The sequence below is a fragment of the Halictus rubicundus genome, chromosome 5, assembly GCF_050948215.1.
Source record: "Halictus rubicundus isolate RS-2024b chromosome 5, iyHalRubi1_principal, whole genome shotgun sequence".
NCBI classification, from domain to species: Eukaryota; Metazoa; Arthropoda; class Insecta; order Hymenoptera; family Halictidae; genus Halictus; species Halictus rubicundus.
The window spans coordinates 12,952,977-13,529,692 of record NC_135153.1 but is presented as its reverse complement, the minus strand read 5'-3'; the positions used below and the strand labels follow the sequence as shown (position 1 = coordinate 13,529,692).

At 45.7% G+C, this 576,716-nt stretch overlaps 12 protein-coding genes across 22 annotated transcripts in view; 7 read left to right on the top strand and 5 right to left on the bottom strand.

Annotated features, from left to right (window-relative positions):
- Nucleotides 1-133,374, top strand: part of LOC143354412 (uncharacterized) — a 331,754-nt gene extending 198,380 nt beyond the window's left edge. For both annotated transcript variants that reach the window (XM_076788466.1, XM_076788465.1), the window contains 5 exons: nt 119,740-120,217; nt 123,586-123,873; nt 124,528-124,678; nt 124,840-125,050; nt 125,397-133,374. In XM_076788466.1, coding sequence (XP_076644581.1) covers nt 119,740-120,217; nt 123,586-123,873; nt 124,528-124,678; nt 124,840-125,050; nt 125,397-127,697 — 3,429 coding nt within the window. In that variant the 3' untranslated portion in view covers nt 127,698-133,374. The remainder of the gene's footprint in view (nt 1-119,739; nt 120,218-123,585; nt 123,874-124,527; nt 124,679-124,839; nt 125,051-125,396) is intronic.
- A 10,199-nt stretch (nt 133,375-143,573) lies between these two features.
- Nucleotides 143,574-338,635, top strand: Chi (LIM domain-binding protein 2 Chi). 6 transcript variants are annotated; one of them, XM_076788486.1, is made up of 10 exons: nt 143,574-145,225; nt 146,571-147,222; nt 298,184-298,259; nt 328,666-328,768; nt 330,655-330,827; nt 332,063-332,266; nt 335,358-335,490; nt 336,774-336,898; nt 337,603-337,845; nt 338,497-338,635. In XM_076788486.1, exons 1-10 carry the CDS (start codon nt 145,201-145,203, stop codon nt 338,596-338,598), a joined length of 1,836 nt encoding a protein of 611 aa, XP_076644601.1. In that variant the 5' UTR covers nt 143,574-145,200; the 3' UTR covers nt 338,599-338,635. The 6 variants fall into 6 exon arrangements, with proteins under 6 accessions (XP_076644601.1, XP_076644599.1, XP_076644598.1 ...); XM_076788484.1 differs by having other exon boundaries at nt 298,166-298,259; XM_076788483.1 differs by lacking the exons at nt 143,574-145,225; nt 146,571-147,222; nt 338,497-338,635 and adding exons at nt 229,156-231,654; nt 338,035-338,213 and having other exon boundaries at nt 298,166-298,259.
- Nucleotides 338,636-338,743: 108 nt separating this feature from the next.
- On the top strand, nt 338,744-340,390 carry LOC143354429 (uncharacterized). The gene has a single exon (XM_076788507.1). It carries the CDS (start codon nt 338,749-338,751, stop codon nt 339,187-339,189), a length of 441 nt encoding a protein of 146 aa, XP_076644622.1. The 5' UTR covers nt 338,744-338,748; the 3' UTR covers nt 339,190-340,390.
- Nucleotides 340,391-347,653: 7,263 nt separating this feature from the next.
- Nucleotides 347,654-352,365, top strand: Wdr24 (WD repeat domain 24). Its single transcript, XM_076788478.1, has 12 exons — nt 347,654-348,176; nt 348,356-348,472; nt 348,548-348,770; nt 348,841-349,054; nt 349,334-349,582; nt 349,827-349,987; nt 350,077-350,260; nt 350,320-350,473; nt 350,975-351,098; nt 351,165-351,666; nt 351,749-351,910; nt 352,084-352,365. The coding sequence occupies exons 1-12, from the start codon at nt 348,080-348,082 to the stop codon at nt 352,210-352,212; spliced, it is 2,316 nt and encodes a 771-aa protein (XP_076644593.1). The 5' UTR covers nt 347,654-348,079; the 3' UTR covers nt 352,213-352,365.
- Aldh (Aldehyde dehydrogenase) lies at nt 352,335-356,601 on the bottom strand. Its single transcript, XM_076788492.1, has 8 exons — nt 356,409-356,601; nt 355,529-355,774; nt 354,482-354,728; nt 353,899-354,233; nt 353,657-353,794; nt 353,240-353,404; nt 352,991-353,148; nt 352,335-352,800 (listed from the first exon to the last, which is right to left on the bottom strand). Exons 1-8 carry the CDS (start codon nt 356,502-356,504, stop codon nt 352,653-352,655), a joined length of 1,533 nt encoding a protein of 510 aa, XP_076644607.1. The 5' UTR covers nt 356,505-356,601; the 3' UTR covers nt 352,335-352,652.
- A 968-nt stretch (nt 356,602-357,569) lies between these two features.
- On the bottom strand, nt 357,570-526,071 carry Gaba-b-r2 (gamma-aminobutyric acid type B receptor subunit 2). 2 transcript variants are annotated; one of them, XM_076788463.1, is made up of 19 exons: nt 525,538-526,071; nt 475,958-476,818; nt 371,202-371,339; nt 370,868-371,035; nt 369,915-370,090; nt 368,905-369,094; nt 367,687-367,920; nt 366,063-366,123; nt 365,764-365,998; nt 364,898-365,138; nt 364,670-364,792; nt 364,476-364,586; nt 363,720-363,944; nt 363,446-363,628; nt 362,714-362,813; nt 362,516-362,639; nt 361,813-362,282; nt 361,265-361,678; nt 357,570-361,090 (listed from the first exon to the last, which is right to left on the bottom strand). In XM_076788463.1, the coding sequence occupies exons 2-19, from the start codon at nt 476,282-476,284 to the stop codon at nt 360,549-360,551; spliced, it is 4,062 nt and encodes a 1,353-aa protein (XP_076644578.1). In that variant the 5' UTR covers nt 476,285-476,818; nt 525,538-526,071; the 3' UTR covers nt 357,570-360,548. The 2 variants fall into 2 exon arrangements, with proteins under 2 accessions (XP_076644578.1, XP_076644579.1); XM_076788464.1 differs by lacking the exon at nt 525,538-526,071 and adding an exon at nt 493,935-493,955.
- A 4,866-nt stretch (nt 526,072-530,937) lies between these two features.
- Nucleotides 530,938-534,562, top strand: LOC143354419 (glucose dehydrogenase [FAD, quinone]). Its single transcript, XM_076788487.1, has 5 exons — nt 530,938-531,545; nt 532,202-532,557; nt 532,634-532,966; nt 533,310-533,674; nt 534,185-534,562. Exons 1-5 carry the CDS (start codon nt 530,968-530,970, stop codon nt 534,560-534,562), a joined length of 2,010 nt encoding a protein of 669 aa, XP_076644602.1. The 5' UTR covers nt 530,938-530,967.
- A 124-nt stretch (nt 534,563-534,686) lies between these two features.
- Nucleotides 534,687-548,056, bottom strand: LOC143354425 (uncharacterized). 4 transcript variants are annotated; one of them, XM_076788503.1, is made up of 9 exons: nt 547,663-547,787; nt 539,695-540,107; nt 539,164-539,292; nt 537,804-537,944; nt 536,723-536,851; nt 536,393-536,656; nt 535,526-535,621; nt 535,384-535,455; nt 534,687-535,018 (listed from the first exon to the last, which is right to left on the bottom strand). In XM_076788503.1, the coding sequence occupies exons 2-9, from the start codon at nt 539,819-539,821 to the stop codon at nt 534,933-534,935; spliced, it is 1,044 nt and encodes a 347-aa protein (XP_076644618.1). In that variant the 5' UTR covers nt 539,822-540,107; nt 547,663-547,787; the 3' UTR covers nt 534,687-534,932. The 4 variants fall into 4 exon arrangements, with proteins under 4 accessions (XP_076644618.1, XP_076644617.1, XP_076644616.1 ...); XM_076788502.1 differs by lacking the exon at nt 547,663-547,787 and adding an exon at nt 547,337-547,650; XM_076788501.1 differs by lacking the exon at nt 539,695-540,107 and having other exon boundaries at nt 547,663-548,056.
- Nucleotides 548,057-548,200: 144 nt separating this feature from the next.
- On the bottom strand, nt 548,201-553,896 carry LOC143354427 (uncharacterized). Its single transcript, XM_076788505.1, has 7 exons — nt 553,415-553,896; nt 552,097-552,252; nt 551,885-552,019; nt 551,510-551,647; nt 551,079-551,357; nt 550,692-550,838; nt 548,201-550,619 (listed from the first exon to the last, which is right to left on the bottom strand). Exons 1-7 carry the CDS (start codon nt 553,512-553,514, stop codon nt 550,555-550,557), a joined length of 1,020 nt encoding a protein of 339 aa, XP_076644620.1. The 5' UTR covers nt 553,515-553,896; the 3' UTR covers nt 548,201-550,554.
- Nucleotides 553,897-554,570: 674 nt separating this feature from the next.
- Nucleotides 554,571-556,097, top strand: LOC143354428 (uncharacterized). The gene is made up of 6 exons (XM_076788506.1): nt 554,571-554,793; nt 554,850-554,999; nt 555,288-555,416; nt 555,476-555,619; nt 555,684-555,800; nt 555,882-556,097. Exons 1-6 carry the CDS (start codon nt 554,721-554,723, stop codon nt 555,944-555,946), a joined length of 678 nt encoding a protein of 225 aa, XP_076644621.1. The 5' UTR covers nt 554,571-554,720; the 3' UTR covers nt 555,947-556,097.
- Nucleotides 556,098-556,829: 732 nt separating this feature from the next.
- On the top strand, nt 556,830-558,354 carry LOC143354406 (protein HGH1 homolog). The gene is made up of 5 exons (XM_076788454.1): nt 556,830-557,038; nt 557,119-557,353; nt 557,425-557,658; nt 557,735-558,019; nt 558,087-558,354. Exons 1-5 carry the CDS (start codon nt 556,915-556,917, stop codon nt 558,352-558,354), a joined length of 1,146 nt encoding a protein of 381 aa, XP_076644569.1. The 5' UTR covers nt 556,830-556,914.
- Nucleotides 558,316-572,256, bottom strand: LOC143354405 (uncharacterized). Its single transcript, XM_076788453.1, has 8 exons — nt 571,816-572,256; nt 568,014-568,231; nt 566,954-567,146; nt 563,551-563,867; nt 561,303-562,909; nt 560,759-561,157; nt 560,071-560,456; nt 558,316-559,876 (listed from the first exon to the last, which is right to left on the bottom strand). Exons 2-8 carry the CDS (start codon nt 568,124-568,126, stop codon nt 559,523-559,525), a joined length of 3,369 nt encoding a protein of 1,122 aa, XP_076644568.1. The 5' UTR covers nt 568,127-568,231; nt 571,816-572,256; the 3' UTR covers nt 558,316-559,522.
- Between the last annotated feature and the right edge of the window lie 4,460 nt (nt 572,257-576,716).

Genomic DNA, 576,716 nt, shown 5'->3' with positions numbered 1-576,716 from the left:
GTCCGGCATGGTCGGCAACAACGGGAAAATAAATTTATAATCTTTACAAAACGTAGTATTAACAGTATTAGCATTATGGCGGACGGTTTACGTGGGAGAAGTCGGCGCGTGAATGGTGCTTAAGCCTCGGTGAAGGACATCAAATGCAGAAACCGGCGCATTAATCCCGCAACAGCCACTTCATCCACTCGCGGAATGCATAACAAAGTGCAAGTGCTATTCCCGATAGCCCCACGTGTGCACGAACACGCGCGCGCGCATTCTAGTCGCTGGTTGCCATGAATCAGACAAATATATCCTCTGCGGCCCGTCGCATCAACCAAATTAGGTTTTACGTTTCGCTTGGAGAAACCGAAGGTCCCGCAATTCTTGCACGCCCCTCGATTATTATCGTTGAACAATTACAGTTTATTGTTGCTTGATGACTCGTTAGATGACGAACCTTTGCAGCTCATTTTTAAGAAATTCTTAATATACAGGGTGTCCCAAAAATCTTGTACTTGAAAGGAGAGATCGTTTGGGTCATTTCAAGTAATTTTTTCCTTTACGAAAATATTCTCCGTGGCTTTGTTCAGGAGTTATTAAGGAAAACGACAGACCAATCAGAGCGCGGCTACAGCGGACAGATTCCGGCTCGGCCAATGCCAACGCTACACTCAGCGGGACCTGACGCAGAGCCTGACTCCGTCTACTATAGCCGCGCTCTGATTGGTCCGTGTTTTCCGTCAATAACTTCTGAACAAAGCCGCGGATAACATTTTCGTAAAGGAAACAATTATTTTAAATGACCTGAGGGATCTCTCCTTCCAGGGAAGTACATTTTTGGGACACCCTGTATACATAATGCTGAAAATAAAAATATAATTGAACTGCGAGTTTTATGCATTTAAGACAGAAATAAGTCGAGGCAATTTGAGACAGTAAAAATATTAATAAAATTTAAGAATGTCAGTATATTGCCTCCGATTTATTGAGATTGTTACAGAAGAGAAGGAAGGTCTATATTGTTACTGTTGTTAAAATTGATGCCCACAATTTTTATTAAGCATAAAGATCCGCGACCAAGTAATAATAATAGCCGGGCCGTAATACTTCTTTTAAACTTTCTAAAGGATTGCTTTTCTCGAGATCCTTATTTTAATCCTGAGTTAGGCTGGTCTGTTTGTAATTCGACCGGTATCGTCGCGTAATACGCTCCGAGAACACGGAGATCGTGTCGTTAATACCACGTAAATTTTCCGGGGACGTTTTTACGCCGCCGAAAACCTCTCGTCGGAATCTCTCTTTCCCTCTCTCTCTCTCTCTCTCTCTCTCTCTCTCTCTCTCTCTCTCTCTTCCTACTTTCTCTTTTTTTCTCCTCGCTCTCAGCCCCCTCGCTTTGACGACGGCATCGAGGACCACAATGTTACACGCGCGTTTAACGTAGCCACGGGTTTACGAGCACCGTAAATTAACAGAACGATTGTCCAAACACCTCGCGATTCCATCCGATGATACTTTCTTGCCGATACGCGTGTCCGGACAGCATCCAACGGAGATACGGGCCTACCGTTACTTGTGACAGTGACAGGACGATGCCAGGACCCCCCTGAACTGATTGTTTAACTACTGACAGCATGTGTCGAGGACCGAAATCAATTCTGCTGGCCGAGGTTTTGAAAGATCGTGGTCTGAAGTATGGAAACGTTCGGTAATAGAACCTGCTTCAATTTTGTTTACTTGAAATCATTTACAGGGGAATATTTCCTCTGTAACGTCGCGATTTGGAGAGCCCTCTAGCGTCGCGTTTCTATCCCCACTACGCTGAGAAGTGCTGCCCGAAGTTGGCTGCGGAGCTGCCAGCCAATGGGCACGCAGCTACGACAGCTTCCACTGCTCTCGAACGTCTCACGTTGAATTTTCTGTTGAAACCATTGAAAATTTTTGTTATTAAGTAGTATAGAACTTTTAAAGTTGTTGTACGAGGTCTATTTATTAGGTTGCAAGTTTTTAATTCATTTTTAAATATATTTTGAACTCTGTACATTTTTATAAATTGACGTGCTAAATGAAAGACGTACTAGATTTTCGTCGAAAAATGGCTGACATTCAAATCGCTGTAACTTTTTGAAAAAAAATCGTACGTCAATCATTCTTAGCTCGTTGTAAAGAATAAAGCCTCTACTTTCAGAGTACTTGGTCAATATTTTCCAAAAAATATCTGAATCATGTGGGATGATGAAAAATCGAGGATATTTTCTATAACGAAATCTTGCTAATTCAAACGACACCACCGACGTTAAAAAATTTTTCTGAGGACTGTAACCACCGCGAATTTGAAGAGCAGAGTCCGCCCTTTACAACAAGCTTTGAAAATTTTATGTACGATTTTTGTTCGCCGTTTTATTAAACTTCGAGAAGAAGTCAGCCTCCGTCAAAAAATGCTCGAAAGAGAAAAGTAGCTTCACAATTCCAATTTCCCATACGAGGCAGGAAGGTGTTCGCAAATTACCGGTGAGTAGCCCGAAATTAGAAGCTTTGCGCTTTAAAATCAGCCTAGAATGATTGTCGTACGATTGTTTATCACGAAGTTACGATGAGTAACACTGGGAATTCTAAGGAAAGGGGTTGCAAAATCTGCAGAGGTACTCGGGGGATGGCTCTGCGAGTTCGCAGCCTCGGTTCACGAAGACTATGATCCTTTGTCCGGTGTCATGGTCGTCGGCCAATTCGCCGCGATCGGTTATCTTTCGCCGATTGCATTTCCAGCAAATGACACATTCATCGGGGTTGCATAGGGCCCGGTAGAACAAAGGGTGGCCGACGGTCGTAAAAGCGATTCCACCGTTCCTGTGTTTGACGTGCGTACGCGGATGTCATCGGTCGCGGCGGCGGCGGCTGCAGGGAAATGCACGTGCGACGCGGTGCAACGCGCTGCAACGCGCTGCCACTCGGGTGCGCAGCTCCGCCGGCTACGCTTCGGACAATACAAATTCGCCGGGACGGCCGATAAAACAAATAATAATCCCGACCTGTACATCCAATATTTGCCTGATCGGGAACACGCTCCGGGCGCTTGCAACCCCCTGCCCTCTCCATCTACCTTCTCACCCCCCTCTTGCAAACCCCCTCCCCACTCGTCGCGCAATTACCGTCCATTTACGCGATGCTTAAATTGCATTTCGACTTAGTTGCGCCTCTTGCCTCGAACCTGAGTGCACTCCGGTGTTATCGTTCCCGACCGACAGATATACACACACGATTATTGTAAACGGTGACCCGTCGGTCGCGATCATCGCCCGTTTTTGCTCCTGGATCGCTTCATTCACAGGTAAAACGATTTTCTGCGTCGATCTCAAAAATCTGTGTTCTCGAGTACAGCGAATTCTCGATATATGTCAACAATACGGGTCTTACCAGCGTCATGTATCCCGAGCCGTGTTATATTTACATTCGTCTGCGTCCGAGGTCGCTCGAGCTTCGCGGCCCCTCACGGGGTATAGATAGTGGGGATAATTCCGCGACGTTTATCATCCAGGCTTTGGCGTCATATATAGAGCAATCACTGTAGCTTGAATTTTTGTTACGACTGTTATACAGTAACTTGAAAAGTATCTACGTACATTTTAACGGCCGTCCAGCAGCCCAGTAATTTATTTAGCGAAATAAAAATTGAAAAGTTAGAATATCTGATACTTAACACGTTGAACGCCACGTCAGAAATGAATTTTTACGTTGATATATTCATTGTACTAAACTTAATTAGGATCTGTAACATGCAAGAAAGTTGGAGGATTACTCTGTATCGTACATGTAATTTTTTGCAATTTTTATTTCATTAAATAACTTACTTTGATTTTATGGAATTTTTGGGGTTTCTAGTTTGGCGTTCAAAGTGTCATAATACTATTTCAACCTCCCGGAATTTTATAGATCCTAACAATTTCCTGCACTCGATGCATTAACGCGGGAATTAATTTACAAGTCGGGACAAATAATCTCGTCCCCCACCTCTGAGAGTGAGTTTATAGACTGAAACAAAAATTGCAACTCGTCGATCGATGCTCGCTCGCAAATAGCAACATTCCCGACTGCTCGATCGTCCATACCGTCGGACCGCAAAAATCGGTTAATCGCGTCCGGTATAATTTTATAATTTCTCACGAACTGGAAAACTGCATCCACGGATTATCCGCTTATTTGCCAATAAACTCCTCGCTCGATACCACAAGCTCGCTGGTTCTCTGGCAAATATCAACATCCTCGTCTCCTCGATCGTCCATGCCGTCGAACCACAAAAATCGGCGGATCACCGGTCCAGTATAATTGAATAAATTAATTTTTCACGAACTCGAAGACACCTCGAGCTCGCGGATAATCCGTCGAGTCGTAATTACGAGGTGGACGCGAGCGGCAGGTGTAATTATTTCGCCGATGGACGCTCGAGCGGGCCAATGAAATTCATTTTGTTAATGAAGGCTCGAACTTTCCCCGCCGGTTACAGGGATCGCGTTCAGATCGATATCATCGACGGGGACGTATTAGAATACGTCTGGCGGCTATCTCTTCTTTCCCTTTCCATCTTTTGATACGCCGCGTGTGTCCGAGAAGAGTGGATCGTTCGGGACTCTTGGAAAATCGAATCAGCATACAAAGTGCAGCCCTCCGATGGCAGTGAAGCGACATAAAAGACAGAGGAAGATCTTTAATGACAGCTGGAAATCTGGTCGGAGGGCCGTGGACGCCGATCGCATCCTCGATATATTCCCCCGGTGTGCCTACGGTTAACTCAATAAACAGGTTTGCGAACCGCGATGCAGATCGTTAAGGCACCATTGAAATCTATATCTCATTGTTACTCGGCCACGGTACGCGCATGTACGTATGGTATTCCCCCCCCCCTCCCCTCTCCTCTGATCGACGTGGTCTGAATCCGATCGCGGGACGTTATTCAATCGATCCAACAGCTACGCGAACGTTTTTGCGCTCTCCCTTTCTTCCTCCCCTCCTTCCTTTCTTTGGTCCTTTACACTCATTATCTTAAACAACTTCGGGGTCCCCCTTCTCGCCAGGACTAACAGTCGTTACGGTTAATCCGCGAGTTTCCAGTTTATAAACCTGGCGCCTCGAGAAATACTACGAACCGTATAATTGTTCGGCGAACAAATAAACCGCGTGGGTATTTGTAAAGTAAATTCAGCAGGGCCCGTGTATATAATTTCGTCCCGGTGTTCATTTTTCTGTAACCGCGATCCCGCAGAAACTCTGCGATGCGAGCTGCGGAGTGCGATTGTACGTAATTTTTATTTTTCATTCCGCGGAATACCGTTTTTTCTCCTTGGCTATTGTGGCTGCCATAATTTAACGCGACGGAGACGAGAGAAATATCTTCGATCGAATACTAGAAATGTTGAAGAATTCGATCGTATATCGGAAGTCTTGAACAGTGGGAAAAGAGTACAAATTTTATTGTTGTTCGGACAGATCGTTTGTTTGGCATCGTGAAAATTACACGCACCAAATATTTCCGAAAGGACGGAGCAACACACTTGTTCGGTCAGACAACGTCCAAAAAAGTCATGTTCATTTTTCCAAAAACCCCGGAAAAAAATAGCCGAAATACGTCGTCGAAACTATTTCATCGTGGGTCGCGTCAGGCCCGGGGGCCGTTATTAGCGTCGAAAATGCAAATGGCATGCAGCTTGATTCGCGTTTACGATAATTATTTTGCATTGTATGCATAATAACGACGCGGCGCGTGCATGCGTGCACTCGAAAAGTTGGCTGAGTGGAACGTATACCGAGTGACATGCTACAACCGAATGCATGATTCATGTGCCAATTATCGTTCACACAGTTAAACAGGTTTAGTACCTTATACACGGGCCTCTCTCTCTCTCTCTCTCTCTCTCTCTCTCTCTCTCTCTCTCTCTCTCTCTCGCTCACATTCGTAGCGTATGCCTCAGTTGCACCGTCTTCTTCTCGCTCCCCTCTAGCTCGGCAAGCCCGTCTCCTCTTGCTCGCTCTTCCGATCTCTGTAGCGTCTCTCCGTCCCTCCGTGGGCCCTTCATTCACTTCATCCGTCTCTTTATCCTCTTCCACCTGTTTATTTTCCTATCTCGTCCTCTCTATTTGCTCGCACGAGCTTCCCTCTCTGCTCTGTGCTCGCCTCTCTATTTCTCTCTCTACCGTCCTCCTAGCACCAACACAATCTCTCTATCTGTTCTCTCCCTACCGTCCTCCTAGCACCGACACAGTCTCTCACTCTACCCCTCACTCTCACTCCATCAGTTTACCGTCCTCCGAGCACCAGCACAATCTCCCACTGTATCTCTTTCTCTAGCTCTCTTCTTCCCTCTACCGTCCCGCCGCCAACACAATCCGATCCCATCTCCGTCCTCCTCCAACTCATCGAGCCTCCTTCCCCCCGTAGCATCTCGCTCCAACGCACGCCCCCCTCTCGCTCGCTCTTTGATCTACTAGGCGCTCTCCGCGTCCCCCGCCCCCTTCTCCCCCTCCACCTTCTCCCCCTCCACCCGGTCTCTGCCAACCAGCTACCACCTCGAACACGAGCCTGTGTTAGTGCGTCGTAAGCGTTCCTGTCCGTGCGCCGAGCAGAGCTCTCGCGCGCAACAACCGATCGCATCTGTATGGGTGCGCGTGTGTGGGTACGTGTGCGCACACTGCTCCCGTCGCGTGTGTGCGTCGAAACTGCATACCGGGTGTCCTATCCGGCATTAGTACACACTATCTGATTATTGGGTGGCGCCTGACCAAAAAGCGAATCGGAGTCGACCAATTTTCTGGAGAAACGGTCGACGGAAAATTGCATTTCGACGAGCTCTCTGTGTAGGATCACGTGTCTGATCTGTGCCGGACGATTCTACTTATTTATTGTGCCCGTTTGATTGTGCCACTGAGTTTTTGTGGGCAATTTTTCTTTTTTTTTTTTTGGAGCGTTCAAGTGACGTTGATTTTATTGTTTGTTGAATATAGTTCATGAACTAGGTATTGGCTATTTTGCATCGTTAAACTGATATTTGTTTGTAGGAGATGATATTGAATTGGATATTTTACTGTTGCTACTGCTGTTCTCAATTTTATTGCGATTATTTTTTTTGGTCGTCCGAATGATGTTCGTTTTATAACAGAAATATAAAATATAATATTTAATATAAAGATACATTGGATTGAATTATAGAACAACTTATATACGAAATGTTCGTATCACTTGAATCGAAATTTAATTAAATTATGACGATGGAAATTTAAATATACTTCATAACATAATTTTAGTGAAGTAATATCCCGGATTACCTTGACCATATGAATGCTTAATATCATGTCATTTTCCGTATTGATCCTGCGGTTCCATTAAACAGGTCGAACGTGTAAACCGTACGCAGCGGTTCGGCTTAAATAAAAAAGAATACATTTAAACAAGATTACATGAAATTAGCAGTATCGAATGAACTAATATTTGCAAATTACCTTCAAGATATAAATGCTTAATGTACAATTTAATTTTCTGTATTGATCCCGGGGTTCCATTAAGTAGATCAAACGTGTAAAGCATTTCCCAGCGCTTCGTTGCGAATGAAAACGAAATATACAAACGCGGAGCAACAGTGGTATCAAAGTAAATCAACTATTCATTACGTGCACTAATTAATTCGTGGCCCTCGCAATTAATCAGCGGTTACTTTATTTAAAATTCCGAACCTGTTATCCTTCAGATCGAAAACTCATTAATTATTTATAAGACGAAGGAAATGCACAGAGAAAGAGATGGAGATTATTACGAACAGCGGAGCATATTTTGATCGTTCGCGAACAATCAACAGACTCGTGACAAATTGATGCGGCTACAAAATTCATTTCTGCCACTAAATAACAATTTCATCTGAACGGAAATAATGTCCAGAATCATTTCCAAGATACGCGCACTGCGAACACAATTTTATTTCCCCCAGCGAATTCATTAAACGGAGTAAACATGGTTTCTTCGACTCCGGTTTGACTTGCTCGAAATTTCTCAACGTCGAAAGTATATCGTTTTGCATAAACATCCGCGGTCTAGTGATCGCGAATTCTCGTTGCATGTCTTCCGAAATCTATTCGAATTTTCCGTGCAACCTCCACACTGACAAATGAAATTACACATTTGACAAAATTCTATTACACAAAAATCATGATAGGAAAAAATGTTTAGTTTTAAGCAGCGTTTAAATTAAAAAAAAAAACGAATTAATCTAAAAATGAGAAATATAAAGCAAAGTTTTAATATTAAGAAAATATGTTACATTAAAAGCGAACGAATATTTATAAAAGGAGCAGGATAATTGGTGACCAAATTTTAATAGAAACTTTTCACTTGCAGGTGAAGTGTCCAGGCATAGTTGGCACTTGTTTATTGGTTTTATTATTATTTATCTTTGTAATATATAGGAACACTTTTGTGGAGATTTTAAGTACCGAAAGTTGATTTTTGTTCATTGACAACGCAGCGCGAGAAAATCGTGCCCGTTAAACCGCAATTACCGGGACACCCCCTGTACATAAAAGAGAGAGAGAGAGAGAGAGAGAGAGAGAGAGAGAGAGAGAGAGAGAGAGAGAGAGAGAGAGAGAGAAGGAGAAGCTCTCTCTGGTGAACGACTCGCAGAAAAAGCCCAGTAAACGACGTTGCGTGCGCTGGAATATTGGAATCTTTCGCTGTCGATGGTATCTCCTTTAAGGCGGCAGTCCTGCCCCGGCAAGAATTCAACGGAGAAAATTACTTTGGGATTTCTGCTGATACTCTCCGCCTTGAATTACCGAGATATGGATTTTATACGGACGGGATCTACTATTACCGGGGGCTCACCGGCTTTATTGTTTATTCAATGATTGATTCCTGCCGTCCCCGCTTTTCGGTACTTCGAGCACTGCGGCACGAGGATACCAGGACCGATTGAATCATTCTACGCCTCTGGCCGGGTCCCCGGGGACCCCTAAACCTCGCATCTCCAACCTGTTCAATCGTGGAAATTTGTGTATCAATTTCATTCCAGAATTCTATCTCGATAAATAAAATTTCCCATTCTGCAAGCTACACCGCCATGAATTATCTAAAAATTATTATATTTTTAACTGCGTTACACTGTTAAATATTATACCGGAGAATGTAGATCAATATTAGCTATTAATTATTGAAAGCAGTTCAAACATTCAGAGGATTTGAATAATTAAATTATTGAATGTAATAATACTGAAATACATGCAATATTTGTTAGAGAATTTAATAATGAACAGCCTCCAATAATATCAATCTATGAATTAATATCATCTATGGTATTTCAGAGATTCTCTAAAAATTGTCCATATACTTTTAAATAGAGGCGTGCATTATTTTCTGTTTATGAGAATTTATTTATAACAATTGAAGGTTTTGAGGAGAGTTTGGGTTCAGAGGGAGGGTTGATACAATATACGTTTTATTCCCAGCATAATGAACCTTCTAATTTCACGAAGCGGATTTTTCCTCGTTCATAGAACAATTACCGTGGAAACTCTCGGCTTATATACATCTTCAGTTTCATTAAAAAAGGGTTCCAGCTCGCCGGAAGTTTTACGGCCGCCGGCCCTGACAAGTCAGCGTGTTAATAAAGGAAATAAAGTCTTGCCAAAGTCTCGTTTCTTTAAATTAGTCCATAAAGAGTACGCGGATTTGCATTAACGTCCGCGGTCGAGTTACTGGGACAGCTGCTTCTACGGATATCGAGAGGCAAGACACATTTTTCTACAGATTTACTTTTCAACTTTGTTCCGTTTCTTCTTTTCCAGGGCACAGTGTTCTTTTCAACTCGATTTAAGTTCATTCAATTCGCTGCACCACTTTGGAAGTTCATTAAAAGAACAAGGCAATTGTCAGTTGTATAAATTCTTTGGACAAATTGTCGCAAAGAAGCCTGCTTCCATTTCTTTCTTACACTTTGAGAATGTTCATCGTTGCTTGAAAATGTTTCAATGCTTGCACAAATTCTTCTGTTGTATCATAGAAGTCGACGTAAGAGGAACCAAATGGTTTAAAGATTGCTTGAACATTTTCTGCGCATTTTTGTAAATATTCTTGTTGCTTTCACAGACGTATAAAAACTCTTCTGAATTTTTAATAAAAGAGATTCTGTCTCAGTTGTACTCTATACATTTTAATAAAATGAGCTAGGATAAGAAGGCACTCAATTGCTGTGTCTATATCAATTATACTGGTTGAACTTCACTTTCTGGGACCAAAGATTTTTAACTTTTTTTTATATAATCCTGTAGATCTTGACGAGCGAATGCCAAAAATTGAAGTTTCAATGCGAGAAGTTCACTGGAACTAGATGGAATGTTTCCAATACGTAGAAAGTGGTGTATTTTTTTACTTTTTTGTGTATCAACATTATTCTGTATATTTTAATAACGGACTAGAAAAAGTCGATCGAACGTGACGTCGGTGAGCTGTCGAGGGTTCTTCGAAAAATCAAGAAAAATGTGTCCGGTACCGCCGCCGTCAAAAGACGATCGATGTCACCGACGGAATTTTGAATATCGAGTACCGAAAGCGCCGTCGTTCGATAAATTACGAGAGGCAGCATGCTACAAGTCGGATTGATGTCCATTGATTTATCGCGACGATAACTTCCGTCGCATACAGTCACTCTCCCGTCCCCGAAGGGAGAGGCCCGGCCAGGGATATCGTTCCATTTTATATCGGGGGCTTAAGATCACATTGGTCTGTCTACATTTTCCTTACTTTCCATCACGGTCTGCTGACTCCCCGCGATTCGACAAATATCAAGAGAATCCAGGGAGATTGATGCGCCATCATAATGCCAAAACCGAACCGCCAATCTGCCAAATCAAACTCCTCGACTTCTAAAAGTCTAACTTGGACTCGGAGCTTTCAAAGAATATTGTGGTAATTTTCTTTTTTTTTTGGTAAATTGACGCTCCAACAGCATACAGTAAGTTCGACAAAGTTTTCCAAATTTTTAAGCACCGTGTACGCAGAATTTTCAGAGAGTGTGAGAAAATTTTTATTGCAAACTGACGCTTCATTTTAGCAACGGTAATTTTGACAAAGTTAGTTTTCCGAAGTTTCCAAAATGACAGAAAATTTTTATTGCAATCTGACGCCCCATTTTAGTTATATTTGGTAACTTTGATGAAGGTAGTTTTCCAAATTTTCCAAAATGTGAGAAAATTTTTATTGCAAACTGACGCTCCATTTTAGATATATTTGGTAACTCTGATAAAGGTAGTTTTCCAAATTTTCCAAAATGTGAGAAAATTTTTATTGCAAACTGACGCCCCATTTTAGCTATATTTGGTAACTCTGATAAAGGTAGTTTTCCAAATTTTCCAAAATGTGAGAAAATTTTTATTGCAAACTTACGCCCCATTTTAGCTATATTTCGTAACTCTGATAAAGTTAGTTTTCCAAATTTTCCAAAATGTGAGAAAATTTTTATTGCAAACTGACGCTCCATTTTAGATATATTTGGTAACTCTGATAAAGTTAGTTTTCCTAATTTTCCAAAATGTGAGAAAATTTTCCAAATTCGAAGCATAGGGTACGTAGAATTTTCAGAAGCTGCGAGGACTTTTTTTTTATTGTAAATTGGTATTCTGTTTTAGAAATATGACGCCTTAGAAATTTGAAACAATGATGGGGATGAAAAATCATTGAAGAGGGCGTCGCTTGTTAAGAAATGTGTACATGTACGTGTTCGACTGTGTCGGAGATCAAAGTTAAACAGACCTCTGGGTGGGGCAGAGTGTTTTTAGAAATCGGGTTTAAGCCGCGAGGCCAAGTGCTGCACGCAATTAAATTATCTGCCGGCGAATCGACTGTCCCTCCAGAAACTTTCGACTCGTTGGTGAAACCTGCACACGACCGATCGATCTTTCGCTCTTGCTACTTGTTTGTTGGAGATGAAATTGTGTATCTTTAATAATACTACGTTATTCTTAATTTTACTTCGTTTTCATTATATACGCTTCCAATTTGTTCTACAACACTTCATTTTCGTTTGACAGATTTCGTATTCAATTTACAAACTTTATTCGCTTTTTACGTACTTGATATTTATTTTTCATGCTTCATTTTGTACATTTCGCATTCAATTTACACACTTTATTTTCTTTTTACAATATATTCGTTTTACACACTTCATATAAATATTATTATATTCTATATATTATTATTATTCTGTATAAATATATTTGTGTCTGTGTAATAAATATTTTATTCAATTAATTAATTATTCTTTTCCTAAGTGGTCGCTAATGACCTCGATGTTAATGCCACCTTTATAAATACATAATATTAAAAAAAAATTACAATATTATACAATATATAGCGCCCAGATTTCTTCATTTCCATTCACTGCAATAGAAAATACAATACATTAAACAAACATCTGCGCCTGTCGCAACAATAATAAGTTATATTAAAATTAAACACGTACATACAGGTTGTGATAAAAAAAACACACAGATTTATATTTTTAATTCCCCGCTGTATACGTTACAAAGATCTACGCCTATCGCAACAAAAATAGTTACATCAAAATTAAACATGTACGTACAGGGTGTGATAAAAGAACGCGCAGATTTATATTCTTAATTCCCCGATAAATATGTAACAAAGATCTGCGCCTATCGCAGCAAAAATAGTTACATTAAACACTCGTGGAAAAGAGACCGAACAGATTTATACTCTTTATGCAGCACAAAATAAAATACATTACACAATTAAATATCCGCGATAAAAAACACAACGTTATCAACCATCAACACGCAGAGACCAAGAGAGGAAAAAAGAACAGAGAAATTCCAACAGCACGTCCAGCCAATTACCAAATAAAATACACTGTAGCAATACGCGGCTATGTGAAAAAAGAAGTTGCGTTAAAAGGGAACGGCCTTCCGCATGCGAAAGAAGTTTGTCGCGGGCTTAGCATAATACGAAAGTTTTACACGTTTCACATAGCAATTACGCTAAATGTCCAATATAAATAATCGCGGCCGGTCGAAACGGCTCACGCGAGCACGGAACGTAGCTTGGCAGCGACTGTTTCTGCATGCAGGTCCAGTGGCAGCGTACAAGTGATAGTAGCTGGTAGCTTTTAATGTCGTGCAGCGTTTGCTATACATATACCGTTGCCTCCGTATGCATCTAGCTGAGAAACCTATCAGCTACTATGACGAGTACTCTCTTCCTCTCTTTCTCCCTGTCTCTCTCTCTCTCTCTCTCTCCTCTTCTCTCCATCGTTGAAACCACCTTCGAGTTTTACGTTTCTGTTCCAACGCAAACGTGACTGTCAGACGATTTCCATTCCCACGCGAACAATGTTTCACCCGTTTAGGGGACTTTCTGCCGATCGATCTTGATACGCGTTCTCTCCTCTCCTTTCGGTTGGACCCGGTTCTTCTATTCCGCGGTTTGAGAGCTGCTGAGCACGAGACACGCTCTCGCAGAAACTTACCAAGGAAGCCGCACACCTTCTTAACACACGTTCTTAAGCTTCTAATTAAAAGCCACGATGGGCTCCGCTCTCATTTGGCGCGCCTCCATTCACAGTTTCTTGCGGGGACGGCGCGGGACCCGAAATATCACCACTCGCGGTATTACTTTCCCCTTTCTCATCGCGTTCTTCAGTTTTCCCGACGTTTTTCCGCGGCTTGACGCGTACGGCAGTTCCATTCGGTTTTGTATCTTTCATTTAATAAATACAGGGAGGAGCGGTTCTTGTTACAGTGCTCCTGGGAGCTCGCGGTAGATGCTTCATGTTTGGAGAGGTTTGATGCGTCTGTTCGGGTTCTTAAAATAATCCGGCGTGCTGGATGTTTTCTAATAAAAACATTATGACGGAGTTCCAGGAGATTAAAGAGAAATATGCGATGCGGTGCTATAGCGTTATTGGTAGCTCGCAGTAGACTAGGGTTGGGGTCCCGATTACTGTGGGGGTTACCAGTTATTGTGCATATTTCAATTATACTTATTTTTAAAGGATAATGAATATTAAGAAAGAGATATGAAATTTTCTTCGTGCAAATCAGTTAATATATATCTCTTTTTTAATATTCATTACGCTGTAAAAATAAGCGTAATTAGGTACAGAAACCCCACAGTAATTAGGTCCCTTGTAATAGTTTGATACATCTGCAAATAATATATAAATAGAAAATTCTATTTTGTAGTAGCAGACATATAGCCTTCGGAGAAAACTTACAGTGATTTCTCTATATATGTCGTCGAGGCCTGGATGATAAACGTCGCGGAAATATCCCCACTACCGCGGGGTATACCCCGTGAGGGGCCGCGAGGCCTCTGACACCGAGGAGTGTAAACATAACACTGACACTGGCAAGACCCGTGTTGTTGACATATATCGAGAATTCAGACGCACAACAAAACTTGTTTTATCTATGCAATTTTGAACGACGAAGTATTTCTAATAACCGCAAAATAAATAGTGCAAAGGAATAATTGAAATTTTGAATGGGAAATGACTCACGTTTGAACCTTCTGGCAACGCCTGTGTTTCGCGTTAATATGAAACGTGGATCGACAATTGCAAATACAGCCGCGTTTTTCATTACCGGCGTGCAGGTCGCCTAACATTTCGCGTTTCGCGAGCGCTCATTGTTACCGCGAGGAATTAAAAGAAATCGCGCGTATTGAATATCGGAGACCCCGTGTCGGTGGTCTCTCTCTCTCAGTGTGTGTGTTTTCGACGAAATAACTTTGCGAGTGACATTAAACGACCGACCAGATCAATAATCTCTGCGGCAGCCCCTCTGCGCGCGGCAGCGTTGGGCTCGTAAAGCAAATCTCCGCGACTGAAATGTTGTTATTATTCGGCTTGAAGATAGAAATTGCGCCGATTAATACCGGCGATCCTTGCGTTCACTTTAATCCCCCGGACATCGTAATTATAAATGACCGTTTCACATTTAAATGCTCGCGCGCGCGCGACCCGTCCATTGGATCGCGCGGAATTATTTCCGTGTTTTCACAACCTAAAAAGACGTTCTAAAAAGAAATTTGCGGTAAGTCTCGAGAACATAATTAACGTTTTGCAAAAGCGTTCTGACAGAAATAGTGGCACAGGGGTGGGGGACGGTGATTTCAGAGAGTTCATAATTTTCGTACGTTTATTTAAAAAACACACGTCTCCACAGTTTTTCGATCGTCAAGGAGAAAATTAAAAACACACAACCGGTAACCTCTGTGCAATGTTTACCTCCATTTGAAATGGAATTTTCATCCACGGTCTCGTTGCTTTTTTTTTTTATCTGTTGTCCTAGAGACACGCTTTATCCCCCCTCCCCGACACTCACCGGGAGGAGGGCGGAACTCGATATTTTTGCCACCTACGAAAATCCGAAACGCGTTGTTTTTTCTGATCGGGCCGGGGAATTCCACGCAAAAATATTCGGTTACGCGCTTTTACACCTGGAGGTTCGTAAATAGATTAGTCGGCCGGTTAAAAAATTAATGGAATACCTGAATACGATGTGCAAAAGGTAATTGGACCCGTTGCTGTACGATTTATTTATACGACTGCAACGATCAGAACTTGTCCTGGGCCATCTATGATTTCAGTTACAGCAATAAAAGGGAATTTTATTTCGGTTTAAAAGAAATTTATTTATTTATTTATTCGACTGTGTTCGAAATGTTTATCACGAGCCCGATGTTGTGCTCCGAGTGGTTAATCATTCGATCGAATTGCATGATAGACAAAAAAATCATACCGACAAGTATGTTTTTGCACCCTCGGAGGGCTGTTTACCCTTATTCAGGAAAAGTTAATGACCATATCGGCCGGTGTTTTTTCGTTCGAACGGTGACAGGACGCGGTTGAAACTCTCGGCCGGCTGAATTGCTTGAAAACCCCATGCGACAGAGGATGAATGCTCGTCACCATAACTATACGGTGCATAATGCATTCGGGGTCCCCGGGCTGCGGGGAAGGGGGTCAAACGGAACGGAAGAGGGGTTGGGGGGACGACACGGGACATCTGTTTTGTATGTGCGCCGTGAATTTGAACACGTGTTTCATTTAAATATTTGTACCTGAAACTCGAACGTCGCCAATTTACACAAAACGTCCTCGACAAGGAATCCGGTCTGCTGCACGAGGCGTGTGTTTAAAAATCTCCAATCTGCTCTTGTGGTTTTCGATCCGCAAACATGGCCAGCCTTTTCTTGCAGTCACGCGAACGGACGAATGAAGTACCATTACCATTAGTCTACCGATTTTATCCCATCGATTTTATTCTACCGATTTTATTGTATCGATTTTATTCTACTAATTTTATCCTACCGATTTTACCCTGTCGGTTTCATTCTACTAATTTTATTGTACCGATTTTACCCTACCAATTTTATTCTACCGATTTTATTCTGCCGATTTTATCCTACCGATTTTATTGTACCGATTTTATCCTACCGATTTTATCCTACCGATTTTATACTACCGATTTTATCCTACCGATTTTACCCTATTAATTTTGTTCTATCGATTTTATCCTGCCGATTTTACCCTACAGATTTTGCCCCATTACTTTGGACGTAAAACAAAAAAGAACAATATCGCCCAGCTCGCCAGGGCACGGCAAGATGCTAATAATCATTTGCCCGTGCAATTAAAATTAGTCTTTACAGGCAAACATTTATCTGGCGTGTCTAAGTCGCCGTGAAATCAGGATCGCATTGAATGAATCGTGATGAGTGCAGAGTGCACCCGTTCGCCAACAATGCCCGTGAACCCGGGTATAATTAAAATTCGCAAAAATGACCAGGTCTCTTGGCGATCTATACAATTAAAGCGTTAATTAAGAATATTAAAAACAAGCCAGCCGTCGCGCGACGGGAAAGAGGATAACAGGGGGCACTGCGAGAATCGTTTTCACCCGGGTAAATTCGCTAAAGCGAATAATTAGCGAGCGCCGCTGGATCAACAAAAATTACGCGATCGTAATGGCGGCGTGAATTGCCGCTCGAAAATTGCCGTTGCGATCGTGCCGCGGTTGGCTATACTTGTTCCAACCGAATTTTTTTCTCGCGAAGTTTGTTCTCGTCGAACGGAATTATTCGCCAGCGAGAGCAACAATGCTAGCTGTTCCGAACTTTATTATGCGACTGTACGCTCTCTGGAATTATGCGACCTTATCATAAATTTACCCGGTGGCTCGTGCGCGTACGTATGAATTTTAATTGTACATTAAAATCGATCGCCACCTTCTCTCCTCTCCCCCTTCCCCTCCCCTCGTTCGTACCCTTTTACCAAGAAAAATGAGAAAAGAAAAACTATCGTTTTGACGTTAATTGAGGTTCGTTAGAGAGCACGGGCCCGGCCCGGGTTATTGTTTATTCAGTCGTATACGTTCTGGACGGCAGAGTGCTTATACGTTGCCCCGCTGTCCTCAATTAAGCCAGAAATGCATTACATTAAAGTGTAATTTAGATTCAAGACAATCATTCTGTTAAATTGCTTACCTAACTCCAGGTATCGGCTAACCCGGCACCGGAGAACCCGCTGCACAGCCCGGAAACCGAAAGGTCACACCGTTCCACGTGTTGGCTCCACCCCGATCCTTGCATAGATTGGAAAGTAAAATGGAACACGGTGTTTCGATCGGTTATTACAGTTATTAATTAGTTACGTCGTTATCGAACTTGCGGGGACCGCTTGTCGACCGCCATTGACTACCCCTCAAAATCGAATATTTCGTGTCTATATGTAGAATCCCTTCTACTTAACACCAAGTACTAAAAATGGAACTTAGCTTATTGATTCTGCGAAATTGTATCTTTCCCGCTAGAACCCGAGGACTGTTGCGCGCAGGCGTGAGCGCAAGTGGGCGGGGCCTCCCCTCCAACTTGACACGCCCTCACAAACCTATAGAAACGTTCCCGAAGAATTTTCATAAAACAAACTTCAAGATTTTGGTGTAAAACTGAACATTAATTTGAGGCAAACTGGACAAAATTATTAATGTTTATATCGCAACCTTTGGTCGAAAGAAAATTCCGAATAAATTAGTCTAAATTCAAAATAATCTTGAAAAAATGTAAGACGAACATTATTAATTATTTCCTTGTGCTTTGCTCTAACAGAAGACTATTTTTTAATAAATGGGGATAGAATCACGTCAAACGTATGCTGTCTCCAGTGCGCAGGTGCGAGCACAAGTGGGCGGAGCCTTCCTTCCACTACAGAACGGACTCATAAACCTACGAGAACATTCTCCACGAATTCTACCAAAGTATAAATAAACCGAGGCACAGAATTTGATAACAAAATCGAGAACTGACCCGAGGCAAAGAGAGGAAAATTTCCAGCTTCAAAATTGCGAATTTCAGAGTGCAGAAATTTCGCAGTTCGCGTTCCCAGTGTCAACTGTCGAGCGGCTCCTGCTTGCGTTAGGTCAAAATCAAAAGCGAGGGAAATAATCGGCGCTAATTATAACTGTGCCAAGGTTCCCAAAACGCGTTCAACTGTCTCCGAGCCGTGAACGGGGAACAATACTAACGGGACTAAAAGGGGCGGGGCGAATGGGAAGGGGGGGCGTGGCGTTTGTTTTTACGGGAATTAATTCCGCGTCCGCGAGATTCTTCCCGATATTTATTCCGCGACTGATAGAGAAGAGCGAATTGGAGTCGTGCCAGCTGCCGAGCACTATATTCGTTCCCATCGAATAAAATTGGAATGAATGAGTGATGAATTTAAAGAGCTGTTCGACCGACACGAAAAATGAAAAGCTGATGGGAAAGAGTACAAAAAAGAATACATATATATGTATAAAATAGAACGGAGAGAAAGGGGAGGACAGAGGGAGAGAGAGAGAGAGAGAGAGAGAGAGAGAGAGAGAGAGAGAGAGAGAGAGAGAAAGAGAGAAACGAAACGCGAAAAAGTAAAAGTAATCACGGTCTCGACCACACTGCTCCGAAACAATTTCTACGGCGATTCGAAGGGGCTTCGGGGAGAAATTAATCATTTTCGCAAACAGTACACGAAGCCCTCGTTTAATATCTTTTTCCAAGTTTCCGTTGTTTTTGCCCCATGTTACTCTTTGTTCTTTCCTCGTTACGGTTCCACGTTAACGTTCAACGTTTCGAGGCGGGTCCCCTCCTCGCCCCTCCCCCTCGCCCTCTTCGAGAAACAGGCCAAGCAAATAACTTTGCATAAAATCGATGTGAGTCGAGGAACAACCTAACTCCACTCTCGATGGCAAAAATTTCACGTGCAAAAGCTCGCTGCAAATGGGATTCTCCGCAGGGTGTTGAAACACACCGTACCAGCTACCTTTAAGTAATACCTCTCTTCTCTCTGTCTTCCTCTGTCTCTTTCTCTCTCTCTCTCTCTCTCTCTCCCTCTTTCTCTTTGCACGCCACCGCCATAACTAACCCCCAGAGGGACAACTAACTCTTGTTTAAATTAATTTCGATTGTGATTCCCGGCAGTGTTTTACTACCAGCACGGTTTACCCTATTTGCGACGAGCGCTTTCCGAAAATGGACGCTTTTATTTGTATTGGAAAATAGAGAACTGTTCTCCGAGATGCAACTTGTTTTAAATAGAGTTGTTCGGTTTTCGCGATAGACTGTAAATGTAATTAAATTTGTTTTTCACGTGCGCCTCGACGAACGCTGCGGGGGATGTCAATTGTTCAACGAAAGTGAAAATTCTATTGGCGTAGGAATTTATTCGCAGCCCTTTTTATTGAACGAATGTCCATATAGTCCTTGTATGTTGTAATTAGTTCACACAATTTTTACTTTGCACAAAAATCCCCGGTCCACTGATTATATAATTTTCAACCTATTAAAATTGTTTAGAATAGAGATTAATGTCTGTACAGTACCTGTATCTTGCAATTAGTTCAGACAGTTTTTATTTTCCCAAATGCGTAGCCGGTAAAAGTCCCAGAACTATCCCCACTGTCTCACCTGTATTATGTTTACACTCCTCGGAGACCAAGGCCACTCCTGGCCGATATATGTCCCCGGCTAGACCCGTATTTTGGACATAAATCGTGTATACATGTATGCTTATATTCCTGGGCGATCGAGGTCTTTAGAGCTCCGCTGTCCTTTTCTACGTTCGGCGTGGATCAAAGAATAGCATCTCCTGGCCGATATATGTCAAGATATTGGCAGAAACTATAGCATCGATCGGTGGCGTGGGCGGAGGTTGTAGATCAAGTAAATATATCGAGCGTAGCGTTTTATCAGCTTGCGACAGGTATCTACAAAGAGACGTAACCGAGGTCTACAAATTCCCTCCCCTCTTCAGAGCCCATTAGTTCCGTCAATTTATCGTCTGCGTCAATGACAACCCTAAATAATAACTGCCTCGGCTTTTTCATGCTCTCGGTTTCTCGCCCCTCTTCCTCTCGTTCTCTGTCTCAGTTTCTCTCCTCGTTTGTGCATACCTAAGTGTATGAGAGGCAAGGGACGCGGGGAGGTTGAAAGACGACAGAGAGAGAGAGATAGAGAGAGAGAGGGGCGAGAGGGGGAGATATAGTAAGACGAGCATCGAAGCGAGACAGCAACAAAGCAAGATGAAAGAGGACACAGAATGGTCGAGCGAGCGTATCCGGTCGTTGCCACGTCTAAAGCTCGTTCACTTGTTTTGTCTCTCCCCCCTTTTGCCCCCCTCTTGCGGCCCCCTTCTCCCCCCTTTCGTTCCCCTCTGCACCCCCGAACGTGTTAGGATGCATTCACACGGAAAGCCACTAGTCGTAAAACCTGCTTTTCTCTTCTGTTCGCGTTTGTTACGGGGTTAATTGATGTTAAGAGTTACGCGAGCAGTCTCTCTCTCTCTCTCTCTCTCTCTCTCTCTGTCTATCTTGCCCTCTCTCTCTTGTTCTCTCCTTCGCTTCCTCTCTCTCGCTCTCTCGGAAAATTTGACGTCGAAGTACGCAGGACCTTCCGGAGAACCCGATGGCCGCACTTCGCACCTTTATATACAATATTTTTTTTAAGTGGAATTAGTTAACAAACGAGGGATTGGTGTACGGGTTGTGTCAATTCGAGTGGATTGGATATTATTCCGAGTGTTAAAACATAGCTCGTATCACTTTTTAAACATTGCAAAAATTGCAAGGCCATTATTACAAATACTCCGCATTGATGACAAACATGAGTGGATGTAATGGAAAACATTAAAACAATTTAAGAATATGTCATTTTCAATTCATTGGAATTGTTAACAGTAGAAAGAAATTTTTATACTGTTCCTGTGACACGTAATTGCCGAAGGAAATTGTTATTTTGCGTAAATAAAATGCAGATTATAACACACAGTCGATCACAAAATTATTGCCACGAGGTTATATTTAAAAAAAAGCATCAAAAGTTTGCAAGAGTAGTACTTTTTATTGCACATCTATTTTCCACGTTAAAAGCTCAGAAATTCTACGAATATACAAAATTGTTTATTTATTATCAGCGTTGAAGTACATTTCCAGGTAGTATATTAATCGTTAGCGATATTACCACCAAGTAAACATACAAATAATTAGCAAATAATATTTACACTATTGCACAGTATCCGCGTCAATTTCTCTGCGTACTTCCCGGTCACCCAGTAGATCGTGGCCCGAAAGTTTCATTACGAAACCGGCTTTAACTCCTCCGATGAATTTGTTACGTTCATGCAGATTCGCGATTTCGTGGACTAATTTGCCGCAATACGGATTAAGTGGGAATTCTCATTCGGCGGGGTACGTTAAGTAAATAATTAAATAAAGTCGTCGTTCGTGCGCGAGAGTGCTTTTCTTCTTTTATCGTTCGCAATAAGGGTGGACGACGTGTATCAACAGCGTATCCGCGAACAGATAAATCGAAGTGCTGCGAGAATAAAAGTTCTCGTGCTGGTCGTTTTCGAACGGAGAGAAGCGACTTTGTAAATTCCATCGCTCCGCGTTAATGCCCACAACAAGTAGAAACGGTAAGTAATGGACGGCCACGTCAGCCAGCTCGTATTCAGTAACACGCGTGTCCGACAACAACGTTTCTTGTTCCCGAAACTTTATTATCTCGTGTTCCCACCGCACTCGCTGGTTATTCTTTGTTTACACCAGCTTTTCACCTAACCAGTGTCCCAGCGCGAAATTCATGCCCGGCATAAATAATTAAAATATCCAACGCTTCCAACCATTTCATTTTCAGTTCCCTATTATTTTCACACGCTGCCTTCGAACATTACTTTTCGTCCAGAATTTATTCATTCTTTCCGTACGCATAACAGCAAATTATTTTTAAACTGCGATATTGTTGCACTGATTTCTATTGAAAAGGAAATTTACTTAACTCCCGTTTCCTGCAATCGATGCAGTAAATCTTTATTTTGCATAAAAATTATTTCACCGAAATAAGATTTACTATGAAATCTTAAATGTACAAGTTACACACAGCAGTCTAACGCGTTTAATAACAATTTACTTGGGAGGTTGCAATTTAAAAAAAGTCTTAAAAATATTTTAAGTTAACAAGGAAGTCTTTGCGGAACGTCCTTTGTGATATTATGTTCAATTTTTTTACATAAAATTTTTTTTTGGCACAGCAGTGGAGACTTAATTCGACAGTCGTAAGACATAATTAATCTGCCAGCACGGTCGGTGCTTCCCATCCACGCGGAGGAAATTGTTGATTAGCCGTGGATCGATCGGATTACGCATTCGCGTGCGCTTTATTTGAAAACATTAATTAATTAGCACGCGTAGCCGTGGCTATTGATTCGAGAATGTCAGTTGATAATTAATTGTCGTGCTGCTGAGCGTATCCGACAGCTAGATATAAGGCTGATCTGGGTCATCTCTAAACCGTGATAAAGTTTGTTATCTGTGCGTTCGAAGCTAATCTGCTCGGCCATATTGTATCCTCGAATTTCGTGTCTCTGTTTCTTCGCGTTCAAATGAATATCATAAATGTATGAAAATAAATACTGTTCCGATAATATTAAAATACATACTGTTACGACAATATTAAAATAAATACCGTTACGATCATATTAAATACGGACGTGTTCAAATAAATACGAACGTTTTAAAATAAATACGAAAATATTACGATAAATACGAACATGTTGAAATAACCGTTGCGAGCATATCGAAATAAATACTGTTGCAAAAATGTCTGACGAAACGAGCGAAGTGGTGCTGTTTAAAAAATTAAAGCTGCATGGTAGAACGGTTTGCCATGCATTTACCGGATTGGAGAATGCATGCTAGCCAACCTTAAAACCTCTGACAAAGAGGAGACACAAGAATAGACCGAACACCTTACGGACTTTCATGGGCCAAGTCGACTGCCTTACCGACCTAGAAATCCAAGACTGATTATAGCGTCCTCTCCTCAGGGACGACAATCAGTTGAAACACTATTTACTGAAGCAGAACTCGCCAGCAAACCGGATGCGCAAGTATAAACGAATCTACTCTGTCGCCAGGACCTAAACCTAAACGCGACGATCGAAAATGTCCCCAAATAAAATCTACAATAAACAAATTCGTCTACGTTGATAAAAACAGTATGCAATCAATTTCGTTCAATATTTTAATCAAAATCTCCCTCGCCGATCCTCCATCTGAATAATTTCAATTAATATGGCCCGAGTAAAATAGTTCGAACCAAATTGCACGATAAATCAATCAATGACAAACGGAACTGCATAAGATAGACTCAAATGTCCGGAAGTAAATCTTATGACAAACAGATTTATTGTTTATAAAAACAATATTCTTTCCTTCACTTGCACAATCTCGAATGGAATACTTGGCTCAAGTCAAAATTAAATGAATTAATTAATCAAAAATGTTTTTCATAGAACCATCCCGAGCTAATAAAATGGTCTCGGAGAATAAATTTTTGATCACTTTCCCGCAATGAAATTTCAACTAGGAATTACAGATCAATGCTCGGTAATTAAAAATTGTGCAAGACTTAAGACAAATTAATATAATGTCAATTGCTACGTCAATTCCTGTTCAACCTTTACATTAATAGCCTACATAATATTTGATCAAAAATGTCTTTCATAGAACCATCCCGAGCTAATAAAATGATCTCGGAGAATAAATTTTTGATCACTTTCCCGCGAACAAATTTCGACTAGGAATTGCAGATCAATGCTAGGTAATTAAACATTGTGCAAGACTTAAGACAAAGTAATATAATGTCAATTGCTACGTCAATTCCTGTTCACCCTTTATATTAATAGCCTACATAATATTTAATCAAAAATGTTTTTCATAGAACCATCCCGAGCTAATCAAACGGTCTCGGAGAATAAATTTTTGGTCACTTTCCCGCGAACAAATTTCGACTAGGAATTGCAGACCAATGCTCGGTAATTAAAAATTGTGCAAAACTTGCGTCTCCATTTTGAAAATCGGCGATCAACCGGTCGAAGAGGCCGGAAAGATTTCGAGTGAATTTTCCGAAGGAAACCGCGCGTTGTTTGCCCGGGCTCGAATTAAAGTTTGAAGAGTGTAGATTGAGCTGTATCGATTGTGGACTGAAAAGCAACCCGTTTACACACCGGCTGTCGATCGAATTACGGTGCTTTATCGAGGGCAATATCCATCGGGACTCGCTACGAGGTTTGTTGCGAGCGGACGTCCAAGGGAGAGATAGATGATTAAGCAAACGTCTGTCTACCTTGGTTCCCACATTCATTCTACAAAGATCCCTCGAACCGACCTTCCGAAGCAATTCAACTAAATCTCCGGTGAGACACTCCTGTGTGCCCGGCGCGACGCGACGCTCGCAGAAACTGAAAATACACATTTCGCGCGAGCGAACCAACAATTCAGCCGGCGAGCTCGCCGGTCTCTTAAAATCAAGATCGTTACAAATAGGAGGAAAAAGATTTGTCGGTGGACGTGACCGGAATGCTGGCGACGCTTTGTCCGCGAGAGAGAAAGAGAGCGGAACTTTTGTCGCGCGACGGCTGCGTTTTAACTTTACAACATACCGGCTTAAATATTTTAAAAAATACTACCTCGCTCTCGTCAAAAAATCGACGAGGTCTCCCCCCGGAGAATATTCTACACGGGTTCCTGCACGTTTATCGTTAATTTTATTGCGAATTAGACCGAAGCACAACTTCGTTTTAGCTCGTTGAATTTCATTCTGCAGACCTGTGGAATTTTAAATTGGTCGAGTGATTGAAAAACTTTTCTCGAATGTGCTGGGTAGAATACACTTAAAAATGCGCGGACAATCGTAATCCTTTGCGAACGTTGTTTATTATTGATTTTCTTGCGAATATGTGTGTAGATCTTGCGGATTTTTATGCAAAATAAGGAGCTACATCTTTCTTTAATAATCTTAACAAGCTGAAAACAATGGTATTTTCTAATTCTTCGAATGTTTCACTTTTGTCATAAGTGTATAATCTTTGCAGTCTATTCATTACAGTAGCATTATATTTAATAATGCGATTATTTGAATCTTGCCAAGGCTTTAAATAATTAAGGTTTCTTGTTTGATACAAAGGTACGGGAATAACGATTAGAAAGTGATAAAAATTACACGTTTCCATTGGCAAGCATTCTCTGTGTTCTATAGAACCACAGTTAGAACAGAAATTGAGTTAAAGGACAGCTTGTTGCAATAATTGGCGTTGATAGTTGACTAGCAAGATGATACAGTTTTCTTTCGATATAAGACGACGGTTCCGGGCGGCTTTCGACGTATTGCGGACGAGGGTACCTATTCGGCTTGACATTGTCCTTGAGTGGGCCGGTAAGTGAGTTAAAAAGAAGAGGGGATGAAGATTTTCTTTTTGCGAGAAAACTACAGTGGCTACTCGATAGTTGTCCAAAGAATGGGTCTGGTCGGGAACAATTATCGGGTAGAAGATACTATTCTTTGATCTACTGGTGAACGTAGAAGAGGACAGCAAAATTCTAGGGGCAGTGGGGATGATTCTGCGACAATTATGGGCTAGATATTTGGGACATTTATCGAGTGGAGACTGCAGTTAGAGTCTCAGAAACAGCACTATTTAATATTGCCCGATCGAATCGGGCAAAACGGTCGGCGGTTTTCATTAAGTTGAAGATTTAGCTGTCGCATCGGCGTGTCGCTGGGCCCCGGCGTGATAAACATACAGAACGAGCACCGGCATAAAATAACTTGGCAAGCGTAATGCCGTTGTAGGGCTTAATTTCCGGTTTTCGGGAGATGCCTCGTGTAACGTTGCCTCCGCAAGTAATTTCACTATTTTCCCTGTGACCCGGGCTTTACACTTAAATACCTCTCGGCTGAACACGCCGCGGAGGGGGAACGGTTTAACTATTGTCCGCGCTGGAACGCGAGCATTCCACGGGGGCCAAGAAATGAATTCACGAAATATTATTGGTCTACATCGAGCGGGCTGCAGCGCACCGACTACACCCGGTGGATATTAAATTTTCATTAAACGGAAGCGTAAGTAAATGTTTACGCAGGGTATCAAACCCGATTCCGTCGACGTTCGTAGTCGTCGTCGTCGTCGACGACGCTGCTGCAGCCATGCACTTTAATGCTTGTCGGTGTTGCACCCCGTGATATCGCGTTGTCGCATGCGCCACCACCGATTTCGCTGATTGCTATGTCTCGGTGTGGCAGCTCGTTCCCTGCGAGCAAGATTAAGTGCGACCCCCAGTCTGCCAAATCGACCTAAAACATCGATTTTTACCGAGGAAAATTACACGCTGCGCCTCAGAGTGTTTGTCATTCTTTCTGCTAAAAATGTAGACAATGCCTTGGAACCATAGGCAATTAGGTCGTCTGTGAGGAACATTATTACTGGACAGATTTTAACTCTCCGAGGACGTCGCCTTTGTGGACGTTTATTTGTCTGAGAAATCTTTGTAATTAATGCAGAATAAACATTTTTGTATCAACTTTTGAGCCGTCCCTTTCTTAATCATTCCGAGGAGTTGAAAACAATGTCATTTTGTCATAAATATCAACATTTTATTTACTATTTATTTTATTTACACGATAAAATTATTTGTCCACAATTTCATAATCTTAACCTACCACCGCCGCCGGTCAAAATGATTTGTTCCAGACTTTTTATTCTATAATTATTGCAATTATAAGGATGCATTTTATTAATGTGCTTTAGGCACAAAATCCAAATAAATGCAATCTCGTCATTTTTATAGGACAACATGAATTACTTTGAAGGTTTAGTGTTAACAAGGTCTCCAATATTTTAGATTACACCTAGCTGTTTTCACTTTGTTGTAAATGCAGAAAAGCCGCAGTCTGTCGATAAGATTACCTTTTGTTCGGAGTAAAACGGTGCGGGTGGCTAACGGAGCAACGATTTCCGGAATTTCGCATTAGACCGCGTGTCTGGACGAGCTGTGCTCCGCGGCTGCATAAATACTTCGCCTAACTTCTTCCTTCTTCTATGAAACTCTGTAGCCGGGGCCCGGGCGCCACCTCGTTTTTTCTCTCCTGTTCTCCTTTCTTTCTCCCGCTCACTTTTCTATTTTCGCGTTACACTCTCCCCCCCCCCCCCCTCCTTTCACTCTCTCGTTCGCCCCATTCATCCCTCTCCTTGGAGGCTCCGTCAACCCCTTGGCCACCCACTCAACCCCCAACGAAGCCGGCAACCTACAGCTCACGGCCTCCTTCACTTTATTCCACCCCGCTTCTCTGTTTTGCTTCTTCCTTCCTTTTTCTTCTCGTCTCCACCTTTGCTTTGGCCCCTTCCATCTCGACTTCTCCACCCTCCGACTCTCACTCTGTCTCTCTTTCAACACCCCCCCCCCCGTCCCCCTCTCCCGGTTCACGGACAATATTTCACCAGCTTCCGGGTTGCTATAGTAACCGCTCTCGCGACTTCCAAGTTCTCGAAAGCCCACGGTGTACTTCTCCTTTCATCTACAAACCTATATCCCTTCGCGATTTCTTTTGACCATTATGCAACGATTTGTCCCACCCCTTCGCGCTCTACTCACCCCTCCCGCTCGCAGCTGTGGCGGGGGATGCTTTCCCCTCCCCCCCCGGTTAAGGGGTTTCTCAGGGAACACTTTTCTGTAACGGAAGCAACGAAATCGTTGCGAAATTTTTCCGTCGATCTTCTATGCCCGCTTTCTTGCGCGATACGCGGACGAAATGAATCGGATAAGCGATCATGATTCGCGAACGGGATGCTCGCCGAAGAGTCGCAAGTCTTCCGGATTTAGGGCACGAATTTTTGACCGGAGGTATCGTGGCAACCGTAAGTGGACCTTGAAAATGTACTTTAACCCTTTGCACTCGAGTGGTGACTCTGACGCACCACTAGAAATTGTTGTGGCATTATTTCAAAGAAATTACAAAAAATATTGCATAATATTTGTTACATTACAAGATTTGTATTCAATAGATTACTAAACATTTAAATATTATATGTGGAAATCGGATCAGTTTCGTACGAATAAAATGAAAATATTCCAAGACGGAAGAAAAATCTAGTTTTACAATGAAAATAGCGCCGAGTGCAAAGGGTTAATATCTTAATATGAATTTATCCGCCTCGGACGGCGGACATTGTTTATTGTTACACGTTTGGCGGAAATTGTGACCAATCACAGGTTTGATTAACAATGTTTTCAATGTATCATTGAAAGTGTTTCTCTCAGGTGACATAAACAATTGTTTTCTGCGTGGGTCTCACAGACCGGTGCACCAGAGGGTTAAATTAGAAAGAAATTCGATATTTTGGACATGAGTAACCAGAATACAGTGTTTACTCTATATATGTCACAAATGCCTAGCCGATAAAAGTCCCAGAATTATGTTTACACTCCTCGGCGTCCGAGGCCACTTCGTTGTCCCTCTCTACGTTCTTTGTCCCTGGCTAGACCCGTATTTTGGACATAAATCGTGTATATGTATGTTTACATTCCTGGGAGATCGAGGTCTTTAGAGCTTCGCTGTCCTTTTTTATATTCGGCGTGGATTAAAGAGTAGTATCTCCTGGCCGATAATTGTCCCTGGCTGGACCCGTGTTTTGGAAATGAATCGAGTAAACCCGGTACCCTTTTAACCCTTAGCACTCGAATGGCGACTCTAAGGCGCCACTAATAATTGCTGTATCATTATTCAAAATATTTTTTACATTATTAAATTTGTTTGTATTTAATGAATTACTAAACACTTCAGTATTGTAAGAGTAAATTGCATCATTTTCCTGTATATAACATGAAGAAAAAAAATATATAGAAGGGAAATATTCTAGGTCTGAAGAAACTGTTTCCTTTTGGAGTTAAAATAGCTTCGACTGCAAAGGGTTATACAATACAACGCGGCGAATAATGGCGCGATAGATGGATCCTTAAGGGCCGGAATCGAATTGATTAGGGGGATCTAAGATCACTAAGGGTTGGTGGTGTCCGTGCAGGGGAAAACCTGATTGGTAGGGGATCAGAGTTGCTTCTCGCGGCGCGCGTTTCGATCTAATTCAGATTCGCACAGAGTAACGTCGAACTGGCGCTCGCAGACAGAGAGAGAGAGAGAGAGAGAGAGAGAGAGAGAGAGAGAGAGAGAGAGAGAGAGAGAGAGAGAGAGAGAGAGAGAGGGAGTAGGGGGGGAGAGAGAGAGAGAGGGTAAGAGAGAATGGAGGGAGAAAGCATTGCGGTTTCGCCAAATGCGTCCGTTAGGTGTTCGCCATAAGATAGCGAAATGCCGGTGCTGAATGCAGGGGGACAGCAGAATGGGCCGATGAGCAAACGTGTATTTCAACGCTGCTCTCAACGGATCGATCGATCCAGCGGAGTGCTGCTCTCTCTCCCTCTCTCTCTCTCTCTCTCTCTCTCTCTCTCTCTCTCTCTCTCTCTCTCTTGCCCTCCGCATCCCGTGTCCCTCTTATGCCTTTGTTGTCCGATTGATTTTAATTGCGCGTCACTAATGTCCTTTGTTTCGAGTCGCAGAGCTGCCGTGAATTAAACATAATTCACCGCCGGTAAATACTCCCCTGACCTACCAGAACACGATCGTTAGCTCGGGAACTGCTACTCTCGACCGGAAACTTATTCGCATGATGATCCGAAATCAGGATCCAGCAATTCTGGATCAATGTAAGTCACCCATTTGCAACGTCGGCGTATCTGTACTGTCCTGTCTAAAAGAGTTGTTGCTCTCATTATCATTAATATGTGCGTAAACTCGCTCACAGTAATATTCGGTCACTTTTAAAGGGACGATAACAGTTTTAATATTGAACTTGGACTTTTATGGAAAGTTAGAACAATTAGTTTACTATATCGAAACAAATTTTTGGAATAAATTACAATTGGTCGGAATTACAGAGAAAATACTAAAAGTTGTTGTTTACTACTTTTTCATGTGTGCCTATATATTGAAAATTTTAAAAATGATGTACGTTGTGTACTGAACAAAATTTTGAAAATAATCATATTGTGAAAAATTGTACTCCGAATAAATACGATCTTGTCATCTTCATAATGCATGTAAGTCGCTTTTAATGCTCGGTAAGCTTAATAAATGAATGCGTAAAATCAATTTGAATACAAGTTTTCAGTTCTTGTATTTTCAAGTGGAGAATTCAGTCGCAGAGTGCAATTGAAAAAAAAAGTCATTTGTTTAAATATTACCGTATACACTCGCCAGCTTCGTTCGCTACTATCTGCATTTGTTTGAAGTTCGCGGGAAAATTCGAGTGTTTGTTGGAAATTTCGTCTAAAAACCGGTGAATATTTCCTGCGAACGGTTTTCTGGGTCGCTCGAGATTAATGTCACGGGAGCTGCTCTCGTCGACAAGGGGAAACAAAACGAAAGATAACGAGCTCCGTTATTTTATTGATCTTTGGTCTTAGAAGTAAGCGAATCCTCTGTAGCAAACAAATATACAAACTGATTTGTGCGTCTACGAGATAACAGAAAATTCAATCACGTTGTACAATGACAATTGTATCGTGGTGTACCAGCCTATAAATATACACTGTTTACACGATTTATGTCCAAAACACGGGTCTAGCCAGGGAAAACTATCGGCCAGGATATAGTACTCGTTGATGGGGCAGTGTGTATAGTTCTGGGACTTTTATCGGCTAGGCATTTGGGACATATATAGAGTAAACAGTGTATAAAAAAACGTCACTGTCACTGACGGGTTAATCGAGCGGTGTCGATCGATGCATCGTTTATATAATTCTGGCGCGTGTCGACGAGGCGGGAAAAATTAGCCGGGGCTTTTTCGTAATTTATAAATACGTCGGCGCACGTAACAGCGTTTTAAACGGCCACGCGAAGTCGGACTCGGCGCACTATATTTACCGTAAAGCGTTTTATATCGAGCCCCGGAGCCGGCGAGAAAGTGCAGCGAGGCACGTGCCCCCGGCTGATAGAAAATTGTCAGGTGCGATAACCGGCGTGCCGTGGCGGATTGATTCGCGATTCTTTGCGCTCGTTCGACCAGACCGGTTGCCATTGTGGTTCAGATTCTGAAAAACCCGGCAAACAATCGAATTTCTTCGAATCTTTAATTTACAAGCCAATGTACAAACTGTCCCAATTCTTAGAACGTAATGAAGATATCAACTTTCTTTTCCTTTTTCTTCTTTTAAATAAAATGGCCCAAGGCTAAATTTTTAGCATGCAATATTCCTCGTGTATACCTCTTACTACTGATTCAACTGAGAGAGGTGGTATTATTGTGTATTGTCACTAGGTCGCGGAGTTTTATGCGAAATAAAAATTGCAAGACAGAATCTAAATAAACAAATATTTCTTTTTCTAATAATTTTAATGAGCTGGAAGTAATACAGTAAGATTTTTAGATTCACCAAATGTTTTCACATTTACGTAGTCATTTTTGTCATAAATGCATACAATCCACCGTTTCCATTTGCTTGGACCATTTATTTTTACTGTGCATGGTTAAGCACGTATTTTTAAGCGTAACTACATGATTCAAAGAGGGTGGCGCAAGCACGAGGTTCTGTGTGCAAAAGTGGGTGGAAAAGCAACGAATATTTTTGCGATTGACGTTCACCTTTTGAAAAAAACCGAGTTTGGAAATGAGGCTGCCCACGCGTGCTCTAGTATTCGCGTTAAGTAGAATTGGTTGACCGTGATCAGACGCGTCTGCCAATTCCTCTTCATGCGCGCGCGCATGAAAAAATGAGTAGGTGAAACCGTACACCAGTAAAAAGATTTTAACAATCCAATCGATGTATTTCCTCCAATCTATTAGTATCAGGTACAGAAGAATGAAAAAAAAAAACGTTCGTACAATTTATTCAGAGAATTAAAAACTCCAACAACTTCTGCAACGAACTATTTAGCAAAGAAACTTTGTAACATTTTCCCGCGAGCGTTGCAGAATTCCGTAGTCCTCGTGAATTGTTTTTTTTTTACAGTGCGTCTAACGTTACAATCTCTTTCGTAATGCACCTTAATTACGTTCTCACACAGCAATTTTTTAACACGGTTTTAATTAATTGCTCCTCAGTTCAATCTCGCTCACGACGTTCCCGGTGAATTGTAATTTACTCGAGTTCGCAAAGTTTTCGGATTTCTGCGACGATTTCTTCGTAATCTGGAGCAACAGTGGCGTCGTTGGTTGGACATTGGGTCGACGGGTTTGATCCGTTCGATCAGAGACAATTAATAGCCGGCGAATACAAGTTCGGTTAATTATACAGTCTACTTGGCCGGACTGGGGTTTCGCGTAAATGCCCATTAAATTGTGATTGAAGTCAGCCTTGTTCCGCGATCGGCAATCACACGACGGTACTTGCAAAATTTGCTTCCCATCGATTTCTAACCAGGGCCGAATGTTCTATTACTTAACGAACCTAGTCAATAATTATACCGAGCACTCTCACACGCCTATGACAACTGATCCGACAGAGCGCGAGAAATTCGCGTAGATCATCGTGTTTCGATGCGAAAATAAGTGTCGGCTGCTGCGCGTCCCTCGTCCCCGGAAAATCTGTACACTCTCCGCTGATAACATTCGGAACAATGCGTTTCTAATTAAGATAATTAATTCCCTTTCCGGCGCGCTTTTGTCCCCGTCAAGCAGCGAAAACGAGCGGCCGTCGAATCAGATGATTAATCCTATGAAGCGTGCTTAATTATGTGATTAAAAGATTTCTCTCGCCCGGTGGCCGTATCGTTAAAAATTTAAACGCCAGAGCCTTAATTAAAAATATTTTTAATCTCTCTCTCTCTCGCTCTTCGTTTCTCTCGTTAGAGAAGAAAACAGTTTTCGCTCGTTTTCTGTATCCCCGATGCATTTTCGAAATTATTTTCGACTTTCAACCACGGCCGAAGTATACGTCACTTTGCCTCGGCTACGATGCCACTTTGCATTAATTACCCCTTCCGTAAAAGTTCATTATCCGCGTTCCATTCTCCAAGGGAACGCGAAATTCTTGCGCTGATAATCTCGTATGTTGCCGAAGCGTTTCTGCGAAGAAAAAGCTTTCCGAAGAGAAAGGAAAAATGACGAAGAAATTTTTAATAAGTCCTCCGACGTCAATAGGAATTTTAATCCAAACCAAGCGGCACGTACAGCACAATTATTGAAAATCTAATTAACGGGACTTCAACAACTGAAATTTCACCGTCTCCGACAGATGAAACGCGTTATTTAAACACGTCATATTTAAACCGCGAATTTCACACAGCCACAGAACAGAAGATACGTGTTGAAGTTCCGTCGCATTATTTTCGACCGATTAAAATATTCAAATAAACGAATTTCTGCCCGTCATTCCCAATCCCCGCGACCGATGCAATTTTTATTTTGCATAAAGATCCGGCCGGTCTAGTCATAATGTATTCTGAACGACAGCGTAACGAGAGCCATCAATTGCAATTTTACATCACACGTGTGCGCGCCCGGCAACAACAACGCTCGTGCATTTTCCGCGCGATGTTGTAAATACAAAAGGCTATCGGTTACAACAGAGGGAGAGTTTGAAATTAGCGGGGAGCAACAACAAATACGTCAGCTCGCCGACCGATTTTCCGTCGCATCGCGACACGCGCCCTCTCTGAATTAGAGCCGAACTTCCGGAGTGCATTATGCAAATTGTAATTAAGTGATATTTGCTCCCGCAGCCACCGCCGCCGCCGACTACGCTCGAGCATTTATCCGCGAGATTTATGAAATTGAATCGGATCGTATTTCGTCTGTAATTAATTTGAAATATTTGCGACACCCGATTGTTCTTCACATTAAATTCGCCAAGGGCTCCAACGAAAGAGAGCAGAGGGAGACTATTCATTTCGCGATTAGAGGCCGGCCCATTATTATCACGGGCTTTCGGATTTCGTTTCAATGAACCGAACACGCGTTTTTTCAACGCAATCTCCCCCTCTCTTGTTCCCTTTTTGGCCCTTTAACGCTCGCGTCGAAAACTGAAACGAACAACACGTCCGCTCCAACACAAAGCGACAGAAAGAGGTACAGGTTGATACAGGGGGATGCAGCAGAAAAGGGGAAAATTACGCGAGAAAGAGAACAGAGATTATGGCAGCGCAGCATCTATTCCTGGCAAAGGACCTCTCGTCGATGAAGTTCTAAAAGGACCCTCGAAATTCGACTTCAAACGCCACGTCTTCAACGTTTCAGAGAGACTCTGGACAGGGGACCAGGGTGTGGAAATTATGGCAAATGATGCTACACACTTACCGCTGCAAGCTTGTGAAGACCTAATGTGTACCTCCAAAAATTTATTTGTAGAAAACGAATAAATAAATATATGAGTGGGCCTGAGCATCGACAATTATATGATCGAACACAGATAAAAAGGGCACAATTTTTAACTTCGTCGAATTTTCGAGATCGCTGGATGAAAACTGTAAAGACAAATGTTAAGAAATTTTTTAAATAAGTCTGATACAGTAGAATTCGATTCTGAGACTTCTAGTTCTCTTTAACTGTGATGATAAATGTTAAACAAAGCCACGGAAAGCGCAGGGAAGCTCGGAACTCGATTGTTTCTAAAAAAAAAAAAAAAAGAAAATGAGAGCCTGTCTCGAGGAGTGGTGTAAAACCGCGGCGACACCGAGTGTATATTACAATTTCCAGCCGGTGACATAGCAAGAGGAGGCGAGTTTGCCCGTATTTACGGTATCCGTGCCTAGACGTGAAAGATTAAGGGCGCGAACAAAGTAAAAGAGAAATACACTTGGGACGTTAATGGCGTAGGGGTGAGAGATCCTGTGGGTGGAAAGGCGGGGAAGGGGGGGGGGTGGAGCAGATGAAGAGGGTGAAAAGCGTAGAATACCAGCCGGAGAAATTCCGTCGAAGTTGCGCCCCCGGTACGCCGATGGATGGTTTAATCGAATTAATAAAGGGCGCAAATGAAACTTTGTCCGGGAGCACGCGACACGATTGAAAATACGTGCACGGTTTCCGGTGGGATGGTCGTTAATCCGATTTAGTGGGGCGAGGGGTAGAGAATGACGGGGGAGGGGAGGGAATAATGAGTGACGCAGGCAGGGATTGGACAGTCGGCCGATCAATCAATGACGCGTTGTCATCGCGATGTAATAAATAGACTGTGCGCCGGGGATGTGTATGCGTGTTTCGTCGGATGGTGCCCGATATCGGCGCGATTCTTCGTTTTAAAACGGCAATCATGCTGAAATTTATTTCGTCCCTTTCGAGCTTTGTCGAGTTTGTTTGCCGACCGATTTTTCGACCATGAATAACCAAATCGACGCTATTGAGTGCCAACCGGCGACACAAAAGAGAGCCCGTACGAACATGCGAAATAAAAATTTCCAGTACGGTTTTTCAGCTGCCAAAACGCTGTTTGTTAACAAACCAAACGAATTTCTCCAATTTTCGGCTGCTGGTGCTGCTTTGTCGAGGAAAATGCACGGCGCGCCATTTTGCTCGAAGCGATTTACAAGAGGGGCACGATCGCAATCGTGAACATTAGAAACAAAATTTTCTCTTTAACGTGTTTCAATATATATTGGGTTGTAAAAGAAGCCGTTTGCGGGAATTATACAGGGTGTCCCAAAAATGTTGTACTTCCTAGAAAGGGATAATTCCTGAGATCATTTTGAGTAACTTTTTCTTTTGCGAAAATATTCTCCGCGTCTTTGTTCAAGAGTTATTCACGAAAAACACGGACCAATCAGAGCGCGGCTATAGTAGAGGGATCCCGCCCCGGCTGAGCGTGACGTTGCGATTGGCTGAGTCAGAATCCGCCTGCTGTATCCGCGCGCTGATTTGTCTGTGTTTTTCGCTAATAACTCGTTAACAAAGGCGCAGAGAACATTTTTGCAAAGGAAAAAGTTACTTCGAATGGCCTCTGGAATCATCCCTTCCGAGGATATAGAACAATTTTGGGACACCCGGTATAATTGCTTGGATATAATACTGTAATTTATTAATAAATAGAGATACCGAATTAGGAACGTGTTCTTCTTTTAATCGTTCTTTTCTAGTGTATCGCGCATTTTCTTCTTCCTAACAATAGCTCGTCAAGCCCGAAAGATAATCACGGTATCGTAATTACGGCCGATAATCTGGATGTGCCAATAGTTCGGGGCTCCAGCACCGTAATTACGAGGGGTTTCTATGTCCGTCCCTGCTCCTCTTTATAGTACACTTCCCCTTTCTTCTTACTGTTATTAGGTTAATAAAAAGTTCGCCCGTGTTATTATTTGAAATTGTGAAACGCGGGGCCGGGGGGGAGCCGAGGTTGTAAAGGGTACAGTCCGCGGCGAAACTTTCTACCCAACAAAAGTCGACAAGCAGTGAGAAAGAGAGAGAGAGAGAGAGAGAGAGAGAGAGAGGGAGAGAGCCACGGGAAAAAAGTATTCGATCGAAATTTATATAGCGATCAATGTCCTCTCTCTGCCTGTAGGGGATTTTTCGGGCTGGCTTGTCGGCGAGGTTCCCGAAACTTCCCCGACAAATTATGGCGAAAGCTCCGAGTAGCCGAATCTTTAATTTACCATGACGGTAAAGCGCAGATTTTACTCTTCTCGTAAGAATTTTTCCGGGACTCCCGTTTCGGGAATAAAGAAGTTGAAACTGCTCGGAGTGTACGCGCTTCCGAGTTGGTTCTGTGAGTTGGACCGATAAAAGATTGTTGATCGCGATCGAGACAGACGCTGCTGATTTTTAGACAGTTTATAGTAGATGGAAAAATTTCCTATTAATCCTTCGATTGCCGATTAAGCGATTGCAAGATTGAGATAACATCAGGGTAATTTATTTAATCGTTTCGCTCAATTTATTTTCCTTTCAACTGCCTCCAGAATCTTGCCCGTATTTCTTTAGTGGATACGGAGTTGGACAATACGCCATTTTGTAATTTTAAACAATGGAAAATATATGAAGATAGAGTTAACATATTGCTTAACATCTTCTCTAAAAATCTCGATTTTTAACCAATTATTTATAGACGAGAAAAATACGAGATTCGCTCGCTCGCTCCGCCTATCCCCACCGTTGACGCTCCAGTAAGCCAATGCTTAGGCTTGTGACCGTTTTAGCCAATAGAGCTGCTAGAGGCTTGCCCCTTCCACTCTGACCAAGTGGGGTCCGTCGCGTCGTCTGGCGTCAAGAGTAGGGGGTCCGTCGCCTAAGCGTAAGAGTGGGGTCCGTCGCGTAGCCTAAGCGTAAGAGTGGGGTCCGTCGCGTCGTCCAAGCGTAAGAGTGGGGTCCGTCGCGTAGCCTAATCGTAAGAGTGGGGTCCGTCGCGTCGTCGAAGCGTAAAAATGGGGTCCGTCGCGTAGCCTAAGCGTAAGAGTGGGGTCCGTCGCGTAGCCTAAGCGTAATAGTGGGGTCCGTGGCGTAGCCTAAGCGTAAGAGTGGAGTCCGTCGCGTCGTCTAAGCGTAAGAGTGGGGTCCGTCGCGTAGCCTAAGCGTAAGAGTGGGATCCGTCGCGTAGCCTAAGCGTAAGAGTGGGGTCCGTCGCGCCGTCCAAGCGTAAGAGTGGGGTCCGTCGCGTAGCCTAACCGTAAGAGTGGGGTCCGTCGCGTCGTCTAAGCGTAAGAGTGGGGTCCGTCGCGTAGCCTAAGCGTAAGAGTGGAGTCCGTCGCGTCGCTTACGCGTAACACTGGGGTCCGTCGCCTAAGCGTAAGAGTGGGGTCCGTCGCGTCGCTTACGCGTAACACTGGGGACCGTCGCCTAAGTGTGCCAAGTGTGAACGTTGGCCAAGTAATAGCAAAGAAATGAAACAAGCGAGGGAACGTTTCCGCTGAACCGGGGCGGTTCTAACGATTCCAGCAGTTCTGTTAACAAATTCATTCTTCGTTTGTTTGCCAGTTTTCTCTCCCCCTCGGAACAAAGTTCCCGGTGAAAGATAAATATTTCCCTGCAACTTTCGGTAAGATGGAACATCCCGACGCGCCTGTGTACAAGCGTCTCAATGGGAGATCGCATCGAGCAGAGCCCGCAGAAAATTCCGGATGTTCATTGTTTGCGAGCACCGACAGATGTACATATAACTTGTCGTCGCGAGCTCTGAAATATTGCCGAAACCGTTTCTCGCCCAACTTCTTTTCTCGGAAACGCGAGCTGTTATGCGCGAGACAAACTCTTTATTCGAATTTCGTCGTTTCTGAGGAAAATGGGTCCTTTTTTCGTATTTGCCACGTCAGAATAAATTTCTATATCGTTCTTCAAATAAAATTTAAACAAACCAAAGTACATCACAAAGAAATATGTTGTAAAAATACTGTTACATTATTTTCAACCTACTGAAAAATAAATTTCTATCTCACCACAACACGTTGCGATTCAGGTAGAAAATGTTTATTTTGCAAAAAGATCCGCTGTCTAGTAATGATTATCGAACGAACAGAGACAGCAATAGTGATCGTTCCTCACTTTTGCATCGCCAGGAACAGAAGAGTGACTTATCTTCGGCGTAATGCGCCGGTCCTGGTTCGATTGTGATGGTGCAGCGACGCATGCAGGTGCACTATGCACTCGCACAGCCACGTGGCTCATTCATACAGATCTTCGAACGAGAGGAAGACGCGTGCGCGCGCGTCAGATGCGGCAAGAGAGAGCACGTGCTTGCATACACACACCCACACACACACGCGCGCGCGCGCAACGGACTGAGCGCGACGCGCCCCGGCCACAATGCGTAACGACTCTGTAAATTCCCACCACCCCCTCTGTTCAACAACCCCTCTCTCTCTCCGAGGGTGTTTACCCCCGCCACGGTATATTTCCGCCATCTCCACGGCGTTCTTGTCACTCGAAAGTCTTTTATTTATTTATGGAATACATTCTGAGATTCAATTCTGTCCGCGACCGTGCACACACAACGTGTTTGTCCCCTGTTTGTTTTCCCAGTTCGCCTTGTATTTTCCACTAGCCCTTCTTCTTCTTCTTCTTCTTGGTAACCGTGGTCTTTTGCTGGTTTTATTCGTGTCGTCGCTGCGCAAGAGCGGGTGAATCGCAATTGATCATTGTTATTCCTCGGACTCCACGCCATGGGACCCTATTTTCTGTCCGTTTGTTCAAAATTTAGCTTTTCGCTTCCCTTGACCTTGACCCAGAAGGCTCTACATACCTGAGCACAGATCCACTTTTATCATCCCTATATTCCAGACATCATAAATTCATTCCGTTGGAAATATTGAAGGTACATCTCCTAAACTAGCTGTTACTTAAAAATTTATGTCTCCAGAGACTGTAAAAATAAGGTAGAGAATTTTGCTATGGATTTTACGCATTTATGGTTGTAATTTAAAACAGTAAATATTATTACTTTCCTTAACAGAGGAATTAAATACAGAAAATTTTCATTTTGCATGTAGACCCGCAGTCTCCGAATTACAGTGGATTGAAAATATTTGTCTCGGTTTTAAAAGTCTTTTTACAATTTGAAATTAATTTTTTACTGCCTCAAATTTGCGGAGGAATTCTAGTACTGTTGGCAACAGTGGTTTTCAAGCCAGTGTTCAGTTTCAGTTTTTGCAGCACGAAAAATCCCCGCTGAACAGTAGTTAATTGACCTAGGAAACCACGAAAGCACAATTCCGAAATAAAAATAATAAGCAGTGTCAGTGTGTATTAGCAGACGAGATCATGATGAACTACCAAGGACGTCCTGTTAACGATCAATCACCCGCGTGTTACGGGTCGCTTGAAATATTACTAGACTCTCTAGGCACGCCTGGGAATCCCGTAATAATTCCCCGCGCGACGGAAAACATTAAAAAGGGATCGCGCCGGCTCGTTGACAAGCGGATAGGCGATCGATATCTCGCGAAGAAAATTGAAAACCGTCCGTAAAACGAAAGTCGCTTGAAGCTTATCAAATTTGAATGAAATTATACATCGTAATACCTGTTATCGACTCGCGCATGCGAACTGCAATACTTGCACTCGCTCCGAGTGGAACCGTTCAGTGCTATTATTAACAGAAATTGTACCCGCAACTTATAACGACGCGTGTATAACAATATTTTCAGTCGACAGCCGGGAACGCCAACTGAAATATTATACAATGACTGTACACATACGCAGACGGAAGCAACCCGATTAAACTTTAAAATGCAATTATCTCAAAATAACCGTGAGTTGGCAAGCCTGCTCTCACTAGGGCAGCGACGGAAAACCCTTACAGTGTTGCCAGCGGATTAATACATCAAACAGCTATATTATCTACTAGATAGCGTACTACATTATAGGATAAAGGCGGCTGTAATTCCGTATTCCGTTTGGAACTCGCGCAACAAAGTTTCCCCAGTGGCTCTCTTGTACAGGTTGCTCAAAAAGTTTCCATTCACAAGACTTGTCAGGCTGTTGCACTTGAAACGTCGCACGACGCTCTGTCGAACGAATTTTCCTCGATTTTTCTCCCTTCAACCGGAAATTCCAATTGCGAAACCGTGAAAATAAAAATTTCATGCGGGAAACGAAAATTCAATGAAGAATTCCAATTTGTTCCACATTCGAAGTGTTTGTACCTGTCGAAAACAGTGAACTAGTGAGTTCCTAACATTAAAATTTAGTCTTCTGGCACTTTCTCGCCAAGATCTACAGGACCACATTAAAAAAAGTTAAATATTTCTGGATTCCCGAGGTAAAGTTTAACCGTGACCAGGCAAAATTAGCCTGTTCCAAAGAGTCAAAATTTGAACGACCCATCAGTAAATCATGGAGATCCGAGGCTAGTGTCTTCTGGCAATTCTCCTGTAGTTCTAAGCAACATTGAAGCACGGATAAGCGATGTCGCGTTCACGGGAACTACAAGTAATAATTCAGCGAGGGAACGACGGGGACGAGGGCATTGTTAATAATTTTCATTCACGGGAACACAATCCAAGAGCCCGGGGTCCGTGATATCCGTTCTAGTTCGCGCTCAACGACCAAAGTTTAACTACCCAACGAACTTGAAAAGTTCACCGGAGAGGATCTCGAAGAAATGGCTGCCGGGTTAGGTGGGAAGGTGGGGCTGGTAAAATCGAGAGACGTTTTACTTAGCGGTGGGAATCGTAACGAAAGTCGGAGCTCTCGGAAGGACGCGATGGACTATTTTCGTCAGGTCAATCGCCGGCTAAATAATACAAGCTACACTCTCTGACCGTGTCGAGTATTTTGAAAGCATCCTTTGAACTCCAATTGAATCATCCCTTCCCTCGGAAACCCCTTCGCCTTTGCCGCCACCCCTTCCCGTTCCCTTATTCAACAGGGTTTAGAGTCTGTTTCTCGTGAAAGAAAATTTATACCTCGTCCCGGAGCCGCGGAGGAAAATCAAAAAACGATTTCGCCGACTTCTCGCCTCGGGAAAATCGGCGAGATCGAGACGATTCGCGATTATTTTCCCTGCTCCCTTGAAAATCACCGAACGAAAATTACATTTCGGCGAAAACGAAGCGGGCGCCCGTTTGAAAATTTTTTGTGGTATCGTAAGAGGCTCTGAGACATCTATATAATTTCTTTAATCGTTCCTGTGCGGGATTTCTCGGATTGCAATCGTTTCGAGTTTACAAAAGAGAGATAAATCGAGTGACGAAGAAAATCCGCCTCGAGTCACATCCTCGAGGCGCAATGCGAGCCGGCGACGTAATTAAAGTTCCTCTCCCATCGGCCGAATGTCCTTTAATATGTAAAACAAGTCAATTAGAATATCAAACGTGACCTCAAACGAGAGCACGCGCTGCTGTACTGAAATAGCGCGCGGATACACCACTTCAACGGCCGTCCCTGTCGCCCGAGAGAGACTCGCCCACTTCTTCCTCAATCACGGCTTCTTTCGTGGATTTCGCACACCCTTCGAGAAACGGACGATCGAGTTAACGACCGATCGATGCAGCTCGACTTCCGCCGTAAAAATGTATTAACCCATTTACGTCAAGAAGCTAATGATTTAGGAGATATTTCAATTTTAATAAGCCTGGAACATCGTTACTCTTTTACCGAAAGGCTTCCAGATTTCAATTAATAACATCCCGTAAAAAAATCGTAGATCAAGTGTCGAGGTCCCGTTGTAAAGAGGAAGATCCAGTCTTCAAATCTGTGAAAGTTTCAGCTCCGAAAAAAATTTTTTTAATGTTTCACACTTGTTTTTCAGGAGCGATTTTGGAGACGCGATTCGTAGTAGTTTCGAGAGAGAACATGCCCTCGGTTTTTCAATTACTGTAGCGTGTAAAAGCATCTTAGGGAAATATGAATTATAGGTTATGATAGTAGAGGCTTCTAGCTTTGAAATGAGTCTAGGTTCGTTGCCGTACGATTCCTTTTCACGGAGTTATGACTGTATATGTCGAAGCTTGCATCAGACTGGAGAGAACAGTATCGGATTGGACAATAATGAGGCTGCTCGATCGGAGTATCAATTATTAAGTCTACCGGTAATAGAGAATGTTATGGAAAATGGGTATTGCGAAAGCATCAACGAACGACGGATGAGATATTGTTCCATCGACTAATGATCTTGTTTTCGTTTGTTTCAGGTACGACACACTTAAGTTTCCTCGGCTCGCTCGCGCAGCTGGCCGGTAAGTAGTAGCGATGGGATCGAACCTCTCGCAAGCAGAATCGAACCTGAATCAATTAGTCTTCAACCTAAAACATGAAAACGAATATTTCACGAGTACTTTGAAAGATTGAATAAAACAATACTTCCTAGAGAACTTAAACATTAAATAAATTCGTAAATTCGCTGAGCATCTTACCAAAAAATATTGCTCAATAATAATTTACCTGGCTCGTCTGCTGCTTACAAATTGAAAATGATACGCAACAGTTAAGCGTCGGTCAGGAGACCTGCCAACTACTACAAAATTATTACAAATGTACTGTTTTAAATCTCACTGTCTTTTAATAACAATAAAAAATTTACAAAATGACGCTGATTAACACTAGGTTTACGGAACACTAAAAGTGACTATTTTTCATTACTTCATAAAAATAACGAGAACGTGCTACCCACATTTTTAGCAATATTCTTAAAGTAATATTTACCCAAAGAGATAAATTTGCTAAATAATTTCTCAGGTGTGCGTCCTTGGAATCTAAATAATTTTAAATTAAAAATATCAGAAGCCGTAATTGACTCGGATTCGTAGCGAATACTAAATGATCTTGATCCCATCAGTAGTTCGTAGCTGTAGAGACCAGGGGAGCCGTCTATATTTAAGAAACGTGGCGTTCGGAGTCATGTGAAACAGTCGAACGGGATCGGCGGCAGTCATCAGCGTTCACGCTGACTTATACGGGACAACTCTGGGCTCGGATCACGCTGCCAAATTGGCGAATCTTTGCTCGGATTTGTTGTGACAAACCGCGACGGCCTATCGAGAGCCAACGAGAACCGGATGCGGTGGTAGCGTCGGGGACAGTGATCGCCAAGCTTTAATCGCTGTTTATGCGTTCCGTCAACGGGGAACGCAAACCCGGCGACCTAATATCGCCGATATGGAAACTAATTTGCGAACCCGGTCCGCGGGCATCGATTTTCGATCGAATTATCGAAACAAACTACGCCCGCTAAATTATTAGGACCGACCCGTTGACTTGGGAATTGAAAACGCGGCTCGATTATTAGAAATTGCCGCAGACCCGGACTCGGTGGATTATACGGAAATTGTCAACAGACTCGGTAAATTATCCTACAGAAATTACTCGCAAGCTTAACCTGTTAATTCAGTTTTTCTAGTTCAGGGAGACGTAATATCAGTCGAATAAAATTGACGTAGATGTAAATCAAGGTGAACGCGATGTAGTTAATTATGGACATTGTTACACAATAAACTGCAAGGATTATTTGTTGAATTGATAAGAACAATATATTGCTAGAAGAAATTCCTGTTTGAGGATTAAGAATTGCACTCGTACATTAAATTAATAGGACCTACGAACTTGTTATAGTATTAAAAAGTACAGGTAGCATGATCAATATGCATTAATAGATTATTAGAAAATCCTTCAAACTTCTGAACTAAAAATTGCGTCCTCGAACTGATGCATGAAACGAACAAGGAATAAATAGAAGAATTGCACCGATGGAGTAAGAATATTACACAGTCTTTATTCGATATATGTCCCAAATATCTAGCCGATGAAAGTCCCAGAACTGTCCCCACTGCGTCAGGGTATACCCCGTGAGGGGTCATCAATCGAGGCCTCTACAGCTTCACTGTCCATTTCTATAATACTAAAGAATAGTATCTTCCCGATAATTGTCCCTAGCCAGACCCGTGTTTTGGACATACATCGTGTATGTTCACACTCCTCGGCGACCGAGGTCACTCGAACTTCGCTGAACCCGTCCTTTTCTACGTTCGGCAGTATACCAAAGAATAGTACCTTCTACCCGATATATGTCCCTGGGTCGACCAGTGTTGTGGACATATATCGAGGAAACGTTGTATATAAACACATAGACCAAGTACTGAGTAAATTTAAAAATCACACTGACAGATTGTCACGATTGAATACCTGAAGTAAGAAGAACGTTCCCGAGTAAATAAAAAGAACATAGAGCAGCCGGAAGACTCGCATTGACAGCTCGTTAGAACCAGCGAGTGGTCGCACGCGATGTCAGAGTGGTGATTATCGTAAAATTAGGTGTCTATTTGTTCCTCTAATTTGTTGACCCGTACACCGTGGAACAAAGCTAGCCAGATTGTCTAGGAGGAGCGCGCGACGAACGAGCCGGGTCTGATCAGGGGAGGAATGGAGTCGGTTAAACGCGAAAATAAAGTGTGCCCGGGCCGAGCTTTATGCGAAGCACGTACACGCGTGCCGTAATTTGCATGCTTTTATGCGGTGCGAAGTTTACAACACGTGCCGCCACCGGAAAAGTTCCCTGTTTTTCTTACGGATGCTCGTTCGCCGGCCTCCGAATGGATAAATTACGTTGTCGCTGAGCTGCCATGTGTTCTCCGCCCAACACCCCACGGGAAAAGTCATTCAGCCTCGGCTCTGACGATATTTTCTTGTTGCCCGTCGACAACAAACATCTTGGCGAGTCCGTTGATTAAATCCCGTTCACGCGAAACTGTGCTAACAAATAATTGCATTCTTCATTTTGCACGCTCGTGACACAAAAGAATGGAACTTCGTTTTCTTCACTCAAATTTTTATTTCCCACAAAGAGCACATAAATTCAATAAATTCCCATAAAGAATCATTCGAAGAAAAAGAAAAATTGTCTTTCTAAACAGTTTCTTGTCCCTGCAACTAGGTCACAAAAGTGATATCAAATTTATTCCTGTTTGCCATGGAACAAACTTTTGTCGTTTAACACTAAACCAACCACGGCCGGTCAAATGGATCTTTTCAAACTTCTGCGCACAACTTCGTACATACAACATTATCGTATCGCTATTTATCTTTACGACTTTTCTTATAGTATGTGTACAATGTATTTTTCTGTACTCATTTTATTTTTTATTTTCCAAGAAATGTATCTGTCTTGTCCTACCTACAAGAAGTGTCGGTAGGTTTAGTGTTAACGAACCTGCTGCTTAATGTTTAGTGGTAAAAGACTGTTAGGTCATCGAGAGCATTTATTTGCGATGCACCGGGATGGAGATTATATGCCAGGGTTTCTATTTGTTCGCGAAAACGATTCGACCGCAGTAGCATCGGTAATCGAAACTTTGTTTGCGCTTCGCGATTTGTGAATCAGCCTGTAGCGTTCTCGAATGAGATTCCTGAGCGTTTCTATTTATTCCCCCGGATTCCTTGCACACCGACAAATTTCGAGCGCAGATGTTTGCGAATTTATTCGGGAACAAAAGCGGCGAAGCGAGAGCCTCGAGACTGAAGCCTCAACTATTAACACGCTTGTTATGCGAACATTATCGTTCCCCATCGACGTTTGTCAACGAACCTTCCTTCGGCCCCGTGGTTGCATTTCTTTAAACAGCTGCGAATGAACGATCTTTTACCATATCTTTTTGTTCGTGAGTGTCATTCTCAATGTTCTTTGTGAATTTGTTTAAAATAGTGCTGATAAGGGTATAGCTGGATAAGATGGTCAAAAGTGCTCCCAAAATTGATTTTTGGTCACACCATTCCACAGGGCTCCCAAACAAACCCCTCTGTGACAAGCTTCAAGTCGCTACCCCTACCACAAGGGTAGTTATAGGATGGGCATGTTTCTTCTGTTCGGCTCAACAAAAAATTACGAAAAAATGCATGAACATTCTACCTAACAGCACACACGACAGTGAATTATTTCAGAATTTTCGGTTGAAAAATCGATTTTTAAAAATATCCGGAAGCAACAATTGGAAATTTCTAACAATCACAACCCACAAAAAGGTAAAGAGGCGTCGAAGAAATTGATTCTGACTTTTTTAAACGACGATGTAATTTATAAAAAATTCTGAAAAAATTAAGAACAATGGTTTCAACAATATCTCGTTACCGAATTTTTATAATAGTGGTATCTCCAAAAGTTCAGTACGAAATACGGATTTTCGTCGAGCTGTTAAAGATTTCATTGAAATTAAATTGTAGAAGCGTGCCAGATCCGACGAAAGATACTTTTTCCGCGTCGATCAGGGTAGTTTATCGGTCACGTTCGCTCGTTCATAATTCGTGCGATCGCGTGGCAACGATCGGATTGGCCAGGCTATCGAGAACACCGGGACTAATTACCCGTGTGCAGGGACTACAAAATTAATTGGAAAAGATACACCGGGATTATCGAGAGTGTCTTGGCCGGCGTGCCCGGGCTGACATTAATTACCACCATTGTGGCTAACAATCTTTCGTTAATCCCGCGTTAATTGGCAGCCGTCGTCGTTCGATGCCGAGGCAAGAGAACGCTGCTCTCGCTGAAAGTTCCGAGTCAATTTGCGATTTAAGAGAAGTTAAGATCTCCCTCTCGGCCCCTCTCCCTCTTCCTCTGTTTCTCTTTTTACCCGGTTGAACAAACAAAGTTAAGCAATTATAAACGGTTACGTTCTACGAAATTAAATGCGCCGAGTTTCCGGGCGTTCGCGGCTAAAAGAGTCATCGCTGTACCAATTAGTAATCGACTATTTCTGGCCACTTTCATTGACGAGCCTCTGCAACTTCTTTCACGAGCAGACACTGAAAAGTCGTTTTATTTTAAACAACGCTCGCTTTTTGCTTCGCACGTGCCCGGTGATCGGCTGCGAATTTTCCAAATTTATAACAAAAGTGTAGAAGTTCGAGTTGAGATAGTAAACGGATAAGTAATAAAAATAAAGAACTAAATAATAAAAGAAGAAAAATATTTTTATCTTGTTGCAATCGAGGTAGAAAACTTTTATTTTGCACAAAGATCCGCAGCGTAGTGATTACTGATTGCCGAAAATCAATTCTGGGTGTTGGCTAAATTTATAATCGCGTGATGCTCGGGGAATTTTTCTCGGCAACTCGCTTGTACTTTACTTTATAAAGTGTTAATCGAATCGTGAGCAAGGCCAGTCGATTCGTAGCAATTATTTCGCAAATCCGTAGCTTCTCTAGTTGATTAACTCTCTCTCCGGCTAGCGAGCCAGCTCCGGCCCCGCCCACCGACCGCCCCCTTTCGCTCCGAGAAGTAATAACTCATCACGGCGATATGTACTCGCCGATTCGGATATTAATAATTCATAGAAACGAGAGACGGTCCTCCATATAGAGAGGAGAAGCCAGGCCACCGATCGATCCCGATAGTTTTGATACATGCGACTCAAAATCCAACGTAACGCGGAGACAGCGAGACGAGTTTTCGAAAAGGGGGGCGTGGCCAGAGAGAGGCCGATAGCCTGAAAGGGGGCGGGGCAGGGGCACCCGTGCACCAGAAGAGGGGAACAGCGCGGGGTAACAGGCACCGGGCAAGGTGGAAAGAAGTTGCAGTAAAATAAATTATGCAAAATACTTTCCTTCGTTGGAATATGAAATCGCGCCTGTGGAGCACGTCGACGTCACACGAGGCGGAAGAACTCGGTTTCCTGGTGGCCGATGGGAAATCCCGTGAAAAAATCAACCGAACCCGTCCTCGTACCGATGTTTGACGTTGATAAATGCGGACCGTTTGTTTACAAGAATTGGCGTGCAAAATTCAGAAAGCATTGCATTTTGTTCGAAAATCCTTTGTGTTTAACTTGTCATAACTTCGTTACAAAGAATCGTAGGATAATCATTCTGGGCTCATTTTAAAGCGTGAAACCTCTACTTTAAATATAGTTAGTTATTATTTTTCAAAGGCGTTCTGACATCAAGTGAAAAATTAGAAAATCTTCCTTACGTATATTTATTGGAGATGGTAGACTTCTAGTGCAATGTTCAATAAAACAGCAACAAAAAGTCGTACATCAAATTTTTTAAGCTTCCTGTAAAGAAGAGGCTCGAATCTTAAAATTCATGGTGGTTTCGGTTCTCAAAAAAATTTTTTATTGTCGCCAGAGTCGGTTGAAGTTCACCAATCTTTCTCTTCCATTCTTTCATCGAATTTAGTCTCTGTACACTTGACTGCGACTGTACAACTGAATTATTTAAAAGAGCCGTCATGATACAGCAAGAACGAGATCACGAAGATGTTGTGAGTGAGATTAGAAATTAATTCATTGACGTCATCAGCTGTAATAATTTATCAAAGCCTCTCCTGCTTTGAATATTCTCAGCACACGAATATTATGTGTCGTCTACTATCAGCAAATGTAATGCAAATGTATTCGACGTCGAATGGTTTCCAAATTTTGCCCGAAATTTTGCTGAAATATTTTTGAGACTTTCCTCCGGTTAAAGCACCGACGTTTTTCCTTATTTTTCAGTCCTGTTTATCGCAGAAAATTGTGTTGCATCGAGTGCGCAAAAGTTTCGCGAAGATTAAATAGAACATCGAATAAAATACCAACGGGAGACATTAAGAAGCTCGTTAATTGAACTCCGGAGGGCTTAACTTCCGCTCTGGTGTTATTCTTTGTCCCATCGGAACTTTTCGAGACGCAACTTCTCCTCACCTTGTATCGATACTCCCGGGAATATCAAATCGACGAACTATAACCGCTGTCTCCCTCTCTCTCTCTCTCTCTCTTTCTCTCACTTCACGTGACTGTTCTAATATATTTCGAAATTGAAAATGAGGACGAGACGACGAACCTCGACAAATCGCCGCGGACTATCGGAAAACGAAGAACTTCAGTTTCGAGAATCATTTTGGCAGCGCTCGGAGCCGCGGCTCTCTTTGGCAGGAGCCTGTGCTCGAATAATTGCATCAATTAATCTTCGAGTGGCACCGGCCCAAATATTTCGCTCCCGAGGAAACAACAAAAATCCCTGCTGGTGGGACTATGAAACAATGACCTAACAACTACCAACAATAATCTTTGGAACATTGTATAATTATTTATAAATATTTGTTAGAACGACTTGCTCCCAGATTTTTGGAAAATTAATCGCGATTGTTGAGTGCAATTGTTAAAGTAAGATCAGGTGCTAAATTTTGACGGTAATACCTCATGACAATAGTTACAATATACATTTCGCCTGCTTGAAAAACTGCTCAAAATGTATGCTCTCAAAAAATTGTTAAATCTGACCAAAAAATGCTCGCTCTTCATTATTCACTATTTCATTTCTCTATTATATTACATTGCGGAAATGTTGAAGCAGTTACCGTAATAAATAGGAGAATAAAAATTGTGAGAGGAGCAAATGGAAGAATACGGAAAAAATAGCGGAATAAAAGTTAAATTGAAGTGGAACCCAGGCTCGTGTAACAGGGACCGATGAGGGAAGGACCAGTCACGGGGAATATAAACGGATTACATGCCTCGAATGCGTTTCTTTCGCCCCTCTTCAGCGTTGTCCTCTTCACCTGAAACAGAAATACACTCCTGTGGCCCTTCTCTACGAATACCTGCGGCCGCAGATTTCTCGGACGATAATTAATGCGGAACGAGGCGCGTTCCTCCTCGAGTGACTCACGTTTTCGACAGTCACTAAACGAACGAACCCCTCTTCTCAGCACCGGAAACCAGTGTTCGAACGGTGTTCGTTTTGGCTTAATTGATCCGCTGCCAAAACATCTTCGCTCCGGTTCCAACAGCTTCTTTGAAGTATACACTCTGCAACAATACTGCATAAACACATCTGTGTCGTGAGAAAGAATTTTTAAGAACACTTTCAAAAATTATATTATTTAAAAGAAAAAAAGAAAATAGGTAATAACAATATCTTTGTGCAAAATTTTTCAAAATTTTTCATGACACAGGTGTGCTGCATTTAATAAAATATTTTATTAGGTGATTAAACTGCGTAAAGCATTAGTAAAAAGTCATTGCGTCGTTATTTAAAACGTACCGTCGTTAAAAAATGTGCTTAAAGCAAAGACGGTGATAAAATAGATATTTTTATCGTGGTCGTTGCCATAATGGATACTATGTTTAGAAGTAATAATATACCGTCAATACTCAATGAAGTTTATAGCGTGAACTCATCGTCAAACAATTCTCTTCATATTCCCATCGGCAATTATCTATTGCAAAATCACTGTCAGCGGATTCCTTTTTACATCAAGCAAAAGATCGCACATTTTCACGAAAAAAATTGCAAAAAGTTACACTCTTTCGATTAATCTATGGCATCCGTAAATAGATTTGACAAGGAAACAGCCAGACCACAACGTCCACGTTTTATCTTCATTTTTCAATTGACCGGTTGCCAGAACTGTTTCGCCCGGCGAGTATTTTAAACATAAACAAACTAGACACTTTCGTAGAGAAACATTAAATCCATCTTGATATTCGCTAACAGAAGAACCGTGTGTTGAATTTATTCTCGAGCCGACGTCGTCGCACCGAATTGGCAAAAACAAATTTCCCTTTGACTCACTTCTCCGGCGAAACAGTCGACGAAAACCCGAATAAACAGCCATCGTCTAATTATACCTCGCGAAAGGAGAATGATCTAGACACGAGAGACGCGACACGATCACTATAACCGTGCCGGCATTATTTTTCCTTCGACTGTAATTTGTTCGGCTGCAATCTTTCCTTCAAGGTTCTTTCACAGGAATTTTTATCGTAAAGGAATTATTATATAAAAAATTCTTATAAATTTATTAAAATTCTTAATTGGTCTCAAATGGACATAGAAAATTCGGGTTACCAATTCTCAACAATTCATCTCCGATAAAAGAAAAAAGGAACTACACGATCTTAGTCAGTTCGCCTATCCCCTCCAGTGAGGGGCACACTACTGATCCAATTACAAAACTTTTTTATTTTTCGTTATTTTTTTATGGAACCTTCGCCAACTTATTCGTGGCATTTTTCTGATTAAAATGACACTAAACACGATATAATTTCAACGGTATTTAATGGTTTAATCGACGGTATGTAGTGCGCCTTCGGCTGCCCGGTCCGTGTTTACAAGCGCTGTCTATTTCTACGTTCGGCGCGGTCACAAGAAAATAGTAGCCCTACACGATCTATGTCACAACTCCAGAATTGGGTCATTTTGTAGCGCCGGACAGCTGGCGAGTATTTTCGCCAGCGTTTGACAGCGAATTAATTTTTTCCTAGATGTTCTTTGTGTTCCGACAAAAACAAATTTTGTCTCTCGTGGCGTTGATTAGCGCATTCGCGCGGAAACAAACGCGCGCTCTTCGATCTGGCCGCGCGCGGTTTATTCCTGTCTCGCGCAGAATATGAATAAACGTTCGAACCGGCGCGATGATCACCGTCAGCAAATTGCATAAGCATCGCGCATGCAATTATTAGCATAATATTACCTATCATTACGGTCCATATAATTTTATAACCGGTCGATCGTAATTAATTCGAATTGTTAATAGGCTTCGACGTTTCGGCAAGGCTCCCTGTCAGATTGCTGGACCCGATATTATTCGTCGACACGCGATTCGCTCGTTCCATTACCGGTTTACAGATTTTAATAATTAGGCCTGGATCTCTGTATACTGCAGAAAAATTTTCAATGAAAAGTCCGAAGAAACAGGAGTCGAAGCAAAATTGATTTCTCCTCTCCATAGTTTTAATTATTCAACAATAAAATGCATACAATTCGCAGTTCATTATTAATTGATAACAATTGATGGGGAAGCGTTTATGCATTTGCGAATATATTCGTCCACGCGTGATTTTTGCGCAGCTGCGAAACTAATTTTCATCATTTCTGATAAACATTCTGGTATGAATAGTAATTAACCCGGTTCGCGGCTTTACGCTTCGGCCCTCGACATAGTTGTTCGCGGGTTAAATAATAATAATAATTATTATTACTCACGATTATTACAGCGCAAGCCCTCGACGCGGCCCTCGCCCATTTCGTAGCTAACTAATGCAGCTGTTTAATTATGAATTCCAATATAACTTAATAACGGTTTCATTAAATAACTACTGAATATGCTACTTATTGCTAACTATCGAAATTAATATATTAAATATTCATGGATTGTGTTCGACCGAAATATGGGCAGGGAATGATTAAAATCGTTCTACTAAAATCGAAGCTTTAGTATGTATTTATTACGAGCTTTACTATAAGCTCGTTCTATGCATTTATTATTTTTCTGCATGTTGAACATAGACTGCAAAATATTTTCCACGCTATTGGCTTTTGCAATTTGCCATAAAAAAATTCTTTTGATGTTATTAAACGTCGTAGAAAATTTTAGGTACTGATTAAGTTTCGAAAATGGTTGAAAGCAAATCTAGGTTTCTACTGAAATAAAAGCATTTGTATATATTTGTTACGAGCTTTATTATAAACTTGTTCAACGCATTTATTATTTTTCTGCGTGATGTACGTCGACTGAAAAATATATTCCACGCCATTGACTCTGGCAATTTGCCATAAAAGAATTCTTTTGATGTCATTAAACGTCGTAGAAAATTTTAGGTATCGATTAAGGGTCGGTAAGGGTTGAAAGAAGATCGAGCTTTGAAAATTGGCGCACACAATTTACCATAAAAAAAATATTCATCTCTCCCCTGATTTTCATAAAATATTAGATAAAGCACGCGTGTAATTACACGACAGAACTCTGCCACGATAACTGTGTCAACGTGGTTCGAGAGCCTGCCCCGGCGTTCCGCAATTAAATTTACATTCTGCGCCGTCGGAATCTATTGAATTTCGATAGATCCACTCGCTGTTATTCTATCAAGGGTTTCGGCCATCTTGGAAATTTCCTCGTTACTACCTCGTCCGAAATAAATCTCGTTCCACCGTCGTCGTCCTCCGCGCGTTTCCTTCTCCGTTTCATTTTCCGAAACACGCCGTCGAAAATTCGTCGTTTACACGCTGTCCCCTATTTTTCTTTCGTTTTTTGTTTGTCCGCTAGACGCGTTTACAAGTTTATCAAAAATATCGCCGGCTGTACCGTTGATATTGGCTCGGGGGTCAATATTGCAACTCATAATTTCAATCTTATCGGTTTCCGATACGGCGCGCCATAGGAACGCTGAAAAGTGCATTGTAGCAAAATTACTGTAGCAATAATGGGCCGTGGTGTGCGCATGGTCGCTTCGTTCCTACAGAAACACGCACGCAGAAGCGTGCACACACAGGAGGCACACAGATCCAAGTACACATTACCCTCATAAAGTGAAATAATATACGGAACGTAAGCTGGGATTACATTTGCATCTGTCATTCGAATTTCTCTGCCTCTCTCTTTCTCTCTCTCCTCTCTCTCTCTCTCTCTCTCTCTCTCTCTCTCTCTCTCTCTCTCTCTCTCTCGCCTCTTCATATATGCATGTAGATGATGTTGTCACGATTCGTCGGAAATTCGCCGTCAATCTGATTACAAATTTCAAACCAGTATTGAATTCCGTTCGATCCCGGTGTCATATTTGTGTGACAGTGCAGCAGCAAGCTTTGGCCATCGAGTCTATGCGCATACACGCCCCCAAACTCCTCCTCCCCTCTCCTCCCCACTCCCTCCCCAACCCTTCTGTGCAAGCCGATTCTGCGAACGGAGTCGAGTTATAGTTCATTTCTGAATCGCATGAAAGCTATGCACACCACTGGCTATTTTAATATCTGTCGAGCAACGGGGATATTATTATCAAACGGTTATCGCCGAATAATTATGCGTTTCGTTTATCGCCTGGCGCACCTGGGCCCGTTCTGTACGTACATTCGCGGAAACATAATAGTCCTTTTTCACGGCTGAGCTTTATGCGAAAGAACCTCGATAATTTTCATTTGAATAACAATTTCAGAAGGAGTCGCATTCACGACACACCCCGAGTAATGAATGCAGATGCACACTTTGTCATAATTAGACTGCGGATCGTATGCATTTAAAATGGAACGCAATGCAGAAGAAACGTCGTAGGAATTTAATATCACCGGTACATTGTTTAGAATCTGTTAAAATTATTACCGGACGAAATCAATTTTTAAGTAACTCCCTTTTGTTGCGATCGATGCGGACAATTTTTATTCTGCGTCAAGATTCGAAACTGCCACTTCAAATGATCTTTTCTATTCAATTATTAAAACATTAAATTCTATTAAAATTATTAAAAAATACATGACCTTTTTATTTAATCCCCATTTCTTTTTGCGACAGCTGCATAGTCTTGTCGATTTGTAACATTGGAAATTTCCCTCGAGAGTGTTCTAAAATGAAAGTTCCACTTTAAATAAACTTTTGTAGCTATCTATTAACATTTTAAAAATGCAGGACCTTTTTACTTAGTTCCTATTTTTTTGCAACTGATGCATGAAAGTCCTGTCGATCTCCAACACTTACAATTTTCCTGTAGAATGTTCTAAAATGAAAAAGTGCCACTTTAAATAAACTTTTGTAGCTATCTATTAACATTTTAAAAAATGCAGGACCTTTTTACTTAGTTCCTATTTTTTTGCAACTGATGCATAAAAGTCCTGTCGATCTCCAACACTTACAATTTTCCTGTAGAATGTTCTAAAATGAAAAAGTGCCACTTTAAATAAACTTTTGTAGCTATCTATTAACATTTTAAAAAATGCAGGACCTTTTTACTTAGTTCCTATTTTTTTGCAACTGATGCATGAAAGTCCTGTCGATCTCCAACACTTACAATTTTCCTGTAGAATGTTCTAAAATGAAAAAGTGCCACTTTAAATAAACTTTCGTAGCTATCTATTAAAATTTTTAAAACTGAATGACCTTTTTGTTCAATTCCAATTTAGTGGAGACTGATGCATAACAGACTAACACTTATAATTTTCCTGGAGAGTGTACTAAAATGAAAGTGCCAGTTCAAACAAACTTTCCCTGCTATCTGCTAATATTTTAACGATTGCGGCACCGTTTGTTATCTTCGGCGAGGAGTCCTAATGTTCACGGGAGGAGTATCGCGGAGGTTGTGTCAGTGCGCCTCTCGACGGTGACGCAAATCGCGGTGAATTTTGTACAGGAATTTTCCCTATTTATATGCCCGGCACTCTGCAGATTAGTGTTAAAGTCGAGGCTCCGGTTGGCGGCCATTAAGCCTGACCTGAATACAACGGAGAGCGAGAACGTCACTGTGTGAAATAAAAATGAATGTAGATGTTTTTGCGGCACGCCGGGGGGATAACTTTGTTGTGTGGGGAATTATATGGTGTAGCTGGTCGTCCCGGTTAATAAAATATTGAATGACCGACTACCGAAGGTAATTCTTCCCTTTCAAATGAGACTGTATATTGTTAGATCATGTAGCTGACGTCGAGACAAATTCAATAGCGCTACTGCTTTCAAAGTTCTTGCGTACTCTCCACGTACTGGGTGGTCCATTATTCATCGATAAATCTTCCAGAACAAAATTTTACGAATAAAAGTCAAACTGCATTTACGACAAAATCACCTACATTCTCACTTTATTAATACCATTACGAACTACCGAAGAATAAAAGCAATTTATATATTACTGCTTTGTAATAATGCGTATTTTAAGCATTTATAAAAAATAATTATTAGATCAAATACAAAACAGTAAAATCATTTAAAAAATTCAAAAATACTGTGGCATTGTTTCCAGCTCTATAAAATTATTAAAAATCTATGTAGCTTCTGTACTTTATAATTAATACAGACAATTTTTATTTTATGTGAAAATCCACAGTCTGGCAATAATGTTTTGACTTAAATTTTTATTGGAATGTGTACTTCAATAAAGAACTTTTATTTGGTTTTCCTTTCTTGGAATTGGCGCAGAAAATTTCTGTTTTGCATTCGCAGTCCGGTCACAGTGATTTGTCGAGATTTCGGTCTTTTGGGAATTTCATTTCAAAGATTCATCCGCCAGACGCGCGTTGCAATAAGTGGAATCCGACCCTAATGACGTGCTTTGCTCGGTCTATTCGATGCACGCGCTCCCAACGAATTTTCGACTTATTTCTCCATGAAGAATCGCCCCTTTGCACCACCGGCAACAAACTACCCCTCGTACAGGGTGTCCGATCATTTTAGACTTCCGCGTGCTGCGCATCATTCTCCTGTATCATCGTCTTTCAATGGAACTGTGAATTATGATCGACGATTCTTCTACTCTTGAAATTATTCACTGAAGTCGTAAATTCTGAACTTTAGAATCGAAGAAAGAAATCAATCTGCTTAACCCTTTAACGATGAAAATTATTTTTAGTGTCGACCTCTATACAAGAAACAGGATTACCAAAAAATTAAAATGAACTATGACGATAAATTAAATATATTAAATGAAAAAGAATTAAAGGTAATGAATAAAAAAGATTTGCGTGAAGGAACTGAAGGTATTAAATAAAGAATAATTCAATGAAAGACAAAATGTTTAAAAGTTTCATCAAAATTTGTCCGAAGTGTGGTGGTTTTTTGCAACAAGTTAAAATTGATTGATAAAAGTGATTTCTGTGACTTAATATTGCTTTGTATTTTTCCTAAAGACTTTCCATTTTATACTATTATAATTATTCTAAATTATTTGTAATTATCGATATAGAGGGAACCGTTTCGCTGTGAGTTTTTTTATGGAATCATCAGTAAATTTTCAGACGCAAGATGCAGTATTCTAGGGACACCCGGTGTGCTCGTTCATGTGTGCACACGAGACTGAATTCTCGGCACGTGCACTTGTGAACAGTGCGTCGTATAAACACGACCGCGTGTAAAGGGGAAGAGAGAGGACGGAGATAGAAAGAGAGAGCGAGATATTAGAGGGAGAGAGAGAGAGAGAGAGAGAGAGAGAGAGAGTCTGTGTGTATTTGTGGTGGATGTATATGTGTGCAGCCGTTTGCGCTTGGAACACGCGTAAACGCGTGCAGATAGAGTCGCAGCGTGCATGTGAACGTGGCCGCATACGGTGCACATTACGAGCAGTATGCATGGAGTGCGGAGATCGTTCTCCTCGCGTTGCCATTCCCCACCCTTCGGCGTAACCTCTTCCACTGGTTGCCCCCGCCTTATTTATCACAGTAATTCTCAATAAACTACTCGCTTCCCTTGTCTCTTGCTTACTCATGGAGTAATAAACTGAATTTACTCCTATCTACGACCTTCTTCGTCGACCGGCTCGATTTACACGTTGCCCCGCATTCGATATACATTTCACTTATTCCTATTCGATACCCCCACCCCATCCTTCGATCATTAATTCATCCCTTTAATTGCCAACAACGTCGTACATCATAGGACCTTCCTTTCGATTCGAGATTTTTCAGATTTTACTCAATTCCCCATTTTTGGACAGTTTTACTCTCAGTCCTGTCTTATTTTTTATTTTATTTCCGGGCAAGGTTTTTGAGATTTTATTCAGTTATCCATTTTTGGACAATTTTATTTCCCACTCGTGTCTTATTTTCGGTGATTTCCTTCCGAGGCAAGATTTTTGAGATTTTATTCAATTCCCCATATTTCGGATAATTTTATTCACAGTCCTCTACTATTTTTATTCGAAGATTAATTTTTTTCTGGCGTTCTTCAGAAAACTTGGTACCCCAATTTATTGTTTTCTTTGGGATTTTATTCAATTCCCCATTTTTGGACAATTTTACTCTCAGTCCTGTCTTATTGTTTATTTTATTTCGGGGCAAGGTTTTCGAGATTTTATTCAGTTCCCTATTTTTGGACAATTTTATTTCCCACTCTTGTCTTATTTTCGGTGATTTCCTTCCGAGGCAAGGTTTTTGAGATTTTATTCAATTCCTCATTTTCAATTTTCCTATTTTTATTCGAAGATTAATTTCTTCCGGAGTTCTTCGGAAAAATAGGTGACCCTGAACTGCTTCGTTTCAATGTTTTGCGTGAATTTGATATAGAACGACGACTGTTTGATATGATTTTTCCTGCCGCCGACTAATGTATCAGACTAGTTCAAGTTTGATCGAGCGGTATGGTGTATTACCCTGATTACGGGCGACGCCGTTAGCATTATTCTCGGAGGGGACGAAGATCTCATTCGGCCGTGGTCATGAATGGGACGGCACGGTCTGAGGAAAGCGGGTCGGACAGAAATTCGAACGCCGGAAGAAGGTTAAGTAGACAGGACTACCGAAAACCCACCCCCTCCCTCCCCCTGCCGCGTGGCTTTTAACGCGAGGGTGTCGGCGATCGATCGATCTCGGCGAAGAAACTTTTCGCTCGCCGATACGGTTTTCATAGGTTGCCCCTTGACGCCGCGAACACACTTTCTACTCGGTGGCAACTTCCTCGTCGAGATTGTATCTCCCTCTCTCTCTCTCTCTCTCTCTTCCTCTCTCGCTCTCCCTTTCTCTCTGCCGCCCGGTTTGTAGATTCCGAGTTGATCCGAGTACCGACTGTCCGCATGCAAATTTGTTTATCCCGCCGTTATGATGAACAGTCCCTGACCGAAATTCAATATTTACGCCGGTTAACTGGGTTTCCTTGCGATCGCCGAACCGATTCTTTTTACTTCCGGCTGGCACGCTACAAGCCGAATAGTCGACGAGTCGGTCAACGTTTTTCGGTGCTCTCCTACTTTACCGACACTTTCGAGCGCCTATGAGAGCAGCCTTTGACAGTAATTGCGGAGAAAGCTGATTCACCAAAATCGCTTATGACGTGATGCACTGAATTTTCTAATTACTGTATGTTTGTATAAATTGGTAAATTACTGTGTTTAAACAAACATGTTTTCACAGTCAACGTAGATACAGCATTTACAGCATAAACATTGTATCAACATAAATACCTGCTATAATGCAATTGAGAGTTCTCTTTTGCGTAATCTTTGTCTCATGAAGTTTTACATCAATTTTACATCTATAAGTATAATTTATAATTTTGTATTTATTTCGTATAATTCTGGTATAATTTTTATAGCTATATAATCGACCACGGGACTGTTCGCAGCTATTATTAATTTTTTAAAATATATTTTGGAAGATATTCCTTGCAGACACATTAGTCTTTCCGATTTCTCAATTACGATTCTGATACTCTGAGTCAAACTAGACCCACCCACCGCCGTGGGGAGAGGGGATTAAGAGTGAATTGAGAAATTTCCGGAAGATGATTAACTCGTCCCCTCCAATTGAAAATCGACTAGCACCTCGCTCCGTAAACATTTACGTTCCAAAGGAGCACGGATCGAAAGCGATCTTTTTCCGTCGACGCGCGACAAATGATTATAGCCACAGAACGGAAGCTGCAGCTCCGATTAATTCGATGTCCGATGGTTTACGCGCTAATTAGCCGACAAAGTGATCACCGGTCGACCGGTGCCGAAATAATCGCCGGCCGTTCATTTTTCCGGACAGAATTTTAACACGTAAATCTGCCGTTCCAGAACAACAACGATGCAGATATTGATGCGATATTATTACTAGACCGCGGTTGTTCACGCGGAATATCACGTATTTATAGATTAATTCGCCGATCGTCGAAGCCGTACCGGATCGTATTCTCCGGCGTTAAAAGCCCAGCTTCATTAAACAGAATGTAAATATTATCCTGTATTAATCGATTAATTACATCGCGTCTTGCGCTCTCGTCGCAACTATAAACGCGTAAAATCTGTTATGGCCGGGCCCGCGCCATTATGTTATAGTTTGTAGCTATTAGACCGGTGGATGCACCGGTCATTACTATTAAATTAGCGCGGATTATTCGACAGTTTGCCGTGTTATTCGATCGTGCGCCTCGCCTGAATTATAAATTGTTGCCAGCGCGACACAACATTTTCCCTCTCTTTCTCTCTCTTTCTCTCCCCCTCTCCCTGTTCTCCCACTTTCGGGCCGGTAGCGTACTCGCATTGGCAACAACCAATACCGTCGAATAATAATACATTTAATTACGGTGCAGGAGGAGCGTATGCGCGAGCGGAAGCGCGCAGGAAAAAGACCGGCCATTGAATCGGCGCTATAATTAGAAGGAAACTCGACGAGCGTGTACGTGTCGTCTTCGCCGAGGAAATAATGAATCATTCTGATTTTGTGTTTCATTCCGACGTGTCTGCCTCAATGAGAGAACGAGACACAGAAGGAGAGTGAGAGAGAAAGAGACAGAGGAAGATTCTTCCGACGTTGCGAGCCCCGACATTTTCGCAGAAAATAAAGAGAGGGAAAATTATTCCGAGCGATGCTGTAAGTGCATCGAACCATAAACCTCGAGCACTCGTGATCCTCTTAACAGCACCGCGTCTCCTGATTATCGGCTCCCATTGAATGCACAATGCACGGGATCCGATTCACGAATACCCCAGTCATTTAACTTATTGATCATTCTCTGGCCTACTTGCCGTGTCGACACCGCAGCCGCCACCGCCGCTTGTTTTTAAATTGTGGACATCGCTGCGAGAGAATTATTATGCGATTCTGCGCTCCCTCAAGGTCCCGTGGAATCGCTCATGTTCGTTCAACGCGAGCCTGACCCTCGGAAATTATGGCTCGAGAGATTCCTGGCCGACGCTTCATCTAATTCGAATTTTGCACGATCGAATATTCATTAAAAAGTAACAATACTACCCCAGACAGTTCACCAAAATCGAAATAATTTAGTTAATCGAACCATCATACTGGGAAGATAAAATTTAATATAACTGACTACTCCTATGACCTGTTTCCTTCAGTCCTAATAGAAATTAATTTTCTCCGCTATATTACGGGGTTGAGCTTCACCCCAGGAAACCAGAAATTTTTAACGTTTTTTAATGCAATCCTGTTGAGTTTGGCGAGAAAATGCCGAAAATCCAAGTTTCGATCGGAGGAGATCACTAGTTCAAAAGTTATGCGAAACATGTGCGGTCCTTGTAAGGTTATTACAGTAATAATGAATTTCGATGTAAAACAGTGTTACCCGCATATGACCACGTGACAATAAACAGTAGGTTTGTTCAAGTAGCTTTCTCGAACATGTGGAAATTAGAGGTTTTATGGAATTTAGAAACAAAAATAAATTTATAGTCTTAGGACAGGTTTAACGAACTCGTTCATTTCTCAAGCTGTTTATTACCAGTAGCGTAACGCTCTTAACAGAAAATGGCGAGCTTACAGTTTTTACGCAGCGAGCGAAGGAAACGTAGAATAGTGGCAAGCAGAGAAAAATAAAGGGAAAAGAAAAACATAAATTAATTAGTAAGTAAACGAGGTAAATGTAACTCCGCGGAATAAATGCGGCGCGCGGTAGCGACCTGTGCGGAGCGAGCGCTTTTATTAAACCCGACCTAGATATTTTAAATATAATTAACTCCGATTAAAAAATAATTCGCTCGGATATTGGAGTGAATTGCCCGATGAAAATCTGCGGCGGAACCAAATGCTGCGTTATTTCATCGCGAGTGCATCGATTTTTTATCGTTTTAGGAGTAAATTTTTCATACGTTCGTTTGATACGTTCGCAAAATCAAAGTAACGTGTTTCATAAAACGAACTATAGGAAGTTACAATTTATAATATTAATTACCGGACGGAGGAATTTTTATGCTAACTTTCTATGTCAGAATATGCATAATTTATGTAAAATCGATGCAGAATTTATGCAAGATGCTTGTGCAAGATATGCAAAGTTTATTTAAAATAGTACAACATAATTTAAGGCTGCGCCGCAATACAATGCGATATAAGAATAGTGTTCTGACATTTCTCAATTCTGACAACGTCCCATATATTCTGGGAATATTCGTGAGTTTAGTATGAAAATGCAAGAGCTTCAAAATACAGCGACACAGAAATAGAATGAGAACGATAAAATATAAAAATGTAGATTCTCCCGTAACACATATTCTGCTCATTAATATTTAATCTTTCTACAATAATAATTAATTAACCCTTTGCACCAGGGGCTACTCTAACTTTTTAAAATTCTAAATTTTTCTTCCGACCTAGAATTCCATTTTCATATTTTTCATTTTATTCATGTGGAACTGATTTAATTTACACGTACGCTGCTTAAATGTTTAGTAATTTATTAACACGAGTGCCACTCCAAAATTCATACGAAATCCAGACGGTATACCCCGCGGTGGTGGGGATAATTCCGCGTCATTTATCGGCCACGCCTCGGCGACATATATACAGAATTCACTGTATCTGGTAAATATTGCCATATAGAAATGGTAACCCTAAATGAATTAAGATTGTTCGCAATTTTCAATATAATAAATGCTTGGACACGGAAATTTGTGCACTATTTTTCATAAATGAATTTTTATAGTTTCAACAATTGTAAAGTATAAAACCGGTCATTTTGACAGTGGTAGGTTTAGTGTTAAAGAAGACAGTATGCACCTAGAAAGGTGTAAATTTTCAAACATGAAAGCTTCGCGATCTTATTCATTGTTATTGCAGAAGGCAAGGGGTTAAACGACAGGAAGGCAACCGAATAGAATAAAGTCTACGGGCGGGAACAATGTACCGCGAGAAAGGGGGTGAAAACGGAGGGGGTGGAATAGGGGCGGTGGGGGGTGGAGGAATGAAATTGTAATTAGAAACAAGACGCGCGTACAATATGCCGGGTACAAGTGGAACGAACTGAGCGGAATAGGCTTGTTGGGACATGGTAATGGGATATTCGATGGGGCGCACACAACGAGACGTGTAAATAGTTATTTTCCACGATAACTCGATTACGTAATTCAGCCGGATAATACGGTTCTGCCAGGTTTGAAATCCGATTTCTGAACTTCCGACGACAACGATCACGTCTGCGTCATTTCGTAAACTGCGATGCAAACTCTGGCGTCCTTCTGATCAATTAACGTCCGTTCGTTCTTGGCTTCCCGATATTATTAATCTCCCTTGTCATTTATTTCACTGTGACTCGAATTCCTTTGTCGCTCGTTTCCCACGAGAAACGTTTCTTCGTGAATTCTTCTCTATTATTAAAATCGTTTCGGATAAATTAAAATGTTAAATCAAAATCAAAATGTTGAGAAAACAAGCTAAATATCGGAATCTCAGAAATTCTTACAAAATCAGAGTAATTTAATTAATGAAACCGAAACTGGAGATTTAAAATGTATTATAGGGGCTGTTGTCTTAACCCTTTTGAATTCCGAATATCCTAATAAAATTCGGTTTATCTGGATATGTCACGATAAAAGTGGATTTCTAAACCTAGTCAAGAATCACTGTCAGTCGTGCGTGACCGAGGTGGCAGTTAACGTGTTAAATCAGAATAACTTTTTTTGGAGGGAAGGGGGTTAGTTCGCTATCTTGAATAATTCGCACGGTTTTTAATTATCGTTCCGTGTGATGTTCGCATTTCGCGAGGTGAACCGGTCGCTCGAGAGGGTAACGATAATCCTGGCCGGGCCGTCTCGTATTATCACAAAGCGAGAGCAGGGGGAAACGAAAGCGTGGAAGGCCCTTTAAATTTTCATTATCGGTATCCGATAGCCGGGAGAGTGTACTGTGACACACGACTATCGAGATAGTTAGCCAAGCACGAACCTCTTTCTTCGAATGAGCGATTAATTGAAGACTGCACGGAAATGAAGCCGCGCGCACCCCGTGTCCGATAAATAAAATTCCTGCCTGAAATTTCTTTGCGCTTTATCTGCCGGCGATTGCTTAATAGTCTTGTCAAAGTTCAGCGGCAACGATTCTATTTCCCAATTAAGCAGCGACCGAAATTATCAACTAAAATCTTTCAATCGAAATATTTTCTGATTGCCTGAATATTTCATTTTCTTGATATTTTTTCTTATTAGAATGCGTCAGTTAAAAAATTGTATCAAAATTAGTCATGAAAGTGTCCGAGGCCACTCAAACTTCTGGGCCCCTCACGGGTTATACCTCGCGGTAGTATGTCACTTGTGTCACCCATATATCGGAGTTATTTCTCCAAACATAATTTTTAAAAAATGTAAGAAAAATATAATTAAAAATTTTGCAGTCGCTGATTCGGAGGTCAAAGTGTTAAGGGAGTGGGAGATCTACGTTTAGGGGTGTTTCTTGTCGGTATTGCAATTGTAGTGGGAATTTTGCGTGCGCGGAGAATTGTACGAGTTACAGTCGCGTCTAGGGATGTTTTCTCGGCGCTCGGAGAGTTTCGCCGCTTAAAATTTCAGGCCGGTCAACCGTTCCACAACGGCTCCGCCGAACTTCGGAACTTTTAAAGATAGTTCCCTCGTAATGTGGTTCCCGGGACATCAAAACTTCGCAAAGTGTGAAATATTTTCGACGCGTGACACGCTAAACGGATGTCGCTGCTTCCCCTTGGCGGATTTCAATTTGAATCTGCTCGTCGCAAAATACGTTTTTCCGCTCTCCCCCTCCAGAAAGCTTCATTCAATTACAGCTTGCCCTCGCAGAATTCTACGCACTCGCGGAACCGCTTTTAACTCGGCAAAAAAAAAACTTGTCCAATTATTTATCAAACGGGATAAACGCGTCTGCTTACCAGCCGCTTTTTTTTAGCAATAATTTCATCGCGGAACAAGCTCGTCGAGAATTATTGACCAACTACATTCGTCACCCGATACTCATCTCTCAGTTTTGTAAATAAATCGTGTTTTATCGAGGATCTCCAGCTTAAACGAAGATAAAAAATGTGTTTGTATTACGAGACTGTGACCAATCGAACGCAATTTATGTAAATATATTTTTAGCCGGTGATACCGATAACCGTGTTTTCCGAAGCATCGAGTTCGATGTGAAGTAACAATGTGTGTACTTGGCTGTTTATCAAATATTGTAGCCTCAATTTTACTCGTGGCGTCAATAACTATATTTTTTAAATATTAGCTTCCCTCTCGTTCGACTTTCGTATCGGTTTGACACGTTTTCCTGACAATTATATTTTAGACTGACCTCCCGCTCAAAAAAGTGTAAAATTAGATATCTCAACGAAAACTGAAGATGGGAATAAAACGATACACAAAGATTGAAGATTGTAATTCTAGGGTTAAACTTTGTCCCTACCTAGAGACTTCGCGGTTTGGGGGATGTCCCGAAAGCAAACTAAACGGTGGCTTTCGATGAAGTAATTATTAGCGTTTTTTCAATACTTTGAAAATAGGCTCAGAAATTCTAGGCTGAAATGACGTCTAGTGATTTAGCGGTTTGGGGGATTCCCCGAAAGCGAACTACATAAACGATGGCTTTCGGAGACACCGTTTATCATCGTGTAAAGCGATCATTCGGCGATCCAGTTATTAGTATCGAATGAATACGTTAATGTGGCATTGGGTTGGAATCAGTCCGGCAGAAAAGCCGATATATATCAATACGTCGACGCAATTCGCGATAGCGCGGCAATCGACATTTCTATCCGATGGAAAATGGCACGGTGGCGTGGGGCTTCGGCGTGCAGTATCAACCAGGTTCGAGCTCGCTCGATAAAAGAGACGCGCGCCGTCGACAGTCGATAAAGAAGACCCTTCTCCAGTCTACTCGACCATATTTTTATTGACGAGCTGTTCCGCGGATAACGACGGACTTAAGGATTCATTCCACTGAATTTTAACGACTCTTAAAAGCGAATAAACCGGCTCCCCCTCCGCCACAGTTGGCAACACTTTTGCCGCGTGTTGTGCTCGCCAAGTATTCCGAAGGGATTTTCCCTAGGACGTCGAATGGAAGATTTAGCAACGAAAGTTCCAAGGCGACGTGAATAAAAAAAGTTCCAGATACGTCGGAATAAATGCTGGCCAGTCAGAAATGAAGTATTTTATCGCGTTCGTTCGCGCAGCATTGGACTTATATTGAATTCAACTTTTCTAGTTACTTTGTCAGATGTGGGTCTTTCGGGTCCGGGGGTTGGTACGACGAGATCGTACGTGGCGGATAAGACGTGCAAATTCGAACCGAGCTTTCAAATTCAAGTGAACGCGATTAAATTATTTTGTTTGTGACAGTTTTCAAGGTTGGTAGTTTGGTGGTCGGTTCATTAACCCTTTGCACTCGAAGCTATTTTAACTGCAAAACGAAACATTTCTTTCGACCTAGAATATTTCCCTTCTATGTATTTTTTTTTTCATATTATGCGTTACGAAAATGGTCAGATTTACTCGTACAATACCGAAATGTTTAGTAATTTATTAAACACAAACAAATTTAATAATGTAAAAGATATTTTGAATAATGATACAGCAATCTATAGGGTTAAATCAGGGGATGCATTTGTTCGGGGAGGCTCGAATAATGCACTGGAGGGTGAGTTTGTGCGCCGGATGCATCGCGGGCATTAAATCGATGATCGAAGGAACCGGGTCAACGAAGTGCAGTTCCTAATAGGCAATTTGTTTCTTGCAAACGAGTCCGCTGGTCGAATCAGAGAGCCGGGCAACAATGAATCGAATAAAAATTACGGGGGCGGTCCCGCTCGGTCGCACAAAGGGAAATATTCCGCGATCGCCAGACGTATTCAGCGGCTCGTTGTTGAAATGTAGCAATAACCGAGAGTGGTGGATTTTCATTTGCCCGGGTAACGTTACTCCTCCCCTCTCTCTCTCTCTCTCTCTCTCACTCTTTCTCTCTCCCTCTCGTTCCATTCCTATACGAACGGCGCGAATCATTTTGAATAGGAAATGAGCAAAGCGGAGGCTCTCCTCTCCGTGCGCGCGCGTTTATCGTGTTTTATATGCCTTTTAGATTGTTGCTCGAACGCATTTGTAAAATGAATAACATTTTCAAAGTAAACGTTGCCCGGAATGCGCGCCCGGCCCCGCTTTGATATTAAATTCCCCCGTGTTTGAAACGTGTTCGCGCACGCGGCTCGATAAATCGGCGTAGATTTCATAAAAATCGGACAGAATTTTATTATCCTCTCGGGAGAGCTTTTCTCGACGCTCGAAACCAGGTCGGCCGTGAGAGACGAAAAGGAATCGCGCGGGGTTTCGTAATCGCTGCGAGATCTAATAAGGCAGATCGTTGTTGCTTTATCAACGCCAGACAGGCTGTTTCACTCTGTTAATTAATCTCGCGCTAATACGCGATTCCCCGTCGTAGATAACGATTACCGATCGCCCCGCTTGCCTCGAATCGGCATCCACAACTATTGCGATAAACATCGCAGAAAGTCATAGATTACCGAAATCCGAATCAATATAATATCAAACTGTGAAAATATTAGAATTTGGAAGCACAATTGGGTTATTGATGGCTTACTAGAATTATTAGGAGTAAAGGCACACTTTTATTTAATTCCTCTTCTAATTAAATTTCATTGCGAGAGCTACTCACCGAACAAATGCATTTAGATTTTTTTATACACAATTAGGCCATTGTTGGCTTACTAACATTATTAGGAGGAAAGGCACACGTTTAATTAATTCCTCTTCTAATTAAATTGCATTTCGAGAGCTACTCACCGAACGAATGCATTTAGATTTATTTATATCTCCAGATCACTGTAACCCCCCAAAAAGGCATATTAAAAAATTATTTCAGAAATAACCGTTTGTCATACAGTGTAATAAAAATTGATAGAAATGCGTTGATGCAACGAGACGACCGATTTGCGTCGCGTCCGAAAATTGCATTGAGCCTGTGCATTTGTGTGTTCGCGAGCTGCCATAAATTGGTTGACTCGCGGTTTGGCAGCGAGGCTGAGAACCCCCGGTGACTGCCTATCAAATATTTCGAAGGAATCGACATAATTCCGGGTGGCTCGATGCGACAACGACGTTATTTCCTAATAACCCGCTCGGTGTTTGCGAAAGCGCTCCCTCTTCTCTCGGTCGTTGTTTCGCAGCGGCAGCACGAAAATGCTTATTCTAATTTCATGGAAATTACCATCGGAAGTTTTGTCGAGAAATATGATGCACGGTTTTACTGTAATTGCGAGCGGTGCACGTTCTCTCGCGTTCCACGTGTGCGAGTTATACGCCACGCATATGCACACAGACACGCGCGCATACAGCGCCCCCGTGCATACAGTCACTGGAATAGGCTTTCTAGAACATAATATATGTTGTATCGTTTGTAACGATAAGGGTTAATTAAGAAAGTGACTCATAAATGGTCGGTTTCCAACGGAGAGAACAAACAGCCGGGGTTCTCCTCGCGAACAAAAGAAAAACGCAACGGCCGGCCGCGCAGGGCTCTTGAATTCTATGGGCACGACCCTTTCGATGGGATTTTTTGCCCTTACGGTGGGCCGTTTGATTATTTGTCTAGGGGATTAATCATTTAGATCGTTCGTGGGCTGCGGATTCGGTGCGGTTGTGAATGGACAGCGAGTTCCATTCGTTTCTGACGAAAATTAATTAGATGAAATAACTGTGACGACATTGAAAAGAAATTTCAAACTATTATTATATTATTTTTGACTTATTAAAATTGCCAGAAGAAGAAATACCTTTTCATTTGAAACCTATTTCTCGCAATTGGCTTGGAAAGTTTGTATTTTATTCTTATTTTCACAGTCTCAATAATCCGACATTAAAACATTTGGAATTCGTCATTTTGACGCATTCTAGACTTAATTTATTTCAATCAAATCTGTTTAAGACATTGTAAACATATTTTCCATTGTTGCATGCATTATAATATCATTTTGTAAATTCGATACCGTGGCTCCCACAAGCCTGGCACAACAAATAGAGCGTAGCGTGTTAATTTCGACTCGTCCGGCGCTCCCAAGGTCAAAAAACAATTGACATAAAATATACTGAACAGTATTTGATCTAATCTACCCTGAAAGAAATGTTTAATCCACATAAAACCGCTCGCGCGCTCCAGAAGGTTCTCAGTAGCGGGTCGAGGCAGGATAAAACTAATTGCGAGGACATTAATTAAAATTAGCAGGAGCATCGGGCTCGATGCGTGTCGGTGTCCTTGACGAGGTGAACGTTCCCTCCGTTTGTTTTCGCGTCGAAAAACCTCTGGCAGAACGAGGAAAACAAAGTGAGAGACAGAGAGAGAGAGAGAGAGAGAGAGAGAGAGAGAGAGAGAGAGAGAGAGAGAGAGAGAGACGCCAAGTAAAACGAAGAGCGATGATATCGCGCGATCGATAGAGTACGCTGTTAAATTATAAATTGTAATTGTGTCGGGACGAAAAGAAATTCATTCCCCGGCCCCGATAAAGAAAGTGTCTCGAGCTGTTCCTCTACCCGGGCTGTACGTTATTCGCTCGTATTATTTAAAATTATCCCGTGATGAATCGTTATTATTCCGAGGACGAACTTTTAAGGCGCGCGGCGCTCTTTACCCGAGGAAAAACCTAGCCCGAGAGAGAGAGAGAGAGAGAGAGAGAGAGAGACCATGTTTCCCGCGATTAACTCAGCGCGGCCTGATTAAGGCGGTTCATTAGCGGGGACAAATATATTTCATCGGATTCACAATTAGCAATAATGCGAGATCTACCGAAGGGTTAATTAATTAAGTACGTATCGATTGGCCGGAAGATAGTCCGCGTCGTGTAACACGAGCTTCCCGCCAGCACGAAATCAACGGGAATATGGTGGGGGGAACCAGGGGGAAGGGGCCGGGGTTGGGGGGAAAGGGGGCGGAGCAGTCAACCTGCTCGCAGCCAGTGGCTCTCATTCCACCTCGATGCGATTCCCACTTTGACAAATATTTTCGCAAGGTTTTTGCAGTTTTTGCTTTCTGCTAGGATTTCCTTGCGATTTCATCCAAGTAATAATATAATAACTAAACTGTGGATCTTTATACAAAAAAATTTCCTTCATCGATTGCAAGAAACAGTAACCAAATTCCTTTCCTCTTTTATTGACTTTGAGAAAACTATTAATGTTTTCACGTTCCGTTAATCTGTCTGCTGTTTGAAATTCCGTCTGATCGGTTTTGTCATAAAATTCGCAATTATCTGAAGTAGAATATTACTGTGAAATTGGATTCGACTAATTCGTGGTTTCGTTTGGATTTTTTGAGTTTCGGGAAGTTTGGGGTGGGGGGATCGAAAAATAGACTCTCGTTCGAGCTGAAAGCCTTGGTAGATCGCGATAAGATAGCAGAACCGCCGGTGGAACGCGACGACTCCATCCTTTTCCATCGTTCTCATGAGTACCGCCGTAAATTCCAAATAATAACGCATTGTACGGGCCCGGCGTGTTTTGTTTCTGAATAAGCGCGCCGCCCCGGGTCGCGTTTGCATAATTCGATACGAGAGCCCGGTTTTACATTGTATTTTAATTATGTTCATTACGTTACAGGTCGCATTAAATATTTCCCCGTTGAAGTTTTCTGGCCGAATTAATATTAAAAAGGCGGCGCGCGGGGGTACATAAAGTAATATGAAAATGCCGGCAACGAATAGACTCCCGTTTACATATGTGCACATGCTCACATATTTTTTCTCCCTCCCTCTCTCTCTTCTCTCTCTCTCTCTCTCTCTCTCTCTCTCTCTCTCTCTCTCTCTCTCTCTGCCTCTGGTTCTTTTTACTGTTCGCCACACCGAACATATTTTAGCTTCGAAAAATGGATTTTTATCTCGTTTGTGAATTTCATTTCGTTCATTTCCGGTTGACGTTGAATTTTCGACCGAAAAACTACGGGAGGGGTGGGGGGGCCGCCCCGCCCCCTATGTGTCGAAACGTCCTCGCGTGTGTATATCTTTTATGCGACATCCTATCAATAGAATTTCCATTAAGCTGCGCATGCAATGTTTGCGGAAATCAATATACGACTCGCGGCTCCATTTATGCAAATAATACCGACCCAAAAGATCTCTCTCTCTCTCTCTCTCTCTCTCTCTCTCTCTCTCTCTCTCTCTCTCTCTCTCTCTCTCTCTTTCTCTCTGTCCTCGTACATGTATTCCGTACAGCGGATTCAATTTTAGGAGCAGAAAGAACCGAATTAGTTTCTCTACCACACATAACCGGCGGCCCCAACAAAATTCAATTAATATGGATGCATACGGGTCGACGCCGCCATCTTGTCTTCGACGACGCCAATACCGAAAACCGATTCGATCTGTTCGAACTATTTAGCAATTTCCAATTAACTTTTATTACCTTCGCGAAATTCAATTCCGCCGTCACGAGCCGAAAATAATATCGCGGTGAAATCTCGTTAAAATTAGCAAACGCGCAGGCGAATTTCGGGCTCCTTTCTACTGTTGCTGAGAAATTCATTTGTTTGCCGTTGCTCGACGTTTCGATAAAAAATGCATTATCGAGGTCGTGTTTTAATTGCTCGCGTATCGAATAGAATGAAAATTTGCTGGGAAATGGTGAACAACTGCAATGAGTGCTACGTTTGACCTGCGGAACTGTAACATGACTTGTAACGACCTGTGAACTGACTCATTTGCCAATTTTAAACGAGCACGAAACTAGAAAACAAATTTTTGAAAGAAAATTGCACGTAGACTTAAATTTCTGTCACGAAATTAGAAAATTGAGCTAAGTAAAATAACCGGTTGCAGACTGGTTTCATCCAATTGTTAAAAAGTAAGAAATAGCAAAATTACCGTTTGCTATTCGAGTCTGGAAATTAAAACGTTTGACAGTTACAAACGAGGACGAAATTTAAAAAGTTCTTAAACTTCAAATTATGAATTGAGGTAAATAAGTCAGTAAGTCAGTAAGTCAATAAGTAAACAAGCAAATAAGTAAATAAGTAAGTGGGTAAGTAAGTAAGAGGTTAAAGACTGATTTCCCTATAATTGCTGAAGAGTAAGAAGTAGCAAATCAGTCGGAGGACTAATTTCCGTAATAAACCGCATTACAGCTACTCGTCTTTAATAATGATTACATGCGTCGAGCACAGGTCGACGTCGACCGTCGAAGAAATGAAAATTTATATCGTCCCCCCGGCTAATTGTCGGCCAATTTCCCATCGGTCCGCGCAAATTAGCCGGCGACATGTGTTTCCCGGTTAAGGCACGGCCCGGAGTGACGTTAACGAATGTAAATTTTCAACAGAACGAGAATGCGTGGTGTAACGCCGAGAAGTGAAAGTGAGCCCCGACGGGAGCCGGAGTCGATGATCGGTGACGGAATCGGCGTCATCTCTCGCCAAAGACGAATGACGGTAAACCTGATTGCAACTTCGCAAAAACCGTGCTCGTTAATTGAACGATCGCGAGTGCGGTCGCGACCAAAAACGCTCGACGTGTCCGACTCGACGCTTCCATAATGAACCTGAGTCGCACAATCCTCTCAATTCTACTCTTGCAAATACATCTGTACCAAGAATGAATACTGGGATTTCTCCATATATGTCGCCGAGGCCTGGATGATAAACGTCGAATTATCCCCACTACGGTATCGAGAGACCTCGGACGCCGAGGAGTGTAAACATGTCTCCTGGACGATACATGACGCTGACAAGACCCGCGTTGTTGACATATATCGAGAATTCACTGTGTTTACAATTTGGAACAGTCCGAGGGAATTTTTATTCTGCTGAACTGAAACAAAAAATCCAATTCAGTCTTGGCTAATATTCTTCAGGCTATGGTCAGTATCCAGAAGAAAGAAAAATATTGGAAAATGACGCCATTTTGAGTACACACTCGAATACAAAGTTTCGATTTCTTCGGCCCGTAAAGATTGTAAAAAAATTTATTTTGACACGATTCTGGTACAGATGGTAGCCACACGTGAGCTGAAGACGTATACAAAATTTCAGTACGATTGGTAGATTTATTTGTTCAATAAATGACACAGCAGGCAACAAACAAAAATAATATTTTCGGCGGCAGTAAATGTACAGTAAATCTTCAAGCAATTGTTTAACAAGACTACGCTTAATGTTACAGAGGATACATGCCTATGTATATGCAGTTTCGTTAATTTTTTTCCACTGTATTTGGACGAATTTCGTGGGAGAAGCAATTTTTGCGAGCAGCGGGAAAAATCGTTCGCAAGAGTGATCGAAACAGAATCGCGCCGGAGCATAATCGCGCCTTAATCCTATTATGCTCGTTACAAGTTCGTTTCTCCTCGAATCGATCGCGTTCAAAACCGATTTCTTCCGGTTGTTCGTTCGATTCGCTATCGAGCATGCTCCTGCGAATTAAATGCATCAGTCCCGGACGCGTGTCATGACGTTAATGGAACAGGAGGTTGATGCATTGCCCCCTTTAATTCACTCCGAACGACGGGCAAAATTTGTTTCTGGGCGGAATTGATAAAAAAAAAAAAAATTCGCCTGTATGGTATATTTTTCATCGGGGGGTGGGGGGCACACCGGACAAATTTCGCAGTTCCCTCGGCAAAATAATATTGCTATTTGGATCGGCGAACACGCGGCCGAACTCTGCTCGATGGAATTAATTATTCGGCCGTGTCAGGGCGCAGCTTTTAGATACTATCGAACTGTTACTGCGTAATTTAATGCGCCCGCGGCTTTTGTTTGGCTGCGTGGGCTCCGGAAATTCGAACGAATAGAACAAACTAAACGTTTTGATAACATTTGAAACGCTGCTCTAATCTCCTTCTTTGCATATCGGTCGCCGCGCACGAGTTACCATTATTTTTGATAAAAACGTTAAAAATTCGTTGCCGCACGAGTCCCGCGTTTCGAGCGCGGTTTTGTTTTGAAAATGTCCATTTCGTTTGTGTTCTCTTTTATTTTTTGGAACGCTCTTTCACTTCCATTCGAATTTTTTGTTTAATTTTGTTCCATTTCGAAACACATGACATTCGCATAACACAGTTGGGAACCGTGTCGTTAACAGCGTCATATGGACCTATTTAATTCCTTTCAATTCCATGGTTCCTATTCTCTTGTTATTTAATTACCGTAATTATAGTCGGAGTGGGTTAATAGCTGTGCCTCGCCTCTTTTACAATGGATATTCTCTTTCTTCTTCTTGCCATCAACTACTTTCCTGTTTCGCATTTTTCTGCCCATATTTCCTCGATATTCATTCGAAAAATTTATGCAATGTAGAAACGATGAAAGACAAAACTAATGATAACGTACAGTCGCGACGAAAAATATTTACATACTGCCAATCACCATATTTAATTCGCAGCGTTCCTATGTTTTTTTATTTTCGATTCATACAGTGCGACTCGACAAAATAATAATATCAATAAAAAATCTAAAATATTTTTTTCGAGTCTGTTAAATGTATTTTCTATTCGTTTGGTCTTTTATCTCTCGTTTTTCCATATTTATTTTACAAGTTCTGGTAACATATAATCATGGTAATACAGAGGAACAGGAAAAAAATATTGGCGTGTCGCGAAACACAATTTTCAGTGGACGATATTTTTTTTTTTTTATTAATTTCAAACGTCATCCACGTCAACCAGGATTCGAATCCTGAAAAAAAGTCTGTCCTACAGGGGATTTTATGACAGACTTTTAACTACGAAAGCCGATGAACTGTCAGTCTGTTTGTTTTTTTGATGGATATGAATTTTGTACGGGTCTGGATATATCGCGGACTGATTAAAAATAATGAAAAAGAGCGAACCGTCGGATCACAGGCTATACCCGTTAATTACATCGATCGGTAATGTTTCGCCCCTCGAAATGTGCTCGTACGTATGTATGCATATCTATATCTATTAGGGCGAACCGTCAAATTATTTTCGCGGAGATTGAATACGCGAGAGATCGATGAAATTCAGACAGTGACGGGAAAGGGCCGGGGATTATTAGATTCGGGAGTAATTAACGAAGTGGTGGATATATTAATTCGCTGTATGAAGCACGGGCTCTATAACCGTTCGATATTCTCGCGTCGCGCTCCAATTATTCATTCTGCTGGAAACAAAAACTCGGATCGCCGTGAATCGACTGTGTTCTCTCGCTTTTCCGCCATTTTTTCGTATGATCGTCTTCATTATTCAATAAACAATGGGACCAGCCATTCGTTCGTGCGCGATCGATTCTCGCGAAATCATTTCTGAAGAGTCCATTGGAACTTCAATCTACACATTTCTTTACCTCTGCTTTTAGAATTACTCGATTGCGGATTTTAATACAAAATAAAAATTGTCTGCATTAATACCAGGCTACGTTTGTTTCTTCTCTTAATAATATTAGTATTAAATTCTTTAAATGTTCTCACTGTCTTTTGTATTTCATCTACTAATTTTTGTTATAAATGCATAAAATCCGCGGTCTAATAATTATATAGGATTTATGTATTTGTCAGATCCAAATGCATGAGATCTGTATTTCACAAGCTCAAAATTTAGTGCAATTTAATCTTACACCAAATAAGCGGAAATGTGCAAGAACGCAAGTTTGCACAATTTTGCAAAATTTGAAAATTTTTTATAAAATTTAGCTTATTAACGAGGATTAATGTCAAATATTGTCTTGGACACCGTCGGCTTTAAATCTCAATAAACAAGCAAGCCTCTCGCGATTTCTTTCGCAAGGCTCGGTTCACGGGGAGCAATTTTTGCAAATTTCGCAGGTCTTGCGATCCCCGCGAAAAATGTGTTAAACTACTTTCCAACGTTTTCCGCGGTGGCGCAGATGGCGTCACCGTTGAACTTTTCCCGCTGTGAATTAAAGAGCCCATTTCGTCCGGTTGAATTTGAATAAGCTTCGAATAAGTTTCGCGATTATTTAAATGAAATTTCAATGAGTCCCGCGGAAATATATCGAACTCAAAGATAATTACAAAAGCGCTGGGGGCGGGGGGGGGGGGACACGAAACGGGTCGGAGGAGACTCGAGTTATCGATCCGAGGAGGGAGAGAGAGAGAGAAAGAGAGAGGGACAGGGAGAGAAAGAGAGACGGCGGTGCATTTATGAAATTGCATTTACGAAACGGATAATATTTTATAATTAAAAACGTACCGTGACGCGCACACACGCCAAGTGTCCGCAACGGCCACGCCCACGGTCTCCTCCCACAAGCCGGTACAGAGGAGAAGGGGAGAAGTGGGTGGACACCGCAATTATATTTTATTAAATTCGAATAATTTCTAACCGAGCAGCGAATTTTAATAGTCGTCGGGAATAATGCGCGCGTTCTGCAATGTTTTTATCGCGGGAGACGCGAGCTTTACCGGGCTCCGGGTACGAGGGTGGGGGGTCGGTGGGCGGGACGGCGCGGTCAAGGGGGCGGAGTTAATAATGACTTTTAATAAATTCGAGGCGGGCGGAGGCGAACGAAAATTCGTATTTTTCGCCGGCGTCCGCAAATGAAACGATAATAATTGTTCGAGCTAATTGAGTCCAAATAGGGCTCGCCGGCGCACCGCTCGCTGAAAAATGATTTAACGCCGGCCGTCGGAATTTGAATTTATCATTCGGCCCGGCCGCCGCGCATCCATATTTATCGGATGCACTTTTATCGAGGAAGTTTCGCGGCCTGGAGACGGGGGAATTAATTCAATTTGGTCCCCGCAACAAAAGAATAATGGACACCGGTTGGGGGGTTTACATGCCTTTGAATCAACAAAATTTTTTTTTTTCGTATATGAAATTATGTTCCCCTGAAAAATCAATACGTACATCTCATTATACGATATTTGAGGAGTATTTATGAACAAATTCAGTTAGGCGTCTTCAACTAGAAGGACGTGGCGTTTTTGTAAATTTGAGATTAAACTAATAAGCTAGTAGTCGGACCAGATGTTAGGAAAATCCGACTGTTTGAAAAAAGTAAAATAAATGTGAGGGGGCGGTTCACGCGCGGTCATTACGCTAAGAATATCGAGCGAGCCAACGACACATTTTATGGCGGCGTGTTTTGCAACGAAACGAATCGCGAGAACCCATCTCGTTTTAGTCGGCAAGTAATGCTTACTTACGCGCATCCACCCTTTGCAAGAACCACTCGATCGAACAAACGAATCGCGGCTGAAAGTCGTCGCGCGTGCGGAAAGAGTTTCGCGAGAAAAAACTGTAAAAAATGCCATGCCCTGTAAAACGTTACTGTAAAAATTAGCGACGGCGCAGCCACGGTTTTTAGTTCGCAGCGATACCTCCGCTATTTTTCCGAAATTTACACTGTACATTCAAGACTTTCGTTCCGTTCAGATTTTTGTTCATTTTCAAACTGGAAAATGTTCGCAGAAAAATTCTTCAAAACAATACTTACGCTTTCTAAGTCTAAGCTTTGTTCAAAATTGGTAAATAGTTTCTTAAAAAGCACAAGATTATACCCAATCAGTCGATACGATACTCGTAACAATATTATAATTATGTAGGATTATATGTAATAATAAGAAACACTGCATTTTTTCTACACTTTATCAAAGGGTCATTTAACATTTTCTTTGTCATATTTTGGAGATCGCAGAAATAATTAAAGGTTGCAACTCCTCCAAGAAGTGCGCTCAACGATTCCTTTCTACACAGCTAAAACAATTTTCCTTTCCGTCTCGGCGTAAATCCCTCAAACAAAAAAAAAATAATAATTATAACTTTTAATTGCAATCTAGCACCGCTCGACGCAAGCGTATTTTCAACTTTCATTCTCTTCCCGACGATTTCTTTCGGGACGACGCAACGGTGCGGGTCGAAAAGTTCCGAGCTCTCTCTCTCTCTCTCTCTCTCTCTCTCTCTCTCTCTCTCTCTCTCTCTCGGCTGTGTATTATGCAACATTTCAGCGGCGATAACGTTAACCAATTTAGCGAAATACTTTCCCGTCGTCGGCATTATTTGGCCGCGCGAGAGTGTTTCGCCTGTCGACAGGAAAGCTGGCGTTTTGTTGCTGTTCCGAGCCCGTTCCCGTGGTCACGAACGGGTACACGTTTTCGAGCTTCCAAGAATAATCCTGCCGCGGCAATATTAAGCATTAAAACGCGGCTCCTATTAACGATAAAGAAGGTACGCTCGACGATAAGAGCCATACATAAAGCGCGATATCCGCGAGGGATTTACAGAAAAGAAAAGAACGAGAAAAGAGAGAGAGAGAGAGAAAACACAGAAGAAGAAGAGGAGAAAGAGGAGAGGGGTGGTAAGAAGGAAGGAAGGTAGAGAAACGGAAAAGAAACGAACCCGTTCGTGCCGTAATTGAGATACAAGAAAACCGTATTTTATTCCCCCTTCTCCCCGCACCAACCCTTTCACTCAATAACATTTTATCGAGCTTAAACCCTGGAACGTCTAACAGCACGATTATTTCTTCGGTAACAGCAATAATAATAACAATAACACCGGCAACGGTGGGGGGGGGGGGAATAGTGAAAAGCGTAATCCTATTCTACGGCGTTTCCAGCGGATCGTTCGAAATATAAACATCGAAAAGGAAAATCCTGGGAATAATTAATTATTCGAAACCCGGGTTTCATCGATGTTTCCATTCGAGAGAGGTAGAAAAGGTGGTCCGCGATTTCGTTTTATTTCGCGAACGAACGAGACGGCTGAATTTTAACGTCTGAATAATCGATAACTCCATTAAATACCGTTCCGCCGATAGGGAATAATGACGGCAACAATAACCGGCGATAACCGTAAAAATACAGTGACTCCGCCGCCGGTTGTAAAGTAACGTCATTGTTTTTTCAACGTGTGCGAAAGAGAGAGAGAGAGAGAGAGAGAGAGAGAGAGAGAGAAAGGGAGAGAAAGAGAGAGAGAGAGAGTGGGAGAGCGAGCGCGAGCAACAACCCCCGGAGAGAGCCATGATTATTTTACTGGCGTAATCAAAGACAATGTTGCTCGCGAGCAAAGCTTGCGTGCCAGTTATTAAAACTTTAATCATTTCTATTTCAAAGTACAGCCCCGCCGACAAGTTGCGAACCTACGAGCACCGTACACTCCACGATAAAAGCTCGCCAAGACTCGACGCCGATCGATGCGACGCTTCCCCAAGAGCTTCCACCCCTGCACGATATTAAAACTAATTCGGGACTTCGTTTCGCATGATAATGCCAGCCGATGGAGTGGAACCGGACTCCCGAATACCCCGCCAGTTTATTCGATACTGGAATTGCTCTCCTATATTATTGTAAAAATATATTCTCTTCGATGCTACATTCAAATACAACGATGAATCGCGTCGTTCAGGGCGAACATATTCATGTGAAATGTTCGATTTTTCCGAAAAATATGCAATTTTATGTCCGTTCTTTTCGGCAATTTTTATCGTCCTCGTCAATTTAGATGTTAAAGAACGTTCATAGAAATTAATATATTTGCTTTTTCCCAAAAGTATGGCAGAGAACATTTTTTATCTGTTCGGGGAATGGTTGAGAAATTCTTTCCGGCAATTTTTATCGTCCTCGTCAATTTAGACGTTAAAGAGCGTTTTTAAAAATTAGTATGTTTGCTTTTTCTAAAAAACATGGCGGAGAACACTTTTTATCCGTTCGTAGAAAGGTTGAGAAATTCTTTTCGGCAATTTTGATCGTCCCCGTCAATTTAGATGTTAAAGAACGTTCTTAAAAATGAATATGTTTGCTTTTTCTGAAAAGTATGGTGTAGAAAATATTTTATCCGTTCGAGGAAGGGTTGAGAAATTCTTCCCGGCAATTTTTATCGTCCTCGTGAACTTAAACGTTAAAGAGCGTTCCTAAAAATGTTTGCTTTTTCTGAGAAATACGCCGGAGAACATTTTTTATCCGTTCGAGGAAGGGTTGGGAAATTCTGAAATCAAAAAGTGTACTTAAAAATGAATGTGTTTGCTTTTCCTGAAAAGTACACAGAGAGAAAATTTAATATCGATGCAGGGAAGGGGTTGGCGAATTTTCTTGACAATTTTTCTACTCATCAGTTGAGATCTTAAAAAGTGCCGCCGAAGATACACAAGCTTGTTATTTTAAAAGATACGCGACAGAAAATTTTTCTGCCAGGGGTTGAACAATTTTTCTGACAATCTTGGGTCGTCATGTTTGTCGTTCTAGATATTAACGAGCGTTCTAAGGAGCGTCTCGCGGGCAACTAACTAACAATTTCACCGAAAACGACGGTCCAACGATGGAGACTGCGCGGAGTAGGTAATCAAAACGCGGCGAGAGGATAATTTGTCCCGGGTATATTTCACGGGTGCAGGACAGAGAAAAGAGCAAAACGAGAACCGTTTTTCCGCGCTTTCGTGATCTCGTTTATACGATTAAATTAAAATTTTTCCGAGATTGAAAGCGACGTTTTTATGCTTGCTCTTTTCATCCCTCCCGCGGCATAATTTACTGTACACACCAGATAATTATCCGTGAACGAGGAACGCTCGACTGTGTCGCGACTGAATGTTCTCTCTTTACCGAATTGTACGCCAACAGAAATCCACTATTATTTATAGTTTCTAGTCTTCCGTAGAACGTACAAAAATATCCTGTATTTAATGAGAATTCATTCCACACAAAGAGAAATGAAAAGACTCCATCAAGAACATCGCATTTTCCAAAATTAATATTTTCACACACAAAACAATTTATTGAGAAAGTATTTTTCTCCTCCATGTTAAATTATATTGCACAAATATAACATTTGAAGAGGACTGCGTTTTCTTAACACTAGTCAAAATGACGGGTTCTAATATTTTTAATTTAAAATTACTAAGATTCTAAATATACATCTATGAGGAACTATTCAACAAATTTATTTCTTTGGATATATGTTATTCAAAAAAAAAAAAAAAAGAAATGGCTAAGAACTTGGATAGAGACATTTTTCTTATTTTTATAAAGTAGCGTAAAATAGTCACTTTTAGTGCTCCGTAAACCTAGCGTTACCAATGCTCAACAATAAGATTTACTCAATTAAAATTCGACGCATCTCGAAGAGAGACATAATCGAGTAAAATGAGGGAAAAGGAAGAAGAGAGACCGTAATTTTTCACAGAACGACGTCGCAGTGCCCGATATCGGTGCGTTCTCAAAGATCCATAGCTTCGGCGTTCTATGGCCGGCCATAAATCATAAACTATCTCTATCGAGGCTTGTCGGTTGCGGTCTCGTCACGTCGTTATGTTAATGCAAATGGCTATTGATCAGGGGACGAGAATGAACGTTCGGTTTATGTAACCTCTAATTAGCACTTGAGCGCGCAATCACGCCGAGGATTTCGTCCCGGACAGCCTCGGAGCCGTGAAAAAATCCCGCGGAAAAGAGAGCCTGTTCTGGGAAACGCGAGTCAACTTAACTGGACATTAATCTCATTAATTAGCTCTGACCAGATAGTTCGAAACCGTGCGACCGAATCGTGCACGTAGCTGCTATCGATTACCGAATTTCCGGCTGAGAGCATTCGCACCCTCCTCTGACCCCTCTCTCTCGCTCTCTCTTGCTCATAACCTCTGTTACTCTCTAGACATTGTCTCCGGGTATTGTTGATTAGGCGAGCAAGAATCAGCCTAACAGAAAGATTACAGCCCGACGATCGAGTCAAAGCGAGTTTACAAATTCCACTTTTAAGGATGCGAAACTCCACCAAAATCGGTTCCCGGCAACTATAGCGAACCACCCCCGGGACCAACCCCTACTCAGCATGCATACTGAAGCGACCTACCCCCTGCGGAGCATTAGATCCCAGAATACTCTGCGAATGCCCTCTCACCAGCCCCTGCGAAACCGTACCGATCCGAAATACACGAAAAGGATGGACTCTCCATTGAATGCATACCCTAGCCACTCGAAACTGGTCCACAGAAGAGCTGCAACGCAACAACGGGGAAATTTAAGACCCGAGAAACTTTCCTGCTACCACCACCTGCGAGCAGTCGCGATTTTTATGCAGCCGATTCGCTACGGTCGGTAACAATGCGAATTTTTAACAAGCCTTCTTTTCGCGCAGCTTCGCCTCCTCTGTTGAAAAGTGCACAACGGTTCAAAAGTGACTGAACGAGCGTGTTCGATAAAGTATAATAGTTGTTTGTCTTCGTTGTTTCTTTTTTTAGGGGTGTGTTAATGGACTTTTCTGGTGAAACACATTTTTTGATTGTTGGAAGACTTCCAGGAGCTACACGATCTTAGTCAGTTCGCTCCTCCACTGGGGGGCATTATTCTTTTACGAGACTTTCACCAACTCATTTGTGGCATTTTTCTGATTAAAACGACACTAAACACGATATAACGCGCCGGTCGACGCGGTCCCAAGAAAACAGTAGCTCTACACGATCTATGTCACAGCCAGTGTCGCTAGATGAGGGGAGGGAGCACGAATTGAGGAGAAAAAGTTACCCTCTCTCTACCAGTACCGGGCCGCGGCGGAAGCGTGGGGAATAGCGAGGTAGAGGGGGAAATTAGGGTGGGGGAACAAGTCTTGATCTGGCGACTATGGTCACAGCAGGGACCCAAGGATTGGGCTTAGATCAAGACTTTATTGTGGTCAGACTTCATGTCAAAACTTGAATCTTCCTTTCCAGAATTACACATTGACTACATTGATGATTAGATCTTTATTAAAACTTTTATATTACAAATAAAGGTTCGTAATATAAAACCGTTTATATTATATGCGACTTTGAATAATATAAATTTGTTGAATAATTCCTCATCCTTACAATAGTCCTTACAAAGAATTTTACAATGTAATTTTGCTAGGAAAAAACCATTTGTGTCGCCTGAATACTGATTCAAAAATTGTCCTCGTCCCCAGTGCATATTTTAGGGTTCCAATAACGATGTTCGCTCGACTGCTTGCCAACTATACATCTCGCGTAATCTGCATAGCGTCCGCAGGTTGCAGTCAATTAAAAAATGATAATTACAGCAGCTGTTTACGAGAGACTTCGTCGTCGGATCATTTCGGGTCATGCACCCCGTAACGATTTTCGTCGAGCACGGGGCCCCGGTGTTTCTCGCGTAATTAAAATTGATCTGATTAGCAGATCATAATGGGCAGGTAATTTATGCCTGGTCACCGCCATTAGCAAACAAGATGCGTGCGGAATGGATCCGCCGATGCGGGAGATGCACCGGGAACGCAATTAATTAATAATAACGCCGTGTGTTTGATTAACGCCTTTGATCGACGAAATTTCAATAACAATTACCGTCGAGCGCCTCGCAATAAAAAGAACCCTGAAGCGGTTGGTAGCACTGCGCGAGGAGATGCTCTCGGAAAGAAGTGCAACGATAAGAGAGTGAATCGAAGCTGTACAGTCACCGTCAAAAGTTCTCGAGCCCTTCGGCTGCGGCTCTAGCTTGACGTCATAAGCGCTCTCCTATCCGACATCATGGCAATCTATTATAAAATTAGTTACTAAAAATAATCCACAATTTTTAAATACTGTTACAGTGAAAAAGACATTTAAGAACAAGAAAGCATTGAAATTTATCGGTGACCTGTGGAAATCATGAAAAATTATTGCCAGGTGTAATTAAACATTTAAATAATACAAAAGTGACGGTTATTCTTAACTTTTCGAAGTTACCAAAGAAGGGAAGGAATCAGTGTCGCCAGATGAGGGGAGGGAGCACGAGTCGAGGGGAAAAAGTTACCCCCTCTCTGCCGGTACCGGAGACGGGATGCGTCATGTGACCGGGCCGCGGGAAGAGTGGGGAATCGCGCGGTAGTAGGGGAAGTTAGAGTGGGGGCACAAGTCTCGATCTGGCGACACTGGAAGGAATTTCTACGTACAAATTCTTGCAATCGATGTATGCAATTTTTATTTCGCATAAAGATCCGCAGTCTGGTCATAAAATTAATGCTACTGAACATCAATTTATCGATGCCAAAATTAATTAAATTATAGTGTAACGTGAGCACTTTATTATCAGATACTAATAACACAGAAATTAATTAAATTATGGTGTAATATGAGCACTTTATTGTCAGATATTACTAACACTCACAGCTTTCACGAGTAAAATATAGGTGAAACTCGTGTGAGACACATGAAATTTAGCTTAACACTGGGTTCACGGAGCACTAAAAATTACTATTCGACATTACTTTATAAAAATAACAAGAACGTGCTACCCACATTTTTATCAATATTTAAAAAATACTGTATACCCAAAGAAATAAATTTGCTAAATAATTTCTCATGTATGGAATCTTAATAATTTTAAATTAAAAATAATAGAATCCGTCATTTCGACGGGTCCCGCAAATCTAGTGTTAAGAAAAGAGTGAAAATTTCTTGAGTGGAGTTAAGAATCCAGAAACGATCGAGAATCGACTAATTGCGCTGTCCGATTGCGATCGGCGCAGTGACTTCGCGCAATTCGCGTCAGTCTCGTTGTATTAATGCGCTCGGTGCGCGCGTTTATGCTGATTTCATTCATTAGAACATTTAATCGAGCAAGATTGCAGCGGGGTTCGCCAGGCTCACATCCGGCCGGAACATTTCGTTAAATAGAAATGAAATATTCACCGGAACCGAACGTGGCGGTTGATTTAATTGAATTTTCGAGATAACCGAAGGACACGTTGCCGGGCCGAGCGTTATTCCTGTCCAATATTCAACGGTTTTCCGAATCCGGCTAACCTCGTTCCGGTGCGTTCGATTCGACGGAAGAAGAAAGAGTTTCCGAGTTACATGCGATTTGCAAAGTGACGTCACTGCGCGCCGCCACCGCGCCGGTCGAATCGAATCAATTAAACGATACCAATCTGCGAGAGCTACGAGGGCTTCGCTAACTGAAAAATATTATCTTCGTAACGCCGGGGAAATTCGTCAGACTGTTTGAATTTTTACATCGAGGATTTTCTTCGGCGCTGATTCGCGCGATTGATTTTAAGGCTCAGCGCGAGGAAAACAATTTATAGGGAATTACAGCGCCTCGCTCTTTTGTGCATGATGGCGCGCACTTGAGTATACTTTGTTTTGCAGTCGGTTGTGAAAGTTCCAAACTCGTTTGAATATTTACGATCTATCCGAGAATCGACGATTGGGTCTAAACTTTTAATGGCGTGTGTACACTGCGCACTCTGAATATTTGAACAGCGAAGCGTTTTCGATCGAGAGTACCTTTACTCCTTGATTAAGTTTATTTATCTGGACGCATGCCTGTACAAATCGTGCAAAATCGCAATAATTTCGGCTCTATTATTTTTCTACTATTAAATTATTTTAATAGTATATTATATTCTTTTTTGGTGTGGAGATATTTGAACACTAGTAACAATTCTCGGAACATTTTTATTTCTTGATCAAATGTATTCACTTCGGTGCACAAAAATCACATAAAATTCAATTCAAAGCTAGACAATTTTGGTATTCGGTAGTTTCAGTACCGAAAACAATTTTTCAACTAATGTATTGTAGCACAAGTGGACTTTCGATTTTCGAAGCCGGGAAATTAAATACATGAAATTCGAGGTGGACAATTGAACGGCGAACAAAAGAGGTCGACGAGGCTCATTTTGGAAATATTAACCGGCGAATCAAGCAGACTTTTATGAACAGAAATCACGTACGCGTTCGGTAATGGACGCGTGTATACTTTTCGACGCGTGTGTACCGCCCATTCCACGTGGCTACGTACACACACACACACACACGCGTGCGTGCGCGCGCGCCAGGCCCTCCGCTCTCTATGTATGTATTTTCCTCGTGATTTCCATGGAGAGTTAACGCGCTGTGTACTTCGGCTGTACGAGTATTATTGAAGTTTCTACACGTTCGCGTAACGACGGAACAATGTTCGACAACTTATATTGCCTCGGCGATGCGATGCTCTATTTTCTAGAAAAATAATCGGAATTCATCGACATCATCGCTCTGTCCCACAGGTTCCATTATTTTTCATATTATTTTATTACATTTTCTGTTTTATGCGCGTTTCGTTCCAGCGACATTTTTGTAACAAGTGTTTCGATTCCCTATTTTTTTTTAAAGGGCAGTTCAAAATGTGTGTTCGAACGATATTTCGTATTTAATCCTCTTCGAGCCCGTGTGTACATTTGTTATTGGAGTTTTGCAAGCGCCGTTTCATTGCTAGAATTTCCTGTTCTACTGCTTCTTCGTAATCCAAGAATTTTCTTCGCGTGATTTTATTATTCTCAGTGAGCATTTTCTTGGTCGCGTTACATATTTTTAAAACATTTTCGTGCTATACAGAGTGTCCCGAAAATGTACTTTAAAAATGCTGTTGTTGAATGCTTAACACTAGGTTTACGGGACCCGTGAAAATGGCGGGTTCTAATATTTTTAATTTAAAATTAATTCTAAGGATTGCATAGATGAGAAATTATTTAGCAAATTTATTTCTTCGGGTTTATAATATTTTTAAAATATTGCTAAAAATGCGGGTAGCACGTTCCTGTTATTTTGATAAAGTAGTGCAAAACAGTGGGGTTTAATGCTCCGTAAACCTAGCGTTAATGTTGTCACGAAAAATTTAGAATGATCTGCGAGATGAGCGAATACATTTCGCGAAACGGAACGGCGTCTGGTCGATCAACCGAGAGTAATAAATTTCCTGACCGGTTCGCTGCCTTCGGGGCTCTCGTGAGATTTTATTGTCGCTGTCAACCGTCAGAGCCACTGTTTCGCCTCTTCTTTAACCTTATTTCGCGATCAGAATAGTCGGCGAGGCCACAATGCCAACGCACAACCGACCCCGCGGACTGACAGGGATTTTCATTCGCGGATTTCGCCGGCGAAACTCGCTCCCCGAACGCAATTAGCGTCCTAATACGTGCCTCAACATAGTTACGAGGAAGTGATGGCTCTAGTAATTGCTCAACGGAGTCTATTAGACTGTCGGGTAGCAAGAGGCCGGCAAAAATCACGGATTAACAACTTTGCTCGGTCGAATGGCGTCTTCACGGTTCAAGATCGCTGTTCATTCATTTGAGAGCCCCGCTTCGAAAAATACAATCTTATTAACCCTTTGCACTCGACCAAGCCACCCATTAAAAATTACCATGCTGTCATACCGAAACAATTCTTACGTTTGTCTTTGTATTTAACGAGCAATTTTTACGAGCAAACACACTCGATTTTATATGGTCGAAAAAGGTCACGTGATATTCCCAAAAATTCGTAATATTGAAAACGTCTTCAATTAAAAGTTCTGTGGTAGAGGCCAGTTCGAAGATTTCCAAATTGTGTGATTCTACCAAAGTCAGAAAATAGATAGAAATAAATAGAAATTAGAACAATCAAGAATATTAAAAAACTATACGCAAGCAATTAAAAAAATTAAAAACTTCACAGAAAGAATTAAAGTAGAATTAATCTCTAATGGAACATGAAGGAAATGAAGAAAATACTACGGAACCTACCTAGTATGAATTACAAATTGTAAAAAAGATGTTAAATGGCTCCCGAGTGAGCTGTTTAATTTTTGCCGCAGCTATGACGATCTTTGGTTTCTTTATTTCCGCGGTAAATTCAAGTCGCCGCCGGACAGCCACGATCAGAATTGATATTCACTAGAGCATAGAAGTATACCGCGAAACGATCATGGTGGCGCCCTGGTAAAAATGATTCCCCGGGACAGAAAGTCCCCGGCAAAAACGTCTTTGTGCCGGCGTGTAATTTATGGGACGTGTAATCTCATTCGTTCTTGTTCACATTTTATTCGAAGGCGGGTCGAGTACCGTTCAACTGCATACTTCGATCGTTAATCAATTGTCAGCCGCCCCGTGGTCCCGGGACAGAAACGTACCTAGTCCGGGACTTAACAAACTCGTGTATTTCTACGGAATTATCTCCGCGCGTGGTTCCCGAGGAAAACGGCGTACACGCCCGGTAACGAGCCACGGGATCGCCGACAGAATTTCTACGTTTCAAAGAAAGTACCTACCTACCTACGTGATCCCTTATACTACGCTTCCTCGGGCTCTGCTTATATCTCCTCCAGCGAGCGCCGCAATCGCTCCAGGTGAAAGTAACACATGCTGCACGGAATAAATAGGGGATCGGATAAACGAGAAAATTATCGTTTGACAGAGCCCGAAAATTCTGAATTACCTGGCGAGCTACCTGTCCGCTGGAAATTCCATCGAGTCCACGAGAAAAATACGGTGCGTCCCAAAAATATTGTATTCCCTTGAACGGGGCAATTTCTGAGCTCATTCCAAGAAACTTTTTCCTTTGCGAAAATCTTCTCCGCGGCTTCGTTACGGAGTTATTAACAGAATAACACGGACCAATCAGGGCGCGGCTGCAGTGGGCGGACCCCGGCCCGGCCAATGTCAACGTCGCGCCCAGCGGGACCTGCCCCCGCGCTGGACTCCGTCTGCTGTAGCCGCGCTCTGATTGGTCCGTGTTTTTCAGTAATAACTTCTTAACGAAGCCGCGGAGAAGATTTTCGCAAAGGAAAAAGTTACTTGGAATCACCCATTTCAAGGAAATGCAACATTTTTGTATATATTAAATTTTTTAATTAAATCACAATAATTGTGAAAAATTCTCTGACATTTTTAACGTTAAACGTGCACGTCGCGAAGGAAATTTAATACGAGACAACGAGATACGTAATTTGACTTAGGTTCAGATAGCTCAGAAAATTTTTCTGCCGGATAACGGGCAATTAACCGTAATTAATGAGCGGGTAGAATTTGCCACATGCTTTGCCATCGAACGAAAAATGTTATTCCAGGTTTTCGATTCGATTTTTTCGCGTGGGAATCGGCTCGGCTCGCCTAACAGCTGTGCTTTCCTCGTGAATCGTTTCGCTGGCATGATAATGAGCGGAATAAATTCGTTCGATTGTCGAGATGACGAACGATGAATGGAGTCGCCTAAACAGCTACCGAAAAGTTACGACGCGATCTTTAACCCGCCTCGGTTCCCGGTTCCGTTTCGCGGTGTTTACGGCGCTGAAACATTAGCAATTTATGGCCGTTCGAACGGAGTCTTTAAACATTCCTTTTCATTATTGGAACCTCGGAGAGGGGGGCTACGGGGGAAGAAGGGGTAGGGGAGCAGTAGAATCTTTTATACGGCCGCGTTTCTGTCATCAATCAACGTCCTCGCGAGAATAACCTGAAAGCGTTTGAAAAATTACGAGCCGGAGAGGCCAGACATCTGCTTTACCGACAGATCCTTTCACTCGGCTAGCACGTCCGTTGAGTGATAATAGGGTAGACCCAACAATCGGCCGTGTTTTACATAATACAACATGAGACACTCGTAATCCATCTAATCGGCGCATGATAGAGTGCGTCGTCGGCCCTCCGTCCGCTACCAGCGATACTCACGCTTCTCGCCTAATCAACTTTCTGCCCCCGACTATCATCCAGTGGCGAAACCTAACGAACCACCGACCCCTCGAACGCCTTGCCCTTCGTCGGCTATTAAACATCGCGGGACGGCCGCTTTCAACGATCTCGTGGCGTCATCCGTTCAAAACAGCACGTACCAAACTGTTTTTTAAACATTTCCGAACCTGCGCTCAAACTTCTTTAAGCAGATTTTCTCATCGAGCTAAGTAACGAGGATCCATTAAAATTTGTATCAATTTCTCAATTCTTTGCAGTCCCCTCTAAGGCACCACTAAAAATTACTATTACATTATTTAAAAGAACGTTTAATAAATAATAAATTTAATGTACTGTTTAAGAAATTTCAAGTACGAGTAAATTGACTTCGTGCGGACGAAATGAAAGAGATTAGAGATTTACAAAATATCAATGGAATGTTAAATATTAATTATTTTATTATTATTGAAATTATTAACACGTCGAGCCCGGCGTCGGTCCCTGGAGACCGACAGTGGACTTTTCGTTTGGACAGCGTCGTAATTTATTTATTCATCTCTGTTCATTCCAGCCGTCTCAAATATCGCTGTTAAGTGCTCGCTCGCTGAACGGAAAGGACAGCAATATCGGCGTCGGGCTCAACGTGTTAAATGTTAAATATTAAGAATTAAATATTCAAAATTAACGACGGAGACCCGCGGTACCCGATCGGCCGCGCAAGTATTAAAGACAGTGGAGTTAATTAGCTCCGGCGACTCAGCCCGCTAAAGACGTCGCGTCTGAGCTCGTTAATTCCCTAATACCGCGACAACAAGCGCTCGGGATGAACGTATAAACCACCGGACATTTATGCGAATGTACCGGGAAAAATAAACGCCACTAAGAGGCACCTGCGCATGTGCAGAAGAGATTCCCATTGGAAGCCGATCTTCTCCAGCTTCGCGTCGAACGGTTTCCCCGAACGGTACAAGACGGAGAAATACAATATGAGATTTAATAGAGTTATATCGGTAAAATCGGGAAAAATCGCGGACCGCTCGGAATAAATTAACCGAACGGCTTTCGTTCGCCGTAAAAACACCTGGTGGGAGGGGGCTCTCCCGATGAGGGAACGCGAGATCTAATATTCCCCTCGGACAACTCGATATTCGCCATTTCGGTGTATCGTCCGCCCGTATCTCGGGAGTATCGGGCCGATCGTCGTAAAAACTAGAATGCCGTTGTCCCGCTAAAAAGAAAATGATTTTTTTACGACTTATTCTTTTGTGCGGGCTCGTCGCGCCGTGGTGAACCCTCTGGGGGAAGAAAAGCAAAACGAAGGAGGAAAAGAAAGAGGACGGAAACGAAGTTTGTTCGCGAGACATGGCGACGGCGGTCGATTTTCTCCGCGGAATTGACATTCAATCGCGTTAATCCGTTTCCTTGAAATCACAGAGACGTTGGATTCGGAGAGGTCGATAGATTTTCTAACGACCGCGGCGGAAGTCGCAGAGATCCGATAGAAATTGGTCGCATCAATTCCGGAACACGTCGACGCGATTTCACTTTTCGCCCACGATAGTCCCGGTTCGCTGTTGTGCAACTGGTAGATTATTAACAAAGAGATTTGCCAGCGCGCGGGGAACCGTGCTTCCCGGCGCCTGTTAAGCTCTAATGCAGCGTTTACCACGGCTTTGTCCTGTTAAATCGTGTTAACCACTCTCTGAAACGAGCATGATATTTCGCGTTTGAATCCCGGGACCATTAGCTCCGTCCGGGAAAAGTTTCGAACACCGTCCGTTCCGTTCGAGAGACTCCGGATCCCATAGTTCCTTGGAAAAGCTCCGGGAAGACGCTGTCCTCGATGGAATTGTACTTTATAGCGATTCCACGGTAGTTCCCAGACGAATCTGTGTTTTATCATACAGTTCTCCGAAGAGCAATAATTCCTGGTATTAAAAGTTCGCCGCTGCATTGAAAGCTTCCACAGAGAAGCATGTCGTGTTCGATCTTTTATTTCGTTGGTCGAATAAATGGTTAAACAAATGTCTCTTCGATTTTTATCTCTGTGTAACAATCTATCAAAATAGTGTACGAATATTCGATATTTTTAAAACACTCCAAAACATTGGAGTACTTCTTAGAAAATACATAAAATGTATGAAATGTAATTATCTTGCCCTCTTGAAAGAATCAAACACTCAATGAACGAACAGTATGGAAATCATTCTAAGTTGACAATGAATAAACATTGTCAGATAAAGAATTACGGAAAATTCGAATGAAGTGGAATTGAGTAAAATGTGGAGGCAGGTTGAGAACCAATGCACTTGAAATGACAGTAGTCTGGATGTAAGCCCAATCCTCGGGTCCGTGCTGTGACATAGATCGTGTAGGGCTCCAATTTCTTGTGACCGGAAAAATTGAAAAGAACAGCGAGTGTACATCACGGCGATTAAACCACTAAATACAGTTGCAATTGTATCGTATTTAGTGTCATTCAATAAGTTGTCGAAAGTCCGATAAAAAATAATGAAAAATAAAGAAGTTTTGTAATTGGATTAGTAATGTTTACACTGCTCGGCGACCTAATCGAGCTTGTTGACCCCTCGCGGGGTAGGCCCCCAGTGGAGGGGATAGGCGACCCGACTAAGATCGTGTAGCTCCGTTCGGCTTAGAAGAAGACTTTACTGTAGTAAAGAATTGAAATTGATTTTATACTCGATAGAAAAATGTAACTCTATCAAGTATGGCAATTGAAGAAGAAAGTTCACTTGAGAATAAATGCTCCCGAAGCGAAATAACCCAGAAACAAACAATCCAAGTTCGAAACAAAAAAGAACCGTGTAGTAAAGAAGAGCTGCGCGGCGGTAAATAAAAAGCGAATGAAAATCCCGGCCAGTAAATAAATAAAAAGAAAGGGCATAAAACTCGAGGATATCTCCGACGGCTTTCTGATGGAATTTCAGTTTTCCCCGAGCCATAACCGCGCCGATTGAGAGCCTCTGCGGCAAGTCGTACCGCAGGAATAGCTTCCACGCTAAAGTTGCATGACTCTGTTATGTATGTGGTCTATTATGTTTGCGACTTATAGAATAGCTTTCAGCTTGAGGAACGTAAAGGTCCTGTCACAACTGCAGTTTACTTTGCCCCGGAACACTTCCCTCGCTATTATGCGCTGGGCCAACATACCGATCGGGTCGATAGTTCAGCAACTTCGATCCTCGAGTGCCGACCTGTCTCTCTCTCTTTCTCTCTCTCTCCCTCTCTACATCGTTCCCTGATCTATCGGTAATTTTCGAGTTTTCATAATTTCAACTGAATCCCCGAAAATTCAACAGATCCGGCCACGAATCCCGCGGCCATAAACGACCTATTAAACGCGACGGACGAAGTGTCCCGCCTCTCTCGGCCATTCGCGATCCATAAATCGTCCCAATTTATCAAAACCCGTTCCCACGCATTGAATGGAAGCTTTTCCAACGATTTTTTCATCGAGATAAGAAGACTCGACGATTACACTGTTTCCGGTTCTTCACAATAGAATGATCGCGGCCAAGAAGAGCAGAACGGACGGATAATTCTTTCCTGACAGATAATAGATTACAACGGAGAATTAAGCTTAATTAGACGTTGTACGGGGCTGAGACTGGTACCATGCGATTCCACCTGAAAAAATGAACGAACACAGTGCAGCACTGTTTTTTGATACGTGGCTCAGTTTCCGAGGAAATCGAGCTTGAAGTTCGAGGCTGACACGTCTGACCATGACTGGCCGATTGCCCTTCTCGCCGTCTCTCTCTCTCTCTCTCTCTCACTCATCCAAGTTTCAAACCTGATTTTCTTGGAAAGTATACTTCCGATGAAAAATCTTGCTCTACACTTTCTATTCAGTTTTGCACGGGTAATCCGACCGTGCCCGATTCAGCCGCACTTTTGACCGCATTCTGCGCGCGGGGAGCAAAAAGAATTCTTGATTTCAGATTTTAACTATTCGGAAGCGTTCCATGCTGCTCTCCTGACGACTATATTGCGTTCAGAGTCATCACAAGTCGTAACAAAAATCTCTGAAAATCTAAATAAATTCTTTTTATTTTCGTAATGAAAACCACGCAATCTCCACGAAAAAAAATCCGTCAGCTTATAAAACGTTGTAAATACAAGAACCCCGAAATATTTATTGGAAGCTCGCAAAAATTTTTACCATATTTTCTTTGGACAAAAACCAGGCGATAAAAAATATTGAAATATTTATCTACGTTTGGCAAGGCACCGTGAAAAATTCAGGGTATCAAATGGACACTTTAAACGTTTCGGAACTACATGTTGGTCATGTTCGATCTCGCCGATTCGATTTCGCGAAAGATTTCCGCCCCGTTCGAGAACGAAAGGGTGCAAAGGAGCGTGTCCGGCCGCGAACCAATTAAAACGTATATTTGCCGATATCGGCCCACGAATTTACGAATGCCGATATTTGCCGATATAATAGTCCGGCGCGGTGGAATTACACGTATAAATTCAAATTCGTTCCAACAACGGTGGCCGGGGCTTTGCATCGAACGATTTTCGCGGCACGTACTCCCAGGGTCCCGGGGATAAACATTTTATCACTGTCATCATTTATCTCGGCCGCCGCTGACGGAGTTCCATCATTCTCCTCCGCCGCCGCCGCCGCGTTTCTTTCTTATATGGGTACCCGTGTATCGAGCCTCGCTCCTCCGCCAACCCCCATAGAATTTCAGCCTCGTAGCGGGCCCGCTTACACAACACAGAAAGTTATTGGAAAACTATTCGGGACGGAGTGCTGAATATTACGCGATAAACGCGGGGAGGGTTTAGGCGAGCGGCGTCTGTAGTTTCGGGGATGAATTTCGGGGGATGAAATGCCGCGATGTCGTTGCCTTGGAAACCGTGATCGCTTGTTTTATTCTCGACATTTTTGCATTGAATTTGCCTCCGCGTTTTTCTCAGATATTATACAGCAAATAGAAGCTCACCGTTCTGTTGCTCGAAGAAAATTGTTAATATTGAACTTTTTGTTCCCCCATAGTCCCTGACGGTTGCTGCCCGTTTATTTATTGCGCAGAAGTGTTTTCACCCCTTCTTAATTTGTTCTTTGCATTTTCGAAAGCTCTATTAAATGTGAGTAATGTGAATGATTATACAGCAAATAGAAGCTCACCGTTCTGTTGCTCGAAAAAAATTGTTAATATTGAACTTTTTGTTCCCCCATAGTCCCTGACGGTTGCTGCCCGTTTATTTATTATGCAGAAGTGTTTTCACCCCTTCTTAATTTGTTCTTTGCATTTTCGAAAGCTCTATTAAATGTGAGTAATGTGAATGATTATACAGCAAATAGAAGCTCACCGTTCTGTTGCTCGAAGAAAATTGTTAATATTGAACTTTTTGTTCCCCCATAGTCCCTGACTGTTGCTGCCCGTTTATTTATTGTGCAGAAGTGTTTTCACCTCTTCGTAATTTGTTCTTTGCATTTTCGAAAGCTCCGTTAAATGTGAGTAATGTGAATGATAAATATGAATACTAGGAATGTCGCCGATATTTTTACAATGAAGTGAATTAAACAATTTTCAAAATGAAGACCCCCCAAATAAGAAGGTACGTGGAAGATGATGCAGAAATGAGTCAACTGGTCAGCCCCGGTTAAAAGGTTAATACCTTTCGGCGCGAGGTGGGGGCGGTCTGACCTCGAACGTCTCATTCCCCTTCGATTCTATTTACATCGAACTGTGGCACCGTCCGCTGCACCCGATTTGATCGTTCAGCCAGTTAACAAGATAAATGTCTATCAATCTGACAAATAAACTTGCAGCATGGGAGAATCTGCTGTGAGTATAACGTGTTTATTTCAGCATGAACAAAATCATTTACTCCTGTCAACCGTGTCGTTTCGAAAGGACCATACTTTTTTCTCTGTTACCAGAGCGAATTCGTTTATGCATTATTTCGTTCTCAGGAGTCTGCGACGAATCTGTCAGCGATCTGCCTATCACGCGAATCATGCTGAAAACGTCCGTCCACAGTTCCAGAAAATTCGGCTATAAATTCTTTTATTACTATACCTTCCAGATAACGATGTCATTGACGGACGTTTTGTTTCGATTTACGTGTCGTCCTAGTCGATCTTCCTGTCAAGCCTGGCTTCGGAAATGGATGCCCCGAAATATTCATCCATTTTTGTTTTCCGCTAGAAATCAACGTGTTCTATTTATTGTCAGGCAGCTTTGAACACATTTATCCTACTTTACAATTAAACACTAGGAACGATAATTTTACTAGCTGTGAACGACGCGAGCTTTTATTTTCAAAGAAGGAGCTCGTAAAATTATTCACCTTTCTTTCACATTGATTTTGTGTCGTGTCGAATTGGCACCAAGGGACAAATTAAATTGAAAATATGCAGGATGGATGAAATATACCGAGTCAATAAACAATTGAGAGAATAAAATTTGTTTTCACAGTGAAATGAAGGAAGTATTTAAAGTGAAAATGATTGATTGAAATAAAGCCACTCCTCGATCACAGACAGATCGCGTGACTACAGTCGTTGGATGCTGCATCGCGGAACGATTGTTGCCAGTTCTGGATTAGGCTCGCACCGAGCATCGCGCTTTAGCTGGCGCCGCATCTATTAAAATGCGCTCTCGGTTTCCCGGTAAAAAATGAAACAGCTACTCGGGGTCCCCGATGGAAACCAGTTCCCGATGGCCTCACACAATGTGCCGGGGATCGTAGACCGAGATGAATTCCACGGTCGGCGAAACTCCGTGAACTTTTCTCCTCCATCCCCCGTCCCCCCTCCCCCACCCCCCGCTTTTGCTTATGTACGTGTATTATTATTCGCGGGGCCCCGAGACGCGTGTATGTAATACCGGTTTTAACGTGTACGCGTTAGAAGGTTTATCGCGTCGCAGTTTTCGTTGGGAATATACCTCTCTTTTCTTCCCTTTTTTCCCCCTTTCTGTCTCTTTTCCTTCTTCTCTCTCCGTCCCCCCGTTCCGTCTCTCTTCTTCGCTCGCAAGCTGGCGAACGTTTTTCTTTTGCTCCCCGCTCCCTGCCTCTTTATTGGATAACGATATTGGAGTAATGGCGAACCAACTTCACCGGGCATCCTAGGTCAATGATCGTTTCTCTGTTTCTGACGCGATCCTTTTCGAGCTGAGGCTAATATGTATACTGGGTGTCCCAGGATCGGTGCAACCGCGGATAGGGTGATTCTACGTGAGAATATGCGTCGAAAATATGCAGCAAAATTTTTCCATTTGTCGCCTTGATTTCGAGAAAATCGACTTTGAAAATCCCTGGCATTGTAAGTAGAATCGGTAGGTCATGAACAGACGCGAGCCTTGTCGAGCCGAGGCCAATATGCATACAGGGTGTTAAAGTATCGGTGCAACCGCGGATAGGGTGATTCTACGTGCGAAAATGCATTGAAAATATGCAACAAAATTTTTCCATTTGGCGCCTCGTTTTTGAGAAAATCGACTTTGAAAATCCCTGGCATTGTAAGTAGAATCGGTAGGTCATGAACAGACGCGATCCTTGTCGAGGCTCATACAGGGTGTCCCAGTATCGATGCTTTAGGGGGTAATTCTACAAGGAAAAATACGTCGAAAATATGCAACAACATTTTTCCATTCGGCGCCTCGTTTCCGAAAAAAATCGGCTTCGAAAATCCAAGTTGACGTGCCTAGCATTGTCAGTAGAATTGGTAGGTCACGGTCGAACGCGTCAGACGATGCCTATTAACCCTCAGCACTCATGCGGCAACTCGTAGGCGCCACTAAAAATTGTTATAACATTATTCAAAATACTGTTTACATTACTACGGGATCTTTATGCAAAATAAAAATTGTCGACATCGATTGCGAGAAAGTGAAGCCACATAGAAGCTTCTTTCTGCTTCTTTGAGAATCGGTTGATAACAATGTATAGATTCTTTGTGCTACTTGAAATTAAATACAAAACTTCTGTCTAATTATTGCATGATCGGTATCATATCCATAAAATACAAGAAATCTTATAGAATGGAAATATTATCGGTCGGAAAAAATGCTTGGTTTTGGAGTAAAAATAGCTTCGAGATGCAAAGGGTTGGAAATTTCCGAATTTTCAAACTCGATTTTCTCGAGAACAAAGCCTCGTATGGAAAGATTGTATTCCATATTTTCAACTTGTTTTTTATGTAGAATCACCGGCCGTTGTACGATCGATACTGGGACACCCTGTGTACAAACATTTGCATAGACGTATACACACGTATACATGAATAATGCAAGTATACATGTATGATGCGAGTACACATGTACAACACAAGTATATCGTATTTAGCGACTGCTTTATCCCACTATCCAGTTCCCGGGGATCTTTCTCGCTTGTTTGTCCAGCGTTTCCGCATTCCCTTTGGCGTTCGATGGCTCCTCGGCTTTCAGAAAAATTTATTCAATTTATCGGTGTCTTCGATCAATTTTTCTCGGGCCGTTTCGTTGCCCGGCGAACAACCCGCCCCGGCGGAAATATTTAATTTGTCAACGTCCTTCGATAATTTCTTTCCAGGCTCTCTCGCTCGTTTTAGCCCGCGATCTTTGGCTACACTTCGCCGGAGCCTTTGAGAAGTCCCACGAGCCGGGAATCGTAATTAGATCGTGAATCTTTCAGCGAAACTGGCTCTCCGAGCTGTTAAGAATGGAATCGAGCAGGGACTTTTGTGAGATTTTATTTCTTTCGATTAGTTTTACGACGTTTACGTAGGTACTCGATCGGGGAATAAAACTGTACGAGGGGATCCCGGGAAAATGTATACTCGTGCGGTTATTCTCTAGCCGGTGCAGGAATGCTGATAGTTCTCATGGATTGTGTTGGATCACTTGTATCTTATACTAGTTTACTTCACTGGAAAAATATCATCAGGCGATAGGATCAGCACACACACACACACACACACACACACACACACGTTTCCATCATCCTACGTCAGTGGATAACTGTATGCTCTGGATGAAGAACCGATCTTCAACCAGATAACCTTCTAATCCAATTAAAATCTCGTAAAATCTCTTTTTATCTTCGTTCAGTAATTTCATCGTGAACAGAAAGTTTTCCAATTTTTAACAGAAAAATTTCTACATTTTGTGTGGACCTCAATACCTTGGAACGCATTGCTAAATATTTCTGAAGCTAAAGTTCAAACGATAATCCGCATAAATTTGTACAAATTTAAATAATAAATTGAAATAATTAAAATAATTTTCAACTCGGAAACGTTGTATAATATTCGCGCGTCTATCTTCGGACACGCGATATTATTCTAACGTTTAACAGATAATCCCCTCAATTTCGTGTAAACTCGGAATGTCCGTGCATTTGTCTTGGGGCGCGCAGCGCGATAGCTGTGCGCGAACATTGAACAAAAAGTTTCTAAACACGTTCTCGGATCGGGAAACTCGAGGATCGCGAATGTATCTTGGCGGATACGAGCAAAGTTCGCGGGCAGCAGTAAAACGATGATGTCGACGTTACTGTTTCCACGAATGTTCAAGGTGAACCGAGACGGAAGCGTTTTGAGGCCATCGCCGGACTACGCGGGCTGCGCACCGTGCGCGGAGGGGCGCTGCACTTATCGTTCCGCTCTCGGGAATCGCGATAATAATGTTCCACGGCAATTGAGCAATGATCGAATGATGCGGAGAGCGGTCATTAACGGGCCTCGAGGAACGAACTCGCTCTCGGATACTTGTTAAAACACGGTGCGCGCCGTGGCACGAAGACCGGTTCTCGAGACACGGCGGCTGTTGGAAAATGTTGTACACCGTGGACCAATCGATTGTCATTAGCGACGATTGATTCACCTGTTCCGCGAGCACCGTTGCAATTTCGACGAGAGCCATCGTTCGATTAAATAAATGAACGTTTAGCTGCAAATGTGTTATTTCAACCGCCGCCCCGTTCCCAGGCGAACTACATTTTTAAACAGAAACGGAAGACGATATAGACTCCGCGATTTGTATTTATTCAGTCTTTCGTTTTAAATCAATTGTTCCAGGAAGCGTACAGGCTGTCCCAGAAGTCACGAGATCGTTTGAAATGTGGCCTAGTGAATTTTCGAACCAGCCTGTATTTCTAAACGAGAACTGGAATACATGCACAAATATAATTTGGTTGATCAAATATAAGATAAAAATGTTGTTCCATTTTTAAATGGTGTATCGAATTTTGGACCACCCTGTATTTTTAAAACAGCTCCGTTATTAACGGGAACTGAAGCTGACAGATGCACAAATCTAAATTTGTTGTTCGAATACAAAATAAGAGGGTTGTTCCATTTTTAAATGGTGTAGTCAATTTTGGAGCACCCTGTATTTATAAACCATGTCCTCTTTGAATAGAGAACTGAATCCAATGCAAGCGCGAATCTAAATTTGTTTTACTGTTTCACCTGACGTATATTATAAGAGCAGTCTTTTTACGTGTACTTCGTTTTTTAAATAGGAACTGAAGCTGATAAATAAATCTACCTTTTTTTAATCTCCGACCTTGCCCGGACGATAAAAGTAGGATCTACTTAGGATTAGAATACGTAACACCGAGTGTTTGCAGAAAACATGACAAACATTTCCGTCTTGAACTTGTGAGAAACGCAAGGCCGAGAGCAAGAGAAACTCTTTGTCATTGTTCAGCGCGTTATTTGCATGCGCAACGTTGTCGCGTAATGCGATTCATCGTTCAATTCTCTCCATCTCTCTCTGCCACGCGTGTGCGCGTGCGCGCGCGCGGAATTTGTTTTTAAACCGGGCTTCAGTAATAACGGGCTCTCGCAAGGCATGCTTTGTCGAATTAATTTCGCTTTGACGTTATCGTTCACGGCAATAGCCGGCATACCTGATTTCCCCGGGCCGAGTGTAATTATTGTAATATATTGCTAATTACCGGGCGAAATAAATTGCAAAACAAATTACGAAACGAATCGCGCACGGCGTTCGACGCTGTTGTAAAATGCATGCGGCTGTGAATTCGACTCTGAAATGACAGATACCGTTGTACGACAATTTTTACACTACTAATTATCACGACTAGCTACTAATTATCACTGATTAAGATACTGCTCTGTAATAATGGGAAGATTGCATCTCTTCAGACCTCATACAATTTTTAATAATTGCTTTAACCCCCTAAATATGTATATTATTAATTTCCTCTAAACAGAAACAAAGTCCACTTTGTTGTTGTCAATACATATAAACTTCTTTGTTCTTTTTACAATATATGATCAACAAAAAAAAATACTAATTACTGTAACAAGTTCAGAAGAATAAGAACGAATCTATTATGAAGTTATTGTGAAAATTTGCTTGATGATAAATATAGATCTCGATACAGACTCAGACCGCCATATTGAAGTGATCCGCCATATTGCCGTGGCCATATTAACACAGGCTTTCCACTACGCGATTTTAGGGCGAGTTTACTGAAAGACCAATTAACAAATTTGTAGAATTCCAACGGTTTTCGCAATTCCGCGAGTGAATTGTTAAATTGCACCAAAGATTTCGTGTATCGCAAAATATTTGCAATTCCTTAAATATAGGTCCCGATGGTGGCTCAAACCGCCATGTTGATTCTAAGTGGTCCGTCATATTGCCACAGGCTCTCCACTTCGCGATTTCCGGACGAGTTCATTTAAAGACTAATTAACATATTTGCAGAATTTCAACGGTTTTCACGACTGTGCGGGTGCTTTATTAAGTTACACCAAAGGTTTCGCCGTATCGCGCAACGGTTGCAATTCCCAACAAACCTAACCCATTCTTGCGGCAAGATGGAATTCCTCGGAAACGCTGGTTGCAATTTAATGCAACGGATCGGAACGCGCCGACCTTATTATTCCACTTTTCGGTTAACAATGAGCCCAGGGCTCGATACGTTTCGCAACGCCACACCATTATTTCGCGTTTCCCGAGGATCCTTATCAAAAAGTATCTCGCAGGAGAAAAACTTTGTTATCCCCCTGTTCCGCGCGTCACAAATAATAGATCTAAAGTTCCTCGAGAGTTTTAGCAGCTTCTTCCACCCCTGCAAAAATTCGCGGCGAGCAACTTCAACCCTCGCGATCCTCTCCCTTCCGTTCGGCGGAATGTAAACGTCACTTTATTGTTATCATTACTATCTAGCCACCGGAGAATGTATGCTTTTACGCGGTTGTTCCAGAACGCGCAAACTTCTCCGCAAGTTCGCAATAGGGGCGGGAGAGGGGGGTGAAATGAGGGGAAAATGGGGAAGAGGATTGCGGGGGTGTGTCTCATTGAATCGCTAGTACAGTCTCACCGCTGTGTCCGAAATAATAAAATTATCCGTCGACGCTTTAATTAGGAATTCGCGATGGGCCTGTGTCTCGCGCGTTATCAACGAATTACGTAAATTGCGTTGCCAAGAAAGTTAGCCGCCATTCTCGTTCCTGCGACTCGGTGGCGAAACCCCGCAAAAATTTATTACCGTGCCTGGCTGCAAACCGTTTGATCGTTTGTATTTAATATTTTTAATATTTATATTGTATATTTTAATTTAATATTTTTCTACTTTCAATCCGTTGAAAAAAGTATGTTCGATCGCTAAAGAATGAGTGTAATTTAGTCAGCTTTGCAAAATGTCAAATACGATTTGTATTCCAGGAATTCTATGATAATAGGGGAGCTCGTAATTGTCCAAATAAATACAACGGAGGCCGTCGAACAAATTTGCGAGTCACCGGTAACTGGATTAGCGAGATTTGCAGCGGTGATCAATAATTTTGTGAAAATCATGAAATTAATGACAGTGCTCTAATACCCGGGGGATCCATGTTGCACGCTCTCCCAGTTGGAACGTTCTAACTTCTATAACACAAACTCGAGAGAACTGCGCGCCGTGAGCGCGCGCGCGCGCGCGCTGGAAATGGGGTCACAAGGATTTACACAATACTTTAGTGCCAGAAATGTTCACTCGCTCCCCGTACACAATGCACTCTACTCGACACGATGTTCCGGTGACTTAATCATTCTCGGAACACGTTCGATGAGCAAATCGACAGAGATGCGAACATTATTAACCGGGAAAGTTCGGCGCGATACGTTCGGGAATTAATAATATGACAAATAATAGTACAATTAGTTGATTCGAAGTTGAATGCAAACAGAAATGGTTTAAAAATTTATTGTATGCCAGAATCGTTTGTGGAATTATTTCGGAGAAATGTGCAAGGAATTAGTGGGCAACCTTGGGCTTATGGTGTTCATTTTTAACGTCTGAACAGCGTACGACGATTTAATAATTTTGCAGCGCCTCGATTTTTCGCACCCTCCGTGTTTGTTGCTATGAAAAATCGAGATAAACAACTTAGAGCTTAAGCGTCGCAATTTACGCACGTACGCTTTAATAACGACAAAATCTGCAAGCAGCACGGAGGTTCTTGGTTACCTGATAATTTGATTTCCGGAAACCCTAAAACGAAAGGGCGATGTACCTCGAAACGCTTTTATATGAAATCCGCTGTGGCATTTCGCGAAAATGAACTCTCTCTCTCTCTCTCTCTCTCTCTCCCTTACTCCCCTCCCTACCTCGCCCTTCCTCTCTTCCTTCTCCCGGCTCTACAGTATTCCCCACGGTGTTCGCGATTTATTTACGCAACCGAGTGCCGTATTTTGTTTACCCAATAAATTTATCGTTGCGCGCTCGCGAGAGTCCCGCTTTCGAGAGTTTCGAGTTTGAAATACAAAGAGCAGCGAATTCCATGGAAATGCATTTGATCGATAAACCCTCCGTCTATTCTCTCTCCTGCCATTCTCGTTCAGAATGGGAACAGAGAACAAATATCAGAGAGCATTTGTCGCTGCGGAAAAGCACAACTTTTTCCTTTTTTTTTCCCCCATCGCCGACCGTGTTCGCTGGCTTTTCATATCCTGTATTATAATGCGGATCGATCTGTCTTTAGCCTCGGACCAAATTAAACGAGCTGCGGAAAAATTTGTGTACGAAACATTTTTTTAAACGTCATAGACTCGTTAGCACGGTCACTGCCGAACAACGACCTCTAAAAAAGATATCCTACAAAAGTAGTTTAGTCATTGCAGTAAAAATTAGTGACAAGACTCGTTACAGGAGTTCTTGAATCCTCTTAATCTGCAAATCCCAATTCGGTTTAAACGACTGTATCGTGAAAGTTTGAAGATAAATGAAGAAATGACTGAACTGCAGATTTCCAAAAATGAAAACGAGCGTCTATGTCACTTGTTTCATTTTGTGTAATTTCCATGCGCGACGACTCAATTACGCTGGACAGTGTGTCAAAATACAGATCAACAAAAATAATGTTGATGGGCGTCCGTAGAGTGTCCGTTGAAAAATAAATTGAGCTTCAGTTGACGGGGTCATTGAATTTCGATCGAGTTGTCGAAAGCATCGCAAACGGATCAAACGAAATCTGTCCGCGGATCGGTCGATTCGAAACGTAATGTCCGCCATCTTGTTCGAGCGGTGAATTAAGCTGTAGGGTTGCCGGGGAAAGCTCGATCGACGCGGGCAACGTTGCAAACCACTTCGTTAACGCTCGTAATTCCTCTATCGGTGGATTTCTGCTTAGAACCTGACCCCCGCCACGCCGGAACTTCCGGCCCTCGCGTTAAGAGATCAAATTTGCATCGGCGCGCGTTCAAGGAGCATTGGAATAATGAATAGAAATGAAACATAAAACGATCCTGGGCGTCTCCCCCTCCCCTCCCCCTCAGAAATTCACCGCCGAACTTTTTCTTTGCATCGAATTATAACTTTTAAGCGGGATGTTTAAGTTTCATAAAACTGCTCGAAGATTTTACGGTCGGTGCGCGAAAACTAAAATATTAGACGGTCCAAGTTCCCGTGCGATTTCGACGGAAGTCCTTCGAGTGTGCTGCAGGAGTTTCTTATGAAATTATTTGTACCATTCGATAATGTAATTTGTGAACCCTTAGTGGACGAGAATTTTCTGTATTTCTTTTTTGTTCTTTGTTTGTACAGGGTGTTAAAAACACCATTCAATATTTTGATGGTATACAGAGCACTCTGTGCTGAGTGAAAAAGCCTCGGTAAACGTAGGTCAAAAGGTCAACCGTTTCTGAGATACGAACATGTTTGTTTGCCAGCATTATGATCATGTTACTTCCACCGCATGCGATGCTCACTTCACTGTTTATAAACCGCGTTCTGAATGTCTCCATTCAAGTGCCGAGGACACGTGGAAAATCTTCTGTAAATATCAAAAGGTCACTAGTAAATAAGTCGTGATGTTAGCAAACAAAAATGTTTATATCTCATAAACGGTTGACCTTTCGACCTATGTTTATTCAGGCTTTTTGCTCAGCACTGTGTGTTTACTATATTTTTTAACACACTGTATATGTCCCAAATATCTAGCCGATAAGAGTCGCAGAACTGTCCCCACTGCCTCGGCAGACCTCGGTCGCCAAGTAGAGTAATATAATACAGTCGGTTATATCGGTGTGAGACCACTACTAATCCAATAACAAAACTGCCTTATTTTTCATCATTTCCTGTTTTCACTATTATCTTTTTCTACGTTCGGCCTGGATCGAAGAATAGTATCTCCTGTACGATATATGTCCTTGGCTAGGCCCGCATTTTGGTCATATATCGAGTGAACACTGTACCTTGCGAAAACCACTTTGGTGATCAACGAACACGAGAAAATCATGTTCTCGTTGCGAGTGAGGGAAAATGAGGTTTTAATGTTCCCAGATGCGTCGACTAATAATTTGGCATTTCCTCGTAGTAAACTGGAATATTTGCTAATTGGGCAGCGAAAATAGAGTCTAATTCGGGCTCCCCAGAGCTCGCAAAATCAATTGACTGCTCAAGGCCACCGACAAAGCTCCCTCCACCTGTCCCACAATCTGCTCCCACCTGTCCACCCACGCTCGATCCCTCGTTCTCGTTGGCTCCGCGGAATCTAATTGCAACGGCGGGAAACACAAGGGATCTCTGCGCCCGGAACAGTTATTAGTCATTATTATAAAGTCCTGAACGGGTGTTGCAACGGGCGCAGTCTCCCCAACGAATCGAGAGAGAGAGAGAGAGAGAGAAAAACCGGCGGGCATTATGGGTGCAAGTAGGGCGCGACACGGGGACGGCTTGAAACGATTAAAAAGAACCCTTAATTACTTTCCATTGACATAGACCCAGAGGGTCGCTGATTATTCCATCGCCCCACTCGCGAGAGACCCGACCGGTAATGATGTACATTTTTAGTCGCGCATTCAATCCCCCCTCCCCGTGCCCCTCACCCCGTCTCTCCACCCTCCCTCCCTGTGGACCGTGAAAGAAAAAGATTTCGAGGGAATGGGGCGCCATGGGGGAATGGGGTGGTGTGACTTGAGATTTAACGCGCGAACATATGTCCCGCGTTAATTTGCGAAACGCCGAGCCGCGTTTTATTCAAACAATTGGGAGTCCGTTCTTCAAAGATGGCGCGGTTTTGCGCGAGGAAAGGAAAATTTTTTTCGGATGTTTTCTTTAAAAATGTCTGGCTACGAATTTTTAATTTACGTGGCCTTAGGGGGGAATTAATTTTTATTTCTTTAACACTGAACCTACCGCAAAACATACACACAAAAGTGGGAAGATTGAACTGAAGGAACCGATCATTTTCAAATTTTGTAATTTCAAATGATTGTGGAATGATTGTAGGATTGGCGTTGACGAAAGCATTTTTGCAATTCATTCCGGCAGTAAAAGCACGTTATTTAGTGAATTTCGTACTGCATTCTGTGCCGGCGTAATGGCGGAATTTACCTTAACACGGACAGCTTTTGAATACACTGTAATTTTAACTTGAAGTATCAAAAGGCTTTTGCGAAGCAAAAACGGTTTTGTACTTGCGTATGAAGTCACAGAGGAAGGGCACTTTGAAGCGCGATTAAATGAGATCGTATTACTCCTGCGGTCTGAAACCGTTTTAAACGGTTGTTCAAAAAGTGTTGACCGCCTGTCCGCGGATCTGGAAATCATTTCGTTTAGCATAAATCGCAGTCCATTTGCAACCTGTTAAAAAGGATTCTTTTTAAACAGACGTTCCACCGAACGGTCGCGGTCTGTGAATATTAACGTTTCACAAACACGAATATTATTTCCGAATAAGTTTCCATTTTTAATTCACGATCATTGTAGAGCTGCATCCGCGAGGAATCAAATTTATTTCTTTCGGTATATATTACAAGAAAAAAAAAAGTTAACAAGAATAGACGTATCCTCATTAATTTTTATAAAGTACCTAAAATTGTTTTAGTGCTCCGCGAAGATAATGTAAACGAAAAACGGAGAGTAAAATGCAGAGTAAAATGGAGTAGCGTGAAATGGAGATTGCAGAAAAACGAACGATTATTTTTTACCGCGGCGATTCATGGAGTTTCAGGAGACCCAGACCTATTTCTGGTTCGCTGAAATCAATGTCAGGCAACTTACATGCGGGGGTGTAACTCATGTCGCGAGTATGTTCGTTGGCGTTCCTTTCGTTTCGCGGATAGGTGGCGACCCCGGTCGTTTCGCTTTATTCCTCCTTAAAAAGTAATTCCCATTCCTCACACATGGCCCTGCCTGAACCAGCGCGAAGACACGGAAATACGCGCGCGCGCGAGAGAGAGAGAGAGAGAGAGAGAGAGAGCACGAAGAGTGACTGCGGTGGACAGATAAAGAGAGAAAGGGAACAGAAAGAAGCGAAGCGGAGAGAGACCTCCAGGGAGAGAGAGAGAGAGTGGGAGGTTCAAAGCGTTTGAAAGAGAAGGAAACAGAGTCAGAGGAGCGAATAGAGAGAGAGAGAGAGAGAGAGAGAGAGAGAGAGAGGGAGAGAGAGAGAGAAGGGGAGAGTATATACGAGAGGGAGTAAGCGAGGAGACAGCGGGTGGGCTCGATCGATCCAGAAACACCGTGTGTAAACTACCAAGCATAATCAAATTCCTTTTAGCTTCAATCCCCAGCGTATCAGTTGCAAAGTGGCACTGTTTTCATTCAGCTCGACTAAATCGGGCAAAAACACGTTTCCACGAGTCCAGAGAAAGAGGGGGTAGGAATGTCTTAGTGTGCGTCAAGCGCTAATTGCCAGCATCGTTAATTGCCGCTGTTCGCTAATAATTTTCTCTGTCTTGGAACACTCGGCCGGTAGAACGTCACCCTGCTCGCAGATTTCGAGAACGGCTCGCTAATCTCGAGACAATAAAAAGGTGTCCTGCAGCTTCGCCTTTTTTCGGGGAGATCCTCTTCAACAACTGGGTAAATAACCCTTCGTGAAAAATGGTCGTTTAGAACGTTTCTGTTAATAAATTCTGTAGCGAAGGTAACCTTCTCGTTTCGTGTATACCCTGTGTCTTCATCGGATTATTATCTTTCTGTTGCTAACACTAGATTTACTGGACCCGTCAAGATGACGGATTAAAGATGCGTCCATGAGGAATTATTTAACAAATTGATTTCTTTGGGTATACATTATTTAAAAATGGCCAGAAATTTTGATAGATACATTCACGTTATTTTTATGAAATGTAAGATTTTAGTGCTCCGTAAACCTAACCTCCCAAACCTTGAATGAAGAGACTACAATTATTAAATTATTACAGCCATATTCTACATTATTCTTGCAATTACATAGTGAATCTTTATGCGTTTGTAGCAAAAATGTGATAAAAAACGTTTAAGAGTGGCGCTACATTATAGATTAATTTATTAAAATTATTAAGGAAAGAAATTAATTTTTTTCTGGTGCTGGAAGCTTGCAACTGGTGTGCACAATTTTTATTTTGTACAAAATATATTTAACTATGCGTGTTCGTAAACCTACGACGAACCTAAGAAAATTAATTCGTGGCTCTGCGAATTAATTTAATCAACCACCGTGGATTCGTGATTTAATAGATGGGAGAAGAACGAAATCTTCTCGATTGAAGATGATTGAAAATTAAATTTTTGGGGGACAGGCTCGGTGCTTTATTAGTTAGGGATACGTTGCTGAATGACGGGCTAAGGATGGAAACTTTCGGGCCACCGAGTATCCCAGAAATCCCGCCACTGCCCCCGTCTACTACCGCGTGCTCCAGGCTTTAATCTAACAATGATTTATGCTTCCCAGTGACTCTCATACTTATTGATTCAAGCCTGTCACGGCCGGCGGAATTAATCTTTTCCGACCGCCCATCCGTGTATCGTGACACGCTCTTTTTCCCCAATATTTCTCTGCATCCTCTGTATCCCCTACACACACACATATATGTACATATCCGTCGAATTTCTCTTCTCTTTTTGAAAACCGGATTTCTCGCAAATCCCTCTGTTTGCTCTCCTTTCGAGCCCCTTTTTACCCGGCTAAAAACGAACGATAGGGAAAAGCGGGGGTTGGTTAAAAGGGACGTTAACTCTGTCGAATTCGATAGGCAATTAATAAAAATGAAAGTTCTCGGGAATGGATGGACCCGGGCCGGTGAAGGCTGAGCATCTCTAAAACCAACACGCTACACATTCTGCTCTACGATTGTACCACACCCCCGACCATCGTGTCATTCCTCCCCTATTCGCCTGCTCTTTCGTCTCTCCCCCACCCCGACGTCCTATCCTCTCTCTCTCTCTCTCCCTCTTCGTTCTCCCTTCTCCAACCCCTCGGCAGCCCTTACCACCACCAGATAGCGGCCATGAATGTATTATGTACGCTCGGCGAATATGTCAACTGCAGCATTGCGGATTTATACGGTGGCTCCAGGAGCTTTTTTTCTCTCCCACTCTCCCCCACTCCCTCTCTCTCTCTCTCTCTCTCTCTCTCTCTCTCTCTCTCTCTCGCTCTTTCGCAACCCCTTCCGGTTCGCCTCTGGCTTTTCGTCTTCAATGTTGTTTCGTTGCCGTCCCGCCCCCGTATACGGGTCAATTTCACGCGGTTCGTTCCCCATATTCATCCGGAGATGATCTGTGTATGCGCGTCGGTTAACCGGGATCTTGCGATGTGTCTGTTTCTACCCCGGGCCCTCTTTTTCCCCAACCGTTTGTTTGTTTTTTCCTTTTTCTTTTTTTTTTTTCTTTTTTTGATACGACGATTTGTAGCCGACAGACGTTTATGCGATTTCGAGCTTTCATGGGCCGGCTCTCCCGCGAAAGCCGAGTCGCGTGTAACTTTATTTCGGTGACAAGCGTCGCTCTCGATATCCCGCGAGCCTCCGATAAAGCGGATTTTATTGTTTTTACGTTATCATTGTCGAGTGTACGGACAATTAACCCTCCGACGGTATAATGAGGTATTACCCCTTAGCGCTCGATCGGCGACTGCAAGACGTCGTTGAAAATAGCTGTATCATTATTCAAAATATTTTTCACATTATTAAATTGGTTTGTATTTAATAAGTTACTAAACATTTCAGTATGTATAACATGAAAAATATATACAGAAGGGAGATATTCTAGGTTGGAAGAAATGTTTCGTTTTGGAGTTAAAATGGCTTCGAGTGCAAAGGGTTGTAAGGTACCCCAATCCGCAATACGGCGAAAGCCATTCCCGAGCCGTCGTCTTATATCGAGAGAAAACTGTACGCATTTTTGTGAACAATGCAAACGTTAATTACAGTTAATTCCATGAGATCTGTATCGAAAGTACAATGCTTAGTAGTTTTATCGGTAATGTAGGGATCTTTGTGCAAAATAAAAATGTTCTGTGTTGATTGCAATAGGAATGGAATAAACTTTTTTCGATCCTTTCGATAAGTCGGGAATAGTACAACGTTGTTCTGAAAACTCCTGGAATGTTCTTACGGGTCAGTGAACGTGTTAAACTAATTTCAGCGATAAAACGGGAACGAAGCCACGCGAACGGAGTCAACGAATTACGGAGTCGAATAAAAAATTCTGTTTCACCGTTTCAAGGTGTGTTTCGAGTATATGGTTCACTTCGGTGAGACGTACCGAGACAAACGTACTGACTGAGCATGATGCATAGAGTGCGGCGCCGTTGACTCGGCCGCGATTCCTTTCTTTTCTAGCTCTTTCACAGGGAGAGACCGTTTTCTTTCTCGCCTATCAGTTCCCCTCCTCTTCTGCTCCGAAAAGGAGAGAGAGAGAGAGAGAGAGAGAGAGAGAGGCCGGTCGTCGTCCGCGGGAAATACTTCCTGACGTCTATTTTAATTTAAGTTACAAAAGACTACTTAAGAAGTTGAGTGAAAGACGAGAGATAAAGGAGGTGGCTGGCACAAGATGAGATTACCCAGATAGATAGAAAGTTTCACCCCGGCTACGATAATAATATCACGCGGGCATGCTCTCCGAGTATACAAGTCGTTTATTACGTTTAATGTAATAAATTTTACCCCGGTAAATGGACCAACATGGCGCGCGCATCCGCGCTTGTGCTATGGAGATGTCTGCGCGTGTGTGTGCGCGTGTGTGCGTGAGGGAGAGAGAGAGAGAGAGAGAGAGAGAGAGAGAGAGAGAGAGAGAGAACATTGCAACCGAAAAGCATTAAGGTCCATCGTGTGTCACCGGCGAGATATCGTTATTAAAACGATACACGGCCGAACAAACAAATCGTACACGTTCGATTATATCGATCGAAAGAAAGAGAGAGAGACGCGCACCCCGGTCGACAAAATTAATACCCGGCCCCGGGTATAAACAATTCCCGGTGTTATTTATTATTTTTCCCGCGCCGCCCCGCCGCCGCGGCCGGCGAATTAATCAAAACGACTGGACAACCGCGGCGGATCGAAGCGGGATGACTTTTGCTGTAAAATTTAATTGAATTCCTCCGCGGGAGAGGGTAATTTATGAGAGGTAATGCGAAATTAATGCCGAAACGGCCGTGGCATGATCGCACGACGGTACACGCGTTGTAATAATGATTTAAATCAATTTTAATAAGATACGGGCTGCTCGCTTTTTCGTTGTCTCTATTCGCATTATGCATCCCCACCCCTCTCTGTCAATTTTCCCTCTTTGTCAATTTTCCCCCTCTGTCAATTTTCCCTCTCTGTTAATTTTCCTCTCTGTCAATTTTCCTCACTCTGTTAATTTTCCCTCTCTGTGAATTTTCCCTCTCTGTGAATGTACCCTCTTTGCCAATTTTCCCTCTCTGCCAATTTCCCTCTCTGCCAATTTTCCCTGTCTGTCAATTTTTCCTCTCTGTCAATTTTCCCTCACTGTCTTTCTCCGTTTTTCTCTATTTGTTAATTTCTCTCTCTCTCTCTCTCTTTTGCTTCGATTAATCGCCTCGCGACGTAAATGGGAACGATCGCTCTTAAAACCGATGTATCCCCCAAGTCTCGAGAACCCCGGGAAAACTGGGAGAGAGAGAGAGAGAGAGAGAGAGAGGGAGAGAGAGTTACGCAAACTCCAAATTACTTTTCCTGATACACCCACCAGAAGTTCATTAACAATTCTTAGTATTCCCTGCCGAGCCGCAAATATCATTTGGACCATTGCCATAAAACATTCCCCGACTCGTCTTTACCCTATCTTTTCGCTGGTTTAGCAGTTAAACCGGCTACCCTCCCGTCTCCACCCCTGTTATTGGTTGTTAACGCACCCTCGGCTCGATCCACCCTTTAACCTCCCCCGGGCGAAAACTGGGTCCTTCCAGACCCGTAGAACAAATCCCCGGGCAAGAACGATCGATAGACGGTGGACCATTATTCGAAATCAAAATTTTCTGAAACTATTGCGATAGACTGAAAACCAATATTTTATTCAGACTAATTAATAAAAACTGAGGATAGCATGATATCGTTTTTAAATTCTGTTGAATTTTCTTACCGTTTCCAGTGCATGTTTTCACAGCATTGAAAATTGTTATTTAACGTTTTTAATCCGCGCCGTACCGATTATATCTATCCGCTTCGATTGCCCGTCGATGCGATTGTTCTCGACAATCGATAGGAAGACTCTCGAGCGTCTAGACACCGCAGGGGTGTAAAAGCTCGGACCCCGGGGCTCCCGGTTTCAGCCCGCGGAAAATCCCCGAGATAGATTCTGATCAAGTCAGAGCGACAATTGATCCAGGCTAAGCCCATTATTTGACTGATTAGAGCCAGTTTCCACGGGCCCGATTGTACACGGCGGAATCGCGACCAAAAACCCACTGGAATAATGTCCTATTTAGCGCGGGACATTATCGCCTGTTATACTTCGTCGGGTCGTTCGGTGTTGGTGAATTGATAGGTTATCGGTGTGTTTAGGGTGCCGGCGCGAATCCCCATAGCAACGTCGGGAATACATTTCCACATGATTCCGTGCATACTGTCCGTGTCATGAGTTTGGGGTTAGATCTGCGTCTGTGTCTGTGCCAACATTGCCGCTACCTCTGGCACATTGTTGCCCTTATACACGCGAGCCCACGGTTTCCCTCTGTTCGTCTCTTTCACCCTCTTCGTCCATCCCTCCGACTCTCTCCCTCTTAGTTCAGTCTCCGTTTCCCACCCTCTCGCGAGACCAAGTCCTCTCTGTTCCCCTTTAATCCCTCTATCGCGCTGACTCTCCCCTAGCTCACCCTCTATTCACCCCTCTTGTAGATACACATCTCGCATATGTGCAGTCAAGAGGAATACTCGGCTGCATAGAGAGACAGTGAGAGAGGGTGGGAGAGAGAGAGAGAGAGAGAGAGAAAGAGAGAGAGAAGGAGAGACAGAGAGCGACGGCAGAGAGTTTGTCTCATCTTCTGAATGCACGACTGGGCACCGGAAGTTGGCCAAATTTTACAAGTGTAAATCTTCTCTCGCGAACTACCCGCCCACCCCTCCTTTGTCCCAGACTATCCCCGTTGTAATTTCATCGGAACTAGTCCGCGCTGCCATTTTTAGCAATCGTTTACGAATATTCGCCTAACCCTGATCTCGTTGTCTGTCGCAAAATTATGAATCCTCGGAACAGCTCTTGCACTTGGATTGTGCAACCCTTAAGGGAACTGTCAGGGCCATCTTATGCTATCTCATGCATTCCACTCGAGTTTATGCTAACAATTGTTTAATGTGTTATTTCGACTAACAATTCTCAGCAGTCTCTTGGGAAAGTAGAGTGGCTGAATATAAGAGAAAACTTCGGAAATAAATTGCGGAATAATTTATAGATCGTTTAGAAAGTTGATTTCTAAATGTAGAATAAGTTAGAAAGATGATTTCTAGCTACAGAATAATACAGAAATAATTTTAGAAAATGAATTCACCGTAGAATGATATTTTTTACTAACTGCGTGGACAGTTCTCCCCTCCGAATTGATTAACAATTTGCGGGAACTTCTGCCATCGGAACTGCGAGCAATTTTTCCGATAATCTACCATCTCTGACGTTGAATGAGGCAACAGAAACGTCGGAAATAATTTCTTTCATCTTCCCCGTTCGTAGAACATTCGATCTGAATTTGATAACGTTATTAAAACTCGACGTAATATCGCGTCATTAAGATGTTAATCTCGCGGATGGCTTCCTTTTTCCACGGAACGTTCTCTTGATACTCCCTTTCGCCGCGTAATTGCCAGAAAGAATGTTTAATAACTGTTATTGTTAAAAAATTGCGACGACGAGGGAAAGGTAGCCATTCACATTATTTAACGTCGTGTAAAATTCAGCGAAACGACGTTCTCTCTTTCGCGACAATTTTTCATCCACGTTTTCAACGCCTGTAATAACTTCCCCTAATTCGCGAAATCGTATTCGAAGTGTAAAGATTATTAACAAACGCCGTTGCACAGCCGGGGGTAGAGCGTGGAATTAAATAGAAACTTGGACGATTTTATGGAAACTTTCATTGGATTAAAAATGAATAAAGAAACTTCGGAATTATTAAAATTTCCGTGCGCGTTTTAATCGCTCGGCCGTTCTATAAATTATTTATGTAATATTCTAGAGTCCGCCGTGTTCGAACCAGTCGGGATCAAACATCGCGAGCACACTTCTACGATGAAAAAGAGTCAAAGAGGACGCCGGCATGATCGATATTATAATATTCCGGGGAATTTTAAAAGACGTGATGTAATCTCCCCTAACAGCTCTGCGGAGACAGGAGACTCATTTTGTTTCTTCTTTTGGAAATTAATTCTATGCTCGTTTCGTTCAATATGGAGAAATATATATATTTTTATATTCACACCGTAACGAGTCAGACTCGTGACCAAGATTTTATAATATAATAAAAGATTTTATAAGAAATAAAATATTATAAGACAGCAGAATATAAATATTATTAGACAGTGGTTATTTTTCATAAATATATAGTTAAGGCTGCTTTTTATTTGTCAATTTCTGGAAAAAAATGAGCCGATCAAATTCGAAATAGAATATTTCGGGAATTTAAAAATACTGTATCGCTTTCGACTTATTGAAGTGGTCAAGAACAAAAACAAATGCATTAGAATTTTCTTACAAATTTAATTTACTAATAAAATTAGTATTCAAATAATTTTTTATAACCTTGCCCCATAATTTTAGTTAAAATTTTCTTATAAAATTAGATTACTAATATATGTAGACCCTGTACCTTGTAATAAATGCAGACAATTTTTATTCTGCATAAAAATCCGCACGACAGACGCATGACTTTTTTGATCGAGTAATTTTTACCAGACGTGGCAGTTCTATCTTTTTCGCAGTCGATGGCGAAAAAGTTCGCGCCTCAAAAGGAGCCTCGTCCCGTGGCCCTGTTAAATTGAATTCCGCGAGTGCACACTTCCGGCTGTTTGAAATACGCGCGTCTGAACGTTCTGCGGCCTATAAACCACCTGGCTAAAAAAAAGTAAAAAAGAGAGACAGAGAACGCGCGATTTATCGACGCACCGATTCGCCCCGTTAATAAAACGTAACTTTAACTGTCCCGGCCGCGTTGGTTTCATTAAAAATTTAAATGGGCCGTGGACAAGCTGAAAATTTACTTATGCATACCCGAGAAACCCGAACGCGGCCGTAAATCACCCCCGCGGTGGCTTTTAGCGTTCGGCAAAAACAAAACTCGACCGGTCGGGTCCGATTCGATGCCGATTAATGGAACTCTCGCGATAACGACCCGCAAGTAACGGGTCGTATAACGCGCGCGAACGTTTTCGCCAGCTCTTAAAGACGTCGCGGACGTCGCGGGGATGCTAATAAAATCCGAGGAGACGTCCGTGTGCGATCTCTTAATCGCCTTTGAAGTCGCGAAACAGATGGCCCGCGCGACTCCTTAATCCCCTATTCGCGCGACCCCGTCATCGACGACTCCATCGGGTCATTTAATTAGGTCTCGTCGCGTTCCGTGTGCTCGTCCGATCTGTTAAGAAATCGACGAGTACACTGCGCATCTTCGTGCAAAATTAAAATTACAAGGAAAGGGAGTCTCATAAAAATTCTTCTCTTAACACAGAGTTTAATTTCAGTAACTGCCTTCGTGGTTGCATTGTTCAATCAAACGCAATTTAGCCTGTTGTAAAATCAGAAAAATGATATTGTCATTAGAAGCGATAATTTCCTTTACAAAAATGGCACGTTCCTTATTTTAGAGAAAACTTTCTTCTTTTTCATTATTTCCTACTTTAACTATTCTCCTTTTCTACGTTCGGCGTGAATCAAAGAATAGTATCTCCTGGCCGATACATGTCCCCGACTAGACCCGTGTTTTTGACATAAATCGAGTAAACACTTCCCCAAATATCAATACGTGATAATTTAAAATTTCAGAATCAATATTTTCAAGATCAAGAAATTTCTTTCGACCTCGAATGGCTGAACAATTTCTTCGGATCGTCTCTAATAGCGCTGCGCGAAGGGACGCACGCGGAACGATAAGAAGAGAAACAATAGATTACACGTTCGAGGGAAGTTCGGCGAAAGTGAAGCCGGCCGGGTCGGGGCGCGCGCTTAAATATTTAAATCGGCTCGAGTCGCGAAGTTGAAACCGCCTCCATCAGTTTCACTGGCGGCTTTAACGTGATTACGAAGTTGCCACAGTTTACTCAGTCGCGCTTGAACAACAGCCAGCGTATAACGCCGGAACAGTATACCGGGTGCGCGACTACACGTGTCAGAAATTTGAAACTGTACCGGAAAATCTGTGGAGAATGTCCAAACCGATGGAACGCGATTTTCCTAAACAGTAGGATCAAACTGGCGCCATTGTTGTTGCTTCGGAGTTATTTCCGTTCTGAATTTGTTGTGAATTTGTTGCTGCAAGCTCTTCCGTGAACAAGGTATAAATGAATATACTCCATTAATTTCAGTTTCATAGATGTCACGATTAATTTCTATAAAATATTTCAAATATTTGACATTTTTGCTTGCAATTTTCCTGAGAAAAAATATCCCAGTCATTTATCCATCCCCAAGCTAACTAACGCATTCTCTAGAATCGTCGGAGCCCCTCTAGAATCGTCTGCATTCCGAGATTACAGTGTTTACTCGATTCGTGTCCAAAACACGGGTCTGGCCAGGGACATGTATCGGACAGGAGGTACTATTCTTTGATCCAAGGCGAACGTAGAAAGGGACAGCTAGAGGCCTCGGTTCACGGCCCCTCACGGGGTATACCCCGCGGCAGTGGGGATAGTTCTGGGGCATTTATCGGCTAGGTATTTGGGACATATATACAGGAAACACTGTATTCCAAAGTTCACGGCTGTTGGCGTTACAGGAACAGTCTGCGCGAGTGAGCATGCGGCGAGGAATTAAGCTTGTTCATTATGGCAACCAGTTGCGAGAGAAAGAGTGAGAGAGAGAGAGAGAGAGAGAGAGAGAGAGTGAGAGCATCGATCCTGGTGCACTTGGCCACGAGTCTCAGGTCACGTAGATACGATGCTCGCTTCCTTTCATTGTCAGGCTCGCTAAAAGAGGGGACCTTGCTCCTTTCGCTCGGTCCGATCTTTCTCTGGTTGTCCTTTCTCCCACCCCCGAATCACGATCCCGAAGACAAACCCGGCGTCATAATCGGCGGGGCACGCGGGCAAAGCGGAACCGGAAGATATAAACCGGAAGCTAGCACAAAGAAAACTCATTCGGACACGCGGCCTATTATTTCTTTTGGTACGGTGATTCGTTTCTCTCTCTCTCTCTCTCTCTCTCCTTTTTGCCGGCACCCTCCCGCGTATTTATCGTCGTGATTTCCTGAAGAGCGAGCCCCGTCTATTGACTCTGTCCGTACAGAGCCGATGCCACTTCAGGGCTCATCCTTGTCGCCGCCCTTTCACCCTTATCGATTCCCGGTCCGGTATCCTTTCAATTAATTGATCGACCGGTTTCTCGTGCTCGCATTATTTTATGCAGGTTCACACATACCAGGGGTTTATAAACATTTTTAAATTTTGTAGAAGGAAGGGAACAGCTCCCAAAGTTTGAATTGAAAAATCTGCTTCAATCAATGATTTCTTCGTCAATAATTTCTGAATGTGTTGTGCGTGTAAGCAGACTCCCCAAGAAATTGTTCTGGGAGCCCTTTTCAAGCCCTTCGACACGAACACTTGTCAATAGAAGTAACACTTGCGCCTGCAACGAACGACCTCGACGCAACGTCGAGGATCTCGCAGATGAAACGCTATTATCTGCAGGTATAAATACAGAGTGGCCATTCGCGGTCGATGTCGTCGATTCAGTTGGAGCCGGGGGGTACAACTTCTAACAGCTGATTCAGCTGGTCTTGTTGGGGGTTGAAACCCAGCGGTTTCCCTCGGCTCGAGGCTCTTTCTGCCGCGGGTAAACGGATTTACTCGCGGTGCGGCTGCGGTTCGAGTGCATCTTGCGATTGCTCCTCGATCCTCGATTCTTTTCTTCGATTCGACCCTGGAGGAGCTCGATGTTAGCCCGGTTGAACCCTCCCATTGTCGATCGGAGCAGTCCGAAGCTTAATACTTCAGGGCTAATGAGTAGAAGTAAAATAACACACCTATCATCTAAAATCTCAATGATGGACACATTTTATCCAAAGAGTGCACTGAACAAAAAGATTTTTGAAAAATGTTGGGAAAGGGTAAAGAAACTAAACACTACGATATCCAGGAAAATGGGGCAACAAAAATTGAGTTTGACCCTCAAGTATACAACTATCTAATTTGCAAATCAATTTTAAAATATGTCGGATTTTTGCTATGCTGTTCAGAGTGGAATTAGTTACCGTAAAAAATTCGCAAACTTTGCCTAGCTTGCGGAAAAAATATTCTTGAAAATATGAAAACGTCCTCTAAAAGTTGAAGAGATGAAAACGCGAAGATCCGCGGGGTTTGCGTAGACAAGCGTGCCCTATTCGAGCCCCGAAATCCCACAAATCAGCGGGTCCAAGTGGCGGGTCGAAACTTTGTGAAAATGACGTCGCCGCTGGCATCAGCGGACAATTAAATTATCGTCGGAGCCGAGTAGATAACGATGCACTCGAGGTACAACATAAACCACGAGTTACGTAGCCTGGATTATATGTATAGGTAACGAGCACATAGGTGTTTTAGTTCACCGCTCGCGATAAGTGTACCTATGTAGCCGGGGATCGGATTATGGGGGTGGTGAAACAGGGGATTCCCATGGGTGGCTCCATCTGATGCGGGGTGCGCCAGGATGCAGTTCAGGTCTCTCTTACGATCGGTAAAATAGGCTGCTGCATCAATTCACGACGGGTAGGGTAGAGTACCTGTGGAAGTTCGGCGGGTAAAGGTTTTTTCAAGATCCCTGCATCAAAATCTTCATTAATTTTTCCCTAAAAACTAAGAAAAGGACTTCACCAGCTAGCCCTGGCTCTAAATAGTGGAAGACAATGCTCAATTGTTTATGAATGCAGATGTTGATATCAGATCTCTTTACCCACCGGTGTAAGCCCAAGGTGTACCCTACGTAGAAGGATCTATTGTTTCTAAATACCATTTGTGTCTGAAGACTTCATCCGCTAGCTGTGGAAGTCTAAATGACAAGAATATTCAATAATTTATAAATGAAAATGTTAAGTTGGGACTCTTCACCCACCTTTCCTCCAGCCTATGGTGTACCCTACATGGAAGGGCCGAGTGTTTCTAAGTAGCAGTTGTATTTTGACATGTACGGTAACGAATCGATCGTTCTGATTGCAGGACGAGGTGCTGACGATATCAGAGAAGGTGGTGGTCCGGGTTCACGACCTCGTCACGTGGCTGTCGCCGGCGTTGGAGTGGTCATGGGGCCGGGAAGTCTCTTACCCGCCGACCCCTACCTCGTCCCCGGAGAGCAGCCCGTTGAGATACGAGATACCGCAGCCCCAGGTGCTCACCGACCCCGGCATCGATTTTTCCGACGTCGATAAGCAGCAGAAGGAGTACGAGACCTACCACAACACCAGGAGGACCGAGTACGGCGTGCAGACCAAGGTGGTCGTCCTCTCGTACCCGAGGTACTGTCGGTACCGGGCCCTGTTGCGAAGGCTCGAAGGGGCCGAACCTGCTTGGCTATGCTCCTCCATCGCTGCAGCCTTGGGAGGATTCGTGGCCACACCGGGCACCAGGGTACTCTTCTGCAGGGACACCTTCGACTATCCGGACCTTGAAACGCACGAGCTGCTCTGCAACCATTTAGGTGAGTTACCTACCGAGTTGGTCTCCCTTTCGCTTAGGTTAACTGGAGACCTTACTACCCAACTGTATTCCTGATATGGAAACAGTTATAGGGTAGCGAAGGTGATAGAGTAATAGGCTGTTAAATCACTCTACCGATGGTTCAAATCCCGGAAGATGAATATTTTTGTCTTTTTACCTACCGCAGTTATCAAAATCGATGACCCAACGACTGTGACCTCTCCTTGCGAGTACCCATTCTTTGGACACTATTCAATCTATAGTTTCAGGATGAAGATTTGTGCAACGAATCTTAAATACTGAAGCTTTAAAAAAAGCTTTACAAATGTAGACATGCTCTAATATAAGATTCAGCACAGAAGGCTGTAGCAGTAAACTGCTGTAACAAATAAACTATTAATCCTTAAGAGGACTTTGATTTTACCGGGTCTTCTAGGAAAGGTCTTCTCTTTAGCACCCCTAAAAGTGCAACAACTTAATTTATTTAACGCTGATTCCTGCGACGTTCGTGAACAGAAGTCACGATTTTTCGTCGTAAAGCAACGATACACTTGAAACTTTCAAAATCCAATATATGATTCATTTCAGCTAATTGTGTAATCGAGGGTAACGCGTTGAATACAAAATTCTGAAATTCAAAGTGAAACTAATTAATCTGAGAACTCATTATAGATCACGATGCAACAGGTTTGAATGAATGTCTTATATATAAATTAATAGGCGTGCTATCATTGTTTAAGGGCCCGGTATTCGTAGATTCGCGATAAGGTAGAGTGACTACATTACCGTCAAAAAATGGTTTTACGTGCCTCAAGATTTCGTCCTCATGTAAGAATATTTTGTCGCTGGTAAAGGGCTCATTCGAAAGAGGAAGGTTCAATCTAATCCGCGCTGGTCAAGAGCTGCCGAGATTATGCAGATATTTGGTAATATAAACGTTAGAAGTAGGCCAAAAATTGACGATGTGCGTGCCGTGGAATCCAAGAATTTTTTTTAATGCCGTTTCCGACGCGTGATGATCAAAGGTTCCGAACGTATGACACGAGAGGGCAAGATCAAAGGGATCCAGGGGCCTAGTTTACCGACAGAAGATAGATCGCGTTATAATCGCAAGTGTCCCGCCAGTGGAGGGCAGTTTAAAAAACAAGAGAACGTGTCGCGGAACGCATGCAAGAAGAACGTTTTTTGTCCGCGACGGTTGATTCTTTGTCGCCGAGCTGTTGTTACCGGCGGCAACTCGACGCGAACACTATAATCCGGTTTAAAACAGACGGAAACAAACCGACGTCTAAGTTTAGATCGGGGAAACGTGTTTCATAGTTTATCGGGTTTCCTCGTCAACTGCGTTTCGTCCGAGACGTTCGTCACGGTAAATTCGGCGTTTCGCGTAAATCTGGAGCGAACGAAATGACAATCGTAATGAGAATTATGGAAAACGAGATTGTATACTTCAAAGTGATCGGTGAGTGGAATTGTCTTTCCGGTTCTGTGGACTTTATGGTTGTTGCATCATGGTCTTGTGCGCGTGGAACGATCGGGAAGGATTGTTGGTCGACGAACAAACGCAAGCTCGTAATTGACAAGTAAACGTGATTTTATAAGTGTTCTAGATTTTTCTATTATTGTATCAGATATTGTGCTTTCTAGTCAATATTTCTTTGATGACGCGGTGCGCGCATGTGGAGGATCATTGTTGATGGCCACGTGGTCGGCACCGCTTCTGTCATGTTGCAGGTTATACATTGTTTCAATTGAATTTGCACCGTCAATAGTACATAGATTTCCTGGATCGATGAAAATTCAGATTTTTCATTCTGGAATTATTGAAACTATGAAGATGCTTCTGTAAACTGCACTTATTCCTTCAGACCTTTTTTTTTTGTAAAATAAATCGTGCAATCCATCGATAAATAAACTACTGATATTTTTAAAAAGCGGTACAAACTAGGCAATTTTACTGCTCGAAAGTTCCAGCGTTAATGTTTATCATTTGTCTGTGTGAAAGCGCTCGAAACGAACGACTAACGATTGACATATGGTTGCGAAATTGATAGTGCAACTGTTCTAATTTTTCTTGGACGGATTGTCTGCAGCGTAATTGTTCCGCCTTCGTTTAGAAGGATTCGTTACAGTGCAGTTGTTCAAATTAATATTTTTTTTTCCTTTAGAAGAATACGTTACGCTGTGTAGTTAGCGTCGTCGTAAAACAGCAACTTCGTGCTACAACGCGTCGTAAACAGGAACGGCCGTTAATAAAAATTACTAGTTTGCAAACTATTGTTACGTCCCGCGATTAATTGACGTCCAGTAATTATTGAATGTTGCTTGCCGTGACAGTATCATTGCGAACGATCGTAATTTCCAACGACGAGGCTTCTTCGTAGAATTTGTGTGATATTCCAGCTTTAAAAGTTTCGCGAGAATGAAAAGTTCACGCTGGCCGTTCTATTGTTTCCTGCAACGAAGTTGGACGTTGACGAGACAAGGCTCTCTACTATTTACGAATATTTTCCACGCAACTTCCAGCCATTAGGGAGAATCATAACAACGCAACGCAACCGAGAATAATACCGCGGCGAATCCGAAACCTTATGAGACTCGAATTATGACAACACACGATATCGATACGATCGTCCGGCTGCTTTGTATCGCACCGGCAAAACAGACAGCGCGTCCCGAATGAATGGCGCGGCCAGAATATTTTTATTTTAGAAATTAGTAAACAAGCAAATGGACAGATAAATCCAGTCTTAATCCAAACCCCCACTTTTATTTCTTCACAATAATGCTTTCTCGCGAACAGACCGAGCATGATTCAGTCATCAGGGCAATGAAACAACTTGCTTTGAAATAGACGAGTCTTCTACAAACTTCTATTTTCAAGGTCCAATTTTTTAAACGCACTAAAACGTTCTTGAGATGAGGATGAAGACGTCTTTGTAAACTGTTGCAAGCAATCTATATATGATTATTATAAAATTAATAGCATTGAACGTAATTACTGCCATTATTTATTACTGTCTAGATTAACCAGGTTATATTGAGAACTTCATTATCCAGTAACTGGTAATTAGAATTGTATGCGTTCACGACAAAAATGAATATTTAAATTCAATCAGAGACAGTGAAAGGATTAACATAATTTAAGAATATCGATATATTATTACAATCCTGTTGAAATTCTTAAAGATAGAATGACAATATAATTCGGCACCCATTTGTTACATGAAAATTTTATTTTGCACAAAGATCGGCAGCCTGGTAGTAATTGTCCTTGGTAACGCCGATCGCTTCTATGAACGAAAATAAATGAAGCCCGTGTGAACGAAAGTTCTGAAAAGACTTTTACAATGAAATAAAATTTTTCAGCGCCAAAATTGAAAGGACGACCTAGGAGGAAGCGTAAAAAGCGTAGCGCATCGCCAGGCGAGTCGAGCAATGAAAGCGAGGCGTCGGTGGCGTCGACGTCGAAGAGCGCGACGTCGACGGGCGTCGGCAGCTTGATTTCGAACGTCGGAAGGCCTCCGTCGTCGGTGGTACGTCGCAGCGAGAGGAACACCAGCGCGGAGGAGAAGAAGTTTGTCCAAGACGTGCAGAATTTCATGAACTCGAGGGGTACGCCTGTCGGAAAGATGCCACTGCTGGGCTACAGGCAGAGTCAGTATCTGTGCTTTCCTACGAACAATTGGTTGCGCCGCTTCTAGATGCGTCTTAGGCAACCGGAAGGCGTCTGGTCGCGGTGATCCAAACTCATCTGTCTTCCCAACAAATAGAGTCCAGATTGATCCATTAAAATTCGCCTGCGCTTAGATTACCATAAGATTGAAAGTTCTGAGGATCTTCCTCTTGAAATAGGTTTTTCATTTGTATGGTTGTTGAAGGCAAAGTCAGTATCTGTGCTTTCCTACGAACGATTGGCTGCGCCGCTTCTAGATGCGTCTTAGGCAACCGGAAGGCGTCTGGTCGCGGTGATCCGAACTCATCTGTCTTCCCAACAAATAGAGTCCAGATTGATCCATTAAAATTCGCCTGCGCTTAGATTACCATAAGATTGAAAGTTCTGAGGATCTTCCTCTTGAAATAGGTTTTTCATTTGTATGGTTGTTGAAGGGTTGACGACACTGCCGGCCGGACCTCTTCCTGTCAGTCATAGAATCATTAATTTGTCCCGAGCTTTGTACTTGAAACAGTGATTGGTACTGTTCGAAGCTGATCTACAGCAGTGTTTCCTTTTGACGAGTCAAGTTCTGTAATCGAAGCTCGCCGACAGCCCCGGACCGGTGTTTCTAACCAGGCTCGTTTCATTTTCAGTCGATCTTTTCCCGTTTTATACGAAAGTTCAAATGCTCGGCGGCTACGACACCGTCAGCGCCGGACGATTGTGGAAGACGATCTACGACGACATCGGGGGCAACACAGGGTCCACCAGTGCCGCCACCATCACTCGTCGACATTACGAAAGGTACGGTCGTCTTCACCATTGCTAACTCCTGCTTGCTCCTTGCATTAATTAACATATTCTTACTATTTTAGAAATTTAGAAATACGTAGATATTTATATTTGGAGAAGCATCGAATCATTTGGATAATTGTGCCGGGTGTGATCGGTTCTCCTGTTTCCAGGTTACTGTTACCTTACGAGAGGTATCAGAGGGGCGAGGAAGCAAAAGTGAGACTGAACCAAGGAAGACGAACCAAGTCTAGCAGCGTCTCCGACGAGTCTGAAGAAATCAAGCAAGAAACCAATGATCCGTACCCTTCGGAAACGCCGCCGCCTGTAGAAACGAGTCTTACCACTACTACTCCCCCGTTACAGCCAATTATAACGACAGCGGTGCGTACCATCCTCGTTTTCTTCCTCCTCGTCCCTTACGTTACCTTGAAACGCTTTTTTTCCATCAATGAACGAATAAATGTAGTAAACGTTCAATTCATTTAGTCAAATACTCCCTGCCAATGGTACATCAATAACAGAAAAATAGAATGTAATTTTCACCTAAAAGAGCTTGACAGGGCTAAAATGTTTTACTGCAACGTATCTCCCTTATGAAATGTCGAAACATCTTGGTCGGAAGTGAATGAACTAAGAGTCGATGTAGTTGAGGAAATATGGGATAGGCCAAGGTTTAGCGGTAGTTGATTGTTGTCCAAGATGAAGAGATCCGTTGTTTGTTCCACAGCCGTTCCTGCCAGGCGAGAAGCCGAAGACGGAGACGGGGAAAACGTCGTCGTTGCGTAGCGTGCGGGTGAAGCCCGAACGGCTGAAGTCGTTAAACACGATGATCGCGAACAGCACGCCGTCTCCTAGCCAGCAAGCCAGCCAACTGCCAAGTCCGCCGCCCTCGTCGAACACGTCGATCTCGACGCCGAGCAGTACACCGTCGACGACGCCGACGAACGTTGCGACGAACGGGAATAGCCAGAGCGTGTTGGAGAGGCAGCTGAACAGCCCGTTGATATCTCAACAGGTCCCACCGTCGTGTTCGCCGCCGGGGCTTCCGGTGACCACGGTGGCAACGAACGCCACCACGGTGGTCACGTTGACGCCTCCGCCGGAGAAGGACATGAAGGAGATCAAGCTAGATCCGAAGCAGACGACCCTGCTGGCCCAGGGCAAAGAGAACATACCTCTGTTCGGGGAGAAGCCGATGTTCGGGGAGAAGGCGATCGTGCCGCCCCGATCGCCGGAAGTGATCGACCTCGAGTCGGAGAGCGACACCAGCAGGGATAAGATCATCATTCCCAGTTTCAAGAAGCGCAAGCTCGAGATCCTTCGCGAGGGAGGTCTCGAGGTCACTGCCGTGGACCTGGATACTCGGCCGAGCGTGATCCAGAGCAACCCGCCAGCACCTGCCACCATGAAGACCGAGGAGAAGCCGCCGACCTCGTACCCGTTGCCGGTCACGCCGAACTCCATTCCGAAGCTGATCTCCGTGACCGTCACGCCGGACATCGGTCATATGCTGTCGTCGCCGCAGGATCACCAACATCCACATCACCAGGCGAGGCTCCAGGTGCCCACCAAGCAATCGCCTGCCCATCACAACAACAACAACAACACCACCACCGTGAACAACAACAACATGGTGAACAGTCGGGTGATCAACCTCGGCACGTCGAACAACGCGGCGTTGTTGCAGCTGTACGCGAATGCCAATGTCCCGCCACCGGCCTCGGCCATCCATCACCAAGCTAACCACCGGTTCGTGCCACCATCGGTCCCCAATGGCAGGATATTCCCGCCAAAGGTGACGCAGTCGAGGTCGATATTCGCGCACAACGAAAAGACGGTTTACGGGGACCCGAAAGATATTCTCATCCCTCCAAAGTATCGGCCCACGCTGCACCGTTTGCAACCGCCGCCGCACCATCATTACCACAACCACCACCATCACAACCACAGCCACAACCACCACCATCATCACCACGGTCCGGTGAACAACAACAACGAGATGGTGGCGCACGGCGGCGTTCTCGACCTGACGCAAAAGTCCTCCGCCGAGAAGCCGGTGTTCCCGCGGCCGAGCCTAGAAATAGTTAAAGTACCTGTAGTGCCGAGGCCTAATCCACTGAACCTGGAGATGAGGAACTCGTCCACGATCAAAGAGAAGCCGACGGACTGCTCGAAACGCGGCCCGCCCGGCGGCGGCGGCGGCGGCGGTTATCCGGGCTACCAGAACGTACTGGACAGCCGAACGATGGCGTCGAACAACCTGGAGATCACGATCGTCAATCCAAAACACAAGAGCAACCACCTGAGCCCGCCGGTGCGGGTGCCAAGTCCACCGAATCGGAACAATACCGTACCAGGACAGAGAAGGCACCAGGCGAACGGGAAATACACGGTGAGGAGCGAACCGGTTTCACCGTACACACCTAGGAAGCCAAGTAGTCACCCCGTGATACCGAACGTACCTAATCTGAACCACTTGAACAGCGGGAACTACCCTAGAATTCAAGCAGCAATGCACCAGCAGATTAGTATAGACAGGAGAAAAAACGTAGAGACTGGAGGTAAGGAGATACATCAGCAGCAGCAACAACAGCAACAGCAGTATCATCAACAGCGTCGTATCAGCGAAGGCGACAAGTCGTTGATCGCTCAGCAGCAGCAGCAGCAGCAACAACAGCAACAACAACAGCAACAGCAACAGCAACAAGAAGCCAGGCAAAACGAAGCTGGGAGGCGGCACAGCGTACCCAGCATACCCTCAGGTTTCGTGCCCCAGGTGCCGCAAAGCAATCCAGCCTTCCTCCCACAACTGCCAACAAACACACCCGGCAAGTTCCTACCAATTTTGGACCCGATGTACTATTCCGCGTTCTACAACGGTCTGTTCCCGCCGCCGATTCCGCCCACGGCCCCCGCGTCCTTTCTGCCGCCGGAGTTCAGCGCGTATTACAAAGAATTACTTGCTTCCTCGCAACCAAGACTGGGGATGGCGGGGCAGCACCAGCCGGCTGCCCCAACGTCTAAGTAGACAATGGGATCTCATACCGTTAGGGTGTCCGATTACAAGTAGCGAACGTCGGTCTCGATTATTTTCGTTCGTTTCATTGCGTTTCTCGCTACGGAAGGCTTCCCGGATGAGCAATTTACTTTCACGCTAGGTTCACTGGGAACTAAAAGTCACTATTTTTCATTACTTCGTGAAATTAACAAGAATGTGGCTATCCAAATTTTTAGCAATTTTTTATCCACATGTATACCCAAAGATATAAATTTGTTGAGTAACTCTTCGTGGACGCATTTTTACAGTTTGAATATATGATGTTAAAAAGATAGGGGTTGCAAGTTCTGATACTCTAAAGTCTTCGATTTTTGGCAATACAGTGTTTTCGACTGTATTATAAGTAAACTACAGATTTATATTACTAGATTTTGTACATTTTTAAAAATTTGTAGTTTAAACACAGAAGAGAAGAAACATCAGATTTAATATTATTCATTTCATTTTTACGTAACTTCCCTTTCTTATCACTGATGAAGACAATTTTTATTTTGCTTGAAGTTCCGCAGTCTACAGCACGGTCATTTTTAGTGGTACTCCTCGTCACCGTATGATTTCTTTCGATGTATTTCATTTTCAATCATTTCTGAAAAATGCAAGACAATTTATATTGCATTCGCTATATTGATTAAATGTTAACCACAAAAGAGTTTTATTTCTATTTTTAAAACAAGATACGCGTCCGGATTCGTATACAGGGTTGTTCACCTAAGGGTAGTCTCTTTCAGTTGGTATAAAAAATATTTTGTAGGCATTTAAATTTTTTGCGCACGAATTTCAGATGTTAAAGAAAATATACACTTGCGGTGAGTAATTAAATTATTAGAGCCACAGAGCGAAAAATATATCTATCGTGTATGTGACGGATAATGTTCCTTACAGTGTTGGTAAACGTATATTTGCAATTTGCAAACGTCAATACTTCCTAAAAATATAAGAATTCAATGTAGCTAGACTTTCAGTTAGAAATTCATCGTTTTAATGTAAATTTGTCTATTCGTGCAAGTGTCTCTAATAATTTGTTCACTCACTATACACTAAAAACGATGTATCTGACTTTGAAAAATGATCTTAACATAAAAATATTGTCTGCTGCGTATTCGTCCATCGATGGCATTCAAAATGCGAACAAAATAATTTTTGTACAACTGAAGGACGTATTTAGGTGGTTAACTTTAGTTGGATCACCCTGTGTATAGCGAGGGTTTAACAGTATGCCTAAATGCAATTCTACAAATCGGGTGTGATGGATAAAAAAAGATGTTCAACACCCACTATTTGAATTGTTTGTTTTTTGTTGTTTAATTATTTTACTTAACCTTGATCGTTCGAATTTTTCTTGTGTATGTAAAAAATGTATACATACAAAAACAGCAGACATCAACCTCTAGATAAAAATGAACAATTATTTCACAGTTTAAAAAGAGAAATTGCATTTACTCTGTTGTGTGGATTAAAAATTGACAACAGAGACGCAACAGAACAAGATACTTCCATCACACTGTGACTAAAAATCAAATTAGACTAAAAAATATGTCATGGTACGACTTTAAAAATTACAGTACATTAATGAGGGTTAAGTACATTTTATGTCCAGATCAAATTCTCAGTGAAAAGTAAAAATACTCGCGTGGAAAAAGATGACGAGCAACAATTACTTCAGTTATTAGAAGATACAGTCCACGAACTTCAACCCTTAATTCTTTCAAACGAATTGCGCTCGTCTGGGAAGCTTCCGTTGCCAGTCTCCCTTCAGTTCTTTCCTTTTCTTCTCGTTTTGTTTCTTCTCTTAAAGACAAAGATCCGTCGGGTTTCCTCGCCTCTGTTTGTTTTGTTCGTTCGAGAATCGGATGTTCGAGCCCCCGATGCAATTTCTTGCGTTCACGTCCGCCGAGCGGAAATCGGCCGTCGATCCGAGGATCCTGTTCGATCCTACACGGGGCGATCGACGATCCAGCGTTCACTGGTCGCGTGGATCACCGTAGACGATTTTATTCCACCGCGACACCTGCTTCTTCGATTGAAATCGGCGCCGATCGTCGAACGCCCCGTTAGCGAAGAGGGTTGAAGACTGTGCATGAGTTCGAGGTGGCGAACGAATAATTCGCAGTGTCGCAGGCGTGTACATGCATATATTATGCAATAAATTAGGTAATAATTTTTTATATATAACAATAATGCAAGATACACTTCGTTGTAAATTTTTTGAGAGAGTGTGAAAGAGAGAGATTGAGAGAGGGGGAGAGAGATCGAGAGGGATGAAGGGAGAAAGAGAACGATGTTTCGGTCTTGTTTTAATTTTTTTTTATATATATACATATATATATATACAGAAAAATATATATATCGAGAGAGTATTCGATATTTAAAAAGGGGGGATTTAATGGAAAGAAAAAATAATTAAAGAAAGAACGTACTAAAAGCACTGTGATAACGATCAAAAAAATGAGAATAAAAGAGGGGGAAGAGACAAAAATGATAATACGCTGCTGCGTTACTCATTGGACGATCGACGATGGCAGTCGACTCTTTTTTCATACACGAGGGATAAAAATGAACTGTGCACATGACACGACTTTTTTACGTTCATTCTCTGTCACAATCTGTGACGCGCGGGTGTGCGCGTGCTCTCGCTACTTCAAACGATCGACAAACGATCACTGATCGAGCGAACGATTCGGACGAACCACTCTTTTTATTCGTGTACCGTTTCTCTTCGATACAGATGTTTCTTATTTTGTTTACTTTCTCCGCGCCCGAGGAAGAAGAAGAAGAAGAAGAAGACAGATTTCTTACAGAGACAATTTTTTGGTTCGACAAATTCGCTTCTCTGTCGCGTGGTAGGGTCGTAATTCCTTCATTTCGAACGTGCGATGTGATAACTAAATAAATAAATGAATAAATAAATATATATATATAAATGAATAAATAAATGATTATATATATATGTATATGTGTATATGCGAGATCTTTAGCCGACGGATCGTCAGAAACGTATAATTGTTTATTGTATAACGATGAAAAAAATCTTATCGTAGTGTGTAAAACGATCGCGAGAACCCTATTCTAATTGTGTAAGTTTATAGACAAATTTTCATTGTATCTCTTCACACTCACTAATACGTACACACACTTATACGAACACACACACGTACATTCTCATGTTCAAGCATATACATCATACAAAACTATACAAAATACATGTACACGAACACACAGACACACGCGAGAACGTATACATACACCGATCTGTGTAGTCAGCTCTAAACAGAAATGATTAAGTGCACGCATCGCGGTGTTTATTAGCAACGAGACGAAACAAACAAGCTGTACATAGTGTATATAATCACGTATCCGTTAAGCTAGATAAAAGAAAAAAGTCCCCATGCATTATATCTTTCAACATTTTACGTAAGAAAAAAAAACGTGTTAAGGTTTAGCAAAACGATAAAAAAAAAAATACAAGTAAACAAGTGTGTACAGGCTGTCCGACATTTTTGTGTGGCCAACGATAGTCGTATCGCTGTATAAATATATTCTTTGCTAGGGTGCAACGTGTAATATTTTGCAGACTACATTTTTTAGAGGAGGTCGTTTTTGTACAATTTAGAATGAAACAGAGGAGTAACAACCGACAAACAACAACACAAAAAAGAAGATCACACACACACAAATATATACAAACACACAGACATACACAATCGTGCGAAAGAAAGACGAAAACACACTGGCAAAATGTGCGCTTTCGTTCTCGTCTACGTGCGATTATTGTATCATCGACAATGGCGACAAAAAAATGAAGAGAGAGAGAGAGAGAGAGAGAGAGAGAGAGAGAGAGAGAGAGAGAGAGACAGCGTGTGTGCGTGTGCGAGAACAATGAACGAGAGTGAAAAAGAGCGAGAGAGAGGAAGTATGATAGAGTGTACGTGTGTGTGAGAGGGAGAGAGACGAAATAGAGAGAAAAAAAAACGGATGTTTGTTTTTCTGTTTTCGGTTAACGAGCACCATCATGATCGACTGATTTCTAGGACATGCGCGCGATCGCTGCCTGGCGATCGAACATCGCGGGCCACCGATATTCTGCAAAATGGAAGGAAAACCGACGACGGTTAATATCCATGTTAAACGTAGACGTATCGATAGAATTTGTTCGTTTTAGGATACTCTCTGATAAAGAAAGATTAAAAGTGAAAAAAAAGTACTAAGTAAAAACTAAATATCAGATAACGTTAAAGCATTCGTAACCCTAAGAGACGTGTGTACGTACAAGAGTGTAATTTAAAGACCCGGTCCACGTGTGTCCGCGGACCGTTTACCTAGGGGAAAAATCAAGATTTCTATATCGATGTCTTTCACGGATAAGTTGTTCATGTTGTGCGACGATTGAGTGTTGTGGCGAGCGTTGTTTGCGACTATTACTGACCGAGCTATTTTCTTTTGGCGCGAGATAGAGAGAGTGAGAGAATGGCGAAGAGAAAAAGACGGAGTAGGTGGGGAGAGAAAAAAAAGATAAAGAAGGTCTTCCGGTGACGCCCGACGCGTTCTGAATTCGAAATCTTTCGTTGATCGTTCGTTCGGTCTGTTCAGAGAAAATAAAAAACACGTTCCTATTTGGTTCGAGACACAACGAATTTTTGCTACCGATATATATATATATTCGATCATTTCCGCGCGATGGTTGTACGTTCTTTCATTTCTTTCGTTCGTTTCCCTCGAAATTTTTCGTCGCGAGGATCATCGGGAATCAACGGAGACCATCGGCTGTTGTGCGTGTATGCGTGACGATCTATAGATCCTCCGAGTTCGTCGTGGTGCGTGTGTACAAAGTGAAATTCGACGGACATTGTACGTTGCTGTTGCGATTCGAGTGAATTCCGCGGGGTTCGTTTTCCCGTTGCTTTTTCAATTCCTGAGACGGGACCGCGAGAAATAAGGGTGCGTTGTTCGGGGGAGGGTACCGGCATAGGGATGGAAACCGTCCCCTTTCTCTTTCTCGAGAAAGGGAGAAGAGACAGAAGGCTTATAGAAGGGCTTGTACGAGAATACGTGCCATAAAACTGCTTAAGGTAGTGACTTCGAGACTAAATGGAAAAGAATGAAAATCGAACGACGACGACGGTCGTTTGTATGTGCTTTTAAAGCGAGCCCTTTATCAATTAGAGAACGAGACTAACAAAGGGGGTAGGCGACGAAGAAATTTCACGGAAGTGCAAAATTCGATGGCCGGAATATTTTTTATGTAATTACACCATTTCTTTTTTCTTGTTTTGTTACCGTGGTTGTTGTTTCATCTCGAATTTATAGAGCGCGCGCCCGCTCGCGGGACAGGCGAAACTGTGTGCGTAAGAGATTAAGATTGCGTGCGTAGAGAATACGTGAAATGGGAAAGAGACAGAGAGAGCGTGTGTGTAAAAGTGTGCGAATGAAAGAAAGTAAAAAAGAGAGAGAGAGAGAGAGAGAGAGAGATAGCGAGAGAAAATTAGAGAACGATTAATATTCAATGAAAAGAAAAAATCTATGTTCGTTTCTTCTTTTGTTTTTCTTTTGCGAGTTTTCTCTTCATTTTTGTATACTTAGCAAGTGACTTTTTAGCGTAACCCCTCGTTTCCCAATTTAATAATAATAATTATTATTATACGATACAAAATATTTTTTATTATATGGGCATTTCAGTTCCTAAATTGGAAATAAAATATCTACCACGAACGATCTCTTTATTGTTCGAGCGGGCGAGCACCGAAGCGTACGACGATTTTGTTCGTCGCTCGGATGCCCGAAAGTCACCGGTAAGTGTATCAAACAATTATTTCGTCTATAAACGGGCAAAATAAAAATCCCTTCGAAAACGCGTCCGGTGAATAAAGTCGTATATACTTCTCGATTTTATGAACTGGCCGGAGAGCTACGAACCCGTAACGCAGCGCGATCGAGAGAAAAGGAAAAAGAGCGACGGCGCGGAATGCGCAGGCATGAGCCGCGAAATATAAAATATTTTTATGGTGGTCATAAACTGCTAACCTGTTTAACCAGTCTAGCAATGGTAGAGACAAGAATGCTCCATCCAGCGAAATCATTTCTCCTGGTAATCCCAATTCCGTGGCACAGTTTTCTGGGAGCTGTATGAGAAATTTCTGCTCCGATCGCGAGAACGACCGATCCTCGTGGGACACCCGATGCAGAAACCTCGATTCCGATTGTCGATCGACGCTTCTTTCCTAGGCCGCGAGATGCTAATTCGTCTGGCTGAACCAGATACTTCGGGGCATTAACTATCGGCGGCAGAGCGCTCAATCCCGACGATCGAAACTTGGAATTCACCGCAACGTTGCTGGCAGCGTTGCCACCAGACATACCTAGACGAACGTAAACGCGAACGGATCGCACACGCAGCCAGCAGAACAAGGTGGTACGGTGGAATTGTGTTTACTACTCCACCCACGATGACAATCGGTGTAAACACTCCTGCGCCGGATGGCCGTGCATCGTCGCATGCCAAACCGCATTTGTGTACGTAGCCAACTGACGCGGATCCGCATTCACAGACGACATTCCCGAAAACTCGTCGAAATCCAGCGATTCCCCGTCTTCGAGAATCCCGGCCGCTTGCCGAGTCGATTTTTCGAGGTATGCGGCTGCCAATGGCGGTTCGAAGGACTCCCCTAACTTAGACCAGCTTGATTTGATCATTACAGCGTCCAGGAGCCAGCAGAAGACCTAGGAAATCTTGCGGTTCTCCTCGAGAATTCATCCGCTTGCAAATTCGACTTATCGAGTCCACCGGACTCAATTTTACTCTGATCATTGTAGCATCTAGGAGCTAGCTAAATACTTTCCCAAAAGATCTGGGTAATGCGATTTCCCATCTTCACAATGGAGCTGTGCAGTTCGGAGGACTCCCCTAACTTAGCCTAGCATAATTTGATCATTGCACCATCCAGCGGCTAGAAAAATACCTCCAAAATGATCTCTGCACGGTACTCTTTTATTACATTATACAAAATTGAAGGTTTCATTCAGCGTTTCTGAGACTCACGCGAAAATATCGAAAGAATCGTGATTTCTGGGTAAACAAGATGGCGGCCCCCAGGGTGGCCGTTCGGAGTTATTATTTGCAACATGTCCGACGCTCGGTCGGTAACGCCACGACGACCGATACGTTCAGAGAGCTAAACATCGATCGAGGCCAAGGGACAGGAATGATTCCACGGTTAGAGGATCGTGGCCTCTCGGGCGCGGATGAGCATCGTTGCGGTTCCGAACACGTCATATCTTCGGCGTTTCGTGCGAACTGCGGAATGCACGTAACCGTGGCGAAGTCGTCTTCCTGGCTAGGTTCTCGCGAACACTTCACCCGGCAGACAATAGTTTACCGTATCGACCTACTCCATCCCCCGTCCCCTCTCTCCTGGCCACGCTCTCTCCCTCTCTCTTTATCCCTCTACCCTCGTGGCTCGTTCCCAACCACCTTCTCTTCGTGCCACCCCGCTCCAGCCAACCACGAACTTGCTCTTCTGGCCTTCCCTCCGTGCCTTTCCGCAGATCCAACTTGTTTCTGTGCGCCGTGAACTTCGGAGCTTCCGACTCCACTTAGGAACAGCTGCGAGTCGATCACGAGTGCAAATTATACTTTGCACACGCTACTCCGAATGGGTTCAATCATGGAAATCTTTGATGAGCTTCCGAAGACTGTTACCCGTAACCATTGTAGCCGAAGGTGTCTAAAGCGGAGGGAAAGTTGGGCTTGTAGTGTTACATCGGCATTGACTTCTCGGTTACTTTTGCGAAGATCGTGTACTCTAATCGATGAGGGCAGCATGCGTTATCGCTCCTCGAGTTTCTAGAAATCTTCAACAAGCTTCAATAGACAGCTACAAAGCCGAAGATGTCTAAGGTAGAGGGATACTTGATCTAAAACAGTTCGATTGGGATCAATTGTTGATGCATTAGATACCTTTGCACTGATCCTAGACTGGTCCCTTTTAAGCTGTTCTACACTAATTAATAACTCTGCTAGGCCACTGGGGGCAGCAGTGATTATACTTTGCACGTTCCTTCAATTAGATTCTCCAGTTCTTAAAATCTTCAATAAAGTTCAAAAGACGGCTGTCCTTACTGTAAATGGAGATGTTTGAGGCACAGAGAAAAGACCTTTATACACGAAGACACCTCAGCAAAAAGGAACCGAATCTAAAACTATTCAATCAGGACCAATTTCTGAAAACTTCGATACTTTAACATCGATGAAGTACAGTGATTTCTCTATATATGTCGCCAACGCCTGGATAATACACGTCGGACGCCGAGGAGTGTAAACATAACACGGGTCGGGTATGTCTCCTGGACGATACACGACGCTGGCAAGATCCGTGTTTTTGACATATATCGAGAAATCAATGTACCGATCTTTCCAGGTTGGCGTACACCGATTTCTTAGCGCCACATTAGAGCACGGTCCCGGGATTTGTTCACCCTCGAGCGCAGCTCGCAGACCTCGTCCAGCCCGGCGGTTTCCGAAGGTCGAGATTTGTTCCGAAGTTTGTATGAATGAAACTTATCCTAATATCTTCTGCGAAACGGCGTGCGGCTTTCTTGGGACAGTTCTGGCCTCGGGTAGGGTACGGCTTTGGATAAGAGTGCGGAAAGTCCACCGGGGACGACGACAGGCAGCACGTGCAGAGGCGACGGGGAACGGCGAGAGGGGTTGGAGGGAGCGGGGGTCGTTTCAGCTCATCCGGATCGTTTCAGCCCAGGGTCAGTGGAACGTGCTTGTGTACGAACTGTCCGCAACTGTCATTCACCTCGCGGCTGGCCACGCGCTCGCGGCACCAGATATTTCCGCGCGGTTTCGCGGGAAAAACTTGTCACCCCGGGAGGGGGGAGGGAGAAAAATCGAGTCGGCCCTGGTCGGATGAGTTTTTGCGGCGGGCACCGACCTTTTTTTCCACGGTGATTACAAGTCGGGCCGACGCGGGACTTTTCGGTGGAACCAATTAACTCGCTCGCCTGTCCGGTTAGACGTTCGGAGGACCGGCATTGCGGATTCTGGCTGTGTCTTCGCGACGTATGAAAGACAAATTGCCGTACTCAAAAAGCGCCCGAGAACGAAGTTGGATGAAGATCGAACGAGCGAGCCCTTCCACCTTCTCATTCAATTGTTCAACGAGACGACGGTCTGGACAGACTTTTAGTTTATTCAAAATCCAAGAGGGTACAGTGAATTCTCGATATATGTCAACAACACGGGTCTTGCCAGCGTCGTGTATCGTTCAGGAGACATACCCGACCCGTGTTATGTTTACACTAGTGGGAATAATTCCGCGACATTTATCATCGAGAAATCACTGTACTATTAAGAGTCCTCATTGTCAAGCGACTTAGAGACCAAACTCTTCTCATGATAAGAACTGTAATCGGGCTGTAAGGACTGGTATTTGTTAGACTGTGAATTTTTAATCTTCCTCTTTTTTTCTAAGAAATTCGGACCACAGTAATCGTCAAATAAATTGTAGCGCGAGGGGCTAACAACGCTGATCGCTTGTACGATTGAAACAGGTGAAACACGCGTGAAACGCATAAAATTCGCGTGGCAATAAACCCGTCAATATCAGTTTTAAAGAAAAGCTAATTCCCACGTTGAGCTAACTAGCCAGTTACGTCCACTTCGTGCAAAAGTTGTCCGTCGTGAGCGTCGCGTTTGATTTAAAGAAGCTTATCTCCGCGGTCGGACTTGTCGCGTGTATCGTTCGCAATTTCCATTGATAAGTTTCGAGCGTTCCGCGCGCTTAATGACGGACCTAGAAACTTCGGTAACGACGCGGCAACGGCATTCACCGCGGGCACACCGACGACGTCGCATTCGCGTCGGATTCACAGCGAAGAAGAGAAACGAAAGGAGTGGGGCACTTGTGCAGGCGATGTGTCTCGTTTCTGTTCGCGGCCGTTCGAGCCTCTAATTACGCGTGTATCGCTCATCGAGCTTCCGCGTGAAAAGCTGCCCTCGTTAGCGAGACGTCGTCGTCGTCGTCGTCGTCGTCGTCGTCGTCGCGTCTTTTCGCGGCACGCGTCCCTCATTCGACGGACGCGTCAGCTGTCATACTGATCGCGAGACTTTTCACCGTCGTCGTCGTCGCGGTCGTCGTCGGCGGCGACGGCGGCGGCGGCGGTGGCTATGCGTTATAAAAGGCGGCCATGTTGACCCCGAATCGCCGGGTTATCGAATCGGTGCCTTCACCGGTAGATAGGCATCGAAATGCCATGCCGTGCGCACTGACACACAGTGTGCGCCGGCGACGCTCGCGTGACAGCGAGCCTCTCCACGACCGTTCTCCTCTGTCTTGTATATGCGCGCGGTTTTCACCTGCACGGGCTCTCCGGCGGCCTTGAACAATTTACCGTTTCTAAAGTACTGCCAGGCTCTCTTCGTGTTCCCGTGCTGGATGCGCGACGAGAAACTCGCCGGGAGGTCTTCGCTCTGGTTCCAGACACGCGGATCCACGATGTCCGGACGAGGATAGCTGCACGCCGCTCTCCTTTCAGGTATACTTTGCTGAAGAGGTTCTGCGGTGACGTGCCTCGAAACCAACGATCACTGTTCAAAACTGTTACTCATTAACCCCTCGGGCCCGACATCAGTGCGACGCACTGTGGTCTGATCTTGAACATTTATTTTTTTGCTATGAAGTGAGAACTTCAAATTGGAGGTCAGATTATGCGATGTGTTTTCACGAATTGTTGTTCGCTCTCTGGAATTTATAGGCGGATAGGGAAAATATCAAAAAGTCTAAATCCTGAGATTATGATAACTAGACCGGTCTTATGCATTTATGAGAATAATGGGTAGTTGAAATACAAAACTGTGAAAATATTAGAATAATTTGTGGACATTATTCCACTCTTTCTGACTTGTTGAAATTACTAAAAGGATAAGCAGATTTTTACTTCATTTCTCTTTCTTACAACTTACATAGAAAATTTTTATTTTGCATAAAGATCAGTTTAACAAACTGACAATCCGCCGACGTCCCCGAAGGGTTCAGACTGTCCGGCTAGCTCGATCAGCTAGGATAACTGATAGAGACTCTGTACGCATCTCATGAGGCTGATTGTGGGCGGAGGCGTATAGAGTTTGCAAGGTTCTCCTCATCTTTTTGAATGGTGTGACCTGGTTTTTGTATTGTACGTCGGTGGAGCGAAGCATTGTGTGTAAAATTGCATTCGCCTTTATATGTCCTGATTCTAATGCTTAACGGGATATCAATTTTAACACTAAACCCAGCACCGAAACTGTCCGGCACGCGTTGCCTTATACAAAATGACAAGAATCGTTTAAACTCCTCGTGATTTTTATAATCAATTCCCATGAGAAGATCTCTACAACTTCGATAGTTGCGACAATATTGTTTCGGCAAGAACGCAATTTCAAATCCATTCTGCGTCTTTCGAGGATGCCCTGACGATTTTATAGATGTCCGGAGGCAATAACAGTGGTAGACGCTGAGAACTATGTACCTTGGAGAGTGCCAGGGAAGATCCGGCACGGTGAACAATTAATTGTTATGGATTCGGATGTGTGTCTTTCAGAAACTCATTTCGGAACGTCGCGACGATCTAGCGGGGGACGTTGCTTAAGCGTAACACGATTTCAATAAAATTTATTTAGGGTGTAGCCTGTTAAACAAACATTCGACACGAGTATTTTTTATTGATAAATTGTAATTTAGGTTCGAGAAACGCATATTTTAGACCTCTCAGGAGGACGATTTAAATTTTTTAAATATTGTTCAGACAAATAACTTTTTCCGAAGACTTCCTTATGTGGCTAATTTCCTACTTAAAAGCACGCAATCTGAACAAAATATCACTGTCCTATCTCCTCTAGATCCCAAAAACAAAAAAAAAACTGCGCGTCGTATATTTGTTCATCGTACACCCTGTACATATAAATTTCATTAAGATCGGTGTGTCACACTTAAGCGATGTCCCTAGTAAGTGCCTCGCGGCACACGATCTACTTTGTGCCTGCGGCGAATTCGTGTCAGCGGCCGTGTGCTGTAAACCGCTCGAGCCTCACGGTCTCGTAAAATTGTAGAAAGTACCGCCGATCCGTGCAACTTCCGGCCCCACGGTGAACTAATCTTCTCCGTTTTCTGGCGGCTCTCTGGCCGAGACGCGAGAGCCGCGGTGAGGTAGGTCGGCAGCACGGTTTCCCGTTCGATGCCGCCTTTCTATTCGAACGACTCGTCAGGGAACAAGGAAGCATAACACTGTAGCTGTCGTGACGCCGAACGTAACCGCATTAGCGAGAAATCTACTGTGGGAAGCTCTGAAGTTGGCTCAGAGGCGTCCCAAAAATGTAAAAATGGGTCCCATGTCCCAAATTGTCACCTACAATTAGGGATCAATCTCTGTGACCATTTAGCCAATAAGAAAAAATGGGGGTAACTCTAAAGTTCAGAGGCGTCCCAAAAAAGTAAAAATGGGTCCCACGACCCAAATTGTCACCTACAATTACGGATCAATCTCTGTGACCATTTAGCCAATAAGAAAACTGAGGGTAGCTCTGAAGTTGGTTCGGAGGCGTCCCAAAAATGTAAAAATGGGTCCCATGTCCCAAATTGTCACCTACAATTAGGGATCAATCTCTGTGACCATTTAGCCAATAAGAAAAAATGGAGGTAACTCTAAAGTTTAGAGGCGTCCTAAAAATGTAAAAATGGGTCCCACGTCCCAAATTGTCACCTACAATTAGGGATCAATCTCTGTGACCATTTAGCCAATAAGAAAACTGAGGGTAGCTCTGAAGTTGGCGTGGAGGCGTCCCAAAAATATAAAAATGGGTCCCACGTCCCAAATCGTCACTTACAATTAGGGATCGATGCGTGTGACCATTTAGCTAATGAATACAATACGGCGCTTGATATTTGCGTGACACCTTACAAAGACAGAAAGGTGAACGGTCTTTCTCGGAGACCGCTTTTAGCATTCACAATGGCCCACGCCAAACCGTCTTCACCAATTAAAAAGTTCAAGGCTGAAGTGCAAACCGAAGTTCAAACGGCTTCTGAAAGTCTTCTTTCGCGTGCTTGATTGCAGCAGAATGGCCCTGTTACCTTTGCAGGCCGAGGTGCATTGTTCACCGAGAAATTGTTCAAACGCGTTCAGCGTGAGGGATGAAAAACAAAAAACAACGAAATCTGAAGGGAGATACAATACTTTGTGCAACGAATTTTCGAATGATTTTGTTGCTGAGGGGATCGAACGTTCATCCACCTTAAAGGGTAGATTTATTTATACTTTGTTCTGTGCTGTCACTCGGACACTTTCTCCTTGATAATTGTGACATTTAGTGTTATAACTCTGCAGTCTTATGTCGAGCCAGATTCGACATTGACATTTGCATGAATAGTTACTTGTTTCACTGATATAGATTATGTTCGTCGATAATGCCACAATCACATAGTATGCAACAATCGTGTTGCATTGTAAATTGTGTTGTGTTGTAAACGTACGTATGGGGATATAATTAAGTTATGCGATATTGTAGAACGGTCTAAAATAAAAGAGAGCTCGGTCCACTTCGGTCTACTTCATAAGTAGACTGCGAATTTCATGCGGTCATGATAAAAATTGGTAGGTGCAATTTAAAGCAGTACAAATATTGAAAAAATTGAGAAGTATAAAGACATTACTTTCGACCTCCTTAAATCGTTAAGGGAAGAAAGACACTTCTAAGTGACGCCTATTTCTTCTTTCTTATTTTGCGTAAACATCCGCAGTCACAAGCAAAAGTATCAGATCTACTAACATGGGGCGTATATGACCATCCGAAGTGCTTAGGAGGTAGATTATAAAAGACCTCGAAAGAGCCCGAAATTTCCTAAAATTCCCTGGCGTTCCGAAAAAAAGTGTGCATTCTAGAAACGTTCAGAAATCTCGGGAATATTCCCTAGGGCAGAAGGAATGCACGCTGGCGCGAGTTTTGAAGGTTAGCAGGCCTCCTGGCGTCGCATCGCCGCCTAATAGAATGACTGGTCGTCTGACCACTATAACCTCGCCGACCCATCGACCCCCGCTATACGTTCCTGGGATAAACGCGGGGAGAAAGACAGGCGAACGTCGAAACAGAGAGAGAGAGATAGAGAGGGAAACTCGGAGAGAAAGGGAACAAGTAGGAGTGACAGAGGTGGCGAGGGTAGAGAAAGGGAGAAAGAGAGAGCGCGAGAAGGTAGGGGGCAGGGAAAGGTGCAGGAGGAGGAAGAGGGTGGGCAGGGTCGAGGGTGAACCCCTTATTGATTTTTAGGGTGACACTGTCAACCGGCGAGTGTTGAGACCCCCGCGACGGGAGAGACTTTGAAGCCGACCGAGGAGCGAGAAAAAAATGTGGCGTCGGCCGCGCCATTGCACGCGCGTAAAACAACCCTTGCGGCTTTCGTCGATCTAGAGAGGATGATCGGGCCGATCCGGGCCAGGACACGGTGCATGGTCCTAGGGTACTGATGCTCGGCCGCGGCTGGTCGACCGCTGGTCCGTTTTTTCGTCGTGGAAAAGTGGCGAGTGCGGCGTCGGCGTCGGTGGTGGCGTCGGCGGTGACAGAAAAGAGTAACTGTGGCGAGGCGCAGTCCCGTTGCGGTCGGGGGTACAGCTTTCGGCGCAGGGCCGTACGCATCCGTGGGCGACGCTCCACGTGGAGAAACGACTGGCTGGCCTCCTCCTGCTTGCTTGCGGCGTCTTTGCATGTTTTGCTAAACGGCGGCGCGGCGTCTCACGAGCGTCGCTCCTTAGTTTCTCGCGAGGTGGACAAACCGCGCGACCGTCGTCGTCGTCACGGTCGAATCGCTCTCTTCTATGTTCTTCTCGCGATCATCGTCGTCGTCGTTTTTTTCTCTCTATCTCTATCTCTCACACTCTCTCTTTCTCTCTTTCTCTGCCGTTCCCCCTTGTTCGTCCTCGTGATTCCGCGAGACGAGACGCGATGCGTCGACGAAGTCGTCCATGAATGAGCAGCGAGTGACGCGTGTGTTTCTCGTAATTGCCTTTCGTGCTCGATCGCTCCCCGACGCATCCCCGCTCGACTAACGTGTGTGTGTCCATTGTGCCGCCACGCTTTCTGCCTCCGGAGCAGTAGCAGACACCCGCGCGACTTTCCAACAGTGTTCCACGACAACACGGTGCGTCCGCCGAAAGGTTCGTGGATCTCGTTGCTGCCGTCGCACCGGTGTGTGTGTGTGTGTGTGTGTGTTCATTCATCCTCTATCTCTCTCTTTCTCTGTCTCTGTCTTTCTCTTTCTCTCCCCTTCGTCCCTCTCCGCCTCGGTCAGAGGGGGTGAGAAGGTTCGATTGTGAGTCGGAAGAGGGAGGTGACAGGGGTGCGAGGAACACAGAGCAGAGTGCCGGACTTGGTCGACGCAGCTGTGTGCCACGCGATTGTTTTCCACTCGGTTTTCCGTGTGTTGTTGACAAATCAACTTTGTGCGCTGTACCCTTGTTTTGATCGGCGCGTCGCGTCGTGTTTCGGCGTTTCGCGTACAAACACACGGCCGTCGTCTCTAGGCTCGCATGCAACAGGCGACACGTTGCGCGTTGCCGAACTTTCCTCCTGATTAATCGATCGGAAATTACAGTCGGTCCGCGAGCGGCCGATAACTCGTCCACGGGATTCGAATTAATCGCGCGGCGGGCCCTGGCCGGCGCGGCAAGCCGCCGATCAACACCGAGAACCGCCGGAAAGAGGTGTCGAAGGGGCAGAGAGCGGCGACCGCATTGGCGTGTCCTCGGGCTCTACCCCCCCCCCACCCTCGGTTGGCCAAGGGACGAAAGAGAAAAATTCTTGTGTGTGCCGAAAAAAAGAGTTTTCGGGGTGCACGCGCAAACTGTATCACGATCCCGTTGGTAATTACGCGTTGGTAGCCAGAGCGCGGCTTAGAATCAATACGAAGGGATTACCTTCGCCGCCGGTTTGAAAAGGGGATCGATGGGAAGGACTGAGAGAGAACTCGCGTAGAAACCGAGACTAAGGAGACGCAGGACCAAAGGTTCTAAAGATCCCCGGTGGTTTTTCCGTCGAGGGGAACAACACAACGGGGGTTGCTATACGGTTCCGGTGTGTTTGGGCGGGGTGACAGGCACCGCCGCGTCGGCTCATGCAGCCAGCTTGCTAAAAATGGCAGCGTCGTTCGGGCTGCACCCGTGGAATAACAACTACTGGCTCCGTCCGAGGAAGAAATCCAGTTGACACACGGGCGCGGGTACCTAAGTGGGTGGGACAGAGAGTGGCGGCCTGTGAACACGTGGTCCGTACTTACGGGAAGCCAGCCTAGTGGCACCGGCACACCGAGGTGCGTGTGTCGGCTAGCTACGAGCCTGGCGCACGTGCGTGCGTGTTGTATCGACACACCGAGTGCCCTCGGCCAGCAGCCTGGTGCACGTGTGAGTGACGAATGCGCGCAGTGAAAGTGCCGCGGGCCAACGGGCTAGTGACTTTTCGTCGATGGTTTCGGCGAGAGACCGTCCCGACGAACGCGTTCACCGTGAGAACTGCCACCGTGACAGCTGAGACTTTTGACGTACAAGTACTCCGGAGCGTCGCGATGCCGGAGCAGCATCGTAGTACATAGCAGCCGTCGATCGATGACAACTATCGCCGGCCACGAACCTCCTCGTCGGGAATAGCAGACCGGCGGATACGTTCCAGTGATTTCCAAGAGACCAGGGAAACCGGGAAAGTTTCTTCGGCGTTCGACACGGTCGGGACAAGCTCGCGAGAGTAAATAGAGACGTAGCGGCGTGGCGCCACCTGCGCGCTACGTCCCTGGGCCAGGCTGGTCTGTTGACTCTGGTGGTGTTTATTCGCGCTTGTCCCTTCGCTCACTCTCTCTCTCTCTCTTTCTCTCTTCCTCACTCTGGCGCACCGGGCCATTCGTGTGTTTGGAGGATGTCGCGATATTTGTTGCAATGTGACGGCAGGATGAATGAAGACTAGCGTGATGTCGGTGCTGTGCACGCGCCTTGCTGCGACCGTGTGCGCGGCCGGTGTTCGACCGGAGCGGCCGTGAAATCGCCACGAACAGGTTCGGGATCAACGTGAAGATGCCGGCAGCAACGCGAACGCACAGGTGCCCATTGTTGTCGCCGGATCACAGACTTTTCTCGCGAGACTGCCGCGAAGCACTCGACGAAGCGCCCGTCAACCCTGTGCCGTGAGATCTCTGTGATAGGAATAACCGGAGCCGCGAGGAACCCGCGTATCGCGTACCGTTCACCGTTTATAGGTTAGGTTACCGGCACATAACCTGCAACGGACCACTGTCGCGCGATCCGGACTCGTTTCGCACGGATCTACCGCACGGTTACGAGGATTCTACGAGGATAGAAAGATTTCGGACAACGTCGGACATAGTGATACGCAACGATCAGTGCTGATTCCTGCCGCAGTGGGCGATCGGTGCAATGGAATGAGCTGGGTGACCATAGGACAATGAAGGCCAATGGAACAAATAATGGTGATTTACAGTTGTTTGTTCGCTTCCTAGGGATAGAGGAAGTTGTACCCACTTTTCTGGTTGTTCTGGGAAACGGTTCTAGAGTTTGGGAGGTTAGGATGTTGGTTGGGGTGAAGCCATTGTTTACATTATGAGAGCTCAGGTTTCTTATGCTAGTGGCATGGTACGGGCTACTGGATTTTGAGAGGGAATGGTTATTAGGGGCTTGAGGAGTAATCAATCGATTTGTAGTTACCTTTCGTGGCTATCGATGAGGCATAATGTGAAAGTAGAGGTAGTTCTATACGTAAACTATGGAAATATAGTTGTGGCTCAGTCATATAACGACAGAGTATATTGTAATTCATGGTTTATGTTTTGTTTGGGGAGAAAAGATGTTTGAATGGATTGTTGACGAAGTTGTATATGCTCGATACTCGTTTTAAATACGATGCTTGTTCATAGAATTGTGCGAGTCTCTGTAATTTGTGTTGCATACAGTGTATCGAGTCTAGTTGGTAGTACGTCTCCATCCTTTTAATCTCACTATAATCTTTAGACAAAGCATACGGTAAAGATTTTGAAATGGTTTCTTAATAAAGTTGTATCTGCTCCGTATTCCATTTTAATACACTTGTTTCTAGAATTGTACGAGTCTCTCTACTCTTTGTCGCACATCGTTATTTTGTATGGAGCCTAGTTAGTAGTACGTCTTATCCTTTTAGTCTTGCTATAGTTTTTGGACATAGTATACGGTAAAGATAATGCAATAAAAAAGAAAATATTACTAGAGAAATTTAGCTCCTAAGCCTCGGAGCATTATGTGAAAGTCTACGAGGTAGACTGTGTTGTAAACAGAAGGTGTGTTGCAATTTATTTGACTTTACAAGGATCTTGGAAAATCCAGCGTACAGACAAATCGTTGTTAGCTTATATTTATCAGGATTTTGTATATCACATGGAGAAAGTCAAATTAATTTTCTGCATGTCGTTAGTTTTAACTCTAACGTGTAGCATGGTATTCGGAGAACTTGTAACTTGTAACATATATCCTCTATCCACAATATATCTTGTAAAATGTAAGAGAGAATATTGTCACAGGACAGTTCAAAATTCTTCAAGTATCATGTTATATATTATAATTTTAAATAACATCGTGTACAACGTCAATGTGATTTTCTTTCTATTAAGTAGAAAATGTGTGACGCTGGTTATGCTTACATCTAACACATCCGTTGTACAGTCAACACAAGAAATATGGGACCTATGACGCCCCAAGTGCCTTGCAGGTCACATTGGCAATGAATGTGTTAAATTAGATCGTACCAGAAGGTCAGAAGGTTAACGAGTGTTGGACGGATTGCAGGCTGTAGCCGCCTAAACACGCCATTGGCAGCCACCACCACGCTGGAGGATCCGGGAACGCCAGCCTCTTGGAAGGGCCCGCCACCCGGCTCGGAGGCGTCGCCCTTTACACCGAACTCCGTCGGCCAGGGTGGAGGTCCAGGGTCCGGTCCTTACAACAGTACAGGCGGTCCACCCAGCAATGCAGCCTTCCAAGGTCCTAGTCCGTTTCCCGGCGGCGCTGGTAGTCCAGCGGGCGCACCGCCTTATCAGGGCCCACCACCTGGCTCCGCGACACCACAATACACCGCGTCACCGGCTCCAAGCGGTTCCTCGACACCCGGTCCAGGACCGCCACCGAATTCCACGGGTTTCCCACCGCCACCGAACAATTCCGGGCCTCCGTACAACGGGCCCGGGCCGAGTCCGTTCGGTTCGCCCTCTGGCGGGCCGCCGCAGTTCGTCGGCAGGCCCGGCTCCTCGGGGCCACCGTTCGTGCCCCCCGGAGCCGGCAACCCTCACTTTCCCTCCCACGGACAACCGTTCGGTGGACCCCAATACGGTATGCCGCCCGGCAGCCCATTCGGACCTGGTCACCCGATGACAGGACCAATCGGACCCGGACACCCGGCCATGATGGGACCCGGTGGACCCGTCGAGAGGATCGACCAAGGGTGAGTCAGCAATATTTTCTTCCACAAGCGTCACGTGTTCCGGGAACGGCTTGCGCAACCATCGCGAACACTCTCCTTGAATAAGGAGGATCGATGATGTCTATAGGCTGTCCCACGAGGCGGAACACTAACTTGTTACCTTTATTAACTATAGTAATGCCTCGACGTATACATACGTGTGAAAAATGTACCCCCACTATCACGGGAGGTAAGCCTATACCCGTTGCAAAGTGGAACGTGAATCGAGATCAGTGCGTGTGGTGGGATAATGTTAAATTCGTGGGCAAGACAATGTTAATCAGACAATGCTCAATCAGTGGGTGGGACATTGTTAATCCAATGACCAAACTCTTTTCTTGTATTAGCTCATCCCGTAAGTAATGTCGCTTTTTTTCATCTATATTTCCACGGGAGAAAGTTAATGTACTTAAGAGAATGGCATAAAGTTAGTTGAAAGATGGGAGAAGGTCGAATTGCATGATGAACACTGCGAGGATTAAAAATAAACGTAAGTACGCTAACTTTCTCGTTGATGAATAGATAAAAAACATCATTAATTATGGCATATTCCATGTCGTATATGGACGGCTTTAGATTGGACTGTTCCCATGTATTTGGATAATGGAGAATTTAGATCATCGGTTCGGATAATAGAGGTTCCACTAAGTCGTGGATTGAACAAGCATATGTGCCCTGAATAGCGTCGTGTTTGAATTCATTTTAATCAGAAAAATGTCCGGAATATATCAGTGATAGTTTCATAAAAGAAATGATTATTAATGTAAGAGGTCTGTTACGAAATTAATATTGTATGTTCACGATTGCAAGTAACATTATTGTGTCCGCAAAATGCGACTGCAACTCTGCAGCACTCGAGTGGTTGCCACGTGCATTTGTTTACCTATAGTGATTCGGCTCGTTGGACGGAGTATAGCTGTGGTTCCCTTCTTATTGGTTGCGAAGCTTTTCCCTCGACACGCGTCGATTTAGATCAAACTGGAACGCTTTCGACCATTTCTCGCTCTTTCAACAATTCGATCTGCCTCTTCTGATAATTTCAAAAAGTAGATAAAATTCAGAAAAATCTCTCATTTTTCCTTCAAATTCCTAATTCGTTCGCATCGAGCCTGATTCAAGTGAAATAAAACCTGAAGTAACCGAGTAAGAAAACCGAGTACACCCTTGAACAGATCAAATATGAAAATGGTCGGAAGCTCTCCAGGAAACTACAGTATTCTACTCGCACGTAGAATCCCCGGTTTCGTAGAAGAAGCTAAAATTTAAATTCGCGGATGCTCGGTCGTAGAAAACGAGTCCCTTTCGCGTCACGTAGAACACCGGGGATACTGTAGTTTCTTTATCATTCGCATGCGTAAAAACGAAGCCCGCGTCCGCACACCGGAATTCAGGCGCAGCTCGTTGATAGATCCGTCGGTTTTCGCATTTATTGCCGCGATCGATGTTCGATCGTGTAGACAAGCGTGCTAGGAAACGCTTGTACCATCGGCGTGTAAGATACAAGGGCGCAGCGGCGTTCGACATTGTCCGGGCCGCTAACATTCCTAGATAACGCGGTCCACAGGTAGCGACTGTTATTTATCACTGGACTGCCGGTTGGTCCGCATTCTTGCCGATAATCCCGCAGGCGACAGGGCCGCGTCTTTGCCCTTTAGGAACGGTTTCCCGATCGTTCGTTCGCTCCGCGTTCCCGCCGTCGTCAATGGCCGGACAACTCGTTGTCGAAATCAGTTACACACGGTCCGAGGTTGTCCGGACGCTTCGCCGCGATAAAAGCTACAGATGTTACTGGGTATGAGAGTTGTCGATGCTGTGCGTCGGCGGTTCAGCCGCAGATACGGACCGAAACAGCGGCTTTCCGATCCGTGTCACCTGTGGGCTTGAATCATTTACCTGTTGGGCTTCCAGTTGGCCCAACTAACTGCACCGTCCTCGACGGGCCCGGAACTGTTTCCGGAAATCCGACGATATTTGTAATTTCGAAACGATGGCCGAGCAACGAAGCGATCCTTAGTTACTCCGCGATTCTGAGCAATTTTTCCAATTAAGTGGCTCGTTTGTAAATTCTCCTTTTAGGGATTTTATCTGTTCCACACAATTTTCATAATTCCAAAATAATAGGTGGTCGGATCAGCGATCTTTAATATTTTAATTGCGATTCGGACCACAAGCGATTTTTCAGTAGTTTCTTCGCCAATTTAGGAGACCAAAACAGCGATTTTCTGTTCAAGGAGATCGACATTGATCTCAAAGAGCTAGGTTCAATTATATATGAAAATAGACAACTTGGATAAGGTAATTAGTGATAAAAAAAAATGGGGAGGAAGAAGGAATGAACGGAAACGTCGTATATTTGTAAAACGAAGTCCGAGTCCCAGCCTCGAGGCAGAATAAATAAAGATTATAATATATAACAAACGTCGGCGCGTCTGAATTTGAATGAATTTAGTCACGACTGTTACAAAAGCATTTGCCTTTGATTTTAGGAACTTTTATACTGACCAGCCCGTCAACGCACTAATTTATTAAAGTCACCGTGGAGCGTCTCCGACAAATTCGCGGCTGGTCGCGCAACAATCTAATAGATCTTAGATTATGTTTTTCTGGTGGCCCTGGCAGTGTTCGTCTTCGTCAGTGCCAAGCGGCGCGAGAGCATATTGTTGTTAAGTAGCTGTTTCGGGAGAGCCGGGCAATTTGGATTGCCTACGCAGACGAAACCTGTAATGAACGGCGCCAACGTGGCATCTCTTGATGCTAAACTTGGCAGCGGTGTCAGCGAGTCTGCGATCCGGATCGGCGAAAAATCGGCCCGCGAACCAGTCGCCCCGAACAGTTTCGCGAACCGATCGAGAACCGTTGGAAGCGACGCGGAAAAAGTTTCCCGGTGCCATAAGTTCGCGATATCGAACGCGAGACAATTTTTAGCCGCAGCGTAAGCATTCGCGTTCGGCGCGTAGGCGTCCGCGAATTCCTCGGTGCGTTTACACGGCGGCGCTCGAATTTGCAGGCGCTTTAAATCTCGGCCAACGAGAGAGAAAGAGAGAAAGAGAACAGCCGATCGCGTAAGTGCGAGTGAAAGCGTGCAATGTATATTCGCAGCTTTCAACGTTTCGCAATGATAATATCGAGGTGCGGTTGAGACTGGCGTCCCACCCCGAACGGCGGCTGTCGTTTCAGTTTTTCCGAGCGGTCAATCGCGCAACGGTTGTCCAGAGGGGTGTCCGATCGTTGCTGAAGGCCCTTAGAAATCGATTTTTTAATTTCCCCATCGGCGGTGCGCGGCGTCGCGCGAAATTAATGGCGGCGAGCGAATTTTTCATTCTCCCCTCTCTCTCTCTCTCTCTCTCTCTCTCTCTCTCTCTCTCTCGCCCCTCCTCGGGAGGAACACATTGTATCGTCGTCTTGTCTTAAATGGTATGGAGATTTATGCAGAGGAAATTACCGTCCGACTTGCCTCGGACATAAAATTGTTTTTTTCGGAAAAAGTTGCTCCCGAATCAATCGATGGTATCGCTGCAACATTTTCGTTGCTCGAGCTCGTGATTGACGGGGCAAATAAGCAACGCGGACTCTCGGCGAACCAGTTCGCGTAATTGATACGGTATCAAAATTTATTGCGCCGCGCGCGATCATGTGCAGGTTCGTAGCCGGCGGGAGGGGGTGTCCTTTAAAAGCGGACTCGTCCGGAACACGCGTGAACCGCATAAACAACCGTGGCCCGACCTAACGAGAATTTATAAAACGGCCGTGATAAGATCGCGACGGACGCGCGCGCGGCTCTCTCCTAATATGAATTTTAATTTCTGTCAGGCTTTAATTAACCCCCGCTAGCCCTATAATTTTCTCGACGTTGAATAATTGTCTACCTGTCGCAACTTAGTTCGCGCTTCTCTCCCTGCGCCATCCCCTGTCTCTCTCTCTCTCCCTCCCTCGCTCTGTTTTCGCGGCCCTCTCTCCCGCGGGAAGTGCACTCGGCCGACGAAGAAATTGCAGTAAGATAAATTAGCGAGAAACGCCCCCCCCCCACCTCCCTGGCTCTTCCCTTATTTCTTATATATTTGCCTCGGGTTTTTTTGTTCTTTCGCCGTTGTTCCTTTGTTGCCGCCACTGGTTCTATTACGTTGTAACCAGCGACGCGTATTGTTCGAGACAGGTTCGAGGGTAGCAAGAGGGTGTTACGCTCTTGGCAGGGATTGTACCGCGGGAGGTGACGCCATACTTTTGCTGGAGGTAGTACGCGACCTACCTCCCCTTTTCTCCCTAAACCCTCCTAGCCACCCCGTGTTACGGAGGGCGGGTGAACCAACGAGTGGAGAGAGAAAGAGAGACAGAAAGAGGGTGGATGGGGGTGGTGGTCGCGGGGGTGCACGGGGCCACCGGAGTGGCACGAAGGTTCTCATATTTCCTGTATTTTAATTTTTCACGATATCCAACGCGGCTCCGCGCTCTACAAATTATTTGTCGTCTTGCCACCCCCGCTCCTGCTAGCAACTACGCGAGCCTAAGAACGCGATCGACTCAACGTCACCGGCGGATCGATAGAACCCCTCGAGGACGGGCCGAAAATCGACGGCGACCACCATTTTCTCGGATATTTTCATTCTACGCGATATCGAACGCGGGCTCTGCAAATTATTCGTTGTCTTGCCACCACCCCTTGCTCTTACTTGCAACCGTGCGACTACTCAGGACATCCGGCGACGCGATCGACTCGACGTCAACCACGACGGATCGATAGAACCCGTCGAGGATAGGCCGAAAATCAACGGCATCCAACGGAATAATCCACCATTTTCTCGCGTTTCAGGCCACACGGGCCTTTTTATCTATTCATTTGCCCGCGGACCAGTATCGACAGCCGATTTAACGAATCTCGGGATACTGCACCCTGCAAAACACAACGTCCAGGAAACAGCGCCGAGAAATCGCTCCTCGCGCTTCCGGGTGGCGTCCGACATATTGAGAAACTGATCCCGAGTATCCGATCTGTAGCTCTCTCGAATGGCGACTCTGGGGCCCAACGTTTCGCATCGTTGTGCCTGTTCGTTTTCAACGAGTTGCTAAAAATTTCGAACGTATACGCTCAATTATATATTGCTGCTTGATCTTCAAAACAAATGGGATTTTCTGACTTAAAATGTTCCGAGTTCGTGTCAAGTTTGAAGAATTAGGACAGATTCTTGTATAATTTCTTTCATGGTGCTATGGGAAGGATTAAATATCCATAATAAAAATTTGTCGAGTACAACATTCGTATTTGGTAGACTCTCAGGGGTCGAACCCTCAAAAATCAAGCTCGACGAGTATGTTTCTAAAGAATCCCTGCTTTCTTGTGATTGAATATGCTCCAAAAAACCGTCGGGCTCCTTCATCGACTACCCCTCCGAAAAAGACAAATAAAGGGACCTTTTGACTGGAGATCGATGTTAACTAACGGCCGTCAACTTTTCTCCCGACGACGTGGAAAAAAGTTCGTTGAGAACCACTCGAGCCTTGTGCCCCCCTCCAGCTCTTCTCCTTGGTTCTCGGGGTTCGGGGTTGGGAGCAAGGAGAGAGAGAGAGAGAGAGAGAGAGAGAGAGAGAGAGAGAGAGAGAGAGAGAGAGAGAGAGAGAGGAGAGAGAGAGCGACAGGGGCAAAGGGAGCGAGGGGTTGGGGATATAGGTGTAGGTAGAGAACCGAGAGAGTAAGAACGAGAGAAAGAGAGAACGGGGTTGGCGATCCGTCGGGATCCAGAGGCTCGCTCGTGCGTCCACCACCACCGTTTACACTTTCGCGTGTAAAGGGATCTGCGGAACGAACGCCGCCGGTGCGTTTCGTTACCCGTTTGTCTCAGGTCGTGGTCGAGCCGCGGTTCCACGCTGTTACTTCCCGGGAACGTTTGAGAAAACGAGCAGGAGAAATTTCGAATGGCTTTATAGCGGTCCGGCCGGCCGCAAAGTAGGGTTTGTTTATGCTGCGTTTCTGGGACGGGCCGTGTAATTGATCGGTACCCGTGAACATGCTCGAATTCCCGGCCCCTTGTACTGTTGTGTCCACCGTTCCTCTCTTCGGGATCAAGTCCCCAGACTTCTCAACAACTGTCGCGAATTAAAAAGGGATCCTCGAGCTTGTACTGTTCGTCCTCGGGAAGTTGGCCTGCGAAGCGTCCCCACTCTCAATGCTGGTATACTTGAGATCTTAGTTATAGTTTCAGTTTATTTGTAGACTGCGGATCCTTATGACATGGGAACCAAACAAGAATTCCTCTGTAGTGGTTCTATTAACCTAAAAGAAATGTGTTGCTATTCTTTAATCTGCAGACCATGTAAAATCCAACCATTTTTCTCGAAAACGTATAAAATCCCCAGTATAATTATTAGTTAGCGGGGCACAGATGCCCGCCAGTTTCCGCGTGCCATCTTCTCGCGAATGAACGGTACAATGCTGTCTTGGACACGGTGTTGTACCCCCACCGTAGTCGTCTTGATTATGCCAGGAGCAGATCCCGCGACGCGTTGCATAGGTGGGAAACAGCTGCAAAAGTTCCCTCGGTTGTTTTTCGTCTTTTATTCCGATGCGCGCCGGTTTCGAAAGTTTAGATCGATTTTAATTAAATTTCGACGGAATTTCGGGCGTCGGGGGCGAGCTACCACCGCAGCTGTCTATTTGCGCTTTAATTTTAATTATCGTTGTATTCATTAAATCCGCGTTCGCGGTAAAAACGCGCCGCGTAACATCAACGGGAGTTACGTACTGTTTACGGTTTGCTCGCGGGCCGGCTTATCCGGGCTCGAGAATGTAATCGTTAATTAACCATTAATTAAATTTTTGGATAGAATTTTATGCTGCTTTACTCGTCTCTGGAGAGGATATCGAATTGATGAGCATAATTAACGTTGAAGAACGACGGTGAAATGATCAATTCTCGAAAATTTCGTTGGGTGACTGCTAGTCGGATCTGGGAGATAGATCGATCATATGGTTTTTTTTTTTTGTTTTTAGAAAGGAGAACGGAAGCGGGAAAAGATGCGTCGGTCTTTTGAGTAGTCTAGACTCTGTTGCATTATTAGCGGCGATGGCGGTGCACCGAGGAAAGAGATAGTATTGATTTTTACCGATATTTAGCCGTGGAATTATCCCCTCTCTCTTTTCCTCCCTGCGCCGCTTTTTCTTTCTCTCTTTCGCTGGCTCTGTCTCTCCTTGGAGCCGTCTGCTTCCTTTGCAGCCGCGATCCTCTCTCTCTCTCTCTCTGTCTCTCTTTCTCTCCCTTCTCCTCGCCGAAAACTACCCCTCCTTTCATCTAGCTGCCCCACCCTCGGGGAACACGGCACCCTTCGCCAGGTCCCGAAGGAAACTAGGTGCCGGGAACAGAAAATCTGAATACCTATGACCCGGAAGGACGTTTCCATGCGGCGAGAGCACACGGTGAGCAAGAATGAAAACGCGGCCGACGGCCTACCCTGCCAGCCGGCTTACAGTTTCGTCTCAATAGTTGATGAGGGGCGGAGAGAGAAGTTCGGCGGTCCTAATTAGAATGGATGTTGCGGTTTGCTCTGATTACTCGTCCGCGTGTTTCTTCTAATTGAGACGTCGCCGGGCCTAAACGGATCATAACGAGGCCATTGGCCATCCTCCTTGATCTACGATCGTTGATCCATACCTCGAACGCTCCAGGCCGAGCTACTGTTGGGGTCTAGGCTGTTGGCCCTACTATTCCTCAAGCCTACTCCTTGGCCTCTGTCTGGTCCTAGATTTTAGGCTGACCTTGATGTCCGTTCGCAAGATTGCAAAATCGAGTCGCTAATTAATCAGCCAAACGATAACTCTGATTGATCCTGGATATTAGGCTGAGCTAGAATTTCCGCAATTTTTTCACAAACTGTGGACACCCTTCGCGATTCCTTTAAAGTCGAGTCGCTAATTAATCAGCTAAACAACAGCTCCAGAACCAAGGATGACCCCGTACTCGGGGGACAACGATGATACTTAGGGGATGACCCAATAAATCCGATGCAAGTTGAATCGCTGAACGACCTTCGGTAAACTCGAGTTCCCGAGTTAGGCATCGGCTCGGCGAGCAACAACTTCGCACCCCTGTTCGAAGGGGTGGCGTCTAGAGCCTCTTTACCTGATCAGCCGCAAGTCGGCCGAGTCGGCGACTTTAGCGTGGCGCATTATCGACGCGGTCGCATTCTTTCCGTGCGATTGCTAGTCAGGAACCAAACCTCGTCCTTTTTTTCGGGACACCTGGCGACCTCTGTCCGACGGTGCTGCGAATCGCGCAGACCCGTCGCGATTCTTCGGATATTGCAGGGCCGCCTGCTCGAGCTACTTGCTTCTCTTCCCCTATGCACATACGTTGCGACGGGTTCCTATGTTTCGTGATGTATGTTGCGATGCATGTATTCGAGTTGGCCAATAAGTTACAGTCTGCCTCTTTTGTTTCAAGAGAGCGTAAATATCAATTTGTTTGCATCAGATCAAGTTCAAACTTCGTCTTCTTCTTCTAGATCTTATAGTCCTCCTTCGACAAACTGATCGATTCTGAGGCATTTTTATGAATGCAATTTGAAACAGTAGAGAGATTAACACGTTCGCCACCATTTAATTGAATGTTGATCTTCGTCGACAAAATATTTTATTAAATGCAGTGGACCAACAATATTAAAACAATGTAGTCAAGTCATGGATCCCACGAATATTATGCTTGTTCCATGATTTTAAATAACAAAGGAATTGACTGGTTTTATTTACGAGATTGTGGACGAAACGCGTGACGGTGGTGGCGAAAGTGTTGAAATGGATTTAAGAACGCCAATGCATTAAAACTGAAACTGCAGCAAGTATCACGCATCGCAGGATGTACGGGGGGCATAATCGACGCTGGCCCGCAAAACTGTGGCCTCCGCAATGCCGCGGGATGGGAACCTCTAATTTATAAGGCCGAGATGAGTGGCTCGAGAGCGGGGATAGAGAAAGACCGCCTCTTGCTAAAATTCAAAAGTTCCTCGACCAAGTTTACGATGCCGTCTAGCCGGCGCGTCGCTGTGATTCTCTGTCTCCCCGTCGTTTTGCCCGTTTCCCGGCCATCCCCCGTACCCCCGTTCCCTTCCGTATCCTCCCTGGATGTGTCCTCCGATGTTCCTTCCACTGTAACGCGTGAACCTGCACACCCCTATTTTCAGACCGGTCGATTTTCCCTACGAGTCCGTCGTACACCGAGACCCGTTGCTACCCAAAACGGTAAGTCTCTTTTAGCCAATGATAGGAAAGAATTTTTTAATATGGCCAGCTAGTTCAATATTTGGGCTTTACGCGATTTTTATTATGCAGTTTTCAACGGTTTTATACGATTTTTAACCCTTAACACTCGAAAGGCACCATTAAAAATTGCTGTATCATTATTCGAAATATTTTTTACATTATTAAATTTGTATGTATAGCATGAAAAAATACATATATGTAGAAGGGAAATATTCTAGGTCGGAAGAAATGTTTCGTTTTGGCGTTAAAATCGCTTCGAGTGCAAAGGGTTAATATGTCTATCTGGAAATTCCCCAAAATTGCAATTATTCTTTTGCTGTTTCTGAAAATCGTTTTGGTGGAATCGAGTGCACTCGATGAAGGTTTTCTGCCAGACATTTTGATACCGCCAATATTGTTCGAATTGTACCATTTTTATGTTGCACCTATTTCGATTTTTCCTAGAGGCGATTCTCGTCGAGGTGATGATGAAAATAATTCCGAGCGTTAAGAAGGTGTTATTTCGAGCGCCGTCGAAGCCCGTTAGGATCCGTTCCGTCAGGACGACGGTGCCTGGACGTCAGGCGCGTTGGGCGTCATAAACTGTTTTTATTCCCGAGGGTGGTCAGGGCGCCTTAACGAGATTTAATCCGGATAAGAAACGATTGGCACCCCGCGGGCCCCGTGTAACGGTACACCGGCGTTAAATGTTGAGTATGGTCAGCGACCCACGTAGCTATCTGGCCTGCGTTGCTGGCCGTTGCATTAGAATGCGCTCGGGCTGCGATTCTTTATTCATCGACCGTGTAGTGCAACGACGATGCGTTCTTTCCTTACTCCGCGCGCAGCTCGCCGCGGAACGGAAGGCGTTTCCGAACTTGCCTAACCATATTTTTTCCTTCCTCGAAAACCGCAGTATTCAACTCCAGTTTTTGTGAGAAATTTCCTTCGACGCAGATGAACAATTATTTCGTAGAACTGACAACGAAAATTATTCTTAAACCACGCGAGGACGAAGGTTTCTGTATTGTTAATTTAATCCAGCAATTTGACCCTCATGTTTAAAATTTATGAAATTTTTGTGAAATATTCACAAAAGTACAGTGATCTATATATGTCGCCAAGACCTGAAAGATAAGCGTCGCGGAATTATCCCCACTACCGCGTGTACCTCGTGAGGGGCCACGAAGATCGAGAGGCCTCGATGAGTGTAAACATAACACGGCTAGGGTATATCTCCTGGACGATACATGACACTCGTAAGACCCGTGTTGTTGACATGCATCGAGGATTCACTGTAATCAGGTTTGTGAGAATTCTAAGCAGGCAATTTCTCATAACAATCATCTTTTAAATTGCAATCCTAAACCGATCTTCATACTTACCGATCAACATCTCAACTTCTATTCAAAAATTTATGAACAAATCCTCATTTTTTGGAACTGTGACATAATCACCATAATCTTCTGCGCCATTTGCGGTTCGAAACTTGACCGTGGATCGCAAAATGTCCTCGAACTGAGAAAAGATCGCTTGTTGCGCTCCGTTCCGCTAGCCCGCGGCACGATTTTCATTTTTCCCGTACCGAGCCGATTTTTATCGCGATCATTTACCGCGGGCGTTTACGATTTCGAGATTATCTGTTTCCTCGTGCCTAGTCAGCCGTTTTTCCAGCGGGGCCCCATGGAAATCGCCTGGTCACGCGTGAATAATGCATGCATATCGGGAGATCCGCGTTCCCGTTCTATTAAGCTGTAATTCGAAGGCGGTCTCGTCGGACGTATGCATATTTCGCCGGGACATTTGTTTTCCGCGGACGCCCACGACGATCCTAAACGACGCTCTCCTCGTCTCGCGCGCCGATTAAATTTATCGGCGTCGTTCGCCGATCCGATGCTCGCCGGTCTGGCCGACGTCTCGGTGGAATTCCGTTCAATAAAATCGGCGGGATCGTGCTTAATAAATAACCGAGATAACCGTCGAAAATTCTGAGGCCTCTCCGATATCTCAGACTTCGCGGCATCAACTTCGCCGATTCTTGTATAATTCAACAGCCCCGGAAGTCGCGAGCTGTACGCACGATTCTGATCGCCGCGGGAAAGTGTGTCGCCAACTAATGAAGATCGTATGCGATCGGAGAAGCAAAAGCGAGAAAATAGATCGCTCTTTAACGGGTTGGTCTCGACAATGTGGATTTCCTTTTAAATTGAACAGTTCATACGTCGATAAAGGGGAACTCGGATATCGGTTCGGATAATCGAGGCTCCGCTATATCGTGGATTAAACGGGCAAACAGGTTGCGAATTGTATCGTGTTTGGTCTCATTTTATTCGGAAGAATGTCGCGGATCTGTTGGTAGAGGTTTGATAAAGAAATAATTAATAACAAAGAAAGGTACAATAAAAAACAATAAAAATGCGAATTATTTTCGGAACCTTCTCATAATTATTCAGTATGCGATAAAGATAGTATGGCGAAAAGCTGTAGAATAAAATAGGAATTCCATGGTTTAATTCCGTTTCATGTAAAATTGTTTCGAGAGCGTCTAAGTATGTTAGAATGCTAACGAGGCGCGAGTAGGCTGGCTGGTTTTGATTTCTGGAGCAATCGCCGGGCCTTTGCCGGTCTATTGTTAACGCGGTGTCGGAATAGGTGTCACCCACATTCGTTGATCAGTGCGAAATTCTGTCGAAGAATGTTGGACGCGCGACAAACCAGCCAGAAACTATTAAACCAAACAGTTTCGCCGTTTGCGCGTATCGGTCCTCGAACGTTTGAGCCCCTTTATGCACCGGGTCCGGTCGGGAGAATGAGTCACTCTCTCTTTCTCTCTCTCTCTCTCTCTCTCTCTCTCTCTCTCTCTCTCTCTCACTCGATTCTTGGCACAATCGCGCATCTGGTCGTAGACGGATTGTCCTCGTTCCTGGGGCTCACGGTTGCCGTTGGTGGCCGGTCTCCCATTTCCGCCTGGAATAAATCGGGGATCCGGGCTTGCACAAGAATATAGAAACTCGTTAAATACTAAATACCGTCGCGTCGACGAGATTGCCTTGGTTCTACGGGCCGAAATAACCGCGGCCGTTTGCCCTCGTTAAATATTGAATATTGTTTTCAATAAACAGTCTAATATTTGCGCCCGGCATTTGTTTGTCCCGGCAGTAGTTAATTTGCTTGACCGGCGAATACCGATCGAACAGCACGAAAAATGCAAGAGGAATCGAGACGGTCACTTATGCACCCACCAGCGTGTCCCATTGTCGCTGGAATCTGTACGATTGACCGAGAATGACACCACAGGCATGAGCTGTGAGCGATCCTCTTCTGAACATTAGCAATCGGTAGCTTTCTGATTTTTCACAAGATCGTTCGAACGGGAATCGAATGAATTTGGATCTGCTATTTAATTCTTGGAGGGTAACCCAAGCATAGAAACATATTTATTTAAACCGTTTATAATATTGTTTGGTTGTCAGGGGTGAAAGAAATTTACGTTTTTTATACTTCGTTTCACGCACCACAATATTAATATTAACCATGGTCAATAATAAATATTTAATGTTCCATCAATTATATATTAAAATAGGGTCTTTAATGCGTGTTCCAGAATTGTTTTAGATTTTTCGGTAGCCTAGAACAGTGAAAAATTAGTCGTGAATATAGACGGCTCTATCGAGGAGCCTGTTTGGTGGATTTTTGGTGGCGAAAGCGCCAGGAGAATTGCATCACCCGGACGGAATGGCGGCGAGGAGAGTGTAGAGGTGTTTATTTGGTGAAAGATGGGCACGAGTTGCCGGGACGATCCGATACAATTAACCGGCAAGTCGAATCGCGGGTTGCGAAACGCGAGACCTGTTTACGTTCACGCGTTACCGGGCTCGAATCTCTCTCTCCCGTCGACGTCGCTCTCGTTAAGGAAATTCCGGACGCGTTGAAACACCTCGGGTGAGGTCGCATTTGTGCTAATTGCATGGGAAGGGTGGTCGAGGTGATGACCCTCGGGGGAAGCAGGCGCAGGTGGAGCGGATGGCCACGGTGAACGCGTCAACTTCGTAATGAGTGCGCTCAGTGGAAGGTCTCCGGGAATCAAGTTAAAAATTATTGTAATGCCTACGCGCGTTGGGGCCTCCGTTGGTTACGCGAACTTTTTTCCCCCCATCGAAATCTCGCCCGGTGGACCGCCATATGGGGGTTGGCAGCTTGGGAAAAGGAAGAACGCGCTGAAATAGTTAGTGGACCTAGGCAAGTACGAGCAGATAGTGCCCCGTGGGGCTGTGTCGAAGATGAGAGCTCCGAAGCCACGCCTACTTGGGATACTTGACGCACGAAACTGCAAGAATGTGGATTTAGAATTATATTCTCAGCGCGGATAGAGTATAGGTCGGGAATGGTAGGGGCACATTGCGTTGTGGGAAACTGGTGTGGCTCTACTGAAGTCGAGAGCACCGAGGCCACGCCTACTTGTGATGCTTAACACACGGAACAGTAAGATTGTGGATTGTAGAACTATATTCTCAGCGCGGATAGGGTATAGGTCAGAAATGGTTGGGACACATTGCCTTGTGGGAAACTGGTGTGGCTCTGTCGAAGATAAGAGCTCCGAGGCCACGCCTACTTCGGACACTTGCCTCACAAACACTGTGATTGTGGTTTTTCGAACTAGATTTTTAGATGAGGTCCAAAGCAAGAATAGGTATACATTACCTAGAGGAACACTAAGGTGAAAGTCGAGAGCAGCGAAGGCACGCCCATCCGAGCTCGCTAGCCACGCCTCCACAAACAGACAAAGCCGTCTATCGACATCCACCTTCCAGGACACAGAGCCTGATCTTCCATCCGCACAGTTTGCTCCAAAGTATTGCTTTCAGGTGCAAGTCAGAGTGCTCCCGGGGCAAATATGCTTCTGCAGCCTATCAGATCTAGGTTAGTCCCAGCTATCCAATGAATCTGTATCGGAGAAAGATTAAAATTAGACTCGTTACGATTCCGAGAGCGTAAGCTTCCGTGTCCCGACTGCGCAAGAAATCGCAGCAGAGCGGAGCAAGCGAGTGCATGAAACAATTAATGGCATAATCGTGTGGCGGGACAAAAAGGAGAAGGTCCTTCAGCTCCGAGGGATCGAATTCCGCGGGAAATCATTATTTCGTCCGGCTTTACGCGTTTCCCGGCGTTTTCCATTTCTTTGGTAATTTCCGGCCCTTTCTGCCGTGCCGCGAGCCATTCGATCTTTCTCGTCGAAAGCCTGGCCTCTCTCTCTCTCTCCCCCCCCCCCTCTCTCTCGCTTGCTCGCTCGCTCGCTTTCACTCGTCCCCTCTTCCAACGAATGCGACGTGAGCCATTAGCGCAGGTCACGGCGTTATTAAAGACAATGAAGCAAACTTTATACGAGCGGGGGTACGGGGCCAATTACTTGGCAATTAGTCGAGCGAGCAACAAGTGAGCATCGCCACGGACCTCCTCCCCCGCCCTCTCCCCGTGTCCCCGCCCCCTCTCGCCGCCCCCCCCCGCCGCCGCCACCTCCTCCTCGGCCGCCCTTGCTTGCTCCTTCGTCTTCGCCGTCGGACCACCTTCTCGATCGCGCGTCATCCCCACCTCCGCGAAACCTTCGTCACGTTGGTGCCCGTGTTACCAATCGGCCGTTCGATCCCCTGTCGCTCGCGAGCTCACGAGCTGTCCCCCGTAACAGCCCGAACTGCCGGAAACGATCATCCGCAAAAGAAACATCCCGGAAAAGGTCGATCCCCCGGACTATAGGAATCTTTGGTCCCCGTGTGGTCGACGTGAAATTTATCGACTGCTCAAGGTCGCCTCCCCTGACGCCTGTTCCTGCAAAATTCAAACGGTCTCGCCGCTACTTTAAGAGGATAGACTCGAATCCTTGGCTCTCCAAGTCACTTTCCAATTACCACCCCAATTTACACCCAATTACCAACCCTTGTCTAATTATCCGGCTACCTATCTTCAATTTATTTTTAATAAAGTAAAAATGCATCAATGTTTCAGTTAGTACATTCAAAATAAAACTGTTTCAAATCTTGTTTCTTCAAGGTGAAATGGTTTTGAATAAACAGAGTCTTTCTTGGGTTGATCACGGATTAATTTATAAGTAAAGAAACGGTAGAAAATGTTGTTTATTGACGTAAGGGTGAAGGGCACGCCAGTGGAGGAGGTTGCAGACAATTTCACAAGGCTGCGCATAAAAAATACGCAAAAGGGGGTCGAACCAATAGCAACAAGAAATTGTAACAAGTGGTCACCAGCGATCTTGCAGAACGATTGGCGTTCCGTCTGCGATCTTTTAGGAGAATGTGAGCGCGAGACAGAGCGGGGAGTTCATTTGACGTAAAATTGAATTCGACGACTGTAGCGGCGTTGAAGAGCTTTTATCGTGCCTTGAATGGAACTCCGAACCGAGTCGAGGATCTTGACCCACGGTTGAAGCGATTCCAAGGCGTCTCGAGCCCATCGCTGGACACCTTCACAAAGGGAAGAGCCTCTTTCCGATTGTCGATCGCCGGAGCCGATTCTGCTTGTCCTACTGACGCTGATTTCACCGGAGACTCGTTAACACCTTGGTAATTGGATGTACCGTTGTAATTGTGAGCCACGTGACAGTCTGGCCGCACCACGGGCTTGTGGGAACGATCGTTCAACCCCCTAAAAATGAAGACCTCCCTTCACAGTGAGCCACGCGTACGATCACTGCGATCTCTCGCGTGAAATACAGTGATTTCTCTGTATATGTCGCCAAGGTCAGAATGATAAACGTCGCGGAATTATCCCCACTACCTCGAGAGGCTTCGGACGTCGAGTGAACATAACACGGGTCGGGTGTGTCTCCTGGACGATACATGACGCTGGCAAGACCCGTGTTGTTGACATATATCGTATATGTAGTCAGTTACAATTCAGTTGCTCAAATCTATTAACTTCGAAAAAATAAAAAGCACAGAAAATTGATAGAGCAGCATACGTTCTAAACAAATCAAAAAACTGAAAGAGATGCTAAGGGTCGTGCAATGGTGGGAGTAAAAAATCGCAAAAGCATGATGTCGAACAACATCGTTTTGCAAATTCTAAGTTCGGTCCACTCGGAAAACAGAAGCGGAATTACGAGGATACACGGCCACGCTCGTAATTCCGGTCGGTCGTGATGCTCGCGACAAAGGAATGAAAATATAACGAGGCAAACTTATCAATTTAATTGCTTCATTGATTCCCGCGGCCGGCGAGTGTGGCGCAACATCATTACTTTTAATGCAGCCGTCCAGTGGACATAAATAATGAGGGGCCGGCTGTTTGTTTAAAATTGCATTCGTCGGGATTATTCGGTCGTTCCGGTAAAAATGGATGTTGCCGGTGACGCAACGCCGCCGCCGGTAAATTTCGAGCCCCGGCCCGAATTTATCTGCCTCCGGATCGCCCCGTTAATAAATAATAACCGTTATTAATATATCGGGCCGACGAACTCGCGGTTTCCTCTCTCTCTCTTTTCTTGATCGGACTCGATTCTTCCGACATTTTTTCTCCGTCCTCGAATGGATTACTGTTCATCGACAGGTCTCCCAAATGACGAACGTTAATTACACGTGCAGACGACTGTATTGACTTTTAATAACAATTTCAGTAGCACTGCTATCACCACGGGTTCCAAACGGTTTCCTGATTAATTGAGCGTTTTGGTTACAAATTGTTAAATAATCCTAGGTAGGGGAGACCGGAGCAAGTTGATACATATTTTTTCTTAAAATCTTTTTTAACATCCTCATTTTATCTATATTATATTACGTTTGTAGATTGCCTCACTGCCGTTTAATCTTACGCGCTAAAATCCCGGCCGAAGATGACATTGTCGGCCACGAGCGACTTTCAGCCAATAAAACCCGTTTCCGGCGATAAGAAAAATTCCACGTCCCCCAGGGGCGGTACCAGCGAGCAAAACGAAGGGGTCCAAACAAATTCCCTGTGTTAGAGATAGGTGGCTCGCGCGGTTTAATTGATCCGTACCGTTAAGTGTTTCCGGAGGACGTTTAATACGTTATTGGTGCGTGGCGATTTCGCAGCACGCGTTACGAATTCATTAACTCCGGTCCGAGAGATCTATACGGGTGATACACAGGCAGAGGGGCGGGGATGGGTCGCACATTATGATCGTGCACCTCTACCGGTTTTATCGGACGAGGCCGCTTGTCTACGAACCCGCGGCCGCCACTTAAAATCTTGTTCGCCGGCAGCGGCCATTTCGCCGTTCCTTTAATTGCCGGCATTTTAATCGCGGTACGTCATTCCGTTATTGCGGAGCAAATTGCCAAGCGATTGGCCCCCGACCGACACCCCCCTCCCCCCGACCTGCACTGAAATCTAATGTTGAACGTTCCGAGAACTCCGCAGTCCGATATCTCGAAAAATACTTTGCATTCCTGGCCTCGTTCGGCTTGGAAAAGGAGGGGAGCTGTTGGATCATCGAGAAATAGGCGGTAGAAGACTAGCATCTTAGTATGCCCATAGAATTATGCTAGTTTTCCTGAAATATCGTTCTAACGAGCCTTTGCCGTCAGGAACGCGTGGGGGTGCGCACCCCTAACTTCCTGAGCGGTTCTCTCGAGTACTATGACAGATATTCGGGTAAATCAAAATGCTATTAATAAGTGAATCTTAGGTCTACTTAGCGTAATCTTTTCAAAATTTTAGGACACTTGTTGGGGGTAGAAAATAATTTTCATTTACAGTTCTGATCTCGTTGTTACTCGAAGACCTGTTTTAAGCAAAATTTTTTTTCTACCCTCGATGAGTGACCTAAAATTTTGAAAAAAATCCACGAAGTAGGTTCAAGATGTAGGTACCGCTGGCATTTATGTTAATCCGAATATCTGCAGTACTCGCTGGTAGATAATATTACGAATGTAGACGCATTTTCTACATTTTTGCACTGCGTCGACTGTTCGGTGCAAGAATCGGACAGCTAAGAGGCTCAAGACTAGGGCGGTTTTCGCACGGCAAGATCATCGATTGGAGATCGTTTGTGCGATTCTTTGAGCATCTTTGGCCACGGACGCGGGTCGGGGTGCGTTAGAGACGGAAGCAGGAGGCGTCGAGGAATTATTACGTTCACGGTTTGCTAATCCGCAGTCACGTCCAATCTAGCATTGAACTCGTTCCGACGGAACGCAAACGGTCCGGGGAAACGCGGGAGGGAGAGAAAGAGAGAGAGAGAGAGAGAGAGAGAGAGAGGGAGAGAGAGTAAGCAAGAGAGAGAAAGAGAGAGAGAGAGAGTGAGCCGGGGTACGTAGTCTGAACCAAAGGAGAGAGAGCCCGGTTGCACCGCACGGTTGCCCGGTTGCTTTCAGTCGTAGGATGCTGAAGGCACTGCGGTTGCCATGGCGACCCACCACCACCGCAGCCCGATGTAATTATTTGAAAAACGCCCGCCGCAGCCCCATCCTCTCCGCCCACCACCCCCGGGGGTTGCCGGTACAGGGCGATGCAAAAGTAGCCGTGGTCTTTTGCATCGAGGCCAATCGAAGATATCGACGCCCCCGGGCTCTTACATCCAACGTCGGTAAACTGGTCTCTGTGCTACGTAGATCCAGCATCAATGAACCCGAAACTGGAACACTGGATCGCGCTTTACATCCCCCGCATCCCCATCATTCGAACACCCTGATATCCGAACGATGCACCTCGTCGTCCCATAAGTAGGTTCCTTTGTATTCTTCACGTAAATGAACGTCAATTTTTGTTTAGTTTTATCGGAATTCATACCTATGTCCTGAAGAACTCCCTCCCTCTTCAAGAATCACCTTCTCTCTTTATGAACCCCCTCCTCAGTCGAATATGTGTGCACGAAATATTTTTTATTCGGTAACTGATGAATTCAGTAACAGATTCGAATTTAAAACAGAGTTACAGTCGATGAAACGTGAGGTCTACGAATTACAGTGATTTCTCTATATATGTCGCCAAGGCCTAGATGATAAACGTCGCGGAATTATCCCCACTACCGCGGAGTATACCCCGTGAGGGGCCAAGAAAGTCGAGAGACCTCGGACGCCGACAAGTGTAAAGAATAGTATCTCCTGGCCGATATATGTCCGTGGCTAGACCCGTGTTTTCGACATATATCGAGTAAACACTGTATGCACCAACTCGCTGAGCTCTCCGTTGTCAGATTACTGTTCTGCGGATTTAATGCATTCATAACAAAAATCAGTACATGCAATTTAAAACGGTACAATGATGAAAAGAATTTAAGAACGTTGATATACTGTTTGTTTTACTATTAGTCTTATCAACGACAGAAAGAGTTTTATTCGATTCGTGTATACCTCGCAAACGGCGCAGAAAAATTTTCCATAAAAATCCGCCGGTCTACAGATCACAAATCTCGAATTTTCCCAGTCTTATTTTTGTTAATAACTTTCTAACGGCCTCCGGAGGAAATGCTCCGGAAATTGTGGAAGATGTATGCGAAGGTCAGGGTGATGGGATCCCCAAACAGCAGTTTCACCTCGTTCGCTTTTATTTCAATTTAAGGCCGCGTTTGCATCCCCGCTGTCTTGCAAGGGGGTTGCTCTCGAGTCGGCGGGTATTCGGGTCGGATATTTCTCAAGGGAAAATTCGCGGCGGAGGAAAAACACGGAATAAGCACGCAGGGACGATTACGTCGGCTGATAAATGCCGAGTAATATCGTAATGCCCTCGCGCAGGCCCTGAAGCGTTCTCTCTCCTCCCCTCCCTGCCTCCTCGTCGAACCGGAAAGTCGTTTTTTAACCGTATCGAGCTTGAAGATCGGGCCACCCGCGGACAAGCTCGTGGAGGCTCGTCGTTTCAACGTCCGATTTACCGAAACGGGAAGGAAAAATTATTTTCTCGTTGTTTATGCTTTCGCGCCGGTGCTCTAATTGTCCCGGCAGTAACACCTATCTGTCGTCTGCATCGGCGACGCGAACTCGAAGGACAGGTCGTTATGCTTCTCCCGTGAAACGGGGATGAGGCGAAAAACTCGGAAATGCTAACGACTTCGGTGGAAAAGAGTCGAGTACAGTGAATTCTCGATATATGTCAACAACACGGGTCTTACCAGCGTCATGTATGCTCGAGGAGACATACCCTAGTTATGTTTACACACCTCGGGGTACCTCGTATACCCATACCCCGCGGTAGTGGGGATAATTCCGCGACGTTTATCATCCAGGCCTCGGCGACATGTATAGAGAGATCACTGTATCTCGGGGAAAAATGCACGTTCAGGGTCAGAAAACTGCTAGCTAACCGCCTCCATCGGTCGGACTGCTTCCGGTAGCTTCCGGTCCCGGAAAGTTCCGCGACCTTGACTTCGCCAGGTGGTTTATTAGTTTACCAGGAGGCTCGGTCTCGCAGTTACGCAACGGAACCGCACGGGGAACCTTACGGGCACGGTCGCGATCGTAAATTCTGCCTAGACGAGGCGTGCAAACGTTGCGATGACATTGCGCGATACCGGGCTGCAGGGCGGAGGTAAATTTCCTCTGGCGGCCGACCAAACGGCGAACAAGGTGAATCGCGCGCGGCCGCTGAATTCTGGACACTCGGCGAATTAGCATGAGAACGAGCCCGAGTACAGCCTACCAGAATAACTTACTCGCCGGGATTAGGGTTCGAAGCCTGAACGGAACGGCCGAGCCCCACACGTTCATCGGAAAAGACTTGTTGCTAGAGCTTATCGAGCGCAGTTAGACGTAGAGTGTTCCGGTCAAAACGATACCAACAGGATTTATGCAAATTTCCAGTTCTCTACAGTTCGATGGTAAGACAGAGGAGAATTTCCGCTCCTGAAACCATTTTGCGTACCTCATTCTAACACATTATCCACCGGCGATTATTCAATAATTTTTGAAAGGCCCATGGTTGATGATTTTTTAATAGATCCTTCAAAAGTGACAGAAACTTCCGTCATAGACCAACAACTCACTCTCAATAACGTAAGCTAATAATTTTATTTGTAATTATTTCTTTGTTCGTAATAATTATGTAAACGGAGACTTTTAAACTTCCATTTAGCTCAGTACAATTATTGAAATGCAGTAAATAAAGTGATAACTTGTCCGGAGATTTTTGTGTATATTCTTCTCGACAAAATCGATACAGGCCTGTAATTTGAATCTTCGCTTTAGGAACTAACGCTTTGACCCGGGTACTTAAGCTTGATTTGTCTTCCAGCCTGATGAGGCAAAAGCTCCAGTCGAGAATTATAACCTCTGAAGAGGAAACGACTCCCATAAATTTCTCTGTACCGAATTCAGCGCATAACGTTCAATCACCATATAGGAAAATGAATTTCCATTATCAGAAAATTTATATTCATATTTTTCCGTAAAATTTTAGTATCTTGCTGAGGCAACTGCTTGCCAAGAGCTGCGATAAAACGGAATAGCCTGATCTTTTGCTTAATACTAAATCGTAAGGGGTTAATATTCCGAGAGGAACACAAAATTCCAGATTTATTGAACTTCCGACTAGACACGGATCTACGTCGTTTCATAAAACACATCGGTAGCGCTTTGATTGTTTACAAATAACTGAAAAATTATTGCACATTTTTTTCGGACGATCACAGATTAATCACCTTAATTATTGAAAGTATAACGTAAAAAAGAAAACGTAGAATGTTGAAAGACGAAGTCGTTGCCGTTGGTTGTCGACGTTGAAAAGGGCGCGGGGGGATGAAAATCTTCCAGGGAGGAATTTCGTTGTTTTAATTCTGTGAACAGCACGGAAGGCTTAATCACCGATTAGCGTGCAATTACGCGGAAAAATAAACGTGGACGGCGGCGGGGCTTTTCTCGAGCCGTTTCCCCGTCCCGTTTAGACGTCCAGCAGCGGAGATCAGCGATGAGGGGCGGCGAGGGATGATACGGGGGTGGAAGATGAGACGGGGGATGGATAGAAGCCACCAGGAAGGCGCCAGGAAGCAGTTGAAACGTCGGGGTTTACGGCGTGGCTGCGTTACGGATCGACGTGGCCACTCGCGGGCTCACCTTCCTCTTTCCTTCCTCACTCGACCTACTGGCGACCTACACACCTAACCTGACGTGCCACGGGTCAAGCAGGACTCGAGAGAATCGCTACGAGGGAAAGAGAGACAGAGGGAGAGAGAGAGAGAGAAAGGAGAGAGGAAAGGAAGTCGCCGCGCGAGCATGAGACGGGAGCAGGGGGTTGTTGGAGTGGGGTCAGTTCGTGACCCGACCACCTGTGGAAGCAGCCGGTAGCTACTTCTTGTTTGCTGTTTGCGCATACCTACCTACCACTTATATACGTACTGCTACGTATTACGTAGGCGAACCGCCAGCCGATGACCGTGGTCACGGCTAGAACCGAAATCACACCGCCACCTGACCCTTCGAGGAGCCGAATCATTCCCTTTCGGTTCTATCAGTTCCGTTGGAATGCAACGATATCATTGCGTCTTAGGTTTGTGGAGTGGTTTTTCCGGCGGTCGAAAAGGCCCATTTCCAATAAGTTTCTATTCAGGAGTGGAAAGGGGGTTGAAGGCGGGATTAGGCTTGCAGTATGAATAGAAGTGGCGAGAGTTCATGGGGATGCTTTCTTGTGGATTCGAGGACGTTGGTTGACACGTTGACTGCCGTGGGGGTCACCGGTGACCGGGACTCGACTTGGTTGCAACGCCATGGTGGCCACCGGTGACCGACATCGCATAATAAAAAATTAATATTGGCACCATGGGCAAACCACGTAAAATACGCGCGGCAGTCAACGTGTTAATCATGGAGAAATCAGTGGCAGGACATTTTTGTCCTTCCTGCATCTTTGAGGATCGTTGGCTCCCGTAACGTTTTATACCCTGTAGAAACCATTGTTAAAACATTGGCACATTCCCTCCTGTTGTTATTGCAATTAAAGTGTTTATTTTTGTCTCCGATATTTCAATATTTATATTCGTCCTCCTGCTCCTTTTAACGCGCGTTGATTGCTTGTTGATGACGGTACGCTCGCGGAGTCTCTAATAATTATGATATAAATAAATGGAAGATTGACGTACGATTCATCGTCTTCGCGGTATCGTTAAACGGATCGAAACTAATTGGCCGGTGCAATAAATAAAGAGTAGGAGAAATTACTACCTGCCGATGAGAATTTCCGACAGGAAAAACGAAATTGCGTTTAATCACAAAGGAATTTGTGAATCAGAAAGTAATTAAGTAACGTGGCTGACACGGTATTACAGCGAGGCACGAATTAATTGTGACTGTAGGAGGTTAATCAAATTTAGTCAGTGTGTTTTGTTTTTATATGGATCGTTCGGTTCTGGGTTAGGTGCGTTGCCAATTGCGTGGGCATTTTTTCGGCTAATTGGTGGAAGAATGTTGCACCAGTGTGCCGGTTTTTTTGCAGGCGTTTAGAACGCGACGGACGCCAATGCAGCGGCGGCCGCAAATTGCGTTGTCCCCCCCTCCCCCCGTTATTTTGACAAACATTTGTCGAGCGTGGCAAATCGACCAATAAAACGGGACAATTTAACCCGGCATTTAGATATAATTATAACTTAACGCGCGCGCGCTCCGTCTGTTTGTGATTGTAATTGCAGCGGTAACAACGTTTAGGTCCGCTCCCATTGTTTTACAATGATTTAAACGGTCCCAGTCGATCGAATTTATGGCGCGCTCCGAACTAATCGTCGAAAAACAATTAATTACACGGATGCTACCGTTCTCTCGGCCCCTCTCTCTCTCTATCTCCCCGGCACTGACCTTTGCCAAATGCCGAGGGATTGTAAACTCGAGCCCGAGGAAAAAAAGCTGGCGGGGCACGATCGCAGCAGGCGTCATCAATTTGTCATTGCGACCGCGTTCGTTCGGCTGCAAGGTGCATTAAACCGTCTTTATTCGCGATTAATTATGACCGAGGTTGGAGTACTTACAAACGAGGTGATTATGGAGTAACGAGTTTAATAAAAACAGCCAGACGATCATCCGTCGCGTGTAATTACAACAAGTGTATCGGATGCAAATAATTAACCCCGGCGTTGACTAATTAAATTATTTTCATCGGCGATTAAACTCGTAAAAACGGCTAATTCCCCAGCACAACTAAACCACAAATAGCAAGACTGGTCTAATTTAAACCATGCACCGTGGGAAAGAAAAATTATTCCAGCGTTGCCAATCGTGTCAATTAACTATAATCAGCAGCTTTTGACTATTCAGCTATGTATCTTGGAAAAATGAACCTACTTGCATTTTTATGAGTGGTATCAATTGACTATGAATTTTCCTTCGAGCCTGCTTCAACTGTGCATCTTAGAAAAATTAAGTTCTTGTATTTTAATTGGCGGTGTCAATTGACTAGGAATTTTTCTTCGAGCCTGATTCAACTGTGCATGGCGGAGAAAAGAATTATTTGCAACGTCATTTCTACTGTTATGTCCCAAATGCCTAGCCCATAAAAGTCCCAGAACTATCCCCCTGTCCTTTTCTACGTTCGGCGTGGATCAAAGAATCTCCTTGCCGATATATGTCCCTGGCTAGACACGTGTTTTGGACATATATCGAGCAAACATTGTACCATTTTAAATTCAACAGCCACCCCCAATTTCTAAAACACACCACCGTATCGATAATTCATATTTCACGAAGACCGTATTCGTTCGCAAAGAGACACGGTCTGCCTCGAAAGTCTCGGGGGCCCGAAAGGGAAACATTTTGACATGCGAGAAAAAGTGCATCACGGCGCGTATTCGCACAATCGGTCCCCGTCAGCAAGGATCATCCCCCCAGCCCCCAGTATCCGGCGTTGACACGCGCGCAAAGTCGTCCCCGTTGATGTAATAACACGGAACTACATCATATCGCCATAGGTATGATATACGCGCCGCTTAATAGTACTACGGCCATTCATGCCGCGAGTCACCGGCAGCTTAGCGCTCTATTAATCACAGATTATTATTCATGCGCCTACCGGCGGTCCGTGGCGCTTTTAGCGCCGCTGACTTTTGTCGCCCCATTGCCTCGGAGCTCTTCCCCAGCCTCGTTTTCTCTCTGTTCCGCCTTGCTCTCTCTCTCTCTCTCTCTCTCTCTCTCTCTTCTTTCTCTGCTCTTCTCTCGCTCTCTCTCTTTCTCGTTAGCCTCGAGCCTCTCCACCTGAATTCTTTCCGGTTCCTTTCGGTGCCGCTTCATTAACCGGCACGTGGTGGAAATGGAATCGGGAAGCTTGCTGAAACTCTCAGTGAAAAAAAAAAAAGAACCGCCTATCCATCGTTGTGGCCACGGTTAATTGATTTTCGTGGGAATCTTCGCCCCGGCTGCTTTTTACTACGGAATTGTTTGTCGGGCTGCGGGGACCTGCATTGTGCTGAGCAAATAGAACGTTGATAGGCAACTGTGGCGGCTCTTGCTTCCTTTCGACGGTTCACAGGTGGACCATAGTATACTGGGAGGAACTGCTCATTAACCCCACTACGATTTGTTTAATGGTTGGCAATGATTAGAACTTCTTTGACGTTCCTAATTTCTTGGGAGAGGGAGATTTATATTTATTGAGCGCCTGTGTGTTTCTCCAATATATCGACAAGAAAGGAGAATTTTATTTGGGTGCCAAGGGAATTAATATCATATACAGGGTGTCCCAAAATTGTTGGATTTCCTTGAAAAGGGTGATTCCCAAGGTTATTTCGAGTAACTTTTCTTCGAGGCTTCGTTAAGGAGTTATCAACGAAAAACACGGACCAATCACGGCGCGGAAACAGCCGACGAATTCCGGCTCAGCCAATGCCAACGCCGCGCTCAGCGGGACCTGCCGCCGAACCGGAACCCGCCCGCTGTAGCCGCGCTCTGATTGGTCCGTGATTTTCGCCAATAACTCCTGAACAAAGCCGCGGAGCAGATTTTCGTAAAGGAAAAAGTGATTCCAAATCCCCTTAGGAATCACCCTTTTCAAATACAACGTTTTCGGAACACCCTGTATTTATTTACTAAATTCTGTTCCAACTCGTTGCTGTGACAAATGCAGAGAGTCTGTTGACATTACTGCAACCATAAGACCAACGGCTTCCGTCCACCGAAAAATACTTTAAAAAACCCCCCCAGGATCTTTCCATTCATCGCGTTTCGCCGACGTCTTGCGTCGCCAGCAAAAACAGTCTGTCCTATCTCTGTCCGTGGCCGGTCTCGTTTTTCCTCCGGCGAAAAGGTCGAGCGAAAAAATGCAGCCGCAGCAAAAAAGCCACTTGTTCGCACCTTTTTGTCCCCGATACATCGGTGACCGATAGCGGGGAAAAAAAGGCTTCGTTCGACGACGGCCTCTGCTCCCGACGTTTTTTCGGCCGTGTTACGCGCAGTACGCGACTCTTCTTCCTTTTCTTTTTTCCTCTCTTGGTCTCGGAGAGCCTGGCCTCTTTTTTTCCACCCCCCCCCCCCCCGAGCAGCGTAGACGTATCTGGAGCACACACGTGACTATTCTTGAAGGAGAGCCTGCTATAGTACTACTCGCCTGCTCGTGTCAATGGGTTCGCTCCCTCGCCTCGCCCTGCCTCGCCCTGGCTTGCCTCGCCCCGGCTTGCCTCGCGTCACGGCTGTCCGTTTTTTGCCACGGCTTCGGGGACCAATGATTAATTATCGCACCGGCCACTCATCCCGCGAGCGTGACGGGATGCAAAAAGAAAGAGACACCGATCGACGACTTCATTTCCTGGTGCAACGGGATGCCTGCCGATTCGATCGGAGCACCCTTTCATCATTCGATTGGACAATTTCTTGGACCGCGAAAGGATTTGTTGCGTGATATTTGAACTGGGACCTTGGAAAATTTTTTTAGAAACCGCAAAGTAAAAATAAAAACTCTGTCATATCTTTCATGTCAACGCAAGGCAGGCAGTGCAGTGATTTCTCTATATATGTCGCCAAGGCCTGGATGATAAACGTCGCGGAATTATCCCCACTACCGCGGGGTGTACCCCGTGAGGGGCCTCGAAGCTCGAGAGGCCTCGGATGCCGAGGAGTGTGAACATAAGACGACTCGAGTATGACATATGTCGAGAATTCACTGTATCCTTGACGATGTAGAAATTCCTTTTAAAAATTGTTCCCAGAAGCGCAAAATTTGATTCCATTCCACAGAAACGAATCGAGTGGAATCGATTCCGAGAGAAATCACTTTTACCCTATATGTACGTATATTCATTTACGAATTAGAAGTCAATGCATGCCGGTCCTGAGGATGTCATCCTAAATGTTGAAAAAAGAAAAAAAAAATGGTATCGACGCATTTACGTCTGACCAACGCAGAGGCCGATAAAAGTTCCTCTTCCAGGCCATAAATCGTGATTAATTTTCCGTCCGCGGTGGAGGAATATCGCCGGGCTCCTCGGCGAAAGCGTTTTCCCGGTCTGTCCGGCTTGATTTTATTAAAAGTAGATCGGCCTGGAACGCTGGGCACCCTACTCTCTCTCTCTTTCTCTCTCTCTCTCTCTCTGTCTCTCGCCCACCTCTCTGTCTCCCTTCTTCTTTTTTTATCGCAAATTAATTTCACAGGGACGAACGAGGGGCGAAAGGTGCTTGCTCGTCGAGGCTGGGGACAGGGACGTGTTCCTACGTCATTAATTTGACAGACGAGCACGCGGCACACTAGACGTCGTCCGCCGTTCTACGTACGAGAGGCCGCGTGTGCGGCCTCGGTTAATTGACACTTAATTGGCCGTAATTAAGTTAACTTCGCGAGGCACGTGGCCCCCGCTCCAACGGAGAGATTGAGCAGGCGCAAACAACGCGGTTTAAGCAATCGCCCGAAGGGAATTGAAACATGCCCAACCGACTCGCTGTTGATGAATGATGCACACTTTTAGGCCCCTCTGCCACTTTTTCGACAATCTTGCTATCCTACTTGCGCTCGCGGCTTATGGCTGTTCCCTGGACTTTGCGATCGGTCTGGCTACTCTTCGGCCCGAGTTGCTGTTGAATTGTGCATGCTACTTTCGGGACTGCAAGATCATTGCACTCGAGGCTTCCTTTCTCAACAGTCTTGCTGGCCTCTTTGCTCTCGCTAATTGATAAACTGGCGGAATTGGGCATGAACGACTCATGCTACTTTTGGGACTCGGCGGGATCATCCGGGCCCTTTTTTCAACATCGTGTATTGCTTTCCTCTTTGTTCTCATCCTTCTCTTCATTCTCTGTTCTTTGCGCATTAGCTTGGCAAGTAAGCTCGCATCACATTTCCCCTGAATTATTTATTAAAATTATATAATCAACAATTTCTTAATGCGCCCCGTTTGATCCAATCCTTTGTCATATTTCCGGCAATTTTTTAACTCCTCGGCGGTAGACGTTGGTCGTCAAGATCGCGAATTTAGTTGCCAATTTAATTGATCTTGGGACCGGGGGAATTGGGCATGAACGAGCAACTTTCGGGGCCCACGAAGATAATTGCACCTGCTGCTACATTCTCGATGATCTTGCGACTTTCTTGAATCTTGCTCTTCATTTTACTCTTTGTCCTTTGAACAGACTAGTTAGCTGCTCCTCGACTTGCTAGGCTCGTTCTCGAACGATGCGTGCTACTTTCGAATTCCGCAAAAATGGTTGCATCTTGTGACACTTTTTCAACAATATCTCATGATCCTCTTCGCTTTATTCTCTCCATCTTTTACATAGACGATCCCTAATTGCTCTTTAACGATCTACTTTCAGGACCCATGAAGATGGTTGAATCTCGAGCTACTTCTTCACCAACACGTTCTTCGCCCTTTATTCTTTTTGTCCTTCATAGAGTTAGTTGCTCCCCGACTTGCCAGACTTGTTCCCGAACAATTTATGCAACTTTCGAGCCCCGCAGAGATAATTAAATCTACTTTTTCCACAATCTTGCAATTTTCTTCGCGACGTGCTGTTCGCTTCATTCCTTCCTCTTCGCGCAAACAACTTGCTAAACTTGTTCCCGAACAATTTATGCTACCGTCGAACCACTGCGACTCGTTTGCTCTTGAACTTGACGGACACGCTCATGAACTTGCCGGACACGCCCATGAGCTTGACGGCCACGTTTATGAAGTTGGCGGACACCTAATGAACTTAACGGACATGAGGTGAACTTGACGGATACGCTCGTGAACTTGACGGCCACGCTCGTGAACTTGACGGTGTCCGCGTCGCTCATGAACGATTCGCAACTGGGTACGTGATTAGTCCCCGGCGCCTGTCATCCGAGCAGCCCACAGACGTTCGCCCCGCGATATAGTTGCCAATTGAAATGCAAAGTTGGAAACCGAACACAATGGCTCCGCCGACGATTTTTCTCCTCGCGTTCTAGGCGGGTCCGCAATCGACATTCCTCGGGACATTGTTGCACCGTTGCGCGCATTCGAGGAGAAAGGATCTTCGAGTGAAGTCGAAGAGTTCTTCGGATGAAGAGAACCAGGGACGATCCTACTCTTTCATTGGACTAGCCATTACTTTTTAACTCCCGTTCGGAGTAGCAGAAAGCGTAAACTGCAAGACCCCTCAAAAGTAAATTTCTTCCCTATGGCAACGGGGTTTCGGTAGATTAAACTTAAATGTACAAACGACGGTAAACAATTTATTCAGAATTTTTTACCTAGAAAACAGTCCTAATTTAAAGTGTTCCAACCTATCGGTTCGAGGAGCCCCCTCCTTGGGAGTGCTCTACGGTTAATAGACTTCCGCTAGGTAAAGTGTTAAGCCATGTTCATACCGAAGCAACATGGAGCAACTCTTGTCGCCTTTTGTCTAGAACGAAAGGAGAAGGGGGGCAACAAGAGGCGGGAAAAAGTTAGTCGATGTTGCCCCACTGTGGACACAGCTTTTGACTACACAGGTAGGACATAACGAGCGCACGATGATAAGCGGCCATAGTCCCCGGTAGCAACGAGAGGGTAATATTGGAGGTAATCCGATTCTGTTATTAAATATTCGGCGCGCGAGATCCGCGTCTCGGTGAGCACGCGCTCGCCATCGATCAAGGATACGCTCGAGCGTGGAGAAGGATACGCGAGGACCTCGAGTCAGGGTCAGACTCGAGAAGGTGGCGACCTAACCTGAAATCCCGAGGCAGGTAATTCACCTCCACCTTGAATTCCGGCGTCTGGTGCGTATATGTAATCACCTGTCGCTGATGGAGACTGACCTTCTGCACACTTTCGCCCGTTTCACATCACCGTGAAGCGAATACATTTGCATCTCGTCTCCTTCCAATATGTCTCTCTCTCTATCCTCTACCCCTTCTCTCTCACTCCCTCCCCCTCCTCCCTCTTGCTCTTTCGTTCTTTCGTTGGTCTCGTTCTTTTTCATTCTGTCGTTCGACAAAAGGCGACGGGATGTTCGGCGTCCTTGGACGACGCTGCTCGTCTCTCTCTCTCTCTCTCTCCCTCTCTCTCTCTCTCTCTCTCTCTCTCTCTCTCTCCCTCTCTCTGGCTCTGGCTCTCTCGCCGGCTAGCGCCGCGGAATAATCCCTTGTCCTTGCGCGCGCGCGCCGCGTCCGTTTATAGATCGGCTCGATCATCGCGGTTTTATCATTTCTTCTCCGTTTTCTACCTTTTTCGGGTCACCGTACCGGAGGATACGGGCCTCGGCCGCTCACATTTGGGTTAATGATTCCCGCTCGGTCCACGGAATCAAGTGCTCCGTAGGCGGAGCCCGGCTTTCGTCGAGTGCTACAGATCGTTACCGCGTTCCCAAGGTCTCCGAGACTTCGGCCGGATCGCTGCACCAGAACAGATCCGATCTAGAGGTGCCTCTCGGATCGTTTAAGAAAATACCCGAGCGCCGGGATTCCTCCCGGCTAGAACGTCGAACGTGGCCTGGGATTGCCCCCAGGGGCCACAGGTGCCGCTCCGGTAGAATCGGGAACGACGAATCAGTTTTTACTCGGCACGCTGAATATGTAGCGCACACCCACAGAGGGATGATGCTGTCTAGAAAGAGCAGGATAGGTGGACTATTGTTTCCTTATTCGATGTCATTTGTCTTGAAAGGGTCCGGGGCAAATTTAGAATGCTCCCGGAGCGAAGAGCATTGTTGACCATTATAATCCTTGATGAGGCAGGACTCCGCTATCCCAGTTCTATGCAATATTTCGTTCATCCGTTGCAAAAATTTTTCGAATAATATAACCTGGTATTTTCACTAGTTTCATCGACTCATTTATTGTCATAAATCCGCAGTTTATTGATAAAACGGATCTATATACAGAGTGACTCATTTCGGTTGACCCACGCAACTATCTCGTAAACTCTATTACTCTATTGTTTAGTTGACGTTGCTTCCGAGATCTCAAGGCGACCGTTGCCATTCTAAACTGGACTGTATGTTTTCATTTGGCCAAGTTTGTAGCCCGCACCGCGGCGAATTCGTCTAGCTATATTAGTGCCTCAAGGTAATTCAAGGTCGTTCATGTATTGCCGTCCGAATCATACCTTCATTAAATGTGTAAAAAGATTGTTTACCACCGTCTGTATTTGAAGGGACGGTTTTGGCATGGGCGCGATACGAAGGCTCGCACAAGGGATATCTATTAACAAATTAACTGAGCAACCTTTGAGAAGGTTGGGCTGTCATTTGGGGACCTAAACTGGTCCCAGGTATCTCACGGTCTTCGAGGAAGGGCTTGCAACGTTCCATAATTTTGGTGAACGGGTCGCACTCGGGTCCCTCCGGTCCCGAAATTTACCACAAAAACGAAGTAGCGAGGATTCCCGCGGGAAATCGCAAGGGAAGGTCCTATATCCCCTGTCGTCCAGTCATCCCGTCTCTCCCGGGCCCCCTCGGGCTCCCTGTAATTGGCAGAAAAGAGATCGTTTTGTTTTCGGGCCCGCGCCGTCTAGAAGTATAAAAATTCGGCCGGTTTCTCGAGATGTAGATGCGTTCTCGGAAGCGGGTTGGGCCTTGTCCGTGCAGCCAGGTGAACCGTGAGGGGCGGGAGCGAGAAGAAGAGATAGAGAGAGAGAGAGAGAGAGAGAGAGAGAGAGAGAGAGCGCGAGAAAGAGTGAGAGAGGGGAGGGAGAGGACGAGCCCGATCCTGATGTAAAACCCGGCGAAAGTATTGTCCCGGGTTGCTGGCGGCAATAGCATTGTCCCGTGGCGCAAAAGTTCGCGTCCTACCCGCCGGGACAACTATTGTCCTTTGTTGCGCCGTTGCTTCTCCCTGCGTTCCCTCTTCGTTGCTTCTTTTCCCTCTTGCTGGTGCTGCTGTTGCTGCCGTGGCTGGTGTGCCTCCACCTCCGAACCCTATGCCCTCTCTCTCCCCCGTTCCTCTTCCCTCGTCTTCGTCCTCTTCCTCCTCTTCCTCCTCTTTCTGCTCTATCCACCATTTCTGGCATCCTCCTGCGGCGTCTGCTCGCGCTTGTTTGTTTCCACGCGCTTTAACGAATTCCGACCTTCGGGAACAGACGTAACGCCGTTACGTCGCGCGAGATTCTCCGTTTCTCGATCATCGGTCTCCTCGATCCGCGATCCGACGATTATAATACCTCCAAAGGACTCTGAAGACCGCGGAGGTGTTCCAGGGGGTGGTTCCTCCGGTTTTGCCAGCAGTCTGCCAACAATCTTCGGCCTCTGGTAGTACCCGGCGTCAAAGGGCTGCCGAGGTTCTCACCGTTTGACACTTTCACGTTTCACCTTGGACACGTATCAGTCCGCGGGAATCGCGTTTGATACCACGGCTTTCGAGGTGATCCCGAGGCGCTGCTTTGCTATTCTAATGCCGGCGAGGAATATTCCGCGTTGCGAAAGCTGCGGAGCATCGGCGAATTTTTAGAACCCGACCCCTTCGGCGCAGACACACAGTTCGTTTTCGTTATTTTTTCGAGGCCTCTTCATGGCCGGTGTCGAACTGTTGCGAGAATCCGTCCTTGTTCAGTGTTTACTCGATATATGTCCGAAACTCGGGTCTAGCCAGGGACATGTATCGTTCAGGAGATACTATTCTTTGATCAACGCGACCGAGGTCTCTCGAGCTTCTTGGCTCCTCAAAAGGTATACCCCGCGGCGGTGGGGATAACTCTGGGACTTTTAACGGCTTGGCATTTGCTGACAATTATCGAGGTTTCACTGTATATCCAATCGGATCGAACAGGGTGCAAAGACGTACAGGGTGCGTCCAGCAAACTGCGCCGAATTATGATTGAACGGGTGCAATTCTACAATTGTTAGTCCTCGTTACCATTCCTCGTACACTTGTTCTAATTACTTCGCGCAGGATAATCTTCGGAAAGCAGAGTATACCGCGGAGAGGAGAGGATAATAGCAGTTTTTCGTAAGCCGCGTAATCCATAGCGCATTAATCACGGGTTTATGGGAATCGATGAGACTTAATGGGACGAGCTGCGAATTAAAATCGCCGGCTATCTTGTCTATGATCGCACGGATAATTGCAGTCCTGTCCCGGCTAGGCGTAATTCCGCTGACATCTTCACCGATCTTCCTGCGCACGTGTCTGGCCGCAAAACCGGGCGATAATCGTCGCATGGGTGCAAGCATAGTGTATGTATATGCAGCCGAGATTTTTACGGGACACAGCAATTTGTACCTGAAAGTATGCGCTGAGTCGCCCGTCAGCTCGTGTCTAAATGGCCGGATACAAATGCTTCGCATTGTTGCCAGTGAAAACCGGTCGATCGTTGCTTATGATTACGTTCGAGCGAGACTCTGGCATGATCGCTACCTTAAACTTTGGCCTACCAATAAACTTTGGCTGGACAATTGACAATCTTCCCAACGAGAGAAGAACAAAATTAAACAGCAAAAATTAGCTTTTCGACAGCGGTGTCTGGATGAATTTTGACTCGTAAGGTCAAAATCGTGAGAAAATTTAGATAATTAGTCCGTTAGAATAATGGGTCTACAACGAGATTTTCGATTGTTCTAAATAGGGAGCCACGTTTCGAGGAACTCCTTTCGGAAAAAACGGCTCGCGGCAGCGTCGCAAACACCGTAAATTACGAAGTCTCTCGGCATCGCGAAAATATAGAAAATCGTTACGAGAAACAGGGAACGCCAGAGTTCCCAGCAAAACGGCGATGAATTCGCGCGCGTCCCCGGGAACCTCGACCCGTTCTGCCCGGGATAGCTACTGTCCTTCTTCCCGGTTTTTCTGTCGTTCGTTCGTTGCAATATTCTAGCCTACAAAAAGGGCAGGGAGCGCAATATTAGATTGCGCGTCCGGCTCGCTGCCACGAACGGAACTGCGAAGATCCTCAAAAGTGTTTATTAATATACTCTTGATTCCGTCCTGTCGGCTGTCTTGCTTCTCTTGAGCTCCTCTGCTCATGCAAGCGAATGAGCAAAAATGAGTCTCCTAAAGTGAGTCTCCTAAAATGAGTCTCTTAAAGAGAGTCTCCTAAAATGAGTCTCCCAATATTTGTACTCTACTGAAAAATCAGCACGACTGAAAGATCAATTTTTGTAAACCTTTTTCTTTGTGAAAATCTGAAATGTGACAGGTTCTTGTCACAAACAAGCATAAAATTCGCAGTCCAATGATTATCACGAAATTGACACCGCTGAATATCGGTGTACTAATACTGAAATGAGCCAGCCTAGTGCAAAGTGGACAGTTCATTATCAAGTAGCTACGAATTGTGACTAATACCGCAGGTCGCTCCTGTGAATGAAACAGGTGAGGCTTGTATGAAGCGCGGAAAATTCGTGCGATGTTCAATCAGTATTCAACGCGCTAATGGCCAAATATCCTCTAACTGAAAAAGGACACAATTTTATTTGACGTAACATGAATTCGACCTTAGGAGGCGAGGGGATGATTTTCAACGAACGGGTTTGCACTTCAGGTCCATCGTCAAGTGAACTCAGGTGATTTTTGGCGCGAGGCACACCTGCACGTGGTCCCTTTGGATGGCCAGAGAGCTCGCAGAGCCATCCAAAGACCCAGATCCTCCTTATCCCGGCTCGTTTCGTCGAACCGTGTACACACACTCGCGTGCGCGTCTTTTTTCTCGCGGTCGAGGGCCAGGCACGTGTGTTTTTTCTCTTTCCATTCTTTTCTTCTCCTCTCTCTCTCTCTCTCTCTCTCTCTCTCTCTCTCTCTCTCCTTCCCCTCTCTCTCGAGTTTTTGTCCTGGTTTTTTCCCCGACGCTCGGACCGATTCCACGTCAATAGCATCGCTGCTCGTTAATACATCGTCGGACAATAGTTTCGCCGCGGCTTTTCGCCGTGCGCCCACCTCCTCTCTCTCTCTCTCTCTCTCTCTCTCTCTCTCTCTCCCTCTCTCTCCCCCTCCTCTCTCTCTCCTTCCCCCTCGTCGGCCTCCACCGTTCTTCGTTTCCCACCTCTCTCTCTCCTCCCCCTCGTCACCCCCCTCTGCCCTTTCTCATGACTCACCTACACACGAGCGTTGCGCTCGCGCGCGCGCGCCACGGTAGGTACGTGTGTTATATCACATTATGTACGGCCGCGTGTTGGCCCACGTATCTATGGCCTATGTATACATGCGTTATTCCCGGTGCATGTACTGGGTGAGTCACCTAACTGCGAAACCTGAAATATTTTGCGAACTGTCAATCTTTCCGTCGTTGCCCGGGTCTCGCGTTCCACACCCCCTCGACGGGGGTGGTTTCCCGCTTGGGACAATTTTCCGCGGCTCGGTGATTCGTTCGTTACCGGTGTTCCTTTCTTCTCGAGCTATCGGCAGCGTCAGGTATCGTCGATTATCCTCGGCTATCAGGTATCGTTGCTGGGTCCGGAAACCACCCCGAAGGGTGGCGCGGCGACTCGGCTTTTATGAGATTCAATTTGCGCGCGATTCACTCGCAATTCGCCCGCTTGCTCAGGAACTGTGACCGTTATTGGTATTCTTCTTTAGATATCGGTAGCGTTAGATATCCTTGGGTATTGTCTGCTATCGTCAGGTATCGTCGGGCATCCTCTTTTGTCAGCTGTCGTCGAGTATTCTCAGCTATCAAGCAATTAGCTACTCTCAGCTATCCTCGGCTGTCGTGAGTTATCGTCGGCCATGATCACCAGGGCCAAGAAGACCGAACCACCCCGAGTTGCACGCATCGGCTGGGTTTTCGCGAAATTTAATTGCGCGCGATTCGCCCGCTCGACCGGCAGGAAATACGATCGTGCGCGCTGCGTCCTTTTTCCTTCGTCCTGCTGCCTCGCCTACCCCCTACGTGCATGCCTCGCGAGGCGGGAGAACATTTTACGGCAGCATACATTAATGTTTTACAGGGGAACAAGGGAGGGCAGCGCGGCGAAGGCATACTTCATTAGCGGAAATATATCTTCATTTGCGTTATTTGCGCAAAATGGAGTTGTTGATGCAGGTTCGGGGAATTTATCGATCGCGCAATTATATTCTCTCTCTTCCGAAGGTAACTCTCTGCCGGCGCGTAGGCGTCGTCGTCGCTTCGCGGACGTCAAAAGCGAGGGAGGGAAAAGGAAAGAGCCCGCGACGAATCTCCTTCCTCTTCTTCTGCTTATGCTTCTCCTTCTTGTTCGTCGTCTTCTTCTTCTTCTTCTTCTTCTTCGTGTTCATCCTCCTCAGCTGCTGCTGCTTCCTCTCTTCTTCCACTTCTTCTTCGTTCTTTTTCAGCTTTCTTTTTAGGGCACCCCGTTTGTGAACGCCCCTCCCTTCCACTTTCCATGTAATATGTTTATATGCCTTGTGCGAAACACTTTCCTGCATGGCGGACTTGGTGTACAGGGTGGTTCGAAACCCTTGGACCGATACCGTATAACACTTTGTTCGTTGTTGATTAGGTTCTTTTTGTCGTCGTTAAATTGTGGATTGTTCTATTGACCTCTAGCTAATTTATTATAATTATCCTGCAGAATATAAACGCCCGTCTAGTATGTTCTAATTATCCTCTGTATTATAAACCTCTGTACAACATATTATAATTGTCCTCTATGTTACAAACCTCTGCTCAAAGATTTACCGTTAATTTGAAATATCTAGTCACTAGCCAACACTATTACCGCACCCTTCAGGAAACTATCCTATCTCGAGCCGATAAATCATCCCCTGTGCGATCAACCTGGGCGTCCATTTCTACTCTTTAGTCAACAATCTTTATGCTTTTTATGATTTACGATTCTCATATATTATTCAGTCCTCTGAGAGGTATATTTTTAATATTTCAATATGACCTCGTTTCAGAAGATCCTCCTAAAGAGTCAATATTTATTAACACAAATTTATTACAACTGCACGAAGATACACAATCGAATTACGGGGCTGAAAAATTGTCTACATTTATCACAAGACACAGGAACAACATATATATATGGATTTCTGTTCTAAAAATTATACAGAATTTTTCATTTCTGCAACAAGTGCATAAAATTCACAATCTAATCACCAACAAATCACGAAACGAATGTCAATATACTCCTACATTGATTTTCAGAAAGCACCCTCTTCGGAAAATTCACCCCTCAAACGTTTCTCCGCTTTTCCAACAACACAAGACTCTCTCATACCTGGAACGGAGAATTTCGAACTACTTCTGCGAGCAGAAAATCTTCGGCAAAGAAGTCGGGCTAGAAAGTGGCAACTTCTTGCCGCTTTGTCGCAGGTTCGAGTCCACCGAAGAATCCCGCGAGAATCGCTAACGAGTCATTCTTTCGGAATGTTTCGCGCGGCGAGAGTGTGCTCGAATCGCTCCGAGAGCCTGGAGTCGTTTCCAGGACGAGTGGCTCGGAAATCGAGCCGGCTACTTTTGGAACACCCTGTACGGGTTGGAAGGACGAGCAGGAGTGTCGGTGACTCTACGTTCACACTGACGCGACGCACACCGGTGCACCGGGACGCGTTCTGTGCACCAACACGGAACATCCGAGGTAGCGTGTGTGCGTGCGAGCGTGGCCACTCACACGAAGGCGCACGATGCACTTGTCGTGCAGCGCGACCGGCAGCGGTTCTCAACGTCGCTCTTTTCGTCGTTTGCCATCGATGCAACAAACTTCTGCCGATCTTTCCGTCATTTTGCAAATCATGTTCTTTCGCGGTACAATCCACGTTTGACGAACGGAAAATTGAATATATAGCTCTCCGTCGGTGATCTTATACTGAAGATTACAGTCTCTTCACGATATATGTCGCACATACCAGGCTGATCACAGTCGAAAAACTATCCCCACTACCGCGGGGTATGCCCCGTGAGGGACCTCGAAGTTCGAGAGTCCTCTAAGAGTACACATTGATTCCTCTATATATGTCGCCAAGGTCTGGATAATAAACGTCGCGGAATTATCCCCACCACCGCGGGCCAAGAAGCTCGCCGAGGAGTCCAAGGTCGCGTGGATCAATGAATAGTATCTCCTGGACGATATATGTCCCTGGCAAGAATCGTGTTGTTGACATACATCAAGAAAACACTGTATCATTTTGCCAGAAAGTTGTTATTTACGCAGGAGGCGTGTGATTTTATGATTGTCTCGGCCTAAGAGACGATTGGCATTTTAATTATTCTGTTTGGTCCAGAAGTGTCAATATTTTATTTCTACGGCGGAGGATGATTGAAACGCATCATTTTGAGCTATAGCGCAACACTGATTGGCAGTCGAGAGTCCAAGTAAAATCGTCCCCGAGTCGAGTGCCCGCATCAAGATGCTCTTCTGGGAAGCGAGAATTAGTTCCTCGAGCGACGCGTCCGTGTTCCGAGGCACGGTTCGCGGGAAACGATCGAAGATCTAATCCGCGACACCTGGAAAAAGGCCTAACGAGGGCCAGGGCGCTAATGACATCGGCAAAACTGTCGGAGCGGCACGGGGCAGAGGTTGTAACGTAACAGGCCGCCTGGCTCGTTCCCCCGTGTAAATATTTATTCGCGGCGGTCCCGCGTAAAATTGAAAATCTTCATAATGCCGGGCCACAGCGGCGCATACTAAGTCTCGTATTAGCATACATCGCTTAAATCTTGATTCGTGTTTACGCCGCGGGCCCCCCTCGTGCCTTTCGCGGTGGGGGGATGCTGCCTCTTATTAGCGTGCGAAATGAAGAAATAACGGCCGGGGGTAATGAACGTTTCATCCTGCTGCTCTCCGATCGCGGCGCAATCAAATAACATCGCTGGAATTCTTAAGGAAATTTTTTGGCCGACCGTGAAGGATCGAGGCCGGTATCGAAATTAACGTACCGGCAGCCGCGATTATTATTTTCCCGTGGAATTGCTCCGGAATTAACGGCAAATTGGTCTTGATCGTGAGCGGTCTGCGAACTGTTGAGAGCAAGAAGTCGACGTGACTTGGAAACCAGAAAATGTGGAAGGTTCAACAGTTTATTATACATGATTCAATCTACTGGATGGACGTATGTCACATTTCATGAACTTGAAAGACGTAGAGACAGTTCGTGGAGACTAGACGCTCGCTAGAATTTTTGGAACCGCAGCACCCCCTACTTCCACTTGATATTATCGATAACCAGACTGCGGATGTTTATGCAATTTTCAATTTTTGTCCGCAAATTTCGGGAAAGTGGAGACAAATACAATCTAATTTTCAGTGGTAGTGACCTTTGTTGATGTGGAACAAATAAAAATCGTACTAAATTCTGTGGAATTTTATGTGACAGCAGTTTTTGAACATTTTCAGATGCCATAAATGCATAAAGATCCGCAGTCTATCGATAACATTTAATATAGTACAAAGATACAAAAATCTTTGTATAGAACTGTGCGCTTCAGAGTACGAGCGGTGTGGTGTTTGACTGTTGTGCGCATGCGCACATAGGAGGTTGACATTTTTTGGCGAGGCACCCCCACTAATTTTAGCCACTGCTTCATGCACCTTCAAAATCAAAGTCCTCGCAGTCAGTTCACCTGAATCCGAGCGCTATCGACGAAAGCGCTAGACACGTTTACAACACTCGCTCTCTAATGTCCCCCATTTTTTAATCAACTTGTAGACAGTACAATTCTCTAAATTCCTAAAAAATGGAGGTTCTTTAGCAGTACATTTAAACAATTTTCGAAAGCAGATGCACACTACAATTTTCATCCATCGATCCTCCAAAAATCATCATCCTCATCCAAGCGCTGTCGCAGTCAGTTCACCTGGATCCGAGCGCTATCGAAGGAACTGCTTACAACAGTTGCTCTCTAGTGTCCCTCATTTTGTAATCAACTTGTGGGCAGTACAGTTCTCAAAATTCCTAAAAATGGAGGTTCGGTAGCAGTACATTTTAACAATTTTCCGAAGCAGACACACTCTAGATCCTCCAGCGATCCTCCAAAATCAACGTCCTCGTCCGAGCGCTCTCGCAGTCAGTTCGGTTCACCTGGCACCGAAGCGAGCGCTATCGAAGGAAGCCGTAAAAATAGACGGACTGAAAACCGTGCGGGAAAATATGAAAAATTTCGCGCTCGTGGAAGAAGAGAAATCGCTCGGCGGCGTGTCTGAAAGCTTCCAGGTATTAATCACGCGTTGCCCGTAAACCTGTCAATGGTCATATTTTTACCAGTGCCGGCGCGTCGTGCGCTGGTGAAGTAAAAGAAGCGAGAGAGAGAGAGAGAGAGAGAGAGAGAGAGAGAGAGAGAGAGAAAGAGAGAGAGAGAGAGAGGGATAGAAGAACAGAGCAGAGCGGAGCAGCAGCCGGCTGGCCGGTTCCCTCGTCACGCCGACGAAAATTTCCTGTTCTCCTTTTCCCGGGGTTCGTGCAACGTAGCCGCTGACGCGCGCACTGCTGACACAGTGGACGGTCACGTCAGCAATTGGCAGCGAGCCCGAAAAAATATTTCGCCCCTTGGAGTATCGGTGCTTTGACAGAACGACTTCCCTCTCTTTCCCTCCCATTCTCTCTCGCATTCTCTCTCCCTCCCTCTCTCCCCCCCCTCTCTCTCTGCCACTGTCTCTCCGTACCGTGTTCCGCGGGTCAATATCGGCGCATAAAATATCTGGGTGACTTAGTTATCATCTATCTTGACGAACACGCGTCCTGTCGCTCTGAATGAGCTAGACCGGTGGTTGACGTCGGGGGTGTTGGGTGGGGTGGGCGGTTGTGGGTGGATGTTGGAGAGTCGCGTGGGGGTTGAAGCGCGGTATGAGGGGGGTAGCGAACGAGGGTGACCGAAGGAGGAAAACAGAATGAGGACAAGAGAGAGCCGGAGGTTCGCAGGACGGTTGGAGGGTGTAGCGCGGGGGTGGAAAAGTAGAATGAAAACGAGAGGGGGGGCTGTAGGGGGTGTAGCCGAGCGCGCGCGAGCGACACGGCGAGAGAGCCTGATCGCAAGAAAGAATGAACGAGGAGAACAAGGGGGAGGCAGGATGGAGAAGGAGTGGGGGGGATAAATGGTATTTATATTCTCCAAAAATATTCTTTCTGTCTGAACGACAACGGTTTCGACCGGCGGAGTCCGCGGAACACCGGTTTCGTGTCTCTTGTTTCCTCGCCGAACAATCTTGATGAGAGCGGCACGCTCGGAAATAATACTCGCGTCTCCGTTTCATCTTCTGCCACACCCACCGGGGGGCGCCGTTTTTTCCTTCGGTTTTCTCCGGGAACACACCGAGAATCGTTCTACACGGCAGCCGCTTCGTAACAGTTCGCCGGAAAATCTATTGACTAAGGAGTGGGTGTAACCGAACAAGTTATAAAACCGCGTAAATACACCGGGTGGTTCAACGGGTTGCCGGCAGCGCGCTCGCTCCGGACACGTTAACCACCCCCCCCCCTCCTCTATCTCTCTACCAGTTCGTTTATTTTTTCTCTCTCTCTCTCTCTCTCTCTCTCTCTCTGCCAACTGTTCGACGATCGAACGCCACGCCCATGCAGTTTGCATAATGTCGCTGTACATTACTCGAACCATGTGACGGATTCGAGAAATTATCGCGCGACGAGACCCTCCGAAAAGTCTGCGGGTCTCGGTCAAGGGTTTTCGGTCGCTTGGATCTCGTCTGCTCGGTTATGAATGTTCGGGGATTCGGGGAAGAGAGATTCTGACGTGAAGGGGACTGCAGGTGTGTGCCCCCTCCACTCTCCCCCTTCATGACTTCAATTTAATTCGAGTACGTGATGGATACGTTTATTAAAATGTTTGCACAGGAAGCTTCTTTTTGCGACGTCTGTACACCGGCCGGGGTAATTCGTTATTCCGGTCTTTTATCGGTATGGGACAGTTGACTGGAGCATCGTTAGCCGTAATGTGTAACGTCTGAAAACGGTTTCGACATTACTTTCGCTAAGGAAAGTTCGAATTCCCCTCCTCGAGAAAATAATTTTTTCTGCCACTAATGAGGGATCTAAAATTTTGTAAAAAATTGATCAGATAGTGCTAATGCGTAGTTGTTGATAGCATTTTGATTTGTTTGATTATCTCTTATAGCTGTCGACAAACACCCTTATGAAGTCCAGGATTCTTCTGCAACTTCTCAAAGCGGCACTCTAAGGCAAGATGCATTAGTTCGTGAATGGGAATTTTTTTCTACCCTTAATGAACGGTTTAAAATTTTGAAAAAAAATCTACGAGGTAGTGTTAACGTGTAGTTACCGACAGAATTTTGATTTGTTCGAATATCTTTTACAGTCGTCGAGAAAAATGCTGACAAAGTTAGGGGTTGGTTCGCAACGTCTTGAAACGACATTTAAGGCATAGGAGCACCATTCCCCGAACTGGCGCGTACTGACGATGGTTATCCAGTTACATCCTCACATAGACATCATAGGGAGCGATATCGGGGAGCACCTGTTTGCGTTCGGTATCTCGCTTTCATCGAATTAGGGCGCGTTTAATTATTTATTCGGCGATATCAGGAATCGCTCCTAAAAAAAAAAAAACGGCTGGCAGAATCGTGACGCGACACCGATAGGAGGCAATCGGCCCTTAATTAGAGGTTGTGACGTTCACATTACCGCGGCCGCGGACCGCTAACCTCGTTAGCCCTCGCAATTACGTGTAATGCAGGCGAAAAGGACACCCTCCCGGTTTGATATCGGTCCTCTTTCCCTCCGTCGAATGCGTCTGACGTTATTGGGTTAAGTCGGTCTTTGCGAGGCGCCGAGGAAAATTATGCCCGGCAATTATAATAAACTATGCCCGGGGTCCCTCCCTCTTTCTCTTATCTTCTTGTTGTTCGACGCCTGATGAAACGAACTCCTCCGACGGGTCCAGGAGAGAGCGAATAATCAACAGAAAACCGCTCGGTTCCGTCTCCGCGGGACGATTACGTACACCTCGATCGGTCGATCGATTATCAATCGAAAATCCAGGAATTAACTCCTCTCATTAACGAATTAAGACGGGGGCTCGGCGGAGCGAGTCCGTGCACGCGGCGCGATTCTCGCCCGGCGGTTACGCTAGCTGCCTAAAGACCGGTTTTAATTAAGAAACGAGCCACGATAATTGCCTTCCGCGATGCGCTCGCCCGAATGAATGGGACCGTTTTTATCCTTGCGCGAACGAGCGCGAACGCTCGGCTGTTTAAGGAACATAAATACACACACACACACATATTGACGCATACACCGAGCGAAAGAGCTTTGATCCGAACAGTCTTTTCTGTCACCGGCTTCTCTCCTTTTCCGCGGACCTAGTGGCCTGTTGCACGTTATAGTCCCCCGGGCTATGCAGCCGCGTTTTCTTAGGCCGCTCCTGACTCTGATCGATTTAAGCCGCGTCCACACGTTACCGTAGCCCGCGAACAGATCGACCCCGCAGGTGCCGAGAGAGAGCTGTCTTCGGGCACAGGGCTTCGCAATATCCCCTTGATCCCTTAAGAGTGGCTAATCCCGAGTCTACCAGCCAGGATTGAAAACTTCGGTATAAACAACCCTGGCTCCCGCAATTATTCTTTCGCGCGACCATCTTTCAAGTCTCCGCGAACTTCCCCGTTGATACCCTAAACGAAGACTATATTCTCTATATTCTATGTTGAGCCTGATATGTTGATCATACTGTTGAAACTGCGCTGACACTGTTGGTAAACACTGTTCGAACATGTCCTTCTTTAGGGTGTTTACAATGGCGTCAATTATTAGCGCTTGCACGACGGGACTTATGGCCATTTAGACATATTTTAACAATGGGTTTACGGGACCCGTCAAAGTGACGGGTTCTAATATTTTTTATTTAAAATTATTGAGATTCTAGGCATGCATACATGAGAAATTATTTAGCACATTTACTTCTTTGGGTATATATTATTTTTTAAATATTGCTCCAAATGTGAGCACGTTCAAAGTGATGCAAAATAGTCACTTTTACTGCTCCGCAAAGCTAGTATTGAAGGTATCTAGCCGTTCATTTCGACGAATTTCAATCGAAAATTGTGCAATTGAGTGTAAGAAGAAGGCCGTAATAAAAATGGAAATAATGTAATAAAAATATATTTTGCAAAATTCAAAACTGTCTAAATGGAATCAGAGATATTTTAGTGTCGTCCCTGAAGGGTTGAACACGCCAAATCCAGGAAAAATGATTTTCAGAGTCGCCATTCGATTGCAAACGAATGGAAACGTAATTCATCAATTAAATGAAAAAACTTGAGGTCCGTTAGGAATATCTGTCGATCGGAAGAATGTTTGTTGAATCCAGGTGACCTTCCGAAGCAACTTGCGCAACCCGAGATCCGTTTTCGTTTCTTCACTGTCTGCTTGGGCAAACTTATGGGAACCATAGGAAAAGAAAGAAGAAGAGGAGGGGTGGGGTGGGGGAATGTTCGGAGAGGAATCGAAGCAATTCTGGCATTGACTGGCAAGGCCAAAGGGTGACGGGGATCGACGAAGAAGACGACAGAAGCGAGAAGAATCGTCTCAGGCCTAGCGGCGTTACAGCATCGCTATGCGTCCACACGCGGATTCGCCTTGTTATCGTTAAATTTAGATAGTACGTGTGTGCGCTCGCGCGCGGCCCATAATTCATGAGCGTCTACCTGTCACGGTCCTCTGTCCACGTTCAGGTCGACCTTAAAGGTTGAAGCTCCCGCGATATTTGCGCGGGATCATGAATTATGCACGCGTCGTTTAAATATGAAAGTTTAGTTTTGCGCGCCGCGAGACCTCGCCTAGAGGATCGACCGAACGAATGTTAATCCCTCGACTCTTCTTCGTGCGATTTTTCATCAGATGACGGGAGCCGATCGTTTTTCTTCCGCGATCCTGAATCGTCGGATGCGTCGATTAATCCCCCCCCCCCCCCCGATAGTTCCGCTTTTAGCTCAACGACGACACGATGGAAGAACGATTGTTGACAACTTGATTTTATTCAAGCATCCGTACCGTTTATATTTTAATAAAATGTAAAATTAATTCGCGCCGGTCAAAGCGACCGGTCCCAGATTTTCTATTTTACAATTACTGAAATTATAAAGACGCTTCCGTGATACATGATTTGATGAATATATTCAGTAGAGCATGTATTATAATATCAATAAAATCCAAATAAATTCAATCTTTTCATTTTTATAAGATAACATGTATTAGTTAATTTTAAGGCTCGGTAGGTTTATTGTTAATGAAATCTGTTCCTGTACTACACGGTTGATGAGAATTGTAAAATTCTACTGGAAAAATGGCGTAAATGTATAGATAAATTACTGTCTTCACCTCCTAGCTGTGTGGCTCCATTTTCGCATAAATTTTTTAATATTTTGCTCACACTCCAAATTCCCTGTTCGTCTCCTTTTTTTCGTTCTTGAAAATTACGAAATTTCGTCTGAAATTTACGAAAGCGTCTGAATTTTTACGAAAAAATTTTACAACGTAACTCAATACAGTGTTTACTCGATATATGTCGAAAACATGGGTCTAGCCACGGACATATATCGGCCAGGAGATACTATTCTTTAGTCTCTCGAGTTCCTTGGCCCCTCACGTGGTACACCCCGCGGCAGTGGGGATAGTTCTGGGACTTTTATCGGCTAGGCATTTGGGACATATATAGAGTAAACACTGTATTCCGTGAAAAGAACTGTAGAAGTTGGTGATACCGTGCCAGACGAGTCTGCCATAAAGATAAATAGCTGTTGATAATTGCTTGTTAGTTATTCAGCGAAGCAAGGGTTGATCCATGCGACAAGTCGTAAAATCATGTTGCCCGTGACCTGTCGCTCTCAATTAGGGGTTGGAAAATTCGGAATAGGTCTAAAGCAGCCATTGGAGGAACCCCTTCGGTTTCCTCGGGCTTCGAACGTTCCAGTTTTGTTAACAACCGAACGCGATAGTTCCACGCCGTCATCTCTTCCTTCTCGGTACACCCCCGACCTCGAGCAACCCCCCGGAGTCGCGTCTGCGGACGAGGTGGAATCATGGGGTGGTTCAGACCTCGTGGCTGGAGAGAGGGAGCACAGGCTCCAGGGGAGGCACAGGACAATACTATCCCCGCTGACTCAGTTTATGGCTGATCATTCGACCCTGGCTCTCCCTCTCTCTCTTTCTCTCTCCCTCCCTCCCTTCCTCCCTCTCGTTTTGTCCAAGTGTTTCCCTTCGTCCCTCTCATTCTCTCCCTATCTCTTCTCGTTCTCTGATTTTCCTCCCTCTACCCTCGATATCCCGCCCGCTTCTCTCTCTCTCTCTCTCTCTCTCTCTCTCTCTCTCTGCCTCTCTTTCTCTCTGTGCACATAGATATGTACAGTACATAACCGCGCACACTGCCGGACGAGGTTCGTGCAGCGGTCGCGTGTGTGCAGAAATATGTAGACACCCCCCTGTGCACATAGCGCGCATGTAAGATCGTCTACAGGGTGAGGCGTTCGAAAGGGACCTCCGATGCACTTCACTGTCGATAAATTTTGAGGGTACAAATCTCGTTTAGGAATATCAATCGTGAAACATTTTACAAATACGCTGGACATCTAAAAGCCAGTTGTGGAAACTGCTGTAGCAGTGAACAATCAGAGAAAAACATCCACTTGCCAATAAATTATGAGGTCTCGCTCTCATTCGCTAGGGTAGCCAAGAATTCTAATCTAAAACTAGCCAGAGACCACTTCAACAATGTACAGAACTTGTGCTACATCTGAGAAGCTAGACAAAGACCCGCATCAATGAATTATGAAGTATCGATCTGATTTGCTATGGCGGCCAAGAGGCGAATCTAAAACCGACCAGAAACCTCTTCGACAACACGAAGTACTCACGAGTTGACGCAGGGTTGACAAAGTTCATGGCATCCGTGTACCAAGGAATTTTGCAGTCTCGACCGCATTTGTCGTAATACAGTGTTTACTCGATATACGCCCAAAACACGGGTTTAGGCACGGACAAATATCGGCCAGGAAATACTATTGTTTCCACTCCTCGTTGACCGAGATCTCTCGAGCTACTCGGCCCCTCACGGGGCATACCCCGCGGTAGTGGGGATAATACCGCGACGTTTATCGTCCATGCCTTGGCGACAAATATAGAAAAATTCGAGTTCCACCCTACAACCACTTTTAGGACGTAAAGGACTTGTTGGCTAGAGAGACCGCAGGGTTGAAAAGTAGCGAAAGACCCTAAGTAGAGCCTGCCGCATCATTTGAATTGAGCTCGCAAAGGATGTCCAAGCCGCGTACGGTCCGCGGGCAGCTCCTTGCGGAAAAAATGGCGAATCGCTCATTTCGCGCAGCAATATCCCGAGCGCGTGTCCGTCAGAGGGTGGGAGAAGCCTCCGACCCTTTCCTTGAGCATATTAGTTCTTTCTCCCATGCGTGCTCCTCCAGTTTGCCTCTGTGCTCCGCATCGGCGACGCGTCTCTCTGTCCCTTTCCTCGCGATCGGATAGTTCCTCCGGTAATCCTCTCGTTAAGCTCTTTACACGAAATGGATACGGAAGAACCCCGCAGCGATGACTCGCCTCTCTGTATAATCATGCGCGCGGCTAAACGAACGAGTTCCGCCGCGGGCGCCGCGTGTTTATCGGTTTCCGGGGCTGTGTTGTCTCCGTTTGTCGCCGTGCTCCGTGGCCGACACCTTCCAGAAACTCGATCCTTCTTTTATCAACCCCTTTTGTCCCGCTCCAGACAGTTCTGCGCGAACCTGCAACGTTCCAGTCGATAACTAAACACCTCGATTAATTGTCTCCGGAACAGCGTGTCTCCGATCAGCAGAATTCTCAAAAACATGTTCCGGGCACGATCTCGAAGATCGTTTCTCTTCAGCATCCTCGAGTCTCGAGATATTTGACTTTTAACACGAATCTCAGCTCTTCCAATTTCGGGATTTTGTCCGATTGACATTGCAAAAACTGTGCGAACTGTAAACTCTTGCAATTAAATTTAGAATTAATAATTAAGTAGAATTTGAGAGAACACAAAGATTAAGAGAGTTTAGTGTTGATGTATTATTTCCAGCTTTTCGAAGTTTTTGAAGAAGGAATGAAATTGCTACTCGGTTGCAATTTCTTGCGATTTTCACCTCGCATGAGCATCCGCAGTTTACAGCTTTACTCTATATATGTCCGAAATGCCTGGCCGATAAAAGTCCCAGAACTGTCCCCACTGCCGCGGGGTATACCTCGTGAAGTGTCGGAAAGCTTCGCTGTCCTTTTCTACGTTCGGCAATGTACCAAAAAACAGTATCGCCTAGCAGATATATCGAGTAAACACTGTAGATTGTTTATACTTTTCAATTTTCTCTTCAAATCGGAAAGCTAAGAGTCTGTAGCGTCCGGTCGCACGCACACAAAAGAGTCTTTCTTTCGTGCAAACGGCCAACGCAATTTACGACTCTCGTTCGACGAAGCTATTTTTGAGTGGACATTTTCCAGACCTAGTCGAAGTATGTTTATTAGAGTTTTGTCCCAAAGTCCTCAATAGCAAACTGAGACCGTCATAAATTAAGAGACGAACCGAAGGGCACTTGAAGCGGACCCAACGGTCTATCGACACTTGGGTCAAGCATGAGTGGCCCGGAGGAAAGTCCCATCATCTTCTCCGATCACCTCGCCGTTCCGAAAACAAACACGCCAAGGGCGGAAGGAACGGGGGTGAGACGAAGAAAGAACAGCTCTGATTGGAAGGACCCAAAGCGTGGGTTAGCCAATCAGGGTTGTTTAGGATTTTTACCAGGGCAAACGAAGGCGTTAGAATTAGGTTGTACAGGACTTTCGAGGAGTCACTCAGAAGTCGTCGCGAGATACACTTCGCATAAAATTGTACAGTCGCGAACGATATGTGTATATATAAAGATTAAATTGAGTTCGCCAGCAAAGTTTAGTTCACGATAAATAGACCCTATCCACAAGTCCGAGGCAGAGTTTGACTTACCCGAAGGCAGATCTCGTTCTCGATTGAGAGAATAAAATTTTGCCAACGTGGGAAAATATTTTTGAAAAAGCATAGTCGATGCTGGATCCCGAAGGGTGAGTTGTACCGATCGTCCGGACAGATCGAGTAGACTATAGTGGGTCTTTGAAACGGCAGGGGTCGGTCGCAGGAGGAGTCAGCGAAAAAACAATGATTCCCAGCGGAGCGGAGTTTTCTCGGGCGATTAATTGATTTCCTCGCGTCGCTAATTGACCGTCCGGTCCCCGAGCGAGAATCAGCGTGATTCTGCGGCCTCCTTTGATCTTTTTTCCCCGATTGGAGGCTAGTCGGACGCGACTCGTGTCAAAATATTCCATTGGATTAGGCGAGCCAATCGAATTATATACGCCGGATACACGAATATCCCGCCTTCCACGGCTCCCGTTTTTCTCTCTCCCTCTCGCACCCCTCCCTTTCTCTCTTTCTTGCGCCTGTCTCTTGGCGACTTCTTTCTGGCTAGCGTGGCGCTTCGCGAAGCGCTATGTTACAGCCGGACGCACACGATCCGCCGCTAATCCGCTTGGTCGTTCATGCGACACGGGGATCCGTCAAAGCGAACACGTCCGCTACCTTTTCAAGATCACCCTTTTATCCGGCTCCTTTCTTCTTTTTGTTTCTTCTCTCCGCTCGCCTCTCCGCCCTTCCAGCTCCTTTCGACCCTTTTTTTCGATTTCGAAATTTGAGCGACGACCACGAAACTCGGAGGCAGTTCCTAGTACCCACTATAAATATTAAAATGAACCCACGGATATTTTCTGTTTTCTTCTTTCTAATCGATTTCACGTCGGTTATATGTGTCGGTGACATCTATTTTTAAATATTAATTTTTCTGTAAAATCTGAAGGAACTCTGGTAGCAATCACTGTGACAAGCTGTTTTCAATTTCAATTTTCAACGTGTCAACCGACTAATTAGGACTAATATTTCCGACTGCAGTGAGTTCTCGATATATGTCCACAAGACCAGTCTTGTCAGCGTCGAGTACAGTTATGTTTACGCTCCTCGGGGTTGGAGGCCTCTAGAGCTCCCCGTAGTGGGGATAATTCCGCGACGTTTATCACCCAGGCCTTGGCGACATATATAGAGAAATCACTGTACTTAGGACTAATCAACACTTTCAACACCTGAGTTAATCTTTAAACTGCAGTTTTTATTACTATGAAACAATACTTATCGTATCAGATAGGTTACCGTTGCGGATCGAAAACGGGAATTTTCGGCGTCCAAGGGAGTGGATCGGGATCGCTCGGGAATTTTTGCGACCGCGGCGCAAATAAACCCGTGAATCATTCCCGCAGAATTCGCAGCCGGTTTCGCGGGGGAGAGGGAGCGGAGGGGAGGGGTGGTGGAGGAGGGCACCCTTTTGCGGCCCCGTCTCGTCGTCTCGCGTCAGCCCTCACCGAATATCCGCGCTTTGAAGACGGCACTAAAAAAACATTGGCCAAAGTAGGGCCGATTCTTAATCGCAACCCCCGCAGGACTCTTTCTTCTCGCATACAGCCCGGAGGATTAAACGCGGCCACCCCCGGCGTCGAAGATACGCGAAATTCCCAACGAAACCCACCCCATCCGGCGTTACTTTGCGCCCCCGTCCCCTTTGCCCAACCTCCCTCTCCCACCTCTCCTCTTCTACGTCGTCTCTCTATTTTTTTTCCACCCTTCCTGTCCCCGCGCCGCCCTTCTTGCTCTTGCATTTTTTGCCTCCTACGACCACGTAGAACCTGCAGAGAGAAAGACAGACAGCTCGGTGAGAGGGAGTGAGGAGAGAGAAAGAGAGAGAGAGCAGAAGAGGATGAGGACGACGGAGAGAGAGAAAGAGAGAGAGAGAGAGAGAGAGAGAGAGAGTCGCGGGAGGGACAATTTCATCGCGTTCGTCTCGTCAGCTCGTCTCCGGCTCGCTGAAGAGTTGCCACGGGCAACCCACCGCGACCACTGGAGAATTATTGTCAGCGAGAAGGGGATGGGCCACCCCCTGTTCCCCCTTCCTCTGTCTCTCCTTCTCTCTGGTTCTGTCGGGCTCTCTCTCCCGTTTCCCTCTTTCTCACCCCCTCTGCCACCCCTTTTTCTCTTTCTCTGTCGAGGTTGGGGGATGAGTGGGCGAGTTGGGGTGGGTTCAGGCCGGCGGAGTCGTGCGCACCCTGTGCCAGGAGCTCCACGTCGGGGAAAAATTCAATCCCCCGGTTAAAGGGGATGACGCGCTCTTCAGGTCCGTATAGTCGGCCCGGTAATTTTCACGAGAGCCGCTTTGCCTCCCCCGCCCTCTTCTTCTTCTTAGTCTTCTTGTTCGCCTCGTCTCCGCCTCCCTCTGCAGGTGTCCTTCGTACGAAACCAACCCCCACCAGCGGGGTCGAAGCTACCGCTTGAAAGTTCGATGATTGTTTTCGATTCGAGGTCATAGGTGAGCCGAATCCCCGCTCCGGAGATTCGTCAAGGTGCCTCCCTCCCAACTTCCGAGTTCTACCATCCGAGGAACCCACCTCCCCCCCCCCCCGTGTCTTCGAGCGCACCTCTGTGTTTGGACACGAGGTCGTAGATCATCGTGTCGGCTCGATGTCATTAGCGGACCGGATGCGAACTTTTGCGGGAACTTCTCACCCCTGGGTTCTCTCTTCGGTAGTTTCATGCCTCTGGTCGGTTGCGCCGCGATTCGCGGATTCGGTGATTTTTGGGCCAAGTTTCGGCAACCTTTCGCTGACCCCGTCGTTCCACGGGGTAGTTCTGCTTGTAGTCGTTTCGCCGGTAAGTTTTTCACTAATCGAATCCGATTCTAATTGCGATTCTTTGGAGATGGTAGTCGGACTGATAGGATTTTCTCGAACGCTGTTACCGGAGCCTAATGACGGTGCTGAAGAGAATCAGAGCGCGGGGGGGACAGACGTATCCGGTCGAGGGAATCCTAAGAAGCCAGCCCCCTTAATGTTTAATCACGATTCTTGGTGTTCGAATGCCGCGCGGGATTCCAAGGGCCGGCCAGTCAGTCCTCTTACGACAGTAAAACGAACGAGCCGGCGAGTTTACGACGCTCACGGTTTCAGGGTCGGACACTGACGAGCACCTGGGGTAAATCTAGAGGGTGGCTTAAGGGGGTTAATTTCCAACGTCGCTTAATTCTCGTGCTTGCCCCGCTGACATCGTTCCCGACCCTGTTTCGGCGGTCTTCGTCGCTCCATTCTTCCCTTCTTTTTCGCCTTCTTGCGAGCGTTCCTGCGGGATGAAATTTCCTCGGCGAAATTAATTGGCGATCCGCTACGGAACACCGGAAAATGCTGTTGCGTTTTCTTCTGGTGTCGCAACAGCCAATTTTAATATTATGAACCAACTAGCACTCGGAAACATACTTTTTAACGATTTTTAATCATTTATAACTAGACTGCGGATCTTTATGCGACACGAAAATTGCCCAAGTCAATTGTACATAAATTAAAAATTATGTAACAGCATCATTCGATTCTCCTGCCTTTGCAGTTTTATATTTGATCTCGGGCAAAGCAATTTTGATCAACCGAAGTAACTGAATGACAGTTGCCGGTGACGTCAGTGTGTAAAATTTGTTGTTGATAAGGACACATGACTCACTTCGCTTCTCTGTGGAGACTCGCTTCGACCTAACTTCGCTACGATGATAAAAAAGAGAATGTACTCGTAGAAAAATTAAAAAATGAGAATACCGAGTGGGGGACCTGGTTGCACATTTGTACAATTAAAAAATCCTCGATAGGATCATTAACCCTTAGACAGTTTTATAGTGTTCCAAAAAATCTGAAAAAAATTCATATATTACCTTCGAACATCCTAGATTGAGATTATCACCATGATTTCGAGAAATAATTTGTTGGAATATTTTACTGGACTACTCCCCTTTACAGTTCGATCCTTATGTCAATTACCAAAATTTTCCAGGATGCTCAATGACGTTGCACTTGAGATTATCAACGTATATTCTTGTGCCTCGAATATTAATCTCTGGTCATCCGAGAACATAGGGATCCACAGAAATCTGGATCATCAATAACGTTGAAGATGTTTCAAAAATAAATTCAAAGTGGGTACCCAGGTTATGGGCATGAGGGTGAAGGGTTGAATTATGAGAATTCCTTTTGCCCAGGATGGGGTACGTTGATTCACAGTAATTGACGCGTTAACGAACGAAAATGCTCCCGTGGGATGAGGTGGACGTTCCGGGCGGTCTTTCCGCGAATTTTTTGCGCGTCGCCAGGAGCGACATCGTGCATCGACAGGCCGAGGGTATCTTATCGCCGATAAATAAGTACACATTCACGAGTGCCCTCTCGCCTCCGCCCACGCGTCGCCTTTTTTCTCTCCTGCCTATCCGCCAAGGTTACTTTGATAACACCTCCGGCTCGATGAAGCACACACCCGATCTCTCCTCGTCTCTCTCTCTCTCTCTCCCCCTCCCCCCTGTCTCTCTCTCTCTCTTACGGCTGTTGCAGCGCTTTGCCGGGGCTCGTTGAACCTCCGACCGCCGCCATTTTCATTATTTTTAGATACACTATTTCCAAGAATTCTAATATAAAACGAGTTACCATTTTTGCCGTGCGTATCGCTCCAACAAACCACCGGCAACCTCAACGAAGCCATTTCCAGACGAGTTCCCCCCGAGTCTTCGATTTTTAATTTCCCCTGCCCGGACTCGGTTATTTTTCCGTGGGAATCAAACCAAAATAATATTTCTCCTACTTCATTTTCATCTCTGCTGATGGTCGTGGATTCTCTGGACTCGACACGGTCCGAATTCTTTTTTTTTTTTGTGGGAGGAATGATATTTCTAGGTCCGATCAAAGGATCTCAAAGGACAGTAGAAAACTTCGAGGGAAAAAATATTGACACCTTCCAAATTCTTAGGATCGAGAAATAAAATTGTTAAAAATCGCCCAGCTCGCGAGAACTAAACTATTATCCTCTGTGCAAATGCGCTCTGCCGTCTTTACAAGATAAATAAATTTTTCGATGCTCAAAAAGAAAATGGTACTGTATAGAATGAAGAACGACAGCAGAGCCGAAAAGAAAACACAAATGGGTACCTCGACAAATGAATCGCTAGATTGCGGATCTTTATGCAAAATAAAGATTGTTCGCATGGATCGCAAGAAATAGAAACCAAGTAGAATGCTATTTCCTCCCTTAATAATTTTAATAGATGAAAAATAATATATTGACGTCTTCAAATTTTTTAAATTTTCTACAAACGCATAAAGATCCGCAGTCTATTAATCACAGAGGCGAAACGATACAAGACATCAATATTAGACTTGACCAAGGCAAGGAGCACCGTCCACGCGAAAAGATTGCCTAACAGGTTAATTGTCAATCAGGCCGGTTTTCCCCGAATTTTCTGAAGTCCTCCGCACTTTCCCGTTCCAAACGAAAGTCACACACTCGTCAGGAACAGCGCCGTGCAATTTCCGGGCCGATCCGACGCCGCTATCCGTCGAATTCGGCGCAGAAAGCGATCCGTGCTCGCGGTTGCGGCTAAACTTATGCCCGTGTGCGCGCGCGCGCGCTGCTGTTTACGCACGCGTTTATATCGATCTATCGATCTATTTGCGTTCGCAAGACAGTCGTAGCGGTCGTGGATTCGGGCGTAGTTTCCAGCTGTCGAAATTAGCGGAGGACGTGGAATCACGACTTCGTCATCGTGCACCGACGAAGAGACTCGTTCGATTCAATAACCATCCCCGACATCTTTTTTTCCCCGGCGTTGTGTCCGCTCGCCTAATCCCCAGGGTTTCCTCCTACGCGGGTTTGCATGCTAATCGCGTTGTTATACCAACAATCGTTTCGCCCGTTCCCCGTGAACAGCCGTGACGCAACGTGACTATGGTCGCACGAGGCGGAGAGCACGAGAAAGAGAGCGAAGCAGAAGCAGTAGAAGAAGAAGGCGCAGGAGAAACACGGTAGCGAAAATAAAGAAACGGAGAAGGGTGCAGCAGCGGCGGAGAGGAAGAAAAAATAACCTGAAATGTAGGCCCGCCACTTTTCTTTCCCTCCCTTGCTGCGCCGCTCATGCTTCCTCCTCTTGGTCTTTGTGTTTCTCTTCTTCTTCTTCTTCTTCTTTATCCGTTCCACTGTTCTTCGTCCCGGAGCCAAGACTCACCCTGCGGATCTCTAGGGATCTCTCCCCGCTCCTCTCCGACTACTCGTCTTCCCCCCTTTAGAGCTCTCTCTCTCTCTCTCTCTCTCTCTCTCTCTCTCTCTCTCTGTTCCTCGCTCGTTCCCCACGTGTCTCCCCCATGGACCGGGTTTCACCGTGGCCATTGGCGCCCAACAAGCGCACCCGCTTAAAAGATACGCGACAAGCTTATCGACACGGTAAACAAGAACACTTTACTACGACAATATTGGCCGAATGTAAAACCTGTTTGAAAGGCGACATAAAAAAAAACCGGGTGTCCGAGTGTGTCTCCGGCGGATCGTCTTCGCCAGTTTCCTCCCCGCCTCTCTGTTTTAGCATCCCCACCCATTTTTCTCGCGCACGGGGGCAAAAAGGTCTTGTCTTAGAAAAGAAGAGGCGTTTCTTCGGGGTGGAGGCGGAGGGAAGGGGGGCACCGGAGCGTCCCGCAAGAGACAGAGAGAGGGGGGTCCCGGAGGGGAAACTGGTTTAGAAGTCGTACGCACGAGAAATCATCCTTTCCCCGCTCGCCCCCTCCGTTCCCCCGAACGAGGAAGAAGCGGGGTGGTACCGTGTACAAACCCGTGTTGCCCCGGGGCCCAGTGAGAAATTGTTCTGGTTTCGCTGCTCTCTGTCTTTCTTTCGTTCTTTCTCTCTCTCTCTCTCTCTCTCTCTTACTCTCGCCTTTGGAACCCTAAAGTCCCATTGTCGTCGATCTCTCGGTTGAAACCGGCGTCAAACGTGGCGCCTTCGACGCGACCTCGAAGGGGGATGCAAAGTATAGCGGATCGAAGAGAGAGAGAAGAGTCCGCTGTTAAATGAGCCGTGGCAAAGGGCGCGCGCAAGTGGACAACCCCCTTCTTCGGAAAGTAGGATCCGAGACCGGCCACGGACACCGACTATGTTTGCTAACTGGCATACCAGTTTCAGCATCCTCGCCAGCCTCGAGGTGTCCGATTGTCGGCCACCGCGGCCTAGCTTCTTTGCTATGAGTCAGCCTGCACAATAGGGTTCCGAGCTAGCTAGAGACTGGAGACTGGGCTACTGTTGCCATGGTTCTCGCAGAATGAAGTTCTTGCAAAACGGGTTCAAAGTGCTCCTCTATATACATTGCGAGACGGACATGCTCGTTTGATTCATGGCAGCTAGGCTCTTTGACGATCATCCCCTTTGGAGGTACGCGCGGTCCCCTCGCGTGTGCAGTTTAAATATATGCTTTAAATGATACACTTTCTCATATTAATCGTGACAGGTGATTTTCATAATGGCACCGGTCTGCAGGGCCTCCTTGCAGGGAGTTTAGAAGGCAATAAAATATGAATGTAAGATGGCAGCTTTCATGGGGTTGTAACCCGCAATGCCACCCCGTGACCGTGACCGCAGGAAAATAGTTTGAAAAGTGATCATTAGACTGCGGAATCAAAATTTTCCAAGTGTAAAGAACAGAAGATAGACGAACATGCATTTATTCGTTCAATAATTTTAATAAATAGAGGATCGTGTAGTAATATTTTTAAACTGTTCTAAAATCCTCATAGTCATAGTCATTGTTGTCGTAAATGCCTGAAGATCCGCAGTCTACACAGTTTCCGTATATATAGCCCTTATACCACCCTCGGACACTCAATAATTTTCAAACTTTTGCCCGACGATAGTCCTCCTTAGAAACAATAACTTTTGCCTGGCAACTTTGCTCCTATTGTAGTTTGCGAGTTATATCACAAAATCGAAAAAATAGTTGAATCCCGAAGGGTCGATTTCACCCTCTTGGAGGGAAAAAGCAAAAGAAATCGTATATAGCCCACGTATGCATTAAACATCCTCAAAGTTTCATCAATTTTGAGGTTTCCGGGTTCGGGAAAATTCCGTGTAAGTTTCGGTGAACATGGTTTCGATAATTTAGGCGGACAGATAATTTAGTGGTCGTAGGAAGAGGAATTTGAACGTGATGAAACGTTTCGGAGACGCGGCTTGTGAAAGCGTGATTCGAGACGGTAACGCTGTCTCAGGCGGTGGCCGTAGGAGAGCAAGTCACGCGTGTTCCTCGAGGAATTCAAATCTCCCGCCGAAAGCGTGGTTGTTCGCGCGGGAACAGGGAGTTCGCGGAGATCATCGTCCTGGTAACGTCTCCTCTCGGATCTCCCGCGGCGTCAGGGAGGTCCGAGGGGAGGGAGCGAGCAAATAGGGGAGAACGGTGGCGTGCAGCGGAGGGGAGGGTGTAGGTAGAAGGAGGTGGGGGAGGGTGGGAGGTAGGTGAAGGGAGTTGAATGAGGGAGAAGGACGAGGAGTGCGAGGAGGCAGGCGCAGAAGGGGACACGTTCGTTCGGTAGAAAAAGTGCAGCGCCTCGGAAAGAAAGGTCGAGGTGGCACCGGCAGGATCATCGGCCCAGTTACGTCCTTCTTCCAGTAACCTTGCATCCTGCCCGTCGGCTTTTCCACCTCCTCCTCCTCCTCCTCCTGCTGAGCGAGCAGCCAAGAGCAAGCAGGCAAGCAAGGTCCTTGTTCCGCCTCGCTTTCGCCGCGTCCGCGCCGGTCTCTCGCGCCCGCTAGAGCACGCCGAGCTCTCCCGGTGCCCCGGTAGGCAAAAATCGTGGCAACCTGAAAAAAGAGGACCTGCAGCGGAGCCGCGAGTCTCGGCTCCAGCATGGGGAGGAGGAGAGGGGAACCAGAGGGAACAAGAGCGAACGGGTGAAAAAAAGGCTGAAGGGAGAGAGATGCCGGGAGAGGGAGAGGAGGTACAGAAAAAGGACAGCACGAGCGGGGAGACGCGTACAGAGAATGGCTAGAAAGAGAGAGAAAGATGCAAGAGGAAGGTGGTGGAATGAGGAGGAGAGGGAGAGCTAGGAGAGACACACGCTGCAAACAATGGCAGCGCGTGCACCAAGTTTCTTTCTCCTCCGCTCGTTCTGGCTGTCTTTCTCCTTCTTCGGGCCAGGGTTCCTCTTCCTCTTTCACGCACGCACGTGCACGGAACTCGTTCTCTCACTCTCTCCCTCCCTCTCTCCTACCATCTTCCCCCTCTTCCCAGCCCCCCCTCTCACTCTCTCTCTCTCTCTCTCTCTTTCTGTCTGTTTTGCCGTCTCCGTCGCGCACGCAACAGTAATATCTACGGTTGTAGACGCGCAGCAGCCCAGCGATAGAGCGTGAGCGTGAGCGCGAGTGCGCCCGCGCGCGCCTTCGGCTTCAGCGTGCTAGCGAGCGAGCTAGCAAGCAGAGTCGGGCTAGCGCCGTGAGCCCGACAGAGCCCGAGATCGTCCCGCTCGCGGGACAGAGACAGGGTGGAGGGTGGCGGTGGGGGGAGGGGGAGAGAACACCGAAGCAAGACAACGAACAGGAGAGAGAGGAAGGGCGGAACAGGTTCCTGGCGCGTTGGGTTGGGTTGCCGGAGAGCGCGGGGATCCGAGCTGGAACGAACGAGGGCCGCGGGTTGGGGGACGGGGGAGAACTGGAATCCTGAGTAGCAACGGCGTAGCCGCGAACCGACGAACCTGGGCTCAACCTTAAAGCGATGGATCGCTTCTGGTCGACCGCCGCGAACCAACGACCTGGACAGAACAGAACCCCGGTACCAAACGCTACCCGGCGAACCCGACTCGCCTCGCTCCGATATTCGATCGTCTACACGCACCTTTCTTCCCTCCTTGCACCTAGAATCCCTCGCCGTTATCACGCGTCCTCTTTTTATCTCCCCGCGCTCTTGCTTCCTCGGCCCGGAACATTCTCTTCGACATCCTGCGTGAATCTGCCTCGCGATTCCCGTGTAACGTTTCGTGTTCGATTTAGCATGCTTTAGATTGTTACAATCTGCTTCGAATTCGAGGGGATCTCTCTGAGTCAGGCGATCCTCGCTGGGGAGGGGTGGGGGGTGTTTTAGCGACCTTGACCAATGATAATTCTCCAGTAGACAATTCTTGCAAGGTGGCGGACGCTTTCTGACTAGCCTGTACACTTGTACTTATTCCAATTTATAGTTATACTTTCGTTGTTCATACTAGCAGACCGCAACGCTGGCATGCAGATATTTTTAAAATACGAGAAAACATGAATGGGAACGAGCATCAATGACGCCTGTACTCTGTGCTTATCGTATGGGATCGTCTAGTTGATAAATTGAACTTGTTCCTCACCCTGGTTTTTGTGAAATAAGCCGTGAAATTTCGGATTTGCATAAAGATCCGCAGTCTATTCATCACACCTGTCCAAACTTCGCGCGGGGCAAACGTGTGTTTTCATTTGCCCGGATGCTGCGTCCTCGGGACATCCTAAAATCGTCGTTTTAATAAAATCGTACTTGGAGCTTCGCTTTGTTTCGGGAATCGAAGAATCTCGCGGCGCGGATTGCAATCGACGAGACCGGAAGAGGATGGTGATGTGGTGGTTTCACCGGTGGCGAAAAAGAATCGGGGTTAGAATGCGCAGGGTGTTTCCGGGCGAGAACGCGTCGCATCGCCTCCAGACAGAGGAGAAATTAGACGGTCCGTGGATTTCTTTCCGCGTCGAATGGCTCTCGGCCGCGCGTCTTTGCCCGGCGCGAAGCCGCAGAAGAGAAACTCGCACGGTAACGTTTTCATGACGTCGGCTCGACTCGAGCCTGGCGCAGCGATGACGTAGCTGTTTATACAAACGACCGCTTCCTGGACGCGCCAGCGGGTAGAATCCAACTTCGCCGTCGAAATGGGTAACCGGAGGGTCAGACATCTATCTGGTGTCTCTGAATCTTCGATCTATTCCCTCGTTTGCGTCTCGTTCCACATCCACCGTCCACAATAAAGGTCAGATTATGCTAGGCAGGTCAGACGCTGAAAGACCTGACCCTACAATCACTCGCGAGTTCATCAGGACCTCAGCCAATAAGATTACAGTGTCCACTACTCTGTAACGTCCCGTCTTCATACCCACAATTCGTCTAACATTATCTTTGTCGCTGGCCAATTCATCGAGTCCTCAGCTAATATAGCATAGTGTCCACTACGCTATAGCGTCTCGTCTTCACCCCCACCATTCCACAATTCGTCCAATAGCACTCCTTTTTATCTCGGACCACGTGGGATGAACCATTACTAGGGATCTTACTATCCGGACTACTCGTAACTCGAAACTGAGATCCGGTTCCGCGTACAGTTCTTTATGTATGTCGCCGAGGCATGGATGATGAACGTCGCGGAATTATCCCCACTACCGCGAGGTATACCCCGTGAGGGGCTGCGAAGTTCGAGAGGCCTCGGACGCCGAGGAGTGTAAACGTAAACACGGTATAACAAGACCCGTGTTGTTGACATATATGTATTCATATTCGGATCGGAATAGAGTAACAATGAGTACTCCGAATACTCGAATATCCGGATAGCAAGAGCACGCGCTATTGCCCAATAGAAAGCAACGTCCGCTTCTCGTCCACGTCTCGCCGCGTCCGTCAACTATCGCGACGCTAACGAGGTAACGCCGCACTCCCGAGACTCGGATCCGGCGATCCGATCGTCCACCAGCGGGGAAACCTGTTTTCTAATCTACAGCTAACAACGAACGTCCGCCGTTTGAAGTTTCACGGGTTCTTGAGTTCCGTAATCAACGGGTGCCTCCGGTCAGATCGATTTTTCGATGGTTACGCGGCATTACACACAGGCGAAACATTTATCCGTCCGGCGATCCTGCCACGAGGATCGCGAATACTTGCGCGAGCAAGTACACACCAAGTATTTCAATAACAGTGCCGGAGATCTGGCCTGCGGGAGACGCTGAGGAAATCGAGCGAGGAAACCCGACGCGGATGAACCGCGACATGAACGTCCACATTCCTCCTTCAAAAAATCATTGGCCAACTGCTAGACAGTGTTTACTCGATATATGTCCGGAACACGGGTCCAGCCACGGACATGTATCGGCCAAGAGATACTACTCTTTGATCCACGCGACCTTACTCCTCGGCGAGCTTCTTGGCCCCTCAGGGGGTATACCCCGCGGCAGTGGGGATAGTTCTGGGACTTTTATCTGCTAGGGACATATATAGAGTAAACACTGTAGTCACTTGGGAACCTTCCTTTTTCATGAGTTGGAAAAAGACTCATGGAAAAGATTTTGATCCTGGATGAGACCCTTTTGCAAAAACATTTGACTCTTGTGATATTAGATTATCCGTCAATTGTTTCAATTAGGGAACCTTCCGTTTTTATCAACTGGTCAAAAGCGATCCAGGATTGCGACGCGATTAACTAAAATAATTTTAATTTTGGTGGAGACCAGCCTTCCGAGATTCCTAAAACTAGTTGGAACCACTCGGAAAGGCCCCATAACCGCAGCATCCCCCCGAATCAGTGGAAAATCATCTAGCGAAATGATCTTGCGTTAGTAGTCGCACGGGGGCGTGCCAATTGTCGCCGGCCGACAGCGTCGCGTCGTCGCCGAGTAAAAGTTTCACGCGCGACAAAGTCCGCTGATCCGATTAACACGTAATTGGTTAAGTTTCGACAGCGCGAGTCCCCATCAGAAATTAGCGTCGACCTCAAGAACCGATCAGAATTCGCGACCACCCTAGTCTGCGGGTTTAGGGTAATCACTCTCTACCTCTTTCTCCGTCGGTGAAACTACGATCTGTCGTCTATTCGGATCCGGTATATTTTTTTCGCAACCGTGCGCTATACCTGGCCAGCCAGTCGCGCAGCGTCGGTCGTTATCACCTGTTCCCGGTGATAAGACCGCGACGCCAGGTGGAGACACGTGACAAATGGCGTGACCGTCCGGCAAACATGTTCTAATGGCGCGCGTTATTCGACTCCGGCTGATTAGACGGTTAACGGGCGTGGCATTAGTTACGAAGATGATAATAAACGGCGTTATCACTTAGCGCACGGCCGCCACGCGGATAACGCAAAGGCCGCGCGCGCGCGCGCGCTCGTACTATACACGTTGTATCGCATGGTTACGCGCACGGACCGGTCCACGTGACTCTCCCTTTCCCTCTCTCTCTCTCTCTCTCTCTCTGCCGGATAGCGTAACGCGGCGAGCCACAGTAAAAAGCATATCGTCGTCCGGTAATTAATGTTACCGCAGCTCGTGCCGCTCATTGAAATGCTAATAGTTTGCGTGCATTGTATATACTTGATTTATACGCGGCCATCCTCGAGACGCGAGCACCCGGCCTGGCCAACGTTCCACAGTCACGCGCCGGATCCGCAGGAGCCACAGGTCCTCCAACGTTCTCCAAAACGACCGTCGCCATTTCTTCGAAAAATACCGTCACCTGCAACCACCGAAATGGCACGCTAATCGTTCGCAGATTCGTTCCCGTTAACTCTCGAGAAGCATCAACTTCAGGAACTCGAAGAATAAACTGCAAAGAGAGTTTCATCCCTTCTTCTAGGGGAGGTTCATTCCTCTTCGTCTGAGGTGTTTGCTCGCTTTCCGGGCAGGGCAGGAAAGAGACATCGACGTGCAGTTTTTAGTGTTGGATTTGTGAATGGAAAGAAATTTTTGTCCGACGAAGAAGGTCAAAACGGCGACAGTCGTGATTGCTCATAACCTTGCAGATTGATCTTCAGAATAATCTTTGGGATTGGGATGTTCCGATTGGCTTCAAATGGAGTCTGTAGCTTGCCAATGGATCGACACATTGACCCCTTGTCCTACAACAACGAGCGAGACTCGTGGTAACAAATTTGGGCTAAAAACAATAAACACGAGCCTGGCCCGTTGGACCTCGTTCGGTCGAAGCGTAAACAATATGAACCTGGCTCGTGGCACTTCGTTCGGGGCAAACGTAAACAACACGATTCAGACCCGTGGTTCAGTTGTCCTCGATATTTTCTTACTTTCGTTGCGCCGAAATATACATGTCATAAGACGCATACATTTTGCGCTGGTCCAAGCACACGGCTAAACAGCTAAATGACTCGACGCGCGAGCGAGCAATTCTTGTCTATTGTGGCCCGAGCAATCGTTAACAACAAACCTACCGGTCAGCATAGTAGCCTTGGTCAGCCACGAGTTCGCTGAATTGGACAGTTTAAGGTACAGATGAACCCACTGCATGTACCCTGGCAATGAAAAGTATACCAGCTAATCAGTCCTGGTGCATCCTCATTCCGGAAGTAGCTGCTTATCGGGCCGGTTCTCGGGAAGTCCGTGATCTCGTCAGGATCTCGCGTCAGAGATCCAAGGTATCTTCATCCGCCGTCAAAGCCGAGTGGTTGCCGTGTGCGGGTTCTTTTTTTTTCGTGGCGGGGGAGAGGGTCCTTGATCGGTGGTGTCGTAAAACGGTCCCCGGGGGGACGTTGTCCTTGCGGGCTTGTCCGTGTGCGCTTGTACGCGGCGACGGCGACGGCGTAGTCCCGTGAGAAAACGCGAGGGATCGGAATGCGGTGGAAAAGGGGTTTCCCCGCGTACTCGCTGGTACCCGCTAGCCTGGCAGAGGGACGCGTGTACACGGCCAGAGCGGAGAGCCAGGCGGCATCCACCCACCACACCCAGGCTGGTGGTTCTCCTCGCCGCGCGTCGACGGCCACCCCTTTCGGCTCGGTGGTGCGGCAAATCAGTCGTTCTTACGGGAACACGATGGTCGACGACGTTGAAAGCGGTGGTAGCTGTTAAAGAGGAGGGTCTCGCTCGTGGCAGCGAGAGGAGGGGGATAGAGGAAGTGTGCTGTGGCGGTCGTCGTCGTAGAGCGTCGAAGGAGGAGGCAGTGTGGGAGGAGGAGGAGGTGGAGGGTTCGTTTGGTTGAGGGTGGTTTGATCGTATGGTACCACGATGTATTTAATCTGCAGGCCGCTATATGGTCTTGGTTATTCATGGTGGTCGGGTGATGGGGTCCAGGGTGGGGGTATGGTGTACCGTCACGAAGGGTGGTGGTGTGGGGTGGGGGCGAGATATTGATCAAAACCTACCCTGGCACCAACCTCTGCCCCCCTCTTGCTCCATCCAACCCCCCACGACACCCTTCTCTCTATTTCTCGCTGCCTCCCTCTTCTCTCCCTCTCCCTCTCCCTCTCTCTCTCTCTCTCTCTCTCTCTCTCTGTCTATACGGCCGTCTCTCTGCTCTCTCTCTCTCTCCCTTCTCTTTCTCTTGCTCTCTTGGTTTACCCTCCCCTACCCACACCTTCCTTCCTGCCTCACCCCCTCGCTAGACTCGACCGAGAGCACGGCCAGCGGTTCTCAGCCGCGAGACTCTTCACCAGCGTAGCGGCAGCAGCAGCAGAAGCGGCAGCGATTCTCTCGTCGGCCGTATGAATGATTAAGGTGTTCTCTCGCCGGCGCTCTCGTCGTCGGTCCTGCAGGGATACCCTATCGGGCTTCGGTTAATTAATAAATTTCCTTCGGCGGAACAACGAAGCCACCGACTTCGCTCCCCACTACCTCGTGTATACCTACTCGCTGACTTATGCCTGCTGCGGCGATTACAACGATAGAGAGAGAAAGAGAGAGAGAGAGAGGGGGGGGGGCGGCTAATGGTTTCTCGCCGCGAGTGATCGATTCACCTCCTCGAAACAACCCACAAGAAGAAATGCAAATACGTGTCGCATTAAATTTGCATTTCTACGGTGAAAAGCTTCCTGTAGACGCGAGACCGGAGAGGAGTGGAGAGGAGAGGAGAGAGAGAGAGACAGCTGCATCGCTTCTCGTCGAGCGATTTGTACGCGGAAGCAAACGTTTCGGTTGCTAATAACCTCATCGGGAGAGGCGCGGGGCGGCGCGCGCGGACCGATCAAACGAAAGCATAGAATTTCAACCAATTCCCACGGAACGGTTCCTATTCGACGCTTCCCGAAACGAATCTCAGCCCGGCGAACACGACTAACAACTTGAATATTGCGAAACGTTCCCGCGGAGCCCTGATTTTTACCGCGGAACCCGAGGATACGCGTTTATTGCGCTACCCGTTCCTAGAGTTCTCCGCTGAGAAGGCCTACGGGCGTTTGATCACCCCGCATCGATCCATCGGATCGCGATCATCCTCCGGACAAGTCGATCGCCAACAAATTTCAGTTCAGTGAGTCAGATTTTTAGCAATGAAATACAGTGTCGATATATGTCTACAACATGGGCCTTTTCAGCGACATATATCGTCCAGGAGATACTATTTTTGGATCCACGCTAAACGTCCGCCGAGGACTCTCGAGCTTCGAGGCCTCTCGCCGGGTATACCCCGCGGTAGTGGGGATAGTTCTGCGACCTTTATCAGCCAGGCATTTGCGACATATATAGAGAAATATGACTGTAATCTTTTTTAACCTAGCAACAATTAAAAGTATTTGGTAAACGTTTCCTCATAAAAACGGTAACACTAAATTTATTGTGAATGTCCGTAATTTACAATATAATCAGATGCTTGGACATAAATATTTATTCCATTAATTTCCATAAGTGAATTTTTATAATTTCAGTAATTGCACAAGATAAAACCGGTCATTTGACCGTGGTAGGTTTAGTGTTAAGACCTGCCGTTCATTGTTTAGTTACTCCTCCTTTGTTTTATACAGAGATTTCTTAGCATTTTTTCCGGTATTTGTTTTCAATGCGAACTATTGTAAATATGTGACAACGGTTTCTAAGATGAAAAGGCGTGAACAACTCTCCTGGAGTAGTAATGGACAATGATTTGATTAAACTACGGTTATTAATGAAAGATACAGTTTAAAATAATGTAGAATTGCAGTTATCAACGTCGCCAATTGCCCTCACCGTCGGCCCAGGGTTGAATGACATTGTTACCGTGGAAACAGTGGTTGTATAAATTACTTGCGCCCCGTTCTGGTAAATGAATTTCATTAGAATTTCATTTAGTTCCTTTAAATACAACCATTGTAATAACACCGAAAACGTCTCGTTTCCACGCCGGTCCTTTTCTAGTGAAATTCACTTTCACGTCTCATCAAATTGGATAAATAAAGAAAGAGCCACCCTCGGCCGTGTTTTATCCGCTGACTTTGAAAAAAATCAATTCGGAAGGAACATTTATCCTGCACATGGACTATGCATTTTAACACCCCCTTTGCCTGCTGCAAACTGCAACAACAAAGAGTGTTGGAGGGCACCGGAAGTATATTTCTTAAGAAAGTAGTGGCTGTAGAAAAATCATAGACTGCTCCATGCAAAATAAAAATTGCCTGCAGCAATTGCAACAAACAGGAGCCAAATGGAATTCTTCTTCTTTAAGAAGGTCTAATTTTTTCTTTCACAATTACAAAAATTATATAAATGTTTTCATCAGAAATTTTTGAATGAACTTCTTTATTGGAGCACACGTTAGAATAAAGATGGTATGAGGTTTGAATAGAAGTAGTCCTGTCATTATTACAAAGCAATATACAGTATTTATTAGTCGGTAGTCTAGTGTTAATAATTGTAATACATTTATATGTCGCCGAGGCTTCGCCGATAAATGTCGCGGAATTATCCCCACTAGCGCGGGGTATACCGAGAGGCCTCTGTCGCCGAGGAGTACAAGGTCGCGTGTATCAAAGGATGGTATCTCCTGGCCGATACATGTCCGTGGCTAGACCCGTGTTTTCGACATATATCGAGTAAACACTATTTTGTTTCGTTACGTCTCCTTCGTAACCGAGGAAGTTAATGCATCATTCAATCGCGTTACACACGTAGTGCATACAAGGTGTTCCCTCTGTTTTACGTCAGAACTTCCTACAAAACGATACAATTCAATTAAGCCGCCGTTCTAACTTATTTAGAACTGTTAAGGAGCACTACAATTGTTCTTACGTATCGTATAATCGTGCCACAAATAAGAAACGACCTGGTGCAAACGTCAGTGTCGAGTCTGGCCCGACGCAGGACCGCAAATGGTTAATAAATCGTGCACAAAATCTGCATCGCGAGTCCGACTCGTCGTAACCCAAGTGAAGGGGTTAAGGATCAGCTGGGTACGTGTCAAATTGGCCCGGAGGGGTTAAAATCGTTCGCGTTCGAGCATTCACGTGACGCGTACCCGACGCGATCAAAGAATAAACGCGCGGCCGAAACGCACTCGTTTCGACAGAACGAATTGCCGGTTCGTTCTTTGGTCCACAAGCCGTAAATAAGATTCATAACGCGACTCGTATCTATTACTTTTACGATTCCTCGGAACGGCCGAGGAGAGAGCGCCGCATCCTCGACGAACGAAAGGGAGAGACGAGGGCACAAAGAAAGAAAGAAAGAAAGAAAGGAAGAAGAAGAAGAAGAAGAAGAAGAAGAAGAGGCAGAAGGGTGGGAGAAGCAGAGAAAAAAAAATCAGACGGGAAGCACGCCGCAGCATCGAAGATTGCTCCGCGGAAAGTTTCTCCTTTGCTTTTCGCTCCACTTTTGGCCCCGAGATCATTCCCCGGCCGAGTTCGAAAGTGGCTGGAACTTTTTTACGAGCCACCGCGACGTCCACTAGACGACGTCTTCCCTTTGATAACCCGGCCACGATGTTTTCTAATTATTCCCCGTCTAATTACGTTTGGCCGCGGCCGAAACACGAGAGCCGACAAGGAGGAGCCGAGGATTCCGCTGGCTGAATGGCTCCGCCTCGAACCGGAAGAGCAACCAGCTCCAACCGTGCTCTTCGATTAAACGTCTTGAACCTTCGAAATGTAAACAGAACAGTAAAATGGATCACTTATTTTTTTTTTTGTATTCCAAAAATATATAAAATTTGAGAACAGCTTCATTGACGAATCTGATTAGCATCGTTGCGTTCTCCAATGAACATGTTCCGAACCTTCGTCATGTCCCTAGAACAATAAAATTGAGGATCTTCACCCTCTATTTGAAAAATACCAAAATTCAAGTGCTAATTTCATAAGGAGGGTTGTTGACTACGGGTGCTTTTAATCGCGATCGCAGGCTCCTCAGTTTCCTGATCCTAAGATCTCCAATGAACATAATTTTGCGGCGTTTATCATCCAAGCCTTGGCGACATATATCGAGAAATCAGTGTACATCCTTGTCACGTTCATCTGCTATCGTCCTGTTGTACCCAGAACGACAAAATTGACGAATTGCAAAACAAATGCAAAGTAGACGGGAGATCACCTAAGCGTGTTCCAGTCACGTTGAAGCAGTCTTCTCGCGAGAAGGTCGAGCGACCATGTAAACGGCGATTCCTCTCGTGCCGCGGAATCGTTCGAGATACCATCTGCGAAATTTAGTTTTCATTTTCTGCGCCGCCGAGCGGAGGACGATCGGCCAAGGAATAAACCGGCCCAGATTAATATCGAGATTAATCTCGCGTTCTCCACGGCACTATTTTTCCATCCCCGCGCGAACCCTTTATCGCGAAACTAACGCTAAATGAGCGGTCGCGAGCTCGCGTTTCGAGATCAATCGGTGCTCGAAATTTCACACACACGATTTTCCTAACATTTCCACCCGCGAGAACTTTCACCGAGATTACATCGGCGCACGCCTGGGGTCTTTCGTGACCCTGGTAATTTGTTCTTGATATTGATTCTTGGTGGGAGTAATTCCTTTAACTTTTCAAGCATACTGTCTTTTATGACCGAACATGTTACCCATTTTCTTGTTATAAAACAGCTACAAAAAGTAGTACGTCAAGTTTTAAGGTCTCGTTGTAAAGGGGAAGCTTCAATCTTCAAGTTCGTGGGAGATTCGTTCCCGAAAAAAATTTTCCCATCTTTTCAAGGACGTTCCAATTTCTAGCATTTTCAAGCATACTGTCTTTTAAGGCCGAACATGCTTCCCATTTTCTTGTTATAAAACAGCTAAAAAAAATCGTACGTCAAATTTTAAGGTCTCGTTGGGAAGAGTGAGCTTCAATCTTCAAGTTCGTGGGAGATTCATTCCCGAAAAAAATTTTCCAATGTTTTTAGAGATGTTCTAATTTCTAGCATTTTCAAGCATACTGTCTTTTACGACCGAACATGCTCTCCATTTTCTTGTTGCAAAACAGCTAAAAAAAAATCATACATCAACTTTTAGGGTCTCGTTGTAAAGGGGAAGCTTCAGTCTTCAAGTTCGTGGTAGATTCGGTCCAGAAAATAATGTTCCAATATTTTCAGAATCGTTCCAATTTCGAGATAATGTCGGAAGAAAACGAATGTTGGATCGCAAAACTAAAAGTTCCAGGCTTAACTAGAACAGTCGAAATGCGCACAATCTTCGGAAAATCGAATATTCGGTGTACCGGTACTGTTTGGAGGCACCGTTTGCAAGGAAGAAAGTGTCGAAGGCGGTGAACCAGGCCGAGACGGGTAAATACCCCGTTGATATTTCCTGGTGGCTGCGGCTGAAATCGCGGGCCGTCGTTCCGTTATGTTTATGATAAAAACATTCCTCGTCGGTGCCCCCGTCGAGTGGTCTCTGTCGTGTCCGCATCCTTTTAATGATCCCCGTGGAGTGGGCGTTCGTCTCTCTCTCTCTCTCGAGAGAGAGAACAGCTTCGCGTGCCGTCGACGGTGTATCGTCATCGTGACGTTTAATTATTTCGATTTTCGCGGCTTTGTCTCGCGGTCCTCGAGCGGCGCCTCTGTCACATCGATTATTTCGCCGGTCGTCCAGGCGGAAGCTCGCGACGCGAGAGTTTTCTGTTCGCGGGGGGGGGGGGGGGAAAAAGGCGAAACTTTTTCGCACCCCGTCATCCGGCATCGATTCTCCCCCCGTTCCCCTCGATACCCTCGATACCGCGAGTTCGTCTACACGGGCTCCTTTTGTCGCGAAATTAGCCGGGGAATCGGCGTAACGATGCTTTACACCGATGACTCTTTAATTGCTTTCTGGTCCGGGAACGGTGCTCGTTGATTTATCGATTTCATAAGATCGAATCGCTACCGCCGAGCACGGGAACCCGGGAACGCCGAGAACATCGAGAGCCCGTACAGATATTAATTAGTCCAGTTTATCGAGCCACCGATTGGCACTTCCGATTATGAAAATGTTGCGGAGTAATTGGCGAACGGGATCGGCGAGCCAAGGAATTTTCTTTGTGTTCGATTCCCTACCTGGCGGGGAGACAGTTTTTCCAAAATCGCGCGAAACAATTCCCCTTTCTTTCTCGTTCTTTCTCCCTTCCCCTGGACGATTCCGCTACTTGAAACCGATGGCAATCGTCCTCTCGAGAGGGGGTGGGGGGTGGGAGGAGGCGAGAAGCAAAAGCAACAGAGAGAGGCGAGACTGTCCGCGAAAGCGGATCGACACTCGACGAAAAGTGTCGAGAGCCACTCCTGGGGATCCAAATCCTCCGATCATCTTGCCGCGTACCCTTTGATCCGTCCACTCGATCGTCCACCCCACCCGTCGCGAACCGTCTGATGCCGGGAAGAACCCGTTGCACACCCTCTCTTTTAATTACTCTGATTTCTTTTTTCTTTTCTTTTTTAACGCGTTCCGGTTTCGCGCACGGCGTCGCGAGAGAAAGAGGTGTACTTGTCGCAGGGTAGCGCCCGCTAAACCGATATCTTTCAGCATCACGGACTCTTTGAAGTGTATCGACTCGGGGGACTACCCCAACTACGGGTGTATCGTTGCGGCTTTTAATTACGCGCCAATTAATTAACACACCGCGCCCGCCGTTTCTTTTTTCCTCCACAGTTCTCTCTCTTTTCTCTCTCGCCGTCTCTTTCTCCCTCTTTCTATCGTCCCTCTCTTCCGTACCACCTACTCACCCCCTCCGTTCGTTCGTTCTTCTTCTTCTTCTTCTTCTTCTTCGTCTTCTATCTTTTTTCCCCTCCCCTCCCCTTCCCCCGTTCTTTCTCTTTCATTTAGCCGGACGTAGCCACGCGGAGCCATTAGAGGCTCTAACGCGGCCACCGTCGGCCACCCTTTCCCTCGGTGTCGAGTTATCTCGTTGAGAAATTAACCGCGAATTAACGCTGTTTTACCGCATAATTAGATGACCCCCAAAGATTGCCCCTTCAGCCGCGACCGACCGTTCCCACCGCCGGGTATTCACAGCGAACCGTGCCACGTGGTCTGTTCTACTCCATTTTTGGAGACGAGACGCGAGAATTAGGCTTCGTCTGTCTGCGAGCTGCCGGAACTGCTGCAGACTGATCATGTTCCCCAATGAACAAGGTTTTAACACGTTGACTGCGCCAACAACGTTGATGGTGCCAACATGAATTTTTTATTATGCGATGTCGGTCACCGGTGGCCCCCACGGTGCTGCAGTTAAGCCGAGTGAAGGTCACCGGTGACCCCCACAGCGCTGCAGCCAAGTCGAGTGCCGGTCACCGGTGACCCCCACGGCAGTCAACCTGTTAAACACAGGTTCTACTGAAAATGATAAAATTGTCGATCCACTATTTCTGTTTCGAAAATATGAACGGAGAAAGACTGCGGGTGCTTATCAGAATTTTTTAAGAAAAGGTTTTTTGACGGGTAGAATAACCAAGCGTAAACCATGTGGTCGCTAATGACCTCGCCGTTAACGCGACCACGCTAAAATAAACTGAAAATAAAAAAAAAAAAAGAATTGTTGACGAAATAATCGCCGGTAGATCTTAGCACTCGAATGACGTCACTAAAAATTGCTGTATTATTGTTCAAAATATTTTTTACACTATTAAATTCGTTTGTATTCTATAAATTACTAAACATTTCGGTATCGTGCGACTAAATTGCACCATTTTCTTGACCGGAAGAAATGTTACCAACCTAGCCTCAGAATGACCAAGCATCAGGAGAAAATTCGTCAGTGTCCCCGATCATCGTCGGAGAAGCCGCGCGGCGTCCTGATGACAGCGAACGTTGTATCCCAACGAATTCGGATTGGTAGCCGGTGTCGTCAAAGGAGTTTGCAGATAGTTGCTGGTTAGATCGGGGCCGATTGGGTAACCGCTAAGTATATCGAGCTTAGAGTACTTGAGGAGGCAGCCTGTACAGGCGCGTGACGCTTGTTTGCTCAATGACGCCGGGCTACCGAGGCGTTTGCGGATCTACAGGTGACCGTGTTGGTCGCCGACCCTCATCTTAGCAAATTAATTGGGTTTTTGGGCCGTTACCGGAGGGGTCGCTTCTGGACGGAGAAAGAGACACCGAGAGAGAACGAGAAGAAGAGAGAGAGGGAGAGAGAGAGACCACCCCCCGGCAAGGGTGGAATAGAAATCCGTCTTGGCCCGCTTGCGCTCTCCCGCTCCGCTTCTTCCCCGTTGCAGAGCGAGTTCAAACGACGCGTGACAAATCCCGCGAAGCACGCGTAATACGCATGTCGAATACAGAGACGGGGCCAGCTCTCTTCAGGGGCTCGTATCCACGCCTCCAGTGTTCCGGTACAAGATTACTTATCGGCCGCGACAGGATACTCTACTTTAAAAGAAGCCACTCTCGGTCCCCCCCTCCCCCCTCTCGCCCGTGTCCCGAACCGCTACGGCCTGATCGATGATTATCAGCGTAATGGCGAGACTCTTCGGCGACGCGAGGATTACAAGATGTCAGCCCCCGGCCATCCAGTTAGCACCGCGCGCGAAAATTTCACTTTTCGCCAACGCGTCGCCAATGGCGACTCGACACGCGCATTATTGTTATTGACTGTTAACAAGCCGCTTATCGGAAACGTATCGCCGCGATTCCCGATTACTGCGGGTCTGCTCAGAGAATGATGGCCCACTTTCTTTTTGTAATCGTTGTACGTTCAATCAGGACAGTCTGCGTCACCGTTCTGTGACTGTTTTTGACGGAATTGTTTAGGCGAGAACATTTTCTAGTTCGTTTTTCAGTGGGTCTAATATGTATATATATGTATATTTCTTAATGTACACTTTACTTACCGACAATTTTTTAATAGTCTTTTTAGAATAAGAATTTTAGGTTAAGAATTTCTCGATAAATTGTTCGAAAGCGTCAGCTTCCGTTTTAAAATTAAATTTTTAAAGTTTATATAATGTAACGATTTCGTCTGAAATTATTATTTGAAAGAATCTTATTGAGCTTTTTTTGCATACAGCTCAGTCATTAACGCTAGGTGTACGGAGCATTAAAAGTGGCCAGTTTGGTTTATTTTATAAAAATATCACGAATATATTCAGCCAGCTTTTTAGCAGCTTTTACCATAATATATGTTTCAAGGAACAAATGTGTTAAGTAACTTTTCTATAAATGCATTTTTACAATCACAACACAGTGATTGTGTATGTCGCCATGGATGATAAACGTCGCGGAATTATCCCCACTACCGCGGGGTATACCCCGTGAGGGGCCACCGAAGCTCGAGAGACTTGGGTAAACATAACACGGCTCGGGTATGTCACCTGGACGATACATGAAGCTGGCAAGACCCGTCTTGTTGACATATATCGAGAATTCACTGTAAATTAACACGTTGACTGCCATGTCACCCATATGTGGGTGACGGATTTGTTTGTCGAGCCTTTAAAATGAATTTTTACGTTAATATATTCATTGTACCAAACTTGATTAGGATCTATGAAATGCAAGAAAGTTGGAGGACTACTCAATATCATACATTTAAAATTTTTCCATTTTTATTTCATTAAATAACTTACTTTGATTCTATAGAGTTTTTGAGGTTTCTAGTTGGACAGCCAAAGTGTTAAAGAACGTAGAACTCGTCATCTAGTGTTAAAAAAACCATCTTTCAAAGAATTTTCCCAAAACCATGAAGAATATTCAAAACGATCGACCTGGTACATAGACACATCGACGAATCTCTTTCCAAACAACAATCCTAAATCCCTGAAATGTCCAGAAGCTTGAACGATCCCAAATCGATGGGGGATGCACGAAGCCTCCGCGACCCAGAATCCCGCGCAAGGACTCACCCCTCGACCTCGCCAAGATGTAGCACAGCCCTCCTGGAAATCTTGATCCGAGGGGTCCAGGTCCAGCATCATCGAGCGTTCAACGCGATTAACTTACCGATGAACCTGCGTGTGTATACGCGCCGGTCGCTCGGCCTCTCGTAGAGTGAGTTCTCAGCCTCCTGAGCGTTTCTTCGGCTGGTTCTCTCTCCGTCCCTCTCCTCTGCGTTTCTCGGTCTGGCCGTTTCTTTCCGTGGCTCGGTCGCGAGCCCGCCCCTCCCCCCGGCCCTGTTCTGGCTCACCGTGGTGGCAACGAGCGAGTTCGAACCGTGAGCCGAGTCGAGGAACCCTCTCCGACCGGAGCACGGAGGAAGGAAGAAAGAAAGAAAGAAAGAAAGAAAGAAAGAAAGAACGAACGAAGCCGGTGAGCAAATGCTCTCTTCTCTCTCTCTCCTCCTCTCGTTCCTCGGTCTCCCTCCTCCCTCGGTTCCCTCTTCGCTCCTCTACCCCGGCGTCGATCTCTCCGCGTCTTTTTCCCTCCCTTTTTCAGCTGCCTGCCCCCGGTGTTTCTTCGTTTTTTCCGTTCCCTCTCTCCTCTCTCTCTCTCTCTCTCCCCCTCCCCCTACCCCTTTCTACCGGGGGTCAACGTACAGGCGCTCGCGCGGCGTGACCGAAATCACACACACGCTCGTTGCGAACCCGCTCGACTGTGACTCGCTTCTTCGTCTTTATTTGGCCTCTAATTGTTCCTTCTTGCGCGACGCCCGACGGTCTGCTCGCCTGCTTGCTTGCTTGCCTGCTTGCTTGCTTGCTTGCTTGCTTGCTTGCCTGCCTCCTTGCCTGCGTAGCTGCCTGGCTTGCCTGGCCGACCTGGCGGCGGCTGCCCGTTTGCCTGCTCGCCCCCTCTCTCTCTTTCTATATTTCCGTGCCCTTCGTCCCGTTACCCCCCTCGGAAACCCCGACGAACTTTCGAACAGTCACCTGAGAAGATTCCTGACCGGACCCACCGACGTCACGTACCTGTGCCTGCCGGGGAAAACTCGCGTCCGTCGAGTTCGCTCCCGTGGACCGAGCACGACGGTCTCGGTTAGGCCGTGGATCCAGCATTTTTCTAGGCTACCGAGTGACCGGACACCGGATTTCGATCGATCGCACCTGAGCTACGCAGTCTACTCGAACTGTTGCCTCGGTTAGGCTCTGCGGGGGATGTCCTTCCGATGAAGTTCGCGGGGATGTTAATCGAAGGGGATGAACTGTTTGTGGATCCTAGGGACAGGTGCAACCGTCTAGACTCTCTGGTGGCTAAATATTAATAACAACGGAATAGAAGTTTGTATTTAAGTTCGGAGGTACTTGGCACAAGTTTCACCGAAACTACAAGGGGTTGAATCTCGATCGGCTAGCCCCAAGAAGAAGACTCCTCGAGCAAGATAATTGCAAGGATGGCTGGTGATTTTCTGAGGGAACAAGTCCTAGGCTGAAATAGAAACTATCTCTTTTGTAGGAAATCAGGGTGGTTTCTCGCGAAAGTTTGTATAAATTCGATGACTGCTAGAGCTGTTTATGGGTCTCCAGGTTGTTCTACAGCGATACGTTGAAGTTTCCCACCACGAACCAACCCTTCTGCGCAGGGACATTGTAATTTCCGCAATTGTTCAGATGTTCCAGCAGCTAATACGCAGATCAGGTCAATCTAGAGTAAGACAATTGGAAAAATCCTACGATCCCCATCGCCTCTCTGTAAATTGTAGCTAAATCTAAATGAGCAGCAACACTTTCTACAAAAAATCAATACGCTTCTCTGCAGGGGTTTCTCTGGACACCATGGATTTTTCCACCATCCCAAGGAAAAATTTGGAGGAAAAATTAAAAAATGAATATTTGGTATTTAATCGGTTAACATCTCTCCAAACCCTACTGCAATTTAAACCAGTAGCACCCCTTAACGTGGAAAACCTCTGAGACAGAGCTAGCCTAAGAACCAGGCTGCTCATTCTCAATCGGAACAACGGCAAACCTACCGCTATCCGCCATCTCGCCTCGCCTAGCAAGAACAAGTGTGTCTCGAAGACAGCTCTAACCCCTTAAATAAGAAATCAGCGATTAAAGATAGACACCGAAGACGTTGACCGCATCCCAACAAGCCTCAACCCAGTCCGGGTGAAAAACCCGTGGCTCCTGTCTCCGGAACCAAGGATCACGTCCGCCGGGCTAACCCGTTCCCAGTCTCCCTCGCGACAATCCGCGCATCCCCCTCGGGGCCAATTAGCCCCACCATCGCGCAGAGAAGCACCGAGAGCATCGTCGTCGGTGCCATCGGTCGCTTCCGGCCGCGATAGTGGTTTCTGATCGGTGCCAACAACCTGGGCTACGTTTCGTCAGCAGCGACCGCTGCTCGGACAATGCTTTGAGGATCGGCTGTTGGGCCCTGGCCACGCTTACCTGCCCAAAAGGAGGGGCGGCGGACGGGAAAAGGGGCCCGGGAGTGTCGCAGCGAGCAGATTAATGGTCTCAGGGAATTCTTGGTAGTCTATCCAGGGACCGGACTGCCTGACTGACCCCCTCCCGCCCCCCTGCGCTTCTGCCCCGGTGCCAGAAGGTCGTGCCACGTCGTGTAGACCAGAAACGCACCACCCACGTGTAGGAAATTTCGTGGACGCCTTCGGAACCTTCCCCCACCTCGAAGTCTCATTTTATTGGGACCCCGAAGAAGCACAAACGGATTGTAAATCCGTTGCACTGTTGTCTCGAAAATACTCCGCCCGTTGTATTTAATGCCTAACCTACCTGTAGGAAATTTTGCGGACCCCATAAGAACCTCCTTTTACAAGTCTCGACCGTTTTATCAAAATCCTCAAGCACTTCCGAGAAATGAACCGGGAAATTCGAAAAATTATTCCAGATATTCAGGAACTTTGCGGATACGTAGGTACGAACTACGCGATTTTTGCTGTGCAAACTCACTATGAGGGGGTGAAATCGACACCTGAAGATTCGGTTATTTTTCGATTTCTTCCTAATTATATGAATTATTGAAAAATTTTTCACCAGGCGATAGTCCCCATTAAAGGGAACAATTTTTCTCCGGAAATTTGTTTCCTATTTCTCATAGTATGTGAGATATAACATAAAATGAAGTCCTTTCACCCCCCTCAGAGTAAATTTGGGCAACAAAAAAGAATTGCGTAATACTACGTATGCACTACGTATCCCCAAAATTTCATAATTTTGTTAATTTTCTGGTACGGAATCATTAACAAGACATGATCTCGGAATCATTAACAAGACATATTTCTTATATACTACTGTACAAATATCATTTGTAATGTAAAATTGCCTAGAAAAAGAAAATGTCGTTGATACTTTCCGCCAGCTGAATATCAACAACAACGGAACCAAATTTTATTTCCGTTTGTAGCAACTTGCCGCAAGCTTGGCTCAAAGTTCCGCTACAAGGGATTGATAGAATCTCAATCAGTTAAACTGAAGAAGAAGCAGAAGAAGAAGAAGGTTCCTCGAGCAACTCGTTGTTTCTCTCGAGCGACGAAAATCGTGTTCGGTGTATCTAGGTCAACTTTTCCTGTCCAGGCAGGAGGGGAAATGACGGATCCTTTGTTTCCACGGAAAACTGTATTATTTGCCGGGGAAAACAAGACGACGCCGACTCGCCGCGTCGAACTGTCCGAAAGGGGGGAGGGGGGGCACGGGGCATAGAAACTTAGTTATTTTCCGTTAAACGTCCGGGGGTACCTGGAATTTCCAGCGCTTTGTAAACGGTCGCCTTGCGGCCTCCCCGGTACTCGGACAATGATACCTCTTGTCTCAAACTCTACCTGCGTGCCGAGTACCGAGTTACCTGAGACTCTGTCCTGCTCCTTAGGCCGCGGTTAGGGCCTCGTTATTAGCTTTGTACCGTTTCCAACCTGTTCCATGCGCTCTCTCGACAATCTGGAGTAGCTTCGCTCGGGGAAAAGAATTTCGGGCTCGTGCACACGCTCCGGTAGGTGTGCATAGGTGCGATCACAGGTGTGAACGATACCCGAAATTTTCATTCGAATCGGAATCGATCATTTCCTGGAGGGAAATTTAAATCGGATATTTCGATCTTTTCGGGAGAAATAATTTTCTAAAATTATTAACCTTTTGTACACTAGGCTGCTTCCTCTGAGGCGCCACTAAAAATCATAAGTCGAAATAATTCCTGCAGGGCTAAAATGTTAAATTCTTTGGGTTTAACAGGCAATTTTTTCTCTCCTATTTCAGTTTCCTGGAGGAAAATTTAATTCTGATAATGTCTCGATCATTCCGGGAGAAATAATTTTCTATAATTGTTAACCTTTTGTACACTAGAATGCCCCCTCTGAGGCACCACTAAAAATTATGAGTCAAAATAATTCCTGCCAAAATGTTAAATTCTTTCACAGATAATTTTGTGTCTCCTATTTCAGTTCTTATTTAAATCACAATACGAAAATACGCCTAAGCAAAAGACTTGCTTCATCTCATATCTGTTTAAAAATTCGAGTGCAGCGTCTCCCAAAAATGGGCGGTGTTATTTGCCGAGATTTGTAAATTAATTTTTGTTGGCCGAGTACATTCAGTATCATACATCTAAATTTTTCAATTTTTATTTCGTTACATGTACGTTTTGTTTCGTTACTTTGATTTCATGGAACTTTTGAGGCTGCAGTCACCATATTTTTTAATATTGGTTCATATATTATTTTGTAAATTCAATACCGCCCCAACGGACTAACACAACGTTCAACGTGTTGATGAATGACTCGTTCACCAAATGTATATGTAAATTACATATTTCTCTTACTTCAGGGTACAAGGGCCCTCTCGCCCACTGACAGAGGATGTCTCCTCGAGTTTTAATTAGTCACAAATAACCAGTAATTCGCAATTCGTAAAATCGGTAATCAGATTACAGTAGGACCTCCGATTTCAGCTCGGAGTGTAAATCCCGCGGTGTAGAATTACGAACGTAATATTGTAGCTCATGTACCAGCGATTAGTTCCATGGGGGGAAAAAAAAAGAAACGATTTTTCCAACGGTTCTCCTTGCAGACGCTCCGATTTTCCCGCGGAGAGGATCCGTCCCTTTTTCCCTGTCGCTCTCATTTTTCTTCATCCGTTTAATCTAGTATCCGAGCGCGGCGCGGCGAGACCGTAGAATATTTCCTTACCAGCTCGGAACGATACCCAGTCGATTACTTTTTAATCCTAAATTACTTCTGCGGTAATCCAGTTATTAAGTCGACGCGGCGGCCGTGGCCTTTTCGAAACTAGATTTACGAAAAAATGGTCCCGCGGAAAGCCCACGAATCCGCCGGAGGATTCGCGAATTTACGGTCGCCCCTTGAATAATTCCGTTTCAAGCGCGAGTTCGCTCTTTTCTGTTCCGCTGATGTTCATTGTGATGTTCGCGCTGAATTTTCGGATTTCCGGGTCGTCGATCCCGAAAGTCCCGCAAAATCAAAGCTATTCTAACAGAGTCGATTTTTGAAACTTAAATCTTATCACTGGGGGATTTGACGCGTTTACGACAAAAATTCAAATGCAAAACAGGGAAAAGATATATAAAATTTAAGAACGCTATTATACTATTTTTAGTACGTTGAAATCTTGAAAGATGAAAGATGAAATGAATATTGAAAGAAATAAGTATCTATGTAGCTCCTATATATTGCAATTAATATTGACACATTTTATTTCGTATAAAAATCGTTAAAGTATTTCGTTATAATTGTCGTTAAAATCATTATGAAAATAAATATCTATGTGGCTACTATATCTTGCAATTAATATAGACAAATTTTATTTCGTATAAAAATCGTTAAAGTATTGCGTTATAATTGTCGTTAAAATCATTAAGAAAATAAATATCTATGTGGCTCCTATATCTTGCAATTAATATAGACAAATTTTATTTCGTATAAAAATCGTTAAAGTATTGCGTTATAATTGTCGTTAAAATCATTAAGAAAATAAATATCTATGTGGCTACTATATCTTGCAATTAATATAGACAAATTTTATTTCGTATAAAAGTCGTTAAAGCATTGCGCTAAAATGGTTAAGAAAAGAAATAAATATCTACGTAGCTCCTACATCCTGCAATTAATACGGAAAAGTTTTACTAATTATATGTGCTTGAATAAAGAAATCTGTTCGATCGTTTCAAGGGTTTTTAGATTTTCAATAACAGTAAAATAGGAAAACCGGTCGTATAACGACGGCAGGATTAAAAATCGATGTGTTCCTGCACCTAGTTATAGATTAATATCTTCCCGGTGTGACCGACGTGGAATTTAACGCGTCAATTGCCGTAAAAATGGCGGCCCGCTAGAGGAACGGTGTCCGGGGCTTGCTGATCGTTTTCGCACGCGCCGCGCGTCAGGCTGTGAGACCATTCTTCTTCATCAGGCCGCACAAACGCGGCCGACTTGACCCCGAACGCGATAAATCGGATTTCTGGGCTTCCGTGATCTCAACGGAATCAATCCCAGTCCTGGGTCCCGGTTCCTCGTCGATTCGGAAAGTGAAACTTCGCCGAAGATACGGCTACCTCTGTCGACCGGTCGTTTGCCAAACAGAATCGACCACTTTCGGTCCCCTCGTCGGTCTCTCTCTCTCTCTCTCTCTCTCTCTCTCTCTCTCTCTGTCTCTCTCTCTCAGCGTCTCCGATTGTTTCCTCGCGAGCTCATCGTTTAATGAATAGACTACTGATAGACGGGACTCGGAACTTCGGCTACGGTTGTAATTGAGTGTTGCGAAACGAGTTTTTCGACGCTACGGGAAAGTACCTGAAGTTCCAGGTAACGTGATTAACCCCCTAAAAGGTAGGCGAAGCTCGCCCGGTCGCAGGATATTAAAGATTTATATTTGCCTCGGGCGGAGTGTTTCGCAGAGAATTTTACCCGTCGTGGATTGCAGGAAAATCGATTCCGCTGTTCGATAGAAATATTTCAATAGGAGCGAATGATCGTCACAGGTTTCTCAGCTCCGCTGATATTATCATTTAAATTTATTCGTGCGCTATCGCTCAGAATTTTTTTTTCACCGTTGTCAACTTGTCACGATAGCCGGCGAATCTTTCTGCATTTACAGCGAACGCTGCCGGACAAAGTTCAGTAGTATAGAAATATTGACGAGTTTTATCCGCAAGTCGGTCCGGCGCGATGTTTTTCGCGAAATCGGGACTTTTGCATCTTCGTTTTGGTAAGTGTTGAGTTGCACTATCCTGAAGTAGGCGATCAGAGTCCTTAGATCCTTCCTAAGCAACCAGGAAGATTCGCGGAAAGCAGACGCACCGGAGCGTAGGAAAATCGCGAAGGAATCAAAGGGCAAAGGGATCGAGGCAGCCTAGCAAGCAGGAGGCAGGCAGGCAGGCAGGCAGGCTCGCAAGCAGGGGCAAGACAGGCAGGCAGGGGTGGCACGCAAAGTCCCGCGTCGGTTGCGTGGACACCGGGCATCGGGCGCTCACGTGGCTCCCCACCTTGTCGGTGGTTCGTGAGGCACCGAGTCCCCTCCCCTCGTTTTCGCTCCTTTCGCGGTGGCTTCGGTTCTCGCTCCTCCCCTCCTTCGCTGCTCCCCCCTTCCCGGTGTCCTCGCGTGGCTCTGTTCCCCTCCATTGCTGTTCTGTCCTCGAAAGCTCGAGGCTCGACCGCAGCGCCGCCACGCCTGCCGCTCCGCAGTAACGCGATTGCTCTCGTCGAGTGTACAGGCGTACGCGAACCGTGCCGCTCGTAGCTTCGTGACACACGCAGCGCGCGCGTTACCATCCCGCGTCCACCGTGTTGCTTTGCCCCCCCCCCCCCATAGTGTCGTCTTACCCGACGGTGGTCCCCCCCCCCCCCTCCCTGTAGTGTACACACAGTGATATCCGAGCCACCCGGTATAGTTTGGTGATCGCGGGATAGATATCCTCGGTCTCCAGGATTTCGGAGCAAGGAGGAGGTGGTGCCGTGGTTCGAAGGGTGTCGGAGGTCAGTCTATATTGTCCGAGTGAGCGCGCGCGTCGATCATAGTGCCAGGAAACGGTTACCTGGCGAAGGCGTCGTCGCGGCCGCTGACTATGCAGAAACGCCGTCAGCCGGCTATAGAGCAGCGTGGCCGCGTGGCCCAGGTGTTCGGGTCGCCGTGCGGCGACTGAGCCCGCGGCACGGGATGCGAACGATCCCGCGGGAGCCGGCTGCTCAACGAAGAAAAAGAAGAAGGGCGCCAGGATGGGCGGGAGAGGAGGTGCGATGCTTCCGTTGTTGTTGCTGCTGCTGCCTGTCCGCGGCGTAGGTGCGCGCCGCGACGCCGACGACGTGACGGCCACGTGCCCCCGCGGATGCCTCGACGCCCGCTGCCACTAAACTTCCCCCGTCGAGAGTTTCCAGTGTTCGTGGAAAATATAGGGCCGCGTTCGACTACGAACAACATATAGATCTCCGTACGTGTACTACTACTATTACTACTGCTACCCGTGTGTGTGATACAATTGCGGTTAGTGTACTGGTGTGATTAGTGCGCCGAGAATACTTCGGGATCTTCAGTGTTGTCTAGAGGTGTTCACAGGGGTTCAGCTTGTTTAGATAGACCGATTAGGACTCTTCGATTCGAACAGGTGGTGCGACACGCGCGTGCTACTGCCTCGCGATCTTCAGCAGTCCGATTGACGGGATTGTTACACACGTTATCTGGAGGCGTGATTCCCGCCAACGAGTCGGAAACCCGTTCGATATCTAGCCGGAGAGGAGCACGCCGCTCGACTCTTGACGCGGATACGGTGTCCCGCTCTCGAGACCCGACGTGTATCGAGAAACTTGAACCGCCTGACACACGAGGTGTGCCGCCCCTTCCGTCCGTGCCGAGGACACGTGGTTGCTCGGGTTCACGCCGACAGGGTATACGCGTCGAGTGGAAAGTGCAGTGATCCATTCGACCGGCGGTGAATCGGCGCGAAACCGTTGCTGCTCGCGAACGGGCTTTTACGAGAGCTGGCTGATTAGTGGTATCGGCCGTTTGGCGGAAGTACCGTTCGGGAAGTGATCGAAGCCGAAGTAGAATATCTGAGAGGAGGCGAGAGGAAGGTGGTCAGGAGGTGGTCCGAGCAGAAGTAGATCCAAGGGGAAGACCAGAGGAGATCCGAGAGGAACCTTGAGGTGAAAGAAAGGGGCCGGTGTCGAGGAGAGACGGAGATTCCCGCGCTCGTACCCCAATAATCAAGCCGGCGGGAGTTCGAGGAGAGGGTGAAGGGCGTCGTGGAGGGGGGAGTGATGCCGGTGAGGGTGGCACAGCGCCCCCCAAGTGGAATACCACTCCACGCCGGCGTGCCGGTAGCGCCCAGCAGCGTAACCGCCTCCGGTCCGTCGGGCCGGTGCCTCGGGGGCCCGGCAGCGCCCCCCGCCGGCTCGCCACCGCTGCCGCCGTCCTTGCAATCACTCGGCGGCGGTGTGAGCAACGCGAACACCAACAATAACAATCCGGCGAACGTCGTCACCAGCAACGGTAACAGCAACGGGAACGCCGTGAACAACGGGCTGAACCCGGTAACGGGCAGCAATTTGGTCGGGCCGAACAGCAACGCCGGAGGAGGACCGGGCATCGGCAACGCCGGCGGTCTAGTCGTCAACACGACGAGCGGCGCCACGAATCCCTTGCAGGCGATGGCGTCGGCAGCGGCCTCGCTCACCCAGCTGAACAACATGGCGAACGGCCCGCTGCCGCCGCTCGCGGCCACCGGACCAACCGGCCCACCGAATCTTCCGCCGCCCCAGCCGGCCACCACGCCGACACACGGGGGACCGCCGACCCCTCACGGCGGTGTCACCGGTGGGCCCCATTTGAACGGGGCCTCGCCGAGCCCCCACCCGATGCCGCCTCACGGAATGATGAGCGGATCACCCCACGCACCGCACCCCCACATGGGCGGCGGAGGACCGTCGCCGCACCCTCACCACCCGGGCCCCCACATGGTCGGATCGCCGCACCATCCCGGACCCCATCCCATGGGCCCCACCGCCAGCATGATGGGCCCGGCCGGCATGCAGCCGCAAGGGGGACCCGGGATGTGCGGACCCGGACCCACCGGACCAATGGGTCCGCATACCCATCCCCAAGGACCCGGAGTACCCGGACAGCCGCACATGCACAACGATCCCTTTTACTGTTCGCCATTCGGATCCCACTACTTCAGGTAATTCATGATTCATCGTAGTCCCCGAGATGATATCCACCGAACTTGTTTGTCGCCCGCAATTTGGGACTTTCACCGGACGTCGTTGCACCGCTCTCTCTTAGCCGTTCAGGCCTTTCAGGGTGCAAGCCGAATGTCGCCAGTGAGGTCAAATCAAGACCCAGACTTCGAGGTCCAGATAAATTCTTCCTCAATATATTGAAATTCTTCGACTCTGTTAACCCTTTGCACTCGAATGGTGACTCCGAAGCGCCACTAAAAATGGTTGTGGTACTATAATATGTGGAAATCGGATCAGTTTCGTATGAATAAAATGAAAATATTCCAATACGGAAGAAAAATTGAGTTTTAGAAATAGAATAGCGCCGAGTGCAAAGGGTTAATATTTCAACTGTTCCAAATCGCACCAAGTCGCTTTTGACATAAACGCAATAAAATCCGCGAGCTACTCGCTAGAAGCACACCGGTGTTGGTACAACTCCTGATGAAGCTAGCTTACAAAAAATTAAGAAAATAATTTAATAAAAAACAGCTTGCACGCGAAAGCCTGAACACTGAAAGTTATTTCGTTCGCAAAGTTGTAGGTGTTGATTTGTGCTTCGCAGACAAGGTTTGCCTAATTCATGTCTCGGGAGGATATTTTTGGGGATCGTACGCGCCGATTCGAGGAATTGTCAATGAATCGAACAATGAATTGATTTTCGCAACTTCTGGAGCAAAGAACGTAGCCCGGTTGCCATACCTACGGGAGGATTGATCGCGCTAGGCCCGCATCGATCGGCCGGGAATGATTCCGGGTAATGAGTCCGGCGCGATGTAAAAGGCCGAAGGAATTTGCATGTTTGTTCGCACACGGAACAAAGACCGCTATCTCCCGGCCGGCATCGGCTTATCTTTCGTCCGCGCGCAGATTTGAACTTTGATTGCCTGTTTATGCAAATCTCTCTGGAGAGTTCCTCGCGCGCGAGCATCGCGTCTCGTCGCGAACTCTCTTATTTTTACCGTTCGTGCAAAGTTCCGTCTCTGCCGTGTGTCTCGCGTTGTAGCTCGACTCGTCCTTGACAAATCTCTCTCTCTCTCTCTCTTGCACACTTTTTCCTTCGTCTATTTCATCGGAGCAGAATGTCGATCGTCGAGAACCAAAGAATACCTTGCCGACTGCATGACGAGTTCGCATCGAACACGACCCGAAGACCGCCTCTCTTACGGGTTGAGGATATTTAGCGAAGCCGCGTCGGAAGAGTATCAATTCAGCCGCGATTAGAGGACCCACCGCGCGATATAAATAAATAATCTGTCGTTGTCCGCGAGCGTAACAATTTTTCGTCACGCGAAACGGCACTCGCGCCACCGGCGAACACGTTCCCGCAGACCCACGTCGCTCTCCTTCGAGGAACGGTCACGCGAACTTCCTGAAAAAGGTGGATCGCGTGGCTCGCGGACATTCCGGGCTGATCGCAGCCTCTATCGATGTTCCAAGGGTCCAGGTTTCCCACTAAAATGTTGCATCCTTCGGAAAATATCGTTAAAAATTCAGTCGACAGGTTTAAGCGCCCATAATCTGCTGATAGAAAGAACAGCCTCGAGATTAGAACTGCACTTCTTAGATAAATCGTGTGAAATCATGTTTCTCAACACATTACACGATCTCCATTTGGGATCATGCACTAACGAGTGCCATAAAAACAACACGTTCCAAGTGCCGTCATCCCCAAATGGGAATACTCTTTCAATTGATCATGAAAATAATTAATTTTTCAGATTTAACCCTTTGCACTCGAAGCCATTTTAACTCCAAAACGAAAGATTTCTTCAAACCTAGAATATGTCCCTTCTATATATATTTTTTCATGCTATACATACGAAAATGACGCAATTTACTCGTACGGTACTGAAACGTTTAGTAATTTATTAAATACATACAAATTTAATAATGTAAAAAATATTTTTAATAATGATACAGCAATTTTTAGTGGCGCCTTATAAATTACACGTATAAATACTGATAGAGCAAAAATTCTAAAATTTGGTACTTAAGGGGTTAATATTATTTCATACTTTAATGTTAACGTTAATTTTATTTCATACGTTAATATTATTATACTATTACAGTATAATATTTTCTAGTATTTTACATCAGAATTGAAAAAATCTCACAAGTCGTTATTCGCACCTTAATTTCACTGACTATTCCGAGGGGACTGTCCGTCAACGCGATCCCGATGCCCGCAGGCTTCAGTAGCGTACCTACCAGGTGCTTTAGGTCTTCTCCGAATAGAGCATGCTTCAGAAGTGTCTGGAATAGTTGGCGGCCACCGGCGATTCTTTTACGGCCCGGTACTTCGTTCCATTCGAATCGTTCGGCAGTCTCTAGCCCGCTCTCTTGTAGCATAGTAACAGTATACCCGTAGAATCCGTTATCGTAGCTAGGATGTTCATCGTGACCGTTGCGCTGCGCCGCCAGCTAATGTGATCGCGAAGGACACCCAGGCGTCGTCCGTTCCTCGTCTTCTTTTGGTCTCGGTAGCTATCCTCTCGGTAGCAAGTCTCCTGCGGAATGAAGGATTCCGGAGGTTCTTCAGGATTCCCAAAGTTCTCCGAAGCCACCGTCGCTTCTAGCCTCGGTAGCTATTCTTTGAGCAACGAGTATCCCGCTCCAGCAAAATGAAGATCCTGAAGATTCTTTCGGATTATTAGTAGTAGAACGACGAAAAGACCCCGAAGATTCCTCAGGGTTCCGAAAGTTTGCGAAGCGATCCTCGGGGCCGTTTTCAGGGTATTCGCGACAGCAGCAGTTATCGATGGCTATCGGCCAATTATCGCGAACATGTTCGCGAGTCAGGTGCCCATCATGCTCGGAGACTCGCGGTTCCGTCGTTCGTTCAGGTGGCCCGCAGGTGGGAGGCGGCCGTTGCGCAGGTGTACAAGCAGAACGCGAACTTCCTTCCTCGTCTGGAGAACGGGCCCGAGTCGGGCTGGGACGGGCCGGGCCGGGCCGGGCTGAGTCGGGAGAGGGCCCGATAGGCGAACCCGGTGACGATTATCCGGTTCTTCTCCTTCGACCTTCCTCGTATCCGGTCTGGACGTCTCTATCGGCTCGACATCATCTCTCCCTGCTCGCTGGCCCGTCTGGTAATCGCGAGGGCTCATTAACATAAGCGTTCCACGCTGCTACATCCGACTCGAGCCACCTCTGCCACCGTGTCGTGACCATTTCGGGCCCCTCGAGCCGCGGCTCGTCGATGGATTCGACGAAGCTGGACCCATCGGCCACCGATAACGCCGGGCATTAGCCTAAAAATAGGGGACCCGAGCCGATACGTGTCCTCGCGCGCTGATTTAGACCTCGGAGAGAGTCCTCTTCGAACTCTTCAGACACGAAACGGCAGCCAATTAGGGGGGCGCCAAAGTTTATCGACGCGAGCCGAGCATTTGCAGTTTTCGACCAACCGCAGAATTTATGGCAACCGTTGGTACTAAAGTGCTCAAAAACGGGTAGATGCAATTTCGAAATGTACAACGATCAAACGAATTTAAGAAAGTCGACATCTTCTTCCTTTTCATCGGGGAGTTCGCGAACGGTAACAAATTAGCGCGATATTTTTCAGAAAGCTAATGGGCCATGTTATGTCGGTTAACGACGAAATTATTGGCAAAATGATATCCTCTATCTCCGCATTGTCGGCTCGAGTCTTCCGCGCGCGGCAAGATACGAGGAAATAAGCGAACGCGAGTTTTTATTGGCAGAGATAATGGCCGAGCCGCTATTTTTAGGACACTTGAAATTATCAGGGAATTCCTGAGGGCGAGCTGGCGGCGAGCGGTTCCACGCAGCGAGAAAAAGGTCGCGTCCAGAGGGACTCGGGAAATATTTTGGTATCCGTTTGTATGAAAGGAACGGTCGCCCGTTAGAGCTAGTCGCGAGAAAGAGGGAGGCGAGTTCGGAACGCGATCGGAAGTCGAACGTTGTCGTTCGGCTTATCTTATCGCGGCCTCTCGGCGGAATAAGAAGGACCTTGATCGGTCTCCGCGACAAACTGAATCGCCACCTTGGCTTCGCGGCGTGCTCGCGCGCGCGCGCGCGAACTGTTTCTCTCCTTCGAGCAGGCTCGGTGAAAATATCGCGGACGTTGAGCACAGTTTCCGATGGAATCGGTATTCATGTCTATGGAAATGAACGCTCAATACCGTCCCCATTAATATTCATACTAACTTTTCAACAGCCTACGCTGTTAACGTTACCTGGCGAAAGGTCAGACGGGAATTTCTCGCTTGAAGTACACCTCTTGGTGATTATAAGCAGTCAGGGTGGAGATCGTTAGTGTATCGAAAATAGCTGTTTATGGTAACCCCCCCCCCCTGTCGCCGTTGCGCGTGGTTGAAGAAAAATAAAATAATTGGGTCCAGTGTCGTCGAGTTCCTCGAGGCTCTTCAGAATTTCAAGAAAGAAAAATTGAGTTACATTAGATTATTGTTTCCGGCGGTCGTTTTGGTCAATTTTGAAATTAAATAACCGGAGATCAACGCGATCTATAGAATTATTTCAAACTTGGTTCAACTGCGGCAGCATTTCTGAAGAGTTTTCCAGAATTTAGGGGCTGCCGGTTGAACGGCCAAGGACTCGGTCAGGGTACAAAATTTATGACCTCGAGAACCTTTCTATACCTAAGCCTCGGAGACGGTGGAAATTACCCATAGGCGTAGAACGCGTTAATTCAATTGACGAGCCGTTTAGTTTCCACGTAATAAGGAAATCGAGGCCTACAGTGATCCCTATAAATAATATTGAGTCACTGCACTGCAAGTTGTATCATGTCAACATGTTACTCTTCCACGAGAGACCGACGCGTCCAACAAGTCACGTTCAAGTATAAAATAAATAATTCTCAGGGCGACTGATTAAAACATACTGGGCCTGATCTCGAACAGAGAATAATCACTCTCTTTTTGTATTTTCGGAATATATTCCAATATGAAAAGCGCGAATTTCCCGGTTTTTTTATTTTCTCGAAAAACTTGAAACGACCAGGATCGAGTAAAATTTGATATTCCCGGCCATCCAGTAAAACAAAACCAACATGAAAATTCATGAAACTTCGTAATTTACATGGCTCCCCAAATTTTTGTATCCTGTGAATGCATAAAAATCGGCGGTTTAACGATTTTCTGTTTATGTCGTATGTACATACGATAACTCACAATCAGACACGCTGTCTGACCCTCACCCCTAATTTCTGCCAGAAAAATCCGCAGTTTAACAATTCTGACAAAAATCGGCAGTTGAAACATTCTGCTTGTGTTGTTTGTGCATAAAATAATTCGGACTGCATCCCACGCCTAATTTCTGCTTAAAAAAGCAAAAACAATTCTGCTTGTGGTCACGTGTGTATAAAATATTTCGGTCCGATCCTCTCCGACTCTTACCCCTAATTTCTGCTAAAAAATCCACGGTTTAACAATTCTGGTTGTATTGTGTGTGTAAAATAGTTCGGACTGCCCCTATTATACTCTCATCCCTAATTTCTGCTAAAAGATCGACGATTTAACAATTCCGCTTATGTTATACGTGCATAAGATAATTCGGGCTGTCCCTGTTACACTCTCGCCCCTAATTTCCGCGAAACAAATTGGAAATTTAGCAACTCCGCTTATGTTGTACGTGCACAAAATAATTCGAACTACCCCCTATCACACTCTCGCCCCTAATTTCCTTAAAACAAATGCGCCACGACGAGTGAATTAAATTTAAAAAAAAAAAAGAGATCAACGAAATTGCAAGGCATGCGACGAGTGTGTCCCGTTTCGGAAAAATCAAGGATGCAAAGGATGTTCGAGAAATGAGATCGGCTCGGTTCGGTTGTATGGCCGGGGCTCGTGGTAACAGACTTATCAGCCGGCAGTAATGTTTACAGTCTAAATGGCGGATAGCGCGAATAGTGTATCTAAAGAGGCACGACTATCTAATTCCACTTCATCAAGATGCGGCGGCAAGATTCACTGGCTGCTAGGGTGTTGTTCCGTGTGCACGCACGTGCATTCCAGTTTTCAGGCTCGCCTTGAACCTGCCCGGTTGCTCGAACAGTTTCACGTGAAACTGGAACCGACCAGCGATACGGCTTGATACGCTGCCTGCACACGGCTTTATGCGCTCTCCGGCCCGGTATCTCCTCGCGTGCCTCTCCGCTCCACTCCGCTTCCATTCCGCTCCACGCCGCTCCACGCCGCTCAGCTCCGCGCCGACGAAACGAGCCTCTTTCCTCTTTCCACAATGTTTCCCCCTCGTCATCCACCGATTTACCTGAACCGCGACGCTGCCCGCGGATCCAGAATCGAGCCCCTATCCCTCGATCGTCTGTGGATCTCTTCAGTGGAACGAGATTGCGATCGACCACGTATAGATCCTCAACCTGCTCTCCTAGAATTTATATAGACAGTGATAGACCGCCGTTTTTAAAACTCGTCTTTTTTTGCTGACTACACTAGCGTATTTTCTGCATTAATTAGCACGTTCATTGCCGAATTACAGGCCCGAGAAACCCGAGCAATTAAAGGAAGCGAAACTGGAAAGATAATTTTCGTTGTAGCGGCGATTCCTTCGGCTTCCTTCTGTCCTAATAAAAATTCATGCGAGCGTTCTGATCACTCTGGGGCCCCGAAAGCGACCTTTCCCGGGTGCATGATCGATCCCGTGGAATCAGCGTTCGCCGTTTCAGCAGGGTGTTCGATCCTCCGGGCTATCAGACGGCCGGTTTATCGTGCCGGCGTAGATTCTTATCGTCGGAACCAGTTGTTAACACGTCGGACACGCCGCGGTGTCTGCAGGTTTTCGAGCGGCGCGACAGGGGAATCCGCTTTCAATTAGGATCGCGCGGCTCTCTGCCCGTGGAAGAACGCAGAGAATCGGGCCAATTATACGCGGATCCGCGGAGACGGCGAGACACCGTGGTTTATCGACCTACGAAATTTTTATCTCCTCGATAATCGATTCTAGGCCTCGAAAGCGCTCTTCTCGCGGACATCGTTTCTCGCCAAATTAGAGAATCAGGGACCTAGACCGGCCGCGAGCAGGCTCGCCAAATTGCACCTGTCTAGCCGAACACCTGCATTCGAACCCTGACTCAGGCCCTCCCATTGTCGCCTTGTCGTCCACTCCCCCCCCCCCCCTTTTCACGGTCCCGTTCGATAGGCGTTTACCTGGCCAGGGATTAGGTCTATCTGCAGGACGAACTTGGCGAAAAGTAATTGGAAGAGACGGAGGAAACTGCTGCTCGAATGATCGAGCGCCTAATCGAGTGCGGGGAAACGTTGATTCCGATCTTCCAGTTTCGGTCTAGTGGTCGTCTTATGGTATGCTAAATTATGCCGACACTTCCGTAAAGTGCGTTTTCATGGCGCGTTTACCGGTACGCCTTTGCATGTAAGACATAGGCTTATGGCTCCGTAAGAAAAATGAGTGCGAAAAATGATTGAGAACCACCAACCAGTAAATGCTTGCCTTATAACAACAACAAAATTGCATTTGATCAGATTTCGCTTTGCTTAAATCTCTACCTCGATAGAGAAGTTTATTCGAAAATTTTCTCCTGAAAACATACTTATAATTTCATTATTTCTAAAAGAAAAAATCAGGAGCAAGTCATTTTTACTCGTCCGGTAGTTCTAGCGTCAAGAGTCATTCTATTGTTGAACCTGTGCAGTGTCCGCTAAATAATTAGTGCCGCTTTGATGTTTAATCGCAACCGTTGCTTGCGATTGACGCGGAACATTTTTATTTCGAATGGAGATCTGGCGATCTAGGGATTTTGCATGGTAGCACTAGAGGCGATCGGTTTCAGCGGAAGACTGTACAAGATAGATCGTCGAGACTATCGAAATCGAAGGCTCGCTATCGAACGTTCACGATGATTTCGAACGGCTTGCTTCCTCGTGGATTCGAGCGGATTTTATTTTTGACCGCGGTCCGGTCTATTTCAGCCGATGCCGCTCATCGAATCCCAGCGTCGTTCGAAGACGATCCCCGGCTGTTCTAGGCCGCCACCATGGTCAATTTGTCTGAGAATATGGACAAAGTTCGTCGGGAAGTCTCCAATCCACAAAATTTAATTAACCCACTACATACCATTTATTGTCAGTTTCAATCCTCTCGCGACAACTGTTCGAATCGTATTCCCGTTTGAAGTCGGCCCTCAGAGTTTCGGAAGCTACTCTGGAATATACGTGCGAATTATCAACCTTGTTTATTAAAGCTAGTGTTACAGATCACAATCTAGTATCGTAGAAGGTACGTTACACAATCGAAACCAGCTGCGACTATCTGCGATCTTGCAACTTATCTCTATTTGTTTACAAAGTGACTCGACGAGTCTTCTGCGATTGAGCTGTTCGGAAAGTTCGCTGGAAATGTACGAAATTTTTGTTGCACATTTTTAACCCCTCGCATCGAGTCGGACTCGTGACGAACACTTCCGGCACCACTAAATATATTTATTAATTGGCTGTAACACTAGGCTTGCGGAGCACTAAAACTTACTATTTTACATTACTTTATAAAATTAACACGAATGTAACTGTCAAAGTTTGTAGCTATTTTCTTTAATAATATATACCCAATTAATAATATATACGTTAATACATTCACTGTACCAAATTTGATTGGGATCTGTAAAATTCAAGAAAGTTGGAGGACTACTCAGGATTACTTCATTGAATAATTTTGATTTTACGAAATTTTTGAGGTTTCTAGTTTGGCAGTCAAAGTGTCAAACATATTAAGAAAGAAAATAAATTTCTGTTTCACTCGAGTTTGCTGCAATTCAGGTAGAAAATATTTGTATTCTGCAGAGACATCCGCAGTGTATTAGCAACCCATACATATTTATAAGACTCTGTTCAGAATCTTCGAGTCCGACTCGATATTGTAGGGCAAGGGGTTAAAAAGTAGTATTGCACGGTGGAAAGGAAGGAACGGAGGGGTGTCGCAGGGTTTAGGAAAAATGAGAGTTCGGTGCTCGTTCGTCGTGGGACGCGTAGGGCCAGCGTTTGCTACCGGTGTCGTTGGACGAGCGGGAATAATGGCCGATCGTCGAATCGCGAAGCTTGCGGCTATAAATAATGAAATTAGCGCTGCCTGTCCAAATGCAGCACGTGACCTCGCGAATCTCGCCAAGTGTCTGTATATTCCGTAGAGAGCCGTGGGTTCAACCGACCTACCTGCGTCGCGCACACTCTCTCACGGGTCAGCGGTTCTCATTCGGTCGGCCGAGCGGTCTTTTTCACCGGCGAATCCTGAAAGTGTGTCATTCTTTGTTCGGATTGGCAGCCTTGGATCCTTCGCGGGCCTCGGGAGTGTCGCAGTCCTTGGACATCGCCGCGCCACCGATCCCGAAACCTTCAGAAATCTCCGACTTTTCAGCAAGCGAACAATAACAAACGAGCTTCGTTCCGGCGAATTGCAAAAATCAAATTTCTGCAGCAGCTGCTTCGAGGATTCAGTGACCAATTACAAGTTACGTAGCCGTTTTCAGGCAAATAGCGGTTCATTAAGACTCGCGCAATCGGAGGAAATATATTCTTCGAAATATTTCCTATTCGTTACATAAAACGGTGTTCCGCCGTGGCCGCTATTGTGCGACGAGAGGTTCTCCGCGTTCCCTTTGCGCGGTTCTCGTGAAAATCTGTTAACAACGTCGCGGCCTTTCCACGCGTACCAACCGCGGGTTCCTCAGACTTCGCCGTAGGATCTCCTTGAAGACTGCTTTTCTAACTGGCGCGTCCACGGAATCCGACGTTCGCTTTGTGTCTCGCGGATGGCGTCGCCGCTGGATCGTTCCGGAGAAATCTGGCAGTTTCGTTACAGTCTGATCGGCGTAACAAGGCCGTGCTCCAAATACGATTGCTCTAAATCTAGCCACCGCTGGATTGTTCCGGGCGGATTCGCGGAACCTTTCGGAACCTGGAAATAGCAGCTGGAGGCGGCCCGGTTGTTCTCCAGCCTGGCCTCCAGCGTCGTCGTCGAAGATCCACGGCGGTTCTGCTTCGTCGCGAGCCGAACGGTAGTTTCTCTGTAACGCGATTCTCGGTCCGAAAGGACTCGCTGTCGTCGCGCCGCGAGCAGGTTCGCGTCGCGATTCTTACATCATCCGGGTTGCATAATGCGGCTGGTGGCGTCGCGTGCAGAGTACGCGCGCGAAATCCGCTCGTCGGAAGCAGCAGCAGTCGCGCACCGGGCTGTGGTTATATAGTCCCGCGCCGTGGGATTTCTGGATCCTCCCGTGGATCCTCACGGTGGTGTACAAGGCAGGCCACTCTCTTTCTCTCTCTCTCTCTCTATCAATCTACCGACTGTTAGAACGCCGGCGCTCGCGTAGAAAGCCGCGCCTCCGTCGAGCGGCGCTCCTACGTGTCCTCGGTTCATTAATTCACGGATAAAGAATCGAAGCCGGGGATGAGAACCGCGAGTGATTTGTCAGTGAAGCAGTTCGTTGGCGTTGGAGTTGGCTCGGGCTGGTCTCTCCTCTCCTCTTCTCTCCCTCGCTTCTGTCTCGGCTTCATCCTCTTCTTCTTCTTCTTCTTCGTCGTCGTCGTCGTCGTCGTCGTCGTCGTACTCTTCTTCTTCTTTGCCTCGCGCTCTGCTCTCTCCGTGTTCTCAAGGCCGCCTCCTCGAATCCTCCTCCTCCCCTCTCCCTCCTCCCACAGCGCTCTCCCCCTCCACATCCCCCTCCTCCGCCGCCTCCAACTCGACCGTCTCCCCTCCCCCGCCCCTCAACCTCCGGCCGCTCGAGAGTCTTACCTCTAGCTGGCTCTTTCCTCTTGGATATCTCTCCGACTCCCCACCCCCTCTCGCCCCTCTGCCTCCCCTTCGCCGCTTCCCGCCTTGTGTACCGTCGTTCGACGTGCTTCTAGCCCGCCACCTCGCCCCCAGCCACCGCGCGAGGGAATCTTAGCGCGCCAGGCCACGACGCGTCGAACTTTCGAGCTTGGAAGTCGATCGAACCTCGGGCCGTCTCAGGCCCGCTTTCGGCCCGAGAAGTCCTCGAGGCCCGCGAGTCTGTCCAAACCAGAAGCTGTCCGACTTCTTGCCCGTCGCTTCTCTTCGGTCATACTCCTAAGCAGTTGGTCCCGACCGATTGAAGTCCACGGGCCCCACTTGTAGATTAAGAGTGGGAGGGAGAGTTGACCGGTTGAATGAAGCGATAACACCGAAAATCGGGGAAGGAACCGAGCCTGGCCCACAATTTCGACAGCTCGGGCCCAAGCCGACCCGACCGGGCACGCGGCACCTCGCGAGACGCGGGAAATGTCGTCCGACCAGTTCCCTCCGGGCCCCACAGGGCCCCACAGCCTAGCCCCCTCTTCCCATGGTGTTTCGTCGGACCCCCCTCCCTCCGGCAAACGGCCCAGAGACCCGCCATCGGCGTTTTTGCTCGCCGGATTCAGACTGCGCGTCCACCGACGACGCTCCCTCTCGCCAACAGCTTATCCGGACTACACCATGAGGAAGGTTATGGTCGGACCCCCCTACCCCTGGTTCTTCCGGCTTCTTTTCGGAAATTCGCTGCTGCTTCTGGAGAAGAGGATCAGGAGGGATAGATTGTAGTCCCGCGATCCTTGATCTTTGGAACGGGCTACCGGAGACGATCATAAAACGTTTGATCTTTGAGTCTTCAGCTTCTGGGGAGCGTTGTTGAGTTGGGGTTTTTTTGAAGTTGCTTGTGGGTCCTTGAATTGCGGCACGATTCTTGTCATTGATTTCGGGTCTGAGGGGTTTGGTGAACACTCGGTGATCTTAAAAATTGCAACAACTCGATTTATGTACGGTCTACTCTATTAAAATACGGTTTTTATATAACACGGCTTTGATATTTCATTGTTAATTAAGTGACGAAGGAGTATCGATTCCGCTATGTCACGGAGGAATCGTACGATTCCGGTTTTAATCATTATTGTATAATTTTAATAAACGAATCCGTTCAAGAAAATGTTGAAGGTCGTCGACGTGTTTGCCTTATGGTTAAAAGAACCTCGTGTCTAGAAAAGAGGGGAATTCCCAGATTCCAAAGAAAAAGAGCGATCGGTTCTGAATTTTTTCGATACAGTGTTCGATCGATGACGGATATGAAACGATTTACAGTCATTGTTTGACGTAATCCGGAAAAAAGGGGGCTTCCATAGCACCAGGGTTTTCCCGCGTCGCGCGTACGATCGTACGCGCACGCCAACTACTCTCGGAATATGCAGCGGAACGAGTGGGAGAGGACAAGGGGGAGGGAGAGCACCTCCACTTTATACCCCGAGGTTTTTTTTTTCGAAAGACGAATCCCGCTCACCTTGAAAGGTACGTCGCGTGGCTCGTCGTCAAGCAGTTCTCGAATGAGCCCTTCGGTCCGCAGGAAACTTCGAAAAGTCGTCCTTGCGTTCTCTGAATTCTTCTTCTCCTCCTCTCTCTCTCTCTCTCTCTCGGTCTTTTTCTCTTTCTCTTGTCCTCTCCCGCTTTTTACAATTGCAAAACCGCCTGTTTACAATCCTCCGGACAAAATTTTATTCAACTCCGTTCCCAAGAAATTAACCTTTCGGCAGTCCAGAGATCTCGTCTGCTTCACGATAATTGCTAAACGTGCAAATCGAATCGTTCGTGTCTGTACTTTTTCGAAAAAGGGAAATGGCGAGGAAGGAATAAATGAAATTGTATAAAAATCCCAGGGTCCCTGCAGTCGAATGTCCTCTGAGAAAAAAAAACCCGAACACGTGGGAAGATTAAATGCTCGATCATTTTTCAATGTCGATCTTCGTTAACCGATGATCGGAACGTGTCTCGATCGTTTTCATCCTCGTCGAAGTTCGACACTCGAGGATTGCGTCACCGGAAGGTCGGCGTCGAGAACGTTCGATCTCTCGCTAATGTAATCGCGAGACCGAGGAGTAATGCCTCGATCCGCGTCCAGAATTAACGCGCGACGATCCTCTCTCGGCCGATTTCTCGCGGTCAGCTCTCGCCGGACCTGTAGACCGCCTCGGAGGAACCGGAATCGAATTCCCGGGGATCTGTCCGGCTAAAAGTATAGTGAAAATCCGGTTGCCCGGTTGACCGGAGTTTCGGTTTCGTTCGCATTTGCATACGTCGAGCGTAAATAAAAGCCGTCTGCACAAATATAGACTTTTGTGAGCTGATTTAGAGGTGGCGCACGGTTAGAGGAAAATTTATTTGCCGCCTCGAACGATCGGTCGCGCTCCGAATCGCGCGAAAATTGCGCCGGACTGGTCTGAACGTGCAATTAGTCCGTGTTCACGCGCAAACGGACGAATTTGTTCGTGGTTGGTTTTTATAAGCGCCGGGTAACCGACAAAATTCGATCTTTTCCTGTGGACACGATCGCGGAGAATCACGGTACGGTTAAATTTACACTCTGTTCAACGAGACCGAGGCGGTAAACGTAAACATAGCCAGTCGAGTGCGATAGAGTTGGAGTTGTCCTTCTCGGATAGGAAAGGACGCGCGCTGGGTGCTTCACTGCCTCGTCGCGTTGGTGAGACTGTAGTCATCCCCACTCTTCTCCCATAATTCATTTGCCTCGGCGGTGCTAGTAAACAAGCATGAATACGTACAATACAAAGATAGGAGATAAGGATCTCCTCCGGGTCGCGAGAGAATGTCGGCACCCGAACTGATGTGCATTTAACCGAGCAATACCGTAGAAGCCAAAGTAATTGAAAGATCACTGAGTACACTAGTCCCGGATCCACTTATGATAATGTTTTGTAGTAGAGTTCGGCGCCAAGACCAACAAACAGGGCTCCGCAGGGTCCACGAAAAGCATGATCACGGTCAAAATCTGGACGCGAAAGGGCGGAACAACTCGGTTACGTGGTTCCTCGTGTTGAGCCCTCTAAAAGACCCCGGAACCCTCGTAAGCAAGGGCACGTCGTTCGCGGCTTAATCCGGATTTATTCGCCCCCCCCCCCTCCTTTTATCCGCGAAATGATCGCGAGCAACGTGGACACGCTACCGTAGTCACGTGGTGCGGCCCCCGCTTCCGCGAGACGTTTTGTCTCGGACTGTACGGCCTCTCTCGCGCTCGCGCACGCGTGGAACCGCTCCTGGACCATTTTAGGAACCAGTTTCGAGTGGTCCACGCGGGCCCAGGGGCCCAGGGGCCCCGATTGCGTCTCTCGCTGCGATCACCTACCGGGGGACTAATCCTGCTAACGCGCTCGAGGTCACGGCGGAACAGCCGAAGGGAGCTCTCCATGTCTTCATTCCACGATGATTTTTTAGCCGTGACGATGTGGGCCAACCAAAGCCTCCGGAGGATTAACCCGGCTTGATTCATCGATCTCGATTAGCGTCTCGCGGCCTGCCGCCTTCCTCTTTGGTCACTCGGTTGCTGTTGTCCGGCACCTTTCGTCGCCAAAATCTTTTTTCATTTCTTTTTTTTCTTTTTTTTTTCTTTTCTTAACACGCCCGGTTAGCTCTTTCGGTTATTCCGTTTAACTTTGACCCTTTCATTCCGGGGACATTTGTTAAAAATGTTTCATGCGTCCTGCAGATCAACAGATTCTTCTTTAGACCCTGAAGATCTTGCTGATCCTGCTTGAAATTTTGGACAACCACGTGCCAATTTTCTTTTAATAGATTTTCGAACCCAGTTTTCTGCAGTTCTCTGTTGGGCCTAGGTTTAATACCCAATCATTTAAAACTGTTTGACAAAAGATCCAACTGTAGGTGGACCATTTAGAACTCTGGATCAAAATGGTTCCCATTCCTGCCACAGAAAGTCAATCGTAAAACATCATTAACGTTTCTGAAGGTTACCCGTTGAACTACAGTGATTTCTCTCTATATGTCGCCAAGGCCTGGATGATAAACGTCGCGGAATTATCCCAACTACCACGATCGGACGCCGAGGAGTGTAAACATAACACGGGTATGTCTCCTGGACGATACATGACGCTGGCAAGACCCGGATTGTTGACACAGATCGAGAATTCACTGTATCTAGGTCCAGAATCGTGTAGCCGGACGATAGCCATTTTTCTGTAAAGATTTCAAAGGGTCCGCCCTTTCCACAGTTAGCCATTCGAAACGGGAAAAAGTCCAGCGCCACCCCGAGTCGCGCAACGTGCCCGTGGACGCCATATGTCGACTAACGGGTCGGGATTTCTCCGATTCCTAGTAGAATCAGGAACAGGCTGGTCTGGGGTGGAAAAACACGGAAGGGATTCGTAGGCCAGCCCCGAAGCAGGCGGGAGGATCGCCTTTGTGTCGCACTTGGTGTGGCCGGGTATGGATTCCCACGGGACGTTGCGCACACAACGTCATCTCACGGCTGGCTAGAACTAGCGATGGCTCTGAGTCGACCCGAAACATTCTTCCTGTATCCAGGTTCTTCAACTTCGTCAATCTTCCTCGCACATTTACGAAATCCACCCTGAATCAATCGGGCCAATTAATATATTAGGAGCATCTAAAACGTGGCCTGACGATGCTAATAATAAAATGGTTACCATCAGAAACATCATCAAACAAGCCCTGGAACCTGGGGTGAACATTCAGCACAATCAATGAACAAATTCTTAAAACTTAGAGAGCGCAATTTAGATCCAAAATGGGTCTAATCAGCACAGCCACTCAATAAGTACTAAATGTAAAATTGTAAGACGAAAATGGCCCTGATCAGCACAACCATCGAACAAATTCGTAAAAACATAGAATGTACCATTCAGAATGGCCCTAATCAGCACAACTAGTGAACAAATCCTTAAAACATAAAGTGCGCAATTTAGGTCCAAAATGGCTCTAATCGGCACAGTCACTGAACAAATTCTAAAGGTAAAATTGCGAGACCAAAATAGCTCTGATCGGCACAGTCGCTGAACAAATCCTAAAGGTCCTTAAAAAAAATCCTTAAAACATAGAGTGTACCATTAAAAATGGCACTAATCAGCACAATTGGTGAGCAAATTCTTAAAACATAAAGTGCCCAACGTAGGTCTAAAATGGCTCTGATCAGCACAACCATCGAACAAATCCTCAAAAGCATAGAGCGTACCATTCAAAATGGCACCAGCCAGCACAACCGCCGAACAAATCCAAAACATGGGGGTGAAAATGTCAACAATAAACGGGCTCTTACAGGCCTGATCACATTCTGGGGATAGGTTTGCTCCGGAACGCGCTGTTGGAACTCGAGTTTTCGCACGGGGCCATTGAAAGGGGCCATTTTTCCGGGAAAACTCGAGAGACCGGAGCACATACACGCGGTCACACACCGTCGGGGCCACTCTTAGGCCAGCACACGGAGGGAAGAGGCTTCTCTCCCACAGGTTCCCACGTGTTTCCGACCGCAAGCCGCAGTTATAACGGCGCAGTCGCGGCTCGTCGACGAAGGACGACGCCGCGCCGCGTCGCGTCGCGTCGCGCCGCCGCGCCGGTGCGAACGAGTTCGTCGTCCTGCCGCGGTAGCAATAGCAGGAACGCGTCTTCCTGCTGCCTCGCAGAAACACTGTTCCCTTGGCACCCACGTGGTGTACACTCCATTGCTCGACCTAGACATACACGAGTCGAACAGACAACTACTCTATCCTCTTCCATCTACTTCCGGTCCCTGTTTCCTAGGGACTTGCAGTCTAATGGTTTCAGTGTCGAGGTTTTTTTTTTTCCCACCCAGCAAGATAACACTTTCCAACGCTTTTACTCTTCGACTTCTTTCGGGTCCTTGAACTGCTCTAGGAACCGTGTGGGGAGCACCTGCGGATGAACTTTCATTCATCGAATTTCATTCATCGATAGACTCTACCGTCTTTGATAGACTTTTGCTGGGGCTTGCAGGATGCTAGTTCTCTTGTACTCATTTTTAACCGAAACATCTTTTTGTAATTTCAACATTCTCTTCCGGAATATGTTACTTCGTTCTTTTCCCTTTCACAAGATTGTAATAGGATCATAATCGAAGCTAAGAAGGTTCTTCCTGTTTCTGAACGAAGTCAGACCTCCAGTTTTGGTTCTCAAAATTCGTTTTCCTCGGATTTTTCGTCGCAATTGCTGAAACTGCGCTCCTCACTGTTCTGCGTCTCTGATTCGCGTTTTTGCTCTGTCTTTCCTCCGTCTCTTCTCTCTCTCTCTCTCTCTCTCTCGTGCTCGTCTCGTGCAAGCTGTTCTAACGCCTTGGAATGAATCAGCCGGCACTCGGATGGGCGAGTTCGCATGTACCGCGTGCCGGGCAAGGCCGCGTTTTTACGCCGCTCCTTCGTGAAGGAGAATGAACGCTGGCTCGTGCTAGGATGCTTCTCGAGCCACGGACGTCGAATTTCATCGATGGATCACGTACTCCTTGATCAGCGTCGCGATAGATCCTTGTCGCCGGTGACGTCGATCCATCGAGGCTCGAAGCGACCCTTCACAAATTTTCTATTCCTCATACACTGCGGATCTTTATGCAAAATTGCTTCAAGCTATTGGATCCGAGTATAAATTTTCATCGCAAAATGTGCGCTAAGCAAATCAATTTGTTCTAAATTTCAACATTAGAGAAGGCATCCAAAGCATAGTCGTGAAGATGTCCAGCGTCTCCATCGCATTGGAAAATATTGGCATTTTTTTTGAATAATTTTGCTTCCTTGCAATACAATTTTTATTGCGAAATGTGCACTAGGCAAATTAATTTCTTCAAAATTTCAAAGGTAGAGCATAGGAAGCATAGTTCCGAAGATCTCCAGCGTCTCCATCGCATTGGAATTTTTTTGCAATAATTGGTAATAATATTGGAATGCAATTTTTTACAACGCAATTTTTATTGCGAAATGTGCACTAGGCAAGTCAATTTCTTAAAAATTTCAAGAGTGCAGCGTGGAAATCATAGTCCCGAAGATCTCCAGCGTTTCCATCGCGTTGGAAGGTATCGGAATTTGTTTTGGGAATAATTTGGAATGATGTTAAAATAATTTTGCTCTCTTTACATTTTACGGATTTCTCAATGCAACTTTCATTGCGAAATGTGCACTGGGCAAACGAATACCTTAAAAATTTCAACGGTGGGGCATCGGGAGCACAGTCCCGAAGATCAGCGACGTCCCCATCGCTCCCATAATTCGCAAAACGAACCATAAGAGATTTCCGGGGCAGAAACCGCGAAGCCTAGATACATCGCGGCGCAGAAGCGGCGTCCGATGTGAAAAGGCGGTTTGTTTCTCGGGCTTGTCTCGCCGCGACAACGATTTCACCTGGTATCGCGGCCATCCGCGAGGATGGTTCTCTTCTCTCGGCACGGAAAAGTGGAGCGGATCGCCGCGCCTCTCGCGCTTGCTATCGACGCCCACGGTCCGCTCCGATTTCGTCTTCGTCGTTATTGTCGTCCCCCTGTCCCGTAGCTCGCCGAAACAGGTAACCGGAATAATCGCCGCGGTGAAGGAACGGGGCTCCGGAATCTTCGGGAGAACCCGGGAACCGAGAATGGCGAGCGGCACGCTCTCCGCTAACCCAGTTCTTCCGTATTTGGTTCCGCGAGCAGGCCACGTGATTTTTCTGCGCGTTTTCCAGCGAAAAAACGGCACCGGTCGCAAGTCCATCGACGTGATTAAGTCTTCAGGATTTTTTGTCCTGCCGGCACGCTCGGAATATTCGTTGCCGGGGTCGCTTGAAACGTGTCTTCGAATTTCGGCACTGGAAACCCGAGAGCATGGTTTTGTTACGGAAATATTCGGTCATGGCCTGACAGGTGCGAACTCAATTCGAGTTTCGTTTTAGGGAATGAAATGCAATGAACCCTTCGCACTCGAAACTGTTTCAACTTCGAAACATTTCTTCCGACCTAGAATACTTTCTTCCTATACATTTTTTTTTTCATGTTATAGACACGAAAATGGTGCAATTTACTCGCACAATACTGGAATGTTTAGGAATCTACTGAATACAAAGAAATTGAATGGTATAAAAAATATTTTGAATAATGATACAGCAATTTTTAGTGGCGCCTTACAGTCGCCATTCGAGTGCCAAGGGTTAAATGGAAAGCTCGATTAAGGGTGCATTGCAAGTATAATACACTTGTTCCGTGTTTGCAGAGTTTGAAATTTTGGTCCATTTTATTGATCTTTTATTTGAATTTTTATGCCCACCGTCGAGGACTCAATCTGGTATTTTAGAAATTAAAGAACTGCTTCTTGGGAACGAAATTGGTTTGATTTGTAGAATAACAAATTCTCTCGAGTAATATTTTCTTTCGAGATCGTTATTTAGAGTCAAATTGTTGAAATTCTAGACAGAGCACTGTAAAAACAAAAAAAAAATTAGATAAAGAAAAGATTCAGTAGCTCGGGTTGATTCTTATTTTGTCTTTCGGTTAGCAGAACATGCGTTGTTCTGCGTCCTCTAAAGAACGCAGAGGAGGGTTAACCCGAACGGAAAAACCTAAGCATCGTCATTGTTCATCGCTCTTTCACATAACTCGTATCGCCGACCGCGAGTCAACCGGAAGCTCGATGACGCGGCGCTACTTGCGCGAAGGGGCTCTGATAAACGTGGTAATTATAGTACTCGAATTAATTCAGTTTTTTTCCTTGTAATCCTAGTTCTTTTTCCACCGGTTTTTATAAATATTGAACAAATATTTTGCATCTCGACCGGCGCAGCAAAGTTTTCCTCACGCGAATCTGCAGCCGGGTGACGAAATCCCACGGAACTATTCAAACGATGCAGTTTCAAAACAACATTTAACAGAATCGTAAAGGAGGCTGAATAATATCCTAAAGAATCCAGCGCATTATCTGCAACTATAATTGCATAAGTCTCGGTTACCAAACGAATCGCCAAAAATCTGAGAGCAGATCAAAGACAACTCTCAGCGCAGAGAAACCTTTTCATCTTTCTCCGTGAACGACCTGTTCACTGAAAATTTTCGCAAACGATGCAGTTTCAGAACAACATTTAACAGAATCGTAAAGGAGGCTGAATAATATCCTAAAGAATCCCGCGCATTATCTGCAACTATAATTGCATAAGTCTCGGTTACCAAACGAATCGCCAAAAATCTGCGAGCAGATCAAAGACAACTCTCAGCGCAGAGAAACTTTTTTTTATTTTCGCAGGGCCACCCGCAGCGATCCGAACTCGGCAAAATCGCCGGCGTCGAAAGAATTTTTCAGCGAGAGTTTCGCTGGAAAGTTGGCGGCCGCGGATCGAAAGTCAAGATAATGCTTGGAACGCCGGAGATACTTTCCTCGGCGGAGGAAGCCGCGGGTTTCGCGAGCCACCGGCCCGTAGGAACGCGACGTCGTCGTCGTCGTCGTCGTCCCGAAATAAAAAAGGACGAAAATCCTCGTTCGTCTCAAAGGGTTCGACCCCACGAGAGAACACCGCGGGGCGAGCTCGCGGACCTGTTGCACTTTTTCCGATTCCGCTCGCGAGATATCGAAAATGGAACGTAGCCGCCGTTGTCGTCGCGTCGCGTCGCGTCGCGTTGCGTCGTGTCGGCGGCACCCGGTCACGTGGCCGGTGAAAGTTGCTAACGTCGTCCTCGTCTACGCCCTTAATTCGAGGCTGCGCCGCAACAAGAGTAGAGAGAACTTCGGACAAAAGTTGCAAGCAGTTTCGCGGCAAGTTGCAACGGCCCGTTGGATTAAACCGCGAAAGGAGCCTGCGCCTGTCGGGAGTCGAACTTTCCATCCCGAAGCCTTCTTCGGCCTGCTGTTTCCGCATATCATCGAGCTAGACGCTGATCATTATGCCCGCGCATCCTCTAAATCATTTTCTTTCATTACACCTAATTTTTAGTGGACGCCTTTCTTCGTTGCTTCTTTCAGAACACATTAGGTCTTGAAACTATTTTAACACTAGGTTTACGGAGCACTAAAAATGACTATTTTACATTACTTTATAAAAATAACGTGAAAGTATTTATCAAAATTTGTAGCCATTTTTTAAGTAACATATACCCAAAGAAATCAGTTTGGTAAATATTAGGTCGTCCCATAAGTTCGTGACGTGGATATGTTTATATTATTCACCATTGAAAAGTATTTTAATGAAAAACCGCAGAAAGTTTTATAGGTCAGAAGAGGTTGTGGAATAAAAGGGTGATTACATATTTTATTTTTAGAATTTAAATGGTACAAGAGTAAACGGCACGAACTAATGGGACGATCTAATAATTCCTCATGGATGCACCTTTGAAATCTCAATGAAAATAAAAATAAAAAATATTAGAATCCGTCATTTTGACGGGTCCTCTAAATCCAGTGTTAAAGCAGCTTTTTACAACTCGATTTACATCAACAAACAACTGATTTTCTGTATGTAGGTGTAATTTGTAACGGTAAAAGCGCTAGAAAAATTTAAAAATAGTGTTTCATAATTTTTAAATGTTTCTTCCGCTGCAAGGCTATCGGATTTAATTGTGAGCCAACGGCAGCCGATTGATTTAACAGGGTTCGCATGGATCGCGGCCGTGTTTACTGCGCAGTAATTTGTTTTCGTTATTGTTCTCCCGGAGGAAGAGTTGTCGATCGTCGGCGAGATTGGTAATCAGAGAAAAATCGGCATTCGCGAGCAAGGAAGAGGGACAGAGAGAAAGAAAGAGAGGAACGCCGCTCTCGGGAGGGGAAACGTGAAAGCAAAAGCAGGCACGTAACCGGGAAGCCACGCGCGTATGCGTGCTGCAAGCGTGCATGCATGTAAACGCGTAGTGACATAACCTTTTGTCAGCCGATTAACCGGGGTCGCCGCGACACGACAACGCTGTCACTTCGCAGAAAACACCTGGCCACCCGGCTCGTCAACAGAGGCTTTCATTTTCTACGTCGCTTTCTTACCCCCATCTGTCGAATGATCGCGCCCACGCGACTCATAATTAACTGATTCCTTCGCCCGACCGGATTGTGAACTGCTGTTTGCGGCGATTTTATCACCAGGCAATACATAAACATTCGCCGTTGTATTTCAATAGAGCGCAATTTACAAGTTGGTTTGTAACTAATTAATCACTTCCAAGGGGGCTCCTCGGTCCCATAGTATAGCAAACTTTAAATTATGACTATTTTTCGTGGGTGAAAAATTCTTAAAAAAATATTTATTGTCGTTTTTGCATTTGAGATTAATATTCCGGAATTAAATATTAATATTCCAAGTCCCGTTGCTGTAGGAAAAAAGTTACAGTGCATGAAAAGGGAAAACCAGATTATGTTGCCGCTGTACTCACGCCGCGAAGCGGACCCCAATGCTCCTTTTATCTCCAAAGAATAACAAATAATCCCAGAACTGGGAATTGAATCACAGAATTAATTGGCAAGGAACGACGCAGCATATTCGGTTACAGTCAAGCATTCAAGGCACTCAGGATACAGTAATTTCTCTATATATGTCGCCAAGGCCTGTATGATAATCGTCGGGGAATTATCCCCACTACCGCGGGGTAGGCCACGAAGCTCGAGAGGCCTCGGACGCCGAGTGTAAACATAACACGGCTCGGGGTATGTCTCCTGGACGATACACGACCCTGGCAAGACCAGTCTTGTTGACATATATCGAGTATTCACTGTATTCGTTCTGAAAGATGAGTTATATATCTACTTACTATTTTAATAAATATACATCTGCAATATAATATATTCTTAAAATACCACACACTTAAATGTCACGATACTTTTTTTTAAAACAATTTTTTTTAGGAGAACTGAGTAAAGAAGAGTATGTGTTTATGGGTTGAGTGCTAGGATTAAAGAAAGAAGGGAGCTTATGGCTACTGCTTTTTACAATTCAGACAATGTTTATTTCACGTAAAGATCCGTCAAAAATTTTTATTTCGCATAACGATCCGTCTGTACATATAACAAAATGAAATTCTTTCGGTAGACACGAAAGAAATCTGTGATTTGTTCGACTGCAGATTAGGGGGAAATCGAGGGGTTGATTCCGACGGTGATTACGGGGTTGGGGAGCTCCAGGGAGCAGTTCCTCTATATTGAAAATAGGCGACCGACGGTCCGCCGTCAGTGATCGTCGCGGAACACGTACCGGGGGTGGGGGAGGGTGCGTCGATCAATTTTTTGAACGTCGACACGCGTGTCAATATCGTCGCGACCAGGCGAGAAATAAAAAGCCCTCTCGCGAAACGGTGAAAAACAACGCGGACGGGCAGAACACAGAGGAGAGGCGGCCACCGGAGGGTGGCTCGGGTGAACACAGGGGGCGGAGGGTGGAGGAATAGAGAGACAAAAAAAATATTGCAGTTTGGGTGCGTGGCTCCCGAGCCACGTGGCAGCGCGACGCGACACTCGAATTACACGTCCACCCTTTATCGAGGCTCTTCTGCGGTCGCGGGACACCACCCTATGGTGGTATGGCGGTGCGATTACACAGTGCCGGGACCGTTCACGGGCTTCTACCCCATTTCCAAAAATCGCCGCTGCGACCGGGTGCCCGAGGAGCCAAACTGCACCGAAGTTTGCCGATTGTCTCCGTCTTAAACAGCGCATGAGATTCTGTGCACGGAAATGCGTCTGACGTTCATCGAATACTTTGATGTAACTCATTACTAACAAATTTCGACTCTGAGGCCCGGTCAAAGAATTATTCTCGAGCACTATTAAAGAAATTTCCATTGTTCTTTTCTTGACTTAACCTTTGCAGACGAGTGCCGACACCGGGACCCTTAATACAAGATTTACGGGACCTCATGACGGGTTCTATATTCTTTAATTTACAATTATTGTGATTGTAAACATGCATTTATAGGAAATTCATTTGACACATTTATTCCTTGGAACATATATTATGGTAGAAGCTGCTAAAAATCTGGCTGAATATATTCTTGATATTTTTATAAAATAATCCAAACTGGTCAGTTTTAGTGCTCCGTAATCCTAAAGTAAAACGATGACTATTCTCGAGGGATATTAAATATTTGTAGGACCTCGATCTTTATAGGGCTCAAATCTTAGAATTAGACTGTGCAAAATTGTTTGCATCGATTGCAGCGAACCCAAACAGGGACAGTGTTTACTCGATATTTGTCCAAAACACGGGTCTAGCCACGGACATACATCGGGTAGGAGGTATTATTCTTTGATCCACCTTACACTCCTCCGTGACTCTGGTCTCTCGAGCTTCTTGGCCCCTCACGCGGTATACCCCTCGGCAGTGGGGATAGTCCTAGGACTTTTATCCGCTAGGCATTTGGGACATATATCGAGTCCTGAATTTCTTTCTCCCTTTAATCATTTTGGGACTAAAATCTCTTAGACTCTTTAAATCTATCTTCTGTTTTAAAATGCAGCTACTCATTTTTGAAATGAATTGTGAAATCCGTTTATCGATCAGGATCTTCCCCAAGTGCAGACTCGTGTTTTTCTCGTCAGGGCCAGTGAACGTTAAAAAAACAGTGAGTCAGAGCTTGGAGACTAAACGAGGGCCAGCCAAAAATTTCTAGCTTCTGATTCAGAGCCTCCGTTCTCTGTAACCGTGTCTTCGTCCTCACAATCTATCCGCGAGGAAGGAGGCTAGAAGACGCTTTCGCAAACAGACTTCATCTATTCGCGCGTTGACGGTTGTGCGTTCGACATCCTCTATTTCGAGCCGCGATTCGAAGCTAACGGGAAACAGTTAGCAGGCCATAGTCGAAGCTGCGCGAAATCCCTGGTATCGCGATAGAAAAACGAGCAAACGCCGAGCCGGCGTGTCCAGGGAAATCCACTCAGCTTCGCACCTAGCGAGGGCAGCAGCGTGAAAGAGCTGGTCGCGCGCGATTCACGACACGAGAGACCAAAGGAGAGAAAGGGAGATAGAGAAGGCAGGCAGGTTGCGCGCGTGTCCCTCGATTAAAAATTAATCAAGCCCCCGAGCTGTCGGCTCTTTTTTCTCGCGGAAGCTCTTTTGCGGTCGCGGGACACCCCGGGGTACGTGGTTAACGAGTAGTTACGGGAGCCCCGACCCTCTCTCTGTTCTCTCTCTTTCTCTCTCTCTCTCTCTCTCTCTGTTTGCGGCTCCTCCGCGCCGCTATGGCGTTCCGTATAGGAGGTTTACCTATATTTAGCCCGATAAAAATACCATCGCGCCTCCCGCATGTCGGCCTCCTGGCCCGCCATTCCCGATTTAAACTCCCACCGAGTCCGACCGAACGTCCGAGACACACCAACTCTCCTTCTGTGTAGCCCGTGGCCCGGTCTGGTCTCTGCTCGCGAAGACACCGCAGACAAGTTGTCCCGCGACTAACGAACGATGGGACGCTTCGGGACCGGCACCGGGATTTTTCCCGGATGTCACCGAATTAGACACCTGCCCGAGTTACACTGCTCCCTAGAGTAGCCTCCCTCGAAACGGTCGGTGTCCGACTATTCCGTACTCGGGACCATCTTGGACGATAAGCAGACTACTCGAACAGCCCGACTCGTCGGTTCTCCGGACGTTTCTGAAAATTTGACGGAGAGTTTCGTCACCTGTTACTCCACCGAATTCGGCAGATCCGAGGCGAGCAGTCGCGAAGGAGTCCCGTCGTTGCAGCAGACTGTTCCCAGGTGTTTCATCTCCTCCGGTGCACCGGTCCGGACTTTCTATCGCTCGAATAGCGGAGCTCCTCAGCGCACGGCACGCCTCGGAGTTCGCGCAAACAGCGACCAAAACGGTCCGAGTCATCTTGGCTCGGGTCCGCGGGCCGTAAATCCGGGATACAAATCGGTGTCTCCGCGAAAAAAGACATGAATGCCGGCCCGGGTTCACCGAGGCCATTCCCGAGGAATCGGGGATCGACTTCCTATAATCGACCTACACGAGCAGACGAATTCGTCGGAGATCATGCTTTCCAACTTGCCGTACACCTTTCATCACGACTGTCGACATATTATCGCACTACATCTAATTCCTAAAACTTCCATTCGTGTCTTCAGCATTATTTTACACTTTGCGCAATTATTTTTGTCAGCGGTTATTGCACAATTTCTGAATTTTTGAATAGCAACCACCATTGTGAAGCGATAGGTCACTCCCAGTAACGTAGTACTAATTATTTCGTTTGGGATTATTAATACAAATTTTTTGCCTGAATTGTAACGAACCAGGTGAAAAATTTTTACTAATAATTCCAAACGAAATAATTGTATTATAATATATATTGTAATTATATAAATAGAAATTCATTGTCTTTCTTGGTGTAATAGGTTGGAAATAATATAACAATATTTGTAATGTTTTTATAGTTGGATAACACCCTCTGGTGATTATTATAGGAAAGGATTTTTAAGCTTCCCTTTGTTCTAGCACAATTATCGGAAAATTGATAGTATTCCTGCAGGAAAAGTGATCCTATCAAATTGGAAAAAACTCATTTCACGTTTTGAAATACGAGCGAAAATAGTAAAAAGTTAAAATTGAAATATTCAAAATATCAAAAAATATTATAAAGTTTTAGAAAGCTTCTGTGAGCTATTGTTCGGGAAAAAATTCCCCGAAAATTCTGTGACTGTTGCTGGCTAGTCGGGGTCTCCCCCTGTTAATTGACGCGAGGCATCGTCGCCTAATGACGCGTCGATGATCGAGCGGAAAACCCATCGAAGATCGCGTAACCCCGCAGCCTCCAGCCTCTGTTTCTTTATCATCGCGACACACCGGAATGTGGGTCGGGCCGATATATATGTATATTTTCCCTCGGCGCTTCTTCTCGTTTCCCTTTTTTTTCCGCGTCGCACGCGCACGCCAAGACAATGATTCTCTTTATCTGCGTCGTTATCAATTACGACCGCGCCTGTGATGTAACATTCGAATATCGGCTGGTATTATTTATCGATGAGTCAGTGTCGCTCCGCTGGCGCTCTTATCGAGTACGATGAAATCCTCTAATAGGTGCTCCGGTTTCGCAGATAGAACGACCATAAGTGTTTGGACACTTGAGCATACTCCAAAAAGAACAAAGGAAAAAATACACGCGGTTGTTCCAAAACTTTCACTTCGAGCATCGAAGACGGATTTCTGCTCGTTCTTGTCAAAACACTGGTGCCCCATTTATTTTCTATTGTACTGAATAATGTTCTTCATTCTTTCGAAAATGAGATTACAAATAATTGAGACGAGAATTAACGTTCGCAATTTATAGAAATATTTTTGACATTCTACATTTGGCTCTGCGTTCCAAAAATTTTCTGCTAGTAGAAGATTAATCGACGTAATGTGCAGGGTGTCCCCCAAAAAATGTATACACTCTTTAACACTAGATTGCCGGATGAAAAAAAAAGGTATCTGGTCAGTTAGTGAATCCCTCTGACAGATAGGTGAGCAGATACCAACCTCCATAATTCTATTCAAAACCAACATATGTATTAAAAAAATTATTTAAGTTTTTCTATACACATAACAATAAAATCTTAAACGAGTCAAATTGACTCTCTCCGGCAGTTTAGTGTTAATATAGATTCTCTTGCAATTTAAATATTAATTATATGTGAATAAAAACTGAAGTTATAATCATTGAAAGAGTGTATACATTTTTTGGAGACACCCTGTACACTGAGAAAGTTGTCTTGTTGGAGTACGAGGCTTGGTTATCCAGTACATTTCCAAGCTCATTTTCAATGCACAAAATTTCGAGAAAAGTGGAGGGGCGGGGGAGGGCTCTCGACAGGTCGCTCGAGCGTATCAATTAAAAGGTTCCTTTGAACATTGCCGACGTGGTCGTGTCGAACAGCGATAAAAACCGTCAGATTAGAGGCCGTACTACACGAGCGTCGAAACGATTCTGGACGCGGATGTGCGCTCTCTCGGTGAAAATTTCCTAGAGCACACACACTCGGGCCAATTGGTTCGATAAACGGTTCGCCGAGCCAACACGCGTGTCGGGAACGGTAAAGACACACCGGCGGTCGCTTCGCCGTCAAAATCGCTGTCAGAACGCTGCCTATCCACGTCGAAAACCGCGTCGGCTCTCCCGTCAACACCGACGTTGCACGTACATCGAACAGAGACAGTTTTTCCGAGCGGCGTTATGGCGACACGATGATATTCCGTCCGTCTGTGCTCTCCTCGAGGGAATCTCGAGGCGTTGGCGGCGCGGGAGCCGACGTTCTCCAATGCGCGCCGATTAGGCTCGTCCTCGGTCTCCGTTGCGCAATGATAACGATGACAAAGACTCCGAACGACAACAACGCCGAGATTATCACGGCGAAACACTAGGGCCACGGTTTTTTTATTTTTTCCTCGCGAAAAATACACAGAATTTTTATTTTTATTAATTTTCTGTGCGTTTAAAAGTTATTGGGTCTAAAAGAAATGTGTATATACAAAAATTCTGGGTCTAAAATTACTGAGCCTTCTTCTATTGTTGAATCTTTCTTTGGAACTAAAAATTCTTAGACTGGATTCCGTTGTGGATTTATGGGAAAATTGGGTAGCTGAAATATAAAATTCGGGGGTTTTGGGAGGATACTGAGCTTGGTACATTTTTTATCAATTTTGTGTCCGTTCAAAAATTACTGAGTCTTTTTCCATTGTTGAACCTTTGTTTGGAACTAAATATTCTTAGATTGGATTTTTTTGCGGATTTATGGGAAAATTGGGTCGGTGAAATATAAACTAGCTGGAAAATTAATAAAATCTAAGGGTGACAGTATGCTCTTTTCAATCTATTCAAATTAGAGAATATTAGAGAAAGAAGGTATTAGAGAAGATTAGAGGTGTTAGAGAAAGAATATTCCTGCTTTTTGCAATTTCTGTAGACAATTTTTATGTTGCACAAAGATCCGCAATAACTCCAAAAATTTCGATCATGCCAAAGTAAAAATCAATCTTCTCGCCATACTTTTAAACATACGCGTAGACCTACTAAACATTTCAGGAAGCTTCAGTCCTCTTTCTCAGATTCTAACCAAATTCGCAACACCGAATAAATTAATGCAAAAATTCACATCTCTGGTCAAACAATGAGGGGGGGGGGGGCACACACAGCGTTAAATTAGCTAGAAAATGGCTTCCTCGCCGAAAGACACGGACGCAAATTTTTCCTTCGGGAATTTGCAAAATCCGGACCGATCGGAGCCGGAGCAGAATCGTCAAAATGGCATGATATACGAGTAGAGTGGTGGAGAGCACGTGTCGACAAACCGTGCGATTGTTGCGTTCCCACACAGCCGATCGACCCGAGGAATCCCGGTCCCGTCACGGCGGCGCGCGGCAGTCGCGAGTTCGCAAAAGTTCGTGTTCGCGAATTTCCCCGGCGAAGTATGGTCGCCGAGCGGAGAGCGCGATCAGGCGCCTCTATATCCCCGTCAGTCAGGAGAGTTCTATTATTAAATATCACGGTGATCTTTCGTCTCTGCCTGTTGCGGTCGGCTCGCGAGCTGAGAAAAAGGAAGAAAAACGCTGCAGCTACAGACACGTGGAGGTGGTGGGAGGGGGAGGGGTGGAGAGAGAGAGAGAGAGAGAGAGAGAGAGAAAAAAAGGGAAAGAGAATCGGTCGTGACAGGTAGTGCAGGTGAACAGGTTGCGTAATTAGTCGAGGTTGAGTTAGGTGTTGCTCTTGGTGGGGGAGGCATCTAACGAGTTACGCTTCTCGCTTTCCATCGTGATCTCTCTCCTCGTCGTCGTAGTCGTCGTCGTCGTCTGTTGCCGGACGATCAGACACGCCGCTTTTCAATTCTTCGCTACGGACACCGATTTTGAAACGAGCTCGAGAAGATAAATAATGACCGGCTCCTGAACCAACGATTTGTATCGAGACCCGGGCCTCTCTAATTCTATCGTTCTCTCTCTCTTTCTCTCGGTCTCTTATTCTCCCGAATGATTTATAGCGTTCCCACGCAACGCTGGATCAGCATTTTTCTGAACCGGAAGAGAGTTCAGTATAGATCATTTCTGTTCTCCGCATTCCACGCTTCATATTCGGACAGGGTTCGAACGGCCTGGAGATTTTTTATGGAAAGCAGACATTTTCTGTGTCAATTACGAGAGACGGCGGCTGAATTATTGGGCGAACAAGTTCTACCCTGCTCTTGGATAGTCGCAGACGTGTTTCCTTTTTGTATGATTCACTGGGTTCACCGATTTATGGAGCCCGGGTGTCAGAGAAGGATTCTTCAGGTTTTAACACTAGATCTACCGACCCCTAAACCGCGACTTACACTTGTTCCTTCATAATAACAACAGGACGGAATTTGTTCAGGTTTCATACGATTTTTATGGTAACATGTACTCCAAAGAAAATTTCTCGCGGAAACGTTTCAATAATCGTGAAAGAAGAAATCATGCCATTTTGACTAGTTCTAGTGTTAAATCATTCGGATCTTGATAGTTGCGTCCCTCTTTGAAAATTTCGGTATCTCGAGGCTGAGATTACTGTTCGTGAATTCTTCCGATTTGCGCTAGAAATTCTTGCAATAACCGCACAACTGTCGCGGTCTAGTGATAAGCATTTCTCGGACACTGGGTAGAAAAGTTTGCGTCTATTCTAGGAGCGCTACGGCGACGACTGGAACGCGATAAGTCACGAAATTGGACTTCCTAACGATCCGCTGGTTGAAAAGCTGAAGACTACTTGAAGTCGTGCTAAAAATTTGCATTAATTGTGAATGCAGTGCGACAACGTTTTTCTTCGGGTTCGAAACCGCCGAGGAAACGACTTTGAGGTGTTCAGATCTGTTTTCGTGGAAACATGCGTCGAGGTGAAAATGATTTACAATGGTGTTTTATTGATGGATTAGAAAACTGTAATAACTTCCCGCAGGATTACGAAGGTGTGGGGGGGGGGGGTAGATGAAGCCAGCAACCTCGTCGATCGTGGTGCTCAAACCCGCATTATGCGGTCTCTAATAAATTTATGTGGCCGCGATAAATATTCAGGCGTTGCGGCGATTTTAATTGATATAACGAAGGAATATTCATGAGTGAATTAGAGGGACGGCCAATTTATGCGTCTCGCGGTGCCTGCACGGAGATGCGTAGATGCGCTCTCGTTCGACGCATAAATTCACCGCCGCGTATCAGGAACGATCGTCTGATGCGCTGTTGCGCGACATTCTGCAAGCGTCCTGAGAGTTGCATGGAAAAACAGAATCTCTATTCGGCATTCTTCTTCTTCTCCTTCTTTTCTATTAGACCTCGCATCTATTCGAAATTTCTCGTCCCTATTTCTAACAATTCGATTACCGAACTTAACACGTTAACTGCCACATATCATTCCCAGAGATTGTTACAAAATCAGAGTAATTTAATTAATGAAAGCGAAACTAGAAATGTTGAAGGTTTTAACCCTATTGAATTCCAAAGATCTTAACAAAATTCGGTTTATCTGGATATGTTACAATAAAAATGAATGTCCAAAGCTAGCCAAAACTCACTGTCAGTCTTGGTGTCAGACATGGCAGTTAACGTGTTAATATCGAACCAGCCATTTGCCATCTGTAGGACTGCAAATTTTATTATAATTTCTATGATTTTAACACTAGGTTTACGGGACTAGGCAACATGACGGGTTCTAATATTTTTAATTTAAAATTATTAAGATTCCAAGCAAATTTATTTCTTCGTGTATTTTAAAAATATTGCTAAAAATGTGGGTAGCGCGTCCCAGTTATTTTTATAAAGTAATGCAAAATAGTCATTTTTGGTGCTCCGTAAACCTAGCGTTAGAAGAATTGCTCATGATGGGACAGCTTCAGCTGGAACAGTGGAAAGAAAATTTGAAACCATGGGGTTGGAAAGAGTATCGATCTTCCCCACGAAAAGCCCAGGTTTTTTCGAGCCCGTTTTTGGACTTCCGGGCTCGATTTCCTGCAGCTTATTCTTAGAGTTCACGGGTGACTTGCTTCCCGCCCCAGCCTGCACCTCGGTCTATTTAGAAAATATTTTCCATAGCAGTGCAGTTCGATTTTTCGATAAAAAAGAAGCGATACGAGGAAACAGCCGTATCATTCAATCCTAGGATCCTTAAAAATAATTAACCGGTGCACATTTTCAAAACGAAACTAGACACTTAAAGGGTGAACTAATGACAAGCAGCGTGTACTAATAATTTGACCGCTTTAATAGATGGTATAGAGTTGCCGGTAGAGTGCCAATACCTGCTGGACGTGTTTACACGCCGAAAGGGTCAGCCTCGCAATTTGTTTCGCAACTGCGACGCATATTTCTGTTCTTTGCACAACCTCGGTCACCATCCCCCGTCGCAAACTATTAGGTCATTCCATAAAACGTGTCATTTGCTATCGCGCTTCGTGCACACAATTATCATATAATTATTTATCGACGCTCCGTTCCTATAGGAACTTCTCTCTACGCGCGTTTCAAGTGAGATAGAAAATTCCATATTTCAAATTTATGTCCCCGGGCATCATAATTAGACTGCGGATTTCATATGAATATATTAGAAAACTGTGAAAACATTAGAAGAATTTAAGAATGTTTTCACACTATTTTAGACTCGTCGGAACTCGTTGGATTTATTTTCATGAATATTCCAGTGCCTCAAGATTTGCGGTCCAGTCGTAATAAAAATAACCAAAAATCTGAATAAATGCATTTTTCTTCATTCTATAAAGTAATTTAAATCTATCTTAATTCGGTGTTAATGGAGTTCGATAAATTTGCGGATCGTTAGGAAAGATCGCTTCTTCGTGAAAGTATCGCTGACCAGTCGCTGACACCCAGTTGCACCGTTGCCGATGCAGGTTCCTTTGTCAGACGAGCTGCAAACAGGTGCGGGATCGAGCACGTGCCTCTTGCGATCGGCGAGCAACGATTGCGCAAACCATCGAATGACGTCTTGCGCACGTCATTCCCTAGTCCAGCAATCTTCGCGTTCCATGGCGAGAGGCGTGTACTAGACCGGTCAGATCGACGCGACTGAAAATCGCAGGATCTGATGACTACAAAAAAGGTTAATCAATCTTCCTTGTGCCACTAACGGCTGCAATATATGTATAGAAAAATCGTCTACGTTCATCCCAAAAAATCTGACACCTGCTGATCACACAAAATGAGGATGACCTGATACGTTTTGGAGACGTCGAACAAAAAATCGGGTCGATTTTCTAAAAACTGCTAAAATTTAATCAATCTTCCTCGGCCCACAGAAACACTACTGATTTCTAAATAATTTATTGTCTCAATGAAATTTTTACATCTCGAATCACAAAATCGGTTCGAATCCCCCAAAATTACAAAAGTTGCAAAAATTGAATCAATCTTCCTCGGCCCACAAAGGTCAGCAATATCTGTAAAGAAGTATCGTCCAAAATAATCTAAAAACACTACTGATTTCGAAATAATTGATCATCTCAACAAAATTGTTATGTCCCGAATCACAAAATCGGTTCGAGTCCCCAAAAATTGAATCAATCTTCCTCGGCCCACAAAGGTCAGCAATATCTGTAAAGAAGTATCGTCCAGAATAATCTAAAAGCACTACTGATCTCAAAATAACTGATAGTCTCAACAAAATTGTTACGTCTCGACTCACAAAACCGGATCCCCAAAATTGCGAAAAGGAACAGGTCAGCATAGCGCACAAACCTCGCTCACACGTGTAGAGTGTCTACAATGAATGTTCCCTGTCTGGGTCGATCCTAGACGTCGAGAGAACAGTGTCTACTGATCTAAGAGGCTGCATAGGATCATGCAAAGTTGCGAGACGTCGTGCAGTCGACGCAGCCACGCGAAGAAGTATAGGAGCTAGCCTATCTTGGCATCGCGTTCTCGCCAACTCGTGTGTAGATCAAACCGCGGCGCGGATTATTTTTAGATCCGCTCGACCGGCCGAGCGATTATTCCTCGGTAAATCATAACTTTCCTCCGGCTGGACCGCGAACGCGCGGCGGAAATAAATTAATCGAAGGCCACTGCCCTTTGCGATGGAATCCGCCGCAGCACCAATTTCCAGAAACGCTACCGGACCCTCGACAATCGAACACCTTGGACATGGCGTCTAGAACGTTCTGTGGAGGCTCTTCTTCTTCGAGTCTCTGTATCTGTTGGGTTATTTTGGAAGGAACTGTGTTGGGAAAAATTGCCTCAACCTTTCGAGGGCCATTTTTCCGTTGTACACTTGAACTTTCTTTATGAAAAATTTATACGGGACCATTATGTTATGCAAAACTCCCATGTTTGTTCCTGACCAATATAGTGACCCCTCCCTCTGGCGCTATGAAGGTTCAGGTACTCTAGCGGCTTGGGTAGCCTAGTTTACTGATGTGTGAGCTATCAACGCTCCCAAATTCCTGTAGTACAGACGATGTAACTGGCACGGCTGGGTCAAACCTTTCGCAAGATCTCAGATCAGCAAAGGTACTCGGAAGCAATCTAGTATCTTAGCTACCTAGCAAGTGCTACACCTAGCGTATTACCTGCTACCCAACGCTCTTCTTCTTTAAATTCATGTAACATGGACATGTAATACTACTTGGACAGCTGGGCTCAACCTTTCGCAAGATCTCAGATCAGCAAAGGTACTCGGAAGCAATCTAGTATCTCAGCTACCTAGCAAGTAGCAGCTAGCGTTTTGCCTGCTCTGAAAGCTACCCAACGCTCTTCTTCCCCAAGTTGATGTGACACAGACACGTAAGATACCTTGGACAGCAAGGTTGAACCTTTAGCAAGATGAACAAAGCAAGTACTCAAAAGCAATCTAGTATCTTAGCTACCTAGCAAGTGCAACATCTAGCGTTTCACCTGCTCCAAAATCTACTAATGCTCTTCTACTCCAAGCTTATGTGACATAGACACGACAACATTGCTTGGTCAGCTGGGTTTAACCTTTCGCAAGATCTCAGATCAGCGAAGATACTCGGAAGCAATCTAGTATCTCAGCTACCTAGCAAGTAGCAGCTAGCGTTTTGCCTGCTCTGAAAGCTACCCAACGCTCTTCTTCCCCAAGTTGATGTGACACAGACGCGTACGATACCTTGGACAGCAAGGTTGAACCTTTAGCAAGATGAACAAAGCAAGTACTCAAAAGCAATCTAGTATCTTAGCTACCTAGCAAGTGCAACATCTAGCGTTTCACCTGCTCCAAAATCTACTAATGCTCTTCTACTCCAAGCTTATGTGACATAGACACGACAACATTGCTTGGTCAGCTGGGTTTAACCTTTCGCAAGATCTCAGATCAGCGAAGATACTCGGAAGCAATCTAGTATCTCAGCTACCTAGCAAGTAGCAGCTAGCGTTTTGCCTGCTCTGAAAGCTACCCAACGCTCTTCTTCCCCAAGTTGATGTGACACAGACGCGTACGATACCTTGGACAGCAAGGTTGAACCTTTAGCAAGATGAACAAAGCAAGTACTCAAAAGCAATCTAGTATCTTAGCTACCTAGCAAGTGCAACATCTAGCGTTTCACCTGCTCCAAAATCTACTAATGCTCTTCTACTCCAAGCTTATGTGACATAGACACGACAACATTGCTTGGTCAGCTGGGTTTAACCTTTCGCAAGATCTCAGATCAGCGAAGATACTCGGAAGCAATCTAGTATCTCAGCTACCTAGCAAGTAGCAGCTAGCGTTTTGCCTGCTCTGAAAGCTACCCAACGCTCTTCTTCTCCAAGTTGATGTGACACAGACACGTAAGATACCTTGGACAGCAAGGTTGAACCTTTAGCAAGATCAACAAAGCAAGTACTCGGAAGCAGTCTGGCATCCTAGTTACCCAGCAAGTGCGACGCTCGACTAGCTCCGAAAGCTATCGATGCCGTTCTTCCGCAAGTTGATGCGACACGGATAATATAATGTAATATTGCTTGAAGTGGTTCTACGACCTAGAAGAGATTGGGTGGCGCATTGACTGGCAGAGCAACATTCTACGTGATCTTCGAGGCTTGTTAGCTGGATGGGAACACGAGTCCACCCCGTCGGTTACACGAATTCCAGCGTACCCATCTGTTCCCCGAGGCCCGAGCAGATGTGTCCGCCTAGGGTCCACGGATCCCTCGCACACGTGCTCACCTCTCGGTGTTCTCGGGGACCGATCTAGCCGCGATTTTACGAGCGGTTATGGCCGCGCTCGGACGAGGAGGAAAACGCGCACGTGACTCCGTAGCCGGCCACGCGCCACGCGAATATTGTTACGACGAGTCCGTCTCGTCTAGTCTCGTCTTGTCTCGTCTCGGCTTCCCAGCCGCGTAGAAGACACCTCGTCTCACCTTAACGGATCGCGCTTCTTCACGCTTGTCATGCCTCGCCACGGCACGCTCGCCTCCGGATAATGTAAACCAGGCCTCTCGGACTATCCCACGTTTTTCACCGTGCCCCGCGATCTATAGATCCTCCCGTCGGCGTTGCTAGCTATCGACGCGTCATCTTTACGAAGCGGTTTCTTCGAATCGCGTGGCTCTCGCTCGCAGACTCGGTCGATTGCTTTCGACGCGGACGACCAGGCTAGTTAGGGATCGCTTCTAGATTAGGTTACACCGAGCCGAAGAAGTTGAAGTGCTGGATACAGCGATCGCTAGGCAGCAACTCGGCTGCTTTCCCGGTGTTTCCTTTACCGTAAACTACGGATTAAAGGGAATCCAATAAAATTGAGGAACAATTACGTCCGACTTATCGAAATTGCTGACGAAAGAAAGAATTTATTAAGAAATTCACCGAATTGATCAATCGTTTTCCTAACGTTGATCGTTGGTGGAATAGGAGTTGAGCGTGCAAAAATGAATATTTGTCCGGCGTGTCGTCAGTTTCGAAAACGCAAATACCAGCCAATGAGATCACCGTTACGGTGTCGTCAGCATTTATCGGCGCCGGTTTACGAGCACAAACATGAACTGCAAGAGAGATAGTTAAGTGCGCGCGTACCCGGGGAATCTTTAAATTCGATTTTCTTGAAAACCGTGGAGACTCTCCGGAGAATCCATGCTGTGCGCACTGCCAACTCTGCGCGGTCGCTCCTGGAGGAGGAGCGGAAGGGAGACAGAAGAATCTCCCAGTAGATTCTCGGTTCGACAAGATTTATCTCGTCGCATTGTACGGCGAGCCCACGCATGCCTCGAATAATTAAGACACATTTCGTGATTAATTGAACACTGATCTGGTAACGATAAGGCGAGCGGCGGGAGCCTAAGTCCGAGACCGGCGTGCAACATGAGAGGAACGCCAGGGGATGGTGTGGAACGGCGCGTGCCTACCTCGGACACGTGTGGCAGGTGCACAATGTCGCATCCCTCGAACAATCGATCTTACTCTGCTTCGATTATCGCACTTGATCGTCCCTTTCGCCCAAAACGCCCCTTTTATGTTCGAATATTTCTTTGTTGCTCGGGAGTCAATCGGTGCGAATCTCGAGGAAACCTGAGATAATGAAGCCTTTGAATTTTGTATATTATATATCTTTTAATTTAAAAACACGAAGCTCTAGAGACCTCGGTTCATGGACCCTCGCTGTGTAGTCTTTTTCCTAGTTTATTTATACCAGACATATTGCAACTGCTCGTACATGTAATGAACGGTAATCTCGTTAGAACCCACGAAAATATACCCGCGGTTTTAGCGAACTTAATTCTATTTCGGAATCTTTGCAAGACTCTGCTGTCGGCTGATAGGTCCAAATCCAACTTTCTCGAGAATATTGCAACCTCGTTACGCATTCCTCCCATTTTTTGCCCCAATTAGTGGATAATCAAGACACCTGGATCCGGAGGAGTTCTATTTCCGATCGAAAGTTTAATGTTTGCTGAACTTCTGCAGAAACGGAGCCGCGAATGTAATTCCCATGAATATTCTAGCCTCGTAAATAGCTCTCCCCAATTTGGATTACCGCAGAACTTTCGGCTCTCGGCGGCGTTAAAATTTTATTTGCGGTAAGTAGGTGAAATTGTCATCGATTCGGGCGATTCCTCGAGGTCTCCGGAGTATCAGCTCGGCGACGAGAATACTGCTTTAAATTTTAGATCGACAATTATTAGACCGGCTCAGGCCATCTACTGATAGATGCAATCTCGATATCAACACTGAATTAGTCACAAAGCTGATTTGTCCCGTACGTATTGCAACATGACAAATCAATTCGACCAGTTATCCTGCTTTCAGCTCGCTTAACTCTTCGACGGCGGGTCCATGTTGACCCAAAAGTGTTCGAACCACTCGACTAATCAGTTTCCGATCACGAAATTCAACGAATACAGTTCTATATATGTCGCCAAGGCCTGGATGGTAAACGTCGCGGAATTATCCCCACTACCGCGGGGTAATACCACGGCTAGTTGACGTATATCGAGAATTCGCTTATTCGTGCAAGCTAAGTGACAACAGAAAAATATGCTTTGACGTATGCAGCGGTGGCTGAACGCGTTTTCTAAAATTGGCCCGGCGCGGTTCCGCCATCTTTCGTTCTCGCGGGTTTGGATAGCAAAGGACGAGGGGGTCTCGGGAAGACCTCTGTCAGGAGGAAGCCTCGGTCAGGGGGACAACGGACGACCGGAGTACGAGAGAGCCTCTGTGTCGAGGGACAACGAGGTCTCGGCTAATTCCGTCGTCGCACGTGCGTGCAAACGCCAGCGGCGGTGTTCTCGTGCTTACGCAACGCACAGGCGCGCGTGCGATCCAAAAATTCACGCGTTGCGCCTTGAACGGGGACCCGGCTCTCTCTTCGGCCGCGATTCGTGTCGAAACTTCGGATTCCAAAATCCGAACCCATATTCACGAACATGGTGCCCCACAAGATTTCACGAGACCGTACCGACGTTCTTCCATCGTTCAACTCGTTTCCCGAACAGATTTTCATTCATCTTGTTGCTTCTCGCTCTCCTCGAGTTCTCTCTCTTAACCATTTGCATCGTTAGCGTATATGTACGCTCATCTTTGTTGGTCACTATCATATTCGTTAGCTAAAAAATAGACATGGAGGGTGTTGTTGGAGATGAAAGTTCTGATTTTGTCTTATAATGCTGATATATGAAGTTCTTTTACTTCTAGTCATTTTTGTACTTAAATATAGTGAAAAAAAAGTTTGGTGATGAAGGCCTTCTTTTCATATTTTCTTATGATGCAAACGTGCGTGAGTGTTTTACATTAATTTACAAAAATAACAAGAATGTGCTTCCCAAATTTTTAGACATTTTTTTTTTTTTATAACATAGACCCAAAGAAATTTCTTGAGTAATTCCTCGTGCATGTACCTTTAGAATCTTAATAATTGTAAATTGAAAATATTAGAACCCGTGGTTTCGACGGGTCCCGTAAGCCTAGTGTCAAAGATAGGACGTTAACCCATAGCCCCTTATTTTGTGATTATAGTGATTAGAAATTCTTCATAGTCCAGAATTTCATGGAAAAAAGAAGATTTATATTGAAGTTAATATTAGCAAAACAGAATTTTATTTCGTTTTAAAGGAAATTAATCGCATACGTATTTATTAGACTCTGTTCAGAATCTTCATCACGTGTCTGACTCGATATTGCAGGGCAAGGGGTTAATTAACTCCCTGGACCGATCCGCGTTGCGTTCCTCATCGTTGAATTTATGTTCAGAACAGATTTTCATGTTCGTCTTGGTCCACGCTGATCTTTCAGACCCAGCGGAAGATCATTAAAATCGAATCTATGTATGAATAAAGTTATCGCGATTTTCGCAAGAGAAATCGAAGGAATACCGGAAAGAAAATTAGGCGGAATTTGGATCGTTTCCGTGGCAAATAGCGGACAGTGGCAATGTGCGATGCAGTTTCAGGTAAATCGAAGAGCAGAAGCCCGATCCTATTGTCCGGGCCAGCGAAGGGGAAATTTGGCACGGGCCGAATGAATGTCCACTCTTCCGTTGTACGTCGGCTTGGACGTTGTATTTTATAGCGTTCTAGGGTTATTTAGAGCCTGGACGCGGCTGGTCTCCCGAAAGGTATTTCACCGTGGCGGGAATCTGTTACGTCGCGAGCACCCATTGAACGTTTCGGACAGTGCGCTTTGTCACCTATTTCCCGATTAAATAAAAATCTTGGAAATTTGATCCGGCGGAGAACCTAGCAAAGAAGAACACCGTTCTACCCTGATTTCGTTCGAAGCTAGAAAGAAAAGTATCGTGCAACGTTGCCGTCTGAAACCGAACGCTTGCGAGGACCCCGAGCGCCCCCCCTAAAAAAACGATTCACGAAATTCATTGAACGCGACGAGGGGGCAAACTCCCGAGGCATAAAAACGGGTACGCGGTGCCAAAAAGGGGACGTAGGGGAGAAACTGGCTGGCGAGAAGGGTTGAGAGCAACAGGAAGAAAGGCTGGTACGCGAGCGAGGCTGAGCAATCCTTGAAACGATCGAGCATTTCATTCGGGCCCGGTGGCGGCCTCGAGAAAATATTTTCTGCGACCACCGGCCACAAAAATCCACTGGGAACTTCGATCCTTCCTCACCTCCCATTCGCTGTGGATACTTCGTCAGTTATTAATCAATAATGTAACAAAATGCGTGGAAAGTAATTGCGTAAAATCCTAATGATCACTACTCTGCGATCATGATGGCGGTTGGTGGCAATGTACGGTGTCGAAGCTTGCCTACGAGTAAGTGTACCCGTGATCAGGATCGCGATATATGCGGGGGTTGCATTCTAAGGGATGGGGGTTGAGGGAGGGGGACGACGGGGATGGTAGAGCCCCGGCGGTGGATGGAAAAGACAGAAAACGGCGTCCCGGACGAAGACGACGGGGAACGAGAGGAGGAACAGGCATGGAACGAAGTTATGGAAGCGCCCGGGGCCGCGTGTTGCCGCCCTGAGAATAGGGGATGCTGGTAGAGGGAAGTGCTTCCTTTCTCATAATGCATGAAACGAAGCCTGCGCCTTCAGCGCGGGCTGCATTGTCGACGTTCTCTCTCTCTCTCTCTCTCTCTCTCTCTCTCTCTCTCTCTCTCTCTCTCTCATAACAACATCCTTCGTCCTGGAATCATCGCCGCTCAGGCGAAAGAGTCGAGTGTGCTCGATGCACCACCGGGCAACCCCCTGAAACCCCGATCCTGGAGTCGAGGACCGACCTCGAGACGACACCGGATCGTTTCGATCGCCGCTTTCTGCGAAAATTTACCGGATCGATGCATAGTTCGAAGACAATGGATTTTATGGAATCTCCTGTGCACTCGTTTTCTCGTGGCAATTTCGCCCAAGCAAATCCGCTGTTTAGGGATCATTACATAGAAAAGGATTTTTAAGCAATTATTGGAAACCCTATTGTTATTGAAACCCTATTTCTCTATATATGTCGTCGAGGCCTGGATGATAAACGTCGCGGAATTACCCCCACTACCGCGAGGTATACCCCGTGAGGGGCCACGAGGCCTCGGACGGCGAGGAGTGTAAACATAACGCTGGCAAGACCCGTGTTGTTGACATATATCGAGAATTCACTGTCGCGCCTTTATTGAAGGTACCTTAGTCACCCTTTTTTCTCCGAGAGAAAAGAGTATTTCTAAGAGTATTAGGAATTTTTCGAGAAAAGAGTTCCCAAAAATTCTGTTCGAGAGGATCCTATTTTTCAGTGACAGCAATCGAATAAAATTCCAGAAAAATGATCGTCGGTGATCCCATCCCCTAAGAATCTCGATCGAGAAGGACGAGTTTATCGGTCCCAGTGATTCATTCCCGCGACACGGTTATTAAGCGCAAGTGGTCGCATTACGGGTTGAGGTCGTTGAAATATCTCGAGGCGTGTCCCGCGTAAAAACGGAATGGCGAAAGTGGACGGAAATGCATCTTTGCCCATAATGCATGCGCCGGAGCCAGTAGCGGCATCATGGTTTTGCATCCGACCGGGATCCTTATTTGCAAACGACATTCCTTGTCTTCTTGTTATTGCTCGTCTCGGAGGGAAATACCATGGCCACGTTCGATCGTTCACGTTCGAGATATCGAAATCGACTGGCATATTTATGCTGGTACATCGAACATCCCTCGGAGCTGACTGCCTATCGAGATCGTATCGAGATCGTATCGACGGCTATGTCGTTTGCAAAATATCCGACCGATTCATTAGGGGATCTTGATCATGGATCTACGTATGAACTTGGCTTAACAGTCGTAAACTAGAAAACGCTGACTGGATGTTACTAAAAAGATCATCAGGGATGTCGTTTTCATCCTGACTCGGGGAACTATTAACTAGTCATAGAATTTTAGTTGGTAGTTAATTGGCAAAATAGTCAGGATTGCTATAAAGGGGATTTTTTATTGATAATTTTAAAGCGCTGAAAATTTACTTCTGAATGACGCTGAATTATTAAATGGTCAGAAAATGACCAAGACTACTGCCACGGAAGAAGTTGCTTCTAAAAATTTTCTTTTTCGATTTTGTTAACTACGCTCTTATTTGAGGGGATTTTTAAACTGCTTCACCATAAACGTGCTCATAAATGTTAGCCAATCCTCTGAACTATGCGGCAAACCTTCATGGACCTACTTTTCAGAAAATCGCAAATTCTACGAACCTGGTTTAGGGTTAGGTCCAAGTAAAATTTCTAACAATTTTTCGCGTTTTTCTAATAGAAATAATTTCCTATTTGAATGGGAACTTCGTAACATTATTCTCAAAAATTCTACTCCACTTTTATAAATCAGTTCACTGTACAATAAAGAGCAGACTGAAGTGCGAATAAAGTTCCAATTTTCAAACCGAAATTTCTCACCTCGACGTCCGTAATTTCGGTCTTCGGAGGTTCTACATCGTGCCCCCAGTCTAAGGATAAATGATGACTGGGGATTTCTCTGGTCGGACCATGGTTGTGTCGCGTTCACAGGACAGCCCGTCCAAGCAGAACGATAGAAACACGTTCACGGATACGAAATTCGGCTCGGCTCCGGTGAATGAAATGGCCGCGCTCGGCGATCACGTCAGACTCGCAGCTTTGCATTTTAGCGGCGTAGACAAGGCCTTGCCCTCTTTAAGGCAATTAATGACTCAATCGGGATCAGGCTGATTGAGCCTTTATAAGGGCCTGGGGTACGCGTGGCCGGACTTCGCAATGCGCAGAATGCACTTGCCTGGCCGCATTTATTAACGCGGTGGCATGAACCCAATTAAGGACGAACGAGCGAGGAAGCCGAGGATTCCTCGCCGCGTGTTGCGCGCCCTCGATGCACGTCCGCGAAAATTCTGCGGTCACTTCCGGATTTCCCGAAACTCTTCGCCAATTCTTCCTGGCGAACTTCGGCGTCGTTTCCCCGTTGCCATTTTCATTAATCCCCCGATCGGTCAAAATTACCGGTTTACGGGACCCGTCAAAACCACGGGTTCTAATATTTTTAATTTACAATTATCAAGATTCTAAAGATACATCCACGAGGAATTACTCAACAAATTTCTTTGGGTCTAGGTTATTAACAAAGAAAATGGCTAAAAATTTGGGAAGCACCTTCTTGTTATTTTTGTAATGTAGTGGAAAATGGTCACTTTGTTGCTCCATGGTAATGATCAGAGGATCTTTATACAAAATAAAAATTTTCTTGATTACTTTGTGAGAAATGGAAGCTAAATGGACAATTTTTTCTTTCTTTACTGGCTGTCGTAAGCAATAATATTATTAAATTGATTTAGTTCGTCTGCTATAATTTTTTGCAAATAATCGTCGTTTTGTGATTGACAAGTGCAGCGAATCGCAGAATCCTTCGCAACCTGTTGAACAGCTTTTTGGACCCGTATCTTCTGTGTTCCTATTGTCTTCGGGACACCATATTTCGCGTGCATGCAACTTGTAGGTGCATTCTGTGTCCACAGAATCACCGATCACTGTACAGAAACTCCTCGAGGCTTCGAAGCCCACAATAGACCGCTCTGTTTAGAACTTTCTTCTGATTAACGCTGTATCTTATCGCTTTATCTACCGGAAGCTTCTTAATAGGCTTCTTGAGGTCTGCGCTACATCGGAACACGCTGCTCAATAATTTTCGTTCTTGCTCGATACGTATTTATAAAATAAAGTGGCGCCTACAATTCTCACGCGTAAACAGACTGATCTGTTTAAATTAATTCTCACGATCAACTGAATTTTCACACTGTTCTACTCAACCCTCGAGTTAATAACCAAAATTTTCTACGATATTACACTTTATAGTTTCAACGCGTATTTTTGCGCCTCGAATTGAGAACATAAAATCTGCAATAATTTTATCCAGAAAAATATTTTTAAAAGTTAAACAAAAAAATTGATAGTGGTTACCCGAGTGCCCAGTTATTGACCGAAGGGTTAAATGCTGGATGGCAACTAAAAATATCGTTCGCTTTCAATTAGTAACTTCGATTTTGAGAACCATTCACTCTGCGCTCATTTGGTGCTCTTTGAAACACGAGACCGCATCGCACACTCCATTTTCATTTTCCTCTGAACAGTATATTGCCCGTACGTCAATGATCGAACATCGAACTAGAGTATCGACGGTAAATAAATTTTTGGAACTGTTCCGTTCAGGAAAAACGATTTTCATTCACCACCGTTCGATTTGAGGATTTCAGGAGCATTTTCCGAGGACTTCCGAGGGGAAATTTTCGCGTGCCGATTAACGCTTCGAAGTTCGCGAGCGTAAGGTGTGTTCGGGGGAATAGTTGGCCGAGAAACGGCGCGACAACACGCGCCGGACAGCAACGGGCTGTCTTGTGCGTGGTCAGAGACAAGTGACGTTAATGCGCAATAAATTAGCGGCCTCCCACGCGGCTTATGAGCGACGCGGTTCACGGCTCGTCGTTGCCCGCGAACCTCGGCTTCTTAGTTCCATGGAAAACCCATGGAGAAGACCATCGCGATCGTCGCACCTATTGCTATCTCTGCACCAACACCGCGGAAATCTCTCCGCTTGTCTCCGAGAGAAAATTTTTCATTGAACAACCCGGTTTCACCTTTTACACGCGAGTCGAAAACGTGGGTGTTTCGCGTCGGAGCAACAAGGGGAAAAACGGAAGTCGGGAACGACCTCAGACATAATTTTCGCGGACCGATCGATCGGATACACCTAAATCACTCGACGACGGCGACGAATAAACCCGTTCGAGGCGGTCGGGCTTTCAGACGCGGCTCGTAAACCGGTATAAGCGTTCCAGACCCCTGGACAACGATGGACCGTGACAGTACGGATTTATCGTGCCGTCATTTCCGTGTAAACAGTACCAACGCACCGCCGATGATAATGGTGTTTCCATGGAATCCTCCGTATTCGCCGTGCTGGCCCCGAAAATCTCGGGATCATCCCTCGTTTCGATTTGATCCGTCAAAAATCCTTCCGGACGCCGTACTCTCGATTTATTGTGCTTCCCTTAAATATCTTCTTCCTTCGGAGACTTGTTCTTCTTCTTCTTCTTCCTCTTGGATCCTTTCTAAGAGCATTTTCAATTTTTCAGTTCACTTCTACTGGGATTGTGATGGCCAACGAAAAATTTTCAACCGTTTCTCACTTTAAGCAATTTTAATACCAAAATCGATACTTCTTTGAACGCAATACACTTTCATTCTGTGTAATCTTTGTTACATTGTGCACGTGAAATTGTAAATAACTGTTCCCTCAGAGCGCGAAGGGTGAAATGAATCTATTCGCTCGTGCAGATTTTGCAATGAAATTTCTACAAAGAATGAAAAATCTCTTCAACTGTCTCCAACTGTAACTGTGTAATATAATGATACAATTTTGAGAATACACCTGGTTACAAGAAGACGAATGGGAGTAGAAATCATTGTTCATACTGCGATAGATGAGCAACAAACTTTAGAGCGTCAGAAAACAGAGAAATTTTCAGCGAGAATCGAATTAGAGCGAATATCGCCCCTCGTGACAAAACTATGCGAATTAACATGCTCCGAACGCATACACTTTGGAAAGAACCGGCGAGCCAAGGTATTAGAGTCTCTCGGACTCGGCTCGTGCGAGTTTTTCGCCGGGTGGGAACAAATGACAGTGCGTGTAACGCTTTCCGAACGAGTGTAACTATTAACGTTTGGCGTGATTCCAGTTTACAAAAGACGTTCCGAGTGACGGGACAACTCATCGTTCTCCCGCTCATCTTCGCTTCGGTGTTGCTGAAATTTTTCGATTAATTATCGCCACGTTGACAAACACGTTCCAGCGGTCTCGAGACCGAGAATCTCGAGACGGGGAAAATTGAATAGAGAGAAACGGGAGGGTGTCGAGGACAGCGGAGAAACCGTAGAGGATCAGAAACACGGTGGATGACGCGGCCCCCGGGGGTAAATGATCGACGTTGGACCCGCGAGTTTTCTTTTTTCTCGCGTCCGAGCACGCTGGAACCGGTTCCCCGGGTTCGTGTAACATCTTCAAGCCCGGTAATCCCACGGCAATTTGGCTGAGACGCGTGTGTGCGTGCGTGCGCGCGCGTTTCTGCTCGAAGACGTCGAACGACTACGAGGAATCGTTTCGCCAACAATTCGATCCTTCGAATGACACCGGTGGCCGATCGGCGTGAAACTCGATGGCTGCCGGGATCCAACAGGGCTGGACTAACATGTGAAATTTCAACTCCGAGACTTCCCACGTCTGCGGGATACGTTGCACTTACCTGAAGAGCAATCTCCGACGTTAGACGTTCGCCGAACGAAACGTTCTGTTTGTAAATCATTTTATTACGAGCACGGGATTAATTTGTTGGGCGAAATAAAATGTTCCGGCTATGGACCAAACCTTCGCGATTAAATCAAAAAAAGAATCGACCCGATCGGACTAGCAATTACCGTGATAAAAATTTCTTAGTGAAGTCTACTTTTACTGCAAGATAGCTTTACTGCAACTTCGACGCGTATTTGTAAAATTCTGTATTTTTTAAACGAATTGGAAATCGTTGAAGTGATGACTTAAACCCCCCCTAATTATGCGTGCATTTTGTAATTGTGATCGTTACCAAGTCGCGTTCTCGCGAAATTCGGAGGCACGATCGAAAGTTTCGACCCCGCCCGGCAGGAAACCTCTTCCTGAACTTTCATCCAAGCTAATCGCGGCTCTTTCTCTCGGATCGTGTTATCGACAACCGGCTATCGTTTCACGTCGCGGCTTTTGGACTCTAGTTTACAAGAAGACACGCACCGCTAATTGATACCCGTAATCGTCGGGGTTACAGGGTCAGACGAACCACCGATGACCAGGCTGGTTCAAGTTCGGCGATTTTATTCCGGTTCTCCGGCTATCCTGTTCGAGAAACGCGCAATTTTTCGCGTCCTTGGCTGATGCAAATCTGACTAACGTTCGCGGACTTGTCGTTCTCGTTGCGGAGATCTCGGGCGAAACGAAATTCGAGAGCGCACGACGGTTCCTCATTGAGAAATCACTTTCCTTGACCCATTGAGTGTCATCGTTCGGCGGCAGATAAAACGTACCGGGCGTTTCCTCTAACTATCTCCTTCGGTGACGATACGCAATTTTGCGTGTACGATTCGAATGTCAGACGACGAACAGGCTGCGCAAAAATATTTTGTGCATCTTCTATCGTTCAAGGTCAACGATGTGTTTTCTGAAAGATTATCTTCGGCCGCCGAGTTGAAGGAACGTTGACCGGGATGATTTACGAATTTGCAGTGATCGAACGGATGGATACAAATTTTTGCAATTTTTACTGTGGGTGGACAATGCTTTGGAGAACGCGTACCTAAATTTCCAGTTCGAAAGATTCATTTTTTATTGAGATACAACAATTTGACCGAGGAACTCTTGGAACGATCTTTAGTTGAAGCATGGTAACCAGGCTTTAGAAATTTCCAGCGGTTGAACGACTGGCTGCAAAATTTTGAAATTTTTACTACATCTGGACAATGCTTCGAAGAATGTGTACACAAATTTTCAGTCCGGCAGATTCGTTTTTCACCGAGATATGACGATTTCCTCGGTCGCTTCTCAGGCAGACAAGCCTCGATTTGCGAATGATGCTCTATATCGAACGCAGAGAACTAAAAGTTTGTTTATTTAACAGAGCAGTGAATTTGGTATTGTAGAATATCTCTGCGTGGAAATGGATGGCAGGAACATTGTTTCCAAGAAATTTCGCGACAAGACACCCTGTAGATTCGCGGGATCGGCACGCCATCGAGACTGCTCGAAATTCTCGGTTGCAAAAGTGACTTTCTACCGGGAAAGTCGGCGCACTTTCTCCTCGGCCAACAATCCCGCGCATTTCGTTCGAGTTCTCGACGGGCACCGCTCGATAAGAGCTCGATCATCGTCCGAGCCTCGGAATCACGGCCAAATGATGAATAGCCTCGGATTCGAGACGCGCGCGCCGTCTTCCTCTCCTTGCTTCTCCCGTCGTCCTTGCGACACAGTGACGAAACGACTAATAATAAATCGCCGTGTGGGGCGAGAGAGAGAGAGAGAGAGAGACAGAGAAGGGAAAGGAACGGAGGAAAGGCAACAACAAAAAAAAAAAAAACAGACGAGAGGAAAAGAGAAGCAGACGGACAAGCGCCCTTTATTCCGCTTCTGGCCGATTTCCGAGTCCGAGAGACACGCATGGTGAAAGCAGCGGCACAAGTGACGGGAAGAATTTTGGAAAAGTTTTGCAACGATAACTGTGCAATTTGTATCGCTTACAAAGGGTCTATAGGCGTTTAAAAAACATTTCGTGTTTCGGGAACAAATTGAAAAATTATACACCTGGGGAAATTGCTCACCTTCTTCGAGATGCCCTGATCGTTCTCCTAAGTGTTCCGAGGTCTAGCAAAGTGGGATATATTCAATACAGCTGTCTCTAAATGACTGTAGCAGAATCATTTCTCAACTCCTCCCAGTTTCGCAATTATTATTATTTAAACCCAGCAATGTCTCAATACTGCTATCATAGCATTGCACTTGCAAGTTAAAATAATTACAAAATAGACGATCAAGTTTTTCTTGACCTGAAATAATTTTTACTGGACACTATTATGTCTCTAGCATGAGCACCCAAAACCTCATGTTCGTCAGTTAGTTAGTTCCACGATTATAATTTAATGAAAGCAGATTAACGCCTGTAAAATCGATGTTTAGAGTTCTGGAAAATCCTTTGAGAGGTAATCGAATGGTTGCAATATTCTCTATCCAAATTTGAAGAAAATCCGAAACAGTGGACTAAGAAATGTCCGATTCCGCGTGGAACGACCCTAATAGAAAACGGACCGCGAACGCCGAGCGTTCGTTCCGTATCGATGGCGAAATGGGAATCTTTTCTTTCTCTATTCTCGGCGCCGTTTCGCCTGGCCTGCCGGTTTCGTCATAGAGAACGGTGAAACGCCACATGCTCGGCACACAATGCCCGCGAAACGGTCCGCGTCTCTCTCGTGAACAAACAATCCCTTGACTCGAGGATCCGATAAATGCTCGCGAAACGCCTCCGCCGTACGTCAGAGTAATATCGAATTGCTACAAAAATTCCAGTCGTCATTTTCCAATCCGAAACTGCATTTCTCATCGACTGTGTGAAATCGCTGCTCTTCGGTCGAGTTTCGAATTTATTTTTACAACCTAAGTAACCCTATCGAGAAGTGCAATCTTCCCTCTTTAATTTAAGCCCTCGAGAATTAAAAAATTCCTACCGGAACACGTTCTAAAACGGGCTCAAAGTGGCCCCTTAACGCTAGGTTTACGGAGCTCTAAAAATTACCATTTGACATTACTTTATAGAAATAACGTATCTGTCAAAATTCGTAGCAATTTTTTAAATTCCTCGTGCATTTTTCCAATCTCAGTAAATATTTCTCAAGTTAAAAACATTGGGATCCGTCATTTTGACAAGTCCCGTAAATCTCCACGAAGATTCATCGCAATGGCCGAGTCCGGATCGCGATCGATTTTGCCGCGGTGTCGCGTGACGCGAGAACAACGAGCCCCGACTCCCACGGAACGTAATACTACGTCGTAACGCGACGTCGCGTCACCAGTTCGCAACTTCTGTCGCGGAAAGGTCGGTGCAGCGTCGCATTCCCGGCAGTGAACTTTCGCTCGCGGGAGGACATAGTTCAAAACTCATCGGCCGAAGTGATTTGTTTCGATTCCTGCGCGGGGACAATACACCGTCGTCGGTCGGTCGTTTCCGGGGAGGGGGGTGTGTGTTCGCCAGAGATCGTAGACAGCAACAGGACAACGCCGGAGAGGAAGGTGCTCGCGATTTCGTCACAGAGAGGCGCACCGTTCACTTTTCCAGCAATGGCCACTGGCCGAGTTCGACGCGGCCCGTAGTGGCACGCTGGTTATTGCTCTTTTATGGCTGGCACACATCGCGCGCGGCCAACGCTGTTTTCTCCGGTTCGCTTAACAAGCCCGAGCGCTTTCTGTTCCCACGATTGAACTTCAGACGGGCGACGGGTCCTCTGCGACAGCATCCCTCGCGGTTCCATCGTTCCCGAAAAAAATCGATTTTCATCCACAACTCCCGGCAACGTCCTCCAATAAATCCTGGCACCGTCCCTCGGCTCGTCGTACATTTATTTGCAGTGATTTCTATATATATATATATATATATATATGTCGCCAAGGTCTGGATGATATCGCCACTGCCACTATCGGACGCCGTGTAAACGCAACTCGGTGTGTATCTCCTGGACGATACATGTCACCGGCAAGACCCGCGTTGTTGACGTATATCGAGAATTCACTGTAGTTCGTTCTCCGGAAATTTTACGCACCATTACGCAGAAATTCTTGAACAGTTCAAACCAACGCTATTTATTTCGAAGAAATAATAACGGGAGGACACGTGCATCGGTTCGATGACATTGTTGAAGAGTGATTGAACGGATGGTGCGGCGTGCACCGCGGTTGGGTGAACGAAGAAAAATAATTTACCGCGAGGCTGAAGTGCAACGGCGAAGATCGTCCAGGAAGAGGACGATATCGGGTTCGATAAAGTATCGCGGTCGCGAGCGCCGATAAATCGTCGGAGCAACGGCGCGATTACTGCTGCGCCAGCGACGAAAGTATAAGGGACCCTGGCAGCCCGCTGACTCGGCTGTTACTTCATTCTGGAACGAGTTTCTGCGTGTAATCGAGTTGACTGCGAGAGAGCCGGACGAGAAGCTTTGTTTCGGGTTAGCCACGGTCACCATTCGCCCGGCACCTGTTACGACGGCCGGCCCCATTTTGACACGTCCGACATTTTTGCGCACAAGTTCACGGCGAATTCTTCAAGTCTACCGCGAGTTTGAATTCTCCTGATAGAAAATCAAGCGAAAATAAATAGGTATCACGCTTCGCTTTATTCTTGTGACTTTTGCAGTTGCTTTTGAATGTACTTTTGAAGTAAGGCAACGCTCCGAACAGAAGTTGTTATGCAATAGTTGAGTATCACAGCAATGTCCTAAATGCATTTCTACAACCCCAGAAATCTAATAAATTGAATAGTTTAGATTTTGACAGTATTTCTGATGATAGGAAGTAGTGGAGAAGATTAAAGTTTTCCATAACATTTAATTTGCTTGATATATTGTCGCGAAAATTGATACCCAAATCGAGGAATAGTGTCGACGATGCACTCGAGGCTCTTCAAGGTGTGCGCAGGCATTCGATCATTTTTTCTTTTCGGCTGGTTGTTTTTCGAAGTTTCCGCTCGAGCAGATGGCGGAACGAATTCATCGTCGCCCGGGGCGCTTCGAACGGGACAGATATGCATCTGGCCGGGAAGAAGAAGACCGGGGAAAGTCAATTATCGAGGAAAGTATCGGGCACACCTTACCTTTCCGAGTCGTTCAATGAAATTGTACTTTCAATTATCGACGCGATTACTCGGGCTCGCGTCAGCGATCGATAAATGCCTCTATCTGCGTCCTTATCGGGCTTAGACGTTACGTAAACGACGTACTCCACTGATAACCGTGCGCCGGTGTGTGTGCGCGCGTGCGTGTGTACACGCGCGTGTTTCGCCCGTCATTACACAGTCGTGAAAGAATCCGTGTCAATAAGAGAAACAATCGGACTGATTTCCGCGCGATCCGAAACAAGAAATATTACTCGTCTAACGAGGCGACCTTAGGCAATCTAATAATTTATAAACATCCGGCTTTTCTAGATTAAACATCATTTTTCAAACAGCACTCAACAATTTCTTCTTGATCAGTTGCCCAAGCTAAGATCTAGGAGTGCGTTTACAAAATAGTTCTTTCAATAATTATTCAATTACCCAATTTATGAAATTGTAGGGTGGTACGTTTGTTCCCTCCAGTGAAAATAATTTTTTAAATAATTTCCCTTGATAATCGATTTCTCTCAATAATTTCTTCTCGAACGATCACTCGATGTAGGTACAAAGATAAAAGTCCCAGAACTATCCCCACTCCCGCGGGGAGAAGCCAAGAAGCTCGAGACACCTCGGTCGCCGAGTGTGAGATCACGTGGATCAAAGAATGATACCTCCTCGCCGATATATGTCAGTGTTTTCGACATATATCGAGTAAACACTGTACCAGCAAAGTCTAGTGTTTTAAGATCGTGTTGTCGAGAGCGATTGTCCAAATTTGAAGATTCCAGGCACGCTTTAATTACTACAGTGACTCGGTCATCTGCATGCTCGAGACCCCCTCCCCCCTTTCTCGATTGTCCTTCAATTCGCGTTTATTCCCCGCGGAAACGCGACGTGCGAACGCTTTCCTCGAGCGGTTCTCCGCGTCTCCAATAAAAAGAACGAGCCAATAAATCCCGTAGTAACGATCCCTCTTCCGTTTTTATAGTCGCGTCCCGTGGACAGTGGTCGCGGTGCCTCAGAGACCGTTTTACTTTCCTCAAAACAAAAGCTCGTAAAAGCTGGTAAGCTGCGTTTCAACGCCCGACCGTGCCACCTACCGAAAGCTTGCTCGTCGCGCTCTAAATGAGTTGCGGTCATTTCGCCGAATGCCAGGCTCATTGAAAGTTTCACCAACATGGATCTCAAGACCAGGTCCATCGACCATCGTTTCAAATGAAAATTACAATTGTCCGGAACATTTCGGCACCTCAGGAATCAGTCTGAAGCCTTCGAGCAATTTTACCGAGTTCTGGGAAATTATTACGATCAGAAAATATCAAACAAAATTTTTAGAATTTTTTTTACAAATTTCAATACAACTTTCCTCCTTCAATCCTTACACTTAGCTCTCCAGTGGACAATTCCGCTTCAAAATAAATCCGACCCGTAGAAAAATATGCTAAAAATTATTCTCGTTGACCACCAAGAGCTAGAAATAGCTGAACGATGTAAATTGGGGTCTGATTAATCACATTCTCGGCATTCAAATGTTAACACCTACCTTTCCCTTGTCCGAGCTGACAATACCGATCACAGACGATAAATATTACGCATACATCGTTTGCTAATAGATCCACACGTAAAAATATTGCAATAGCAAATCACGACGGTACTATACACAAGCTCTTCGTCCGAGCTCGCGTCCCGTGGTAGGGGGGGAGCGATAAAAATTCATAGGGACTTGATACGAAGCAACTACGCCGTTTAACGGAGAAAGTCGATGCGCGTTCGGAACTCCCATTTTCGACAGCGATTCTATAAAACCTCGATTCGCCATAAATAACCGCGAAGCAGCGCGCGCGACGCTGGTCGTCGCTGTGAGCCCGTGGGACCTTCCCGGTTCCACGTTTCCCGCGGAATCAGGGCGGAATACAAATCAGCGGAGAGGTTCCGCGGGCTGGAGTGCTGGGCCCGACCCGCCAATGAAGATATCATTCATCCTAATTGGTGTTAATATCCGAAGTTCGCAGACGCTACACGTACCCCGTAATTTTTCATCCCGCGCCGAATAGTGTTCCACGGGTAAATCGCTCGGAAATAGAGAGAGAGAGAGAGAAGGCGGCCATATTTGCTCGAGAGAAAATAAAGGACAAATTAATTGTTTCATATTTAATTTTCACACTTTTCACAGGAATGCAATTTTTCGGACAGGTGTCCTAAAAATTCATAAAACTGTATACAATTCACGCGAAAGCTACATTTGGCCTAAATGCATGCTTTCAACGTTTCGATTTTTAATTGGGGTTCTTTTCACCGGTCCACACTAATGACACTCGTTCAGCGGGGCTATTAGAGCCAAGTAGACGAAATGCAGCGATTTTTAAAATGATTTATTTGGAACGTATGATTTATTTTCAACTGATCTATATTCTGGCAGGATTACGTATTTCGTCGCCATTCTCCGATTTTCACTGGTGACGTAACCGCCGTGAAACAGTTCTCCAAAGGACAGGGCAGTGAAACAAAGGACTCTTTAACACTGTATCTGCCGGAAACCTGTTTCCAATAATTCTGCTGTACTAAAAGGAAGCTTAGAAACGATCTTTGATATGATAATCACAAACGAAATTGTTAGACCGGGTTACCGGCGGTGAGTTGTTTGTTCACGATTGAAATTGTTCCTGCCGATGGAGCTGCTAAAAACCTCTGGCTTTTCAAAATTACGAAATAATCGATGGCACGCAATGCGTCGAATAAGGACCGTGTCCGTGGAGTTAGAGCACGGGAGATAGCAAGAGAAGTAAAGATGGCGAAAGAGAGGAATAGGGAGAGAAGGAGAGAGATAGAGTTGGAGAGAGGAGTAGCTAGGTTGAGAGAGAAAGAAATAAAGAGAGATAGAGCGAAGGAAATAGATATGAAGAGAGTGTGAGAGAGAGGTGGGTGGGATGAGCGAGAAAGAAATGAAGAGGGAGGAGGAGGAGATAGAAGGAGAGGCCGCTCGAGTGAGAAAGAAATAAAGAGAGTAGTAAAGAGAGAAGGAGAGAGAGAGAGAGAGAGAGAGAGAGAGAGAGAGAGAGAGAGAGAGAGAGAGAGAGAGAGAGAGGAGACAGGGTGAGAGAGAGGCTCCGAATGCCCATCGCGGAGCCCGTGCGTGTGTGCGCCATTCTTCTATATATAGACTTCGAAAGGGGGGTTAGCATGACTCCCCAGCATTGATCGCAGTGCCACCCCATGAGCAAACCCCTAATAACACCCTCCACCTCCTCTCCTCGGCCCTCTCTCCGCACCAGACTCACCCTCGGCAGCAGCCACCCTTCCAGTCTGAACTGCGCCCTTTGCTAACCCAATCTGAGACCCCTGCAGGCGACGGCTCTCAACCTACGGTTCCCTGCGGACGATTCCTCCCTGTACGATCCTCCGAGGCCAGCTGGCCAGTCAGCTGATTTCTGCCGGCACGCCAACGTGTGCCGGGACACCCATTAGCCGCGCCAACTAAACCCATTAACCACCACGGGAGCGGATAGGAGAACGCCTTCGCGAGAACCCTCTTCGTCCAGCGAGAATCTCACGACACCACAGATGAACGGACACCTCTCGCCGAGACGTCATCCTTTCGACTCCGGAGCATGTCTCGGATCGAACCTGGTCGAACAGGATTGTTCGCGAGGAAGTCTAGGGGGGAAGAATATTTTGCAACCCCCGTCGAAACGATTAACCCTTCAGGGAATGAAAGATTATTATTTTAGAATTTCTCAGATTTCTCCTAGATGTCTTCAAGTTCTAGAAAGCGGACAATATTGCACACTAGGTACCCCCGTCGAAACGATTAACCCTTCAGGGACTGAAAGATTATTATTTTAGAATTTCTCAGATTTCTCCTAGATGTCTTCAAGTTCTAGAAAGCGGACAATATTGCACACTAGGCACCCACGTCGAAACGATTAACCCTTCAGGGACTGAAAGATTATTATTTTATGATAGAATTTCTCAGATTTCTCCTAGATGTCTTCAAGTTCTAGAAAGCGGACAATATTGCACACTAGGTACCCCCGTCGAAATGATTAACCCTTCAGGGACTGAAAGATTATTATTTTAGAATTTCTCAGATTTCTCCTAGATGTCTTCAAGTTCTAGAAAGCGGACAATATTGCACACTAGGCACCCACGTCGAAACGATTAACCCTTCAGGGACTGAAAGATTATTATTTTATGATAGAATTTCTCAGATTTCTCCTAGATGTCTTCAAGTTCTAGAAAGCGGACAATATTGCACACTAGGTACCCCCGTCGAAATGATTAACCCTTCAGGGACTGAAAGATTATTATTTTAGAATTTCTCAGATTTCTCCTAGATGTCTTCAAGTTCTAGAAAGCGGACAATATTGCACACTAGGTACCCCCGTCGAAATGATTAACCCTTCAGGGACTGAAAGATTATTATTTTAGAATTTCTCAGATTTCTCCTAGATGTCTTCAAGTTCTAGAAAGCGGACAATATTGCACACTAGGCACCCACGTCGAAACGATTAACCCTTCAGGGACTGAAAGATTATTATTTTATGATAGAATTTCTCAGATTTCTCCTAGATGTCTTCAAGTTCTAGAAAGCGGACAATATTGCACACTAGGTACCCCCGTCGAAATGATTAACCCTTCAGGGACTGAAAGATTATTATTTTAGAATTTCTCAGATTTCTCCTAGATGTCTTCAAGTTCTAGAAAGCGGACAATATTGCACACTAGGCACCCACGTCGAAACGATTAACCCTTCAGGGACTGAAAGATTATTATTTTATGATAGAATTTCTCAGATTTCTCCTAGATGTCTTCAAGTTCTAGAAAGCGGACAATATTGCACACTAGGTACCCCCGTCGAAACGATTAACCCTTCAGGGACTGAAAGATTATTATTTTAGAATTTCTCAGATTTCTCCTAGATGTCTTCAAGTTCTAGAAAGCGGACAATATTGCACACTAGGTACCCCCGTCGAGATGATTAACCCTTCGGGGACTGAAAGATTATTACTATTTTAGACTTTCTCAGATTTTTCCTGGCCCTCTTCAACTTCTAGAAAGCGAACAATAGTGCTCATTAGGACACCCCCCTTGAATCGATTAACCCTTCGGGGACTGAAAGATTATTATTATTTTCTCAGATTTTTTCTAGCTGTCATCGCGTCTAATAATTTGACCGTCTGCAATCAATTTTGAAGCATTTCTCAGAATCAGCACGGCGTACTCGCGTCGGGTCCAAAGGGTGAATCCGCCAGGGGGTTGAAAAAGACCACAGACTACCATTCGAGGACTACGCGCACGTTTTCTATGACTCCCACCTGGCCCGGCTCTTTGGGGCACTTAGTGTCCTAAACAGAACAACTACTTAACCCATTTAGACCTGTCGTAACATGCACAGGGCCGTATACTGTTCTTTAAAAAAGATTTAGTGGCGTAAAATTACTGGCGTTATTTACTTCGATCAACTTCTGAATATGCATGAGTCTACTGTGGAATGTATGGGGTGGATGGTTCCTAGCAGCCCTTAAGCGAATTTATTATTTTCTGACGATTTTCAGACGTTCTCGATTTTATTTATGACCAAAGTTTCGTAAAACTGACCGAATTCTGGTCTAAATTGATTTACATGTATGCGCACGTAGGCTGTTTTCGACGGCTTCGAAGAGTTTAACCCTTTATTTACTGGATTTCTTAAAAATTTTTTTAATTCGTGCTAACTTTTTTAAATACTTAATTTAGGTGCAAGTGAACACCCTGTAGCACAATTTTCATCATAAGTCATCACCAAGATCATTGATATCATGGAAAATAATTTGGGGCTTCGAAGTCCCAACCGTGAACTCAAGAAGCTCATAAAGTGCATAACATATCAAATTTTGCATTGTATACAATCAACCCTTTGCGGTCGTAGTAAGTTTATGGGGATAATATCAGATCAGTGTGGTTCTTTGCTGTGGTGGCTGGGAGCAAACATACGACCGCAAAGGGTTAATAATAATACCTCAAAATTATAGCTTACCGAAATGCAAAACAAATAATTATTTCCAGTAGTTATAAATCCCGTCAGTAAATAAAGGATTAAGAAAATCTTGAGACAGGGTATTTGAGGGAGACATGGGTATTTGAACGTGGTTATGACGTGGTTACAGGTTTATCAAGAAAAGATCACAAAATATTAGATCATTGCAAAATTTCGTGCCCGATTTCCAAAGACCTCGAACCTTCGAAGAAAAACCGTCCAATTTTCATGAAAACGAATTCCCACCGCTCGAACCGTTTCGAAACATTGGGGGACGATTGCAGAAAATGCTGATGTGTAAACAATTAACGTTATTTCATGTAACCGCTTGTGTTTTCCGATCTCGACAATCGTGGAACGAATAGTCTGAAATCCGTTGTTTGACTTGCTAAAAATCGGACAATCGCGCGTCGAGAGCTATTGTTTCGACGCGTGTGTATCACTTTGACCAAAATGTGTCCACCGTTTTCTTTAATCTTTAATCAGCGGCGATCGCCTCGTTCAGGAGCGGTTCGCGCGAGTAAAAGTTTTTCATTCAGTGGATTAGTTCCGTATCGGGGGAACGATCTGTCACGATCGTTCACGGTCACGGGGAGGAGGCAGGGAGGGAAAAAAGATTCCGAGCCGGCGTGCGACGAATTAATTAGTTCGATCGTGGCGGGCAGCACGTCTTGAATGAGGGAGAGAGAGAGAGAGAGAGAGAGAGAGAGAGAGAGAGAGAGAGCGAGAGAGAATTGGCGTTGCGCTCCACGCGAGCCGGTTTCGGATTATTTCGCGGCGGAACGCGTGTGCGACGTACGTGCTCTGTGCGGAATTACGGTGCTGCAGCCTCGAACATTCTGGAAACCTCTGCTATCCGAACCGGAAACCCTCTGCAAGAAAATCGGACATTTTCCACCGTGAAAACGTCCTACGACGATTGTATACGCCTGATTGCACTCACACGAGACACATACAGTTCGTAATCGAGTGGATAAGTTATAGATCCAATAACAGAGTTGTAATTAACATTTGTATGTTCGTGAAAGAAAAACAATATTTTCTATATTGTATTTAGATGTAGTTCAAAACGAACTGTATACAGCGATTGCTCTATATATGTCGCCAAGGCGTGGATGATAAATGTCACGGAATTTCCCCACTACCGACTGTACCCCGTGAGGAGCTTTGGACGCCGAGGAATGTAAACATAACACGGCTCGGTTATGTCTCCTGGACGATACAGGACGCAAGACCCGTATTGTTGACATATATCGAGCATTCACTGTGATTTATAGTTCGGATAATGGGCAGTCTACTGCAGTTTCTTTTTGGTCGTTCATGGAAAATAATTCTAGATCGTTTCATCAGGATCGTAGGATCATTTGGAGAACGGTCGGATAGTAGAGGCTCCACTGCAACTTCCGTTTTACCAGCCCCAAAAAATTTGAACGAACAGAAGTTGAGTTCTCGAAGAAGTGCCCATTTTGAACTTTGATCTAGGTGCAGGGAAGGTTTGAAAAGTCTCTGTGCCTTGCTCGATCCCTCGAGATAGGATCATTGACAGAACATTCGCATAATAGAGGTTCCACTGCAACTTCTTCTTGACCATCCCCCCAAAAAAAAAAAAAAAAATTGAAAGAACAGAAGTTGAAGAAGAAGTGACTCTCGCCCGTTTTGAATTTTGATCTAGCTGCAGAGGAAGCTAGAAAAATCGCCGACGCTCCCATCAAGATAGCAGAGGATCCATTTGTAGGGGGTGTTTCAGAGAAGATTGAAATATAGAAATATCATTTTTCTCCGCCCCAGGAATTCATCGCCGAGGGGAAAGAGAGAACGGTTCTTAAAACGTGTCCCCTATTCACAGGGTGGGAACTCTTTTCCAGAATAAGATAACATTTCAGAAGCTTGCTCGGATAATTGCTCAGTGAACTGTCTTTAATCGTCTTACTCGGGAACGAAACCCCTGACCCCCCCTCCCTCTCCTGTCTCTGAAATAAACCTGCGAAAATTACCGCGCGTCGGCCGCCTCCCGATTCAGCTTCGATTAACCCTGACTGAGCCTTGTTTATTATTAATCCTCCCGCGGTGTATTTATAAATAAATCCACCGTCCGAGCAATTTTTTCACACGGGACGATCGATGCTTTAAATTAAAATAGGCCTCGGTAATTATAGCCGCTTGTTGACCTTCGGCTCTCTCCGAAAACCCTGTTATTCATATTTTATTTTAAACGTTGTCTAAAGAACAATGTCACGTACAATCAGACCCTCGTCAAACCGAGCGACACATCTGTTAAATATTCAGAAACAAATTAAATATAAACTCTCTGATCACTGCGGATCTTTACGAACAGAGACTTAAATGAAAAATTACTTCTTCGCTTCAAAATATTTACAAATCAAAAGCAATAGCATTTCTTAAAAAATGCATCAAATCGAAAGTGTTCAGAGACAATTGCAAGCAAAACAAACTAAAATGCAATCCCTCTCTTAACAAGTCAAAAATAATACAGTGATTTCTCTATATACGTCACGAAGGCCTGGATGATAAACGTCGCGGAATTATCCCCACTACCGCTGGGTATACCCCGTGAGGGGCCACGAAGCTCGTGAGGCCTCGGACGCCGAGGATTGTAAACATAACACGGGCATGTCTCCTGCACGATACACGACGCTGGAAAGACCCACGTTGTTGACATATATCGAGAATTCATTGTATAAAATGCCCAAAAAATTCTCAAGATATTCTCCTGCAACGTCTTCACGGTTCCACACCGCTTCCACGGCGTATTCGTCAGAAATGCCCAGAATCCTGTGCGTTTAGAGATTCCGAAGGGTACGAATAAGAAGCACCAGCATCTGAACAAACGTCTGAGCGGCCTCGGCAAAGAGAGGTTCTTGGAAAGCCAATCTCGTTCCCAGAAAAACGCAAATTGGTCTCCGCGGCCGCCAGTTAAGTTCGCCACTCAAATTCGCCCAGTGCCGTACGATAAATCAGCGCAGTCCAGCAGAAGGAAAACTACGGGCGGATTCCCGTGATCGGTCGCAATCTAGAATCTAGATGAATCAGAGCACGAACGGGACGAGAAATTTGTCGAGCGCGTCCCTGGTGAACCGTGCACAACAGTAGGTTACCCTTGCAACCCTTGAGCCTCGACCCTTCCCTGGCAAATTCACCCCCGGCCTCTGTACACACGTATATACGTATACCATAGACACGAAACAGACACACGTGCAGGAACACCCCCACGGACGTGGCGCAGTGACGTGTCGTCAGGTCCCACGCCGGCGATTCTCCGGAGACTGAAAAGGCCAAGTTCTTTCTGCCGCAATCGATCTTTCCGATGACATTCACTCGCTACCCGTGTATCGGGGCTGGCCGACGCGAAATCTCGCCGATCTACACCGTTTCTGAAGCGGATTTCCACGCCCCGTTAACTCGGTAAACCTGCGAAAAATCGCGCCAGGCTCTCGGACCCCGAAGAACGTTTTGGCCGATGGTGATTTGCACCGAAATGCCACCCCTCAGGAAATTCCTCTGCATATTCGGGATCTTTCAAGCTCTTTTCTTAGGATAATATTTTTGCTGAATGTAAGCTTCAGTTCTTCAGGGTTACCTATTCATTGTGTTTCCTAACTGAGATTTCGGCTTTCCCATGTATACATTCATTTTACTCTGCAAAATTGACACTTCTAACGCGAGTAATAAATCTTCTGGACCCCTTCCGCTGGTCTTCAGGGACTTCTTCATTTACTTTCCCCCGTAAAAATTCAGATTGACCGAGTAGAATCATGGGAGTGAGAAGTGCTTCATTCTATGCCAGTGATATTTTGACTGCAATCGATAGTACAAGCTTCCTGGCTTGTTCTGCAAGCTTCATTCTTCAGGATTACCTGTTCATTTAGATTCCCAGATGGATTCCTACAAATGCATATAATCAAAGGCATCAGAGGCTGATCGAGCCTTTCGCAAGAGATTCCATCAAGTTCCACAAAATTAGCCTGCAGTAAAAATGGCACACCTCTTCGGCATCGACTGCTCCAAAGATTCCCACGATTTTCCCAGCTGATCTGGAAGCATCTAGCGAATATCTTCCGGGAAAGTACTCTTTTCATCGAATCGTCGATCGCTCGACGATCCGGGTGCACCAGCCGCTAAATGGTCTCTAATTTCCCATAGATGTTGCCCTCTCATTTTCGCGGGGGGGGGGGGGAGAGTTTATAGGTTTCCCGATACAAAAGTTCGGAGTCGGTTTATAGGAGCGTTCGGGAGGAGAGGGGAGGAGAATCGACGCGTTAAAAAGCGAAGTTCCCGCACTTGGTCGAACTCGAAGGAGAGTTCTCCGAGAATGGGGGTTGGAATCGGGGGTTGTAGACCGAGGGGGGAGAGAGAAGGTGGAATCAGATGACCGAATTATTTGATCGCGAGCACGTGCACGCGGTGTAGTATACGGCTAATAGACCAGTGTCGATATTAAAATCGATAACGACACCGGTGAACGACGGCGACGGTGTTGGTGGACCGCGACCAGTCAGCTGAACGTTAATATTTTGATGTTGTTGATCAATTGCCCGTGTTACGAGCGTCCGTTGCGGGCCGAATCCAATTTTCAATATCGAGATTTTTATCCGGTCTATTTTCAGGTTTTCTCGCTTGGGGAAAGTAAGAAGGATGTTGTTTTTCTGTTTGGTAGTCGCTTGGGGGTGGCAGGAAGCGATAGAAGTGGGAAGTCGTTCGAATTAGGGGTACCCATAAGTAATCAATTATTTGCAAAGAATTTGTTTTGCCTTTAGTTCTTGTACCGATCGTTGAAGAGGAAACACGTATTGTTTTACAGTTTTCGGTAAAACAGCCTGTGTTCCAAATATTCTAAAAAGTATAATTTTTTTTTACAATCCTATAATAAAATGGCGGTGATCGTACCTTCCGAGGATCATATTCGTCATTGCATACTTCTTCATTTTCATGCTGGATTTAATGCAAGGGTAACAACAAAGAAAATTTGCGATTTATGGAGATGTATTGAAGGTGAACAAGTGTCAACGTTGGTTCAGGAGGTTTGAACAGTTGAATTGACGAACAGTTGAATTTGATACTGACACCCTAAAATCTCTAGTGGAAGCTGATCCAAAATTAAGTATACAAGAATTATCGAGAAGCCTTGGGTCCACATGGTCACCTATACAAAGGCACCTACAAGAAATGGGAAAGGCATATAGGCAAGGAATATGTATACCGCATCAATTATCCGAGACCAACAAGAATATTTGTCGATCAATTTGCACTTCATTGTTATCCAGATTTCGTAGAGATCCATTTCTTAGCAGAATCGTTACCGGAGATGAAAAATGGATTCTTTGTGATAACATAAAGCGTTCCAAACAATGGGTTTCTGCAAATCAAACCGCAATATCAACCCCTAAACCTAGTCTGTCACTTAGAAATGTGTTACTGTGCACTTGGTGGGACTGTCGTGGCATAATTCACTTTGAGTTGTTGAAACCTGGAGAAAGCAACTGCTGAGTTGTATTGTCAGCAATTACAACGGCTGTATTCAGAACTATTGAAAAAGGGGGCATATTTAGTCCACAGAAAAGGTGTAATACTGCAAATTGACAATACCCGGTCCCATACAGCGAAACTCACTCGGGAAAAAATCAATGAATTGCAATGGGAAGTTTTACCGCAACCCCGTACTCACCGGATATTGCTCCCTCTGACTATCATCTTTTCAGATCTCTGGAGCATTATTTAGGAAATAAAACATTCACTTCTGTAGAAGATGTAAGAAGGCAGCTTGATTCATATTTTGCTTCACGAACCCTGGATTTCTATAAGAGGATTGAAAATTTGCAAGAAAGATGGCAAACTGTCCTTGATAACGACGGAGATTATATAATAAATTAAGCAATAAAAACCTAAATTTACTACAAAGTTTGTTTTAGATTTCAAAATAATTGATTACTTATGGGTCCCCCTAATATGATAGATTTGTCTGGGACCGTTTTCTGTTGATCCGAGATGTTGGATCGTAGTCTGCATAGCTTGGAAATAGTCTTTACTCGGTTCATAATTTTCGAAAGAATGCCAGTCGAAATGAATATAGCATCCCCATCGATTTCCGGTTATTGTTGGACCGTTTTCTTTAAAAATAGGGGAAACGATCGCACGGAAGATCCCGGGGGCAAAGTTCCGGGGGAATTTGCAAGTGCAGCTTGGGAAGCGTTCGCGGGGATGATCGATATCAGTGCAGTCAGTCGAATCGTGACCCTGGAAACACGCTGTTATCGCTGTTGCAGTGCAACGGTCTCTCCTTTGTACAATCAACCCCTATATTCAATTAGAACTTTGCGACCGATACGCCGTACACATTGGATTAATATATACGCGGTATACGAACTTACGAGTCGATGGCTAAACGAGAACGGAAACGAAATTTTCCCCGGAAAATTCTATCCGTCCTGTTCCACGCGGAGCGTTCAAGGAAATTGCTTGATTGTCTTCGCACATGGAACGTCCGCGAAAATTCGTTTCGTCGTGTAACTGTTCTACAAGTACGTAAATTTTGAATTTATCGGTGAGCGTGATGGATGTTGCCGAATTTTACCAGGCCGATCGATTAATTCGACTCTCGCGCAGCTGACGTCGGATCGGTTCAGACCCGTTTATGGATCTAAACTAATTAATGTACTGCAAGGTAATATTTTATAATAAATATCACGAGAAATTCCGAGCGGAAGGCCATTGGTATTCGATAAATTAATGAATCAAGTATAGATGCATCTAACATACTGCATATTCCACTGCAATTCGAGTAAAACTTTGACTGGGGTCACAATTGACCCAGCATCACCTTCTTAACAGTTTATCTAACGGAAGTCTGTTACAGTAAAGTCTTGATCTAAGCCCAATCCTCGGGTATGTGACCATAGTCGTCGAATTAAGACTTTTTTCCCCACTCTAATTTCCCCTTCTACCACGCTTCCGGCGCGACCCGGTCACGTGACGCTTCGCCACTGTCTTGCATACTCCTGTACTGGCAGAGAGAGGGTAGCTTCTTCCCCTCATCTGGCGACACTGCATGTGACATAGATCGTGTAGGGCCATTATTTTCTTGTGACCGACTTAGATCAAGACTTTACTGTAATAAGATTTTCAATAATGGTACCGTATGAAAAGTATGTTTAGAAATTATCTTTCGTGTAACAATCCCAACTGAAATTATCAGATTGTACTATTGGGGGTGAGTCGTCGGTTCACGACTGAAATTGTCCAAGGACCCGTCTTCGGGAAAAATAATCGCTGTCAGGTTCGCGCACTGTTTTCCCTCGGCCGGGTTCCGCTTAATAAGGATAATTACGACCGGCCGCAATTTACCCGCTCGCCATTACATCTCGCAATTTGCGCTCTGGTACCCCGGACGTATCGGAGGACGCGTCGATCCTCGCAGACGACCCTCCGTGTCGTCGGGGATCGTATCATGCAAATTGCGCGACGGAACACGCTCAAGAAACTTCGGGGAGCTTCGCTCGAATAAGTTTCGTGTCTTTAGCCTCTTTTTTGCCAGAATAGAATTACAGGGAAAGTTCAAACCTAACGTGCGCGCGCACGCACGCGCTCACCCACGCCGATTCGAAAGAATTTCAGTTTGCCTTTCGACACGCTTTCTGTCCTACCGTTCCGTCGAAGTTATGTTTCCACGATTATACCCGTCGAAATAATTGGCAAGGAACGCCTCGAGATCCCCGTCGCGCGATCCATGATCGAGCGATCGCTGCCATAACAGGTGTTCGACACGCGTGCTCACGCGAACAAGCGAAAGACATGCACGAACTTATTAAACCTGATTTACGCCCGGTCGCTTGGTCACGATACCGTGCGATCCTGGATCAGTGGCATTGTTAAACGACGACAAACTTGCTGAGACACCTCTTCGGCTACTGTCTACGCCATTGGACGATCAGGTGTTTCGATTAAGGTTCTCGATCGTTCGAAATGTCGAAATGTATCTGAGAAGCGGGTAGAATAAATGAACTGTTCTTGGGAAGCCTCGAGTTTGAAAAAATGAAAATGAAAATTTGGTCGGCCATCTTCGTTCACAAAGGCTGAGAAAATGTGTAGTTGGTAGATGGTATTATGTAGTACGATTTTAAATAGCTCTTGCTAGAAAAAGTTAGCTGAGATGGTCATAGGTTCGTTATATCTGGGCGGAGTCTCCCGAGGAGGAGTGGTCTCGTTGCTCCTGGTTTAAATGGAGCTATAATGGTGTCACCAAGTGCAATCTGTGTCTTTTATTCGTGCTAGACTCAGTGTCTTACAGAAATCCTGTTCTGAAACCACAAATTTGCTTGATCTCTGGTGAAAGTATCTTGGGTGGGCGTGGCTTCGTCGCTCTCGAATTTGTCGGTACCAGAACAGTTCACCAAAGAGCAATCTGTGTACCTGACAGATGGAAGTCTGTCGTAGTGTTGTCATCGTCCAAAGAAAAAAATTCTGATCTGAATCTCAATCTTGCTCTCAGTAGGCGTGGCTTAGTGGCCCCCGACTCTGCCGCAGTCAGAATAACGAACCAACGGGAAACGCTTGCGAACGATTGATCCAGGACTTCGGATCTAGGTTAAACAAAGCCTCGTTAGGATTCAGGCATGACGAACGGCGTTTTTTTTTTTCGCGCGGGAACCGGAAGACAGGGAATTCGCGGTCGCGGGTAACCGGTGAAAGTCGCAAGTTTCGCGGACATATCTGCGGCCCGTAGCTCGGCGCGCGTTTCCTCGTTGCAATAGCACCGCTCCGGGGCGGCTTACGAAAGTGCACGCCGAACCAAACCGAACCCGAACCCGAGCCCGAACCCGATCCGAGCCGGGATCCCGACATGCATGCGACACGCGCGACCCACACCAGCGAAACACACTGTACACAGCACACCTAACATGACCGATCGGTCTGATCTGACAGATCGTTGCCTGTCCCCAGGAGGCATACTCCGTACTATGGCCAGCCGGACTACAGGCTCTACGAGCTGAACAAGAGGTTACAGCAGCGCACCGAGGTGAGTACATCATCCACCGTATTTCTTTTCTCTTTTTTTTTTCGCATAACATCTTCCTTTCAGCCGAAACTAAACGGTTCGGCGCAGCGATCGAAACCTGGACCTGCTAAAATGTTGCAGTAGTTAACACTGTCAATGAACGATTTTATCATACAATAATGATATGTTCTCTTCTCGCACCAGCGACATTCATTTTTTAGTCATTCAAATCTTCTTCGTGCTACAGTAATTAATATCTTAACTCGTGGCCTGCCAGTACATGAGCGACGGAATTATTTATCCAGATTGAACCATGAATTTTAACGCTACCACATACATGACACCAAATTTGGTTGAATTTCCAATATTTATTTCATTAAATAGATTACCGTGATTCCGTGGAATTTTCGACGCAGCGGCAGTCAAAGTGTTAAACGACTGCGAGCAATTGTTTATATTTTAAATATGCCGCGGCAGTTTTTAGGTCCAGTGTTGAACTCGTTGTCCCCTGCCTACGTAATCGATCCAAAAACTGGAATGCAGTGTTTACTCTATATATGTCCCGAATGTCTAGCCGATAAAAGTCCTAGAACTATCCCCACTACCGCGGGGCATACCACGTGAGGGGCCAAGAAGCTCGAGTGACCTCCGTCGCGTATTTCCTTGCCGATATTTATCCGTGGATAGATCTGTGTTTTGGACATATATCGAGTAAACACTGTACATCTCTAACGAATTAATTATTAATTCAGCGATTTTCAAACTTTTACTCTCAATGTCTCGAACATCGAAGCTTGCTCTGATCCGAGAGTTCGGTTCGATAAACTCGTTGTGAAAATAGTAATATCAATAATTTCAATAGGATCGAATAGAACGTCAGTCCGCGAGCTCCGCGAAACAGAATTGGCTTACATAAATCGGGAACTGATCCGAAACCGATGGGTAAAAACCCATCGGAAACGATCGGGCTTGTAGACGTTCGATTCCGTGCATTATAAAATTATCTGGCCCATATACCGCGGCCGAATGAACTGGCTGTCCTTTCAGAGATTCCTGATAACCACGAGATAAGATATAATCCTCGGGAATAGATTATCGTACGTGCACATGTCGTCTCTTTCCACGGGCTATCGAGTTTTCCGTCGATTTCAGACGACCGGCGGATTAATAGATTCTTTCCGTGGGTGCTCGGTTTCATGCGAGTTTCGAGGGATCGAGACCATACATCGAGCCCCGCGTCGTCGCATTGACGGCCGATACCCGAGAAAAATACTCGCATCGGCCTTCCGGACACGAATTTACATTCACCATTCCCGTTCGTCGCCGTTTTATTCGATCGCCTTAAAAACAAATATCAAATCTAAACGCGACGGAAGTTCAGACATTTATGTGATTTCGAATATTCGTTTCATTGTTGTAAGTCCTAATTTCGTTGATCATTACTATTAGACCGCTGGAAAAATGAGCAGGTAAAATTTCAAAAAGAAAATTTACGGATGAATTTAAGAACCTCGATATACAGTCTTTACTCGATATTTGTCCCAAATATCTAGCCGATAAAAGTCTGTGAGGGGCCCCAAAGCTCGAGTGGCCTTGGTCGCCGAGGAGTATAAACATAATACGGGTCGGGTATATCGCTGTGAGCCACTACCAATCCAATAACAAAACTTTATTCTTTATTTTTCACTATTCCTTTATGAAACTTTCAGCAATATACTTGCGGAATTTTTCTGATTAAAATGATACCAAACACGATATCATTCGGATCATATTTACACTAATTTTCCGTTAATATCATTGTAACGGGAAGTACAGTGAATTCTCGATATATGTCAACAACACGGGTCTTTCGAGCGTCGGGTATCTTCCAGGAAACATACCTGTGTTATGTTTACATTCCTCGATGTCCGAGGCCTCTTGGCCCCTCACGGGGTATACCTCGCGGTAGTGGAGATAATTCGTTTATCATCCAGGCCTTGGCGACATATATAGAGAAATCACTGTAACTTTTATCGTTCACTACACAAGTAAATATAATCGGAATTACACCGTATTTGCTATCGTTTTCATTAGAAAAACATGTTGGTGAGAGTCATATCAAAAAATAATGAAAAATAAAGGAGTTTTGTTATTGGAATAGTAGTGGTACTATGTTTACACTCCTCGTCGATTGAGGCCACTCGAGTTTCACTGTCCTTTCCTACGTTCGGCAGTGTATCAAAGAATAGTATTATATCTTCCAGCCGATATATGTCCTGGTCAGACCCGCGATTTGGACATATATCGAGTAGACACTGTATTTTCAACCAATTTTCAAAGGAAGGTATTTCGTTCCTGTTTTTCTTTTTTTGTACAATCGATGGTGAAAATTGTTTCGTTTATCCTTCGAGTGTCATCCTCGAACCGATGATCGCAGATAAAATCAATGTCAGCACGATTGTCCCGAAGACTCATGCCTCCATGTTTTTCATTCTGGCCCCCTGTTTCCTACGGATCCGGAGGAGCCAGTTTATCTTCTCCAACAGTGATCAATGCGCCATTAGGACAAGCGAGAACGAAAAAAAAAAGGTCGAGGATAGACAGAGAGAAAAGAAAAAGAGGCCGGGGGTTAATGTGTCTTAATGAGCCTCGGATACCTAGGCACAGCGTTCATTAATCTCCGTGGACCAGATGGACAACCGGTCTCCTCGCTTTCGGTGTCTCGATAATATCGCGATTTACATTTGTCACGCGGGCGACTGCGGCGACGGCGTCGGCGTCTGCGGCGCTCTCTATATCTCAGAGATTCGAAGAGGAAAAAAAAAAGGGAATTATCAGCCGGCAATTAACCTTTCCCTGGATTAGGCTACTTCCTACGGTGTCTCCTTTTTTTCATTCTTTCTCTCTCTCTCGACGATAATAACGCGTCGACACCGGGCGGCGTGATTGATTCGCGAGCCGAGACACGATGATTGATCGGACGCGTATCGATCGCGAGCGAATCGCAACCGCTCGACGATGAAATAATTCATTTCGGTGTTTGAGAACCGGCCGCACGATGACTATCGGCTTTTGCCAGAAAACTCGAGAGTGTTTCTCGAAATCAATTAGCGCCAATTATTGTATCTTCGACTTGATCTTCGCTCGGGGCGTTCGCGCGAACGCGGGGACCAATTTTGTAGCGCAGAGCCTGGATAGTTTGCCACGATTCGTTGTTTCGCGTGAGAAATTAATTTTTATGACAATGCGTCAGATTTTTTCCGAGTGTTACCTCACACGTTGATGTAATCAAATTTCGGTGCCTGCAAAATTTTTTAAAAAATTGTCTCATAAATTCCTCCACTCACGTAGAATTTCCCTTGGGAAGAAGTGCATACTTCGTTATGGTTTTCAATACGCAGTTGCTTCAAAATACATATTTTTTGCAACAGTCGCGAATTGTGAGTTTGAAGTACACGAATCTGAAACGCGAGATTTAACACTAGGTTTTAATATTTTTAATTTTAAATTATTAAGACTCTAAGGATACACAAATTTATTTCTTTGAGTGTATATTATTTTTAAAATGTTGCTAAACATGTGGGCAGCACGTTCTTGTTATTTTTATAAAGTAACGCAAAATAGTCAGTTTTAGTGCTCCGTGAACCTAGCGTTAATGAATCGAAATCGGTCGACAGATTCTCGGAATAAATCTAATAAGTGCCCACCGGGCGTCGGCACCGTGTTCGGGTCACGTGGCACCGATGCACTGACCTGCATTCGCGGGTACAACAAATCCGCGAGCCGAGTGCACGCGTTCGAACGCATCGGCGTGAACTATAGCCACTAACGAGCCGTGGAAACAGCCATCAGCCGTCAAAATTTTATCGTTCGGAACGCTTGCCATTTCCCTGTCGTCTTCTCGGGGCAATAAATAAAATGTATCCGGTACAAGTGGCTGGCAAAACAGCAAGTGTAAACTAACTTTTACTGCAGAAAAACCTGCAGTGGACAGGCGAAGGCGTTTTGCACACTACAAACAAACATTCTAGTTTTCTTCTTCGATCGATCCTCCTTTTCATTCGACCTCATCAACTCCACCCTTAAATCGTGCCTTCAACCCTCTCGTTGATCATTGACACGCTCCTACATTAAACTCAATTTTAATAGAACTCATTATTACAGCAGTTTCCATGCACTCTTCAGAAAAATGTGCAAGAAAATTTTTTTTAAATTGTTGCACGAAGGAAGAAGTTCCCAAGTGTCTCCTGTGTCTTGCAATTTATGCTGACAATTTTTATTCTGCATAAAGATCCACAGTCTAGTTATTAATTACACTATTTTTTCCTTTCTGATGATTTTTGACCAATTATACTACCCCGTCTCATCCCCTTCAAGTCCTTGCACCGTTATTGCTGTCAGTATTTTCTATTTCGTGCATCAAAGAAATATTGAACTTAATTATTCGGTTTGCACTTTTCTAGTTGTAATTGTTCTTTTCTCTTGTCCAGCACGTTACAACTGATCCACCACCCCCGTATCGTCCTTCCAACCCTTTCATCCACGTTGCTCAGTCTCGGTCACTCGAGCCACGAACTCGAGCGAACGGTATAGCGTGTCACACGCTCATAAATCATCTTTTCTCGTGCTATCGTCAGATCTCGAGTGTTGTCAGCGTGTGCGTGTGCACGTTTCACCGTTGTTTCTTCTCTGGCTTCCGTCAGGCCCGTGCGAACTTGGGTCTGTGCCCCTCTCTTCGTCGAGTCTTTTCTTTTTCAATCAACATTTAAATTTCCTGGAGCACTGCCGCCGAAGACCGGGATTTGTTGCACAAACTATATGGGTCAAGTGTCCAAAAATGATTTTTAGCGAAAATTGAAAAATATCCTCCCTCAAAGAAGAAGTCCCAAAGTTCGACGCAAAAGAATACAAAAAATAATATCTATTTTCTCCGCTCCACACTCAAAATTTTTGCTCACCTAAACTGAACCCTTCATTCCGCCTTCGCTTGCATTTTCACGAGATACACTTTCGAAATTTGTCTCGCCGAACTGAATTCTTTGTTCAAGATGGTCGCGTTAATTTCCCCCATAAAATCGCAATTGAAATTTTTGCTCGCCCACCTAAATGCTTGATTTCGCCTACGCTTCTTCGCTCGCATTTTCCGTGAACGAAATACACTTCCGAAATTTCGACGGTAACGTGCTAATTTCCTCTATAAAAACACTATTAAATATCGGAAAAATCAATTCGCCAACCAGCGCCGTCGCGTCGGTGGTCGAACACGCTCCCCCGCGTTTTCATTTCGCCGGGTTTTCTCCGCTTCCGGTCGGCCGGTAACTCTCCTGGAAGGCGGCGGCAATTATTAATGATCGAATTGCGAGGCGTTCGATGATTTCAGCCAACCAGCAGCGACGAAAGACAGTCGTCGGGCAGCGAAGTGTACGGCGCCCGCGAAGTTTCCGGTAGTTTCTGTCTGCGCCGGGGGTTGGCTTTGGTGTCGGTCTGGTGTCAGGGGATTGGTTTGCTCGCGGTGCAAGAAGGAACGAGAAGAGAAACCCGGTTGAATCGAGAGAAAGGCGTGGGTGGTGGGTTCGGAGGGTTCAGAACCGACGGGGGAGGGGGAGAGAGCACGCTGCGAGAGACGCGACGCGAATTGAAATCAGGTACGCTCGGTTATTTTGTCTCTTACCGTTTTAATTTCGCTCGCTCCGGCTGGTTCGGATACTCCGAAAACTTTCCCGGCCGTACTCGAATTCAACCCGATTCATTTTTCATAATCCTGAACGGGGAGCCATATTTTGCCAAAATGGAATTGCATCTTGGGCAATTTTTAGTTTCGTTTCGCGAGCTGTTGCGTGCTTGGGTAAAGTGCAACAGGAATTGGTATGAATTTTAGTACCGTTTTGGAGTGTTGATTGTTTTGCATTTTAATCTAGAATATTTAGTTTTATTTGCTCGATTCTATTCGATGACTCCTTAACTAACGCGTCAGTAATTTTTATTTTGTAAGCTGTTCTGTGCTTGGATAAAGAGTAGCAGGGATTAGTATGAATTTTACTATCGTTTTGGTGTGTTGGTTATCTTGTTTTCAATTCTTGTATTTTGTTTTATATATTTAATTATCTTATTTTTCCCATTCTATTGTATCTCTTCAAATAATGCGTCAGTAATTTTTATTTTCATTTCGTGAGCTCTCGTACGATACGTTAAAGAGTGGTAGGAATTAATAATAATTTTATGGTGAATTGGGTGTATCAGTACTTTTTTAAAGAATAGAGTATTAATGTCTAACGGGTGGGTGAAATGCGGAGGAGTAAAATTCAGGAATGTATTATTTGTAAATCATTAAAATGGGTAATGGAAGAAACAAGTGTCTGCGCAATAATTGTTCTTTTAACACGGAATCTATTGCGCAAAGACCTACAATGTAACAATAAGATGGAGGGTTTGAATTTTCCATTGAAGCCAATACTTTTGCGATCTGCTCCACTATTTCGATCTGAATGCCAGCTACGCACTACATATACCGCAGCTCCCGTACACTAACACGCGTTAATTCTAATACTCTCCTACGAGCTACGATCCGATTTCGCTATAAGCTTCTTCCGAGCTTATGGTCCTGTAAATTTGGAATAATGCATTTCGATATCTCTTTGCCTCTACCGGATCGGTTCGGTCAGCGGTTTCGTCGCTCTTTGTCTTTCGCGTATACCTATACCAGTTTTCGACCGTCTTCGTGGCAAGGATTGTTAATAATTTGTTACCATTCGATTTTGCTGCTTGAATAACGAAGAATATGCTTGGGTCATGTTAATGAAAACTTCAGAGTGTTACCAAAACCGTCTACGAGCCTTAATCGAGTGAAAGACAACATTTCTGTTCAAATGACATAACGGAGGTCCGATTCTAATATAAATTTTAGTTCAAATTGCCCTGAGTAAATTATGAGTCTGCAAAAAACTCCATGAGCTGAAAAATTTTTCCATTTACTTGCCATTTTTGAAACTTAGTAAGAAGAATTATTTCGAGGACTATGGATAGTGGATACACTCTTTACTCGATATAGGTCCCGCATATCTAGCCGGTAAAAGTCTTGGAACTATCCCCAATGTTTACACACCTCGGCGACTGAGGCCACTCGACCTTCGCTGTCCTTTTCTTTGTTCGGCAGTGTATCAAAGAACAGGATAATTCTATCCGATATAAGTCCCTGGGTCGACTCGTGTTGTGGACATATATCGAGAAAACACTGTACTCTTATACAACAAAACCGAAAAATGATCCTGCTCGCAATAACTCTCTAAGAAAATTGTAATATTTGATCCAAGAATTGGATCGGCAAAAAAATCAGTCCAGGACTCACGAGTTTGGTTGTTGGGAACGATATGCAGGATAACAATGATGGAGCAGTGAGACGCGATCGGTCGCGGCGCGTCGAGATTTCCGCAATTCGGTGGCCTGCAAGAAATGTCGCAACGCATATTTACGATCGGTCGTTCCACGTAATAGAAGAGCGCCGGTTCCCGGTATCGCAGTAAATTCCATCGGCTTGCATCGAATTCCTAATTAGCGGGCCGGTCGGATTTCCGCGAAACCGATCGGGCCGCGGCGGCGGCGGCGGCGCGATTATTATTGCGACACATGCTGCGTTTAGGCGGCTATTATGCAACGCTGTTTTTCCGCGAGCGTGACACCCGACTTCGTCGATCTAATCCGAACATATAAAGAAATATTGCCCCGCGTTCCGCTTCAACGAGCTGAAACAGCGCGAGACGTTTTCTTTCCCTCGCGAGCCGTTTCCGCCCGCGAATAAAACGCGACCGAAATCTTTCCCGCTCAACCACATCCGATTCTTCGCCGAAATTTTTCCACCTCTTTCCGACGAACCGAATGTCGTTCGTCCGGAGACTGGTCGCGGTGAAAAATTTACAACGACACGCGATTGTTATCTTCCGTCGTGTTCTCCTAATTGCCGCATTTATTAATAAAACGCGCCCGAAATCTTTCGCGCTCAACCACATCCGATTCTTCGCCGAAATTTCTCCTCCTCTTTCCGACGAACCGAATGTCGTTCGTCCGGAGACTGGTCGCGGTGAAAAATTTACAACGACACGCGATTGTTATCTTCCGTCGTGTTCTCCTAATTGCCGCGTTTATTAATAAAACGCGCCCGAAATCTTTCGCGCTCAACCACATCCGATTCTTCGCCGAAATTTTTCCTCTTTCCGACGAACCGAATGTCGTTCGTCCGGAGACTCGCCGCGGTGAAAAATTTACAATGACACGCGATTGTTATCTTCCGTCGTGTTCTCCTAATTGCCGCGTTTATTAATAAAACGCGCCCGAAATCCTTCGCGCTCAACCACATCCGATTCTTCGCCGAAATTTTTCCACCTCTTTCCGACGAACCGAATGTCGTTCGTCCGGAGACTGGTCGCGGTGAAAAATTTACAACGACACGCGATTGTTATCTTCCGTCGTGTTCTCCTAATTGCCGCGTTTATTAATAAAACGCGCCCGAAATCTTTCGCGCTCAACCACATCCGATTCTTCGCCGAAATTTTTCCTCTTTCCGACGAACCGAATGTCGTTCGTCCGGAGACTGGTCGCGGTGAAAAATTTACAACGACACGCGATTGTTATCTTCCGTCGTGTTCTCCTAATTGCCGCGTTTATTAATAAAACGCGCCCGAAATCCTTCGCGCTCAACCACATCCGATTCTTCGCCGAAATTTTTCCACCTCTTTCCGACGAACCGAATGTCGTTCGTCCGGAGACTGGTCGCGGTGAAAAATTTACAACGCCACGCGATTGTTATCTTCCGTCGTGTTCTCCTAATTGCCGCGTTTATTAATAAAACGCGCCCGAAATCTTTCGCGCTCAACCACATCCGATTCTTCGCCGAAATTTTTCCTCTTTCCGACGAACCGAATGTCGTTCGTCTGGAGACTCGCCGCGGTGACAAATTTACAACGACACGCGATTGTTATTTTCCGTCGTGTTCTCCTAATTGCCGCATTTGTATCTGCTTCCATGAAAACTGTACCGGCAACAAATATAATTGGAAGGTTCGTCAATTCGAATGCATTCGAAAAATTATTTAAAAACTACCGGAAGAAAATTTGGGAGAGTGGTTGTGTTGCAGAGGGGTTGCTTCACCCCCTAAGCCTGTAGTACATTAAAGCTTGAAATAAATTTTTCCATGTACACGTTATTCGACAAAATTTTACAACGTTGCAAAATTGCAACCTTCCATCGTGCACTCCTAATGGTCGCATTTATACCGCTTCTGTAAAATGGTAGCTGGAATAAAAATAATTGGCAGAGCTTATCAATTTGGAAGTACAGTTCGATATATGCTGGCTTCAAAAATTATTCGATATAATAGCCAAAAAAAAAAATGGTAGAAATTTTAAGGGGTTGTTGTACAGGGGAAGCTTCAACACTTGGATCTATGACAGATTAAGTCACTGAAGAAATTTTAGAAATATTGAACAAACATTTAACATTAGCTTCAGTTTACCTGAAATATTGGCAGTGTCAGCAAGCATTTATCTAACTCCTCGTTCCGTCGATTCAGTCTCGAAGACATAAATTTGCATAAACAAGCCTACGCGAGCGTGTATCGTTTTTGCAAATTAGCTCCGGGTATCTAGTGAGTAATAAATTTGAATATCCACACGTGCACAGTAACAGAAAGCTGACGTCCATTACGAACACTCATTTTCGAAAGAAGAAAATAAACGAAGACACCTGTAATCTCCTTAAAAGCGTCTAATTATTATCATTATTCATTTAGGAAATCAATCTTGACCAATTACTATAAAAGTACGTATCGAGAACATGTTTGACTGGTAGACGTATTAGTGGATATTGAAAAAACTAATGATCGCCGAGTATATAATAATAACAACAGCAATAGCATATAATCAGCCGAGTAAATATTGATCATGCAACTATAACACGCGTCTGCGACCACGATTTTCAATATGGCGCCCATCTTCTCTTACATGATCGACTCCTATAGCCCGTTCCTGCACGGGTACCCTCACTAAATAAATAATCGTCTGTGAAAAACGAGAATTCTCACAATCGTTATCTCGGATCATTACTTCGCTGCTCTTTCTCTTTCAGTTTTATCGATTTCCACATTTTCGCGATTAGATACGGCCGTGAATAAAACACGTTGTTCATAATTTTTTCCCGATAATTTCCTGACGCGACACGAGGCCATTTTTGAACATGGCGAGCGCCACGAAAATAGCAAATGGGAAACTGTAATTAAACAGCACGCCGCTCCATATTTCCGCGAATCCGTACGCGGCTCGTTTGCGCGTCGATTGATTGTTTAATTGCTCGCCGGAAAAATTTATTTGCTAGTTCCACCGGCCAGGCTAATGCATATTGCAATTCTAATCGGCGACTAGGACCTTGGACCCCGTCCCATGAACCCCAGTATCAAAAACAATCAACCCCGTGTATCGCTCGGGGCGGTTTCATCCCTTACAACTCCGCTCGTCCGGATTACTTTGTTCTTAACAGTATAATTTAGAAGAGAGGTGTTTCGAACGGCGTCGTTCTTAAATTTAAACCCACATTACAATACAAATAGATACAGTCTTTTCTCGATATACGTCGCAAATATCAATCCGATAAAAGTCGAATAAAAGGCGAAGAATAACAATCTCCCAGACTACTTGTCCCGGGCGGACCCGTGTTTTGGACATGCATCGTGTAGGACATGTACGGTTCCAGCAGTCCTTTTCTACTTTCAGCGTGGATCAAGGAACAGTATCTCCTGGACGATATATGTCTCCGGGTAGACCCGTGTTGTGGTCATATATCGAGAAAAGACAGTATAACTTTGCGAAAGAGGAACGAATTCTTTAAAATCACATTTACCCAAAAGGATCTGAAAGCTTCACTATGTCAATAGTGCTCTGTTAAATTACACTCAATTGTTATAATATTCGCAGACTGTTAATGACCCGGAATAATTTATAACATTTCCAACAGCATCTCCGCTTAATATTTATTCGCCGAAGCCTTTCGCGACAGACATTCCCCGAACACTGAATCAACCAGAATGATGCAAACCAGTGAACTTTGAACTTAAACAACCTTTCGCTCCGGAGATGCAATTCGCGTTCGAAATTTGATCAGCAGGGGTTGAACCATCGGAAAAAGCAGTTTTTGCGCGACCGGAATCGAACGTTTCCGTTCGTGGGTGACTTATCGGGAGTGCATTAATTTTCACGGCCGGACTTTGACGAATAACGAGAGACACACTATCCGACAGTTTCGCATCGCGACGGATGACGTCTCATTTATCCATGGGGCGTCCCACACACGGGCCGAAGTCGTTCCCTTTCCCCATATTTTTGTCTCCATTGGAATAATCGCGTCTCCAAGGGGTGCGCGAGCATTTCGTCCACTCGTAACCATCCCTGGCAAGCCCATCGATTAGTAGTATCCTCCCCTAATCAAGAGTGGCTCTGGAAATGGCCATTAACCCGTCTGGGATTTTCTAAACCACCAAAAATATTTTTCTTAACCCTCCACAGAAATGTCACGAAAGATTCTAATATTAGTTGTACGAATTCGTGGCTCTCACAATCGATTGTAACCTTGTTTATTATCACCTACGAAATGGTGCAAATATGTGAAAAATTGTGTGGTTTATTTTCCAGATTTGAGTAAGTTTTGGGTACTAATAAACAACAAATTTGAGAAGGTCTCGAATTCATTTTTACCTCGGTCAAAATGACCGGTTTTATATTTTACAATTACTGAAACTATAGAAATCCATTTAGGGAAAATAGTAGAATAAATTTCCCTGTCCAAGCATCCATTATGTTGAAAATTACGAAGAATCTGGATAAAAATTTAGGGTTGCCATTTTGATAAGACAATATTTGCCGGATACTGTTAATGTCCAAGGGTTGACAGCCCGTCGGAAAAATGCACGTCTCTTTCGGAGCGAACGTCGTCGGCCATGTTTCGCGGATTTCCTACATATTTTCCGGCAGGTGGATTTTCTCTTTTCCCGCGCGTAAAAACGCACGCGTTGTAATATCGAGAAATGCGGCCGGGGAAATTTTTAATAACGCCCAAGTCGCGCCGCGAAACTTCTAATTTGAAAACAAGCTCCGCGGGATGCTGCCTCTCGCAAAACGCCGACTGAATATCACGGGGGCCGGCCGCCGCGGCATTCATCGCGAAAATCTATATTGCACAGACCTGCAATTTTTCTGCCTTTGCGCCGGGCCGGCGTGCACCGCCGTCGCCGCTGCATCTCCCTGCGCTTCGCGTTACTTTGATCCACCCCCGCTCGCGAAATCGCATAAATCTCCGATAATAGAGCGACGACGAAATATTCCGGCGACTCGCGAGTCGATCCCACCGTGCGGGATCATTGGATGATCGTTAGATTCGACCGCAAATTGTGTATTTCGCCGGAAGATGCGCAGCGCCGGAAGTCGAGAGCCTCCATCTTGGATCACGACCGAAAACCGAATCAACGCCCTAGAGGAATTTCTTTGAACTTGAAAAAATATTCGCGAGTGTTTCGCGTCAATTTTTACTTGGTCCTTGTAAAGAGGAGACTTCGATCTTCAAATCCGATTAGGATTCATTAACGAAACAAATTTTTTAATGTTTCTACAGAGGCTTTAGTTTGTAGCATTTTTGAGGAAAAACAGGTCTTCAGTTTCTCGACTACTACACCCTGTAAAAATGTCTTAGAGGAAAATGAACAATGCTGCGCGGAAGTAGAATATTCAGGCTTTAAAATGCGTCCAAGTTTGTTGCTGTTCGATTGTTTTTTACGAAATTACAACAGGTTGAATGTGATCGATTTCTCGAGAATCAGACAATTTACGTCCAAATCATTTTCATATTCAGTGTGTATATTTAGTGTTAACGGCACAACTTGCGAGAGAAAGGTGCAACAATATTTGTTACAAAAAGAGACAAATGTGTGTTGTTCTGACACACGTAGTTTTGACGTTTTTATCAGTGACGGCTGGTTCATTGTTTCGCAATTATTGTATGACAATTGCGCGTTCATGACTTCCTAAATACATTTAGACGTCTGTCTGTACTGTTTCTACTGAAACTTTGTTATTTACCAACGAGGAGAAAACACGCAGAAAACTTCTACGACAAAACTGACTGATAATTTACAACAGTGTTAAGAATTGGAAAATACTATATTACTTGAAACCTGTTAACACTAGGTTTACGGGACCTGTCAAAATGACGGATTCTAATATTTGTAATTTACAACCACCGAAATTGTGAAGATGCATCCGTGAGAAATTATTCAACTTTATTTCTTTGGGTGTACACTGTAGAAAGAAATAGCTAAAAATGTCGATAGATTTTTATAGAATACTGTAGAATAGTAGTTTTTGTCTGTAAACCTCGTATTAAACATATTACGAAAGAAAATATTTCAGTTTGTTGCGATTCAGGTAGAAAATTACTATTTTTCCTAAATATCCGCTGTCTACTTCAATTCCATGGTTTCAGATCAAAACGTGCCAAAGCGTCGACGCTAAAATAATTTTCGTTGCTTTAAAACCAATGTTAGGTTTACGTATAAAAATTCTATAAAAATAATTAAAATTTTGCGAGGCTCGCGAGGAGTCTGAGGAGTCATTACGAAGCAAGGGGTTGAGACACAAGGGCTAATCAGAGAAGGAGCCGCGTTTCTGATTTGTTGGCAGGCGTGCTGAGTTCGATGGTCGTCGCGGAAATCAATTAATAAAACCGAGATCGTCGCGAGGAAGCGTTCCCCCTCCGGGAAGGCGCACGAAATATTCGTGCTCGAACGATGTTACGGAGTAATTTTCAGGATAACTCCAACCGGGAAAAATTTCCGAGCCATTCAGGATCCCCGCCCTCCGTTCGTCGTCGTCGTCGTCGTCGTCGTCCTCTTCCTCTCGGGGGGTGGTCTCTTCCCCGTCCTTCCACCACCCCCCTCCCGCGCCGCCGACGATTCTTTCGCGTTGTTCGCATTCCCTCCCGCGGCATACTGGGAAAAGTTTTACGTAAACATCGGGCCCGCCCTTTACTTACGTGTACCTGACGATCTCGAGAGAAGGAAAAACAGCGTCGTTCCGAGGATATGTTCGGGAAGAACAAGCGGGATAATGTTTGTCCCTGTTACCCCGCGCCGGGGACACGCAATTGAATCCGCGATTAGGGGAATAAACCGAGACCTCCGGCTCCTCGATCGTCGGGATCGCGAGATTCCACAGATCGTACGTTCCCGTTCACGAAGGACGCGTAACATCGCCGACCGGAACGGCGAAAGAAATTTACGACGGCAATCGTTCTTTTAGATTTCGGACGGAGTTTGATACGTCCCGGTTAATTACGACGGAACTAGCTCGCGATTCCCCGAACCACGTCCGAAAAATCAAAGGCTCGCACGGCGACGCGAAACTGCCGGATAATGCAAGGTAGAAACGCGTTAAGACGTTTTTAATTGTCTCGTTATAACCCATTCGAATGTGGCAAAGTGGTTTAATACAAATTAAAAAGAACCACGTAAGAGCGGATCGCATTAAGTAAACGAGCATATTCCAGCACCGGATTCATTACCTGGCCAGTTCAGGTTGCTAATGTGTTTCTGGCACAGACATAGAGAGAGAGATAGATAGAGAGAGAGAGAGAGAGAGAGAGAGAGAGAGAGAGGCAGAAATCTGATTGGCGTACGGTACGTCTAAATAATTGTCTAATTGAATCCGATGGGCCGGGAACGCTTTACACGTTCATTTCCACCGATGACGAGTCTCTTGCATATTTATCCGGGATCATTAAACATCGCAGAAAATGTTGAGTATTGACACGGGGCGGGTCAAACATCATTTCCATCCTGAAATTTCAGTCCATTCCGACCCGGTGACGACTCGACCGGGAGTTTATTGCTCGCAAAAATACATCCAAAAGTTACAAATTATTTCATCTCGACTGAAACCTCTGAAATCCTTACGACCATCTCGGTCTAACGAAAAAACCCACTAACGATGACTCTCTCGAATGATTCAGCATCATTGAGTGTCTCGAGTTGAGTTGAGTGTCGGAGTATTGACACGAACTCTCATTTTCGTTAGGGTGAAAATTCGTCTACGTTTTTGCATATTGTGAAACGATCGATTTCCGTCTGTGACATGTGTTTCTTTGAAATGTGACGTTATAAATGTTTAGATGTTTAGATCTATGTAATTACAACAAATGTGGACACACGAAAATGATAGTAGTAGACAGAGGAGAACATTCGAGCGATTTATTTATTTTTATTATTTATTACTTTCGTTTGAGCAAGCAAGAAAGTCCTGTTTGGCTCCCGCGTCTTGCTCTTGAAAATGTTTGCACGAAGACCCGCAGTCTATAAATAATTAGCAGACTTGACGTGTAAAACAGAAATGGTTGCAACATAATTTCAGGCTCTGCAACTATTTCTGGTTTAAACATTATTCCCACCGTGAAACTTCGCACCGTTTCGATCGGTCTGGGAGAAATTGATCGAATTGCTTGTCACCGCGAACTCCTAAAAAAAAAAAAAAAATTGCAAATTATTTCGAACGTTTCGCCAGAGATCTTCGAAAACAGAGAACCGTGGAGACAATAGCGAAAAGAGGAGATCAAAAGGAGGATGACGAGGAGAAACGAAGACAGAAGGGAACTGAAGGCTCGGGGGAAGGTTGAGAACCTCTATGGGAGCTTGGGTAATAAAATGAGGGCCCCTGCTCTCCCCCGGGGGTGGGGCCCCCTCGATAACCCATATTGTACCCCCCATCCCCTGGCTCTCCCTCCCTGGCTCGCCCCTCTCGCCGCCGCCCCTGGCCGTATATACTCCGATCGGCCGGAAGAGTTTTGTCCCGGGCCGACCGTCCAGAGAGAAATCAACCGACGCCTATCTCGCGGCCTACCGATGCTCGAAAATTTCTGAAAAATGGTGGCGATGTAGCCGGGAATTTTCCCGAATTTTCCATATACGGCACCGGCCTGTCCGCCGTCGGGTTCCGGTCGCAAACGATTTTCGTAAGAAAATCGAGAGGTGGAGCGCGCCGACAATACTTTCCCGCCGGCGTATATACACGATCATATACCACCCCTAGTCTCCCCACACCCCCCCTAACAACAGTAGGGTGGTACAGTCCTGGTGAAAAGCCGACGGCAACCCCGGGTCTGGTACAGCCCGCACAAAGACCGACGCCCTGCCAGGCAGGCGAAAAATGGAAGGGAAAAAAACGTCCTGCTCTCTGCCTGCCGGGGAAAGAGAGAGGAGAGGAGAGAGGAGAGAGAGAGACAGAGAAGAGGAGAGGAGTGAGAGAGAGAGAGAGAGAGAGAGAGAGAGAGAGGGTGGGAGAAATTATTGGCGGTGAATCGTTTCTGGGACGAGGACCCCGGGAACGATTCGGAGATAATACAAAGTGCAGGACTTTTTCCTTTTTCTTCCTGCGAGCGCATTTCGTTTTTCGTAGTTTCTGCCCTCTCCTGCCAGCGCGATCATATTTTGTATTTTGTTTAATATTCGGTTTTACTCCTTGTCTATCTGCCGAGTCTCTGTTGGGTTCTCTAGAGAGAGAGGTCTCTCTCTCTCTCTCTCTCTCTGTCTCTCTGTCTCTCTCTCTTTGGGAGATCGATGCTCGGGGCGGAGACACACGAAAAATTAAGGGTGAACAAGAGCACGCACTGTGGAATGATATAGTTGTTTTCTTTGGACAGCGAGGAGAGAACCCCGTCGATGCTAGTATGTGATTTTTGGGCTCGTTTTGAGGGACGTGCGGGAGTGCCATTCGACCTGTATATGATTAATAGACTGCGAACTTTATGCATTTATGGTAACCGTGAGTAGGTGCAATTTGAAGCTGGAGATGGATGAAAATTTCGGGGCTTCATTGTATCAGCTCATCAAAATTATTGAAGGAAGAAAGAAATTTCTGGTTGGCTCCTGTTCATTGTAATCGTTGGGAACCATTTTTATTTTGCGTAAAATCCGCAGTCTAACGACTAACACTGAACCTACCACTTTTCTGTTTTCGATTTTCCGTTTGACAATTATCGAAATTATAAATACGCTTTCGTAGGAAGTATTGACTTTTTCATTTAAGCAAGTATAATGAATATACGTTCACTCTTTATTTATTTTATTGTTTTGCGCTAGGTTTAGTGTTAATAAGCTGTGGACCTTTATGCAGGATTTTCTGCATTTGCTGCGAGAAACAGATGCTGATGAATATGTCTTTCATCGTTTGATAATTCTAAGTGGTACATACTCTCAAAGTATTTTAATGAAAGTCTTTCTTCGATTAATAATTTTAAGTAGTCGAACATGACACGTTTTAATGAGTGTCTTTCTTTGATTAATAATTTTAAGTAGTCGAACATGATACGTTTTAATGAGTGTCTTTCTTTGATTAATAATTTTAAGAAGTCGAACATGGTACATCAATACTCTCAAAGTATTTTAATGAGTGTCTTTCTTCTATCGACAATTTTAATAATTTGAAAATGATACATTGATACTCTCAAAATCTTTCCTTCTATTTACATTTGTCACAAATAAGTAGGTGGCACACAACATAGAAGAAACATCAAACGAATTTAATATTGCCGGTACATTATTTGCAACCTATTAAAATTATTAAGAGAAGAAATCAATTTTTATGTAACTTCCTTTTCCTGGAACTGATACAGACAATATTGATTTCGCATAAAGATCCGTAGTCTAGTAATGATGAACACGTTGAATGCCACGGGAGTGGTCGTTAAAAATGATTGTCACAAAACTAACGCCACTGAGTGGTATCAATTTATTAATTCTAAAATTAACTAGACAGTCTAAGGTGAGATCTTCACTATCAAGTAACTGTTATGTCAGTACTAAATTGTTATGTCAGTACACCGCGCAGACATCGTCCCTGAATGTTTAACACTAAATCTGCCAAGCACTATAAATGATTGGAATTTATTGCCTTATAAAAATTACAAGATTCTATAGAGTTTTTATTGTCAAGCGAACCTCGGTATGGGAATTTATGTGATCATTTCTCACGAGTCCATCTTTATAACTTTAATAATTGTGAGAAGAAAATTTTGTAACCGGTCGTTTTGGTTGGCAGTGGAGAAAAAGTACAGATGATTTTGGAAATCTGTAAAAAATGCTACTGGAAGAAAATTCTCCACCGTCCTCAGATGCAGTTCTTAAAATAAGAGAATTTGCGTGATCATTTCCCCCGAATCCCTCTTTATAATTTTAGCAATTGTCACAAAGTTTAGCGTCAAAAAAGCACAGATTTGGGGAACCTGTAAAAAATGGTCCTGGAAGGAAATTCTCCACCATGCCCGGACGCAGATGTCAAAATAATTGAAATTGAGATAACGTAAGCTAGTTCGGAAGAATTATTCCATAAAATCGGAAACAACGGATAATTGGCAAGCCCACGCATTGCCTCGCTGATACCACGGTACATCACGACGTGAATGCGATGACGAAAATATTCGACCGCGTCTCTCGCGAGGGCCCGGGTTCCTGAATAGACCGTTTTTTGGTACCTGCTAACAGGCTGGAATTATGCCGGATTCTTTCTCCTTTTCTCCGACGACGGAATCGAACCGGAATCGGGGAGACGCTCGAGGAGACTCTGATGATCCTCTCCTTCCAGGGGGTATTTCTTTTTCTTCCTTTTCCCCCTTTTGCTTTTCTTCCCCTTTTTTTTCCACCTCCCGTTTTCGTGTTCGGCTGCGGTGTCTTCTCTCGCGCTCGGAACAAACAGAAAGAGAAAGAAAGAGAGAGAGAGAGAGAGAGAGAGAGAGAGAGAGAGATACAGGTCTCGTTGCCGATTCTAGGAAAAACTCGCATGATTTGTGGATAGATGTAAATATCGTCGGAACGCTAGAATATTATCGGAACACACCCATTATATCTGGACTGTCTGCGCCCCATGCAGTATTTATCGGGTTCTCGGAAGAATTTGTTGTTTCTCGATTTGTTATTCTGCGTCCGTAATGTGGGACTCGTTCGGATGCAATTTTGTATGCGCGGTTTCGCGGATTCTGCGTTCTTGTGCATTTGTTGGCTAGGACAATTCGGTTGGCACGTGAGTTCCGATTTGTCAATTGATTCTGCATCTTTAGTACGAACTCAATAGACAATAGACACAGAATAATAGACAACAGCATGAATACTGGTGGGAAATGAGTACTGTTCGAAATTTTCTGTAAAAATGACACCTGCTGTACAATCGTCCCTATACATCGAACAATTGCATATTTTTATTTCCAAAAATTATAGTATTTAGAACCCAGTAAAATACTGATCCCCCTAACGAGAGTCGAATAAAAGCAAGTACCCGATAGACATCATTTTCCACACATCAATGACATTAACCATTGTATTATATTACACTGTAAATTTTAAATCAGTCACAGATACGAATCCTTTTAACATTGCCAGCGGGTTTTATGCATTCACGACATCTCTGTAGGCGCGATTTAATACAGTAAAAACATTAGAAGAATATAAAAATACTTTCATATTATTTCCTACCTGTTCAATTCTGCGAGAATTATAATTCTATTCTGAAATTACATACTGAAAGAAAGTCAATTTCTGTTTCACCTCAGCCTGTTGCGACGCAGGTAGAAATTTGTAATTAAAGATCCGGCTGTCTATTCACGAGTGTATGAAGTGAGAAGTGTGTCTTCGCAGAAGACAACCGAATAAATCTCTCTATCGAGGTTCACACAGCGACAAAAATGATCGGACCAAGCGCGATCTTGTCGTTACCCGAAAGCAGCGCGCACCAGTCGCATTTAACGCCAGGTACCAGTGTTAAAGGGCGTTCGATCAATCACGCGAATCGCCGCGGTTAGACAGGCAAGATGCAACGGGGCTATGCATTTAAGCGTCCGCGTTCTTCGGCTTGCGCCGCCGGTTTCTTCTCCTCTCCCTCTCTCTCTCTCTCTCTCTCTCTTTTCTTTCTCTCTCTCCGGGCTCGCAATATCGCGTAAAAGAGACTCCACGGCTCCGAACGGGGGTTTTCATCCCCCCTCCAAGGCCCCCCTGTTTTTATTTCCGCCAGAATTTTCGGTTCACGTCGGTTTTATCCGCGCGCGCGGGTTTTCTCCGCTCGGTTATTACGATGCAACGACAGCGGCTCGGATTTTCGCATTTTTCTCGGCGGCTACACCCCCCGTCGCCCCTTTATGCAACCACCCCCCCCTCTCGGCTATGCAACCGCTGCTACTTCGGCGCGCCGGACAAATTGAATTTAACTCGGGGGCTGCTAATACGACCGGTGCCGAAAGAGCGCGCGGCTCGCTTTATCCGCGGAGCATCGCGGAAATCAACGATGATTTGTGCGTCCCTGCCGGCGCGACGCGGCGCGGCTCGGCGCCCGACGACGACGACGACGACGACGACGGATTTTACGCCCCTTTTTCACCGGCCCGGATCGAGATTGAATTTCTTGCGTGTTCTCGCGATCCCGCGCCCCTTCGGCCGCGATTTTTTTGCCGGAACGCTCTCGAGCCAGCGAAACTCGGAGACCGGCTGACGCGAGGATCCGATCGATGCTCGTGGATCATCCCCTTGCGCGAGGGATCCAGAGGTTTAACCCCTTGTCTAGGTAACGATTGGGAGGGATCAATTGGCGCTGATCAGCGGACCTCTTATTCGAAATTAACCCGTATGATTTCCAAAAAGAATGTTATTTATTCGAGAATGCTTGGAATTTTTGGGAAATTAAATTATCGTGAGCACCCTTACAAAAAATCGGATAAACGTCACGCTACCGTGAATTCTGTGACACATCGCTGGGCGAAAGATAGTAGACAAAGCTCGAGTGAATTAGTCCGCAGATTTCACCGCGGCAATCAGAAAACGTTTACCGGTGAGCTAATCATCGAGTTACACAATTTTCAATGTCCCGCATTAATAAATAGATAAATTCATAGCTGACCCCCTCTCCCACTCCCTCGACACTGGTAATACGAATCGAATCACAGTACACTTACACGCATCGATCACAGTGCGATACAACCCTGTTCGCCCGGAATTGCCGGTTAACAAGCTAACAAATTAGATGACAGTTTCATCAGGCTGCATTTACGAGCATTCTCGATGATGCCCATTCCGTCTCGCCTGGCCATCGAGGATCTTGCCGTAGGTAATGACCTTGTGGAATTTTGTAGAGACTTGCGATTTTGCTCGCGGATCGTGTGTTTCTCAAAACGGAAGGCACGGGTTTCGCAAATAACGCGCGGGGGACGAGTTTCCCGGGACAAATGGGACTCGGGTCTTTCCATTTAACGGTGGAACGTCGACAAAATGACTTTACACAGCGAGCTAACAACGCGTACACGTTTATCGACGTTCCGGCATACAGTGAAATCCAGTAGACTCCCACAGCGCACGGTTTCTTTTCATACGTACGTGCACACGTGCGCGCGCGGGTACGTATACGTGTACACACGTGCACCACCCGCACGATCTCTGCGCACACCGGTCTCGCATTACGTATCGATCTAGCGTTCTATGCGGAGCGTGTCTTAGAAGGCATGTTGCTTTGTATGAAAGCTCGGAAAGTTACGTTACAAAATACCGCCTCGTTCTACGGAAGAATCGACAGCCGTACACCCCGACCAGCCACAATACTCCGAAAATCCGGCAGAGAAAGCTCGGCAATATCGCGAAAACGCGTTCCTCGCGCGGAAAGACTTCGTTCTTCGAATCTTCGCGAGCGCCGCGAGTCCTGTCCTGTACCCTCACAATTACGGTATAGTAATCGTTTGCTTTACGTTTAGCTGCCCTCTTTTCCCAATATTGTCTCGCGAAAATGGCAACCATAAATATATCGAGATTGTCCGTAACTTTTAATACGATGAATACTCGGACAAGGAAAGTTATTCCACTAATTTTCATAAAAGAATTTTTATAGTTTCAGTAATTGTGAAATGTAAAACAGTAGGCCTAGTGGGATTAACCCATATGTAGAACTTCATTCCGATATAAGACGACGATTTTTATTCCGATATAAGAACATCGCTGACCCCTCTTCTTCTTCATCCGAAATACGACGAAAGCCCAGCTATCGCCTTGTATCGAAAGAAAACTGTAGTGAAATATCGGCGTGGGTCAGAAATGACTCCGGCGTAGGCCTAGAAGTCGCAGGAGTCCGAGGGTTAAAATTACCAATTTTATATAAAAGATACAATTAATAATTGGTAATTGGTATTGACCCTCATTATTTTCTTAGATAACACAGCGGGAAGTTAATAATGAATCGATACCACGGGAACGCTTAAGTAATTAATTGTCGCTGTCACGAGTGAAATGTGTACACCTAACATTTGATCGTAGCTGCATCATGTTGCATTCTCGTTCGCGATGTTAATTGGAACAATGTCGATCGAAAAATTAGTATTTCGCTACAGAGCAGAGAACATCGAGAAACTGGTTAGTCAAGAACGTTTATCAAAACGAGTTTCGTGCAAGAGAAATACAAATAAGCTTTGAACTGTGTGTTATCTACGTAAATAGTGCAAATGAATAACATATTCGTAATATCGATTCCACTGTCATGATTATTTAATATTGTTGTATTGGAGCGTAACGTAAATACGTTCGGTCGTGTGTCGGTATCTCTTTTTATTTATTAATAGAGCGGAGAAATATGTTGAATCTGTTGTGTAATTCCTGACTGCCAGTGGCTTCTTTTCGATCGTTGACAATGAGGCGTAATTAAATTGTTAAGATTAGAACATATTTACAGTGAATCCGGAGAGTATTTCAGCGCCAAGTTCCCCAGTCTCGAGAATTCGGCGATGTTTAAATAGTCATAATTTCGTTAAAAATGACAGTACAACAATAAACCTAGCCTCATTTTAAAGCCTGAAGCTTCCACTCTTACCAGCCCTCATTCATTTTTGCCTAATACAATTTCGAGCGAAGTGACAGGTTGAAAACCGAAGACATGTTTTCTCTCGAAACTGCTACCGATTGAAGCGTCTCTGAAAGCATTGAAAAATTATCTGCGTGAATGAATCTACCGTAGATTTTCAGATTGAAGTCTTCCCTTTACAACGCCACCTTAAAAGTTGTTGTACGATTTTTTTCAAGTCGCTTTATTAAGGTTTAAATGAGAGCTGTACAGCCAACTTTATGTAAGGTACACTAGGCTTCACACCATCGAACTCGGTCCTCATCTTTCTTCCATAAAACCGTGAAAAAAATCGTACATCAATATTTAAGGCGTCGTTGTAAAGAGGAGGCTTCGATCTTCAAATCCCTGGAAAATTCATTAACGAAGTAAATTTTTTAATGTGTCTACAGCGGTTTCAGTTTAGAGCATTTTTCAGGAAAAATTGGTCTCCAGTTTCTCGACTGCTACGTCGTGTAAAACTATCTTAGAGGAAAACGAATAATGCGGTACGAAAGTAGAGTTTCAAGCTTTAAAACGAGTCCAAGTTTGTTGCTGTACGATTGTTTTTCGCGAAATGGCAACCGGTCAAGAATCATCGATTTCTCGAGAAACAGAAATTCAAACAATTTTTCGCGGTTTTCTCGCGAGGGTTTGTGGATGGCATAGACGAAAAATTTGACGGAACAGGGGAACAGGTTGTCGGCGTTCGGTGTATCCGCGATTAATTGCTATTTGCCTAGCTGTGTTAGTCCAGCGATATGCAACGGTCCCCGAAGCCACAGTTGCAATCGATAACGCACCCTTACAGCGCTCCCGGAGTATTTAGCAACCCCCGCCTACGTTGGCCAATTGTCGTTTTCGCGGCTCGCACTTTTCCTTCCTGCGAAAACGACGCAATCTCACGGTGTGGGCATTGTTTCGGGCATTCGTCTCTCCCCGGAGCCGCATCTTTGATCGGAGCAACGTTCCCCCGCCGATCTCAGCTCGCTTGCCAGAAATATCAATTTGCACGAGAGTGGCAACAGTTTGCTTGATTTGGCACGGCGCGGCTCACGCTCCGAAATAAATCTTCGCTGGCTGCTACGAACGCTGCCTGGAAACCGATTGTCTGGACCGGCCTGACGCCAGTTAGGCGACCATCGTTCATAGTTGTTTCATCCCTGAAAAACCACCCCTTCAGCATGGAGCTCGAGAGTCGGTCTCCTGTTGATCGCTGCTCAGAGAATTTTCCGAACATGAATAATATTTAACACTAGAACTACCGAGCCCTAAATGCAACTGATATACATAGCCTTATAACAACAACAAAGTTTGTTTAGATTTCGTATCAGTTTTGTTTGAATATAGTGATTTCTCTATATATGTCGCCAAGGCCTTGATGATAAACGTCGCGGAATTATCCCCACTACCGCCGGGTATACGCCGCGAGGCGCCACGAAGTTAGTTGTTGACATATATCGAGAGTTCACTGTATCTACAACATTTTCTCAATGGAAACATATTTATAGTTTCAATATTTCTAGAAAAAATTAGAAGCAAGTCGTTTTGACTCATCCGATAGTTCTAGTGTTGAGATCACAGAAAATCCAAAATAAAAATTATGTGCATTATATTTCCAAGACGTAAGAACAGCAATTTACATCTCTCTTTGGTGCTTTAAGTTTGAAGAAATGTGTGTTCATATTGTTGAACTCTTTTAAGCTTTACACCGTTTTATGCCACCCAATTTTTGTCAAAAATTCATAAAATCTTTCTGCCAACCGCGAGACGAGTTCTACAATTTTCTTCCGGAGAAAAATGTCAGAAAGAAAGAATTACTCTATGATAATCTCTAATGATAATACGGGTACTCTGATCAGAGGATAGTCGGTTCACGAGCGGGAATCGCTTTCGAAAAAACAGCTGAAGAATCCCCGGGGCATTGATCTGAGACTCTTGAAAGACGATTAAATCATCGCCGTTGAATGAAGAGCATAAGCGGTCCGGTGGCAGCTGGGGTCGAGAAACCCTTGCACCCTCGGGCCGTTTCCCTCTAAGGCGTGAAAATATAAGTCAGATTAGGAAAGAAGGATGTAATCGAGTCCCGGGGAGACGAGTGGCCTCCGGATGACTTCCGGTTCCTCGTACGACCGCGTGTCTGCGGCAAGAGACGACGACGACGACGACGACGACGACGTCGACGAGGGCCACGCTTTCGAGAATGAAAAGGAAGAGAATGGAGAGGTGCGCGCGGAAAGTAGGGTCGAGGAAAGGACGAGGCGAAGACAGAGGAGGCCTATACTAGCCGCTGAATAACGCATGACTGTCTGGCTTGAAATTATAGCATTTCACCCCCTCTCACTCGCAGGAACCACCCCTCTGGCTCACTGGCCGCGCGCTTTCATTCAATTATGCATCCAGCCTCAGCCTCGGCCTGAAGCCCGAAGCTTGAACCGCCCCTTACCGCTCTCTGCGTCCTCCCACGCTCTTATTATTATTTTCCCGCGCGTGTCTTCGGCTCGGTCGTCTCTCCAGCCGACGCACATTTCCATAAAATAGACGGAATTAAGCCGGAAATTTTCATTCTTCAAATTCTCTTCACCTTTCGGCACAGCGTCCTCTTCTAACCTCCGTTCGGATAATAGAACAGTTCCTTAACTGTAGCGCTATGATTTCTGTTCCTTAATTGTACACGACGCTTCCTACAATCGAGTCCTCTCGACGCGATAAAGAATTTAGATATCGGAGGTTCGTATAATCGTGTTTCTACTGCAATTACGCCCACTCAATATAGCCACGTTATGTAATTAGACTGTTGACGCATTTATGGCAAAAATGAGTGGGTGCAGTTTGAAACAGTAGAAAGGTTAAAGTGATTTAAGAGTACAGTGATTTCTCTATATATGTCGCCAAGGCATGGATGATAAACGTCGCGGAATTATCCCCACCACCGCGAGGTATATCCCGTGAGTTCACTGTACTATTATTTTCAGCTTGTTCAAATTATTAATCTTTGGAGGGCCGGGGCATGTATCGAAAATTTGAATTTTATGAAAAGTCAAAATAATTGAGAATGTTATTATTTTCAGCTTGTTCAGATTATTAACCTTTGGAGGGCCGGGGCATTTGTCCATCGAAAACTTGAATTTTATGAACAATTTATTGCGTGACTATCACGTTATACACAATTTCCAAGTTCGGTGAAGGTTCAATTAAGAATGCCTCGTGTAATTGACTTAGCCAATTTTTATTTTGCACAAATGTATGACACGTGTCGATATCTTTTGAAGCCGCACGTTCAGCGACGACTCCGTCTTGAAACCATAATGGCGTGTGCGTGACTGGATGTTGCTTGGCGAGGGGATAATAATGTATGATTAACAGAGACATGATTTTGTGTCCAGGATTATGCGGGCGATTCCTGCGTATTGCTCCGCCTGGATCCCTCGGAAGCTCGATCGTTAATCTCGACGGCGCGATCCTTTCTTTCCCGCGTAATCAGGTGTAGTCGATCGTGGAAGCTACCGATGCTTCCGTGCGAACCGCCCTCCACACCTGCAATTACCGCTCCGTTCGCGGAAATGCAGACCTTGAACCGCCGCTGAATGTGCACTCCGTCGATGCATCCAGCTTCCGGAAATGGGGGTCGCATACAGGGTGTCTCGAACGCATCGACGAGCTATCATCCAGACGTCTCAATCTTTTCTTCTTCCACGCCAGCCTATTCCGCTCGCTCTCTTTTCCTACTGACAATTCTATCGGGCTTGAAAATTGTAGCAACTTTGTTTTTAATAATGTGGTTTTTTTATAACAATAGTAGCAAGTGAAGCAGCTGTAAGTTATGCTGTAGCCGCAAAATTGCGAACCCTTCGATCAAAATCAACGTTTCGTGACATCTGTCATTTGTTTTGACACATCTTTCAATTTTTAGGTTCACCTAATTGTCACGAATTATAACTATTTTACTAATCTCATCCGCTGATCGAAATCAATGGTTTTATTTCGGTTGAGTATCAACCCATTGTAAAAGTAAGATGAAAAAATGAGGGTTTAATACTAACTATAAGTTTGAAATGCAGTAACGTAATTATTGAAAAATACAGAGACGCTCTGAACAGTCGAAATAAAAATTGGGAGTAATATTTTTAACTTATTGTTCAATGTAATCTAGTTTTTTGGTAGTAAATGTTGCGTTCTATATTTATTTTCTTTTGCTACTGTTATTATGGGACGGGGGGAGTAATATTTTTGTTGACGAGGGACAAAATTATTGTGGATTTTTACGTTCTTGTGTGAAGTATTTGGAGGTTTCGAGAACGAAAGCGTAATAACTCGAACGTATAAAAGTTCGTGATCATTTTGCCAGGTCCCCTCGTGTCGAGAGCATAATCGCAAGACAGTTCCAGAAGGTTCCCCAGAAGCAGCTTCTTCATTTCGAATAAATCTCGCGGTATTTTTCTACCCCTCGGTGACCCCGACTGCATTAAACTAGTCGAACCAGCTGCTTCTTGCGTAGCTCCACGGGAGCGCCATTACATAATTCGCAGCTCGTTACCTATTTCACTGTAATGTAAATCCGAAAATTGATGCCGCCGTGCACTCTATATGTAAAACAAAGTAGCAGAATCGGTTTTTGCAGTCGGGCGATTAGCGTTCAAAGAGTCCACACGTATCTGACCATTCACGGACGACCAACGAGGTTCACAAAACGCGTTCTAATTCTCCGAACGTTCAATATTCCGAACTCGAAAGACTATAGAATCGGGCGCTCTACTGTCCGAACTACTCGTATTTCCTTCTGCATAATTATCGAAACGAAATCGATTCGCAATAAATAGATTTGACCCAAGCGCAAAACACAGCAGTGTTATATTATTTAAAATAATTCTAATTGCAATTTAAAATACTAGTTTACAGAAACTTTAGAAAGTACGATTCCGAGTGAACATGGCAGATAATTCGTTCAGCAAACGAGCGGCTCTCTTCCCCAAAAAGATACATACTTAATTACTAGACTGCGGATCTTTATGCATTCCTGAAAATTTTCAAAAAATGCTATAATACAAAATTCCTCAGAATTTGGTAGGATTTTTATTTATTTCTACTACTACCGCTGAAAATTAGATTTTATTTGTTTCCGCTTTCCTAAAATCTGCCTAGAAAAATTGAAAATTCTATAAACATCCGCAGTCTATTAATTACCTTGAAAAAACGGACAGAATCAGCTGTTCCGATATCCGAACGTCGATCTTCTCATTGATTCGGATAGCAGAGGTCGCGGGATGGACGTCGAGGTCGGATTCGAAGCTTCCGACGTCCACGAAAAAATATCGGAGGAAGCTTATCGGTCCCAGTGCGTTGTCTATTGTCCATCGAGCTTTTACGACGTGACGATCCGCGTTACGACGTAAAAATTTCAAGCGTCCCGTATCGACGCTATAAATATTCATGCCGCGACGAACACCGATATATGCATATATACACGTATGCCTATATATTACATATATATATATAGCTCTGTGTGCGGTGTACACGTACGCAGAACTAGAGAGACATATACGTGCACGTACTCGCCAGGTAGAATAATACAAATATGGCGGGGGAGGCGACACAGTTGCGACGGTGCAAACGGTTCACGCTCGAGCGGGCCGAGCTCGCTCGCAATATCGGTCATTATTAGAGACAATTGCGATGCTGCTTCATTCGGAATCGGTGGCCGATTCCTCTGTCTTTCTCTCTCTCTCTCTCTCTCTCTCTCTCTCTCTCTCTCTCTCTCTCCCTCCCTCCCTCCCTCTCTCTCTCTCCCACCTGTACCTGTAATTACATCCCCCACGCGTTTCGATTTCTCCGGGAAGATGGATTTCTTTGGGGAGAATTGATTATTTTGGATTTGTATGCAAAACAAAAATCGTCTCCATAAATTGCAGGCCATAGGAACTAAATAGAAGCTTCCTTTTTTGTTTAAGAATTTTCTGGATATATCCTAGTCTGCAGATTTTAAACACTAAAACACTAGGTTTACCGTGGCACTGAAAGTATTCTCAGTTGCTTTATGAAAATAACAAAAATGCATTTATTTAGATTTTCGGCTTTTTTTTTAAATATGTGCTGAAAGAAATAAATCTATTGAATAAATCTTCTTAATAATTGAATAACTGCACTCTTAATAGTCGTAAATTACACGATTGGGGACCCGCCGTTTTGACGGGTAAATCTAGTAAATCCAGTGTTAAAGAATTTGAAGATCCTCTTGTTTCATTTCCAACTCATTAGGATTTTTCCGAGAAAAAATGAATGTTTCTTGCGATTCGTGAAGACAATTTTTATTGCACATAAGAATCCCGGTGTAACAGTTGAAAAAATTTCTCCTACTCGGTTTTCTCATAAAATTCGCTGTCCGTCGATGATTTCCTCGCGCTGCTTCGGAAATAGGAGAGCTTCCTGGAAAAAGTGAAACGTTTTCGCGACAATGGATTACCAACAATCGTGTGCGATTCCGACCGGAAGTATAGAGTGAAGTAGGATGTAGCATGAAGCCGTTTGCAAAAGAACGCCGCGGGTCTCGCGTTACAGACAAGTGTTTGCGGATCGCAAGAACGTCACTACCTTGATCGCCACAATTGACTCACGCTGCTATCGATGAAGTTGTGCATATCTGTGCAACGTTTTAGGCTAGGGAAACGGAAAGAGCGTTGCGAGACAAAAATTCGCTTCATGTTTCTGGCAGAAGTGATTCTTAGAATATACCTGAGCGTCCACGAAAATTATCAAAAGTTTAAGTAAACTCAATTTCGCCATTTTTAGGAAATCGAACTAATTAACCTCTTAAGCACTGTAGCTTCCGTGGGAAGCATCAGTTCGAACGGTAACGCCACTATAGTGGCTTCCGTGGAAAGCATCAGTTCGAACGATAACGCCACTATAGTGGCTTTTGTGCCATCCGCGGCCAGGCGCGCCGTCCCTGGGACACAGAGTTGCGGACAAGTGCGCCGTACCTGGGAGATGGAGTTGCGGACGAGCGCGTCGTGCTTAAGAGTTAATGATCGAATAAATAATCGAATTAAAATTGAACCAAACGAGCTGAGATTTTTTGATATGTGGGTGGACTCAGTTTTAACACTAATCCTACCGACACTTCTTGTATACCTGTTCCTGCCGTGCGTGGTCAAAGTGACCGGTCCATAAAAAGAGTTACTGTTGATACATTAAACGTAGGCAATAGTCAATTTGTTGCCATTTGTTGTCATCAACTAAGTTATTTAAAAAATCGACTTTTACCTTTTTCTTTTCAATTCGACCGATACCAATTTTTTCAAAATATTGTTATTCAGCAAACTGTTTTTTCCGACATGTCAGAAAATCTATTTGTTTCAATTTTAATTAAATTATGCGACTTTTCGGAGTGACCGAATACTTTCAGGGGTCGTAGTTTGACGTCTAGTTTCACCTCGTACGAGAGTGAATACTCGGCAGATTCGGTATAAAATTAGCACCTAAACAATTGTGAAGACACTTCGCGATACTAATTACGATCTTTTTCATTGCAGGAGAGCGACAACCTCTGGTGGGACGCCTTCGCGACCGAGTTCTTCGAGGACGACGCTACACTCACCCTCACGTTCTGCCTGGAGGATGGTCCCAAGAGATACAGTAAGCACGTCCCAGGAACCCTTTTTTTCGGGTGGAAAACCAGAGAAAGAGAATGAAAAAGGGAGAGAGAGGGTCGGGATTCGGTGCAGGCGGATATTTACGAGCGCGAGCGTGGAGCGGGCATTCGAAATAATTACGTGCCACCGCGGAGCAATTTTGCAGCCGGCGGATTTTAATGCGTTCTCCTCTCCGTTCGCGACGCTGAATGCACGGTAACAACGTGATTACATGTCATGTCGCATCGCCGTCGCTGTCGTCGTCCCTGCCCGAACGACAGCTCTCCGCGATGCACATTACCGATGCAATAAGATGCGCCGCGAGCGAGGAGCCTAGCTAGCTAGCTAGGCTATACTAGAAAACCCGCTCGCTCGACGTCCTTGAATATAGAATTTTCCGATCGTGGAAAACCGTCGTTATCATTATATCCGCGGCGCACAGCACACCAGCTCTCTCTCTCTCTCTCTCTCTCTCTCTCTCTCTCTCTCTCTCTCTCTCTCTCTCTCTCTGTCTCTCTTTCCCTTCTCGTTTATCCATCCACCGTGTCATTATCGACGTTTTCTCTCTCTTCGTCCGCTTCCGGTCTGCACCGACACAGCCAGCGCGCGTATAGCTGCTGCGCTGCACCGGCGCACGCTGCATCGGTTTTAATGAATCCCCCCGATTGTCCGGTAATAGTCCGCCGGAAAAGTATTTCCACGCTTTGACGAGAAAATTCGGCGGTTTTCTTGCCGGTGGAAAATTCGCTGGAATACTTGTACCCGGCCGGGCCGGTTGGTTTGTACAACGAAAAAAATTCACGGGCTTATGCAGATTCGGGGGTGGTAGAATATTGCGAAGGGGTTGAGGCAGGTTGTGAATTTGATTGTATCGGCACCGACTTACAGGGTGGGGCGGATTCGCGTAGATGTTCCGGGGAAATTGGAAATTTGAAAGAGAGCTTGCCGAGCCCGGTAAATTGGGCTGATTCTGAAAGAACTGTGTAGACTATCTACGAATTAGGGGTTGTTACAGCGCGGAGGGAAAATTGAATACCGTGTCTGCGGACAGGGGAGGTTCTCTGCGGAACATTTTCAAAAAGGTGGACGTACTGGTTCACTGCGTGAATTTATTTATTAGCAGATACCGGTGGCTCGGTGGTGAACAGTTTAAGGAAATGGTACATGTCAAAAGACTTGATAGTATTTGTATTGAGAGGCTTTGCATGGTGCGTTCAGGGGAAATTGGAAAATTGAAAGAGGTGCACGGGGTTTGTATAAACAGGGGTGGTTTTCTACAGAGACAATTGCATAGAGCTTCTATAGATCACGGGGTTGTTTTGTACAGACAAACGTTGGCTATGGTTGCCGCGGATAAAACCGGTTTTGTACGGAATATTTTCAATAAATTAGAAAGACTCGACTATTCCACGTTGCGGGGTGCTTTGATACAGGATGGCTGACAACACGCGTCGAACACTCCACAGAAATTGGAAACTGGAAAAAAATGTATTTGCGTGTATGTCGGGGTAGTTTTTTGGTAGAAACAATTGCCCACAGTTTGTACAGATCGGTGTTACCATAGATGCGGTTCTACATAGAATATTTTTTCAAAATTGGCGTAGATTGTTTTGCCCGAACTGAAAAAAGAAAGAATATGAAGTTTGCAATATTCTGGTGCAGTCAGTGCCTCCGGGGATGATTTTACCTAGAGTACTGCTAGGCAATTGTAATTACCGAAAGATTTATTATACTCGCTATAAACGGGGGTGGTTATGTACCAATCGGAGTTTGATAGGTTCTCGCGCGAACGAAGTTCGTTGTCGGTATTTTTAAGAGATTGCTCGGCGGCGTTCGGAGCAAATTTCGATTTTTTTTTTCTCTCTAACGAACGATGTTTCTATTTTACAGCGATAGGCAGGACGTTAATACCTAGGTACTTCCGCTCGATATTCGAGGGCGGAGTGACGGAACTTTACTACAATTTGAAACACCCGAAGGAGTCATTTCACAATACCAGCATAACCCTCGACTGTGATCACTGCGTTATGGTCACGCATCACGGGAAACAGATGTTCACGAAGGTAAGGGCTGAACATACACACTCTCTCTCTCTCTCTCTCTCTCTCTCTCTCTCTCTCTCTCGCGGCCTCGCGTTATTGAAACTCTGATAAACTGTCGAGTGGCCTCTCCTCTCGCCGACTGCTGCAAGAACACTCGAGCCCGTCGCTCCTTCGAATCACCGATCATTATGATCCGCTCGAATTTAATAACCGAAGGGCCGCGGAATTATCCCCCGAATCGTTTCCCACTCCCTTACAGTCCACGTGAGCTCGCATGGCTCGCGAAAAACGGTGTCAAATCTAAATTTCGCGATCCTTCATCATCGACGAACTATTTCTTTTTATTCTCTAATTGCAAGAGGTTGTTTCCAAAAAGTTTTATTATTTCTGGTCAGCTTCGTCCCTTGATTTTAATAAACGGTTCTCGGATCCTTTAAAATATTTTTCAATTTTCGGCATTTTCAACCTCCCTATAGAAAGTCGATTAATATTCGAAGCTCTCGCTAAAGGAGCGTGCAGATAAGAAAAGTTCCTTTTATAGTATCGTCCTATTAAAGGAGGGAAGTTTAAATATCGTTGCTGTTGAGTTAACAGAGTCGCCAACCTCGTTTTCAACTAAAGACGGCTTAAGGAGTACGCGTTGCTAAAAATCGTATAATAAACTGCCTGATAAAATAATAGAGTACTTCCAACGAAGAGCGTATTTTACTCAAAAAAAAAAGAAAAGAAGAAACATTTGAAGGTAGCTATCCCATAGAAAGAGCCTCTACAACCCCGAACACAAAGTGCCCCGTCAAATCAATTATTATAAGTGTCAAAATGGTCACTGTTAAAGACAGCCAGAAAATTTTAATTTTTACACCAGAAATAAAGCAAATAGCGTTGCGTTCCCTTTCTTTATTGATATTAATGCAATACTTACAGTAGTCGTGTGGAGTTCCACGTTGCTGATTTTTTAAATTCTTTTGAGTATAGACTAAATTGTTAAGCAATAACTGTAACCAGATTAATAGTTTAGCAGGGTCACACACTCTGCGCGAGTGACGGTTAATCTGCGCAACAGCGGTCGCCGAGAGGAGTATTTGCGAAATTTAGCATTTAGGCGACTTTCTGCGAGCTTTTCGCCGGGTTTCGGGCGTTTCGGCATAATGAGGGCAGACGTAATATTCCGTCGGCGGCCGAGATCATGTTAATTAGCGGCGCGACTTGTATCGGGCGTAGTTTACCAGCCAGATTGAATGTTCTTCCTCCCGCAGGTATGCACGGAGGGTAGATTAATATTGGAATTCACCTTCGACGACCTTATGAGGATAAAGTCGTGGCACATGTCGGTGAGGTCGCACAAGGAGCTGGTGCCTAGGAACATGGTCGGAATACAACAAGACCCGACGATGCTCGAGCAGCTCAGCAAGAACATCACCAGGCAGGGTATCACTAATTCCACCCTGAACTACCTTAGGGTGAGTAACGTTTCCGGTCTTTATCGCATCAAGAACACCTTTCCCCCCCCCCCCTCTTTCTCTCACCATCACCACGCACGCTCTGCAGTTCTGCGCCGCGACTTTTGTCAATAGACATCGATATTTTCCGAAACCGGATGCGCAAATCCGTGCAACAATAAATTCGGAAACTGGCGCGGGAAGTTTAATCAAGCCCTCGACGAGCCATAAGTTCCTGTTTAATTCCCACCACCTGTAAATTACGGGAACGTTTGCTCGCATAGACAACGGTAATACATTCCGATGTTGTTTTAATGCGTTTTTGGCGATCCGTTATACGTAGAATCGTATTTTAACGCGAGCCGGTTTACTGAAATTTTACGCGTTTTACGTCGCGTTTTTCCGCGGATTAAAAATCCTCTGATTGCAACGTGACGCGAGTCGATATCGAAGACTCGATCGCTAGAGAAACGGTTCATTTTCTTTCATTTATTCCTCGCTGCACAGAGTGATTCGCGACAAAAAATCCTGCGTTTTTCGAGCCTGTTGTTTTTGCGCTTGTTGCGAGAACGACTCGAACTTTGTAGCTGTTTTCGAGTTCGACGCGATGCAGTGCAGATCGAGGAATTAGCTGTTCGCAAAGATTTTAGCGACATTAATTTTTCATTAAGAAAATTTCTTTTTAATTTTTATATTGAACTTTATAGGAGAGTTATTACAGAATTATTTAATTCTGGAGATAATGTGTTTTTTTTATCTTAAATTGCGATTATTTCAATCTCAACAACCTCTTAACTTAACTATTCTGGTCCCCGAGGCCATTTAAACAATAATAACTTTTATACCGGGACCGAATGGGATGTGAATCTTGCATGATTTTATAGAGAAAATTGTACTGGAAGTAATGCACTTCGACACAATGCGGAACAATATGGAAGTCGAAAGATATCCTTTGGATTTGCGACTTTGGCTGAGAGATAATTAAAGCGTTGGTGGCAAATAAAAATTCAAAGGGTTGAGGAGAAATAATTCAGCGAGGAAAGGGTGAATGGGTGAACGTGGAATCGGAGATCGAACGATCTCGGGGAACGTGAAGGGCTGGACGGGTCAGGAATCGCGCAGAAATCGCGGAGATCGGCTCGCGAAAGTACGGCCGCGTGTATCCGGGTTACGATCCACCTTCTTTGCACGCTCGGAAGCGCTTTCACTCGCGCGTGTCGCTGCTCTCCGCTCGCTGAAACGATTGTTGTGTCCGTTAATCGAAAGCTGTCGCGAGAACGCCTCTACGAGCTCGGCAATCCTCGTAGACATTTTTGAAAAATTCTTTCTCTCCGACTCGGTTCGAGACCTGGCTCCCGCGGCGAATAATTGCGAACGCGGAACACGGCTCCGCGAATCGATCAGGAATCGCGAGCGATATTAACGCGGCGTTAATTAAAACCGAAATTTCGTAAAATTTCACCCGCCGCAGCCTCTCTCTCTCTCTCTCTCTCTCTCTCTCTCTCTGTCTCCCTCTCTGTCTAGCTCCCTTCTATCATCCAATCACGCGCCATCGATTACTTTAATTGTCATCGTAATAATGCAAAGGCTCCGCCGGAATATAACGCTCTTACTATAATAATAATATAATTATTGTTATTATTATTATTAATGATGATAGTAATAATAATGTAAAATGGATTCCCAGTTTTACTACAAGGCAAACGTAAACCGAATTTAATTTGCCGGGAAGCTCGCGCGACCGGCGTTGCTGCGGCCGCCGCCCGAATATATTTCAGCAAGTTTATTTTCAACCGGTACACGGCCGTATACGATAATTTTCATATTAATAGCATGAGTAAGTTCCGCGTCGAAGTCGTGTCGCATTAAATAACCCTCCGTACTCGACACTCTTTCGGCTTTGATTTCGATTTTCGATTGTGATCGATAGGCGAGACCCGGACCGACCGCGTGCACACGGTTTTTCCGCAATTCTACAGGCTGATCTAACTGCTCGGGTCCGAATAATATCTGTCGATCATTTTTTACAACATTCCATACGTTCGGTAATGTCGACGTGTCCTTCCTCCAGCGTCAGAAAAATTTTGTTAATTCCCGAATGGTGTATTGCGAATCGTTTTGCAAATTATAAGGTGCCTCCTGTCTGGTAAAATAATTCGAAAAGTATCGGATGATTTTACAGAAAGAAGTATGTTGAAAATGTAGAAGAAAGTTTGTTTAAATGAGACTTTGTATTTCGAGAAAATTGGCTTCGGTCTTAAGTAGATCTTAAGTAGAATCGACCAGCTATGATCAGACATGGAGGGTTCAGAAAATAGGGGGTACAATTTATATTCAAACAATACTTTGTTTTCCAAAAGTATTGACTGTGAAAGTCAGGTTAGAAGTAGAATCATTCGGTCATGATCAGACACAGGCGATACCGGTAATGTTCTTGCATAATCAACAAGAATTAAGGAAAATAATAGTACTACAATTATCTTTTCATCCTCACCTGTCTCTCATTCCTTACTCTGTCCCTTGCTGTCACATTGACAAGATAAAAAATCAATATAACAGAACCAATTACGGTGACTTCTCTATATATGTCGCCAAAGCCTGGATGATAAACGTCGCGGAATTATCCCCACTACCACGGGGCATACCCCGTAACTCGAGAGGCCTTGAACGTCGAGAAGTGTAAACATAACACGGCTCGGGTATGTCTCCTGGACGATACACGACGCTGGCAAGACCCGTGTTGTTGACATATGTCGAGAATTCACTGTATTTATCTTTCCTATAAGTTCCTCCATTGGGAATGAACACCTATGGCAAAATGAAATAAGTTCAAGCTATGACTGCGGATTTTAAGCAGTAAATAAATTAAAAACAGCAATTAAACGATGAAATATATTTGTATTTAGCTCTCACATGTTGCACTTAATGCAAACAATTTTTATTTTGCACAAAGATTCCCCGTGATTCTTCTCGTCGTTCCCACCTGTTAAAACGAAGCATATTTCTTCATTGTCCGTGAAAATTGTGACAAATTGACACAAGGGTCTGTTGAAGGTCGACCCCTGACCTGTGTCAGATATCGTAAGTGACCGTGATCTATTGATGATTCCAGTTATGCGTGATCTTGGAGCCGATGCAGGAGCTGATGTCGAGGCACAAGGCGTACGCGTTGTCACCGCGGGACTGCTTGAAGACGACCTTGTTCCAGAAATGGCAGAGGATGGTTGCCCCGCCGGGTAAGAGAGGTAGACGAACAGTTGCTTTACATGAGAAGCACCAGCCAGTGGAGCCAAACGGCCGACCAGTCTACCGCAGGATTTGGTTTTTGATCGGGACCAACGACGGAGAATCGTCGTCGTGTTGTCGCGTCATGAATCTCGGTTCCAGTCGCTTTCCACGGCCGCAACATCCTTCCTCCTAATCCATCCAGATCCGCAATACTCGAAGGGTGTGACGAAGAGCAAAACTGGACATGATTCCACGTTGAGCACAATTGAGCCAAATTCAAAAATGGTGCAAATCGAAAACTGTTTAGTCGATCATCAGATAGTAACAAACGTGTTAAACTCGTGTCCTTGTCGAGTCGCAACGATCGATAGTACTTCTCTTAGAAGAACGTTGCTGCTCGTCTCGGCGTAAGTTTCGCGTTACGAATGGTTTGTTACAAGGTCGTAGGAGTCCGATCAGCGGTCACACCCTGTTCCTGCGTCCCCACGGTTCTTCCCCCATGTGAATAAATCCCCTGACCTCGTCGGCGGCGCCACGCGAGAGCGTTCGCAAAAGCAAGATTGTGTTCGCTCACGAAAAGCTCGGGCAGCCGCCGTCGTTGCCGCCGCCATTCCGGGATCGTGCGATCTTTCTTAGATAGCGCGATTCCTTGATTTTTGCAAGGATCGGCGACGCGTTGCGTGCACCACCTCTTCCACACATGCTTCTTCTCTCTCGCTGGGCTTTTATCTATCGTTTTTATCATGCGTATACGTGCACCGCGTTTCCTGTTCCAACCGCCGCCGCGCCGTAGCCGTCGTCGTTCCTTCCTCCGCGACCGTTATCCGTTCCTCCGGTGTGTGTTTCCCTCGTCGAATCATGCTCTCCTTCTCCTCCTCTTCCTCCTCTTCCTCCTCTTCCTCCTCCTCCTCCTCTTGAAGGTCAGCGAAATCATGGAACCGAGCGAACCGCCGCTCATAAATCGGATCACAGTCGTGTAAATAATATGCGATGCGTGTTTCTCTGTAAAGATTCTATTACGTGAGTGCGGGCGCTCTTTTTTCTTATAGTAGCTTTTGATGGCGAACGATGACCGTTCATTTTTTCTCATAGAGACGTGTACATTATTACCATTTTTCTATTCTGTCTGTCCACCGATGCATGCATGCTTGTGTGTGTCAGAGACCTTTGATTGTGGAGAAAGGTCCAATATGCTGGGTAGCGGTCTGAAGTTTCTTAGCGCGCTGCTACATGGCTAGCATCCGTCAGCTAGTGACGCCCGCGCGCGTGCGACCGTCTCATCGCCGACATGTTCTTACAGAGTCCCAGAGGCCGGCTAGCAAAAGAAGAAAGAGGAAGGGAAGCACCTCGGGCCCGGGCAACAACGCGCCACCAGCGCCCAGCAAAAAGAGATCGCCAGGGCCTAATTTTTCTCTGGCGTCGCAGGTGAGCACCCTCCTTCAACCCTAAAACCTCGGACCCAACTCTGCTAGGTCTAGAAATCCTGATGTTCCTCCCTTCGCAGCTTCTGAACCACGTGTAGCTCTAGGTGTACCTATATCCAGACCATATCTTTAAACTTAAGCTCGAACTATAGCCAGCTTTGCATAAATCAGGTTCTAGCTTCGTAGACCTCTGACCCAACTCTATTCGGTCTAGAAATCCTCATATTCCCACCTTCAAAGACTCTAGACATCCTAGACTATTATAGATCTGGGTGTACCTAGAGCATATCATCCGGACCATTTCTAAGGGAAACTTTAGCTTAAACTCTAGCCAGCTTTGCGTAAGTCAAGCTCCAGCTCAATCCATTAGTCCTGCTTCCTGGTGGGAGCGTATGTCCCATATTTTTTGGAACCTAGAACTGCCTTCCATATTTGTGTACCAACTCCCAAACTCCCCACAATAGCTGCAGCCCAGTTACCCTGCAGAGATCTTTAGTTGCCGAACGGAAACGAACTGAGTGGCAAAGGGGCAAGACGCCTGACATCCTAACCACACCCAATCCAGAGAACCTCGTCTAAGTAAACGCTTTTCAATCTAGTAGAGCTAGCAGCTTGACCCCCTCGCTCCCGTTGGACCTTAGAGTTGCATAAATCTCGAATCTGAAGCTTCCAGGTTAATCTAACGATTAGTTTTTTCCTAATCAGGACGTGATGGTGGTCGGTGAACCATCGCTGATGGGCGGCGACTTCGGCGAGGAGGACGAGCGGTTAATCACGAGGTTGGAGAACACGCAATACGACGCGACGAACAGTCTGGACCCCCATAGTCACGACACCTCTGGTGGACCACCCCCGCACCCCCATCAGTTCCATTCGGAGCCGACCCCGGGCAACTCTTGGCCACCAGACCGCGGTCCCGGCCCGCCACAGGGAGGACCTGGTAGTCAGGTAATTGATCCTTCAGTTATCTCCTAGATTGGTGGCTAGGTCAAGCAGAGTAGGTGGTGTGTTCGCAGGGAGAGAGAGATAGTCGATAGTACAAAATCGTACTGTCTTCGTTCTCCCGAATTCGCTCTCGATTGTTCTTGTGTGCCCCCTTTTTTCTGATGTTAAAAACGATCTGCTCTGCTTTTCCAGGCTATACCAGCAGTGTCCTGAAAGAGCTCTAGATCCGAAGGCCTCGCTAGGCGTATAGGTGTATACCCGTGCTGTCCCACGGGTGGGCGTGTTGCTGGCGCACGAAAACGAACTTCGTTAGAACTCGAAAAGCCACAGCAACAGTAGAAAAAAAAATAAAAAAAAAATAAATAAATAAACCAGAGCGAGAGGTTTGAGACAACCTCCGAGCGCAGAGCCGAGAAACGAGGTCACGGCTAAGCGTGGCTGGAGCGTGTGTGTGTGTGATAAATAGAAAAATAAAAAGGAGGGGCCCGAATTCGCTCGCCCCCGAGTTGGACAGCCCGGGTGTATACTCTCTCTCTAGAAAACCGCTCGAGTCGGATGGACAAAAACAGAGACACGATAGAAGGACCGACGACAGATAGAACCGCGAACAAAAAACCGTAGGTGCTAAGGGAACCGTGTGTGACCCTGTTGCAGGGTGTTCAAGGCGGACAAGGAGGCGCGTCAGGGGGTGTACAGGGATCGCAGGACGCCAGTCAGCAGCAACAAGACAAGAAGAGCCCCGCGGTGAGCCAGTGAGGCCAGGAGTCCCCGCGCCCCCCCACCAGGGGGCGACGGGGGCGCAGGCCCAAGAACGTGGCTCCCTAGCGGGGCGAGAACCCTAACCTCCCCGGCGCCTATTTGGCCTCGGCTGGCTCCGGAGCAGCCGGTAGGCTCGTGCACCACCCGATGGCCTGCCATCAAGCCGGCCTGCCGAGCCACCACCCGGCGGACCATCAGCACCAGCACCAGCAGCACCAGCATCATCAGCACCATCATCATCCGCAGCAGCAGCAGCACCAGCAATTGCAGCTAGGCCACGCCGCGGCTGCAGCAGCCGCCGCGGCCTCCATGGGGATGGAATCCTCGGAGCTGGTCGCGGTGGCCCACTACCAAGCGCAACAGCTCCAGCGACAATTGTTGGCCGAGCAGTCGGGCCAAGCCGGCACGATGCTGCCGCCGGCTACTCAGCCTACTGGTGGAGGCATGACGCAGCCGCTCCAGCAAGGGCAACACGCCGCAGCCGGTGCACCCCAATCTCAGGGCCAAGACCCGCTGCAGAGCTTGATGCAGCAGCTGATCTGCCTGCAGCAGATCGAGTACTTCCTAGCCCAGCGTGGTCACAAGTGATATAGCATCGACGACGATGACGAAGACGTAGACGACAAATACAAACATGTCCGCTGCTCGAGAACCGATAATTCTTCTTCGGACCTGGATCGGATCGAGACACTCGACGGTCATCATCATTATTATCACCATCATCATCATTATTATCATCATCATCATCATCATCAGCATCATCATCATCATCCGCTGCTTCCGGGGAGAACTGCACGCGCGACGACACCACCACGGACACGGCTCGGAATTTAAAAACGAATAACGAAAACAGGTGTAGAGAGAGAAAGTATGCTTGTGTGAGAGTGGATGAATGAGAAAGCGAGAGAGAAAGAAAGAGAGAGAGAAAGAGAGAGATAGACTGGCGCGCGCGTCTGGTGTGCGTGTGTCTCCGAAGCGTTTCTCGACGATGGGTTGCCGACCATGTTTGCTCCCCGATTCCGAAAGGTCTTTTTTCCTCGTGTGCTGTGACAGAACCCGTTTGACATACCGTCGAGGCCGAAGATTCTTTTTCTTTTTCCTGTTCTCTCGATCCTCGTACCCGCTGGAGGACGACGACGATGACGACGACACGTGGCAGGGAAGGATCAGCGGCAGGAAGAGATCTTGAAGGATCACAGCCGACTCGATGGAATTTGTGACCCGGGGGCAGAACAATAGGGTCCGGAGATAGAAGCGAGAAGCACCATAGACGCCGCCGCTCCTCTGGGACACCGTGGGGGCGACGAGGACGAAGCCGGCGTTTTTTTTTAGCTCGTGTGATAAAACAAAATAATAATTAAAAGAAAAAACGCAGAACGTAATTGACACGTCGATTTGTGCGGTTTGAGCGTGCTACGGACAAAGAGTATAATTGAAACGAATAACACAAATGAGAACGGTGGGGTGGATTGACTGGCGGTGAAAAAACGCGCGCAATCTCGCGGGGTGGGTATGGGGAGGGGGGTTAAAATAGGGCTTTTCGAGGGAACGGGGGTTGGGGGCTCGTGTACACATCGAGGTTTCAAGATGCGAACAATAGCGAAAGACCGAGCGAAAGGGAAAGAGCGAGCGATGGAAAAGAAACGAGAAAACGGTAAAAAAACGCCACGCGCTGCGGCAGAGACGATCATTCGCTCTGGTGCGAGCTGTGAATGAATCTCTATCCGTCAACAGTATTGATATAATTAATAGAATAAATGAATATAAAAAAAAACGTTATTGTAAGAGGTATATGGTAAGTACGACGTATTGTGCAAACGTATGCGAGAGAGATCAGCGTGGGTGCGAGGTGTCGAATGTGGGGAGGGGGTTTCGGGTTGAATGAGGGATGAAAGAGAGTGTGTGTGAGAGAGAGAGAGAGAGAGAGAGAGAGAGAGAGAGAGAGAGACATCGATGTGGGTGTGCAAGGGGAACCGGGACCGTCTCAAATGGAATCGAAGAGGATGTCGAAGCGCGGAGCCCGATCGAACGCCAACGCACAGGCCCCGATTGTCCTGTAATTGATAAGAACTGAATCCTCGAACTCTGAACCCTCTGTAACGAAAAGTGTAATGTTCGCGAGCTACTCATTGTTACCGACGGTCGACGATCGCGAACACCAGGCGGAGAATTGTCTTTCGCCTGACAATTGGTCGAGCGACGACCCGTTTCACCTGGGACCAGCCCAAAGTCCCTTAGCACAGCGCGTACCCACGTCCGGATTCATTGTGTGACCGATTCTCCTGATTTCCACCGTGGTAGCAGCACCGATCATGCTGTCTTGGTCGCCGCCGCGGTCCCCCGGACTCTCTCAACTGTCTCTAGACTATTACTTTAACCCTTTTGCTACCAGACAGATCGATCAGCCCCGGTCGTTCGTGCGAAAACTGCCACGGGCCGACTTGATTCCTTCGTGGACGCGTGAAGAACATCGGACCCGGATGGTTTTTGCGTAGCCCAGCTATACTATCCGGGGCAGGGTAGCAATTGGGTTGAATCGCGCGCGATGATCTAATTCCCATATCGACGCGACATCACACCCCGACACGTTCACACAGCCACACGCACACAAGCAGAGAGACACGTATATAGATTTCCCAGAGGAAACGTCGACGCGGCACCGATTTTTACGTACACACTGTGAAGAATCATTCTAGTATGAAGTTCCTTGCGCGTTACGTTTGTACATGATATATATATATGTATATGTTCCTCATTGTATGCTTATACGTTTGTTCCTATTTTTCGTATTAATCCTTGTGACTCGTTGTGTTCTCTTTCCTCCTCTAGCTGTCCAAGCTCTCGGGGCATTATACTGACACGACCGCGGTTCGAAAGCGTGCTCCTGGCTGCGTTCCCATCTGCGAATTTTTTCCTTTTTCTTTTTTAAATATCTGACCGATCTGTATCTACCAGAATGAAGAAATCTGATTGTTTTTTACGATCGCGATTTTCGCTCGAGAATCGGTTTGCTTTTGTTCCGGAAGTTCCGTGAAATTTTTAGTATTTTGCAACGAGCTAGGAAACTGTTCGAGTTCAAAGCGATCCGGATCGTTTCCAAGCGAAAGAGTCTCGGTTGGTCAGCTGGGAACGCGGCTCAAGACTTCCTCGAGTCGTCGAATGCGATCTTCGACAGCAGCCATCGCGCGTTTTTGGTTTCTTCTCTCTTGTTTCTTCTCTGTTCCCCTTTTTCCTTTCCGGCTATCCCCCCGTCGGAACTGTCAAGCACGAAGAAGTCAGGACAGCGTCCTATCACATCCCCGCACACCGTTCTTCGGGTTCCGGAAGTCGTGGAAAGCCTGCTCGTGGACTTCGAAGTGGTCGCTCGGTAGCTAACGGTTAAATCGTAATTGTAAGGAAGGAACATCGCCCTAGTTGTATCGTGACACGTATCACATCACACGTAACACGTATATATTATTGTATACATACGCATATAGAGCTATAAATATATTTATTAGTTTCTCTCATCCTCGACTGGTGTCACCAGGAAAACACGACGTTGGTACGAGCTCTGCTTGCCGATCGCGAACACGTAATACCAATTGCGATCACCGTTTCCCCGAACAGAATGTGTCCCCTTTCGCGTTCCTCGTCTCTCATACCGAGATCGAAGTTCGAACGATTTTTTCCGCAGCATCGATCGTGGCTTGATCGGCTAGAGATCGATCGAACATTGTTTTGCCGAACGAAGCACTATCGATGGAAATCGATCGGATCCGAAGCTTCCGAGGAAGTTGACCGATCTTCCAGAAGATCGTGCGACCAAAAACATAGATCTTCGTCCCTGTTGAAGTGAAGCTCGAACAATTTTCTAGCCAGCGTCGATCGCGATTCGTTTAGTACCAAATGCACATTGGTCACCGATCGACGATCGATCGACACCGAGTGGATAAATTCTTCGGCTTCCGAGGAGGTCGGACGATCTTCCAGAAGATCATAGGATCAAAACCAGAGATCCAAGCTTCGTCTCTTTGTTGAATTCAAGCCCGAACAATTTTCCAGTCATCGTCGATCATGATTCGTCCAGTAATCATTGTTCGCCGAACGAAGCATGATCGATGGACACCTAGATGGATAAATTCTTCAGCTTGTAAGAGATTGTAGAACCAAAAAACAGAGATCCAAGCCAAGGTCTATCCAAGAACGAGACACGATCGAAGAAGACCGATTGGATCCATTCTTCAGCTTCCGTGATGATTTTGTACGAAGCCCGATCGATCTTCGAACGAACTGGAGGATCGAAAAGGTGGATCCCAGGACCGGTTCGAGCTTCGATCCTGCAGGAATTTTATAATCGGGGAAAGAAACGATCGAACAGGACGGCTCGACGTCGTTCCGCCTGTATCGGTTCGCGCCGTCGTCGAGCGTATGCGCAAAGAGAGAGAGAGGCAGAGAGAGAGCATGAGAGAATGAGAGAATGAGAGAATGAGAGAGAATGCCTGGCGTAGGCGGACCGTTTGGGGAACGAGAGGTATGACTGTTTGCGGAGGATCGATAGGTCGGCGGTAAATGTAGACGGGGGTGAAGAAAAGAGAGAAAGAGGGAGAGTGAGAGAGAGAGAGAGAGACAGAGAGAGGGGCACGAACGTCGGCGTTTCATCACGTCCATGAACTCTGCGCTTTCGGGTGGTTCCACTTCGGACGCGCGTCTCTGGTGAAGGATAGAATTTTCTTCGAATATGTACAAAGTCATCGTATACACACACTCGTCATGCACCACACGTCATCAGCCACACACAAACACCGCATACGAACAATCGCATACATGGACACGTATAGATATACAGGTGTTCAGAAATAAAAGGAAAGCTCGAGAAGAGACGATGCTGATCATTTTCCATTCCGATCTATCGGGACGTCGAGGATCGGCCGGCGGCCATTTTGGTGTGCGGTCAAGCGGACATCTTGTGCGCCAGAATAACATTGTGTTCTGTATGAAACCGGAAGCGGAGGAACCGAATTGCAGGATTGTAGACCACACGAGAATGTTCACACACGAATAGTGAATACACTCAGCGATACACGTAACCTCACACAGACACATACACTGGACACACATACGGTTGCAACTACAAATCATTGAATTAGATAGATAAGCTACGCGTGAAGCCAGTACACAGTCCCACGGCGTGAGAGTGTGCGAACAGAAATGATGGAAATGAAAGATTTTCTGTGTGTGTTTGTGTGTGTGTGTGTGTGTGTGCGAGAGAGAGAGAGAGAGAGAGAAGGGTATTTCTAATATAATTAAAAAAAAAAGAAACAAAAGTTGTATGCCTGGATGAAACGCAAGAAACTCTGCGTGCGCGAGTACGTATACGCGAGCGAATGCGAGTAAGAATGAGAACGAAAACGAGATCGAGCGTGCGAGAGCAGGATTAAATGATTATTTCGACACGAGCATGCAGTGGGTTTTAGGATAAATGATCTATTGACAAATGTTGTATATTATTACGAATTATAATGACACTATTATAATTAATTAATTAATTAATTAATTATTATACCCTAATAATGTGAATTGAATTTAACCGACACGGGAGAGAGAGAGTGAAAGAAAAGAGAACGGAGAAGATGACACGAGAAGCGTCAGAGTACATAGGCAGAAGAAAATTTTAATTACCGCCCGGGAAAGGACGCACGGGAGATGGGTATCTAAATGATCTCGGATCATCGGGCCATCGTCCTGGAACACGGAACGAGGAACACCTTCCTTTACGTCGATCGTTCCCGTCTCTCCCGTGGAGGAACCGCCACTGGAATGAAATTATTGTAAATAAATTAGACCAAAGTATCGTCGGAAGAGCCAGGCTCCGCGGTGTTCGCTCCGCAGCGTCGTCGAGTCGTTCTGGAATCCTGGCGATGCGTTTCGGGGGATGCGCGAGAAACGTTCGCGGAAGTTATCGCACCGTTCTCCCTCGTTAGCGTCGCGCGCTCAACGCAGCGAAAGACCCGGAACGAAAGAGAGCGGGACGCTAACGCGAGGAAAAAGAGCTGCGACATCGAGAGAACGCTCGAGACCGTTCGCGTCCTCGTCCAGGCTCCCCGAGAGAATTCTACAAATTAGTTTTTAAACTTGTGTAAAAAAACAATGGAGAAGGGAGAGGACACGGCGATGACAGCTGACCTCTTCGACGGGGACCCCGGGGGTCGGGGTCCTGCGGGTCAAGTTCTCGGGGTCCGGTGCCCCTCGTCGATCGATTTCCCATCTTCACTTCGCTCGAACGCGACCACGGTTCCCTTTGCTCCCCCGTCATCCCCTCCGTCGATCCCCGAGCAATCCTCGCGATGGAAATCTTTGGCGCCATGTTCACGACCGAGTTCTCGGAAGCTGTTGCGCACGAAGCGGACGCGATACTCTTCTTTTTCACGCGACGAAGAGAGGTCGGGTTCATGCGCAACAGACCTGTCCTTCCCGCTGAAACGTAGAGTTCCTACGAACGAAACTAAAGATTCATTCTCCGACGAGTTGCCCGGAGGCGGAGCGGAGAAAAAGATCGATTCCTTTCCGTCCACAGCGACTGTCGACCAACACGGAAGCGATCACGTTCGAGAAAGAGGGAGAGAGAGAGAGAGAGAGAGAGAGAGAGAGAGAGAGAGAGAGAGAAAGTGTGTGTGAAAGAGTGAGAGAGGCTTCGGTCCTGAGTCAGAAAGGTCCCAAGTAGATTTTGGCTCAGGGATAACGCAGGAGTTACGGTGCACACTCGAAAATAGTGTTATTTGCGGCCTTTGGACTGAGCAGCCGAGCACGCCGAAGAGAGAACCACTTCTTCGTCTATTAGATCCTAGAGACTCGAGCCGAAAGCGACCCAGAGCAATCACGATCGAGATCGACGAGGCGGGACCGCGATACCCTAACCGTGATCAGCGTTCGATTCCACCCGGTCGAAGACAGTTCGCAGAATGTCTAGGAGGAGGCTGATCGCGCGTCGTTCCAAGTTCAGAGGACCGAATCCTCTTTCTCCCTCCCTGCTCCCCATTCTCGTCGCGTGGGATCTCGGTCGCCATCTTGTCTTTCTCTCCCTCGGATAGATCCCCACGCCCCCTCCACCTCCCCCCCGGATGATCGAAGGTCGCGAACGCGATTCGAAACCCCTCGTTGCTCGCCGACTTCGACCTCGGAAAACGGAAAGCTTCGATTAGCAACGGTTCGGCGGAGCTCAATTTTGCGAGTGTTTGTAAGTATGATCGCTTCCGGTGAACTCGAGAGTGAGAGAGAGAGAGAGAGAGAGAAAGAGAGAGAAAGGGGGACTGCAAGCTGAAAATGGCAGCGTTCCCCAGAAGATCGTTCCCCGCTCTCGAGGGGGGAAGTTGAAACATCATTTTTGCGGGATTAGATTGCGACGGAGAGGAAAGACTGAAGCTTAGTTTAGCTCCCCCCCTCTCGGAGCCGGGACCAACAGGACTCTTCATCGTTTCTGCCGACACCTTGTTGCATATAAATCAGTAACGGTGGTCTCAAATTTTTCAAAGCAATCCTGTGTTCTAGATGACCAGTGCTCGCAGTAGATTGGATTGATCTCGCTCGGACACGTTGATTTCCATTTTATACGCAACAAATGAATTTTGGGGGAATGAATGAAGGAGCTCGAGGGTATGTCGAAGCGAAAGAGAGAAAGAGAGCGTGAGAGGGATGAGAGAGTGTCAAAGCCGTGCTAAGTCGTTTCCGTTTCACACCTGTAAATATCCTGTCCTCTGAATTTGGCACTAATCCGTGCCTACGTGGTCGGTGTGTGTAAGATATACATTGAGGTTCTCGATCAGCGTGTCGATCGATCGCTAAAAACACCGGACCAGTTTCGAGCGACGAACGCGCATCGATCTAGTGTATAAAGGACGAAGAGAAACAAAATGAAAGAGAAACACAAAATATTAGCGAATTAGGGACGATGTAAGAGAGTAAAGAGAATCGCAATCAAGGGATTAATTACACTTTACCCCCCGCCCCTTTTTAGTGGACATGGGCCAGCTCGGTATATTATATTAATATACATTCAAAGTTGGCCCATCGCCATGACCAATGAAGTAATAAGGGAGAGAACGAGAAAGCGAGAGAAAGAGTGTGTGAGAGGGAGAGAGAAGGAGCGAGAGAGAGGGAGAGAGAGAGAGAAGAATGAAAGGGAGAACGAGAGAGCGTGTGCGAGGGAAAGAGCGACAGATAGAAAGAGAGCGAGAGAGGGATGAAAGAAAGCAAACAAACAAAAAAAAAAAAAGAATTGTCATCTAATTACATTTTTACGCACTCCAAATTTTTATCCTCGTCATTTGTATCATAGCGACATGTGTTTAAAGAAGAATCCACATTATATGTATGTAATCAAAATTGTAACTGACAAAACGTTAATAAAAAAATGATATTCGATGCGCTGTCCACGTCCTTGCTTTACTCTCTATCTATATCTACGGAAATACTTTTCGTAAAACGGTGAAATAATTAAAATTGAGTGTTTAATTAATGTTAAACAATCGTGCGGATGATTCGTTCCGCGCTACTCATAATATGTAATGTAAAATCCGGCACGGTTCATTTGCTCCGTAAAACCTCAAAATAGCGCCATTCCACGTAGCGGAAAATCGCAGAAACTGTTAGCCAAGTGTTAGTTCGACCCAATCATCCAGGTGTCGCCAAATACAAATGCTACTTTTGTCAATCACAGACGAGGTACAGGCACAGAAGAGGTATAGGAGCAGAGAGGATAGGAGAGTGCTCACGCCCGGGGTTTCGGCGTTTCCACTTTCGTGACATCGCCGCTTTAGCATGGCACAGAACCGTGTCGTCTTTCCTGGAACAGAACCGTGTCGTCTTTCCTCGAACAGAACCGGGCCGTCTTTTAGCATAAAACCACAGACGAGGTATAAGAGTAGACCAGGCTCTAGTGCCCCCCGGACGTGAGAAAAAAAATACATTGGGTGATTGGTCTACTCCTGTACCTCGTCTGTGGTACAGGTAAGATGATGCAGGTTCTGGTCGAGGCTAAAAATTAGAGTAGGTGGCAGCACTATAGCGGGGACACTAAAATCCCGGGCGTGAGCACTCTCATTTCCTCTCTGTTTATATATTAAATTGCTCTTTTATTGATTTGATTATTAAAATATTAATTGCATTTTATTCGCTCTCCTTTCTTGTTGTAGCCATCTCATACTCCATTTTCCAGCATTAAATATATTTACATTAATAAACAAATAATACGATTTCTAATCTCACCTGCTCATAACCAAAGCTTCCTATAACACCAAAACATTTGGAATAGATTATGGAATAGATCCTGTTGTGTAGGGAGTTTAGGGGTAGAATTTACAAGGATGTGTAGATTATCTTCCGTTTATAAACGTTAAAACGTTGATATTTTCATTGTCGAGTATTCTGTATTCAGAGAATTCCGTTTGATATGCTCAGTATCGATGTGCTATGACATGTTATAAATCTAAAAAACTTCAAAATGATTTCGAAAACTGTGTGCATTACTCAAGAAGGACCAGCAAACGCACTAGCACTGAACAAGGACAACAGTCAAGTTGTTATAGCAGGACGAAATGGTAATGATTTTATTATATTCCAAAACATTAATAACTCTTTATTTTTAGTTTATTATATTTAAGTTATGTTAAGTAAAGTTATGTTAAATTAAGTTAAGTTATGTTTAGTTTATTTTATTTATTTATTATATTCCTAATCAATTTACATTGTTCTATAAATTGTCATTCTTCCGTTACAGTTTTTAAAATATTTACATTATTGGAGGACAAGTTTGAGGAGGCCTGCAATCTACGCGTTGGTAAAAATCTGAACTTAAACTTCTCCTGTAATGATGTTGCATGGAATTTAATCGATGGTAAGTTAACAACACCAGCCAGTCTATTGAATGATTGTACAACTAAAAGATATCGATAATATTCACATTATCCAGATCATATACTGGCCACTGCAGCCACAAATGGTGCAGTAGTGGTATGGAACTTAAACAAGGCCTCAAGGTCCAAGCAGGAGCATGTCTTTATCGATCACAAAAGAACCGTAAACAAAGTAAGCTTTCACATGACTGACCCAATGTGGCTAATATCTGGTTCACAAGACGGCACCATGAAGTGGTTTGATCTCAGAATAAAAGAGGCTACTAGAACATTTTATAGGTAACTGGCTTTCCAACTGATAATTTTACTTGAAATTTTGCAAAATATTAGAGAATATCAAAAATTTTAGTAACACAGAATCTGTGCGTGATGTACAGTTCTGCCCCCACTCGCCGCACACTTTCGCTGCCGTTTCCGAAAATGGTCACGTGCAACAGTGGGATTTGCGAAAACCGGACCGTTATTTCCAACATTTCACCGCACATAGCGGGCCAATATTCGCGTGCGATTGGCACCCTGAAACTACTTGGCTTGCGACCGCTTCCAGAGACAAAACAATCAAGGTGCTTCTCCATTTTTCGTATCGTTACCGGAGCCGGAGGTTATCGAACAGGCTATATCAGGGGTGATAGTAACATTTCTTTGAAACACCATTACATAAAAATTCTTTTGCAAAAATGTTACTCGCTCAACTGACATTATCTAGTTGCAACAATTTGGCCGGCTCTTGAGCAACGTTCGTGTTATTAACAAAAAAGGGGCTGGAGGAATTGTTTAAATCGGCCTCAATTGACGATGTTATCGCTCGTATCTTATTTTTCTTTCCAAACTTCGTACTTTAGGTGTGGGATCTATCGGGTAAACCCAGTTGCGATTACGTGATACACACGATAGCGTCTGTGGGTCGCATAAAATGGCGACCCCAAAGGAAGTACCACATATCCAGTTGCGCCCTTGTCGTTGACTGTAGCATAAACGTGTGGGACATACGCAGACCATATATTCCTTTCGCAAGCTTTAACGAGCACAAAGATGTTCCTACTGGTGTGGCTTGGCGAGGCAATCCGCAATCGTTCCTGTCCACAAGCAGGGTAAATCATTAGTGATGCTAGATCGTCCCATAGATAGGGTTGCTTCCTGACGCTAAAGACATTATCATAGTAACCCCAATTTATTAAGATGATTAGAAGAAGAGGTACTATTTCTCGCAAAAAGGGACACAATTTCTGTTTAGCATAAAAATCTACACTTGTACGTGTAACGCATTTTGCATGGGACGATCTAATAACTTCAAAAGATCATCTGCATGTAATTAACAGATTGTTATTAATACAGGACTGCACCCTGTATCACCACGTATTCAAAGACGCAACTAGACCAGCAAGTAAAGCGAATCCACAAGGTATTGCATTGAATCCGAAAGGAGATATTGCGTATGCTTGTAAAGTAAATGTTCATGTAACAACCACAATGAAACAGTTGACTAATATAATGAGGTTAATAGATCCGTCGTATAATAAACCAGCCCGGTTTCGTCTATGTTCGTCAAAGAAGGGTTGAAATGTTAGTTGACATTCTCTTGTAGGAAGACGGCTGCGACGAACGATACATTTTGCATGGCGTCCAGCGTGATGCACAGATTTTCCTTAAGCGTGCCAAGAGAGCCGAAATGGTTCAAGGTATGCGCGGAGGGTTACTTGCTATCCGGAAGATTGAACGATATTTGCGACCATAACGCTGCGGTGGCTAGAAACGCCGGTAGAAACGATGTAAGTAATCATCGGCTTCATTGCATTGTGCACCCTCGCTGACACTAGCTTTCGATCAGATCAGCACGGTGTGGACTATCATAAAAACTTTGTACGCAAACCCTATGGGATCTATACTGAAAACGCCTCCGACCGCTTCCAAGGAGGATATTGTGAACACGCTGAACTTGGCGCAGATTACTATTGGACCTAGCATAGATCAGCTCAATGCAGGTATAGCAAAGAAATTATGATGTGGCAAGGACTTGCATGCAGCATTGGGGCGAGGGGGACTAGTATATACTAGATCTACTAGCTCTACTAGATGAAGTTTCCTGGAGATTAGGTGGAGCTAACAGACTCTTTACCTTGCTCCTGTGTCTTTAAGTTTGTAGGTCCTGGTCTTTGAAATGATTGCCCCCTCTGTTCCATTTGTTTATTTTGTATTGTACAGGATGGAGCATTGTGAACAGGTTATTTGAAGGTGATACTCGATTGGGGGTGCCATAAAAATATCACTATTGTTTTGAATGAAATGTGTTGATATTTCCTTGGAAGGTCGTAGAAAGGTCACCCCTATTGTTTTCAATGGTATGATGTGTTTCGCCCTGTATTTGGTGGTACATTTATGTCCATTATAACATTGACAAAATTTGTTAGTCCCTGTATGGGTCAGAGGGGATGTGTTAATCGAAACCTGCAGCGTCGAATCGCTTAATCATGCTTCTTTGCAAGGTCATGAGAACGATGTGAAGTCGTTGCAAGGGGAAGTAACGGGAGCGACTAGCGGAGGCGATGACGAGACTGAGACTGACGAGACTCCCGAAAACCAGCACTCCATAGGGTCCTTTTTGCCTAGGTTAGCCCTCAAGGTACTCAAATAACGCTAACCCAAAAATACTCATGTTAATACGTTATCGTGCAGCTACAAAAAGGCGTTCATTGACAACAAGGGATCATCAAAGGGAGATTTCCTGTTCGGTGAAAGCGAGTTTGAACCAGTGACGATGGAATACACTTCCAGCTACATACACAACATAATGAACAACGATAATGATTGGACGTTGTCGAAAGAAGCGTTTCCTCTGAGACACGAGATCAAAGACAGGTCTCCGCCTCCAGAACAGTTTCCTAATCATCCCCCGGATATTAATGAGGATTGTGCGTCTTTGATGATCGAGGATCAACCGAGCCAGTTGATCGTCTCGAATATACCCAAGCCACAGTTCTGGGATCCAACGAATTTAATCGAGGAAGCGTTGAAGCATCATGCTGCGCTCAGGGACATACAGACCTCCGCGTCGATTTTAATAGCATTAGGGGAGAAACGAAAGAATTTGAATATCGAGACGGCTGTACAGGAACACTGGATACTGGACTACTTGGACATGCTAGCCAGGTTTAAACTTTGGAACGTGGCTACCCAGGTTCGTCAGACCTACCGGACAATTTTTGTATATTTTCTGAAACTCTACGAATGAGGATTATTTCATAATTTTTTTTTATCAGATAATCCAGTCGGTTTGGATACCATCGGTATCTCAACTGAACCAGCAATCGACAGTAATACACGCTTGTTGCTTGGCCTGCACGAAACCGTTGCAGAGAGCTGCGTGGTTATGCGACCGGTGCCACTCGTCGCATCATGCGCTGTGTTCCGTCTGCCATCAAGTGAGAAATCTTTCTTTTTCCGAAATTATCTCAGTTAAAACTAGGCCAAAAATATTTTCTGTGCATCTGTTCTGTTGTTCAGCATTTTAAGTTCAAGATCATCTGAAGGTCATCTGAATGTTTCAAGATAGTTCTTTAAAATGAAAATCCACGGGTTTTGGTTTCGTTTGCAGGTAGTACGAGGGATGTACGCATGGTGTCAAGGATGCACCCACGGCGGCCATGTTCTGCACATGAGCGAGTGGTTCCGTTGCAATCGACAGTGTCCAACCGGCTGTGGACACATGTGCGAATATACCTAATCGCTGACGACGATTCCCTGTTGGTGTAAGTTTTCTATCCACATGTACATACTACTAGACAGTACTTACGTTACTAAAAACATTTTAGACATATAGAGAAAGAAACATTGTGAACAGACGAGTCTAAAGAAATTAAATTATTTATTGATTCTACTTTTGTAAATTGTATAACAACGTTCGGAACCTCCTTTCATTCGTGTCGTCGCACGATATCGATGAATCGTTGACGTTCGTAGATAATATCAAATGAAACGTATAAAAATACACTGCTGTTTCTTAAATAAGCAGCACCAGCTTCGATGGTGACGTAATTCTATTGACGCACCGTTCTTCACTGTTGAAAACACGACCGCAATAGTAAATCACGGTCCATCGCTTCGTTTCACAAGGCTTGTGCAAACGCGAGTCGATCGCGCAATTCGCGAGATTAGTGTTCCTATCTAACTATTCTTCTGGTTCACTTTTACTATCACACTCTTCACTTCGGTGTACCCCTCGAGACCGTACGATCCCATTTCCCTTCCGTGACCGGACATCTTGAATCCACCGAACGGAACTTGAGGTGCCAAAGCGTTGTACGTGTTTACCCTGAAAACCATGCACATATTTAGAGAACAAAGTAGAATTCATGAAATCAGAGAATTCAACGTGTGGAATTTAAATCATTTCTTAAGATTAGGGGTGGGCGGGAATCTCGAATATTTTCGGGAATCCCGTACCAATCATCGGGTACCCGACAATTTCGGGTATTCGCACACTTCTACTCGTCAATACTTACCAAACCGTGCCAGCTCGCAGACCCTGGACGATGTAATTCGCCTTGTCGATGTCCTTCGTGAAAACTGCAGCCGCTAGACCATAGTCTGTGTTGTTAGCCCTGTTGATCACCTCGTTCAAGCTGCTGAACTTCAGAATTTGTTGAACTGGTCCGAAGATCTGCAATCATATCCATTACAATGATGTTCGTCTATACTCATCCAGAATTACCACGCGGTCCATTATGTTGGGGGCATTGGTGGCTACCTACCTCTTCCTTGGCAATGGTCATGTCATCTGTGACATTAGCGAACACTGTTGGTGCGACGTAGTATCCCTTATCACCGACACGAGTGCCGCCTGATACTAGTTCTGCGCCTTGGTCTTTGCCTGACTGGATCATTGACATGATTTTCTCCATTTGTTCCTCGTCGATCTGTCGACGTAGAAATATAAGGATCAAACACTCTACTGATTGGTAGGGGATCTCACTAAATTCGTGGGCTAACTCTACTATATTAGTGCTTATAAAATACTGAGGAAATTGTTCTATAAGAACATGGTCTACGGACACAACTCTCAACAGTGAGAACAGTATGATATTGAGCCACAAAAGCCTCGAATCTCTACAAAAATGACCATCAATCAAGGACGACCGTACAAAAATCCCATATTTTCCTGTCAATACCTGCGGTCCTTGTTCCACGTTCATGTCGAAAGGATCTCCAACTACCCTAGACTTAGCCCTCGCAGCACTCTTTTCTACAAACTCGTCGTAAATGGAGTCCTCGACGAAGGTCCTGGACCCAGCACAACAGCATTGACCCTAAAACAAAGGATCGTGCAGATAATGACAACAGAAATGAACATTGAAAGCATAAAAAGCGTTTCATTCAAGTAAGCAGTGTTACGATCAAGATCATTTGGTACCATGTTGAAGAACAGGCCAAAGTGCGCCGTCTCGACGGCCTGATCGAGATCGGAGTCCTTCATGATGATGTTAGGCGACTTGCCACCGAGCTCCAACGTGGTCCTCTTCAGTTTGCTCATCGCTGCCCCTTTTTTGATTAATTGTCCTACCTCCGTCGAGCCAGTGAACGCAATTTTGTCGACCTTGTCGTGATTAACCAACGCGGCCCCTGCGTTACCGAAACCAGGAAGCACGTTGACGACTCCGTTAGGGAATCCAGCTTCCTTGGTCAACTGGGCGACGTATAGAGCCGTCAACGGTGTTTGCTCCGCTGGCTTCAGGACGACAACGTTCCCTGCGAAAAGAAATTCACAAAACTTAGCCAAACGTGATAAACATTTGCGACAAGATAACACCATGCGCGATTTAGCAAGTCATTAGTGTCCTTCAAAGACATTCTGAAGCAATGTTAAATATGAAAAAACGTATAATACGTTCGTTTAAAATATACGAGTGAAACTGTGCATATTGACGATTTAGTAGCGAAAATGTTGTAAATGAAGATATAACTAGTATTTGTAATGAGCTACTTTGCATACTTGCCTGTGGCCAGAGCAGGTCCAAGCTTCCAAGACATCATCAGAAGCGGGAAGTTCCATGGGATGATCTGTCCGCAGACACCAACTGGTTCGTGGCGAGTGTAAGCAAGGTATTGTCCATCCATGGGTATCACTTTACCATGGTTCTTGTCGGCCCATCCTGCATAGTATCTGAGAGCTGCCGCGCTGGCGGGCACATCGAAGCCGTACGCTGTCGCGTAAGGTTTGCCATTGTCCAGCGTCTCCAACGACTAAAATGTATTCAACAGAAGCATTCGCATTTAATCCTAGAATTACTGAAATCCATTCAAAAGTACTTCAACTGGACGTAAATGGTAATTGTTCTTCTGAACACGTTCTTTGCCACGTTTTTTGTCAAGGCTGAGTGTAACGAATAACGTGTACTATCGGTGGTTCACGTGACACGGAGCGTGTTGATGTTAATTTGAACTGGAAAAATGGCAGGCGGAATAGAAATTCAGTATACGTATGTAATTTGCATAAAATGGCACAATGTCATAAAAATGCTTGGATTCCACGGCATGCACATCGTCAATTTTTGGCCTACTTCTAACGCTTATATTACCAAATATCTGCATAATCGCGGCAGCTCCTGACCAGGAGCTTCCTCTTTCTCTTTCGAATAAATCCTTTACCCAAAGCGACAAAATATTCTTATATAAGGACGAAAACTTGAGGCACGTAAAACCAGTTTTTGACGGTAATGTAGTCACTCTACCATATCGCGAATCTACGAAAACCGAGCACTAAACCTACCACCGCCGGTCAAAATGACCGTTCCAGATTTTTTATTTTACAATTACTGAAATTGTAAAAGTGCTTTCGTGGGAAACGATTAAATAAATATATTTAGGAGAGAATGTATTATAATACGAACCGCACAAAATCCAAATAAATTCAATCTCGTCATCTTTATAAGACATGTATTAGTTGCTTTTAAAGCTCGGTAGGTTTAGTGTTAAACAGATTCGCAGTCTAGCGATGTATGAATTAAGTATCAGTAATCGGTGTAACAAGTTTCGCACTTTACCGCGAGGTATGTACGGTCTCTCTCCAGCAAATAGGCCAGTCGATTCAGGAGCACACCTCGCTGCGAGGCGTCCATAGTCCTCCATGGTGAACCTAATTTGAAAGCTTTGTTCGCAGCGTTCACAGCAACATCAACGTCCGCAGCATCGGCTTCTTGAACATCCGCGATCACCTGCCCAGTCGCGGGATTTACTGTAGGGAAAGTTTTCCCGCTTTTCGATCGGTGCCACTCGTTGTCAATAAAAATCTGCAACAAATACGTCCGCGATGAAACATCGAATTCAATTTCCCTCTCTGTTTGTTTGCTGACGGAATGATTTGCGAATTGTTACGGAGATAGATACGCGCAAACAAGATTGCACGACTAGCCACTAGAAAAATAAATTGTGAAACTGATATATCTACATTCGGGGTTCAGATAAACGTTCACGAGGTTGCGTTGATAGCCTCGAATTCTAGCTCGAAGCGGAGATAAGATAGAAATCCTCGCGAATCCTTATCGGAATCTCTCCGTTCCACGTACAGAGATCGTAGATATGAATCTCGATTACGTTTCATAATATTCTGGAGTAGTTTCGATATTATTAGATCGTTGGCGAGCTGCCAGCTGCTGGAATTGGCAATGGAAACGCGATGATAAACAAGACAAAAAGAGATGACCTTAAATTACGGGAGGAATCCCAATGTGTACATCTACACGCGTAAACATGCCCGGCAACTGTACGCGTACCGTGTACGTGAAAATTAAATAATCAGACAGGCATGTCGTTGAGCAACGATTTATGATCTTCAATCATAGAAAAAGTGAAAAATTCTCTGTATTTGTTTAAGGTACGATGGTACTGAGTCGCAGAATAGTAACGTGATTTGCATAAACTCACCCCGGTGTACATGATCGACGGGGTCTTCTCAGGCGCCGGCACGGTTGCCGTGGAAAAATACCGCGACATACGTGTTCTGCTCAAGATTCGTAGCATGATGCCGGTTGCTATTATTTTGCGATACTGCGAGACTGATGATACAACGTCTGACAATGACGCCTGCCGCTGCAACACTGCTACTGTCGCATCCGGGAACGCCGATATATGGCTTTCACTCGCAATGAATGTAGCAGATTTAGCAGATGCGCCACAGTTTTCGCTGAACAGTGACCGTAAACTTGTCGTTTTGCGCACAGTGCCGTACAAACTACTCCCGCAACACCGTTCGATGAAGCGTGCCAATTTCTTCAGACTTTTTGGTAACTTCCTAGGAACTTTGGCCTCGGTTGGAAATCTCCCTCGTCCCTGTACGCGGGGCACAAGGATGTTCTGTTTTCATGGATTTCTCGTATAAATTGCGAGAAAATTGATGTCGAAGGGAATCGATTTATGGGGGATTTTTGCTATTTATTTTGAAAAGTAACAGAGTAGGGGAAAGTGGAGTTGTCTCGGGTGAAAGAGCGAATTTTTGTTTCACTTTGATAGCGTTGATGGGTACTGAGAATCGTGTTTTGTTTTATTTTATCCTAAAAGTAGTTAGGTTCCGGGTAGACCATGCCGATAATGGCAGCCTAAGTGAAGGTTAGGTTGGCCTAACCGTCAGGGTATTTCTGCAGTTCATACGTCGCTGTCGCGATCCCCACCACAGTGCACAAGATTTTGAATTTTGGCGGAATTAACATCAAAGACCTGGCGGGTCTTGGCTGCGAATTGAAGTTAATTGATAGATAATTGTAGATAGTGGCTGAACGTGATTGATAAATTTAACTCAATTGAAGGATTGGAGGCAATTTTGCATACGAAAGTTGTCAGAATATTCTCAACTGACTAAAATTAGTAAAGAAAGAAAGCACTTTCACCTTGTCTGCTGTTTCTTGCAATTGGTGCAGAACATATTGATTTTGGCGTAACGATTCGCAGTCTACTTTGTCACTCTTAAGTATACGTTTCTTTTCTTATTGTTACTCACCTAAAGCATGTTGATCGCCGAGCGTCAAATCACTGCTATCGAATGCGGAGTAAGGTGAACGCAATCAGAACGCCGCGTCGCTGCGATAGGTATCGGGTTTTCGTATCAAATCGTTCGTTTATTAAACTCTATTCACTTTACATTAACAGAAGATTGCGTTGTACTATATGCTAAACGTAGACAACAAACGTTGAATCGTACAATCGAAACACGATCGATTTTTCTCTTTCTTTTTTTTTTTTTGTTTACTGGTAAATCGCTCGAGGAAACGCGCGTTCCATTTTGTACTGCGTTCGAATGCGTGTCTCATGAATTACCGAATGAATGCTTATCGCTCATGATTCGTGAATAGGAAGAGTAATTGTCCTTTTCACACCGCTGGGAATTTCATTCCCGAACGGAGCCGAAGATACAACAGACAGAGAAAGAAAGAAGGAAAGAGAGGGAGAGAGGGAGAGAGAGAGAGAGAGAGAGAGAGAGAGAGAGAGAGAGAGAGAGAATAGAGCGGCAGCGTATGGGTCTTTGAAATGGTTGATCGTGTGTGGGTGTACGTGTGTCCGTGAGTCGTGAGAAACCGAAAGCCTCCGTTCGGAGGAAGAAGCCGATGAAACGAGCGAATCAACTTTTATTGACAAAATTGAATATAATTGACCTGTTAGCATCCAACTCTTTCTTAGCCGCGAAATCATATAATCGTGATACTGTATCACGTTCGTTTTATAATCACCCTGGGCCACGTGTCCTCGAATTAAAAACAATCGAGCGGTTCGCAAACACGTGACACATTATCGAGTAGAACAGTCGCGAAGGGAGACAGTTTTCAGAGACAGCCAGACAAGAGAAATAGAGCGAGAGAGAGAGAGAGAGAGAGAGAGAGAGAGAGAGACAGTGTTAGTATTGCTTCGTAGTTACAAAAAGAAACACACGCGCGCGATTCGAGTGCCGGCGAACAATGGATAGCTTGACTGTTGGATTAATGAGAGACAAATAGAGAGAGAACGAGCGAGCGAGCGAGCGAGAGAGAGAGAGAGAGAGAGAGAGAGAGAGAGAGAGAGAGAAAAGAAAAACAGGAAAAAACGGGCACGATCGTTTTACGTAACAAGTGTCTAATTTTACCTGTGAACATGACATTTATTTCGAGAGAGTAATCGTATGTACAAGACTCGCGTGACCACGCGGCGAAATGTTCCTGCGCGACCGAGCGTTTAGGCTCACGGATAGGTGACGCTCTTCCGGGAACATCCGGACGTCGGAGAACGAGTCTCGATCCCGACATCGCTAACATCGTTCCTAGGCTTCGCCACTTTTCTTTTTTTTTTTTTGCCCCTTTCCCCCCTCCCCTCCCACCGGGAAACAGAAAACAAAATGAAAACGGTAGAAATCGAAACGAAATAGAAGGAACGTTACAACGTTTCGCTTTTATCGATTTCTGTTTTTTTTTTCTTCATTTTTTTTTTTTTTTGGTTTACTAGGCATGCACGTCACATCCAGAATTTGTTTCGTAAACTCTTTAGACTAAAATATAGATCTCGTCAACAAGAGGCGCCGGCCGTTTTTGTTTTTTGTTTTTTTTTTTTCTTTTCTTTGTTTGTTACTCGCGGCGAAACTGTGCGTAGTTCCGCAGGAGGGAAATTGACTACCTTGACAGAGGCGGCCTTCCGCCCGAGCCGCTGTCGCGAAAGTGATGGCAATACGCCTTTAGAATCATTATGCGCCCGTTCGATAAACGGTAAACAAAGGTTACGTCGATAGAAGCGTCGGACGCGACGCGACGCGACGCGACGCGAGCGCGTATTGCTCCGAACGAGAAAAAGACGTTCGGTTTTCTCGCTCCCGTTCCCCACCATTCCGTACCATTCCGTCGATGATCGATGACCGGCTGATAAAACTTAAACCCGCAACGGTTACGAAGCCGGCGATTACGCTTGTTTCGCAATGCTGACGCGTCTCGTTATGTCGCGAACGTTTTCCTCCCGTTCGCTCTTATATAAAAAACGTGCGGGCTCTTCTCTCGTCGGTTCGTAAAGGCGACGCGGTCTTCGATAGAAAAGAAAACGAGAGAGACACTGCGCTCGACGAAAAACTGCTGAAAAGTTTCGAAGGAGACGCGCGCCGCTCCGCTCGAGACGGGGTCGATCGTGCTCGAGCGGATCGCGCGCGAGAAACGAAATCTCGTCGATTGTACAATGCGTTAGAGAAGCGTCCGCGTGCCGAGTTCCTAGCGACGATCTTCTGAAAGAAACGATTATCAACGCGTCTTCTGAACGATCAGTCGTTAAACGTGTGCGTCTAAAAGAGACCTTGTTGCACGATGGAATTCTAGATTGTGTAATCGTTCTCTATTTTATAGCGTGCAGACTGTCGCGAAAAACTGGACGCGCGAACGCTCGTTCGACCCGGTGCACAACGTCCTTAGTGTGGTACGAAGGCCGGCATCCTCGTCCAGGCTTCTCCTGCAGTTCTTCTTCGTCTTCTTCGAGTACGTTTTTAGGTTAAAAGGTCGCTGATATATAAAAAACGGTTGATTCGAGATCTAGCAGGAGTACGCCGTGATAAGCGAACTCTCGTCGCGCTCGCAGATACACGTTCACGGTGGTGATCTCGCGGAGCGATAGCCCGCGTTATCGGGAGAATCCCGGCGCGTATATCGCGTTGCATGAACAGGACATGCGGGAGAGTATGCGTGTTTGTCCCGGTTCGCGTCGGTGTACTCCGTAGGATCGTGACCGAGGCGCGACGTCGGGCGTCTCGAATCGCGAGATAATTACAAACGAACCGCTTCGCGGTCCTCGAACGAACGATACAGCGGCCGATCGATAAGCAGGAGCCCTTTAAGAGAGCGCTACGCTGGGCACGCCCCGCGTGGGCGTGGCCGGGGGCTGGAAGCGCCAGCCCTTGGAGCTCCGAAACCCGTCGAGCAGCCACTGCGACGATTAGAAACCGATCGCCAACGGGGAACAAGAAACATCGACGACGAGCCTCTCCTGTTCCGTCGGCCGCGATCGGATCGCTACGGTCCGCGCGACGATGACGCCGCGCGAGAATTTCAAACTAGTTTTGCTGGAAGATCGTTAAAGGTACTCGACGATGTCGCATTTGATCGATATATTCGGACAGCTGGCCACGCTGGCCCCGTAGCCGCCCCTCGAGCTCTTGTGCCTTTCGGTCAGCAGCTTCTGAAAGATCGGCAGGATCGTCAGATCCAGCAGCTCGCCGTCCGACACGGCGCTGTACATTTTCGAGACGTTCACCGCGGAACCGCCCACAACATCCGCGCTGGTGGCCACGGATCCTCCCACACCGGTGCCGATCCCGATCCCGCCTCCCGCGCCGTTCCCGTCCACACCTCCAGATCCGCCTCCAACGCGGGGGCTGGCGCTCGCGAATTTGTTGTTGTGAATAGTGGCGACGTTCGGCGTGCTCTGCACGTATTCCAGCCGAGCCTGCTGCCGGAGCTTAGACTCGGTGTGCCTGCACTCTCGTATCCTCCGCGCAGCCCGGTGGGGACATTCGGTGACCGTGTGCCCGTCAGTTCGCAAACGGGCACACTTTTCACGCGACCGCTCCGACACTGATCGCTGGATAATCGTGGACACGGACTCTTCGCATTTTTCTGAAAAAATAATCAGACTCGAGTCAGAACTGGTTTTAAATCGCATTGAAATGGGATCACCGATGTGGAGGGGGAAGTAAATGAAACTCTTTGCACTAGACTGTCTCCTCTGAGACACCACTGAAAATTATTATGCTGCAATTGAAAACAGTTCCTGCTTAACTATCTCCTTACCCGTGTCGGAGTAGCTCGCGCTGACAACCGCTGGAACACTGGGAGAGCTAGCGTTCTGCGAGTCGTACCGCTTCTTCTGCCGCCTAGGCACAGGGGGCGTTTCCGCAGAGCCGTTCAAGGTCGCGTGGGAGTGGCCACGCCCGCCCCCGTGTTTCTCGCAACGGTACCCAGTCCCGGCGACCAGCGCCCGCCTATGACCACACTCGCCAATCACGTACGACTTGTCGAAGGATCCTAAAGAGATCTCGGTTCGTTCAGACTTGGACACGTTCTCCGTGGAGATATAGCTGATCGAGTTTGTAGGCACGCTGGTACGCCGGGTCTGGAACAGCTCGTGGTGGGAGTGAGCCATGCCGTTGTTCTTCACGGACGATCTCCTCTTCAGGGACTGATAGGACGACGCGGTTGCCGAAGCTGGAAAAGAAAACCATCGCTCGTCTTAAAGATGATACAGTAATGATTAGACCGCGGATTAGAAACCAGCAGACAGATTAAAAGTATTTAAGAGCTCAACAGTCTAGTAGTGATAGAAAAGGTGCATTACTCACTGGAGTGTCGATGCTTCGGCACGAACTGCATCGGTGGAGGTAGAATCGCCTGCTCCAGGTAGTCCTGCTCGTGGAGCTCGCCGAAGGAAACATTCTTGGTCGGCGGAGGCGTGGGCAGTCTAGACCTACGATCGTCCCTATACCTAATAGGTTTCCCATGCCTTGGGATCTCAGTTTCCTCAAGAATAACCGCGTCACCCTCCTCCACGATCTCTGGCACGAAATCCACGTTCGTTTTACCATCCGGACGCGATTCCGGGCTTCTCTCGATCAAAGGCTCGCTCTCCTTTCCTATGCCAGAAATTCGACTCCTCTTGCGCGTCGTTTCCGAATCCTCCGTGTGCTTCAACGCTGACGGTACTGTGGGCGTGACACTTTCGGCAGTCTGCTTCGCCTCGCTCGGTGGCACCAACGGAACGCGTTCTGCGTCGATGGCGATCGCTGGGAGCTTCGAGAAGGAGGTCTTCTTCCTGGAAAGAGGAATACAGTGGCCTTTGATAAGTAGGAGTCTCGAAGGGACCGCTGGGAACGCCCACACGCACGCTCCGCCCACTTCTAGCCACAGTGGGAGGATAAGTAGGCTAACGGTGGGGAGAACGTGCACGTGACCAATGCCCCGCCCCTAGAGCTCCGATTTCGCGTCTCATCGAGCGGCCACTGTAAAGTGCTATGCTTGTGCGAATGTTTTCTGTTTCGTACGCACTTTGGGGCCTGTTGCTCGAGACCGTTGGTGTTCGCATAATCAGGCTCCGGCTGGGAAATCGTCGTCGAGTTTAGGCTGCACATCGACATCGAGATGTCCGTCGTCTCCGTATTGACGGACATGCCTGCGGCGAAAGTATCGATCAGAATAGACTGTCACCGTGCAACATAGTTGCCTATAGCCTAATGAGCTAGCTACCCTCTTTCTTGAGCGTCCCCTCTTGCCGCGGAACCGTCAGCCTGTCCATCGCTTCTTGCGTGTTCGTCGCGCATTGGTCTTCGAGCCGCCTCCGGAACATCTGCAACCCGGACAGTCGCGTTTAGTACTCGGTTTGCCGACCATAAACCACCGGCTGGTGCGATTTTAAACAAGACGTTTAAACTTTCTATAGTTTCGATTGAGATTTAGTTTCGCTGTTTGTCCTCTCTGTTAAAATGTTTTATCAAATGCAACGTACCTACTTTATGAAATATCGGAACAATCTATCGGAAGAAAGTCACGGGTTGCTTGTGCGGTATGCCGTCTACCGCGATTTTAACACGTTCACGGACGTGAATGCTATAGCATTCATTTTCATAGTGATGCAAAATGACACGAATGCAATAGCATTCACATTTTAAAGCCAATCTTTATTCATTTAGTCTTATACAACCTTGAGGTTTTGTAATTAATATACATTTCAAAGTAATGACCAACTGTCATTACCAATGACAGTTAACTTATTATTATTGTTCATGTCTAATCAGATTTCGGATGGTACAACTAGTTTCAAGAAAAATTGCCTGTCTATTCTCGCAGCTCGCTGAAATTTTTACTGTCCGTGAACGCGTTAAGCAACAAAGTGCGTAAAATTAATTCGGCTACTTAGAATCGAGTGGGCTATCCGCAATTTATCCTCTGTGATAGAAATGTTCTAGGTGGTTCGCTTACCTGCAGCTGGGAGTCTTTTTCCAAAAGTTGCTTACGAAATTTCTGATTGGCCAGGGTGGCCTCCTTCAGCCGCTCCTCCAACTCGCTCATGCTCGAGTCACGCCTAGTCTTCGACATCGGCCTTAGGGTGGCTCTCATGCGTTTGTCTATCGCTCCCTGCGGGTTTCTTCGCAGTTCTATCAGCTGCCATAGGAAACAGGCCCTCTTAAGCATAACAGTGTCGTCGCGTGAACGGCAACGCGCACGATACGGGAATTCGAACGATATTGTGTACCTTCGGCACAAAAACCAGGCACAGGGTCGCCGTGCTACAGAATATTATGAACACCGACAGCATTACGAACATCGCGTCCTGCTTGTCGGCCAGCACGAAGCTGATCGCTGCTCCGGTTACGCACATGATCACCACGTTGTACACGCTCATCCCGACGTATTTGCTGTCGTTCAACGCGGGGATGCTGACGTGTCGCGTTTCCCACGCGAGGAAGGCGCCGAATATCTGCAACACGGGAAGCTTGAAACGATTATACGACACGGGACACCGTCTAGCCTCCTGATAAATCGTAGCAACCACCGTGTCGATGCGATAAATTACATCGTTTGGCTACATTGTACACCTAAGCTTTAACCCTTTGAGGCGTCCTAGCAGTGTCGGATTAAAACCTTCGCAGGCTCGAAGCGCTTAAAAGGTTTTTAGGCTCGGTTATAAAATTCAGACGTTTTCCACGGTGCCCTTTCCTTATTGTTTAATCCAGCACCGGTCCCTAAGGTTACAAGCAAATAACCTACTTCGAGCCTACACTACTTACAAGACGAGACTTCCATCCCACTTTCTAGCAACAAACACACAACCAGCGTGTAGCCGCCATTAAATTACAGATCTTCATGCGAATTCTCACGTTTTTCGAAACGAAAGTTGCAGCGCAAATACGGCGGCGGTTTGGAAACGTCAGCATCTTCTCCCGTTCAGCGGAGCAACAAGTTTCGCAAGCGTATAAAAGTCCGAAGTTTAATTACTGTTATTACGCACCATCAAGAGACCCTTGTACGCGTATATGCACCCTAAGTAAACGGTCATCCGGTTGCTCTGGCAGTACTCGTTTTCCGGTATTATGATTATGTCCTCGCTAGAAGGATGAGGCTGCAACGAAACGAATACCGTGGACGGTTAATGCCGATTTATTTTCATAGATCGTTCGGTTTCTGATCTCTACGTTTACGTACGTAGGGCTCCATTTGCTTGGTCTCCCTGTAAAACGGGTCCGCGACCTGCCACGTCGTCATAATCCCCAGATCAATAACCAACAATACGCCGACCACCATAAATAACTGGTAATCCTTTATAACCTATACGATCAGAATGATGCAGATTCGATCAGGACCAATCGTGTTCGAGAATAGAGTATATGGGTTTACTGGTGGTAGGTGGTTTTGGGTATGCAGAGCACTCACCTTCTTGTTGAGCTTGACGTCGGTAAAGATCGAGTGTACCCGCCATGTTTTCGAGAACATGGAACCGAAGGCCAACGAGAAACCAGCCATCAGTAGCCACGCTCTCGCGGTGCAAATATACGGGAATGCCGTTACGCTGGACAGCTGCGAATCTAACCCAAGGAAAATTACACTGCTGTAGGTCAGCATGCATCCGACGATAATGAGGTTGTTTAAATGCGGCGATGACATTTTTATGTATCTGAAACGTTGAAGATGGTCGGTCGTGAGAAGAGCCACAGAGAGGGATGCTGGCGGAACGTGCACGCAACGGAAATGGAAAGACAACAAACGGGATCCGGAGGAATTTTTAGGCAACGTTTCTCTGCGAGATAATCGGGCACGGGTCTGCGACAAAGCGCACGCGAAAATTACGCACGGCCACGTCGTCCCGCTGAAAGGGTAGACAATCGTTCACGCCGAAAATTGCTCAGAACTTCGAAGGTTTCATTGAACACGTTCGCTACCGTCGAAACTAGAACCGATTTTTATACACATTGTTATTTAAAATCATAGAATACAATATTCAGAGAGTCCATAATGTTCGTTTATTAAATTATTTTGATATTTCAGTGATGGTCATGCGTTTTGTATTTAATACAACGTTTTAGCAATGTGAATAGGCAAGCAAACAAAGGATGGTAGCGGACGTGTTAACCCAATTTTCAGAGTGAGTAATTATCTGCGTGTCCAATTTTCCCGCGCGCAATTTTCGCCTGCTATTTCGTCTGTTCACGAACCGAACACGTGTCAGCTCGTGTACCGAGGACAATCCGGCGCATCGTTTCCATGAAGTCGACAGCGAGACCTCGGTCTCGTATAATCACCTTTGATTTCTGTATCTGATATTGATGGCAAGAAAAATGGCTGCCATGACGATACCCACGCTTGCCGCCGAGGCAAGCACGGCATAGATTGTAATATTTACGGTCGAGTGCTCGATCAAGTGAAGGGTTCGATCTTTCGGCGGTGATCTCCCTCTCCAGACCAATGGCTGACCCCTGGTCAGGTTCAGAACATCATTGACAGCGTCATACTCCCCGACCTTTACCTCGTTCCCGCCTGCAACAACGCCGCGTGTACGAATACGAGACACTCGAGGGACAGTGACGACTCGCCTACTCACTTTGAAACTGCTTCAACAGAATGTACGCTTTCCTCTCGTTATCGTAGAACCGCACCGGCCCCTGGAACAGGCAACCGAAGTCATTGGACGAGGTAAAATAGCCTTTCGGTGGGTATAAACGCTTTAAGCGAACTCTGGGACTCGTTAGCCCCGCCCTAGGATGCAATGGGCGGGGAAACGAGCGAGCAGTGGGGAGGGGGCGCGCGTGACTGGCCGCTCGACAGCTACACGGCTCCCGCTAGCTCCGCCCGAGGCCGTATTGGGCGGGGAAATGAGGGAGTGGTGGGGAGAGGGCGCGCGTGACTGGCCGCTAGATAGCTAGACGGTCCCTGCCCACCGTTTTCACAGCCCCAAGCTCCCAGACTTACCGAGCGGCCGCTGCAAACGCCATACATTCATTGTGAAATGTTCTCATCTCTACTTCAATCACGTGAAAATGATAATCGAAACGTTTGAATCTTGATTAGTGATTGGGCAATTACTCCGTCAATTAATTCATTCAATACAATTTCGAATAAATCCGATTTCGATGCAATATCGAGTACGATTTTTATATTTCATTTCTCCAGCTTCTCGATAAGGCAAAACAATCCCGTCGTTAATCAAAAAGTGTTTAATTGTATTCGCGTCGGTAATTGGTCGTATAGCGAAATCGAGTTAACGCAGCCACGGACGGCATTTTCAAGATTCGTCAAAGCTGAAATTGGCAAAGGGAAAGAACAGCGCGCAGCGTTAATCGAGGCATTAACGTGCGCGCCCGTGATTACGGGTAAACAAAATCACTCGGAAAAGTGTTTGAATCGGAGCGCGCGGCAACGGCCGCGAATTAATATCCAGGGTATCTGCGAAAAGCGTGATCGAAGCGCGAGAACAATTTTGCCGGACGTTTTTGAGTGGAATGCCTGGGAGCGGTGCGGCGCGACGGGCGGATCGTTCGAATCGTCGGCCGAGCGTAAACTTCCATTTATTTTAATGCTCTCGAATCGGAAGGTCGCATCGATCGGTTTTTCTCGTCGCATCGGTTCCCGAGGACGAATTTCAAGGGGGAACGGTTCCAGATTGTTTCGAATTAAATACCGGCGCCCTTTTCCCGTTCTACAGCGGCGGGAATTAAGCCGTTGCGGTCTTCGCGACTTTTGTTGCTTCGTTCCAGCTACCTCGGCATTTATTTCGCTGTTCTTCGATCGGTGCGGTGTAATTGTATTTGCATAATTGGGGATCTGATCGAACAAAATCAAGAACGAATGAAAAAGCAACCTGAACAACAGTACGCGAAATATTCTCGCAACCGTATTCAGCACCGATTGAAACTAAACAGAAGCTCCTGCACTAATAATCAAGTTTCGAGGTTCGGCATTCGAAGCGTTAATAAATTTGACCGGAGGTCCTTTAGTTTCAAACTCGTATTCTGCCAGTTCCCATAATCCTTATCGTTATTGTCAAAGCCCGCAGGTTCGATCACGATATAAAATAGACCCTGCTGGAGACCTAGACCCATCCCGTTTCCTTTTACAACCTCCACCATCTGGCGATACCGAGCCAGTCGACGTAGGACCGCAAAGAGTTAAGACTTTTGGGGTAAAGGGTTTAGGGTTGGTTTAAGCCGTAGTTCCGCGGTGCTCACCGTCACTCCCTCGAAGCTGGTGTTCCTGAGAGCTTCGAGGAACAGCTTCTCCCAGAGCGAGTCCCTGTATCTGAAATCCGATATGGTCTGATTGCGACGATAGTGTCTTATCCTGCGCGCCACGTGTTGTATAGCCAGAGCGACCGCCCATATACCGTCGTACGTGTATCCGTGGAACCTCGAGTACTCCGTGCCCCGTCTCGAGTCATACTCGACCCGATATTGATCCGGCGTCTGGAAAACATTCGAACCGGAAGCGTAAAGAATTTTCCGAACGACTGGCCGGCCTAGGCGTCCAGAAACAATCGCTGGGAGTTGGGGAGCTGGTCCAGGGACGACGAAAAAATATGAGAAACAGTGTCCGATAATGTCCCAATCCCTGGAAAGCCTCAGTCCCGAGGCAGTCTTGTCTTTGTCGTTCGAAGATCAATGCGTGTGACCGATAAAGGAAACTAGGTCCCAGGGAGCCTGGGGAATCTAAGTAAGCTAACTTCTTTCTGTGTGTCAATGCAACGTATTTTCTTCCGTCTCTTTCGCTGCCAGTCTAAATTATGGTGGCACACTCAATCGTACTAAAACACGGTTAACGGGTAACACCTACGTAACCTGCTCGATTTTAGAATTTTTCGGGGAAAGGGAGAAAGATTAATCAAAAATTCATCCAGAGGTCTTTATTGTACATGTCTCGAAGTATGTATACAATTTTTTTCATGTCATTTGTCGGAAAAATGGCTACGGTAGACGCTGTTGAGTGCGTGACAACCGTTTGAAATATTTCGCAAAATCCCCGCGCTCTTCTGTAGCCATTAATATGAAAACTGACAAAAAAATTTGATATTTCGCGGCTGTTATTTGTCACGCCTCGAAATCCTCTCCAAAAAAGGTCCTGCATTCAAGATCGTCTAGCACCGTCATTTTTACATAAAAACATTTTTCTGAATACTTCGAGATATGTATAATGAAGACATGTAAATGGATTTTTGATTCATTCCCCCCCCCCCCCAAGAACCCTAAAATTAGGTTTCAAAATTGGGCTCCAAAAGTAGATCTCTATTTCGTGTTGTAAAATCAATTTTCACTTGAGAAGCGTAAGGGTTGCTTCCACCCCTGCGTTGTTGGTAGCAAAAAGGTTAATCTTTGGAACCATTTGCAGACTGCGATCCGGACGGACCACCCCGGCTCCCAGCGATACTTTAACAAAGGAAAGGATCGTCTTACTATGCCGGCCACGGTATAAGTGTCACGACCCCGCTCCTCCGAGGTCAACGGCAGCAGGTCTGTCAAAATGGCGCCGTGCAGGGCCTCCGAGAGCTCCGAGGGCGCGCAATCCCCGTCAGAACGCAGCCACCATTCCTCCGCGTACGTACCCATGATCACCCATTGATACTTTCTGCCGAACATGCCGAATCTGGAAACGAGAATCGTGCAACGGTTCCGATCGGTCCCGAAGTCGTTCCGCCTCCTTATGGCATTTTTATTCTGTCGCGCTGCCACCATCTCCGTTTTCGATGTCTAACGTTACTACCAGCCGTAAGCGTTTACGACCTTCCAATCGGATTGCCTCTATTGTTTTAACATGTTGGCGGCAGCTTATTTTTAAGGGAAATCAAAGACGCGCAGCCTGACGCTTTCTCGATATTTCGTTATTTTATTTTAAGAGACGGTACTGAGTATGTATGCTCTTTTAAGGCGTAGTTTATTTAATGGAGGCAAACTAGCAGTTCAAAGCTGTGCACACATCGGATATGCTTAGACTGCGGGTTTTATGAATTTATAGCACAACTAGGCGAGTGTAATATCACACGGTGGAAAATTTAATGAATTTAAGAACATCGATAAACCTCTTGCGACTTAATAAAACGACTGAAAAGATAAATAAATTCCTCCTTGATTCGAAAGCTTTGCAATTAATGGAAACAATTTTTATTTTGCATAAAGAGCCGTAGTCTAGATATAATCGATGTTTTTCAACTTTCTTAAAGAATTAAAGTTCGTTCTGTACGGGTACTTCTTCCGAACGGTCTGACTACGGAGCGGAGAAGATGAGAGTGTCTTCTGGTAAGAGAACTGTAATGGAGGACTGTGTAGATTACCCCCAGGATCATCGAGGGATAAAGATCTCATTAGCTAACATCGGCTCGCATCAAAACCCACACGAGTTTCCAACGTGTTCGCTCGATTCAGTAGCTGGCATAAACTGAGGCAATGTGTCGTAATTTCTTGCGCACCTGTACGCCTCGCAGAATATCCGCCTGGCCCAGTCCTCGTTAAAATTTCCTAGAATGATCCTAACGTCCTTCTCCTTGAGCTTCTCGAGCGCGCTGCTCACCTCCGTCGCGAAGCTCTGCGTCTCCACAACCTCCATCTTGCTGTCGTCTAGATCGGCGACCAATCGATTGTGCGCCTGCAACCACGGGACACAGTCCTTCACTGTCTCTCGAAGTTAACGCGACTAATAACAGAGACGAAACTTCAGTTTCACGATCAATTTGAACTAATGGATGACCATCCACAAAGCGTCATCGTCATGCGGTCCCCGCGATACATACCTATCCTACGTTGCCACGATCTTCTGCTGTATGCAAAACATAACGTCCTACGTTCTGCACGCTTTACAATAAAAAGTACTCAACCTGACGCAGCAAATGGCGGAGAGAAAAACCAGGACACGATATTCTTTGGGGGTATTCTGGTTTTTCATTTTCAAAAACTGGATTTGTTGTTTTTTTTTAATTTTTTTTTTTAAAGAATTCGTAAAATCAATGCAGCTCGCATTTTTTTCAAAACATATTCTACAAAAAAAAAGAAAATATATAGCTCATGCAATTTTGATTATTTTTACTTTAAAAAAAAAATGTCACACGTGTACTTCAAATAACGACAAATATGCGGGCAATATTCCAACGCGGAAGGTTCACTATTTTTGTCTGGAAAAAAATTCACGGAAAAATGGCCTCGAAAAAAAAGAAGGATAGCTCGTGACGAGTAAAAAGTACGCATCCCGAAGCAACAGATGGTGAACACGAGAACTGAGGATAGTAATTGAACGTTTCATTGGTTAATACAGAATTCCTGGATAACACGGAGGTTCCCCGGAGCGATCAGTCTTCCCTTTTGGAACGAGAGGGTGGTGAAGCTTCTTCTGTTAGTTCGAAAGCAGTTTTTGCGGGGAGATACTTGCCAGGGCGTATCGCGGCTCGTTCTGGTAGATGGTACCGACCCTCGTCCAATTGAAGTGGATCAAGAGCGCCACGCGAGGAGCGTTGAACGCGTTCTCGGATGGCACCACCCTGAAGAAGTTTGGGAAGCTGTTGCTCGTGAACATCGGGTGCGTGTCTGCGTAGCTGAGCTGCAACAGAGGTAGGACGGGTTTTCGGGGGGTGTGGGTACTCTCCTTTGTCTAAACTCTCCAGGCGGAGTTTAGACGTCGCGACGCGACGGTGCTGTTTGAAACGTTTCTGTGTATGCGGGTTAACTGTGAACGCGATTTTATTCTCGACTGTCTCTCTGCCTACCTGCGTGAGACGCCAGTGTTTGGACGCTTTTGCTATGGGGTCGGTGACGTGGGTACAAGCTGCACCGAATAGCATCACTTTATGGGGGCCGCTGTGCATCATGTCAAAGAACGCCTTCACCCCCACCGCCGCGTTGCACTGGAATCATATAAAGTGATATTCGATTTAGATTGTTACCATTGCAGTCTACACAAGCTGAAACAAGAAACTTCTTCCAATCTTTGTACCGTCTTAAATTGTACAGGGTGTATACAAATTATATGTCACGACCACCACAGCGTGATTCTACACCTCTAGATCGGTGGAAATCTGTTAAAAAAAAGCACCGCAAAATTCACCTTGACTTTTATTGCATCGTATGGTACTCATCGCTCAAATTTTTCGATACTGTGACCTTAAGTTTCGAGGTCAAAATGAATTTTGCGGTGCATTTTTTTCACAGATCTCCACCGATCCGGAGGTGTAGAATCACGATATGATGGTCGTGACCTGTAATTTTTATACACCCTGTACCTACACATTTTTCTCATAACAGCATAAAATCCGCAGTCTGCTTATTAAAGAGCGAATTAAATTCTTGTCCAATTTCGAAATAAAACTACCTGTTCGTCTAAACAAAATGCGGACAAACTTTCCGCTGTGGCTACGTTCGCTTGAAAGTATACTAAAACATAGTTCGGATAGCAGAGACTCAATTCTGAGTCCATACAACTAACGTCGAACAAAAGCTGGTTCCTGCAAATGGAGTTTACAGTTCCTATAAACGCAGATCGACTGTAAATAGGTGTAAATAGATCACAGGCTCATCAGAAGACTGCGGATGTTTATGCAATTCTCAGTTTGCAGACAAATTTTTTGTGGAATCATTTTATTTTATTCTTATTCCCAGCGGTAGTTGCTGCGTAGATCTAGAATAAATAATCCTACAAAATTCTGTCGAATTTTCTGCTCCAGCATTCTTTCAACACTTTTAGGAGCCATAAATGCATAAACATCCGCGGTCTACTGGTTCGAAAATGTGTGCATTAAATTCCAAACGTTTCCAGGCCGTGTCATTTTGAAAACGTGCGGCGTTTCTGATCGTACGTATCCAACGGTAATCCGTCGTGGAGGCAGTCGAGTTCGCAGGTGCGCTTGTTAGAAATTCGAAACGGGACCGTGGCACCGAAACACGCCTGTTCTTGCAAGCCCGTGCCTCGCAAGCTCGTGTTTGCCGCGTCGTGGAAGTTTCTATCGCATCCAGGCTCCGACCAGGCCTGGCTAGGCGTTCTCCCCGTTGTATGTATACGTTTGTTTGCCGGCGTTGGCGTGCGGCGCGCACCTGCTTGTCTTCGAGTGTCCTCGATGGAGGAGCGCAAAGCCTCGCTTTGACACGCGGGATTTGTTACCCGGGCTGCTCCCGACGTTTCTCGGGCCGCGTCGGCGTAAAATATACGCGGGCACGTTCATACTATGCAAATGCGGGCAGCTACGCGCCCGCCAACGGTAAAATAAAAATAGAGAGCAACGGGCGACACGGGAGGAGAAAATGGGACTGAATGGAAGCGGGCGTCCGCTCAAAGATTGAGCGTGTAGCGGTGCCGTGAACCGGCATGCAACGCCGACGCGTCGCTCGCCGTGACAAACGGATGCGATCTAGGCTGTTGGGCCGCGGATATGCTGGATTCTCGATCACATGCACCGGCGGTCATCTTATTTCGACGTGTCCACGCCAGCAATAACGCGTTCGGACATCTTCATCGGGTTCGGACAAATGAATCGCACCAAAATACGTCCGCCATCAGCGGATTGCGGATTTTGTGCATTTCTGGCAGAAAACGAGTAATTGAATATGAAAGAGGTCATAGAAAACGATGGTTAAATAACCGTAAGTACATTAAACCGTCTCGTTGAAAAATAGAGTGAAAAATTAGATTATTTATGGGACCTTACTTACTTATGGATGACCTAATACATCAGTAAAAAACTCTGAAGATAATCTCAATGGTACGGAAGGTTACCACTATACCTACCACGGACGGTCAAATTGACCTTTTCAAACTTCTACGTACAATTTCGAACATACAACATTTTCGCATCGCTATTTATCTTTACGACTTTTCTTAAAGTATACAATGTATTTTTCAGTATTTATTTTTCTTTTTCCAAGAAATATATGTATCTTGCCCTACTTATCGCGGCGGTCAATTTGACCGCACGAGATAATGTGGTATTTACTCTTCTATACCTAACCAATCAGTATAAAAGAGAGGCTATTCTCAATGTGGCATGACCAACTCAAAATAAATGAGTCGCCTTATTGAATGAGACGCTATCAACTTACGCACGTGCCTGGTTGATAATACTGTTTCATGGCAAATACATCCAAACCGCAAAGATGGACGACACAGAGCACAATTTTGTAAATCTAGGAGAGAGCATCGCAGTATTTTGTATATAATTGTAATTATATAAAAATAAATTTGCATCGTCATTTTATTGGAAGTTGCTCATCTACTAATTCATTCGGCAACAAATCAACTATTATCTACGTTTAATTATATTAACAACCACTTTTTTTAAGGATCGGTCATTTTGACCACACACGGTAGGAATAGGTATCCAAGAAGTGTTAACACTAAATCTACCGAGGCTTAAAAGTAACCGATACATGTTGTCTTATAAAAATGATGAGATTGAATTTGTTTAGATTTCGTGCGGTTCGCATTATAATACATGCTCTACTAAATATATTTATTTAATCATTTCCCGTGAAAGAATGTTCATAATTTCAGTAATTGTAAAATAAATAATCTGGAACCGGTCATTTAGACTGGTGATGGTAGGTTTAATGTTAAAGAACCTATTGTTCGAGCATCGTTTCGAGTCAGCCCAATTAGGGTACCAGGAAGTATATATATATATATTAGGGATCCCGAGTATTCCGGAAGAAATTGGGTGAGCATATGGCGTTAGGTATAGCCGCCATGTTGCGATCGGGAACCGCAAGCGGCATACCCGGGGTTTAGGCATCGGTGTGCGTAGCGAATTAGCGATAGCTGGCTTGCGGATCGACGACGGTACGCGTCGCGACGCCTGGCCCAGTGAACTCGTTCCACGGGGCGTTTAAGCATTTAAGTCGGCTGCTATTAATTAAACGTCTACGTCATTCGCGGTTGCCCCGCAACCGACACCCCGTCTCCGCCGTCCATACCAATTTCGTTAGAGATTCCATTATCTACGGCTTACCGATATATTTAATTCATAACGTCCCGTCGCCGAGCACCGATTCTACCTCGGCTCCCCGTCGATCCTCTCCGCCCTATCGAACACGAACATGTTCCCGGCGCATGGAAGGACCCGGGAGCGATATTCGCATGCTCCATTTCCCTCGCCCTTCGTTTCCCGAACAAACTGCGAAACCCGAAGGTAGCTAGGACCACGGGGCGTCGTTCGCGTCTTGTGTCGATCGAATCCCGGAAACGCGTGGATCGTTGATCAATCGAGCCGGGAAGATTTAAGGCGTTGGCACCTCGGCCTTTCGCAGGGAAGAAAAATCACGCGGTTCCGGCCGTTCCAGCTTTGCCAAACACGAAGAATTAACACATTTAACGAGCTCTTGTACTAGCATGTACCGCACGGCAGTACAAACGCTCGTTAAAATTGAAGTTGCGGGGTTCCCTTCCGACTTGAGTCTTGTGCAGACAGAGTAGATGGCGTTGCCGCAGCTAGGGCTTTCGCAGTGACCAAGAAAAATTGCACGCTTCCAACTTCGTCAAAGACGAACGAATTTGAACGGTTCCCTTGCGATCGGGGCCTTGTGTGCAGCATCGTAGATGGTGTTGCTGCAGCTACCGTTTTCGCAGGGAAGAAGTACTCGCGTACTTCGAACTAGATCGAAGTCGAAGGAGGATTTGGAGAGACAGCACGAAACCGGGACAAGGAATGGGGTCTCGGGCACCGCTCGGGTTTTCCCTTATTTCTGGAAGCCGGCAATGGACTCGGTCGAAATTAATGGCCGCGATCGCGATAAAAGAAAATAATGGAACCGAGTTGGTCCTTAATCCTCTTGACTCCGGTGGCGTGCGAGCCTCGAGATAACGGTGGTTGACTAAACGAGCGCAGGTTTAGTTACAGGGCGGAGTTACGATTCCAAAGGGGGCAGCTATGTATCTCGTTCAATCGGGCGGTGGTATCTCCTCGCGGGCTCAAATTTCGTAACAGTTTCGCAACACCCCTTCCGATCCTTGGGAAACGGGAGCGCAACCCCGAGGCTCCCTTAGCCAGCCCAGCTATTTCGACGAAAGCTGCTCGATTTTGCAGTAAGAAGAGAAGAGGGGACGCACACGAGCGGCAAAGCGTAGAACAAGCTGAGCTCGTTTCGACGGGAAAAATAACGGTCAATATTTTACAGACCACCCTGTATGCGACAGGTGTTCCCTCGGCCTGGAACCGGGAAACCGGGGACCCGGGAAGGAGGGAAATTCAGCGAGACCACGGTTGCATACCGGCGCGCCGCAGCAATCTGATAATCAGGACGCGATCGCTATTACCGTGTCCGTTCAATGAACTACGGAAATATTCACGGGACATCTACGAGCCTTGATAGGACACGGCGTTTCACCCTATCAGATACTAGAAAATCGTCCGCGCAACGTCGGAAGCGGGAGAGGAAAGCGGCCCGTGAAAGAACGGCTGTTCGAAAATTCGTGCGAAAACTGTTTTCGTATTTACAGATCCGGGGAAACGAGGTTCCGATCGCCGGTTAATACCGCAGTGCGACGATTTTCCGTCGCACGATCGTTCTAATTAAATGAGACTATTTTGCTTGCCGGGGCGGGCCCGCGTTTTATGCACCTGCACAGGATCAACTCGTAATGAACGTTTGTTACGTCCGGCTTAATTGATCTCCCGTTACATTAAATCGTGGCATTACCCCCAGAATTATTGGCCGCGGCGGTTAATTACGTCAGTCGAACGTAACAGCCGCGCGCAACGATAACGCCGCGCTCGCGCCACAGCGCGAAAGGGTCGGGAACCCCCGGCAAATGATCATGCAGCCCGGATAGATAGCCGAGTTTCCAAGGTAAACGAAAACGCTAACAACGGTGGGCGAGGGGAGGGATGGGGACGCGAACGATTTCGTACGCGACAATGACGAAGTTTGCGGCAAGTTTTATTGGATCCAGCCAGAAGATAATTTCACCGCGGGTTAAGGGAGCTCTCGAACCCGGGAATAGCCTGGCACGCGACATTCCGAGATGCCCGGGATACCTTGCGACCGTATTGTCCGACGAAGAGACACAACCCCGACCACGCTCGGGGAAACTCGACAGCCGATTTTCAATCGCGGTCTCCGACCGGGTGGGAGACCCTCTTTCCCGTTCCTCTCGTAAAACCGAGCCCGTGCCGTTTAACGACGAACCCGTTGGTCTGTTCGGTCGATCTCACACCGATTTCGGCGCCCGACCAAACGACCGGTCTTCGAACGCGAAAATTCGGGTCCAAATTTTACTGGATTCCCCGATCCCCCCCGGGATAGTTGGAATAGGGGTGGAATTCAGAAGAAGTTGGAAGAATACTATGCGTGAACGATACCCTAGGGGTATTCGATGGGAGTTGCCTCCTTGGGACGAGTAAAAGCCAAAATGGCGCGTCCCTGATAGGGAAAAGTGGATTGAATGAACGAAAGTGATCGGTTCGTCGAAACACAGGAATTATTCTATTTGTTTTGAATTCAACTTTGAAGCCAATTCTGTGCACTAAGAAATATAGTATTTATTATAACAAGACTGCGGATATTAGGCGTTTAAGATAAAACTGTGTAGATCGAATGTAAAATAGAGTTTAAAAATGTTGTATTATTTTCCTTTAATCGCAATGATTAAAAGAGAAATAAATGTCTATGGAGCTCGCGTGTCATGCTGTTTATTTTGCATAAAAATCAGCAGTCTAATTATAATGTGTGCTCGAGTAATGAAATTTATTCATTCATTAATATTGAAATCCGGTCATTTGATTGTGATCTGTTAAATCCAGAGTGGATCTGGGTTGCCCTTTAATTCAGAAAAAAATCCAGCTTTCAACTGGCGTGGAATGTCTACAGATTATTAATGTCGAATTAATTTGTCCGCCTCAGCAAAAAGGTTGGAATAAAAACAGAAAACAAAGTCAGCTTTTGCAACAATGTTTGCTCCGAGACGAAATACGCAAGTGTTAAACGAAACTAGTTTTCGGCGTTATTTGCCCGCGAACAGGGGAAAATCTGGCCCGCCGTCTATTTATTATTTATTCATTATTTATTTCCGCCGTATCGCGCCTGGAAGCGCGCAGAATGCATAAATACCCCCTGTACCGAGTCAGAAATTTTTTATTCGATCCGAAAATAATACATAATTGCCGCAAATGAAGCAACAAATTAAGTCCATTTCGAAATCAGAACGAACGCAAATTACATTGAATCTGGAATCTTATTTGCGTGGTAAATCATTTTCGGATATGATTCATTCGTCGGTATCTGGTTGTGTGTTACCGGTTTCTCGGATATGGTAAACACATTTATTATTGCAAATTGTTTGTTATCGGTGCAACCCGATATTCAAATAACACGTATGCACGTTGCAACTGTCGTGTACACGGGTAAAACGACCGAAACGAAGATTTATGCGAGTAGAAAAATATAAACATCGTGTCGTAAACATTGCGATAACAGGGTAGATCGCCTGTACGTACACGCGCAGTGCTATTAATATCCAGACAGTTTTCAAAAGAGAACAACTTCTTTTAAAATTAGATTAAAAGGCTTGTGCTTATTTCAGAAATTAAAATGATTACATTAAAAATCGTATATGTGTATTTTCTGTGGCAGCAAGTGTACAGTATCCTTAAATTATTCTTCGTACATTTACCGTATACCTCAAAAGTATACCTCTTTCATAATAATAAAGGGACCTCTTTGTATCTTCTTGCAGATACATTAGCCTGCCTGATTCCCTGAATGGAACATTTATTAATGATTCAAGGAGACCAATGTATTATTTTTAACGTGTTCAAATTATTAAAGTGAAAATATGTGGTTCCTGTTTCCTGCAGTAGAGGCGAACAGTTTTCATTTCGCATAAAGATCCGCAGTCTAATAATTACATTATATGTTTGCAATTTGTGACGTTCGTACCCTCAAAGGGTTAATTGCCAGAAATGGAGCACCGAAACGACGATTCCGATACTCCGAGTGAAAATAGACCCAGGCACCGTCGTGGGAGGGTCGACTAGTCTTTGAATATTCACAGGAATCAATTTAAGGGCAGAGCGGACTGTAAAGACACGCGTGGAGAGTCGAATCTACGATCTTGACCGCGCGGGCTTGCTTTCGTGTTCCTGTCCTTTCGTTTCGCCCTCGTAAAAACTTGGAATAGAACCGTAGATTATTAACGAAGTTGCGTGGGCGTTCCGGTGCGACGATAGCCCCGTTATATCCCCGGTTAGGTCAAAGGTCAAGCAGGTGTAGGAGTGCGCGCGAACCCGGTGCGCGCCGTTTAGAAACTAGCTGGCTAGCTGCACACCATCAGAAATTTACGTAACGATCCCCTGGCCCGTTTACGGTGTAGCCCCATGGAGTATCGGGTTTGGCGAACCGTGCACCGTTGCCCCGGGTTGAATTTCGGTGAGCAATGGTTTGCAGGAATAACCGGATTGCTCGATTTCGCTCCGCGATACCGACGCATTACCGTTTCCCGCGTTCTCGCGCGCCACCGATCAGCCATAATTAATCGGCGGCTCGTTATCGCGATGGATTTGACCTGTCCCTGAATTGGCACCGAGGTTTCTACGATTGATAGATCTCCGGAAAAAAGGAACCAGACGTCGCGTCCCTCAGTGGACCATTCTCTCGCAAGATCTTTGTCACGTAAGATGTTCGAGGAAACAGTTCCGCGAACCTCTCGGGAGGATAAAAAATCAATCGACCGTTCCAGAAAATTAATCCTCCGCGTGCGAGGCGATAAACAACTCCCGGGGCTCGATATATTGGCTGGTGTAATAATTCCCATCGAATATTCCGGGGCGGCGTCCGCGAGAGCAAACGTTGCGTCGTACAAAAACGTCTACGCCGAGGGACAGTTCGCTTTTTCCCGAATAAATTTTACTTTCAAGCGAGCCGGGTCAAAGGAGACGAAACCCGAGCCTCGATGAATTATCCTTTAAAGGACGATCATCGTTTCGATGCTTCCTAATTGCACCTCCTACCGGGTTATTTGCGGGGCTTGCCGCGACGCAATTATCCAGCAGAAAAGTGCATCGGAACGTTTACCGTCCCCGGGCCTGTTAAAAAGCCGGATCGTGTTTTGATAACGCCCGTGGCTAACGATAACGCTGCGACGCCCGCGAGACAGGGGTTAACCGGTGTTTCAGCAGCCCGTGAAATAATAATGCGACGATCCCCGTACCCAACTAACTCTCGCCAAAGCGCCTGAAACCTCGACAGTTCTCTCTGCTCGTGTCCGGAACGTCTGAACGGCACCCAGGTGGATAGAGATCCTAAGGATGCTGTGCTCGGTACGCGGGATTGTTGCCGAAATGAAAAATCTGGTGAGAATTTAATCCTCTGAGGACATTGCGCGAAGTTCATACATGTAGCTCCGTATAGTTGCAGACCAATTTCACTATTTAACTCTCACCAGAAATGGTAATGTGAAATGTACTAGGATAATACCCACTTCTCTTTCACACACTTTGTAAAAACAAGAGGAAATGAATCGCTTCACAGTACCTCGAGCGAGAGAGTTAGTTAAAATTTTGAATTCGTCATTAACCCCCCGTAGGCAATCTGGTTACCTCGTTTAAGACCGGAGCGAATGTTCTTTTTTGACAATATTTACTTTTACGAATGCTTCAGACGCTCCAACAATTATGCATACGTTAAAGTAGGGACTTCAGTACGTATTCGAGAATTTTTTTAGATTTTTCGCAAGCTTAAAACAGTATAAAAATTAGTCGTAATAAATAAGCTAAAGTGAATATTATTATAAATCATATTATAGACCATAGTTCTCCGAGTAGAATAATTTTTAATAGTCTGGTATGTGTTCTTGTTTTCAAAAAGTTAAAATGTTAAATATTTACGAGGAAGTAGACGGAAATGGAAATTATTTGTAAACTGTTTGGAAGCGTTGTAGTTACAGTTTTGTGAACTTCCAGCGCAAGTTCCAAATTGGTTGGTGGAATATTAACTTTAATGGTATTATCTCGGAAATTTGAGCTTGGCTGTTAGTTATAATGTGCTGTAGCAGTGTAACTATAATTTATTATGCGCTGTGCAATTTGTTGAAACAACGTAAAATAGATAAAGAAAGAGAACTTTCTGAACTTTGGTTCGGGAGTATGCTAGAGTGGAGGCGTTTCGTACTTTTGCCGCTAGAGGACTAGAAACGGAAATCCTTTCTCGCTGCTAGGATGCATTACGGGTTACTATACAGACTACCCGTGCACATGCACATCGCGTGGATGAAATACTCCACCTTTATATTCTGTTACGTTGTTCCTTCCTCGTTTGCGGTTTCTGCTATTGTCTGCTACTCTCCTTGTAGCTGGGTTTCTACATCGTCTAAGAATGTATTTCTGCACTTTCGCAGTGAATCAATTCTTCTCCTTTCTCTGTAGACGTTAGAATGTATTTTCCAATGGTCATCTTATTGTGGTGAGATACAGGAACCCAATAATTTCCTTTTTGTTTTCTATTAATTTCCCTATTTTTATTTGTATTCCTATTTCCTAACATTTCCTTCTAGTTCCTATTAATTTCCTAATTTTCTTTTTAGTCTTTTCCCTTCTTTTCTTTCATATTTTCTAACATTTCCCCTCTTGTTGTTTTGATACGTCCAGTCCTTTCTTGCTTCTGTTAATTTCTCCTAATTTTCCTTTTTCGATTTCCTTTCCTATTTTATACCATTTCCTTTTTGTCTATGTTCCTTTCTTGTGTTGTTCTTCCTATACTAATTTTCCTTTGTATACTTTTCTTTTCCTATTTTCTATTGTGTTTGTGGTTGATACAGTAACCTTTTTTTGTTGCTACTTTTGAATCATGGTTTCCATGTCGTCGGAAAATCTCTCTAGAATTTTTCAACACCACGTCAATTCTATTCGCAGCAGAGTAGTCTAATTTTGTTGATTCTTGTTCCTTTCCTGTTTCCACTAATTTCCTAATTTACCTTTCATTTCCTTCCGCATTTTTTTGTGTTTATGGATTCCTATTCTACTGTGTCGCTGCTTATAGTCTTAGGCACTACGCCGTCTACAAATCAAGTTCCGAAAATACGCTGAATATTCGTCTGAAAATACGCCGAACGTCTCTGAATCTATAAGTTGTTTATCCATTCAGTGGATTATTTTTGTTCCAATGGATTTTTTGTCCAGATCGACCATTTCTGCCACGGTGGATTTGCCCGTTTCTTCATCGGGTTCAAAGAGCCGCGATTGTTCGTTGTTCCAAGGTAGAAGTGCCGTCGGCACTTTTGATTTACCAGTAAGGAAAGGGGTCCGTTTAACGAAATGTTAATTCGCAGCCAGGTATCTCAAGGCTCGCGAACTGCAGCGAGGGGAACGCAAAACGCGCGAAGCGGCAGGGGGGTAGAAAAACAAGCGACGCGAAAAAGGGACCGGAACGCGGAAACGAACGATGGGAAAGACGTCGTCCGGTACAAGAGTTTCGTCGGCTAAATAGCCGGCAGCTATTTCCTTTCTGTAGAGGAGAGAGAGAGCCCCTCTCTTCCGCTGCTCGCGTAAATTTTGAACGAGCCCTCGGCTTTTATTCCACTTCGGTTTTGCGCCGCGCGTTACGAAATTTGTCGCGTCGAATACGAACGAGTATCGTCGGCACATTCCCGACTCGATACGATATTTCTGTGGTTGTGAGAAAAAACGCCGTATGTCACATAATTTCAAGTTGTGATCACACTAATTCTTTGTACCAGTAATGTTTCCTTGTTGCATAATTTGTTTGAGCCTATCGAATTTGTTTCCAAGACTACTTTTTTCCCGGTAAACACGTAAATCCTATATTATAAAGCTGAATTAATGCATAAATTAAAATTTTTTGAGACTGTGACATGCGACGTTTTTCCTCGCAGCCACAGATTTCACCGACGAAATCGCCGTAGTAAAACCGAAATGCCTCCGTTGTCGTTATTTCTGTAGCCGTATTTCCCTTTTCTTTTCCCCGCCATCTCCTCGCCGCGAAAAAGCATCGCCACGGCTTCCTTATTCCCCGAAGCAAACCGAGTTTGTTAAGAATGTGTAATGCTGTTTTGGGTGTAACCCAGATACCGCGGCGAAGGACCATAAAAATTGCAAATATCCTGGGAGAGTTGTTTTCTTTGTACGATCGATCGGACGGGGACTCTCTCTCTCTCTCTCTCTCTCTCTCTCTCTCTCTCTCTCTCTCTTTCTCTCCCTCGGCTTCGTGGCCGACGAGCAGGAAACGCGACCGACCGATGGAAAATTATACGAGCAATCAGGAATGATAAACTCGAACCCGGCCGAATCGAGGGTACGGGATTAAAGGATGTTGGGCAAACGCTAGGGCGAGTCTGTGCTAACTTCAAGGGGTCCAGGCATCGATCGGACACAATGCTTGGACCCGGTGTGCGCGAGAAAACCAAAGGGCTTACTCTCCGAGAGAACCGTGTATTTGCCCGGTCGGTGATGATTACTCATAGGTAATTTTTTACCAGCCCGTGGGACCATCGTGCCCCACGTTGCCGGGCCGAGGGTTAGGGTAGCTTAGCTACTACGGTTCAGCAACCGTTTTCCTGTTCCGCATTCAATCCTCCGATGAATTCTAAGCGGGTCGACTGTTCGCCCGGGTTTGCAAGCCAAGCCCGCCGTTCTCGCGCACCGAAAACTTGATTATTCATTGGCGGAAGAAACAAGGGCGTCGGCAAGAATTAAGGCCACGATAGTCTCGGCTGCTCTCGGCCCAGCAACCTCCGCCGATCTGTACTCGATAACGCCGGGGAAACGAGGCGAGGTGCGTTCGCGATAACGTGCAGCGCACGACGCCACGGAAACGCGATTCTTTCCCTTATCTCGCAAATATTTGTTACGGGAACAAGAAAAGCGGTGGACCGAATTGTCTCAGGGAACTTACGTCTTACGCCGAAGCCGTGAATTTCGCATGACTCGTTCGCAACGGACGACGGGGAAGATTGTTTTTATCTGCACATCAAAGCCCACGATAAAAAAGATTGCTCGACAAGTTTCTTGTTTCGCTCCGCCAGGGTACGGACAAGGCGCACACATCACATACGAATGCGGGAAAATAGGAACGCGCTACGTACTCGCAAAAAAAGAACCGCTATGAAAAGCCGAACCCGAAGCGGAGAGCTGTAACCATGGATACCTGAAAAAGGGCCGTCAGCCAAATAATGGCACGACCTAAGGACGGGTCAGTTGTATCGCGAACGTTAACCGACGTGTGTGTGGGGTTTTGTCGGGTCGCCGTGACGCGGATGAAACGGTTCTGTGACTCTTCTTGCGCCGCGACAGTTGGAGGTATCCGAAAAATTGTGGTTGTCGCGAGTTGGGAATAAACACGGTCGAACTCGAATTATTTTCTATAATGTTATACGAATATGTTGGCCTGCGAGAATTTTTTGCAGAGAAACCTAGAAATCTTTTTCGATATAAATCATTGGACCCTGCTGCAGGGTATATATCCATCAAATATCAGGAATTTTGTTTCCAGGAAATAACGAGATTTGCGGGAGATACCAGCGTGACTGAAACATCCGTTTCTATCGGGTTCGGTTGAGAAACGGCCAAGTTTGGAACGGTTTCGATGCAGAATCGCGTCCGTGTAACCTCGGATCCCTCGATCGCGTACGGATCAGGGGATTCACCGGAAGATTTCGCCCTTTCCTCGGTCCGGGCTCGTTCACGGATGGAATGACACGTGCCCGGGCACCAAGAAAATTTCCGACGCACGGGGCCTGGGGCCAATGGAATTTCAGCTTGTTGCGTCCGACTGTGCGCATCCGCGCAGAACGCGCTGCACAATGGCGCGTTCAAATCGATTTCCCGCATCGCTCGACACGCGCCGAACGAGTGACATTATCTTGTCGCGTCGGATTCATTTCGCGCGCGGCCCTATACTCGCTCAAACGTCGAGTCGAGCGACGTTCGATCAACGCTCGAATCGAGCCTCGGCTGCCGCACCGTCCTCTGAAAAGCGTCATTACGTGACCGAAATTAAAAGCATCTTCATATCGATCTTTCCCCAAGAAAAATACACGTCGCGCTCTACGGGGTGTCGCACGGTTCATCAAATGCCGTCACCGCGTTCCGCGAGTCTGAGGAATGGAAAAGTGTTACGTGATCGGAAATCCTTTAAAGTATACTTCAATCATTATTAGTCTGCGGATCTCTGTGAACAGTGAGAATTGTCTACATCAATTGTAAGAAACGGGGATCAAATAAAATGGTCATCCTTTCAGAATTACGAAAAGATTCTACAGATTTTTCAACTCAGTTTTCCCATAAATTCATAAAATTCGTAGTCTAATTATTACACTTCAATAGTGTTAGGAAATGTTGATGAAATGTTGAGACATTAGGTCGATGAGTTTGTTTCTTTACGCTCTAAAAGAATGTGCAGAAAAGTATGTCATTCCATTTGAAAGAGCACTGACGACCTTGAAATCTCCGGGGGAAAAATAACCTTAGAAAAAAATAAGCACTGCATATGCCCTCAAAAATACCACGACTTTGGAACATTTATTTCACAAAATCGTTCATAACAGAGACATTTAGATGTTCCCCTTCAAGTGCCACACCCTGTATAAGGTCAAAGAAGTATATAAAGCCTATTGAATGAGAATAAGTTATTCCTGCAGCATAAGATCTCCATCTTGTGCTAGATTGATGCAGGTAATAATCTCGAATAAATGCGCCTTATTTCAGCCCCTACCTAATAGTCACCCTCCCTGAAGACAAATGGTTAAAACATAAGAAACCGTAATTTCAATGCGCCAATACTCTACTTACTCCTACATTTCCAATGTGTAGCCTCGTGTCCCCAAAGAAAACATTCAAAAACCACTATATCAATAACAATAACAACTGATTGGATCCGCAGAATGTTCTCCGAACTTTCGGTCGTTGAAATTTGCGGCACCCGGTATATAGGGCAGCAGGGCCGTCGTATTCAGCTCACGAAAATAGGAAAGTTCGCGTAAACATGTACCCCGCGTGACCCTATTTTCGAACTTTTCGTTTAACTTCGGCCCGGGGAATTTCATCAATGCGATCTATTCATAAAAATGAATTGTGTTTGTAGTATTACGCTGTCCGGACACCAAAATTTCCGCGTCACGGTGTGCTAACATTTTCCGCTCCCGCAAGTTTTTCGAGCCATTTTTTCTTTGTCCGCGATTGAAAGGAGGCCCCGGGAGGTTCGAACCTCCCCATTTTGATTTTCCTTGCCGCTAGAGCAATATCTTAGATTTTTCCTGAGAATCCGAGGCAGTGTTGGAAGATGTTTTTTAATTTTGCGACGGTGGTTTTTTCGATCGGCCTGGACCGGCGGGACTCTCTGTCTCTCTTTCGCGAAATCGGGACGCGCGCGCGCGCGGCCGCGACGACGTTTCATGGAAACGCGACCCGAATGGGAAAGCATCGAGGCTCCCGGATTTACGTCGCCATTGTAATTGAAATAAGTCGGGGGAAGAGGGGTCGCGAGGGGCGTCGGCCGGCTCAGGATTAAATTCACCGAGCGAGAAGCGAATTCACGGTTCTCGGTGCGGCTGCTGCTGCTGCTGCTGCTGCGCGTCAAAGTCAATGAATTACGTCAAATGCAGTCGCAGGCCGGCCATAGCTTCGCGGATACCCGCCCGGAAAATGGAAAGTCGTCGCCGGATATCATCGCAGTCATCGCAGACGGCCGAACGAGCCATGATCAAGACGATGCCCGCGGATTATCCGCGTTATCCGACCTCCCCCCCCCCCCCCCGGCGCGATATCGTTTATTCACGAGCCGCGCCGGCAACAATTTCCACCGTCAGTTTCCGACGATCCTCTTGTTCTTGACTCGTTGCGCTCAAAAGCTAGTTTCAACGGCCCGACGTTGACCGACGTTCCCATTTGTCTGATTCCAACGGCCCGCAAACGCTGTCTCTACTTACAAATACGATGATGACTGATGGAATCAATTTGAGAAGAATGCGCACTGTGCACCGTTGCAAATCGTTTCGGGTTTTGAAAAATCTCGGGCTTTGTCCTCTAATCCCGGATAATTAAATTTCCGCAAGAATGTCGATTGGAATAGGCATGAATCCCGCGATATGGGGCGATCCACCAAATGCTTCAATTAACACGTCGGCTCTGCCAATCAACGCAAAATCGAGACAGCTTATTCAGTAATACAAGAACAGAAAAGACGAAGTTTATCGTAACAATGATTTGTGTGACACTCTCACAGTTTGTAGACCTTGACACTAGGTTTAAAGATAAGAAAATTGTATTGAATTACATTTTCAGCCATTTTTATTGTAATATCTATTGAACAATTCTTCACAAGTGCGTCCTTGCACTTTTAGTAATTGTAAGTTTAAAAATGTCGAGTCTGTCATTTTGACGGGACTCGTAAAAGTGTTCATCAAATTTTGCTTTAACAGATTGTAGTAAAAATCGATTTTCAAAGTAACTAAATTGCGTCGGTCATACGTGACCGACATGGCATTCAAAGAGTTAACAAATTCATTATCAGCGGATTTCATGCGTTCATAACAAAACACGGGTAGATTAAAAGCAAAGCAGTATAAGCATTTAAAAAAATTAATTACACCGCCGCGTTACTTTTAGCTTATTATAATTATAAATGAAAGAAACGAATGTAGCTCCTCTAAGTTGAAGTTAATAGAGACAATTTTTATCCTGCATGAAGATCCGCAGTACGTTAACTCAGTTTCATAAATGTAAAAATTGTGGACTTGATTTTCTCTGATTTTTTCGGAGAACGTGGGAGAAAATTGTAATGTTCCGCCGTTGTTTAGCGAACGATAGTGAATAGAGGAGCGTCTGCAGGCTCGGTTGACCCGATAAAAAATATATTGACGGCGGTTTCGGGGGACACGCGATCGGAAAGCGAGCCGCGTCGCAAAGAGCCAACGATCCGATCCGATCCGATCCGATCCGATCCGATCCGATCCGATTCGTCCGCGAAGTAATTGCATCTGTTGCGCGCACGTTCGGGCCGGGCGGTTGCTCATTGAAAAAGTTAATTATCTAGCGAGCAATTTTGCGATACCGATAGCAAACTCAAAGCGCGTCGGTCGCGGCAAAAGCCGCATTTCAACTGCGATTTATAATTCGTCGTGCGAAATCTGCCTTTTTGCGATTCGTCCTCGTTTCAATTAACGTTAGAGCCACTTGGTTAAACCGACGGAATTTTTGTTGCAGAATTTTTGCAAAATTGTAGAACGATCTGGAGGGGATGTTTGGGTCGACGGGCTTGATTTATTCGGGCGAATTTTTCTTTCGAAATCGACCGGGAATGGCGCGATAGGCGCAGGAAACGCGCGGCAAAGTTTAAGCGACGCTGCTCGCCGCTCGAATAACTTTCGAGCGACGACAGTTCCCAAGGCCGTGACAACGGGCAACTTCGGAGCAAAGGATCAGTTTGTTGCGGAAGCTGGGGACATCCTTGTCCGAGAAGTATTCACGCAGAGATGGCTGGAACACTATTCTAATTAGCGAATAGCTTATCTTAGACGTAGTCGTGCCCGCCACGCCGCGAACACGACGTTTTATTCGAAACGATCTTGAAACAATATTTTATGCGCAGTTCCCTTTATCCAATTTTTCACGCTCTTAATCAACAAGGACGCGAGTCTACACGGAACTCCACAATTTGACAATAGCATAATTGCACGTACAATACCGCTCGCCCTGGCGAGTCAGTCGCTTCATGAAGATTTCAAACAGAACCTAGTCAAAGGGAAAATTCTCTTTGGTGTTCTGCTTTGTACAAACAATGCCAGGTGTGTTGCTTCGAGTTTAACGAAACAACATAATCTTCAACACTAAACCTACCACCGCCGGTCAAAATGACCGATTCCAGACTTTTTATATTACAACTATTGAAATAATAAAAATTGTTTCATAAGAAATCATTGTATAGATATCCTTAGTAGAGCATGTATTACAGCGGGAACCGCACAAAGTCTAAATAAAATCAATCTTGTCATTTTTATAAGGGAACATGTACCAGTTGCTTTGAAAGACAAAAGAAAATTCTATTTATTCTTTCATCGATATTTAGCAATTAAATAAAATCTAGACGTAGAATGGTTGTAAATTTTCGTTTGGGAAATGATTAACGACGAAGAAGCTCTCTTCACAGTAACCAGAAACTAAATTGTGGTGCAAGATGTTAAATGTCAATTTCCCTTAAACCGGAATAAAATCCTTTAGCTGTAAATTTCCGTTTGAAAAATTACGAACGCCAAAGGAATCTTAATCGTTGTGATTAGACTGTGGACTTTCATGCAATTGTTCATTTTCACCCTCGATATTATGAAGCTTAGAGTAAGAAAACAATTTTTTTCGTAAAAGATTCTGCTAAGAATAAAATAAAATCATTTTTCCTCGCATTTTCCTGTACTTCGAAAATCGTATGCCATAAACGAAGATCGTCCACAGTCTAGCAAAGTGATCGTAGAGCAAGATGATAATATGTTGGGGGCCAAGACGGTCAATGTATTCCGTCCTCATTGCCAAGAAGTCGCAAGGCCGTTTCCCGAGAGCTATGAAGCAGTTTGAAGCGGTTAAAAGCGATCCGAGCGGATTTCCGAGGTGGATCCGAGGAAGATTACTCGGCTGAGACAGCGACACGCGAGGACCACGAGGATTCCTCGCGAGTAGATCGGCGTGAACAGCGTCGCTCGGATTTTTCCTCCTCTCCTTTACCGGCGATGAAAAATCCGAGCAGTTTTTCCGAGCCGTCTGTCCGCTTGTTCCGTGGCTCCTCGACGGAGGGCGTACACAGGCGGCTACTGCTCGGCTTCTTGGCCGAATCAAATTTTCAGAAGCCACAGCCATCGTATTTCCCAGAGGACCGTAACTCGATTGCGAAAGAAAACGCGAAGTTTCAAGTTTCCCGTGGAAGCGGAAACGCGGGCCGAATAATCGCCTCTCGGCGCCGAGCCGAGCCGAGAAAGCTCGACCGAGCCGAGATATGTCTCGCAGTATTTAGTTAACACGTTTGCTGCAACCTCGATCGCGCGCTGACGATGCTAATCTCCGCACATGGTTAAAAATCCATTTTCATCGTTATTCAGTCGTATTTTATCAGGATTTCCAGAATGCGATTAAATCTCGAGAAAATCCTATCGTAATCGACTGATTTCCTGCATTTACGATAAAAGCCGAGGACTTAAAAAGTCATAGGTATTATTTTGCAACATCAATGTGTTTCGTGTAATTGACAATTTTTATTTTGTACTAGAGTGATCGCACAGGCTCGACGAAGGTAAATTTGATTTCTCCTGTGGGAATCAACGTCGACGTAAAAGGGTAATCAGCTTTGTTATAAACCGCGGCGCGAGGGCTTAATCCTGTATCGTTAAAAATCGCGATATTTAGGCCGCGGCTGTCGCGACGAAGTTTTCCCCGCGGCCAAACACGCGCCCCGTAACTTTATTCCCCCGATGGAATTTGCTTTCGTATCGTGTACAAATTTAATAACGAGAGTGGCAAACAGCGCGAGCGTCAGCGCTCACGCCGGCGCGCAGATCCTGCCAGGCCTGCTTCCATTATAATTACATTAGGATTACGATAGCCGAATGCACTTCGCAGGTAATAGAGGGTGCTCGACCGACGCGCGCCACGATTTTCACGTTGATTATCCCGGCAAGCCACCATTGTTGTTTCCATAGGCGCGTCAGGCACCATCACTGGTCCCGTCGATCGTTACCGAACGACTTTCCGATCACTAGACAGCGGATCTTTATGCGGAACACAAATTTTCCGGATCGATCGCAGGAACCAGGTACTCCACATTTATTTCCTCCCTTGACAATTTTAGTAAGTTGCGAATACGAGAGGATGATCGGGGTCGCTAGAAATTTCGCAAAATAAACATTTTGCGGATCCGCGAACTGCAGGATTTGTATGTCCTGGATTGGAGATGGCGTTTTATATTAGTTGGTTCCGAAGTTCAGAGTATAAGGCTCATAAAACGTTCGAATCTACTCGGGCAGGGTTTGAGTATAGTTGGAAGCACCACTTACGTTCCTCAAACTACTTACGAAGCGTTCGAACCTACCTCCGGGTTCGAATCTACTTGAAAGTATTGCTACCCTTTTTTCGAAGCACTCGCGAAATGCTCGGAACAATCAAGACAGATTTAACTTACAACGTGCTTGATCCCATCCGTGGTCTTGAGGGATCAAGCTGTGCAAGATTTTAGCGAACCAACTCGTATGGTTTGCCAAACACTAATCTTCAAAATTTCAAAAATTTACGGAACACTTTCACATCTTTTTCGTTCCATCTTGACCAAATGATTTTTCCTTCCAGCCGTTTCGAAGCTAAAAGAGTGCTCCTGCCTCTCACGTAATAAACCTTTCAGTCATCATGACCAAATAATTTTTCCTTTCAGCCATTTTGAAGCTGCAAGACTGCTGTTGCCTGCTGCGCAATAAAATTTTAAATTGTCATGACCCGAAGGTGCATTGGAATAAACGTTTAAAGGACTGGGCGTGAAAAACAAGATCGTATCGTCAATTTCAGATCGTTCGTGATAGATTGCGGAATAAAAGCGCAATTCCCGATCGACTGGCGCCATTCGCCGATTAGCTCCGTCTTTTTGGCCGCGCTGCCTCTCGCCCTCGACTTTTTCAAATAACTTCAAAGATCCCTCGGCAGGATCGCCATATTTGCTGAAAACCGTAGGCCACATTCCTCCGAGGTCCGTCGACGGGACGAGGGTCTCGACCGTTAATTTTCCAGGCCTTTCATCCGGCGCTCGTTTAACGGCGGGGAAAACATTTCTCGTCGATTCGAGCCCTTTCAGCCCCGTAGGGATTTTTCATCCGGCCAAAAAACGCAACCGCGATGCACAACGGCGGCCATATACATCGTGACAGTATTTCATCCTGATTTTAATGGGCCGAAGCAAAGAAACTGTTCGAACACCTATCCCGCTCAATGTAATTGGATTAAAACAAACCGTTCTGCGATATCTCCAATTATTTACAAATTTTCTGGAAACAGTGTTGCCTTTATTTTACAAACTGTTCGAACATCTATCCTGCACAGTTTAATTGGATTAACATACATGCAACATTATCACACCGCTATTTATCTTTACGACTTTTCTTAAAGTATACAATGTATTTTGCAGTATTTATTTCTCGTTTTATTTTTCTTTTTCCAAGAAATATATGTACCTTGCCCTACCTACCAGGGCCGGTCAATTTGACCGCACGAGATAATATGCCATTTACTCTTCTATACCTAACCAATCAATATAAGAGAAAGGCTATTCTCAATGTGGCATGGCCAACTCAAAATAAATGAGCCGCCTTATTGAATGAGACGCTATCAAGTTACGCACGTGCCTGGTTGATAATACTGTTTCATGGCAAATGCATCCAAACCGCAAAGATGGACGGCACAGTACAATTTTGTACATCAAGGAGAGAGCATCGCAGTATGTTTTATATAATTGCAATTATATTAAAATAAATTTGTATCGTCATTTTATGGAAGTTGCTCGTCTACTAATTCATCCAGCAACAAATTGACTATTATCTACGTTTAATTATATCAACAATAACTGTTTTTAACACGTTCACGCCGGCGCTGCTATTTGTGTTTCTCGCCGTGGGGCGGCGCTCGTATTCATGCTTTACTTTTTCTCAATTAATGTACGACGAGCAGTATTGACGTGCATTTAGAAAATTTCTCCATGTTTAAAATGAGAAATTAAATTTTTTTTTAATGTTTCCATCTGTAATTTAATTATTTATTTTTCGCCATTTCGTAAATCTTTGACATATTTTCTAAGTGAGAATTTTTCATGTGGTCCCTCTCCACCGCATAGAAAAATTTTCTTTAATATGTTGTAGAAAATTATTTGTTATAGCTATTTATGAAGTTTCTGAATATTTTTTTTTTTGTGCGGCTTAGTTTATGCGGTCCCTATCTACCGCGCGAAAACAGGTCTGACTGTATATTGCAACGAGCGCAGACAATTTTTATTTTGCCATTTATTTTACCACGACTTTTTCCTAGCACGTAATAGAGAATTGTCGCATAGCAGAGACATTATTGGCTACAGCGGGTATAAACGAAACTTGCGAAACTCTAAAGACAATCAAAGTTGCCCAAAGTACATGCCAGCAGCGTGCGCGTCGCGTTCGCGAATGGCAATCGCGCGGAATTGCGCGTCCAGGAGACAGGGAAAAAACTGACTCGGAGGAGCGGCAAAACGTCTCGGAATTCGCTGCGAGAATGGAAAGAAAATTGTAATCCGCGAGAAAGTGGGCGTCCCCGTCGGATTTATCTGCCCCGGGAAGGGTGAGAGAGAGAGAAAGAGAGAGAAAGAGAGAGGGGAGCGGCTGGCCCTCTCAAGCTTTCTCCGTTGGCGCTGAGCGCGAGCGCGCGGGTTCGCCGATTATCGCGGAATCTCGCCCGTCGGATATCGATTTTCACCTTCGTTAACATCATTAAACCCCGGGTATCAGGAAGTTGATACTGGGTAAACGGGAGAGGCTCGATAATTGCTGGATCGCGAGAGCCACTTCGTTGAAAGCGCGCAGCCTTTGATCGACTCCGGTGTTCGACGAACGAGAAAGCTCCCACCCCCTCCCCTCCGCCCCGCGCGCGAGCGTTTTCCCTGGCGAACAACCGAAATCGTAGATCGAGAAACAATGCTTCGAGTGTCGCTCGAACCGTCGATTAATCGGCCAGAGGATCGGACGGTGATTCCAGTTTATCGAGAACGACGAAGCTTTAAGACAACAACGCGCGTTGTCGTCGTCGTCGTCTGGCTCTCGCGTTCCGCCTGAACAAGCGCGGCGCGAGGAATTTCATTATTGCCGGGAGTGTTTGTGCCCCGTGCCGCGATAAATTAAGTAGGAATGCACGTATGACCGTTAATTAATTCCTCCCACCACCCCGGGCCCGGTGCCCGCCGCCGACGAGGGGCTACGCCCACCTATTAGCGCGGAAAAACAGGTGGATCTTTCAGAATTTTTTCCGGAAAAACGGGCGGATATTTTTTCGCGGGACTCGTCGGATCTTGGAAAGCACATATTCAACGGACGCCCGTAATTTTTTCCGCGGAAAATAATTAAATTTTAGAGAGATACAGCTTTGCTTCTGGAAAGCTGGTTTTTACGCTGTTACCACTGGTACCCCCATTTTTAAATAATAATCTACATCATTTTCAGAGAAGTTCGTAGGTGCATTATCTGTACTATTGTCCACGAAATGGGTCAGAAAAATTTGGAGTCGATGCTGCCATTTTTTAGTAAGAGAATGCCATTTTACGAAAAGGTCAAATGAAATGGTTTTTTAAATGTCATTTTTGTTTTGACACTAGGTTTACGGAGCACTAAAAATGACTATTTTACATTTCCTTATAAAAATAACATGAATATATCCATCAAAATCTGTAGCTATTTCTTTAATAATATATACCTAGAGAAATCAATTTGTTAAATAATTCCTCGTGGATCCATGTTTGCAATCTCAATATTCATTTGACATAGTCATTTTGACGGGTCCCGTAAATCTAGTGTTAACGCCATTATTAACGGGATTTTCAACAATGGTGCCAAATGCAATTTTAAAAATCTTCTTTTACATAATAATCCCAAAGGAAATGATTAGATTACCGAGGGTGAGTTGTTGGTTTATTAACTTGGCTTATTAACACTAGCTTATAGGAGCTTATAGAATATAGTTTGGGGGTTCAACGTTCGGGAGAGTGCAAGGAATATCTTGGATTTTCTGCGGAATCAGCAGAGTCAGCAGAATTATTTTTTCGCTTCTTTTTTTCCCCGTGTCGAACATTTTTCCCGGGAAAAGGGCGCTGACCGAAAACAGGTAGCGCGATCGCGGTATCGGTCGAGCGGGTTCGCAATTTGGATCGCGTCGTCGGAGATCGAACGTCGAGGGCTGTCCACGCCTGTACCAACTAACTGTCCGACGTTCGGCGAGAAAGTTTCGAATTCTCGGCTTTAATCTCGCGAAATCCCTCGGTATATTTCACGCGCGTCCAACTTTCCACCTACCGAGAGGGGCTTTCCGAATCCGCTCGGCCAACCGCCAATCCGATCCGCTTCGATCCGCTTCGATCCGCTTCGATCCTACGGCACTAGGGTCTACGGCTTTCGGCCGTTGGCATTCGGCAAGAATTTACGGCGCCAAACGAACCGCGTTAATGTTCGCCGATTAATGCGTGGCTAGAACGCTCGGCTTTCCCGAGAATTTCCTTACGAACCGGTGCACCGGGCTGACCATCGCCGATTTAATAAAATCCTGCCACAAGATATTTCAATGTTTTACATTTCCTCTTGGCCGCTGAAATTTGTGTCGAAGGGCTGGCAACAACCCTTATATGCTGTTCAAGTGAAAATTTATTTGCTAGGTCAGGTCAATTTCAGGATGTATTTTTAAATGTCTTCCTGGAGAAAATCATTAACTCGCATGGAAAAATTGAAAAATAACCGAATCTTCAGTGATTTCTCTATATATGACGCCAATGATACACGCCGCGGAATTATTCCCACTGTCGCGGGGTATACCCCGTAAGCGGCCGCGAAGCATGAGAGGCCTCGGACGCCGAGGAGTGTAAACATAACACGGCTCGGGTGTTGTTGACAAATATAGAGAATTCACTGTACTTCGTGTCGATTTTAGAATATAATTTATAACAGTGAAGTAGAATGTGATTTCCGTTTAACAGAGCCGAATAACGTAATAAAGTCTAATAGATTCCGTCTGAAATTTTCATCGCTCGACATCACAGGTCGAGAGGTCAAATAAATCCTTTCCCGACCACTGCAAGAAACGCAGCGGGCAAAAACGCGAAATCGACGCTCGAAAATGGGAAATTTCTTCTTGTTTTTAAATAGATGAGTGATGGGGATGTTGTAAGAACGTTCCAGTGAATGCAAATCCGGAAATATATTTTATTATCCCCCTCCACGACCCACAGGGGGCCGGCAAAGTTCCAGGAAAAAAATTAAGAACGTGAAATTGTCTTCTTTCATATGATTTGCTCAATATTCTAGCGCAATATGAAAGAAAAGTATTAGGAATAGCTGAGTTGGTTTCAGCCAGTACGAAAGCTTATATCTTCTAAAATTATGGTTTTTTTTCCAAGTGAGCACAAGTTTTTCGCCTAAATTTGAACTTTAAATATGCGCATCTCAGCCGGAACCTAATAAAACCTAGCATCGATTATACGGCTCGGGTGTGTCTCCTGGAGGATACACGACGCTGGCAAGACCCGTATTGTTGACACAGTAGCGTGTGACGTCAGAGCCTAAACATTGGGACTACGAGGGCATCACCGGTGGGGATAGGCGGAGCGTGGGTCACCTTTGCCCCTGAGAGTTGTTGTTGTCCACCAACACCGAGTTCGCGTGTCGGGGAAAAAAGCACTTGGGACAGGCCTACTGCGACAACTTGCGACAAATATGATTTTTTTTTCATTTTCATCGTACGAGTACATCTCACCACATACAACGGCCAACGTTCTGATAACTGTATACATTCCACTGTATACGTACATATATTTTCTAAAATAGTTGTAAGGATAAAAGGAGAAACATTTATACCGGGTGTGAGAAAAGTAAAGATCGTCCGTTCTAGGTGTGAACTTAGACCTCTGGGGTCTTTTATTTGCTGATACAAGCCCGATACCAGGATGACGCATCTATGGGAAAATCCAAATGAGGACGTTTTATCGTTTTATTGTTTGCAGAAAAATGGCATTCTAAAGACACAGACACAGGTCTTCCAATTCCTTACAACCTGTGAAATGAATGAACACCGTGTAAATTCAGATTAATTTTTGTCGCAATTTGAAGCTGTAAATGTTACCTGTTTACCTGTTAAATTTCATTCAATTGTCTCGAACGGTTTAGAAGTTAGTATTTTAGAGCGCCAAAATGGCAATTTTGCTCCAGTGCGGCGTTCAGAGCGTTAAATAATATATAGGTGGAGTGCATTTCTGTTGATTTTCGTGCTTGACCGTCCCGTAGTTTGCTCGACCAAGTTCGAAAAATCGCAGAAAATCGCCGGAACCGTGCTCGTTTGTTCTCCAGAGGGTGGACGACCGGAAGCGGCGCCAGCGTTCTCCGAACAATGCCGGAGGAAAGGGTATTAGCGGGTCTGTTTTCTCCGGCGGAGTGGCGTAATTTCCGCCTCCGGATCGAAGATTATTACATTAGCGGAGACACTGCTCCGTCGAGGGGACGGCCTAATGAGCCAGATAAACCGATACTTTTCCATTTAAACGGGGCGCACCGCGCTCTGTGCGCCGCCACTCCTCGAATTCGCGTCTTTGCACGCGCGCGACGAGAGAGGTCGGTTTAATCTTTCCGCTCGGACCAACCGATCCGAAAACTGCTCGACAATTGCACACAGTGCCTCGTGGCTCGCGAGCGAATCCGTAAAATAAAAACCCATTTCACGGTCCCATAAGTAATTTAACGCGTTCTAACGACCGGCGGCCGCTTTGCCGCGTTTATTTCGGTAACGATCCCCGCAGCTATAACGATTCATTAAACGCTACATAGAGCGGCAAATAAATATCGCGCGGACCCGTGAACTCCTGGTGCGCGTATGCTGCGTGTCACAATCTCCGCGCTAGAAGCACCGAGCGCAAACACGACCGGTAGTTGTCTTATGATAATTACGGGACTGAATTTTGTCTGAGAAATTTGTGCTGCTAATTAGTTCAATAAGTTTTTGGTATGGTATTTCTAAATTCTTCTGCCCTCACTGTTTCAGGTTTCGACTACCAGCTTATTATCCAACGATTGAGTGTTTTGACTTGCGCTATTTTTCTTCTAAACGGTTCAAATATTGCGGGCCTGGTGGACGAGCGATTTTGGACAATCGCAACCGTGAACGGTCGCCGCGTCTTCAACGGAGTGCGAATTAATGATTCCCCGTGGGACCGGTGGTGTAATTCGAAAAAATTGCAAAGTGAAACACCACCCGGAAGCGATTTCGACGGTCCCGGGTAGTTGCAGCGCGAAATCTGCGACGGTTCCAGTGGTAATTCCTGGCCGGAGCGATTTGCGTATTTCGGCGAGCACCACGAGGCAAACGGGGGCTCTCGGGCTCGGGTCTCCGTTCGTTAGGTCCGTTTCGAGAATTTCAAGCGTTTCCACGGTTCGGCTAGAGCCTCTGCCCTGGATCCATTTGGAGGAGGCGTGTTCAACGAAGACTCTCTCCCTCTCTCTCTCTCTCTCTCTCTCTCTCTCTTTCCCCGGGCGCGCGATAAACGAGATCCTCTCTCAAGGATAAGTTACGAGCGGCATGAATAATCGCAAGACGCCGTTCCCGGAAGACGAGGAACGGCGATCCAGGGAACAGAAGTCGGAACGCGACTGATGCTCTGATCAACCGAGCCGGATACCAAAGGAAAAACCAACCCGGGGATGTAACGAGCGCGAGAGCAAAGGGAGCGGAAGAAAAAGAATAGAAGGACCAAAGGAGAAAGGCAAGACAGGGTAAGAACAGCCTCGGGGATCCTGCGAATCCGTCCTCTCAGCGAGACCAGAGGCGAAACAACGTGGAAAGAGCTCGGCGGTTCGACCAGCAGACCGATAGAATACCTCTGCGGTTTCCAGGCGAAACAATGCGAGCCACATGTTTCCAGTTTCTCGATACCGTCGTTTATAGCTTCGAGTGTCTGTTGCGATAATTATCAGCCTCGATGTTGTTATACTCGGATTTTATACGGAGCCTTCGCGCCGCTGGAAAGGACAATGTTGATGACCGTGAAATTGTTTTGTAAATCTACACGTCGTAGGCGTGTGGAGATCTCTGTGCTCGAGCTAGCACGCTTATTTGCGGGAATCTGTACGTTTCTCTGTATTTGTGGAATAGTCTGTATAAATTAGAAGTTCCTCGCGAATTTCTGAATGTCCGAGGACTTAAATTCGTGATGGAAGATGGCACTTAATGATAGAGGCACGCACCTGTAAGAGTAATCGCGAAATCATGGCGGAAAATTGAGAATTCTCCATCGGTAGCTCGGAGAAAAATGATTGATCTTTAGGGGTTGCTTCGAGAGAATTTTAGAATGCGTTCCCGTAGGAACTTTTCAACGTTCGAGGGCTTAAATTAAAGGTGAAAGGCTGCAGTTTGAGATAGAGTTAGTAAGATTTAAAATGAAATACGGAACCATGTCGAAAAATTGAGAATTCTCCATCGATAGCTCGGAGAAAAATGATTGAGCTTTAGGGGTTGCTCCGAGAGAATTTTAGAATGCGTTCCCGTAGGAATTTTTTAACGTTCGAGGGCTTAAATTAAAGGTGAAAGGCCGCAGTTTATGATAGGGTTACTTGGATTTGAAGAGAAATACGGAACCATGTCGAAAAATTGAGAATTCTCCATCGATAGCTCGGAGAAAAATGATTGAGCTTTAGGGGTTGCTCCGAGAGAATTTTAGAATGCGTTCCCATAAGAATTTTTTAATGTTCGAGGGCTTAAATTAAAGGTGAAAGGCCGAAGTTTATGATAGGGTTACTTGGATTTGAAGAGAAATACGGAACCATGTCGAAAAATTGAGAATTCTCCATCGATAGCTCGGAGAAAAATGATTGATCCTTAGGGGTTGCTTCGAGAGAATTTTAGAATGTGTTCGAGGGCTTAAATTAAAGATGAAACACCGCAGATTATGATCGGGTTACTAAGATTCAAAGAGAAATACGGAACCATATCGAAAAATTGAGAATTCTCGATCGGTAACTCGGAGAAAAATTACTAGGTTTTAAGGGTTGCTTCGAGAGAATTTTAGAATGTGTTCCCGTAGGAATTTTTTAACGTTCGAGGGCTTAAATTAAAGGTGAAAGGCCGCAGTTTATGATAGGGTTACTAAGATTCAAAAAGAAATACTGAACCATGTCGAAAAATTGAGAATTGTCGATCGGTATCTGGGAGAAGAATGGCTGAATTTTTAGGGTTAGGTAGAACACGATCGCGGTATCGTTCTTGTGGACGGTGGTTGTGTCCGTGTTCGGTGGAAGTATTACATCGATAAACGAACGACCGCTGTCGATACCGTTGAACATTCGTTTGGAACGGTTTCGAGTAGACAACGGCGGCAACGCGGAGACGTTTATGGGTATTTTTCGGGCGGGAACAGGGGAGGCCGGTGATTCAGCGAATAATGCTCGAAAGCGACAACGATCTGGCACTGCTTTGTGGCCGCGATTCTTTCGACGGAGGAGCAAATCGAACGGTCAACCCCGGTGAAAAGCGGTGCTTTGTTCCACTCATTTTACGTATCGATTTCTCTCGCTAGCTGTTGGCGGGACCCGCGACAAAACCGATCGACTCGTCTGCGAACGGTTTTGCGAAAACTGGCTTTCGCGAACATTGTCGAGATTACACGATTTTGTTATTTTTGCGCGACTCCTTCCTGCTCCTTCAGACGACTTCGGACACAGGTAAAAACACGTCCGTAACAAGGATAACCAGGGTTTTATATTTTTTCATTTACTGAAATTAATTATAAGCTGCCTTGGGAAATGATTGAATCAATTGATTTGTTCAAGGAGGTAGTCAAAATCGCACGAAATCTGAATAAATTCAGCCCTTCCATTTAAGGAAGGTTTCAGTCAATTTTAGAGGTTGGTTCAGCGTTGAATATTGTCGCAAGCAGGGGGATTACGATCCCGCGAAAATCACGACGCAATCTATTGTGTTCAATAAATAATCACGAGACAAGCTGAGCGGTTGCTGTGCCGCCAAGCTCCCATGAAAGTGCAAGGAGCTCAACGAACGTATATCGGTGCTCTCCTATAGGAACGTGGAGAACCGCTTTCTGATTAGCCGCAATAATCGGCTGTTCGTTATCGCAATTACGTAGTCAGTGGAATCGCGCCGGGAGAATCGGTGCTAGATGGAGCACCGATTCCGCATCGTTTGCCCGGACAAATATCGTCTATCCTGCAAGGTTTCGACGCGTTTCCCACCTCCTTATGGATAATCCTCCACGTGTCAGCCCTCTTGCGCTCATCGAGTGTAAACGATCCTTCTCCGCGTGCAAGCAATCCCGGGAATTATAGCGAGAAGTCGCTCGAGTGGAGATTACCGCACGGCAAAGGTTTCATTAAACTGGAAAGAATCGTTTCGTGGCTGTCCGTCTGAAGAACTGATCGTTCTTCGCCGGCTTTGCGTCGACAAACCGAAAAATTCTGATCGATAGCTCCGAGCATGACTGCGGGTTTCGAGGGGTTCCGGTTCGTTTTAAAATGTCTTCCTGGAGGAAATCATTAACTTTCGAGGTCGCGAATTCAAGAGAGAAAATCGTACTTCGCGAAAGGATCGTTTCCGCTTCGAGGGAAATTCGAAATTATATCGAAAAATTGAGAAATCCCGACCGGATGCTCGGGGCTGAATTGACTGGGATCTTGAGGGGTTGCTTCGGGACAATTTCAGAATGTGCTCTTGCCAGGATTTTTGAGCGTTTGAGAGCTTAAATTAAAGCCGAGGAGTCGTACTTTATGACAAGGTGATTTATAAATTTTTTAAAAATTACGATTTACTGGAAATATCGACGATCCTTGACCATCGGCTCGGACAAAATTGACCCGATTTCGAAGGGCCTCTACGGATCAATTTTAGAATCAGTTCCCGTAGGAATTTTCAAACTTTCGAGGGCTCAAATAAAAACTGAAAGTCCGCAGTTCACGATGTAATCACCTCGATATCCGGAAAAATTCGAAATCTGTTAAGGAATTTATGGAATTCGAAATCCCCGATGAACTTGCGTTTGCATACTGGCACTAGGCTCTAACGTGCTAACTGTACCTTCGGTAGGTGTGCTGTTTTATTGCCACGGCACCCGATGGAGCCAGTTTAGAGCCCCACAGCGCAATATAGTTGCCCGTGGCCTAATATGGATCTCCTAAGCCCTCTGAATATTTCAATACTAAGGTCTTAATAAATGTTTTCACGGTCGTGCGGTGAGCCACGTTTCTCCGGCAGCTTCTCTTCTTCATTCACGTCAGCTCCGGGCTTCCTTCTGGAAGTTACGGGGACGTGGGGTACCATGGGCAGGGCTGAAAAATTCGTAACCAGTTCCGAGCCGGCTAGTCGCGCGGGAAAATTTACGAGCGACGGGATGACGGGGAGGAGCGGGATCTCGAGTTTCTGCGGGAGAACTCGAAGGAGAACGAGAGATCGCGAAACTCTCTCTCTCTCTCTCTCACTCTCTCTCTCTCTCCGGTTGTGGAACGATCCACGAAAACCGGGCATTCCGCGAGACACCGAGTATTGATTTTCCTCTACGTGCAGCCCCGAACGAGATTCCTCTCTCGCGTTTTTTTTTGTCGCGCATCGAACCCACGCCGATCTGGCTCTCTCGCCGAGGCTGATTCGCGAATCTTTGGACAAACATTCCCCGGCAAAAAACCATCCCCAGTCGACCTCGAACTTTGCGCCATCGATCTTTGATCTTCTCCGAACGACGCGCTCGAAACGGGAAAAACCTCTGAATTATTTTTCACTTTGTCCGGAGACCGAGAGAAAGTGAGCACTGCTAGTTTTAAAACCTAAGTTTTATTCGCCGTTTGTTCGGGAAACTTCGGCTACAACTTCATGAAAATCTCCCGGTTCAGAATTTCCACTACCGGCTCGCTGTGGACAATTTGTAACTTGTTACACGGATTCGGAAATGGCGACGGTTAGATTGTTGGAACTGTAGTCTCCCCGTTCAGCGATTTTCAAGAAGCTTGCAGCTCGCTTGTAGATACAGTCTTTTCTCGATATATGTCGCCGAGGCCTGGATGATAAACGTCGCGGAATTATCCCCACTATCGCGGCCATACTCGAGAGGCCTCGCACGCTGAGGAGTGTAAACGTAATACGGGTCGGGTACGACCTTCAGCGTGGATCAAAGAATAGTACTGGATGATATATGTCGCCGGCAAGACCCGTGTTGTTGACAAATATCCTGAAAACACTGTAGTTAATACTAGGTTTACGGGACCCGTCAATATCTAATATTCTAGTATCTTTAATCTTAAATAATTTCTCATGTATTCATCCTTAGAATCTTAATAATTTAAAATTAAAAATATTAGGACTATTTATTTCTTTGGGTGTCTATTCTTTTTAAAAATATTGCTAAAATTGTGGCTAGCACGTTCTTGTCATTTGTATAAAGTAATGCAAAATAGTGATTTTTAGTGCTCCGAAAACCCAGTGTTAAATTAATTTTACACGGTTTCTTGTTTCAGGACATACTACAGAGCATTGTATTCAATTGTTTTAGTATTATTATAAAGAAGTTGCGTTACATTTAATGCAAGATTCGACCAAGGAAGGTGAGCACACAATGCAAATTCAACCTAGTTTTTCAACACTATACTCACATCCTCCACTTTGACGGATTCTGAATTTTTAATCCGCAATTATAGTCGATTAGTGAAAGCACATCCGTAAAATTTTTATTTTGACGACGTAACGTAGAATGTTTACTGCTAGCGTCGAGAGAGTAATTTGTGTGTCCATGTAAAAGAAAGTTTCGAAAGCAATGAAACATTAACGACGAGCGTGTTACGTAGCCATTGCTAAGGAAACTTTTGGGACAACGTAATACTTCCTTATGGCGCTCATGATTTCTCGGTGTGCCATTGGGGAGTCGTGGGAAATTCGCGCGGAGGGGAGAGCCAGGAAAAAGACGCGCGTGCCACGAGGCCGATAACGAACGTCGTGCAGAGGCATAACCCCGGCGTATCGATTCCCTGCGACCTTCGGGAACGGCCGTCGAAATAGCCTGGTCGATTAGGTCTAGGATGAATTCGTCGCAGCACCGTTCTGGAAAGACACTGGCAATCGAATTTCGGAGGTCAGGATCCGCCGTCGCGTCGCAATATTAAAAGGTGAAGCGCGGATCGATCGAACGCCCTTCGTCTCGAAATGCACACGCGCCGAGAATCAACGCGAGGTTAATTCGCCGAACACTCGTCGTTTTGAGTAGCCGTCGCGTTTCACGGTCAGTTAATCGGTCTCGCGGCTTCGCCTTTTTCGTTTACGGTCCCGCGACGCTCAAACGACCCTCTTCCCTTCAGTGGGCGACACAGCCGCTTTGTATTTGATTAATAAGTCCGTCTACGTTCCTTAACCGCTTCCCGTGCCATTTAGTTCGACGAAATCCAGGCCCAAACGGTAGAGGTCAATGCGCGGTAAACAGACCAGAGTGATGCTCGAAAACAGTTGCAATACTAGCCGAAATGTAAATACCTGTGATACAGTCCTTTGTAAATCATTCCACGACTCTGAGTCGTGATGTTTACATTTGGCAGATTTTCAGTCCGCGAGTCGTACTCGCGATGTTTACGTTTGTGCCAAAATCTTCATCGCGAGTCTGACTCGTTAAAGTACGGGAAGGGGTTAACACTAAGGCGCGGGGGTCTCCCCCGCGTCAACGTGTGCCCCCGGTGGTGGGGGGCGGAGTGGGGTTGGCGCGGGGAGTTCCCCCGCGCCCTGTTATGCCCCCACCACTGGGGGCGGCGAATTTGGGGGCCCGGGGCGTGAGCTGACCCGGGCCCCCGGGGGGGAGCATAGCTCCCCCCGTGATAGGCCGACACCCCCCGGGTTAATTTCCCGGTTTGGGGGGGTGTCGGTCCGTCCCTCCCGTTAGGGGAGGGGGATTCGTGGGGGGATTTGGGTGAGGAAGGGTCGGGGCGTGCCGGATCGCGCCTCCGACGGCCCTTCCTTCCGGTGGCGGCGTCTCCCTGCCTCGGCCGGGGCTGGTTCCTTCGGGATACCGGCCCCGAGCGGGGCATGAAGACTCCGGGAGCTGTGGGTGGACCGAGCTGGGGCTCGGGAAGCTCAATCCGAAGGCTCCAGGGATGGGGACACCGGGCGGGTCCCTCCGCCCGGGGTCTTATAGCGTAGGCAGTGGGGGAGGTTAACCCCTCCCCCGGGGTATGATGATAGCTGGGAGGTGTCCTGTTGAGTACTCGCGTGATCCAGGCACCTCCCCTGTAGCTTAGGTGGGCGTGAGGTTTTAGTGGGTAGTCTCCGGGGGCTCGCCCCCCGGGGAGAATCCCACATAACCCCGGCTTCCCCCAGGGAGTCGGGGTATGTATAAAACATTTCCTCACGATAAAAAAAAAAAAAAAAAAAAAAAAAAAAAAAAAGGGGTTAACACTAAACCTACCATGGACGGTCAAATTGACCTTTTCAAACTTCTGCGCACAATTTCGCGCATACAACATTATCACATCGCTATCTATCTTTACGACTTTTCTTAAAGTATACAATGTATTTTTCAGTATTTATTTCTGGTTTTCTTTTTCTTTCTCCAAGAAGTATATGTGGTAGGGACAGATATACAAGAAGTGTCGGTACGTTCAGTGTTAACAGAAACGTTGCTGTAGCAGCTCAGAAATACATTAGCACACTGAATTTCCCTGGAAGAACAATTCCAAAAAATTCTCTACATTTATATTGCTTTAGCTACGTAACAAGCTGCTCGTTTCAAAGCTTCCTCTGCTTTCATAACCTATCGTTCGTTTTCTTCCTTTGTGATACGAAAAATAAAAAATTGCGTAATAAAGATTGGAGATTGAAGACACATTTTCTCTCGGAAATGGTACAAATTGAAACGTTTATAAAATCATTGAACATTTTTGTTTCCCGTCAGTGAATCTGCCATGGATTTCAGGATTCCTCTTTGTAACCACATTTTTAAATTTGACGTGCGATCCTTTTTTTTTTAGCCGTTTCACCGAGCTTTCAATAAAACGCGTACCGTCAACTACTTTTTTATTTTACATAAAAATTCACAGTCTATGTGTTACAATAAAAATCGTTGAAAACCTGAATAAATTCGCTGTTTTTAAATTTATAGAGTCGTGTAAAACGACGTCGGTCATTTCTATTGGTCTGTAGATCTAGTATTGAAAAAGGCAGGAATATAAAGGGTAAAAAAATGTCGAAAGAAAACGATTCGCGCGTATAAAAGAAGTCCTTCGTAAACAGGAACGCAATGAATATCGCGTAGTCGGTTTTATCGGCCAGTCGGTTATTGGAATACGAAGCAGCAACTCGTCGAGGAAAAATCGCGAACCAAAGGGGTTAACGAGATCATTGTCCTATTTCGACGAGCATCGAAATCGTCGGTGATCGGCATCGGCCAAAAAGGTCGCGACAGCCGTCGTGCACGCCGCGGAAAGTTAACAGGCGAACTTTGCCTATAAATATAAGTCGGTTACCGCCAGCCCCCGTCGCGCACCCTTTGTTTTCGCTTCCGTTGTTCGTCGTCGCGAGCGACCAAACTCCGTCGACCCGCGCTATCTGCATACGGAAGTTGCACACGGGCTCAGCTCGGCTCGCGAGCGAAGGCCGCCGCGCGATTTCCATGTGAACGGAATTTTCGAAATCGAGTCCCCGACCATCGTGGACGATCGGTTTCGGACCCGCCTACTCCCCGGTGAATCTCCATTCTGAACGAACGTCGAATCTCCATTCGAACGGTTGAATAGTGAATTTTGAAGATTGAAGCTTCTCCCTCCCAGCCACCCCCTGGAGCCAGATCCACAATTCTTTTTAGCATTCAGCCCGGTTTTAACCGTGCAACATTTTTGACCGAATCACAATACATTTGAAAATCGGAACTTTGGTAACTACCCCTTGGAACCCAATCTATAATTCTTTTTAACATTTGGTCCTTTTTTAACGGTGCGACAGTTTTGACTGAATCATGGTGGATTTGAAGATCGGAACTTTCCCTTGGTAACTACCCCTTGGAACCCAATCTATAATTCTTTTTAGCATTTGGTACTTTTTTAACGGTGCGACATTTTTGACTGAATCATGGTGGATTTGAAGATCGGAACTTTCCCTTGGTAACTACCCCCTGGAACCCGATCTACCATCTTATTTAGCATTCAGCTACTTTTTTGACGGTGCAATATTTTTAAAGGAATCACGATGGACGTGAAGATTGAAACTATCCCTTTGTATCCACCTCCTGGAACACGATCTGTAATTCTTTTTAGCATTTAGTCCTTTTTTAACGGTGCGACATTTTTGACCGAATCACGATGGATTTAAAGATCGGAACTTTTCGCGGCACCCCCTGGTACTTGATCAACAATTCTTTTCAGCATTTAGTTCTTTTTTGAAGTTGAAACATGTTCAATTGCCCAACTAGTAAATTCCTTAAGAAATAAAAAGTAAGAGTAGAGATATTATAAATATTTGTTACTGTACATGTTTTCCTCTATTTGCCAAATGTACGAATGCTAACCGAAATCAACAGAATACAAAAATTCCACTTTTCTATTCCGTAAACTGTCATTCTGTTTTACCAATATTCCTCCTGAAAAGACAGGCAAGCAAACAGCAGATGTGAATTCGTTTTCTGCCGGGAAATTGCAATCGATAAACGAGTACCATGCAGCGTGGTCGCGAGAGAGATCAAAAGCCAAGGGATTGATTGAATAATTACTATCTTACGCACGCTGGCGATGGTCGGAGTGCAACGACCCCGGGATTTTTCCGAAACTCGAGAGGAGTTCGGCGCCGTCGGTGCGGAGAAGAGGCGGAAGAAGAGTTTGCCGCTGCAAGCCGTGTGTCACCTGTTTGGTGTTTCTAAACGGGGAGCCCGTGTGTCTCGTCGATCGACTGTAGAATGCATTATGTAACGGCGATCGGGCGCGTGTCCCTTTCGAAAACTGGTGTGAGAGAGGGAGTGAGAGAGAGAGAGAGAGAGAGAGAGAGAGAGGGACGGGGGGAGAGAGAAAGAGAGAGTGAGTGAGAGTGAGTGAGAGGGACAGCATCTGGGTAGCGCGGCGCTTTTGTCAAGGAAGCGCATCCAAAGGTTCTCTCCGTCCGGTATACACATACACACAGGCCAGGAGGCTCTTTATGCGACTTCCTTTGGTAATGAGGCAATTTGAAAATTTCTCTGTCCCTTTGAAAGCGATAGGACGTGGTCGAGCGAGCGTGGCCCGCTTTGTACGCTCGATCTCGTCTCGATTCCCTTCTGAATGGTCGACTGCCGGCGACACACACACACACACACACACACAGAGAGACACACATACGCTCCGATAACATAATCGATCGCGAATGTTCTACGGCAGTTAGACCGGGGGAACCGGGATGGCCCGCTTGGCCAGCTGCGAGCAGCTGCGATTTATTCCCTCCGCCCCCTCCTGCCCCCCACACCGTCCCCACCTTCTGAAAACGACCCTCTCGTAACCGAATTAATCTTTCCGTCGCGGAACGGTCGTTCCGTCGTTTACGCGTCGTCGGGTCACGCTCCGGGATGCACAGGTGGCCCGATGCAGTCGGCCGGTGCATCACCGATGCACGATCGAGTTGTTTCGACGAACTGCGCTTAAAAGATTCAGCGACACTATGCTGTAGGAACTAAGCTGTAGGGAACGTTGGTTAACCGACGAGTTCTCATAACCAATGATCATCAAATGTCTCCATCTCTTATTACTCAGATAGAATAATTTTCATACGAACATTCGGTTAGTTATGGAAAGGCTTATGAGGCTGCTCAGACGCCTCATTCGAAACTGAGCCCTTAAAACAATCTATATTGCTGCTGAATGACGACCACAGTCAAGTTTCTAGCCTGGCAAAAGATGTCCTGTAGTGCCTCGATAGTAGACGACCTTCAAAGAGGCTGCTCAGTCGTCTCACTCGAAATTGAACCCTTGAAACAATCAATATTGCTGCTGAAAGACGGTATTGTCACACAACTGTCTTTTATACGACCATAGTCAATTTTCTAGCCTGTCGAAATAAGTACTGTAGTGTCTCGATAGTAGGCGATCTTCCAACGAGGCACTCAGTCGTCTCACTCGAAATTGAATCCTTAAAACAAACTATATTGCTGCTGAAAGACGGCATTGTCACACAACTGTTTTTTATACGACCATAGTCAATTATCGAGCCTGTCGAAATAAGTACTGTAATGCCTCAATAATAGATGACTCTCGATCGAGGTTGTACTACTATCTCGTACACAATTAGATCTGTGGAGAAATCTCTACTGCAGCTAAAATCAATGAATATATAATAATTAATATCTGTGGGATCAAATCCAATCTTCCGGTGTGTAGAAGGAAGTACGGTACTGCCTCAATGGTAGGCGTCCCCCGATCGAAGTTATTCCGAGTTAACTGGAGAAATCTCTATTGCTACTAAAATTAATGAATATCGAGTAATTAATTTCTGTAGGATCAAAGTCAACCTTCTGGTGTGTAGAAGGAACTACTGTATTGCCTCAATGGTAGGTGACCATCGATCGAGGTTATTCTGCGTTATCTAGAGAAGTGCAACGATTGCTGCTAAAATCAACGAATGTCGAGTAATTAATTTCTGTGGTATTAAATTCAACATTCTGATGTATCGAAGGAAGTACCGTACTGTCTCGATCGAGGAACAATTTTGTAAATCAGCGAAGGGGACGCTAATCGACCGACGGTATGCGGTTTAATATTATATGCGAACCTATAATAGTTGGGCGCGAATTTATTTATGGGAGCGCTGGATTTTTATCATACCACTGTTTAACCAACAAACGCTCGTTTATTCCGGCCCGCATTTCAAATAGTTTCTGGCCAAACACTCGGGGCGCGAACAATTTTGAAAACACCTGCTGATCCAGTATTAAAGTTCCCACGTTCGCAAGTTTATCGTGCAAATAAATTCCCATTTTACGAGGAGATCTGTTAGTTCGCCTCGACGAGTTAAATGGAAAATGATTTGCGAGTGATGGATTCGAATCAAACCGGTCACGTGATACACGGTTACTTTCTTCCGGGATTACAACTGAGAGTTCGTCATCGAGATATTTCCTCTTTCGAACGGTTTCGAGGTTGGATTAACCAAATTTGGCGAGGCGGTCGCGAAAGAGGGTGGAAAAGAGTTCCGAATAAAAGGCTCGGCCTGGTTCGGCTTAAAGATTCATAGGTACGGAAGTGAGCGATCCGGTGATCCGATTTCCCCGTCTCGATCGCAGAAAATCGACGGATTGTTCGAAGCGAACTCATTTATTCTGGGAGGCACGCGCGATTATTTCGCTTCAAGTATTATCGCGTCGAGTGCAAGCGGGATACGAAGGGGGTGGAGAGGTGTTAGGGGATGATTTCGGTGATTATCGAGTCGGCGGATCCCTCTGTGTACGCGTAATTACGCGCTCGCGTAGGCGCCGTGAGAGTCGCCCGGCGAACTCCATCTTGCCAGCGTTCCATTCCAAAAACCGATTTAAAAGGGATATCCGTGCCGACAAACGATTATTCGCCGACGCATTCTCGCTCGCCGAATCGCGAGATAATCCCTTTCTTGTGCATCCCACGTGCACGCGAAAAATCCCTTTCTCCTGCTGTCTGCAATATTCCCTTTGGAGCCAAGCGGAACGTGAAATTTCGTATATAATTTCTGGGCATTATTAAATTGATTTTTCGAAGGGGAAGTGTTTCTTACAGAAGAGTAACCTCGGCTGATTGAGATAATTCAACTTTCGTGTCCGACAGTAAGTAGTCTTAATTTTTCACTCAAACGAAACCGTAAGCTTTCGTTTGTAATTTTCAGTCAACTTTCGATGGTTAATTTATTAGGTTTGAAAAGAATCACGGAATCATGTAAAAAAACTTGATAAAATCCGACCGTCAGCTCGGACAACATCGACTCAATTTTAAAGGGATTCTTTGGATCACTTTTAGAGTGTGTTCCCGTAGGAATTTCCTATAAGTCCGAGGGCTTAAATTAAAGCTGGAGGATCGTACTTTATGATAAGGTAACATAGGTTTAAAAGGGAAGACGAAATCACGTCGAAACTCGAGAAATCCCGATCGAGAGTTCAGAGCAAACTGACTGTATTATTAGAGGTAACTTCAAGTCAATTTTAGAATGTCATCCGATAGGAATCTTTGGACATCTGCGGGCTTAAATTAAATGTAGAAGAAGACACTTAATGCTGGAGACACGTAGGTATAAAAATAAATACAGTAGCATGTGAGAAAATCAATGAATCCTGACCGTTCCCCGAGACAAAATTTACTCGGTTTCCAGGAGACGGTTTGGCTCAATTTTGGAATATACGGTCCAGATTTGGACGAATTTTTAAAAATTTATGCGATTTTTAAGAGTGTTTACTTAATATCGTCCCCGGCTGTAATTATTTCAAAATCGATTCATCATGCATGCTTAAAATTTCTATTCCTTGGAACCGAATACTAAAATAGTTGGCCTATAATTTCTGACCTCATCAAATCAATTTTTCAGAGGTGAAGTCATTACTATAACAGAGCAAACCTTTTTAATTGATACAAAGGAGGATTCACCCCGTGCCTACGCGCAGTACCAGTGATAAAAATTCCCAAGCGCAGCCTGTTCTTCAAAAGTGAGCCCATCGCTCAGACGTTCGGTGCTCGACAGAGTCGGAAGTTCGAAGAGCGATGACTTAAACGCTCAACAATAATAATGTAGCAGTAATGACAGCTATCTTGGGGACAGGTTGAGCGTGGCCGATTTAAAAAGCAATCGGGCAAAGGGCGCGGCCTTCCGGCCACAAAGACGGAGGCCCCGATCGTTCCACGGTTCGAGAAATCTAAATACGATACAAAGGTATCCGGCGGATATGAAATTCCGATGGAACATCGGAAATTTATGACGTCTCCCTGCAATAATAAACCATTTAAATGCAAATGCGAAATGCACCAACGAATTCGGAATAAATTGCTCGGAGAAGTCGTTCTCTCCGATTAGTTGGGGTAGGGGCGTGGACGTGGGGCGGCGGGGGTCAGGGGGTCGTCCGGGGCTCTTCTCCTCTTTGAGGAGAGAAGCTTTTCCATCTCGCCGGGAAGCCGTGCGAGAAACAGCCAATTAAAAATAAAACTCGGCCCGCGGGTGTAATTCTCGCGCTCGTCTTCTCCGCGACGAGAGACGCCTCGCGCGTCTGACCGGCAATCACTCGATATTTTAACGCTCGAGTCGCTGGTAGCTTGTCGAAACAACAGGCCTCGAATGTTTTTTAATCCATCGAGAAAACTGGCTAAACACGTGTTCTCGTTATTATTGTAAAACGATAGATAGTCGCGTTCAAGTTGCCCGGCAGTTTCAGTGCTAATAGATTTCGTCTGAAGTCTTTATCATGAGAACGAGGGGATATCGTAGGACAAGGGGCTGAATTGCCACGCGAACTCGCGTTAATCGAGGCAATAAAAATTTGTCGGACGATACTGTCCGGCTCGAGGAGACACTAGCCCGTATAGCAGAAAAAGGGGCACGATATGTTCGCCGGGCACGATTTCGTTCTGTTGTACGATATACGGGGTGGTTTGTTGTGGAACAGTTTTAATTTAGGGAGGTGGAACAGAAATTTAGCATGGGCCATGAGGAGACGACGAATTTTAGGCATTTATGGTGTAGGTCAAACACAAAACAGAAAATGTTGAAATTGTGTACAGGTGTCGTGTCATTTCCAACCCGTTAAAATTGTTAAGGAAGGAGATTAAATTAAGGCAATTTTTATTTTGCATAAAAGTTCGCTTTCTAGTCATAAGGCGTTGACTATCACCTTTCGGGGAAGGGAAGAGTGGAGGGGGGTCTTTTATTTTACATAGCTTTAGTTACACTCGAGATATTCCCTTTGATATCAGGCTCGACGTAGGATCGGAAAGGGTTAAGAATTTATAGCGCAGGATTTCGGTAACCATTATATCGGTAAAGTTTCTCTGTGAAAATGAAATGGCCCGTGCAAATTTATAAAAGTGGGAACGCAATTTGAATTCTCGAGATATTTCACGAGAAATTCTAGATTCTCTTCGAGGGATGATTTCAACCTCGAAAATCGCATTATGGCGCTGGGGGGAAAAAATAGGTTTGCGTTGCGGATGACCTACCACATTTGCACAGTGGGTTCATAATTTTCTGAATTTCCGGGTTCCGTACCCTTTCTCGTTAGTTACATTTCCAGAGTGACTCAACGCGTTTGCTCGCAGAAAGCTATTACATTAATTCACCTCAATTTGCCCGGGGAGTTTTTAATTTGATAACAAAATTTAGATACAAAGGGCGGCGGCAGAGAGTGGACGGTAGAAGCGACGGTTAAACAATTTCTGCGTTAATTTTCATATAAAATGTGTCTGGAAAAACGTCGTCGTTGTCGTTGTAGATTTGAAGACACATAGACACACGAATCGGAGGACACGAAGAAATTCGAATCACTGTAATGCTAAAATAATTCATAGCGGAAGGGGTTAACCCTCGTGCCGACTCATGCCTGCAAATTTTCGGAGGGTAGTTTCTGCCACTTGGCAAACAGTAATGTAAACGAAAATTGAAGCCATGTAGAAACTCTGAAATTTTATGCAACTATCGTGCTAAGGGCCCGGGATAGTCACGTGACTTTTTCAGTGTCAGCAGGTCGGTAAATAATAATAATAAGCAGGTCTTTCTCTTAATCCGACGTGGATTAAGTCTGTGACTAAACTTGTCACATTTTTTGCTCTGTATTATAGATATTATGAATTCTGGCGCCAGAAACGTGCTTCAAGTTTTTTGAATCCAGACAAACTATAGCTCAATTTGTAGCTAGAGATATTTTCTAGCGCGCTACTCTCGTTTAGAAAACTCATCCGATGGCATAAAAATGCTTGGATTCCACGGCACGCACATCGTCAATTTTTGCCCTACTTCTAACGCTTATATTACCAAATATCTGCATAATCTCGGCAGCTTCTGACCAGGGTGCACTAGATTGAACCTTCCTCTTTCGAACGAGCCCTTCACCAGCGAAAAATATTCTCATATAAGGACGAAAAGTTGAGGCACGTGAAACCATTTTTCGTCTATTTTTGTCGGTAATGTAGTCACTCTACCTTATCGCGAATCTACGAAGACCGGGCCCTTAAATGGTCTGCGAAAGTGGCAACGTTCGCGCCACCCGGTAGACAGAGGTATCGTGGTCGTAACGAGCCCGTGTTCGAGTCGAAAGAATAATTTGAAAATTGCATTCGATCGTTAGTCCTCGCGGTGTAGAACGCGACGCGTCTCCTTTCTCATTTGCTTAATAGCACGAGCGGCCGCAAACGTCTGGCGAAAGGCCGGCAAACGTTCGCAAACGATCGCGCGTCTCGCGACGAGAGCCCGACGAGCATGGAACCGCGTCGAGCGTGCCGTCGCCGTTCGTTCCCACCGCGCAGGCCCGCGATTATTTATGTGAACATTGACTCCTGTCGTGACAGCAATTATTTTACGACACCGTTATTACACACACGAATCGTTATTAATATCCCCGAGCACCGCGCGCGCACGCGGGACGTCGTCCTCGCTCTACGGAATTACGCTCGGGGATCGAAAACGACACGTGGGAAAACGCCACGCTCGAAAACACTCCGAATTAACAGGCGTTTGTTATCGAATGACTCTCGCCCGCCAACTTGTTGAGTACCCGCGCGTAAATAGCCTTAAGTGCACAGACTCGAGCAGGCCGGCGAAAATTATGCCGTTTTCGGGAACCTTCTCGCAGCCCTCGTCCGTGTGACAATTTCCCACATTTTTCACTTCGCGCAGGTCCTTGCGCGAAATAAAACTTGTCCCCGTCGTTTGCGAGTCAGCGGTGCCAAAAAGTAGTTTCCTGTTCTCTTTGTGAATCGTGATAAGTTGAAAATTACAAATTGAGGTCACCTAATTTTTGTGATTTCTCCACTGTTTCAAATTCCTCCTACCCATTTTTCTCATAAATGCATCCGCTGCTGGCTACTGATTAGTAGAGATTTCATGCAAAATAAAATTTGTATGCGCCAATTGCGAGCTATTGAAGCCGAATAAATATTTATTTTCTCATTAGTAGACTGCGGATTTTCTGCATTTATGACACAAATTATTAGATGTAATTTTAAGTAGCGAAAATATTGGAAAAATTTAAACATCCTATTATATTATTTTCAATCTGTTAAACATAAAAAGAATGAAAATAATATTTTTATTTAGCAGTCTACTCATCAGTCACTTTAATATGTTGATGCGAGACTGTGTTAATATTTTCACTTTTAATCATTTCTGTTATAACTGCACGAAATCCGCAGTCTACTGATAACGAATGAATTGTCACGATCACGGGGATTTTTCGCACGACTCTATTGCGCGAAATCATCGCATGTTACTCGAGGTTCTCATTGTGATTTTTACGTAAAATTTTCGGGACTTCGGTTACAGATTTCGCAGGACTTCCTCGGCCTCCTCTGCAGGCCACTCCGCAAATAACGACCTAACCGTGTAAAACAAATCGTTAACGGAACAAATAGTCGGAGAACGCATGTGTCGAAAGTCTCCGAGTTGGCCGCGGACAAACGCGTCCTCCTATTCTCCGAGTTGCGCGCTTACAAAACGCGACGCAGGATCGCAAAGTCGGTAAAATATGGGCTCGGGTCGCTATAGATCAGCGGATTGCGGAAAATCTTCTCGGTAGGTTCGGTTTGGAATTCAACGAACGTCGAACAACCAGGTTTCTCGTTGTGCCGGCGCACAATGGTTTAAAAATGCGGCTCCGACTCAGCGAAAACGGAAAGAACTCGGCATTTGTAGTCATCACCCGAACGTTGTCAACCAATTTCTGGTTGAAAGGTCTCCTTGAAAATTTCGAATGAAAACATTTTTATAATATGAATAATTGCGGTAGGAAGAAAGAATCGTTCCAAAAAATGGGGAAGCCAATCGCAGAACACTGGCCGATTTCCCGGCATCCAATTTTTCTTCCCGACTTGGTTCGACACGGAAACAAGTGAAACATAGCTAAAGATAAGTAGAAATAAGAATAATTTAGCTCGGCTGGCATCGCATATTAAACCACGGCGCAGAACAGGGTTCTGTCAGGTTTGCTGGGTCGGTCGATTTCACCGCGGAAAAGATTTATCGAGAGGATTGGCTGGTGCTCGCGGGAAATAATTGAATCGGAAACTGCTCGCGGCCTCCGCCTACGTATTTTTCCTTATCGGGTTAGTTTCGTTTGTTCTGGAGGGTGCCGGTCCCCAGGATCGACGCCGTTGGATCGGGATCGAGCGAATTCCGGAATCGAAACATGGACAGAAAGAGAACGAAAAAGAGTGCAAGAGAGAGAGAGAGAGAGAGAGAGAGGGAGAAAGAGTACGACAGAGAAATGGAGAAAGAAAAGAGGTGCGCGTTGCGGAAGGAAAAATTGCCGGGTCGTCGGCTCCGTGGAAGATAGGGATCCTCGCTGGCCGACGTAACAATGCCGATCGAAATATTCGTGCTCGATGGAAATGCGCTCGCGGTATCCACTTTGCGCCGTGCGTTCGGCCTCGACGAGCGATCCCGTAGAGAGGGAGCTCGTTATTTGCGCGGAAAATTGCCCTCGATCTCCCTATCGGACCGATTCGTTACAGAAAAAAGCTGGAGACACGCCACGACCAAGTGGGAAATCATTTGTCTCGGCCACTCGATGCTTGCGAGGGACATCGGATTCGTATCGGCGGCCACCGAGTCGCCTATTCTCCCGCCATTCGCATTAATCGACTGCTCAATGGGTCGACCAAGATCGTAACATTTCGTAACCGTGCAGTTTTACAATTTTTTCCCTCGATGGATTTTTATAGACAACTAAAATTACTCCCTCTTTGAACGAACCAGTAAATTTCACTTTTCTCAACGATACGATTCTACAAAGATTCCTGGTCAATTTTTAGAGATCCGAACGAACGAATTTCCTGAAAAAGATCTTCACAATCTTCACGACAAATGGTGCGCCAATTAATAAAAATATACTGGACCCACGGTGAAGAAAACTTGCATGCAAAAATTAGAAGCAACGTACACGGTTTACACAATAAATACAGAAACAGAGAACAAAAGGAAAATTAACACTAGAACTACCGAACCAGTCAGAATGACTGGTTCCTAATTTTTTCCTTCACAATTACTGAAATCATGAAAACGTTTCCATCAGAAATTGTTGAATGAACTTCCCTATCAAAGCACACATTAGAATAAAAATGTAGATGTAGTCATGTCATTATCACAAAGCAGTACACATCAGTTGTATTTATTACTCGGCAATTTTAGTGTTAAAAGACCAAAAAGAGTGGGAGATAAGGAGCGAATCAAATGCGTAAACTGCAAGAAAACTGTTTAGAGTATAACCGCAATAAGTATTCTACTGACGAACGAGGCGACTGATGATTTTAATTTTTATGCGCTTTGGATGCAGTCTGTCGTATGAATAATAGTGGCGATTCAATTTGTGCTGGTTGAAAGATTAATGCTCGTCGTTCGGAGTCAAATAAACGGAGCGACGATATACGATCGCCTTCCTTTTTGTCTGAGCGTTTTTCGTACCGTGGTTTTTTGCCAGAGCTAAGAGACACACGGCGCCTTTGTCCCTTTTTCGGACGCGGCAGACATTACAATGGCAACTTTAGCCGCGGTTCGGCGAACTTGGCACGAGATCGGGAACAGGGTTTCGAGGTCCGCGGACCGACAAATCAGAGCACGTATCGAAACCTCCTGAGACGCGGCACCACAAAATCCTCGGACGTTTATTACCATTTTATCACTTTCATCGTTACAACGCGCACCGGGAATGTTTATTACCGCTATCATCGGGTGGAGGTGCTCTCTGCTGCACGTTGGATCAACAGACTGACTACCGGGAGCTTTAGTTTTAGCAAAGCTTTGTGAGCCTTTATGCAAATCCGCTCTTTTATGGCGATTTTTATTCAATGTTTCTCCGAGGAGGTCTTCAAAAATATTTTCGAATTTTTCAGAAAGTAACTAATACATGTTGTCTTAGAAAAATGACGAGATTGAACTTACTTGGATTTTGTGCGGTTCGTATTATAATACATGCTCTACTAAATATATTTATTTAATCATTTCCCACGAAAGCGTCATCATAATTTCAGTAATTACAAAATACGAAATCTGGAATCGGTTATTTTGACCGGCGGTGGTAGGTTTATTGTCAAAAAGGAAAATTTAATTGTATTTAACTTCAGTCTCTAACAATAGACTTGGAGAATTCTAATTTTGCATAAAAATCCGCAGTCCAGTCACTGAACATGTAAAATCTAAATGAACTAAGTAACCGCTGTAATAAGTTTCAGTTTGTACCAATAAGCTTCAGCTTCACGAACCAGACAACATTGAAATTGTGGGACGTGTTGAAGCAATGATTCAACATTTAACATGTTACAGTATGTCCTAATTGAGTGTTGCAACAGCAAATTCGTTGCTGTTCTGTCGACCCTCGCTACAACAAGAAACACACGAGGCACCATGGTTATATGGTACCGTCCAAATTGATAACGTATGCGATGCAGCAACATCGAATTAAACACGATTTTGTCCACTATGACATGAGCACAATATGGCAATAATAGTCAATAATCGATTGGAACATGGCTTGGCCCAGTGGACTGAGAATGATGTGTTCATTCGTCGTTCATGTTTGCTAGCATCTATCGAAAATGCTTCACTTTCTTCGCAATTCAACAGAAAATGCATTCGCTAAAAGGTTATTCAAATTGGGTCTTGGAAAATTTCAGGATTAAAATGTTGTTCGATTAAAGTCTGGGAAATATTAATGACTAAAATGTTACTCAATTAAGGTCTGGGAAATGTTCATGATTACAATGTAACTCAGTTAAGGTCTACGTTAAGGCAGGCAACTCATGTTTAAATTAAATTGAGGTCTGAGTAAGGTCTGGAAAATGTCCACGATTAAAATGTTACTTGATTAAGGTCTGTCTTAGGTCTGGAAAATGTTGATGATTCAAATGTTACCCAATTAAGGTCAGGAAAATGTTCATGATTAAAATGTTATTCAATTAAGGTCTGGGAAATGTTCATGATTACAATGTTACTCAGTTAAAGTCTACGTTAGGACTGGGAACTCATGCTTAAATTCAATTGAGGTCTGAGTTAGGTCTGGAAAATGTCCATGATTAAAATGTTACTTGATTAAAGTCTGTCTTAGGTCTGGAAAATGTCAATGGTTCAAATGTTACTCAATTAAGGTCTAGGAAATGTTCATGATTACAATGTTATTCAATTAAGGTCTGGGAAATGTTCATGATTAAAATATTACTCAGTTAAGGTCTACGTTAAGGCTGGGAACTCATGCTTAAATTCAATTGAGGTCTGAGTAAGGTCTGGAAAATATTCACGAGTAAAATGTTACTCGATTAAGGTCTGTCTTAGGTCTGGAAAATGTCCACGATTAAAATGTTACTCAATTAAGGTCAGGGAAATGTTCATGATGAGAAGGTTACTGAACAGAGGCTCGGGGTAGGTCTGCAAAATGTCCACGGTTAAAATGTTACTCGGCTAAAAGGTTAATCGAAGAAACCCTGTAACGTAGATCGCTACGCGGTCTTATACAATGATCCTTGGAGGATCCTCGGGGCTTCAAGTGTGTCCAGGACCCGCATCTCCATCCAGGTCGACAAAGAAACGAATATTTCGTGGTTAGCTGTGGTGTCCTGAGAGAAAATCGTGTTTCGAGAGTCAGGAAAGTCGACTCGTCAACGTGGAGAGGCATCGTTGGGTAGATTAAAGGAGCCCGGGACAGGTTCAGCGTGTTCGACGCGTACAGATCGAAGATTATCGTGTCGGGGACCGTTCGTCTCGGGGATGTCTTTCGAGCGGAAGCTTATTTATCCGTGCCGGGGCTTAGAGGGCTGGCGGAGCGCAATTTCGAGATCGAAACTCGTTAAATGCATAGCGCGCGCGATGCGGCGGCCTACGGAATCTCTCTCTCTCTCCCTCTCTCTGCGATCGGGGATCGATCGGTATCGGAAGCGACGCGGACGGAATTGCCTTTTTAAACGGCAGGGATTACTAAAGATTCCAACAAAATTACTCGCCTGGCGCGCGTAATTTTTTTCTTTTTTCTCTCTCGCTCTCTCGCTCTCTCTCTCTCTCTCTCTCCCTCTTTTCTTTTTTCATGCCGCTCTGTGGCACCGAGACGCGCGCACGAGAGGCGAGCCGGCGGCAAACGAAACTTTAATAATCGAGATGCCGGGCATTAAAAGAACGACGAAACTTTTTCCTCGCGCACGGCAATTTCCTCTATTTACTCTCGGATCGATAGGCCGGTCCCTCCGACCCGCGCCTCGGGATTAACAATACGTACGATACATCTTTCGCCGGGACGGAGAGCCCGATAACGTAGGTATACCCGTAAATAAACGCTCTGTACCCGTGCGCAGCTGCCGCCACGCTATGCCACGCTATACCACGCTCCACCGTGACGTTTCTTCCTGTCACGGTTTTCAGTGCTCAAAAACCCCGTCGTCCCCGAAGGAATTCGTCGCGCGTTGATTCGCTACCCGGATCAGCTCGCCTCTGTCCCGTGGAAATTGTTCCGTCTCGATCCGTCTAGCTGACGAGAGAGAGAGAGAAAGAGAGAGAGAGAGAGAGAGAAAGCTTTCTCCTTCCGATCGACGTCGTTCCATCGATACGGTATTCGAGCTGGAATCCGGAGGAGAGTGAGCATGGCACTTATACTGCGGCCACGAAAAGTGTTCGCACGCTAATCTTCCAATTTTCCAGGTTATTTCCCGTTTTTATTGAACTCGCTCGCTGCCATCATTTTTCCACGTCGATCACCTCAAATATTAAAACAATTTAATGGAAGAAAGTCGCGGAGTACTGTAACGTCGAACAGCGAAGCGCATAAAATCTATTCGTAGACTGCGGATTTTATGCATTTATGACAAAAATGGATTGATCAAACAGCATCGTGAAACAGAGAAATTGTAAAAATACGCAGAGATAGGCAAATCCTGAGAACGGATCCAGAAAGGGCCGTCTGTGTAGTCTCACAAAGAAAAGACAATGCAATAATAACGACGGTAATAAAAATAAAAGTAGACTGGGAACGAGATCAGGAACGCCGGAAGTGGCAGTACGAAGCGGAACCGAAGGGTGGCGAGACGGAACGCGGAACGGAACGGAACGGAACGGAACGGAACGGAACGGAACGGAAGCAGAAGACGGGATCCAGAAGGGAACGAGACAGAACTCGGAACTGGAGGAACGGGCGTACCGTGACAGCGGAACGGAAAGGCTTTCGATCTCCGGTCTCGCTTCGCGGCGAGGCGAGGCGAGGCGAGGGGAGATACGAGGCAAGGCGTGAGGCACGAGGCACGAAGCGAGGCGAAACGGAGCATCGCGTCGCGTCGCGTCGCGTCGCATCGGCGTTACAGCGAAACCGGAAAACAGAAACACCGGTTTTCCGCGTCGCCCCCGGGAGAAGGTGTTATTCGCCCACATGCCTCCTATCGTTTTATGGTCGCAATTGAAACGGAAATTGAGGTGAAGCGTTCCCGAAGCCATGTATCGCCGCGAGGCTTTGGCTCATTTGAATACAAGGAAGGGATCGGGAAACTCGACAGGTGACGATCGGCAACGAAACGAATCGACGAAAAGAAAGAAGAAAGAAGCGGATTGTTTAACCAGCACCCGCGAGCAGTTTAGACGTCGAAAGTTTCGTGTATCGGTTTTTGCAGCAATTAGGTGTCTTGAACGAGATCTTGGACCTTCCAGTTCTCCAGCGAGCTCCGCCTCCGAGAAGAAAGCAACGTCCTTTTTCTTTCGCTGGACTCGTTAAACATTAATTATACTGGCCTGCTTTTGAGAATCGTGGCACACGCGGCCCACTGGCGATTTTACACGCAGAAACAAGTCGATAAAAAGGAATAACATTTGTTTATTTGGCGCACCGTTTTCGAGATAATCGAGCTTGAAGATACATCGAGCTCGCGTGCTTCAGTAACGGCAGCAAGTAGAACGAGCTGATCATGATCAGACGCATGATCAGGTTCACTCCCAATAGCATGCGTGTTCGCACAATTTTCAAGCTCGATCTTCTCGAAAACGAGAACAAGAAAATGTTATTTTGGACTTGTTCTTGTATGTAAAATCCTGTATGTATATTAGATAGGGATTTGTATTAAAATGAAGAATGAACAATAATAATTAAAAGGCAACTCCATATTTCGATGTACACCCTGTTCGCAATAATAAAAGCCCTACGGACAAGTACGAAATTTCCTTCGTAATTTTAACAATCGATTTTCCTCTTTCTTTTCCTTCTTCCAATGTTTCTGTTGTTTTAATTGGCATTGGCTCGTTTCCGCTTAAAATCCGCGGACGAAACGGCTAATTACCGGACGCGAGACGCAACCGAAACGGCAATTGCTTTAGCCGTGATTTTCGTCTTGCATTGTTGCGGATATCTCTTGAATTTTCTCCCACCTGTTGCCGCCTGCATAATACATTCGATACGCAGTGCGCGAAACAGATTCGAAATAGGGGGTTTCCGTCGCGCGGATGATACGCGCGAGAAGATTAAAAGTAGACAAGTAAGAGCCGAAAAGCTTCCCGGAACCGAGGGGAGAGCGAGAAAGAGAGAGAGAGAGAGAGAGAGAGAGAGAGAGAGAGAGAGAGAGAGAGAGAGTCAGAGGGAGAAAGAGAGTGAATTCCCCGAACCACTTTGCGTTGAGTGTCTTTGTTACCTGTGAGTAGATGTTCGCGCGAAAATTTCGTTTCCCCGCGGTATAATTTACAAAGACCCGGAGTGAGATGAACGGAAGTTTCTTTGCTCCGTCAGCGATCTTAATCCATTAGCGCCGAAGCGAAACAATATTGAATTTAATGACAGATTTAAGAGTCTCCCTCTCGCCCGGGAAACACTTACCGGGATAGTAAGAAGCTTCCACCTAATTCTTGTTCCTAGCAATTACTCCTTCGATCCGGGAATTTGCATAAGGATCCGCAATCTACCCTGATACCTGGTCGAAATCAGTAGCGACACCGTTCGCTGCGTTCGTCCCACAAATACCGGGTGATCCAAAAGCGGGCAACCACACAAAACACTTCATGCTCCTCGCAAACAATTTCCTTGATCATTAGCTTTTTAGTCCCTTCCTTGTGTAATTATTTCAAACAAACTTTCTAGTATCCTGATCATTAATATTTTAACTTCGAGTACTTGGATCGGCACGAACCCAGCAACGTACTTAAAGAATTAAATCTAAAAAGACGAAGGGGAAAATGTTTAACCTCCTCCGATCGTAAAATATTAAAAATATATGCATAGAATTACCAGCGAGTAACCTTCATCCTAATTTCATAACATTAGTATTAATATTGCGAAGAGCAGTCTCTTTCTAGGGCCTCCAGGAACGCAAGCCCCAGCCGTAGGCCCCGCCCATTAGTTCACACGCATGCGCGACTCCTCCCAGCAGCCCACAGTACAACCACGGCGCGAAATTCAAACTACCACTCTTCAATCTTCAATATCTCGAGAAGGAGGCTTCAATTAGCAAAACGGTAAAGGACTTTTCCCCTCGCATTTTCGTCGAGAACATACTCGAATAGGTCCCACAGCTTTCGAACACCCAGTATGGGAGTATACTGCTCTTTCCCGACCCCAAGTTTAGGTAATGCGATTGAAATCTTAATCCGGCGACGTCCCCTTTGCGTGAACCGCAGACTCGACCTTCCGACCTTTCGGAAAGGCAACCCTCGGGGATCGGCGGTCTTGTATCGGCAATGCGACCCGCGACCCGCCCCTGCCACGGTTCGGTTCCCTGCAAACGGAAACCTTGAGGAGAGCAAGGGAAACGCGAGAGCGCGCATCGATTTCGAGCCGGGGAACGCTCGCCCCGATTAATTAAGAACGCGACCGATCTACGAGAACGTTCTCCCCCTATCTCGTTCCCTCTCGCTCCCCATTCCGCAGATTTGCAGACTCGGCAGAGCGGAACACACCGTGACCGCTTAAAACGTGCCGCGGCTACTCCCAGGATAACGCGAGCTCCGAATTCCTACTCGCGGTCGCAATCCACGGAATGCAGGAGCCGTTCGACGCGACCCACGTTTATTTACCGTTTGAGGAATTAATCGGCACGTTCGGACCGCTCCCTGCGATTTTATCGCTGGCATTATGCCGCATCCCTTCGGTCCGTTTCGTTTGCTCAGCGGCAAGCATCCTGTTTACTCGGGACGCTCTCCGCGCGTAAACGTTTCATCGGAGTTGTGGTCTCTGGACTTTTGATTTTGTCCCGCAAATCAACTGAGAGCTGATTATTTCTTAATTTATTATTGTCGCTTATATAATTATAAGTCGCTTTCGACTGGCACAAATGGAACCTGCTTAAAAAATCAAGCTCACTTTATGCAACGTTTTACAGTTCAATGTTCAGCAGGTGTTTGAAGAATGTTGAAGAATGTCAAACCTGATTTTCGTATCGCAGGAACTTTCGAGAAAATCGGTGCAGCTAAAATACATAAAAGGGTCCAGAAAGTACAGATTCGGCAATTTCAGTTTCGTTTCTTTTTTTTTAATGATAGCGATGCGTTTATTTTTGCGGTAGTTGTGACCATTTCGATTTGGCCTCTCTTTTCGTATAGGTTAACGCGTTCGCCACCACCGTCACAAATGTGTCACGTTCGCAATCTCAGAATTTGCTTGAAGATAATGAAATTAATTCTGTACAGCATAATGTTCAGTAAATCTATGTCTTTCTCTTGTCAAATTGTTTCACTATTTTTTTTTTTTTTTTTTTAGGGGAGCAAATCAGATGGCGATTTCAGTAAAAAGAAGTGGCGCAAGGGTAGCGAAGACAGTAGGTTCGTAGCGACATTTTTACGTCCCGACGAAAGACGGAGTTTTTCAAACTTCACGGGCACTCTCGGGCTCCTTGTCCAGGGACAACTTCGAAGATGATTCCGCAAGAACGTCGAATTGGCCTGGCTCGGGGATGGTCGCAGGGGATGCTTGTGGATGTTCCCGCTGCCGGAAACGAGGGTAGAAGCTGCGCGGAAATGGGGCGTTCCGCGTTTAAAGTTACATTGTCCGGGAAGTTCGAGGCGATCGTCGAGAAAACCGCGCCCTCCGAGACGGAAAGGAGTTGGACGGACTTTCGCCGCTGACCAAATCCGCCGCAACTACCTTCCCGACCAGGGGGACGCGCGAGCTGCTTCCGCCTCGAGTCCATTCCGAAGAAGAACCTCGTTATAACAGGGAGCGAATCGGCTATCTGTCCCAGCTGCGGCCCCCGTCGCTCTGACATCGACGTCGACGCCGTTGTCCGCGCGGCCTGCAACGCGAATCGTCGACGAAAAACGCGGGAGCTGTTTATGCAAAGAACCTAGCTAATCGACTGCTCATTACGGGAAACAGGAGTTCAATAAAGGCGCAATTCTTGTTTCAACATACCTTTGATTCTGGAATGTTGTCCAGTAGCATAAAATATCCATTAAATCCAGGCAATTTGTTTCGTGAAATACAAATTGAAAGGTTAAGCTAGAACTTTGTCAGCCTTTCTGCACTTTGCAGATCCTAACTGAGTATTAGTTTCTATTAACTGTTACTATTTAACTTGCTACATTATCCTTTTCTTCATTTGTTCATTTCGTCTTCTCCTGTTCATGACAGTTTTCCAATTAGTTCATTGAGCTTGCTGCGACACAATACTAAATGTTTATAAATTGAGCACATTTAAACTTGCACTGGACCGAACGTATTTATGTTACAACGTAATATTTACTTCTGAAGGTACGTTCACGATGTAAAATCGTATTTTAAATTAATTAGCAAGCGGTCGACTATAAGGGTGGTTTTATAAGGATGATTGTATAAGGGTGGTTTTATAAGTACTGTTTGATAACGGTGGTTGTATAAGGATGGTTGTATAAGGATGATTGTACAAAGATGGTTTGATAAGGTTGATTTTATAAGGCTGGTTTTATAATGGTGATTTTATAAGGGTGGTTTCTCATCCAATCAAATAAGTAACACGAGAACCTTCTATGGTCCCGGAGGTGTATAAAACCGTTCCGTTTTAATTAGTAATGTGTAATGGATGCGAATTTCGTCCAGCTTCTGCGATTCCAGCTCACAATGAGGCGTCGGGGGTGTTACCCGGCTGGAAATATCGTGGAGTCTCCGGGAAACGACCCGCTTGGCAAAGATTCCGCCGCCTTTCGCTTCCGTACTCGCCCCGACGGAACTCCGGGGTCGTTCGTTTCCCAAATTTACGGCCGTGGAATTCTTTTGTAACTCCCGTCGGGCGAACAAATCGTCCGTCCAACGGCCCCCTCCGCGCGACCCGCCGGGAAACTTCCGTGATTTTTGAAACTCCCGGCTAGCCATCGTTTCCTCGTGCAATCCGTTCTCTCCAATTTTCGCGGACAGGCCAATTGAATCGGGAGTAATCGTCGCGAAACGCCGGATTCGTTCGACGTGTCCCGCTGTCATCTGCCTCCTCCTCTCGGAAGAATAAGTACAGTGAATTCTCGATATATGTCAACAACGCGGGTCTTGTCAGTTATGTTTACGCTCCTCAGCGCCCGTTGCCTCTCGACCTCCTTGGCCCCTCACGGGGTATACCCCGCGGAGTGAGGATAATTCCGCGACGTTTATCATCCAGGCCTTGACGACATATATAGCGAAAACCGCTGTATCGCGTGCTTGCTTTTCACATTTGTGACTGAAACCACGCGTCTGGTCTTTTCGCGATTTTTCATTTCATTTTGATGGAGGGTGACAGTCCTGAAAATGGAGCACGAGTGATTATCCTGGTGCTTGAGGTGCTCAGCTCGGAGCCGTTGTCCTTTCAGGAAGTTGATAACGTCCCACGAAAGTCTGAAAGCCCGAGTCGTCTAAAAAGCGGTAGAACAAGGGGCTGTGACACGTAGTGAGCACAACAGAAGAAGTCTCGGAGAGATAATGCTCGCACTGGGGCCACTGAGGGCTTGGGAACTTTCCCGGTTGTATATTGTCTTCCTGCAGCTGGAGGTGTACCTGCTGCGGCACTCCATTGAACAACTACGGGCCCGATATATCTCGATAATCCACAAACACACGTTAATTAACCCGCAAACCTCGCTCTACTTCAGATTACTTCCTAGTTCGCTTCCTAGATCAACTCGATAAAAAACCCTTTACATCCTCCGGTCCCTGGGGGTCCATAGGACTCCTAGACCGAACCTTCGACTCGTACAGCCTTCAAGACCCTGGCCCCCAAAAGAGGAACGATGTTGTTTTGCGTTGGTTCGACAGCTTCCTGAATCTACGATCGCGTGGAAGGTGGTGAGGCAAGCTAAGGGGTTAATATCCATCAGGAAGAAGAGGAGGAAGAAGAAGAAGCGGAGTCTGGGGAGTTCTCTCGCGGGTTGTATATTGTTTCCGTGCACGTCGATCCATTTGTTTGCTGTAGTACGTGGCCGACGCGATGCAACGCGACGCGTCGCAACTGGGACGGCGGCTAGCTGCCTGCTATAGTCGTTTGCCAAGCCGTGTTGCCACCGCCGAATATATCCGATTGCCCGGCAGCACGCCTGCCTGCCGTTCCAACCCCTCCCCCTTCTTCGCTCCGCAGTCCCCCGTTCCCTGTGTCCACACATTGTAAACATCGCGAGCAACACCGAGACCGACTAATAGCGGCGACACGCCAGAGAACAAAGGATATCGCGGGCTCGTTCCTACGGCGATCGATGCGCCGCTTAGACGGACCACCGCGTCGCCTGGAAACCGGCCGCGCCAGAAAAAGAATCGCCGATTGGCTATCGGGAACCGGCCGACCGGAAATCGAGGCCTGGTCTCTCTTTCTCTCTGCCGCTAAACTATCCCGCTAGGCGACGACTTCTCCTACCCTAATTCCTTTTCACCGCGAACGCAAATAGCGGCAACACTGGATTGGGGGCCCTATATTCTCTGATCTTTTGGTTCTTGGATCTCCCAGCAGGTTCATCCGAGACGGGAGTTCTTTGGGTGTATGACTTGGGATTGTTGAGCATAGTCTATTGAGTCCTAGTGCATTGGGTCCCAGATTGTTGGGCCCTAGAATATTAGCACTATAGCTGTATCTATTGAGTGCTAGTTGATTGGCTTCCAGTCTCAATCGAGTTCCATTTCCATTAGGTCCTAGCTTATCCTCTGTGTGCCCCCTTCAATCCGAAAGTTGATAGACATTCATGAAGCAACGCCAAAGCCAGCCTCGCCAGAGCATAAATCCCACAACCAATTTGCATCTCCTTAAAGCAACAACCCTTAAAGAATGACAACGCATGAATAACAGTCCAATTCAATCCCATAAAGGTTCCTTATCGCACAATATCGAACCGTGTAGGCCGAGCAATTTTTCGAGAGCATTCTACGCAAACGGGGACAAGCTGAGGGGTTGAAAGATTTCCTCGATCGTTCGAGGAATCTGCGCCCTGGGGGAGGGGTTTCAGGGTTAAGGCGAGCCGGCGATCGTGTTCAGATTAAATTTCGCGTTGATCTTCCCTCCGGCTGGTAGGCGGCCCCTGCGGGGACGTCGTATGATCAATTTCGGACAGTGTCCCCGGTGGAGCTTAAAAGGGCTCGGGCTTTCAGCGGACTGTTTGCTGGACCGGAGCCGTTTCGCCTCGGGCCGGAATTTCGCTGCTCGCTCGCTCGGCAGCCCGAGCTGCTCATTTCCTTCCCGTCGTCCGGTGATTGCGTTTCGAATCAGTCTCGCTCGTCTTTTCAACGGAATCCAGACCGCCTTTCGATCTTGGATTCGCCTGTCTACCTCTTTCACAGCTTGCGGATCATCGGATCGTAACGCGATCGTACCAACGTGATTTCGCGACGCGTTTTCAAAACGTCCTGCCATGTTGTTGCCATTGGACCCCTCAACAAAACAGAACTTAATTTACCTGTTACTGTCAACATTAATAATCCCATTCAGTTGACAGAGTTCGACATAAAATCCTGGGACTAGTTGCAGCAGGCTGGTGGGCGTCTTAGCAAAACGGAAATTAATTTACCAGGTTGTGCCAATATTAATATAATAATTCCATTCAGTTGGCAGAGTTAAATATAAAATTCTGGGACTTGTAGCAGAAGGCTGTTGGACGCCTTAACAAAACAGAAATGAATTTACCAGGTCGTGCTAATATTAATAATCCCATTCAGTTGACAGAGTTCGACATAAAATCCTGGGACTAGATGCAGCAGGCTGTTGGGCGCCTTAGCAAAACAGAAATTAATTTACCAGGTCGTGCCAATATTAATATAATAATTCCATTCAGTTGACAGAGTTAAGTATAAAATTCTGGGACTTGTAGCAGAAGGCTGTTGGACGCCTTAGCAAAACGGAAATTAATTTACCAGGTTGTGCCAATATTAATATAATAATTCCATTCAGTTGACAGAGTTAAGTATAAAATTCTGGGACTTGTAGCAAAAGGCTGTTGGACGCCTTAACAAAACAGAAATGAATTTACCAGGTCGTGCCAATATTAATAATCCCATTCAGTTGACAGAGTTAGACATAAAATCCTGGGACTAGTTGCAGCAGGCTGTTGGGCGCCTTAGCAAAACGGAAATTAATTTACCAGGTTGTGCCAATATTAATATAATAACTCCATTCAGTTGACAGAGTTAAATATAAAATTCTGGGACTTGTAGCAGAAGGCTGTTGGACGCCTTAACAAAACAGAAATGCATTTACCAGGTCGTGCCAATGGTAATAATTCCATTCAGTTGACACAGTTAGATATAAAATTCTGAGTAGGTGTAGGACTCTAGCACAATCTTGTAACCAGCACATTTTCCGAGAGTTTTCTACGAAATTGTTGCACTCGCCTCTTCAAACCGGAGTCCAAAAACGCGATCACGATGTTCGTTACCAGATTTTGTCTCGGTGGTTCCTTAACGCAGTTTGAACGTTTAGCGCACCTTTTGTTGCCACTCCGCAGGAATGGCGGAGCAGGACTCTCGCGCTTAAAGTCGATACGCCCACTTAACCCCGATGCTTTGTCCGCCGACGTCTCCACTTCGGGTCTCATTCTTTTCCCGCAACAATTACACGCCTCCAAAGCGAGATTCCTCCGGCGCTCTACCCGATGACATCTGTTTTTCCTTTTAAAAGGTGCACGCGTGCCTGCACACGTTGAAACAACCGCTTCTCGCCCCGGACGCACCGTGATCCGCTGCGGAGAATTTACTGACGATCTCGGGGAGCTTCTGAGCCATAATGAACGCCTGCACTGACGACTCATGCTGATAAACACTGGGAAATCATCGTCTCTTTTGCGATATGCAATTTGATGTGTAGACTGCGGACTTTGTGCACGCGTGAAGAACTTGATGACTGTTATTTGCAACAGAAGGGAGATTAAAGGGGTTTGAGAGTATCGACGTATTCTTTACAACTTAGTGAAATTGTAAAGGAGAGGGATATGTGTCCTGCAATTAATGACACCAATTTTTATTTTGCATAGGGACTTTGTAATCTGTTTACGGTAAAATATGTGCCAATGGGGAAACGTTTAAATAATCTGTTTTCTCACAGTGACTCTAATACTGTGAAATAAAATTTATTCCCGTTTGACCATCCATTAAGAATCGACACAGTATAAATTTACGTAGCTGTGCTCGACGCAAAATTTGTAGTAGCTCTTTCAACAATTTAATTCTGCTGGAAATCATGAAATGGTCCGTACGTGTGGCCGGCACTGTATACCGTGGCAACCTCTCCATTCGCAAAATGGATGAATATGTATCAGGCAGCATAAATTCCTGGAATATCGATTCGAAAGTTGTTTTTCCGGCGCGGTGCCGGTAAATTCTCGCGTTGAAACCACTGTGTGACGTTCGGGGCTGCTACATTCCCAATAATCGCTGGTCCCCGACCAAGATTTAGCTCTGCTGCGCCAATGTAAGAAACCTTTTAACGCTAAACCTACCGAGCGTTAAAAGCAACTGATACACGTTGACTTATTAAAATGACGAGATTGAATTTACAGTGATTTCTCTATATATGTCGCCAAGGCCTGGATGATAAACGTCGCAGAATTATCCCCACTACTGCGAGGTATACTCCTTGAGGTTCCACGAAGCTCGAGAGGCCTCGGACGCCGAGGAGTGTATCTCCTGGACGATACACGTCGCTGGCAAGACCCGTGTTGCTGACATATATCGAGTATTCACTGTATTTTGAATTTGTCGAGTGTTCGGCGATGTTCGTTCGGCAGTCAGGGTGTAATAAACGCGATCACAGTGAGGCTAACGTTACCTCGTTCCTCGACACAAAAATTTTCGGATGAATTGTATTGATTTTATGGAAATGGAAATTTCCATGGGGAAAAGAAGGGTGGCGGAATCGAAGGGACTAATTAAGGGTTAACCGATTATACTGGTTGCAGGGGTGGAATTAGCTGGTTTGTTGCTGGCTGATCTATCCTGGTAGGGCAAGGGCCGAGATCCCGTTCAATTGCCCCCTTTCAAAGGGGATTTCTTTTTACGGGATAGCTCGCGGTCTCTTCCTCGATCTCTGGCCCCGGGCATTGTCCGCGGCGCGGTTCGCCCCTTTTCACCGAGTTTCCTCCTTTCAACTGGAAAGAAAGTTGCCGAGTGGGATGCCAAGGGGATCGAGTAATCGCGGCGTCCGACGCCCGGGCGTCGTTCAGACTTCGTTACCCGATTAAATAATTCGAGGATCCGGAGTAGTCCCATTGTTCCGACCATTTGTTCGACGAATCCTGGCCCCGAAGTAATTAGGGGGCGTGCTGAGCTCTTCCTAGGAGTTCGACCGCGACCATTCCGTTGATCCGCAACAGCAACCTTCGATTCCCGTCCCCGCGGAAACTCCCCCGTCGGATTCCACCCGAAAAGAAACTGGCAAGAAACTGTTTACGGCTGGCTCGCTCGAGCGTGCTCGCGAGCTGATTCGTTTAGGAATTCCTCTGGCCCCCTTTGAACTCAATCGGGAGCCCGTTCGGTTCGATTCACGAACCCTCACGAACGAAGCTCCGCGAAATCGGTCGCTGCCGGCTCGTAAATATTCATAACGCGACGCCGCACCGGCCGAAGAAGCAAAGCGGCAACCTCTGCCCCCCGGAGCCTTTGGCCTCGGACCCGTAAATGCCCGCCACCGTGCAATACTACGGCCAACAGAGTGAACCGGGATGCTAGCTGCATCCCTCCGTTCACTCCAGTTTCGCGATTTCTGATGTATTTTATCTGTGCACTGCGCAGCTTCATTGAAAATCCCGGTTTTATTACCTTGCCTGTCGAGGTCTGCAGATTTTTCACTTTTATTCGCTTATCAAATATGATTTTTCCTTTCAACCGAAGTATTGATCTCCTTGTCGTGTCATCTTCATCCACTTATCCGACAGAAGTCGAATTTCTTGTAGGAACTGAAGTCTTCATATACCAAAGTGATTTACTTCATGCTTTATCAATGTTTAATTTCGTTAAATATATTGTCTGTGTGGTCCCCTCACATCGTGCAGCTTCGAGGATACAATGTCTAGACGTCTAGAGCACATTCCGAACGAAGAAGAACTTCCCCTGCTGACTATAGCATACCTACACCGGTGCTAGCGGGTTGCCTACCTTCAGGCTCACCTCGAACCGTTCCCGACCGCTTTAGATGACTTTCGGTCAAATCCAACTGTACTCTAACTTTCGAATCTATTCTGCTAGATCACTGTACTAGGCAATCCAAGAACAATATCCATCCACCCCTTATAAATCAATTTCTGGGTTTCACGTTCAACCACCATGTCAGAGATTTTAAAATGAATTAAATACGTGGAGTTGTAAACGATAAATTCAAGAAGGGAGACCACTCATCCCCGAAGTCCTACGGATTCGAAAAATCCGAAGAAGAGAAAGAACCCATAAGAAAACGACTTTCTGATGGGAAGCAATTCAGGAAACCGAAGCAACGAACATTGAGGGCATCGTTCATTAGCTGGTACATTGCCGGGTCAGCGTTTCTCGTCTCTTCAACTCCGTTCAACTCCGTTCAACATGGCGTAAACGTTGTCGAGAGGTCTCACGATCGCCATCGGTATCCGCTTCTCTGCAAGACGAACGGAAACACGTACGGTCCAAGGTTCCGTGGACTTCTGGAAATCGTTTCCTGCTGACCAGGAGAGACCGGAGACCGTATCCCATGCGACTCCTGGATACTCTATTGATCTTGCGCGATCCAACGCAAACTTTCCCGTACATTCTATTAACTTCGGCTTCCCCTCGGTCTCCGAAGGCAAACACGCGGCCTCGGGATTACGTGGCGGCGACGCGACCAGCTGATAAGCGAAACGCAATTACATCCGTGCAATTACCCCGAAAACAGTTCCCGCGACTCGGTGTCCCCCGTTTCTTCGGCTCTGAAATTGTTCGGGCCCGTTTGTTCCCGGTGGAGTCACCTGTTGACCAGTTTTCGACCTTCGAGCACGATTCACCCGAGGAAACGCTTCCTCCTTGATTTGTTAATCAACTTTTCGAGCAAGTTTGTTCCTCAAAGTTGTGTGTCGCAACACGTGGACACCGTGAGACCTCTTTTCTTGACTCGAACAGCGCGTGGCTTCAACGAAGGGCGAATTATTCACACAACTGTGAATTTTTGACCTCAAAATACATTCGCAAATAATTCCTTAATCTGAAAATTACTGATTTTCATAGATACCAGTTCCATAAAGGTTCAGCAGCGGGGCATTGTCCATTTTTCTTAATTTTTAAATATTTTGTAACGAAGTGTACCGTAGAAAATGAAATTGTAGGTGTATCGTGCAACTCAATTGAATGCAAGATCATAGAGTTTTGGAAGATGCTTAACCGAAGGTCTGTTGCCAGTATGACAAAGGGTCATAGGGTTTCGATCATTTGTGATCAGTCGATGGTCGACTGTCTGCACGTTCCGGTATTGATCTTCGAGGGAGACGGCGATGCATTTTTCTCGGTTGCGTCGGTCTCTCCGGGTAAGTGCATCTAAACAGGGAGGAAACAATCTCGTTAGGGGTAGCTCGGCTGCCAAAGCAACGTGACGAGATCACGTTCCCCCGTTACGGGGCGGCGGCGTGGCGACGCGAGATCTCTCCAACTTCGCCGGGAACTTTCGATCGTTGCACGTCGCACCGGTTATCCCCCGACACTCTATCTTCCGGGGCGGTGGCCTCCGCCGCCGACACACTCTTCATCCCCTTTTCAGCCGGTTTTTATCCGTCCCCCGAAGACGTCTCCCGGTGCAAGATTGCGTCCACGCGTCCGTCCACGCAGCCCTCGAATCAATCTTCCGAGTAATTTCGACCGCACCGACTGGACCCGATGCGAAACGCGTGACCGATCGGCCACCGATTTGACCGAGTTCGCCCTCCGACGTGGCCATAGTCGATAAGCATTCGAAACGCGATCGCATTTGGACGAAATTGCGGTCCTCGATTCGCCAGAGCCATTTTGCTAAGTGGTCGCCCTTTGCGAGGCAAAATGGAACCGAGACTGATAGACCGTACGTCGCTGTTGCGACGTCGACGAGGTCGGCGGTGATTTGGTAATTAATTTTGATATTTGTTATAAATTGACAGAGGACTCATATGCGAAATTAAAATTGTCCCTCTAGCCTGATACAGGAAGTACGTGAACATTTATTTCTCTTCTTGGTAATTCTAACGAGTTAAAAATAGTACAATACAGTGATTTCTCTGTATATGTCGCCAAGGCCTGGATGATAAACGTCTCGGAATTATCCGAGGCGTAAACATGACACGACTAGGGTGTGTCTCCTGGACGATACGTGACGCTGGCAAGATCCGTGTTGTTTAAATGTTCTTTAAATGTTTTTACTGTTTTGTCAAAAAACACAAAATCCGTGGTCCAGTGTTGAATCAATTGTACAACCCTTTGAGAAACGTTTATATGTCACCGATGACTGTGATATACCAAAATTTAAAGATCGTACCCGGAAAAGGGATGTCTGATACTGTGGATTTTCTGCATTTATGACAAGAATGAGAGCATACAATAGCAGCAGACTTTACAAGGTTTAAAAGATGCTGTTACATAATATTAGATTTCTTGAAATTGTTACAAGAAGAAGCACATCGTCATTCAGCTTGTGTCCTCGGAAATCAACGTAAGACAATTTTCAGTTTGCACAGAGAAAATGACCATCCTTGCTGTTTGTTCAGCGAGCAAACGAGATCGAAAGAAAAACATTTGTTCAGTGTAAAGCAAGAGCCAACTCGAAACATTCTGCAGGGAAGACATCTGTTAAAGAATATGCACTGCCTTATGTAAAATGAACATCAAAGTGCTTTTGCACGGTCGCCATAAAATTGAGAGTCAAGTTTCTTTCTGGAAACGGTTCGCAGCTTCCTCCACCATGCATATTGTATTAAAACGGAGTAAATCTGCCGTGGAAAGTACGTTAAAAAACACAGCGAGAGACAGAGAGGGAGAGAGAGAGAGAGAGAAAGAAAGAAAGAGAGCCCGACGGGCAAGGATTAAAGTTGATGAACGAAGGATAAACCCTGCGTCGCGACGAGGGAGAAAGCCTAACTCCCAGGGCGTTGTTTCGTCGTCGTTGTTCCATTGCCTCGGCAAACGAGTGCTGTTCTCGGGGTCGAGTTCTAATTATTGCGGGTTCGCCGCGAAACGACTGGACTCGTCTTCCTTTCGGCGGGGAGCGGGCAATAACGAAGTTAATTTCCGCGGCACACGGATTCAGGATCTTTAGAAACTCCGACGTCTCTGGCGACCTCGCCGAGGAATTATTAGAGGCGAGTAGGCGAGCCCCCGGCGGAAGTTGGAAAAATTATTCGAGTTTCGCGGGAACTTTGAACTCGCCGCGCGCTCCTCTCGGAAAAACTTGAGGAACGTTCTTTACATTGATCTTTCTCAAGTGGAGTACGTTTTGGGACTTTGTTCCGCTATTTAGAGTAGATTAGGCCTGTCCCAAGTGCTTCTTTCCACGACGCGCGAACTAGGTGTTGGTGGACAACAACAACTCTCAGGGGCAAAGGTGACCCTCGCTCCGCCTATCTCCACCGTTGATGCCCTCGTAGTCCCAATGTTTAGGCTCTGACGTCACACGCTACAGTGTCAACAATACGGGTCTTGCCAGCGTCGTGTATCGTCCAGGAAACATACCCGAGTCGTATAACCGGTTTTATTAGGTTCCGGCTGAGATGCGCATATTTAAAGTTCAAATTTCGGTGAAAAACTTGTGCTCACTTGAAGAACACCATAATTTTAGAAGATATAAGCTTTCGTACTGGCTGAAACCAACTCAGCTATTCCTAATACTTTTCTTTCATATTGCGCTAGAATATTGAGAAAATCATGTGAAAGAAGACAATTTCAAGTTCTTAATTTTTTCCTGGAACTTTGCCGGCCCCCTGTGGGTCGTGGAGGGGGATAATAAAATATATTTCCGGATTTGCATCCACTGGAATGTTCTTACAACATCTCCATCACTCATTTATTTAAGAACAAGAAGAAATCTCCCATTTTCGAGCGTCGATTTCGCGTTTTTGCTCACTGCACTTCTTGCAGTGGTCGGAAACGGAATTATTTAACCTCTCGACCTGTGATATCGAGCGATGAAAATTTCTGTCGGAATCTATTAGACTTTATTACGTTACTCAGCTCTGTTAAACAGAAATCGCATCCTACTTCTCTGTTATAAATTATATTCTTAAATCGACGCGAAGTACAGTGAATTCTCGATATATGTCAACAACACCCGAGCCGTGTTATGTTTACACTCCTCGGCGCCCGAGGCCTCTCACGGGGTATACCCCGCGGTAGTGGGGATAGTTCCGCGACTTTTATCATCTAGGCCTTGGCGACATATATAGAGAAATCGCTGCACACATGCGTGGTCGCTTTAATCAATAGTTCGCCAGAGCCGAAAATGCGTGTGAAACGTGGCGTGCCATTCTGACCAATCAGCTCCGCATTCCTTTGACGGGACTTCTTCACGCACAAGTATGTGCGAACGGATTCGGATAATCGAGGTCCCACTGAAGCGCGAATGAACACTAGGTTTACGGCGCACTAAGAGTTTTCATTGCGTTGTAAAAATAACAAAATTCTAGCTGTCCAGATTTCCAGCCATTTTTGTTGTAATATGTGCTCAAAGAAACGAATCTAGTGAACAATTCTTCGCAAGTACGTCCTTGCATTCCCAACTCTTTGCACTCGAAGCTATTCTAACTCCAAAACGAAGCATTTCTTCCGACCCAGAATATTTCCCTTCTATACATTTTTTGTCCTGTTATACACACAAAAATGGCACAATTTACTCGTCCAATAATGCAATGTTTAGTAATTTATTAAATACAAACAAATTCAATAATGTAAAAAATATTTTGAACAATGATACAGCAATTTGTAGTTGTGCCTTACAGGCACCATTCGAGTGCTAAGGGTTAATAATAGTAAATTCAAAATTTCGAGTCCGTCATGCATCACGATGATGAACACGATCCGAATTGCACCGTGTTTGGTCTCATTTTAACGAAAAAAATGTGACGAACGCGTCGCTGAAAGTGTGACAAAATAACGGAACAATGCAGAACAAAAAAGTATTATCATCGGATTACAATTGTCCGACCGAGGTGCTTTTCTGGTTTCGACGCTGGGGACTGGAGACCGAGCAGCGGTGTCTGCGCGCGGTATAAACAACTTTTCGGTGGCAAAGTTTCCAGACATATCGAGACATCGCACAAAACGAGAACTCCCGACGGGGAACACTTTGGCGAAACCGCGGAATTAGCTAAAGGGCGTAACGAAATCAGCGGGGAGAAACACGCGCGGGAACAGAGCAGAGTCTGAGTTCTATCCAACTGTCACTGGCTGACGTTTCGCGAGCCAGCGAGCGGAAATCGGCGCGTGCGACACACGTACACACAGACGCAGAGACAGGCGAAAGGGGTTGCTGCGGGGAAACGTGGCCGCGGCCGCACAAAACCGGAGAATTAGGGAAATTATGAATAGACATGGGCTCGGGGGAGGCCTCGCCGGGGATTTCACTCGCTGTTACTCCGTTCCCTCCGGTGTGCGACTGTCGGAATTAAAAAGAAGCAAGGCACCGGGGCGAGAATAAAGAAAACTCGCGCGACGGCTGCCAGCGGTAGCGGGGAGGGGCCAACGTCGCGGAACAAAAGGATTCGCCGCTGTGGCGGCTCGCGAATAAACCAATGGTGTACAGTGTTTTGCGATGCAAATTTTCGCGAGCGAGCCGCGGCTCCCGGAGCCGTACGCCGGAGCGCTCTGGCCCCCGGAGAGCGCTCCGAGATTGTGCTCTTTAACGCGCTCAACGGCTATTCGCGTGCGGCCGTCGCTCCTTCGCTTTTTGTTCTTCGATCTTCGCGACGCTCGTTAGAAATAACGAGCCCCCGCGTCGTCAAACGGCCGCGAACCGTGCGCGGGAAACGTAACGAGCACCGGTGCCCGCGAATCCCAGGGAAATCCCACGGATTCTCCCCTTTTTCCGATGCCGGCAAGTCCCCGACTTAAAGAACTAAGACCGATGTTCCCAGTGTTCCCGAAAACCACCGAGCAATTTGCGCTTCTCTCTTTTCACCGGGTCCTTCGACGTCGACACCACGTTCCATGAGCCCTATATTTTTGACAACTTTGACAGATTATCTATCGGCGATAATGTCATAATTTTTGGGATTATTGTGTTCGGTACAGCACATTATCCGGTTAGTAAAAGTGTCAAGTGTGAAATGAATCGTATGACCATGTGTCGATCAATCTTCTCGTCGGGATAAAACCTCTGCTTCGAACTAACTAATTTTAGCTTCTCATTTTTCGGTATATCAGCTGTAGTAAGAATTTTAATCGTCCGAGATCTGAGTCTGACACACCAGAAAATTGCTTCAATCTCACAGTTCTAGAAACGACAGCTCAAGTGCTTTGGAGATTGTGGGATTTCGAGTTGTAAAGAATCAAATTATTTCGAAAGTGCTGAAAGTTAAAATTTGACGAGTTTTCCCGGCAAGCTAAAATGACATCCCTTAATGGCAAACCTGTCGCAGCAGCGGGCAATGAAACTGCACTTCCCCTTAAAAATACAGTCCTTTTACCACCTATTTCCAGACTTTGTAGCTCCACTATTTTTGCCACGAGCGTTTAATTGTTCTACGGTATGTCTAGCTTAAATGTATAGCGATTACACACTATTTGACACAGCAAAACTTTTTTAAAATTAGACCAAATGACTTGAGCCCTCTTGAGAAGTTGGAAGGATTAGTTTATTAGACGAGGTGTAAAAAGTTTTTGAGAAACATTTGAATTGGTCGGAATCGCGAGGGAAATATTAAAAGTTGGTTTTTTCAACCTTTTTTATCCGAGCCTCTGTTGAAAATTTACAAAATGTGTTTGATTCGCTCGAATAAATTCTATCCATGCTGAAAATTTTACGTTATCGGTTATTTACATTTTAAAAATTTTCAATACAGGCTCAGATAAAAATCAACTTTCCAAATTTTTCTCAAACATTTTGCACATCTCGTCTAATAAACTAATCCTTCTAACTTCTCAACAACTCTAATATTAAAACAGTTTTGCTGTATCAAATAGCGTATAATCGGTTTTGCTCCTCACCGTATGTACTCGATTATTGCCTCAAGTGCAGTATCGAAAATGCAAAAAATGTATTCCTTTTGAATACCGCGGTACACTCGTCGGAAGCATTATAATATTTTCACTTTTAATGCTCAGCGGAGTACCGTGCATATCGCAACGCCACGAGTGTTCCACCGGCACGGAGAGCCAGCAATCGAGGATGTAGCAATTAAATGAACAAAACATCGATATTTCGAAAGCAGTGGAGTTTCTCCGGTCCAGTATATTGTAAATTCAAGTATGCTCGGTTTGAAAAGACGAGAGGCCATCGAGAGAGCCGGGGCGTGCGGCGTCACTTCGAATGCGAGAATTCGCCTCGCCGGAATTTCAGTGTAAGACTGTGACGCGAAGAAAGGGCGGGAGGTTTCGAAGCAATCAACCTACATCGACGAAGTCGCTACCGACACGGCCCGGCAGAGCGAGTATGGTCGGTGACCTACTGTAAGAGACAAGCGGCGCGCGGTTACATATCGAATCCTCCTCGGTTCGAAATCCAATAATCGATTGCCTATCGCTCATTTCCTACGGGCAAGAGTTATTGCTTTTCTCTGGGATGCTTTTTCCACGGGAAAAACTCGATCACGTTTCGCCGATCTCCTGGACCGTCCGAAAAGTTTCGTTATGGATGGGCCACCGATCCGATCCGATTCGTACCCGATCCTGTCCGCTACGATCCAGACAGCTGCGGAAGAGCAACGCGACAGGGCATCGAGCGGAATCCGCGTCGAATCGACCGACCGATCCTCTGTCCACGATTAACCTACTGCCTCCACGTCCGACAACCGGACTTGCTTTATTGCCGACTATTCGCGGTTCTGTCGTTCTTCGCGATGGAATTATTTGCGATCCCGCGGTCCCCTGTGAATCAGTGGAAAATCGTGTTGGGCTGAATAGCAAACCCCACCGATAAATATTGGCTTGTCCGGAAAGGTCGTGCCGATTTTTAAGGAAAACTCCAACGCAGTACATTTCAATTTGGATATATATTTATTGAATTATTATAAGTGCCATTTTGTTCCATACTCTTTCTCCACCTTCCAGGCAACTTGCGTTTTTCGGCGAAAAACTTTTAAATATGACTTTTTATGTCGACCAAAGAGTTAAAGTTTTTGTCATTATGGGAATTTTGTATTGACCTAAAGAGATGAAAATCTGAGGGTGTAATGTGGTGAATGGGGTAGCACATCCCAACCTAGCTCCAACAGCTTCTTCAAGAAAAAAGCATCAAATGCATATAATTCACTCTGTTTCCTTCCATATTTAAGAGCGTATAAAACTGACAATAATTAATGAATTCTAATCAAAATTTTTTCTAAACAAGCCATTTGTTTTCAATCATTCTGACATATTCAGACCTATCCTAATGCCACCTACAGAAAAACGGGACGAACTTTCCGGACAACCCGATGTTGTTGTACAGTTTCATCTTATATTAGTAATAAGTAGACTGCGAACGTTTATGCAATTTTCAATTTTTGTAGAAAAATCTTAGAAAAGCGGAAACAAAATAAAATCTATTTCTCGGTGGTGGTGACCTTTGTAGATCTGAAATCGATCAAAATCGTACTAGATTCTGTGGAATTTTGTGTTATATCATTTCATGAAAATTTTCGGAAGCCATAAACGCATAAAGATCCGCAGATGAGTTTTATTGAGATCAGTTGTAAATATGAGCCGCTCACTAGCCGCATCGATTAACTCCATAAAACAGAAAGTGGAGAAATGTGATGGAATAATATACATTGTTTTTCCAAATTCTCTTTAACATAAAAATTGAAGCAAACATTGTATAATGCATAAATGCAAATGTAGCTTTCCTATAAAGACATGTAGAATGAATAAGATAGAACAACCTTGGTGCGATGAATGCCTTCTGAAATAAATAATTTATTATTCGGTGATGAAAACAATTTTGCTGTTTAATGGTGTTAATCTGCATTCTTTGGAAAATTTGTTATAAATAAAATAAGCTGTGACTGAATCAAGTGCTTTGACGCTTAAATTAAAAATATTTCACAAAGTGGAGTTAATCACAGTGGAATTTTAATAAAACGCGGTCAATTTGTATGGCAAATAAATTTAATAAGAAAAACCAAGTACATCGATTTTTGAACGGAAATTTTAATCATTTTTAGAACATTACCACTCGAGAAAAGGCTCGTCCAAGCGACTGCCAAGAAATTCATTTGTCTCGTCAAGTTGCAACAAAATGGTCTCCAAATCTTCTAATTTCTGGATATCACCACCAACTCAGCTATGTAACACAGCTATCCAGAGTCTGTTCCGTTCCCTCTGTCAAAGAATTAATAATCCAAGCCTCCACTCGGCGACTCGATTCGCAAGATCTCATCGAGGGTCTCAGCAGGGAGCCTAATCGGGCCGGACGTCCGCAGCTAAGGGGATGAGACCGATTGGGATCGTGGATCGGATTGCATCGCGAGTTGCACCGGTAGCAGGCGTATTTGTTAGCGTCGGGTGTCCCTGGCCATTAGACGTGAACCGAGCGCGATATCGAGCGGATTTCGTGCCTCCTTGGCCCCGCGCGAGCCAAAGCGTGGCAAAGCGAAGCGAAACGAGGCAAAGCAAGCCAAAGCGAGGCAAAGCCTGGCCGTGGGGCGGGCGCTGGTAACGATACGCCTGCTCTCCCATTAATTCGACGTTTAATCGTCTTGTATCGCGAGAGCACCTGCCTGCTCCGTGCCACTAAAATGATAATGTAATTGCGTATCGATTATATTCGACGAGGTCTCGCTCGCTTATTTTTGGCGTGAGCGGGCTGGCGGAGGGGGAGGGGTGGTGGGGAGTGTTGTAACGTATCAAACGACCGGCTAACGAGCACGGATATATACATTCGACGAATCCGTACGGCGCCGCAATTTCGGAAATCTCTCTGTGTGTACGATCGACGCGACTCGACTCGACGTTCGAGTCGCGCCGCGCCGCGCCGCGCGACAAAATGGAATCGCAGGTCTGATATTAATTAACGTTGAAACTAATTACGAGCGACGAGCACCTTAATACACGTCGCGCAAATGCGCCAGCTCGCTAGCTCGCTCGCTCGCCCGCTCGCTCGTGTTTTCAGGCTGTTCGATCGGCCGAGACACGCCACGGTGCACAGGCGGCAGGCTGCGCGGAGGCTGGTGCAAGCTGGAAATCCATTTCCTCCGGAATCGATATTTACAAAGTCATCGGGGACGATCCCCGTGGAACGGTTCGCGTATTAATAATCGTGTCACGCCGAAATTGCCGGCGACGATCGAACCCCGAAACCCCAGTTCTTCTTCGCCGATCGCGGGACTCGCATCCTGCTCCTAACCTCGCTTCCTATGGAACCTCGCAGGAGTCATTAAAGCTCGAACTACCAACCGATATACACGATTGGCATACATTTCTCTGTAATCATAACAGGATTGCGTTTATTTCGAATTCGTACAATTTTTATTGTAACGTATGCGCTTCGATGGAGAACGTTCTCCTGAACACATTACGTTGCAGCAATGACAATTTTTGCGTTACGTGACGCGTTTCGTCCCTTTCGTGCATGTGTCCCGATGTCACGTGACTAATCCCATACTGGCAGAGAGTGGGTTACTATATTCCCCTCGATTCGAGTCAATTCCCCTGATTAAGACTTGTCTCCCCACTCTACCTTCCCCTTCCACGACGCTATTCCCCCACGCTTCCACCGCGGTCCGGTTAAATGACGCAATTCGTCTCTATCAACTTTGTGTCGCAATGTCACGTGGTTAATCCGATACTGGCAGAGAGAGGGTAACCGTATTCCCCTGATCTGGCAACACTGCGACTTGTCTCCCCACTCTACCTTCCCCTTCTAGGACGCTATTCCCCTATCCGTCACGTCCCGGTCACGTGACGTGTTTCGTCTCAATCGCGCTTGCGTCGCAATGTCACGTGACTAATCCGGTACTGGCAGAGAGAGGGTAACCGTATTCCCCTCAATTCGAGTCAATTCCCCTGATCTGGCGACACTGCGTCGATCATATATGAGTGACGCAATTCTTCGTCTATTAAAAATTGGGATGTCCACGACCTAAAACAGTTCAAGAAGTGATCTCAGCGGGTAAGCTTTAACATTGTAGATTTGATCACAACGACTAAATTACTTGAATTTTGTGGGATTTTGTCGGAGGTGATTAGTCGGCAGTCGACTTGGTAGTAGAAGGTTCTAAATCACGGGACGGAACAATAGAAGGCTGGTGTTTCTGGGCAAATGGATTGCCAGAAATAATTTCGGCATGGCAGATCGCGGTGCAACGTGACCGTGCGTCGCCTTCCCAGGTGGATTGCCGTGTATATCGGTTGTTTACCGCGGTTTCATTGCATCGCGAAACGAACCGTTCGACCTCCGTTGATTCGATGTCGCGCGTGCCATCGGCCAATTACGCGCCGCCTTGTTCGGCCATTCGTTAAACGATCGAGAGGCCCCGCTCGTGTTTCGCCGGTCGTTTCGCAACGCGATCCACCGCCACAGCGGGGCTGAACGCAAGACGAGAGAGGAACCGTGCCCCCTCCGCAAACACGAAACTTTCAAAGCGAATCGGTCGTGTTCGATCGATCGATCGAGTGCCCGCTTAATTAAATAGCGTTCTCCTCGCGGTGAAACGGCGCTTATTTAAAATGCAACCGCCCCCGCGTCGATATCAATCCGTTAAACGGCTTTCGGCCCACCGGTTGCACCTGTTCGGAAACCAATCTCTTCCGGAGAGGAAGCGAAAAAGGAAAACGAACGCATTTCCATCCATCTTCCCTAACACCCTGTATATACTTGATTTTTTCTTTTTTTCTTTTTTTTTTTTTATTTAGCAGAACCGATTAACCCCTTCCCGTACGAGTCAGACTTGCGATGGAAACGTCAAACGCAGTAAATATGAATGATGTCTTTTAAATCGATATTCAATGTTATTTTTCTGTTGTCAAGAGACTGCGGATCTTCATGCAATATTTTCTCCATTAATTGCAAAAAATGAGAAACAGATTCGCCTTCTTTCTTTTAACGATTCGAATAAAAGTAATATATTGGTGTTCTCAAATCTTTTTAATATGCACGCTATTTTACGCTTTTTGTACACAGTTTTGCCATAAATGCATAAAATCCTCAGTCCAGTTGTCAATATTATAGCAATTAAGTGACTGTGGATGATAAACATGTTTGATTAATTACATTAATGCAGGTATGTTATCGTAGTTATCGTTTACGGGAAAACTGCTGGTCAGGAACTACGTGATCTCTATGTGTGTACGCCGCTTAGAATATTGTACCCACGAAAAAATGTTTGCGCGAAGCTTGCTCGGAGCTTGCGCGGAGCGGAAGCGTGCATACATTGGCGTTGTACAGAAATTCTTTTTAGTTCAGCTGTTTAAGAAAAACGACTGCTTCGCTTTCACGGTTGAAGTCAAATTCAACGACCAAATATTGAATCGGAAATTGATATCGTTTTCTCGTACTCTTTTTATACAGCTTCGACATGGTGAAAATGGTATAACACGAATTCGTGTAGCTTGTTATTGAAAATATACTCCTCAAAAAAATTAAAGAATCAGCTCGAACCCGAGAAATTGGGTCGATTTCAAATGATCATAACTCAAAAATTGGGCAAATATTGTTGTAGCGATATCGTTAAAAAATCATTTGAAAGCTTGAAATCTCTACCTTCAAAGAAGTGCCTTCAAGAGAAAGAAATGCTCTTTCTATTCCTTTTTTGCACAAGATTCTACGATGATTTTTTCGCTTTCTAGAGCCAGTTAAAGTTAAAAAGACCATTTTTGCTTCAACGTTGCACAACTCGAACAGAAAAAATCGCACTATATTTGACAACCAGGTTTTTTGCACAGGAAAGCAGGCGCTTTCGGATGACGTTAACGCGATTTATCAAAAAAATTTATCTCTCCCCGTGTGACGTCTGGAAGTTGAACAAAATTTGTTGCAACTGTCAAAGTCTTCTTTATAACGCTATATCTGTGTTAAAAAGCAACGTAGCTGAAAATTTGAAAAGGCATCTGAAAGTAGAGACTTCAAGCTTTCAAACAATTTTTTAACGATATCGGTACAACAATTTTTCCCGGAGCTATGATCATTTGAAATCGACCCAATTTCTCGGGTTCGTACAGGTGATCCTTCAATTTTTTCGCGGAATGTGTATTGATCATTATAATATTAGATTGTGTCAGAAAAATTCGTAGCTTCTTACTAAATCTTTTTTCAGACAACTCTACTTCTTTCTTACCACTTTCACAGCCAATCCGTCAGCCTTTAAAATTCACGCACGGATCAGTCTACTTTCTCGCTAGAACTGAACCGCTTTCAAAGAACCAGCGTATAGATACGCCACAAAGTCTATTCTACTCAGACTATCTTTTGAAGGGCCACGAAGTGGGTACACTGCGGGCTGACGACAAAGCCCGTACACCGATTTTCCGCGGTCTTCGAGATGTTGCGCGAGCAAATTTGCTGGCAGCACGGTATCTTGTCGAACGTAGGCAAACGTTCGGCCAGGCACGTCGAATCACCAGTAATGTATGCGCGTCATAGGAAGCTCGTTTGTACACGTGTAGCGTGTTTATATGTTTACGTGTAATCACCGGGAGCGATCGATAGGTCGTAATCCGTTACACAGAGCGCGGAGCAACGTATCCTATCCGCGTTCTACAAGCCCTCCCCGGAGAAATTTCCAAAAATATCCTTAAGGGCTCGGTCTTCGTAGATTCGCGATAAGGTAGAGTGACCACGTTACCGACAAAAATAGGCGAAAAATGATTTTACGTGCCTCAACTTTTCGTCCTTGTATGAGAATATTTTTCGCTGGGAAAGGGCTCATTCGAAAGAGGAAGGCTCAATCTAGCGCGCGCTGGTCATGAGTTGCCGAGATTATGCAGATATTTGGTAATATAAGCGTTAGAAGTAGGCCAAAAATTGACGATGCGCATGCCGTGGAATCCAAGCATTTTTGTGACATTCGATGAGTTTTCTGGATGAAATCGAGAGCAGCGCGCGCTAGAAAATATCTCCAGCTAGTCACCGTTACAGGAGCAGTATTACATTCTTTGTAATGTTCCGACCGTAGAGGCTCGAGGCGTTCCGCAAGCATTAACTCTTTGAGGCACGCGCTTTTAAAGAAAATAGAAACCTTAGTTGCACAGAATTTTGCGAATTCACTGCGTCACACAACGCGCCAACCTCAATTACAGCAGCACACACAACTTACTGATGCGTTTTAATTTGCATATATTTTTTTTTCACTTATTTACCATTGGTGCATAGCATTGCCAACTGAGAAATGAGAAATTTGAAATAAAATATTAAACTGAATGACCATGAGTAACTTCAACTTTTCGAGATGGGTTAAAATATGTCCCACCACGCATCAAAAGCTAAGCAAAAGGTGGGATGGTTTTTAACCCACCTGGCCCCAAAGAGTTAAAGTACTCGCATGACTTCACATTTACGGAAATCGTGGCTCTACCATAAATGCGACGTTCGAAACTTCAATCGCTTGTTACACGAGTTACTGTGACACCATAATTGTGATATTGTGTTGGATATCATTTTAATCAGAAAAAATAAACGATTGATAACAGTTTCGTAAGAAAGAAGATCAGAAAAGTTGTAATCTTTCGCTTCGCTTGCGTTAGCATGAGTTCCAGCGATACCTCGCTCTGGTTCGGTCACTGGTCCCATGGGGGATTCCTCCAGCGTGGATGCAATTTCACCAGTTACGGCACAGATGTTTTTCACAGTTACGGAGAGAATACTGTAATCGACGAATCGCAATCGCCAGAGCCATTCCACGTTAACGGTCGTCGAAAAATGGAGTAATCGGGGTCCCGATTCTTTCGGACTCTGTATCATCGCGCCGTCAGGAACACGCGCGGCCACCACGCGGCCGGTCGCAGCTGGCGAAACTTTTAATCCCGTTGAACTTTTGGTCTAGTTCCCCGGAAGAACCGTCCCCTGAATTCATTGAGTCATTAAGGACTTAAATATTTGCGGGAACCGAGCTGTCGGCCGAACCGCAGCTCGCGTGACCTCCGCAATTTCGTCTAGCTCCGCGATCTGTCCCGAGACAGCTGAAACAAGAAAACGTGACCGAGGATACCGGTAACGCCGAGGATCGCAATCAGAACCGGGAGCAGAACCTGTCCCAGACAGGACAGTGATCGCAACTCGCGAAATCGGATGGTCGATGCACGGATGAAACGGGTACTTGGTCCATTCGCTGCCTTGATGATCCATTCTCTTGGACATACTCGCTCTCTGAATTATTTGCCGATGACGTACGATTGCCTCTTCCGATGTCCCGAGCGCGCGTTGTGTGCACCTGTGGCGTTCTTAATGGAAAAAGGTTGTCGAACGTGAGTGGATTTGTGAAATATATTCGGTTGTCCGGAAAGTTCGTGAAAATTCCGTTAAATTTCGATATACATTTATTGAATTATTATAAGTGCCATTTTGTTCCATACTCTTTCTCCACCTCTCACGCAACTTGCGTTTTTCGGCGAAAAACTTTTAAATATGACTTTTTATGTCGACCAAAGAGTTAGTTTTTGTCATTATGGGAATTTTGTATTGACCTAATAATTCACTCTGTTTCCTTCCATATTTAAGAGTGTACAAAACTAACAAAAATGAATGTATACTAATAAAAATTTTTTCTAAACATGCCTGGAGGATCACCTTTTTAGACTATGTGCACATACCATTCGTTTTCAATCGTTCTGACATATTCAGACCTATCCTAATGCCACCTACAGAAAAACGGCACGAATTTTCTGGACAGCCCAACATTTGGAGACTCTAGGAGGAAAGTGGGTTAGTAGAATTGTGAGATTGTTTGTTGCAATGCATTGACATTATAACTACCCACGTTCGAATCATCGGTTTTCTATTTCACAAGTATCGAAGTTATGAAAACACTTTCACGGAAAATGACTGAATAGACTTCTTTATTTAAGCACATATTACAACGAAACTCGCACAGAGTTTGAATAAAATTGTGTGCTTGGCGGGTTTAATGTTAAACGCAGGAGGAAATTTTAACCAGTGAAAAGTTGATTTTTCATCAAGTTATTATACCAAGGTTTTTAATTGTGTGCTCAGATTGGATTGCATAATTTTTAATGGGGTGGAGGAGGCAGTTAGTCAATCTCTGTAAAAAAGTACTAAGCCATTCGCGGCTGAAAACCATTAATTCGGAGGATATTTTAATTTGAACATCGCAGAGCGCTTCTTAAGTTCATTAAAACATTCTGGGAATTAATGGGCTTGAGGAAGTGACTCGGTAGGTTTTTGCGGAGAATTCAAAATTGTAGACTGATTAATGTATTAACGAGTATACGACTCAATTTATGGAAATGTTAGTTAGTCGTGTGCCGGTAGAAAGTTTTCGATTTTTACTGGCAGAGTACACCAATGGACATTTTATAAAGTTGAAGAGGTCAAAATGACATGAATGGAACATTTGTCAGTTTTCCAGAGTATCTCATAAAAGTAGAATTTCAGTAACAGAAAACTCTGACAAAAATCGTTCCAGAAACTGAGACATATATCAGAGCCATTACAGAATTAGTTCAGAGGTCGAACGTGACGTAAATGGCACCAATGGCAATTCTTCCGCAACAGCTAATAAAAACGTAATTCCCGTACCAAAACCAATGACAAACATCGTCGCAGCGACCGAGGCTTTCGCCCTCGAAGAGCTGGATCGACGCGAAATAAATGGCACAGATGACCATTTTCTAGAGTAGCTTGTGCAAGTAGAATTTTTGCGAGAAAACAGTGATAAAACTTGTTCCAGGGGCCGAGACATTCTGCAGAGCCATTCTAGAGTTGGATCAGAAGGTGAACATAAAATAAATGGCGCCAATGGTCATTTTACGGTACAGCTTGTTTTTATGTGACACCGGTGACAAACGGGTGACGAAACCGGTCAGTGGAACGGAGGCATTCGGCGGAGCCCTTGAAGAGCTGGGTCAGAGTGTCAAGAGCGAATAAGTGGCCCCGGAAGAACGGGCTGGCGAGGACTTCCGGTGAGCAGCAGCAGCAGCAGCACCAGCAGCAGTGGTGTGTATCGCGCGGCTGACCGTTGCCCGTTCGCCGATACACGCTAGAAGCTGTTGGTGTATGCGAACAGACAGAGTATGCAGCCCGCGCCGCCTGCGCTTTATTGAATTTTCTTGCAAAAGCCTGCGGTTCTCCATTTGGCCGTCGATGCGGGAGACTTCGACGAGCAGAGGAGGAGAGGATGTCGGTCCTGCGAATACGGATAAGGAGAACGGTGAACGGGGCACAGCACGAAGGCCGTACGACGGAACGATAGCTGGATTACGTATTCCGTTGAAAGGTAACGGTGGAAAAACGCGTATGCAGTAGAAATTGCCGTAGGATCGGGTTCCTCGAGTAGAATTCGACGATGCGTCGATCGATAACTTGACTCGACTACCTACGTCGTCGGTCGCGAAAATAACCGAGGCCCTTTAAAAATGAAAGAAACCAGCGGCGACAACGGCGCGGCGCGGCGCGGCGGCGACATCTGCGTCAAAAATTTCGTCACCGAGGTATGACGCGCTCACACGCACACATATACACAAGCGCGCTAGCCTTTCCGTTCGTTTTCCCGTCAAAATTTCATCGCGCCCTCGGATCGATGGGAGAGCAGAGTTGTTGCGTCCACGGTCCACAACTGGCAGATTGTGTACACGTGTTGCAAAAATTGGTTGTCGCGTTGCCCTGTTTTCGCGGCTGCTGTAAATACCTTTTTTTTTCGCGGCTGCGACGACGACAGCCATCGCAACGCTGTGCACGCTGTTCGCCATAGTTTTAGCCCGATGTTATTTTTTTTTTCTTCTTGTTCCCGCGTGCTCGAAATACCAGTGAAAGAGAAAGATTTTGACAACTTTTCGGCCGCCATTCGTGACGCGAGTGCATTCCGCGCGACGCGACACCGGAAAGTCACGCCATTCGATGCGTCGCGAATATTTTCAAGCTGAGCGTGCGCGCGCGTTCTTTACCTAGGAATCGCGAATCAATTTTTTTCAATTATCTTGAATATCAAGCCGACTTCCCGGCGCGTGCACAGGAAAACAAAGCGTCCTCCTCCATTTAAAAAAGTTTATTTTCCATTAAGTTAAGGGGGTTAATCGATCGCGCAAATGTTTGCGCTGCTGCGGCGAGAATACGTTTCGGATAAAATAACAAGTTTTCCACCCGTTGATTTCGAGAAAAATGACGCTGCTTTTTGCGAGGGATCGCGCACGCGTGAAAAATGGACGAAAAGGGAACGAGACAAAATGGTGGAGATCGTTCACGAACCGAAAAAGGGGGCCTCTGTAACGGCGCGAGTCGCTTTTTCACTAGAGAAACGAAGTGCGCGGCGACTCGAAGACCCACGCATTCCGATAATTAACTCCCGGTAACGAACCCGGAGCCCGATAAGCCGAGGCACGACCGCCGCCCACTGAAATCGGGACACCTTTGTACCGTCAGTCGGTACGGTGCGCCGTCGGCCATATTGTGTGCTCGCGTTTGGCCCCGCAGAGAAAGAATCCCTTCAAAAATCGACTAACGAGAATATATTTCATGCTGCTACTCGATGGAATATTTATTTTTCCCGCGATACGCCCGTTTTTGCCGATACCGTTCGTTCCCGATGCGTGGAGCGAACTACCGGGGACCACCATATTGGATTTCAACGAATAACAACGGTCGCGAACGAACAGATCGTTCAGGCACGAAATAAAATACTGTAAGTACAGCTAAAAGGGGCATTTAAAGAAACTAATATTGTCTTCGGCTTATTAGCATTGTTAAAGAAGAAAAGAAGGTCTCTACGGGTACCGTTTCCTGCAATTGATGCCAACAAGTTTTATTTATTTAGACTAGTCATCATTAGAGGATTCTTACGGCGAATAAAAGTTTTCCAGGTCAATTTTATGAAACAGAAACTGAATAAAACTGTATTCCCCCATTTTACTAATTGAATCAAGTCGGGAAAACTGTAACAAAATTTTTTAATTCTAATATATTCACAGTTTTATATTTCACCTATTCATTTTTGTCATAAATCCGTCTGGTTATCATACTGTAAATGTATCGCGTAAACTTCTACGTGCAAATAGTTGAAACACACAGAGATGGGGGTGAACCGCTTGCAGATTTCCATTAGTTTAAACTAATACGCGAATCGAGTCTCCGTCGTGGGTGGCATAACGAGGGTTAATGATAATGGCTAATTTATATCGCGGTTTCGCGGATCCGCTGAAATTGTTCGCGTGCTTTTGAGCATCGGCGCGCATAGTTTCGCGGAAGCAAGGAGTATAAGCGGAACGGATCGGACCGGCATGGCGCTGGGAATCACCGCAATCGGATAGCTTTCTCTCTCTCTCTCTCTCTCTCTCTCTTGAGAGGAATCTCAATTTCGCGTCGGACGTCTCTAACAGGCGGCGCGGCAAAGAAACGCCAATAACTAGTTCGCAGCCTAAAACGTAAGTTTCCGGGGCTGATATATTATAGATAGCGAACTGGACCACGAATCGACGGGGCTCTCGCGGCCTCTTTAGACGGACGCGCTTGAAACTTTGTAGCTTATTTTCTTGGCAACCTCCTCGAGTTTCGAAACTCATACTGAAACACGTATTCCTTATTTTTCCGGCGGGGACGCTCGCCGATAAAGGCCGACGCCGATCGATCGCGATTCCGAGGTTTCCTCTCGAGCAAAGAACGTCAGCGAGTCGATGTCACGCGGAAATCGACTTCCACGACGACGACGTACTCCTCGTTTTTCTTCCGGCGGAGCGAGCAAGGGCTTAGATTGCCCTGCGGAGCGCTGGCCCGGCTCCTCCGAGGGCAACTCCGCCACGCCTACTCGGCGCACAGGTCGCGTCACGCCTACTCTACATACGAAGAGTATAATCTCACATCAGTTTCTTTGGCGACATTTCCTCGGAAGCGTTGCCCCTCGGGACAATCAACGTTGTAATATTTTCGAAGAATCTTGACGATAACGGCGAAGAATAATCGGATCCTGATATCGTCATGATTCTGATAATTCGATCCGACCGGGAGTTTCGTCGACGACTGCGCCAGCAGTTGCCTCGTGTCCCATTGATTTTACATGGCACCACGCACTCGAACCACGATACAATATCCAGAGAACCGGAGAGAGATGGCAAAGACGGAGAAAGAGGGGGAGAGAGAGAGGTGGGGGGTAGGGGGAGAAAGAGCAAGCGGTGGCAAAGGTAAACGGTGGTTGACGGTAAAGTGCATCGGATGAATACGAAAATAACTGTGGCCGGAGGACCTTCCAACCGGCCAGACGAATTCCCTTTTCGAGGCAGTGAGTTAAAGGCAAAGCTTTGTCTCCCCCCCGCCCCTCCTCCCCACCCCGTAGGACAAACCGTTTAACCAATTCCGACGCGACGCGACGTTTCTCGCGACACGTCTCTCCGACCGCGACGACGACAGTGCGTTTCATCTTCGCCACCCGGCATCGATTATCCCAATTAGGAACGCCGCCGCTTAGTTTCCTTCATCCGACGGTTGTCGCAATCTCCTTTGTCGCGGTCCTCGTCTCAGACTCCCAGAACAAGTTAGGTCTCCCAACCACGACGGTTGCGGTTCCCACGGCGTATATTTGTCGGCTCGCTTTATAATCGTTCGCGTTATCAGAGACTTTCCGCTCTTAATCCACGCGTTCCGTGTCGTTTCTTTATCACCGATTCTCTTTCGATTTTCAACGCGTTTCTCAGCCTTAGTGGACTTAGCTTTGCTGTCACAATGGTACTATGCGACTGGAGGATTCTTACGCAAAATTGTTCCGCATCGATTGGGGGAAATGGGAGTACAAAAATATGGCTGCACTTCCGGAAGCACCTCATAGGGAAGGACCTCGGATGTACAGGGTGTTCGACTACTTCTAGTAGTCTACAGTAGACTACAGGTGGGAGAAAATTTAAGGGGTGGTTCTCCATGACAATAGAAGACGAAAATAAAGAGTGAAAAAATTGCGATCTCGGCTTCACTTTTTAGTTATTATGAATTTAAAATCCGCCTGAAACGCGGCAACCCGACCAACAGAGGTGTACGTCGCTTACGACAGTCACGTATCAGAGGGGGTCCTCGCTCGCGCCCGACGGTTGGGCTTTGACGTCACACACTTTAGTCAATAATTCGGCTAGAACCGAAAATGCGTGTGAAATGACTTAATCGGACTGTTTACACGCCGAATTCTTGCCAGGTGACTTGTTGCGAGGTACGCGGAGGCACGGGTTACGCATCTTATGACGTAAGCAACGGACACGTCTGTTGGCCGGGTTGCCACATTTCAGGCAGATGTTTAATTGATAGGAACTAAAAAATGAAGCCGAAATCGCAATTCTTTTGTTCTTCATTTTCGTCTTATATTATCTTGGAGAAGCGGCCCTTAAATTTTCTCCCACCTGTAGTCGAACATCCTCTAATTTTACAATAAATTCGCTAAAGATTACGATCTTTAACAGTAACGTTGAGTAACACAACTCTTTTTTTAATAAACTTGTTTCGACGAGTCACAAAGCTTCTTTATTGTGTTATGGTTGAAAGTCGATTTTTTGGTCGTTCATGTTTTTCAATTACAAGATTGTCAGTTTTAATATTTTTCATCAGCGACGTCTCTCGCGTTGATTAACTACCACGTTTGAACCGAACATCACAGTTTCTCCACTCATACGAATTGCGTACACGCCAACCACACATTGATTGACGTTAAAATTAATTAAAAAGTAAAATTACATTTCTAAGTAAAAGCTGAAGACAGGACCTTAAAGCTTTGTGCCACAAAACGATATATACTTTCACATTTCAAACGATAAATTTTTTCATTAAAAGGCTTCGTTAAAATTGCATTCCACAGTCGGACATTTCACATACAGCAATTTAATATTATCCCCTATCTTTCGTATGTGCATTAAATGCACAGTCTACTCCCAGGTAATTATATTCGAAGCATTATCGATCCGACAGCTTCTGCGCTTGAAATCAATACAGTATTTTTTTCGACATTATAGCGTAGAATCTATCGATAAAAGAATAAATAACAACGTCGAAAAGAAAAAAGGAACAATAAAACGCAAAGCAAACGAACGAAGTGTACACGTCCACACGAATGGCAAATATAAAATAAAACGCAGCATGAATATCGAATATCTTTTGTCCCGCTGTCCCATTATCAGAGCATACTCAATAAAATATCCAGTGACCGAGTTAAAAATATTCGTATTACATTTTTGCTGAATAAAACGCGAAGGGGGCGTTGTGTTAAAAGAGCCGGGACAGTCGATCAGCAATTGTTAAATAAGGTAAGCGCGTCTGGGACCATTCAGGGACGCTTGCGAATCGCGCAGGAGTTATGGGGTTGCCGTAGGAGCGGGGACGGAAGCTGGCAGCGTCGGATTCGCGAGAAACACGGGGCCACTCGCCGCGACGGAAAACTTTTCTGGCACGCCGTTAGGTAAATCAGAAGGCAAATATCGCTCCTGGGAAAATTCGCGACAACTGGAAACAGCGCGGAAGACGCGTCCACCTCCGTGGGATGCATTTCCCGAGGACGCAAATCGTTCGAGAGAGCTGGTTCTCGTCGGGGAGACACACTCGGCCGGAATATCGCTGGTGTCCCGGGTTCCGCGATACTTGTTGCCGAAGAAGAAGCCCCTCGCAACGCCGCGCCGATGATGGTGGAGGGTAATCGCGCGGCACGAAAACCTTTCTCCTATCGTTATTCCCGCGAAGAGACAGAGAGAAAGAGAGAGAAAGAGAGAGAATCGACGATTAACGATCTCTCGTGGATCGTTTATGCAAGTACACGCTCGAGCTTTCTGGTCGAAAAGCTGTAACTCCCGAAGCTCCGCCGCTAAGATTTCAGCAAATAGCACTCGAGCCGAGATAGGACGAGCACGAGGAAAAGGAGGTAGAGAGGAGAGGGCGAGAGATGGGGGGGGGAGGAGAGGAGAAGGAGGACGCGATCCGGTTCGCGGCCCGAGAGAGCAGCTAGCGATGGAACGAAAGCGCTCCGAGTCGTTCCGACCCAGACTTCAACGTCTCGAACGATACTCGACGATAGAACCACTCGATCCATCGCGTATCGCGCGAGATCTAGAACGATCCAATGAGCTTAGCGCCTCGAGCAGCCGCCCGATATCGCTGGAACACTTCGCCGGAACGATCGTTAACTGGAGGCCATGTCGGCGGCCACATTGGAAATTTCTTCTGTCCCACGCACAACTTTGAACGAGCTCGAATTTTCCTTACGTAGCACCGTTCTGTGGACTCTCCCGAGTAAAATGATGTAGCTTCACGTTGCATTAAGCGTATAGAAACATAGTTAAATAATAACTGCTCGGATCGTGTCCTGTGGACATTGTTCGATTCATTCCTAGAATCAAACGTGAGATAAAGTGGACCAATATTGACTACCTCAATATCCACGAGTGGGGAATAAAGATAATTTACCTTATCTAGCCCACGAAGATCTACAGATTGTCCCAAATTACGGGGCGTCACCCCCTTGGAGGGGGTGATTCCTCAGGTCATTTGAAGTAACTTTTTCCTTTGCGAAAATGTTCTCCGCGGGTTCGTTAAGGAGTTATTAGCGAAAAACACGGACCAATCGGAGCGCGACTGTAGCGGACGGTTTCCAGCTCAGCCAATGGCGACGCGACGCTCAACGGGACCTGTCGCCGAGTCGGAGTCCGTCCGGTAGCCGCGCTCTGATTGGTCCGCGTTTTTCGTTAATAACTCCTCAACGGGGCCGCGGAGAACATTTTCGCAAAGGAAAAAGTCGTTTGAAATAACCTCGGGAATCTGTCCTTTCAAGTGCGACATTTTTGGGACACCCTGCACAAGCAGGACACTTATCCATTTCATGATGCGCAAATTACACGGTGCAATAATTACATTGAAAATCTAGCTCGATTTTTGAGCCCAGTGTTAACAATTCTTCGTGTACAGTTAAAAATTAATTTTATTCATAATATTGTTGCTAGGACCGACCGTCATCGGGATTTGTACCGTCTATAATAAAAGAGTTCATGGAGTGATCCCTGTGATAAGCAGAAGCTCCGTAATTTTGATTCGAACGATTAAACTGCTTCGATTTCGTGGAACTTCTGGGGGATGATTGTTCGGCAGTGAACGCGTTATCTAGTCAGTTATACCTCCATCCCGGGCAATGTAAATGTAGCAATTAGGCGAGCACGATGGTAGGGTCGAGCAGAAGGTCCCGTGTCGTAACTTTCCGCGACATTTGGCAAGCCCCGGCAAAACGGAGGCGCAAGAAACGGGTTGGTGGTTTTATAAAACGTTAGTCTGCGTTGTCATAGTGCCTAGGATGGGAACAACGGCGGCTTAATGTTCGTCGGTAGCCAACGCTGTCGTTCCGAGTCTATAACCACCCTGACTCACCCCCCCGCGGCGCTGCCGGTCGAAGCCGGGGGTGAGATGTTTGCGATGGAATTTGAAAGTTCAACCCTGTCGAGGGCTTCGGTCCTTTCGAAGCTCTCAACCACTTCACCCTTCGCTGTTATGTGCCGCTTTAACTCCACTCGTCTGTCCATCCCTCTCTCTCTCTCTCTCTCTCTTCCCCCCTCCATCGACACTCTCATCCCCTTTTCACCATCTTCAGAGCCGTCGTCATCGTCGTCTACGACCAGATTCGAGCGACCGATCGAAAAGAAAATCCTATTCTTGTTCGTTCTTTGGCCCCGTTTCCCACCGAGCGATCACGTGTTCGGATAATCGAGCCCGTTTCGGGGGTCCTTCAGCCCCGAAAGGACCTCCTCCTTCGTCCAGCACGTTGACTAGCTACGACGGGAACAAAACGATCGAGTCGGATCGACGGAAAAGTCGAAAAAAACCTGACCGCCTTTCCAGTCCGAACGGAAAACTGCCCTCGGTTTCTTTTTCTTGCCGGGGAACGATTTTCTATAGCGCGTAAGTGCGCGGAGGCTGATTGTCTGAGCATCTATCGACGATACCGAAGTGTTCCTTTTCCTCGGGATTAACTGGCACGGGGAAGTGAACTGAGGCGAATTGTTTCCTGATACAACGAATTTCGTTTTTTAACACGAGACTTGCCAACCACTGAAACTGCATGCATTGCTTCATGAAAATGGCAAGAGTGTATTTATTTATTTATTCATTTAATGCTTTGAATCGAGAAGATTGTATTTATGTAGATTTTATACAATGTTCATTGCAATTTCAATTTCAGTACCGGGATTTATGTGATCATTTCTCTTTTCAATACTGAGCACAACCAAGCACTAAAACTGCATATATTGCTGAATAAAAATGGCAAGATTGTATTTATTTGGATTTTGTACAATTTTTATTGCAATTTCGATTTCAGTACCGGAATTTATGCGATCGTTTCTTTTTCTAACGTTGAACCAACCAAACACCAAAACTGCATATATTGCTGAATAAAAATGGCAAGATTGTATTTATATTGTATAATTTCTATTCTCAGCTCCAGCAGGGGAACTTATCATTTCTCAGGAATGTTATATATACAATTGTAATTGTGCAAACGAAATCTTGAAACCGGTGTTATTTTAACCGTGGCAGGTTCAATGTTAAGCGGAGCTGCAGCACGAGGCAGAAGTTAAAAATAAAGTGTAACAGAGTCCTTAAATTCTGATATGCTTTCGATTTCGTGTCTCACGCCAATCAAGATACAAACACCTGGTGGTAGACCTATTTAAGCACAACAAGGTAACATCTACTCTTTCGCTCTGCCAGCAGAGATACAAGCGACAGCGGGTAATCGATCAACGGCTTTCGAGATTAAAATCGCGTCGGTGTCCCGAAACATTCGTGACCGGGGGTATTTTTCAAGATCGTTTAGCGGTGCATTCACCGGGGGATTTCGTGTGCAGGAACGGATCGATCGTAGACGCAGAAACACGTTCGTGTAGATCGCGGTGGTGCCGGGCCGAACAGCGTCGAATTAAACGCGACACACGGATTATCGGGACCTTGGTCGCCTCTATCGTTGGATCGCGGCCTTGCGATGAAACGCCATTGTCGCGTGCTGTCCGCCAATCGACCGTCGGACGTGTATTCACCTCGAATCAACGCGGATTCAACGCCGGCTACGCTTTTCGAATCGGTCGTAGCCCCGGCGCACACCGGGCCGTTTCCATCAAATAGGTGGAATTAATTCGGAAAACTGTCCTGTCTTGATTTAGATTTTCGCAAGCTAATACTTCAGAGACAGACTTATATCTGATTTTATTTGTTAAATAGATTACGACAGGAGAGCCGATCAGAAATTATTTTCTGCCTTTGATAATCTTGATAAGCTGAGATTAACATGGAAGCTTTGAAACTTTTTCAATCCTCCGTTTTAAACTGCACCCAACACAATTTTACTATTATATAAACGGATAAAATCCGCAGTCTAATTATCGTCAGCTTATTAAAGCTGTTAAAATCAGAGGCAAATTTTATTTGGCCCCAGCGCTCCGTAATTGATAGAGTAAATTTGTGTTTTGCATGAAAATCCGCAGTCTAGCAATTAATTATGTATAATTAACAGAGACACGATTTTTTTCGCGATTCTGCCCACCTCTCTGATCCTCCTCTTCATTTCTGTCTTTGCTTCGGTTTCCATCGCGAGAAACGCGCCACCAGGGCGTAAACCTATGGATTACCAGCGACGATACTGGTCGAGCCGATCAGGGAACAACATCGATCGCCGCTTAGGCTAGCTGTCCGTCGAGCACCGGCCGATTAGCTCGTGTACCCCCGACGAGAAAAATGAAGGCAACCACTGACAAGGACGGCCAGATAAATCGCACCTTCGCCGTCTAATCGACTCGGCCAAGGTAGCGTCTCCGTCGACTGATATTTGTACAAAGGAATCCGGTAATGACAGTGATTCGTCTCTATCAACCGCTCGTCCAAGGAAATCTACATCTACCACCATCGAGCCTGAGCAACTGCCGCGCGTGGAAACGGCGGAGCTGATTAAAAACACGAATGTGCTTACACTCTTTTTATCCGACAACTGAAATACTTCGCCTTGCAACGGAACAAGATAAGTGAAATGGAAAAAGTTATATTCGGTGCTGAATTTATTATTCACCCGTTGCCCCGCGCCTTTTCTCGGAGCCGCGGCGATTAGCGTTTCTTTTTCCTTCGTGACTACTTAGATGGAATAGAAAATTTGCGTCTATTGTCTGTCGCCGCGTTTACTTCGGCGCTCGAACATTTAACTTTGTGCAAGATCAAAATTGTCTGCATAGAAATTGTACAACACCCGAGCCAAATATCATTCCCTCTTTAACACGTTCCGTGCCAAGCCGTTTTTGCTTGACTTGTCCTTCAGGCCATTTGATGTTTGGGCATTAAATAAATATGTCTGCGTGTACCATCGGTGGTACACGTGGCCCGGAACGTGTTAATCCTTTCACTATATATACGCCTTATACAGGGTTTTCCAAAAATGTTGTATTTCCTTGGAAGGGGTGACTCCTGGCGCAATTTGCAGTAACTTTTTCCTTTGCGAAAATATTCTCCGCGGTTTCGTTAAGGAGTTATTAGCGAAAAACACTGACCAATCAGAGCGCGGATACAGCAGACGGGTTCTGACTCAGCCAATGCCAACGCCGCGCTCAGCGGGGGCTGGCGCAGAGCCGGGATCCCTCTACTATAGCCGCGCTCTGATTGGTCCGTGTTTTTCGCTAATAACTCCTTAACAAAGCTGCGGAGAACATTTTCCCAAAGGAAAAAGTTACTTCAAATGATCTCTGGAATTATACCTTTCAAGAAGTAAAACATTTTTGGAACATCCTGTATGTACGTCCTATCTTTCGTAGTCGAAGGGTTCGAATCGACTACTATGTACGTTTAATGTATTAACAATAATTTTCTTTACGGACCGGTCATTTTGACCGCGCACGGTAGGAACAGGTATACAAGAAGTGTCGGTAGGTTTAGTGTTAATATTGGAGGAACGGAAGTTGATTCTGGTTTAAAAGAAATGACTAGCAATGAGAATAACTCCTGACTTCGAAGGAACAGTTGAGGACAAAGGGTTAATTGTCTTTCTTTGCCTGTCCAGTTTAAAATCCAGTAATAAATCGGTACCATTCGCGAGTTGATTCCACGCAAAATTGCAGTTCCTATAGCACGTCACTACGATGTCTAGAGAACCCGACAGAATGTTTTACGTGGCGAGGAACAGCGTTTTCCGTCAGCGAAAAACAACAGAGTGCACGCTCGTCTTCCTGCCGCTTTGTGAAACGCACTTAACCATTGTTTCGCGCACCTGTGAAGTTATCTGGTGCGTGAACCGTCCGCCATTTATATTCGCGCGTGGAACGGTCCATTTGCCGAAACAAAATTTACAGACCAACGACGGCCGCCGGCCATAAAACCTCGTCTCCATATGGAACCGATCGATCGGCCGATACGTTTTTCCCGAGGATTCGATTTTGGGGCGGCGGCTGAACGAATTTTCTGTTTCGTTGAAATTCGTGTGTTTTTAAGAACCGTCGGGCATGTCGTGGATTAGCTGGCGGCTGGTTTATGCGCAGAGAAAGACAGAGTGAGAGAGAGAGAGAGAGAGAGAGAGAGAGAGAGAGAGAGAGAGAGAGGGAGAGGGGAAGAGATCGCGGGCAAAAACGCATCGCAAGTCGGTGCGCGAACTTGGCAAGTTTCGGGTCGGATGCGCGGTTAGTTGGGTCGGTCGTCGTAATTAGCAAGCCTCCGGGGCACAAAGATAACGTTTACGTCGGCAATTGAGATCGCTCCGGGATGCCGGTCGCTCACGGGGAGCGTACGAAACTAAGCCACGGTTTTGCATATCCCGTCCCCGTTCCCCAGACCGTGACTTATCTCCGGAGAGCACGTCGCTCTCGTACGAGTCCATGAACGTTCCGATGCGTCAGACGATTTAATTTATACTGTTCGCATAATTCGCGACTTCCGCTTTGAATTCCTAAGCGCGGCCGTTCGGTAAGCGAGTGAATACGGGGCTCCGAGGCGGGCCTCCACGGAACTAGTCGCGCGACAGCCATTCCCGTGCGCGCTCTCCCCACCGCTCCTCCCCAGTAGGCGCTAGAGTGAGCCGCGCGGGCGACTGCGACTGGCGAGTGACAGCGTGGGGCGTTGCTAGAGCTGAGTGGGAGGAGCTTGAGGGGCTCCTGCTTACCCAGCGGCCACTGTAGTCGCTTTTCAATCAGTATGTTCACATAGGCTTTCTCAACCGCAGATACACTGCCTCCAGAGAATGTTCCTCGGCCAAATGGATGATTCGAACACCCGTCGCACGCTCGTAAGCGCGAGATACAGCGTAGAACGCCCATTTGGAAGCCTGGAAAGCTTGGCTGGTACCGAGCGGAGACTTTACAGCCGTTCGATACCGTGATATTTCAAATCCATAAAGGACGCGTCCTCCATCGACCGAGACGGGGCCGAGCTTTCCGAGGAGTTTCGCCGCGATCCGATTAATTATTTATTCGTGCCGGCTCTCGGTAAATACCGTACAATGTTTCCCTTTGAATCTTTCACGAACATCGAATTTCTTCGCCTACGTCTGAGGAGGAGTGTACCCGTGCTTTTCGCGAGGAACAAACGATGCTTCGCTGCCATTGTTATCAATTTATTATGTGCGGCGAGCCTGTTGAGGGGCGTGCGCGAGCGATGGGAAACCGACCCGCGTTGTATTTCTATTACATTTACGTCGATTGTGCCCATTATGTTTATCTGTTGAACGGCGGAATGGACGAAAATCTACTGGGTGCTTGTAAGAAATGAATATTCATTCATTATTATTAAAGTGTGAACCAGTGTGAACGTTGAGAGGTCTCGTTAATCAGAGGAGTGCCCAATTGTGAATCACGGTGATTAAACGAGGAGGGATCGATCCGTTAGATAAATATTGTTGTTATTTATCTATTATATTTCGCGGGACAAAAGCGGAGAAATTACAGCTAAGAACCCGATAAAAGTTTTCCGAGCAGCTGCGGATCGGAAATTGTGCGGCGTCCAATTAGACCGAGTAATTGTTGCGTTATCGAGTCTCGTACGTTTGCGAAACAATTTCGTTAGCGTCGACGCCGGGCCGAGGGGGGGGGGGGGGGGGACGCTTTTGCTCCCTGGAGCGAGCCCGGCGAGCTCCTCGGGACCGGACTGAAAAGATAGAAATCTCGGTCTCAAAGAAATTACGTTAGCTCGCCGTAATGACCGCGATTGCTCGAATCAAGTGCTTTCTTTCCTCTCCCCCGGGCACCCAATGCACCGCAGGAACCCGCCATACCAGCAACCTCACCCCGGGCCATTGGGCCGCGATAAATCGTCTCGAGGTTTTCGACGCGCCGCGCCGATCGACTTCAACTTAATTAATCTGGAACGGATTATCTGCAACGGTTCCGTCGGACAACGCGACTCGACTACCCGCCCGGAATATCGCATCCATCGACGTACCCGCCAGTCGAACCGCTCTACCCGAGACACCGTGCGCGCTCGCGAAATTAGACGCGATCCGATCGACCGGCAAACTCTACCGGTAACCGATACCCGACGCGGATTTTCCACGCGGATGAACAGGCCGGACTTGTGCACCCAGCGACCCGCACCGACCCGCGCAGATCCGCCTCGATACTGCTCTGCACGCGGAACTTTGCTTTTCTTACGTTCTCCATGCACAGCGAGCCGAAGTTGCAATAACATTTCTAATTTTTGTGTGAAAAAAGGTAATACGGTAGAGCTTAGAGGATTTTTATGCCATTTTCAATTTTTATAGGCAAATTTGGAGGAAGTGGAATCAAATTTTCAGTGGTGGAACAGAAGTAAATAGAAATTGTTCTATATTCTAGTATTTTTTGAAAAACTCTCGGAAGCAATAAATGCATAAATGAAACGAACTCTTTTGAGATGTTAGAAGGATTAAAATGGTTTGAAGGGCGCACTTAATTACAGTGGTTTCTCTATATATGTCGCCAAGGCCTGGATGATAAACGTCGCGGAATTATCCCCACTACCGCGGGGTATGCCACGCGAGGGGCCATTAAGCTCGGAAGGCCTTGAACGCCGAGGAGTGTAAACATAACACGGCTCGTGTACGTCTGCTGGACGCTAAACAACATCAAGACCCGTGTTGCTGACATAAATCGAGAATTCACTGTAGTTGCAAAAGCACTCTCTTCCGCCAACTTGTTAAAAATTGTCTCGCGGTTACGTTTTCGCAATTGTCTCACCGAACATAACGCTGGACATGATCCACCCGTGCAATAAACGTAACAAGCTTTTCATCCCAGTTTTCACGACATTTCGAGCTAATTCCCGTACTTTATGGGAATGGTCCGCACATCGCTGTGTATCGAACCTCAGTCGTGCGTCTTCGCTTTCTTTCCTCGCGACCCATCCGAGGGCTTATGGGATTTTTATTGCGTACGTGTCTCGCGTGTTTACGCCCTTCGAACGACCGAAAGACGAGACCAGATTCCCCACAGTCCCTGCGTGGATGATGTATTCAAATGGGGTGCTGCTCTCCAAGCTGTGCACCCAAATCACATAGAACCACCGCTGTGCCATTCGATAGCTCATCAAGGAGATACCTTTTGTGGCAAGTTCCGAACCTCCGGGCTGATTGGGAGGGTAGTTACAGGGTAGAATCGGATTATCGGTTTTTTATCCGGTTCCCCCATTTAATTTAACGCGAACATTCTCAGGAAAATCCGACGCATTGTTTCCGTCCGGATACGTGTTACAAAAAATTCTTTTACAATTTTTTTCGCTTGAAATTCTGACCGTGAAACGTTTTCACCGTATCCGTTGCCGCGTCCATTGGGCTGAGAACATTTTTCTGAGACGCGCGAGTCACGGGGTAAAGACGTACAGCCATTATCGTGCTATCCACGGCAAGGGAAATGTTCCGGATGGAAATTAAACCGTGTTGTCGAGGGCCGGGGCGAGCATCTTCGCCGGGCCGGTGGTTAACGAAAAATTATTGAAAAAGTTGCGGAGAAACGGACCCGGCTAGAGGCCGGAGGCCATAAAACCCGGCGGCGAATGAAATGTGGCGTCGAGAGGCTCACGGGAAAGCTGCGCGGACCGGCACCAATGTACGTCGCGCCACGCGCCCTGTCCAAATGACGGAGAAAAAAATAAAAACGCTCCCGTTCATTATCCGGGAGCCCTCTCCGTCTGTAAATCAATTTGCGAAATTGATGAATGCGAGAACGATCGTCATCGTTCACGCAGGAGTTCGTTACCGGATCGAAAAACGAGATTTCGGATCAGCGAGCAGCCGCGAGCGCGCTCGGGCAAAGAACGCCCGAGAATGAGTAATTAATCGTACGCTATCCGAAAAACGTGCACGCCTGAAACCGAAATTTTTTTTTAACGACGAACGTGTGTTCCCTTTACCCGTGTACACTGACCCGAGTGGGCGTGGCATGGTTTTGATTTCAATTTAGCTGGAACGCCGCCCGTGGAGCCGGTTGCGATTTCGTCTTGGGGTTGTCGAGATCGAAAGGAGCAAAATTACGATCAATTCACAGATCTCTACAGTCGGTGTACAGAGTATTCGCACACCTTTTAAAAAGAAAGAATTTTTTCCAAATTGGAGCACTCGGCTCGAATTTTATGGAGACGTTGGAAGGATTAATTTACTAAGTAATGCAGAAATACTTTCTTTTTAAATTGCTATTAATTGCGAAAGAAAAAGTAAATTACTTGTGTATTACTTAGTAAATTAATCCTTCTAACACCTCCAAAAAATTCAAGTCGTGTGGTCTAATTTTAAAAAAGTTATTTGTTTCTAAAGAGTCTCGATCAATTCTGCTTGACAGAGGTCCGATAAAAACGTGTTGCCTCTTTCACTACTTTGAATAAATTGAAGGTAACAGAACTGTGTTCATTAATTCCTCTAACTGCCATAAATGCGTCAAATTCGCAGTCCAACGGTCACCGAGCAATGCATAAATATTCCAGCTGTACTCTTTTATTAGCAGCATATTTCTGCACAATAAAAATCGCGAGAGACGGGAGCCGCATTTGCGCGGAAATTTGGGTCGGCTGAAAAATAGCATAACCGTATTTTTAGCGGTGATAATCGCGTGGCCATCGGAGACTGAAAAATCAACAATTTGGGAAACAATTTACCATCGCGGTTCGAGAGAACTTGGCGACTCGAGGAAAGCGGGAACGGTCGCACGAGCTCGCAGCGCGACAAACTTAGGCACGCTAGCAGTTTTATCGCTCAAGGGTGTAGTTTCCGGGCGGAGTTCCGTGTGTACGGTTTTTCCGCGCGGGCTGCAGGAATCCTAACTTAATCCGAACACTTCGCAACCCGTCGGCTATGAAACGGTAAACAGAATTTCCTTTAGCCCCTGCGCGGGCCGCTCTCTTTTCACGGAGACGCGTGGGAAAACTTTATTTCCTGCGAAACGGACGCGAGTTGCCGTTCCCCGTTCTCCCGGCCCAACGACCGGACAATTTTCAGCGAGGTAACTGGAAATTTCGATCCAGCCGCCGCCTCAGCCGCCGACGTTACGGCAAACGGGGAAAATTCGATTCGAGGGTTTTCCGCTCGCGAAACGGATCCGTTCGCGCGTCGCTTAAAGTCTGCCGCGCCCGTGATAGTCGTCGAATTTATTGCGGGCGGATCTTCCTGGCGAGAATTCGCAGGAATTCGCTGGGAAAGCCGACGTTACCGACGCAGCGGCACGGCCGGTGCGCGCCGCCTGCCAGTTTTTGCGGTACAGAGACAATTATATTAGCGAGTTTACCCGGCGGATCGATACTGCACAGCCACTGAGTCAAGGTGAGCGCTTTCTCGCGCGCTCTCTCTCTCTCTCTCTCTCTTTCTCCCTGTCTTCTTTCCCGATCCCGTTCGCGTCTCCGTCGTTCTAGCGCCGCTCCGCCTCGCCCCGAAGCGACGCGACGCCCTTCCCTTTCTTCCCGGTTCTATCAATCTTTCTCAAGCCTTCCCCCCTTGTGTCCCTTCCCACGCCCTCTCGTTCTACTCGTTCGCACAGCTCCGATCGCCGGTCGAGACTCGGACGCGGATTACCTGTATCTCGGGCGCAGACCGTCGCGTCGACGTATCGGCGATTTATCGCGCGCGAGAACGGCACAGCTTCTAGCGATTCGCTATTATTGGTCGGCGAGGTTGTAGGTCGCGATTATCCGGCTCGCGGATCGATCCCCTTTTCTTCCACGTCGCGTGTCACCGTACACCCTCCTCTCCCCACCCCACTCACCCTCCTATGCCTCTTCCTATCCGGTGCGTATCCACCCTCGAACGATTTCGGACCTCTTTCTTCCCCTACTCGAAACGCCAATTTTATCTTCGATCCCCTGGCTTCCTCGCTTCCAGCCGACACGTCTTCGCACTTTCTCCGCCCCGCGCAACCTGTTACCCGCTCCCCTTTTCCTCGAACCATCGCGATACGCTCGCAATTTACACGACGGCGGCCCGACAATACGCTAGAAATGAAAAACCAACTGCCTTGTCTGGCCTCGAGAACTCCGCTGCCCTTTTAGACGGTAATTAAAACGAGGAACGAACCTGTCCGGGACAACGCTATTCGGATAGTAGAGTGGTTCTCAGCACAGGAGGATCTCTCTCATTACTGGACAGCGGATCTTTTATTAAAATTTTCAAAAAATGCTAGGATATAGACTTCGATAGAATTCAGTACGATTTTTATTCATTTCAGATCTACAAAGGCTATTTACCACCGAAAATATGATTTCATTCCGCTTTCTTACAATTTGCCTACAAAAATTGAAAACTGCATAAACGCCCGATCTCATTGCGCTCCCGATCCAACCTCGTTGCATTTTGTTCACGGTGGGGGAATATGTATAGCTTACTGGACATGCTAATTTCGCGTAGGTGTTGCTAGTCGTGTCGCGATTGTTTCTTCGTTTTGCTATACGTACATATTGATCGCGACTTAGATTCAATAGTGGGGGAGTTATAGATGGGAAATGTTATGCGATTGATTGGACACATTGTTCATTGCAAAAACCTCGGGTCTCGCCTGAAATTCCGGTCCCGTTCTCGTGCAACGTTCTTACTGCGCTTGCTCTCACTATTTCCGATAATAGGTGCCAACGTTCGGATTACACTCCGTGGAAATTCACAACAAGACGTAACAACAAATGCTCACTACAGCTCTGTCAGAATCAGCTGGTGTAATACGCGACCTCCGACCACCTTGAAAAGTGAAGGTTTCCATAATTTGTTAATTAGGTCTTTGACTGTTACAAGGAGAACATTGTCATATTAAATTTATACCAGGTGTTCGACTAGAGGTGGGAGAAAATTTACGGGGTGGTTCTCTAAGACAATATGAGACGAAAATGAAGAGTAGAAAAAATCCGCCTGAAATGCGGCAACCAGACCGACACAGGTGTACGTTGCTTACATGATAAAGGCGCGCGACAGTCAAAGGGGGTCCTCGCTCGCACCCAGTGGCTAGGCTTTGACGTCACACACTTTCACCAATAACACGGCTAGAACCGAAAATGCGTGTGGAATGACTCAATCGAACGGTTTACGCGCCGAATTCTTGCCAGGTGACTTCTTGCGAGGCACGCGGAGTATCAGTCGCTTGATACTGTGACGTACGCGACGTACACCTCTGTTGGCCGGGTTGCCGCATTTTAGGCGAATTTTTAATTCTTGATAACTACGAAATGAAGCCGAAATCACAATTTTTCTACTCTTCATTTTCGTCTTATATTGGCATGAAGAACCACCCCTCAAATTTTCTCCCACCTGTAGTCGAGCACTCAGTAATGATCGGCTCTACATCCATTGAATGTTACAATAAATTTGCTAAAAATTACGTTTGGTCTTCTGGACAACCGTTCAACTAAGTTTGAACACAGTTTCGTAACATTCAATTGCTTGTTGGAAGTCAGTAGTCTGTAATTCGGATGATAATGGTTCGGTTATGAGTTGATAGAACTGACAGTAAACAACCATTTATAAACAACGCGCAGCCAAGCGAGGTTCGGCATTGTCGATTCGGAGTGTAGTATCATCGTCACACAGAGAAGACCTCCCGGTCACGTGTCGTGGAGCGAGGGTAGAACAGTAGCAGCAAGTGGAAAGAGTGGAAACAGCGCAGCCAATCGAACGAGGCTCGATTCATTTACCTGTTCCACTTGCGAAGTCTCGGCCCGGCAGCGTGTTGGTCGTGTGGGCGCGTCGGCTGGGCCGTGTGCCAGCGCGCGCGCGGACGGCAACGGCATCTCCTCGTAATCCAACCGATTACTATTGTAGTTCTCGTTTTCAGCGTGGCGACCGGTCGCAATTCGTTTTCGATAATTGAAATGGATTTCGCGGTGCACGCGTCCGGGATGCGCGCGCTATTGTTTCATAGAAATTGCGCGGGTCCATGGCCGGGAAACGCGTCCAATAATAAAATGATGTTTCGCGAGCCTCGATAGAATAAATTTGTTTATTAGTTTAATACGCGTCGGGCGGCACGCCGGTAGATAGGAGTGGTCGTAGCGTTTACACGTCTCCGGGACTCGCTCGTTGCTAACGTCCCGCGATACCGCAACCGTAAATAATTAATTAACCGTTGCTACTTCCTCTCGCTCGAGTTTCCTCTTCCTGTTTGGTAAAGCACGGCGGAAACCGTTTTCATTTGCGAATCGAGTTACGCGAACGCGGAGAAATGAACAAAAAAAAAAAAAAAAGAGAAAACGCACGCGGAAACAGGAACGTTCCAGCATTTTTCCGAGAGAGCTACTCCCGGCCTCTATCTCTGTCGACTTTTCCGGCGAGATGCACCGGCACCGACGAGTTTTCCATCTCTGATTCCGGCGAGATGCAGCCGCGGCGAGGGACGCATCTTTTCGAAAACCGCTGATTCATCCGGCCGGCTTGGCCCGGCCCGGCCCGGCACAATAATCTATCTCATTCAGCTTTTCAACCTGAAAACGTCTACTTAGAATGAAGTCATTGATTTCAGATACGAGACAGGTTATTTATAACGGGGAGCCTTCTGCTCGCGATCCCCCCCCCCACCCGTCCTCTCCCCATGTCTCTCTTTCTCCCGATGGATGTGCGGATCTAACGCGCCTGCGAAAGAATGCGGATGCCCGGAGAACTCCGATATTTCCTCGTGCGGCAACCTTTCGTTACCGTTAGCCGACGTCTCGTCTATTTCGTGCCTTGCGCCTCGCGTTCCAGCAAAAACACGAGCACCGGAGTGCGCGGCGATAATCCTCTGGAAATAACACACCCTCGGACGGGAAACAATCTTGCAGTCACGAGTCAGTGTAGAGAAGCTTTAATCGGAACCGTTCAATATTTCTACCGGGCTTTATTATTATTGTGCTTTTCTTTGTGTTCTTGTCCGCGCCTACCATTTTCGTGAGAATGAAAGTCCTTTGCATTCGCACGTGGACTCCTTGGTACTCTGCACGGCCTTTTGCGTTCTTGATCCCCTTGAAATAGTAGAACTCTTTTGCATTCCTAGAAGGCCCTTTGTGTACCCTTTGGAGGACCTCTTTTGCAATTCTACGGGAGGACCCTTAAAGAGAGTTGTAGTGGTTCTTTTTAGTCTGAAACACCCTTCTGGAAATTGGAGGCCCTTGTATTCTCCAGACACCCTTTATTAGAACCGGTTGTAGAATTTTTATGTCTTTACCATTCCTGGTACTTTTCTTGATCATAGGCAACTTTTTCTTCCCTAGAGATCCTTACGGAGAGGTGTGTGTCTTTCCCTGCATTCTAAGTACCCCAGGAAAGGGTTGCCCTTTCACATTCCTACAGAGACCCTAACCACAATCCCACCCCTTTTTATAGGAATTTCAAACACCAACCTTTTTCTTGTATTCTTATCATTCTTGGTTTATATTTGGCCTGGAAGGGTATTTTCCTGAACACCCTCCACTTTTGTGCTCTTTGAACCCTACATAAGCGACCCTTGCATTCTCCGGGCACCTTCCTTACAGGACCCTTGTACGTATGTGACCCCCACATATCATGAAAGACCTTCACAGAGGAATATTTTTTCTTTACAATTCTCGGAGGACCTTGGCCCATTGTTAACCTTGAAGCACCAGTCCTTGAATCCTAGGAATTTTCTCCATTGCCTTTATAAACCTGTAAACTGATCAACAATCAAGTGCTCACCTTGAAAATGAGACAAATGCAACTAGAATTCGGAAATTGAGAAAAATCCAGAGCGGTCAACCCATCCTACACCGTACCGCAAACGTCGCTCGCTTAACCTCGATTACCATCCGCCTAACTGCATCTCGAAGCAGCCACAGACTACCACGAATATATTAGGATAACTTTCTGCAGCAGCTCTCGCAGACGTATAACGATTCCAGAGCCATAGAAATTTTGCAAAATGAACCGAACAAGATGAAACGGATAGAATTTCCTTGACGCATCGTAAGACGCTCCTCATTTATCCTCGAAATGAAAGTTTGCTCGGAGGGAACGTTTTCCTTTCGTCCGTGCCCCGAGTGCCTATCAGTCGGACCCGATTTACGATGTTTTCGCGTAGCGGTTCCCTCTCACGGGGAATTCTCAGTTAATTAATGGCACGCCAAACGATCCTCTTCAAGAAACGCCGGCACGTACGTCTTGCGAATTCTATTCCGCTTTCAAGCTGGAGCTCCAATGATCACGCTGGCGAACACTTATTCTTTCAATCTTCCTCATTCCGTTTAATTCCGGGCGATTCGCGGCCCGTATCAAATCAAATCTGGCCAGAAATTTCAAACAATAGAGCGCGCGCCGAAATCCGCGATACAAATGGGACCGGGGAGATGGAAAATCAAGAATAACAAAATTGCGTTGGAGGCTTCATTTTCGAGAAAATTGACTGCGGATTTGATGCGTGTACCACCGAATTGAATAATGGAAAGTTAAAACAGTAGCGAGATTAAATAAATTTAAAATGATCAATACGTTATTCCCAATTTATTAAAATTATATTTTGTTTCTGTTTCCCCAATGCAGAGAATTTTTCGGCAGTTTATACATTACAGGAAGTAGTATCGGCCGGCCATGGCCAGACGCTTCACCAGACTTCTGTTCAATATTTGCTGAATCTTCGGATCCATTTTTCTCGGAAAATGAAGCGCCTAACACAGATTTGCTAGTCTTGATTTTCGTTTTATTTTTGGGGTTACTGAATTTTGGGGACGCGGGTATCGGACCGCGTTTAGGCGAGCGTCCGAGGTGTACCGGGGACATAAACTCGTTTGGACAGCGGCGCGATCAACAAATTATCGCGGGCTCGTTGGAAAAAGGTGGTAAGCGACGGGCTAAACGGCTAAACGAGGCGGTCAACTTTCACAAGAGGAGAACGGGAACGCGTTAAGTGCTCTCTTTTCGATCGATTAATATCGTTACCGGACAGCTCCGACAGTTTTTATCCGAGACGGCGAAAATTATCGTCGTGTACGCGCGAAAACGGGAGCAACCGGTGGAAGCGCGGACTGTTTTCGAAACGTCGTCGAGTCGTTCGACGTTCGACGTTTATCGGAATCGCATCGTTCCGTCGCGCGATCGCTGGCATCATTCTTGCTTCTTGCTGAGCGAACTCTGCCAGAACGACTCTTTTACATCCATAGCTCCGCTGCAGCTCACGGCACCGTGAATAATTTTTATACCCCGAACATATTTCTGCAGTTTAACGGACGACTCGCGCGCGCGCCACGTCCGTTCTCTCCAAATAACAATCAGCTAGAAAAATTGTCCCGTGACAAACACCTGTTTATCTCTGCCTCCGGTCGCTTCACAGCCGTCTTTTTGCAACTTCATCTCTCTCTCTCTCCCTCTCTCTCTCTCTCTCTCTCTCTCTCTCTCTCTCTCTCTCTCTCTCTCTTAGCTTCAAACGCGAAACTTCGTGTGTAATTCAAACAAACACAACAGCTTTTAGCGGATAAAATGCGAGTTGTTTTATTTATTTGAAATAAGCTTCCCGTGTGTTTTCGTTTCGTTTTATGAAATAAAAGTTTATAAATCTCCCGACGCCGAGGACGCGTCCGAAAACGCGTAAAAAAGCGTGGCAATATTCGCTGTCACCTGTGCGCTTCAAGCTGCGGACAAAATTTCAACATTCGCGATTCCATTCTTCAGCAGTTTGTTCAATTTCCGGCGGCTTCGTTCTCGCTTTTACTAATTCAACGAATCGGCCGTTCCTGTCTGTGATACGAACTCGTGGTGGCGGGCGACATGCTGGTGCATCGTTGCTGCCGGTTTTTACGATGACACTTTTATGGCCGCGGAATATTATAACCTTTCGATGTTATTGGTACACCGGCGGACTATCAACGGCTGATTCCGAGTCGCCACGAACCGTACGCTCGCAACGAATCGTTCTGCGCTAAAGACGACGAAGTAATAATAGCAATGCAATAGCTGGACAGAAAAATTGCATTAACTGCAACAAACAGAGAATATATTAACACTTTTCAATTCTTGACATCTTTTCTCTGCTAAAACGGCTACTCATTTTTGTCATAAATGCAAATTGTCACAAAATAGAAATCGTTTGGATCGATTACAATCGGCAGAAAATATATTAAAATTTCTATCTTTAACGATTTCAAAAAATTGAACCTAGTATATCGACGTCCTCGGATAAGAACAATTTACAGTTTTTAATTGCGCCAAGTCGTTTTTCCACTCCTGTACTCTTTTTGACCAGTTTTCCACTCGCTACCCCTCCATGCTCACGGTTTCATAGGTTCCTTTACAGTCGCTTATTAGACGTTCTAAATTGCAATTCCGCATAAATTGCAATTCCTTCGTCGTCATACCCCCGAATATTCGGCAAAGTAATAATAAAAGTAGGTTGTGCTAAAAGCAGGTTTTTTCGCGAATCGCGCACGAATATTTTCCGGTGTCCTTCCGCGCGAAGCCCTGGCAAAGAAAGTTCACGAAAACGGCGTACGTCCCTCTTGCCCGCACGGTTTTAGTACTATTTTATGAGGCACATTTTCTTCGAGACCTACTAACCCATATCCCTAAAAAGCCAAATGTGACGTTTAGCCCGTACGGGAGACGGTTCCCGATATATCGATCGGCCCGGTGAAATTTAAAGAATTGATTGGCCGGGATCGCGGCGAAATATCAGAGAAAATCCAGGGCCGGTCCGGGACTGGCACGAATCAAGGAATTCGATGACAGTCTGCCAAAAAATCTCGCGCGCAGATATTCCAACGATCTCTTACAACTAGAATAGAAAGAACTAAAATGATCACCGTCAAATCGACCTTTCCAAACTTCTTGCGTACAATTTCGTACGTACAACATTATCACATCGCTATTTATCTTTACGACTTTTCATATAGTATGTATACAATGTATTTTTCAGTATTTATTTCTCGTTTTATATTATTAAATTTGTTTTTATTTAACCATTTGAGTCTCGAGCAGCGCCATCGCGCTGCTGAGATTTTGTGTCGAAAAGACCCAGCACATTTCGAACGCTATGGACAATGGAACGATGACAGTGCAGTCACTGACTGTCGAAGCAGCGCGCTCAACTCTACTGACGCACTTACATCACATAGCTGCACTTTTAAATGTAAATAATACAATTAAACATCTTGTATTTCAGTGTTATCGCGCCGCTTAGGCCTCTTCGCAATCGATAAAGACAAGCGCTATCGCGCTGTTCGGCGTTTTTCGACCATGTTTTTTCAATGACCCCTTGGACTCAAACGGTTAATAAATCACTAAACACTTGAGTATTTTACCAGTAAATTGCACCATTTTTGTATGAATAACATGAAAAAAATATTGTATATAGGAGGGAAATATTCTAGCTCGGAAGAAATGTTTCGTTTTGGAGTTGAAGTAACTTCGAGTGCAAAGAGTTAACAATAACCTTTTTTAAGGACCGGTCATTTTGACCGTGCACGGTAGGAACAGGTATACAAGAAGTGTCGGTAGGTTTAGTGTTAAATTGTCAAAGGGTCTCTGAAAGCCCAGCAACGAGCTTCTTTGTCCCCGTTCGACCCCGAATTCTATAGCCTGGAATTACACGTCGGAAAGCAGATATCCCGCTAAATTTTAACACAATCACTCACCCGCGACAATTCCGGCCCGAAAAGAACGGTGACGGTGACTTCGCCGAAAGTTCCAACACTCTCGAAACTATGTTTCGGCGCCGCCTGAAAACTTCGGGAAACCGCGCGGGGATTTTGTTAAAATTCAGAGAAACTGCGCGAAGTATTCCTTGCCCCGAATTCGTTACTCGATTTCCCGAAACTTCCAAACGAATCTGGACGGCTCCGCTCTCTAATTTGTCAAAATATTCGAGTCGATTCCGTTCCCGCGGAACGGGACGAATAAACATTCGCGGGTAAATTCGACGGGACAAAGAACGTTCGAGGCGTTCGCAAAAACGCCCGTGCCCGTACACGTTGAAGCGCCGGGCGTTGAATACCGTTCACGGCCGGTTACTTTGACCGTATTAACAAAGGATTATTCGAGGGAACCGGGGAGCACGTTTCGAGAGTTCGGCATGCCCGAAGGCGCGCGTTTTTTCGCCGTTGCGTTCCCGTTTTTATCGGGGCCGTTTAATCGAGGTACGGGTCTCGTTTCTCGTTTCCCCACTCGAAAAGAGTATAACCTCGAGTTTCGCGTTCTGCCCGCCGCATTACCGCAAAATAATTCCGCTCGGGCGGCCCGGCCGGCTCGTCGGGACGCCCTGCTCCAGGGCCATTCGATTCATAACGTCCGAGTTAACCGCGCCCGGCGAAACTTACTCGTTTCATCTATTTTTCCGCTGCATATTCATTAGACTCATAACGCGCCGCGCCGGACGTTCCCGGTATAATCGGCGTGTTCGTTATCGGATGCACTCCGGGGGCCGGCGCAACGGCGCACCGGCGCGCATCGTTCGCGAAAATTCCGCCGAGAGCATCCACCGTCCCCGGAAACAAATTAAAAAATATTCACTTCCCAGCGATACATAATACAAACAACATATTCCGCGCATTGTTCGACAATTCTCTTTTCTATTCTACCAATTTGAACGCCATTGAACGACACCGAGCAACGAGTTCATTCGAGACCTCGTTGAACCACGTTCGATATATTTCGAGCGTGCTCGGCCCGCCGCGTAAACGCAATTTCGAATTAATTATGAAACGCATGATTTCATTACAAGCGCGCGTATCTTGAATAAAAATCGGGCCGAAACAGCGTTGCGGACTTTTGTGCGACATACACATTTTCCGGAGGTCAATATTGCAATCTCTCTTATCAGAAATCAGTAGTATGCACACGGTCGCATTAAGCGAACGGTATTCGCAGTTGTTTATACATAACGCAATCATGAGCCATCGTTTTCGATCCGCGCTTCCTTTTCGAGAAGTCGAGCTTGAAAGTTCGTTGGGCTCGCTAGTATTCATGGTAAGTGGAATTTGTTGGTTTTGATCAGACGCGACGGGAAACAGTATGCGGCAGCCACTGAATTTTCAAACTCCATTTCCTCGGAAACGTGCCCGCCAACCTAGAAAATAATATTCGTTTTTGTTCGCTTAGTTTTGCAAATGGAATCGCTCCATGTTCTTGTGTAGTCATCGGGAAGTAGGTATATGTACAATAAACAAAAACTTCCTTCTTTCACGAACAAATTCGACAGAAAAGTTTTGATCACCGTGAATACAAGTAAATTGTACTGCAGGGGGTTAATCTGACGTACTCGAATCAATTTAAAAATACTCCTCAGAGTCAGTCTTGTTCCGATATAAGGCGACGATGTTTGTTCTGAAATAAGGAAATCCCCTCTTCATCTGAAGTTGTCCGCTCGAAACCGCTTAGTGCCAGAACGAGAGGGTATATTGTATCCTTTTTCGAGCAAAGATATCACTGCTCGCGTGTTCTCTCTCGACCGCATAGCACCCTTGATTCGAAATACGGCGAATGCCGGCCCGGTTCGCCTTATATCGGAACAAGACTGTGCAGCGTACCGACGTGGGGTCCGAGGGGTTAAAAAGACGATGTACGCAAACATGAGCGGAAGGTCGCAGCATTCAGGGTTGCGGGTGAGGGTGAAAGTGAACGCGACATAAAGCCCGAATTACAAAGAAGGGTGTGAGAGTTAATCCACTGACCTCGGTGTCGTTCCACCACATGTGCAGCCTGTAATTCCTGAGCACGGAGGGGTGCTCGTTGATGTGGTCGACGGCGAGCTTCACCGACGGCATGACGCCGCGTCCGATGTGGCTCTCGGGCACGTGGTTGCCGTAGGGGAAGAACCCAGCGATGTAGACGTCTCGTCTCTTCACTCCACCCAGGTTGATGGGTTTCTGCGCGGCACAGGTGGCGATCGCGTCCACGAAGAGCAGGACGCCGCACAGGTAACGCCAGGTAAACAACAGCGAAGACCAGCGGCGTCTCCTCCCGAGCCTCCGGGGGTTGGTTTTCAGCGTCGTCGTCATCTTCGCTTCTCGACGCCGCCCTCTGGGACTCCTAGAACCTCTCGACCGGGCCCTTCGCGATCGGCTTTCTCGCCCGAACAGCTGTCGCTCGCGCTAATCTCGCCCTAATCTCGGCCAGGGGTACTTCGTACTATCTCATCGCGGTCGCGCGAGCCACGACGTTCTAATGGCGTCCTAGGTTTAATTGACTATAATCCGCTCGCCGACTAGGATGCGAGCATTCTCCGCCGGCCTGGTCCGCTTCGACAACCCATCTTCTTTTATAGTTAATTCGATTGATTACCAGCGAAACGGTTCGCGCACGAAACGACCGGGAACGCTTCCGATGGCGGAGCGGGGAACGATAGCGCGCGCCAGGCGCATTCGACGGACTCGCAGATTAGGGGACACGCGAGAAGCGTAACGGAGAACGTCCCTTCCGATCCTAGGGCTTGTCAACGCTGCCGATCGCGACTTCCTCCAGCTCCGATTCTCATCGCGCGACAACGCTCGCCGTCGATCCTCGCTCAACGAACCTCGATCTTCGGACTGGACCTGCAACAGAGATCGGGGACCATTAGTCGGGGACCTAGATCTTTAAACTTGATTAATATCAACAGACTGCGGATCTTTGTGCGAAATCAAAATTCCAGAGAACAGGAGCCAGGTAGATATTTCATTCTTTCTATTTGAACAAGTTGAAAATAGTACAAGGGTATCCTTAAATTATTTTCTTGTTATCGTGACGGGGGCTTAAGAACAGAATTTGATAAATATGTCTGTTATTAATTTGCTTTAGAAATGATGAAATTATATTTCTATTGCAGTCAATATTTAGGGAGAACGGGTGGGTATTATGTTTTCCTAGTACATTGTCAGCGACAAAGAAACGGATCGCAGTGGGAGGGGTTAATTTGATTACCGTTTTCAATTACACCTACTCATTTTTATCGCATAAAATCCGCAGTCCAAACACGGGTCTTCGCAATCCTGAGGCTGCATCCGCATTTGTTACAACACCACGTTGTTTTATTGCCGCAGAAACGCACGAAGTTCATGAATTTAGTAGCTGGCTGGGGAGCCAAATTAGAATGGGTCGTTCATCAGCCGTTCCCTGTATGGTACAGCCCGGAATAAAATAATAATAACGAGATACCCTCGATAAGCCCATTCCACGCTCCCGAGGCCTTTCCTCCGTCGACGCAAGCCCGGAAGATAAAACCGCGAAGCCCCGGGGCCGCGAAATTGTCTCGTACAACGCATGAGTAACAGTAATGAAGATTCCCCCAGTAGCCGGGAGCCCATTTACGTGGCGGCAGCGTTTACATCGGCACGGTTTCCGTTCTCGCGAGAACGCGTCTTCTTCCCCGTTCTCGCTGGAAGTTGGCTGACTAATTCCAATATGAAGCAGCGGCTTCTAAGGCTGCAATCTCCGCGGATGGAACAGCGGCAGAGCTAACATTGTGATTTGAAGCCAAACAACTCGCGCGGCGGTCGTCGGTCGCCTAAGTTTGTCACGGGGATCTCTTTGAACGAGCGGAACCAACTTTTCCTCTCTCTCTCTCTCTCTCTCTCTCTCTCTCTGACAAACGAGAAGCTAAAGATTACAGAGCACGAGGGATCCGAAGCGAGTAGAATAATTTTCGAGACGGGATAAAACGATCGGGGATCGGACTATTCATTTTCCCGTGGACGTTGAAAGGCACACTGTCTGCAAAGCGTTTCCGGTTTCGCGGTGCTCCCCCTCCTCCCTTCCTCCTTGACCCGTGTCTGAATCCCAAGGAAAAGGGAAGAATAATACGCTCGCGAGTGATCTTCTTCTTCAGCATGTGCAACACTTCGCTTGCCACGTTGGTCATGACTGGACTGCGGATTTTATGCAATTATGACAAAAATGAGTAGGTGTAGATCAAAACAGTCAAAAGATTAAAAGAGTTTAACAATGTCGATACACAATTTTTAACATATAAAAATTACTGATGAGCAAAATAAATTTTTACTTAGCTCCTATAGATTGCAATTGATGTATAAAAATTGTATTTTGCATAAAGATCCGGATGTCCAGTCATGACGGACACAATTATTTTATCGAACTTGACTACAATCCCTTAGGTTCTCCCATTAACACGTTGACTACCATGTCACCCATTATTCGACCAGGTTTTAAAATGAATTTTTACGTTAATATGTTCATTGTACCGATTAAGATCTGTAAAATGCAACAAAGTTGGAGGACTACTCAATACCATACATTTAATTTTTTTCAATTTTTATTCCATTAAATAACTCACCTTGATTTTATGGAATTTTTGACGTTTCTCAAATGTTCGCGAAAATCTACGATAACGTTACAAAAATCATTGACTGACCCACGTTTCTCAAAACGTACCCTATAAAAACTATAACTAGCGTAATTTTGATTATATTGCCTCGAAGAAAATCACACATGCACTCCGGACACCGATGAATACGTGCGCCAAATCGCAGTGCAGAGGGTACAATAGTTTCCCTGAAAAAATTCCTGAAAGCGGTAAGAGTCCCGAAAACCGGAATAGTAGAGATTGCACTTCACGCAGAGAAATTGTGTTTTTAAGGGTCGGGAAAATTTTTGTCGACAAAAGAATGACATAGAAAATCGCGGACTGCTTCGTCAGAGAGATCTAGGCCCAATTCGCGGCGGATTCAAAGAGAGTAGCGGCGCGAGGGAAGACAAGGAAAGCGCGGTTTCGGGGCGAAACCGCTGCGGGGGTGTAGTTGAGGCAAAACCACGTAAGACGGATTCAATGTTCCCGATGCGATTAAAACGCGGCGAGTCTGCTCGGTTTCCGGAATAGCCTTTGGCGCAGCGTGTTCCATCTCAAGCTTCTGCGGGCGAGAAAACGGTTTTTCGTCGTGTGCACGAACGAAACGGACGCGCAAACAGCGTCGTTAACGTTTTGGGCCCGGTTTTTCCCATTATTTTTACGGGCGACGGCGACACCGTGCTCGTCGAGCTTATTAGGAGAACCGTGCCGGAAAACTTTTTACCGTGGTCTCCACGGTTAAACGCTCGTAACGAGGTTTTTTCATTACTGGTAAGTGGTGTTCGATACAACGAACGCGGCGTGGCGCGGCGAGCGTCTCCGTCCGACCATTTATCGAGTAATACTACCGATTACGAGCGGGTCCCGTGTCGGTGCCACTTGCGAGACCATCGTCGGACGTTCCCCGGATGCAAAGAATCCTGTTTCTCGCGCTAAACGACCCTGCCGACTCGTTCTCTGCTATTGTTCGCGTCCCGAGGCGTTGCGAGTTCTTTCCCGGTTATAGTGTTCGCGAGTAGGGTGTTTAAGACGTTTTGCTTCTTGCTCGCGACTGCTCGTAGACACCGGATCTCAAAAGAAAAATTTTCTTCGTCGATCGGAAGAAGCAGGAACCAAATACACAAATATCTTCCTAGGTTCAAAAATTGTATGGAGTTGAAAATAATATGTCGACAAATTTTTGTCACCTCATCAGTTTTTTAAATTTTACCTACTCATTTTTCCTCATGTACATTATACTCGTAACGTAGGTAATTTACTGCATTGTCCCACCGAATCGATGAACAATGTTTAACACTATAAGTGCCAGCAGAGCAGCCCAAGAAATTCCATAAAATCGAAGTTATTTATTTAATGAAATATGGATTGAAAAGTTGAGGTGTGTTCCACCAAGTGCTTGTTCAACCTTCCTTTTAATTAGCGTGAAAATTCACTTTTGCGTCCGAACAAATAATTCTGTCTCCCGTTTCACGGCACTCAATCTGCTGAGGGGTAATTTCAACCCCCCGCCACACACCGCACGCCCAATAAACAAAAATACACGTGAAGTATTTTCTTTATTTAACAATAAAAATTGCCAACATCCCGAGGGAATATTCCGCTTGCCCAAGGAATAGGGATGATCCAGGGGTTCAAAATGAAAAAGACACACGGGGTGTCTTCCGTTGCGAGTCGGTCAATTTGAAAATTGCCAACATCTCGAGTAAACATCACGTTCGCCGAAAGAACAGGGGCTCCAAGGTGATCTAGTCGCGAGAAAGATAAGAGGGTGTCTTCCGGTGGTGAGAGTACCGAGGGGCGAGTCGGTCAATTTAAAAATGGCCAGCGTGCCGAGCACCCAGTACACGAAACGTGGACCAGTGTTTGCACCCTGGAGCAAGCATCCTCAAGAGTCCAGCGCTAGATCTATGAGTGGTTTGCGGGCCGAGCTTGCGATGGGGATGGGAGGGCAGGCTCGAGTGGTGCAAGAGCTGCCAAACATGCTAAACGTCCGTCCGTCGATTCCGCGCGGCACGATCGTTCATCCTCTGACAAATTCGATCCCGTGGCTGGCCCTTGTAACCATCGTTCCAGTCTGTAACAGGTCCGGGCACGCGTTAGCGTGTCGGGACCAGCGCGCGTCTTATCGTCCGCGACACAAGTGTCTCTGGATGCGGGCCGTTGTTCGGGAACCGTTACCGACAGCTCCATTGTAATCGGGTGCTTAACGTTTAGAGGTTCCAGACACTTAACTTTACGATCATCCCGAACTTCATCGACTGGAGTGTTCCGGTCAAGCACGGAGCTTCGGGGAAACTGATCTCGAAACTGCTCTATCCGCTCTTGTCCTCTCTTACCTGCCGCGCAATCCAGACTCCCGCCGTCTTCGCCTACCTGGGTGTCCAGGCCTCGTCGGAATGTGGGACCTCGTTCCACCGCGACGGAGAACTTCGTTACTGCGCATTAACGACGCGAACTATCCTCGGTCACCGATCGCTCGGTTTGCCTGTTCCGACGCTGATTGCGTCGCGGTATATCCTCCTCAGAAACAGCAGATTCGTTGTGTAATCAAGGGCCCGGGATAGTCATGTGACGTTTTGATTAATAATTTCCGCACTAGATTGAACCTTCCTCTATCGAATCAGCCCTTTACCAGCGAGAAAATATTCTTATATATGGACGAAAACTTGAGGCACGTAAAACCATTTTTTGACGGTAATGTAGTCACTCTACCTTATCGCGAATCTACGAACACCGGGCCCTAAATGCATTTTTGATAAACTCGAGCGGGTGCAATTTCAAACAGTGGAAACAATCCAAGAATATCGGTATTAACCGACGATTGACGTATACCTACCCCTGCCGGAGGGGTTAAAATGACTTTTTTTTATTTATTTCTTCCAGTAATTTACTGCATCGTAAAAATTTTCTCACAGTTTCTAAGTAATTTTATGGGCTAAAATATTTCTGCAGATCACGGTAAAGAATAGAACTCTGATTTTCTGAAAGTACAGTGAATTCTCGATATATGTCAACAACACCCGAGCCGTGTTATGTTTACACTCCTCGGCGTCCGAGGCCTCTCGAGCTTCGTGCCCCCTCACGGTAGTGGGGATAATTCCGCGACGTTTATCATCCAGGCCTTGGCGACATATATAGAGAAATCACTGTTTTATGGCACAAAATAACGTTTCCTCTGCCAGCTTTTCTTTCTGCGATGCAAGAGCATCGAAAATAGAAGCATATCAATATATACAAGTGTTTCATGTTTTTAGATACAAGCGAAGATATTGTTACGGCCATGTAACAATATGAAGTAAAAGAAGCATGAGAAAATCACAAGTTCACCTACGTTCCTTAGGTTACGTTCAAAATGACTCATCTCGGTACATGTAGATATACTACATCAAGATTTTACAACAGAAAGACGAAAAAGAAAACTGCTTTACAGAATTAATTATTTACATATATCAGAAAAAGTCATACAAAATTTTAAGAAACAAAATGTACTGAAAATGAGTAACGATTATAAGAAATACCAAACAAGTCATTTTGACCTCCCTTGGTTGGCCTAGTGTTAAAGATGTTATTTTACAAAATTTATTTACTTGTTAATTTATTTTTAAGAATTCTTCAAGTTAATCCTAAGAACCAGAAGTTATGGGAAAGTGCATTTCGCACAATTTTAATAACTCGAGAGTAACGTGACGTCGTTCAATTCTTCCAACGACTTCACAGTCTCGCATTGGAGCGAACCGAGTTAGGATCCCGTTCGACGCAGTAGCGTACGGGAAGTGGTCCCATAAATTTGCTGGTAGTAATTCGATGTATCTCGATACGATACCGGAAGTTCGCACCTGGTGGGATCTCGTTGATTGGCGTCGGACTTCGAGTTTCCAGAGTGCTGTCGGTGGGTTGCCGATACTCCGCATCCGCGGCAAGTAATTAATCTTCGTTGCCGCGGGACACGTCAAAGGAGCGCATCAGCAAATTATGAATTATTTTCGTGGCGCACGGTTCGCCGATTCCTAAAAGCGGTCGGTCGAACAGCGCCCGGTGCGCGAGAACTCGCCTCGCGGAGAGAGGATGCTTTCGTTCCGAAACGGATCGATAGAGAGTAATTTCGCGGGGTTTCACCGTGTCACTTTATTTCTTACGTATTTAGATTTAACGAGTTCTCGTCGGGACGTGCACACCGGGTGGACCGTTTCGATCTGAACACTCAAACACAAAATGGTCCTTGTGGTACAACAAAGTGTCGTTTCAGGAAAATCTTGAAATCCTCTGAGGACGACTCTTTCGTTGAAGAAAAGAAGTTTCTTGCGATAGACGCTAACAATTTTTATTTTGCATAAAACTCCGCAGTTCGATTGTGAGACTTTTTTTCCAGTTTTTAGTTTCAAGTCTCTGTTTGATCGCGCCACCCGGTATATCCTGGACCATGGATTCAAGGTAGCTAAACCGAAGCCGGATGTTTCTTATCGTTCGTGCGCAGATCGATTCGGCCGGGTGCACACGTGTGCGTGCCAGTGTGTCCACGTAGCGGGCTAGTTCTTGCGGTTGCGGGGATCGGGCGCTTAGGTAATTAGTTGCAGTTCTACTGCTAATTACGCAAAGACACAATTAACGAACCGGGGACACACGAGCGGATCGGCTGGCTCGCCGCTAAACGCAAACAATCCGGGAAGCTTGTCGATCTTTTTGCCGGTATATCGGCCGGTCTGCCTGCGTTCCGGCAATTAACCGCATTCCCCCTTATCTTTCAACTTCTGCTCCCACTACCCGACTCTGTCTTTCTCGGACGGTCAGGTCAGCTCTCTTACTCCGCTTAACAGCTTCTTTAAGAATTCATCCCACTCTTCCCGTGGTCCTTTCTCATCTCGCTGGTAGCAGTCCCGCGGCGGCGGTCTCGCGTTCCCTTATTACTTCTTTTTTCTTTCTCCTTTTCTTTTAAAAGCTTCCGCCCCGCCGTTCCCCGAACCGCCACCCCGATTCCTCGCCTCTTGTCTCACCCGGAGGAATTGACCGTCGCGCGGCCGAATTCCCCTCCTCTCCGCGTTTTCTCGCGCCGCCTCCGCTCGTTCCCGCCGCTGCACGCTCGAGTATCTTTCAAGCCTTTTACTTTCTCTCCTATTTTTCTCTCTCTCTCTCTCTCTCTCTCTCTCTCGTTCTTGTTCTTCTCTTGTACTACTCTTTCCATTTTTGGCTCGCGAGACTCCTTCACGTCCGCCGTTCCCCTGAAGATTCTTAGAAGAGCAAGTGTTTGAACTAGAAGTGTCACGCGAGACGGCGACATTCGAGGCGGCCCGACTCGGCTGGCTCTCTCGGCCGGTTTAAAAACACACCGGAAGTTGAAAAATAAACGTCCCTTCCCGGTGGACGGGAACTCGCGGGAAACTCCTCTCCCGCAACTTTCCTCCGGGCCCGGGAAAGAAGAAAGTTGCCGCCGCGATCAAATCCGCCCCCGCGCCGCCGCCGCCGGTGACTCGGTCGATTCCGCTCGGCAAACGTTTCTCGACGGACGAACATTCGATTCCGGACTGCTCCCACGGACCTCCGCGAACTTGTGCACGACGGGTCACCGAGCCACGGCGCCCATTGGCGTCGAATCCTTGGACCCAGGTGCGCGAGGACCCTTTCGCGCGGAAATATTCGAGCAGCCCGTCCACTTTTGTATCAAAGTCAGCATGAAACTTGGTACGGTTCCGGAAGAAAGGGACGATTGGATTGCGTTCCACGGGACGGCTTGATAGTCCGAGACCGCAGTTGTCGTTGCTATTGGTTCACGTATGTACGTATTTATTTGTTTTTATTGGCTTGTCGCAAATGAAATTCCATTTTATTCCTTTTTTTGACAAATACGAACAGATACAAAATCGAGAAGAGATTAGAGGAATTTAATAATTCTTAAACTTCTGATTCTGAAAATAGAATTGGACAATTTTTAAAATGACTAAACATTTGGGCAGCACATTCTTGTTATTTTCATAAAGTTATGTAAAATGGTCACTTTGAATGCTCTTTAGACCCAGTGGTAGCAGAGAAACCTCAGTTAAAATGTTAATAGTTCACCAGTGAGATAGATAAAAAGAGGATCGGTCAGACCGGAGAGTTAGCATGATCTACCGTGCCATATTTTCGAGGGGTGCGAGGTCTAGGCCGAGGCAAAAACGAGTTCTCGATTACCAAGATCGACCGAGACTGTGACGAACGGCTCGCCGCACCGGAGCCTGATAATTCGCATCTGGGTTAAAAATAATTTTATGCATAGACTTCGAGCGGGATCGAGAACCTAATACTGAGCCGAGAAAGAGCTGGAACGAGGGAACAATGGAGGCCCGGGCTCAGGCTCCGCGTCCTACCTCTACGGCGCAGCTTTAACCCTTAAAGGACCGAAAGCCGGGCGCAGCTGAGCCCTCAATTTCCCGATGTCTGGTTAAAGGTAACAAGTTTCCAACCGGTGCATTCTACTCGGTCTCAAGCTGTCGAACGGCGGTACTGTTTAACTTGGGCTTCTAATTTGTTGACTCCGTCGATTGCATCGTTGCAAACTAAAATGCTTTTGTTCAGATTACACGAATTTAAGACGGTGCTCGTGACGAACGCACGTTCGAAAATGTATACACAATCGATTATATTCAACCCTTTGTTCTCGGTTGGTGACACTGTGTAAACATACCGTTCAATCGTAACAATTGGACTGCGGATTTGAAGCAATTATGTCCCAAAACGGGTACGTACAGTTCGAGGCACTTATTAAAAAATTGAAGGACATGCAGTGATTTCTCTATATATGTCGCCAAGGCCTGGACGATAAACGTCGCGGAATTATCCCCACTACCGCGGGGTATACCCCGTGGGGGCTTAAAACGGGCTTATACACGACGCTGGCAAGACTTATATCGAGAATTCACTGTATTCAGCTCAGTAAGACAATTAAGAGACGAAAGAAATGATTTGGCTCCTGTGTCTCGCAAACATTATTTTCCACGAAGCTCACCAGTCCAGTAATAACGGCCATTTTATTTATCTCAGACTGAGGCAAATCAGTAAAAAAAAAAAAAGTCAGAGCAATCAAGTCCATAAATATTCTCGGTCTTTTCCTCCCAGAGAAAAAATGTGTCGGGTTTCGTGATCTTCGCGTTAACAGTTGGGGGTTGCTGATGCCATGAAAGAACACCTGGAGTATCAAGGGTTGATGAAGTATTCGCGGTACACGTGAACCAGTGGCTCTGTCAACAAGCCGAGCACGAAGGAGTCAGTTTTTCTTGGCCGGATCTGTGATTCGACGGCGGAGCAAACACGTCGGTCGTGTTCCGCCTCGGGTGTTTCGGCGTGGCCTCCAATCCTCCGGCAAGCGGCTCGTAATTTTTCATTAGCATGCGTCGCGGCGCGGTGGTCGTCGTCGGTGTCGACGTCGACGTCGACGAGGGTGTTATCGGCACGCGAGCCTAAACGCGGCGTGGTGCGACGCGGCGGAACTTTCGATGTTTCTTCGTGTTCCACGGTAGTTTGCCCTCCCCGGGTAAGGTGAAAGCGAACGACCTTCTCTTCCCGGCTCGAAAGTAAAGTCCATCGATCAAGCGATGAACCGAAGGGAACACGCCACGCCATGCTACGCCACGCCACGCCACGCCACGCCACGCCACGGCAGACCTAGCCCCCGTGCTCCCTATCAACCAAGCCGACGTCACCGTCGACGGCGCAACTGCCAGCCGGTTATTCCAGCCCGCGACTCACGGTCACCGTTGGCTAGCGTGTTACTAGCTAGTAGCGCGATACAACCGGCAGCCCGAGAATTATGTCACTATGCCAAGGCCCAACCTTGCCGCGACATGGTCGCCGATGAATACTGTATGAGACAACCTTATTACTTCGACCGACGCGGCGGCGTGGCGGCCAACTAAACGATTCCCCGGATCGATCGATTTCTTCGACGTTTTTCACGGCGATTCCATTGTCCCGCCGAAAAGAAACGCTGGCCGGTCCTCATTCTTTCGGTGGCTAACCCCCGGCTGTTCACTCTCTACCCGGGGGTCGTCCAATATCTTCTCTCTTTGCACAGCGGTTTTCACACCCTCTCGGATACCGAAGTTCAAACCATTTTTGCTACCTCGATTCCTGCGGTTTCCTTCGATTTTTTTGCCAGCCATTCCGAAGGCACGCGTTGGTCACCGGAATCGGAATCTTCAGTGAATCCTTGCTGGTCGTCGGCGGTCTGCGTTTGTGGTAAAACGAGTCCGATTTAAAACAGTGGAACAATGTTCGATTACAGGTGGGAGAAAATTTAGGGGGTGGTTCTGCAAGACAATATAAGACGAAAACGAAGAATACAAAAATTGCGATTTCGGCTTCATTTTTGAGTTATTGTCAATTTAAAATCCGCCTGAAATAAGGCAACCCGACCGACAGAGGTGTACGTCGCTTATGACAGTCACATATCAAAGGGGGTCCTCGCTCGCGCCCAATGGTTAGGCTTTGACGTCACACACTCTAAACCAATAATTCGGCTAGAACTGAAAATGCGTGTGGAGTGACGGTTTGTACGCCGAATTCTTGCCAGGCGACTTCTTGCGAGGCACGCGGAGTATCTGTCAATTGATATTGTGACGTACGCGACGTACACCTCTGTTGGCCGGGTTGCCGCATTTTAGGCGGATTTTTAATTGTTAATGACTACGAAATGAAGCCAAAATCGCAATTTTGTTACTCTTCATTCTCGTCTTACATTGTCATGGAGAATCACCCCTTAAATTTTCTCCCACCTGTAATCGAACACTCGGTATCATATACAACTTATTAAGATTATTAACCCTTTGTCCTATGATTTATTTCACTGCTGTGACAACTATTTTGTCTTTGATAATCTCTTGTAAGGAATAGAAAATTTTTATATCGAAAATGAAGACATATTTATTTCGATTTGAAGGAAAAAAATAAGTTCCAAGGGGTTAAAGAGAGAAAGAACCTACTGTTTCGTGCAATTCGACAATTTTTATTTCGCATAAAGATCCGCAGTCCAGTCATCAGTGGCTAGAGCTCATCAAGAAGCGTGTGTGTCAACACCTTCAGATGACGTAGCAGTACGTCGGATGGATAAATATTTCTTTTCCCAGCCTTCAGCAAAGCGTTCAGTTAAGACATCTCTGACTTTTTACTAGACTCTACACAGCCCGAACTCGGCTGACACCAGCTCAAGGCTGACTAAGTAACGGAAGAGTCGAGAAACTGTCGGGACATTTCGGGCTTCTTTATTTTAACGGAAAGTTTACCCGGGAAAGAAATTTGGATGACCCTACAACTTCACGGAGAACCGGCGAACAATCGGAAACTTCGCCGCGAGTGCCGTTACGTAAGAATTATCGATCGACTGAAAGAAAATGAAAGAGTTATCGGTGGTTCGAGGAGTTCCGCGGTGTCTCCGGGACCACGCTCCATCAGTCAAGCCTTGAACCCACACGATCCATCGGGGCGGGCTCCGTTCCCAGGGCGCGGGGCGAAAACTCGCGGAAACGATTTATTGCCGATCGAAGAACAAGGCCTGGGAGCTGTATCGCCGTTCGCGTTAATACAGCAACCGGGGGGGGGGGGGGGGGGATGGTCGACGGAAAGGAGCGCCGGTAAAATTCATGTTATGCATAATCCAATTTTCCAGTCTATCGGCTCCCAGCTCGTAAATTCTCCGCAGATTGGATTACTGGTCCGGGCAGCCAGGCAGATTGTCCGCTTCCGATCTAAATATTGAACATTACAGATAAATTAATGATTGAACCGACGCGCCTCTTCTGCCTGCAGCCAATTGAAAGACATCTCGTGCACGATTTTTTTCGAAGCCGACCGATTTTCGCGCGACCGATCAAATCGGCGAGCCGGTCGAGGGGTGGGGAGATCGCCGAAGGATAGATCGTGATTTAAGATCCATTCTGTTCCGTACAGACACGGAACGGTTGCGTTTCAGTATAGTGATACTCTAATAATACCTTTTTGATTTAGTTCCCGATATGCGTCTCTACTGACACGATCCGATAGTATAAACATTTATATTCGAATGCATTAACACGTTCGCTATCAGCTTGTCTTTCGGTGCTTCGCTATTAAAATGTTTTATGACATGCATCGTACCTCTATAAAATATTGAAAGAATTTAGCAGAAAAAAGCCATAGAGACTCGAAATGTTAGACTTTGGACAACAGAATGTATAAAATTTACCTAAGTTCCGTAAATTCTGAGACCGTGGGCGTCACATATCCGTAACAGTGGTAGCGAACGTGTTAACCAGTTAACTACGTTCAACGTGTATACACGTCAATCCAAAACTCTATTGCGGCGCGGTTGACGTGTGAACTCGTCGTGTACAATAAATAAATTCCCTTTGACTATGAGAACTGAAAATTTCAATAAGATGTAATAAAAATGTCCTTTGGTGGCGTGTTTCCTTTATATCACCAATAAAACTGTTATGTATTCTTTTAAAAAAAAATTGATTTTTCTCTTTGGTATATTGGATATTGTCCGTACAATGTATTACTTTTTACGACCCAGCTTGATTATTTTCTCCAATGCATCTGGTGTTTTCCGAATTGTTTTGTATGCTTTACTGAAATCAACCGAATTTCTTAAAATCATTTTTTTGTATAAGGCCCGGTAAGGTAGAGTGACTACATTACCGTCAAAAAATGGTTTTACGTGCCTCACGTTTTCGTCCTTATATTGGAATATTTTGTCGCTGGTAAAGGGCTCATTCGAAAGAGGAAGGTTCAATCTAGTGCGCGCTGGTCAGGAGCTGCCGAGATTATGCAGATATTCGGTAATATAAGCGTTAGAAGTAGGCCAAAAATTGACGATGCGCATGCCGTGGAATCCAAGCATTTTTATGCCATTGGATGAGTTTTTTTGGATGAAATCGAGAGCAGCGCGCACTACAAAATATCTCCAGCTACAAATTCAGCTATATTTTGTCTTGATTCTCTGCGAAATAAAACTTGAAGCACGTTTCTGGCAAGTCAGAATTCATAATATCGATAATACAGAGGAAAAAATGTGACAAGTTTAATCACAGACTTAATACCCGTCGGATCAAGACCAAGACGGATCTTACGTCTGTGTCTGAAGGCTGTGAATGGAAATTATTAATTAAATAGTCGCGTGACTACCCCGGGCCCTTAATTCTCCTTCTTTACGAATTTTATTATTTTTTGACTATTTTTAAGTGATTGAGAACGTGAGGACGCCTCTTGCTGCGACGAATTCGAACAACTGTGATGTAGAATTTGTTGGGGGGCCCAGGTCGGCCGATTTTCGCGCGACCAATGAAATCGGCGAGCTGGATAAGGGGTGGGGATAGATCGCGATTCGTCCGGTCCGGCGCGTTCCGCAGTGTTTCCCAGCGTGCTCCACGGTGTTCCGCCGCCTCTGAAGTTACAGTTGGTTAACCCGATCAACGTCTCCGACTGTTGGACGTTAACCGACGGCACTCCTGAACTTGACAGACTGACACGGTCCGTCAGCCACCGCTCTATCCGCCCATCCGAGCGTTACCCGTTAATCGGCGGTTTTCCTGGACACGGCCGACCGTTTCTCTCTCCGAGAGACCCTCGCCGATTTCACCCACGTCGATCCCTAACCAACCGGGATCCCTCTCTCTCACTCTCATTCACTCGCTGTTGTTTCGTTCTTCGTTCCCCGCCGAACGAAAGACAGTCGATAACGCTGGATGACACCTGGCCCAACCGCGGCGGGTGCCGTCAGTCTCGCGGACACAATCTATCCGCAAACTTCGCGGGGACTGACAGCGGCCGCAAGATCGAACCCTGTCGAGAGCTAACAGGGGAAGTTTGGCAGCCGCCGCGCGACTAATTGGAGAAAAAGATCAGAAAAGAGGGAAGAGTTCTTTCTTTGGATCCCGCCAAAGGACTTGTCAATAAAGCGGACGCTGCTCTCTTGGTCCTTTTCTGCAGCAGATAGAGATTCTTTCTTTCGGTGATGCGGGCAACATCTGTGCCGGTGTCTTATGTCTTATCTTACGTTGTTTTATGTCTTGTTGTGCTGATCTTAGACCTTCAGCACTTAGTTATGAAAAATTGACGAAGTGTCACGTATACGTACTCCGTTTAAACAATTTTCGAAGTCAGCCGACTCACCCGTTCCCGGTACCGAGGATCTCATTTATTCAAAAATAAACTAACCCTCCGACGAGTCAGGGTCTATTCCGACCCAGAGTATCAAATACGTTTCTGACGAATTAATTAAATGAAATATTAGGTCGAGTCATAAGTAACTTCCGATGCAGCTAAGTAGAGTCTATTGTTCGTCCTATTGTTGTCCTCGCTATGAGTTACCGGGACAACGAGTTTTTGTTTTGACTATATAGATGAGGGTTCAGTTAGTCTTTTGTCAACTGTTTTGTGCGATGCGCGTTGCGTTAAACTGTTTTTCTTAACCTCTGAAATGGACAGTCAAAAAGTGCATATTCGTCATGTAATGCTTCGGGAATTTAAACAAGGCAATAGTGCTACGGCGACAGCCGAAAAAATATGCAGTGTATATGATGAAGGACTAATAACTGATCGGGCAGTTAGAAATTGATTTGTAAAATTCCGTTCTGGAAATATGACCTTAAAAGACGAACCGAGGGCGGGACGTCCTTCCGAGCTTCGCGACAACCTTTTAAAGGCAATATTGAAGCAAAATCCACGTCAATCAACAAAATGTCTGATGAAAAAACGGAAGTTACTTATGACTCGACCTAAAAGATGGATGAATGAAGCAGCGAATGGTACTGAACATACTGAAGCATATATTTACAAAAATGATCCGCCGTTCGAGGGTTAAGTCAATCCGAATAAAATTTTCTGAACAAACGCTTTGTTTTTCCCGCGAGCTTAAACATTTCCAAGGGACGGCGAACCTTATCCAAATCCTTCGGTAAACAGGCCACCGGCAAAATTCCTCAGATCTGGAGTCCCGTCGTGTCGAAGATTCCCGCAGGAGTCTCCGGAGTGAAAATCGGATTGCCCGTTTGCTGACGTAGTCCTCCCGCTGTCGTCGTTGCGTTTTGTTAGCAAGAACGGAACGGAACGGCACGGAAGAGACAAAGGAATTGTCGCGAGATTCGGGTCGCCGGAGGATCAAGATCGTTTCAAGGAAAACCGGGGGGCATTCTGCTGGTTACGTGGACTCGAAACACGAGTCACGACTACGACGAACGAGAGACAAGCGAAACGAATTAACTAGGCGGCGACTGGACCGAGAGAACGCTGTGATTCGGGACACTGAAGTTGTTTGGGGCGCTATCTGAATAACGTTCCTCCCACGGTGGGGTTGGCTCACTGGCCGAAATACTTGATCTAGGATCTTGATTCGAGATAAACGGACCGAGGAACCGGACCACCCTTTTGCCACAAAAAGGAAATTACTAGTCCCTTCTAGTAGCTCCGTCTCCGAAGTCGATGGAATTCCCGGAGACAATTCGCAGCTAATTAATAGCCCTGCACGTTGACAGCAAAGGTTGCCTTCTTGCTTCTGTTCTAGGTATTGCCTCTTTAGTGTCCTAAGGAGGTCTCTTCAAAATTTTTTACAGCAGTAGAGTTAGTAGAAGCAAAGGACGTGTGTATGCTCGTATGCCAGGGACTTCCTTTATACCATCCTGAGAAGGTTCCTTAAAAATTTGTTACATCAGTAGTAGTATCCTAGGGACTTCTTTTTTACTATTCTGATAAGGTTTCATTAAAAATTGTTTCCTTTCGGAGCAGTAGAACTTGTTGATTGGAGGAGGCAAGTGTGATATTTATTGTCGCGGGCAATTTTGCGGTGGAGTTTTTCTGAAACTGTCCACCGAGCATTATTTCCTCGGCGCGGCGCGGCGTACGTGCTATGTTTTCATTTATCGAGGAGGCCGAACGAATTATTTATCTTTATTTCCGCTCGTTCGTTGCCAGTGTAACGCGGCACACGCGTCCCGTATCGATTTTCCCGCAGCCAGATGGAAATTATTTCCACCGGCGTTAATGAGCCGGGCCCGTCGAGAGCGGACCGTCGATCGACGAGCCGTCAACGACTGGCGTCGCGTCCAAACATTCAGAAACAACGATGTTAGCCAACGTTATCTCCAGCGCGCACCAACTTTCGCGCGCTCGCCCGGCCACCGGCGGCATTTTTCCCCCGTGAAATTGGAGCGCGGGGCCGGTCCTACGCCGCTGCTCGGAGGCACAGTGGCTCTCACGCTCGTCCGCGCGCGTTCAAAGCGACGGCGAAACGTTAAAATTGTTACTATGCCGTGTTTCCCGCCCTTTGTCGTCGGCACTTTCACCGCTCAACCACCCCCTCCCCTCTCCCTGGCCGTCCGCACGAGCGGATACTTTCCAATTTCGAAAATAGAATTTCAGGTTTTGTGCTGCCGCTCGGACAAAGAAACGCGGCGGAGCCTCCCGCGAACAAATGTGCGAGCCACTGTGTTCGATCGTTTGTTCGGCGAACAATGAGCTTTGCTTTTCCAGCGGAAAGGATACTAGCAAAAGGAAAATGCTAGACTAACAATCGTAAAACAATGGAGCGTGGCGTCTTTGATTTTTGTTTTTCCTTCTGAGTCAGCGGTTCCCAACCGGCAACGGGAAGATTTCCCTCTTTTCGCACGTGTCCGTAATTCTCGCATCGAGGAAAGGTCCAGGGAGTTCTGGGAGTAGTACCGTCAAGGTTGTGGATACTATTCGGAGATGGTAAGTTGCCAAGTTCCTATACGCTGACCGACACTGGGCACAGTGACTATGTGACATGATGCGCGTGCGCGACAACGCAGCACGTCACGTGACCAGTCTACGCTCTCAGTGGGGGATCTTGGAGTGTGCTCATGGTGGTGGAATGGAATAGTGGAAGGGGAAAAGGAGGAGAGATCACTTGATGACACTGCACTGGTCCAGTGTCGTCAGATTTGTCTGTCCACTGTACCCTCCCCTTCTACGACGCTACTCCCCCACGCTTCCGCCACTGCCCGGTCACGTGACGCGTTTCGTCCCCGTCACAATGTCACGTGACTAATCCGTGGCAGAGAAGGGGTCAATTCCCCTGATCGGGCGTCACTTCGCCGGGCCAAGGGGACTATAGTCTGTCCAACGAGACGAGGCAGTAAACGTAAACATAGATACTCGAGTGCGACACAGTTAAAGGTGCCCTTCACAGTAAAGCACGCACGCTGGTACTTCACTGCCTCGTCCCGTTGGACAGACTATAAACCGCTTGTTCTACTGAATTCCCACTAGAATTTCCCACATTGAAGCATCATTGTTTCGGTGTTTCTCCTCGCAGACGTTGATCGCGCTCGATGCGAACGACTCGGCGAATGAAAACAGTACGTGTAAGGTGGGGGAACGAATTCGATTGGCCGGCAACTTACTTAATCTCGGCGCGGCACTTTCGCGGTAGCGTTGACAACCTCTGCCCGGTACAGCGATCATCGTAAGTGATCAAACATTTTCGAGCTGCGTTCGGATTCCTGCGAGTCGCTGTGAATTCCGTCGGACGAGTCTAGTAGTTGTTCTCGATGGGACTGGGACCGTGGAAAGAGGTCGCGCGCGCCGCTCCTGACAAAGAGGGTTAATGGCGAAGTTGGTGTTGGTGCTCTCGAGCGTTCCCTCGGAGCATTTTCTCCTCGATGCTACTCGCGCACTCGACCGCGTGTCGATACTAGTCGTCGGCCGAGAGGGACACAAGGGCCGCCCCGCGAGTCGCTCCGTACGCCAGCGTCCTTAAACGTTGCCGACGAGCCCCGGGATACCCGCCACGAAAATGTTCGCGGTAAAATCGTCCTTTCGACCCGATTAGAGTATCCGTTCTCCGAGGAAAATTCTCCCTCCCTCCCCTCCCCCCACCCGGATAAATGAAATTCTCGCTGCGCGCCCCGTTCTCATAAGTTCCCCACTGTCAACAGGCGGCTACGGTCTACGGATTATTGCCTCGCGGAGCGTACTCGGGCCCTGCTTCTCGACGACGCGCGCTTTAATCCGGCGAATCGTTAACTAGTCCTCCTCGAATAACCCGACGCGCGTGGTTCAGGGGCTTTCCGGTCTCGACGGCTTGAAAAACCGATTTTTTCCATGGCGTGCTCCCGCCGCTTCTGGACCCGGAAGCGTGCCTGCAAAGTACTGTAAATGAAACTCGTAAGATCGTAAAAGCTGCGGAAGGCTAAAGGTCGCTGGACCTTTGACACAGTTTGCGAATGCTGTCTGAAAATGTTTGAAACCGAGGTATTAGGGGTACCCATAAGCAATCAATTATTTGCAAAGAATTTGTTTTGCCTTTAGTTCTGTGCCGATCTTTTACAGTTTTCGGTAAAGCAGCCTGTGTTTCTAAATATTCTAAAAAGTATAATTTCTTTTTAGAACCCTGTAATAAAATGGCGGCGTCCTTACCTTCCGAGGATCATATTCGTCATTGCATACTTCTTCAGTTTCATGCGGGATTTAATGCAACGGTAACAACGAAGAAAATTTGCGATGTTTATGGAGATGTATTGAAGGTCAACAAGTGTCAACGTTGGATCAGAAGGTTTGCTGCTGGTGATTATGAAAGGTGTTACTGTGCATTTGGTGGGACCGTCGTGGCATGATTCACTTTGAGTTGTTGGAACCTGGAGAAACGGTTACTGCTGAGTTGTATTGTCAGCAATTACGACGGCTGTATTCAGAACTATTCAAAAAGAGGGCATCTTTACAGCGAAACTCACTCAGGAAGAAATCAAAGAATTGCAATGGAAAGTTTTACCGCAACCCCGTACTCACCGGATATTGCTCCCTCTGACTATCATCTTTTCAGATCTCCGGAGCATTATTTAAGAAATAAAACATTCGCTTCTGTAGAAGATGTAAATAGGCACCTTGAGTGATATTTTGCTTCACGAAACCTGGATTTCTATAAGAGGGGGATTGAAAATTTGCAGGAAAGATGGCATACTGTCCTTGATAATGATGGAGATTATATAATAAATTAAGAAATAAAAACTTGAATTTACTACAAAGTTTGTTTTAGATTTCAGAATAATTGCTTACTTATGGGTCTCAATAATATTTATGGAACCGCATTTCGAGCCTGCCTGTGATACGTCCAAAACGATCTGGTCTCTGATGGCCACGAAACGGAGTTCGTCCAGCGAAGATAAAAGGTTGCCTCGAATTTTCGGTTAACTCGCATCCGCGCGAAGTTGGCCGCCGGTAGCCGGCGAGCTTATTAGCACGCGTAATTACGCCGAGTAACTCGCAGGACGCTTTGAAATTGCGCACGGACAAAGTAATTATTCGTTCGGAACGGCCGCGTCGACGTCGCACCGTCCGAAACAGAGTTCGCGAATTCCGCGGCCGAGAGAGCACCGTTTCCTCGGGCGTTCTCGTCCGGTAAACGTGCTGGCCCCTTCAGGTGAAAAATAAATCTTAATTACCCCCCGTCTGTTCTATATCGTCGACTGTCGCGCGATTAACTCGAGAGAATTTCGGATCCCCTAGGAGATCGATTCCGACGGAACGAAATCGTCCAGTCGACTAACAACGCGCGCGCTTAATGACGGTGAAAAAGGGCGGGAAGGCGAGCGGGCAGGCGGGCGGAGGAGTTGAGGTGGATTTACGGAAACATGACGGAAATTCAATGGAATAGCCGCTCCTATTGTTTCGAATTGCGGGCACGGGCGGCAGTGAATAGCGTGCATGTTTTTTGAATTTTTCAAATTATTCTCAGTGTTGGTTATCGACCGCGAGCATGCCGAAAGCTTGCGTCAACGAGAACCGTGAAAAGCTGGCGAGAACGCTGCTGGGAATTTCATTGCAGTGTTAACCCCTTACACTGCGCGATTTTTTTCATTTGACTAACAAAATTTGAAATTTGAGTGCGTGTAGCGAAAAGCCTCTCGCGGCGGGGAGGGGGGGTGGTGGAGAGATATTGGAAATTTTATTTATTGAAAAAATCGGAGTGGATTGCGTGTGTGGTATCCACTTGTTTTAGTTACACACGTTCGAAATACAAAATAAAATAGCCGAAGTTACCATTTCTATGGCGATGGAATAGAGAAAGTTCGAAATTAGAGTAATAACTTTTAATCAACATTCCTAGAGCGTTCGCGAACTTTGTCCAGCGGCCTGTACAAAATCCGGCGCAACTTCTGCCCTGGAAATTAGCTTCGGGAGCCGTGAATTTCCATAAATATTCGCCGTCTAATTATTGCCAGCGTATTGTCGTTATCGTTGAGCGCGGATCGAAATGCGAGAAAGGGGGCTGTGAAAGAGAGGCGCGCCAATGTTGGCGAAGACGGCCGCCGGAGAACGAGCTCGGCTCCTTCGACGCTTTCAACGTCGACCTGGTCGAAGTCTTAGAGCAACCAACGACTAATTAGCCGGTGTGCGAAGAAAATACGCGCTACGACCGGACGCATTAATTGGAATTCTTCGGAGAAGGCCCGCTAATTAAGTTCCCGGCCCGTTCTACTCGAGGCGAATATTTCGGCCGAGCTTGTTACTCCTCTGGGAATACAGGGTTGCCCGGAGATATAACAATTCGAGGCAGATTCACCGAACGAATGCGAATCAAAAAGTCCTGCACCATTTTTTAATTCAACGCTCTGGTCTCGAGTTGTCAGCAGTCGAATTTTAATCATTCGAATTCGCGCGCGCCCTTAGCCGACCGAGCCGCGCGCACGCGCAGTTGCGACACTCGGGACGTCACGATGCGGCGTGGGCTCCCGCCGAAGGCCCCGTCCGAAAAACATTAATACATCGGAAACAAAGCCTCAAATCGAAAAATGATACAGGACTTTTCGGTTCGTATTCACTTCAGGAACCTGCATGCCTCGTTTCATATATTTTGGACACCCCGTACATTTCGCTCAGGCCAACTCGGCCAATAAGGAAGTCGATCCGCACCTAGCGGACACGGGTCGAAGCGTTTCCGGGCTTTTACGTGGTTTCGGACATTGTCCCGACGACGCGGTGCACTCCGATCTGCCGACCGTTTGTCCGGATTATACACGCTCGACTACGCAAGGCTCGCTCTCCTCCGGTTCGGCGAATACAGAACGAATAGCGGAACTTGCAAGGATCTTCGCCCGGCCGTGCTATAACTCTCCGTTACGTTGCCCGGCTTTTATTCCCCTCGTGTTTCATAATTTTGAGGTTGCGCCGCTGTTGAAGCTTTAAGGAGGAAAGCGGCCCCGTATTACTTAAACGGACGTTTATCCCCACGGTATTTTGCCTATCCGCGATCCGCGTAAATCAAGACAAAGAGCCATCTCTCCGAGAGGATCTGGTGGCATTATCACATAATTTTTGCAATTTTTTGCCCGGCTCTGATCGTCTCGACATATTCCCCAGTTTTACCTCGAAATTGTATAAGCTTTGAGGGGATACAGCTTACGCTTAAAACGCAGAGCGAACCATATTTCACACAATTTCTCCAATCAATATTTTATTTGCGATGTGTATTCAATCAATTATATTCCCTTTGTTCTCGGTTGGTGACTGGACTGCGGATTTGAAGCAATTATGACCCAAAATGGGTACGTACAGTTCGAGGCAGTTATTCAAAAATTGAAGGTCGTACAGTGATTTCTCTGTATATGTCGCCAAGGCCTGGAGGATCAATGTCGTGAAATTATCCCCACTACCTCGGGGCATACTCTGTCAGGGGACAACGAGGAGTGTAAACGTAACACAGCTCGGGTATGTCTCCTGTACGATACACGACGCTGGCAAGACCCGTCTTGTTGACATATATCGAGTATTCACTGTACTGCGTAACTTATGGAAACAATATTTTAGCCACCGGGTGAATACGGGGGTCCGTGTCGGACATCAAAGGGGAGATCGATGAACACGCGCGTTAAGGGCGAGGTTCCAAGAATGTTGTCGCGGTCGCGGCGGAAATGTGACCGTGTTTTCGTCTTCGAAACACGGTCGGGCGTCGTGGATCGGTTTCCTCCGTCGAACTCGGCGCGAGCGAGCGCGGAGAGGGAAGGAGAGAGAGAGGGAGAGAGAGAGAGAGACAGAGTAAGAGAGTCCGTCATCCCTCCGAGGCGAAAGCCGTCGATCGGCGAAACGACGAAACGAAAAGACGAAACGAGACGGCCGAACGAGCGGCGGAAGGGAGAAGGGCCGTGAGCTGGCGAGGAAATTGCGAGAGTGGGCGACGAAAGAGCCGGGGAGACAGGAAAGATTGCAACAAATCTCGGGGCGGACAAACTAGGGTGAAACTTCTGACGAGTTTACTTCCCCTTATTGTTGAACTGCAAAGGAAAGGAAGGCGGGCAAGCGGGCAGACGCGCGCGCGCGCGGGAGAACGTTTCATCTCCCCGTCGAAGTGCCGGCAACAAACACACATCCGACGAGGGACAAGAACTAACCGTCGAGAAACCCTCGTCTCTCTAATTCGGTGTGAAACTTCGAAGGTCGTTATCGCGAGCGCGAGCGCCGTTACACGCTTTTATTCGCGATCGCTCGATCGGGGGAGCCTGCAAATCATTGTACCAGCCGTGTTTCTCTCTCTCTCTCTCTCTCTGCTCTCTGGTAGTTCGCTGTAATTTTCTCATTCATTCGGATTTCGCCGAAGTTAATGCAAACGTCGCCGCGACAAGGTTTGCAAGTTCGGGCCTCCCGGGATAAGGAATTAACCGGTTATGGGGCAACCAATCGTGCGCGCCGTATCGTCTCCCCACTCTCTGTTTACGGGCAGTGGTGGGGACGCGTCAGGCGAGAGAATAATGCGCGTGGTTCGAGCCTAACGGGTAGTTATCGAACGACCAATCGCGCACACGCTCGATCTGTCTCCTAGGAGTTGGTTTCCCGCTCGCCGTGGCTGCAGCCGGGAACCGCAGAGCCACGGCGAAGCGGGCAATGAATGGTCACGTCCGCGGCAGAATCGCGGGGACTTCTGCCGGCGCCGCTGAAGGGAAACGCGACAATATACTTTGGCCCATTAGCGTAAAGTAGGATCGTGGATCGAGCACTCGGACGCAAAGTGGAGTTTCGCAAGAGCGGATGAGACATCTCGCGGAAGAAGCTGCGCAGAGCCGCGGAGGAAGCCGGGACGCCACTTCGAAAACGGCACAAGTAGCGAAAACACTTAAGCGACTACAAGGCGAAATAAAAAAATGAAACTCGAGCGTCCCCCGCGCGCAACAAGATAAAATACGCGGAATAAACGTCCGGTGGAAGGAGAATGCGACATATGCACGGCTCCCAACGAATTTGCGTTTCCTCCATCGGTATCCGTTGTTTCCCATCCTCCGGCGATGTGTGTTTTTTTAATCTTTCAACTGAATTTCACATTTCGAATATCGGGTTCAGTCGCTATCGCTTTGTTTCATCCTCGAACATGATATCTGGTTTATTTCCATCGTGTTTAATTGTATTGCGCGGATATGATCATTGTTACTATTACATGACGAACGCGGACTAAACCAATTCTGATGAAACGCGAACCTGTACGCAACAATACGATTCGTACGCGCGGGAACAATAGTGACAGAAGATTGCTGTGTACTAGGCCGGGTCTGCCTGTCTGTGTAGTCAATTGGTATCGCGTATCGTGTAGTCCCGACCTTACCGGGAAGCAATACGCGTTTATTAAAGCGCAACGCCGACGAGAACCAATCAGCTTTCCCGTCGCTATCGATTCGTTTGATCTTGCTGTCGACGGAAAGAACGTCTTTTTGCTCGGCCTCTTTGACCGAGCCGGCGGCTGCTCGATTTTTTCGAAATTGATTCTGGCCCGAGGATCCACGGTGTAAGCGGTCTCGTCGGGAAAATGGCGGACTCGGGCAGGACGCGACGTTTCGCGTTCACCCAGTTACGCGAACTTCTGCTTCCGGGCGGCGCGCAGCTTCGTCCCCGAAAATAATAAAATTCAATTAGCCCGGTTTCGGGTCCGGGTCATCTCGTTGCTGCTGTGCTTCGCCATTTGTTCGAGGTTCATGTGAGAAAAGTCCGCGTGGGTAACTTCGCAAATTATGAGCGACTCTGCGCCTCTCCCCGGGAGAGAGAGAGAGAGAGAGGGGCTCTCTAACGAACGATCCGTTATACGAAAATGTCGTTAACGCGAAAAACCTGGAAAAGTTTACCTTGCATTTTCGTTCGGCGCGCGTTTCTGGGGATTCCGACGCGATTACTCGATCGACGATTACGCGACGGATTAAAATCCGCTGGAACGGGTCAGCCGGTGACGGAATTTAATTTTTCACTCCTCCCTCGCACCCCCTGTCACGTAAATGTTCCGGCGATATAATTTTCACTGAAAAAAATCGGGGGCGATCCCATACCTTCCGCCGATGGCGTATATATACATATATATAAATTGAAGAATTAACGACCGGCGCGAGTACATCGATGCGTACAGGTGCATACAGACGCGTACAGACACACGCGTGCGGCCGATCGTCTGCGGAAACGGGCGCATCGATCGATCCCGTCGAACAATGCCACTCTTTAGTCGCCATAACGAATCGCTGGATGGTCGGGTGTATCGTTGCGCATTTCGGAATCCCTAATTAGAGGGTCTAATTTTCAGTTTTAGCGCGCTCTATAACGCTTCGTCCAGCTTTTCGCGTCGATGCAAACCCGATACGGCCGCCATTACACGATCGTTACGCGAAACGAACCAATCACCGGACCGAAATTCCCAAACAATTATTGTTTTCGTTGATTCGTCACACGCCGGAAATGATGGGAACGAATACACGAGGAAAAGGAGCGCGATAATTATGGCGGGATGTTCCAACGCACTTCGTGCTCTGCTGGTGATCTTCAATCTGTGAAAAACAGGTAGACTCACGTATTACGATAAAATACGACTGCGGATCTTTCGCGTTAGGTGTACGGAGCACTAAGAACGACTATTTCACGTTACTTTATAGAAATAACGTGAATGTATCTATCAAAATTGCTAGCCATTTTTTTAAATATACACCCGGAGAAATCAATATTCGTAAATTAAAAATATTAGAATCCGCCATTTTGACAGGTCCCGTAAACCTAGTGTTAAGGAAAATAAAAATCGTTTGTGCCGGTTGCGAGGCGTAGGAACCAAATGGGAATTTATTCCCATTTTTAGTAAATTTACCAAGTCCTAAGAAATGTGTTGGTGTCCTCAAATTCTTTTAGTCCTTCCACTCCTTGAAATTACCCTCCCTCAAGCGATAGCATAATATGGGAACAGGCGCGAGTAATAATATTTCAGCGACACTATTGGCGTAGGAGCCAAATGAGAATTTATTTCTGTTTTTAGTGTATTTCCTAAGTCGTAAGAAATGTGTCGATATCCCTAAATTCTTTTAGTTCTTCCACTACTTGAAATTTGCACTCGTAGCGCAAAATGGGAACAGGCGCATGTTGCAATATTTCAGTAACGCTATTGGATAAGCTACGTGTGCCGGAAACAAAAGGCTCGCGCATCAGAATGCTCTATGAATAGCGAGTGTGAACTGCAGAGAAGGTTCGGGACATGTTATTAAATCTTAGCCCGACAATATTCGGGGAAAACTGTTCCGGAAACCCGAATCGTTGGCACGTAGACAGGGAGAACGCGCACGCCGGCTGCCGTGCGAATTCCGTGGAAGGACACCTCGAAGGATCGCATCCCAGCGGAATCTTCTTCCCGTTCACGGTTCACGAGAAGCTCGCAGTATCGATACCAGGGGCGGCGAGAGTGTCCGCTGTCGGTGGAGAGTCGGATACTCGTGCGATAAATCAATAAAATTACGCGGCCCGTGAGTGATTGATGCACGGTCCGAAAAAAGCGAAAACGCGATCGCGATCACACCTTCACGCGCAGGGTGTCCCTTTCAAACCGGTTCTGAAAGGTTACGGTTGAAAATCGGTTATTCACAAGATATATGAAGCCACGTCACCCTCTGTGCTACAATCGAATTAAAACGTCTACTAAATCCACCCTCGCGTACGTTCGCCACCCTTGGACCGTACTTATTTTTAAACGTGCCCGAGTGCGGAAAGTGTGGGCAATTTTTAATAAGAACGCCGCTAAATTTAAGTATCGTCGAAACGGCAACCATTGTGCACATTTTACAAACGCGGCGTGAGAAGTGCAGGAGAAGGGCCTGCGATTTTTAGTAACAGTACTGTGCAACGTTCCCCCCTGTTCCCTCCAAATTTCAATTTGCGATAAGTTGTTTAAAGTACGGGAGGAGCGCATCACCTCGATCGATGGCGACCGGAGGGATGTTGAGGCAGGGTAGCCTAAACTGTGCCCGGCCCGTCGAGCATCCTAATTAAGCGAGGGCCGGTGAATCGGGAATTTCCTTAAAAGCGAAACCTGGTCGCGGCCCAGAATCTTGAATCGCGTCGCCCCGGTAAACGCTTAAACGTTTTCGATGTTTCGCTGGAATGTCGCGCGATTCAAGTTCTCCGTGGAGCAGACAATGCGGGGCCGACCCGCGCCGAGCCGAGCCGAGCCTAGAGGAGTGGAGAGGAGAGGAGAGGAGAGAGAGAGAGAGAGAGAGAAACATTTTTAACGGGAAACAACCGCCGCCGCCCCCGCAGCCTCTGTCTCCGTACCTGCGTCGACGTTCTCGCACTCGAAAACTAGAACGCCTAGCCCCCGAGCAACCTGATCCAGTTTCCCCGCGACTCATCCGAAACGTCGATCAACCGACACCCTGACTTACCGTTCCCGGCTCCCCGGATTAGCGAGAAATTCCGAGAACCCACGCGAAATCTCCTATTACTCGTTGTGTACCTTCAAGTCCTGCATCCCCTAATGCGTCGATCGATGCGGAACATAGTTTTCTACAAAAAGTGGGCTAAAAAACCCATTAACCTTTGTGCATTGTAAATCGGTTCGCAGTTAACATTCGGCTCTGGACAAACCTAGCTACCGACTCGAGTGCAATGTATACGAAACGTTAAATTAGCTCGCATATTTTGGCAAGAAAAATCGTAATTAACAATTGTATGGCAGGTCCCGGGTCTATTTTGACCCAGCATTACACTAAACCTACCAAGGTTTAATAGCCGATTTTCTATTTCACAATTACTGAAATTATAGAAACACTTTCATGACCGAATTGATTTCTTTATTTAAGCACATACTGTGATAAAAACCGTACAAAGTTTAAGAAAATTTTCCCGCTTTTATATGTTGTATGTTATTCAATCCCTATCGAATTTCAATTTAAAAATTGTGCAATTGGGTGCATGTCGAGTAAACCAAATTTTATGTGTGCTTTTAGAACGCAGAAAGGTTAAAGTAGGCGTCTAGTATAATAAATTGGAACTTTCTAGTTTCGGTTCCATTAATTAGATTATTTTGATTTCGTGCGCATTTTTGGACTTGATATACGTCACTTGACGCGTTAAATGGACCTCGAACGTTAGGAATTAAATGGACCGAGGACGGAGGACTGTGCTCATTTCAGACAATGTCAAAAATTGGCGAACGTTAACATGTTCTTGAGAAGGTTCCTCGATATGAGGGGCATTAGGGGAATTCAGCGGAATCGCGGACGTCGTTCGTGGACATTCATTTTTCTAACATGGATCCGAGAGAACATTGGAGGAAAGTTGAGCTCGAAGTTCTACCGTATTATCCGCCTATCTCGACTGTCTTAATCTTCGGAGAATAATTCGTCGGATCCAGCGATGCTAGGCGAAAGAACTTTTAGTTTGCCAGCGTCACGGGCAACTTCCCTAATCGCCCGAGGCGGCTCTCCGCGAGATCGATGGCTGAAGCGCGACAGGAAAATTCAGTTTTCGCCGGGCGACTCGCCTCGCCTCGCCGCGCCGCGGAAAAACGCATCGATCATTCCGCCGACCAAATAAAACCCGACCATCGTTGTTACTTGCGGCGACCATTCCGCAACTTCGCTTTTAATTGACGACAACTTCGGCTCTTCTTGCCTGATCCAAGTAGAGCGAGTCGACCGACGGTCAGACCGATTCTCCGAAGCAGTGCGAGCACACTGTTGTTCAATAATATTTGCGGACGAACAACAAGAGTTATTTACCGACATTTTCATAAATTGAACAGAATATTTGTTAATCATTCCGCAAATTCACTGTTAATTGACGACAACTTCGGCTCTACTTGCTTGATACAAGTAGAGCGAGTCAACCGTTGTTCAGACCGGCCCTCCGAAGCTGTGTGTGTACAATGTTGTCCAAACATATTTGCGGACGAACAACACGAGCTATGTACCAACATTTTAATAAATTGAATATATTTGTTAACCATGCCGCAAGTTCACTGTTAATTGCCGAAAACTTTGCGCCGCCGTTTTTCTCGCGCGGTTCAAGTAGTGCGAGTCGATTTTTGGTCAGACTTCGACAGTGGTACAGACCTCCGCCTGGGAACTTTGCGATTACACTGTTGTCCAGAACTGTTTGCGAACGAGCAACACGAGTTACGTGCCGACGTTTTAATAAATTGAACTCTGTATTTGTTAACCGCCAACGCTGGGTAAACCGTTGTGGCAAAAGTTAAGCGAAACCGCGCGCATAGAAGTGGCATGACAAGATCAAAAGTTTTAAACGACTTTATCTCTCTCTCGTTTTGTTCTTTCCCTCGGAGTTCCACGGCGGTGTATGAAAGTACCAGTTACTTAAAATTAGTTATAGAACACATTCAGAACTATGCTAATAGAATAACCGAAGAGAACGTCGTATTTCAGGGTGATGGTTCAGCTGTTCGTACGGCAGGAACAATTATTCCAAACTGAAAACGTTAGATTGCTTCGCGAGGTGTGAAGATGTTAATGCCGAGTATCAATGTTACGTTTCACATGCTAATAAAACACTAACCTCCTGGTACGGATATTTACACAGTAAAGGGTGTGTAAACATGTAACAAATGTACATTTTAAAGACAGAAGAATTCTAATCATTGTAAACTCAGAAAAAGTCATTGGTAGGATTTTTATGGAAAAAAATTCTATACCTGAACTGCAACTAACTGGAGCAAAATAAAAATTGATCTCCCCTTTCAGTGGGATCTGTACATTGAAGATAATGTAACAATCGTTCTAAATTCATCCATTTTATTTACTGATTTTCGTCATTAATACACAAACTCCGCTGATTCGTGTGGTTCAAAATGAAACTACCGGCACTGAAAATACGAGACAGCTTTTGATATTGACAACAAATGGTACTTGTACGCGTTGTCCATTTCCAGCGACGACGTCTTACAATTTTAACCGGTCGGAGTTCAGCTTTTCCGATTAAAGACGAATGGTTTCCGATAATTTTCAGGGTGTGTAGCGACTCGGCGGAACAGTTTACTTGGCTGCCAAGATAAATCGAGCAAAAATCTGGGACAGAAGCCCGAGATCGCAGGTTTAACGGGTTAACAGGGTCCGCTCGGTCGGGATTCGCTCGTCGTTACCGTTCATTTCCGATCGCGCGCGCCGCTCCCGGAAATCAACGAGCTCCAAGTAAATGGGAAAAGATTCGGCCGGGGGGGATGACGAACGCTCTTCAACCGAGCTCTCTCTCTCTCTCTCCCTCTCTCTCTCTCGATAACTTTTGTCTTTGCGAAGGGATCCTCTCTAGGGAGAGCGTGGGCGAGCGATGCGAGAGCGGTTTGTCCGCGTCTCTCTGGAACGCGATACGCTGCCAATTCGTTAACGGCGCACCCTGTTTAGAAAGTTTATCCGGTGCGCCCGTTGAACCCGAGCCAAATACACGTTTACAGCTTTTAATAGGTATTAAAGTCTTAGCCGCGACCGTTACACGTACCCGGGACCGTTGAAATCTCGCTTTTTACCGCGCCGTGAAGGAACACTGCGGAAAAACTACGAAATCGGGGAAACTCGGGCTGCTCCGAGTTGTACGCGTCACGAATTCCTGTCGGGTGTCTCATTAACCGTCGACGTTCTTTTCGAAAAATAATCAAATGGAGGGGCGACTCGTGTCGGTGGACAAGCGGAAACCAATAGCGGACCAGCTGCGCTCGCGAAAAATCTGACCCAACGGTTTTCCCCCCGTTCTATACGGTCTCTTGCGCTTTTCAAATATTTTCAAAGTATCCATTTACAGGAAATAGGTGGAACGGACCTCCACGACAACGAGGTTTTCGTTTCTACTGTGCAGAATTTTTCCTTCCATCCGCTGCGTGCTCATTTTACACGATTCTCTGTTTGCTCAAACATTAAACCAATGCGAGGCTGCGATTTAAAACAAGAACAAGATTACAAGAACGCGGAAGCATCGACAAGCCATTTCGAATCTTTTGAAATTGTTAAAAGAAGAAGGAAATTTTTATTCGACTTCCATGTTTTGTAATCGATGCAAACAATTTTTATTTTGCATCAAGAGAAAAGAAATTAATAACTTGACTGCGGATCTCTATGCGTTTATGGCTTCTGAAAATTTTCAAGAATTTCTAGAATATAACATACTATAAAATATACGAATATAAGTTCGTACCGTTCACTCTTGTATCATTTAAACTCTAAAAATAAAATATGTAATCACCCTTTCATTCCACAACCTCTTCTGACCTCTTTTGGCAAAGACAATCATACCGTCACTATAAAATTTCTGCGATTTTTCATTAAAATACTTTTCAATGGTGAATAATAGAAAGGTATCCACGGCACGAACTTATGGGACGACCTAATACATAGAGTACCAGTACTGAAAATAATATTTCATTTGATTCCACATAAAATTCGTCTAGAAAAATTGCAGGAACATCCGCAGTTCACCGCGAGTCTGACTCGATGTTACAGAACAAAGGATTAATTATTCGCCAATTGTATCATTCGCAGCAGTACGATTTAGAGTGCAGATACTTCAGATTGCAATGCACCACGGAGAAAGTCAAATAGTTGCGTCCAGATCAAACGAGGCGAAACAATCGGAGCTCGTAGTACAAGACAAACAGTAACGAATCGTGTTTAACCGAGCCGCAAGAAAACATGCTGCGGTACTTAGAAAACAGAAATTCTACAGGTAAATTTCCACGCAAGAGTAGACTAGAATCGGTGGTGGTGAATCAACATGGCGGTCCAGTATTGTGTCTCATTTCGAAACAAACATTCTTTTATGTGGCAAGGGTCGCGATTTCTAACTTTGTCCAGGTTCTCAAGCGTATATTGCTGTTCAAACAAGAGGTAGACAATAGTACACAGGTTATGAGCAAACACGGTGGTCCGGTATCGTGGCTCACGGTTTAAAGCACAGATTCATTTATGCGGAAGCAACGAGGGACACGATTTCGAACTTTGCCCGGGTTCTCAAGCGAGAATCAGCGTGACCTACGATTTTGAAACGAACATTTTTTTTATGGAGTCATGGACTCATGGAGTTGTGGCTTTTTCAGGGGTCAGAGTTTCGAACTTTGCCCCGGTTCTCGAGCGAAAATCGATATGACCTACGCTTTTGAAATAAATATTTTTTTTTATGGGGGGTTAGGGGTTACAATTTCGAACTTTTCCCAGGTTCCCCAGTGAAAGTTGGCGTGACCCACGCTTTTGAAACGAACATTTTTTTATGGAGTTCTGTCAGGGGTCAGAATTTCGAACTTTGCCCAGGTTCTCGAGCGAAAATCGATATGACCTACGCTTTTGAAATATTTTGTTTATGGAGTAGTGTTAGGGGTTAAAATATCGAATTTTGTCCGGGTTCTCGAGGGAACATCGATATGACCTACGGTTTTGAAACGAACACTCCTTCGTGGAGAAGTGTTAGTTGTTTTCTGAAGAAGTGTTAGGGGGCCGGAATTTCGTAGTTTGTCGAGGTTCCGAAGCGAATATGGTTGTCTGGCGATGGTCGAGCGAGGCGTTCAAGGTCCGTTTCCCCGGGATTGTCGGAGGGTGCGCGAGAGCGGGCGAGCACCGAGTCGATTAGCAGATAGTTCAAAATTAAAGCACCTTGAAGCGGTGGCAGTCGGCAGGCGGATTCGCGTGCTAAATTCGAATGTTCTGCTACGTAAATGTTGACGGACCGCGGTAACGTATTGCGCGGACACACGCGAGCCGTGTGCGGATGATCGATAATCGAGCTCGCGCGGGACCACCTTGCGGACGTGTGTACACAATGGAAGAACGCGTGCACGATGCTCGCCGCCGCCGCCGCAAAGGTCACGCTTCTCGTGAAAAACAAAGCGTTTAGCCGGGGCCACGCCGGAAGTCGCGGAATGCAACGCCGTCTCGGGCCGTGAGCATGAAAATTCTGACGTCAATGTGCAATTAGAATATGCTAACAATTATATACATCGAGCTGCGCGCGCTCGAGAGAGCGAGGGAGGTAAACACGGTTTTATGCTCAGTGACTAGCCCCATTCGCTGTGTTTATTTCATTTTATTCTTTCCCCGCTTTTCCCTTGCTCCATCGCGCTTCCTCATATTTATATACTCTTGTTTTCCTATTGATCGACCCTTTTAACTTTTATGTTGCCCCACGGTTTCTTTTTGTTTCGCTGCTTGTGCCGCCAACTATTCCGTTCGGTTCTCTTCCGGGAACGTTCGTCCGAGGACCGCCGTCGTTTAACCTCAAATCAAATGTTTCCTAAAAATGTTTAAATGTTTCTTGAATCACGCTGATCACTAGACTGCGGACTTTATGCGTCTACGACAAAAATGTGTAGCAGGACAGCCTTAAATGATCTCCCTTCGTTGAAATTAATCCAGAAAATTTGTATTTTCTGCAAAAAATGTCCGCAGTCTCTCAACCAGTTTTAAAATGGGTTCCCGAGTAATGGCACTTAATGGTCCACAGGCTCGAGAAACTGTGAACGCGTTCAGACTTCCCGCGCACCTAAAGCGACCGCCTAAAATGAATTCTATCATTATTAATATCTCGCCAGTGGCGCCGCCGTCGCGAGAGTGTCGCGATTCACAGCGCGACGTGAAACCCGGTGTGTGAAATTCCGGGTGACGCCAATGTCGGCTTAATTTTCAGGGCGTTCTCGCGTCGGCATTGTCGCGGGACGAACGAACGAGTGCGAAAGAGGAGGGGTGGCGCGGGAAAAGCTGGCGAGGGAAAGAGAAAGCGAGCATTTGAAAACGGGAGGGACGCCGCGTGTAGAACAACGTAATAGAAAATTTATTCAGGGTTTAATCACATCGCGACAAAGACAGCATTGTTCGAGCGTGAACAATGGGCCGTTTCAGCGGGTTCGCGGCCGCGGCTGCGAGCATTCGGTTCCCCGGCTCGCGGCGACTTTGCTTTTTCCAATTCGGCTCGTCGCGTCGCGTCGCCTCGCGTCGCCTCGCGCGTCCCGCCTCGCCTTTAAATCTCGTCGTACCCCCCTCCTTCGGATCCGTCCCCTCGTTCCGTCAATTTCAGAAACTAACTGCGGCACTTTCGTTTTCCGCTGCGACGCCATCGCTCTTTCATCCCGATCGCAATTCGGAAAACCCGTAATAACGGCCCCGGCGATCGATAGACGAATTATCTTCCGCAGACGGACCAAGATCCTGCCCGTAATCCCTTGATGGAGGGGCGCAAGGTGAGTCTACAGCCCCTGCTAGACTAGTCAACGAAGTTCCCAACTGTTTCGAACGTTCTGCTATTTCGGGACACCTCAAGTTTCACTGTTCCAAACGCCTCCCGCATCGACGATTGTCTTATTATAATTCCATCTTGCAAATATTAATTTATACCAACGAGGGAGCTGGCTGTCGCTGCCAGACGACGGGACACGTCCCTAACGATTTCTTAACGCCTACAAAAAATTACGCACAGCAAAATGGGGGTGTGTGTCCTAAAATCGTCAGAATATATAGAGGTTCGTATATTCGCCAGCGAGAAACGTTTCCTACTATTTCATCGACACTTAGTTTCCCGCAGCGGTTTGTACCGCTTAATTTCAGGAACGCGACACACCTGTTGTCGTTAATTTCGTTGAAACAGCGTTTCACGGCTCGTTGCCGAAGCATTGATCCGCAAACCAGCCTGGACCAGAACGGTCCTCTCCGTGAGAGCCTTTTCCATCTAATCGGACTCTTCTTTGCTGCGTTGCACATCCTCCATGTCGCTATCATTCCTCCAGAATATAGCACGTCCAGATTAGCGACGTTCTAGATCACTGATCGAAATTCGTACGTTTCTCACTTGGTCACTGACCGTAGTTTCTCCAGCTCTTACTGGGTCAGTGACCGCGGTGACCTAGAGGACAGCCGGAGATCGCGGTCAGTGACCTAACGAGGACGTCGTGCAGGTATCGGGTGTCAGCGAGAGTGGGTTACGAAGTCAAGAGGCAGCAACACGTGTTAGCGTTGACAGATGGAAACTGTGTGGGAGTTCTTCACGAATTCAGCTTGAGCGTGGCGTGATCGCTATTTTCTTGACAGCTCGCGGCGTTCAAGTGCCGAAGGGACTTGTCGGAGCTCATAGTGTTCGATAAATCAATCGACAAATTGCGTATTAACGCGTTCGCACTGGATGATGCATTACCAATTTTTATTCGCGAGCCTGTCTTACGACGACTGGATAAAATGTTCAACTGGACAAGTGGACAAGTGTAAATCAATGCAATTTAAAAGTAAAAACGATTCCCAGATGTATATTTTTCTTCTTAATAATTTTCTAGAGTTGAAATCAGTGCAATAATATTTTTAAATTCGTAAAATTTCTATTCTTTACATTTTTTTTTAATATCTTTCAGTTTTCAACTCCAGTTACCTTCCTCAAAGATTGCAAGCTACGTATTTAACAATATCTAATCTAATATTGTTGCTACACGCTTGTAAAGCCAAAATAGACCCACGCAGAGCGTTGAGGAGCCCAATAAATAAATTCAGTTGGAGAATTAGTATGTCGCGCGAACATTCGCATGGTTCGGACTAACGCGAGAGAATTGGATCGTTCAAGACCGTTAACCGGCCGATCGGGCGTCGAAGTCGGCAGTCTCGGGGCCGCGGTATCGCGCAATAATTAACTATATTGAACGGACGTTTCGTTTCGTTAGGTTTCCCATTAGCCGATATCGATCGGACGCGAGCCGAATCGAATCGAGTCGAATCGAATCGAATGCGAAAGGGGCGAGAGCGTGGCCGCGCGTCGTTGCTTCGCGGACTTGTACACGGTTGCGGGTACCCGAGTTGGAAAATTGGAAGGTACACGCTGTCAACTCGACATCGAGGCGATGATTCGCAAATAAAAACCTGCGGGCAAGCTGTTTGCCCGCGGCTTCTATTCAGCCGCGATGACAGCTGACGTTCCGTTCCGTTCCGTTCCGTTCCGTTCCGTTTCGCAACGTATCGGATCGAATCGCGATTCCCGTTCTCCACCGGCATTATACATCCCTTCGCGAGACTCCATAACCGTAAATGGCGCGAGCGTACGTTCATCCCCGCTCTTGTCGTCTTCAACTAGAGACCGCCGAAACATCAGATTTATTCTTTTACAATTCGTTAAGTTATAGAAAGATTTCATTAGCATACTTCTTTATTTAAATATTAGTATTCTTTATTCAAGTATCATAAAGAATCCATTTTTCATCTCCTGTAAGGATTCTGCTAAGAAATCGATCTCTACGAACTCTGGATAGCAATGACGTGCAAATTGATCGACGAATATTCTTGTTGGTCTCAGAAAATTGATGCGGTACCCATATTCCTATATGCCTTTCCCATTTCGTGTAGGTACCTTTGTATAGTTGACCATGTGGACCCAAGGCTTCTCGATAATTCTTGTATACTTCATTTTGGATCAGCTTCCACTAGAGATTTTAGGGTGTGATTATCAAATTCAACCGGTTGTCCACTTCGAGGCCTGTCAGAGAGATCATAATCACCAGCAGCAAACCTTCTGAACCCACGTTGACACTTGTTGACCTTCAATACATCTCCATAAACATAGCAAATTTTCTTTGTTGTTACCGTTGCATTAAATCCCGCATGAAACTGAAAAAATATGCAATGTCGAATATGATCCTCGGAAGGTACGGACGCCGCCATTTTATTACAGGGTTGTAAAAAAATTTATACTTTTTAGTATATTTTGAACACAGAACTAAAGGCACAACAAATTCTTTTCAAATATTGGAATACTTATCCTACGAAATCGGGATAAATTTAATCGTCGTGTTGTAATTATTGTAAAGGAATTCGGTCTCGTTTGGGGCTCGGTGGTTCCAGCGCTAAGTGTATATTCATTGAATATGAACAAAATTTCAATTGGTCAGGAATAACCAAGAGACCGCACGAGGGCTAAGCTAACGAATTTATAATAGGTTTTGAAGCGAAGTGGAGGGAGCGGGTTGGACCGCGGAGGGTTAAAACGTACGAAATAGCCGGCGGTAAGTAATGCGTTAATAACAGCGAAGACCACGGACGCATTATGCACTTTAATCCGGCGCGATCGTTGAACGGAATTAGGACGAAACGACGAGCCGACTCGATAAACTCCAGAGTCGAGTCGAGTCTCGCGCCGGGGGGTCGATTAATTCGGTCACCGATCAAATTCAGACCGGCCGGGTATTGTTTTCGCACACAGCACCGTTGTCGTCGTCGTCGTCGTCGTCGTCGTCGTTGTCGCGTCGTCCCCGCCGAAAAAAAGGGCTCGAAATTGAAATAGATTCGCGAGGCGTCGAAACAAGCAACGACATTTCGGCGAGAGCCCTCGAGCCGCTTTTCATTCGCGCGTTAACGTCCACTCGACTCCCTCGCGTCCCGGCCGAAGAACCCACACCAACCCGGTTTTTACGATTACGAGCATTTTTACGTCGATCATCATCTAACTTTTTATGCCTGCGTCGGTTGCGAGGAAAGGGACGCGTTAAAACTGCCGACGCCAGGCCTTGACCGACGACATCGGCGAACCGAACCGTAGACTCTGGGAAATTCTTTCTGGTTGATCAACGCTTTCGAGAAGTTACCCGGAGATGGTCCGAGAAAGCTTCAACTTCTTCCGGAACAGTCTGCTCCAACTTCGACCATTTGCATCGTAAGGGAGCATAAAAAAATAGCGTGCTCATCGGCAAATCTTCTTTTAACTTGTTTCACCAGGATGGGGGGAACCATCTCCATTTATCTCAGAATCTAATGCAGCTATCAATTTAAATTTTTTAGAGCATATAGCACCATGCTAGAGGTGTGTTTCAGTCGAAGAGAATCTTGAAGTACCGAATAGAACAAATTTTACAGCCCTATCTATGTGTAAACCTTCTACATCCACACCTTCAACGTAGGTCCTAGATGCCAATTGTGGGCCGAATTTCAAAAAAGTCTGTGCCTAAAATACGCGTTATTCTTATTAGTAATAGCACGGAAAATTTGAGCATGATAAATTTTTTTCTGTACCGAAAAATATTCTTACTCTCCTTCACAGGAGACTTGTCATAATTTCCACTAAATCCGTCGGGATTTTCTGCATTCGAGCTCGGACTCTCGTACGGTAAACTCTGCTATACTGCCTCAAATTAGAGCACTGTTAAACCAATAATGACCAATAGGAAATTCCTGCGCGTCCATTGTTTCTAGAGGATCGCGGAGTTTTCGTTGGTCCAGTACCGAGAGGGTTTCGCGTAATTACGGTGGATCAGCGTTGATTAGGTGTTCCGGACTTTATCCGATCCGTTGAATCGGGATGATCCGCGCGCGTTGGTGACCGGCGTGTTTTATTATTTGCGAGCGAGTGGCAGGTTATTACCCCCACGGGATACGTGACGCGATGAGCTCGGTTTCCCACGTGGCCTACTCGAGTAAGCCTCTCTCTCTCTTCTCTCTCTCTCTCTCTCTCGCCCCCCTTCCCCCTCGTCGCTGCAAGATTCAATACTCTGGCTGGACTTCCGGGACACGTTCGCCGACTGGGACAATCTCATTTCGCCGGAATATTTCGATCCGACAGCAGCCCCCGTTTCCCCGGGACCAAATCCTGAAAAAACTTTCCTACTGGCTGTCTCGTATTTCTATGGTCCGTTCGCGTTTTATCATTCGTCACGTCGCGTTCCCGTTCACCTACAGACTCCCTTCTCGCACAGCCGCCGTGCTCCATCGCTGGAAATACGGGGGCGAGTCCAATAATTACCCGCGATGCAAAGTCCGTTACAATAACGCCGGGAGTGGCTGCAATTACATCGTCTCTGTACGCGCTTCCACGTTGTCCGAGGCCCTTTTGTGCCCTAGCAGGAGATAGATAATTTCGTGAATTTTTGTGTTCTCGGAAGTTTAGCGGAACGGTTTCGTGTATCAAATCAATGATTCAACCAGTGATTGAAAAGAAGCCATTCGCTGACGGAAATTACAGTCCCGATCGAATACCATTCTGTAATTCATTAGCAAATGAAAAGTGGTATCGAACACAACCGAGCGTATCCATATTACAACCGCGAACGCTCGACTACGAATTGTGTTTCGAATTTAACTAACCTGTTGACAACGGAGCATATTGAAATTACACAAGCCGAGTTTAATGAAGGTTTTGTGTTAGTTCTTTGAAAAATATTCGACGTGTCTTTATCGGTTATGGAACGGGTGAAAACAGCCCTCACAGTTGGGGATGGAAAACATATTTTATTGAATATGGAAATTATTAGAGCTGGAGGAATGGTTTACGTTGAAAATTAATGTGATCATTTCCTACGAATGTATTTTTAGAGATTTAATAAATGTGAGAAAAATGGTACCGGCCATTTTTTACCATGATAGATTCACTGTTTACACTAAATTCACCACCGCCGGTCAAAATGACCGGTTCCAGATTTTTCATTTTACAATTACTGAAATTATAAAGATGCTTTCGTAGGAAATTATTTTATTACAATATTATAATAAATCGTCATTGTTATATACGTGTCAGTTACTTTGAAGGCTCGGAAGGTTCAGTGTTAATTGCTAGTCCAAATTAACGTCTCCGCCTCTCCTCACAGCGATATCAAGATTCGGATGTCTTTAGAGGCAAATTCGAAACAGGACAATTGATGACAGAAATCAACGTGGATCGACCGGAATGATAATCCCCCCGGGACATGATTTAACGAAATCGGACAACCTGTCGATCGCTCGCGGTGAAGGCTTCGCCCGACTCGCGTCTTGAACTTTGCCCCGTTGGTAAATGTGCCCCGAAGCAACAGGGTCGAATCGAGAACGTCGAGGAAACATCGATGAGGCGACGTGGTAAACGGTTTCCCGTTAATTGGTCAAATTCGGGATCGCGATTCAGGTGTCGGCTGGTTTATCGCCGTGAATGCCTCAATTCCGAGCCCCTTAACGCGCGAATATTCTTAACTGCGTGTACCAATCCCGAACTTCGGCTCGATTAAACTCGCTTCAGACCGGTTATCAACGAAAAACGACATACCTCGATCCTTAATAGCCCGGGACGAACTCGGACACTTAAACCGTTGCTTTACGATTCGTTTTATGGTCACGGTGATTAGAACTTTTCCATCGTCCATGATTTCTTGGAATTCATATCTATTAGTTAAACGTTTAACCCACGAATGGTGTACAGTCTTTACTCGATATATGTCCCGAATATCTAGCCGATAAAAGTCCCAGCACTATCCCCACTACCGCTGGGTATACCCCATCAGGGACTAAGCTGTCCTCTTCTACGTTTTTTTTTTTTTTTTTTTTTTATTAAGCTATAGAACCCCACATGGGATTATTAGCAGCATGCACATGGCTGTGCATGCTAACATTACATTACATAGGTGACTTAAAAACTAGGATTGAGACAATATAATGAGCATTTTCGAGTACAAAATTAACATTAAAGATATAAACAGTGAGATTTAAGAAATGAGTGTATGAAAAACAGAGGGCAAAGAAAGGGTCCGCACAAAAAGGAGTCTATTGTATAGGGTGGAAAGAACCCCTTGTTGCAAAGTTTGCGAATCAAGACGTCTCTGTTATTCTCAAAGATTGGACACTGCCATAGCACATGATTAGGATTCTGTATCAGACAACCACATGGACAACCTGTGTCAGCAGCAAGTCTAATCTTAAAAAGGGAAGCCCTTAGTTGATAGTGTCCAGATCGAAGTCTATTAACCCAGCAAATGAATTCTCTAGGGAGCCTGAGGTGAGTAAACCAGCCGTTCGGCAGTGTAACAAAGAATGGTATCTCCTAGCCGATATATGTCCCCGGATAGACCCATGTTGTGGACATATATCGAGCAAACACTGTAAAGTCGTCCTAAATATTCCGTAAATATTTACTGAGGTACTTCAAAGTATTAGGTCAGTGCAAGGGCTAATAATTGACTCGATATAGTGCAAAGAGTTAGTCAGACAATAACGTGACGCTATGAAACGAGGAGGAACGATCATTGGCGCATCTTGCACCTGACAGAATAGTAACGAGGGGAAAAAGGGTGTTCGATGGGTACGTTGAAACACGTTTCGCGGGAACGAGCGGTGTTGTGCATGCAATTTGCGCTTCGAGTATCGAATCGTTCGCTAATTACTGTTAATTGAAAGGGAACGGATTTCACGGTCCCGCAGCTATGACGAACCTGAGTGATGTTAATTGTACCTACTCCTGCAAATTGCCGAGGTCGAGTCCCGATAAAATTCTGCTAAACGATCGCGTCTCTTTGAACGGACCCTCGATCGCTCGATCGATCGAACGAGAAGACGAGAAGCGTACTAAGCTCGGACCGAGCCTAAACGATCGTAAGTACCAGCCTAAGCGATGATTTTTTCCATATTTCGTCGGGGCGGCCGAGCACGTCTGTCTCGCGACGCTCGTCATCGGACGGCCATCGATTTTTATAAATTTAGAGGGTGTTTTTAAACGTCGACGCTGCCTCCACGCCGACACAGAACCACCCCCGTTCAACCCCCGGTTCATCCCTGCTCACCCCCGCGATCCCCAAGTAAGCGCGATCGCGGACGATCGTTATCGTTACCCGATTATTATCCTGGTAGAACTCGAGCGTTATCGGCAACCGAAAAGCCGCGCGAACACCGCCACTAGCCATTATATCCCATCTCCCGATCGTTATCCCATTCAACGAGTTATCCTGCAACGAGCCCGCGATCTGTTCCTCGATCATACACGATCGCGCGACCACGCAACTCTTTCGATGCGTCATACCGCAATTTTTCTCTAGGGTTCTGCCGGTTAAGAAATAGGAAAAAAATCTAGAGTACACTTCCATGTACAGTGATTTCACTATATATGTCGCCAAGGCCTGGATGATAAACGTCGCGGAATTATCCCCACTACCATGGTGTATACCACGTGAGGGGCCGCGAATCTCGAGAGGTCTCGGACGCCGGGGAGCGTTGTTGACATATATCGGGAATTCACTGTATCTGGAATATTGTCCAGTCATTTTTATCGCCACTGTTTACCTTTTGTTTAGCACTAGGCTTACGGAGCACTAAAAGTGACTAGTTTGCATTACTTTGTAGAAATAACGAGAACGTGCTGCCCACATTTTTAGCAATATTTTAAAAATAATGTATACCCAAGAATCTCAGAATCTTATTAATCTTCAATTAAAAATATTAGAACCCGTCACTGTGACGGGTCCCGTAAAACTAGTGTTAACAGAGCGAAATTGAAAGAAGAACATGAAAAGAACGAAAAAGTGCTGAACGGTTTAGAATAGCTGAGTGGGACACTTTTGTTTCATGTTTTTGGGTATCACAGAATTCCGGCAGATCAATTACCAATTTTTTCCACGGTCATCACTTTTTGTTCTACTCGGACATCTCGGATTTTTCGGACCCGATATTACGTTCACTTTGTGATGTTCATTATGGAGGTGCGAGCGACCCCCGGCAGCTTTTTTTCCCTAGCTCTCCTCATTTTACTCGATTTTCTACTGTATTTCACGTTCGGGGGATATTTCGCGTAGGTGCGAAACGAGTAAAATTGTGAATAAAACGATAGCGAACGAGCGAAATGAATAGTCGGTTTGCTGTCACAGTGGCGTACGTGGAAATTATGCAACGAATAGTCAGGAATTATGAACAGTTCTGAAGGAGCACGTTGCTCCTCTTTCCGCGTATAAAATGTCTCATTAAAAATAACTAAATTAACACGTCGACGGCCCTGTCACACGCGACGGACGGGACCGCTCGTCTGTACTGAAAAAAAAATTATTTTTTGCCCCGATAAATCGAGCGTGAGAAACGCGGCCCGATTGGGAGAGGAATTAAAGCAGCTTTAATTTTATCAAATTGTTGCGGCCGCCGAGTCAGCGAGCGAGGTGTTAAACGATCGTTGTTTGCGAACGTTTGCTGCGAGCCACTTGTTCGAACTTAAAAATTAATTTTCACGCCGATGGACTGCGCTCGCTCGCGAAACGCAGATTGATTGGAGGAGGGATTAAAATTGTTCCGATTGTATTAGGGGGACCCATAAGTAATCAATTATATTGAAATCAGCCGTTGTAATTGCTAACAATACAACTCAGCAGTAACCGTTCCTCCAGGTTTCAACAACTCAAAGCGAATTATGCCACGACAGTCCCACCAAATGCGCAGTAACACCTTCCTAAGTGATAAGCTAGGTTTAGGGAAGGATATTCCGGTTTGATTTGCAGAAAGCCATTGCTTGTTATCATAAAGAATCCATTTTTCATCTCCGGTAACGATTCTGCTAAGAAATGGATCTCTACGAAATCTGGATAGCAATGAAGTGCAAATTGAACGACGAATATTCTTGTTGGTCTCAGACAATTGATGCGGTACCCATATTCCTTGCCTGTATACCTTTTCCATTTCGTGTAGATACCTTTGTATAGTTGACCATTTGTACCGAGCACAAAGGCATCCGAGCATTTGTAAGGCTTCTCGATAATTCTTGTAGACTTAATTTTGGATCAGCTTCCACTAGAGATTTTAGGGTGTCCTTATCAAATTCCACTGGTCGTCCGAGGCCTGTCAGAGAGATCATAATCACCAGCAGCAAACCTTCTGAACCAACGTTGACACTTGTTGACCTTCAATACATCTCCATAAACATCGCAAATTTTCTTTGTTGTTACCGTTGCATTAAATCCCGCATGAAACTGAAAAAATATGCAATGTCGAATATGATCCTCGGAAGGTACGGACACCGCCATTTTATTACAGGGTTCTAAAAAGAAATTATACTTTTTAGAATATTTTGAACACAGGCTGCTTTACCGAAAACTGTAAAAGAATACGTGTTTCCTCTTCAACGATCGGTACAGAACTGAAGGCACGACAAATTCTTTGCAAATAATTGATTACTTATGGGTACCCGTAATGTCTAATTTCGCCGAGTCAGCGATCGACGTGTTAAACGGCCGCTGTTTCCAATTACGCGCGTTGGCCCCGATGAGAGCGTTGCGTGTCTCCTAATTTTCCAAAAAACGAAATTCGCCTTCGCCCGAGCGTTTTTTACGTCGCGAATGATTCGCGTTAGCAGAGCAGGTGCGTGGTTAGTTAGGGGAGGGGCGTGTAAACACGGATACAAGTATATTTGGCAAAGGTAGCTCTGACAGGAGGCCTGCACACCGAGAGAGAGAGAGAGAGAGAGAGAGAGAGAGAGAGAGAGAGAGAGAGAGAGAGAGAGAGAGAGAGAGAGAGAGGAAGCAGGTTCTCGTTAATACGCGAGAGCGTTGGAGTCGCGTGAAACGGAGCCACGTCGAAATATGGTAGGGTGGATTTCGGGAGCAGGTTTCAACCACCAGGCATCCGGTATTAATTCTTCCGCGGAGAATATCTTACATATGCCACGAGGAATTCAGGAGATCCCGAGACCCTGGGATCCCGTGTCCCTGTGCTCCACATATCCGTGCATACCGCACCGTCAGTCTGCAAGCTGTGCTTTGTAATTTCATCCTTCCGCTGTCTTTCGTGACGCGAAGCGCCTGCAACTTCATAGACGCGATATTCTGCCGAGCCACGATTGATTCGGTGTTGGAATGTCATGCCTATTCCACGTTTCAGTGTAGATCGCCCGCCCGGGCTCGCCGTGGCCCGCGGAAGCCGCGAAGCCACGCCTCCTGGGGGCGGAGTAAACAGAAATTGACGAGGGGAAGGAAAGATCCAAAATTAATATAATTGACACGTTAACTGCCACGTCAGTCACATATGACTGACAGTGCTTTTGGCTGCGTTTAGAAATTCATTTTTATTATAAGGTATCCAAGTAAACCGAATTTTATTGGAGTCCTTCGAATTCAAAAGGGTTAAGACAGCATCCCCTATAATGCATTTTAAATTTCTAGTTTTGGTTTCATTAATTAAATTACTCTGATTTTGTAAAAATCTCTGGGGTTGATATTTGGCGCTTAACGTGTTAAAATGAAGTGAAATCATGTAGAGTGGAAACTTCACGAAGAAATGTCTGTGTTCTCGGATTAAAATAACTTCGGCCGTAAAAAGTTAATTAAAACATTGATATCGCAACACATTTGAGTCTCCAAATCGTTATTTCGTTTAAAGGTTAGTTAAGAAAGCTTGTTTCCCACATTTAGAAAGCTATTCTTTTAATAAACATCTGATTATGCGATACAATCTTTTGTATGAATTAAATGACCTTGGAGGAAGGTCATTCTCCATCTTAACCTTATTCTGCGACATCGAGAACCCCTTCCCTAGATTTACAATCTAAAACTGTTGCATTAACTGAACATACCACCGAGTACGATGATTAACCAATTATATTCAAATTAGAGGCATTTTGCACTTTAACCTTGTACCGCTTTCTGTACTCTTCAATAACGCGAACGCGGTAACTGTTGACAAGCAGAGACGTTTTGTATCTATTATGCATTTATGCATTTCAGTGTCTTGTCTCCGTTAATATTGAATTGGCGAATCCGAGAGTGCCTTACTTTCGTATTGTTCCGACGTTATCTGGTCGGTTGCTCTCTGGGGCAAACCGAAGCGCTCCGCCCAGAGCAAAGAGCGTTTGTGGTGCCGCTCTAAACGAAGAAGCGTCTGCTCTAAACTCTTATCCGCTTTTAAACAGCGTTCAGGATCCAGCCGTTATCTCCTTTGGTAATTAAACTTTCACCGAAGAGTTTCGAGGCAGGACGAAGTTTCCGATCTTTGTGTTTTATTCACGAAGCCCCGGAACGTTTTTAAGAAGTCATTTATCCGTGAAACCAGCCTCCGGTGCTGCACATAGGAACTTTTATTTAAATCCCCGGCCATCTAAACCTTCAACGAAGATCAACGTACTCGAGTATTCGAATTACAGTCATAATTTCAAATCGCTAATTCCCGTCGCACGCACACGCAACTCCTGCAGAGTCTACTTGCATATCGCGGAGCACACAGCATCCGAATTCGCGTGAAGGAAGCAGCATGTTGGGAAGCAGGTAGTTGGTTGCCAGGGCTCGGCGAATCAAAGCGCTGTCCGGTTTAATGGTAACTAATTATACGGGCTGTTGTTTCGTTTTACGTGCTTCCAGTCGGTCCGCGTGCAGCGGGGCTCCCTCTTCTGGTTTGCATTGTAACGCTGCCCGACAAAACTCCACAGTCGCGCGATGTAAAGGTATACTTAACGACCATATCCGCGCCGCCGCGTGTTTCGTGAATAATAGAATCCGCGCGACGGCACACGCCCCCGCGTCCTTCGCACAGAAAGAAAAGAGAGCGGGAAAAAATCTAACGAAACCTTGAATCGAGGTTAGGGTCGCGTGGTAGGAGAGAGAGAGAGAGAGAGAGAGAGAGAGAGAGAGAGAGAGAGAGAGAGAGAGAGGGACAGAGATCGGTCGATCGACGATGCCAGCGCGCGATTTCGCGCTGTGCTCGTCGGCGCACAAAGCGACCTCGCGACGTTATTGTTGCTTCTGTGCTTTCGTTTATCTCGCCCCGGGAGGGCAAAGCTGCGGCCACCGCCTAAAGGAGCAGCGGTTTCGGGGGCGACGAGCATACTTTACTGTTCCCGTTCACGGAAACCGAGGCTGACGATCACACGGGGACATTGACCCTGCGGCTAATTCGTTCCGTCGCGTTCCTCGTCCGCGAGAAGAAGGCACAGAGAAACTTCTACTACTACAGGGACAGGTTTGTACAGGGACAAACCGAGCCCCCGCTCCGCCTATCCTCGTGACGCTCTCGTAGCTCCACCGTTTCGGCTATGACGTCACAACCTACACAGTCCGCGTGACCGCGTTAACCGATATTTTGCTGCGGTCGAAAATGCGTGCGAAGAGGCGTGCCCCTTCCACTCTGACCAATCGGTTCCACAGTCCCCACATGGGAGTTCCAGTCACGCACTCAGGTATCCATGCTCCACTACCGGATATCCCTACTTCACGCTACAAGTACTGTTCGGCCACGAGAAGATGGCACGCGAAATGACAGACAGGTATCGAGAGATCTCCGTTTTGCTCCGCCTGACCCCACTATTAATGCTAGTCCTCGTCTACAGGTTCTGAAGCGGTGGTTGCCACCGCATCGCTCTGTCCCTGTGACACGCGATAGGTTCATTTGTTCTCGCTTTATCAAACGATTTGGCCAATTGCGAGAATACTTGTAACGCGAAGTGGAGCATAGATAATAGTTTCTGGCGTGCCATCTTCTGGCTAACAAACAGTACTGTGGCGCACGGTTTAATTTACATCGGATCGGGAGACAGAAAGTGTTGGATAAAGCACAATACGGTGAAGATTCCCACTGTCCATCTAGAATTTGAAATCCCTACGAGTGAACCGCGGATTTGGAACATGTCAGCTGAGTTCAATATTACACGAGTTACAATATATTGGGGGTACCCATAAGTAATCAATTATTTGCAGAGAATTTGTTTTGCCTTTAGTTCTGTACCGATCTTTTACAGTTTTCGGTAAAGCAGCCCGTGTTCAAAATATTCTGAAAAGTATAATTTCTTTTTAGAACCCTGTAATAAAATGGCGGCGTCCGTACCTTCCGTGTACGATTGCATACTTTTTTCAGTTTCATGCGGGATTTAATGCAATGGTAACAACAGAGAACATTTGCACTGATTGATATTGAAGGTCAACAAGTGTCAACGTTGGTTCAGAAGGTCTGCTGCTGGTGATTATGATCTCTTTGACAGGCCTCGAAGTGGACTGTCAAAAACTGTCAAAAACTTGAATTTACTATAAAGTTTGTTTTAGATCCCGAAATAATTGATTACTTATGAGTCCCCCTAACATTAAAGTGATCGGTAGAAGAAATCAATTTTTACGTAACTCCCTTTACTTGTAACTGATACAGACAATTTTTATTCTACGTGAAGACTTTCTCTTAGGACCTATGGGGCGAGTTATTCCCCATCCCTCATAAAATTTTGCGCCAATTTCTCGTTGACAAAATTCGACGGGAACAGGGCCGAGAAGTGTAAACGGAACGTTCTTCTTGGCCGTGGAACGCACGCCCACGCAGTCACGAGAAAAATTTTGTCGATCGGTTTTTCCTCTCGCAGCCGCGATAACACTTCTACCCCTTGTGCCATACGGGTATAGGCCGGCAGTGTCTCTCAACCATTTTCGAGCGCGACCCCTTTTGTAACCGAGTCGAGTAACCTACGCCCTCGCCGCGTTTCCATGAAACGCCACTCTTAATAAGGGCACTCTTTAGTCGACGGAACAGACGGAAAATAAATTATTCCGCGGGTAATCCGGACTCTTTTTCAAACCCCCTCCGGGACTTTTTTCGGGCCGGCGACGACCCTCTGCCTACGGATCTTTTGTGCGTCGGGATTTTTCCGTGTCGTCGGATCCTCGGCTTTGGAAAACGTGCGAGAAACGGAAAGTAAAAAGGTAGATCGAAATGCAAACTTTCGAACTGTCACGAGTCGATGGTACTCGACTATGTTCGCTGAACTACTTACGCTCCCTGTGCCGTGACCGTTGTCGTAAACAGTTCGTTTTCTGGGACGGGAAGCAGAAATGCTACCCCTCTCTCCGAAATTAGCCTCTCAGTGTTAATTATTCTCTCGGTCTAGAATTTTTACAGCTCATACAGATCGACGGCCAGATACGAGTCATTGATACTCGGCGCGATGGGTAATGTTCACTGAACTACTTGTATGGTGCCTGCATAGTAACGCTATCACGAACACCCTCTCTTTTACCATGAAAAGCTAAAAAAACAACCCTCTCATCGCCTTTTCCTCCCATTAGCCTTTTATCATCAAGAAATCCATTTTCATAGACTTTTCACTGATCTCACACATTAAACAATCTGTAATTGAAGATTGCAGACCAGCTGGGTCAGAATGGACCCGGGCAACATCCAGGGTTCGTTAACACGATACTGGGTCGACGAGCAGCGAGCAATATAAGGTAAAGGAAGATTCTCTTTTATGAAGTTATTAACCTCAGACGACTAACCTTCCACAAAAGTGTATTATATATCTGAAGAATAAATACTAAAAATGGCGTTGCAATTTCATTTAACCCGTTTTTCTTTGTAAAACACTGTCTCTGGCAACTTCTTGTGTTACAAAATCTCTTACAATTTTCAATTACTAAAACTAGTAATATTCGCCTCTAATAGTTTCTTCGTAGAAAAATCTTTGCACTCGAAGTTGTTTCCAAAATCAAGAAATATTTTCTAGAATACTTTCATTGTACACGACAAACTGGCACTACTTGCAACGCTTAAATCTTTACCAAGTTCGTAGATGCAAATATAAAACTGTCCAAATTGTAGAAAATAATAGCAGGTTTTTAGCGTCGCCTTAGATTCGCCATTCGAGTGGGAAAGGTTAATAGTTCCTAGCAGACAAGAAAAATCCACAGGTCCCGCACGTCGACATTCCCCCCTGACGGCTAAATATACCTATTTAATGGATCGCGTTTAAAATTTCTCCACGAGTGCAATTATATCCGCGTGTGTCTAATCGACGTCATCGTTTCGATGAATACTTAATAATGACGTTGCCCGCCGGATTTCTAGCTCGTCTATACTTAAACAGACGGTAATAGAATCGTGTACGGCGGAAAATCTTCCGATTGTGATTCGTTTTCTGTTCGCTGTGTAGGCACGTTAGGTCCTTCGAATGATCGGTGTGCGTCAGCGTAGCCGGTATGAATAATTAGCTAGTAACGATACAAGGTAATCTATCCCGATACACACGGCAACGACAAATGGAGCAAAAGAGAGGCTGTTGATGAGTCGAACGGGTAAATAAAGAAAACAAGCGGCCGCTTACGTGACAGCGTGTAATCCTGGTCTCGCGTTCTCCCTTTCCTCCGGAGGCATTTATCTGCATTATCTTCCCGGCGGACTTCTCGCGGTGAGAACGTCTGATATACTGGTCGCCACCCCCATCGCCGTGCTGCTACCTCACGATACCATCCACAAAGTGTAATACACCGCGCACTGTCTCTCCCTCTCTCCGTATCAGTGACACAGTCCTCGCTCTATCACTCTCTCTCCATCTAACCGTCTCCGCTCTATCGTGTTCTCCTCTTTAACTCGACATGTCGGTCGAGTTCCCTCGTCGCACAAACTTTCGCGTAGTGCTGCGGGGTGTCGGGGGCCACGGGGGTTAGGGAGCACGAGGACGAGGGACGAAGGATGATCCAGAGTTCGGGGAGGAAGGCGTGCGCGAGAAAAGGTCGTGGGAAAAGAGCGAAAGACGAAGGACCGGTCAGTGACGGCGGTCGATAGGTTGCCGGAGTTTCCTTGTCGTCCGTCGCCGTGGGAGCACACGGAGAGTCAGTCGGTCGGCAGTTCTCCCGAAAGGAAAAAAAAAAAAGAAAATAATAATATCGCCTTTGCCGCCGCGGTGAGAGGACCGGAGAGAGCCACGGGGCGCTGCACACGGCCACGGCGCGGTCAGCGCGGGCAGAAGCGGAGCGGCCGGGAGCCGCGAGCGGAGCAGGAGCGGAGCAGGAGCGGAGCGAGAGCGTAGCGGCCCCGAGGAGCAGAGCGGGGCGGAATCGCGATCGGCCCAGCCGAAAAAACCGAAGGACTCGCGGCGGGTGAGGATCGACCGCGACCGAACGGTCACGTTCGCCGGATGCAGCGCGAATGGAGGGCTGGTCCTGCGCGGCAGCGCGCTCACACGGTCGTCCGGTAAACTGACAGCCCACCCCTGACAGACCTCCGAACTACCAGCCTCCCCATACCCCATACCCCCTGACTCGATCCTCCTCCGCCCCGTTCGGAGCATGCGCCCTAACCACGCGCTCGCTCTTTCACCCCTGTGTACCACCACCGACGTGCTCTACTTCGCGTGTACCGACTAGCGATGGGCATTCGATATTCTCTCTGCTGCCGCAAGTTTTCGAGCGACTCCGGCCGAGGCAAGGCTCGTGCCGTGTGTGTTCCACGGCTCGCTCGCGACCCTGTAAGGAATGTCGCTCGATTTAGCCTCCTCCGCTGTCGTACGTCTCGCCGGAACACTATCCAGAGACACGGAGCAACACGCTCGCAATACCTGTCCGCCCGGACTCGCCGCACGCGAGTCTCATCCGGAGAGACCACCACCGAGACCTCCTCTTCCGAAAAATTAACTATAGGATGTACACACGTTCCACTATGTCAGACGGTGCACGACCGTTTTGTTCCATTCGTCGCGACTCGCGCCGTTCTTTAACACTCTCAGTGGGAGACAGAATTATCTGCCCGAAATACATGAATTTTTACGCTATTGCATTGAGTGTAGAACATTGAGAATTCACCACACGTTTTAACCTTTCACCTTTAGCTCGCTAAATAAAGTATTTTTGTATTGTGCAACTGTTTAGGCTACTGTTCTGGCACTCGATGTTAAAGATGTTTGGGTCTATAGTGGGTTTCTATAGCGAAGAAGCAGGTAGGTGAGCGGTGGGGACAGCGCGCTCGTGATTGGATACTCGTTAACTAGTTCTCTGACGTCCCCGCCTCCAAAGCCCCAAGTTCGCGTGCTTATCGAACAGCCACTGTGGTTGCGAAGCCTGAACCTCATCTTTGCGCCCCAGTTTCTCAATCTTCCTTTAAAAAGACTTCTTTGCCATGGGTTTTTTAATTCGGCTGCAAATACCAGGTAAGTCTCGGATTTGGAATGATATCCCTGGGACAACAAGGAATCTAGGTCAGACTACAAAATAGACTTGCCCGGTTTTTTTCCCCCGAGGTTTTGAAGTCTTCCCTGTTTAACAGTCTGAGTGGCACATCTACCAAAAATGGAACACTTGGATTTGTTTAGGTATGTAAATCAACTTCTACGTCGATATATTCAGTGTAGCAGATTTATTTAGGATCTGAAAAATGCTAGAAGGGTGATAGAGTATTTTAGAGTCTGTTTCGATTTTAATTCCGTTCAATAAATTACTTTTATTTTGTAGAATTTTTGAAACTGCTGGGTAGGCACTGAGCGAGTTAATGACCAAAAAGTAGATTCAATCTTTTATTTTTTTGTGACGTGAACTATATTATTATGGTACATACATTACAGCGATTCTCAGAATTTGAATCCATTCCTTTTAGATTGAAGGGTCTGCAATGTGCCCACTGGGAAGATTTTTAGTCGTCGTTCGGATTCCCGTTGGATTCTGTCGAGCCCCCAGTTTCGAGTCGTTCTAGAACCATCGCAACCCAGAAATTGCCGTTCATCCCCTATCTGCAGCCCGGTGAAAGACAGCGCGCCAAATAACCTCGATCGTATCTGCTTCGCCCCGTATCAAGCTGCCGTTCATCGCTAAAAGACTCTTCACTTTGCTTCTATCCCGATCCTCCTCTGTGGAGTCAGTCATTCCTCAAGAAACGGTTTCGCTTCGTCGATCCCCAGGAGATCCAGATGATCTTAATCAGCCACTCGAAACTATCGTCTTCGGATCTTCGACGAGAAATAGTTTCCTGCGAAATCTGTCACAAGCACGAACAATTGTAATTAATTGAATTTTAATTGTTTTAACATAAATTAAATTATATAATTTGTGTAAATGAATTGTTTTGCTGTCGAGTAGTTCTTTTTTTCAAACCAGTGTCACACTGACTGTTTTCACTATTTCCCGGAAGTTTTTCGAAAAATCACTGCAACCGTTTACAACCACATCGAAACTAGAAGCGCCTTAACCGGCGTGACGCGATTCCCGGCGTAAATGATGTATTACTCGATTAAGAGTAAATTAATTGCGAGTTAGTTAATTATTTAATTACGTATTCGTATCGGGTAACGCGAACGTGTGACGAATATCGTTCTGCGACCCTCTGGCGGTCAGAGGCGCGAACTAAAATTTATCCCCGATTCGACAGGCTCGATCAGCGTGCATGACGTCCGAATCAAATTGATGTTCATTAACGTCCAACGGTTGTTTCTTTATTAAATAAAGGAGTGACGCTTATTGCATTAAAAAACGATATCATTCGAGCGTCGTTCCCACCCTCCACGTACTGATGTACCGTCGGAGCACCTGATACTTTAAAGATTGAGAAATAAAATTGTACATTTCCGTAAAATATTCCTATAAAACGCATAGGAAGAACACGAAATGTCCATAAAACGATGGTACGGTGTCAGCGTGCACTTACGTGATGAATTTTTAATGCGTCGACTCGGTTTGCAGCTACGATAACCGGTCTGCCTTCTATCAGGGGCGTCTTAGTTCGCGCCTTCGACCGCTAGGTGGTCGAATACTTATCTTTCCAGGGACGCTCACGCCTTCGGGACATTTAATAAATATTAATGACAATGAACGTCAAACCAACAAGAATAATCTGTTTAAGGAACATTTACTCTTTCAGTTTCTCATTTCACGGAAGGTTCTACCGCAGACTCCCACGCGATTGCGTCACGACGACAATTTATTTTCGGGAAGATTCACTTTTCGTGGACCAATAAAACGCATTATCCTTCGGTCTCGGGAATACGAACGACAACTTTCGCCGCGCATAAAGTACAGGGATCTGTACTCACGAGATCTGCGCTCGATGACATCAGGCCGCCGACGCCCTACTTGTAAACGGATACTCGATACCACAACCTTGCGCATCGTTTGCTCGTCGAACCTCGGTGCGATCTGGCTTTTCTGTAATTTGTATGCACCGCACACGTCAGTGTCCGTCTGATCATCGGTGCACGGTGCTCGCGCATCTCCCTGCAAAATCGTTGCCTCGACCAACGCCAATTCGAAATAGGAGCGAACGTTGCCGAAGTTTCATTTCGAACTCGCGCGCTAAACGACGCGCTAACAACTGCCTCTCGTTTTCCGTTCTGCTAGTGCGCCCCGGTCCTAACGAGTTGCGTTCAACGGTGTAAATAACAACGGTTGCGTCACAGGTACAAAAACAGGTGTGGATGTTCTTGAATCGGATTTGCATAGAAATGCGCTTCGGCCCGTCAAAATTTGATCGATATCTCATTTCCCGGAGAGTACGTCCGTAACCCTGGCAGAGTTGGAACAACACCGAGGGAATGATGGGAAAACATCGACGATCTTTCAAAATACCGATATACGTACTTAGGCGAATCGGAATTAAAAATAATTCAGCCTTGTACTTCATAGAAAAGGTCAATCTCTGTTTATAACTTTTATATCTGATCAGAATGTTACGACTCATAACCAGCACATACAGGGTGTCCCATTTGAAGTTCCATTCGCAATTTTTTTTTAAACATGTCAACAATAAATTACTCTGTTTCGAGAGAGACACCTTGGTAGGGGTCACAAAGCTTCTCTAGCTTTCGTCTAGCTCAGGTAAATTTTGAACGGCACTAAATGACCTTGAACGGCCTTGGAAGACGAAAGGTCCGTGAATTCTCCCGGAGATAGGCTACTCGCTTACGCAAATAGAAACATACAGTTTCGTATACAAAACGGTGGTAACCTTGAAAGGGTCCACCTGAAGATTTGTGACCACCACCGTAAGATGTCTTCCCCGGAAAGCAAGTTTTATCTGAAATATATTTTACAGGAAGCTATAGCGCAAATTTGAAATGGGACAGTCTGTATACTGGAACAATGAAGCAGGTCCCGAAAGTTGACGGAAGCGAAGCCGCCGGTTCCAACGGCCGTCATTGACATTGACACGCGACTTCGGGTTTTCCGGGCAGAGCTTGTTGCCCATTCATCGGGCGCGTCTGCTCCAATTCATTCGAACTATCGTCGGACGATTCGCCGACGAATCGGGCGCCGGCCGATTGACATTCGTCTCGCATGCGGAGCCGCGACGCGTTGCTTGCGTCACGAGTCCTTGATCGTGCGGACGGTGCCGAGTAATCCAGGTGTTCCTCCCGTTGAGCGTCGATCGCGTCTGGTCGATTTCTTGCCACCGAAACCGAGTCTCGGACCATAAAGGTCCGGCGAGTCGGCCACGATGGGTGCATGGGACGCTTGGTGCGTGTCGCGGACCTGTCTGGATCACTGGCTCGTTTGCGTCTGTGTCGCGGCGTGAAGAACAGTGCGGTGATCACTTTCTTCGGATACAGAAAAAAATCAAAGTTCACGTTCAACACTCCTAGTGCCGCGTCCTCCAGAAACGATAGAACTATTTCTCCAGATCTGAAAAATTAACGTTTTCCGCCAATATATCAAGTGTACCAAATATGATCGGACTCTGAAAAGCACTCTATTCCTTTGAATAAGTTACTTTGATTGTATGGTAGTTTCGTGGTTACCGAATCGGCACGGATAGTGTTAATTGACCGGAAGCCATGTTGAAACCGTTGGCAGCTATCTTGTTGATCTCCCATGCGCAGAGCTTGCTGCCTCCAGCTCTGCTTGACACCGTGTACCACATGTTCTCCGGGTTTCCGGTGACACCGGAAGACTCGGTTCCCGACGAGACCCGACTGTCCAGGGAGTATGATTTCGTAGTGATCGGCGCCGGTTCCGGCGGCTCCGTGCTGACCAATCGTTTGACCGAAAATCCGAATTGGAGCGTTCTGCTGCTCGAGGAGGGCAAGGACGAGATGTTCCTTACTGACATCCCGTTGATAGCGCCCGTTCTCCACATCACCGACTACGTGCGCATGTACAGGAGCGAGCCTAGACCGCGCAACCCGGACGGCACCGGCGGCTATTGTCTGTCTATGAAACAGGGGCGCTGCAACCTGCCCGGCGGCAGAGCAGTCGGTGGCAGCTCCGTCGTTAACTTTATGATCTACTCGAGGGGCTCGCCCGACGACTACGACAACTGGGCCAAGCAGGGGAATCCCGGATGGAGCTACCGGGACGTGCTGCCGTATTTCAAGAAGTCGGAGAACTGCGTGCTACCCGGCCGGGACCTTAGGTACCATTTCCTTTGTACACCTACTTCCCGATCGAGTACGTGGCCGGAATTAAGAGTAATGGCTCCTGGTTGATTTCCGAGCGGCAGCCACGAGGGTGATAGTTTAAGTTTTAATGGGCGCGCTGGAAATCGAATTGCGACGGGTTTGTGGGTGGTGGGAGGAAATTGTCGATGGGAATAGCGAGTATTTTTGCTCCTCGGTGTTTGTCGATATTTTCCATTGGGCAACTTTCTGACAGCCGGGTGATTGATCTTCTTCCTGCATCTAATGGCATAGTTTTGAACACGTTCGTTACCAACGTTACACAGTTGTGACGATAACGATTTCGCATTTGACATGATAAAAACAAATTAATTGCGCGTCGTTACGCAGAATTATAACATGGAGCACCAGAATTTTTCATTTTTCTACGACAATACTTTTGTTCATATTTCGTAAACACAAAGAATCTTGTTTGTACCATCGATGTTACGTGCCAGCGTGGACGTGATAATTATATCTGTTCAGAGTCTAATGATGACTTGTCGTTTTTTTTTTGAAATGTCGAAATGGACCAGCTGTGCGAAGGTCAGTCCTGTTAGAATGATACACGGCTCTGCGTGTAGTATTACCAGATTAGTAACGATCGTTTGGCTACATCGAATTCTACGATCAGATTCCATGGTCACGGAGGATACCTGGACGTCACGACTTCTTCGTTCGTCTCCCCGCTGAGGGAACGTTTTCTCCGAGCGGGCGAGGAACTGGGTTATGACGTAATCGATTACAACGCCGACAGGCTGATCGGGTTCTCAACCGCGCAGGTACACCTGCGAAACGGTCGCAGAGTCAGCGCGAACAAGGCTTTCCTGCGACCCATTCGCGACAGAGGCAACTTCCACCTGTCGAAATTCTCTAGAGCGACGAGGATCGTCGTCGACAGGAACACGAAGACAGCGGTGGGCGTCGAGTTTCTTAAAAACGGCAAGAGATTCTTCGCCAAGGCCCGGAAGGAGATAATCGTTTCAACAGGTGACCTCCGAGAATCGCGTTGATAACGTTTCCAGCTTCCCCTTTTGTTGATCCGTGACGGTTGCGTTTTGTTCAGGAGCCTTGAACTCGCCGCAACTACTGATGCTGTCCGGGATAGGGCCGAGAGATCGTCTCGAGGCCTTGAAGATCGACGTGATCGAGGATCTCCCGGTCGGCCACAATCTTCAAGATCACGTGGGCATGTCGTTGCTGACCTTTCTCGTGAACGAAAGCATTACCATCGTCGAGCCACGACTAGCCTCGAACCTGGCGAATACCTACGACTACTTCGTCAAGGGAACCGGACCTCTGACGGTGCCTGGCGGCACCGAGGGTGTCGCTTTCGTTGACACCAAGAGGGATCCACGAAATGAGGTCTCTCGCGCTACCAAAAAACCTGTTAGTCGAGGTAATGGCCCAATTCTTGCTGATCTGGAGGCAAATCGTCTCGAAGAACTCACTCAATATTCCGCAGCGTAACGGGTCATCTGACTCTGCTACCTTAAATTGCAAACAGTTTCCAAGGAATTTGAGATAGCAAAGTTAGAGGACTAATTCGCTCACACTCAATTCCACACAGGAGAACAAGGCATTTGGTTCTCCTATCTAAAACTATAAACAGTTTCCAAGGAATTTGAGGTAGCAAAGTTGGGGGACTAATTCGCCTATACTCAATCTTAAATTATGAATAATTTCCAGTTAATTTAAGATACCACAGTTAAGGGACTAACTCTAATCCCTCCGTGTTCCAGCTCCCCCTCCACCGAGCGTGTCCTCCATCACCGTCAATTCTAGCTACTTCAACTCCCCTGGTCTGGACAGACAGAAGGAAACGTCAATTCCCGATATAGAGCTGGTGTTAGGAATCAGCTCATTAACAGGGGACGCCTCAGGAAGCTACAGAGGAGAGCTCGGCTTGTCGGACGAGTTCTACAAAGATGTGTTCACCGGATATGAGGGGTTCGACGCGTTCTCAATTGTTCCCGTTCTCCTCCACCCCAAGAGCAGGGGACAAGTATTCTTGAGGTCTGCCGACCCTTTGGACCCTCCTATCTTCGATATAAACTATTACGATCACGAGGATGACCTCAAGACGATCGTTCGAGGCATTAAAAAGGTAAGAGGCCGCTTAGTGTTCTCCGCGCGGCGACAGTTCTGCTACTTGCCGCTAGATGACTATCTTTCCCGCTGCTATTCACTGTGACCAATCCCTATATGGATCATCCCTAATGTAACATAGACTGTCTACAGTCTTGGCTCTATACACCAATATCTGCTCAGGATATGCCACTTTGTGAAACTCTTTTTTTGCCAATACAAACAAGAAGTGTTGCCAATTACTTCAGGATCTGCTACAAGGTACCCTTAGTAATAGCATATTCTACAAATTGTAAACCTCGGAGCATAAACCTTTGCAGGTCCACTTTGTACTGATAAAATTGCACTTTTTGTAGGGTTTCGGTAACAGTCAGGCCACTTTTATAATCAGGCCTGGCCTGGTACTCGCACCAAACGTCAAAGGTGCCCCAGAGTTAGTATATACCCCCACCACCGCCAAATGTGGCACGATTCTCCACTAGTGGAGGGCAACTAAGATGTGTTTATGTTTTTTGTGGGTACTTCGCAGGCAATAGAGGTCGCCTCGACCAGGTCCTTCAGACGTTACAACGCGACGCTGCTGCCGGTCGCGTTCCCAGGCTGCAAGGAGGTCCCGTTCGGCAGCGACCGGTACTGGGCCTGCGTGGCCCGTCAAGTGAGCACGACCCTGGGTCACTTCGCGGGCACGTGCAAGATGGCCCCGAGGAGGAACGCGGGCGTGGTAGACCACAGGCTGCGGGTCCACGGGGTGAACGGCCTGCGTGTGGTGGACGCTAGCGTGATACCGACCCTGATGTCGGGTCACACGAACGCGCCCGTCTATATGATCGCCGAGAAGGCCGCGGACATGATAAAAAAGGACTGGACGTCGCCAGTCTACCGGCGGAAGATCGTCCGAAGGACTTGAGGAAAAACTCGAGAGAAAAAGTTCGCGTCGACGCGCGTGTATTTAAATATAAATTATTTTCGGACAGACAAAAGACGATCGGTAAAAACGATTCGCGAGCGCCTGGGTCAGGCGTGAGCAGAGGTTGCCCCGTTGGGCGGTTGATAAATAAAGTTCTCCGTCGTCCGACTTCTCCACGTAATTTGTGCTCCGAAGCGTCGTGTGGTTCTTTGACGCAATCTATACTGCTCAAGCCTGACTCAGATTATCGTCGATTTCGATCGTATCGGGATTATTAAGCTATCGAGGAAATGGATTCTATCTTTGGTAGCGATACGCTTTCTCGCGCTGTCGAACGAAGTCGTGGATCTAACGACCGGCCACGGGAGATTCAAAACGTTGCGATTCTCATCAGGACTACCACCGCGAAGGTTTGCCAGGCTATCGTCAAAGGCGCTATCGTTGTCGTCGTGCCACCTGTAAATTAGAGTTAGCATCGATTAGAATCGTTTAGATCGTGGCGGCTGAATGGCTGCTCTAACACGTTGACTGCCGACCAATAAAATATCCCACAGTACCAAAGTAATTTAACGAAAAATATTTTGTATCAGTTGCAACAAGCAGGAACCAAATAGAAATTTCAATTTTCAATGATTTGAAATTCTGCGTTTTTGTCATAAATGCTTAAAATCCGCAGTTTATCTACTTTATCATAAGGATTATTTCGAAGCTCGGTTCGAGCAGCTGTATTATGAACCAGATTGATTGTTAAAGATATCCGAAGAATCGTGTCACCCACATACGACCGACAGTCAACGTGTTAATAATAGAAAAACAATTACCGTTGTCGCTGTAACCAATGCAGTCGCGCAGCTCCTCCGTCATGATGTAATTCGGTGCGCAAAGACAGACGCCTGGAAACACGAATGCGAACATTTTTATTGTGTTCTCATTGTTGTTAAACGGTGAAAGAAATTATCTTACCATCTCGACACTCGACGTTCATCGGCTCGATCGAGAACGAGTCCCTGTACGATGGCGTGACGCACTCTTTGTGGGACAGGCAGCGCTCGTTCAACACTGAAAAGATCATCGATCGAACGTCTATTATTACCCATCCCCATCCAATTTTTAAATCGTCATTTACTTACTCGGTTTTTGGCGATTGAAATAACAGTCGGAAGGTAGGAAAACACACTACTATCGCGCGACGTGTAATTATGTGCTATAATTATGTACTAATAATTATACATGTATGGCTCATTGTCAGACTCTAAGTAATCCTCGCCCACGAGAAGATGACACAGAGAATCTACGCCCCACTATCTGATATCCCTACTTTGCGAGTACAGTGAATTCTCGATATATGTCAACAACACGGGCCTTGCCAGCATCGTGTATAGTACAGGAGACTGTGTTATGTTTACACTCCTCGGCGTCCGAGGCCTCTCGAGGCCCCGCGGTAGTGGGAATAATTCCGCGACGTTTATCATCCAGGCCTCGGCGACATATATAGAGAAATCACTGTAGTCCGAAATACCCCGAGCCGTTTGAAAACAAACAGACTATCGGGTGCGAGTGGAATAGAGCGACGCGGTCACGACGTCCCACAGTCCCTCCAGGAGCCTACGTCCCTACTGCGCTAGTATTAAAAGTGGGGTCCTCCTGTTGCCCTTCACCCGTGCCACCTTCTCGCGGGCGAAGAATGCTTGTTTTCACTTGTCTTCGCGTGACGCGATAGCAGCGCGTTCCCACCTTGCAGCTATAGTTCGAACGGCAAAGCGCAATGTTCCCCGGGAACACAATGATCGCTCGCCGATCGCAAAAAGAGGGTATTCGCCTGGGACTCACCGACGTCCTTGAAGCAATTGGAGCCGCGTTGATGGAAGTTCTCGTAGCAGACGCACTTGCCGTCAGCGCCGCACTTCGAATCCTTCAGGTTTAGCTGGCACTGAGTGTCCTCTTGACACGGTTCGCCCACCGATTTGGCAGCCTTCAGACACTGCTTGCCGTCGCTCGACGTCACGTGATCCAATTTGCAGGTGCACGCGCCGAGGATGCACCTCGAGCTCTCCGCGACGCAGTCGTAATCGAACACGCAGTTGTCGCCGAGCTCTGCGAAAGTCGGTGTCGTTCAGATATTCCGGTCGACACGGGAACGTGCTAACGAGAAGGATTTACCTTTGCTCGGTATGCAGCCGTCGTTGCGGGGGTTCGGATGGTGCTTGTAGGTGCACGCGCAGAATCCCGTCACGCAGTAGCTATCTTTGATGTAGCAGTTGTGGTTCGTCTTGCAGTACTTTCCGAGACCTGCAAACGGACACCGTCAACTCCTGTTTGCGAGACCTTTCCTCCCGTTGCAACGAGAGCCACCGAACATCGTAACCCTGATTTTTCTCGTCGGATTCACTTTCATTCTGCGAACGATTCAACTTTCTCCCCGACGGCTCTTCGATCTTTTCTCACAATGATCCCAAACCCGGAGATTCGAAAAATTATGAAACTTTGGGAATATGTAGTCCATACGTGGGTATGCGTTACGCGATTGTTGTTTTCTACGCAAATTCATTTTAGCGGGGTGATATCGACCCTTGAAAATTTGGCTGTTTTTTTTTTTTGTTCTGCGGTGTAACTCGCAAACTATAAGAGATAGGAGAAAAGTTTCCAGACAGACGTTGTTCTTTTTAATGAGTACTTACGCCTAGTAAGATATTTACCGAACTTTCAAGGGTCGATTTCATCCCCTTAACACTTTATCTACCGGAAGAACAGGATGTTGAATAATTGTGCTATACCAAGAAAAAACTTGAGAAGAATTTTTTACATAATACCGTACTGGAGGTATCTTGTTAGTTCAGTCAATTCAAAAAATTCTTCGCCACGAAATAGAAGCTTCAAAAAATTATGAAATTGCCGGAAAATAATTTGTTAAAGTGACTTTGGCCAGCAAAAACAAATCGCGTGATACTTATCTGAATACGCACCACCAAAGTATCATAATTTTATTAATTTTCTGGTCGGGTATCTTGCCTAGTCTGTTTCAATGAAGCGTTTGGGAGCGTAGCGAGACCGAGATAGAGGATCTTTAATAGAGTCACTGAGAGGTCTGTTAATGAAGTTAGCACAGTGGCCGTGAAGGTATCGTCGGCCCCATCGCGTGGAGACGTTTGACGGTGGGGGAAGATCATGAGAAAATCAGAGTCACGCCTCGGCATCCTCTCGTTCGAGCGAGGAAACGGGAAGTCAGGCTTGTATAGCTCACCGACGGACTCGTAGCATCTTCCCAGTTCGTAGTGAGTGCCGTCGGAACACTGACAGATATTTTGCCGGCACTCGGAGAACGGGGCGAAGATCACGCGACATTGAATGTCCACCTCGCAGGCGTCTCCAATGGCGTTCGCCACTAAAAAGAAAACACACTTCCGTAACCTAGAGAGTCTCTGGCACCCTGGCGGAGGGCTCGTCGGGAACCACCTAGCAGGGAGACGGTAGAGAGGGAAATATCGTTTAATTTTTGTCGGTTCGGCGAGCACGACCAACGACACGCTCCAAGAGCCGGGAGGCCGTGAGAAAGGGACGCGCAGCTAGGAATACGAGCGAACGAGGATCCCCGTGGAATCACGTTTCCGAGGTCGGCGACACCGATTCTACAACTCGCCGGCCACCACGATTAATCGGGACTTTTTCCGAACCGCCAGCATCCACTCTGATCTCTGCTCTTTGCTGGCCTTTGTCGGGACAAAGGGACGACCCGTTCGTTCGTTCGTTCGTTCATTCGGTGGTTCTTCCCGTGTCGCGTTCACGATCATAATTCTCGGTTCGTCGAATTGTCGAGCGGGAGGGATTAAAGGGCCGGAAGGGATCTAACGAGAAAATTACCGCCGGGGAATTTTGGTAGCGACCGCAACGTCATGTCAGCGCGCCCCAAGGTCCCCCGGCTTTCATGATCCACGAACCGAGTTCGCCTATTTGTCCGAACGGAATTAATATCACTTTTAGACTTTGTGGATACGTTTATCCATCTTTGGAGAGTGTGTATAATTTCTTTCAGTCAAAATGGCGATTTAGACTGCGGATTTTATGCACTTCAGACAGAAATGGGTACATCAGATACTGAGCAGCGGAGCGTCGGAAAAATTTGAGAATGTTGTTAACCCTTGTGAGGGCGGGCCATTTTTGTAACTGTGCAACCGGTGGTGCTTAAGATTTATTAATTTACTTGGCAATTTTTAACCTTTTCACTTAAAAGCCCGAGAATACTCGGGTATTATGATATAATACATACCTTTACAAAATAATTGTTCAGTTAAGAGGTTAAACATTTTTCTGTAAGATACTCCTAGTTGTTTCTACTGTATTTCATTTAATCGCTGGATATTGAGTAATTGGGGTTTGCTTTTACGGGTCAAAATAGACCCAGCTACCACTGTCGGGGGGGGGGGGTTAAGATTGTTGAGAGAAGAAGTACATTTTATTCGATTCCTGTTTCGTATATCTTGTTGCAGGAGGTGTTTGTATGTCGTAAAGATCCGCAGTCTAATCACAAGGGACAACGATGTTAAGAGCAGAGCAGAGCTAATGTGATAAGAGCAGAGGAAATGGGTAGTCGCGATCGAACGTACCTTGCAGACACATGGTGTGCGTGCGATTCTTATGGACGATGTAGCCGTCTTTGCACAGGCAGGCTTCCTGATTCCAGCAGTATGCATTCTTCATGCAGTCGTCGTCGTATTGACACTTCGCCAAGGTCTCTGGAAAAGAGGAAAAGACACGTTTCAGCGCCGCCAACCACCGTTCAATCATGCAAAGACGATGATCCAGCGCTAGCGCGAATCCGATAAGGAATCGGAGAAGAAGCTTAAGGCTATCACGTTTCAAGGAATTCCCTGATCGTGCTCATTCCCTTGTCCCCAAGAAAAGATTCGCGATCGCAGCTGATTGTGCTCGAGCGTGGTATATCATTCATTTCCGACTCGAAAGAATATGCTGGGGGTCACGTGCGAGGTAGAGTGCAATGGTACAGGCTAGAAGAAGCTGTAGGAGGAGTGGGAAAATTGCAGAAGAAATTTGTTTGTGAATTCTCGGTAATTGTGTCGAGATGGTTTGCAATTTCGGTCTGGGTCAGAATGGAGATCCGTGGGTGCCATACGTACGAGGGGGCGGCGTTCGGTCTTGGCAACGCGGCGGTTCCTGGCTGACGTATGAAATGGTCGCGCAGACGGTGACGGGCACGAGGACGAGCAGCCTCGACAACCCGACCACCGTCCTGGTCGGCGTCATCCTCGCACCGCCACTCGAACGTCTTCTTCTGGTCGTTCCATCAGCTCGAGCGGAGGCGCCGTCATTCCCGATCACGATCCCGAGGACGGCCGTCCGCTCTCTCGTACTTCCGTTGGTCTGGATCCGTACGCCTCGATCGCTCACGATCTTCTGCGTCCGATGAGCTCGTTGCGCAACAACACTGCCGACACGTGACCAACGCGAAGCCCCGGTTCGTTGTCGAGCATCACGTCAAGGTGCGCAGTCGATGGGAAACGCTCCGTGATTTCAAAGACGCTCGCGACAACTGGCAAAGAAATTTTCCTTGAAAACCTACCTGCTCTTGACGAACAGATAGTGTTTAGACGTGGCCTCGGAGATTACTCTGTGGAGCGCGATTCTGGCTCCGTCCGGAAGCCGGAGCCGCGTAGCCACGCCCACTCGGGAAGGGCCACGCCTACTTTACGCGGTGAGGACGGGGGAGATGGAAACTTTGCCCTTGGAGGAAATCGAAGCTCAGGGCTAAGGGGCCTTGCATATTTTGCGTACACTGTGCATGTTAACTGAACTGCGGATTTTGTGCAGTTATCACAGAAATGAGTAGCTAGTAATATTATTTAAAAAAAGGAAAACGTTCTTGAGAGGCTCCTACATGTGTCTTATGATAACTGCAGAACATTGCCGTAGTCTAATGTTAACACTGTGCACTCGAAGTAATTTTAATTAACACATCAAGACATTTCTTTCCACCTAGAACATTTTCATTCCATGTAATCTATTTTACATGATGAAATTGAACTTGTTTTCTCCTACAACACTTTTTTAGCTATCTATAGAATACACAGGAATTTAATCATATAAAAACTGTTTTGAATCATGATATGGCAACTTTTACTGGCACCTCAGACACGTTGAAAAATAGATTACGGGTGGTGTACCAACAAAGCGTCCCTTTGGGACGTAATTTAATCATTCCTTTCCGGAATTATTTTCCAACCTGATAGATTTTTAATCTATCAAGGGCCGCGTACAACGACAGGAAATTTTACCAGATTTCGAAGACAAAGACGTCAACCGGAATAAACGAGCTTCACAGAAGAGAACACCGTTCATAAAGGAAGATGAATGAATTCCCGAAACGACGCGATAGCGGAGCGTTATCACGGTCTACGAATAGCGAGGATATTTTCACTTTCGGCTCCAGATGACGCACGCTGTATAAACAAATTATTATTCCGCGAGCCGTTCGGCCCGCGTCGGCAATTAACAACGGGCGCGACGATGCGCCCCTCTAATTACAGTTAAACACGACCGAGGATCGAGCGGATCGGTGATTTCACGCGCTCTAGTCACCGATGACGCAACGGAATATGTTACGCGGGGGCCGCTATTGTAAAACGCTGGCTCGCGAACGGGTTCCATTTGTCGCCGGTTCCCGGACAAACGAGCCAAATGAAACATTATAATTGTATGAACAAGCGCGCTCGCTCTGCACCTGCTTCTCTGTTCGTTGATTAACAATCGACCGGCAGGCCGCGATAATTATCCTTGATGGACTGGTAAATTCGGCGGACGTTGTTCGACGGCGTTTAACCCAATTCTGGACGGGGGTGGGGGGACGATCGATACCATCGGACCCCATCGTAACAATAGCAACGACTCGTTTTCACGAATCGATGATTCCCGCCGAGTTCGTTTACTTGTTTTACCTCCCGGTTCGCCGAATTGCTCTCCTAGAAATTCGCGAGGAGTGGGGACCACTGGCGCGTGAATCTACGATCGAAATCGCGATTTATGCCTGATTGCTCCGGCGAGCTTCGATTTGCCATAATTTCTTGAAACAGGTTCGACGTTTTCAAGTGAACAAAGGTGTACAAACAGTCCAAAGGATGTGAATCAATGTTTTCGTTACCTCCTTCGAGATCTTTGATTTTGTTATTTTAATAGTTACTGTCTCTACAGTTAGTTCAGTTCCTAATGTCTGGCAGCTATTTCGCATAGTGTAAGGGTTGAAGGAATTGAGTATGATCAATATATTACTTTCAACCTAGTGAAAATATTAATCAGAGAAAAACTTCCTACGTCTTATAACAAACGCAGAAAATTTTACGTAAAGATCTACTAATGTCTGACATCAACGTCGCAATCTCCTTTCGGTATTCGTGTACTGGGAACAGAGTGTAATGAAGAGACTCCGGATCCTTGTGCAGAATAAAAATTTTCTAAGTCAATCGTGAGAAAGAGAAATTAAATAAAAGTGTATTTTTCTTTTAATTCTAAAAGTCGAAAATAATATAACAATATCCCTAAGTTTTTCTAATGTTTTCTCAACTTTTTCATAATTACATGACACCTGAAGTACAGTAAGCTCGAGGAGTTCGACAAGGATTACACATGTAGAAATTTGTTATTGCAATTAAGAATAGCGGTCGAGGCAATTACCTATGCAATAATTACCAGCACGAGTATATTTCACGTTCCTTTGTGTCACAGACAAGACAATGTATATGAAATCGAAGTGTTCCGTCTTGCGTGACAAACGTGACTGCGGAACTTTATGCAAATTCACGTTCCAGTAGAAAAGTTTAAAGACACAACGAAGGAAGTTTTACTTTCGTTTAACACTAAATCTACCGACACTTCTCGTATACCTTAAAGTTATTGTTAATATAATTAAACTTGGACAATAGCCTATTTGTTGCTGGATGAATTAGTAGATGAACAACTTCCATAAAATGACGATACAAATTTATATAATTGCAATTCTTTGCATTTTGGATCCACCTTTGCAGTTTGGATGCATTTGCCGTGAAACAGTATTATCAACCAGGCACGTGCATAACTTGATAGCATCTCATTCAATAAGGCGGCTTATTTATTTTGAGTTGGCCGTGCCACATTCAGAACAACCTTTATTTTATACTGATTGTTTAGGTTTAGAAGAGTACATACCATATTATTTCGTGCGGTCAAATTATTGGGGAAAAAAAATAAAACGAGAAATAAAAACTGAAAAATACATTGTATACATACTTTAAGAAAAGTCGTAAAGATAAATAGCGATTTGATAATGTTGTACGTAAGAAATTGTACGCAGAAGTTTGGAAAGTTCAATTTGACCGATCGTGGTAGGTTTAGTGTTAAGAAAGTTGAAAATGAATGTGATTTTCCATAGAACATTGAATTTTGTGCTATGAAGCTTCACCTTCACCTGTTCGAGGAAGTTGAAGCGAAATTGTACGGACTCGTAAACTTTATGCTCATTTGTGCACATTTCGATACGAAATTATTGGATCGAGCCTGCATGGCTCCGCAAAGTTTTACCTTCGTTGGTTCAAGAAAGTAGAGAATGAACGAAAATGCATGGAATCCTGAACCTTGTGCTATTATTAATATTATTTCCGAATATTTCAACATGAGATTGTGCCTGTATGACACAAGGCTTCACCTGTTCGAGGAAGTTGAAGCGAAATTGTACGGACTCCTAAACTTTATGCTCATTTGTGCACATTTCGATACGAAATTATTGGATCGAGCCTGCATGGCTCCGCAAAGTTTTACCTTCGTTGGTTCAAGAAAGTAGAGAATGAACGAAAATGCATGGAATCCTGAACCTTGTGCTATTATTAATATTATTTCCGAATATTTCGACACGAGATTGTGCCTGTATGACACAAGGCTTCACCTGTTCGAGGAAGTTGAAGCGAAATTGTACGGAATCCAAAACTTTGTGCCGGTTTGTGAATATTCGAGATTGTTGGATCGAGTCAGCGTGGCGAGGTTAGCGTTATTTTCACGGGCGGTTTCGATCTTCCTGGAATCGAGTCGAGGCTCGAATGTTTCCCGGCAGTGAACGACCACGAGTTCGGCGGCGCTCTCGACCCGAAGGTTACCGATCGATGAGCAACCTCAGCGTTGCTCCGCTTCCATAGTTTCGGTCTGTTATGTAACAGACCTGGCACGTACGAACACAGAAGCCATTGTTAGGCGTCTGGTCTCGTCGGGCCCGTTCCCATTATGCGCTGCGACGCGCTCTCGTTAACTGGTAACCGTAGCATTAACCCTCGCCGGCGACAAAATGCCAGACAAAGTTGAGCGCTCGCGAATCGAACCGAATCGGATCGCGATACACTTCAATGATGCATTACAGAGTAATTTCGCTGTTGAAACAACCGACTCATTCGAGGAGTTAGTCGATCGATAACCGATAGCCATTGATAAAACGCATGAAGGTTGATTGCATTCCTCACCTGCTCGCGAAACATATTTACAATGCTAACAAACAGACACTCGAGTGTCGTAAACGGACTTAGAGCTTACGCAATGACGTACGGTTTTGAGATTAGAGGGCATTTGTATTAAATCTGATTACCTGCAGGGGAGGTTGGGAGAAGTTAGGATCGAGCCAAGTATCCACAGAAAGAAAAATACTTGCATTGCTATTGATTGGTTGTAAATTGTGCTTGGGTCTTGTTCCTTATCTCTGTTCCCTGGCTACTTTTACCTATTACTTGTTGAAGACTTTTAATAGAAAGGCTCTTAAACGATGGGATTTCTTGATATGAAAGTTTGAAGATAGTTTTCTCGAGAAGTTTGCCGACACGAGAAAATGGAAGAGCTCTTCTGCCATAAATTTCGGGCACGGTCGATCGAGAAACGCTTCGCGCGACGTCCCACCATATTTGTGTTTCCTTCGGGGCTCTATAGCACCGGCCCCGCGAGACGATAATCGATACTTTTCAATGAAGAGGAGCTCTAACGAGGTCCCTAGACGCGACTGCATAGAACAGCTCATAACTCCGCCGTTCTTCATTTCTCGACAACAAAAGTACGCCAAAGTAACGTCGAAATGTTCCTCAATAACTTCTTAAAAAATCTCAACTCTCGGCTCAACAGTTTCCTCGGGAAAAAATCGACAAATGCGCCACTGCAAGGGCCTCTGGGAAAGCAGCTGTAACTTCGACAATTTTTAATATTTCTCGACGAGAAAATTACGAGAGATGCTCGAAGATATGATCCTTCGAATGCGACAAGTCTCATTGGGAAAGGTTCGCTGATTCTCCGGCAAAAAATTCGCGAAGATTCTCTAAATCAAGGTTGACGGTCGCAGACGATCGCAGACTATGGTTCTCGAAAACTATGCGCAGATTTGCGTCTTTGAGTGGGCACTCGCCGGGGGGGGGGGCGCAGGTTCGTTTCGGAGGGTTAAACGGCTCATTGTTTCCACATCGTGTGTCGCCTCTGAGCTCGGAAACGGGGATCGCGCAACGCCGAGCATTGTTTCCAGACGTATGCCGTAATCCCGTCTCGGGAGCGTCAGACCGAAATATCGGACGGCAGGAGGGAACGATCTCCCTTGTTCTTTAATTATGCGCGCGGTTCCAGCCCGACATTCACCTAACTGTGAGAACCAGCAGCGTAGATCCGGCCCCTCCGCTAGAGCCTACCCGCGAGCCCCTTTAGAAAGGATCGCTGGCTCCCTCGCGCCTCGGCCATTCCGCTTCGATATTTTTCTCGCGAATTCGCACAGCTCCCAGCCCGTGAAATTGTCCTGTGAAATCCTCGAGGCGGCAACTGGTGCGTTAACCTGTTAACCGGCCGATTGGTTTTCGAATGCCCACGCTCTCCACGCCGAGTATTTAACCGACTGTTTCAGGAACAACAGTCTTTTTTATCGGGAAAGATACCGTGGCAACTTTGAACGTCCCTGTGCTCGATAAAACGACAATCAGTAACGCGCAATCCATTTTCTTTTGTCCCGATTCGTCCGGTTCGAATGCTTCGGATAGACCGCGCTTCAATTCGAAGATAAATGATTAAATAACAGCGAGAAACGAGCAACTGAACGTTTTATTGTTCCCCCGATAAACACGTTTCCAGTCGACGAGTGAAACGATAATGTAACAATTATTATAATTATGTCGATTCAGTCGAACGCAAACGCGTTTCCATTCGCCGAAGAAAGCGATATGGGATCAAACGATACCGTGACAATTATTATAGAAAAGTGTAACATTAAATTCTCTCTGGTTCTGTTCGTTCTTCGTTTTCGAGGGATCAAGCGCGAACGCGTTTGATCTGAAAATACGACCGAAAGTCAAACGACAAATTATTATATTGAGCGATTCCAGATTCTGTTTCGCTCAGTTTTCTTTCGATTCCTCGGCACTGACTGATCAAACGCTGCAGAGGAACGTGACACGACTCAACGGGGGCAAACGGAAAATCAAGAGACGCAGTCAAATGCAGGAAGTCTCCGAGCACGATTCCGGGGCGATCGATTAGGTGTTCGGAGAACGTCGACACCGTGCTTCATCGGAACACGCGATCGCGTAAATTCGATTATCTTTTCCCGGCGAATCGTGATCCGGGTTTAACGAGCACCGAAACAACGGATTCTCGCGGGATTCTTGGGAAAACCGTTCACCTTTAACCCTGCGCTGTACGGTGGGCCAGTTATGTCACTCTACATTTCAATTCAACATCCGTCACGTTGTATACTGTTCAAAGCCGAACTATCATTTTAAGAGCCCTGGATAGTCTGTCATTTGATCAACCCTTTCGGTATTCAATGGAAACTCGTAATTGTTTTAAGAGCCCCGGATAATCACGATTGATTGCTCAACCCTTTCGCTATTCAATACGAATGTATAATTGATTTAAGAACAGTCACAGTCGTAGGTTAAACCCTTTCGGTATTCAATGGAAATGCCTGTTTTTTTTATGTGATCCATGATTCTACAGTGTTGAATTGTTGTGGTATTGTACCTTGTACTTGACTCACAAATCCATCGTACAATGACTCACACGTTGCTATGTGTATTACAATCCTATGACAAACACTCGGTTCTTCTTTGCATATCTTTCCGTTATATAACCTGCAAACAAATGAGCCGCCCATTTGCCGACAAGATTAAAGTAAAGAAAAATCAAACGATATGCATTCGTCTTAAATACGTCCTTCAGGTTTTCAGTCGTATCAAACTTGATTATTCAGAGAATATATTCTAAATGTCAAAGATTGCTCATGAATCAAGTGCTAGGAAACGTACAAAAAGTAAGAAGACGATTAATCATTCTAACCTGTGAGCCACTCAGACTTTACACTGTACTGTACTTTTATTACTAGACTGCGGATTTCATGCATTTATAGGAAAAATTCGGTGCATTTTAATCCCCAAACGACCACGAAGAAAAGCAACGAAAAATGGTTGGCAAAAGAGAAGTAATTTTTTTTTGTTACAATATCTTTACTAAAACTAATTTATTAACTGACTTTATACACGGTAAATATTTACAAATCATATTCCACATTTCACTTTTAAATAAGCTATTACTGAAGCGGTCTCTTGTCGTTTGAGGCTTAAAACAGTGGAAATTAAAATGACTCGAAACCACCAATTACTTCCAACTTGTTCAAATCATTAAACAATCAAATATCTATCCGGCTCTCCTGTCGCTTGCAACAGCAACAGACAATTTTTCTTTTGCACAAAAACCCGACGTCTATTTATTAGGAATGTCAGAGATAAGCACCTTCCACAAATGCCACGTATTATAAACTGTTCCCCGATCACAATCCGAATGAAACACCGGGTTATCGAAACCGAACCCGCGGGCTCAGAATCCACTTCTCCGACCGTTCTAGATCATAGATCCTATCACAGCTCGTCAATACTCGAATAGATCACAGGATAAACGAATTTCGAACGACTGGGACCGCGGCGCGACGCGGAACGCGTCAAATCGCGCGCGACTTTCGGATTACGGTGCGGCGCGGATCGCGGTTCTCGATCGATTCTGGATCGCAGGACTTTTCGGGGATCGGGCAAAGGATCACACACACACACAATCACACTCACGTCTACGGAGCAGATGTTCGTGCTGTCCGTGCGCGGCGACGACTGCAGTGCGCGCGACGAGGCAGATGCCGAGGCAAAGGCAGAGGCCGATCGACAGCGCAGCACCTCCCGTGGCGAGACGATCCACGAAGCCCGCCATCTCCGTTCGAAGCCAGCCCTCGTTCTCCCCTTGTTCTCCTCGTTTAGCCCGATCCCGTGCCGAAATCCCGGAGCCTCGATCCTCTCGATCTTCCCTGGAAGAATCCTCTCCGGCACGCGAGAAACTGGTACACCTCGCACCTCCGAGCGCTCTTTATCTAATCTCGCGGTTGATAACTCGGCCGCCAGTTCGCCGGGACGACTCATTGATTGTCTTAGCGATCGCCTCTGAAATCGCGGCTAAACGATCGAGTCACCGGGAACTTTAGATCTATGATTAATCGCCGATCGGAACGCCGCGCCCGGCCAGCCATCGGAAATGGAAAGTAGACGGCGCACGCGATCCGATTCGATCAGGTCGTCGACCCGTGGGAATTTCGACTAAAAAGCTCTACTGTAGTGATTTTATTGACGCTCGTTTTATTTTTATTTTTTTTTTCTTGTTATAAAAAAATAATGGTTCTACACGATCGATTCTCAGCGCCTGAAAGCAAGTAAAACGACGAAATGAATTACAAAACGCGTTTCTATGCTAAAATCGTTCCGGCAACGCTCTTAAACTAAAGATTTTGTTTTATTCGATGTTTCCCTCGGCGAGGGAAGGGTGCGGAGAATAACGACTCTTGTATAACGCCTCTTTGATCGGGAACTATGTCTACTATGATCGTGGAATACTGTTTGTGATTTCCGTCGCGGAAATGACGATCTTGTTCCTTGCGGTAACAAGAGGCACGCCGAACGTCTTTGGCACTTTGCTGCTTTGCAGCCTGTTTCACTGTTCACTTCGGCTTGCACGCCATTTTGAGGAAGTGTTGGGACACAGGACCACTTGCCGTACGATGTGGAACTTGTAAATTGCAAATGGAACTTAACTACGCGTGTAAGGAAATAAGGCATAATTTGGAGCAGCGACCTGATTGGGCATAATTTACGACCTACTAATACTGTAAATATTAACATAATTCGGAATCGATCGATACTTTTCAAAGCACGTGTTCCACTCAGGTGCCGGTCCAAATTGGCCTACTTTTCCTTACGTTCGCTTCTCTTGAATCGAAATAAAATTCTACTTTATATTTAGCCTCTAGAATAAATGTAGGCGTGTAGTAAATGAAAATAAAACATTTTACGGAAGCTGTGAAAGAAATCGTACGACGAGAGGTTGAAGACACAAATTTGTTTATCACAAAGTACGTGAACGCTCAGGATCTTAACGCGTCGAGTGCCGTTCGATAAAATCAAAGTAATTTATTGAATGAAAAATTGAAAAGTTGAAGAACGATGAAGAATTTGCTACACTCTATACATTAATGTAAACAGTCGTTTACAAATATAAACAAATAATTCTGTCTCCCATTTTTGGAAAACGTGGCACTCAAAGCGTTAAATGGATTCTCTGTTCGGCAGTAGGAAAGAAATCTTGTAGAACATGCTTCGCAAATTAACTATCATTTCCTTGCACACGGTGGCTTGAAAAGATTTACTGTTCCAACTAATTTCTGCAGAGTGGGAGCAAAGAGATACATTAGAACAGCAAACACTATGTGTATTCAACGATCCGACACTTGTCTTGAATAAACCACACGTGTAGAATAATCTTGTAACCCACGTAAGTGCACATCTTTGCTGATACAATCGTTAATAAGGCATTCAAAACCTGGGCGCTTATGCCATGCAATTGTTGAAAATCTTCCGGTAGACAAAGTGTTAACCCTTTGCACTCGAAGCTATTTTGAAATTTCATTAAACCTAGAAATCTAGATATATATATTCATTAACAACTCCCACAATTTTCAATAGAATGTCCTGCAGAAATTCATGGTATTACTTCGAACATGTGCAAATATGCGTGCAAAATTTCATTGTTCTAGGTTCAAGCATTCCTTCGAAATTAATTCCTAAATAGTGTACTGAAAACCAATACAAGAAGTAGAAACGGTAAGCCATGATCAGACGTCAAATGTCTTGTGCTCTTAAAATCTAAAACATTTCGCGAAGAAGTCAAACTGAAATTCTGAAAAAAACTGAAGTTCTTAACAATTCGTTAAAGTTAAACAAGCTTAGTGACGTGGAAGTTGTTTCGAATTCCAATATGATTATGTTAGATCACAGTTCGAGTGGAACGGGCCAATTTGCCGAAGCATTAACCACAAAAAGCAGACTACAGACTACAGTGCGAAAAGTGTTTCCTCCGTTATTGTCTTCTCCCACCGCAGATACAACAAACTTAAAGATCACCGTTTTTTGCGAACAAGTGTCCCAACACTTCGGGGCTAATTCTCTGAGGCGTGCGCATTTTTCCCAGCAGGGAGACGGCCGGGACGCGCTCCGAGCGCTTCGTCTTCCCCTGCGAAGGAAGTGGAGGAGACGCTTCGATGCGCCCGGCGCGTTCTTTGGTCGCTCGTCGCGGTCGACGCGCAGCTGGCGCAGCGCTGCGACATCCGACGCCGTCCTCAAGGGGCCAGTTCTTCTTTCCGCGCTGAATCCCGCGTCACGGGCGTGAATCGCGAGCCCGGTGGCCCCGAAGTGGGGCCACTCGAGCGCTCAAGGGCCACTGAGCGACGGAACCGGCCGAAGGTTGCCGAGAATTTGACGCGTTCACGTCGAGAGATCTAGATTCGCCGGAAAAGCGTGGGTGAAATCAAAGCCGCGAGCCCGGTGGCCCTCGAGCGGGACCACCCGAGCGCCCAGGGGCCACTGAATGACGGAACCAGCCGAACGTTGACGACGAGTTGACGTAGGGAGCTAGATTCCCTAGATAAACGCGGGCAGAATAAGCGCCGCGAGCGTTACCAGCGAAAGTCCCGGCATGCTCGTAGCTGAAAAGAAAATAAAACTGGATATCGTTGCCCGAGATCTAAAAAGGGAATGGCGGGTGGCTCTTTGCTTACCTTCGTTAGCGATGCACGCATCACCTTCCTCATGATAATCTTCCGCGCAAACGCACTCGTTCCTCGAGCACTGCAGCCCCTCCGACGTCCCGTTCACCTTGCTCGCGTGGTAACACTCCTGCGTTACCGCGCACTTGTCGCCCAAACCTAGAAAACCCATCGACGTTAGCGTACAGGTAAAAAATTCCGAATAAGTTGACGTTCTTTGAACTCTCGTCACTTCGTCTAAAAAAATCTTACAACATTCTGCTCGTGCCGATTTTTAAAGGATGAATGCTCTACCGTCACATTCCTCTGTCTGTATCTTATATTTAATTTCGTTAGTTCGCAGATAAACGCGTTCAAGTTACCGACAGCGATTCAAACGAATTAATTAAGGTCATTTACCTTTATCCATGAAGCACCTGTTCATTTCTTGATCGAAATGGTATCGATCGCGACACCGACAGGTCCCATCGACGCAGACAGCATCCTCCTGGAACGTCATGGAGCACTGCTTGTGCTCGACGCAGCTGTCCGAAAACTGTTTGGCCACTGGTAGACAGGTGTTTCCGGCGGCGTTGATCACCGTTCCTGCCTTGCAATCGCATACTTCTCTATCGGTGCAGATCGCGCCGTCCACCGTGGCGCATTCCTCGGATTGCGTGCACGTACTATTATTCAGCGCTGCAAAAATCGACCGTTCAATTCGAACTACCAATTCGAAACTGGTTCCCGATCGTGGGGCGTCGAATTTAAGATTCTACCAATCTAAGGATTTGCTTATTTAAAATCCCGACGAATCTAAGCATTTGCTGATTTAAAATTAAAATTCCTACCAATCGTCTTGTAACAGGCGTTCCCCGTGTAATGGGAGCCCTCGGCGCAGCTGCATTTTCCATCGCGGCACGTAGTGTTCGCCAAAAAGACGGTGCATTGCTTGTCCTCCTCGCAGGCGGACTCTATCGCCTCGGCCTCTGAGGAAGAAGATACAGTTAGTGTCCTCAAAATTATAGAAAACTTCACCTGAAGATCTCGGTGCATTTGAAACAACAATTATTGGATAATCATTTGCTTTCTGCAAGAAATCCTCTCCTCAACCGTTTTAACAAGTTCAGAATAACAAAACAGTACTGTATAGTACCGATGTCTTTACTGCTAATAATGATTATCTAATAAGTTTGCTGTAGTAGAATAGTAAAATTGATTCGCACTTTTCAGACAGCTCTTCCTATCGGCCGACAAAACGTACTCCTTTTGGCACTCGCACTGACTATTCGTCGTGTTGCAGATCGAGTTGTTGAACTTGCAGTCCTGGGCGAGCTTGCACGTGTGAGCGACGGGCACGCCTGGGAGCAATCGCACAATTTTTAATTACCGTTTTATCACGCTGGGAACATCAGTACAACGAAGATCGATTGTTTACCAGCGTTTCTGTTGGCCGGTCGTCGAGTCTCCGACATGGAGCAGTTCTTAACTTCTACAGCGGTGCTGCACTCGCAGAATCCATTCGTGCAGGTTGCATTCTTGACCGCACTCGACTCGATGCAAGTCTTCGAGTCCGTGCAGGGTATCGCCACAACTGAAACGTGAAAATTACAGATTTAGCCTGTTTCTGATTCAACGGAATCCATCTTCTACTTCTCCCCTCTGTTACTCGTTCTATCATCGTAGTATGAGGGAGACTATTCATTTTATTCTATTGAACTTTGTTGCACGCAAGTCTCACAATTTGCAAAATGATCATAGAAGATTGAACGGGAATCTCTTCGTCTAATAATTTCAGTAAGTCAGTAATAATACAACGATGTTTTTAAATTTTTCTAATGTCTTCACAGTTTTGCATTTCGTCTACTCTAATGATTAGACTGGGTCTGCGGGGGTTTGTGCGAAATCAAACTTTTGTTCATCAGATACATGAGCTAACTAAACATTTATTTCCTTCAATAATAATTTTAGTATGTTGGCATTCTCGAATTCTTTGAATCTGTTCGCTGTTTTAAATTGCAGCTACCTATTTTTGTACGAACGGCGCACACAAGTAGCCAACAGTCTCTCTAGTTATAACTGAACCTTCGAAAGACAATACCTGGGTCCACTCAGACCCAGCATTTCAAAGTCATCGCCCAGCCGAGCCAAGTTAAAAATCCTCAGCTCGTTTAAACCACCGTTTCGCTCCAGTAGAGCCGGTATCGATCGCGAAACGGATTTCGCGGAGCAAACTCGAGGATCGCGTATATATCGATCGACGATTCAGCAACAGTTTTTTTCCCCCGGCCAAGGTCGGACTCGTTTCGAAACATCGTCGATCGACGTTTGTGTACAAGTTGACACCGGGACGTTTCCCAAACATTGTGGGACGATCGCTTCTTTCGCAGCGACGGAATCATCGATACGTCGGTCACCGGGACGTTCCGTTGACGTGAAATCGATCGTCGGACACGTTCCAATTACAGAAACAGCCGCGGACCATTTTCCCCGCGTTCTATTTCGAGAATTCTAGATTCCGATTCGCTCGGAACGCGTTATCGAACGTTGAACGGGTTCAAACGAACGCTGAAACGATCGGAGCGAACGGGACACGGAGTTGCGTGGATTCCGTGCGACTTCTGATTCGATACCGTCGAGGTTTAATTACACTTTCGAGGGCATCCTGTGCTCGCGTAATCATCGACACGCGGTGCAAAACGATACAGGCGCTGCGAAAGACCATGGACCAGTTAGCGTAGCGAAAGAAAAATTACCAATCTGTTGAGCGACGGCGCCGGTGAACTCGATCAGGATCGCAGCTAGCAGGAGGACGAATAGTCTCGAGGCTCTTCGAGGTTCGTTCGTGGCGGGCATGGTTGCCGATGAAGTTTAGAAGGACGTTCACTTAGCCGCGATGTATTGGTTCGCGATCGAGCATCGATTCCGCGCGACTGAGGAACGCCGTGCCGGCACGAGCCGCGGTTAACCATATTCTCCCACCCGTTTTCTTCCAGCCAGGCTGATGATGACTCCGCGTCCCGTCGACAGCGTTCGATCCGTCTTCGTCCGTTTCCGTAAATCCGGATCGCTTGAACAATGCGCGTCACCCACGCCAGATCCAATCTCCCGCTTCAATTCCCTCGAATCAACTCGAATTCGAAGATCCCTCGCAAACTATGCGCAAACAGCTTCTCATACTCCTGTACTATACTCAGAACTGCTCGCTGATTTTCGGTACAATTTTACTGCAATTTACTGAGATTTTTAGAAACATTTTTCCGTAAAATTTCATTCTAATCCGAAGCGAACGCAGGAAAAAGTTACTGAGATTTTTCCAGAGAGTTTGTGTGTCTTTTCGTAATTGTTCAACGACTTTTAGCAAAACTTTCCTCTAAGTGGCAGCTGGCAAAGCGTACAATCGCCGAGACCATTAATTCTCCTACAAACAGATTGCTCCTAGCCGGCAATTACCTCTAAACAATTATTCCGAGCTGTTTGAGGTTGTTAACATGGTTAACGCACCTCCGCAACTGCACCCCACCGAACGACAGGTGATTAATGGCCTAATCCAGCCTATCAATGTTTACTTTGAATAGTTATTCTGAAGCTACGTGAACCAGCTCGTGAGTCACCGAGGTGTTTCCACGTCACGTCTGAGAAACGTATGAAACTGGCACAGGAGATACTCGTTCGCGAGGTGTCGAGAGGCCAGGTGAAAGGATTCGTTCCGTACACTAGAAAATTCAGCAAACACTGTCATCAAGATTACCAGAAGTTTGCTTGTGCCCCAGACTCGATTTCCTTTGTTTAACGAGGACGATGATCCATAGAGATTCGAAGTCAACGGCCGACGATCGGTCCTCAGGTGCGTTCGATCGCGGACCTTGAGAGGTAGACCGTTCGAGCTGATAGCGTTATCTCAATTATTGTAGCCGTTTGTAGGAAATACACTTCGGTTACCAAACCGACAGAGATAACAATTATCGCGGCAGGGTGTGCACCGAGCGGTACACCGAGGCCTCCAATCATTCAAGAGCGTTTAGGCGACGCAGGTCTCCTCGCGTGTCCGTTGCATCCGGTATGACGACCCAGAATTTCGGTGCTGCGCTTCTGTTGCTGGTTTCCGGGCTGCTGCAGTGTCTCGGACAGCAAGGTTAGACGAGATCCGACGGCGTTTTGTTGCGTTGCAATAGCGTGAGACTTTTTCAGACCTGGAGTATCAGTATGGGACTGCGAAGTACGGAGACCCGTGCTTGAGGGACCGCAACTGCATCCCGTTCGCGTTCTGCAGGTCGCAGAAGATCTGCGCTTGTGAACCATACTATTCACCGACGGCTGACAGATCGACGTGCATCGCGAGTGAGTGTTGTTAATTTATTGTTTCACCGTAGCCCAGACGGGATATACTAGTGCGATCAACACTACAACTACCGACCCCTGCTTTATAATAATAAACAGGACTGGATTTATTCAGAGTTCATACGATTTTTATTTCCCAAGAAAATATTTCTATTCACGAATTGTGAAAGACACAAATTTGTAATCGTGTCGACGGGCTCGGTAGTTCCAGTGTTGAAATACAGCGAGGAAACGAGCACTTTTGTACTGACCTCTAATATTGTTTATGGTTCTTTCTATTGCGTTTAGGCGAGGGCACGCCTTGCAGAGATGACCACGAGTGCTCGTCGATGGCCCACGCCATGTGCAGACAGGGAAAATGCACGTGCAAGGACAATTATCTTTTGGACACCAGAAATTCGTCAAGTTGCATTAGCAGTGAGTGATCGACTATTTTTTCGTGTACGATGTAGAGACTATGAGATTGTGTGTATCAGGGCCAATGAAAGAGGGCGACCGCTGCCAAAGAGAAGACGACTGTCAAGACGCTTTAGGTCGCGCTATGTGCCTCGAAGACCATTGCAAGTGCGTCACCAACTACCACTTTGTAAACGAGACCGGGAAGTGCATATTAACGCGAGGTAATGTTAGTGATCGTGGCTCGGCGATGTCTTATCTGTTCTCCGATAACGCTTTTTTTCTTAGGTATCTACAATCCGTGTAAGAACAGCAACGAGTGCATGAGTCTCGACAAGAAACAGGTCCTCGAGTGCAGAAACGGCGAGTGCCTGTGCGCGCAAGGACAAACGGGCTGCAGTAAAGGTTAAGTAGAACTAATTGCGCCGTCGCAATCTAATTCGGTGAACTCGTTTTTTAAACGATTCCCTCGTTTCGTCGTTCCAGCCTCTCTACACGCGATCCTAGGAATTCCTGTGGTGTTACTGGCGCTTCTGCATCGGCTCATCTGAATGTAGACCTGAATTGCACCTGTGGAGCCAGATAATTGGTTATGATACTTTCCACATTTGTACTTATGATTCATCTTTCGCTGGGAGACTCGTTGAAATCTTATCGTGGCCATTTTGAAGAACATTCCAAATAAAGATTAATAATAGCCAAGTCACGCGAGAAACTTATTGATCACCTGCGATGGCTGATTGCATTCGATACTAATTGGGTTTTTGTGTGAGTGAATTTTACCGCCTTGGTCGCGTGATGCAGTGCAGATAGGAGAATGATTCATATTCTTCGTAAAATCTGTGTTTTATGGAAATTTATTGCACTGCGATCACGCGACTCGCATCGGAAATAACGAATCATGAAAGTTCGAATATTTACAGACCGAATGGCTTAAAATTGATATTATTCATCGGAAAATATTCTTTGGGATTTTATGCATGGGATTCATACCATAGATTGCCATAACTGCGGCTAATAATAAAAATGGAGGCAGTATATTTAATCATTATTACAAGTGCAGATGATTCTTGCCGCTCACGTCATAAGATACAGTGTAAATTCTGGCAAGAATCATTTGCTTCGTAAGAGCCTCCGCACAGTGATGGAATATTGTGCGGGTTATTTTCAAAATCAAATCATAACAAATTTTTTCAAAATTGTGCGGGGTGACCAAGGTACCCCGTTTTAGTCGAACGTTTTACTTTACTGACGATAAAATCGTCGCGCACGCGCGAAAAAACTACGGTACACCGCCATTCGTCGTAGCGGCAAAACGCTCAGACTGTTCGCCAAATTTTAGTTCGACTCGCTCACCCAAGTGGCGCAACATACTGTTGCATGATTATTTCCAGGCTTCGTGATTAGCCCTTCTTCCATTAGATGTCGGTAGCTGCAAATTCGAACACGTGTTTATACATGCTCACCATTTTATTGTAACAAATTTTGAGGACTATCTAAAAGACAATCTGTACAAAATATGGAATCTAATGTCAAAAATAAACACGTGTTGAGACTGGAAACTCTCCAAGAATTAAGTCAGTACTTGCGGCCAGAATCACGACTGGACTTAAAACTAATCGCCTTGCAAGATGGCTTACTGAGTAAGTATTTATTAAAACTATTTTCTAACCTCTATCTTTATTTTTTCTCCATTTTCTCTAAGATTAATATTGTTTCACAGGTATAACTGGGTCAGCCGAAGGCCGAGAGCTTCTGCTAAAATTGCCTGACCTGTTAACTCAGTTAATTGCCCTAACACAGGACTCCTCTGCACCTGTATCCAAAGATGCAGCTCTATCAATAATAAACATAACTGCTGAGGAAGCAGGAACCAATGCATTCCTTGTAATCTCAGAAACCTTTACACAGAGCCCTGATCAAAAATATGATTACAATTTAATTCAAGTCTGCCTTAGGTATGTACAGCGTTCTATAACAACAATAGTGGTTGTTTCCTCCGTTTTCAATGGCTTGGAAACATTTCCAGGTTTATAATGGACAAGGAAAGTCCCTTGGCCGATCCATGCTGCATGATACTTTCCAACATGACCAGACCATCGCATTTGGTGGACAGAGTGATCACACTTATCGAAAAGAGTGGTCACACGTGGGACAGTATCGTGGCTGCATTCACTGCCAAGCAGTACAACAAGACCGGTGCTAAATTGCATTATTTAGGACCCGTGTTCAGCAATCTTAGTCAGTCTTCGAGAGTTAGAAGGTGACTAAGGGCCAATTAATACTTTAAGATACAACTTCTGATGCGTGACAACTTCATTTTCGTAAATTCAGTACAGATACTTAATGGATAGAGACCGCAGTGTCATCCAAAGGCTACTCCCATTCACAGAATACGCAGACAGTATAGTCAGACGGGGTGGGATCGTCGGGACGCTAAAAAATTGCTGCTTCGACGTTGAAAACCACGAATGGTTGCTTACGCCGGAAGTAGACATCTTGTCGTATCTTCTGCTACCTCTAGCGGGACCGGAAGAGTTCAGCGACGAAGAGAACGACAAATTGCCAATTAATTTGCAATACTTGCCGGAAACAAAAACGAGGGAACCTGACTTGGACATCAGGTTGACGAATGACGTTAAATCATCGTTTTCGACTGTAAAAATTCTTCTAACCTCATCGATGTTTTAGGATCATCTTGTTGGAAGCGTTAGCTCAACTATGTGCTACGAAGCAAGGAAGACAAATATTGAGGGAACAGAATGCGTACGTGATACTCAGAGAGTACCATAAATGGGAGAAAAATAGAAATGCTCTGCTGGCCTGCGAGAATGTCGTAGACATTCTAATCAAAACTGAGGAGGAGATAGGCTTAGATAATTTGAAAGACGTCGAGGTCCCCGCGGAGTACACGGAGAAGTTCCATCGAATGGACGAAGACTTTATTAATAGTACATGATAGAATGCCTGTATAGTAAACTTAACGAACAAGAACGCCTCCGTTTTATTTCACGAACACTCCAAACAATGTACACAACATAAACACAACGATCCGTCTCGCGGGATGCGAAGCTGCAAGTGTTATCATTCGGGATATTGCACTGTCCCCTTCGATTCGACTTAGTGTCTTTCGTTAGAGTTGTGTCTTTCAGGTCCAGTGTAGCAACGAGGAAAGAAACAAAAAAATGCATTGGATAATCACATTCGAACACAATCTTGTAGGGGGCTATGCTAAATTTATCATTGCGGATTTTAATTTTCAAAGGGATCGCAAATTTTACGTTAATTGGAAAGTGTAGCCTTGTGCAGAGGCTGATAGCTAGACTGCGGATTTTCTGCATTTGTAATAAAAACGAGTAGACGAAACATAAAACATTAGGAAGACAAAAGAAATTTAAGTATGTCGATATATTATCAACTTATCAAAATTGTTAAAGGAAGTAACGAATTTTCATTTCATTTCAGTACCTTATAATTCATACAGAAAGTTTATATTCTGCATAAAGATCCGCAGTCCACCGATAACAGAGCAGGTACTTTGCAAGTTCGCTTTTTCGTTTTCTATCCGGAAGCTAAATTCAGCACGCCCGATTCGAGGCGACCTTTGCTGAGATCAACTCTCGCAGAAACGAGAATATGATACCGTTACGAAAAGGACTGGTACATTTCTGCGTAGCACATAGATAACAGTACCGTTATTTAATTAATACCCGTATGCCCGGCACATCGCGTTCCTCTAGCATTCACTCATCGTTTCCACCGACATCATTTCTTTCAACACCAACCGGCTCAGCATAAATAAATCTCGTACTTCTAGCATCATTAACTGACAACATAGTAGTGAATACAATAGCGCACATATTATATCATAAATGAAACTATTATCACTGGTATCCATAGTCAAATCTCTGCGTAGCTTCTCACTTAACCTCACAGAACATCCTGTTCTTCTAGTCCCAAAGCGTCCCGTTCCTCAGGGACCTTAACAGGTGCTCACACAAATGATGTCGTGTCTTTTCCGAAACTCTTTGGCACCCTTAGCATCAATGATTCCACAATATTGCTCAACGCTCTATTTTCTAGTCTAGAGGGTCCGGGCCTTAAAGGATCAAAGGAAACACGTCGGATCAGGGTAGATAGCCAAGTCCAGCCTCTAAGCTGATGGAGCTCCTGATGCTGGAAGCGTTGCTAGCTCTTCTGCTGATCCGATTCGAGTCAGCGCCAAAGATGGCCGCGATCTCGGCGCTTTTCTTGATCGAGAGCGCTTCATGATGAGCTCCCGATCTGCTGGAACAGTGCGAGAGACACTTCTTGTCCCTGTCGGCGCCTCCAACGTAAACCAGCCGACCTTGAGTGTCTCTTGCGCTGACCACCAGGACCTTCTCACTGTCAGAGGACTGCTGAGATTTCCTGCCGGGGTTGAACAGGTCGTAGTCCAGGGCCAGGTTGTTCGAGCTGCCGTAGCTTGACGACGACTGCTTCTGGAAGCGGACAAATCAAAGAACGAAGGTTAAGTCCAACTCCGAGGGTAGCAAACAAGGAAACTTTGGGGAAAGTTCTTAGGGTGAAAACAGCCCACAAGGTTGGGGGTCAGTAACATATTTTATTGAATATCTTGGAAACTATTAGAGCTAGAGGAGTGGTTCGTTGTACAATACTGTACAAGTGTCCTCACCTTGAGTACATCCAAACCTTGGGTGGGCGTCCGATTTTTGCTCGATCTCGACGTCCTGGCCCTCTCCGGGCTTCCGCCTCTGCTCAAGGTGCTCTCAGACGGCACGATGCCCCTTTGTCTCAGCTGCTCCAGGATCGTTGGCTGGACGGGTTGCCTGGCGCAGTAACACTTGTTGCTCTCCGAGCAACTGTCAGTGTCACAGGAGCAAACCACAGCGTTGGTGACGACCCGCGGTTGAGCAGGTACTCTCCTCGATAAGGAACAGTAGCACTTGTCCGCGGAAACGCAGGTGCAGGACTCGGAGTCGTAGCTGCACTCGCTGCAGCTCACGTAGCCGCTGCTGCTTCTGTTTGCTGTTGCGCCTACGTTGCGACTAAGTCGTCTACCTGTGAAATCAAGATGCGTTGCAATCAATAAACTGGGGAAGAGAGTCATCATCAGTTGACAGACAATTTGCTAATGAGCTGCACAAGATTTCGTTAGGGGAAGTTGTGGTGTATGAGCTTAGAGGATCGCTCGCTCTGCTATTCTTAAGAGGGTAGCCTTTGTATAGGGCTGAAAGGTTGCTATCTTTCTTGCTTGAATCAGTACTGTAACACCCAAAACTATTCTCTCAAGGGTGCTAAATGAAATTTTGCAAGTTCCTCTCAAGATAGGCGCCAAGGTAGCAATCGTTTCGTGTACTCACAGGTGTCGCTGTCTTCGGAGGTAGTGTGGCAGCCGCCAGGCTTGCTCATTCTCCACGAGGACCTCCTGTTGACCAGTCTATTAGCCAACACCCTGTTCCTATGATTATTCCTGACGTCGCAAGAGGAGCTGCTGCCGAAACTATCGTTCAGCCTCCTCGCAGGGAAGATGACAGACGTGAACTCCGTTGGGCCACCTTTCAACCTAGACACGGACCTCTTGATGGCCCTGCCTAGCAAACAGGTCCTCCTGCTGGACCTTCTTCGTTGCGGCCTTCGGCGTCTTCTCATGATGCTGGCTGATCTTTGATACAGTTCATCCTGCGTCAACGTTGCTGCCAGCTTCAACAGGAACTCTTTGTACAGAGGCTTCAGATCGTTGAAGGACATTCCTTCTGGATCTGGAAGGAGACCAAAACGTACGATCCCAATCAATTAAAACAGTAATTGAATAACAATTTAGCGAGTAGATGAAATACGAAAGTTAAAATAACGTCAAGCGCAATGGGTTGAAATTGAAGAGTAGAACTCGAAGAAAGAAGGTACCAATAATGGCTGCCAAGATGTCGTCGACGCTGGTCAGGCCCTCCTGGTTCCTGAACTCGTCGAACAGTTCCGTGAATCCCAGAGGCGTACCACCCTGGATGCTGTTAGGTCTCCTTGCGCTACCCGGCTTCAGGAAGCTGCCTCTCCGAGGCAGCTCGACTCTGGTCATCAGATCGCCTCGGTCCACATCTATATCGCTTTGAGACCTCTTCAGACGACCCTCCTGCACGATCATCATCGCATCTTCAGACCGACCAACTGGAGGCTCGCTGCCAGCTCTGCTCCTCTTCCTGACCCTAGGCTGGCTATACTCAGGGACGATCAGGTTCGTCGAGGAATCGCACAAGTGCTTCTTCAGAGGCTTGTCCATGGTAACCACTCTGCTCACCCGTCTCCCTGACGAGGTCTTCTCTTGGTCCCTGGATCGTCTACGTTCTACAGCCACCGAATCTACTACTTTCTCTTGAATCAGCTGATAAGTGTCGCTCCTAGAGGATCTTCCAAGATACACATCCTCCTGCACACTTCTGATCTTGTTCCTATCAAGTCTACTGCCCCTGCCACTATAAATATCCTCCTGGGCGATGCTGTAGATCTTGTCCGCGTCCTTGAAGTGTTCTTCGTAGATTCTCTCTTTGCTGCCTCGCTTGCTGTGGCGCTCGTAGATCGAGTTCTCCTCGTCCTTGCAGGCTGGCTTATCGATCCTGTCATAGTACAGATTCTCAGATCTGCAGGCATACACCTGTGGTCTTCTCGCATTTTCCACCGAGTGGCTCACATCGTAGAAACCCTTTTCAGGCTCCATGCTCTTCTTCCTCCCCTCCTCAGCCTCCTTCAAAGGACTCTGGTGTCCTGGACCAGCAGGTTTCTCCATCTTCCCTCTCACTGGCAGCTTCTCGTACCTGTTCGTCACTCTCTCGTACAAACCAGCAACTCCCACATCATAGATCTTCCCGGAATCAACGGAAAGATCTGCTTTAGACTGTTCCAGGATGTTAGCTTCGCCGATCACGTACTTGTTCTTCGAGTTCTGTCGCTCTTCCTCATTGACAGGCTTCGGATCGAAGCTCTTCCTCGCGGAGTTAAAGGTCTGATCTGCGGGTGCCGATTTTTCAGTAGGACTAGGCTCCCGCATCCTTCCTCTAGCCTCCAGGATGTCCTCCGCTTTGGTGTCCGAGTTCTTCTTCTTCCTCCTAGGCGCCTTCACCTCGGCTGGCTTGCTGCTCTCGTCCTCTGTCACCGAACTGGATACCGAGGTCTTCTTCTTAGTTCTGGGAGGCCTCACAGGATGCGGAGCCACGGGCTCAGCGTGCAGGATACTCGTCCTGGCGCTCACCCTGCTACCAGGACTGGGTTCCCGAACGCTAGAAACCACCGATGCTAAACTGACGCAGCCGACGCCGTTCGCGTGCCTTGGACGACGACGATTCGTGTCCAGGTCGGCCAGAAGAGCGCGGTACAGTGTTGCTGCTGCTGCGACCGCGTCCTCTTCGGTCTCGCAGGCGAACGCGTGGCATTCCAGGACCCTGGTCGCACCTGGACGACGCATCACTACTGCGAACACTGGCGGGTAGCACTCGGTCGACGCCTTTAAACCTCGCATTGTCCTGCAAAGGGGTCGTTCATTTTATTATTACTTCCTCGCCTGTGATTTTTGTAATTATTTCTTTATATTGTATTTCATAGTACGTCATTATTGCTCTAGCCACTCAGCACTTTTAGTCTAAAGCTTGTTCCACCATCCCAAGCCTTTTCATTTAAAAAAGAAAACAATTCCCAAATTTAGTTATTCATCTTCCCTTCACATCGAGTTTTGTTTTACATCGGTTACAGTGACCATGATCTTTCATCTTTAGACTGCGGATCTTTATGGAATATAAAAGTCAAATAGAAATTGATTTCTCTCTTTAGTAGATGTATTAAGCTGTAAGAAACGTATCGACACTCTTAGATTCTTGTAGTCTTTTTATCTTTTGAAATTACACCCGTCCATTTTTGCCGTGAGTGCATAAAATCCGCAGTCTATTGATCTTACATCCTCGATTTACTAAAATGAGGGGGCCAATTAAAATCGCAGCGAGCCCAACCGGTTCCACGCGATCGTAAATGATTCACAGGAAGGAAAGCATCGATTTCTCGAAGATACACGCGTCGACACCAGCGTGCCTCCGCCTCGCGCGTGGTCGGTGATTTATTCCGTTGACCGGCGGCCGATTAATTTCCCCCAGCTTTCGATCGCGACACTCGCCTGTAGAGATCCGCGTGCTTGTCCTCGCCAGCCTGGCCCTGATCCTGATCGCCTACCAACGGCAGGAAAGCGTGATGCAGGTCACCGGAAGGTGTCCTCTTCGAGCGGAGTCTCAGCGCACTCCATACCGCGATCCTGCGGAACGGATTGTTCCTCTCGCAGCCGTCCATTGTGCGGAAACTCAGTCCGCGTCTGGAAACCTCAAGCTCCGCCCTCGTCGAGTACTCCGCTCGCTCCAGGAGCTGGCGCAGCGGCTCCTGGAGGCCACGGACACTTGCCACGCGGCCCCCCACCGGAGCTGCGCCCAAGTACTTCACCTGGAAACCATAATTTTTGCGAATTTTTCCAGGATTTCTGAAATTCCTCCAACACTCTTGACATACAACGGTTCCGTAATGATTTCATTACTGTCACGTCCCGTGGAGACTAAATTCTTAAATCTTACGCTGTTAATCGTAAAATTACAATATTTTCTTAAAATAGTGGTTACATTTTATTTCATTTTATATTTCCCCCGTAACATTGTCGGAAAGATTCAGTTAACGATTAGTCGTCATTTGAGACTAAACTACGCGACGTGACAGTAGTGTATGACATTTGTAATTTTCTGTTCAACCTCTTGTATTAACCCTTAGCACTCGAATGGCGACCGTAAGGCGCCACTAAAAATTTCTGTATTATTATTCAAAATATTTTTTACATTATTTAATTTCTTCGTATTTAATAAATTACTAAACATTCCAGTATTGTACGAGTAAATTGCACTATTTTCGTATGTATAGCATGAAAAGATATATATAGAAGGAAAATATTCTAGGTCGGAAGAAATGTTTCGTTTTGGAGTTAAAATGGCTTCGAGTGCAAAGGGTTAATTTGGTCACAGTGATTAGAAGTTCTTGAAAGTACTCGAGCAATTAAATTCGTTTCCTAATGATTTAGAGCTGCTTCCAAATATTCGGTTTGAATTTTTACAGTATATTAATGGTTTCTTTGTATACCGAGTCGTTGGTTTCTCCGCGACGTTATAGTGTATCCTTTTCGCGGCAATGTACAGCGAGTAAAGAGGGACAGGAGGTTCGAGAACCTGTTTCGCGAGCAATGACAGCTCCCGAGAGCCGCGGAACTATCAGAAACGCTTTACGCCACGCTTTAACTTCCTCCGAGTTGTTTCCGCCCGTTTTTCATGTCCCCGATGCATCAGACAGATAACGCGCGCATTGAAGCCAACATTCCTCGGTTCCGCGACAACACTATACCTCGGCCTCCATTTTCTTTCGCGGTCGAGACTCGACTTGCGATCCGACGATTCACTTTGTGCTATTAAAACTTGTTTGAACCCGCAGCATTAATCCATCCACGCATTGCTTCATGAATAATGGAGATCTTTAGACAGGTACTAATTTTTACTTTAACCCTAGATTTACGGGACGGATTCTAATCTTTTCAATTTACGAATATCGAGATTGTAAAGATCCACGAGGAATTACTTAACAAATTGATTTCTTTGGGTAAATGTTATTTAAAAAATGGCTACAAATTTTGGTAGATACGTTCGTGTTATTTTTAGAAAGTAATGTAAAATAGTCATTTTTGGTGGTCCGTGAATCTATTGTCAAAAAATGAACGAATGAGAGAAATTTCGAGGCAACGAGTGGGGTGAATGGATTTTAGAAAATCGTGTTCTTGTCTGCAGGCGGATCTGGTCGAAGAGCAGGCGTGAACTCTATTGAACTCGGCTCTGCTCGGGAGGCATCATCGATGGCGCAACGAAACGATGCGGAAGAGGAGGATCGGCCATAAAACCGGAGCAATAAGAAAAATCCGCGTGCCGATGCGGCAACGAAGGGGAATTTTTCAGTGCTCCAAATAGGCTCGGTAGCCTGTCACGCTCTGTGAATCGTGAACGGAACGAAAGTGACGATTAAGAATGCCAGAACGAAGCCGCTCCCGAGGAAAGTTCGTGAGCCTCTGTTATCTATCGTTGTTCCCCGTGGAACGTGGCTTATCGTCCTCACTTCCTGGACAAGCTGAAAGAAAAACCGTGTCTTCGAGAAAAATCACATTCCGCAAAGTTACCGCGTCCGCTCTCAGAATTTCGCAATTAAACCTGCTCTTCGCAACCGTTGGTATACATAAATAAAATATTCTAATGTCACGATCTCCGTCATAAATGTTAAGCTCAAAACGCGAGTCCCGGGATTATTTTTCTCCCGTTACTCTTCCTCGAGAGACCCCGAACGCGGTCATCTTCTTTTCGAGCAATCAGTTCACGACTAATTATACACCGATCTAAATTTTATTTCCGACCGGGACAGCCTCGATTCCCCGCTGCTTTTCCTTGTTAACGCGGCCGTACATTCTGGTGATACGCCGGCAATCGAGGTTGCATAAATTTTGCGTTATCGCGAAGTCTGGGAGCGGGGTCAATGCAATTTCGCACTGGAGACTTCAACGCATGGGAAGAGGTATCGGCTACGAACGAAAATCGCGTTGTCGGAGACTTCATCAATGTTTAGAAAGTAGCTTCGTGTCAGAATTGTCTTCTGGTGACTCCAACGCCACGGTGGAAGGTGCTTCCGTTCCGAAGTTACATTTCTGGAACCTACAAGTGTCTAGGAGGGAGGACTCTCTCGAACCGGTCGTGTGATCGCTCTTGCTCAAAGGATTAGCCCGAAGATATCGTTTCAGCCGAGGCTGAACTATGCGATCGGTGCGTGATCGGCGGCAATCCGACCGGCGAAGTAGGTGAATCCCTCGTTAAGAGACGCGAACCCGTCTCGAGAGTGGAACGAATGGGTTCCCGCGAGATTTTCTGAGGTTGGGAGGAAAGCCGGGACTAGCGATCGAATTAACATAAGTGAAAATCACCATTTTTCTTCTGATCTTATCTAATTGCAGTGAAATCTTTGTGATTCCTCGGCTTCCAGCTGCTTGAGACAATGCCGAGCAGCCTGGCCACAAAGAGCAGCACTTGTTGATCTCTCGATCGCCGTCGGATATCAAACATGTTCCGTCTCGTTAAGATCGTCCTATATGTTTCAATAAACTTTCGATTTTTTCTCGAATATTTCATTTTATTAGGTATCTATTTAAAAAGAGTAACATTTTCATCGCTTAGTCTTGTGCCATTAACAATTGTACCAAGACCTTGTGAAGCTATCTAACAATTTTCGATATCGTCAAACTATTTTTTCAACAAATGTTCGATCATTTTTTAAATATTCTCTGTACGGTTTTTTGGATCAAGGTCGCGCTTTTGACGGAGTGTTTGCGCGAGTAGTGGGGAGAAAAAAAGTAGTCTAGCCTCGGCGGCGGATCGGTGTCGTTGCCTCGAGAACCGGCTGTTCACTGACACACAAACGCACTGGTAAAAAATAAAGAAGAAAGTAATTTGTGTATTTACCGGCAAAATGGCGGCCGCGCATTCCCCGGGTGTTCCGCTTTCGGCTTCCACGGACGCGAACATCGCCTCGATCCGCGCCTGCACCGCGCTGTTCACCCTCCTCTGTTCATCCGCGCCGGCCTCGTCCAGGTTGTGAGAGTTCATGGTGGACACTGCCCCATACCAGCCGCCCATGCTGGACCCGTAAATGGATCTGGAACGGTACACCATGTTCGGTATTACGGCTAACGGGCTCCGATCCCCCGAACTTATCAATACTCCCGTTCAACGTCGATCTTTGTCAATTTATTTCACGAATACCATTAGCCTCGGGTACGCGGTGCTTTGCATACGTGTTCTTCCTAGTTTGAAGCAGTATCGGGAATTTTTGTTAACAATTTGTACAGCTATGTAGCTTGTGAGACTTGTCTGAAGGAGATAGGCTTTTCTACGGCTGGTTGTGAATGGTTCCGTTGGACATTGATCTTTTCCATTTATTTAACGAAAACCGTATGCTTTACAGACATAATATTCTACGTGTACGTTCTTGTATGTTCGAAGCAATACCCAGAATTTTTTCAGTTAGATTTATAAATAATTAAAAATTTCTTGGGCTTCCAGAAGAGACAAGTTGTCTCACAATTCCACGTTTATCAGAAATTAAAAATTCTAGGGCTTCCAAAAAGGACAAGTGTCTTCTCCACATCACATTTATCAAAGATTTGAAAATCTAGGGCTTCCAAAAAGGGGACAAGTGTCCTCTCCACATCACATTTATCAAAGATTAAAAATACTAGGGCTTCCAAAAAGGGGACAAGTGTCCTCTCCACATCACATTTATCAAAGATTAGAAATACCAGGGCTTCCAAAAAGGACAAGTGTCTTCTCCACATCATATTTATCAAAAATTTAACATTCTAGGGCTACCGAAAGGGACGAGTGTCCCCTTCACGTCACATTTACCAAAGATTTTCAATTCTAGGGCTTCCAATAGGGGCCAGAGTTCTCTCCACACCGTTTCAAAAGTGATGCCGCGTTTTCTGCACAGAATGAGAATTAATTACAATGGAAATGGCACTACCTAGAGTCCTCGAAGAGGGCGTCGATGCGAGCCTTGCTCCTGAGGGAGCACTCTGAGGCAGGCCCGGCCAACCGGAAGCCATCTTCATAGCGAGGCACCCCGACGCAGGACATCTTGATGCAATTTCTTTCCTTACTCGATCCAAGGGTCCAAACGAAAACCTCTCGAGCTCCCTAGAGCCTCTTCGGACGTCTTCTCGTCACGCGACGTCATTCGATCTGAAAGAACCGAACGAACATTGGTCATCGACACCGAATTGCGCAACGAGTATGTCTTACGTTGTTTCTCAAAACTGTTGCTCGCGACGTAACGTTTTCTACACTGTCTTAGATAGGAGCGACTCGGTGGATAAATCACTGTAGCGATCGCGAGGATTACGACGGATTACGCTCGCCGAAAGTTTCGCCTGAACTGCGCCTGCCGTGGAAAAAACTGCTCGGCGGAGCGCGCGAGCGCAACAAAAAGCTTGCAATGGTAGTAGCCGATGGTAAAAATGTCCGAGGATCGGGGGAAACGGGGTACGCAGGATCTCACCTCGTTTCCACGGACCCTGCTCCCCAGCGGCCGTTAAATTTATGCGAGACCGCGCCGGCAACGTCGGACGCAGCTAATTAAAACTGTAATTGCAGACGAGATCCTCCGCGGAGGCGTTTCCATTGACCAGCGGGCAATCCGAATGCGTTTTGTACCAAGTAAAAGTGACCGAACTCGGGAATGATCCAAAAAGGGTCGCGTTTGAGGTGCTTTAAAAAAGGGCGGTTGTAATTAGGTACCTATTAAAGGATGAAGGGAATTCTCAGGTTCTGTCTCGTGCAATTGACGCAGGCAATTTTTATGTTGCACAAAGATCCGTCTATTGATGACGCTAGTTTTGGACCAGAATGCAAACGCCTGGGCTCCAAACTGTGGCTCAAAACTTCATTGTTTATATTCGAATGAATTAAATTTGATTAGGATCTTTAAAATGGAAACGGGCTGAAGCGTCTGTGATGATATATTCCAACTTTCTAGTTCCGGTTCTATTAATTAAATTACAGCGATTTTGTGGGAATCTTTTGGATCGATATTCGGCACTCAACATTGCTAATACGATCGTTTGATCGGGTTTGAGTGGGATTTGCGGAATTCGGTGAACGTTCCGAATGTACTGGGTGTTCGTATAAGTTTGTCCTTAATCCCAGACGGTTCGCCAGCTAGAAATCGCAGACACGCGGTACCTGATACTCGCTCGTGCAGAATTATCGCGTGCATACCATCGACCGCAGCTCGATTTTCACCGGCGCGGTGCGTGTTCCTTAAACGAGCCGCGCACTCCATTACTCGAGGTTTATGGCGAAAAATGTTTTCGCGGCAAACGGCGTGAACGGCCGGCCGTTTTTCGTTTCTGGCCACCGTGAAACCTTCGATTTCTCTGTGTTCAAAATGCACCGTCGCGGACTACACGCAATTCCCTTGGCTCAAACGAAGAAAGAAAAAGAAAAAGAACAAAGAAAAACTGGAACGAATAAAACATCGTAGATTCAACTGGTAAATAGGCGTTCGTTGTTGTTTTGCTGTGTAGAAAACACACACGCACGCCTTCCAGACAGATGTTTCCGTTTGTACACACGAAGATTAGTTTCCGTGGGCTAGTTTACAAGAACCGGGAACATCCGTTCGTCCTGTTAATGGTTTTACCGGGTCCGACGGTTCACCGATCAGGTGGGGTAGCATTAATCATGGTGGACAAGCACGAACATTGGTAATGTTATTGGTTAACACGACCATTTGATCGTGTTAACGGTCCTCCTAAAAAGGCCGTTCGCTTGGTTCCAGTGTAATTTTCATTTCTAATCAACGCTCGGATTCCTGACTTAAGCGACGCTCTTTTACAGTTAACCGGGCCCGATCGGCCGCGTTTTCGGAAAGCCTCGAAGTCGGACGTCCAAGATGGCGGACGCGGGCTATTGAGATCATAATCTGCGTCAGAAACAACTCCTCTGACTTTATTTTATTCGTGCAAGCGTCCGGAAGAATGTAACGCGACGAAAAGGTGCTGTAGCCGTGGATTAAAACGAAGTTCCGAACCGTGTGTTAAAAAACGTTTAAGAAAGTCGCTTCAACGGCTGTCCGGGGCTCCATGGAGTTTTACAAGCTTAAGAGACAGACGCAAAGAAAAATGCGAAACTCATCTCGAGAGAAAGTCGAATGCGATATATATATATTGTCCAGTTGGGTACACGTTTGTAAATTATGATATTGGGTTACTTGGCCAGCGGACCCTCATGATCGGGGAGTATAGAGTGCTCCGGCGATACCGTGTAAAACGGGCCTCGTCTCGCGTGTTCCGTTCCACGGGACGGCTCGTGACGAAACTGATTATCGAAAAGTGGACGATTACGAGCCGTGTTAATTGCCGCAACGGGAGTTGAAGCAATTCCCGGGAAACCCTCGCCAAAATTACGAGCTTTCGGCGGTGACCTCGATTCCGAACGCGACGATTACTCATCCGGACCTGTTCTCGTTGCGGACAAAACCCGATTTCAACTCCGAAAATAGAAACACGCATTTAACAACACAATCTGTGGCTTGAACATTGTAGAAAACCAATGGACAACGACTTCGATGAAAAATAAACGACGAGGGAGTCAAGATCAAAAACAAATGAAGCGATAAATTCGAACAATAAACGACTTCGATCGAAAAAGAGAATATTGGAATCCGGATAAAACTGATTGAAGCAAGAAATTTCTTTAGACCAATTTTTAGGTCACGATGACTACCGCGGAGAAATAATAATTGCAGTTAACAACATATTGCAGGAAAACAACATATTCGGTGATTTTTTTTAATTATTTTATCTACTTCGGGAAAGTGTAAGAAAGGGAATTAGCAGGAAATCGGATTAACGAGGAACGTTCTCCGTCAACGAACTCGTTATTGAACGAGAAGATCGGATCGCAGAGTGTCACGTGTTCCACCGAGGCTGGCGTGGATCGTTCAACTTACAATTACCAAGTTCACGGCTCGTTTGCCGTCCGCCATCGACTTTGATGGGCGAACAGGCGGACGGAAGCCGTGAAAAAAGAAACACCGTGGTGGATCGCTGGGGAAAATCGTGTCGAACCGAGGCTTTCCCACTTTTACACGCTCGAGCCTATTAGAGGATCCGATTTTCCAATCGGAACGATCTAATCTTGTATCCTGAACGCGCGGTGCTCAACTTGTTACCAGCTGACACTTAAAAACCCATTAATCTTCAATCATACCCATGAAGCTCCACTCCTACCGTAACAAGCAGAGGATCATTGAAACTGTTTAGACAGAGTGTGCGGCACGTTTCTGAAGTTCTAGGGGATGGTAGATCGTCAGAGACACCCCGAGGAGGACCGAACTTTCAGAAAAATTGTTTCGGCCTCGAGTGACAAACGTGGTTTAAACATTTTAAATAGGTCATAGGACAAACTTGAAATTTAGGGGATAATCATCAAAGACACCCTGTGGAAGGCAGAACTTTCACAAAACTTTCAGACCTTGGCAGGCCTAGGTATATCTAGGTATAGCAACAAACCTAGGGTGAAATTCTTCGAGTTTAAGGGACTCAAACACACCCTGTGGAAGACAGACCTTCCGCAAAAAAATATTCAAAAATCTCCCGAATACGAACCAGTTCTCCCATTTCCAGTGAAAACCTCAGCTCCCCTCGTTGCAAACTTCAACAATTGTCCTGTCACACCCTCTCAGCGTCCCTGGGACCACCCTCGATCCCGAAGACACTCCCACAAGGACCCACAAGGTTCCGCAAGGTTCGAGAAGCACTTACTCTCGCGAATCCAGGCTCAGAAAACAGTGCCCTCTCGTTCTGGCGGCGCAACGTTGCCGAAAGAACGATCGCGAATGAAGAGCACTCGCACATCACAACTCCGGCCGGGTCCCATGGCGGGACCATCGATCCCTGGATCCCTCGATCGGCCGTCAACAAGCTCTCCCGGCCCTCTCCCACGGAAACTGGATCATCGTGTTTCGAGTCGTGATGGATCGCAGGTTGGATATATGGACGTACGAGAGAAACGCCGCGAGAAAACGTTGCCGTTGATGGTCGACCTTGGCCGCGAGTCGATCCGGATGACCGTCGACGTGAAACTGCCGGGGATGTTCCGCAGGAGAGACTCGGGTTCCTCTAGCCAGTCAGTCGACTCCTCCACGGTGGAACGATGAAGAGAAGGAGGAGGCGGAGGAGGAGGAGGAGGATGAAGATCGAGAGAGCCTCTCCTCGGGCTCTCGTTGGCTGGCTCCCGAAAGGACGGCAGATTGATTCAAAATGCAGTTCGGACTGAGCCAAATTCGGAAATAATATTTATTTTTCTGTTTAAAAATACTCGGGACTATTTATTTTTGGATTATATCGTCGATCAAATTGTTCAATACTACAGCGGATATTTTGTAAATGCGGTTCATATAAATATTAGGTTGTGCGATTTGGGATGTTTTGTATACATAGCATTGTTGTTAAATATTTGTAGAGCTACACAGCTTTTGGAACCTGTTTGAACCAGGTCATCTTAGTGTACTTTATGAATAGTCCCATTTGAACATTGATCTTTGCGAATTTATTTAACGAAAACCATAAACTGCAGGTGTATGAAACTTTGCAGACATGTTCTTGGGTGTTTGAAGCAGTACTCAGAATTTTTTCGACCGCATTTATCAAACATTAAAATTTCTAGAAGCCACAATATTTGCAGAACATTAGGGTGCGCGGTAATAGTACATTTTTATACCACTTTAATCAATATTTTGGAAGTATTTAAGCACTCGTTTTGCAGGTGTAATATTTGAACTTTTCCGGAACACAGTCGCGTTGGAAGAAGGGAAACTTCCAGACATCTCCTGGTAGTGACATCTCGACACAAGAATGATTAATTGCTTTCGGTTGTGGGAGCATGGTGCTTCAGCGACATGGCACAGCCATTAGTATCGAGGCTTGAAAACTGTTATAATATCGGTTGTTCTTGAAACAGTTATGAACATTTTTTACTTTGAATTACTGTTACGCAAAATCCAAATTTTCAATTATTGTCCATTTCAATTGCGATTCCCATTTCATAAAATCAATTTTTGTAATGTGTTCTGCATTAAAATTCATTCTGAAGAAATTTAAGTAGGGAGGTAATGTATGTTCTAGTCCAGGTGACGCTGAGGGGGTGGGGGTAATGTACCGCCTCCACCCCCCCTCCCGCGCCCCCTGGTCTGGAACATAAATTACGTCCCTACTAATTTATTCTTTATTATTATAAACAGCTATTTTTGGTATCGTTTCAAGCTCTGATTAGCGCACCTCATAAAATTGTACACACTTTACAGGCAATTACTTTATAGTCATATAGTATTCGAAGCTAAATAATTGGAAGCGTATACATGAAATGTTTAAAGGGTAATTTTATCCATAAAGTGCCATTAAGAAGAAAATGATTAAGCTTCGTTCGTTACAGCACAGTCATTTGACAGCCTGTTAACTGGTAACAAAAGTGTTACAAAATTTTTCCATCATTTTTATTATTTCCTCTGAATTCGATTGGGACATTGATTGGCTGCTGTGTATACTTCGTCGCGTAGCCTCCAAGCCACGTTCCTTCAAACGTTTAATTAAAAAATACACCAAACCCATAAAACTCTGATCTACGGTAACGAGCCACTCTTGCCGAGCATAAACTGCGAGCAGCGCTCGTACGCCAACAATCGCAGCGCGATCATTAATTTAGGTCGACGTTGTTTCAGTACACGCAATTATTTTAATGGTCACCGACGTCTTTTACAAGCATTTCCGTTCGGGCGAACGTTTCCACAGACTGCAATGACGATTTATACGAATCCTCCGCGCTTTGGTAACCCGAAGAAATCCGACGACAAGAAAGTGGGTCGAAAGCTACTTACCGATTACGTATACTCGCTAATTGCTCTGCCAAAAGCGGGCAGGTACTGCTCAAGAAATTAAAACATCTGACGCTTCGCTACACTCCAGACGACATTCATTTGCCACTGGAAGACACCATCGGTGAAGAAAAGAAGACACTGAAATTTCATTCGCGCGTGTATGAGATGATTGACCTTCCTCTTCAATTCCCCTCCGATTGTTGGTAAAAATTATTAGACTCAATTTTCTGTGGAAAAACAATCCGTTGGGGCCCCGGCAAATTTTTGTTGCAAAGGAATCTGGGGTTGCGCAAGAATTCCTGGACGCTCATGGTGGGCCACCTAGTAGAGGTCCACTATTAGCTACAGTTAATTTTTCCCAGTATTTATTCTCTGATTTACTATACAGTTTTCTGTAGAAAATCAAGCATCCGGGGGTCCAGCAATTTTTCATACTAAAGAAACTGCGGTTGCTGAGAGACACGACGTCCTGGAAGCCTGTCCAGGCCACCTGGTGGATCCTGTCGACCATCATTTGTTACAGTTATCGGCGCGTCGGGTGACCAACATTTTTACGCTGCCCGAGAAAGGACGGTCGGGGTCAAGGAAGCGCGGGGAGCAGCTGTAGCAGAGGAGGGAGAAGATGAAGAGCTGCAGCCAGGGCCCACGGGGCCCCTGGGCCCCCTAGTTTCCGTCGCTGGTCCTCCGGCGGCGTGGTAACGCCGTAACCGATAACGGTACAGCGCTTCGACGGCGCTCACCAATGTGAGAGTACTGTTATTCCAGCGATGCAGCTCTCTTCTCTCCTTCGACCCCCTCCAGCCCCCTCCTGCCCCCTCCAGAGCTCTTCTTCGTCCTTCTGCGCCACTATCAAGGTGGCCAGGCTGACGTACGCCGTCGCTGGTCACTCTTACGTTCGTCGGGGCCGCGGACTGTTCGCTAAGGACGAGCCCGGGCACTTATCGAGCGGGTTAACACATTGCGTACAAAGTTTGACCTTGAAACCTTATGAGTACTCTTTAGACATTTTTATGGTGTACTGGTAAATTTCTTAATGCAATATGTACAATGTAGATATTATAAATAGTAAATAGTAAATAATTAATAATTATGAATAGTAAATATATTAATACAGTAAAACATTTGAAGAATTTATGGATGCAGTCATATTAATTGCAACCTATTAAACATATTAAGAAAGAAAATAGATTTTGTATTTCAGTTTGTTCTCCAGTTTGTTGCTACTCAGGTAGAACATTTTTATTTTGTTCTTTGTTTTGTATTGAAACCGAGTCCTTTTCAGGGCTATTGAGGGGATAGAGGATCTATTGTGTATTACATAACTTTACCATTAATTCCAGTAAAACGGTAAACCTGCCATGGTCAATTCTGAACCGCCTGGTAGGTTTCTGTAAATAAGGGTAGGTGGAGTGAATAGGGGATGAGAAATGTTTGTAGAAAATGCCCAGAAGCCATCTTGATTGCTACGTCATAGAAGCAGACGTGGTTGCTTTTTTTTGTGCAACAAATACTGCATTGAGCGTTGCAAATCATCTTGTTTCATCTTCCATGATAAATATTAAGGGAAAGGTAGGTTAAAATGGGTTTGAGGGTCGACCAGGTCAAGATTTGGGTAGAGGACTGTACCGGACAGCCGAAAACAGGTTTGGACATCGGTTCTGGCGTCAGAGAACAAGTTTCTGTAATGTTCTACCGGTTACGAGGACACTAATAGTTTGTAAACGGTAATTAACACGGAACCAGGATCCGCGGTAGCTATATATGTACCGAATGTGCCGAGTTAGGTCTTTGGACAGGTTACTTTATGAACGAATCAAACATGTCTAACGCAACGGCGAACTTAAAAATCGAGATTACTGTTAACCCGTCTGGGAAACCAATAACGGACACTACACTTTGCACCTTGAACTTCAATAATGGTCGAATATTACTGTCTACAGGTGTACTCGTCACGGTTACGATGCATTAATGGCCAGCGGCGAGAAGGGATCAGAGTTCATGGGGATTCAAGACGGCTCGAATCAAATCTATCAACGCGAGAACCGTTCGCGGGTCTCGACAGATTGCACGACTCAATTCCACTGACAGAAAACCCATACTTTTCCACGTTTTTGTCGAGTTTACAGTGAAAGTAATCGCTCGCATGATAAACGTGGTTCCGGCTTTCTATCGCGAACACTGAGAAATGTTCGCAACGATCCCCTCCACCTGGAATTTCATTTATAACAACGAACGGAATTCCTGTTTACAGGTGCTCCGCTGTTGACCTCACAGCTGAAGTGTGGGCAACGAGCGCTCATTACCTTGGGAGCGCTCTGGGTGGCCCCTGGGGGCAGGTGACGTCAGAGGTATCAGAAAAGTGTGCTAACTTTAGCTAGGGAGTTCGCTGGCGACGGAAACAATACTGTCCATCTTCTCACCTTAGAGAGTGGTCCGAGTAGGCGTGGCTTCGTTGCTCTTCACTGGTACAGAGCCAGAGCAGTGACCCATAGGGCAATTTTTGCTAATGTCTGAGTTAGAGCCTGTATATCCTAAAAGTTTAACTGTGAAAACCATCATTCTCTAGTTTCTACTTAAAGTACCACGAAGGCGTGGGCGAGTACCGAGTGGGCGTGTATAATGCCCTAACTAGGCGTGGTCTCGTGGCTTCAGACTACTATGATGGGAAATAGGGAAATCCCATTGGAAAATTTTTGCACATATCTAATGTAGGGATTTTACGTCCCCTGATAATCTAATTATGAAGACGATAATTTTATTCTTTCTATTTCAACTACCTTGGGTGGGCGT

Coding starts and splice junctions, on each gene's coding strand:
- Chi (XM_076788480.1), top strand. CDS start 230,735: ATGCCGGTGAGGGTGGCACAGCGCCCCCCAAGTGGAATACCACTCCAC. Junction 335,491..336,773: donor TGCCCCGCCGGGTAAGAGAG/GTAGACGAACAG, acceptor ATGTTCTTACAG/AGTCCCAGAGGCCGGCTAGC. Junction 336,899..337,602: donor ATTTTTCTCTGGCGTCGCAG/GTGAGCACCCTC, acceptor TTTCCTAATCAG/GACGTGATGGTGGTCGGTGA.
- LOC143354429 (XM_076788507.1), top strand. CDS start 338,749: ATGGCCTGCCATCAAGCCGGCCTGCCGAGCCACCACCCGGCGGACCAT.
- Wdr24 (XM_076788478.1), top strand. CDS start 348,080: ATGATTTCGAAAACTGTGTGCATTACTCAAGAAGGACCAGCAAACGCA. Junction 350,474..350,974: donor CATAGATCAGCTCAATGCAG/GTATAGCAAAGA, acceptor CTTCTTTGCAAG/GTCATGAGAACGATGTGAAG. Junction 351,911..352,083: donor TGTGTTCCGTCTGCCATCAA/GTGAGAAATCTT, acceptor TTTCGTTTGCAG/GTAGTACGAGGGATGTACGC.
- Aldh (XM_076788492.1), bottom strand. CDS start 356,504: ATGCTACGAATCTTGAGCAGAACACGTATGTCGCGGTATTTTTCCACG. Junction 354,729..355,528: donor GAGACCGTACATACCTCGCG/GTAAAGTGCGAA, acceptor AATACATTTTAG/TCGTTGGAGACGCTGGACAA. Junction 353,405..353,656: donor ACGTGGAACAAGGACCGCAG/GTATTGACAGGA, acceptor CTACGTCGACAG/ATCGACGAGGAACAAATGGA.
- Gaba-b-r2 (XM_076788463.1), bottom strand. CDS start 476,284: ATGACGACGACGCTGAAAACCAACCCCCGGAGGCTCGGGAGGAGACGC. Junction 370,091..370,867: donor ACGAGCCGCGATACGCCCTG/GCAAGTATCTCC, acceptor CCGTGGTTGCAG/GCGCACAATCGATTGGTCGC. Junction 363,945..364,475: donor CGTACAAGGGTCTCTTGATG/GTGCGTAATAAC, acceptor CCCGTGTTGCAG/ATATTCGGCGCCTTCCTCGC.
- LOC143354419 (XM_076788487.1), top strand. CDS start 530,968: ATGTTGAAACCGTTGGCAGCTATCTTGTTGATCTCCCATGCGCAGAGC. Junction 532,967..533,309: donor CAAAAAACCTGTTAGTCGAG/GTAATGGCCCAA, acceptor TCCGTGTTCCAG/CTCCCCCTCCACCGAGCGTG. Junction 533,675..534,184: donor TCGTTCGAGGCATTAAAAAG/GTAAGAGGCCGC, acceptor GGTACTTCGCAG/GCAATAGAGGTCGCCTCGAC.
- LOC143354425 (XM_076788501.1), bottom strand. CDS start 547,801: ATGGCGGGCTTCGTGGATCGTCTCGCCACGGGAGGTGCTGCGCTGTCG. Junction 539,293..547,662: donor CGAACATCTGCTCCGTAGAC/GTGAGTGTGATT, acceptor CCTCTTTTCCAG/AGACCTTGGCGAAGTGTCAA. Junction 535,622..536,392: donor CAATTGCTTCAAGGACGTCG/GTGAGTCCCAGG, acceptor TGATCTTTTCAG/TGTTGAACGAGCGCTGCCTG.
- LOC143354427 (XM_076788505.1), bottom strand. CDS start 553,514: ATGCCCGCCACGAACGAACCTCGAAGAGCCTCGAGACTATTCGTCCTC. Junction 551,358..551,509: donor CGCCTGTTACAAGACGATTG/GTAGGAATTTTA, acceptor CGATTTTTGCAG/CGCTGAATAATAGTACGTGC. Junction 550,839..551,078: donor CAGGTGCTTCATGGATAAAG/GTAAATGACCTT, acceptor TGGGTTTTCTAG/GTTTGGGCGACAAGTGCGCG.
- LOC143354428 (XM_076788506.1), top strand. CDS start 554,721: ATGACGACCCAGAATTTCGGTGCTGCGCTTCTGTTGCTGGTTTCCGGG. Junction 555,620..555,683: donor GAAGTGCATATTAACGCGAG/GTAATGTTAGTG, acceptor TTTTTTTCTTAG/GTATCTACAATCCGTGTAAG. Junction 555,801..555,881: donor ACAAACGGGCTGCAGTAAAG/GTTAAGTAGAAC, acceptor TCGTCGTTCCAG/CCTCTCTACACGCGATCCTA.
- LOC143354406 (XM_076788454.1), top strand. CDS start 556,915: ATGGAATCTAATGTCAAAAATAAACACGTGTTGAGACTGGAAACTCTC. Junction 557,354..557,424: donor TTAATTCAAGTCTGCCTTAG/GTATGTACAGCG, acceptor AAACATTTCCAG/GTTTATAATGGACAAGGAAA. Junction 557,659..557,734: donor CAGTCTTCGAGAGTTAGAAG/GTGACTAAGGGC, acceptor AATTCAGTACAG/ATACTTAATGGATAGAGACC.
- LOC143354405 (XM_076788453.1), bottom strand. CDS start 568,126: ATGTCCTGCGTCGGGGTGCCTCGCTATGAAGATGGCTTCCGGTTGGCC. Junction 567,147..568,013: donor GCCCTCTTCGAGGACTCTAG/GTAGTGCCATTT, acceptor GTACCGTTCCAG/ATCCATTTACGGGTCCAGCA. Junction 561,158..561,302: donor CATCTTGGCAGCCATTATTG/GTACCTTCTTTC, acceptor GTCTCCTTCCAG/ATCCAGAAGGAATGTCCTTC.